Here is a 576716-nt window from a genome sequence, read left to right as displayed (position 1 = left end):
ACTATGGCGGCCCCAGGACAGCCAAATTCATAGTCAGACCCTAAATGAGCTATTCACACTTGTATTGGGACGACTTCAAACCAGGTCACACCTCAAAACCCATCAAATGCAACATGCATTCCACACCTTCCAAGGGAACATCTTCAAAATACCATGGGTGAGGGAGTTGAACCAGCGTCTCCTGACGTCATCAATTTTCCTCTCACATCTGAAGTTTTAGCCCCTTGTCATAACTTTTTATTAGAGTTTTTCAGTCCATTCCCCTGATTTCTAATTGGTCAATCAGCTCTCCATATATGATGTTATCCCATATCTTTTATTCTACATATCTATGAGTTCTAAATTTTCATCTTTCTCAGTTCATGGATTGGTCCACTGTACGATGTCTTCATCATCCGGCTCTTCAGGTATCGAAAATGTTGCATGTTACTCTTCTCTCATTGCTCTCATTGTTCAAGTCCTGGGAAAGTACATTCAGCCTACTCTACACATAATTGTATCAACTTGACTTCATCATCTCCTGTCCGTCGGTACATTGCAGAAAATTCTAGCTAAGGACACGGTTCATGGTCAGTTCACAGGCACCATTAACTTCTACATTGTGCGTTTATTAATTCTGCTTCTGCATGAGGGCTGGCAAGTAGGCCACGACTTCAGCTAAGTTAGCTTCTACCATATAATGCTAAACATAGGTTTAACATCTCATTATGGCACATTACTACATTATTATTACACATTTTCATTATCTCACACTTTTTTTTAGTCATTTTAGTATAAATTTGTGTTAGTGGCTACCACTCCCCATGGGCACATTTTCAAACGTGCACATTATTTTCTCTACAATTAATTTCTCAATGAACTTTTGTTAATCAAAACACATAAACATTCATTAATAATTTCTATTTAGCATATCTGCTTCAACATAGCTAGCGCAAAAATCAAAGGTACAAAAGTATCTGCGCATCTTCTAGACAGTATACGGTATTTGGCTAATATGGTCCCTAATTGGAATCGACCGTCTGTCCGTCCCATCACTGGAACTGAGTAAAAATCCCCCAGTGAGCTTGGGAGTCCCGTTACATTCTTGAGCAGGAGGGGGGGGGTGTCCTTCCTTCTCATCTCGTGGTCCCCAGCAACAACTTCCATGGAGGGCCTCCAGCATGGATCCTCCCCACAGAACAAATGCCCTCAGCCATGTCTGTCGACTTTGGTGGGACGTGCCTCTTAGGAGTTTTACATTGCAGCCGGGAGTGGGGAGCGCAGAGCACCATGGTGGAACGAGGACCTCACTTGGTCTTCTCCCCGGCTGGCGTCCGCTTTCTCTTTGTCCCTAAGCGCATGGCTGGATGGCAGGCGGGCTGACCAGTGCTTCCCTGATTAGTTGGTCTCAGCAATCGTTCTCATGGTTACAGGCTCCACCCAAAAGGTGTCATTACAAGCAAGTCTCTGCAGCACTGGAGGGCACACAATGCTGGGTGCCCGCACTGACCCAGGGGCAATAATATTAACCATCGGCTCCTTTGGGATAAGTAGAGCGCGCCTCTCCGGTAGTGGGAGCCAGGGGCATGGAGCAAGCCAGCCTGCAGTTGTAGTGGCCAATAAAGCACTCACTCCTGGTGAATCAGAATCAGTGGGGGAATGAAGTTAGACAGGAAGTGCTTACCACACACTAAGCCAGACAAGCCAAGGAGCAGGAAAACAGCTCTCTCCCTTTGCTATACTTGGAGAACCAGGGGCAATAAAAGAACAGTAATGAATCCACGTCAGCCCCTGGGAAAACACTGGAAGGGATGCAAGGCAGGCAGCAGTGGGCAGGGAGGCCAGCAAAATCATGCATGTAGTAGCGGTTCATCCAGCCAGGCCAGCAGTGCCTAGGAAAGTCCTGGGTCAGGGAACACACTGGCAGCAGGGCAATAAGCAGAAAAGCAATCAAAGGAGTCCTTGATGCCACCTGGCAGCAGGGCAACCACAGAAGCGTAGTCCAGATGAGTCCTTTATGCAGTCCAGCAGCCCCTCTGGCAGAGGTTCAATCCCAATTCCAAAAGTGCTTGCCATCTACTTATACTCAAACATGGCTTTGTTCAGGCAGTAACTTCAAAGGAGTCCTTTCAAATGAAGCACAACACCGTTTCAACCCAGCCCAGCTTCCAGACATCAGTAGGGGATAATCAGTCCACTGTGTGAGGGCCGGACACAGCCCATTCACATGTAAGGTGTGAACGACCTTCCCTATCCCGAGCCCAGGAAGACTATCAGTATGCATATGCCTCTTCTGTCACACCCAGCCCCTCCTGTGTGATGGCTGTTTAGAAAGTATTCACCATATGGAGCTGTCACTCTGCCTCAGACATAGAGTGGGGTCTATCTCCAAAAGCACTTGAGTTATAAGCACAGTGAAATGCCCACTTTCTAAAACTGACATTTCTACAATGGTGATAAATAAATCCACCCATACCAAAAGGCAGGGATTCTCACTACCAATCCAAACATACTAAACATGCCCACAGTATTCCTCCTAGATCAGAAGATGCCACTTAGACATATGTTAGGGCATTTCCAATGCCATCCTTCGAGAGGAGCAGCACTCACAGTAGTAAAAAAACAAATAGGCTGCTTGTCAATACCAGGACATGTATTACACAATGAAATATGTCATACCTTTTACATGCACATTACCCAGTCCATAGGGGTATCTAGGACCTACCTTAGGGTGATTCAGGTGTAGCAAAAAGGAAGTTTAGGCCTTGGCAAGTAGTTTGACTTGCCAAGTCAATGTGGCAGAAAACTGCGCACGCAGGTTCTGTAGTGGCAGGGTTAGACAGGTTTGAAAGGCTAATTCTGTGGGTGACGCAATACGTGCTGCAGAACCACTAGTAGCATTTAATTTACAGGCCCTGTATGTATGTAATATCACTTTACAGGGGACTTACAGGTAAATTAAATAAGCCACACAGGGGTAAGCCAATTATACCAAGTTGTAGGGGAGACAGCACATGCACTTTAGCACTGATTAGCAGTGGTAAAGTGTGCAGAGCCCTAAAGCCAACAAAAAGAGGGTCACAAAAATAGGAGGAGAAAGGCAAAACATTTGGAGATAACCTTGTTGAAAGGGCCATTTCCAACACTCATTCAACTGAACCCTCTAAATTGAACCAAATCATACACAATTCATATCCTGAATAACACGACAGCCCAAAAGGCTCTGAATGTCCCTTAAACACCCTGACTCTCATAGAAAGGTCCTTACGGTGATTGCATGATAAACATAAAATGGACACTAGGCTCATTGTTACTGGTGAAAGCCACTCTGCCCTGAAAATCTCTGAATTCCCTTTAGTATCTCTCTAGGGCTTGTCCATAGACGCAGTCAGAAATAAAAATCACTGAGTTTCACACTACATTTCTAAACTTGTCACTACAACTCTCGGCCCTATCACATTAAGCATACTTTCCTTTTGAGCCCTGCCTCACAGGCAACACTCTTAGGTTGTGTTATTTTGTGTGAATTGAATTGTACTGCGTGTGTACATCTGATAGAGCAGTCGTACCCAAAGTATGACCTGGGGGACACATGCAGCCTTCCTGCTCTGCACTTGAGGTCCCCAACTGAACGGCTGGCTGCTGAGAGCATTAACTTTCATAAAGATGTTAATTAAACGAGCAAACGCTTTTTTACATTAACTGAAATAAAAGAAAAGAAGCAAAAAGGGTGTCCTGCACCATTTAACTTTAGGAACATTTTCGTTTTTAAAACATCTTTCAACAAACATGTAAAAATAAAGTCCCTTCAAAATAAAAACAAGCATTTGCAATGCAACGGGTCTTGCGTTTGCTCGTGTTAGAGCTGATACCGCTGTAAAGTGCATTTTTGTACATAATCGGAAAAAGTGCACTTACCTGTGTAACAGGGTCGATATTATGTAAAGCGCTCGACTTCTGCCAAGCAAGATCGCTCTGGGAAAATAGAGAAAAAGTAGTCCACGAGCCGGATGGAAAACAGCGAGCCTCGCATGTTTTCTGTACTTGGTCGATGCGCTCCAGGAGGGCTATCCACCAGAAACGGCATGACGTATGCATACCTTCCACTAATGAAATCAAGCAGATTCTAACAGGCAAGCCCACGAGCCAATGAAAGACACTGACGTGACATGGACAGGGCTCCGAGCCCTTTTTAATTCCTAAAGCGTCTCGCTTAGCAAAACGCATGCGCAAGCGCATACGACGCAGGTTCGACCCTAAAAAAAGTGTATTTCACTAACATGTGTTTCCTCTAGGTACATCAGCCTATTTATATCAGTGCCCTGAGATGTATTTTGTAAGAGTGACAGTTTTCAAAATGAACATAGAAACAGTCATTCCTCCTTCCAACTTGGCAACAATGCAAAATCTGAACTAAGATGCAAGTCAGTTCTAATGAGCAACTCTCAGGGCAGTCTGGGTTGATATTTATGGAAGGACAGCATTATAGTAGAATGATAAATCAAACACAAGAGAAAGTTTTATACAGTGTATATTTTGGCCACATCTCTTTCAAGGTGGTCTTATATGTCAAAATGACAATTGCCTAGGATCACACAATTTGGTCAAGTGGGGAAGCCATTATTAATCCCAGGCTTTATATTTCACATTGTGCAATTCTATTGTATGCCAGTTTAATAACTAAGTTACTTCCATTTTGCACTTGACTCTCCCAAGGTAGTAATAGCAAGCAGGAAATGCATACTCCAAGGTGCTGTAGAGGGATTGCGGCTCAGATACAGCATAACAAAAAGCCCTATTGCCACCATGCTGGCATTAATTCGGCCTTTGGGCACACCACACCAAATGCTTATGAGTACCCGTGTTATAGAGTCTACCTCAATGTGCTGCAAAGCAAGAAAGATGAGGTCATTTCTCTGCTGTTTGAAACAAATTCTGAAGCTATTGGTGATAACTTTGAAACGTCTAAAATTGCTTGATGAGGAGCTGTCCACTTTATCGTCCACAGGGCTAATGATATGGGGTGAAACATATCGAGTGAAGCACTAAAGATAAAAATAAATCCTTTGATAAGTTGCCTTATATTTCACAGAGTCTCTAAATGCTGAAGAAGTAAGTCAACCAGTCATGAATGATCATATCAAGAAAGTTATGTTACTGTCTGTTAGAAGATGTAATAATCAGTTCTGGCCCGTCCTTAAAAGCACACGGGCCCCATGCCTCCACCTTTTCCCGAGCAGAAAGAGTGTCTGTCAGGTTGTCCTCACACTTACCTGGCTGCTATAACCCAACAGGGTGTACTGAAAAAGCACAAGAAAAAAGGCATAATGCGCAAGGTGAGGAGACCCAGTCCATTGGCCCATATGGGAGTATTCCTAAGGGGACCCAGCAGCAATAAAATATATGTTAAAAACATACTTTTAATTGCAGGATTTTATGAACAATTGTTGGATTTGTGAATCCTGTTAACTTCTTTGGGTATGCAGGACCAAGAGAGGGTACAGGATTTGTGAATCCAACTTTGGATCATTGAATACCGTTAAAAAAAAAACAGAAAACAAATCTGTGCCATATTACTGCACTTACCCAATGGCTACACATGGCATTGATAAAACTTGCCCGGTAAGGTTCAGGGTCTAGGGACAGTCCAGTACCTATGGAAAACAAATTATAAAAGTTGGGTTTTTTAGGGGTTAGACGCCTGCAGAAGGTTGGGTGTAGAACCTAGTCAGAGGTTTAGACCAAACCTGTCTGTGCATGGCCCAAGACCAGACCTTGCCTCCAACAACTATTGAAGGAGGCCACGACATTGCAGCAAACTCCTGATCTGCACAGCTGAAAGCCATTTTAGGCCTGTCATACTATTCAGGCCATATATTGTGGGAGTTGGCTGCCCATATTGTGTTTGACAAAGGGCATGGCCAGAGGTCATATCCTTTGGCTCTCTTCCAATGCGGGAGGTCGAGTCCTATAGCTAACCCTTGTCACAAGAGGTCAGACCATGGTGGTCTCTGTCCAGAACCTGCATCCAAATTCCAATGCGTATGGCCAAAGGCTTAACCAGTGAGGGCTGGTCACCAGTGCAGGATAAGCACTGGGCCTGGCTAGAGGGCATGCCCTACAGCCAACACATGTTGCACACCGTTAAACGTCATAAGCAGTGGGTTGTGGCTGCCCACAGAGAGAAAGGCAGAGTGTGGCTGCATGCAGCATGGGTAGTGTGGGTTGGCTGCTAATAGTGGGTTGAGCACATGGTTTGGCCATAAGTAGGTGGGAGAATGCTGTGTGTAACAGAGAATGGCTGCCCACGGCTTGTTGGGTGTATGTAGGGCGTGGCTGTTGTTTATAATCATCAAGAAACCCCTAAAATGCACTGAAAAAACAAAGACTAAGGTGAAGTTATGATTGAATGTGTTAGAGCACCTTAAGAAATGTTTTTAGAAAACCTCAGAAATTCAACTAAAAACATAGTTAAAGTCTAGTTTTGGAAACAAATTAAAACTGAAAACCCACTGAAATTTGCAAATCATGGTAGGATCACAATCTGTAACTGAAAACAGCCTTGCAAAACATCTCTAAAACCAATACAATGCGGTCGACCTCACAATATTTATGAAAATAAATAACATAGAAGATCAAAATGTAATTAAAGAAGACATAAGCAAAACCCCTGCCAAGTGCCACGCATGAGGGGTTAAACGAAAACATTTTAGTGCACTAAAAATGCATTAGTCAGTCATAATACTGCCTCAAGGAGTACCCCGAGGCACACTTTAGGATTTAACTAGCGAGCTTGCTCTGTTCTCCTATTACTGGATGCCTGTCTCTTGTTTAAATATTCACTATTTATATTGTTATCAACACTAAGGTGCAGCGCGGCCTGGGAATTAATTATGAATAGGCAGCTCAATGAAGCTGAGCTGCCCCGCCCTGCTCAAAGTCAGCGGACCATGTGGTGTCGTTCTATCCACGTAGCTACTGGTTAAGAGGCCTCCTCCACTGTCGGATTGGCCCCTGCGCATCCCAGGTCAGTCGACGACACAGAGGGTGGCAGTTCTGTTTTTTCATGCTGCGGCCCGATCACTGGAGGTGGTTGCACCTAGGGTGACCACCTGGCATTGAGGCAAATTCTGGACAGGACTGTTAAAAATTCAGGACAAAGGGTCAAAATTCAGGACAAAAATTCAGGACAAAGGGTCAAAATTCAGGACAAAAATTCAAGAACAAACGTCAGTGTTACAGACACACGCAAGAGAGGCCATGCCTCACTATGTTGTCAGTGCATTTATTTACTCTTTTTTAGCATAGCACTATTTATTCACTGTGGACCTTTTGTGATTGCCTCCTGGTATGCTACATTCAGGTGTCACATTACGTCCTCGTTCAGTAGTAAATTAATGCCCTTCAGTTATGCGGCAAGGCCATCACCCCTACCCAAATCTACCGGATCTTTCCTGAAGAGAAAGTAACAGCAACATTTGGATTATGTTTCTGAACATTTTAAAACCCCTGGCAAACAGTTTGGGACACATTAAGGTAATTAACCTTATGCTAGTTTAAACAAATTGAACAAAAACATCTGGCTTACCCCAACTGCCCATGGACTTTCAACCAATTTTTTTTTTTAAAGAGGCAGGGCAGATGGTGTGGGTGACAGTTTCACACCTAATGTCAGGATGTGATGTACCCATAACTTGTCTGTAGTCTCACTGCACTAGAGTGTATGTCTGGGACTCTACATTTATCTCAGAAATGGGAGCCCGGACTACCAATCAAAGATAATAAAAGAGGAGGATGAAATCGAGATCAAATGGGAGATCCACGGCAAGTAATTCAAAGGGTTGTTGCTAAGAACTGGATGAATAAAGAAGAGAAGAACAAGGTGGGACAATTCCTAAAATCAGACAAGATGGGTCCACCAAGACTATTCGAAGGTATTGGGTACCTGGGGAGTTGTCTCTGCACACAGGAGTGAAACAGAAGGGGCACTGTCAAGTGGTTGAACAAGCAACACCCATCCACCTTGGCAAACTCTTCTGGTGCAATGGTCCGCTGTTAGTGCTTTTGAAGGGTGAGCAGAGGCCAGACCCCTTGCAAGGTTGTGCAAGGCAATTGCCCGCTTTGTTCATGTCTTTATATGGTTTTGAAATTGAGCAAAAGCCAAACTAGAGATCTGGGTTATCTCTAAGTGTCAAGTATTCATAGAATCTTCAAAATATTTGGGATGTAAATTGCAGAAACAAAATTTAGAAATTTTTAATTTTAATTAGTGTTTCTTTAACATATGGCACTGTTTTCACCTTCATATACAATTAGATCTCAGATTGGACTGGGAACCAGTTACCTTTTGATACCTAGTGATTAATATCTACCATTCTTACACTGATTTCCAGGATGAAAATCTTGGCAGAGCGAACGGTCCCTCCAAGCCCAGTTTGCTTTTTGGTCTTCTCTTCTGCTTTCTGTAAAGGCCATGTGGCACTAGTGAAGATGGTGTGCTACCCCAATGATAGTATTATTTTGCAAACCTTCCCCTGCTCGTCCTTCATTCCTTCTTCAGATAGGCCACACATCTGATTTGGTCACTGTGGCACCATCGGGACCTCGTTCCACTCTGAAGCTAACTGTGACTGCAGGTGGATTAGGTCTTCTGGACTTAGAATGTTATTATTCAGCTGCACAGGTCCAATGGGTGGCTCACTGGATTTCTGCCCACCTCCCTGCATGAGATGGGGTTTACCAGTAAAGACTTTTAAGGAAGGCTTAATGCACTGCTCATTGTTTCCTACTGACCATTCTACGGATCACCATCCGGGGTTATCATGTACGGCTTTCTCTTGCCTTGCCAGAACCTGTAAACTGACACGAAGAAACCCTATGCTCCTGCACTACCTTTGCTAAGCCTTCCCACTCGCACAGGATGGCTGTGCTCAGAGCAACTCCATCAGTGGCATGTTGCAGGTGTCTTAAAATTGGGGACTTTGTTTCTGAACAGTGAGCTACTAAATTTCCAAACCCTTGTGGCAGACTACCATCTTCACCCCGGTCAACTACTTACTTACAACAGTCAAAACGGGGAGCACCCTGTCTTCCATTCCAGCATTTGTGACCCCAAGGCATCATGGTAAATGCAGTCATTAGCACGAATTTGAATAGTTTTGAAAGTTTTTCACCATAAGTTGGTGCAGCAAGTGCCGTATCTTCGGACACGTGTTTCTGGCTATTTGGCCGTCATCAGCAAAGAGCAACGTGTAGCTGGCGGGGTTGCTTGAAATGCCGCCTTGAAAGTATTCACAGGTTTAAGTACCACTCAAGAAGGCGCACAGGTGCTTCACCCGAGCTCGTCAGCTCAGAGGCTCACGGGAGCCTTAATTACAACAGTCAAAACGGGGAGCACCCTGTCTTCCATTCCAGCATTTGTGACCCCAAGGCATCATGGTAAATGCAGTCATTAGCACGAATTTGAATAGTTTTGAAAGTTTTTCACCATAAGTTGGTGCGGCAAGTGCCGTATCTTCGGACACGTGTTTCTGGCTATTTGGCCGTCATCAGCGAAGAGCAACGTGTAGCTGGCGGGGTTGCTTGAAATGCCGCCTTGAAAGTATTCACAGGTTTAAGTACCACTCAAGAAGGCGCACAGGTGCTTCACCCGAGCTCGTCAGCTCAGAGGCTCACGGGAGCCTTAATTACAACAGTCAAAACGGGGAGCACCCTGTCTTCCATTCCAGCATTTGTGACCCCAAGGCATCATGGTAAATGCAGTCATTAGCACGAATTTGAATAGTTTTGAAAGTTTTTCACCATAAGTTGGTGCGGCAAGTGCCGTATCTTCGGACACGTGTTTCTGGCTATTTGGCCGTCATCAGCGAAGAGCAACGTGTAGCTGGCGGGGTTGCTTGAAATGCCGCCTTGAAAGTATTCACAGGTTTAAGTACCACTCAAGAAGGCGCACAGGTGCTTCACCCGAGCTCATCAGCTCAGAGGCTCACGGGAGCCTTAATTACAACAGTCAAAACAGGGAGCACCCTGTCTTCCATTCCAGCATTTGTGACCCCAAGGCATCATGGTAAATGCAGTCATTAGCACGAATTTGAATAGTTTTGAAAGTTTTTCACCATAAGTTTTTTTTTTACTTACTTACAACCACCTTAAATAATCATTAAATGCCCTATTTCATGTCTGCCACCTAGCACTAACCCTACAAGAGGTTTGCCAGAAGCTCTGTACCATATGAAATGGTGGCAAGCTGATAGAATGGGTGTCCAGACCTATCCTGCAACATGGAAACCACTCCATGTCTTCTCGTCATACTACTGGGTGATTGATGTAGCCAAACCTCTGCAAGATATGGACTAAAATACTGGACTTTCCCCACAAAGTACCCCACAGCTGTCACTTTAAGTAAATTCATAGTGCTTCCTTGTGAATGCATTCTGCGCGTTGCTTGCCATTGACCTTGTGTTTTGTAACTCACAATTTGTTGCTTTCAATTTGCTGGCTTTATTTGTTTTAGGCTATGAAGCTTGAATTCGTCCCTTCCCTTGCCAAAACCTTATTTACAGTATCCTGCCGAGTGCTCCCTTTCTGTAAACAGGCCTGTAAATCTTGTTCTTATCTTATCATATCTGCTGTGCATTCAAAGAACAAAGTCAAATGTCAGGCTCTGTCTTTGGTGGGAACTTAGGGGGTCATTATGACCCTGGCAGAAGGCGGAGAAGCGGCGTTTTCTTTTGTATTATGACCATGGAGGTTACCGGCATGGTCATCCACCGGTTCTCCGTTCCGCCCGACGGCCGTCACTATACCGCCAGCGGTATTTTGACCCGGCTTACCGCCGTGGATTTCCTGCGGTTGGAACCACCATGAAATCCATGGCGGTAAGCACTATCAGTGCCAGGGAATTCCTTCCCTGGCACTGATAGGGGTCTCCCCCACCCCATCCCAACTCCCTCCCCTACACCCCCCACCACCCCTGCCACCCCCCAAAGGTGGCAGGGTCCCCCTCCCCACCCTGACCCCCAACATCACATAACTCACACACACACGACATACATGCAGGCACCACCAACACACACATGCACACACACCGACATACGTGCCAACATACACACACACAGTCAGACACACACACCCACATACAAACATACACGCACACATCCATACAGACATACCCACAGACATACACGCACTCATTCCCAAAACACACAACACCCCCGCAAGCATACACGCCCTCACACACCCCCTCTACATACACAGACGCACACCCCCATGCACCCATACAACACACAACACCCCCCACCCCCCTCCCCTAACAGACGATCGACTTACCTGTTCCGTCGATCCTCCAGGAGGGGACGGGAGGCATGGGGGCTGCTCCGCGGACACCACACCGCCAACAGAACACCGCCACACCGAATCACAGGACGTGATTCGCTGAGCGGTGTTCTGTTGGCGTGGCGGTGAAGGTGGAGTAACCTCCACTTCCCCGTCGCCCGCCAGTATGGCTGTTGGCGGCTCTCCATCGGAAAAAGGACGGAGAGCAGCCAACAGTCATAATACGCCGAGCGGCAAACCGCCACTACTGGCGGTCTTCCGCAAGGCAGTCCCTCGGCGGTCTTGTAAAAAGACCGCCGAGGTTGTAATGACCACCTTATTGTTTACTTTCCTTTCTCTGACTTCAAAGTGAGAGGATTTATGCGACAGTCTTGCTGGATACTGGGGTTAGGAAAGAGTTTTTTTCAATCACATGACAACATTTAAATAAACTTCAGAAAATACCAGAATTAGAAGTACAAATCAACCACATTTTTGTTAATTCTGATCTGTGCTGGAAACAAATACCTTTACATGATTAAAACAAATCATTGCATTAGGTGATGCAATTTCCACACATCATCGTCTGTGCACAGTATAGTTTGATTTGAAAAACTGTATATCTGTGCAAATTTAATGGTCATTTCAATCAAATATGTGTTGTCTGTAATGGCAGTGTGTTAGCATATCATCCATACTGCACTCCACTCTGCTCTGCACCACTACACGCCACTGCACCCTACTCTGTATCACTCTACTTTACTCCACTCCATGCCACTGCACTCTTCTCCATTCGGAACCACTCCACATTAAGCCACTGCACTCTATGCTACTTCACACTATGCCTCTCTACTCTCCTCTGTACCACTCTACTCTATGCCACTGCACTTTATGCCTCTCTACACCACTGCGCTCTGCTCGTCTGCACGCCATACCACTCCAGTCTAGGCAACACCAATCTAATCCGCACAACTCCACTCTCTGCCACTCTGCAACAGTGCACTGTACACCACTGTACTCTAAGCTAATACAGTCTATGCTAATGCACTTTACTCTGTAACACTCAACTCTATGCCCCTGCACTCTACATCAATATACTGTACATCACTCTAATCTACTCTGCACCTCTGCACTCTATGCCACGGCACTCTACACTACTTTACTCTATGCCATCACACTCTATGCCACTTTATGCAACTCCACTCTACCCTGCACCTCTCCACCCTAAGCCACTTCACTCTACTGTGAAACAATCTACTTTATGCCACTGCACTCTGTGACACTGCATTCTATTCCACTGCACTCTCCCTGCACCTCTCCACTCTATGCAACTGCACTCTACTCTGAAACAATCTATTCTACGCCACTGTACTCTATACCACTCTGACCACTGCACTCTAGTTCAATGCACTCTACACCACTGCAAGCTGACACTCTGCAACACTGCACTGGTGCCACTATACTCTACAGTACTCTGCTCTGTACTACTGCATTCTGCACCAATATACTCTATTCCACTGCATTCTATGCCACTCTACTCTGCCCAATGCCACTATATGCAACTGCACTCTACACCAGTGCACTCTAAACAACTTCACTGTATGTCACTGCCCTTTACTCTGCACCACTGTTCTCTGTACCACTCTACACCACTACACTGACACTCTACTCTGCAACTCTGCACTCTACACCACTCTACTCTATGCCACTGCACTCTAGGCACTATACTCTACTCTACACCACTCTACAATACTCCACTCTGCACCACTCTATACCACTGCACTCTATGCCACATGTGTCTACTCTGCACTCTATGACACTGCACCACTCTGCATTACTGCACTCTGCTACTCTATTGTATGCCACTCTACTCCACTGCACTCTATGTAACTCTACTCCATGCCACTCTATGCCACTGCACTCTGCGCCTATGCACTCTAAACAACTGCACTGTACGCCACTGCCCTCTACTCTGTACCACTGTACTCTATGCCACTGCTCTCTGTGCCACTCTACTCCACTCTACATCACTGCACTGACACTCTACTCTGCAGCGTTGCACTCTCCACCACTGTACTATACACTGTACTACTGCATTCTATGCCACTGCACTCTATGCCACTCTATTCTGCATCACTCCACTCTACAGCACTTTGCTGTACTCTGCACCACTCTACACTACGCCACTGCACTCCCTGCAACGTGAGTCTACTCTGCAATCTAAGCCACTGCACCACTCTACGCTACTGCTCTCTCTGCCACTCTAATGTATGCCACTCTATTCCACTGCACTCTATGCCACTCTACTCTGTCCCACGCCACTCCATGCCACTGCACTCTAAACCACTGCACTCTACGCTAACGCACTCTAAACAACTGCACTGTACCCCACTGCACTGTACTTTGCACCACTGGGCTCTCCGCCACTGCTCCTATGCCACTCTACTCCACTCCACACCACTATGCCACTAACTTTAAGCCATGCTGAACAGCAGCTACTCTGGTGTATAGCATGGCTAATGGCTAAAACACATTAGCAAAGCCAATAACTCTTTCGTGGATGAGACCTATTGGCTTTGCCAATGTTTGTTAGTACTATGAGGTACCGAGGTACCTGAAAGAACTGTGAAAAATACAATTACATCATAATAAAGGCTGCTACAAAATGCGCAAATACATTTTGGTTAAATAAAAAAAAAGTGCTTCTGAAATACAGATTTGAATAATATACAGTTTATACCTAGTACTAAAAAAATGTATAACACTCCATTAAAACCACACACTCCACAGCTCACCTTGGAACACCATTACAATACCTCTCTGAAAGAAATATCTTTGCCACCAGAAAACTTCAAGTGACTCCTTTTAGTAAAGTCAATGCAGGTTTTCAAGCCCTTTTGTATTTGCAGATTTACCAGTTGGGCACATTTGCATGTCTTTAGGGAAGAAGACCCCCTGGCAAGAAGGTCTGATTCTTATCTGTTTGTCCCACCCTCCCTCAGAGCACAGGAGACTCCCTGCCTTCCAGCCCAGCTGGGGAAACTCCTCTGCCCGTAATTTCGCCCTGCCTCCGTTGCCCTTTAGGTGAAAGGCTAAAATTCCGGACAAATGCCGTCCGTTAAAGCTTTCATCACGGACAACGGACAGCAGGGCGAAATTACGGACAGTCCGTGAAATTTACGGACGGGTGGTCACCCTAGTTGCACCAGTTAGTGTAAATAAACCCCCGCACGTAACTTTAAACATCATTTACATTTAAAGTTACAACATTACCCTTATTTGTTTATGCTTGTTTTTTTAAGTTCCGGCTTTGTAACTTAGTAATGCCCATTTTGCATTACATTTAACATAGTTTATTGAGGTAAAAAAAATATCAAAGACTTGTCACATTGCTCGATTTCCTAGTGCAGGGTTGAAGCGCGCTCAACAGCGGACCGATATACATGGCTGAAAGTTTATAACATAAGTGTTCAGCATGGAGACAAGAATTATTTGGACACCAATGGCAGCTGCAGAACCTTCTCCTTTACAGCTAAACAAAATACTCTGAAGGAAGAACAGCAGGAGATCTCAGGCTCATGACCGTCGATTATCTTGGCTCTCCTCTCTTCACATTGGTCAAGTGATACAATGTTTCAGCCAACGACTGAAAGCACTATGAATATGCACATTGTTTTAAAATTGTATTACCCACTGTATAAGATAGGCTTGTGCAAAACATGCAGAAATTTAGGTCCACATAATGACTTTGGCAGTCTACCATGAAGACTGCCAAAGACACCGGCACCAGAAGACTGCCAGTGCTGGCGGTCTCCTGCCCACCATATCATGGGTACTTCTGGATTTCCGCCATACTTAGGGCAGAAATCTGGCAGTAGTCGTGCTGGCGGGTGGAGGCGCTCTGGTAGTTCTGCCTCCTGCACTGCCCCACCAGTAGGACACCACCCGCCATATTATGGGCCATAATATAGCCTGGCGGTGCCCTGCTGCCGGCGGTGGAAGAGCCCCTTCCCGTTCCCTGCCAGGAGACCTTCTCCCGGAACAGGGAAGGTGATCGTCCGATAATTGAGGGGGGTGTGAGGGTGAGGGGTGTTGTGTGTGCATTTATGAGTGTGTGGTGTCTGCGTGTGTGCATGAATGTGTGTGCATAGTTGTATGTGTGTCTGTATGTTGAGTTGAGTGCATGTCTGCATGTCAGTGTGTATGCGTGTGAATATGCGTGTTTGGATGGGTGTGAGTATAAGTGCATGAATGGAGTTGTGAGTGTGTGTGTGAATGGAGTTGTGAGTGTGTGTATGATTGGAGTTGTGAGTGCGTGTATGGATGTTGTTGTGAATGTGTGCATAAATGCATGTATGGATGTTGTGAATGTGTGCATGTATGTGGGGAGGGGGAGAGGAACGATGAGTCTGAAGGGGGAGGGGGAGGGGGTGGGGTGAGAGGAACAATGTTGCTCAGGGGGGAGGGGGACGATGTGTCTGTAGGGGGTTGGGGGAGAGAAACGATGTGGCTGTAGGGGTGTTGGTGGGAGAGGAACAATGTCGCTGAAGGGGGAGGGGGATGATGTGGCTGAAGAGGAGGGGTGTCTATTGCTTGCTGGGGGGGTTGGGGAAGCTGTCTACCAGTGACAGGGAAGAAATTCCCTGTCAAAGGTAGCCTTTCCGCCATGGTTTTCATGGCAGTACTACTGCCGCAGAAACCATGGTGGAAACCTGGCTCCTAATACCCCCGTGGTATTCTGTGGACCGCTGGGTCGGAGATGATCATCTCCAGCCAGGCAGTTCCGACTGCCATGGTGGTATGAGTGGAGATGTGGCAGGTTAGCAGAGGCCAACCCGCCACACTCATAATGTGGCGGTCTTCACTGCAAGCCTGTTGGTGGTGGGACCACCACATTTACCCTGGCAAGCCTGTTGGTGGTGGGACCGCCACATTTACCCTGGCGGTCAGTAGACCGCCAGGGTCAAAATTACAACTTAGTGTTCATTATTAAGCAATCGCTAAGCTTCTATTTCAGGGGTTTTTGAGTAGTTTCAAGATACTTTTAAAGCTTTTTACTAATCACAAGGGTGTAGTTTCTGATATTTATCTCTTTCTTTGCACTTCATTGCTTCGTTTTTACACACGAGAAGGCGTCATTGGCAGCTATGAAGAAAACCAGTAAGTGCAAGCCCTTTTGCAGTCATCTCTGTCAAAGTGGTGAGAGTATTGTGATATGTAAAGTCATCTGTATAATAATGTATAACATTTGCAATTCCATCTGTTTAATTATTATTTCAAATCTAAATCTGGCAAAGCAATTAGGACAAAGCTCTGTACCCAAGGCTGTATTATTTGATGTTTACTTTTAATTTGAGTTTGGAAAAGGAAACTCTCTTCAAACTTATGTTTGCCTACATTATTTGAATTTCTCACATCATAAAGTCTAATTTAAAATACAATTTTAAATGCATCAACAAATGTGGACCAGCGGTTACAAGGTCAGTGCCAGCGCATTTAAGGGCCAGGCAGGAGTAGCAGGAAGACCTCTACTTGATGACTAAGCTGAGGACTGAGAAGAACCACTACGAAAGCAGGTTGCTGATTAGTTGACAAGATCCCAGTTAACTTTTGTGCTTCTGAAAGGAATGCAGAGATGTGCACTAGTGGCTAGGAGACCACTACAAACTTGAAGAATACTGATGTCTCTGGGACCAGTCATGAAGTGCCAGGAAGACAACTTCTTGTGCAAGTAGCCTGACTACTAAAATGGTACGGATCAAGGTATAACCAACTCAATTGAAAGCCAGATGTTTTACCATTGAGAGACCACAACAAACAGATATTGATATAATCTCAGCCCCTTGGGCCTCTGAACACCCTTGAGACTCCCCACTAACTAAGATTGAACCGGATGCTGTTTCAGAATTTTTGATAACTTTCAGTCCTTTATCTATTCACAATTTTTACCTTGCTTTTTAACTCTTTCTTATTTCACTTAAACTCTTTCAGTTTAAAAAAAAAAAGATATTGTTGTTTGTATCTCCCACTTTTTCTCTCTGAGGAGGTGCTGGTGTGTTGGCCAACCTACCAGAGGTAAACTAAACTTGAAATGCTGCACCCAAAATGCATCCCACCTCAGATGGCTCCAAATTCACATGTGCTGCCAATTCAAGCTCCTTCCTCACACATACAAAGCCTTAAACAACACTGGACCAGCATACCTGAGCAGCCACATACACTTTCACCAGCCTGTAAGACACCTACGCTTAAGCCTCACTCTCAGTCGCACGCACACACCCCACCTTCAGAAAAGCAGAGCAGCAAGCTGGTTGTTCTCCTAAACCTCACCGTGAACATGGAAAGACCTCCCACAACACATCAGAGCCTCCTCCTCACTTCTTGAGTTCCACAAGAGGCTGAAGACCTGGATCTTTGAATAGCTCCTTGGGGACCACACACCTGCTTACGTGCCCAAATACCATGGCAGGTAAGTAGGACACTTTACAAATTGACATAACATAAACAAGTTTAATTATATTGCAACTCTCTGGAATTTTCTGTGTGGGAGCTAAACTGTTGCTCACATCAGTGCAGTCGGTGGTCTCTCTCTCTCCCATCATATACCTTTCTATTCCCTGCAAACAAACTCTCTTAAAGTGGCAAGTTTCAATAAACAGGATGTCGGCCTGGTTCTTGTAACTGAATGCTGCAGCTCATTAGTGAACGAGACAAAAGATTAAAGAAGTCACATTTGAACTTTTCTAAAGCAAAACATAACCCATCATTCCCTTTCCTAAATAGCACAACATGTCTGTGTATTTGTACCATATATTCTGACAATGGCCACAACAGAAGGAATGAGAATGTGCTATAATTTGTCTCTTATGATATGCAAAGTGCTCTTTGTAAGTCAGCAGCTGACACTGTACTCACTGACCCATCTAATAGCTGAAACAACCCATCTAGATACTGATCAGGGAATCCCCTGAGGAGTCTACCAGTACAGAGGCAGACACCGAAGCTACAAACCACTACCAGTCTTTTGAAACAGGAAGATAGCACTGCCAGTAAGATTAAGGGATGGAGTCCGAACAGACCCTTGCAGGGATAGTGCCTTCGTCAGAAAGCAATTTGGTACCCTTGCTGATGGTATGGTGGTTGGAGGTGAGAGGGAGATGGGAGCTCGTAATGATACATTAGCACCTGTGGTATGTTAACAATGATTAAAAGCACTTTAAACGTGAACCAAGTGACAGGGTTGCTGCTGTTAGCATTACTTCAATACAGCTCTCTGCTCCCCCAGGAATATTGACCACCTGGGCCTGAGTCCTGCACGCCAATACCAAAATCTGGCCCTGGATGGCGTCTGGAGCCCAGATACAATCAGCAAAGATGCTTTGTCCCCAGTCTGATCTTCACCATTGATATGATGGAACACAGTATCTCCCCTTCAGTAGAGATATGTTTAGCCCTCCCCAAGAACCAAATTAATCCTAAATATGAGTTGTCTTGGCAAGCCCCTATACATTTTCCGTAACACTGGTCCTGACATTAGAGCAAGATAGATACCGTCCCTAGCCAGAAAAGACATTCTCATTGAGCTCTCCTCACAAGAGGAGACATGTTCTGTTCACACTAGGCTCCTTGCGACGATGCACTCCCCCTGAACTACATTTTGGGCCCTGTCACTGGATTTAAGAGCTGCCAGCCTCACACCCATTAGTAAACAAAGTTATCGTCAAATTAAGTAGGATTCAGAAGGGGGCCTAGAGATCACAGCAGAACCACACAGGTAATTTAACATTAGGAAATGAAAAGTCACTATATTGTAAACTACCTTACTTCGTATTACATCTGGGCTTAATCATATTTATTCTGAGAAAATCGATATAGTAATTTTCCCTGATACTAATCTTAAAATGTAGATCCCATGCTGGTTCGATCTCAGAATAAATCTGGAAAGTAACAGGGAAGCTATCAGTGAGCGTATTATATGTAACTCCCGCAATAATGAAACATCAAATGATAATACGAATATCCTGAGGTGTACAATCTGACAAAACGTGGTGGCAAAATCTAAAAAAATTATTTTATGCTACCAAAAGCCCAAGCTGAAAGGAGACAGATTTAATTTAAATTGCTTACCAAGTCCACAGATTTCTGAAACTCCTGTGATGCATTTCACAGGAATTGCAAACAAGCATATGTTTTATATTCAAGTTAATACTCAACTCGAAAATGCGTTTTTGCCCTTTGTTCAGATACAGCGATTCATAAACCTTTTCCTGTATCCAAAATAAAGATTTTCAATAATTATGTTTTGTAATGCAAATAGTAATTATGAAACCCTCATTTCCTGTTCTCCATGTACACAATTTAGTTAAAATACAAACCATATACAATCATTCAAATTAATAAAAGCATCATCATATCATGTGATGTTCCTGTAGCTCAGAACAGGAGATCAGTCACCTGACTACTAGAATCAGTCAGCCTGGGATGAAGGGAGCAGATTGAGTCTTCCTTCTCAGCTAGGACAGGACTCAAACAACAGGACATACTTCTGGAGTATCCACAGCTCCAGGAGTGTACTGAAGAGTGGGTCTGAGGGTCCAATTTTTATACCTTTTGAAGTGGGATAAGCTTCTGGAGTTTATCCCCTTACAGAGGTGTCAGGAATTTTCTATCTCCCTGTCCTGGTCCCAGTCTGTCTGGGGCCACAGTAGGCTAGTGTCAAGTCCTTTGTATGTGAGCTGGCCTTTGAAGTGCAAAGTGTGGTAGGTAACGGTTCCACTCACCCCATTCTGTGAACACTCAGACCATCTATTTTGGTACTGTTTGGGAGGAATACACAAAGGCTAGCTGCCATTTACAACTAGCCAGGTGACCTAGGATATAGGCTGCAGGCACCAAATGTTTAGGACAAGAAAACACCAACTTTATAAAAGTATCATTTTTAGACTTCAAATCCAGCTTTACCTTGTCATAGACTCCCGTTATAGGAACAAGACTACTGGATTTTGGGTGGCAGCACCACAGAGTATGGCAGACTGAGACTGACCCCACACCCTGTGACAGCTGTCAGCCTAACCCTTCCGGCTAGCTAGCAGCACCTCACCAGTAACAAAGGTAAAGGTGGTTTGTGGCAGCCTATCGCATGACATTGAGACTCCTCAGGGAAGTTGTGGTAGAACAGGTCAAACCCCAATTTCTCAGTTATACAAGTCTGAATACATGCAAAAACAAACAGAAGCAGAATATTGGTTCACTAGGTTTCATCGTAGCAAATGTGTTCTATGTAAAAAGGAATGAATTGCAATTATGAGGATAATGAAACACAAACATTATTACAGCAGTGACCAGGAAAGTGAAGCATAGGAAAAGTACAACCATGTTGTCAAAATAGCATCCCTAATATCCCTACCTACACTACAACGTTTCTACATAAGAACAATATCAGTGGTAGCCGTAATCCACCCTTCCAGTCCTGGAAAGGAAGCCCAATCCTCATATACCTGTTCTATAGGTAACAAAGAGGTCTTATGAAAGTCCTTCAACGTAGACAAAGAGAAAGCATAAGGTTTCAGCAGAAACTGCGACGATGTGCAGCATGAGATGGCAAGCTGGCTGGAATGTCCCCTCTAAGCTGGTGGGGGCAGCATGTTGCTTTATAATAAAACACCTTGTTGTTCTGATAACTGCCCTAACATGACAACATGTACTATTCTGTGTGGGGTAGACTTTGTACTCTCTGTACCTGTAATTCCCGGTAAACTATTGTGTATAGCCTTAGAGTGAGCACAGGATGAAATGTCTTGCAGAGAAATGAATAACAAATCTGCGTGGAAGGGCAACTGATATAAAACAATAAAACACCACCACTAAAACGAAGCTGTGCTACAAAAAATAAGAGCATTAAATAACAAGCGTTTAGGTGAGAGGGCACAGGCCTCAGGTCCAAGCTAACATACATGTTCTAGCATAAGCACTAAAATAACCTTGTGACAAACTTTAAACATTGTCTTATTCCTCAGACACCAAAAATGACTTTCCTACTTGCTCCCAATCAAAATGTATCATTTAATGAATGTAATAAGATAACCCTATGTAATCCTATGGGAGTGGTAGGCATTTCAATATCGCAAAACAAATTCGAGAACTTTTCATTACCAGGAAGGACATGTCCAACTTTTTACATTCAACGCACCATGCCCAATGGACAGTTTAGAGCCTATCCTATTGGTGACATATGTATTAAAAAGGGAGGTTTAGGCCTGGCAAAAGTTTTATTTTGTCAGTTTGAAATGGCAATTTAAAACTGCACACACATGCTGCAGTGACAGGCCTGAGACATGTTAAAAAATGCTACTTAAGTGGATGGCACAATAACTGCTGCAGGCCTTTTAGTAGCATTTGCTTTACATGCGCTGAGTACCACTTACCAGGAACATACAAGTAATTAGAGGCGCCAATTGGGTACAAGCCTATTTTTCCATATTTGAAGGGGAAAGCACAATCACATTAGCCCTAGTTAGCAGTGGTAACATGCAAAGAGTCACAAAAGCCACAAAAAAAAAAAAAACTGTTCAGAAAACAGGAGGGGTGACGTTTCGGGGTGACCCTGCAGATAGGGCCAGGTCTAACACAGGTGATCCAGGCTTCAGCATTGCTGTTTTCATCTGATAATGTATGTGCAGCTGACTAAGTCTCATGCAGGGTTCTAGTGCAGTGCAAGATGTGATTCAAAAACTCACTCCATGAAGCCAGCAAACACAGGAGATGGTCTGCTAATGGGACCACAGTAGGCTTTCTGGATTTCAGTAGGACCTGCTTCAAGACTGGGCTTAAGAGAGCCATCATGTCCCACACACTCAGAGGAGCTTGTAACTAGTTTGACTTTCAATTAAATACAGGCAGTATTTTAAGGTTTAGACTTTGAGACAGTCTCAGCTCTCTCACCAGACTATTGTTTTTCCACAAAAATGCATACAAAATTTACATATATCCTACACATTTTGGTCAGGAGGCTTCATTTGTTGAAGTATCATTCACATGGTGTTTCCTCTTACCACAGAATACAGCAGGGGGCAGTAGGCCAGCTCACTTAACATTGACCCCCTTCACTTTTAGTGACTGCTCAAAGTCTGTGCACATTGTTCACATCCACATAAAACAACTCTAATACATTTTAAATTGCAGTTATTTATTTTGGCGGTTTTGTCAGCCCAGTTTGCTTTTCGGTTGTTTTTTTAAAGTGTTTAGGTGACATTGTTCGCTGTGACTGTCTGCAGTTTGAGTTGTTGGTCAGCTGGTGATTCTATTGACCGTGAAAGAGACAAAAAGCTGGTGATATGTTTTTGTCTTCTTCACAAAAAATAAAATGCATGACACAACCAAAAGGTGTGTATTTATACACATCTTTCGGTTGTGCCATGCAGTGTACTATTTGTGGAGCCAACAAATAAATCACCAGCTGACCAACAACTCAAACCACAGGAAGTCAAAGTAAACAATGTCACCTAAACACTTTATAACTTTAAAAATATATTTTTTTAAAAAATATTTAAAACTTTTAATGCAAGTATACTAACGCCAAAGTTAGGTGGCCATATGTTTTCTTTTTGTCGTTTTCGTTTTGGGGCACAATCTTCAAAAAAAAAAAAAAAAAAAAAAATAACCCTCTCACCTGCCAATGCTTGTTTGATTGGGGGGGCTTCCATTGCCTTCGGTCAATATTTGCAAGTGAGTGTGGTTTTAAAGGAACGTTGATGGTTTAGCGGACGGGCATGAAACTGAAGCACCTACTTTAGGAAACGTGAAGAGTTATGATTACCCATAAATATTACTGGAAGAAATAGCTGATGTTTTTTCACTTTGCTTAATAATATAGAAGCAAGGAGGGGAGAGCATTTTCAAGACCCTGTTTTAAAAAGTGTCTCTCCAACAAAGTACATTTGCGTTATATTTTTCGCCAGCTTGCTGACCTGGCACCACTCACTCTTCTTCCTCCACGTACATGGAAGGCATAGGTTCACTTGCCCGCCCACTTTGCAGCTTAAAAGTTGTTGAACTGTTTATGCTGCATGACAGCCTCAATGGCCTAGATAATAGTCTCTGCTCAGCACATTTGAGGATCACCCTTCCCTTCCAGTTCACAGATACAGAAGATCCAATTGCTCACATTATCATGAAATGGTCTCCTCTTGTGATTTTCCTTTCACGGTTTGTGCAATTCACAACCAATTATAACAATGTGCGTTCATTAAACTTCTTTGTCTCTCTTAAATAAGATCCCGAGCCCTCCCATGTCCATGTTAAAAGTGGTCCAATGCACAGAACCAAACAACCTTTCTAAATGTTTTGATGAAGTTCAATATTTCTCAAGCAATTCACCAAACTTCTTACCTTCACTTAGCCAATGTTTGTAGGCAAGTTGCGTGATGCAACCTTGAATGTCTTAGACACTGAGGGCCAGCTTTATCAAAGGTTTTCCATCACCCTAACGCCAGGCAACGGGCACAGGGCAATGCAAAATCTTGAATGAGATTTACCAAGCCACAAAAGGCCTCCTTGTGTAGCCCTGGGTAGCTTGGTAAATCTGGAATAACGCAAAGCAGCACAAGTCTCTGCCTTGTGTTCTCTGCCCCAAGGAGGCGTTCCATGGGTGGAGCGTGGTTGTTCCACCCATGGATTTTGGTGAATTTCCAGATTTACCACAAATGGTAGACCTGGAAATGCATCAAAATGCTCCACCATCCCAGGGGAGGCATAACCAGGAGAAATCTTTATTTGGCCTCGTTTTTTCACCTTTGTACGTGTGCTACATTCTGCAGCACACATAATAAAAGGAACAAGTCTCAAAGGATTGGTTTGTGCAGGAAGGCATCCCTTCCTGCACTAAAACAACCCTGCCTGCAACGCACGGACCATTGTGCAATGGTCACTGTGTTGGCGCTAGACAGCCAAAAGAGTGCCAGCACAAGGAGAAAACAGGAATGTGCCATGTTTTGATAGACAGAGTTCATTCCTGCCCTCTTCCTTTCAAGCAGAGAGCTGAGTGAATAATTGGCAAATATGGGCCTGCCTTTTTGTCAATGTAAACCACCTCCTCTGTGTGCGTTTACATGACGAATTGTCAAATGACTCTCTGGTTCTTGCCCCCGGAGGATACTGAAGCTTGGTTAACTCTCTAGGCAAATACAAAAATAAATTAAAATCTGCACTTCTTTCAGTTTGTCACTTTTCAAGTACATGGCCCCCTGTCAGGGGCGGTGGTCCTTACTTTATTTTCATAGATAGTTTTTTTTCGCCAATCAGATTAACAAAGTAATAAAATACAAGCAAAGGACAATTGCTATCTATCAAGAAAAGAAAACAAATACAAAATAATCTGCATGTTTGGTACAGACATCTGGAGGAGAAATCAAAAGGAGCATAGCTTGTCAATATGAACCGTCCCTCTAGTCCAATACAATCCCTACTCAGCGAGGCCATTCAAATGGAAATAATTTTGCCACCAGCCACATGAATTAAAGTGCTTCTGATGGCAGCTGCGAGCTATAATTAGGGGCTTTTCAAGAAGCAAGAATCTGTTTGTGTCCCCAAGCAGCCCATTTAAGGATGTACGACCATCGGCTTCCCACTGTTGTGCAAGATCCCACTGAGAGAGCACAGAACCATTATGCATAGGTCCCTTGTGTAACCATGCATGTTTATGTCTTCTAGTACATGTAGAAAGATAAGTTTGCGGGAGTGGCTTGGTAAGGACCCTTGCTATTGAATTAAACCATCCTCCCACTTGAGAATATCGGAATGACTAGCAGCTCTAGGTTGTATCTAGAAAGCCACCATTCTCCAAATGACACCCCAAACATAAAGAGGAAGTAGTATAACCAGTGTGGAAACTTGATTTCGATTAGACGATACTGAGCAGAAACTTAACCTTCCAGGGGATAGGCCTACCTCCAGTCTTATTTACATATGCTTCCCACATCTGTCTCCAAGGTCTTACACTTTCTAAGTCATCTATCCGGGGAAAGTATGACCAGTGAACTGTAGATCAGAGGCATCTTTTAACCACAAGAGTCTCCTTAGTAAGCATACCTTTAAAAGAGTTGCAGTGTCTTCCAAGTCCCTCAGAGAAGTACACAGAAACACTGGGCTCCATGAAAGTCAAAGTCTTGCTGTAGATCAATTAAAGATTGAAGTTGGGATTGGGAAATCATATCCTTTAAATGCAAAATGAACCCTATCTGGAGAAACACTCAAGGAGAGTAACTGGGTTATCCGAGCTCCACCCAAAGGCTATTTTCACTGGTTAATTTACCTTCCCACTTTGTAGCTTTGAGTGAAGATAGAGGCTGAAAGTTAGCTTAGCAGCTGGTAGTTTGCTGGAAGAGAGCTACTCACCATAGAGTTAATATAAACGTAAGTCTTTGCCTAGGGCATATTGCTACATTTTTTAGGCCAGATCATGTCGAGGTCCATATAGCTAATCATTAATGAATATTAGGATGAGGCACAGTAATCAGATATTGTATGACATCTGTTTTTTTCTGCATGGTCATCCAGTATTCTTTACCTTTGCTGGACCTCATATGTTTACTGGCTTTAGGACTCTGTGCACTTTACCACTGGTTAGAAGGGATATCAGAGTTAAAGTGCCTTTGATCCTCCTTTAAACATGGCTGAATTTGCATATTTGTAACAGGTGTATTTAACCTACAGAGAAGTCCTTAGCATAGAGTACAGTACAAAATATACCTATGGCTTGTAAGCTAAATGTCACTTGTAGACCACAGCACCTATTGTGTCATCTACTACAAATTCAGTGTAAAACATGACTACAGGCCCACAATGTAGACTGGCTGTGTAAAAAAACAGCAGTTCGACCGATTAAAATAAACCCTTTCGACAAGTCAAACCTACCTTTTAAATATGAATGCCACCTGTATGTAGGCATTGTCACTCACAAGGCACAGTGCATGGTATTTAAAATTAGGGCATGTAGGAATTTCATGTTAACATGTTATTACAGTGACCAGCACTCAAAAGCTGTTTCTCACTTTGCCAAACCTAGCTGTCCATTGTAGATAACCAGGAAATAGATTAAAATCCTAACATAGCATCTCGGAAAGGGGACTAGTTAGAAAAATAATTAAACAACTATTTTTTTTAACAGTAATTAAAAATCCAATTCAATGGTGAAGTTGGATTTGTAATAAAAATTAAGGAAACATTACTTTTAGCAGTTACTTTTTCCCTGCCTGAGGTTCCTGGAAGCTAAATTTGCAATTGTTCTCCTAATTCTGCTAGCTAGTAATTAGAGTTTGAATAGGAGTGAGAAGGTACAAAATTCTTCCCCTGAGCAAACTCGATTGGGCAAAGACTACTCCATATTGTTGTTTGTATCTCCCACTTTTTCTCTCTGAGGAGGTGCTGGTGTGTTGGCCAGCCTACCAAAGGTAAACTAAACTTGCAATGCTGCACCCACAACGCATCCCTCCTCAGATGGCTCCAAATTCACATGTGCTGCCAATTCAAGCTCCTTCCTCACACATACAAAGCCTTACACAACACTGGACCAGCATACCTGAGCAGCCACATACACTTTCACCAGCCTGCAAGACACCTACGCTTAAGCCTCACTCTCAGTCGCACGCACACACCCCACCTTCACAAAAGCAGAGCAGCAAGCTGGTTGTTCTCCTAAACCTCACCGTGAACATGGAAAGACCTCCCACAACACATCAGAGCCTCCTCCTCACTTCTTGAGTTCCACAAGAGTCTGAAGACCTGGATCTTCGAATAGCTCCCTGGGGACCACACACCTGCTTACGTGCCCAAATACCATCTCAGGTAAGTAGGACACTTTACAAATTGACATAACATAACCAAGTTTAATTATATTGCAACTCTCTGGAATTTTCTGTGTGGGTGCTAAACTGTTGCTCACGTCAGTGCAGTCGGTAGTCTCTCTCTCTCCCATCATATACCTTTCTATTCCCTGCAAACAAACTCTCTTAAAGTGGCAAGTTTCAATAAACAGGATGTCGGCCTGGTTCTGGTAACTGAATGCTGCAGCTCATTAGTGAACGAGACAAAAGATTAAAGAAGTCACATTTGAACTTTTCTAAAGCAAAACATAACCCATCATTCCCATTCCTAAATAGCATAACATGTCTGTGTATTTGTACCATATATTCTGACAATGGCCACAACAGAAGGAATGAGAATGTGCTATAATTTGTCTGTTATGATATGCAAGGTGCTCTTTGTAAGTCAGCAGCTGACACTGTACTCACTGACCCATCTAATAGCTGAAACAACCCATCTACTGTAGATACTGATCAGGGAATCCCCTGAGGAGTCTACCAGTACAGAGGCAGACACTGAAGCTACAAACCACCACCAGTCTTTTGAAACAGGAAGATAGCACAGCCAGCCAGATTAAGGGATGGAGTCCGAACAGACCCTTGCAGGGATAGTGCCTTCGTCAGAAAGCAGTTTGGTACCCTTGCTGATGGTATGGTGGTGTTGGAGTGTAGTTTTAAAATCGAAATTAACATGAAATGTTTGCGAATTAATGCATAATGATGCCGCATAGAAAATGTATTAATGTGCTTTTTACTAAACGTGTGTGAAATGTGCCCACAGGGAGTGGCCACCAATGTATACGATGATAAATGGAATAATGAATTATTAACGTACTAATGTATGATTTTGTATTAGCATTAAGAGTTATATATTAAGGTTTTACTAAATTAATCACTAGGCCTTAGTTAGCACAAGTCGGGGCCTAGCTGCCCGGTTTCGTACTAAAATGTGTTTTTCTAACATGCAATGTGCTGACTTGCTGAAGGACATGTAGCCGTACTTTTCCAGAAGGCTAGAAGAAGTGTGTAACCGTAGTAAATTCTTTCTCATGAGACTCGACTTGCTCAAGGAGACATTCTTGCCGAATGCAACAGTGTAAACTTGCAACAGGTACAAGGTCACCTAAACTGCTAAAGACAATTGAACTAATGACTGGGACTGTGAGAGGACCGTGAGAACGAGAGGTTGTACCTGATATTCTACCCGTTGGAGACGTCAATTACAAGAGCCAATAAACTACGTGAGAACTGTTCTAAGATGACAATCTTAATGAGGCGACAAGTAAATCATTGGATGGAGATAATGATGCACCATAATTTGACCAATTGGAAATTAGGGGACTGTGCAACAAGGTTGATATAGCCCTTAGAGACAAGAAGAAATGAGACAGACATTCTCTGCCTTTATTAGGAGCCATTACTCTAGCCATTCCAAGCCACCTTTTTGCCACTGCCATTACCTGCTATTTTTTGTGGTTACCTAGCCACTTTGTCACTCTGTCTTAAAGACCTTGCTGTTTGACTCTCCAAACCATCCTCACCTTCCTTTTCTTGCCCGTTTCATAGTTCTCCTCCATGAGGGAAGTGTCCCATATTACCTGTCTTGCTGAACTTTGCTGTTTTTCCTGGCTGAATGCGAATCAACTGAGGTCCTGAGGACGAAGACTGACTCTGTATGCTGACTCATTACGGAGGGTAACTATATGATAATGAAATTGTAATTGTCTGTTTGCCTTTTCTTTCTAGGTACCAACTGTTCTTTTTTTTATAGAGGCCATGGTTAGATGTTTTCTAAATTTGTGTTGCTGAATTGTTTTGCATGAAGCCCAACATGCTAATGCTAATTCGAGGTTAGTTAAGGGGTTCACTGAACGGATGCAAATAGACAAATGACTGAATCTATGCTTTGTTGAATAATGCGCATTGATACTCTGCTAAGATCAATCCATGTTGACATCGTGCTTTGTTTTAATGTTTATGATCTTTGCTTTGATGAAATCTTATTCGAGTTGCCATATTGTGACATTGTTGATGTGTTTTCTGGTATTGAGACTAATAAACTTACTAGTAGAAGTGTAATCAATAGGGAATAAATCTCATGAATCTTACTAAATTCTGTGTGGTTATTCATGATTGAAAGGCCATGGTGCGTTTCAATTCTAATCAAGGTCATTGACTACTTTGATTGATTTGCTATTGTGAATATTGAGGACGTTATTGACCTATTGATTGACATGTTGATTAGTTATTTCGTCTTAAGGAGACTTCAATCAGGGTCAAAAGATTCATCGGCCTAAAACGAGTCCCAGAGTGAATAAATTATCTAGGTTGGGACGCGTTATCAGTTCTGGTAGCAGAGGATGGTTCATGCCCTTTGGGGCCCTAGGACGAGGGACCATTGTTTTAGAATTGTTTTTAAATAATGCAAATTGTAGATATGATGTGCCCCTAAGTCCCAAATGACTTTCCCGGAATCTCGGAGCTTGCCGAAGTGAGTTGGGTATGTTCTCGGCATTCTAGTGATAGGATGTGTGACGTAGAATTTGCGCTTGCTCAGCTTATGCATATCGCAGGTGAATTGTGAAGGTTTGTGTGAATTTATGCCAGGTAATGTTTTAGTAGGAGTGGGCATACTCCGCAGTATGGAAGTAGGGAAGTCAGCGAACTTCATGTGAGTGTGGCGCTTTGGGCTCAAAAAATTTCCACGTGGTTGTTGGTGATGTACGGACCCGCCGTGGTCTAAGACTGGAGTATATTGATAAGTGTATGAGACAATTGGTTTCTGTTGTAATTTGTGCGGTTTAATAGGTCAATCGGGCGTGGTTGACGAGTCAAGTTGAGTCAAAGTGTGTGAGTGAAACCTTTGATGGAGATTTGGCAAGTTCTAAAGTGCACTAGGACGAACCATTGACAAGTCAAGAGTGAAATTTGCGGGGCAAATTTTGCTTGCGAGTGCGGGATCTGAGAAGGAGAGAGAAGCGGCCGAGGCTTCAAGTGAAATCTCTGTAAAGTTCTGAAGTGAATGTGTTACCCTTCCTGCAGTACACTGGCAAATTTGGGTTTTTTGTTGTTAAGGTGCTCGAAATATATTGCATTAGTTTTGTGTGGATAGAGGGCGAGGAAGACAAGCCGCAAGACTTTGTCAGCCATAGAGTGTGTTAGTGTGACGTCATTGGAGCCGCGCTAGGATAGGTCAGTTGTCGAGAGGGGGAGCGCACGGATTGGCAGCCGTCCGTGAGAGGCTATTGGTTGAGAAGGTAGGCGAAGAGTGTTCTGGGAATTAAAGTCACTTCCTGATTAGATTCCAAATGAAATAAAAGATGCAAAAATGAAGTTTTTCAAAGCTTTAAAGAGTGCTTTGAGAGGAGATGTGTACATTACAGCGAGTGTGGGGGAGCCTCCACTACCAGAGGATACTCCGGCTTATGCCGTAATGGAGGAGAAGGGAGTCGCGCCATGTCTTTGGCTTAAGCAATGGTGCAATTTAACAGAGAAGGATGGATGTTTGGCGTTTCCAGAGAATGGAACATTCAACATAGGGGTTTTAGAAAATTTACGAAAAGCGCTAAATGAGCAAAAGCCACCTCTGAGACCAGCACAGTTTGAGGCATGAGCGATTTGGAAATTAATGGCCATACGACAGAGGCAACAAAAATTTGAGAGGAGAATGAGGAAAGCAGGAAAGACTTTAGCAGAAGCTAGATGGGATAGTGAGATCAGGATGTGGAGAAGGGAAATAATAGACGGAGTTAGGATGTTTCCGGCAATAACTCAAGAGGCCGAAACACAGGGACGAAAGGCCACTTGTAAAACAGACAAGGGCTCTAGCAAGCAAAGGGAGACTCAGAGGTCTTGGGCAGATGCAGATGATTCAGATGATGATGAGTTTCTCAATCAGTTGTTACATGATCGACCGCCACCATATGCCATAAATGACAATAGACCAAGTAAACGTGCAGGTCCTGTAAGTTCGACACAGAATCAGGGGATCACAAATACAGCACAGGTAAATAATGTTACCACATCAGCTCCGATACAGAATGGTGCTAGTGTATCCACTGCACCAGAGACGCAGATAAAGTTGCAGCCACCACCAGTTCAAAGGCTTTACCCTGATGTCCCAGTATTAGAGACGACTACGAATTTGATGGTGCCACCTGATCCAGTATACACGGGATCAAGGTTAATGCAGATTGAGCCAACTCCACATTTGCTGCCCCAGCCGCAGCAACAGATGGTTCCGAATTACACTTTGGTCACAGGACCGCAGTCAGTTACAGCACCTGTAATGAATCAAGCTATGGGAGTTAATGCTCCACCGGGATTGGGACGCGGACAGACACCAGCTGCTATATCTTTGCCGATTACTGTTGGTCCACCAGTACCGCTGTATGCGCAGGCCAAGCCTAGTGTATGCGATCAAGGAGTAATGACTCAAGAGGTGATAAGAGGAGGGTTCACAGGAAGCTCCCAAGGGATGACACCGGGAGAACAGACAGTCAAAAGATCTAGATTCTTATTGGACTTCAGTCCGAATGGGGTTCCTTTAGAGACCATGAGATAAGCAGGTTTGGGTCTACTGACTCCACAGGTATTGAGTGCGAATACTTCACAAACACAGATGATGCAGGCTGGAAATATCTCATTGCAGGGTCTGACGGCGCAACAACTGAATGAATGGTTAGACAAGTTTAACACTCCACAGACTACTCCTGCGACAGCAGAGCGGTCGGAGAGAGAGGAATACCTGAATTTTGTGAGGTTGGGTGTGGAAGCAGCAGAGTTAGTTGAAGGGAGCATGGGAGTGAACAGATTAGAATCATACACTGAAGCAGTGCTGAGGTATTTGTGCCCTCAGATAACCAAAGAGGTGAGTAAGGTGCACCAGAGGTTAGCGAACTTGGCAGGCAAATACGGCATAGACTTAGATAATACTAAGCATCTGAAGAGGAGTTACAGGTTAGACTTTGAGCCTAAGGATTTTGATCACATAAGGTCTACTGGAATAAAGACACACCTTAAAGAGATACTACAGAGTGCTCTAGTTTGGGGAGCGTTAGAGAAGTGGGAAGGCAGATGGGCAAAGAAGAGAGATAAGAGGAAAAGTGATTGCTTGGAGCCGCAGCAGGCAAAAGCTGTGCCAGACACAGGAACAATAAAGATGTTACCGATGAGAGAAACGGCTGGAGGGGTTCTAGTTCATGTACCGTTGTCTAGAGGTGACATTTTGTCTTTCACAAATGACTACACTAGGTTGAGGGAGAAGCCGATAGAATGGTATCATGAGACAGACAGGTTTGTGAAGCTTGCAAAGTGTCTTTGGGAAGACTTGAATTCACTGTTTGAGAATATAGTTCCAGCTGATTTGTGGCTTGAGTGCAAAAGGAGTGTTGATTGTCCGACAGCGGACCCGGCAAGGGACAGGGCTACAGGAGCACCGTCTTCTGAGGTGATGAAGTACTACTATAAGGTGATTGAGTTTCTGAAGCAGAAGGTGTCACCGCAGAATATTGATTGGCAAAAGATTGATCGAACGGCACAAGAGGGCAAAGAGTCAATGCATGCTTACTATGAGAGGTTGTTAAAGGCGTTAACTACAGTGGCACATAGGTCATAGAACCGAAAGACATGAATCACCTTGTGTTCAGGTTTGTTGAGGGATTGAGGCCAGAGATTAGCCAGATGATTAAAAATCATTTGATTTGTTGGCAAGCGAAGCCAATTGATGAGGTGTTGCAGTATGCAAAATACTGTAGTGATGAAATTGAATTGAAGCATAGAAAGTTGAAGGAGAAGGTGATGGTGATGCAAATTAAGGCAGCTCAAGCAGGTATGCAGGGAAATGGAGTGCAGCAGATTGTACAGCAACCGCAAGGGAACAGGACGTTTCAGACACAAGTGAGAGGCAGAGGTCGAGGAGGTTTTGTGAACCGTGGTCCAGATTTGAATACAGTTGTGGTTCAAAATGACGTGCAAGGGATGAAAAAGATGTCACCATGTCACGCGTGCGGGGGTGTGGGACACTGGAAGCGGGAATGTCCGATGATGGTGCAGGATGGTGTTGTTCAACAAAGCAATGATGTCAGTACATTTCAAGGTGTAAGGGGTCCAAAAATGAGGGGTCCAAATCCGAACTTTCAGAATAACATGGTTCAGATGCAGGGTCTCCAGCCCATGAAACAAATGCCAATGCCACTTGCACAACCAGTGCAGGTGCAGCAAGTACAACAGCAGATTCCCGTGGTACCTAGACAGCAAATGCAGTTGCCTTTAGCTCCGATGGGACAGCAACAGGTGATGCCTCCTCAACAGGTCACAGGCCAAACAATGAGTCAACATAATGCAGTACAACAGTTCCCATTGCGTGGTGAGAATGGAATAAACGATGAATGGTCGGATGATTGTTCAGATAGTGAGGAGTGCAGGCTTGCAGCGTCCCTAGAAGTAGATCAGAGGGGACCTTATGTGCAAGGAAAGGTAATGGGTCACAAAGTTTCATTCTTGGTTGATACAGGAGCTACACGCTTGACAGTCAGAAGTGCAGAGGGTCCGAAATTGGCTCTTTCAGGGCGTACAATAAAGGTGGTAGGAGTAGCAAATTAGCTTCTGACTAATCCCATTACAGATCCGGTCCAAGTTGAGATTGGCACCTTTCAAGAATTGCATAGATTTGTGGTCTGTGATTCAAGTCCTGTGTCCCTACTGGGAAGAGACTTACTGTGTAAGACAAGGTGTTCAATCACTTGTTCCAATGAGGAAATAGAGGTGCAGACAAGCAGTGATGATGAAGGGGATGATGGTCAGATCTCAGAGCCTGAGAAGGAGACCACGGATGAAGAGTACCCTTTGATAAGCTTCTTCCCGATGTTCACAGTGACCGATTTGCCAACAGAATTACAGGGAACAGTGACAAAGAAAGTGTGGGATCTGATAGGAAAAGAAGTGGGATTGCTAAAAGGAGTAGAACCAGTCAAAGTTGATGTGACGCCAAATGCTGTGTTTCCCCAGGTACCGCAGTACCACATGGCACAAGATGTCCTTATACAGGTGATGCAGATAATTGCAGATTTTGTAAAGCAAGGGGTCCTGAAAGAAGTGATGAGCAGTCCATATAATTCACCAATAATGGGTCTGAGGAAGCCCTGTGGGAAAGTCTGAATTGTCCAAGATCTGAGGAAAATTAATGAGATAGTGGTAAAATGTTGCCCTATAGTGCCAATTCCAGCCGTGATCATGTTCCAGGTTCCATGTGATGCAGAGTGGTTGACAGTTGTGGACTTGTCTCAAGCGTTCTTTTCTGTGCCTCTTCATGAGGATAGACAATTTCTCTTCAGTTTCAAATTCTTGGACAAGGTTTACAGTTGGTATCGAATTCCTCAAGGGTTTTCAGAATCGCCTTCCATCTTCAATTAGATATTGAAGAGAGACTTGGAATCATTGGAATTGCCTTTCAATTCGACTCTAGTGCAGTACATTGATGACTTGTTGATTGCGTCCAAAATGAAAGATGACTGCAGGTATGATATTATTGCCTTACTGAATCATTTGGGAAAGAACGGACATAAAGTGTCCCCAAAGAAGCTGCAGTACTGCCAGAAAGAAGAACTTAGGTCATCTAATTGAGAAAGGGTCGAGGAGAATCTCAAAGGAGAGAGTGACAGCCATATTGCAGATGAATCCCCCGGCATCAAAGAGAGACGTTAGGATGTTTTTGGGAATGGTGGGCTACTGTCGCCAGTGGATTCCAAACTTCTCAGTTATCTCCAAGCCTTTGGTGAGGTTGACCGTTAAGGAGGTTAAGGATGGCCCGGATACCCTAATTATGTCCGAGAAAGAGATGAGGGCATTCATCGAGCTGAGAGAGTGTATGTGCAGGGCTCCAGGTTTAGGTATGCCTGACTTCACAAAGCCTTTTGTCCTGTTTTGTCATGAATGTGATGCTTGTTCTTTGTCTGTTCTAACACAGGTCCATGGAGGCGCAAACCGCCCAGTAGCATATTTTTCAGCTACTTTGGACCCAGTTGCAGCAGCCTTACTGGGTTGCCTGCGTGCAGTTGCAGCAGTTGGTCAGAGCCTTACCCAATGTGAAGGCATAGTGATGAGACATCCCTTAAAAGTAATGGTCCCACACTCAGTCGAAATACTACTCACCCGAACAAAGACGCAGCATATGACAAATGTCCGTTTAACAAAATATGAGACGATCATATTGGGGTCACCTAATGTGTCTTTAAAACGCTTTAGTGTGTTAAACCTGGCAACTTTGCTTCCTAATGAGAATATAGATGTTGATGATGCTGCGGAAGTAGAACATGATTGTCTTGAGGTAACAGAACTGTGCACCAAACCGAGACCTGACATTAAAGATACTCAATTGGAAGAAAATGATTACATTATCTTTGTTGATGGTTCATGCCTGAGAGACTCAGTAGGGGTGCTACGAGCCGGATATGCTGTGTGTACTATCACTGGTATCCTAGAAACATCTTCGCTCGAAAGAGGGTACTCTGCTCAAGTGGCTGAATTGGTTGCTCTTGCTGGGGCATGCCATGCCACTGACAAACTAAGTCACTATCTATACTGACAGCAGATACGGATTCGGAATCGTCCATGATTTTGGCCAGTTATGGTCACAGAGGGGTTTCATGACCTCTTCTGGTTCTCCAGTGAAAAATGGTGAAAGAATTAAGGAGATGTTGATTGCGATTCAGTTACCTCTTGAAATTGCTGTGGTGAAATGCAGCGCTCATGTGAAATCGCAAGACTTCGTGTCAAAGGGAAACGGATATGCAGATCAAGACGCAAGGTTTTGTGCATTGAACTGTATATCGTTCAAGGATCAGTGGGAATTGTTACCTGAAACTGAAAATGAGACATGCACAGGTTACGCATTGAGGGTGGTTGACACGATGGAAGAGTTAAAATTGTTGCAGGGACGTGCCAGCAGAGAAGAGAAACGCTCTTGCCTTAAAATGCAATGTGTACAAAGACCTGATGATTTGTGGGTTTCAGATGAAGGGAAAATGGTTTTGCCAAACAGTCTTTTGTCACAATTTGCAAGGTTTTACCATGGCCAAGCACATATTGGGAGAGATGCCATGATCAGGTTGTTCAATCCAAAATTCAGACAAGCTGCAGAAGTAATTTGTCACAGGTGCATCATCTGTCAGCAGATGAATGCGGGGAAAGGGACTGTGGTGAATTTGAGCCACATTGGGAGAGCAGGAGGTCCATTTAGCAGAATGCAATTGGATTTTATTGAGATGACTGTGTGTGGAGGTCTGAGATACATGTTGGTGATTGTGTGCATCTTTAGTCACTGGATTGAAGCTTACCCTACACGTAGGAATGACAGTCTCACAGTAGCGAAGTTGCTGCTTAGGGAGTTGATACCACGTTTCGGGTTCCCGATCTCTTTAGAATCAGATAGGGGAAGTCACTTCAACAATGACGTGGTTAAGCTCTTGTGTGCAGCACTGAATATTGAGCAGAAGTTGCATTGTAGCTACCGTCCTGAAGCCTCAGGGCTAGTGGAACAGATGAATGGAAGCTTGAAGTTGAGAATGGCGAAAATGTGTGCAGCTACGAATTTTAAATGGCCAGATTCATTGCCCTTAGTGCTGATGTCAATGAGAAATACACCGAACAAGAAAACAGGACTGTCTCCTCATGAAATTCTTATGGGCCGAGCTATGAGACTGCCTGCAGTGCCTGCAAATGCTCTTGTGAATATCACGGATGATATGGTGTTGGACTAGTGCAAGGGTCTGGCAGACGTGGTCCGCTCTTTCTCTCACCAGGTGGAAGCAACCACACTGCCACCGATTAATGATCCAGGTCACAATCTGAAAGCGGGTGACTGGGTTGTTGCAAAGAAACACATGAGGAAGTCGTGTTTGGAGCCACGTTGGAAGGGGCCATATCAAGTGATACTGACAACTACTACTGTTGTGAAATGTGCAGGAATTCCAAACTGGATTCATGCCAGTCACACAAAGAAGGTGACGTGCCCAACTGATGAGGAACTTGAGTTGTCAAAAATAACAGCTACTGAAAAGGAAGTCTCAGGGCCAGAGAGTAATCAAAGGAGAACTGAGACTGGAGGAGAGCCCGTTGAGGACAGCTTGGTCACTCAAACAGCAAACGAGATCCAGAAGGGTGACGGTGAGCCTATCTCAACTGAGGCACCAGGGGAACCGACCCAAAGAGAGGTTCTCCCAGAAGCAGATGGATACAGGTTTGAAGTTGAACCCCTGACAGACCCAGAAGGAGTTGAGGCGGAAGGAAATCAAGGTGTTCAGACTCCTCCTGAGCCACTTGCAGGTCCGGCGAGAGAAAACACCATAGCACAAGAGGAGGGCATTGAACCGCAACCTGAAAAATCAAACAGTAAAGGAACACTAAGAGTAGATAAGTGACCAGAGTCGCAAATTGCAAAAGGGAAAGTGGTCATTAATGAAACAATAGAGGAAGAGGTCGATACCACAAGGAAAGAAGATCTGAGTGAAGGAGAATTGCAGGGTGACTGCAAATTGAAGAGAAAGAGAATAGCAAACAGAAGATACGCGGTTCCTGAATGGGCTTATGCAACATCAGCTGAGTGGCAGCAAGAGTTCTTGGCATTCTGTTTTGATCGCGAAGTTCCAGGTCAATATTATGGTACTTGAAGTTGGCCACCAAATAAGAGACTGTGTTAAGCTGAAAATTGAATAAAGGGAAACCTGAGAAAAGAGACTAATGAAAATTTACCAGATGTGACACTGTTAACCTGGATTGACTTTGAAAACCGATTGTGACAAGCCTCTAACTTGATTTGACAAAGACCCGAGAGTGAATGAGAACGCTGTAAATATCTGCTGAAGAAAGATTTTGCTTAGCTTCACAGAGGAAAAGAACTTACTAACCATTGTTAAAATTAGTTGTTTACTTGTAGTACTTTACTTTCTGATTCTTTACAGATCATGCCTAAGTCAGCCAATGACGTGGAGGGAAATAAGATTGTAAATATTTGGGTGTTACTTTGGGTGTTGTATGTGTGGTATTCATTATAGTTATATTTGTGTAAATGCGTTTGGTGGATGAGAGTGAAGCTAACAATGCTACAGTTTCTGAGACTGCTACACTAACACTGTGGGCTAGGTTTGAGCACAATACAAAGTATTTGCATGATGAAACTAATGCAAAAGGGGAGCTGTCTACTAATGTTTTCTATCGCTTGCTGAGTGAATATGTTGACACTATGGATGCGAAGGCTTGTTATGTGTGTACGCAAATTCCTCTTTCGGTCCAAGAGGGAGTTACCTATCAAAGCTTGCCATTAACATACGGGATTAGTTGTAGTCTGCTATTAACACGTTTTTATAATCAAGAGGAAGTGCGATATTTTTACCCAAATTATGATTTAGTGTTCTCTTATGTGCCTATCATAGAAGATTTGAATAGTGTAGCTAAATATTATGCCATGAAGTTGATTAAGGGTTTCTTTGAGCCTAGAATGACAATTAGTACATCACATGCACACCGCAATAATTTGACATGCTTGCTTACACCTGTAGAAAAAAGCTTTCTAGATAACACTGAAGATAGAAGAAGGATTTTAAAGGGAAAATTAGAAAAGGGCTTGCAGCAACGATCATTCCTTAGTAATAGTAACAATGGGGTTAGGGAACAAGGGAAACTAGCTTTAGATGGGAAACCTGCAGGTAGGCTTTGCATTACACGACCAAAGTCATATTATGACAATGTGTTTGTGGGAACGAGTGAGTGTAAGCATGTGTTTTTGTTTCAGAATAAATGGACGTTCATGCTAAATGGAATGGATCAAGTGATCCCAGGGGTCTATTATATTTGTGGACTTAGGCCCATAATTATACTTTTTGATGCAAAACTGCGCTGGCGCAGTTTTGTGTCAAAAATATTACCGCCGGCTAACGCCATTTTGGTGTGCCGTGCGGGCGTCATATCTATACTTTGATGCACGGCGGCGCAAACAACAGGTGGGAGTCATTATTTTTGACGCACACTGCGGGGTCAAGTCGTAAAGGAAAACAACGTTAACGCGGCGGAAATGACTGTGAGTCGATTTACGACACCGCAAACCAGATATGCGCCGTTTTTTTTGACGCAATAGCATCAAAAACCACAGCGAACACAGCCATTTCACCAGAAGAGAGCCAAAATGGATCCCAGACGCCACTACCAGGAAGATGGCAGCAGACCAGGAACCAGCCAGGAGGACCCACACAAGAACCAGGACACTTTTAAGAAGAAAAGAAAGTGTTGCTTTAGTGCAGAGGAGCAGGAAATCCTGGTTAAAGAGGTGACGGAACACCAGCACCAACTGTTTGTCACATCAAAGTTGCCAATCAGTAGGAGAGAGGCTATATGGCAACAAATTGTCGACAAGATTAACAGTGTGGCTGAAGTACACAGAACTGTCATCGAGTGCAAGAAATGCTGGCATGACTGCAAACGCAGGACCAAGGAAAAGATGGCCAGGAACAGGAAGGCAGCACTGCAGACTGGAGGTGGGAGTCCAGCACACCAGGAGGCCCTGGACCACATGGAGGAGATGGTCACAGCTGTCATCCCTGAGGAGATCGTCACAGGGATTCAAGGACAGGACAGCGCAGACTACCAGGAGACAACGCACATGCAGGGTAAGTTGCATGGGGAATTAAAATGCACAAATGTTAACTGCAAGCGGGGGGATACCGACCACAAAATGCATGGAAGTCAACATATACATGGAGTGGCATGGGTAAAGGGGCATGGCATTGGGGCATGGCCTGCACAGACAGAAGCTGAGGCACACCATTACACTACACCAACAACAGTCCCATGGGGGCATGCTGTCATGCCAACGATGGAGCAAAGGGAAAGCCACGACAGGAGGGAAGGCCACTACGTCAAACTTACATCCTGGCACTCGTCAGCCAACATACCTCCTACATTAACTAGGGCCCTATTAGCAATCCTCTAGCCAAACCGACAACTGCAATGTAACTGCGACAACAGTTGCCACAACCACCTCTGCTCTGTGTGCAGCTCAAGTAGCCAATGGCAGTAACCTCCCCATGGATCATACACACCTAAATTAGGGGGTGAGGATGACATCTGCAACAATCCCCAGAAACAATACAAAGTCCCCAGTACATTCAAATGTCAATGCCCATAGTTGTCACAAACGTCAGCCAAAGTAAACAATAATAGGAGCGACACAGCACTAAGGACATACCCATGCTGCATATGTCAGGGTCCATCCTGTGCCTGGGTAACAAGGCAACATCCCAAATGCCATACTGCTCTGACAACAGTATAGAGGAGGGGACACATGTAACTGGTCACTGAAATACACCTGCACAGTCAGAGGAGGAAATAGGACACTGATGCGACTATCAGGGCAATTCAATGTAACACACATTACCCAACATCCGCAGGACACATTAACAATGTCAACATCCATATCGGATCATAACATTGCCATGCATAGGATATGCCACATGTCAATTACATTTAAGTCGATGTGAACGATCAGGGATTGGGGCAGGTCCAGATTGTTAAGTGTGCTGCCAGGGCCATCAGAACACCCACAGCCAGTGAAAGGTCTCACCATGAGAATGGATGTACACGGAGGGTCGAGTAGGAAAAGAAGGTGGCAATTCTCTATTTGGCTAAAATCAACACCTAGAGGCGATGAGGCTGACAAGTATAATAACTCAATAACATACATGGGACACACAGGTGGGCCATAGGCCTGAAACAATGCCCATCTGAAGGACTGCAGATATTAACACAAAACAAGATCACAAAGTGAATTCATCAAAAGGCAGGCATGTCACATCAAAATTGTCACAACACAGACACACTAATTGTACCCTGTTTCATTGCAGAGGAAGATGGATCTCCTGCCGATATGCCTGTCCCAGATTTCCCTGATGACATGGATGACGAGCCGATAAACATTCCCCAGGAGACTATCCAAAAGGTCCTTGAAACCCTCCAGACCCCACCTTCTGTCACAAGGAGGAGCACAAAACAATCAGCCATCGCAGAGGAACCACCCACCACCCCAATTGTAAGACCTGCCAGCTCCAATACAGCTGAGGACTCAGACGACACTGGCACCAACTTTGAGAGAACTGTAGTTGGAGTACAGCGGGAGCTGGCCAAGGAGGTGCGGGTGGGGATGCAAAATATGGCAGCCAGCCTTGAGGGGGTGCATTTGTGCATGATGTCATTTGCAGATCAGGCAGCAGCTATGCAAGCCCTAACATCTATCTTGCAGGAACTGCAGAAAACCCAGAAGGAAATCAGCACAGCTGTAATACAGTTGACCCAACACCTACAACAGCAATCCTGTCAACGCATGCACGAATGCAACATTGAACCCCTCAGGGCCGACCTGGCTGCCTACCATCATGATGTGGCTGCTATTCTCAAGAACCAGCAGGCCCTCCTTGCAGCAGTACTGCCCTTAAGACCTTCACAGGGGGCAGCGACCAGGATGTCTGACTCCACGTTTTCTAACACTGAGGTGTGTGTTGTCCCTTCACAACCAACAACAACAAGGAAAAAGCAGGCAACACACACATCAGAAGAAGAAGACATGGAACAGATCACATTCACAAGGAAAAGTCCCCGGAAGCACTAGTCCCTGCCACATGGCCAACTATTACCAAAGTCCTGCGTTTTGAAACATGACAGTCTTACAACAACTGTACTCAAGCACTGTTCTGCCAACCACTGTCTATCTTGTCACCCAGCCCAGTGATTGTCTCTCTCCTACTCATTGGCTAAGTCTGTCCCTCTGCACTGTCTGAAACAGCAACCCCAGCATGACAAAAGCAGTTAGGTAAACCCTTGTGTTGGATAACAATGGAAGATATCACTATAATGGACAGCACCATAATTTGCCCAATTGGAAATTAGGGGACTGTGCAACAAGATTGATATAACCCTTAGAGACAAGAAGAAATGAGACAGACATTCTCTGCCATTATTAGGAGCCATTACTCTAGCCATTCCAAGCCACCTTTTTGCCACTGCCATTACCTGCTATTCTTTGTGGTTACCTAGTCACTTTGTCACTCTGTCTTAAAGACTTGGCTGTTTGACTCTCCAAACCATCCTCACCTTCCTTTTCTTGCCTGTTTCATACTTCTCCTCCTTATGAGAGAAGTGTCCCATATTACCTGTCTTGCTGAACTTTGCTGTTTTTCCTGGCTGATGGCGAATCAACTGAGGTCCTGAGGACGAAGACTGACTCTGTATGCTGACTCATTCCAGAGGGTAACTATATGATAATGAAATTGTAATTGTATGTTTGCCTTTTCTTTCTAGGTACCAACTGCTCTTTTTATAGTGGCCATAGTTAGATGTTTTCTAAATTTGTGTTGCTAAATTGTTTTGCATGAAGCCCAACATGCTAATGCTAATTCGAGGTTAGTTAAGGGGTTCACTGAACGGACGCAAATAGACAAATGACTGAATCTATGCTTTGTTGAATAATGCGCTATTGATACTCTGCTAAGATCAATCCATGTTGACGTCGTGCTTTGTTCTAATGTTTATGATCTTTGCTTTGATGAAATCTTATTCGAGTTGCCATATTGTGACATTGTTGATGTGTTTTCTGGTATTGAGACTAATAAACTTACTAGTAGAAGTGTAATCAATAGGGAATAAATCTTACTAAATTCTGTGTGGTTATTCATTATTGAAAGGTCACGGTGTGTTTCAGTTCTAATCAAGGCCATTGACTACTTTGATTGATTTGCTATTGTGAATATTGAGGAGGTTATTGACCTATTGATTGACATGTTGATTAGTTATCTCGTCTTAAGGAGACTTCAAACAGGGTCAAAAGATTCATCGGCCTAAAACGAGTCCCAGAGTGAATAAATTATCTAGGTTGGGACGCATTATCAGTGGTAGGAGGTGAGAGGGAGATGGGAGCTAGTAATGATACATTAGCACCTGTGGTATGTTAACAATGATTAAAAGTAGCACTTTAAACTTAAGCCAAGTGACTGGGTTGCTGCTGTTAGCATTACTTTAATACAGCACTATTCTCCCCCAGGAAGATTGACACCCTGGGCCTGAGTCCTGCACGCCTATACCAAAATCTGGCCCTGGATGGCGTTCTGGAGCCCAGATACAGTCAGCAAAGATGTTTTGTCCCCAGTCTGATCTTCACCATTGATATGGTGGAACACAGTATCTCCCTTTCAGTAGAGATATGTTTAGCCCTCCCCAAGAAGCCAAATTAATCCTAAATATGAGTTGTCTTGGCAAGCCCCTATACATTTTCCGTAACACTGGTCCTGTCATTAGAGCAAGATAGATACAGTCCCTAGCCAGAAAATACATTCTCATTGAGCTCTCCTCACAAGAGGAGACTGTCCTGTTCACACTAGGCTCCTTGCACTCCTCCTGAAGCACATTTTGGGCCCTGTTACTGGATATAAGAGCTGCCAGCCTCACACCCATTAGTAAACAAAGTTATTGTCAAATTAGGCAGGATTCAGAAGGGGGCCTAGAGATCACAGCAAAACCATAAAGGTAATTTAACATTAGGAAATGAAAAGTCACTATATTGTAAACTACTTTACTTCGTATTACATCTGGGCTTAATCATATTTATTCTGAGAAAATGGATATAGTAATTTTCCCTGATACTAATCTTAAAATGTAGATCCCATGCTGGTTCGATCTCCGAATAAATCTGGAAAGTAACAGGGAAGCTATCAGTGAGCGTATTATATGTAACTCCTGCAATAATGAAACATCAAATGATAATACGAATATCCTGAGGTGTACAATTTGACAAAACGTGGTGGCAAAATCTAAAAAATGTATTTTATGTTACCAAAAGCCCAAGCTGAAAGGAGACAGATTTAATTTAAATTGCTCACCAGGTCCACAGATTTCTGAAAATCCTGTGATGCATTTCACAGGAATTGCAAACAAGCAAATGTCTTATTAAAATGACTACTCAACTCGAAAATGCGTTTTTGCTCTTTTATCACATACAGCGATTCATAAACCTTTTTCTGTCTCCAAAATAAAGATTTTCAATAATGATGTTTTGTAATGCAAATAGTAATTATGAAACCCTCATTTCCTGTTCTCCCTGTACACAATTTAGTTAGAATACAAACCATATACAATCATTCAAATTAATGAAAGCATCATTATATCATGTGTCATCTGACTACTAGAATCAGTCAGCATGGGACGAAGGGAGCAGACTGAGCCTTCATTCTCAGCTAGGACCGGACTCAAACAGCAGGACATACATCTGGAGTATCCGCAGCTCCAGGAGTGTACTGAAGAGTGGGTCTGAGGGTCCAATTTTTCTACCTTTTGAAGTGGGATAAGCTTCTGGAGTTTATCCCCTTACAGAGGTGTCAGGAATTTTCTGTCTCCTTGTCCTGGTCCCAGTCTGTCTGGGGGCACAGTAGGCTAGTGTCAAGTCCTTTGCATGTGAGCTGGCCTTTGAAATACAAAGTGTGGTAGATAACGGTTCCACTCACTCCATTCTGCGAACACTCAGACCCTCTATTTTGATACTGTTCGGGAGGAATACACAAAGGCTAGCTGCCATTTACACCTAGCCAGGTGACCTAGGATATAGGCTGCAGGCACCAAATGGTTAGGACAAGAAAACACCAATTGGTTATAAAAGTGTCATTTTGAGACTTAAAATCCAGCTTTACCTTGTGTAGACTCCCGTTATAGGAACAAGACTACTGGATTTTGGGTGGCGCACCACCGAGTATGGCAGACTGAGTCTGATCCCACACCCTGTGACAGCTGTCAGCCTAACCCTTCCGACTAGCTAGCAGCACCTCACCAGTAACAAAGGTAAAGGTGGTTTGTGGCAGCCTATCGCATGACATTGAGACTCCTCAGGGAAGTTGTGGTAGAACAGGTCAAACCCCAATCTCTCAGTTATACAAGTCTCATACATGCAAAAACAAACAGAAGCAGAATATTGGTTCACTAGGTTTCATTGTAGCAAATGTGTTCTATATTAAAAAGAATGAATTGCAATTCTGAGGATAATGAAACACAAATACTATTACAGCAGTGACCAGGAAAGTGAAGCATAGGAAGAGTACAACCATATTGTCACAATAGCATCCCTAATATCCCTACCTAAACTACAACGTTTCTACAAAAAAACAATAGCAGTGGTAGGTGTAATCCACCCTTCCAGTCCTGGAAAGGAAGCCCAATCCTCGTATACCTGTTCTATAGGTAACAAGGAGGTCTTCTGAGAGTCCTTCAACGTAGACAAAGAGGAAGCATGAGGTTTCAGCAGAAACTGCGACAACATGCAGCATGAGATGGCAAGCTGGCTGGAATGTCCCCTCTAAGCTGGTGGGGGCAGCATGTTGCTTTATAATAAAACACCTTGTTGTTCTGAGAACTTCCCTAACGTGTCAACATGTACTATTCTGTGTGGGGTAGACTTTGCACTCTCTGAACCGGTAATTCCTGGTAAACTATTGTGTATAGCCTTAGAGTGAGCACAGGATGAAATGTTGTGCAGAGAAATGAACAACAAATCTGCGTGGAAGGGCAACTTATATAAAACAATAAAACACCACCACTAAAATAAAGCCTTGCTAAAAAAATAAGAGCATTAAATGACAAGCGATTAGGTGAGAGGGCACAGGCCTCAGGTCCAAGCTAACATAAATGTTCTAGCATAAGCACTAAAATAACCTTATGACAAACTTTAAACATTGTCTTATTCCTCAGACACCAAAAATGACTTTCCTACTTGCTCCCAATCAAAAGTTATTATGTAATGAATGTAATAAGATAACCCTATGTTATCCTATGGGAGTGGTAGGCATTTCAATATTGCAAAACAAATTTGAGAACTTTTCATTACCAGGAAGGACATGTCCAACTTTTTACATTCAACGCACCCTGCCCAATCGGCAGTTTAGAGCCTATCCTATTGGTGGCATCTGTATTAAAAAGGGAGGTTTAGGCCTGGCAAAAGATTTATTTTGCCAGTTCGAAATGGCAATTTAAAACTGCACACACATGCTGCAGTGACAGGCTTGAGACATGTTAAAAAATGCTACTTAAGTGGATGGCACAATAACTGCTGCAGGCCTTTTAGTAGCATTTGATTTACATGTGCTGGGTACCACTTACCAGGAACATACAAGTAATTAGAGGTGCCAATTGGTTACAAGCCTATTTTTCCATATTTAAAGGGGAAAGCACAATCAGTTTGCCCTAGTTAGCAGTGGTAACATGCAGAGAGTCACAAAAGCCAACAAAAAAAACCTGTTCAGAACACAGGAGGGATGAAGGCAAAACGTTTGGGGTGACCCTGCAGATAGGGCCAGGCCTAACACAGGGGATCCAGGCTTCAGCATTGCAGTTTTCATCTGATAATGTATGTGCAGCTGACTATGTCTCATGCAGGGTTCTAGTGCAGTGCAAGATGTGATGCAAAAACTCAAACAGGAGATGGTCTGCTAATGGGACCACAGTATGCTTTCTGGATTTCAGCAGGACCTGCTTCAAGACTGGGCTTAATAGAGCCATCATGTCCCATACACTCAGAGGAGCTTGTAACTAGTTTGACTTTCAATTAAATACAGGCAGTATTTTAAGGTTTAGACTTTGAGACAGTCTCAGCTCTCTCACCACACTGTTGTTTTTCCACAAAAATGCATACAAAATTTACATATATCCTACAAGTTTTGGTCAGGAGGCTTCATTTGTTAAAGAATCATTCACATTGTGTTTCCTCTTACAGCAGAATACAGCAGGGGGCAGTGGGCCAGCTCACTTAACATTGACTCCCTTCACTTTTAGTGACTGCTCAAAGTCTGTGCACATTGTTCATGTCCACATAAAACAACTCTAATTAATTTTAAATTGCAGTTATTTATTTTGGCGGTTTAGTCAGCCCAGTTTTATTTTCTGTTGTTTTTTTTTAAGTGTTTAGGTGACATTGTTCACTGTCATTGCCTGCTGTTTGAGTCGTTGGTCAGCTGGTGATTTTATTGACCATGAAAGAGACAAATGGTGATGGTGATGTAATTTTTTTTTGTCTTCTTCACAAAAAATAAAATGCATGACACAACCAAACGGTGTGTACTTATACACACCTTTCGGTTGTGCCATGCAGTGTATTATTTGTGGAGCCAACAAATAAATCACCAGCTGACCAACAACTCAAACCACAGGAAGTCAAAGTAAACAATGTCACCTAAACACGTTATAACTTTAAAAGGAGATTTAAAAAAAAAAAATTAACTTTTAATGCAAGTATACCATGGCCAAAGTTAGGTGGCCATATGTTTTCTTTTTTTCGTTTTCGTTTTGGGGCACAATCTTCAAATAAAATGTACAAAAAGAAAATAACCCTCTCACCTGCCAATGCTTGTTTGATTGGGGGGGGTTCCATTGCCTTCAGTCAATATTTGCAAGTGAGTGTGGTTTTAAAGGTGTGTTGATGGTTTAGCGGACAGGCATGAAACTGAAGCACCTACTTTAGGAAACGTGAAGAGTTACGATTACCCATAAATATTAATGGGAGAAATAGCTGATGTTTTTTCACCTTGCTTAATAATATAGAAGCAAGGAGGGGAGAGCATTTTAAAGACCCTGTTTTAAAAAGTATCTCTCCAACAAAGTACATTTGCGTTATATTTTTCGCCAGCTTGCTGACCTGGCACCACTCACTCTTCTTCCTCCACGTACATGGAAGGCATAGGTTTACTTGCCCGCCACTTTGTGGCTTAAATGTTGTTGAACTGTTGATGCTGCATGACAGCCTCAATGCACTAGATAATAGTCTCTGCTCAGCACATTTGAGGATCACCTTCCCCTTCCAGTTCACAGATACAGAAGATCCAATTGCTCACAGTTTCATGAAATGGTCTCCTTTTGTGATCTTCCCTTCACGGTTTGTGCAATTCACAACCAATTATAACAATGTGGTTCATTAAACTTCTTTGTCTTTCTTAAATAAGATCCTGAGTCCTCCCATGTCTATGTTAAAAGTGGTCCAATGCACAGAACCAAATAACCCTTCTAAATGTTTTGATGAAGCTCAATATTTCTCAAGCAATTCATCAAACTTCTTACTTTCACTTAGTCAATGTTTGTAGGCAAGTTGTGTGATGCAACCTTGAATATCCTAGACACTGAGGGCCAGATTTATCAAAGGTTTTCCATCACCCTCACGCCAGACAACGGGCACAGGACAATGCAAAATCTTGAATGAGATTTACCAAGCCACACAAGCCCTCCTTGTGTAGCCCTGGGTAGCTTGGTAAATCTGGAATAACGCAAAGCAGCAGTGGTTCTCTGCCCCAAGGAGGCGTTCCATGGGTGGAGCGTGGTTGTTCCACCCATGGATTTTGGTGAATTTCCAGATTTACCACAAATGGTAGACCTGGAAATGCATCAAAATGCTCCACCATCCCAGGGGAGGCATAACCAGGAGAAATCTTTATTTGGCCTCGTTTTTTCACCTTAGTACGTGTGCTGCATTCTTCAGCACACATAATAAAAGGAAAAAGTCTCAAAGGATTGTTTTGTGCAGGAAGGCATCCCTTCCGGCACAAAAACAACCCTGCCTGCAACGCACGGACCATTGTGCAATGGTCACTGTGTTGGCGCTAGACAGCCAAAAGAGTGTCAGCACAAGGAGAGAACAGGAATGTGCCATGTTTTGATAGACATAGTGCATTCCTGCCCTCTTCCTTTCAAGCAAAGCGCTGAGTGAATAATTGGTAAATATGGGCCTGCCTTTTTGTCAACGTAAACCACCTCCTCTGTGTGCGTGTACATGTCTAATTGTCAAATGACTCTCTGGTTCTTGCACCCGCAGGATACTGAAGCCTGGTTAACTCTCTAGGCAAATACAAAAATAAATTAAAATCTGCACTTCTTTCAGTTTGTCACTTTTCAAGTACATGGCCTCCTGTCAGGGGCGGTGGTCCTTACTTTATTTTCATAGATAGTTTTTTTTCGGCAATCAGATTAACAAAATAATAAAATACAAGCAAAGGACAATTGCTATCTATCAAAAAAAGAAAGCAAATACAAAATAATCTGCATGTTTGGTACAGACATCTGCAGGAGAAATCAAAAGGAGCATAGCTTGTCAATATGAACCGTCCCGCTAGCCCAATACTCAGCAAGGCCGTTCAAATGGAAATAATTTTGCAACCAGCCACATAAATTAAAGTGCTTCTGAGGGCAGCTGCAAGCTATAATTAGGGGCTTTTCAAGAAGCAAGAATCTGTTTGTGTCCCCAAGCCACCCATTTAGGGAAGTACGACCATCAGCTTCCCACTGTTGTGAAGATCCCACTGAGAGAGCACAGACCCATTATGCATAGGTCCCTTGTGTAACCGTGCATGTTTATGTCTTCCAGTACATGTAGCAAGACAAGTTTGCGGGCGTGGCTTGGTAAGGACCCTTGCTATTGAGTTAAACCATCCTCCCACTTGAGAATATCGGAATGACTAAGCAGCTATAGGTTGTATCTAGAAAGCCACCATTCTCCAAATGACACCCCAAACATAAAGAGGAAGTAGTATAACCAGTGTGGAAACTTGATTTTGATTAGACAGTACCGAGCAGAAACGTAACCTTCCAGGGGATAGGCCTACCTCCAGTCTTGCTTACATATGCTTCCCACATCTGTCTTCAAGGTCTCACACTTGCTAAGTCATCTATCCGGGGAAACAATGACCAGTGAACTGTAGACCGGAGGCATCTTTTAACCACAAGAGTCTCCTTAGTAAGCATACCTTTAAAAGAGTTGCAGTGTCTTCCAAGTCCCTTAGAGAAGTACACAGAATAACTGGGCTCCATGAAAGTCAAAGTCTTGCTGTAGATCAATTAAAGATTGAAGTTGGGATTGGGAAATCATATCCTTTAAATGCAAAATGAACCCTATCTGGAGAAACACTCAAGGAGAGTAACTGTGTTATCCGAGTTCCACCCAAAGGCTATTCTCACTGGTTAATTTACCATCCCACTTTGTAGCTTTGAGTGAAGATAGATGCTGAAAGTTAGCTTAGCAGCCGGTAGTTTGCTGGAAGAGAGCTACTCACCATAGAGTTAATATAAACGCAAGTCTTTGCCTAGGGCATATCGCTCCGTTTTTTAGGCCAGATCATGTCGAGGTCCATATAGCTAATCATTAATGAATATTAGGATGAGGCACAGTAATCAAATATTGTATGACATCTGTTTTTTTCTGCATGGTCATCCAGTATTCATTACCTTTGCTGGACCTCAAATGTTTGCTGGCTTTAGGACTCTGTGCACTTTACCACTGGTTAGAAGGGATATCAGAGTTAAAGTGCCTTTGCTCCTCCTTTAAACATGGCTGAATTTGCATATTTGTAACAGGTTTATTTAACCTACAGAGAAGTCCTTAGCATAGAGTACAGTACAAAATATACCTATGGCTTGGCTTGTAAGCTAAATGTCACTTGTAGACCACTGCACCTATTGTGTCATCTACTACAAATTCAGTGTAAAACATGACTACAGGCCCACAATGTAGACTGGCTGTGTAAAAAAACAGCAGTTTGACCGATTAAAATAAACCCTTTCGACAAGTCAAACCTACCTTTTAAATATGAATGTCACCTGTATGTAGGCATTGTCACTCACAAGGCACTGAGCATGGTATTTAAAATTAGGGCATGTAGGAATTTCATGTTAACATGTTGGTACCGTGACCAGCACTCAAAAGCTGTTTCTCACTTTGCCAAACCTAGCTGTCCCTTGTAGATAACGAGGAAATAGATTAAAATCCTAACACAGCATCTCGGAAATGGGACTAGTTAGAAAAATAATTAAAGAACCATTTTTTTTTAACAGTAATTAAAAATCCAATTCAATGGTGAAGTCGGATTTGTAATAAATATTAAGGAAACATAACTTTTAGACAGTTACTTTTTCCCTGCCTGAGGTTCCTGGAAGCTAAATTGGCAATTGTTCTCCTAATTCTGCTAGCTTTTAATTAGAGTTTGAATAGGAGTGAGAAGGTACAAAATGCTTCCCCTGAGCAAACTCGATTGGCCAAAGATTACTCCACTGACCAGGCAGAATATCCAGGGTGGGGCTTTTAGCATCCTTTTGGCATCATAGTGTGAAATGTAGCTGTACAGATCTTTGAGTTTAAATTTAAGACAGGGGGAACACTTGAAAGGTTGGGAAACAGGGTGCCAAAACAATTCTTCTGTATCCACTGTCTGGTTGCTGGAAACCCCTGCTTTGTTCTACAGACCTCAGTCTCTGATTTTTTGGGTTACAGTTAATGCCCCTAACTGGATTCTAGTGTTAAATGGGGAAAGACACTAAGATTGCTATAGTATACATCTCACACATACACCCAGCACTCAGAGCCCACGTTTAGTGTGGTCGAAGACATCCACCATCTTACAAATGCCCAAAGTGGGTAGTTTTGGCCCAGGGAATTTTTACCCCATTGATTAGGGCAAGACTAGGAGTAATTCCCACCCACCAGCTCATGCCAGACATAAGTGTGGCACTTCCAGCCATTCGCTTCAGAACAATCCAGGACCTGTGGAAGATCAGAAGAGGACTGAACCTGCTATATGAGATGACCCTAGAGACTGGCTCTGCTCTCCCTCTTGCATCCAGGACAAGTCATGGGCTCCTAGGGTCATACAGCCAGCCTCCCGTTAAAGTTACAGGGACACAATAAGTTACATGGGACCTTTTCCTGCAACTGCCGAGCAGACTAGTGGCAACTGGACATGGACAGGACTCTCCTGTTGACCTATGCCTGCCACCCTGTATTTCTAAGTGCTTCCCCTGAGGTCCTGGGGTTTTTAGAAGTGTACTCCAGTGGTGAATTGAAATTTAAAGGACTAAATCCAGAAGGTAAAATCTTTGACCAGGACCAATCGGGTTGGTGTCTCCGACCCGCGCTCCACCACAGTCTGTGCCAAATTGCATCTAGGTCCCAGTTTACGGCGAGCTTTGACTATCATTGCCAATGTATGCTTCTTGGCACTATTCCAACTTTAAAAATTAATATCTAAGTTTTCCTGTTTTGGATTTTTGTTTTTTTGGGTGCCATTTTTGCTTATTAAAATATACTTCATGTTTCTAGTTTGATTTTTTTCATTTTTATTGTTTTGCATTTGGACTTTATTATTGTTTTGGTCCTGCATCAATATGTTGCACACTGCCATTAGTTAAGCCTGTCTGCTTCTGCCATTGCTAGCAGGAGTCTGAGTTCAGGTGAATTTAGAGTCTTTAAAGGTTCATTTTGTGTGATTATTCCTTGAGATGGGTAGTCACCCCCCCCCCTAAAAAATATGATAATCCATTTTCATATATAAAAGTTACAACATTCCAAAACCACCATCATACTATACTGGGATTTAAAGCATGGAGCTAGGAGGATCATATCCCCATACTCAGAATGCTCCTCAGCAGAGTATGGATATTGACTTTTAGGAAAATGGAGGGGGGGATATGAAATAACAATTCTGAAAGGCATGTAGCAGCTTCAAAACCAAGACCAGTTTAATGAGAGCCATCTGCTACATAAGTGTTAAAGAAAGGGTGGGCAGAAGAGTGTTCCAGAGTCTCCAGGTGGCCGTCCAGGACTGGAGGGATATTGCTTGCCCAGCACCAAGAAGCAAAACTATAGACTCCCACACATTTGAAACTATATGATTCCACTTAATGCTCAGGAGCCCATTCCATCTCTTTTTATTTGCTCTGGACCAGGAATTCATTTGGACCAGTTGACCTTCAGACTCGCAATCTGCTGAAAGTGATTCAGGATTCTCAACACCCCAGGGTCAGACATGCAGAGTCATCAGAATGAAAATGTATCTTCCACCACCAACCAATGAAAGCTCTGAATAGTATTGGCTGCCTTTAGCCATCAAACACCGGGCCCGTGGGAATGAAGACTTCTAAGGGGGAGAGAAGACGCCATTGTCTAGACACCATTGTCTAGAAAAAGGTGGTGATTAGTTACCATTTACCCATGATCGCTGTGGGGTGAGTGTATAATAAGCCGATGTAAGACCAAATCAGTGCAGGCTAAGTCAACCCCTACCCAAATGAAGATTCCCAAAGGACAACTATATGTGTTATCCAAAGCTGGTATAGTAAATTGTTGCCAACTATCAACATGAGGGTGTGCAGAATAATCACAACTTTTGAGGGAAATGACTTGACAAGTGTTTTTAATAAAAGTATGCTACCCATTGTATTCCAGGACAGCTGATGAAAATAATTCATGGCACCCACAAAATCCTGCCACTCTCTGAGGGAGTCCGCTTTGCTAAACAGTGTGGAGGTAAGGTGTAGGTTGCACCGCAGCAAACCTCGGACCTGTCTTGTGGTCAAATCAGTCATTACCATTCATTGATGTTAACTTTGTTCCAGATAAGTTACCACTGCGGTTGAAACAAGCTTGAGACATGGGGATCTAATTCTGACAGATATGCCCCTAAACAGCACACTTTGAGGGGCTAATAATTATCTATTTATATGGTGTACGTTGCAAACCTAATTGTCTTATGTGTTTTTGGCAGACTAATAGCATACAAAACAAGCACTGGAAAAGCTAAGAGGTCTAGCTCTTAAGGTGCAAACAGTGTAAACACAGCTGGCAGAAAAAAAAATGAGGCTTGATACATTATAGACAGCCCTATTGCCACTTTGTGAATGCTGGGAAAAGTAAAACAATGAATGCTTACTGTATAGAATAACAATGGGAAACAGAACTGTGAGGATTTATTATAATTGTCAGATGCAAAATAGTCTCTCATACATTCCAATGGAAGGACATAGCCAAAGCCCCTATGTATTTTTATTTTAGGACTGCTAGCACTTAGCAGTGGGTGAGAGAACATATGAAACTAGGGAAATCAGCCAGACAGGTAGGATCATAGTATTTTAAAATGTTTTTGTAGCTTACCCAAAATTACAGACCACTGAGATCTACGTAACACCCAGGAACCTGGAGTTCCAAATATGGACTGCATATTGTAAAACCATAGGGAATGGCTGACAAGATATCTGCAGTCATAATTAAATGATGTCAGTTCTCCTGATATTTAAGATTAAATGTGCGGTCACATCCTACACTTATGGCAACTCGATGATCTGAAATGTGGGGAAGTTTTAGAGCAGTGCATTTGCATAATCCAGTTTGGTACTAAACAGTGCCTCAACAATACCTGCATGGTCGGTCTGATCAAGAGATAGAGGTAATTGATTAGCTGTCTTAAATAAGAAGAGGCTCACTGCCTGAAAATGAGTTGAGCATCCAACATAACACCCAGACGGTTTTTTACTTGTTGTCTAACATAAGCTGGTTAATTACTGGTTATCATCATTACTCTGAGCCCAAGTCTTCCTCCCCACAGCTCTAAACATGATAAGCTCTGCTCCTGTCCTTTCAGAATTTTCTACCCAAGAAAATCTAAAAATTAAAACAATTCCTAATTAGCAACACAGTGCTGCTCTTTGCTTTCTTGTCTCCACCCAGACAAAAGGCCAGGAAGTAAAGCAATCTGAACACCCAAACACTTCCTGGTGTTACCAAACTCCCTTCTCCCCAGATAAAAACCCTGTGAAAATTAATATGTTGGGTGGATGGGCAACTTTAGGACAATGGAAAGGAAGGCTTGGAGTAATAAAGATCACTAGTAATTCACTGGTTCATTACGTCCTCACCTCCTCTTCCTCTCCACAGCCCTAAACATGATGAGCAACTCCTCAGTGAAGGAAAGGTGTCACAGCGCACATAAATTCCAAAATCAACAATGTAGGTGTGAATAGTTCAATATGGAAAGGAATACAAAATATTAAAGATGATGAAACTATGATTCAACAGCACTTGAAACATGATTTGCAAAATAACTTAGTACCTTTAGTGCCTCCTCCCACCTGTAAGCAATAGTGCATCAAAGATATAAGGAGACGCCCAATTGGAAGCATTACAATTGACTTTTAAGAAAGCACCTTACGTGCAGTGTTGTAGGGTCAGGAAATGAAAGAACGGCACAACTCTGTTTGGCAAATAATAGAAGCATTTATGAATAACGGCTGGGAGGGCAGCACAGCTCTGTGACTGATACCGCACTCAATTTTGTCAGCACAAACAGCCTCTTTTATATGTTCACGATACCTTGAATGCTTCTTATCACTTGTCATGCATTTTGATTTAAGCGCTTGCTTGGTACATTGAATCTCTAATTACATTAGCACAAAGCCACATTTCTCCTTGAGAAAGTATCTAAGTACGCATTTAAAGAAAAGCAAAGGTTACACATCTGTCATGAGCACATTTGCTAATAAACCCCAATGTATTTTATCTCACGTTCTAAAGCCTATCAGTACTTTCTCCTTCAGCTAGCTCCACACTTGGAAACATTTCTGTCTGTCCTCCCTTGCACAGCTACTGGCCTCCAAGAATCAAAGCTTATTGTGTTCCCTTTCCAAAACCACCATGGTTTATCCTTCCGTTGTGATTGCGGATTGGAATGTGCGCCCTCCCTGTGTGTGTGTTATCAAGTAATGACTCAAGCTTTCTATGGCCTTCTTCTTCCAGCTGCATTATGAATAAATGTTTCTGCTTGCCCTTGTCCTTGCCTCAATGCTTCCTGTCCTGGGCTCTCTATTTGGACAACATGAGCATTCTGGGCCTGTATTCTTCTCTGTTCATGTACAATTCTGTACATTTTCCTCCTAATTTGTGCATTAGCAAATGTGGGCCTTCTCCATATTTTCAGTAACATTCCCCCCTTTAGTGGAACTTTCAACAACTTCCTCACCTTCCCTGCTACATACATTCATTAGTGTGTATATGTTGTCCTCGTCCTCCTGCACTTTCCTGGCTACCCTAATAGGGATCATCCCACCCAACTTTTGGCTAACTCTCGTGCAGACTTCTATCACTACTTGGAAGATACAAAACATCAATAGGATCACCACAAGTATCAGGAATAACCCCTTAACCAGTCCTGACAACCAGGATGGTATCCATACAAACCACCCTGAAAACCATTTGTCGGGGGCACCCCCCTAGTCTGCCATCTTCTTCTGTAGGTTATGTAGAGTCTGTATGGCCTCTGTTATTGTTCCGTTGTCTGCATCGTTAGCTGGCACGTATGTACAACAACCGATTTTGGCACAAACCTCACCCTCCATGGCCGTCATCAAGTCTAGCACATACCTATGCTGCATAAGCATTACCCTCACAGCCCGTATTTCTTCCTTGACTGCATTTAAACCATCTTCAGTCGTGTTTATGGTCTTCATCAGTTCCCATCGGGTTATTTGCAGCCAGCGGGCAATTGCCTTTGCTTGGACAAAAGGGAACATGCTTCCGAAGAACAATTGGGCATCATTGAACAACCTGTGCTCCTGTGAAACGTCTTCCCAGGTTGTAGTGCCTAAATAACCTGCAGATCTCTTTTTCCGATGGTGTAGCAAGGTTGTTGGACGGCTCATGGGGTGGTCATGTAACTTTGAGATGTCCACCCCTGGAATCACCAAGGATGCACAGTAACTAAAGAACAAAGACCTCTCCATCCGGAAGGAAATAGCGTGTATAGCCATTCTCTGCTTTGCCAATAGCAGTCCATCAGACTAGAGGTGCCAAATTGCATGTCAGCATTATACCTTGTGGTGATGCAATTGATGTTCCTCCCTACTGGGACCGTTCCATTCCCCCTGAAACATAAAAAGAAAACAATTGGTGTTCTACCTGTTTGAAGAGTGGATGGCGTTTCTACCCATGTTAATCTAGAGATATTTTCGTCCCATATAGTCTGACATTTTTGTTGCGTGCTACTGTCACTCTGATTTCCCAACCATAAAGACAAAGCTCTACATCCAAACGTTGCGCCATTGTGCCACTGACCATGGACGTATACTGATTCATTTACTTGAAAATATGGCCTCTCCTGACAATCATGGGGCATAGGTGTGGTGGAATAGTTTTTACAGAAAAGTGTAGGTCCTGATATTGCCAGGAATCCCTGCTTTAATATTCTAGTTTTCCATTTTTTACTCTTGTACCTCATGACCCCTGTCTCAGCCATCGTTTCTAACTTCACTATTAACTCCTTGTGGTCTGTCAGGACATTTGTTAAATCGGCTAAGTCCTCCTCATATTGTGTGGTGTTTACTAGGAACGCTCCCTGTCCTATCTGTAAGGGTTGCATCTGTGCTCGGATTCTGCAAAGATACAAATGTAATAAAAATTGAGTAACATTCAGGAGTACCTCTTTTGACGAGTGCAGCTTGTCTGTGTCACTAGCATGTGGAATCAGGGAACAAACAAAACATGATTTATTAGTAGTCTGCATGCCTATGTCTGTCATATGCTGATACCATATGTTGTCTAGTAAACTAACATGAATCTTATGGGATACATTTTCATACCTATATACTTCTCTCTACAAGCGCTTGGTATACTGACACATTGCCATGCATGGGCTAAAATACCATTGAAATGCAATTGCTAGCATAACAAGACATGAACAGAAAAACAAAATTGAAATACAAAACTGTCCACCAGCAGGGTCGAATAGGAGCTCCGCTGGACTTTTTTAGAAAGGATGTTGTCTTCTGTCTTTCTCTTTGCCCTCCTCTAAAAGTTCCTATGAAGATGGTGATGCGTGACATGAAGCAGGGGCCAATCGAACGTCTGACGGATGTATCCATGTCTTCCTGAGCTCTACCTTCACTGCTGTGGGGGTGCTCTGGGTAACTAAATAGGGGCCCTCGAACTTGCTGTCTCTCCATCGTCGTACAAAATTGCGGATGTACACTTGCTGGCCCACGGAAATTGGACTGGTCTGCTGGGCTGCGGTGGTGCACTTCTCCTGTCGTAACACCTGTTTAGAGAAGAACTTGACAGATTTTAATAACTGAGATAAATAACTACTCATCTCCTGTCCTAAAACCTCAGCTGTCTTTTGAGCATCTGTCTTCTGTCGAGCTATCGTTAAAGGAGTTGGCATAGGACGTCCTGTCACAATCTGGTGAGGGGTCAAGTGATGATCACTTCCTTGATGGTTCCAGAGGGCATATAAAGCTAGTGGAAGGCAACATAGCCAGTTTTTCTGCAGTGTGGCACATGATTTACTTATTTTGTTTTTTAACAGGCCGTTGAGGTGTTCCACTATACCATTACTTTGGGGTGATAAACAGATGATAATTTATGTTTTATTCCTAGAGAGGTGCAGATGTGCTGAAATATTGCATTAACAAAGTGTGTGCCGTTATCTGAGCGTATCGCTTCTGCGATTCCCCACCTAGGTATCAACCCTCTCATCAGAAAATGGGATACCTCTTTAGCATCATTATGTGCACATGGTCCTGCCTCGATCCACCTTGAAAAGGGGCAGACCACCACAATAAGGTATCTGTAATTGTTACATCTCTCAATCAGGTCAACAAAGTCTAAATGTAAATTTTTTAATGGACCTGTCGGACGTGGTATTATTGAGGTAATTACTTTTAGTGTGGGTCTAGAGCTGTATTTTTGACATACTGCACATTCTGCAATGTACATAGTAATCATTTCAGATAATTGTGGAATGAACCAATCTGTCTGTAGCGTAGCAAGAAGTTATTCCTTGACAGTGTGTGCAGGGAGGCGTAGTTGCTTTATGGCTGTATACAATAGGGCTTGTGGCATTACTGGTTTACCTGTGATTTCTTGCCTATAGATAAAATCTGTTGGTGACTGTATACATCCTTGCTGTTCCCACAGCTCCCTTTCATGAGATAGAGCTTGTTCTTGCAATTCGCGTAAATGTAAACGTGCTGTCTCTGTATATGGGGGTAGTAATTCAATAGCATTCTGTAGTCTGCTTGTCATCATCCCTAATGTGTGTTCATCCTGTTCACTATAATTTGGAGATGTTTTAGCTGCTTCTTTTGCTGCCCAGTCTGCCAAGGCATTTCCCCTGGAGACAAGGTCTTGCTGATTGGTGTGTGCCGCACATTTCATAACTGCTACCTTGGATAGTAGAGTTAAAGCCTATATCAATTCCACCAATAAATCTTTATGTATTACAGGGGATCCATCAGATTTGAGAAATCCCCTCCTTTCCCACCGGTGAATGCTAGAATGCACAGTGGTGGTGACATATGCTGAATCTGAATAAATGGTAACCTCTAGTCCTTCGGCGTGTTGCAGCGCTTAAATAATGGCCACTAATTCTACAGCTTGTGCTGAGAAATGGGATGGGAGTGGTATTTGACTCACTATCTGTAAGGTGTCAGAGGATCCCTTCTGTTCGGCTTTTACAACAGCTGCTCCTAATCCCAGTCTCCTGATTTATGAAAGAGGACCCATCGACAAAGAGCAACATGCTCCCAAGAATGGGGTCTTCTCCTACCTTGTTCTCTTCTTCTGTGGTGTAAGTGGCACAGTCATGTACTTGTTCATCATCAGGGACTGGGTGTGCAAAGAATGTTTCTGAATTAACTGTGTGACACCGTACCAATTGCAAGGATGGTATTGAAAGTATTACTTCATATCCAGATACCCTTTGAGTTGTAAGGGTGCTCCTGCTCTTTTGCAAGATAGCGAATACCGCATGCTCTTCATACAGTGTTAAAGGTGATCCCATCACTATGGTGGTGCTCTTTTGAACTGCAGAAGCTGCTGTGGCCAGAGCTTGCTCACATGGATAAAGCCTTTTCATGACGGGATCTAGTAGCCCACTGTAGTAGGTAATTGGTTTATGTCCCATAGATGTCTTTTAAGTTAGTACTGCTGTCGTCGTCGTTCCATTACAATGACAGAAGAGGTAAAATATTTTATTATAATCCGGTGTGCCTAACACTGGAGCATTTCTGATTGCTCTCTTTAGCTCCAGGGATGCTGTCTCCCTTTCGTCAGTCCAGTTGATTTTGTTTGCCTTTGTGTGGGACTCCTTTAAAGCAGTTAGAAGTGGCGCGGTCAGAGTGGCGTAAATCGAATACCACTGCCTCACATAATTGCAGAGTCCTAAAAACTTCTGCATTTGTTTTGTGGTTGTGGGCTTAGACATGTTCCTGATGCTCTCTACTCTGTCCGGTGTCACCCTCCTCCGATCTTTCAATATTATTTGTCCAAAATAGTGGACCTCTCTCTCTGCACGTATTGCAATTTATTTTTGTCCACTGTGTAACCTTTTTCTGCAAGCATGCAGAGGTGGCCAATGGTGTCATCTCTACATGTGTCTTCAGTGGCACTACAAACCATAATATCATCTACGTATTGTAACAGAGTATTCTTGCATTTTATATTTGCTGAATCCTTTTTCACTGTTCCATTGAAAATGCTTAGGGACTCACAGAAGCCTTGTGGAAGATGCCGATAGCAGTAATGAGTCTGTCTAAATGTGAATCCAGTCAAATACTGGCTGTCAGAATGCAGTGGAATGCTGAAAAACGCATTCTTCAAATCGACCACTGAGAAATAAGTGGCTTCTTTAGGAATGTTTGTTAGTTTGACTGATGGATCGGGTACCACTAGAAATTCTGGTATCAATACATCTTTTAGGGAGCATAAATCCTGAATCATTCTACAAGTACCCCCCTTTGCCTTGCGTATCGTTAAAATCGGGGTGTTGCACGGTGTCGACCTCTCATATATTACTCCCTGCTCAAGTAATGCTTGTATTGTAGGGAGGATGCCCTCCTTGGACAAGGGGTACTGGCGTATCCTGGGCAGAATTGCTCCAGGTTTCAATGTAATTTTCACAGGCTCAGCCCCTTTGATCAGTCCCACATCATATGGCCCCTTTGTCCACAACACATCTGGGACTTTTGCCAAATCTTTCTCTATTATTCTTCTGTCTTATGCATGTCTGGACACTGTTCTGTATTGTAACTGCACTCTAATTGCAATGTCCATCTCAAACACAACTGTCTCAATTAGTGGGCAATCCTCAAATATTTCTTCATCTGATATATCTCTTAATTTAACCCCAGGATCTGTGAATATTATTGATGCCCACATCTCCTGTCTTCTATTAGTTGCCATTAGCACGGCATATGTTGACCTTAATTCAAGGGCGGATATTTCCAATATCATTTCAGGTTCTTTTATGGGATCCACAGGCTCGTAAGGCCTGAACATCAGTTCCTTTGGTAATTGCACTGTTTTCCCTCGAAGCGCTGGTGTGTGTGCGCTATCAAGGCATATATACCGCGCAAAAAAGCCTCTGTATCGACAGGAACTGCTATGACCTGCTCATGAGCTATGAGGGACAATATCCTGCTCAGTGGTGACTCTGGAGAGTACAATAGTGGTCCTTCAATTTGTTTGTCTCCCACAATCATGATTTCTGATTTGGTGAATGGAACCCTGCTCACAGCCCCAGAAAACCCTTGTGTGTCCATTGAGTTGCAGGAAAGCGGTATTGTTGCTTCCTTTATACACAATTTGGTGGCCCCAGTGTTGATTAAAAACCTGTAGGGGCGACCTTCTATGGTTACCGTCACAGTGGGTTCCTCATCTGACCTGCGGGTTACAGATAGTATTGGACACACAGTGGCCGTCTGTGGGCTCTGTCATTGGGTATAATTTTGAGCTGGTGTTTCCCTGAATATTTGGGGTGATGCATAGAAGGGGTTGCCTCTTTGCACTGTTACTCCTCCCTCCTGAACCTGTGCTTACCCTCCCGTAGTGTTGCTGACACCTTGGGGCCTGCCCTGCAACACTGGCCTTTGGGGTGCAACCCACTGGGCTTGGTGCCCTGCGGGGGGGGCCTGCATTGCTTGCTGCTGGGGCACCCAGTGCATCTGTTGAGGCCTCACCTGCCCCTTTGGGGTATTCCAACCTTGTACTCTCCCATCGTTTTTGCCGGCTCTGCATTCTCTTGCAAATGGCTCATCTTACCACAATAATAACATTGTTGTCCTGCCCTATAGCTTCCTTGTCTTTTCTCTTGTGTTGACCCTTGCTCTCCTGTAAAACGTCCCTGTCCCTTCTTCGTATCACTTACTGGTTGTCCTCCTGGTGCCTGTATCTGTACTGGCATTGTGACAGTCATTAGTGGTGCAGTAACAAGTGCCCCGTCTGTACTCGGCTTCTTAAGTTTTTGTTGCACCAACTTCGCTGTGGCCCTTCCTGCCTGTTCTGTCCTTTCCTCGTCTTTTTCTTGTTTTTGCTTAAAATAATGTATTACGTGGGCCTGTATTTCGGGCCATGGTTTAGCCTCTATTCCCACCACTCTATCTAAGCGTGCATGTATATCAGTGGGAAGGCCTCGCTTTAATACATTATAAAACAAAATTTCATTTTCTCCCGTGTTTTCCCAGTTACATCCTACCTCCTGCACCCATCGTTCTTTCATTCTAGTAATGAATTCCGCAATATCCTCAGTTAGTTTAATACTTTCTGCCATAAGGGCTCCAATGTCTGGTCTATCTGGATAAGTTTGTTGAAGTGCATTCCAAACATGTTGGCGGACATTGTTAAAAGATGACCTGTCAAACTGTATATTTATCCATGTCACTTGAGAGAACCCTGCCCTAACAAAAATTGTGTTTACTTCGTCTCCCACTAATGAGCTGAGCAGGCTTTTGACATCACCTAAGGCAAGGTTGACCACAGCAGTGTATTTTACAAAGCATCCTACCCATTTTCCTGCACCTTCAGGCAGCGGGGGTAGTGCTCTTTTTAAATTCTCTTTTTCCATTTGAGGCCATGGCACGTACATTGGCACTTGCCCTCCCTTAAAAATAAGGGGCAACTGAGTTATTGGTCGAGGGCTTCCCGACCTGAGACTTAACCTTGGATCTTGTCTAGTACTGCGTGTCACTTTCGTTGGTTTGTCTATGGCATACTTCTCCCAAACTGCAAGTCATTCTTGCATGTAGGGGTAGTTCCAATCTTGGTCACCCCGTCCCTGCCGAATGCAATCTTCTGCAGTTGCTAAATCAAAGGGTTGAAAAGACCCTTGTCAGGGCCATGGCTTCCTTCCTTCTCTTTTAGTCCACCTCGCTAATTCATCTGAGAAAGGGTGACAATAATAGCTACCCTCCTCTTGCTCTATTATCTCTGTAGGTGTAAATTCTGACCTTATTTTTAAGATTGACTGTCTTTTTGTATCTGTGCCACCTCTTGCTGTCATTACTAATTCTAGTGTAGGGCGCGGGTGGAAATTGTATAACCTTCTGTTAACTCCTTGTTTGTGCTCGTTCCTTTAAATCTATTGTCTCATTCCTCATCATCATCTGCCCCTGTTACGACCTGTGAGCCATCTGGGGGCTCCTCATACTGTTGCGTCTCTACATCTGCCTTCCATTCTTCTTCCTCTTCTATCCATTGCTCTGATGCCTCTCTCAGTGTGACTGCCGATGTGTCTCTAAGCCTAAGAATGACATGCCTTGTGGTCCATTGTTCCCGGAGGCGGGCAAGGCTCCTAGATCGCTCTGCCTGTCTCACCGTGTGTTGCAACTCACTTATTAGCCTGTCTCTTCTGCTCTGTTCAGGGTCGGCTTGAGAAGCTGATTGAACAGGAGCGGGGTTGCCTCAGCGCCCTGCGCCTCTAACCCCTCCTCCTTAGGCTCAACCCAACTGGATCTTGGTACCCTGCAGCTGGCAGGACAGGGTAAAGACCATAAGATGGAGGTTCCCCTAGAGACTCTCCTGGGGATTCTGTTTTCGTTTGTGCCACTACCTCTTCGGGCGTGGTTGATTTTACCTTTGCTTTTTCATGACATAATACCCGTTATAGTAACAGAATAGCTTCCCTCTTCTGTCTTTTCTTTTTCTTATACCTTGAACGAATGTAGGTCAATGTGTGTTCAGCTATGTCGTCATCAAATGTCCCCTCCTTTGGCCATGGTTGAGCATGATCCTTAGTGCCTTTGTGCAACTGCTTACAATATTCTAATATTCTTTTCGTATCTGAAGGGAACATTTTTATCATATGGTCCAGAGTGGTATCCATGGTCCCCACAGGATGGGTGTTTCCTATGCGTACCTCTTTCAGTCTGACCGCTGCGCTGTGGAGCAAGGTCTGCTGGCGGCGGTAAAGTTACCGTCTCTTACCATGTCATATTTGTTACTTGGTCCACCTCACTATTTCTACTCTGACCCTCGGGATCTAACCGTGATTCCTGGTAGGCATTCAAAAATGAATGTCTCTTCCAGGGGCTGCCATCTGGGTAATGCACTGCTGCCTGTCGCACTAGCTAGTCTTCCGGTCTAACCGGGAAATCACAATTCATTTGTACCATACCAACAAAACATTGCATTTAACCCCCCACTAGCTAGTCTTCCAGTCTGACCAGGAAATCACAGTTCATTTTTAGCATAACAACTTAACATTGCATTTAAACCCCACATAAATCATGCATGCATTTTGTCATATCATAGTTGCCAAAAAGAATCTTGCAATTAAAATAAATAATAAGGTACAAAGCCCAACCTCTCTCCACCCTTTAGGACAGCAACATCTGGAATTCCCGACTGCCTGTTTGAATAAGCAGGTGTAAGCTCACCTGTTTTTGTTGCACGCCGTGTTCTATTCAAGCAGTGCAGGTGGTGCCTCCTTCAGCTGCAGTCCGGGAAAAAGAAGATAGCTCCTGGCTGCCTAAGCCAGATGTTGTAGGGTCAGGAAATGAAAGAACGACACAACTCTGTTTGGCAAATAATATGAGCATTTATGAATAATGGCTGGGAGGGCAGCACAGCTCTATGACTTTGATTTAAGTGCTTGCTTGGTACATTGTATCTCTACCTACGTTAGCACAAAGCCCCATTTCTCCTTGAGAAAGCATCTAACTACGCATTGACAGAAAAGCAAAGGTTCTACATTTGTCATGAGCACATTTGTTAATAAACCGCATTGTCTTTTATCTCACGTTCTGAAGCCTATCAATACTTTCTCCTTCATCTAGCTCCACACTTGGAAACATTTCTGACTGTCCTCCCTTGCACAGCTGTTGGCCTTCAAGCATCAAAGCTTATTGTGATCCCTTTCCAAAACCACCATGGTGTATCCTTCCCTTGTGATTGTGGATTGGAATGTGCACCCTCCCTGTGTGTGTGTGTGTTATCAAGTTATGACTCAAGCTTTCTATGGCCTTCTACTTCCAGTTGCTTTATGAATAAATGTTTCTGCTTGCCCTGGTCCTTGCCTCCATGCTTCCTGTCCTGGGCTCTCTATTTGGATGTCATGAGCATTCTGGGCCTGTATTCTTCTCAGCTCATGTACGCTTGTGCACATTTTCCTCCTAATTCATGCAGTAGCAAAAGTGGGCCTTCTCCTTCTTCCATATTTTCAGGAACAGCAGCCTATAAAGCAGATTTGACCTTGTTCAGCATTCCAGGACTGAGTTCAGCAGTTTAATCCCTGTAGATTGACGGCTTGATATAGTTGACGCAAAAAAAGTCCATTTGCTTAGGGTTGAGGAAGAAGGATGTTTCCCAGTCCTAAGGCTCCAAAGGTCAAAATAGGAAATCTGTTTTCTGTAAAACCTTGGACCTTTCTAAATGAATAGGTTCACTTGTCGAACATCCAGAGCATGTGAACAATTTTCTAACCCAGAAGAGGGTTCAGTATAAAAAGAGGAGTAAACTAGAGCTTGGGAACAATAGAAAGCAGAGGGGATTCTGGGAAGATAGAGGGGATGGACAAAGAACTACTCACTAGCTCAACATCTTAAAAATTGCGACTCGCTCAGAATAGCCCCCAGTTCACTGACTAAAACAAATTGACTCTAAAAAGAGAACCTTTGCTGAAAGGGATTTGAACTGTAGTGTAAGAAGAATTTCAAATGTGCACTCTTGTAAGGCCTTGTTGGAAAATGGGTTATTGGTAAGGGCAGGTAAGTACCTACACTTAGCAATAGTCCACTAACCTCCACTTAGGTCCAGTTAGGTCTCAGTAAAGTAAACCTAGCTCCACCCTTGGCAGCTTGGCAACGAGCGACAAGGCTTAACTTAGGAGACAAAGAGTAAAACATTTAAAAAAACACAAAACAGTAATTAAATAAAACACCGGAAACAGTTTAAAAATCCAAAATCAATTTATAAAAATAGGAAATAGTTTTAGCTTTAAAATGACACTAAAACGAATATATTCGGAAAGGGGGACCGGAGATATGAATTTTTAAAGAATTAATGCTTTTAGCGCATGGAAACAAAAAGTGCCAATCTAGTCATCTGGTCGCACCTCGACCGGGGCAAAGTAAAAGTTTAAAGCTGAACGCGATGGAGCCCGGCTCGGCTACAGCCTGCAGGAGGCCTCAGTCAAAAGTTTACCTTAGGAGATTTTCTTCAGCGGGACAAACCTGCCAGTATAATCCGACCTCCTGGAACTCTTCCTCGGATACACGTCGCGGGAGCCCTCGGTGGAGAGTTTTACCTTCGGATATAGTCATTTCTTCGAGGTGAAAATCTTGATCCGACGTCCTTGGAGCCCTCTTCGGATACACTGCCTGGGAGGTCCCGGTCAACTTCCTACATTCGCACCTAGTCACTTTTTTGGAGATTTTTTTCACCGGGACGAACCTGCAAGTCAGGCCGGGTCGTGGTTGAGGCAAGCCGGCTAGATTTGCCACAGTGGGTCAGTTCCTCTATGGAGCTTTTTTCTAAAAGTTCTCCAAACTTCTGGATCTTCTTCCAGATCTTCTTTTAAGGTGCTTTTGAGGTCTGCAGTTCACCCTTAGCTTCCAGGAGCTCTGAGATGCTCCTTGAGGCTACGGACTATAACTCCCAGAATGCACTGGGCGCAAACTCCTTTTTGGCCACTGGACAGTGGTCAGCTGGTTAGTTTCTTCAGGAGTTGGTGCAGGGGACTCTGGTTAGCACGTTTTCACCTGTAGCAAACAGGGAGTCCCTACTTGAACCAGTTGAAGCCAGGCAAAGTCTTTCTTGTGGTGAAGTCCAAGTGTGCAGCTGGTGCAGTACTCCAGAGTGCAGTGTCCAGATGCAGGCCAAGGGTCCAGCAGGGCAGTCCTTCTTCTTCTACAGTTCTTCCTTGTTGGAATCTAATAGGGATCTGAGGTGTGGGTGCAGGTCTGCCAGTTTTATCATTGCTCCTGCGTGAAAAACAGGGGGGTCCTGGTTCTCCAGTCAGGGGCAGGGTCCTTCCCCCTGTGACAACCACTTCCTGTGAAGTGTGGCAAAAATCAATCCCAGGGAGCAACTTGCCTCAAAAATCCATCATGGCTGAAAGTGATTTTTTTGAGGTTACATCTGGCTGAGCCCACCCAATGGTGTGGCTAAAAATCCTAAACACACCCTTCTCCTGCCCTCTCCTAATCTAATCAAGGGGGCACCTAATTGTCTGGGTTTGCAGGATGTGAGGGTGCTGCTGGGTAGTTCCAAATGTCCTTCCCTATCTTTCCCTGTCTTTGAAGACCAGTTTGGCAACCCTCCCCCTTCCTGCTTTCCCATCTGCTGAGGGGAGATCTCCTCCCCCAGGCACATCTCTTTGTGTTGAGCCAGGCCACTTCACACCTCATCAAGGTTGGCCAATAAGAGAAAAGCAGCAAAAACACTGCAGGGGTGAAGTTGGCAACTTTTCAGGTAAAGTTTAAAACTCCTTACCTGAACAAGTTATATTAAATCCAACAACTGGAAGCTGTGGGATTTATTATAACAATTAATTTGATGTCAAACTTGTGGTATCTGTTACTTAAGGGGACTTTTAAAATGAAAATAAAGTATCCCCATTCTAGCCTATGGAGGCCATTTACTATAATGAGGGGAAAAATAATTTTAGGGCACACCTTAGGGGTGACTTATATGTAACAATAAGGTAGTTAAAGGCTTTGGAACTATTTTTAATTCCAAAGTCCAATTTGCATTTAACTTTCATTTAAAAGCAGCCAGCAAGGCAGGCCTGCCTTTATAATGACTGGGCACCGCAGCAGTGCACCTATGGGTGCACTACCTATGATGGGATCCCTAAACCTACATGCCCTACCATATACTAGGGACTTATAGGTAGGTTGACTTAGCCAATTATAATTAGCCTAATTCTCATACTGATTTTACACAGAGCACAGGCCCTGGAGCTGGTTAGCAGTACCCAGGGCACCATCAGAGTCAGGAAAACACCAGCAAAAAGTGAAAAATGGGGCCAAAACGTTAGGGGGCCTCTGCAGTCAGCCCTGTTTTCTCACAGGCCTGCAGGACAGAAATTAGGTCCCAAGAAGATCGGAGAGTGAACTACTAGATGTCACAAAAGGAAGCTTTTTAACATATAAAATGCTAAATTATCTATAGGAACAACTTGTCCATGCCTGAAGTTCTTTATTGTGGCTCAGTTTCTCTTCAGAGTTGACCCCACTAATACTAAAAGAACACCACCTTACAAAAAACAATAATTACAGCTGGGTTACAAGTAGAAACTCACTGACCCTTCTCTTCAAACCATTTATCATAATGTTCCCAGTGCCTACTGTAAACCTTCAGTGTCACTGGCCTCTTATATGTACTGGCCCTCCTCCGATCAACATCCTCTTTCCTCTAAGGCTGACTTTCAATAGCCAAACCTATAACTCAAGCAGCTGAGATGGAACTGGAAACAATAGTGGAGATGGCTCATGATGGAATATCGAAGGTGGACAGCAAGATAGATACACCAGGCTTGGAAACAACTGATGTCTGGACCCATGGGGGACAATCAATCACATCTTTCCACCCTTCTCCCGAAGTTTCTGTAGAAGTTTGGGAATTAAAGGAAGTCTAGAGGGGGGAGTAAAAAGAAGCTCTTAGGGCCAAGGGACCGACATAGCATCTAATTCACATCCCTTGTCTGAAGGAATTAGAGTACAAAATCTCTTAAGAAGAGCATTGTCTTTTAATGCAAATAGATTGATCGGAGGAGGACCGAAACAAGATAATCTTTTGAAAAAGGAGAGGTTATAGTCTCATAGAACATGACTGAGCGGAATTCCTGCTCAATAGGTCAGCAGGCCCAAGTTCTATCACTGGCAGATAAACTGTCATGAGACGAGGAATGTTGCCCATATACATATCTTCAGAGACAGGGCTTTCAGAAGGGAATTGCAAGAGCAGCCTTGATAGTTGATATTAGAACTTGCAATCTGGTTGTCCATTCTGACATGCACTACTTGACCCTGAAGATGCAAGGCAAAAGGTTGGAGAGCTTCATAGATTGCAGCCAACTCTTACCAGTTTGAAGATCTCAGACTCTCCTTCGCTGGACTAGAGACCCTTCACACTTACATTTCCCAGGATAGCTCCCCAACCCTTGAAACTTGCTTCCATGGTTATGATGGCTTGGGAAGGACATGATAAGGAGACTCCCCTATTGAAATAGGCTTGAAACAGCCACCACTGAAGATTCTGACAGATCTCTGGTACCAAATGTTCGTAATTCTGAAAAGCTGATTTCCACCAAGCCAGGATTTGTTGGAAATGGCAACAAACCCACGGTACCACTGGTGCAGCGCTTTGACCCTAGTCCATCAGCCATTCCCTGGATATAGCTTGATCCTTCCACAGTTGAAAGTTGAAAGCTCTCAAACTAACTTGTCTTCCCTTTCATGGGCTAAACATCTGGAGTAGGTCTGTTCTGAATTTGGCACCAATGGATTTCATTCTGAGACGGTACAAGATGGGGGTCTTTTGGAGTTCACAATCCATCCACACCTTTGAATGAGTTGGCTTCTGTCTAGCGTAGCCTCAGAACACTTGAAATAAGAAGATGAAAAGATCATAGAATGGGCCATGCAAGAAAATAAACTAAGGGGGTGATTACAACTTTGGCGGGCGGCGGAGGCCGCCCGCCAAAGTTCCCCCAACAGAATACCGCTACGCGGTCAGAAGATCGCCGCGGTTATTCTGTGTTTCCCGCTGGGCAGGCGGGCGACCGCCAGAAGGCCGCACGCCAGCCCAGCGGGAAACCCCTTCCCACGAGGAAGCCGGCGGAGTGGGAAGGGTGCGACGGGGTGCAGTAGCACCCGTCGCGATTTTCAGTGTCTGCATGGCAGACACTGAAAATCTTTTAGGGGCCCTCTTACGGGGGCCCCTGCAGTGCCCATGCCTTTGGTATGGGCACTGCAGGGGCCCCAGGGGCCCCACGACACCCCTCACCGCCATCCTGTTCCTGGCGGTCAAAACCGCCAGGAACAGGATGGCGGTGAGGGGGTCGGAATCCCCATGGCGGCGCAGCAAGCTGCGCCGCCATGGAGGATTCCTCAGGGCAGCGGAAAACCGGCGGGAAACCGCCGGTTTTCCGTTTCTGACCGCGGCCATACCGCCGCGGTCAGAATGCCCTTGGGAGCACCGCCAGCCTGTTGGCGGTGCTCCCGTGGTCGTTGACCCTGGCGGTCAATGACCGCCAGGGTCAGAATGACCCCCTAATTCCCTTGGCATGCAGGTATGCAATCCATGGTGCCAAAATGTTGGTAAATACTCAAGGGGGTGTCCATAATCTGAATAGAAGGACTGTAAGCTGAAAATGGTGAATGTTTACACAAAACCATAGAAATTTCTTGGAATCCGGGTGCATCAGAATATGCAGGTATGCATCCTTTAAGTCCAATGATGTCGGACTGTCTACTGTGCTACTGAGTGGTAGAATCAACTGTTTAATGACCATTTTGAAGACAACATGGGGGATGAATGAACTGGCATCCTTGAGATACAAAATGGAAAAAATAATTCTCTTCATTGTTTCTGCACAAGGAAAAGGGTCAAATAACAGCCCAGGCATTTTTCGTCTTCTGGGACTGAGCTAACTCCTTTTTGATAAAGTCCTGTTTTCGCTGATGGAGAGTTAGTGGCCTTACTGGACATCTGGGAGTCAATGTCACAATGAATTTGACTGAATGTATGATGAAGAAGTGAACCTTCCATCTTTGATTCACTATTACAGCACCAAAGAATCTGAAATCAGGTTGTTCTACATCTTGTTATAACTCTTCAGACAACCTCCCACTTGAAGATCTTCTAAGACTTCACGGATAGTTAGGAGTTTTTCAAGGAAGATGTAGTTTAGGATTGAGGGATCGACTGGGACTTGTCAATATTAGGGGCTACTCCTCCACTACCTCTACTTTGAAAGATCTAGTTTTGGACTTTTTTTGTAGAAGAAAATGGACCAAAAGCTCTATGTAGCTCATCCTCTAATTAACAGATGAAGAGTAGTTTCTGATCTTCTGTTAACTTTTTGATCATATCCTCCCAACTGTGGCCCAAACTTTGTTTTGCGCAAGAAGAGTTATTTGGCTTGAATCAGCTATCCAAGACCTCATATGCAGGTGCCTATGTGCTGCAATAGCTGATCTATAACTAAAAATGTCTACCAAAAGTGCACTTTTTGCTCTATTAAAGACAAACCAGATGTGCCATTTTGCCTTGCCTCAACTTGCCCGCCAAGCTCTAAAAATAAGTAGAGATTAGATTACAAAAGAAGAGTGTGTATTAGTAGCACCACAAACCTAAGATGCCACAGAGTTGCCTTTTTAAGCCACTTTTTTGCCTACTGCATCAGCAGGTATTGCATTCTCATTTACAATTAAATCTTCGCATTAGATGGGAACCCTTTATTAAAGCCCAATAGAGGATATCTTCACAGTAGGTACCTTGGAAAATTAGGACCTTGAGAAATTAAGTCTCAATACCTCATTCAATTATTTAGACAAACGTTCGTCTATAGTAATATGCAATAGTAGTTTGGCAGATTCTCTTCGTTGGTACTGCTGGAAGAAACATTTTTTATTGTCATCTGGAGAATTATTTGGAAATTAAAGGTTCTTTCTTGCACACTGCAATACTCCTTCCAAATTGAGACCCTGAATTTAGTGCACCCTACTCTCCCTCTGGTTCATCAGGGTCATGTTGTAATCCCTGCTGCTTCAGGAGACTCCCTATATTGATCTGCAAAAGCAACAACCCTGGTGATCATTTGCTAAATAATATCCAGAGAAGGTAATTCAGAATTAGGCTGATCATGGGTTGGGCAGGTTGCACTGAAGATTCTGAGTATTTCTGTTCCACACCCTTAGGCTGGCCAGAGCACTAATGTGTCAGAGGATTAGGAATGCCTCAGAGACTTCTGGGAACAGAGATTTTTTAAGAGTTGTTCAAAATGCTTAAACTGCCACCGTTTGCTGCTTGGGAGTTGGTTTCTACAGAAATGAAGATCTGCTCAGATGCCTACTCTCAAGATAATTAGCTCTAGACATGGGAATGCAAACAGTCTGCACGGAATCCTAGAAGATGTAAGGAACTTTCAATGGGTAGCTAAAGCAGGCCCAATAATTTCCATATCCACAACCAAATCCGTCCCACTGGGAACCACTAAAACAAATTCGTCGAGAATGCTACGCAATATAAAGACGGGTGTAGGTGGTGGCTGAAGCCAGGCACAGTAGCTTCAACATGAATTGCGTAATAGAGTTTCCTACAGCAGATCGTACACTTACCTGGAAGCTGAGGTCGCGCACTCTGATGGACGTAGAGAAAGAGAAAACAGGAAATGTTTCGGGTTCAGGCTGCATTAATGTCTGGACTTGTGGCAGGGTGGACTCAATTAGGCGGAATGCAGCATTGTCTTTTAAGTTGATTGTCGTAGATTAAGCCATTCTTTTAAAGGCTGTAGCACAGCACATTATATTTAGGGTTTAGGACTGCGCAACAAAAACTTTGACTTGGAATAATGAAAATTAGCGTTAACACCCCAGTCATTTTTGATAATAAAACAAAAAATCAGGTTTTTATGTTGGATGCTGAATTCAGGTTCGGGATGTCAGGCCTTTCCAACTAAATTGGAGTGTAGGAACCACTAAATTTCTGGGGGGACAAGGACAGTCTGGGGGAATTCTTTTTGACCCTATAGACAATGCCGTCATATCGAGAGCCACAGGCTTCTGTAAATGATCACAGTTCCGAAGTGAAATAGCAAGAAAATAGGTCATGTCGTCACAATTTGTAATTATGCTTTATTTTTAGCTACATTCTATAAAGTAGTTAGAAAATATGTGCAAAAACGTGAACCTTGCATCTCTTCCCCAAAGCATACAAAGGTGGGCGAGCAAAGGGGAACAATAAACGAAATCTTCTAGTGACATTTATAAACGGCAAAACGCAACTAGACTAATAAGAAACCATTTTTAGGTCGAGCATAGCAGTGCGCAAGCAGTGCTTTTCCGACCTGTTGGTATGTATCTGGGCTTTTAACCACGACCACCCATCACTATCACTCGTTTGTGGGCTTGCCTTAAAAAATCCTTTGTTTTCCTTTGTAAATGCTTTGGCTTGTCCTTCCCTGAGGCGGTTTTGTTACCGCCTTGGACATAGCTCTGGACATCGCCACCGTTACATGGATAGTTGCACTTTTGCCCATAACTTCGACTGAGAGCCACTTCTTTTTCCTTTCGTGTCTCTCCTGCACGTTCACGAGGCACTTTGAATCAGCTTGTTTTTTTTTCTCAGGCACACTTCCGTCTCTTGTAAACATTATGAGCGATATGTACTTTAAAGGCTCGAAATTCAGGTGATTCTAGGGTTAAGCCTGACCGAAAGTTCACATAAATTGTGTGTGGACAGCGTTTACAGGCATCTCTCAAACACATCTCTTGCGGAATCACCGCAAAATACTACACTTTAACCACCTGGTATTTAGATTCATAGAAATCCGGACTAAACTATTCCTTCTTGTCCAATGACATCGCTCACAGTCTCGCAAAGAAACGTGTATCTATATAATTTCTCTTGTTCCCTGTTGTGGTAAGTGCCAGTGACAATAGATTCATATTGTTTCAGTCCAGGCAAAATCATTAAATGTTTGGCTTCACCCCAAGACGGGATTCGAGCCTACAATCCCTGGTTTAGGAGGCTAGTGCCTTATCCATTGGGCCACTGGGGCCACACACTGAGCATTGTTCCCATTATGTGTCCTAAAGTAAGTGTTCCTGCGTAAATGTATGATTGTACTATCGTCTGTGTTATTTCTCTCTCAGGCACACTTCCGTCTTGTTTCCAGGGACACTGTTTTGTAAACAACTTTGCTGTCTATTGACGAATCTTCGCAATACATTCACAACTCGAACTGCTACATAGCAGAAATTTGCATCTAGGATGCATTCTAAGTTGGCAGATCTTTGCGGAAAACAGGCTGGAATGCTACACTGAGTCTATTAGGTAGACATAAGTGTCTGAATCATGAAGGTACATGAATCAAGGTGAAGGAGGATTCAAGCTGTCACAGAGCAGTTATGACCTGTTTAGCTTCTGTACTCTTGTGTTCCATGTCTGCTGTCACCTGACTCGGACAGTTCAGGCCATGCAGATGCTGTCAGTAGTGCCTGTTTTCTAGAACACAGAGTTGGGTTGGAAGTGGAGCTGAAGGTACAGAAGGTTTGGGATTACCAAAATGGCAGGGTTTTTCTCCTTTTGTGGGGAGGGGGGATTAGGAGGAGCTGGCGAGACCCAGGTGTCCAAATGATAAATTGGTGCACTGTCTCAATTTACACAAAGAAGCAGACCAAGACAATCCATCACTGCGGTCACACTAACAATGGCCTGCACTTGGTGCATACATGAACTCTGACAGTTTTGCTTGTGCAGTGGGGAATGAGTTGGTTAAAGCTACTGTTAAACACTGTGGCCCTGTTTTTTTGTTGGAAGCGTCCCAGCCGCTGTTTGAAGAGGGAGCTGGGTTTTCCCTCTAGGCAAGTGCCATGTTATTGCATATGCCTGCAGGATCATGCTAGAACTGTTCTTAGAACCCTGTAACTTCCCAAGCAGGGCCGTTCGTAATGTACCTTCTATTTGGTGCACAACAGTGCACTTTCTGACACATTTTGTGGCATTACACCCCTGCCTTGAATATGGTGCAAGTACATAGGCAAAAGCTCCCTCATTTGCATAGGGTCCACGCTCCCATTGAAATGAGGAAACACCCACTTCTGATCTTTATGGAATATGTCTTGCACTGGTGCTATCCATACTGCTGAAGGGGCCACTCTGGCTCCTGCAGTTCCTTTCTTTAACACCAAAGTTAATCAGGAGTTCAAACAATCAGCGCACACTACACTGTGCCCCCAGCACACTTTGTGTATTATGGCCCCATGCATCCTATGCATTTAAATAGTTGGGTTGGAGAAGGAGGAGAGAAATGCAAAATATGGGGATGATTGGCAGGCACCAATAATTTCATTTTGGAATGTTTTAGAGGAGAGTGTAATGCTGATAGTGTAGTTAGAAAAAGGCAGCATACCTTTTATTCCCCCCCCCCGACCCTCTTCAATTTAGTGGAGCAGCAGACCAGGCATTGAAATAAGTGCCAGACAGCCCCTATAGACACCTAGGCCCATACTCAATGGAAGGTGGCTCAGTGTAGTAAGTCTCCTTGCTGCTCTGCGTTACTGGTAAAGGGCAGGAATGGGCCGGATTTAAGGCACACAGTACATTCCTGTCCTTTCCTCCCTGTGCTAGCGCACAATAGGCTGCCAACACAGGCACCCTTGCACCATGATGCAAGAGTGCCTATGTTGCATGCAGTAGTGTTTTCGTGTAGGAAGGTGCCTCTTCCTGCACAAAAACAGTCCTTAGAGGCATATCCTGCTTCCTATGTGGGCTGCATAATCCAGTAGATATACAAAGAGGAAGTAACGACGAGAAATAAAGATATTTCTCCTTGTTGCACCTCTCCGGGGGAGGTTATCTTTTTGGTGCATTACCAAGCTTACAAAGTTTAAGTCTGGATATGCGTCAAAAAACATGGAAATCGCGTGGGAATGCCTCCCATTCGCAAAGCAATGGAACACAGAGTTTTTCACTGGATTGCTCCATATTTTTTGGAGTCATTCAAAACGACGCAAAGGGGCTTTGCATGACTTTAAAATATGACTTAGATGTTTGTGTCATGCATATACCATGATGCCTGGTGCATGCATCACTCACACCTTTGCATAAATATGCCCCCTAGTCTTTGATCTCTATCGAGGGTCTTGTATAGTTTTCCCCATGCCCTCAATGAACATGAACGTTTTCCATTTCCACACGTTTATTGGCAGTACGTCTAGATGGGAAAGCTTTAAATTGATTTTTTTTTAATTTATTCTCTGAAAATATGATCCTTGTTATTTATGGAGGACTGGGCAGTGCAGAACTTGAGCTACTTGAAGGTCATTTTTGTGAGCTACTGTAACTGCTTCTTGTGTTGCCTGGTACCACAAATATTAGCTATGTATTGTTTGCTATGTTCTAGCAGACTGTTGTGTTTATTAAACTATTGCTTCAGGTTTCTTGACTGGCAGAACACCATTTACAAATCTGTGCTTGTTTTAGTTGTTTGAATATCTGTAAATTCACTCTGTTGCCCTTCGCAAGAACAAGTCCATATTCATGTCCAACATTTAATCGTTTTGCTGTTCAAGGAACTATTTATTAAACACGGGTTTGTCACATTGTCCAAAAAATGAATTTTGCATTGCACACACTGACCCGGCCATTGTGAAGGAATTTATAGGTTAGGATCAATTATCTTCCTTTGTGGTAGCATACAGATTTGATAATCATGACACTATATTTTTATTGGTGTGTTGCTTATATTAGCGGTCTGAGGTAATTATGTCATAAAACTCCTGGAATTCAGCTTTGTCTTTCCTAATAATGAATGTGTGTTATCTCTTCACCCCTCGGTTATTCCTGTTTGAATATATTTCACTCCCTGTAGCTTATGCCTAACAGGTCTTTACATTTTTAGGAGACCTTTGACGAAACTGGGGAAGGAAGATGGGAATCCATTTGAGGTGGCTCCCCGCTGTCGACCCCTTGTCCCCGAGGAGATTAGTGAAGGCTGTCAGGTGTGCCTCAGCTTTGTTTCTGGTGAACTAAAAAACGTAGGTGGCTCAATGAGTTACACTCACCCCATTAGTAATCTCCTGGTTCAGAGAACTGAAGCTGTGCTCCAGGGTAGGGTTACAGTGAAGTGACAACCAAAAGTAGCATAGAGATGAGGATCTGCCAGCTTCAGAAGGCTTCCTGGGCATGGACAATGGCTGGTACATCCACAAAAAAGTGAATGGCTGCCATAGCCTCACGTTCTACCTCAGATGTAAATTAAAGTTATATATTGAGGTAGCAGAAGATGGCAGCAGCGTTTCCCTCCTTTTACCAACATCAGCTCCTTATAATGTATAGTTAAAAGTAAAAATGGCATATGTAGAACATGACAGGCCTACCTGAACGTCCACACATTCTTATTCCTGAAGCCAGTGTGACAGCAATGCAGGGAATATCCAAATATCAGAGTCAAGCGCAAAGGGAGAAATATCTGCTTATAGTAAAGATCGTTGCCTGCTGTAGGTGAAAACTATCCCTATTTTCATGCCCTTAACATTAATGCCAAAAACACAGATTGATTTACGAACAATGAATCTTAAAAAGTTAAGGTAATGCATGTCAGTGGCTTGGTTCCTCTCATTTCACATGTTTTACTTAATCTTGTATTCCCTAAGAGTAATAGCTATTTCATCATGTGGTGTTTCTGTATTATTTTGTTCAACTTATTACTCTTGTATAGTTCATACTTTGAGTCGTGCCAGGTGTGTAGGAGGTGGCTTTGATTGAGAGCTCTGGCACTCAGGCAAAGTCAAGCACAGTGCCTGTTCGGCCTCTCTACACAGCACACAGAACAATGGTCATGTATTCTAGTTGAAGCTGAAATTAAGTGGCATGTGTGAAGGGGTACACAGATGTCAAAATATTAACAAGACAAAAGGAAATAAGTAGCTTAAATGTGAGTGAGTATAGTGTGTTTGGAAGTGTTGAGGGTGATGCTAGAAAGTGCATTCGAGGAGGAGTGAAAACTGGGTACTGTGGGGGGGGGGGAGACAATTAAAGATTTGCAGATGGACCAGATGTGAGAGAAAAAGGTCATACATACCTAACATAAAGAGCACATAACTGAAGGCGGAAGCTGTTTCCACACTCCTAAATACTATTGAATTCACATTCGCAGTTTCAGAAGCGAAACATTTCCAATGTTAAACAAGTAACAACAATTATTTGTTACAAATAATTATCTTGAACAGCTAAGAACCACTGACTAAGCCAATTCTACTGACAGATTTTAAGTGTATCTCAGTTGTTATATATTTGGATACAGTTCCATTTTGGAGGGAAACCAAAATACTGGTTGAGTGGAACTCAATAGGAATCAGAAATGTATTTTACATGTTCCCTTTTAGAGAGCTACTATTTTAATCCCTCTTAAAGACCTTTCTGCACATATTTCTGTATGACTGATTACAGCCAGCAGCTGTAAGTTCTTCTGAAGCATGGTTAGAACACTGTCTTCTTAGTTGATGCCACATGCAGTGTGGGACACTTGGCAAGCACACTTTTTAAAGGGCCTGAAGTTGTTTCGCAGTACAATTTCATATTACAGTAACTAGTGAAAATATGAATGCAGTAAGCCAATGGGCAGTTTTTACGGTCGAGTGTGCAAGAGCTCTAGCCTGTTGTAATCACTCTGTGGGATTTTAACCATGTCCACCACATGCCCATCAGTTTCATTGGTTTGTGGGCTTGCCTATTAAAATTTGCTTGATTTCATTTGTGAAAGGCATGCGTACGTCATGCCTTTCCCGGTGCTTAGCCCTCCTCAAGTGCATTGACCAGCTAGTGAAAACATACAAGGCTCTATTTTTTCTGCATGGCTTTTGGGCTATATTTTCTGTTTATTTCATATGCAGCGCAATCTCGTTGGCGGTAATGGAACGCTTTGCATGACATCGACCCAGTTACATAGTTAATTGCAAAACTGCCGATAGGTTTGTCTTCAAGCGAACTTCTGTTTCCTTTTGTGTCTCTCCTTTGCACTTCACGCTTATGCCGATGCCCGAATGTTAATAGCTCTAAGTCGAGCAAATGCAAGACCCATTGCATTGCAAATGCTTGTTTTTGCTGCAGGTGATTACAATAAAATCCTGAATTTGCGTTTGAAAAACTAAACATTTTCTTGTGTCGTTCAGTGAAGAGGACAAATTATTTTACTATTGCCTGTATGCAAGATGAGCCCTTCATCTCTTTATGTATGTTACATATGGCATGATTCAGTTTTTCTGGGACGTAATTGATCTTAACCCATTTTTCAGTCGGTGGAGACCAATGAAGTTTCTGCTCAGCCTCAAAGAAGATAATGGAATACCTAGGATAATCTGTTGTAGCTTGTCAACCTATGAAAAAAATGGTTCCCTCCGTTAGAAGCATTCTTAAAAGTATATCTGGAAGTTCCGGCCCTGAAGAGTACTTAAGCATACTTGATAATATAGTTAACTTAGGTGAGGAAAGCAAAGGGTCAGTTTCCTGATACTGAGCAGTGGTATTTTGTGTGTGTCTCTATGCTAGTTTTTTGAGGTTTCAGTCCATATCGCCATTCTCTATGATGAGCCCTCAGTCTTGTTGAAAGCAAAAGCTGTAATCACTCATTGACTTTTATTTGGTTTGATTAATATGTTGTGCTGTAAGGAAGTCATCATCCCTCCATAACCGCAAATAAACTTTGACTGCTCACTGTTTCTACTCTTGAAGAGTAATAGAAAGGCTTATTGAATTGAAATTTAAGAGCATTTTGAGAAATGGGACACCAATTAAAAAAAAAACAGTATGTGTTGGGCTTGGCCTTCTATGCAGGGTTACCCCTAAATGTTTTGCCTTCTCCCCTCTTGTTTTCTGAACGTGATTTTGTTGGCTTGTAGGACTTGGTGCATTTTACCACAGCTAACCAGTGGTAAAGTGCTTGTGCTCTCTCCTTTAAACATGGGAACCTTGGCTTACCTTCGATTGGCACCTTTAATTTACTTGTAAGTGCTTAGTAAAGTGGCACTACGCTCCCCCAGGGCCTGTAAACTAAATGCTACTTGTGGGCTTCCCATAAATAAGCCCTTTGAAACTTCTTCCACTGCCGTCTGTACTGCAGATTATTTTAAAGAAATACACCTTTTGCCTGGCCTAAACCTATATTTTTAATATATATGTCACCCCAAGGGTAGACTGTAAACAGGCCATAGGGCACATGGCAGTGTTTTAAAATGTTGCCCATGTGCCTTTAAGTTTGACATGTCCTGGTAGTGAAAAACTCTTTAACTCATGTTTCATTTTTGTAAGGCCTGCCTCTCCCATAGAATAATATTGGGTTACCTTATTACATTTAATAAGTGATAACTTTCAATTGGGAATAGGTGTGAAGATCGAATTTTGTGTCTAAAGAATTGGAATTTAAAATTCTTTAATGGTAAAGTTTGACTTCAAGTCACAATTCTGAAAATGCCACTTTTACAAAGCTGGCATTTTCTTGTGCTAACCATTTGGTGCCTGTGTCCTGGGTCAGATGACTGGATGTAGTGGACCTTTGTATATTCTTCCCAGACAGTGAGGCAAAGGAGGATTAGGGTTTTAAAAGAAAGGAGGAACAGAGCTGTTCCCTGTCCCAGTTACATTTCAAAGGGGCTACCTCAGCATACAAAGAACTTGACACCAGTTGATTGTCACTCTAGACCCTCAGAGCCTGGGTAGGGGAAGAAAGGTAATTCCCAGAAACAGGTGTGGGAAGACGTCTAGAAGTTTCTCCCATTTCAAAGGTTGGCACCAGGTATGAATATTGGGTCCTCAGACAAACTCTTCAGTACACTCCTGGACCTGTGGAAGGCTAAAGAAGGACTGCATTGTACTCCAGGGGACTGCTCTGATGCTTGAGGCCTGCCTTGTATCTCAGAGGACTGCCCTGCTGTGTTAGGCCTGCCTTGTTTCTCAGAGAACTGCTTCCTGTTTCAAGCAACAAAGCAGGCCTCAAGAAGCATGGCAGTCAATCAACAAGACAGGCCTCCAGATGCAGGACAGTTGTCTAAAGAACAAGTCAGGCCTCAAGCAGCTTGAGGTCTGCCTTGTTCTTTAGAGGTCTGCCCTGCATCCCAAGACCAGCCTTGTTGCTTGAACTCTTCCAAGCATCAAGGCACGCCTCAAGAAGCAGGGCAGTCCTCTAATGAATAAGGCACACCTGAAGCAACAGGAAATTCCTCTAGTGACCAAGGCAGGCCTCAAGCAGCAGAGCAGTCCTCTAAGAAAAAAGGCAGGCCTAAAGAACCGGGTAAGTCCTAACTAGAAGACCATCTCCTTGTACCCAGGCCTACCATCGTGACTCTAATGGTCAGACTAATGACTCTAATGGTCAGTCTTGTTCTGAGCTACAGGAACACAACAAGCTCCATAGGCCTCCCAGCAACTGCCCAGCTGACCTGCTAGATCTGGACCAGCCTGGACCTGCAACTGGACCTCCCTGGAGAGCCCTGCTGGCCTTAGCTGTAGTGAGTTTCTGATCCCCAAGAGGTGCCTACCTAGGTCCTGGACCCTTGGCTGGCCTTAGTTGAGCTTCTCCTGTGAAATCCTGAAGTTTGGAATTCTGCACTCAGGACTCTGAGAAGGTAATCTTTTTCAGCTGGTCTAACCTGGTACCTCTATCCAGCCCCCACTCCACTGTTGTCGGCCTCAACTTGTGACTTCGTCCCTGTCTAGTGACAAAATACCCAGTTAGAGTTTTCTGCTTCTTGGCGTTATTATTACTTAAACCTTTAGAATTGCATATCTCTGATACTACTGATTGGAGGTTTGTCCTTTTGGCCTGATTTTATTAATTACATTTTACTCTATTGTCTAAATTGGGGTAGGGTTTTTCTTGTGTGGTGTTTTCACTTTATTACAGTTTGTGTGCTGCATAAATACTTAAGACAGTGCCTCTAAGTTAAGCCACGTTGCTTTGAACCAAGTTATCAGAGGGTTAAGCACAGGTTAATTAGGTGACTTTTGTGGTTCACCCTGACCAGGATTGTGGTTGTTGTTTGAGAAAGGTTTTCAACCCACTCAATCAAAAATCCAATTTCTTACAGTATCAGCAATTACTATCACCTACTACTCCACGCCTCTAGAAGAGGCTTAACAATCCGCTTGTCAAAGAATGAAAATGCTTAGAGACAATGCTATTAAAAAGCCCTTGAACAGACCTCTAGTTGGTAACTCACCTAAGTTAGCAGACAGCACTACTCCACTAAGTATGGTACTGTGTGTATGTTTTATTCAAAGACACAGCATGTTTTAGTCAAAGATCTTTTAAGATTTCTAATCCTAGGTTCTCTTTTTTTTACTCAGTAAAGTATGATGTAATAAGCACTGCATTAAGATCTGCAAAGGGCTCCCGACAGTGGCATTTGTCCACGAGGGCAATCACAGGACATTTTTATCAGAATCTACCCCAAAATACCTGCAGTGCTGTATGCAATGTGGAGCCTGGAACATTTTTTATTATTGTCAGCCATTTTCTACATATACCTCTGCTGGCATTTTCTTTAGCACTGCACAGCAGACGGAGGGGGAGTGCGGATACTACCACACACAGTTGAGGTGTGCTGCTCGCTCTCCTGTGGTTGCAAAGCGGAGGTAGAGGCACTGTGTGCTCTCAACCCATGACAAAATATAAAACACATTTAAAAAACGTTATCTTTTGCTGTTTAATCTGCGGGAACTATTAGTGCAGGTGAATGCTATTAGTGTACATAGCTCACACACTGAATAGCTGAAAATGAAGTGAAACGTGACATGAATTATGCCTTTTGTATGAGAATGTTGTGAGAAACTTGAAACAACGAGAAGTGTGCCATCGATTTGGAAGATGCTCACAGAAATTCAGTGCAGTGAAATATGCAGAACAAAATGAGTGTCAGTGATGCTTGGTTAATAAACAAATCTAAAGTCTTCTTTGAGACCAGTGCAGGCTTTAATTGACAGACTCATTTGAAGCTTGGTGGAGTCAGAGAAGTATTCTGTTTGAAAGGAACTCTTATGTTGTTACTAGTCCTGGAAAGGTTTACACTCGGTACAGTCCGGATGTGTTGTACTAAAAAAGATCAGTTTTGAAAGGACTTTAAGCACTTTATGCATTTAAATATTGATGGACAAATTTGTAACTTTTCATACAACACAGCACAGTGCCAAAAGTTACTTTCCTGTACCAAAAGGAGAGAGCAGATCATCAGCATATGGTATAAAACCAGTTTTTTTCCCTGCACTGGCACTCATTTGGTTGCTTTCCACCAATGCACACAGACATGCACCTTAGTGCATGAGTGCTTATGTGTGATGTCAAGCATATGTTTTTGTAATGTAAGGGTCCCCTTCTGTACAAAAACTATGCTTCAACATAGTTTAATCTCTTACCACTGTATGTATGCTATAATTAAAGTTTCAAAAGTTTAGAGAAAATAAATCTTTACTCATTTTTTATGCCTGCCTCAAGGAGGTGTACAAATTTGCCACAAAGACCCATCTACCTTTTTTTATTTAGTAAATAAGTATTTGCATAAAAAACTATGAATGGTTGTATGGGAATGCCCCTGTACAACCCAGGGAACATACCCTTGTCATGGAGTAGGGCTGAGGTCCCGGGTTTGAAGCAACTTCAGACACATGAGCTCAGAGTACGAGCTGTACAAAATCTATTGTGTTTCATTTAATAGACTATACTGTTGCTCTATTTATATAAATGTGGGCTGCATAAAGGATTTACATGACAACTGTCAGGACAGGAACGGTTCTAAGTTCATGTTTAAAAACTATTGCTTTTAATAAGTAATTCTCATTACAGCAGTGTCAATGTCAAAACGTCCACATGTTAAAGAAATACACTTTTTTGAGTTTTGAAGAGACTTTATCATATTTTAATTGATGTTTAGTATATGATTTTCTTGATAAAATGTTTAGGACTATGCTTGTGTATGGGCTGTAAGAGCCAAGCCAGACCTTTGACTAAGCTCACCCTGTCAATTTGTTGGCTTGTCCATTTCCATATTAACCAACTAAGCTTTATTCTCAGCACAAAGCATTACCCACACATTTATTTATTTAAGGTGTCTGAAATTATATTTAGAGATAGTTATTGCCCATGGTCAGGTCCTCTTGAATTATACAGCAGCACTGACTATATTATGCAACAGCAAACAGCTTATTATGCTGCATAATGTGACACTTTCTGAGATGGTATTTCTTCATTACTTTGCAATTGTTACAAATCCTAACACTGTATGGGCATTAATACCAGTTCAACACCCAACGCTTGCATATATGTTGCTTCTGATGATTAGAGTTGTGCTCTTACCATGTGGTTTGCTGCTCTTATGTAAACATATGAGGTGAAAAAGACTGAGAGATAGACAGTTAAAAACAGTGACATACTTTACAGCGTAACAGGGCCTACAGCACGCACAGTACACTTTGCTAAAGGCAACAACTATCTGGAATGAGAAAAGCTGATGGGCATGGAGGGATGGGCCATTAAATAAAATCATGTATAGAACCTGCTATCAGAATATAACTTTTTCATTCAAGAATCAGTTTAGATAGTGTTTTATGTTATGTCTGGTTTTGAGGTGCTAAGAAAAAACACCATTGACAATTATATTCTGTCATAAATATTTATATAACAGCTCCTTGGGACACAAGGGTTAGTAAAGTGCCATTGAAATGCCAATATAATACAAATTGAGACTGTCTTGCTCATTTATATTTTAAAGAAAACTTGCATAACCTCTCCTTTATAGTAGTTAAAAGTCTGACAAGGTACTACTGCCGTGGATTTGTCAATGGGGAGAGATATGCTAATGGAGCCTTTCATCCATTTATCTGTCCCTACAAAGTCTTTATTTGGCACCTTGCAAGTGGACTGAAGAGAGAGCGGGATAGCAGGGGGCACAAGAAGCAATTAAGAAAACAATGATTCCTGGACTTTTAAAGGGCCTTTATATGACCTGTGAAGTACTAGAGTCCTGCACACACAGCGCATAAGAATCCTACCTCTGTGTCACCAATTTGCAGAAGCCCTGACTACAGCACAGGAGGCGGATGGGGCAAGAGATCTGAAGCTTCTTTAGTGCAATGAGTGTTGTACACTTAAATTCAAGAAAAGAGAAGTTTCGGCCCATTTAAACTTCTTTCGTTTTCAGTCCTTGTGTTTTAACTCAGTGAAAAACTAATTAAGTTTAAACAGGGACTGCCTCAGAATCTCTCTATAAATTTCAGATTAGTTTGGCCCCCTCGTTCCTTCCCACCCTTGTTCCCTGTGTACCCCACCTCCAAAATCTGGCGGAGATAAATCCCCCACACCCTGCACAGTTCCTATGCCCATGCCACTTCTGTGTCTTGATCAGACCTTATAATGGAGGAATGTTTGGGGCTCTGGTTTGTTACAATAAGTGTAGAATGTGGCCTCAAGTTTAATCTTAAATATCAGGAAAGTGACAGAGTTTAATTAGGGCTTAAGATAGGCTGCCAGTCATCAAGCTTTCAAAACTGGCATTGTGTTTTTGGAAGTCCAAGATCCTGGGTGTCACAGTGGTCCCAATGTTTTGTAATGTTCGGAAAGAAGTAAAAATATTTAAATAAATAAATAAAAAGATACTATGAGCCCATCTACCTCATTGGTATCTTATGTTCTCAAGCCCTCTACTAAGAGCCCTATTCACAACTAGTCTCCGCAGTTGTCGCAGAATCCACTCTCCTGGCGGAATCTCCACATAGTGCGCTGTAGAGTGCACCAAGCTGAGATTCCACCAGGAATGCAGAGACTCTACCACTAGTGCAGAGCTTCCGCCACAACTGCAGAGACTCTGTGAAAGCACATGTTTGTATAATCTAATGTTATTCTTTATCAATAAATAGAGGGTTTTACTTAGATTTTTTGGGCAGCAACTTCTGTAATGGTGGAGCAGAGCTCATTACATTTGGGACTATGGTGAGGAATAGGGGGCGAGGAGGCTGCGAGTTAGTTTGGAAGAGGGATGTGTCAAAAGATCGTGATCTTTGGTCAGAACACACCAAAAAAACTTTTGTCTGGGATCTATTAGTTTTAAGGCTACAGAGGTGGTTGCACAATATCCCTTTTGTAAACCGTTGTCATGTTAATATTTATCACCTAAGTGCATACCTTATGGACAGCATTACTTCTGTGCACTAACGAGAACGGTAATAAGCAGCAACTACAGTCAAGTTCAAGTTAAGAGCCAGCACCTGCTAGCTGTTTGGAAGTATAACAGACATTTTTCTCCAGGTAAGTACAAATAACTTAATCCAGAGCTTGAGTCCTTACACCAAAAAATTCTAGCTTCCCTGTGATTTACACTTGGTAGGATGGAATACAAAGAGACAGTGGTATGCTCAGTGCATTAACCTTTTGGGCTCGAACTGCTAACGTGTCCTTTTATGGTATTTTATTACACATCAGGACTCGTTTTAGGCCAATGAATCTTTTGACCCAGTTGAGAGACACCGTAGAACGAGATAGCTAATCAATATATCAATATATCAATCAATACATCAATAATGTCATCAATTTTTATCACGACAATGCATTTTACTTTAGTCAAAGTCATTAATCAGTTCAAAGACGCTAACATGACCTTTCAGCCATGAATAACCACACCTTGTTTAGTAGAATTTTATGAGTTTTATTCCCTATTAATTACAATCCAATAGCAAATGCATTAATCTCAACACCAAGAAACATAATAGCAGAGTCACGATATGGCAACTTTGGTAAGCTTTCATTAAAACAAGAATCACAAACATCAGAACATAACACGGCGTGAACATAGATCGACTTAGCAGAGTGTCAATAACGCGTCAGTTCAACAAAACATAATCTTGGTCGTTTGTCTATTTGCGTCAGTTTGATGAACCCCTGTCCTAACCAATGATTAGCATTCGCATGTTGGGCTTCATGCAAAACAATTTAGAATACCAATTTGGAAAACATCTAGCTAAGGTCTCTGTCAAAAGCAAGCAGTTGGTACCTAAAAAGGAAAAGCAAACAGACAAATTACAAATGCATTGTCATAATTACCCTCCAAGGATTAGGTCAGCGCACAGGTTCAGTCTTCGTCTTCAGGACATCAGTCAAATCGCCATCAGTCAGATCTCAGCTCTGGGGCAAAAAGGCACTTTCCTCATAAGGAGGTAAAGTGTAAATGGACAATCTAAGGCCATGGGTTTTTTTATCCCTTTTTCGTAGTACATTCCCCCAAAATTCTATGGGACATTTGCTATACCCCACTATCTTTAACCTATCATAGAACACATTAGGTAATCCTACTCTTCACCCCATATTATTTTACAAGTCTTTGATTGGTCTTCGTAATTGACATCTTCAGAGGTGGCACATCCGGTGTGATTTCATCCTTTTGTAATTCTTTGCACATCTTTTGGTCAGCAGTTCCATTGTCTTCATCGGTTTGAATGACCTTGTACATTACATTAATCTACATTGTTTCATTTCATTTTTAACATTTAGTCTTTGGACGAGGGGAGATGGTGAGAACGGATCTAACATGGTTACATTCATCTTCCAAGTCGAAGAAAAAGAATAAACAGGGTCATGGCCCCTTGCGAGTCAGCACACTGAAAAATAGAAAAATGCATTTAATATGAGAGCCAAGCAGCTAAGCTTCGGCTCATGCTAACTTAAGGCCTATGAGGTTTTCAATACAGATTTAATAACACAAATGTTAGTATAAACTTATTTAAACGCAATAAAAACATTTTGATTATCATTGTTAGTTTGTGTATACATTGGTGGCCACTCATCGTGGTCACAATTCAAGCGCACGTCTAAGCAAAATTACTATTATTATAGTTTCTATGCGGCAGCATCACACACTAATTTATAAACATTTCATGTTAATATAGATTATATAAGCTACGCTTTCTCACTACTAAGAGACTTTCTCTGTAACACAGGAGGATCATGTTCCAGGCAGGCACATTAAGAACTATCTAAACTCGGACCATTATGCATGATTCACAATTCATCCATAACACGGATCAGGTCCCTCAAATAGGCACATCCATTTGTCTCCAAAAAGGGCCAGAGTGCACTTTAACATTTTGGTAGAATTGGTTAGGGTTGTTATTGTTACAAATCTTGGGATGTCCGTTTTACAACTGAAGCCTTAGCATTGAGCAGTGTTGTTTGATCTCATTACTCATTTGCAGTTTACAACGTCCATTAAGAAAACTCCACATTCAGGAGCGTAGTGGTGAGCAGTGTTATAACTAAATTAACAGTATCACATGCACTCACAATTAAGAAAAAATATGTATTATGCATTATGTACACTTGACATACTAGCGCCAAGATTACAAGCTCATCATTTGTTGTAGAACGACATAAGGACTACAGAATTCATTACAACAATAAAACGTCTTGGAATATGAAAGCGAGTGTGTCTCTTTACTCATATATCAGTGTCTCGGCTGTAAAATTAAGGCGTTCATTACAACATTGGCGGTATAAGGCGCTTACTGCCGTGCAGAAGACCGCCAATACACCGTTGCGGCCGCGGTAGACCGCCACAGCTATTATGACACACATCACGGAATCTGCCGAAATTCAGACAACCACACAATACCGCCACACCAAAGGTAAGCGATAAACTGGCAGAAACACATCCTCCATCTCCACGCCAACAGAAACACGCCCATGCTATAACGACCCACGAATCCACGCGGCGGTCTTTCAACCGCGGTATTCCATTGGCGGTACACATCGCTGCGCTCAAAATACACACACATCTACAAAACACCGCCACATTGGACAATTCGAAATACACACACCTGATACACATACAAACAACACTCCCACACACCCAACACAATATAAAACACACACCCACATCACCCACAAACCCCTATAACCTGAATTTCTGAGAGAAGGCCAGAGAGACAACACAGCTATTGACAACCCCATCACACAGAGGCACACAACACCATCACCCACACTACATCTACGCACTAAACACCACATACCACTACACTCACCACACTCATCACCACACACACCACCCCACACCTCACACACACCACCCCATGTCACGCCAAAGACACCCCCGCCTCTCCGAGGAGGAGCTCAGGGTCATGGTGGAGGAAATCGTACGGGTAGAGCCACAGCTATTTGGCTCACAGGTACAGCACACATCAATAGCCAGGAAGATGGAGCTATGGCGAAGAATAGTGGACAGGGTCAACGCAGTGGGGCAGCACCCAAGAAATAGGGAGGACATCAGGAAGAGGTGGAACGGCCTACGGGGGAAGGTGCGTTTCACGGTCTCCAGGCACAACATCACAGTGCAGCGGACTGGCGGCAGACCCCCACCTCCTCCCCCATAACTAACAACATGGGAGGAGCAAGTCCTGACCATCTTGCATCCAGCACAGCACCCACCCAGCAGGCCCAAACCTCCCTACCCAGGACAGGTCAATCTGCGGTGTGTCCACCACTACAGGGCACCCAGGCTAACCCACCACCCCAACAACAACAGGGACCTGGGGGCAGTGGTAGTGGGCACACGGTCCAGGGGACGGAGGCACAGGAACACCGGGGAACTGGGAGGGCTGCTGTGTGACACCACTACAGGGCAAGCAGGCCCTGAGATCCAGGAACAGGACAGAGCAAGATGGCAAGACCACCGCCAGGAAATAAGACCACCCTGATTGTCCCCCCACTGTCCCACTTTGTCACCATGTCCCGATTGGAACTGCCCCAGCTCCACTTACAATGCCCAGATGGGCAGTGCACCTGTGAGACTAATAGACTGGACTCTGCCATGGACATTCCTCCACCATCACCCATCCCCAGTTTACAACCTTCCTTGATTTTTTCATCACTTAAATAAACACCCTTGAAAGCCAAAGAAATCTGGAGTCAGTCTATGATTTGGAACTTTGTATTATCAATTACAGTGTCATAATGGGTTACCCATTGTAAGGCTAACATACCAATGTCACACATCACAAGCCCTTCAAGGATGCAAGCAGTTGACACGTAGGTAACCACACCTGTGAAACTGAAATGGAAGGGTACACCTCAATTAACAAATAGTGAGTGAAATGTAGGTACAGGATGGAGGTAGACGTGTGAAAGTTAATGTAATGTTAAACCAGAAAATGTTCTCACCTGTGTGTCACTGGAAATATTGCTGTATGACTGACTCCCTGTTGTCGTTTTCTTCATCCTCAGCTTCATCCTCATCACTGTACACTCGCTCCACAGCCTCCACAGCTTCCACAACACCGTCATCTGGATCATCCTCCTGCAGAAAAGGCACCTGGCGTCGCAATGCTAAATTATAGAGCATGGAGCAGGCGATGATGATGTCGCACACCTTCTTCGGTGAGTAGAATAGGGATCCACCTGTCATATGGAGGCACCTGAACCTGGCCTTAAGAAGGCCGAAGGTGCGTTCGATAACCCTCCTAGTCCGCCCATGGGCCTCATTGTACCGTTCCTCTGCCCTAGTCCTGGGATTCCTCACTGGGGTCAATAGCCAGGAAAGGTTGGGGTAACCAGAGTCCCCCAATAGCCATACACGGTGCCTCTGGAGTTGACCTATCATATCAGGGATGCTGCTATTCCACAGGATGTAGGCGTCATGCACTGAGCCAGGGAACATTGCATTTACCTGCGAGATGTACTGGTCTGCCAAACAGACCATCTGGACATTCATCGAATGATAATTCTTCCGGTTCCTCTACACCTGTTCACTCCTGTGGGGGGGACCAGAGCTACATGGGTCCCATCAATAGCACCTATGATGTTCGGGATATGTCCAAGGGCACCTTTCACTGTAGGCAAATCCTCCACCTCAGGGAAAATGATTTATCTCCTTCCGTGTTTCAGCAGGGCAGACAACACTCTGGACAACACGTTGGAAAACATAGGCTGGGACATCCCTGATGCCATGGCCACTGTTGTCTGAAAAGACCCACTTGCAAGGAAATGGAGCACTGACAGCACCTGCACGTCAGGGGGCGATTCCAGTCGGATGGCAGATCGGTGACATCAGGTCTGGCTCCAACTGGGTACATAGTTCCTGGATTGTGGCACGGTCAAACCTGTAGGTGACGATGATATGTCTTTCTTCCATTGTCAACAGGTCCACCAGCGGTCGGTACACCGGAGGATTCCGCCATCTTCTCATATGTCCCAGCTGACGGTGCCTAAGAAGGACAACAGCTAAGAACCAGTCAGTATTCCTCCAGGTATGTACCCACAGTTACACACAAGACTACACCAGACAAAACCCCTTCCTATATGTGTGTTGAGTATAGGCCTAGCTATGTGTGACGCAGTAGTAAATGAAGCCATGTGGGCCCCTGAAATGGTGGCTGCCTGACCTCTAAACTGGGACAATGGGATTGTGGGGTAACTGCGCTGGCATTGCACACCGTCGCGGTAGGCGGTCGTAGACCGCGGCGCAATGCTGCATTGGTTAATATTGGACCCTATGGGTCCCAGGAGCCAATGAACAGGTGCGCTGGCGGTGATGATGCGCACCGCCGCGGTCATCACCGCCATTTTCTATCTCTTCAATCACTAGATACCTGACCTTCGACAGGAGAGGACCTACACTGCTAGTGCTGCTGTGACCTCGGTCTGGAAGCGACGATGGCTGCTGCGTCTGGGGAAAGGGCCCCTGCCTTCACTGCACAGGAGTTGGAGAAACTTGTGGATGGGGTCCTCCCCAGTACACGCTACTCTACGGTCCTCCAGACCAACAGGTTAGTACACAGGGAGCACGTTGTATGGGCTAGGCCTGGGTGGAGAGGGCTGGGTGGAAGAGGGAAGGAGGCAGAGTTCATAGAACATTAATGCATGGGAATGAATGGGCCACATGGCCAGAGTAGGGAGGGGGCCACTCACATTGACGGTGCAGTTGGTAATGACTGTTCCTCTTTCCTTGTGCATGTCATGTAGGTCAGCGCCCACCAGAAGAGGGACATTTGGCGTGCCATCGCCAAGGAAGTCCGGACCCTGGGGGCCCACCAGAGACGGGGCACCCACTGCCGTAAGAGATGGGAGGACATTCGCCACTGCAGCAAGAAGACAGCGGAGACTCAGCTGAGGATGGCCTCCCAACGTGGGAGGGGTGCCCGTCGCACCATGACCCCCCTGATGTTCCGCATCCTGGCGGTGGCCTACCCGGAGTTGGATAGGCGCGTGAGGACATCACAGCAGACTCAAGGGGGTGAGTACAACCTCATTCTGCAGACTTTGCACGCATTAGAGGGGTCTGGGTGGGGGAGGAGGCCTGTGGGTGTACCTAGGCCAGGGCGAGTTAGGTAGGCAAGGCCCCTCCGTAATGTAGGCCATATGCCACTTAACCCCACCTCAGCAGAGTGCCAAGTTGAGGTATAGTTGCCCCAGTGGCATCCATGTGGGCAGATTTCCACCATTGCCATGTAGGCCATGTCCCAGAAATTGCATGTGCAGAGGTCAGGAGCAAGGCGTAATGCAGGGGGCTGCTGCGTCTGTCTTGTCCGCCAACGGTAGCGGAATGCCATGCACTAAAACTCTCTTTCTTCTGTCTCCCCCCTTTTTCCTGCTCTCCCTGTCCTTTTGTACATCAGCATCATCAGGCGGAGGTACCGTGGCACCGGAGCACGAGGGAGCTCCATCCCACATGGCCATGGAGGGCCACACCACAGACTCTGAATGCACCAGTGGGACGGAGGGCGAGGGGAGCTTCACGTCGGCCACCGGATCAACAACCAGCGACACAGACTCATCCGCCGATGGGAGCTCCCCTGTGGTGGCGGCACCATCTGTGCGCCCCACTTCTACAGGTTCAGCCGCCACCCCCCCTACCAGCACCGCCCTCCCAGCAGCCCCTCAGTGTTCTCCCCGTGCCCGCTCACCCAGGAGGGTGGGCATCACCTTCGCCCCAGGCACCTCAGGCCCTGCCCCAGTCACCCCTGCTGCCCTCAGTGAGGAGGCCATTGACCTCCTCAGGTCACTCACTGTTGGGCAATCTACCATTGTGAATGCCATCCAGGGTGTAGAAAGGGAGTTGCAACACGGTAATGCATTCCTGGAGGGCATTCATTCTGGTCAGGCTGTCCTTCAGTGAACCCTTCAATCTCTGGCCTCAGCACTGATGGCAGCCATTGTCCCTGTGTCTAGCCTCCCCCCTCCAACTTCCTCCACCCAGACCCAATCTCCTGTACCCCAGCCCATCCCAAGCACACCTACAGACCAGCATACACACAAGTCAACACACACAAGTAGCTCAGGCAAACATAGGCACCACACACACCACAGGCAGTCACGCAAGCCTCACCCACATACAGACACAGCAACATCCACTGTCTCCACTGTGTCCCCCTCCTCCTCTTCTCCCTCCTCCCTCCCAGTGTCGTCTACACACACACCTGCATGCACCACATCTACAGGCTCTAGGACTCGCACCAGGACACCCAGCACCACAAGCCGCTCACCTGCACTCACCACCTCCACTACCATTTAAACGTCCCCTGTGTCCTCTCCCAGTGTGTCTGTGACGCTCCCTCCCAAAGTATACAAACGCCAGCAATCACTCACCCAACATCCATCCACCTCACAACAGCCTCCAGTACCTGCACCTGCACCCAAAACAGCTAAAGTTACACCTCCTACAACCACCTCCTCTTCGTCCACTCCCAGACCCCCTCCAGTTACCCATCCCAGTGTTCGTCAGAAACTGTCCCTCTGTAAAATGTACCTTTTTGCCCCCCCCTCCAATTCATCAGTCCCGTCGTAGCGCCTCAGCCAAAAAGCCTCCGGTACCAGTGGTGTGTGTTCCGGGTTTTTGGAGTGCACCGTCCACCAGGGTAGGCAGTAGGACCCAGAGCCAAGGCACTGGCAGCCCACCCCCTGTAAAGGCTCTTAAAATGGAGAGTGGACGACGGGACTGTCTTAAGACCCCTGGTGGGACAACAAGTGACATGGGATCGAAAGGGATTGGTGAGTCATCTGTAACTCCAACAAAGGTGGGGAAGGTCCAGAGGAAGTCTGCCCAGCCTGTTGTGAGTGTCACGGCGGAGAAGTGCGCCATCATGTCCGGCGGTCCAGACACAACCGCCAGCACCGTCGTCACTGGTCAGGAGACCACCGCCGGAGTCACAGCCCAGGAGGGCCCAAGTATCGTCACTGGTCAGGAGACCACCGCCGGAGTCACAGCCCAGGAGGGCCCAAGTATCGTCACTGGTCCAGAGACCACCGCCGGAGTCACAGCCCAGGAGGGCCCGAGTATCATCACTGGTCAGGAGACCACCGCCGGAGTCACAGCCGAGGAGGGCCCGAGTATCGTCACTGGTCAGGAGACCACCGCCGGAGTCACAGCCCAAGAGGGCCCAAGTATCGTCACTGGTCAGGAGACCACCGCCGGAGTCACAGCCCAGGAGGGCCCAAGTATCGTCACTGGTCAGGAGACCACCGCCGGAGTCACAGCCCAGGAGGGCCCAAGTATCGTCACTGGTCCAGAAACCACCGCCGGAGTCACAGCCCAGGAGGGCCCAAGTATCGTCACTGGTCCAGAAACCACCGCCGGAGTCACAGCCCAGGAGGGCACAAGTATCGTCACTGGTCCAGAAACCACCGCCAGAGTCACAGCCCAGGAGGGCACAAGTATCGTCACTGGTCCAGAAACCACCGCCGGAGTCACAGCCCAGGAGGGCACAAGTATCGTCACTGGTCCAGAAACCACCGCCGGAGTCACAGCCCAGGAGGGGCCAGGATGCCACAGCCCCGCTGGGCAATGATGGAACGTCATGCCACACACCAATGCCCAGTGTAGAGATCGTCATGCCACCCACCAATGTCCAGTGTGGAGATCGTCATGCCACACACCAAGATCGTCATGCCACACACCAATGTCCAGTGTGGAGATCGTCATGCCACACACCAATGTCCAGTGTGGAGATTGTCATGCCACACACCAATGTCCGTATCAGAACCGCCATGGCAAAGCACCGCTAAACAGTCCTGAACCGCCATGTCAAAGCACCGCTGAACTGTCCAGAACCACCATGTCAAAGCACCGCTGAACTGTCCAGAACCGCCATGTCAAAGCACCGCTAAACAGAGCAAAGACCACCATGTCAAAGCATCGCTGAACAGGGCAAAGACCGCCATGTCAAAGCACCGCTGAACAGGGCAAAGACCACCATGTCAAAGCACCGCTGAACAGGGCAAAGACCGCCATGTCAAAGCACCGCTGAACTGTCCAGAACCGCCATGTCAAAGCACCGCTGAACAGGGCAAAGACCGCCATGTCAAAGCACCGCTGAACAGGGCAAAGACCGCCATGGCAAAGCACCGCTGAACTGTCCAGAACCGCCATGTCAAAGCACCGCTGAACAGGGCAAAGACCGCCATGGCAAAGCACCGCTGAACAGGGCAAAGACTGCCATGGCAAAGCACTGCTGAACAGGGCAAAGACTGCCATGGCAAAGCACCGCTGAACTGTCCAGAACCGCCATGTCAAAGCACCGCTGAACAGGGCAAAGACCGCCATGGCAAAGCACAGCTGAACAGGGCATGCACCGTTTAGGAATGAAAAGGCCGCCACATCAGGCATCCTTATCCCATGTGCAGCTGGGACAGTGACAGGACAGGTACTTTCACGTGGAGACTCATCCAGTCTGGGCACCAGTCCCCCTCCAGAACCAGTGGAGACCTGCATGTACTTGAGAGACTGTGGCTTTGCACTCCCCAGGATTGAACAGTGGGCAAACCACCCACTGTAGAGACTTGAGAGACTGTGACTTTGCACTCCCCAGGATTGAACAGTGGGCAAGCCACCATGGAACAGTGGGCAAACCACCCACTGTAGAGACTTGAGAGACTGTGGCTTTGCACTCCCCAGGATACATCAATGGGCATGGAGCCCCGTCGTGGATCTGGCTTCGCATTCCTCTGGCTGAGGTGCCCCTCCTTCCCTTCCCCCTGAGGTGCCTGTTTTATTTCCATCTGATGCTCCGGCAGTGTTCTCTCCGATTTTGGTCAGGTATCTATTGTGGGTCTCACCCATGCATTTTTGGACTGTTGGTGCACGGATATTGTTGTGTACATATCTGCACTACTTCTCGGATTGTATGTGGAAATAAGAGTGATTTTGAGATATATTTATCTGTATATTTTTTTATGACATGTATATTGGCACATTACAATGTTTGCCCGAATTTGGCTTTGTGTTTTCATTCTTCCGGGGTGATTGTGGGTTGTTACTGTGATTTTTGATAATGCATTGGTGTGTATGTTGTATTATGCGAGGGTGGGGTTGTTTGGTGGGTGTCCCCCTAACTTTTGCCTTCCCCCTCCCCGTGTCGTAGGTGCAGTACTCACCGGTATCTTCTGCGCCTACGTAGCTGTTGGTCGTAAAGGAGCAGAAAAACAAGCGCAGGGAGTATTTGGAGTTCGGGCTCCATGGTGTCCTCGTTCCTCGTGGGATGTGTTGAGGTGAGCGTTTTCCCATTGCAAAAGCTGTTTCTGCCGTGTTTTTATACGCAGTGCATTCTCCCCGGAAAAGGTGGCGGATTGGCGGGTTGTAATAGTGTGGGCGGTACATTGTCTCCCGCCTGTCTGTTGGCGGTAACCGCCGCGCTGCTTGTCTGTACCGCCATGGCGGGCGGTGTGTTAAAGTGGCTGTCTTTGTTGGCGGTTTCCACCAGGGACATAATTCCCTTTTTTTGTCCGCCGGCCTGTTTGCGGTATTACCGCCGCTTTAACACCGACCGCCAGGGTTGTAAGGACCCCCTAAGTCTTTTATGTGCAAGAAGACAAAAGATATTTTGACATGTGGAAAAGTATGGGGCTTTGTGCTAAAAGGAGGCTGTGCAAATGTGACTAAAGTGCAGAGAGTAAGCCAGGAATTAGGGGCTTTTACAGCAGATGGTGGAAAAGGTACTTTACCCCTATCTATGGGAGCTTTACAGACTACCAAAGGGCTTTCTTTAGGGGTGGCTCCTCCATATGGGCAGAGGAGCGTGCCCCCCACCAGCAGCAGAAGCTGCAAACCTTTTTAGAACGAAAGGATAATAAACTATGTTTATTATCCTTTCGTTCTGAAAGGGGCGGGCCACAGGGGTGACGTGCAGCGCATGTGTGTTGGGATGGCTGTTTTGGGTCAGCCAAACCACAAGCGCAGTAGGCTTTCTCCAGCCCTGCAACACAGTTGCCATGCTGGAGAGAGCCTACACAGGCTGCTAGTCTGCCTGGTAATGCCCTGGCTGGGTGCTCCCAGCCAATCCTGACGCTGCTCTGAGCAGGGCCAGGACTGGCGCAGAGCAGGGTGGGAACCTGTACCTGCAGCCCGCAACGGAGGAGCGGCGTACGGCGAGTTAAGGTAGGTTTTTATTTTGTTTATTTTAATAATTTAATGTTAACCCCTCCTGCTCCCATCTCCCCCTGTCCCTGCTTTCCCTCCCCATCGTGCCGCACCCACCCCGCCCCTTTTAAAAGCTGTGAGCTGCGACTGGCTTTCTTTATAGCCTGATCAATGACCTGTAGGTATTTCACCTTTCGAGAGATTACTCAAGGGTCCCCAGAATTCAGCCATGCTGTTATTGCTTTTCTACAAGAATGTACCCCACCTGGTTCCAACAAGTCCAAAGCCAGTGGCACCGCAGGTTTAAGGGTGAACTACAAAGGCAGAAGGTATGACTTAAGAACCCGCAACCTCCAATGCACTCGTCTTTGCATGTTCACCACCAAACCTTTATTCAAGATTGCTTCTTTTGCAAATACTTCATGCTTTTGTGTGAATAATGGACAGAATTTTTATTGCAAATGCTTTACTGTGGTCTTGGAACTTTACCATCATCAAAAGTAATTTTTTAAATGCACGAAAGCGCTGCTTCCAAACTAAAAGCCTGATTCACAAAAGTAATCTTACACTTTACTGTAAGTATACTATTTTTGTGGAATTCAGAAACTACAAGTTTAGTTTTACTGATAGTAATTCAACAGCTACGGACATCCGCACTTGGGACAGAGACTCCGCACATGAAAGCTAGGACATACCTAGTTGACTTTTGTTCATCAGGTCCTAAGAGTTTTAACTATAGATGGGGAAGTGCTAAAATAAAATAAAAAATATAAAAGAAAACGTTAGCTATGGGGATCTAAGTTTGCATGGTACAGGAAGCTTTTGTGTTAGATCTGTGCTGTGTATGCACACAGCTCACGGACACACTGTTGCACTGGAAATGTGTTACACTGTGGCCTGGTTAGTATGAAATATATGTCTTGTTCTAAAACTTTTTCTTGTAGTTTTTCAAGCAGGAAGCTTCATGTGTAGCAAATTACAAGCCAATGTAAGTACAAGATAGCACAGGGTAGGGGGGGGGAGGATATTACATCAATGAAACTGAAAATACCAATCTCCCATTTCCTTAGCTGAAGTCCAAAATAGAGTGCAGACTCTTAGAAACTCTGTGGTCATTTAGAGACCATATAGACTCGCTACAGGGGTTGCTCTAGTGCACAAAATGGTTGGCAAGAGCTGATATCCCTCTCTGTTTTCATTTGACTCTCTTAACCACTGTCAAACGCACTGCAGAAAATGTATTCCAACAATGACCGACACATGGAGCTGGTGCAATTGCCAACCCTCCTAACCCAGGCTGGGGCAGGCTAGGGACTCAAGACTGAGCTGATGATTTTAAAGTGTGTGAGAAAACAGGGCTGATTGCAGAGGCCTCTCTAACGTTTTGCCCCCATTTTTCACTTTTTGCTGGTGCTTTCCTGACTCTGATGGTGCCCTGGGTACTGCCAAAAAGGCCCATGGCCAGTGCTCTGTGTAAAATGAGTATGCAAATTAGGGTAAATATAATTGGCAGTATCAACCTACCTATAAGTCCCCTAGAATATGGTAGGGCATGTAGGTTTAGGGACCCCAGGATAGGTGGTGCACCCATACGTGCACTGCTGAGGTGCCCAGTGTCATTATAAAAGCAGGCCTGCTTTGCTGGCTGTTTTAAATTAAAGTTATATGCAGCAGCACACCTTGTATAGACCCACCCAAAAAAAAGTTATATGCAAATTCGACTTTGGAATTAAAAGTACTTCCAAAGTTTTAAACTACCTTATTGTTACATATCCGCCCCCCCTAAGGTGTTCCCTAAGTGCCCCTAGGGTTGGGTGCCATGTAACTATAAGCAGGGACCTTATAAAAATAGTTTTATAATGCCTGGTGAGGTAAAAAAAAAAGCCAAATTCATTTTTCCCTCACTGTAGTGAATAGGCCCCATAGGCTACAATTCGGGGCCTTAATTTGAATTAATAACATCTCCCAAGGAGCAAGATATGGCAAGTTTGGTCTCAAATGAATTGTTATAATAAACCCCACAACTCGCCATTGTTGGATGTTATATAACTAGTTCAGGGAAAGAGTGTTAAAACTCTTCTTTAAAGTTACCAGTTTCAGCTCTGGAGTGCCCTTCTCTGATTGGCCAGGCTGCCTTGATGAGGTGTGAAGTGGCCTGGGCTGAACACAAAGAAAGTGCCTTGGGAAGGAGATCTGCCTCAGCAGATGGTGAAACAGGGTAGGGGGAGAGCAGCCAAACTGGTCCTTCAAGGAGGGAAAGACATTTGGAGCAGCTCAGGATCTCCCCCATTTCCTGCAAACCCAGAGAACCAGGTGCCCTCTTGATTAGATTAGGAGAGGGCAGGAGAGGGGTGTGTTTGGGGTTTTGTAGCCACACCAGTGGGTGGGCTCAGCCAGACCTAACCTCCAAAATTCAGTTTCTGCCAATTTGGATTTTATGAGAAATGTTGCTCCATGGGAGTGGTTTTTGCAACACTTCCCAGGAAATGGTCATCCAAGAGGGTAGTGGTATGCCTGTGAATAGACAGTTGCCCCCCCCCCCACCTGCTTTTCACCTCAACAGCAAGGATAAAGTTGGCATAGCTGCACCCACACCTCAGTTCCCTACAAGGAACAACATCAGAAGAAGGACTGCCCTGATAGACCCCTGACCTGCACCAGGACACTGCACTCTGAAGGACTGCACCACCTGCACACTTGGGCTTCACCACTAAAAGGACTTTGCCTTGCTTCAAATGGTTCAAGAAGGGACTCCCTGCTTGTTACAGGTGAAAAATAGCTAACCAGAGTCCCCTGCATCAAAACCTGAAGGAACTGACTAGTTGACCATCGGTTGTTGGTTATTTTTGGATGTGAACCAGGTGCATTCTAGGAGTTGTAATTCTCACCCTCAAGGAGCAACTCAGAGCTTCTGAAACGTTGGAGAGAGCTGTGGACTCCTAAAGGACTTTCAAAGGCCTTCTGGAAGAAGATCCAGAAGATTAGAGAACTTTTAGTAAAAAGCTCCATGAAGGGACCAACCTGCTGTCAAGATACAAGCCTGCTTACATCGACCGCAACATTGCCTGACTTGCAGGTTTGTCCCACTGAAAAGCTCTGGAGCCCCAGACTTCCAGGATTTCTCTGGGGACTCCTGGAAAGGCAATCCACTGACGTCGACTTGAAATCAGCTTGCTGTGGAGGTCCAAAGTCGGAGAGCGAAAAAAACAAAAAGTGACTATGTTCTAAGGTAAAAAGTTGACAAGGACTTCCCGCGCAGCATATCCGAGGAGGGCTCCAGGGACGTCGGATCAAGATTCAGCTTTGGCCCTGACAAAGATTTTCGTCCCGAAAAATCCTCTAAATCCAAACGTAGACTCTTCACCGAGGTCTCCTTTGAAGCGTATCCGAAGAGGGCTCCAGGGAGGTCAGATCAGATTGGTTACTTCGTCACGCTGAAGAAAATCTTTGAGAACTAGGCTAAGTCAGAAGGTAAACTTTTGACTAAGGCCTCCCGCTTGCTGTAGCCAAGCAGGGTTTAATCGCAGTCGGCCTCAAACTTTGACTTTGCCCCGGTCTAGTGCGACCAGATGACCAGATTGGCGATTTTAGTTTCTATGCGCTAGAAAACAAGAATTCTTTAAAAATTCATATCTCTGGTTCCCCTTTTCTGATTTTTATCATTTTGGTGTTATTTCAAAGATAAGAATATAACCTATTTTTACAAATTGGTGTTGGATTTTATTTGTGTTTTACTTATTTACTGTTTTGTGATTTTTCAATGCTTTACACACCTGTCTCCTAAGTTAAGCCTTGACGCTTGTTGCCAAGCTACCAAGGGTTGAGCTGGTTTTGATTTATTGAGACCTAACTGGACCTATTGGGGGTTAAGGGCCTATTGCTAAGTGTAGGTACTTACCTGGCCTTACCAATAATCCACTTTCCAACAAAGTGCTCCAGTGAACTGACTGACTCTGAGACTCCAATGATTCTACAGATAGGGCAACATATTGTTGTCTGCCAACACAGGAGAGAAGGGAGACTTTTCAAGACATTCTTAGTGACAACAAGGACTTGTCAGAGAGCAGCATTTCTTCACAAGGGTGCAGAAAACACCAGGCATATTTGAATGAGGGCTCAAGAGCTGGGACATTTATACACCAATCATGAATCCTGATTTGCAAAGGGTTGTTAGCGCTAAAAAGCCAAAGCAAGGATTGCATAAAATACAAAAAACTGATTATAATAAATAATTATTTCCAAGCAGGTTTTGTTAACTATCTTCGTGCATAAGGGTTAAGATTTGAGAAAGTTGGAGAAAGAGAAAGCTATCGGTGAACAGATAAAAGTAGAAGAAGAATTTAGGTCCACTATGCATCCTAGATTGAGATTTCTAAACACACACACTCGCCCCATTAGATGCATGTTAAATTTGTACAATCATCTTTATATACTTACTATACTTAATATTAGGCTTATCTAAACTAATTGAAACATAAAATCAGGCATATATGGGGAAAGAAAGTCAACACCATTATGTACAGATACACAAATAGTACATGATAAGGGATAAGTTAATGGAAGTTGAGACAGGACTTAGAGAACATAAATAACATTTCACTACAGGCATTATTCCTACATATTCATTAATTATCCTAGAACAATTGTTATCATAAACCTGCTTATTAAAACTCTTTCTGCTCTCATACTTGTACTAGCAATAGTTCACTACTGGGTCAAATGTTTCTAATTCAGTTCTTTATCCTTCTTCTTCACATACTGTAGATAAGTACATCCATTCAGGTGTGGCATACTTTCTGTTTGGCACTCACCTCAATCTTTTGGCCACTGATGATTTACTTCTACTACTCCCAGCCTGTTTGTCTCTCAAATTTTTCAACTGCCTTACTGGGCTTTCTTTTGCAAGTTATCTTTCTTGGAATATCTTCCTCAGCCTTTGTCTGTTTGGCAACAGTCTTTGTCAGAGTCTCTTTACTTTCATAGATACTCTAGTTTGAACTAGAACTTTGATCAGCTTCTTCTTTGCCTGCTTTGTTCAGTGTGAACGTGTTTCTTCCTCTGAGAATCTTTGTAACTGCTTTCCAATTGCAGCTTCTTATTGATTAGATCAAATACTACTACTTCTTGCTGCTACTCGCGATTTGGTCTTCTGCACTGCAACAGCTCTTCCCTTTCATTCCTGCTTTGAAACTGAACTTTAGAATCTTCAGGTTCCACATCAGAACTATCACTAACTTGAAATTTCATCATTTCATTTCTCCAAGGTTCTTCATCAATTTCAAAAGCTCCATTCCCTCTGGATCCATGCTGAAACTCAACCTGACTTGATGCTTGACTTTGTGCTTGACCTTGCAGTTGATCCTCTGTACTTGATTCTGGGTCCACTGTTCCATCCACTGCTTCCAAAGCTTTCAATCTCTTTGTGTGAGCATTGTGGATCTATTGCCATACTCCAGTGCACTTGACCGCAGCATTTGTTTTCAAAATTCCCTGGAAAGCCCCTTGCCACCTTATCTGCAGGTAGCCCTTCCGCATGTGGTTTCAACTATCAAGTCAGCTGGGTTGAGTTCATGGCACTGGCTAACTTTAGCTTCCTCTGCTGCCACATTCACTTGATAAAACACATTGTTTCACCATATCAGCCAGACCTTTGCAGTAAACGAGCATGATGTAATCACTCATTGAAACTAATGCCAGCTGATGGAACATAAGCAAGCCTCATTGCTCTACCCATAATCACTTCATGCGGTGATATACCAGTAAATTTATCAGGACTACAACTCATGCTTATCAAAACAAGGGGAAGTGGATCTGGCCACTTTAGCCCCATTGAAGAACACATTTTGCTGGTTTCATTTTTAAGAGTCCCATTTGCTCAGAAGATTAAGGTCCATAACTACAATGGAACTTTTGATTTATTTCCAGTGCTTAACATGTGATTTGCAAAACCTCATTCTTAAAGGTAGTTCCATGATCTGTCTCAATAGAAGTTGGGAATCCACATTTTGGGATTTATTCACAAAACAACAATTTGCCAACTGTAAGGCTAACTGGTCTTTTTAGAGAACAAGCAGAGAATTACTAAGACCTATTTCAATCCATTTTAATTTGGCATCTCAATGAAATCGGCTTAGAGTTTCATAAATAGGCATTCTGATTTACCAATATGACTCATCAAAACCTGGATGCTTCAATCAATCAATCAATAAAAAAAAATTGTAGAGCACGCTACTTACCCGTGAGGGTCTCAAGGCGCTGGGGGAGGGGAAACAGAGGGGGGGGGGCAGGGTGGGTCACTGATCGAACAACCATGTCTTGAGGTTCTTTCTGAAGACCAGTAGGTCTTTGGTTTTGTGAAGGTCAGTGGGGAGGGAGTTCCAGGTTTTGGGGGTGAGGTAGGAGAAAGACTTGCCTCCTGTGGTGGTGCGTTGGATGCGGGGGACTGTGGCTAGGGCGAGGTCGGCTGATCGGAGGTTGCGTGTGGGAGTGTGGAAGTTAACTCTTTCATTGCGGTAGGTTGGGCCGGTGTTGTGGAGGGATTTGTGTGCGTGGATGAGGATCTTGAATGTGATTCTCTTGTCTATGGGGAGCCAGTGAAGGGATTTGAGGTGTGGTGAGATTCGTTCGTGGTGGGGGAGGCCAAGGATAGGGCGTGCAGCTGTGTTCTGGATTCTCTGGAGTTTGCGTTTGAGTTTGAGTGTGGTTCTGGCGTAGAGAGCATTACCGTAGTCCAGTCTGCTGCTGATGAGTGCGTGGGTGACTGTCTTTCTGGTTTCTGGGGGAATCCATTTGAAGGATTTTTTTTTAGAGTGCGGAGTGTGGGGGTCCTTCCTTCCTTCACTAATCAGTTGACAAAAAAAACAATGTGAGCATACATCTTCAGCAATATTTCTGAATGATATAGTTTCCTAATAATGTTTAAGTATTTTCAGTAGGATAGCTATGTCTGCATGTGTTCTGTAGTGCAGATACGTGCACATGGGATACAACATGGAATCTGGGAACTCACATTTTTATTCAGTATTTACATACAAGTCCTGAGATTTCTTCTCATAGCCTAGTCTTCCTCATTTTCTTTATTATCATCTGCGGCATCGCCCTGTAAATCTCAGATCACTAAGTGAAGTTTCAATAGAAGTCAAAGAAACAATTTACACTCTGCATTTTGGACTGTATTCACTCTTGAATTTTCATCAGTCATTTTCCTGCACAACTGCTTCATTGTGTAATGCACAGTATTTTGTCATCTTATCTGCATAACATTTGCCAAGTGTGACTAAATCCTTTCCAGTGTTATGGGCAGCACTCTTGACCACAGCAACCTCTTTTGGTTTTAATATTGCTTTCAACAAATTAAGAATGAATACAGAAATGTCATAAAAACCCTTTGGGGTGATAGCTGGCTAACATTATGCACAACTACAAATCTATACTAGCTATCTGTGTAAATAGTCCCATTCAGATTTTCTGACAGGCAACAAGCCCTTGTCAATGCAACCAGTTCTGCTTCTTGTGCTGAAGTGACATCTGGCAGAGAAGATGCATCCAAAGACTCAGAAACAATTCATAATGTATAGGAATCTATCAAATGCACCATATGTGTATCTCAAGCAAGAACCATCAACAAATAGTGTAAGATCAGCCATTTCAAGAGGAGTTTATTTTATACTGGCCCTTGGTTTTGTGCATAACTCATCCACCTCTATGAAACTGTGCTCAAGTTCACTGTTAAATTCATCATTTTCCTTGTCTTCACATTAGGTGAAATAGGAAGCAGCATTTATGGATTTATTATAATACACCTCTTAGTACAGATGTTCTCAGCTGCAAGTATCACCTGCTTATAACAAATCAGCCTAGCGCTAAGTTATATGCCATGTCCTTGTTCCTGACAAAAGAATGTCAACTGAATGTAGAAGATATACAATTAAAGTATGTCCCATCACGTTTCTCTCACTTTTCTCAGTGGCAAGAGGAACAGCTGCACCCAATTTCAAACAATCTTAAAGACTTACATCTACTGGATCCAACATAGCTGACAAATATATAACTGGGGAAATTAGATTTCAATTTTTTTGTACTAGAATCAAAAGTGTACATACTCCTTTTTCATGACAGAACAGGTAAATGTTAAACTGTAATTGGACATCCCCAGTGCGGGCACACAACAGCAGCTTTCTGTCACATTTTCAAATTCATCACAGCATTCTTTGTCAAATGGTACCGGATCTTGAATACCACTGCAGGTGAACCTTAACAAAGGTTTCACAATCAACAAATATTTTGGAATCCACCGACAGCAGTAGTTCTTTTGTTTTTGATGTGACTAGCAAATTATCTATATACTGGACCAATATTAAATTGCAAGGCAACCTCAGACTTTTTAGATCTTTCTTCAGGATTTGGCTAGCAATCGAAGGACTTTCACCATAGCCATGTGGGATCCTACACCACATTAGAACTTTATTCAAAAATTTAAAAGCAAAAAGAAACTGTGATTCCTCATGCATATGTCAATGACTATACCATTCTACAGCTATTGGAATTTAGGACAAAATCACTGCTGGAGTTGGTACCACTGGACAACATGGAACCACTAGCTTTTTAATCTAGTGCAAGTCCTGTTTAATGCACCATTTGCCATTCATTTTCATAACTTGCATCATGAGAGAGTTACAAGGACTACTGAGTAACTCCCGGAGGATTCCAGGCTCAACCATATTTTCAATCATTGGCTTCATTACTTCTTTTGTAAGTCAGTGCTGACTAGTTCATGGAATATCACATCTAGTTTAATCTTCATTTTTATGGGCTTTGTTCTTTTAATCAATCTAATTTCTTTCCTGCAAAATGCCATACCTCATCTTTAACTGTATTTTTTAAATCCAGAGGCAGGTCTTTTGTTAAAATTGGGAACAACTGAACTCTAAAGTCTTGTAATTAATATTAAATCTGGAACCCTCATCTTGGGTTTAAATCACACCGCCATGTGGTGTGCAATAAATCACACAATTCATTTTGCAGAGCAAATACCTTCCCTATAAGTTAACAGGCTTTGAATCACACAAAATAAACTGGCGTTATCATCATTATACTTTATTAGGTTCAAAGTCATAAAAGCAAAAGCACATAAAATATAAATTTAAGTATATACAAAATCAACAAAATAAAATGATACATCCATAAAATCACAACATTACAGAAGTCCCATAACATTTTCTTATAATAGGTGCAGCTTTGAGGATGTTTAAAACAATGTAACAAATATCATGGGATGCTGATTTCAATAAATATAATATAGTAGCATGATGTTGTCTAATATTGGCTGCTTGCAGAGGAGGAACCAAAAAATTCTATGCTGAACTCTATAAATTGTACAAAATACAATATAGTGACTCGGGCTTTGGGGATGGTTTAAATCACAGTGACATAGGGGGAATGAGTTTAACCATCTGCCCTGTATCGGGAAAGCAATTAAAAAGTTCAAAGTGTTCAGCCTAAAATGAGTAAGATAACATCTGTATTAAACACTTTTAAACTGGTATCTGGCCCCATCACAAAGTTATCTGCAACATCTGCTAAAACATGACTGACAATTTGTTAATTGCTGATCCCTACAACTTGGACTTCTCTTCCCAAGAAGGGTAGGTTTGGGACTCAACAGAATGAACTTTAGAATGGGGAAGCTCCCGTATAAATTAAAAATCAACTGGGATGGCAATTGACTGCTCTATCAGCATTTGGGCCTTTATCGTCTCCCTCTAGGACTGCTCCAAGTATGGAGTCCTCCTGGCCCCTCAGGCACTGTCATTGTGAACTACACCCTGCCTATTAGTCATTCAGAATCACTGGATTCTGTTGATACCTTGCGCTATAGGGCATCTAATTTCTTATGTTTTGCTGCATCACTGGAGCTAAAGGCATCGATATTCTAAATGATATCAGATTCTGCACATTCTACTTCAAATTCTGCTTATTCAACATTTCTCTGTGTTAGAAATGGGGTCTCTGGTTGTCAGTCAGTTTGCACTCTGTCCAAGCAGGGACCCTTACTCTAGTCAGGTTAAGGGAGTTACACTCATAAAATAACCCCTGATCACCCCCTTGGTAGCTTGGCACAATCAGTCAGGCTGATTTCAAAGGCACTCGGTAGAGTAATACAGTGAAAACACTACAAAATGGACACAACACCAGTTTAGAAAAATAGCCAATATTTATTTAAACAAACAAACAAGACCAAAATGACAAAAATCCAACATATACAAGCAAAGTTATGAATTTTAAAAGTTAAAGCGTCTTAATCCATAGAAATCAATGGATGCATTGTTTTTATATAAAGTACCTGTTTTGCATCAAAAATAAAGATGCACGGGCGAGCGTGTGTCGGAAAAGTCAGGTATGCATTGATTCCTTACTCTCAATGCGAGGCCGTGCGTCGTTTCTTCTCAGGTCGGGTAGGCGGTGCATAATTTTTACTCTCACAGAAGATCGATGCATCGCTTTCCGGATGGACAGCTTCGAGTCCTCACAGGTTCACTGTGATTTTGACACCCAGCAACGATGCATGCGAAATTCCAGCACACAATGAAGTGCCGTGCTGCATGGGTGATGCGCCCATTTCGGCAGCCGCAAGCGGGATTTGCGTCGATTTTTCAGCTGCGATGCAGGTGGTGCATTGATTTTTCAGCCACGAAGGAGGTGCTGTGTCCATTTTTCTCCTGCACGGCTCCTGTGCATAGATTTCAGTCTTGGTTCCACCAGATTCTCTTTTCAAGGGCCCAGGGACTGGATTGGGCACCACTTGGCAGGGTAGGAGTCTCAGCAAGAGAGTCCAGGTGCTGGCTGAGGAAGTCGTTGATGGTCCAGAGACTTCAAAACAGGGGCAAGTTCAGTCCTAGCCCTTGGAGACAGTTCACAAGCAGGAAAACACCCCAAAGTCCAGTCTTTGTCCTCTCTCAGGTAGAAGCTACAACTGCAGGCCAACCCAACAAAGCACAGTCAGAGGCAGGGTTGGCACTTCTCCTCAGCTCTTCTCCTTGGCAGAGGTTCCTCTTGAATCCAAAAGTGATCTCATTTTCAGCGGTTTTGGGTCCAATCCTTACGACCTTTTCTGCCTTTGAAGTTGGCAAACTTCAAAGGGAAGTCTCTCTTGTTTACAAGATCCTGCCTTTTCCAGGCCATGCCCCAAACACACACCAGGGGGCTGGAGACTGCATTGTGTGAGGACAGGCACAGTACTTTCAGGTGTAAGTGTCGGCTCCTTCCTTCCCACTTTAGCCCAGGAGACTGATCAGGCTATTCAGGCTACACCACAGCTCCCTTTGTGTCACTGTGTAGTGGGAATTCACAAACACCCCAACTGTCAGTCTGACCCACACATGGATTCCACAGGCAGTCAGAGGCACAAAATGGTTAAGCAATAAAATGCCCACTTTCTAAACGTGGCATTTCCAAACTGACAATCTAAAAAACAACTTTACTAGAAGATGGATTTTTAAATTGTGAGTTCAGAGACCCCAAATTCCATATCTCTACCTGCTCTGAATGTGCCAAAAAGGAAGGTTTGGCCCTGCCAAGTGGGTACACTTGCAAGGTCGAATTGCCAGTTTAAAACTTCACACGCAGTCACTGCAGCGGCAGGTCTCAGCTGTGTTTACAGGGCTACTAATGTGGATGACACAATCAGTGTTGCAGGCCACTAGTAGCATTTGGTTTACAGACCCTGGGCACCTCTAGTGCATTTTACGATGGACTTACTAGTAAATCAAAAATGCCAATCATGGCAAAGCCAATTACCAATACAATTTACACAGAGAGCATATGCACTTTAGCACTGGTTAGCAGTGTTAAAGTGCCCAGAGTCCTAAAGCCAACAAAAACTGGTAAGAAAAATTATGAGGAAGGAAGCAGAAAGTTTAGGGATGAGCCTGCAAAAAGAGCCAGGTCCAACACTCTGCATCAATGGAATAACATGCACATTTCCTTGAATTCTGTTAGGATTCTGTGGACATTCCTTCTTCAGAATTTCCCAGTCTTCCCACAGAAGTGACAAGCTGTATTCTTTTTCATTCATACCAGGCTAATATATTTCACCAACTTCAAGATTTCATCTATTCTCTTCATTTGCCAACACATTTAATTCTGCTGCATAAGATTACTAACATCTAGCCTTAAACCAGTCGAAAAAGCAGATACAAATCCGCTGAAACCATCTTTCTCAGGGTTTTTGGGACTGCAGTATTTCTTGAAACCCTACAGTGAACAACCAATCACTGCGTGGCTCAGACAAAGGTAAGCCTATCACAACACAGCTTTGTCAGGAACCAACAAATCAGCTTTGTCAGCAACCAACCAACTGGAGCTCAGCTTTGTTGTGGCGTTGCACAAATCACAGCACAACTTCTACATTTTGCAAAACCTCTTTTAAACCAATAAACCAAATAAACCCTGTCTGTTTACCCTAGAAAGGACAAATAAATCAGTAAATCAAGGGAAGAATGCATTTGCAAACCATGAATTTTCAAAATACATGAATTTGAATCACGAAAGGACAGTAGAAAGCCCTGTAACCACAACTGACATGAGATAGACTCCCACCCATAGTGGCAATCTACCCCGCCTGAGGCACCTACTCCTGTGTATTCAGGAGCACACCAACTTAAAATAAACACACAACCTGGAAAGAAAGACTTGTTAGTTCCTAGTCCCTAACAATGTTCATGTGGCTTCTCGCATTTACACACCACCTTATACAGATAAGTAAAAAAATATATATATTGAAATCTTGGATTTCAACTATTCAGATACACAAACAAACCATAAGCAATAAGACTTCAAATGCGTTTACAAACATGAATAATACATCAACACAAAAGCGATCAATTCACCAACTGGGCCCACGGTCAATCATCATTGTATATTCAAACAATTTGCACAGACCACAAAAATCCATCTCACAGACACATACTTCAATGCGCATTCCAAAATCTATTTGTTCTATTCATACTTGCACTCCAAGTTGTTCAGTAATTCACATCAAATAACTTCTCTGGATTATCCAGCATTGGCCTTTTTGGCAGAGTAACAAAAAATCTTTTTCTTTTTGACTGGGCATTACGGACTGAACGTCTTTTGGGCAAAGCTTAAAGTAGGTCAGCGGTCCCCCATTATGAGGCAGTGCTCATAGCAACCATCCCTTGGTGCCAATTTGTGGAAGCAGAAACCCAAAACGCAAAACTTAAGACATCTGAAAAGGTTTAATCGCCCAATTTACCTTAGAAGTTACGCTCCCTCACCCTTGATCTTGCAAAAAGAACACACTCCTCAACGTCAAGCCCAAAATTAATTTAGCATAGTGATAAAATAAGTAACTGGGAGCATTCAATAACTGAGCTCCAGATCAGGCAAAAGTTAAGGGGCTTAATCATAAAATCTCAAAATTAAGTAGTACATAGTAATGCAAAACATACTGTAAAAACATTAAATGCAGAGTACATCAGAAATCAAAATTATCTAAGGGCTTGATTGGAGTTTGGCGAACGGGTTACTCCATCACAAACGTGACAGATATCCCATCCAGGGCCGGCATAAGGGCGGTATGGCCACACCGGGTGCTGACCTCAGGGGGGCGCTGTATTTATCAATAACTTATGAAACTTGCGATTTAAAAGAACCTGCTGAAAAGTTTCTTGCGCATCCAGCCTTCAGGAAGGAATTAAAATGTCAAGATTCCTCTTGTTATTAATAGTCTTGCTAGAGAGAGAGATCGGAGGTGTGTCTAGCGGCAGCTTTGACTCACCATAAAGTAGTGTAGAGCGTTAATATGCCTGCTGCAAAGAAGAGAATGATGTTTTGTGTGGATAGCTGAGTGGATTCGTGAAGCCAGCCTTCACAAGTGCTTTAAAACGAATGAATGTATGTGAAAAGGGGGCTATGGAGAGATGATGGGCACATTTGCCGGGTGATAGTGAGGGATCTGAGGAGGTGGTCATGGGGTGGGGGCGCCAAAAAAAGACTGTCGCACAGGGTGCCACTAACGACAGCATTCTTTGAGGAAAAAGGAAAGGTCCCTTGCTCACCCCGAAAACTAGGGGGTTTTATACATGTTTTATGATTACAGAATGAGAAAAGACTGCGAACTCACAGCAGCTTGACTAGTGCTAATACTTTTTAGGTTTATCAAAACACACAAAACATCATATTAAAACACCGAACAATAACCCACTTTTCAGAAAAGGCTCCAGCGGGTCCGCACTGTTACTGTTCGGAGATGCCACCACATTATAATACATCAATTCAACAATGACGCATACGGCAATATTTCTTGCTGAGCAAAATCAGAAATACAGCAGAAATGTCCTTGTGGTTGCAACATTTAGCAGACGAAAAAAAGTATATTCACAAGCCATGCACTGTAAGGAAAATAACTAGTTATGTCAGTGTATTTTTTCTCTGCAAAACTGAGGAGCGAAGACGCAGGGGGACAGGACTGGGAGGCGGAATAAGCAGGATTAACAAAAACTGCAGAACAGCATCTATATTAATAAAAATGGTGTCTTCAAAAATGTGGTGAAACTAAATCACATTAATAAACACTTCTAAATGTCATATAGTTTTAAGTGCAATAATATTTCAGCATGTACAACCAGAATTCATCACAAAAACTATTAGTTTCAAAATAATTTGTCACTCAAAATTATGCATTAAAAAAACTTTGACAATTTCCCTATGGACTTTTAGGTAACCAGTGAAGGGTATTCCCTAGCATGAAACAGGTAAGACGGAGTTGAAACTGTTGAACAGTTTAAAAACAAGAAGTCTGCCTAGTACCAGCCACAAACGGAACTGAGTCATCAGCTTCAACAACATTCTAAACAGTTTACTTTGCAATAGATGTAACTTTACTTCAATCCATGATGTAACAAATGGGGCCATGATAAAAGAATATTGACACAACCTCACTCTCAAAAATGTGCCAAGGGGTAATCTTTCCACCTCCCTATCTTCCATTAAATCAGTTCAAGACAGTACAAAAATCAGAACTTTGATGGACATTTCTTGAAAGTGTATTTCCTAGCCGAGTTTGGAGAGAATGTTATATTTAAATATGAATATTGATCAACCTGTTCAGGCTTGGATTCATTCATGTAGAAAATACATTTAGATTGTGTTGCCTAACTTACCTTGCCATTGCCAAAAGCTATTACCTTAGCTTTCTTTACATTCCTTGTTAATTTATTTCAAGAATATAAGCAGCTAAGTAATCCATCACTCTCCAGAGACCAATAGGAATGTACTCAATTACAATTAAATTGTTATCATATCCCAGTAAAGATACTGGGACTCTAACAAGCCCTCTCAATACGTGTAACCATACCAGAAACAGTAAGATTAAATAAACCCAGAGCTGGTCCATTCCCCCTGAGTCCACACAAAGTTTCAGATCTGGGTGCGTATGTCAACTTAATACTGATTTGAACTTGGACCTATTATAGCCATCACATATTATCTCTTATAGGTATCCTCCTTCTCAAATTCTATATGCTGTTTACTTCAGTGTAGAAGTTAAATATTGATGCACTTTCATTCAGATAAAGTAAGAATTAAGTCTGCTTTGTTGTATTCATGTTTTTATGTATGGTTTAGATTTTTTTTCCAGTGATTGTTTTTTAAAAATAATGAACAAGGTTTCATAGAAACTGAAACCATCGCCTCCTGTTTACAACAGATGAGGTTTCACATAATGTAAGTAAGAGAAAAGCTGCCAGGGCTTTACTTCTAATTTTCTAATTGTTTATTCTGAAAATATTCAACAGTGTTCAGATACACAACAAATTAAGAATGGAGTGTAATGACATACAGAGGAACTTCATACCAGGGACGCTGGAGATGGAGGGTCATACAGACCTGTAATCACCTTCCTTTGCTGAAAGACCCAAGAAAGGCAGATCCAGACTTCCCTTGGCAGGCTTATCTGTCTGCAGATGCATCTGAGAATAGCAGATGTACATTATTTGCTGGACATTATTCTATTGTTCAGAAAAGCTATGCAGGTGTGAACCTTAGGCTTTTCTTGGTGCTAGTTAGCGGAGAGGAAGGTGGGGTTGGATACATTGATAAAAAGAACATTTATGTCATCATGATGTCATAATACATTTTATTATTCCGCCTTGTGATAAGTATCATTGCCACTATTTTGCTTGTTTTTATGATAGTTACGATTCAAATGATAGGCTCTGGGATAGGAATTTGGTGTTAAATACATCTTAAAAATATATTTCTGGTTTCCCAGTGTTCTTGAGTTTGCCTTTCCACGGTAAAAGAGGGGTTGGGTTCCCTAACTATCCCTGTGAAATCTCACAGGAACAGGATTGTTAACTAGCATGCATCATGCTCAAGTAAAGCTCAGTAGGTTGCGGGGTGGTTGCAGTAGATCGGGATTTCAGTCTCAGGTTGGCATATTGACAAAGTCCTTGGTGCCCGAGGGTCTAGAAAACCCATTTCTGGTCTTGTTCTTAGAAGAAATTCAGAAAACTTATCAGATCCATCAATTAGAAAGGAAAGCCTTTGTCAGATTTATTAAAGATGGACAAATAATGTAGGTTTCTAGTTTCTGTCAGAGTAACTGCTGACCACCCATTTTAAGGCTTTATTGCAATCTACAAAACAGTACAGCCTGCAACCTTTGGTGGACCATGCAACTCTTGCCATAAGAACAAGCATTTTGAAAGCCCAGAAGGTTTCAGCCATTGTTCTTTTGGATATAAATCCTTTGCGCTTTGCCAATGCTTTTTTAATACTAGATAACCTGCTAAAATGCAGGGACATCTATGGCAGCTATCTTGGACAAAAACTGCTCTGTAAATTACTGAATGTGATAAAGCGGCACTTTGAAGCGGTCCTGTGCCCAACTTCTGCTGACGGTCAACCCCATTCTGTGGCCAAGCGCAGCTGAAATGCACTAATATGTTTTTAATGTGCGAATCCTGTGCAATTCTGCAAATCCCGCTATAAAAATCATGAAACATTTCTTTTAATTACAGATGTCCCTTTCATGTCCCCCAACGTTGGACTCCAGTTTGGCATGGGCTCACCATACCCCCTAATGCCTTTTTAGGTCGAGTGTGCAAGTGCTTTGATCTATTGTTAGTATTGTAGGCTTTTAACCACTCCCATCTCACGCCCATCACTTTTATTCCTTCCTGGGCTTGCCTTTCAGAACGCACTATAAACTTTTCTTCCATCGACATGAAAATAAGATAAGGTTCTTTATTCGGTATATTTTGTATGCAGTCGCACTCCTTGTATACCGCCTTTGGAGGGGGTCTTGAGCGCGTTACACAGGTTATATAAATAAACCAAAAATAAAGAGCTTGTGGTCTGGATGCCTGGTGTTTATACCGTCCTAACCTGGTGGATGGAGTTTCCTGTCCCTTCAACAGACACATTGCATAACATTACACAATATAACACAACATTGCATAGCATGACACAACAGTGAATAGCATAACATAACACAACATAGAATAGAATACACAACATAACACAAAGCACAGCATAACATAACACAACATAGCATGACATAACACAATATAAAACATAGCATAACAACATAGCATAGCATAACAACACAATATAACAGCATAGTATAACAATACAACATAGCATAACATAACACCACAACATAGCTCAATATACCATAGCATAAAATAACAACATATCATAATATAGCATAGCATATCATAACACAGCATAACGCAATACAGCATAGCATAACACAGCATAACATAGCATAACACAACATAACATAGTATAAAATAACATTACATAGCATAACACAACACAACACAACACAGCATAGCACAACATAGCATAATAACACAGCATAACACAATATAACACAACATAGCATATCATAACTTAGCACAAAATAGCGTAACATAACACTACACAACATAGCATACCACAACATTACTCAATATACCATAACATAACATACCATGACGTTACACTACATAGCATAACACAACCTAGCATAACACAACCTAGCATAACATAAAACCACATAACATAACAAAACAAGGCCTTACACAACACAATATAACTGCATAACATAACACAATGTAACACAACATAGCATATCATCACACATAGCATATCATAACACAACATAGCATAATATAACAAAATATCACAACATAGCAGAGTATAGCATTACACTACATATAATAGCAACCTAACACAATATAGCGTAACATAACACTACACAACATAGCATACCACAACATAAAATTGAACATAGCATAACAAAATAGTATAACACAACATAGCGTAACATAACACTACATAGCATACCACAACATATCATAGCATAACACAACATAACATAAAACTACATAGCATAACACTACATCGCATAACTTAACACAACATAACACAACATAGCATAACACAACATAACATACCAACACAACATACTAGAAACTAGTATAGCATAACAGCACAACATAACATAGCATTACACAACATAACACAGCATAACATAATAAAACACAACATAGCATAACAACATACCACAACATAACATAACAATATAACAGCATAACATAACACTATATAACACAACATAGCACAATATAACCCAACATAGCATAGTATAACATAACACTGTATAACATAGCACAACATAACACTACATAACAACATAACATAACACAACATAGCACAACATAACATAACATAACATAGCACAACGTAACATCACACAACACAACAAAACATAGTAAGTCATAACATAACACAATATAACAGCATTGCATAACGTAACATAGCGTAACGTAATATAGCATTACGTAACACAACATAGCAAAACACAACACAGGATAACACAACACAACATAAAATAGCACAACATAACACAGCATAAGCCCTGCTATGCTACAGCAAGCGGAAGGCCTCGGTCAAAAGTTTACCTTTAGTCATTTTCTTGAAGATTTTTCTCACTGGGACGAAGTCACCAATCTGATCAGACCTTCCTGGAGCTCTCTTCCGATACACTTCCCAGGGAACCTCGGTGCAGAATTCTACCTTCGAACTTCACAGCTCACCCCAAGGCTCCAGAAGCTCCAAATTGCTCCTTAAGGGTTTGGACTCCAACTCCCAGAATGCATCTAGCTCTTACTCCAAAACAACCAGTGGACATTGGTCAGCTGGTAAGTTCCTTTAGGATTTGATGCAGGGGACTTTGGTTAGCTTATTTTCACCTGAAGCAAGCAGGGAGTCCCTTCTTGAACCAGTTAAAGTCCTTTTTTGTGGTGAAGCCCGGGTGTGCAGCTGGTGCAGACCTTCAGAATGCAGTGTCCAGGTGCAGGTCAGGGGTCCAGCAGGGCAGTCCTTCTTCTGATGTTGTTCCTTGTAGGGATCTGAGGTGTGGGTGCAGCTCTGCCTGATTTATCCTTGCTCTTGGGGTGGAAAGCAAGGGAGACAACTGCCCAATCACAGACAGGCCACAACCCTCTTGGATGACCACTTCCTAGGAAGTGTGGCAAAAAATCAATCCCAGGGAGCAACATTCCTTAAAAAAACAAAATGGTAGAATCTGAATTTTGGAGGCTAAGTCTGGCTGAGTTCACCCACTGGTGTGACTAACATTCCTTAACACGCCCCTTTTCTGTCCTCTCCTAATCCGATCAAGGGGGCACCTGGCTTTGCAGGAAATGGAGGAGGTCCTGAGCTGCCCTAAATGTTCTTACCTCCTTTGAAGACCATTTTGGCTGCTCTCCCCCATCCTGGTTTATCCTATCGCCTACCTCAGGCACTTCCTTTGTCCTCAGCCCAGGCCACTTCACACCTCATTAAGGCAGCCTGGCCAGGCTGCCAAAGGCTGGGCAATCAGAGAAGGGCACTACAGAGCTGAAGTTGGCAACTTTCAGGTATAGTTCTAAAACCCTTTTCCCTGAGCTAGTTATATTAAATTCAACAATGGCCAGTTGGTGGATTTATAATAACAAGAAGTTGGATACCAGACATGACATATTCTGTTCATTTTGGGACTTTATTATTTTAAAATAAAGTCTCCCCATTTTAGCCCATTCACTACAATGAGGGAAAATGAATTTGGCAATTTTTCCTCACAAGGGCTTAAAAAACGTCTTTTATAAGGTCCCTGCTCATAGTTACACTACACCATAGTGATGGCTTAGAAGTAAACATAAGGTAGATTAAGACTTTGGAAATACTTTTGATTCCAAAGTTGAATTTGCATGTAACGTTAGTTAAAAGCAGCCAGCAAGGCAGGCAGGCCTGCCTTTTAAACAACACTGGGCACCTCAGCTATGCTGGGGTACCTAAACTACATACCTGTGAAATAAATTTATGAGTCTTCTTGTAAGAGGCTGAATTTCTACAAGACAGAATACAAGGATTCGGATTATGCTTCATGATTGTATTTTATTTCGCTGTAGTGGGTCACCTCCAAAGAGTGTCAATAACTGACTCTCTCTGGCCAAGAGCATCTGACTTCTCTGTGAGGCATTGATGTTTTTATTGCAAAAACCCACTTTACAGGCGTCATAATTTTCAAACATGTTCAAGCAAACATTTCCTGTAACACCGTTGAACCACAAGAACAGGATGTTCAAACACAGAGATAACATTTCTAAGAACATGGGGCGGTTAGCCCATCTGAAAAGTTTCAAAAGCAATTCTAATAAACTAGCACATTTGCTAGAAACTAAATGAAGCAGGGCTTCTGAAGACATACAATTTTGCTCATAGCACAGAACAAATGGAACTGAAATGTTAGACAAAATGGAGCCCTCACGCCAAGTTAAGAAATCCATTTTCCACAAACTCCCCTTTTTGCCGTGAGGTGAACATTTTGTACCATTCAAGTAATAGAAACGTCATTATTTGAGTAAACAAATAAAAATCAGTGCAGCAAATGTTATGATACCCCATCTGTTCTTGTTCATTAACTTTTTCTCCTCAGAGATACTGTCAAACTTTCCATTTTCCCTATATACTCTAACAGACAAAAGATATAATAATCCCCAGTGTCCTTTACTTCCAAGCCTCACTGGCAAGTTTATGTACTGGTCCGGACACTGGCGGTCTTGACCACTGGCATGGGATGCAGTCCCTCCAGGGACTGTTTCTTCCTTTAAGTCTCTTTATGGTTCAACCGAACTCTGTTCCTCAAATCGTATATATGTCCATATATCTCAGAATCAAAAAGTTCAGGGGGAGAAGAAGATTTGTCAGCTGGTGTCCTAATTTCACCATTTAAAATCCCTTCCCCATTCCCAAAAGGAACTTGGTACGGAATGTGCTCAGTCTCGGTATCCAGTTAATTGTCTAATACCCACTGGTCATTAGGTAAAGGCAAAAGGCACTTTTTTACATGTGATGCATGAATTCAGTTCTTCTTCCCATCACATTTCACAGCAGTTTGGGTGGCCAGGAGAACTTGCAGGGGCCCCTCCCACCTGTGTTCAAGGCTCCTTTTCTTTTGGAAATTCGTTACAAAGATCCAATCTCCTGGCTTAATGGATTGTCCAGAGCTCCCCAGGGCTCCTGGCCAGTGCCTCTTTGACTTGTTCATGGATAGAACCCAATTGTTCATTTAACTACAAAAGGTGCATATTACTGCCAGCATATACCTTTTCTTGTTCACTGGTTCCATTTCTACAAACTCCATTCACAGGACTTCAAATGGCAAGTCTGGTGGTGCAAAATTTCCTTTAGGGACAAGAGTGCCTTTTCCTACATTGTATGTCTGGCATTTGATGCACCATTGTATATGAGAAAGTGCATATTTTGGTATGTTCTTGTTATGCCATACTTGATCCAATGTATCCACTATTCCCTGAGAGCTAATGTGTGCAGGTGCACGTGCTGAGAAAAACATGGCATTCACATAAGCATTAAGTAACATCCATCTCCTTTTCTTTGTCTTGTCTGCCCAACATCGTTCACTATCTAAGGTGGCACACATGTACCACTCAGCAAGTTCCTCCGGAGTAGCTGCCTCCTGAATATCCTTTACATAATCTATTGTCTGGTTCATCATGCCAACTTCTGGTAACCATCTAACTGTCCCTGTCACATAAATGGTACTGTACTCAGCTTGTGCAGTATGTTTCGTTGTCCTGTCTGCAAATGCATTTCCTCTTCCTACATCATTCTCAATTTTCTTGTGAACTGAACATTTTACCACAGCCAAATTCTCAGGTAATGTTGAAGCATTTAAAAACCTTACAATGGGTTCACCATGACATATTTGTGTTCCATGAAATGTCATAAACCCCCTCTTCTTTCACAATCTGCCAAAAGAATGTACTCTACCAAAAGCATACTGCCAGTGTACACATTAACCTTTAAACCATTACTCAATTCACCTGCTCGCATCAAGGCTATCAATTCCGCAGGCCTGCGCAGAGTTGTAAAGTATCTTATTGTTTTCAACTTTAGTATGTCACGTAGTAGCCAGATTGGCTGCAATTGTGGTCCCATCAGATGATTTTGAGCAGGAACCATCAACATACAATTCGCCATCCCACTCTTCCAATGGCCTGTCAGTGAGGTCCACTCTACCTTTGGTCTCTTGTTCTGTTCTGATAATACAGTCATGTATTTCTTCTGGTAACACTTCTTCATTAAGTAAAGGTAACATAGTTGCTGGGTTCAAAACATTACATCTCCGTATTAAGAAATGCGGAGAAAACAAAGTGAGTTCGTAACCTGTCAACCTAACATTGTGTCTGTGTTTTATTCAGTAGGACATCTACAGCATGGGGTACCATCACTGTTAATAGATGTCCAAGTACATATACTTCACTCTGTTTTACTGCTGTTGCCACTACTGCTACATTCCTGGATCAACGTGGCAATGGTCGTGCTACTGGGTCTAAACTGGACGGAAAATAAGCACATGGTCTGTTTTTCTCTCCGTGTGATTGTGTCAATAATGCAAGACTGCAATCTTCATTTTCATTTAGAAATAGGGTAAATGGTTTCTGATAATCTCGGGTGCCAAACACAGGTGCATTACACAAAGCCTTTTTCAATTCATAGAAGGCTCTTTCACATTCTTTGTTCCAAGTGGTTGTTACATGTACATCTTTGAGAGTGAGGGCAACCAAAAGTTTTGCTATGAGGGAATAATTAGGATCCATTGTCTGCAATATGAGGTAATACCTATAAAACCTCAAACATCTTTCTGTATTTGTGGTAGTTGTAAATTGTAAATTATTGATATTCTTTGTGTGTCTAGTCTTCTACCACTCTTTGACAGGAGGTGCACTAAATAGGACACCTCTTGTTGACAATATTGCAACTTGGATAGGGAGACCATTTTTCCACGTGTGGCTAAATGTGACAGCAATTCTGATGTGGCCTCTTCACATTGTTCAAGTGTGTCAGATGCAACGAGGAGTTCATCAATGTATTGTAAAAGAACATTGCCATCTGGTAATTTTAAAGTGTCCAATTGGCTTTTTAGAGCACAATTGATATACTATAGAAAACATTCTTTAAATCTTTTACAGAGAAAAATTTGGCAGTGTTTGAAATCATGTGAACAGTGAAGTGACATGTGGTGTACAATTGGGTCTTGTGGTACTATTATCTTGTTAATAACTCGCAGGTCAGTAACCAATCTGTATTCTGTCTGTTGTCCAGTATGACTTTTCTTGATGATGGGAAGTATGGGACTATTACAGGGACTACCATAACTCTCCTTCACAATACCCTTATCAAGGAGGTCCTGTATTATGGAAAAAAGTCCTCCCTCAGCTTCAGGGAATAACGTGTATTGTGGTATGAGGGGTAAGGATGCGCTTTCTTTAATGCATATCCTGACTTGTTCCATGTTTATGAAACATAAATCTATTTTACCTGTAGCTCAAAGAGATGGATCTATATGTGACAACTCCTAGGGTATATTAGATGCGAAAAGAACAAGGTAACTCTTTGAAATGGAAGTATTAACAATTGTCACATATACTCCATCAGGGGAACAATAAATATGAGCATGCACTTTCTTTATCTAACCCAATATTAACAAATTTGCGTCACAGGCTTCATTGAGAATCAATGAATGGGGAAACTGTAAGGTCCAATAGTAACATCCAAAGGCTTTGATATGGGGCTTAGTATGGGCATGCCAGCAAATCCAAGTGAAGTGTTAATAGACCCAGAGAGGGGAGCCCCAGGAAGATGGCTGTGGATGGCGGAAGTGCGGGTAGTTCAAGTGTCTAACAAAAAGGCTGCTCTTCACCACACACCTGCATGTCTACATACGGTCCCCGCTGATCTACTGGAATTGCCAATCTCCCTTCTCCCTCACGTGGGCATCCTTAGATCATACTGTCTATTTGGTCATCTACCACATATGATATGTCCATGTGTGATGTATCAAAGTAATTAGAGCGCATCTGTTGTTGAGAATGTGCAGCAAAATCTTGTCTAGATGGTTCACCTCTTCCTCCCTGTTTTCTCCTATTTCCCATTCCTCTCTGCATTCCTTGGCCAGAATTTTGTAGTTCTGGACAAGTGTCTTTCCAATGCCCTTCTTGTTTACAATATGCACAAGTATTATATCCTATGACTCTTATTCCCCATTGGGCAAGAGTATTTGTTTGTCCTCGCCAACCCACCATCCACGTCCTCTTGCCCTCTCCACCTGTCCTGTACTGTGCGCCTGAATAGGGAAAGCCTGTGGCATTAACACTTTTGTTTTCAAATCCTTTTTTTTCTTATCACAAACCTCTTTCTTCTTTTTTAACACATTTTCATAATATGTGGCCATAACTAGGAGTTCTGACAAGCTCTTAGTTGACCATGTATTTTCAGTGTTTTAAATAGAGTCACAGAGGTCCTTTTGCATGTTATTAATGAATTTATCTGCAAACATTTGTTGGCCAGTCTGTGTATTAATATCTTGTCCACTATGATCACAGAACATTTCTTCAAACCTGGTAAAATAATCCAATATTTCGTCTTCATTTTTCTGTTTACAAGCTGTTATTTTGTCCCAATCTACATTGTTTCTAGGTATGAGTGTTTGGAGGTGTTGTATGATGCGGTCAGGCAAGTCACGAAGGCGCTGAGAAGGGAGGTCGCCAGCCGCTCGGGTGGCATCATCCCCTTCCAAGACATTCCAAGTAGCCATGTACCTCGCCACATCATCTACATCCCGTATTTGTCTCCATATCGAGATAGGTGAAAGAGTGCCAAAAAACATTTCAATATCTTTAAAAGTCATGACACATAATTTACTAGCAGCTTCGAGTTCCTCATAAAATTTGGATGTATTTGTTCCATAGTCGGGAAGGTCCTTTCTTATGTTAAGAAGTTCAGATCTTTGTCAGGGAGTATGTACATATTGTGAAACTAACACATTGGGGTTGACGGGGTCAGGTCTAGGGTGCAGTTCCCGCATGGGTCTCTGACGTGTTATGTCATCTAGACTATCATCCCCCCTGGCTCTTTAAGAGGTTCATCTAGTAATTGTGCAGTGTCTAACAACTCCTCGACTGCCTTTATTCTGTCAATAGTAGCCTTGTTAAATGTGCCAGCATGATATTGGGTAAGGCCTATGGTAATTGGTACATCTTACCATTTTCAGAACATTTCCTCTTGATCCATTTAGACATCATGTCCAAAAGATAATGTTGCTGAAAATCATTATACTTTTTAAATTCATGTAAAGTGATGGCTGAATTTGTATATGGAGAATCCGTCATTCACCTGTTTACAGTGACCGGCAAGGCCACTCCATTTGTTTGAGAGCTACCTAATCTTTCTCCTTCAGAGAGGAGACCATCTTGCAAACTAATGCGAGAACACCTCACCATGGGGTCCTTCCTAACACTACATGGAGTGGTGTCTAAAGTGTGTCCCACAGAGGAGGGCCAGTGTCCCTTCTTGTATTTCATATATTTAACATTATTTCTAATGTATGGTGACTGTTGTGGAATATAAGAAATAGTTCCTTGTTGCATGTTAGAATAAATCTGTGGAGTCACCATTATACTTTGAGTACTATTCAATTGAGGTATTCCTCCCATTGTAGTGTTTGGTATAGCAGCATTTTGTGCAGTTTGTATGGGGACTGGGTTGGGAGGAATATTTATAGTCTGGGCTGGACTAAATATTTGAGGGCCAAGAACCTGATTGCCAACATTGGGGACATCAGGGGAAGATCCAGAGGGAGGAGGAACAGTAACATGAGGAACGGGATTTGGGATATTAACTGTAACATTTTGCACTGGAGCACTGGGCTGGATGGGAACATAAGGCGGAGGATTGTCCAAAAGATTTTCCAACAATTCGTCCTATGTAGTCCTTTGGTGTATGTCATATTCTGACTGATACATTTTATTTGTAGTCATTCTAAATTCCCTGTCTCCCTCTTCAATATGTTTTTTTTTTTTTTTTTTTTAACATCACTATATTCTTTCAGTTTCAAGGCTGACTGACTTTTTTTTTCATATTCCTGGCCTCTTTCATGGCCCTTTCTCCTAGCATATTTTTCCCAGGTCTAATAACTGTCCCACTATGTCTGCCTAACATTTTTCTTAAATAATGTCTGTTATAAAAAATGTAATTTGTCATCGTCAAAGGATCCATTTAATCTCCACTGTTTGTCTCCCCCTTCCTTCGTATACTTGTGGCAAATTGGCCCCCAGAGGGTCAGGCCTGAATCATATTTTTCATTACTATCCAGGCTGGACAACCTTCGGCTGGCAGGGGTACAGGCGAAGAGTCCAGAAACAAGAACAACATTTAGAAATGCATTTCTTGAACTTACTTATGGTTGTCCTAAATGCAGTATTTACGTATGAGAAGGTCACAAACCCGTACCAAGATCAAATACCAAGATCAATATGACGTCAATACCAGGATATAAGTTTACCAGTGACATAGAACAGTCTCACCAAATAGGTTGGGTCCGGATCCTCGTATTCTTGAGGTTAAATGTCTCCTCGGCCTTATACTGGGTCTCAGTGGGAGAAATTCTTTACAGGGGATGGAAGGTGGTGACATTAGATGGCAGCTGCAAGAAACTTGTCTTTTATCATGGGCCCCCACGATCCGCGGTCTCGGGACTCCTTCCTCTATCACAGCCTTTTAGTCTGTTGAATTTCTCTCCACGAGTCCCCGTTACGGGCCACCAAGTTTGTGAAATAAATGTATGTTCTCTTCTTGTAAGGGGCTGAATTTCTACAAGATAGAATACAAGGATTCGGATTATGCTTCAGGATAGCATTTTATTTTGCTGCAGCGGGTCACCTCCAAAGAGTGTCAATGACTGACGCTCTCTGACCAAGAGCAACTGACCTCTCTATGAGACTTTGATGTTTTTATTGCAAAAACCCACTTTACCACACTTTACATGCGTCATAATTTCCAAACACGTTCAAGCAAACATTTCCTCTAACATCGTTGAACCACAAGAACAGGATGTTCAAACACAGAGATAACATTTCTAAGAACATGGGGCGGTTAGCCCATCTGCAAAGTTTTGAAAGCAATTCTAAGAAACCAGCACATTTGCAAAAAACTAAATTAAGCAGGGCTGCAGAAGGCATATAATTTTGCTCATAGCACAGAACAAATGGAACTGAAATGTTAGACAAAATGGAGCCCTCACACCAAGGTAAGAAATCCATTTTCCACATGCCCTACCATACACTAGGGACTTATAGGTTAGCTGACAAAGCCAATTTTAACTACCCTAATCTGTATAATCATTTTACTCAGAGCACAGGCCCTGGGACCAGTTAACAGTGCCCATGGCACCATCAGAGTCAGGAAAACACCAGCAAAAAGTGAAAAATAGGGGTGAAAAGCTAGGGGGCTTCTGCAATCAGCCCTGTTTGCTCAGAAGCATAGCACAGCATAACGCAACACAACACAGCACAATATAACACAAAGTGGTATAACATAACACATCAGAGCATAACATACCAAAACACAACACAACCTAGCATAACACAATACATTATAATACAACATAGCATAGCATGATATAACACAACATAGCATAGCATAACACAATATAACACTACATAGCATAACACAACATGGCATAGCATAACACAACATAGCACAGCATAACACAAAATAGCACAACATAGCATAGCATAAGATAACACTACATAACAACATAACACAGCATTACATAACATTAGACAATATAGCAGAACACATAGCATAACATAACACAGCATAGCTTATCATAACACAACAAAACATAGCATAACACAACATAGCAGAACAACACATAATAACACAGTATAGCATAACATAGCATAAAATAACACAACATAGCACAGCATAACCTAGCATAGCATATCATAACACAACAAAACATAACACAACAGGACACAACAGAGCATAACATAACACATAATAACACAATATAGCATAACATAGCATGAAATAACACAGCATAACACAACATAACATAGCATAAAATAACACAGCACAACACAACACATCAGCGCATAAGAAAACATAACACAACCTAGCAGAACAACACATAATAACACAGTATAGCATAACATAGCATAAAATAACACAACATAGCACAGCATAACCTAGCATAGCATATCATAACACAACAAAACATAACACAACAGGACACAACAGAGCATAACATAACACATAATAACACAATATAGCATAACATAGCATGAAATAACACAGCATAACACAACACAACATAGCATAAAATAACACAGCACAACACAACACATCAGCGCATAAGAAAACATAACACAACCTAGCATGATGTAAAACAACATTGCATAACACAACACAGCATGGCATAACAGCATTGCATAAAACAAAATAGCATAACATAACACAATATAGCATAACACAACGCACCACAACATAGCATAGGATAAATTAACACTACATAGCATAACACAATATAGCATCACACAGCATAGCATAACATGGTAACACAAAATAACATAGCATAATACAGCATAGCATCACACAAAATACCATAGCATAAAACAAAATAGCATAACATACCACCACATAACATAGCATAACAACACAACATAGCATAACACCATAACACAACATAACAGCATAGCATAATACAACATAACATAATACAGCATAATATAGCACAGCATAACATAACATAGCATAACACAATATAGTATAACAACACACATAGCATAACATGACACAACATAGCATAACATAAAATAACACAACATAACACAAAATAGCTTACCATAACATAAAATAGCATAACATAACTCAACATAGCATAAAATACCACACTATAACACAAGAAAGCATAACAAAACATATCGAAAAATGTACACAATATAACACACCATAGCATAACATAACACAATATAACACAACATAGCATAACACAGCACAACGCCTAACATAACACAACATAGCATAACACAATATAACACAACATATCATGACACAGCATAACATAACAGATTATAACAGAACATACAAAAATAACACAGCACAACATAGGACAACATAACATAGCATAACAACACAACATAGCATAACATAACGCAACATAGCATAACACAACATAGCATGGCACACCATAACACAACATAGCATAAAATAACACATCATAACATAACATAGCATAAAAACACATCATAACATAGCATAAAATAACACAACATGACATAGCATAACTTAAAACAACATAACAGAACACAGCATAACATAACACAACACAACCTAGCACAGCATAACACAACAGAGTAACATAACACAACATAGCATAACATGACAACATAACACAACATAGCATAACATAACACAACATAACATAGCATATCACAACACAGCATAGCATTGCATAACATAATATAACATAGCCTTAAATAGCACAACATAACATAAAACAACATACCATAAAACATAGCATACCATAACACAATATAACATAGCGTAACATAACACAACATATAATAATATAACACAACATAGGATAGTATAACATAACGCTACATAGTATAACATAGCACATTATAACATAGCATTACATCATAGCATAACAACACAAAACAGCATATAACATAACAAAATAGCATAACATAGCATAGTACAACATAACACAACATAACATAACAGCATAGCATAACAACACAATATAACTCAATATAGCACAGCGTAACATAGCATAAAATAACATAATACAACATAGCTTAATTTAACACAATATAACACAACATAGCATACGATAACAACATAACAGCATAGCATAACACAATATAGGATTGCATACAATAACACTATATAACAGCATACAATAACAGTATATAACAGCATAACATAACACAATATAACAGCATAGAATAACATCATAGCATTGCATAACACAACACAGCATAGCATAGCATAACACAGCAAAGCATAATACCATAGCTTAACAACACAATATAACACTACATAGCTTGGTATACCATAATACAATAGAGCCAAAACTAACACAACATAGCAAAACAACATAGCATAGCATGACACAATACTATAAAAGAACACAACATAACACACCATAGCATAACAAAACACAACACAGCATAGCGTAACATAACACAAAATAGCACAAAATAAAATAGCATAGCACAACATAACACAAAATAGCATTGCATAATATAACACAACATAGCAGCATAACTACACAACATAGCATAACACAATATAACACAACCACAAAGCATAGCATAACAACACAACATAGGACTACACATCATAGCATATCACAACATAGCAAACATAACACAAAATAACACAACATAGCATAGCACAACAAAACCATAACATAACACAACATAGCATAGCATAAAATAACACAACATAGCATAACATAATACAACATAGCATAACATAACAGCATAACACAACCTATCATAACATAACAAACTATAACACAACATAGTATAACATAACACAATATAACACAACACAGCATAGCATAACATAATAGCATAACATAACACAACACAGCATAGCATAACACAACATAGCACAGCATAACAAAACACAACAGAGCATAACTCAAAATAGTATAGCATAACTCACCATAGCATGGCATAACTTAACACAATATGGCAGAGCATAACAAAACATAGCATAACACAACAGTACAACATAGGATAACATAACATGTATCAGCATAGCATAACATTAACCCAACATAGCATAGCATAACACAATGTAACATATCATAACATAACACAATGTAACACAGCATAGTTTAACACACCATAACATAGCATAACACACCATAACACAACATAGCGTAACATAACACAATATAACACAACACCACATAGCATAACATAAAACAACATAACACAAGATTACATAATTGTTGGAAAGTGGATTATTAGTAATGGCAGGTAAGTACATACACTTAGCAGCAGGCCACTAACCCCCATTAGGTTCAGTTAGGTCTCAACAAATTAATCCCAACTCAATCCTTGGTAGATTAGCGACAAGGCTTAATTTAGGAGACAGGTGTGTAAAGCATTTGTTTTTTAAACGTAAATAAGTAATACTCAAAACACAATAAAAATCCAACTCCAATTATATAAAAATAGATTATATTTTTTCTTTAAAATGACACCAAAACAATTACAATCGGATAAGGGGAACTGGAGATATGCTTTTTAAAAGAATATATGCTTTTTAGCTCATAGAAACTAAAAGCATCACTCAGGCCGACCGCAATGAAGCCCTGCTCTTCTACAGCAAGCGGGAGGCCTCGGTCAAAGGTTTACCTTCGGACTAAGGCCCATATTTATACTTTTTGACGCACAACTGCGGCTACGCAGTTGTGCGTCAAAAATGTTACCGCCGGCTAACGCCATTCCAACGTGCCATGCGGGCGCCTTATTTATGGAATGACGTTAGCCGGCGCTGCGGACTGGTGTGCGTAAAAAAAAATGACTCACACCAGGCAGCGCCGGCGTATGGGAAAATGGAGGTTGGGCGTCAAAAAATGGGGCAAGTCAGGTCTGAGGCAAAATTCAGGCCTCAAACCGATTTGCCCCATTTTGTTTTACGCCCAACCTCCATTGACATGACTCCTGTCTTAGTAAAGACAGGAGTCTTGCCCCCTTGCCCAATGGCCATGCCCAGGGGACTGATGTCCCCTGGGCATGGTCATTGGGCATAGTGGCATGTAGGGGGGCCCAAATCAGGCCCCCCTATGCCTAAAAAAAAAAGCGAAAAAAGTACTTACCCCAACTTACCTCAACTTCCCTGGGATGGGTCCCTCCATCCTTGGGTGTCCTCCTGGGGTGGGCAAGGGTGGCAGGGGGTGTCCCTGGGGGCATAGGAGGGCACCTCTGGGCTCCTTCTGAGCCCACAGGTCCCTTAACGCCTGCCCTGACCCAGGCGTTAAAAAACGGCGCTCATCAGGCTGTGCGCCGTTTTTTAAGGCCTGCCCCCTCCTGTGCGTCAAAATGACGTCAGAGTATAAATATGGGGCACAGGCCTTAAAGTAATTTTTTGGAAGGGAACGCCTACCTTGCATATAATTAACGCAAGGCTGGTTTCCCCTTCCACAAAATGACGCACATGGTGGAATTTTGACGCCCGCGGCGTCAGACGTCAAAGTATAAATATGGGGCAGGGTTTGCGCCGATTGTGCGCACATTCGGCGCAAACAGAGTATAAATATGCCCCTTAGTCTTTTTCTTGAAGATTTTTCTCACCGGGACGAAGTCACCAATCCGATCATACCTCCCTGGACCACTCTCTGGCTATGCTTCGCAAGAGACCTCGGTGAAGAATTCTACCTTCAAACTTGTGAGAAAACAGGGCTGATTGCAGAGGTAACTTAATATTTTGCCCCCATTTGTCACTTTTGCTGGTGTTTTCCCAACTCTGATGGTGCCCTGGGTACTGCTAACCAGTCCCAGGGCCTGTGCTCTGTGTAAAATGAGTATGCAAATTAAGCCAATTATAATTGGCTGTGTCAACCTACCTATAAGTCCCTAGTATATGGTAGGGTATGTAGGTTTAGGGACCCCAGCATAGGGAGTGCACCCCTAGGTGCACTGCTGAGTTGCCCAGGGTCATTTTAAATGGCTGGGTCCAAACTGGAAAGGCACGGTGAGCAAAACAACTGATGTATTAAACCCAGATCTGTGACTGGGGGTGAATGTTTGATTTGGTCTACATTCCGTCCATCAATTTGTTCTTTTTGCCTTTGTCACCCCAGTTGGGAAGGGTATGCCCAGACGTGGGTCCCGGGCTCACTATGCCACCAGATTCAAGCTAGCCTGAATGAAAAGGGGTGATACCCCAAAACCGGTCCCAGAATGCTTGTTTGTGGTCCAGGGAGGACCTGGCCTGGCAGTTCGGGCTGGACTGTCCCATGGGGAACAGGGTCAAGACTGATTTGCATATGGCAGGCTCCAAGACGGAATGGCATGGTGAGCAAAAAAACTGATGGATTAAACCCAGATCGGTGACTGGGGGTGAATGTTTGGTTTGCTTTACATTCAGTCCATTAATTGTTCTTTTTGCCAGGGTACTTTTCGAGGCAGGCCTGCCTTGCTGTCTGCTTTTAAATTAAAGTTAAATGCAAATTCGACTTTGGAATTAAAAGTACTTCCAAAGTCTTAAAATACCTTATTATTTACATGTAAGTCACCCCTAAGGTGTGCCCTATGTGCCCCTAGGGTTCGGTGCCGTATAACTATACGCAGGGACCTTATAAAAATAGTTTTATAAGCCCTGGTGAGGGAAATCAGGCAAATGTGTTTTCCCTCACTGTAGTGAATGGCCTCCATAGGCTAGAATAAGGAGACTTTGTTTTAATTAACAAAGTCCCTTTAAGTGTCATATATCTCAAGTTTGGTATCAAATTATTTGTTATAATAAATCCCATGACTTACAATTGTTGGATTTAATAAAACTAGTTCAGGTTAAGAGTTTTAAACTCTACCTGAAAAGTTGCCAAATTTAGCAATGTAGTGCCCTTCTCTCATTGGCCAGCCTCTGGCAGCATGGCCAGGATGCCTTGATGAGGTGTGAAGTGGCCTGGGCTGAACACAAAGGAATGTGCATGGGGAACATTTGGAGTAGCCCAGCACCTTCCTCACATCCTGCAACCCCAGATAATTAGGTACCGTCTTGATTAGATTAAGAGAGGGCAGGAGAGTGGGTGGGCTCAGCCAGATGTAACCTCCAAAAATCAGTTTCAGCCATGATGGAATTTTGAAGAATGTTGCTCCCTAGGAATGATTTTTCCCACACTTCCCAGGAAGTGGTCATCACAGGGGGAAGGACCCTGCATCTGATTGGAGAACCAGGACCCCCCTGTTTTTCACCCATGAGCAAGGATAAATATGGCAAAGCTGCACTCACACCTCAGTTCCCTACCAGATTCCTACCAGATTCTTACAAAGAAGATTATCAAGAGAAGAAGGACTGCCCTGCTGGACCCCTAACCTGCACCTGGACACTGCACTCCGAAGGACTGCACTAGCTGCACACTTGGGCTCCACCACAAGAAGGATTTTGCCTGGCTTCAGCTGGTTAAAGGAGGGACTCCGTTTGCTACAGGTGAAAAATTGCTAACCAGAGTCCCCTGCCTCAGATCCTGAAGAAACTGACCAGCTGACCACTGTCCAGTGGCCGTTTTGGAGTTTGAGCCAGGTGCATCTGGGAGTTGTAGTCCGAACCCCCAAGGAGCAACTCAGAGCTTCTGGAACCTTGAGGTGAGCTGTGGACTCAAACAGAACCTTAAAAGACTTCTGGAAGAAGATCCAGAAGTTCGGAGAACTTTTTGGAAAAGCTCCATAAAGGGACCGACCTGCTGCAGCAACTCTAGTCGGCTTGCTCCAACTGCGACCCGGCCTGACTTGCAGGTTCGTCCCATGGAAGAAAATCTCTGAAAAAGTGAGTAAGACTGGATGTATAAAGTTGACCGGGACCTCCCAGGCAGTATATCCGAAGAAGACTCCAGGGACGTCAGATCAAGATTCAGGTTCGGCCCGGTGAAAGGATTTTCATCTCAAAAAATGATCTAAGTCCGAACGTAAAAATATTCACCGAGGGCTCTGCGATGTGTATCCAGGGAAGGGCTCCAGGCGGTCAGATCGGACTTCATCCGACTGAAGAAAATCTTCACGAAAATGACAAAGTCCAAAGGTAAACTTTTGACCGAGATCTCCCACTTGCTGTAGCCGAGCTGGCTCCATAGCGGTCGGCCCTAAACTTTGACCTAGTCGAGGTGCGACCAGATCACCAGTTTGGCGCTTTTCATTTCTATGTGCTAGAAAACAGTAATTCTTTAAAAATTCATATCTCCGGTTCCCCTTATCCGATTTTATTCATTTTGGTGTCATTTTAAAGATAAAATATAATCTATTTTTATAAATTGGTGTTGGATTTTTATTATGTTTTGTGTTTTACTTATTTACTGTTTTGTGATTTTTAAATACTTTACACACTAGTCTCCTAAATTAAGCCTTGTCACTTGTTGCCAAGCTACCAAGAGTTCAGGTCGGTTTAATTTATTGAGCCCTAACTGGACCTAAGTGTAGGTTAGTGGCCTATTGCTAAGTGTAGGTACTTACCTGCCCTTTGCCAATAATCCATTTTCCAACAAAACTTCACAGCTCACCATAAGGTTCCAAAAGCTCTGAGTTGCTCCTTGAGGGTTAGGACTCCAACTCCCAAAAAGCACCTGGCTCTTACTCCGAAATGACCACTGGACATTGGTCAGCTGGTCAGTTCCTTTAGGATTTGATGCAGGGGACACTGGTTAGCTAGTTTTCACCTGAGCAGGGAGTCCCTTCTTCAATCAGCTGAAGCCAGGCAAAGTCCTTTTTTGTGGTGAAGTCCAAGTGTGCAGCTGGTGCAGACCTTCAGAGTGAGATGTCCAAGTGCAGGTCAGAGGTCCAGCAGGGCAGTCCTTCTTCTGATGTTGTTCCCTGTAGTGATCTGAGGTGTGGGTGCAGCTCTGCCAGATTTATCCTTGCTCCTGGGGTGGAAAGCAAGTGTGGCAACTGTCCAATCATAGACAGGCTACAACTCTCTTGGATGACCACTTCCTGGGAAGTGTGGCAAAAAGCAATCCCAGGGAGCAACATTCCTTAAAAATCCGTCTGGCTGAGTCCACCCCACCCTCTGGTGTGCCTACGATTACTTAACACACCCCTTTTCTGCCCTCTCCTAATCTAATCAAGGGGGCAACCTGGCTGTCAGGGTTTACCGGAAATGGGGGAGGTCCTGAGCTGCTCCAAATGTCCTTCCCTCCTTATAAGACCAGTTTGTCTGCTCTTCCCCTATTCTGTTTCACCATCTGCTGAGACAGATCTCCTCCTCCAGGCACTTCCTTTGTCCTCAGCCCAGGCCACTTCACACTTCATCAAGGCAGCCTGGCCAGGCTGCCAGAAGCTGGCCAATCAGAGAAGGGCACTAACGAGCTGAAGTTGGATGCTTTCAGGTAGAGTTCTAAAACTCTTTCCCTGAACTAGTTATATTAAATTCAACAATGACAATTTGTTGGATTTATTATAGCAAGACGTTTGACACCAAACTTGAAATATTTAGCTCCTTTTGGGACTTTATTAATTGAAAAGAAAGTCTCCCCATGTTAGCCTGTGGAACCCGTTCACTACAATGAGGAAAAAACTATTTTGCCTATTTTTCCTTCCCAGGGCTTATAAAGCATCTTTTATACAGTCCTTGCTTATACTTGCACTGCACCCAATCCTAGGGGCTCCGAGGGCACACCTTAGGGGTGACTTATATGTAAAAACAAAAAAAAAGGTAGTTTAAGACATTAAAAGTGCTTTTAATTCCAAAATTGAATTTGCATGTATTTTTTATTTAAAAGCTACCAGCAAGGCCGGCCGGCCTGCCTTTAAAAGGACACTGGGCACCTCAGCAGTGCACCTATGGGAGTTCCACCTAAGCTGGGGTCCCTAAACCTACATCCCTACCACATGTTAGGGACATATAGGTAGGTTGATGCAACCAATTATAATAAGCCTAATATGCATAATCATTTTACTCATACAGGCCCTGGGACTGGTTAGCAGTACCCAGGGCACCATCAGAGTCAGAAAAACACCAGAAAAAAGTGAAAAATGGGGCAACACCTAGCTTATCCAAAGAGGTAACCTAACACTTCAACAACCCCACCATGACCAACAGGGGCATGGGGGCCTACTTTGCTTTTTGCCCTGGGGTCCGCCTCCCAGGCCAAGTGCAGTGCTGCCATAAAGACTAGCACCCAGCAGAGGCTACTGACAGCTGTCAGAACCCAGAACGACATCCTAAGCTCTCCGCTGACAGGTGGGTGAGCTGCTTTAGGGGCAACTGTGGGGTCCTGGCACCCCTCTAGCTGTTTAGATTGGAGGCTACCACAGCCTGTGGCAGACACTCTCTTTCCATTCTCCCTTCTGTCAGTGCAGGGGCACCACCCTGCAGCTGGACAGCTGCCTGACTACTCAGGACTTTCTTGGTGTCAGGGGAGGCCTTACCAGTGCCATCTGTGGGCTCCCTCCGTACTGAGGTAGAAGACCTTTGGCACCCTGGAACTCTCTTTAAAGCTGGACTACCCTTCCTTTTCTTTTTCCCGTTTCTGGGTGACCACTGTCTCCTAACTGAAGGGACTGGCTTCCCTGGGACTTTGATTGGGGGGCACCCTGGGCGACTGCCCCATCTGGGATCAGACTCAGTTCTGGGAGGTCATTACCCAGGATACAATCTAGGGGGAGGTCAGCACTGACCACCACCCTATACCAGTCAAGGATACACCCCCTCTTCAAGAGGCACTATGGCTACAGGATTGGTGGTGACCTCACCTGTGGCTATCCTGACTCTCCTTGTCTTCCCAAGGACATACATGTCTGGGCACACGAGCCGGTCATTCACCATAGTGTGACTGGCACATGTGTCTCTCAGGCCAGGGGTAAAAATCCCATTCAACCTAATGGGGTGAAAATGTCTGCTCCCACCCACAGTGATCAAGAGCTTACCATGTAGACCTGTCTCCCAACCCATTGCTATGACGACCTTATCGTCTGAGGAGGAGTCTTTTTCTATGGCTACACTAGACAGCCCAGTACTAACCACCTTCTTGGGACATGCTGCATTTCCTCTGAAGTGACCGGTCTATTGACAATCAAAGCAGGCCTTGTTGTCTAAGAGTTTCTTTAACCCTTGGTCTCACTGTCTCTGCTTATCAGAGTGGGAGTGGGATTTACTCTCCTCCTTCTTAGGGTTCTGGTGTACAGAGGGAGTCTCTGTGATCGGCTTACCACCGCCCTCTTTAGGTTTTTGGGGACCTGACCTCATCCACCTTTCTTGGAGTCTCCCCCCAGGGACTTGACAACCAACCTGGTTCTCAACCACTCACCAGCTTCCTCCCCCAGCTCTCTGGGGTTGGTTAGCTTAGAGTCCACTAGATGCTGGCATAACCGCTCTCGGATACAAATGGTCAATATATGCTCCCTTATGATAAACTTGTATAACCCCTCATAAATATTTACTTTTTTGCCTTGTATCCAGACCTCTGATGCCTTAAGTGAGGTGTCTAGAAAGTCAACCCAAGACTGGTTATTGACCTCCTGGGTGTCCTGAACATCATTCTGTACTTCTCTGGGGTCAGACCAGTCTTCTTGGTTAAACACCTCTTCATACTGGGATAGGAATCTGCTTCCCCCCTTAGGGTCAGGAGCCTATCCCTTTCCAGATATTGGGACCAACTCACATAGGAGTGAACTCCAATATTGGGGATTAACCCTTCTCATCTGGAGAGTCCTTTCAAGGCCTCCAACCATTTGTCTATGTCACGTCCTCTACATAAGCAGGAACAACCAACTTGGGTAGTCTGGGGCAAAACCCACCACCTATGTACACTTCAACTTCTCTGTCACTGCCACTATCTCGCTGTTCAATCTTTGCCCACTTCGTCTTCTCTAGGGCCAACTTCTCTGCCTCCAAAGCTATGAGGGCTATCTGGGTCTCAAGTTCCCTCTCCCTGAGGTTCAGTTCTACTTCTTCTTAGTCTAATGCCACAGACCTTCTCCTCCCCCTAGCTCTAGATGGGGCCCTAGCTGCTGAACTCACTGTTAAACAATCATCCTCCTCCTCCCGGAGGTTGAAGAGGACATCTTCCCTCTCCTACCTCTGAAGCTTTCTCTGCCTCCATTTGCACTACCCAGGCTTCAAGTGCTGCAGCTCAACTATATTTATCCTTGCTCTTGGGGTGGCAAGCGGAGGGGGGGGGCAACTGTCTAATCACAGGCATGCCACCACCCTCTTGGATGACTACTTCCTAGGAAGTCTGGCAAAAATCAATCCAAGGGAGAAACATTTCTTAAAATTACAAAATGGCAGAATTTGAATTTTGGTGGTTAGGTCTGGCTGAATCCACCCACTGGTGTGGCTAACATTCCCTAACACTTTTTGGGACTTTATTAATTTAGAATAATGTCTCCATATTTCAGCCTCTGAGCCCATTCACTACAAAGAGGGAAAATTATTTTGGCTATTTTTTCTTACGAGGGCTTATTAAACATATTTTATAAGGTCCCTGCTTATAGTTACACTACACCCTAGGGGTGACTTAGATGTAAAAATAAGGTAGTTTAATATTATTGAAGTACTTTTAATTACAAAGTTGAATTTACATGTAAATTTAATTTAAAAGCAGCCAGCAAGGCAGGCCTGCCTTTAAAAGGACACCGGGCACCTCAGCTATGCTGGGGTACCTAAACATACATGCACTACCATATACTAGGGATTTATAGGTAGGTTGACACAGTCAATGTTAATTACTCTAATTTGCATAATCATTTTACTCAGAGCACAGGCCCTGGGACCAGTTAGCAGTGCCCAGGGCACCATCAGAGTCAGGAAAACAGCAGCAAAAAGTGAAAAATGGTGGCGAAAAGTTAGGGAGCTTCTGCAATCAGCCCTGTTTTCTCATAAGCATAGTAAAACATAGCATAATATCACACAACACAGCACAATATAACACAATGTGGCATAACATAGAACATAACATAACACAACATAGCATAAAATACCACAACGTAACACATCAGAGCATAACATAAAACATCACAACACAACCTAGCATAACATAACATAATACCTTATAATACAACATAGCATAGCTTAACACAACATAGCATAACACCACATAGCATAGCATTATGCAACATAACACGGCATCGAATAACAGCATAGCATAACACAATATAACACAACATACCACAACACACCATAGCATAAGATAACACTACATAACAACATAACACATTACACAATATAGCATAACACAACATAGCATAACATAGCATAACATAACACAAAATAGCATATCGTAAAACATAACACAATATAGCATAACAACACAACATAGTATAGCATGAAATAACATAACACAACATAACACAACGCAGCACAATATAACACAACGTGGCATAACCAAACACATCAGAGCATAACAAAACATAACACAACATAACACAACCTAGCATAACAAAATACAATATAATGCAACATAGCATAGCATGATATAACACAACACCGCATAGCACAACATAGCATAACACAAAATAGCATATCATAACAGAACATAACACAACATAGCATAACACAACACAATATAGCATAACATAGCATACCAACATAGCATAGCATAAAACAACATAACACAGAGCATAGCAAAACATAACACAACATAACACAACCTAGCATAACGTAATACAATATAAATACAACATAGCACAGCATAATGTACCACAACATAGCATTGCATGATGTAACATAGCATAACACAATATACCACTACATGGCATAACACAACATAACATGGCATAGCATAGCACAAAATGGCAGAGCATAAAATAACACAACATAGCATAGCATAAGATAACACTATATAATATAACACACCATAGCATAACACAGCATAGCACAACATAACACAACATAGCATAACACAACATAACACAACCTAGCATAACATAACACAATATAATACAACATAGCACAGCAAGATATCATAACATAGATTAAGATAACACTACATAAGACATTACACAATATAGCATAACATAACACAGCATAACATAATAGCATAGCATATAATAAAACATAACACAATATAGCGTAACAGCACAACATAGCATAAAATAACATAACACAACATAATACAACGCACCACAATATAACACAACATGGCATAACATAACATAGAACAACATAACATAACACATCAGAGCATAACAAAACATAAAACAACATAAGACAACCTAGCATAACATAAAACAATATAATACAACATAGCATATCATGATGTAACACAACATAGCATCACATAACACAATATACCACTACATAGCATAACATAACATGGCAGAACATAACACAAAATAGCATAACAACATAGCATAGCATAAAATAACACAATATAGCATAGCATAATACAATGCAACATAGCATAAGATAACACAGCATTGCATCATAACACAACACAACATAGCATAACAACACAACATAGCATAACAACACAACATAGCATAACAACACAACATAGCATAACATACCACAACACAACATAGCATAACATACCACAACACAAAATAGCATAACATACCACAACACAAAATAGCATAACATACCACAACACAACATAGCATAACGTACCGCAACACAGCATAGCATAACACAACATAGCATAACACAACATAGCATAACACAACACAACATAGCATAACACAACACAACATAGCATAACCCAACATAGCATAACACAACACAACAAGGCATAACAACACAACATAGCATAACACAACATAACAGCATAACACTGCATAGCATAACACGGCATAGCATAACACAGCATAGCATAACACAACATAGCATAACACAACATAGTATAACATAACACAACATAGCCTACCATAACATAACACAATATTACACAACATAGCATAACATAAAAGAACACAACATAGCATAACTCAACATAGCATAAAATAACACAATATAACACAACATAGAAAAGAATAACACAATATAGCATAGCGAAGAATAACACAATATAACACCGCATAGTATAACAACACAATATAACAACATAGCATAACACAACAGCCTAACATAACTTAACACAAAATAGCATAACACAATGTAACACAACATAGCATACCAACACAGCATAGCATAACATAACACAACATAACAGACTATAACTGAACATAAAATAACATAACACAACATAGGACAGCATAACCGAACAACATGACATAATATTGCATGACACAACACAACATAGCATAACATAATATAGCATAGCATAACATAACAATACAGCATAACATAACACATCATAACATAGCAGAAAATAGCACAACATGGCATAGCATAACTTAAAACAACATAACACAGCATAGCATAACATAACACAACACAACATAGCGTAACACAACATAGCGTAACACAACATAGCATAACAGCCCATATTACAAGATAGCATGGCATTGCATAACATAGCATAACATAACATTACATACCACAACATAACACAACATAGCATAACATAACAGTATAACACTAAATAGGATAGCATGACATTATAACACAACATAGCATAATATAACATAGGATAGTATAACATAACACTACATAGCATAACATAGCACAGCATAACACAACATAGCATAGCATAAGACAGCACAACATAGCATAACAACACAACACAGCATATAACACAAAATAGCATAGCATAACATGACACAACATAGCTTAACATAACAGTATAACACAAAATAGGATAGCATGACATTGTAGCACAACATAGCATAACATAACACAACATAGGATTGTATAACATAATACTACATAGTATAACATAACACAGCATAACATAACAGCAGAACACAACATAGCATAGCATAACATAGCACAAAATAGAACATAACACAGCACAGCATAACACAAAAATAGCAGAACATAACATAGCATAACATAACACAACATAGCATAGCACAACATAACACAACATAGCATAAAATAACACAATAGCATAATATAACACAACACGGCATAAAATAACATAGCATAATATAGCATTACTTAGCATAACAATATAACACAATATAGCACAGCATAACATAAAATAACATAATACAACATAGCATAACTTAGCACAATGTAATACAACATAACACAACATAGCATACCATAAGATAACATAACAGCATTACATAATACAACAAAGCATAACCTAACACACCAGCATAAAATAACAATATAGCACAGCACAATATAACATAGCATAAAATAACACAATATAACAGCATAACATAACAATATAACACAGCGTAATACAACACAACATAGCACAACACAACATAGCATAACATAATGCAACACAATAAAACACAAGCATAGCATAACATAAAAAACTAACAACATGACATGATATAGCATAACATAACAGCATATCATAAAAACATAACAGCATAGCATAACACAACACAATATAACACAATATAGCACAGCATAACATAAAATAACATAATACAACATAGCATAACTTAGCACAATGTAATACAACATAACACAACATAGCATACCATAAGATAACATAACAGCATTACATAATACAACAAAGCATAACATAACACACCAGCATAAAATAACAATATAGCACAGCACAATATAACATAGCATAAAATAACACAATATAACAGCATAACATAACAATATAACACAGCGTAATACAACACAATATAGCATAACACAACATAGCATAACATAATGCAACACAATAAAACACAAGCATAGCATAACATAAAAAACTAACAACATGACATGATATAGCATAACATAACAGCATATCATAAAAACATAACAGCATAGCATAACACAACACAATATAACACAATATGGCATTACATAGCATAGCATAACACAATATAACACAACATAGCATAAAATAGCATAGCATAACAAAACATAGCGTAGCATAGCACAACATAGTATTGCATAAAAACACAATATAACTGAACATAGCATAACATAATGCAGTATAACATAGCATAGTGTAACATAGCATAGTATAACATAACACTCCATAGCATAACATAACACAATAGAGCTTAACACAACATAGCACCCCATAACACAACATAGTATACATAACACAACTTAACCCATATAATTCCACACCACATACATCCACTCCATTCCAAACTAAAACAAATGTAATTTACAATGCCAATAGCTCTCACACTAGCAAATGCGAAACCGATTACATTGCAAATGCTTTTTATATTTATTTTTCCCTACATTATGGTTGGTGCACCACGTGGGTAGCAACAATTGACAACAGAAATTTGTGTGGCGGGTTCACTAATTAAACATTTAGATTTCTTGATCTTTTAATCCTTTAGCCTCCCCAGTTCCCAAATGTAAACAAACATCTTGAACCCAATACGAGGGACTTCCATGAGTAAATTTCTATTTCATGCCAAATTTAGTGTAATTCCCCTTATGTGCTTTTCTGTACCCTAGAGCAAAGAGTCATATGGCAGTTCGAATCAGAAAAAAAACTATTTTGAAACCCCGCCTTTGGTTGGTGCTACTTGATGATCTGCATGAAATCTGAAAAACAGACGCAAGTCAGATTAACTTTTAATTTGAAAGTTTTGTGCATGTTCATCAATTGGTGCCAATGTCACACTAATAAAACAAAAAATGTGTTTTCGATGGAAAGGCACACCTAACCATAATTACACAGGAGTAATTGTTATCTGTTTATTATAAATTTTTATATGTCATGCTGAATTTAAAGTTATTTACACAAGAGAACAAAAGATTAAGTTGTGTGCAATGAGATAAAACCACAATACCTAGGTTTGCGAGTATTACCACAATTCTTTTCTCCTGTAGTGTGATTCTAGAATGGAATCAGGGAGGATTAAGCTTGTTTGAACAAATCAGGGAAACCACATTGGTAATAGAATGGAATTTGATGTGCACAGTAGTAATAAAAATGAACTTGTTCCTTATAACATGTTTCTGGACCATATTTCATCATAAACACTGAATGACAAAAAAGCATATAGTAAGCTGTAAATGCAGATCTGCAAAGTGTGATATGCTATTTATTACCATTGTTAAAGAAGCAGAGAGCAGTCTAGATCCACTTGAGGTTTTGCCTCTCATGAGTCATGACCCGCCTACCCAATATTCAACAATGATAAAGAGCATTTGCACTCAGCAAATACACTATGTGCATACTGTATATAGATGGATGAGTGGTGTTGATATAAGTGGGGGGCCACGACCCAAGAGAGGTAGTCTTGTGGGAGCCCTTGCACTCCGTCAACAACACTAGATTCAATTGCACTTTGAGAGTTGTATACAAATTTATGCTGCAGTATTTTTTTCCATATGTATTTTTGTGAAAAGATCTTTAAACAAAACCAGAATGAAAATGATAAAAATTTGTGCAGTGAGGGAAAAACACTGAACAGAACATGTAAAATAAGGATAATCAGGACATTTAGTTTAGATATTACTATAATATGGCTGGGTAGCCTTTTCACGCTGTACACTAGCAAATACTGTCTTGAGTCCATTCAGACACATTTACTTGACCTTAACCTCAACCCTGGGTAGTTGGGCCTGTGAGCAGCAAGGCGCAGCAATGGAACAATGTGTAAAGCATTTAACAGCACCAAACAACGGAATAAGAAAGTCACACGACAACATAGAAACAAGACAGCAATTTATAAAAATAGAGCTTATTTTTATGAGTTACAGAACTTAGGGGGTCATTACGACCCTGGCGGCCGGCGTTATGTTGGCTGTAACACCGCCAACAGGCTGGCGGTGTTCCGCCAGCAATTATGACTGTGGCGGAATTGCCACGGCCATACCGCCGGCCCCTCCATTTTCCCGCCAGGATTCCGCCTGGCGGTCATAATCCCCGCCCTGGGGATTATGAGTCCCCGACCGCCGGCCTGTCAGTGGCGGTACACACCGCCATTGAAAGGCCGGCGGTAAGGGGACTTGGAGTGCCCCTGGGGGCCCCTGCACTGCCCATGCACTTGGCATGGGCAGTGCAGGGGCCCCCAGGCACAGCCCCGTCGCGCATTTCACTGACCGATTTTCAGGCAGTGCAATGCGCGACGAGTGCTACTGCACCCGCTGCACATCAGCATTGCCGCCGGCTCTATTACGAGCCGGCTGCAATGTTGATGTGACATTTCAGCTGGGCCAGCGGACGGTAACACTGTTACCGTCCGCTGGCCCAGTGGAAATGTCATAATAGGGAGACAGGAATACCACCGGCAATGGTGGTATTCTGTCTCCCGCGGCCTCGGTGGTCTTTTCAAAAGACCGCCGAGGTCGTAATGACCCCCATAATAATTAAAATCCATCAGAGGGTTGTGGAGATACTGGTTTTACAAGCAATAATTAACTTTTAAATCAACCGCAAACAAGAATTGGCCAACAAAAAGTTTGGAAACTTTAGAAAAGTTTTAAACAGCTAGTTCGACAACTCCACCAAAGTTGGTGAGCAAGTCCGAAAGGACATAGGTCTAGGGGGCCAGAAAGTATAATTTGGGCAATTACCTGGTGCTAGACCTGACAGCCTTAGGGTGGTCACCCCTAACTTTTTGCCTGCCTCCCTCCACATTTTCTTGGACACTGTTTTTGCTGGCTTTTATACTCTGCGCACTTTATCACTTCTAACCGGTGCTAAAGTGCATATGCTGTCTCCCTTTAAACATGGTAACCTTGGATCATACCTGATTGGACTATTTAATTTACTTATAAGTCCCTAGTAATGTGCACTATATGTGCATAGGGCCTGTAGATTAAATGCTACTAGTGGGCCTGCAGCACTGGTTGTGCAACCCACTTAAGTAGCCCCTTTACCTTGTCTCAGGCCTCCCATTGCAAGGCCTGTGTGTGCAGTTTCACTGTCACCTCGACTTGGCATTTAAAAGTACTTGCCAAATCTAAACCTCCCCTTTCTCCACATATAAGTCACCTCTAATGTGTGCCCTAGGTAACCCCTAGAGCAGGGTGCTGTGTGAGTGAAAGGCAGGACACGTACCTGTACCTGTGTAGTTTACATGTCCTGGTAGTGTAAAACTCCTAAATTCGCTGCTGATCTGAAAGGAGTAGGAAGGTCATATTTAGTATGGCCAGAATGGTAATACCAAATCCTGCTGACTGGTGAAGTAGGATTTAATATTACTAGTCTAGAAATGCCACTTTTAGAAAGTGAGCATTTCTTTGCACTTAAATCTTTCTGTGCCTTACAATCCACGTCTGGCTGGGCTTGGTTGACAGCTCCTTGTGCATTCACTCAGACACACCCCAAACACAGGGTACTCAGCCTCACTTGCATACATCTGCATTTTGAATGGGTCTTCCTGGGCTGGGAGGGTAGAGGGCCTGCTCTCACACAAAGGACTGCCACACCCCCTACTGGGACCCTGGCAGACAGGATTGAACTGAAAGGGGACCTGGTGCACTTCTTAGCCACTCTTTGATGTCTCCCCCACTCCCAAGGCACATTTGGGTATAAAACAGGGCCTCTGCCCTACCTCATCAGACACTTGTTGGAGAAGAAACCAGAACCTGCATCCTGCCAAGAAGAACTGCCTGGCTGCCTAAAGGACTCACCTGACTGCTTTCTACAAAGGACTGCTGCCTTGCTGTTGCCCTGCTGAACTCTTGTCTGGCTGTAAAAGTGTGCTCCAAGAGCTTGGATATAGCTTGCCTCCTGTTCCCTGAAGTCTCAGGAACAAAAGACTTCTCTTTTTCATTTAGACTCTTCGTGCACCGAAAAATTCGCCGCACAGCTTGCTCCGTGGCGAGAAAATCGCCGTACACCGACGTTTATCGACGCGACACCTTCGGGGCGACCGGAACTTCGACAACGCCACCGACTTCCAGAGGGGAAATCGACGCGACGCCTGCTGTGAGAACAAGAATTCCACGCACAGCCTCCCAGAACGACGCACAGCCGGAAAACAAGCCGAAGAATCCACGCATAGACCCCGGGACATCTGGTAATCCCGCGACCCACAGAAAGAGACTGTCCGCGTTCCGGAAACGACGCACGACTTCCCCGCGTAAAAAATAACGACGCAAGTCCGTGTGTGCAGGGGAGAAATCGACGCACACACCATTTTTCCACGTATCTCTTCTTCTGCGGCCCTTTGCGGAGATTTTCCACTTTAAACCAGGTACTTTGTGCTTGAAAGAGACTTTGTTTGCTTTTTAAAGACTTAAGGCACTTTATATCACTTTTCAGTGATATCTCTACAATTTCACATTGCATCTTTATTCGTTTTGACCTACAATTATCCTGATAAATATTATATATTTTTCTAAACACTGTGTGGTGTATTTTTGTGGTGCTATATTGTGTTATTGTATGATTTATTGCACAAATACTTTACACATTGCCTTCTAAGTTAAGCCTGACTGTTCGTGCCAAGCTACCAGAGGGTGGGCACAGGATAATTTTGGATTGTGTGTGACTTACCCTGACTAGAGTGAGGGTTCTTGCTTGGACAGAGGGTAACCTGACTGCCAACCAACAACCCCATTTCTAACACCTGGTCACTAGAGCATTTTTAAAGCAAGATCCAAACTTTACATTATGACCGCCATAGACGACATGGAGTGGTCCTGATGTTGAGAGATGCAGGCTTAAAGATGCTTAAGGATGCTCTTGATGCTGTGCAGTCCACGGGGATGAAGTCTAGTCAAGTCCTCAGGCCACAGGCGATTGGGGCAACTCTCTCCACGAATTGCGGAATCCCACAAGGTCCACTTTGCTAGGTTTAAAGGGTTGCTGATGCAGACCTTGTGCTTTTGCAACACAGAGGTCACAATACAAATCTTTGGTGGAGGCTGGTGTCCACTTGGGGGTGACAAATCTAGTTGTAACAAAAACTCATGGGTCCAGCAGACAAGAGTGCACCTTTTGGCTATCTCTGAATTTTCCTTTGGGGTGCCCAGCTTTGAGGAGTTAGCCAACTGACCCTTGTAGCCATTGCTTCAGAATGGGGCTGGGAACCAACTTTTCCTCAAATCAGGCATACAGGACCGCATCCAAAATCAACTAACTCAAAGTGCAGCAGGTGCAGTCGCTCCAGCATTGAAGCCTCACTTTGTGCGCTTCTAACGAGTGCAGAGTGGTCTCTTTCTAGTCCTTCTTTCAAGTCCAGCTAATACTGACGGTTAACGTGCCAGGGACACCATATTTATCCCAGGAAAGTGCCCCGAAGCAACCACACGGTCACTAGCCAATCAGCTACTGGGTCCCCTCCTACCTGATGATGAAGTTCCTGTGATATGTGGCATCTGGCTATCACAGAATGGCACATTTTTTCCGCTTTCAAGATGGCACAACCCTTCTTTCAGGCGTGAGGAGCAAGGTAGCCACTCCAGAGATGTGGCTACTGAAGTGCAACATGCCCACGGTGCAACTGGTTTGGGGGCAAGTTTCCCCTATCTATCTCTGTCTCCACACTGTCTACAGGAACAAAAGGCATGCTGCTAACAGGTGTTGGGCCAGGTGGCTTACCAAAGGCAGCTTCCCCTTTGAAGCAGGCCTCTGGGATAACCCCCGATCCTCCCCCCCAAATGGCCATCTGGGCAGAGAAGGTGACACCTCCCTGCTACGGCATTGCCATTTGTACCTGACCTTGGGAGTCGTTCACATGTCTACCCAGGCGTCAGAAACCTGTTTGAGTGTGTATGCCTTTGTGAGGCTTCTGGGCAAGCCTGGCACAGAGGGGCAACTTTCTGACAGCTGCTCAGCATTAAAAGTGACATTAATTTCAATCTGGGCATCAGGTCGCATTTAATGCTACAATTAATTTGATACCTTTCATGACCCAGTTTGGTAGTCCCAGTCAAAAGTTAGTCGGGTGGGGATGCCACATGGAAACCCTGTATTAGCTAATGGGGCTACCCACTTTACCCACAGCAAGACAATCTGGACGTGTTGCTGCCAAGACATATCGAAAAACATATGTCTTCCTTAACAAAATATTGCTTCCTGCTATAGGACTCAATAAGCCTTCCATAGGGGGGACTTAAATATAATGTTAAGAGATCGGGTGGCTTTGCCATAGGTTTAAATGGCAAATTTGAACTGGCAGTGCAAACACTGCCCTTCCAGTCTGCAGTGACAGGCGGGGAGCCATTTTTTGCGTTGTCACAGGAAGGGTGGTGCAAACAGTGCTGCAGTCCTGAGTGGATATTCTGTCGTACATGCCCTGGGTACCATATACTAGAGACATGTAAGTAAGTCAGGTCTTGCCAATTGGGTGAACCAATTTGACATGCAATTTTTTATAGGCTTAAAACACTGGCACAGAGGTCTGGTTAGCAGGCCTCAATGAACACTCAGTCGACAAACCAGCAGCATCAGTCCAAAAATGGGGTGGACATGCAAAAAGAGACATTTCATTACATGGCACAAATCCAGACAAAAGGTGATGAGCAACTCAGCTCTTACAACAGTGATTCTCATCATCTAAGTGGAAAAACCTAGAAAGGCCGTCTACATTGGCATGGTCAGCCCCAGGTTTGTGTTCCAATGTAAACTCCATACCCTCTAGGGAAATGAACCGCATCTACAGTTTGAGATTCTCTCCTTTCATCTGCATAAACTATATGAGAGGTCTGGGGTCAGTTTGAACATTTAAATGAGTCCAAAACAAGTAGGATAGTAGCTATGTCAGGGACCAGACCACAACAAAGGCTTCCATCTCATTGGCACTCCAACGCTGCTCTCTGGGGAGGATTCGCCTGCTAATGAAAATAACTGGTTGATCCTAACCCTGGTCATTCAGCTGTGACAGAACTACCCCAGTTCTATGTTCTGAAGCATACAAATGGACAACAAACTCTTTACTAAAGACAGGTGCTTTTAGGACAGGTACTGAGCACATAGCTTACTTGAGGGCATCAAAGAACTTTTGACAGCAGTCAGCTCAGATGAATTGCCTTGGCTACTTTATGGAGGTTAACACTTAGTTGTGCCACAACAGTACCATAACCCTTCACAAAACTCCAATAGTAACCAATCAGGCCTAAAACAGCTCTGACCTGAGTATGTATTTTAGGAGCTTTCTGCACAAGAATTGTCTGGATCGTGGGCTGGAGGCATTGTACATGGCCTCCACCAGCCTGGTGGCTCAGGTACACAACATACCCTTGCCCTATTTGGCACTTACTTGCCTTGATAATCAGCCCTGCCTGTTGTAGGGCTTGAAGCACTTCATTGAGGTGGACCACGTGATCCTCCCAGGTGTAACTGAATCCAGCATTATCATCAAGATGTGCTGTACTAAAACTTGCCAACCCTGAAAGAACTCTGTTCATCAACCTTTGAAAGGTGGTAGAGGCTCAACCCAAAGGGCATCACCTTGAACCGAAAGTGAACTTCTGGGGATGAAAAGGCAGACCTCTACTTTGCTCCAGGTGTGAGGGCTGTCTGCCAATAACCTGATGTCAAGTCAAAGGCACCAAGATATTTTGCAGCTCCCAATCTACTTATGGGCTCATCAGCTTTTGGAATGGGGTGAGCATCAGTCTTGGTGACTTTGCTCAGTTCTCTATAGGCCACAAAAAACCTTAGCTCTGGTTTTCCTCCTTTTGGATTAGCTTTAGGCACCAGAACCACAGGGGTGGCCTATAGACTATTAAAGGATCACCCCCAACTCTAGCATTTTCATAAACTCTGCTTTTATGCTAGCTTTGACCTGGTCTGAGAGTCTGTAAATCTTGCTTTTGACAGGTGAACTGCCACCTGTGTCCACACCAAGGGTACACCAAGTGGTCCGACCTGGAGTCAAAGAAAATAACCTAGCAAACTCCTTCTGCAAGTTAAGACAGCCTGTCTGTTACTGATCTGTTAATGTAGGAGAGTATAATGTCATCCTCTGAACCATCCTGACACTGGTAGACATCAGGTCTGGTAGAGGTTCACTTCCCTCTTCCTCTCTGCCATCTGTCACCATGAGCATTGTGAGGTCTGCTCTGTCATGATGCAACTTGAGCCTGTTCACATGTATCACCCTATGATAGGGTACCCAAATCCACCAAGTATGTGACATGACCCTTCTTTTCCAGTATAATGTAAGGCCCAGTACATTTATCTTGGAGTGTCCTGGGTGCTACAGGCTCTAACACCAAAACCAATTGTCCTGCCTGGTATTCTACTAGGGAAGTCATTTTGGTCATTCCAGTACTGTACAAGCTCCAGGGTGACCTCCAAGTTTTTTATGCCTTTTTCATGTACTCTGCCATTTCGGAGCGAAGGTCTAGTACATAATCTAGCATGTCCTGTTTGGGCTCCTTGAGAGGTCTCTCCCAAACTTCTCACCAAACTTAAAGGACCCCTGACTGTGTGTCCAAAGAGTAGTTCGAAAAGGCTGAAAGCTACTCCTTTTTGAGAAACCTTCATGTAGGCAAACAAAAGGCACAGGAAAAGAATATCCCAACTTCTCCCGAGGTTTTCAGGCAAACCCATAATCATGCCTTTCATTGTCTTGCTAAGTCTTTCAATAAAGCCAGTACACTTTGTGGATGGTATGGTGTGGTGAACGCGTAAGTCATCTCACACTCGTCCCACATTGCTTCCAGATAGGCAGACATGAAGTATGCACATCTATCTGAAACAACCTCCTTAGGGAATCCCACTCCAGTGAAAAAAATAAGGAGGGCGCAAGACACTGCAGGGGCAGTAACTATCCTAAGGGGTATGACTTCTGGATATCTAGGGGCATGGTCCACTGCCACTGAGATAAACCCATGTCTTGAGGCAGTAGGTTGGTCTAGGGTACCAACAGTGTCAATCCTCACCCTCTCAAAGGAGATCCCCACTACTGGAAGTGGTATGAGGAGGGCCTTTGGCTTGCTACCTGCCTTGGCATTGGCCTGGCAGGTCACACAGGAGTGACAAAAATCCTTCTCCTTTTCTGACATCGGAGGCTAATAGAAATGGTTGACTAACCTGTCCCAGGTTTTAGTCTGCTCCAGATGACCGGCCAAGGGGATATCATGTGCTAAGTTAAGGAGGAACTCTCTGTACTGTTAGGGGACTACCACTCTCCTGGTTGTCCCTGGTTTGGGGTACTTTGGCTCACTGTACAGGATTCCCTCCTCCCAGTACACCTTATAGGCACCACTTACATCTCCTTCCTCCTGTCTGACAGCTAGCTGTCTCAGGCCCTCAAGAGTGAGACAAGTCTTCTGTCCCTGTCAAGTACTTTCTGGAGGGACCACTAGCTCCTTGAAGTTCTGCCAAGTCAGGCAAGACCCTCAAGGAAGCACCTCCTCTTCAAAGACCGGCCCTCCCCCTGAGGGTTAGGCTCCTTCTGGCTCTGAGGACTTTTTGAAAACACCTTTCCAGGCTTCCTGCCCTACCTCTTATTGCTAGGGACTGTATTCACAGTCCCTTTACTTTACCTTAAGGCCTTCTATGCTCTAGTGGAGAACCAAACCCACTCGAGGAGACTGGTCATTGCTGCATGAGTCCTTTTCTCCATCTATCACAAGCAGAAGTTTCAAGCTCATTATAAAATAGACACTCCACTAAGATGGAAGGGGACACAACTACTTTCTTAGGGATAGTAAACCCACTCAACGTCTACTACAGATATGGGATGTGACTTTGTCAGAGTTGACTATCTCATGCACCGTACCTGGAACGATCTGGCTTGGGGAAATTAGCTTGGCCATAACCATGCTTATGCTTGCACCTGTATCCCCCAAGGCCTTTACTTCCAACCCATTGATTTTTGGCCACTGCCTGCACTTTACCATACTGGCAGGCTAGTGGGTCAAAGGTTCAATTTTCTCATCACCCAGGAAAACTAAAGTAGCTTCAGTGTAGCTCTTGCATATCCCAGGACCAACTTCCACTCCAATCCCTACAATGGCAATCCCCTTGGAAGAGTCACTAGTGGGTGACTTTTTGCTGCATGCAGTATCACCCGTCTTGTGCCCTGCTGTCTACAGTCAAAGCACACCCCAAACTTTGAAGAGTCAAAATTCTTCTCTCGCCCCCCCCAACCCGTTAGTTTGGGATGTGGCTATGGGCTTCCCCCATGAGCATCCTTTGAGGACTCTTTGGGTTTATCTGTCTTTTTAAACCTCACCTCATCTTTCTCCTGAAGGGGAGGGGGGCTGTCTTCCCTTTTGTGTTCACCACCTGAGGACATCTTGGACACATTAGGGAATATCCACTCACCAGCTATCCTACCCAGCTCTCCAGGGCTAGATAACTTAGAGTCTACCAGATGCTGATGTAACTTCTCTGAGAAACAATTTGTCAAAATGTGCTCTTTAACCACTAAGTTGTACAAGTCCACATAGAGATCAACCTCGTTACCTATTATCCATCAATCCAGTTACTTCACAGAGGCATCTACAAAGTTTACCCATGACTGATGCTTCCTTTTGTGTGCTCCTAAATTTCTGTCTGTATTCTTCAGGGGTGTATTCAAAGACCTCAATGAGTACACCGTTCATTTGAGTATATGATTCTGCTACCTCCTCCTCTAGTGTCAGCAATCTATCTCTCCTTACAGGTGGAATGAGTTCCCACAGCAAAGCCCCCCCAATGGGGTGCACCTACCAATCTCATCCTAAGAGCTCTCTCATAGGATGCCAGCCATTTGTCTATGTCATCCGCCTCAGTGTACTTAGGCACAATCCCTTTTGGTAACCTTGGGTCATAGGCACCTTCAGCAGTTACCTCAGTTACTCTGTTGCTGCCACCAGTCTCCTGGAGTCTCATCCCCAGCTTGACCCTTCTTCTCCTCCAGGGCCAATCACTTTCCCTCGAGGACCAGCTTCCTCTCATGTAGCTATGAGAGCCCATGCTGGGCCTCTCGGTCCTTAGCGCGCCTCACTGAAGAGAAACTCCTCTCACTCCCAGAGAGGGAGACATGCCTTGAACAAATGGGGGGAGGGCGTGATTTCACACTTTCCTAACCCCCCCCCCTCTGCGAATGGATCCACAGTATCCTCATCTCCACTCTCAGGGGTGGTCTCATCCCCCAGTAGAACCTGAGCTTTCCTTGCCTCTTCCCAAGCTTTGAGGGCTCTCTCTAGAGCATCCTTTTCAGCCGAGGCTTCTGGAAGGATTTTCCTCTCTTTGCACAGTGCCCTCAATTCATTTATTTTCAAAGTAGGCAAGATGGTCAAGTTGATTCCTTTGCTCTCCATCCTTAAAGACTTTGTAGTATCAAGAAAAACTTTTTACAACTTCTAGAACTTTTTCTTCTTGGAAGCAGGTGCCTTTAGAATGTCAGAACCTGGCCAAACCTTTACTTCTCTTTTGGTCAGTTACCAACTTATTAGTTGCATGGTACAGTTAAACATACTAGATCCCAACGCTATACAGGCAATGTGAGGATTTGGGTATACTATATGACATGGCTTGTGTAAAGAAATGGCTCCCTGTTGCAGTTACCCCCCACTTTTTGCCTGATACTGATGCTGACTTGACTGAGAAGTGTGCTGGGACCCTGCTAACCAGGCCCCAGCACCAGTGTTCTTTCACCTAAAATGTACCATTGTTTCCACAATTGGCACACCCTGGCATCCAGATAAGTCCCTTGTAACTGGTACCTCTGGTACCAAGGGCCCTGATGCCAGGGAAGGTCTCTAAGGGCTGTAGCATGTATTATGCCACCCTAGAGACCCCTCACTCAGCACAGACACACTGCTTACAAGCCTGTGTGTGCTAGTGAGAACAAAATGAGTAAGTCGACATGGCACTCCCCTCAGGGTGCCATGCCAGCCTCTCACTGCCTATGCAGTATAGGTAAGACACCCCTCTAGCAGGCCTTACAGCCCTAAGGCAGGGTGCACTATACCATAGGTGAGGGTACCAGTGCATGAGCACTGTGCCCCTACAGTGTCTAAGCAAAACCTTAGACATTGTAAGTGCAGGGTAGCCATAAGAGTATATGGTCTGGGAGTCTGTTTTACACGAACTCCACAGCACCATAATGGCTACACTGAAAACTGGGAAGTTTGGTATCAAACTTCTCAGCACAATAAATGCACACTGATGCCAGTGTACATTTTATTGTAAAATACACCACAGAGGGCACCTTAGAGGTGCCCCCTGAAACTTAACCGACTGTCTGTGTAGGCTGACTAGTTCCAGCAGCCTGCCACAAACCGAGACATGTTGCTGGCCCCATGGGGAGAGTGCCTTTGTCACTCTGAGGCCAGTAACAAAGCCTGCACTGGGTGGAGATGCTAACACCTCCCCCAGGCAGGAATTGTCACACCTGGCGGTGAGCCTCAAAGGCTCACCTCCTTTGTGCCAACCCAGCAGGACACTCCAGCTAGTGGAGTTGCCCGCCCCCTCCGGCCAGGCCCCACTTTTGGCGGCAAGGCCGGAGAAAATAATGAGAAAAACAAGGAGGAGTCACTGACCAGTCAGGACAGCCCCTAAGGTGTCCTGAGCTGAAGTGACTCTAACTTTTAGAAATCCTCCATCTTGCAGATGGAGGATTCCCCCAATAGGGTTAGGATTGTGACCCCCTCCCCTTGGGAGGAGGCACAAAGGGTGTACCCACCCTCAGGGCTAGTAGCCATTGGCTACTAACCCCCCAGACCTAAACACGCCCTTAAATTTAGTATTTAAGGGCTACCCTGAACCCTAGAAAATTAGATTCCTGCAACAAGAAGAAGGACTGCCCAGCTGAAAACCCCTGCAGCGGAAGACCAGAAGACGACAACTGCCTTGGCTCCAGAAACTCACCGGCCTGTCTCCTGCCTTCCAAAGATCCTGCTCCAGCGACGCCTTCCGAAGGGACCAGCGACCTCGACATCCTCTGAGGACTGCCCCTGCTTCGAAAAGACAAGAAACTCCCGAGGACAGCGGACCTGCTCCAAGAAAAGCTGCAACTTTGTTTTCAGCAACTTTAAAGATCCCTGCAAGCTCCCCGCAAGAAGCGTGAGACTTGCAACACTGCACCCGGCGACCCCGACTCGACTGGTGGCGATCCAACACCTCAGGAGGGACCCCAGGACTACTCTGATACTGTGAGTACCAAAACCTGTCCCCCCTGAGCCCCCACAGCGCCGCCTGCAGAGGGAATCCCGAGGCTTCCCCTGACCGCGACTCTGTGAATCTAAAGTCCCGACGCCTGGGAGAGACCCTGCACCCGCAGCCCCCAGGACCTGAAGGACCGGACTTTCACTGGAGAAGTGACCCCCAGGAGTCCCTCTCCCTTGCCCAAGTGGAGGTTTCCCCGAGGAATCCCCCCCTTGCCTGCCTGCAGCGCTGAAGAGATCCCGAGATCTCTCATAGACTAACATTGCGAACCCGACGCTTGTTTCTACACTGCACCCGGCCGCCCCCGCGCCGCTGAGGGTGAAATTTCTGTGTGGACTTGTGTCCCCCCCGGTGCCCTACAAAACCCCCCTGGTCTGCCCTCCGAAGACGCGGGTACTTACCTGCAAGCAGACCGGAACCGGGGCACCCCCTTCTCTCCATTCTAGCCTATGTGTTTTGGGCACCACTTTGAACTCTGCACCTGACCGGCCCTGAGCTGCTGGTGTGGTGACTTTGGGGTTGCTCTGAACCCCCAACGGTGGGCTACCTTGGACCAAGAACTGAACCCTGTAAGTGTCTTACTTACCTGGAAAAACTAATCAAAACTTACCTCCCCTAGGAACTGTGAAAATTGCACTGTGTCCACTTTTAAAACAGCTATTTGTCAATAACTTGAAAAGTATACATGCAATTTTGATGATTTGAAGTTCCTAAAGTACTTACCTGCAATACCTTTCGAACGAGCTATTACATGTAGAATTTGAACCTGTGGTTCTTAAAATAAACTAAGAAAAGATATTTTTCTATATAAAAACCTATTGGCTGGATTTGTCTCTGAGTGTGTGTACCTCATTTATTGTCTATGTGTATGTACAACAAATGCTTAACACTACTCCTTGGATAAGCCTACTGCTCGACCACACTACCACAAAATAGAGCATTAGTATTATCTATTTTTACCACTATTTTACCTCTAAGGGGAACCCTTGGACTCTGTGCATGCTATTCCTTACTTTGAAATAGCACATACAGAGCCAACTTCCTACATTGGTGGATCAGCGGTGGGGTACAAGACTTTGCATTTGCTGGACTACTCAGCCAATACCTGATCACACGACAAATTCCAAAATTGTCATTAGAAATTGATTTTTGCAATTTGAAAAGTTTTCTAAATTCTTAAAAGACCTGCTAGGGCCTTGTGTTAGATCCTGTTTAGCATTTCTTTTAGAGTTTAAAAGTTTGTAAAAGTTTGAATTAGATTCTAGAACCAGTTGTAGATTCTTAAAAAGTATTCCAACTTTTAGAAGCAAAATGTCTAGCACAGATGTGACTGTGGTGGAACTCGACACCACACCTTACCTCCATCTTAAGATGAGGGAGCTAAGGTCACTCTGTAAAATAAAGAAAATAACAATGGGCCCCAAACCTACCAAAATACAGCTCCAGGAGCTTTTGGCAGAGTTCGAAAAGGCCAACCCCTCTGAGGGTGGCAACTCAGAGGAAGAGGATAGTGACTTGGAGGAAAATTCCCCCCTACCAGTCCTATCTAGGGAGAACAGGGTCCCTCAAACCCTGACTCCAAAAATAATAGTCAGAGATGCTGGTTCCCTCACAGGAGAGACCAACACCTCTGAAATCACTGAGGATAACTCCAGTGAAGATGACCCCCTGTTAGCCAGGATGGTCAAAAGATTGGCTTTGGAAAAGCAGCTCCTAGCCATAGAAAGGGAAAGAAAAGAGATGGGCCTAGGTCCCATCGATGGTGGCAGCAACTTAAATAGGGTCAGAGATTCTCCTGACATCCTAAAAATCCCCAAAGGGATTGTAACAAAATATGAAGATGGTGATGACATCACCAAATGGTTCACAGCTTTTGAGAGGGCTTGTGTAACCAGAAAAGTAAACAGATCTCACTGGGGTGCTCTCCTTTGGGAAATGTTCACTGGAAAGTGTAGGGATAGACTCCTCACACTCTCTGGAAAAGATGCAGAATCTTATGACCTCATGAAGGGTACCCTGATTGAGGGCTTTGGATTCTCCACTGAGGAGTATAGAATTAGATTCAGGGGGGCTCAAAAATCCTCGAGCCAGACCTGGGTTGATTTTGTAGACTACTCAGTAAAAACACTAGATGGTTGGTTAACTGGAAATGAAGTGTGTGACTATGTTGGGCTTTATAATTTGTTTATGAAAGAACACATTTTAAGTAACTGCTTCAATGAAAAGTTGCATCAGTATCTGGTAGACCTAGGTCCAATTTCTCCCCAAGAATTGGGAAAGAAGGCAGACCACTGGGTCAAGACTAGGGTAACCAAAACTTCCACTGGGGGTGACCAAAAGAAAGGGGTTACAAAAACTCCCCAGGAGAAAGTGGGTGACACTAGAAACAAAGAAAAAGAGTCCTCTGTAGGCCCCCAAAAACCAGAACAGGTGGGTGGGCCCCAAGACACAACCCAAAACAAAGGTGGGTACCAGGGTAAGAACTGGGATGCCACTAAGGCATGGTGCCACAACTGTAAACAGTCTGGGCACCACACCAAGGACACTTCTTGTCCCAAAAACAAACCCCAGAACAAGATTCCAGGGGTAACCAGTGTAGCCATGGGAGATGACTCCTCAGATGAGGAGGTCTTCATAGCCTTCAACTGGAAACAGGGCCCAACAGGTGAGTTGGAGATTCCAGAGGGAAGTAGACACTTCCACCACCTACTGGTGAATGGAATCCCAACCACTGCCCTGAGAGACACTTGTGCCAGTCACACTATTGTGCATGACAGGCTGGTGCTCTCAAACCAGTACATCCCAGGTGAGACTGCCAGGGTAAGAGTTAGCCTAGACAGGGTCACTAAGAGGCCTGTGGCTTTAGTGCCCATAGAAGTGGGTGGCACTCTTAGCTGGAGAAGGGTAGTAGTCAGTACAGACCTCCCCCTTGATTGTCTCCTTGGAAATGACTACCCCGAGGTGAGTCAGAGCCCAAGAGAGGAACTGGTCCAGTGCCAGTCCTCTCCCAAGGATTCTGGAAGTCCTGCCTCTGCAGTAAATGCAAGCAGACCCCAGAAGAAGAAGAAAAGAAAACAGAGTAGGAAGGGTGGACAACCTTTAGCCAAGGTTGCAGCAAGCCAAGGAGATTCTGCTCCAGTAGGGGAGAACTCCAAAAATGGCCCTGATAAAGTCCAACCTGACCCACCAGAAGTCCTGGCTAGTCAGGCAACTGTTAAACCTGAGTGGGTGGCTCCTCAGCTAACAGAAGAAAGAGTGGAAGAAGGGTGTTTACTACAAGATGTGGTAACCCCCCACTCTAATACAGCAGACAGGCAACCTGAACCCAAAGAAGCCTGTAACTTAGCCCCTTCCCTTGTAGGTGAAGAGCTAAAGGTGTGGTTCTGGGCACTGACAGCTGTCAGTGGCCTCTGCTGGGTGTTAGCCTTTATGGCTGCACTATCCTTGGCCTGGTGGTCTGACCCCATGCCAAGTAACAAGTTAGGCCCCCTGACCCTGTTGGTCATGGTGGGGTTACTCCAGCTCTGGGTAACCTCTTTGGGTAAGCTAGGGGTGACCCTGGCTAAGATAAGATTAGCAGAGGTGGATACCTCTGACCTCAAAATAGAGAGAATGGGTGAGGACATAAAAAGCACAGACAAGAGGCAGTTCAGACTAGGTCCTATCACTGTGGAAGTGGGTCAGTTCCCCAGAGGGAATGACCTGAACAGGAGGATGTAAGGCAGAGTAGGCCCTGCAACAAACCAGCCATTTCCTCTACTCTTCCTCGCCTGACAGACTAGGAAGACTCTTCCAGCGTTGGCTGAGTCTCCTGGCCTGTGGGCTGGGGGGGGCTTGTGTAAAGAAATGGCTCCCTGTTGCAGTTACCCCCCACTTTTTGCCTGATACTGATGCTGACTTGACTGAGAAGTGTGCTGGGACCCTGCTAACCAGGCCCCAGCACCAGTGTTCTTTCACCTAAAATGTACCATTGTTTCCACAATTGGCACACCCTGGCATCCAGATAAGTCCCTTGTAACTGGTACCTCTGGTACCAAGGGCCCTGATGCCAGGGAAGGTCTCTAAGGGCTGTAGCATGTATTATGCCACCCTAGAGACCCCTCACTCAGCACAGACACACTGCTTACAAGCCTGTGTGTGCTAGTGAGAACAAAATGAGTAAGTCGACATGGCACTCCCCTCAGGGTGCCATGCCAGCCTCTCACTGCCTATGCAGTATAGGTAAGACACCCCTCTAGCAGGCCTTACAGCCCTAAGGCAGGGTGCACTATACCATAGGTGAGGGTACCAGTGCATGAGCACTGTGCCCCTACAGTGTCTAAGCAAAACCTTAGACATTGTAAGTGCAGGGTAGCCATAAGAGTATATGGTCTGGGAGTCTGTTTTACACGAACTCCACAGCACCATAATGGCTACACTGAAAACTGGGAAGTTTGGTATCAAACTTCTCAGCACAATAAATGCACACTGATGCCAGTGTACATTTTATTGTAAAATACACCACAGAGGGCACCTTAGAGGTGCCCCCTGAAACTTAACCGACTGTCTGTGTAGGCTGACTAGTTCCAGCAGCCTGCCACAAACCGAGACATGTTGCTGGCCCCATGGGGAGAGTGCCTTTGTCACTCTGAGGCCAGTAACAAAGCCTGCACTGGGTGGAGATGCTAACACCTCCCCCAGGCAGGAATTGTCACACCTGGCGGTGAGCCTCAAAGGCTCACCTCCTTTGTGCCAACCCAGCAGGACACTCCAGCTAGTGGAGTTGCCCGCCCCCTCCGGCCAGGCCCCACTTTTGGCGGCAAGGCCGGAGAAAATAATGAGAAAAACAAGGAGGAGTCACTGACCAGTCAGGACAGCCCCTAAGGTGTCCTGAGCTGAAGTGACTCTAACTTTTAGAAATCCTCCATCTTGCAGATGGAGGATTCCCCCAATAGGGTTAGGATTGTGACCCCCTCCCCTTGGGAGGAGGCACAAAGGGTGTACCCACCCTCAGGGCTAGTAGCCATTGGCTACTAACCCCCCAGACCTAAACACGCCCTTAAATTTAGTATTTAAGGGCTACCCTGAACCCTAGAAAATTAGATTCCTGCAACAAGAAGAAGGACTGCCCAGCTGAAAACCCCTGCAGCGGAAGACCAGAAGACGACAACTGCCTTGGCTCCAGAAACTCACCGGCCTGTCTCCTGCCTTCCAAAGATCCTGCTCCAGCGACGCCTTCCGAAGGGACCAGCGACCTCGACATCCTCTGAGGACTGCCCCTGCTTCGAAAAGACAAGAAACTCCCGAGGACAGCGGACCTGCTCCAAGAAAAGCTGCAACTTTGTTTTCAGCAACTTTAAAGATCCCTGCAAGCTCCCCGCAAGAAGCGTGAGACTTGCAACACTGCACCCGGCGACCCCGACTCGACTGGTGGCGATCCAACACCTCAGGAGGGACCCCAGGACTACTCTGATACTGTGAGTACCAAAACCTGTCCCCCCTGAGCCCCCACAGCGCCGCCTGCAGAGGGAATCCCGAGGCTTCCCCTGACCGCGACTCTGTGAATCTAAAGTCCCGACGCCTGGGAGAGACCCTGCACCCGCAGCCCCCAGGACCTGAAGGACCGGACTTTCACTGGAGAAGTGACCCCCAGGAGTCCCTCTCCCTTGCCCAAGTGGAGGTTTCCCCGAGGAATCCCCCCCTTGCCTGCCTGCAGCGCTGAAGAGATCCCGAGATCTCTCATAGACTAACATTGCGAACCCGACGCTTGTTTCTACACTGCACCCGGCCGCCCCCGCGCCGCTGAGGGTGAAATTTCTGTGTGGACTTGTGTCCCCCCCGGTGCCCTACAAAACCCCCCTGGTCTGCCCTCCGAAGACGCGGGTACTTACCTGCAAGCAGACCGGAACCGGGGCACCCCCTTCTCTCCATTCTAGCCTATGTGTTTTGGGCACCACTTTGAACTCTGCACCTGACCGGCCCTGAGCTGCTGGTGTGGTGACTTTGGGGTTGCTCTGAACCCCCAACGGTGGGCTACCTTGGACCAAGAACTGAACCCTGTAAGTGTCTTACTTACCTGGAAAAACTAATCAAAACTTACCTCCCCTAGGAACTGTGAAAATTGCACTAAGTGTCCACTTTTAAAACAGCTATTTGTCAATAACTTGAAAAGTATACATGCAATTTTGATGATTTGAAGTTCCTAAAGTACTTACCTGCAATACCTTTCGAACGAGCTATTACATGTAGAATTTGAACCTGTGGTTCTTAAAATAAACTAAGAAAAGATATTTTTCTATATAAAAACCTATTGGCTGGATTTGTCTCTGAGTGTGTGTACCTCATTTATTGTCTATGTGTATGTACAACAAATGCTTAACACTACTCCTTGGATAAGCCTACTGCTCGACCACACTACCACAAAATAGAGCATTAGTATTATCTATTTTTACCACTATTTTACCTCTAAGGGGAACCCTTGGACTCTGTGCATGCTATTCCTTACTTTGAAATAGCACATACAGAGCCAACTTCCTACAGCTTGGTAGCCTTACTGTGCAGTACACTCAATTACAGGTTTGGGGTCCAAGTCAGGTATGTTTGCTTAACCTTAGGCACAATCCTGGGTAGCTGTGGCTGAGAGCAGTAAGGCTTATCAACGAAACAATAAGTAAAGCATTTAACAGAACCAAACTATGATATAAGAAAGTCACACAACATAAAAGAAAAAGACACCAATTTATTTAAGTGTAGCGCTTATTTTCAAGAGATGTTCATCATTAGAGGTTTTTAGAAACAATAATTAACTTTTTAATCATCCGCAAACAAGCACTGGCCAACAAAATGTCTAGAAACATTTGAAAATTTGAAACAGTTTGACATCTGCGGTCTAAGGGCCCAGAAAAGATACTTTCGATACCTGGCAACCAGAACACTTTTAAAGCAAGACCTAAACTTTACAGGATGACTGCCTTAGACAACAATGCAGTGGTCCTGATGGATGCTCAAGGATGCTCCTGATGCTGTGTGGTCCATGAGGATGAAGTCCAGTTGAGTCCTCAGTCCAAAGGTGAGTGAAAGCGAGACCATCCATGGATCTCGGAGTCCCTCTTTGTGGGGTTTCAAGGGCTGCCAGTGCAGACCTTGCACTTTTGCGACACACAGGTCATGATGAAAATATTTGGTGGAGACATGTGTCCACTTGGAGTGAAAAATCCGGTCACAACCAATACTCACGGGTCCAGCAGGCATGAGTGTACCTTTCTGACTATCTCTGAACTGACCTTTGGGTTGTCCAGCATCCAGTCGCGCATGACTTCTGGTGGTGCTACCAGAGATATGAGTTGGGTTCCTCCAGCTTTAATGTCCCCCAGTGCAGGCCCAGGGTGTCAGCCAACTGACCCTTGGAGTCACTGCTTCGGACTGGAGCTAGGAACCAACTTTTCCCCAAGCCAAGCAAACAGGACAAGGTCCAAACTCCACTAGCCCAAAGTGCAGCAGGTGCAGTCGCTCTGATATTATAGCCTCTCTTTGTATGCTTCCAACGAGTGTAGAGTGGTCTCCTTCACGTCTTTCTTTCCAGTCCAGCGAGCTCGGAGTGTCAACATGCCATAGTTATCTCAGGAAAGCACCCCAAAATGACCACGCAGTCACTAGCCAATGGGCTACTGGGTCCCCTCCTACCTAGTGAAGAAGTGTTTGTGAGGTGTGGCATGTGGCTATCCCAGAATCCAACATTATTGTTCCTTTCAAGATGGCACAACCTTTCCTTGGTCATGAGGAGCAGGGTAGCCCACCCTAGAGGTGTGGCTGCCTAAGGGCAACAAGTCCATGGTAAAACCAAACATGGGGTGAGTTTCCCCAATCTGGCACTGTCTGCTCGCTGCCTAAAGGAACAAAAGGCAACCTGCTCAAGGGTGTTGGACCAGGTAGGTCTTCAAAGGCAGCTTCCCCTTTGAAGCTTGCCTCTGGGCTAACACCTCAAGTGGCCATCCGGGAAGAAGGGGTGACACCTTCCTGCTACGACACTGCCCTTTGTTCCTGAGCCTGGGAGCCTTTTACACATCTCCCAGGCAGTCAGAAACCTGTCTGTGTGCATTCCTTTATGAGACTTCTGGGCAAGCAGAGCACTTTCTACAAGCTACTCACCATTAACAGTGGCATTCATTAGGCATCAGGTCCCACTTAATGCCACGATTAATTTGATACCTCACTTGAACCAGTTTGTTAGTCCCAGTCAAAAGTTATCTTGGTGGGAATGCCACACTGTAACCCTGTATTAGCCAATGGGGCTACCAACTTTACTCCAGCAAAATGACAATTTGGATGTGTTGCTGCAAAGACCTGTCCAAAAACATGTCTTACTTAAAATATTTCTCCCTGCCATCGGAGTCAATAGGCCTTTCTTAGGGGAGGCTTATATACAATGTCAAGGGATAAGGTGGCTTTGCCATAGGTTTAAATGACAACGTCAAACTGGTGTGCAAGCACTGCCCTTCCAGTCTGCAGTGTCAGGCTGGGAGTAATTTTCTACGTTGTCACACGAAGGGTGGCACAAACAGTGCTGCAGCTCTGAGCAGACATTGTCTTACACGCTGCGGGTACCATATACAGGGCACATAAGTAAGTCAAGTCTTGCCAATTGGGTGTATCCAATTGTACATGCAATTTGCATAGGGTTAAAACACTGGCACTGAGGTCTGGTTAGCAGGCCTCCGTGCTGTCTCGGAGTCGAAAAACCAGCAGCATCAGTCCAAAAATGTGGGGGTGAACATTCAAAAAGAAGCATTTTCCTACACTAAGCCTCAGTACAGAAATTTGCAAAGGCATTCAGGATGTCTTGTTGGCTCATCTGGGTTCTTGACAATTAAAAGGCCTCACCTGCAAAAAGTACCTCATCACCAGTCAATAAGAATACATTACAAGTGAGAAGAAAGGGCATCTGTTTTTGAGGATCAGTGTCAGAGCCACAAACTTCATTGTCTTGGTTTCTTGGCTGAAAAGAGCATGAGCTAATTACCCTCGCTGATATAAACTTTTGATTTATTTGCCTCCTGTGATTCAAAATTGAAACAATTTTTCACAATGATCATAGGTCATTAGCCTTGAAAACCATTGATAACTTGGGGCCTGAATCACAAAGGTAAATTTACAGTTCTGTATAAGTTTACACTTGTAATAACATTACTACTTTTGGTATTCACAAACAAGTGTAAATTTACACTACTAGTAGTTTTACTTGTAGTAAAATTACACTCATAAAATTACTAGTAGTAAAATTGCACTTGTGAATACCAAAATAGCAGCAAGGTTAGTTAAATGTACATTTTTGTTGAAGTTTGCAGATGCATTAGAAACTTTACTACTGTTTGGTACTCATAACCTACAAGTTTATTTTGACTACTAGTAATTTTACTAGTGGTAACATTACACTGGTAAAATTTGTTACTTGTGTCTACTACTTCTCCTGGGGTCTAGGCCCTTATCCAGGACTCTCCAGCCATCTCTTTTCTGGATGTGTCTTTCAATCTGACCTTAAGTGTAATCCATCTCCTTGAAGTCAGCTACGAGGCATTGGCATCAGGTGTTCCTTTCTCCCGTGAGGGCTCCAGGTCAAGGCTTGCCTGGTGGTGTATGATGGAGACTTGCGGAGGGTGTGAATTATCTAGCCCCAGCATCTTTTCAGTACTTCATGAGCAGGGATTTGGAAAATCTGCTGCTCTAGGTTGTTGTTGCTGATGGTGTTTGGCCAGAAGATTTGAAGGATTTTCCTAAGACAGGTGTTGATGAAGGTCTGGACCTTGAGGGTGGTGGTTACTGTTGTCCTCCAAGTTTCTGTTCTATACAGAAGGGCTGAATTAACACTGGTGTTAAAAAGCAGATCTTGGTTTGCAGAATTAAGACCTTGGAGCTCTGGATCATATTTAACTGAATGAAGGCAGCCCTTGCTATGCCGGTTATTGCCTTGACATTGGCAATGGTGCCGTCCTGCTTATCTATAACACTGCCCAGATAGGTGAAGGCCTCCACCTCTTCCGGTGCATTGCCTGCAAGTGTGACAGCAGTTGTGCTGGCTGTCTTACCCATCAGAATGTTGGTTTATTCCCTGTGGGTGTTGATGCCAAAATGTGCTGATGTGGCTGCCACATTGTTGGTCTTCTCTTGCATTTACAGATGGGTGTGGCAGAGTAGGGCCAGGTCTTCTCCTTCATCCAAGGTGTCCATTGGATCCCATTTCTTCTCCTTGCTGTGGATGTGTACATGATCTAGCATATGGCAAACGGGTAGAAAAAAATTGACAATCAAACAACCCTGGCGGACTCTGGTCCTCACTTGGAAGGTTTCAGTGAGTTGTTTTCCATGGACTATCTTGCATGTTATTCCCTCGTAAAAGCACTGATGACTCTTACGAGTTCATCTGGCACACCATAGTGGCGGAGGAGTTTCTAAAACGCCTAATATTTACCCACTCTGTTGAATGGCTTTTCACAGTCAAAGTTAACATAGATTGGGGGGACATTGCATTGACTACTCAATGATGATGTGCAGTGTTGAAATCTGGTCTGAGTATGGTCTTTGAGGAAGCCAGCTTTCTGGTCTCGCAACTGAGCATCGACTTGTTCCTTCATTCTGTTCAGGATGACTCTGTTAAACACTTTGCCAGGGTTGATAAGAGTTATCCCTCTGTAGTTTGTGCAGTTACACAGGCCACCTTTCTTGGAAATCTTGATCAGATATATCTCTTCCAGTCTGATGGCACAGCTTCCTCTTCCTATATTCTTCCAAACATGGGGTAGAGCACATCTACTGATATTTCTTTGGTTGGACTCCTTGCTACAGTCAATTGATCCTTGTCAGCTGGCTGTATGTCTGGTAGAGTCTGCGGCATGGGCTGGTTCAGCAGTTCTTCAAAGTTCTGTACCCATCTTTGTTGTTGGCCTTCATTACTCATGATTGTCTTCCCAGCTTTGCCTATAACAGGTACTTCTGGCTTGCAGTATCTGCCAGAGAGTTTCCTTGCTATGTCGTAGTGTTCCTTCAAGTTTCCATGGTGCTGCTTCCTGGGCTTCTGCGGCAAGACCATCAATAAATCTTTGCTTGCCTGCTCTTTAGCTTCTCTTTGCTCCCTTCTTGGTCTTGGTGTATTAGCCTTGAGCTTTTGCTTTTTCTGCTCATTTGGTGGTGCAGTTGTCACCTTGTGTAGGAAGTTGGCTCTGTATGTGCTATTTCAAAGTAAGGAATAGCATGCACAGAGTCCAAGGGTTCCCCTTAGAGGTAAAATAGTGGTAAAAAGAGATAATACTAATGCTCTATTTTGTGGTAGTGTGGTCGAGCAGTAGGCTTATCCAAGGAGTAGTGTTAAGCATTTGTTGTACATACACATAGACAATAAATGAGGTACACACACTCAGAGACAAATCCAGCCAATAGGTTTTGTATAGAAAAATATCTTTTCTTAGTTTATTTTAAGAACCACAGGTTCAAATTTAACATGTAATATCTTGTTTGAAAGGTATTGCAGGTAAGTACATTAGGAACTTTGAATCATTTCAATTGCATGTATACTTTTCAAGTTATTGACAAATAGCTACTTTAAAAGTGGACACAGTGCAATTTTCACAGTTCCTGGGGGAGGTAAGTTTTTGTTAGTTTCACCAGGTAAGTAAGACACTTACAGGGCTTAGTTCTTGGTCCAAAGTAGCCCACCGTTGGGGGTTCAGAGCAACCCCAAAGTTACCACACCAGCAGCTCAGGGCCGGTCAGGTGCAGAGTTCAAAGCGGTGCCCAAAACGCATAGGCTAGAATGGAGAGAAGGGGGTGCCCCGGTTCCGGTCTGCTTGCAGGTAAGTACCCGCGTCTTCGGAGGGCAGACCAGGGGGGTTTTGTAGGGCACCGGGGGGGACACAAGCCCACACAGAAATTTCACCCTCAGCGGCGCGGGGGCGGCCGGGTGCAGTGTAGAAACAAGCGTCGGGTTCGCAATGTTAGTCAATGAGAGATCACGGGATCTCTTCAGCGCTGCAGGCAGGCAAGGGGGGGGTTCCTCGGGGAAACCTCCACCTGGGCAAGGGAGAGGGACTCCTGGGGGTCACTTCTCCAGTGAAAGTTCAGTCCTTCAGGTCCTGGGGGCTGCGGGTGCAGGGTCTGTTCCAGGCGTCGGGACTTAGGTTTCAGAGAGTCGCGGTCAGGCGAAGCCTCGGGATTCCCTCTGCAGGCGGCACTGTGGGGGCTCAGGGGGGACAGGTTTTGGTACTCACAGTCGTAGAGTAGTCCGGGGGTCCTCCCTGAGGTGTTGGTTCTCCACCAGCCGAGTCGGGGTCGCCGGGTACAGTGTTACAAGTCTCACGCTTCTTGCGGGGAGATTGCAGGGTTCTTTAAAGCTGCTCCTTTGGATAAAGTTGCAGTCTTTTTGGAGCAGGTCCGCTGTCCTCGGGAGTTTCTTGTCGTCGTCGAAGCAGGGCAGTCCTCAGAGGTCGCTGGTCCCTTTGGAAGGCGTCGCTGGAGCAGAGTTCTTTGGAAGGCAGGAGACAGGCCGGTGAGTTTCTGGAGCCAAGGCAGTTGTCGTCTTCTGGTCTTCCTCTGCAGGGGTTTTCAGCTAGGCAGTCCTTCTTCTTCTTGTTGCAGGAATCTAATTTTCTAGGGTTCAGGGTAGCCCTTAAATACTAAATTTAAGGGCGTGTTTAGGTCTGGGGGGTTAGTAGCCAATGGCTACTAGCCCTGAGGGTGGGTACACCCTCTTTGTGCCTCCTCCCAAGGGGAGGGGGTCACAATCCTAACCCTATTGGGGGAATCCTCCATCTGCAAGATGGAGGATTTCTAAAAGTTAGAGTCACCTCAGCTCAGGACACCTTAGGGGCTGTTCTGACTGGCCAGTGACTCCTCCTTGTTATTCTCATTATTTTCTCCGGCCTTGCCGCCAAAAGTGGGGGCCGGGCCGGAGGGGGCGGGCAACTCCACTAGCTGGAGTGTCCTGCGGTGCTGTGACAAAGGGGTGAGCCTTTGAGGCTCACCGCCAGGTGTTACAGCTCCTGCCTGGGGGAGGGGTTAGCATCTCCACCCAGTGCAGGCTTTGTTACTGGCCTCAGAGTGACAAAGGCACTCTCCCCATGGGGCCAGCAACATGTCTCTAGTGTGGCAGGCTGCTGGAACTAGTCAGCCTACACAGATAGTCGGTTAAGTTTCAGGGGGCACCTCTAAGGTGCCCTCTGGGGTGTATTTTGCAATAAAATGTACACTGGCATCAGTGTGCATTTATTGTGCTGAGAAGTTTGATACCAAACTTCCCAGTTTTCAGTGTAGCCATTATGGTGCTGTGGAGTTCGTGTTTGACAAACTCTCAGACCATATACTCTTATGGCTACCCTGCACTTACAATGTCTAAGGTTTTGTTTAGACACTGTAGGGGTACCATGCTCATGCACTGGTACCCTCACCTATGGTATAGTGCACCCTGCCTTAGGGCTGTAAGGCCTGCTAGAGGGGTGTCTTACCTATACTGCATAGGCAGTGAGAGGCTGGCACGGCACCCTGAGGGGAGTGCCATGTCGACTTACTCGTTTTGTCCTCACTAGCACACACAAGCTGGCAAGCAGTGTGTCTGTGCTGAGTGAGAGGTCTCCAGGGTGGCATAAGACATGCTGCAGCCCTTAGAGACCTTCCTTGGCATCAGGGCCCTTGGTACTAGAAGTACCAGTTACAAGGGACTTATCTGGATGCCAGGGTCTGCCAATTGTGGATACAAAAGTACAGTTTAGGGAAAGAACACTGGTGCTGGGGCCTGGTTAGCAGGCCTCAGCACACTTTCAATTGTAAACATAGCATCAGCAAAGGCAAAAAGTCAGGGGGCAACCATGCCAAGGAGGCATTTCCTTACACAACCCCCCCCCCCAAACGAAAGAGGATGAGACTAACCTTTCCCAAGAGAGTCTTCATTTTCTAAGTGGAAGAACCTGGAAAGGCCATCTGCATTGGCATGGGCAGTCCCAGGTCTGTGTTCCACTATAAAGTCCATTCCCTGTAGGGAGATGGACCACCTCAACAGTTTAGGGTTTTCACCTTTCATTTGCATCAGCCATTTGAGAGGTCTGTGGTCAGTTTGAACTAGGAAGTGAGTCCCAAAGAGGTATGGTCTCAGCTTCTTCAGGGACCAAACCACAGCAAAGGCCTCCCTCTCAATGGCACTCCAACGCTGCTCCCTGGGGAGTAACCTCCTGCTAATGAAAGCAACAGGCTGGTCAAGGCCATCATCATTTGTTTGGGACAAAACTGCCCCTATCCCATGTTCAGAGGCATCAGTCTGCACAATGAACTGCTTAGAATAATCTGGAGCTTTTAGAACTGGTGCTGAGCACATTGCTTGTTTCAGGGTGTCAAAGGCCTGTTGGCATTCCACAGTCCAGTTCACTTTCTTGGGCATTTTCTTGGAGGTGAGTTCAGTGAGGGCTGTCACAATGGATCCATATCCCTTCACAAACCTCCTATAATACCCAGTCAAGCCAAGTAATGCCCTGACTTGAGTCTGGGTTTTTGGAGCTACCCAGTCCAGAATAGTCTGGATCTTGGGTTGGAGTGGCTGAACTTGGCCTCCACCTACAAGGTGTCCCAAGTAAACCACAGTTCCCTGCCCTATCTGGCATTTGGATGCCTTGATAGAGAGGCCTGCAGATTGCAGAGCCTTCAAAACCTTCTTCAGGTGGACCAGGTGATCCTGCCAGGTGGAGCTAAAGACAGCAATATCATCAAGATAAGCTGTGCTAAAGGACTCCAAGCCAGCAAGGACTTGATTCACCAACCTTTGGAAGGTGGCAGGGGCATTCTTTAAACCAAAGGGCATAACAGTAAACTGATAATGCCCATCAGGTGTGGAGAATGCTGTTTTCTCTTTTGCTCCAGGTGCCATTTTTATTTGCCAGTACCCTGCTGTCAAGTCAAAGGTACTTAAGAATTTGGCAGCACCTAATTTATCTATGAGCTCATCAGCTCTAGGAATTGGATGAGCATCTGTCTTGGTGACAGAATTGAGCCCTCTGTAATCCACACAAAACCTCATCTCTTTCTTTCCATCTTTGGTGTGAGGTTTGGGGACTAAGACCACTGGGCTAGCCCAGGGGCTGTCAGAGCGCTCAATTACTCCCAATTCCAGCATCTTGTGGACTTCCACCTTGATGCTTTCCTTAACATGGTCAGACTGTCTAAAGATTTTGTTTTTGACAGGCATGCTGTCTCCTGTGTCCACATCATGGGTACACAGGGGTGTCTGACCAGGGGTTAAGGAGAAGAGTTCAGGAAACTGTTGTAGGACTCTCCTACAATCAGCTTGCTGTTGGCTAGAGAGGGTGTCTGAGTAGATCACTCCATCTACTGAGCCATCTTTTGGGTCTGCTGACAGAAGATCAGGGAGAGGTTCACTCTCTGCCTCCTGATCCACATCTGTTACCATCAACAGATTTACATCAGCCCTGTCATGGAAGAGCTTAAGGCGGTTCACATGGATCACCCTCTTGGGGCTCCTGCTTGTGCCCAGGTCCACCAGGTAGGTGACCTGACTCTTCCTTTCTAGCACTGGGTAAGGGCCACTCCATTTGTCCTGGAGTGCCCTGGGAGCCACAGGCTCCAGAACCCAGACTTTCTGTCCTGGTTGGAACTCAACCAGTGCAGCCTTTTGGTCATACCAAAACTTCTGGAGCTGTTGGCTGGCCTCAAGGTTTTTGGTTGCCTTTTCCATGTACTCTGCCATTCTAGAGCGAAGGCCAAGTACATAGTCCACTATGTCTTGTTTAGGCTCATGAAGAGGTCTCTCCCAGCCTTCTTTAACAAGAGCAAGTGGTCCCCTTACAGGATGACCAAACAGAAGTTCAAAGGGTGAGAATCCTACTCCCTTCTGTGGCACCTCTCTGTAAGCGAAAAGCAGACATGGCAAGAGGACATCCCATCTCCTTTTGAGCTTTTCTGGGAGCCCCATGATCATGCCTTTTAATGTCTTGTTGAATCTCTCAACTAAGCCATTAGTTTGTGGATGGTATGGTGTAGTGAATTTGTAAGTCACTCCACACTCATTCCACATGTGTTTTAGGTATGCTGACATGAAGTTGGTACCTCTGTCAGACACCACCTCCTTAGGGAAACCCACTCTGGTAAAGATACCAATGAGGGCCTTGGCTACTGCAGGGGCAGTAGTCGACCTAAGGGGAATAGCTTCAGGATACCTGGTAGCATGATCCACTACTACCAGGATATACATATTTCCTGAGGCTGTGGGAGGTTCTAGTGGACCAACTATGTCCACACCCACTCTTTCAAAGGGAACCCCCACCACTGGAAGTGGAATGAGGGGGGCCTTTGGATGCCCACCTGTCTTACCACTGGCTTGACAGGTGGGGCAGGAGAGGCAAAACTCCTTAACCATGTTGGACATATTGGGCCAGTAGAAGTGGTTGACTAGCCTCTCCCACGTCTTGGTTTGTCCCAAATGTCCAGCAAGGGGAATGTCATGGGCCAATGTTAGGATGAACTCTCTGAACAGCTGAGGCACTACCACTCTCCTAGTGGCACCAGGTTTGGGGTCTCTGGCCTCAGTGTACAGGAGTCCATCTTCCCAATAGACCCTATGTGTTCCATTTTTCTTGCCCTTGGACTCTTCAGCAGCTTGCTGCCTAAGGCCTTCAAGAGAGGGACAGGTTTCTTGTCCCTTACACAGCTCCTCCCTTGAGGGTCCCCCTGGGCCTAAGAGCTCAACCTGATAAGGTTCAAGCTCCAAAGGCTCAGTTCCCTCAGAGGGCAGAACTTCTTCCTGAGAAGAGAGGTTCCCTTTCTTTTGCTGTGTTGCAGTTGGTTTCCCAACTGACCTTCCTTTCCTCTTGGTAGGCTGGGCCATTCTTCCAGACTCCAGCTCTACTTGTTCACCCTGTGCCTTGCACTGTGCTCTTGTTTTCACACACACCAGTTCAGGGATACCCAGCATTGCTGCATGGGTTTTTAGTTCTACCTCAGCCCATGCTGAGGACTCCAGGTCATTTCCAAGCAGACAGTCCACTGGGATATTTGAGGAGACCACCACCTGTTTCAGGCCATTGACCCCTCCCCATTCTAAAGTAACCATTGCCATGGGATGTACTTTTCTCTGATTGTCAGCGTTGGTGACTGTGTAAGTTTTTCCAGTCAGGTATTGGCCAGGGGAAACCAGTTTCTCTGTCACCATGGTGACACTGGCACCTGTATCCCTCAGGCCCTCTATTCTAGTCCCATTAATTAAGAGTTGCTGTCTGTATTTTTGCATGTTAGGCGGCCAGACAGCTAGTGTGGCTAAATCCACCCCACCCTCAGAAACTAGAGTAGCTTCAGTGTGGACCCTGATTTGCTCTGGGCACACTGTTGATCCCACTTGGAGACTAGCCATACCAGTGTTACCTGGATGGGAGTTTGGAGTGGAACCTTTCTTGGGACAGGCCTTGTCTCCAGTTTGGTGTCCATGCTGTTTACAGCTATGACACCAGGCCTTTTTGGGATCAAAGTTTTTACCCTTGTACCCATTGTTTTGTAAAGAGGCTCTGGGCCCACCCTCCTGTGCAGGTTTTTGGGGGCCTGTAGAAGACTCTTTACTATTTTTAGTTTTGGTTGTCTCATCACCCTTCCCCTGGGGAGTCTTTGTGACCCCTTTCTTTTGGTCACCCCCTGTTGAAGTCTTGGACACCCTTGTCTTGACCCAATGGTCCGCCTTCTTTCCCAATTCTTGGGGAGAAATTGGTCCTAGGTCTACCAGATGCTGATGCAGTTTATCATTGAAACAATTACTCAATAGGTGTTCTTTCACAAATAAATTGTACAGCCCATCATAATTACTTACACCACTGCCTTGAATCCAACCATCTAGTGTTTTCACTGAGTAGTCTACAAAGTCAACCCAGGTCTGGCTCGAGGATTTTTGAGCCCCCCTGAATCTAATCCTATACTCCTCAGTGGAGAATCCAAAGCCCTCAATCAGGGTACCCTTCATGAGGTCATAAGATTCTGCATCTTGTCCAGAGAGTGTGAGGAGTCTATCCCTACACTTTCCTGTGAACATTTCCCAAAGGAGAGCACCCCAGTGAGATCTGTTCACTTTTCTGGTTACACAAGCCCTCTCAAAAGCTGTGAACCATTTGGTGATGTCATCACCATCTTCATATTTAGTTACAATCCCTTTAGGGATTTTCAACATGCCAGGAGAATCTCTGACCCTATTTATGTTGCTGCCACCATTGATGGGTCCTAGGCCCATCTCTTGTCTTTCCCTCTCTATGGCTAGGATCTGTCTTTCCAAAGCCAATCTTTTGGCCATCCTGGCTAACTGGATGTCCTCTTCACTGGGGTTATCCTCAGTGATTTCAGAGGTGTTGGTCTCTCCTGTGAGGGAACCAGCATCTCTATTATTTTTGGAGTCAGGGTTTGAGGGACCCTGTTCTCCCTAGATAGGACTGGTAGGGGGGAATTTTCCTCCAAGTCACTATCTTCTTCCTCTGAGTTGCCACCCTCAGAGGGGTTGGCCTTTTCAAACTCTGCCAAAAGCTCCTGGAGCTGTATTTTGGTAGGTTTGGGGCCCATTGTTATTTTCTTTATTTTACAGAGTGACCTTAGCTCCCTCATCTTAAGATGGAGGTAAGGTGTGGTGTCGAGTTCCACCACAGTCACATCTGTGCTAGACATTTTGCTTCTAAAAGTTGGAATACTTTTTAAGAATCTACAACTGGTTCTAGAATCTAATTCAAACTTTTACAAACTTTTAAACTCTAAAAGAAATGCTAAACAGGATCTAACACAAGGCCCTAGCAGGTCTTTTAAGAATTTAGAAAACTTTTCAAATTGCAAAAATCAATTTCTAATGACAATTTTGGAATTTGTCGTGTGATCAGGTATTGGCTGAGTAGTCCAGCAAATGCAAAGTCTTGTATCCCACCGCTGCCACCAATGTAGGAAGTTGGCTCTGTATGTGCTATTTCAAAGTAAGGAATAGCATGCACAGAGTCCAAGGGTTCCCCTTAGAGGTAAAATAGTGGTAAAAAGAGATAATACTAATGCTCTATTTTGTGGTAGTGTGGTCGAGCAGTAGGCTTATCCAAGGAGTAGTGTTAAGCATTTGTTGTACATACACATAGACAATAAATGAGGTACACACACTCAGAGACAAATCCAGCCAATAGGTTTTGTATAGAAAAATATCTTTTCTTAGTTTATTTTAAGAACCACAGGTTCAAATTTAACATGTAATATCTTGTTTGAAAGGTATTGCAGGTAAGTACATTAGGAACTTTGAATCATTTCAATTGCATGTATACTTTTCAAGTTATTGACAAATAGCTACTTTAAAAGTGGACACAGTGCAATTTTCACAGTTCCTGGGGGAGGTAAGTTTTTGTTAGTTTCACCAGGTAAGTAAGACACTTACAGGGCTTAGTTCTTGGTCCAAAGTAGCCCACCTTTGGGGGTTCAGAGCAACCCCAAAGTTACCACACCAGCAGCTCAGGGCCGGTCAGGTGCAGAGTTCAAAGCGGTGCCCAAAACGCATAGGCTAGAATGGAGAGAAGGGGGTGCCCCGGTTCCGGTCTGCTTGCAGGTAAATACCCGCGTCTTCGGAGGGCAGACCAGGGGGGTTTTGTAGGGCACCGGGGGGGACACAAGCCCACACAGAAATTTCACCCTCAGCGGCGCGGGGGCGGCCGGGTGCAGTGTAGAAACAAGCGTCGGGTTCGCAATGTTAGTCAATGAGAGATCACGGGATCTCTTCAGCGCTGCAGGCAGGCAAGGGGGGGGGTCCTCGGGGAAACCTCCACCTGGGCAAGGGAGAGGGACTCCTGGGGGTCACTTCTCCAGTGAAAGTTCAGTCCTTCAGGTCCTGGGGGCTGCGGGTGCAGGGTCTGTTCCAGGCGTCGGGACTTAGGTTTCAGAGAGTCGCGGTCAGGCGAAGCCTCAGGATTCCCTCTGCAGGCGGCGCTGTGGGGGCTCAGGGGGGACAGGTTTTGGTACTCACAGTCGTAGAGTAGTCCGGGGGTCCTCCCTGAGGTGTTGGTTCTCCACCAGCCGAGTCGGGGTCGCCGGGTGCAGTGTTGCAAGTCTCACGCTTCTTGCGGGGAGATTGCAGGGTTCTTTAAAGCTGCTCCTTTGGATAAAGTTGCAGTCTTTTTGGAGCAGGTCCGCTGTCCTCGGGAGTTTCTTGTCGTCGTCGAAGCAGGGCAGTCCTCAGAGGATTCAGAGGTCGCTGGTCCCTTTGGAAGGCGTCGCTGGAGCAGAGTTCTTTGGAAGGCAGGAGACAGGCCGGTGAGTTTCTGGAGCCAAGGCAGTTGTCGTCTTCTGGTCTTCCTCTGCAGGGGTTTTCAGCTAGGCAGTCCTTCTTCTTGTTGTTGCAGGAATCTAATTTTCTAGGGTTCAGGGTAGCCCTTAAATACTAAATTTAAGGGCGTGTTTAGGTCTGGGGGGTTAGTAGCCAATGGCTACTAGCCCTGAGGGTGGGTACACCCTCTTTGTGCCTCCTCCCAAGGGGAGGGGGTCACAATCCTAACCCTATTGGGGGAATCCTCCATCTGCAAGATGGAGGATTTCTAAAAGTTAGAGTCACCTCAGCTCAGGACACCTTAGGGGCTGTCCTGACTGGCCAGTGACTCCTCCTTGTTATTCTCATTATTTTCTCCGGCCTTGCCGCCAAAAGTGGGGGCCGGGCCGGAGGGGGCGGGCAACTCCACTAGCTGGAGTGTCCTGCGGTGCTGTGACAAAGGGGTGAGCCTTTGAGGCTCACCGCCAGGTGTTACAGCTCCTGCCTGGGGGAGGGGTTAGCATCTCCACCCAGTGCAGGCTTTGTTACTGGCCTCAGAGTGACAAAGGCACTCTCCCCATGGGGCCAGCAACATGTCTCTAGTGTGGCAGGCTGCTGGAACTAGTCAGCCTACACAGATAGTCGGTTAAGTTTCAGGGGGCACCTCTAAGGTGCCCTCTGGGGTGTATTTTGCAATAAAATGTACACTGGCATCAGTGTGCATTTATTGTGCTGAGAAGTTTGATACCAAACTTCCCAGTTTTCAGTGTAGCCATTATGGTGCTGTGGAGTTCGTGTTTGACAAACTCTCAGACCATATACTCTTATGGCTACCCTGCACTTACAATGTCTAAGGTTTTGTTTAGACACTGTAGGGGTACCATGCTCATGCACTGGTACCCTCACCTATGGTATAGTGCACCCTGCCTTAGGGCTGTAAGGCCTGCTAGAGGGGTGTCTTACCTATACTGCATAGGCAGTGAGAGGCTGGCACGGCACCCTGAGGGGAGTGCCATGTCGACTTACTCGTTTTGTCCTCACTAGCACACACAAGCTGGCAAGCAGTGTGTCTGTGCTGAGTGAGAGGTCTCCAGGGTGGCATAAGACATGCTGCAGCCCTTAGAGACCTTCCTTGGCATCAGGGCCCTTGGTACTAGAAGTACCAGTTACAAGGGACTTATCTGGATGCCAGGGTCTGCCAATTGTGGATACAAAAGTACAGTTTAGGGAAAGAACACTGGTGCTGGGGCCTGGTTAGCAGGCCTCAGCACACTTTCAATTGTAAACATAGCATCAGCAAAGGCAAAAAGTCAGGGGGCAACCATGCCAAGGAGGCATTTCCTTACACCTTGCTTTCCTGGATTTTGTGGAGAGTCTTGGTGGAGATCCATTGTTTATGCTGGTGTCTGACTTTTTTGCTTATGTAGGGTCATCCCCAATCTTTTTGCCTCCTGTCTCCTATTTTGTCTGACCTGTTGCTGTTGGCTTTTGAACTCTGAGCACTTTACCATTGCTAACCAGTGCTAAAGTGACTTGGCTAGTGTACCCATTAGCTTTCCCTTTTCGTACACGTAAGGCACCCCTAAGGTAGGCCCTAGCTTAAGATGTTGTTACACGTGATTGAATTGACCAAGCACACATTAACACACAAACAATCTTTTCTGAGGTGTCAGTTTTCATGAGCCTCATTGCCTCTCAGATGTGTCTTACACCCATTAAACAAAGGCATAATCCATTGTTTTCCCTAGAGGAACCATAGGCTGGTTGGAACAACAAATAATGCTGTTCAGTTTCCTTAGATATAAAGCAAACTGGGCAGATCTCCTTAGCCACCTCACATCGTGACTATTTTGGGAAAAACTGAGTTTACTGGTAAAATACCCACTCTAAACAGGTTTTTTGCATCATACAGAACAATTCTATTCATGTAGGGTTCGAATTCAGGAATACATTTATGAGATAAAATTGTGTCAATGAACCCTCTAAACCTGTGCTCAGTCATGGTTTTCTCTCTGACATACTGCCAATAACAGGCCTTCACCCCAAGTCTAGAGCTTTCCTTTATGATTACAGGGTTGTGCCATAATTCCCCAAGGTGGAGCTTCAGAAACGATGCTCGCATTAAACCTAACCCCGAGACAGAGCAATATTTTTCCAGACAAATCGGATCTCCAAGTGAGGTTCTACATGATTCCAAATCATTAACAGATCAGATCCTTATCCAGCACAACAATGGTCTAAGATTAGTTACATGACCAACCCTGTGCAAGGCTAGACCATCGCATAGCGGAAACAGCGGGCACAGCTGAGAACATTAAACGTAATCTTACAGAGGCGTTTTCACATACTTTTAGTCATACCATGTCCCCATAACTGCACAGTTTCACCCCAAACAGGGCTTCTCCTAATGCCTACACCCTTTAAACCACCAAGGCAGGGGGAATTACATTTGCTTGCTTAATGCTTCTTTATACCCTTTATCTATTAATATTGGTCTGTGCTGTAATATCTTACTTTTATCTTTTTGAGCATCCCAAAACAAGCTTTCAGCAAGTTTTACTCCTAAATAGTCAAAATTCTTCACTCTCTTCAAGGGAACTCCCTCTACTATCATACTGAATTTATAAGAATGATGGACATTCAGAACCATATATTTAGTTTTCTTGCATTAATCTCAAGTCCACAGTGGGATCAGTATGAAAATTGATCTAACAATGCTTTCAGTCCCATAGTGGTTCTTGCTATCAGCAGTGTCATCAACAAACAGTGCAATGACAGATAGCTTCCTCGATTTATGAGCGTCATTTAGGCACTTGTTTGGTCAATCAACCATCCTACTGATACAAAAGCCAAATAATGTGGGAGCCACAACTCATACCTGTCTGGCTACCTTATTTACAGGAATCCTTTGTGTGAGATCCCCCTGTTTATCCCATCTTATGCAAGTGAAAGTGCCTGTATGTAATTTAATTAAAGTCGACAATACCTCACAAAAAAGATTCCTATGAGCTAAGTAAAATGTCTTCATATCAACAAAAGTTACATAGAAGTGGTTATGCTTAAGGAGGATATATTTCCAACATAGTTTTGGAAAAGGCAAACCAGATTAGTATTATTTACCTTAGAACTAAATTGTGCCTTTAGATCAGTCAACATAATGTTTTCATCTAACCAGTCATTCAGGTCAGATAAAACTTGTTTGCAGAAAACTTTCTGAAACTGTCAATCAGGCTAATGGGTTTGTAGCTTGCAGGGTAATCTGTACTTCCCTTTTTATGATTGAGAATTTCTGCTCCCTTCCAAGATTCAGGAATGTACCCTCCTGCAACTATAGCATTTGTCAGAATGTTTATATAGAAAAGCTACACAGCTGGTGCAGACAGATACAAGTTTACAGGTGTCTTATTATGCCCTGGCCCTTAACTTTTTTCAGGGAGACAAAAAGCTTCTTCATTGCCTTTTTAAGAGAAAGGATAAATACCAATAATTAAAGGTGCTTATTGGATCTTCGTCAAAGGGAGGTAGGTATCCCTCCCAAACTACTCCTTGAGGAAATTACTAAAATGCTCTTCCCAAGCCTCTGGCTGTATGTGGGTCTCAGGTTGTCCATTTAAGGAAATGTGTTCTAATACCAAAAAGCGCCAAAAGGACCTCCTATCTCTCTTTTCAAGGGTTTCCTACAAGTCAGTCCACTGGGCACCGTTCCAATCTCTTTTACTATTCCTGGGGATATCATTATAAATCTTTGTATACCTCACCATTTCCAACTTGTTTTCAGATTTTATGGCTTCTATAAGGCTTGTCTTTGCTTTTCTGTATTCCTCCTTATACCATGGAATGGTATTATTTTGATTGTGTGTTTTTATTATTAATCACTGGTAAAAAAAAATAAAAAAAAAATTTAACTGACCGAATAAATGGAAATGTTAAGAGTGACTGGAAACTCAGTGGGCTCAGTGTACTTCCAAGATTCAAGGGTGTTTAAAAATGATTTACAAATGCTCATTGTAATCTTAGGATCATTCACTAACTCAGTCCATTTTATGCTCCTATGGTTATTTGAGACCAATAGGGGATGAAAAGACATTTGCCTCATTGACTCATACCAAGGTCAGTTCCCTGCATTTCTAGGACAAGGGCATTATAACGACTATAATGGCAATCTAGAACCTCAGTGACTATCCTATACTGCCACAACAGGAGGCCTAAAAATATATAATCCATGTTGCTGGTGGAATTGCCCCTTTTGAAAGTACGTTTGGCCCTGTGATCTGAATTTGAATGACGTTTGTATGCCCGCAGGCCCCTCCTTATGGTCAGGTGATACAACTGTCTTGCCATTTGTGTGGAATTTTTGGTGCTTACGATATCCAAATGGGATATATCTCACTCTTGGTCCTCCCTCATTAAAAGGGATAATGATACATCAAAGGGCTCAAAAGTCATGTTACAGTCGCCTGCTATTTGTTCTAGTTATTTAGGATCTAAGACTCTAGCAGAACATTCAAAAGGTGAATGGTCTTAGATTCACAGTTTCCCATGTCTGTCTGAACATACAAGTTAACACTAAATACACACATTTATTTACACCCATGTGTCAATAATACAGCAAGCTTCAGTATATGTGGTGATTTTGTATGCAAAACCTTTATCTTACATCTGAGTGATATTCTGAGCTAAATTAACAAGCCATTTGAGGTCCTTTCCGAATTTATAGGGGCTGGCAGCAGCATAAAATGAAAAGTAGCCCAGTCCATATAAATGTTCAGTTACACAAGCCTCCCAGAATAGACATATGTCATACTTTGTCACAAAATTATCCTATCAGAGATAATTTAGCTTGGCTTGTTTGCCCTCCACGTTCTAAGATAACAAATTTATAGTAGAATGGGCATTATCCTTGATAACTCATTTCGATTCCTGTTTCTGCATTTTACATACGCCCTCAAATCTTTTCATTGGCACTAGCCCCATTTTTCTACCACACAGGATTACATCCCATTTGATTGCATTGGTCAGTCTCTTAATAGTCCCAAAGCCCCACTTGTGGTTTGGGCTGCTCTATTATTTGGGTCCTTCAGTTCTGTGTTCTGCAATTGTCAATCTAAGTCTGTCAGGCATGCAACTAATACTTTCATGGGTCATTCTAGTTGTTCCTACAGAAGGAATAGTTTCTTACAGGTAACTCCAGTTCTCTCTTGGGAGTATTTCCATGACAGTCATAAGCACTGAATAGTTTTGCCCGCCCTGGGGGACCCCAGAGCACTTTTTCCAATATGTCTTCCGAAGTGTTGATGTCCGCCTTTCTTCAGGAAGGCCTGCAAGTCACTTACAAATGTCATTATGCAGTCCAAAGGCAAGGCTACAGTGGCCAAAATGCTCCATCTTGTTTACTTCAAAAAAGAAATATTGCAAAAAGACAGATTGAAGTGCATGAATAATTTGAAAATTAAACTGAAAAAATATTTAATAACCCTTTTTGTAATGTCAAATAAGGATGAAGGAGTGCAGGGCATTGTAGCCCATAGGCTGCCATTATGAGAGAAGAAAAAGGAGGCTGTGCCTTTAAGAATGGTCCTCCCGTATCCCATCATGCCTAGCCACAGGAAGTTATTTCTGTTCTTTTTGTAGGCTGTACAAGCGAGTTAACAGTATACTTGAAATACTATTTTGTCTATTCCACCAGGGAGGAGGGAGGGTCGCTTAAGACTATAATGAAAATTCCCCTACGAGAGAACTGGAGTTACAGATAAGAAACTATTCCTTCTCTTGTAGAGGATTTCCATGTAAAGGCATAAGTGCTGAATAGTGTAGCAAGCCCATCCTACTGAAGGCGGTAGAATAGACAGAACAATAATGAGATAGGTAATCAAGCAAAGAGAGTTCTGAGCGAAGCCTGTCCTACTCGAGCATCTATCCTCGCACCAGAATCAAAACAGTAATGCTTAGTGAACGTGTGGACAGACCTCCATGTAGCAGCTTTGCAAATATCTGCTAAGGAAATGTTTCTCAATAAGGCAGTCATGGCTTCGGGTCTGCCAGCAAAAGTTTTATTAGCTAGCTGGTAACAGAACAGAATAGACAAGACTATCCACCTGGAAAGAGGTTGCTTGGAGGTGTCGAGACCCTTTCGAACCGGACCATAGTTAATGAACAGTTGCTGTGACCTGCGCATATATGTAGTTTTGGCTAGGTAAAATTCCAAAACCCTCTTTACATCCAGAGTGAAGTGCAGTTGGGCTTCGTGAGAGGTGGATGCTTTTATAAGCTAATCATCTAGATAGGGATAGATGAAGATTCAGTGCTTTCTCAGATGGGTTGCCACCACAGCCATGCATTTGGAGAATGTTGTGGGCGCTGACCTGAGATCAAATGGGAACACTGCATAATGGTAATGGTCTTGCCCCACGAGAAATCTGAGAAATGTGATGCTTCCTGGTAATGGGAATGTGGAAGTCCATTTGTTAGCTATTTTTAGATTGAGAACGGGTCTGAATTTGTGCTCGTCTTTCTTTGGTACTAGGAAATACCTTGAGTAAATCCCTTTCCATGCTAATTGGTGGGAACTAGTTCTACCGCCTTCTTTTGTAATAAGGTGTTGACTTCTGCCCTGAGAGAGTCGAAATGGGACAAGGAGGGCTTTGGTGGAATACAAGGCGGAGGGTTGGTAAACCTGGAACACTATCCATTTTGCACAATATTCAGTACCCAGGCGTCTGTTATGAGTTGCCACTCTATCAGGTAATGTGTAATACTTCCTCTACCAGAGTGGATAACGGAAAAGGGGGAAGGGAGGAGTCAGGGGTTGGACACAGATGGTTGATGTCCACCTTGGGTGGTTTGCATAGTAACACGTCCTTGCATTTGTTTGCGTTGGGTCTGATATGACCTCTGGTGTTGATGTTGTTGTTGAGATCCAGACAGCTCCCAATGAGGGATTTGAACTCGGAGTAAAACCTGTGGTGGTAGGGGCGAAATGAATTACAATTCTCTCATTTTTTTAATGTCTACAGCTTTTAAAGTGTCTAGTTCTAACTTCATTCCAGACATCTTGCCATCAGCGTAACAGCCAAATAGAGTAGATCCTGTAAAAGTTAGGTTCTGAATACGCTATTGTGCTTCTGGCTTAAGGGATGTTAGACGGAGCCAAGAGTGTCTTCTTAGGGTTATCACATGGCAGTAGTCATGTGCAGCCAGTATACAAGAATCCACCGCTGCCCTTATAATTAGGTTAGAGACCATTGCGCCTTTGCTAATAATTTCTAGGAAGCCTTCCTTTTTGTCTTTAGGTAGGTGATCTGGGAATTGAAGTATGGAGTCCCAAAGAGCACGGTGGTACCTGACCAACAGGGCTGTAGCACTAGCTGTTTTCATGGAAATGGCAGATGTGGACCAACCCTTGCAACCTTCTGCGTCTAATTCCTTACTCCCCATATCTGGTGGAGAAGAGGATGACCGAGAAGCAGAGTGAAGAATTTTAGCGGCTACAATGACCACCAAATCTGGAGGTGGATCGGTTCTTAGAAATAATGGATGCAGCTCTGTAAGAGGGTATTTCTTTTGAAGCCTGGAAGGTACAGGTTTGGCTGTGGCTGGAGTGAGAAATAAGTCCATAGCCTGTTCTTTCTAGGAGACCTGGGACCAGGAGAACGTTGATGTAGATTTCAAAAGCTATACATTTAGATGGAGTGGGTACCAGCATTGGAAAATTTCGCTTTGTAGCACTCCGTAGAGCGATTTACGGGAAGGTGTTTGTCATCAATTGGCAAGACTGGAGGTGGGGGACAGTCTGACAAAGTTGTTGAATAGTCTCTGGTACAAAACGATGTATGACGTCGATGGGAGTGATATCTTGATCTATGGTGAGACCTATGACTGTAGTGATGTCTGGAAATGGTAGTAGAGCTCTGGGACAAGTGATGGCGTGAATGTCTTGACCTGGAGCGCATGGGAGTTGAAGGTGCCAGTTCTGAAGGAGCTACCGGAGGTGGCACTAAAGGAGCAGAAGGAACTGGGAGAGGTGGAGGAAGTGACGAAGGCATTGCAGTTTGTGGAGTTGGTGCTGCAGCTAGTCTTCACGACGATGTCCTCAATGTCAACTGGGACCAAAGTTGTTTCTGGACAGAAACACTCTTTTCGGACCTTCAGCGTCCATTGGCAGATGCAGTGAGAGCCCTGGTGCAAGACTGTCCATCCCCCCGATGTGAGGTCCTACTGGTGGGCTGCTTTTGTCATCCGCTGTGTTCTTTGGCCTGGAGGCAAATCTTCTCTCTGTCATGCAGAGGACACATAGACATTTTTTTTATTTTTTATTTTTATTTTTTAGAGATTTCACAGGCATCAGGAATATGAGATGATGGAAGGCAGAATATACATACCTAGTGTGGGTCTGTTTTGGCCTTCTTCCTGCCACAGCAAGGGCACTTGTCAAAAACTGAAGGCATTGAAATGGAAAATACCTCAAATTTCTGTCAGGATTTTATATAAATGACAGACATTAGTCAGGAGAGTTGAAAAGGTCAAATAAAAGTGTTGTCAATAGAGTTTGTTTAGAGATTTTTGTGGAAAAAAAACTAAAAATATGTGGCGCTCAATGCTTGAGGGTCCTGTCAGCAGGAGCCGGAAGAAAAAAAAAACTGAGGTAACTGCCTCTTGCTAGGCATATTGGGACACTGGAGGACCAGCTTTTCTTAAAGACACAGTCTCCTTTGTCTTCCTTCATAATGGCAGTCTATGGGCTATACTGCCCTGTACTCCTTCATCCATTTTTGACATTACAAAAAGGTTTGTGAAAGATTTTTTCCGTCAAATTTTCAAATTATCCATGCATTTGAATACAAGTCTCCTTGCTATATTTCCTTTTTAAAGCAAAAAAGATGAAGAATTGTGGCCACTGTAGCTTTCCCTTTATGTTGCATAATGACATACCTAAGTGACTTTGCAGGCCTTCCTGAAGAAAGGCGAACATCAACACTTAAGACATACTAGAAAAAGTGCTCTGGGGTCCCGGCAGGTGGGAAGAACTATTCAGTGCTTATGACTGTACATGGAAATCCCAAACAAGAGAAATACATGTAACTAAAGTTTCTCTAGTTCTGCAATTTGCAAGCTCAGTTGGGGGATTACGTTTAAAAAGTATACTGGTGTAGTTCTAGGGATGTGAACAATGATACAAATTGATCATCTCATCAAACAAGTTTCTATTCGTAAGTGTTAATCAAATATAATTCAGTTGGCCAATTTGAGCTGTGCAATGTGAGGCTGTAACAATGTCTTCACAAATTAATGATCTACAGTGACACACATGCCTTAATTAGGGGATAGCTTTATTAACGAGGGAGTCTCAAATCCCTCTGGTTTGCTGAGTGAGGTTTGGAAAATTAATCATATACAAGTCCCTATCATTGTGTTGATTTTGAACTTTGTGTGCTATTCTCTTGTTACAATGAGGTGCATGCGTTCCTAGCGTAGGGGAGCTGCTATTTCTACCCCTAGCCAGATTGTTGTGCATAACTACTGCTCAGCATTATGTTAAATTCACTCCTAGTTCTCCTGGCCAGTGGGTTCTCTACTTGTGCACCTATTCTGTCAACCAAACAGTTATGCTTGTATATTACATTTCTGGTAGATTCACTATTCCAAAGCATCACAGGGTTAGTTATATTCCCTACCCACCCAAAGAGTGGCTTATTGATAAATTGGCCCCATCATGTTTAAAACCTTGGATTTTGTGCTGGTCATAGGCACCAGAACCAGTCAATGCAACAATGAGTAGTTTTTAAATTTGAAGTGTCCTCTCACAATAATTAAAACTTCTTTTCTACTTCTCTGAGGATTTGTGAGGCCTTAAATATTTTACTCAAGTGTACTTGCCTTGGTACTAGCTCCGGTAACACTTGAGACTTAGATGAAAATAGAACATATGAGCACACGCGCCAACTGTGGTTATGTTGTCGCTATGGATATCTGGGCGGGACCAAGTCAAGAGTTCATACCAACCACAATAGCGCACGGGCCAGATCCTGGGACCCACTTAGGCCAGCTGAACACAGTACCTTAAATCTTGGTGTAGAGCCTGTGCGACGTTGCTTTGTGAGCCTTTGCGACAATGCCAGTGAGGATCACAGGGGTCAGAGCACTTTAGGCCCCCTTCCAAGGGTCCAAGACAGGTGTGGTACCACTTGGCAGGGCAGAGTCACAGATGGTAGAGTGTAGGTGCAGGAGCAGGTTTGGTTGGAAGTCTTTTGTGTCCCTGAGACTTCAGAAATCAGGAGACTAGTCAGCTGGCCCTTGCAGTCACTCTGGGTTGTAGAGATGCAAGACCAGCCCCTTCACCTCCTAGGCAGGAGAGAAGAAAGCACAACCCAGCCCAGCAAAGCAGGAGTCCAGCAAAGTGGCAGTTCTTCCTGTCAGAGTATCCAGAGGTCTGGAAGTGCACTGAAGTGGTGGTTTTTGATGTCCAGTATTTATACTTTGGGTCCCTGGTTCGGAAATGTGGGAGAAGCTTCTAAGCAGTGGCTTTGAAGTGTAGGGACTCCCCTTCCTCGGCTGCAAGTTGGCTGGAGCAACAAAACTGTGGGTGGATAGGACAAGCCTATTCAGGTGTGAGGCAGTGCTAAGCACTGCCCCAGCCATTAAGCCCGTTTTTGGCCCATTGGGGCCCATCAAGTCACACCTAATCTCCCATTGTGTGAGGCTGTCTAGAGGGAATGCACAGGGCCCAGCTGTCACCTACCCCAGACATGTACTGGAGACAGGCTGAAGGCACGCTGGGCTCAAGTGTAGGACAATGCCAACTTTCTAAAAGTTGCATTTTCAAAATTGTAATGATAAATCTGACTATCATTAAAGAGGATTTATTGTTACAATTCCATCAGTACTAAACACAACAGGTCTACCCCTTTCCAATCAGGAATTACAGTTTACTAAATGTAATAAGGAATCCCCAATGTTATCCTGTGGGAGGGGTAGGTCTCACAGTAGTGAAAAACGAATTTGAGAGTTCCTGACTAGCAGGACATGTAAAAATTTGAAGTATATGCCTTGTCTTTTAATTACACAGCACCCTGCCCTAAGGGCTACTTAGGGCCTACCTTAGGTGTGATGTATATGCAATAAAAGGTGATTTTAAGGCTTGACTAGGGGTTTTACATGCCAAGTGTCAAACTGGTAGTTGATCACTGCATTCAGGCTGCAATGGCAGGCTGGGACATGTTTTAAGGTGCTACCTAAGTGGGTGGTGCAAGCAGTGCTGCAGGTTCAATAGTAACATTTCAGTTACAGGCCCTGGGCACACTTTACTATGGACCTATGAGTAAATTAAATATGCCAATAAGCTATATATCAATTAGACCATTTTATAGGGGAATGAGCACATGCACATTAACAATGGTTAGCAGTGGTACAGTGCTCAGAGTCCTAAGGCCAACAAAAACAAACTCAGCAAAAAGGGGAGGAGAAAGGCAAAATATTTGTGTGTGACCCGACAGAAAAGGCCATTTCCAACACCTTGTCTATCTCAGACAGTGCACAATTTTCAACAGTATGCATGGCTTGTCTTTTTGCTTTACTAACGCCAACTGGATTATCTACATGTTTCAATTTCCCAATTGTTTATGAAACCAGTTACAATGGACCTATTAATTTCAAATTATGATTCAGCGTGTCATCTGTATCAAATAATTATGCATACGTCAGTCACACAGACTCAGCGTGGGCATAGAGCAATTGCTCTGTCGTTAAGGTGCTTGATGTTTGTCTTGACAGTGATAAAACGAAGACAGAATAATGGAAGACCAAGAAGGGTGGCCCTGCCATGCCTCTTTCTGTTGCTGATGGGCCCATCCTTTGCTTGGGAATGCCCCATGCAGCAGGAATCAGGTGAGCACTATGTAGCATGAGTCTCTCTGGTTGAAGGAATCCTCCCCTCCAAGCGTCCCACGTGTGTGTTCTGGGGAGTGGAGTCCTGCACAGTGGGACTCAGACTCGCCCTATATAACTAGTGTCCCTTTGGGAAGGGGGTGTGGTTGGGGTGGTGGCAGTCCTCCCTTCCAAGCATCCCAGGTGTGCTATGGGGAATGGAGACCCCCTACGATGGCCCCCAATTTCAGGGAATTGCTCAAGGGACTACACACATCAGGCTTTGAGGATTATGTATGCTCCCTCAGGTCACTGGCAAAAAGCCATAAGCCCACAGAAAGTAACTGCACCTCCCCCCTCTTAACCTGTCAGTGGGACTGGTGGGAGGAAAGGTGGTAATGTAACCTCACAATGCACTAATGTGAATGTTTTAGTCACCTTCTGTTCTACTAGTCATCGCCATATCCCTCACTGCAGGCACTTAGACAAGTGCTTAATTTGTTTAAAAACAAATATATGGATATATATGTAAATATAAAATTACCTACTGGCAGTCACCAGTAGGGAGTTATAGTTAAGACCTACTTTTTATAGAAAACGCTGTTTTTTGCTTGCCTATATCTTTGGCACTGCTTGACAAATCTTCACAAAATTTTCCAAAACAATTCGAGCCATGTGAGCTCCTAGCTGGAAAATCTTGAGGTGATCCGTCTAGCAGGGGCAGAGAATAAAGGGGGTGAAATATAGAGTGTTTCCAATGTTAATAATCATATGAAATATTCAGCAGCGATAGCACAAAAACCCCTGGATGGAATTACACCAAATTTGGCAGAAACGTAGCTCTAGGGCTAGAAATAGCCCTTTTTGTTATTTTATGTAAATCTGTTCAGTAGTTTTTGAGAAATTTACGAAAATCCAAATTTGTATATATAGGAACGCGAAGGATTCGCGACCCCTCCTAATCTTGTCCTGAGATCTGATTAGCTGATAACGTTAAAACACACAGATGTGTTGTCAGCCACCTTGGGACTTGGATGAAGCCGCGTTCTAGACCAACATAATACAAAATAAAAAAAGAGCCAGGGTACGAACACCCTGGCCCCTTAGCTCTGGTGGTTGAGTCCACCTCCCCAGGGCTGTGTTAGAATATGCTGGTGTTAGAAATGGGGTCTCTGGGTGGCAGTCAGTTTACACTCTGTCCAAGCAGGGACACTCACTCTAGTCAGGGCAATTGAGACACACACTTAAGATAACCACTGCTCCCCCCTTAGTAGCTTGGCACAAGCAGTCAGGCTTATCTCAAAGGCCATGTGTAAAGTATTTGTACCAACACACACAGTTATACAGTAAAAACACTACAAAATAGTCACTACACCCATTTAGAAAAAATAGGTAATTTTATCTAAATCAAACAAGACCAAAACGACAAAAAACAACATACAGTCAAAATATGAATTTTCAAAATAATAAGAATCTTACTCCATAGAAAACAATGGAAACTTTGATTTTACACAAAGTACCTGCTTTGGGTGAAAAATAAAACCACACGGGCGAGTGAGTGTCAGAAAAAACAGCGATGAGTCGATTCCTTACTCTCAAGTAAGGCCATGCATCGTTTTCTTCTAAGTTTGGGTTGGGGATGCGCTGTTTTTCTCCCTTGCAAGAGAGCGATGCGTTGATATCCAGGCAGGGCACCTCGGATCTGCGCAAGTTCACGATGACTGACGCCCAACAACGATGCGTGAGAAATCCGGTTGCATGGTGTTGGAAAACTGCGCTGTGTGGGGTTTGCGGTCATTATCAGCAGCCGCAAGTGGGTGTTGTGTCATTTCTCCAGACTCGATGCATCGATCTCACAGCTGCAAAGCAGGTGGAGCGTTGATTTTAGACGCAAAGCGGGTGGCGCTTTGTTTTTCAGCCACGTTGCAGGTGGTGCGTCAAAATTTTCCCTGCACGCTGGTCCGTGCATGGCTTTCAGTCCTTGTTCTGCCAACCTCACCTTTCAAGGGCCCAGGGACTGTATGGGGCACCAATTGGCAGGGCAGGAGTCCCAGCAGAGAGTCCAGGTGCTGGAAGAGGAAGTCTTTGATGGCCCTGAGACTTCAAAACAGGAGGCAAGCTCAGTTCAAGCCCTTGGAGATTCTTCTCAAGCAGGAATGCACAACAAAGACCAGTCTGTCATCTTTCAGGCAAAAGCAGCAACTGCAGGCCAACCCTGCAAAGAACAGAGGCAAACGGTCAGTACTCCTCCTCCATCTTTTTTTCATGACAGAGGTTCTTCTTGATTCCAGAAGTAATCTAAAAATCTAGGGTTTTGGGTCCACTACTTATACCCCTTTTTGCCTTTGAAGTAGACAAACTTCAAAGGAAAGTCTCTGTTGTTCACAGGATCCTGCCTTGCCCAGGCCTGGCCCCAGACATACACTAGGAGATTGGAGACTGCATTGTAGTGACAACTCCTCCCTCCACTCTCGCTCAGATGAGGGCCCATCAGGATATACAGGCTACACCTGAGCTCCCTTTGTCTCACTGTCTAGAAGGGATTCACAAACAGCCCAACTGTCAGTCTGACCTAGACCGGGAATCCACAAACAGGCAGAGTTGCAGAATGGTTTAAGCAAGAAAATGGCCACTTTCTTAAAAGTGGCATTTTCAAACTGACAATTTAAATAACTTTACCGTAAGATGTATTTAAAAATTGCGAGTTCTGAGACACCAAACTCCAGATTTCTATCTGCTCTCAAAGAGAAACTACACTTAAAATATATTAAAAGGCAGCCCCCATGTTAACCTATGAGAGAGATAGGCCTTGCAACAGTGAAAACCGAATTTGACACTATTTCACTTTTAGGACATGTAAAACACATCAGGATATGTCCCACCTTTAACATACACTGCACCCTGCCTATGGGGCTACCTACGGCTTACCTTACAGGTGCCATACATGTATAAAAAGGGAAGGTTTTAGCCTGGCAAGTGTAATTGGCAGTTTAAAACTGCACACACAGACAGTGCAGTGGCAGGTCTGAGCCATGATTATAGGGCTTCTTATGTGGGTGGCACAACCAGTGCTGCAGTCCCACTAGTAGCACTTGATTTACAGGCAATGGGCATCTCTAGTGCCCTTTACTAGGGACTGACTAGTAAATCAAATATGCCAATCATGGAAAAGCCAATTACACATATAATTTACACAGGAGCACTTGCAGTTTAGCACTGGTCAGCAGTGATAAAGTGCCCAGAGTACCAAAAACAGAGTCCAGCACACAGCCAAAAACATGGAAAGCAGGGGCAAAAAAGACAGGGGAGACCACAACAAGATGCTAGTCTAACAGCTGGGGGCCTGGGCCTCTCCTGCTGCCCCAGGGACCACCACCTCCCCAGGACATTTTGAAAATAATGTGTGGTGGCCTGTGGCACGCCCTGGGGACCACCACCCCCTGGGGCAAAATGTAATTTATTTGTAGGGGGCCACGCATCCCATTGGGGGACCACCACCCTCCACAGCACATACTTTATGTAAAGGGGGTCCGTTTCAGACCCACATTAGCCCCGGGGCCCACACCTTCCCGGGGCTATAGCAACATTAAAGATGGGCCTTGCTGTCCCCCCTCATGGAGCAATTAATGGACCGGGGACTGCCACCCCCCATCTGCCCCCAGAAGGCCGGCTCCTGCTATGTCCCCAGGTGCCCAACCCTGGTATAGCTGTTTGCTGTGGCTTAGCTGCAGAACTGCAGTCAAGCCACAGCAAACACTTCGGGTTTTGAAAGTGAGACCTGTAAAGCTGGTCCCACCGTCAAAATCCGAAGCTTTCATCTCTGTCCCCTGCACACATGCAAGGAACTGAGATGAAATGCTTCAGCAACCATGGAGCTGCTGTCAAAGCAGCTCGGTGCTTGCTGAAGCAATGATACAGCGAGGGAAGCCTCAAGGCGTCCCCCACAGTGCCAGATAGACCATAAGGGCATTTAAAAAATAAATAAATAAAAATGAAATAAATTCAAATGGCGGGATCGCAGGGGAGCCCTTGAGGGCTCCCTCTCAGTCCCAGATAGTCCTAACAAACCCTTAGCTCACAGACCTTCACACTGAGCATTGGGGGTTCGAGTCCAGCTTGACTTATTTCCCTCTTTTTTTTTTTTTTTTTTTCAATAAAAAACAAATTATAGTTTTTTTTAAATAATTATATATTTTATTTTAAATTGAACACAAATATCTAATTCCTAGTATATCAGACATCAAAACCTAAAAAAAACTTCTTTCCCTCACTTTCTTTCGTTTTGTCTCTTTCAATGTCTCCCACTCAGACACCCACTCACTTACGCACCCACTCAGACCCACTTACACCCACTCACAAACCTGCGCACACACACACACACACACACACACACACCCACACACACTGACACACGCAATAAAACACAGATGAATGCACTCTCACACCCAGACTATCAGAAAGCCACTGTTACCACCAGATACACCCTCTTACAACTATTTTCACACTCAGAGAGGCCTTGGCCAACTCTCGCCATGCACGACCAAAGGCCTGCACACAGCACAGGGTTGGTTAGGGGGTGTTGGCTGCAACCTCCCCTGTGCAAGGGTGAAGGCCGTGCATGGTGCAAATTGCTTATAGGAGGTTGACCTCAGGCCATGCGGGGCGGTGGTTGGATTAACGTTTAGTAATGAAAATTACTATATGTTAAAAAACAAAAAAAAACAGAAATTCACACAAAAAAACAAAGTTGTTATAGTTAGGAAATGGAATTTTTAAAAAACATAGAAATTCAGTAAAAACAAAGATTAGAGGGCCATTACAATTAGGCTTACATATTAAAACATTTTAAACGTACAAAACCATAGAAATTCACCAGTTATAGTTCGAGTTACCTCAAGTAACTAAAACACGTGCCTTAAGGGAACTATAAGTTGCGCCCTTGCCATGCACTGCTAATTACCTCACTAATTTGACTAAAATAAACTGTGCATGGAGGGGACACGAGATATAGTTACTTGAGATAACGAACTATAACTGGTGAATTGCTATGGTCTTATACATTTAAAATGTGTGCCTAACTATAATGTCCCTGTAATATAAATATGGAAAATGTCACTTACCCAGTGTACATCTGTTCGTGGCATGTAGTGCTGCAGATTCACATGCTATGCATATATCTCTTCCGACATCTAGTGTTGGGCTCGGAGTGCTGCAAATTGTTTTTCTTCGAAGAAGTTTTTTCGAAGTCATGGGATCGAGTGACTCCTCCTCTCGGTTCCACTGTGCATGGGCATCGACTCCATTGTTAGATTGTTTTTCCACAGAGGGTGAAGGAAGGAGTGAGAGTATGGAAATACAAAGAGATGTCCATGCAAATGTAAATGTATATACATATGCAAAAATTTTACAAACTTAAACGACTACAGGCTTCCAGGGAGGGTGCATGTGAATCTGCAGCACTACATGCCACAAACAGATGTACGCTGGGTGACATTTTCCGTTCGATGGCATGTGTGGCTGCAGATACACATACTATGCTTAGACTACAAAGCAGTTAGTCCTCCCAAAAAGCGGTGGCTAGCCTGTAGGAGTTGAAGTTGTTTGAAATAATGCCTATAAGACAGCCTGGCCTACAATGGCTTGAGGTTGTGAGAAAACATCAACACAGTAGTGTTTTGTAAATGTATGGGGAGTTGACAATGTATCTGCTTTACATATATCAACCATTGGTATGTTGCCTTAAAATGCCATTGACGCACCTTTCTTTCTTGTAGAATGTGCTTTAGGAGTGATTAAAAGTTGTCTTTTTGCTTTGATATAGCATGTCTGTATACATCTAACAATCCATCTTACTAAACCTTGTATTGATATAGGATTTCCTGTATGTGGCTGTTGGAAAGCTACGAAAAGTTGCTTTGTTTTTCTAAAATCTTTAGTTCTGTCTATATAGTACATAAGAGCTCTTTTAAGATCTAGGGTATGAAGAGCTCTTTCTGCCACAGAGTCTGGCTGTGGAAAGAAGACTGTCAATTCCACTGTTTGGTTGATGTGAAATGGAGATACAACTTTTGGTACAAATTTTGGATTTGTTCTAATTACAACTTTATGTTTGTGTACTTGGAAAAAAAGGTTCTTCAAGAGTGAATGCTTGTATTTCACTAACCCTTCTTAAAGAAGTAATAGCTACACAGAAGGCGACTTTCATGTTAAAAATTGAATTTGACAAGAGTGCATGGGTTCAAAAGGTGGTCCAATGAGTCTGGTAAGTACGATATTTAAATTCCACGATGGAACAAGTGGCGTTCTAGGGGGAACAATGCGTTTTAATCCTTCCATACAGGCTTTAATAACCGGAACTCTGAATAGAGAAGTAAGCTGAATAGTTTGTAAGTATGCAGATATTGCAGTAAGCTGTATCTTGAAGGATGAGAAAGCCAAATTTGATTTCTGCAAATGAAGTAAATAGCATACAATATGTTGTATATAGGCTATAAGTGGATCAGTGTTTTTAGATTGACAGTAGTGGACAAATCTTTTCTACTTGTTTGCGTAGCATCGTCTAGTAGTAGGTTTACATGCTTGTTTAATTACTTCCATACATTCTGGTGGAAGTTTTAGGTAACCAAATTCTATGACTTCAGGAGCCAAATTGCTAGATTGAGAGCATTGGGGTTTGGATGCATGATTTTACCTTTGTTTTGTGTTAACAAATCTGGTCTGTTTGGGAGTTTGGAATGAGGTACTACAGACAGATCTAGGATTGTTGTGTACCAATGCTGGCGTGCCCATGTTGTTGCTACGAGTATCATGGTAAGTGACGTTTGACAGTTGGTTGACTAGAAAGGGAAGGAGTGGGAGAGGAGGAAAAGCGTAAGCAAATATCCCTGGCCAATTGATCCATAGAGCATTGCCCTTTCGTGTGTCTGTTGATTTCTGCTGAGGCAATCTGCCAACTGATTGTCTATCTCTGGAATATATTGGGCTAGTAAATGAATTTGATTGTGAATTGCCCATTCCCAAATTGTTTGGGCTAGAAGGGGCAGCTGAGATTAATGTGTCCCGCCCTGTTTGTAGAGGTAATACATGGTTGTCAGAAGAATGTTCGAGATAAGATTGAAACGCTTTTAGGGCAAGAAACACAGCTAATAATTCTAAGTGGTTTATGTGTAGCTGTTTCTGTTGACATCCCATTGCCCTTGAATGGTCTGATTGTTTAGGTACACTCCCCAACCGATCATTGATGCATCTGTTGTAATTATGGTCTGAGGCACAGGGTCTTGAAATGACCGCCCCTTCATCCGATTGCTACAATTCCACCATTGAAGGGACAAATGTGTTTGGCGGTCCATCAACACTAGATTGTATTGTAATCGTATTTATATAGTGCTTACTACCCCTGACGAGGCGTCGAAGCGCTTTTTGATGAGTAGCACGCTACTCCGGAACCCAACAAGAATTAGTGATGGATTAGTATTGTTAAATAATGAGTACAGTTTTAGTATTATTATGAGTTAATTTGAGCAGCGGATATGAGAGTTTGTTAGTTAGACTGGAGTAATGGAGGGGTGGAGGAGGAAATAATCCAGAGGTGTTAATTGAGAGTATATCCTTCATTTACTCAACCCAAAGGCTTGGGATGAGTAAAGGGGGGTGGAGGGGGAAGAGTATGTGGAAGGGTTAGGGAGAGCATAGTAGCAGGGTGAGATGAATGCAGGAGAATTTAGTAGGGTTGTGTGGGAGGTCACAGAGGTAGAGTGAGGTTTGGTGAGTTAGATGTGGAGGGAAGAGCTTAGGCAGAGATATTTAGGAGATGAAAGTGGTAGAAGGGATTTGGGATGAGTCAGAGTGAGAATGGAGGATAGTTTGATAGAGACATGACATAAGAGTGATGAGTAGATAAGTGTGATAAGATAAGAGCAGGAATTCATAGATATCTAGTATAACAACCCAAAAAAAACAGGAGCCATGCAATGATCCACGAACATGCCAAGCACAGAAACAACATATACACATACACATACATATATACATATATACACACACACACACACACATATGCACATACAATACATAATTAGAATCATGGGTAAAAAAATACTTAGTCAGACAGGTTTAAAGAGTGTATTTGTATTTTATTGTTATGACATAGTAGCAATACATATTTTCCAAAGAAACTATAAACAAATAGAAATAAGCATATAATCTTGATCTATAGATCTTGAAGTTGACCGCGTGCTTTGTGACCATTATTGTGAAAGGCACTTCTGTAAGGGCCTCATGTTTAGTCTTGCATGTGGGACTATCGCTATGCAAGATGCCATTATTCTTAGAATCTTCATAATAAATCTTACAGTGTATTGTTGATTTCGCTGTATGACTGGTATTAGATTTTGGAAAGCTTGTACCCTTTGTATTTTTGGATAAGCTAGGGCTAGTTGAGTATTTAGGATAGCACCTAGGTACGGTTGTACTTGTGCTGGTTGAAGGTGTGACTTTTGGTAGTTTAGAGGGTGTGCAAGGTTTCTATCACATAATGAGTTTGTTTTTGGCATTGTGTAGTATTGCTTGATTTTATGAGCCAATCATCTAGATATGGAAATACATGGAAGTTTTGTCTTCTTAAGTAGGCTGCTACTACTGCTAGAGACTCTGAACACTTTTGGAGCTGTTGTTATACCAAATGGCCACACCTTGAACTGGAAGTTTTTTCCTGCTATGACAAACCTGAGGTATTTTCTTTGAGCTGTATGGATGGGTATGTGGAAATACGCATCTTTGAGATCTAGAGCAGTCATGTAATCTTGTGTTTGTAGTAGTAGAATAACAACTTGCAGAGTTACCGTGTGCAAATGCTCTGACAGGATGTATAGATTGAGGGGCCTGAGGTCCAAGATGGGCCTGAGAGTGCAGTCTTTTTTGGGAATCAGGAAGTATAGTGAGTATACTCCTGTTCCTTGTTGAGAGTGTGGAACTAATTCTATTGCTTGTTTTAATAGTTGAGATTTTACCTCTTGCTGTAACAGAACTGTGTGTTCCGGGGACAATTTGTGATATTGTGATGGGATGTTTGGAGGGGTGGGGATTAATTCTGGGCAACAGTTATTACGGATAATTGATAATACCCAATTGTCTATGGTGAAATTTTGCCAATGAGTGTGGAATTGCTGTAGTCTTCCCCCCACAGGAGATGTGTGGAGTGGAAGGGAGGGAAGGAAGTCACTGTTTAAGTTGTGTTGTTGTGTGTTTAGAGGTTTGGCATTTACTTCTATTTCTGAAATACTGTCCTCTATAGGATCCTCTAAACCCACCTAGTTGATATTGGGTTTGTTGTCCTTGCTTTATTTGGGAGGTGGAGGCCTCTGAGGATTGTGGCTTAAAGCGTCCTCTAAACTGTGGTCTGCGAAAGGAGCCTCTATATGGGGTGGTGTATAAATTGCCCATTACTTTAGCAGTATCTGAGTCCTTCCTCAGTTTTTCCAATAGTGGTGTCTACTTCTGGGTCAAAGAAGTGCTTTTTGTCGAAAGTCATATTAAGTACTGCCTGTTGCATTTCTGGTTTAAAACCAGAGGAGTGCCCAGACATGTCTTTTAATTGTGATGGCAGTGTTTACACTCCTTGCAGATGTATCAGCAGCATCGTGGGCAGATCTTATCCGATTATTGCTGATAGCTTGTCCCTCTTCCACCACTTGCTGTGCTCTTTCTTGGTGCTCCTTTGGGAGATGCTGTATAATATCTTGCATTTTGTCCCAATGGCCCCTATCATACCTGGCTAGAAGTGCCTTAGAATTTGCAATTCTCCACTGATTTGCTGCTTGTGTAGCAACTCTTTTCCCTGCTCTGTCAAATTTTCTACTCTCCTTATTTGGAGGCGGTTCGTCCCCCGAAGACTGGCTGTTTGCCCTCTTTCGTGCCGCACTGACTACTACTGAGTCTGGAGGGACCTGGTGAGTGATGTAATCTGGGTCAGTACGCGCCGGCTTATACTTCTAATTCTAGGGGTGATAATCCTAGCTTTTACAGGTTCAATAACATTTTGGTCTGCGTGTTTAACCATTCCTAGTAACATTGGGAGACACTGGTACCTGGAATGTGTAGAAGACAGTGGACTGTGGAATACAACAGTTTCAGAATAGATGGCTTCCTAGACATTTCCAGCTCAATTTCTCTATCTTTCAACACCTTAGACTTCATATATTTTACTCAATCCTGCTGGTTCTGAATTATTCATGCATTCTCCTTTTGAAATGTTTTTCTCTCTCATCCTTCCTCCCTTTACCTTTCTCTTGCATAGGTCAAAGTCAGTTGCGGAAAAGTAAGTCCTGCTCCCTAGAGGAAAGCTGATTCCACCACAAATACAAATGAAGCGCTTAGACCTAAACTAGGGCAAAGAAGAGCCACTTGCACGGATGCCTAACACAATGTTCTGGTGCGTACTCACTTGAACGGAAAGGGACAGCGGCTCTTCCTCCTCTTAAACACAGCTAATTTTTTTTTTACAAATTAAAAAAAATAAATAAAAATAAATCACCAAATGTCTCAATCTGAAGACTGAGCTGCCTGCTAGCATTATAAACAACTTTTTTATCACCAGGACTCTGGCCTGTCAATTGACAGTATTTTAGAATGTCCAGTTTCAATTTAGAACACGTTCAATACATTCTAAATGTACTGCCTCATTCCTGTGAGGGGTAGGGAGGGATATGAAAAAGAAGGGGCATCAGAAGGGAGGTCAGGCCAGTGTATCTTCCATCTAAGGTACGGTTTAGGTCAACTATTAACCAGATATCCAGGATATCCATATTACTTTGATTACTTTCAAGGATAACATTGGAACAGACAGGTGCCAGTGGTTCTTTTAGAATCACATCAATCATTAGCCTCCAAATTGGAGTTCATGCTCGTAATATTACATTGTTAGGTTTGGATCATTGGGCTATTCAGAATTCAACAGCTATGCTGTGACCAACACCCCTAAAAAGGAGCATGTTTACTTAATCATTCAAAAACCTCACTGGTTCCCAATAGAAGCCAGAGTGAAATTTAAGAAAATAGTATTAACTTACAAATGTATTTTTGCTTACTCCTTAGATTATATAAAAGATGCGATCTAGACAGAACAAGCAGAGAAATCTAGAGAGATACAGATGAGAAAGTTTAGATCAGTGCAGCATGTAAAAAGGACGCAATCAGAAGGCAGGGCTCCCCATTTTTCCAACGTTTACCAGCCGGAATGATTCGCCATACAATTAAGTGTGGAGGAACATCTGCCATAGTTTAGAGTTTGTACAACCCCGCCATTTTACCGTCAGCCAACCTCTTATACTTCTAGCAACATTCTGAAGCATGAAATGAAGACGTTTGATCATAATGAAATTGAACTGACTAGGTGCACAAACAGTGGACCCAAAGCCTGGCCTGAGTATGAGAGTGACTCGAGTCCCCAGCAGGTGAGGCGTCAGGATGCTGAATAATACGGTTTTTAGTGGCAGAGAGGGAAATGGGTTTAGGGATATGTAAGGGCGTAGGAAGGAGCAATTCCATTTCCTTCATGCAAGTCAGCTTGTGGCCACAAAACAACAGTCGCTGTAATTATCTACATGGGATTTGTAACAAGGTAAGTAAATTCAGGTACCAGGATGCATAACATAAGGCTGTTTATAGAAGCAGGAAGGCTACAAAAAAGTAGCTTCTAAGCTCAGATGAATGACAAGACCGACCCAGAACACCTTTCTACTATGTGCAAGTCAAATGGCTGAACAATAAATTAACATACATTGGCTACTAAACTCGGTGAAAGCTGCAGACATTCTCTAGGTAAGAATATGTTCATGACAGCAGCACAGGTATTAGAGATTTGCAAAGTAAGTTCTAGCAAGGCAGTGGTCCTGAACACCATAACGAAATCTAAAGTCCCTCTGAATAGAGCACATTATCATTAGGGTTAAACTAATTGAGTCTGCAAATGTCCTACTTTGCTATAAAGTCCAAAAATCAACTTATCTGCAAAGTTCACACTATGTAATATACATTAGGTGCCAGATTATTTGACAAACAAAAGAGAAAGACTCCAATTTATTTGAAAATATTTTATTAGTGATGTACACGCTATACAATAGGATTTTTCTTTGTATCTTTAACTTATGCACAGAATCATAAACGTTTTCTCTTTCAAAATTATGTTGTTTTGTTGAAAAAGATTCTGTTTCTTGCGTTGATATGTTCGACGAAGAACCCAGTCTGATCTCCGAGGGGCTATTTTAGTTATTTATGCTACTCCGGTTGCATTATTCTGATGGGTGTCAAAATAAATGCTGTACCACAATTGCTGCTTATTAGTTCTTCTGGTAATAGTACCACTTGTCCACTGCATTCAGGTAAAGAAACAAAAAGAGGGAGAGATCAGTGAAATGAGTTAGTCACATGTATAATGGAACAACAAATCTTCATTGACATTAACAGAACTGACATCATTAGAAACGTTTAACAATCCTGTACTGTTTAATACTGTGGTTGGTAATAAAGGTATACAAATATTTATATTAATAAATAACTGAGTGCAGGTAGTGACCCAAAATAAACTGCTTCACGGATCTAGCTAGGACGATTAATCTGTGTAAAATAAATGTAATATACCATAAATAAATGTTCTATTTCTTTTTTTTATTGTTTAAGCTACTACTGAAAAATAGAGGTGGTGGATTCCATATTGTACATTCTAAAAGCAAAACAAGAATAAGAAATGCAATTGCAGCCCATTTTAAGTGACAAATGTAGGCTTCGAATGAGTAATATTTTACTTCCTGTATAATAGTCTATCTTAGAAAGCACCAACATCAAAGCTCTACTCTTAAATATTGCATTAGCCCCTACCCTATTATATACTCTGGACTTGGAGAACAGTTTTTTGACAGCAAATTCAAAGAGCAATGTTTTTTTTTTATTGAACTAGTGTGTGGTATAATGCGTCAAAAGCCCTGACACGGGGTGTTTGAGCGTTTTACGAAGTAGATAAACACACACACTTGGTCATAAAAAGTGTTTTCCATTCAAAGATAAAGGTGTACACAAAATAAAACGCTAGAAATGTAATCACAGAAGTTACATGAATAAAATAATCGACATCAGCGCAGATGCTAAATTTAAGTGAATGCAACAAAATGAGAATTGAGCAAAGGTCTGAAGGTGGTGAGTCTACACTGAACTTGAAGGGTAGATGGTCACTCAAACAACAGGAGAGGAAACAGCAAAACGACATAAATAAGGTTTAACTTTTTCCAAGTTTAGCCACTACAAAGACACATACGTTGACAGTGCTCTTCACAGGGGAACCATTATGACAAGAAAGAAAGGCTAGCAGGAGGAACAACAGAAAATTAGACAAGGTTGCAATGATCTCGGTAGGTCTGCACCAAGAGTAACGCTAGGACCCTTAGGAGGGGACAGTGCTCTATAGTGAGTGTGTGTGTGTCTACATATAATGCTGATCACTGAACAGCTCGGTGAGAAGTGTGTTGCACTAGCCAGCTATGTGCCATTGTCAGTGGTCTTATCGAGTGAAGCATATGGTGGCTTGTCATCTGATCTGGGGGCCAGCACTAGGAGGATAGTATCCCACCCAGCTATTGCTCTGGGTTTTACCACACTTTATCTTAAGAGCCTGACAGAGTCATCTTCTGACTGGGTCCACTCTCACACCTGTGCCTTTCAGAGCTCAACACGCTGGGGACTGGGTTTCCAGCTCTTTCCTTTATTATTTATTCGATTATAAAACTATAATCATTAAAAGGCATAAAAACACAATAAAAACCAAACACATTACATTCAAAAACATACAAAATCCTATACATTAAAAATTCATGAGATAGTGCCAAGCCAGCACACCCTTCAGAAATGAAAGCACTGCAAAAGCCCTCACTTCAGAATTTAACAATTGTGAAAATAAGGCGGCTGGCCTAAACTGCCTGAAGCCATGGTCTTCAGGACTGCAACCAAAAAAACCTGCGTTGTAACAATTCATAATAACTACAGAAAGATAAAAGGTACTCCAAAGTCTGAGGTGAACAGCCATCACAGGGACATACCTGTTTCATATTTGGGTCATATCGACCTTGTGGAAAACATATGAGAGTAAGGATGGAGCACAGCCCAAACATTGTTAGGAGTCATCTATCCCAGGGGCACCTGACAAAACTAAGTAGGGCTCTGGACCAGCCACCATTTTCAAAAGAAAGAAGGCGAGTAGCTGGTTTTACAAGAACAACATTTTCCCTCACTTCCCTTGCAGGAGTCAAAAAAGCTTCCTTGATAGATTTTCTATCCATCCTAATAATGCATGTTGGCTCATTGAATATCTCTGGTTAGGCTAAAACTGGGTGACAGAACAGATGTACCTTAGCCAGGGAATCTTCATCCCGTACTCACATACGAAACAATCTTCTATGATGTCCTTTTTCAGGTGCTTGGCTTCCCCACTCCACAAATAGATCCATAATAGCAGTGGGGCTAACTTCACATGGTACTCTACAAAATCCAAACCCAGTTCATCATGAAAAAATAACGTCAGGCTGGAAGGCCCACCCCCAAAAGCTTTCTTCAGAACCGGTTCTCCTCAGTTTGTATGTCTCTGCTGTTATTCATGCCCCTGATTGTGGCTCCATACATCAGCACAGGGAGACACTTCATTCTACATACCTGCAGTAATGGCAAAACTGGTTTACTTCCAACAGAGAGAACATTTAAACAAAGCGTCACACGCCTGACTAAAGCAGGTACATCGATTTTGAAGACAGGGATGCCATTGCAACCCTGATCAAATGTAACACCCTAATAGGAGAATGACGCTACCCTTCTAATGGCCTTGCCCTTGTTGGTTAAGGGTCTAATTTTTGGATTCTGTTTCTCACACACCATGTACTGAGTTTTAGAAGTCTAACCCCAACTCATCCATAAAATTTACAAATGAGTCCACCAACCCTTTGAGACAATTTGCAGTACGGGCCAGTAAAACTGCATCGTCCGCAAACAGAGGGAAGACAAAGCTGGACTTAATTCTTGGCAAGTCTTTCCCATTTGAAATCAGATAATGATTTAATCAATTAATGTATAAAAGGAAAAGAATAGGGGGGAGACCACAACCTCTGCCTGACCCCACACAAGAGATTAAATGGTTCAGTACATCCCCCCTACTCCATACCTGAGGGAGGCTTTTGCTCTCATATGTAAAGCTCTTAGGAGGTCAGCTGGGGAATAGGCATCCCAAGTGCTACAAGTTTGTGCCAAAGCTTGAAACTAACTACATGGTCAAAGGCACAACTGAGGTTCATAAAGGCAAAGGAATTGACCCCTGTTTAGCCACCACATATTTACCAATCAATGAGTTAAAGTTCAGGCACTGCTCCATTGTGCCCTTTCCCCTCCCTAAAACAGAACTGAACCAGGCACAAAATGTTTTTTTGCACTAACCCATTCCTCAAGTCGCCGCAGGATTACATGTCCCAATATCTTTACAACAGAATTTAACAAAGAAATGGGGCGATCGCACCTAGGTCTTAACAATCCCCCTTTTTAAAAACGGGAACAACCACCTCAGATTTCCATGAATGGGGGGATTAGTTAACACCAGGGCCCAAAGAGTGACCTCTCCTTTATAAAGGTCAATGGGTATCTTATCGGGACCAGGCACTTTGTCCAAAGGGAACAAAAGGTCCGCCACCTCATTGTTTCCCGTATCTACCTTACTTAGCGCAGAGAACCCCCAAAAATGCGACATCCACTTCTCTGGAGAAATAAAGGGACCTAGGTCTATGGGCGCAGCCACACCAAGCAGCTTCCTGTTGACAGTATACCAAAAGTTCCTAGAATCCCCCAGTTTGCAGGTCGATATTAATTGCTCCCAGGAAACGCCTTTTGATTCTAATTTCCTTGCCCGGATAACCTCCGTGTGCCTTCCTTGCTATTAGGATGTTCTCCTGTTTGCAGGGGTTAGAATTTAAAGCCTGCCAAAGCTATTAGCCGGCCTACAGGTCCTGTTAAACCAACCCGTTTGCATAGGTCTCCTCCCACCAGACATATCCTCATGATGTTGTTTACTAAAATATTAAGGTCACAAAAAGCTTGCAACACTAGTGAGGGAAAGGGATCAACCAACAGTAAGGGTTTGAAGATAATGGCTATGGGTTTGAAGACAATCGCTATGTTGGACTTAACCACTGACTTCGGCAATCTCAAAATCGGGAGACTACACCACCTTACCCTTTAACCCTTATCCTGTGAGAACAAGTCCCTCAGGCCCAGTGCCCCTATTGGGCTATTTCTAATAGGGAGGGCCAGCCTTAAAGCAATAACATGGTCGCTATAATATGATGAGCCTGCCCCTGCCTGGCAATACCTATTAAAGACCAAGAAAAAAATAGGTAGAGTCAATTATAGACCCCTCCCCCTGCCCACACAGGTAGATAAATGGGTCAGAGGATCAGGCCTACTGGAGATCAAATTATATAGGATCCCCTCTGCCCCCCCGACCCTCCTCTTTCCCTCCCTCCCATCCCTCCCCCCCAGGGCTTCAATAGCTTTCTCCCCCTGTAAACAGAGGATATGGAGCATAAAGGCAACTCTTCCCCCGAAAAAGGGTTACTGGAAATTTGGTTCGAGCCCAAATTTGCATTAAAATCTCCTGTTAAAATAACATTAAAACACTTCAGTAGGCTAAGCAAGGTGCGCTGACGTCACATTTTCCCCCCACCAGAGCAGAAGCGGAGCAGATAAGCGTCCTCTTCTACTCCGGTGGGAAAAAAAGGCCAAAACGGCCTCCCGAGATGTCAGGGAGGCATCGATGGAAAGGGGAGACACTCCCCTTTCCATCGATGCCTCCCTGGCACTGTTTCCTGGCCATGGATCGCAGCGCAGACACCAGGGATCTTCTTTTGGGGGAGGGGTGGGGTCGGCCCCCTTGTAAAAGGGCCGCCCCGCCCCATGGGGGCATTATTTTATAAACATAACTGTTTTGGGGGGGGGGGGGGGCGATAAAAAAAATGGCGGGGTTGGTCCTCCGAACACGGGCCGACCCCTGGGGGGCAAAAAAAGAATCTAGTTTTCTCTGAGGGTGGGCCCGATCGTCCCCCCAGGGAAAACTAGATTCTATAAAAAATAAAATAAAATAAAAAATAAAAAAATTGCAAATGTTGGTGGTCAGCCCTTAGGGTGACCCTCTATGGGGCCTTTTTTTTTTTTTTTTTATACATGAGTGCTTTGCCAAGGGAAAGCACAAATTTTTTTCTCTCTCTCTCTCTCTCTCTCTCTCTCTCTCTCTCTCTCTCTCTCTCTCTCTCTCTCTCTGTCTCTCTCTGTCTCTCTCTCTCTCTCTCTCTCTATATATATATACACATACATATATATACACATACATACATACATATATATACATACATATATATACATATATACACATATATACATATACACATATACACATATACACACATATATACATATACACACATATATACATATACACACATATATACATATACACACACACACACACACACACACATATACATACATATATATCCGAACAATTTCACCACACTCCACGAGGACCGTGATCAAGACTCCTTGGTGAGTCGAAACACGTTGGTGGTTGTTGACTGCAATAAAATACACGATAGTGTTGGGCTCGGAGTGTTACAAGTTGTTTTTCTTCGAAGAAGTCTTTTCGAATCACGAGACCGAGGGACTCCTCCCTTTCGGCTCCATTGCGCATGGGCGTCGACTCCATCTTAGATTGTTTTCCCCGCAGAGGGTGAGGTAGGAGTTGTGAATATACTTAATGTGCCCATGCAATGGAGTAAATATGTATGTACATAATGTGTATTAAAATAGTATTTATTTACAAATGTACAATTTTCATTCAACTTATAACGGCTACAAGCTCCCGGGGAGGTGGGAGGGCACATGTGAATCTGCAGCGTCTCATGCCACGAACAGATGTACACTGGGTAAGTGACATTTTCCGTTCGATGGCATGTGTAGCTGCAGATACACATGCTGTGCATAGACTAATAAGCAGTAATCTCCCCCAAAAAGCGGTGGCTTAGCCTGTAGGAGTTGAAGTTGTTTGAAATAATGTTCTTAATACAGCCTGTCCTACTGTGGTTTGTTGTGTTGTTAACACATCTACACAGTAATGCTTTGTGAATGTATGAGGCGTAGACCATGTGGCTGCCTTACAAATTTCCGTCATAGGTATATTTCCTAGAAAGGCCATTGTGGCGCCTTTTTACCTAGTGGAATGCGCTCTTGGTGTAATAGGTAGATCTCTTTTTGCCTTAATATAGCAAGTTTGAATACATTTCACTATCCATCTGCCTATGCCTTGCTTGGATATAGGATTACCTGCATGAGGTTTCTGGAAGGCTACAAACAATTGTTTTGTTTTACGAAACTGTTTTATTCTGTCAATGTAATACATTAGTGCTCTTTTTATGTCTAATGTATGTAAGGCTCCTTCGGCTACTGAGTCTGGTTGTGGAAAGAAGACTGGGAGTTCCACTGTTTGGTTTAGGTGGAATGGTGATATAACCTTTGGTAAGATTTTGGGATTTGTATAGAGAACCACTTTATGTTTATGTATTTGTATAAAGGGTTCTTTTATAGTAAATGCTTGTATCTCACTTACTCTTCTAAGTGATGTGATAGCTATTAGAAAGGCTACCTTCCAAGTTAAGTATTACATTTCACAAGAGTGCATGGGTTCAAATGGTGGTCCCATGAGTCGTGTTAATACAATATTAAGGTTCCACGAAGGTACTGGTGGTGTTCTCGGGGGTATAATTCTTTTTAATCCTTCCATAAATGCTTTGATGACTGGGATTCTAAAAAGCGATGTTGAATGTGTAATCTGCAGATAGGCAGATATTGCTGTGAGATGTATTTTAATAGAAGAGAATGCTAGTTTAGACTTTTGTAGTGTGATAAGTAAATTACAATGTCCTTTGCGGAAGCATGTAGTGGCTGAATTTGATTATTGTGGCAGTAATAAACAAATCTTTTCCACTTGTTTGCATAACAATGTCTTGTAGTAGGTTTTCTAGCTTGTTTAATGACCTCCATACATTCTTGTGTAAGGTCTAAGTGTCCAAATTCAAAGACTTCAGGAGCAAGATTGCTAGATTGAGCGATGCTGGATTCGGGTGTCTGATCTGCTGTTTATGTTGTGTTAGCAGGTCTGGCCTGTTCGGTAACTTGATGTGAGGTACTACTGATAAATCTAGCAGTGTTGTGTACCACGGTTGGCGAGCCCAGGTTGGTGCTATAAGTATTAGTTTGAGTTTGTTTTGACTTAGTTTGTTTACCAGATAAGGAATGAGTGGGAGAGGGGGAAAAGCGTAAGCAAATATCCCTGACCAACTGATCCCTAACGCATTGCCCCTGGACTGAGGGTGTGGGTACCTGGACGCAAAGTTTTGGCATTTTGTGTTTTCTTTTGTTGCAAATAGGTCTATTTTTGGTGTTCCCCAGCGTAGAAAGTAATCTTGTAGGATCTGGGGATGAATTTCCCATTTGTGTGTTTGTTGGTGATCTCGACTGAGATTGTCAGCTAACTGGTTCTGAATGCCTGGGATGTATTGTGCTATTAGGCGAATGTGATTGTGAATTGCCCAATGCCAAATTTTCTGTGCTAAGAGACACAGTTGTGATGAGTGTGTCCCTCCTTATTTTTTGAGGTAATACATTGTCATGTTGTCGGTTTAGACAAGAATGTGTTTGTGGGCTACCAGTGGTTGAAATGCTTTTAATGCTAGAAACAATGCCCACAGTTCTAACTGGTTTATGTGCAGTTGTTTTTGTTGATTGTCCCATTGTCCCTGAATGCTGTGCTGGTTGAGGTGTGCTCCCCACCCTATCATGGAAGCATCTGTTGTGATCACGTCTTGAGGCACTGGGTCTTGGAATGGCCACCCTTGGTTTAAATTTATAGGGTTCCACCATTGAAGCGAGAAGTGTGTTTGGTGGTCTATCAACACTAGATCTTGGAGTTGACCCTGTGCTTGCGTCCATTGTTTTGCTAGGCACTGTTGTAATGGCCGCATGTGTAATCTTGCGTTTGGGACAATGGCTATGCATGAGGACATCATGCCTAGAAGTTTCATTACAAACCTTACTTGGTAGTGTTGGTTTGGCTGTATGTTTAATGTAATATTTTGAAACGCTTGTACCCTTTGTGGACTTGGTGTGGCAATCGCTTTTTGTGTGTTGAGTGTTGCTCCCAAGTATTGTTGTATCTGGGATGGCTGCAGATGTGATTTTTGGTAATTTATAGAAAACCCTAGATTGTGTAGAGTTTCTATAACGTATTGCGTGTGAAGAAGACACTGTTGAGTGCTGGTTTTTATTAACCAATCGTCTAAGTATGGGAATACGTGCATGTGCTGTCTCCTGATATGAGCGGCTACTACTGCAAGGCATTTTGTGAATACCCTTGGGGCTGTTGTTATCCCGAACGGTAACACCTTGAATTGATACTGCACGTTGTTTATTACAAACCTTAAGTATTTTCTGTGTGAAGGATGTATGGGTATGTGAAAGTATGCATCCTTGAGATTTAATGTTGACATGTAGTCCTGTTTTTTGAGCAAGGGAACCACGGAAGTGTTACCATGTGGAAGTGATCTGATTTGATGAAGAGATTCAGCGTTCTGAGGTCTAATATGGGTCTCAACGTTTTGTCTGTCTTTGGAATTAGGAAATATAGTGAGTAGACACCTGTTCCTTTTTGATGGTTGGGTACTAATTCTATTGCTTGTTTTTGTAACAATGCTTGGACGTCTAGTTGTAACAGGTCTAAGTGCTGTTTGGACATATTGTGTGCTCTTGGGGACACATCTGGCGGGAAATTTATGAATTCTATGCAATAACCATGTTGGGTAATGGCTAGGACCCATGCGTCCGTAGGTATGTGTGTCCAGTTTTTGTAGAATGCAGTAAGTCTCCCCCCCCACTGGTGTTAAGTGTTGGGGTTTTGTGACATTGAAGTCACAGTTTGGTTTCAGGTGTTTTAGGGCTTTGGAATTTTCCCCTTGCTCTTGGGAATTGTCCACCCCTATATGAGCCTCGAAACCCTCCTCTCTGGTATTGCCATTGATAGGTGGATCTGGTTTGTGAGGTGGAAGGCTCTGGCGTTTGCATACGAAACCCCCTCTAAATTGTGGCTCTCGAAATGTGCCTCTGCTTTGTGGGGAGTAGAGCGCGCCCATGGCTTTGGCCGTGTCTGTGTCCTTCTTTAAATTTGTCAATTGCTGTGTCCACCTCCGGCATGTTTAAACACAGCTTACTGGATTTCTGGTTTGAAACCTGAGCTCCGTAACCATGCACGCCTGCGAATGGTTACCGCAGTGTTGACTGTCCATGCTGCTGTGTCTGCCGAGTCCAATGCGGACCTTATCTGGTTGTTAGACATTGCTTGTCCTTCCTCAACAACCTGTTGGGCACATTTTTGGTGTTCTTTGGGCAAGTGCTATATAATGTGTTGCATTTCGACCCAGTGTGCCCTGTCGTATCGAGCCAGTAGGGCTTGCGAGTTTGCGATCCGCCATTGATAGGCTGCCTGTGCTGCCACTCGTTTGCCCGCTGCATCGAACTTCCTACTCTCTTTGTCAGGCGGTGGTGCGTCTCCTGATGATTGAGAGTTTGCCCTTTTTCTTGCTGGTCCCACAACCATCGAATCTGGTGTCAGTTGCCCTGTTGGGGGAGGTTTGTATTTTTTCTCCACCCTAGGCGTGACAGCCCTTCCTTTCACTGGTTTCTGGAAGACCTGTTTTGCGTGCTTGAGCATGCCTGGAAGCATTGGCAGACTTTGGTAGGAAGTATGGGTGGATGACAAGGTGTTAAATAGGAAATCATCCTCTATTGGCTCCGAATGCATTGGTACATTGTGGAATGTAGCTGCCTGTAAAGAAATGGCTCCCTGTTGCAGTTACCCCCCACTTTTTGCCTGATACTGATGCTGACTTGACTGAGAAGTGTGCTGGGACCCTGCTAACCAGGCCCCAGCACCAGTGTTCCTTCACCTAAAATGTACCATTGTATCCACAATTGGCACACCCTGGCATTCAGATAAGTCCCTTGTAACTGGTACTTCTAGTACCAAGGGCCCTGATGCCAAGGAAGGTCTCTAAGGGCTGCAGCATGTCTTATGCCACCCTGGAGACCTCTCACTCAGCACAGACACACTGCTTGCCAGCTTGTGTGTGCTAGTGAGGACAAAACGAGTAAGTCGACATGGCACTCCCCTCAGGGTGCCATGCCAGCCTCTCACTGCCTATGCAGTATAGGTAAGACACCCCTCTAGCAGGCCTTACAGCTCTAAGGCAGGGTGCACTATACCATAGGTGAGGGTACCAGTGCATGAGCATGGTACCCCTACAGTGTCTAAACAAAACCTTAGACATTGTAAGTGCAGGGTAGCCATAAGAGTATATGGTCTGGGAGTCTGTCAAACACGAACTCCACAGCACCATAATGGCTACACTGAAAACTGGGAAGTTTGGTATCAAACTTCTCAGCACAATAAATGCACACTGATACCAGTGTACATTTTATTGTAAAATACACCACAGAGGGCACCTTAGAGGTGCCCCCTGAAACTTAACCAACTATCTGTGTAGGCTGACTGGTTCCAGCAGCCTGCCACACTAGAGACATGTTGCTGGCCCCATGGGGAGAGTGCCTTTGTCACTCTGAGGCCAGTAACAAAGCCTGCACTGGGTGGAGGTGCTAACACCTCCCCCAGGCAGGAACTGTGACACCTGGCGGTGAGCCTCAAAGGCTCCCCCCTTTGTCACAACCCAGCAGGGCACTCCAGCTTAGTGGAGTTGCCCGCCCCCTCCGGCCACGGCCCCCACTTTTGGCGGCAAGGCTGGAGGGAACAAAGAAAGCAACAAGGAGGAGTCACTGGCCAGTCAGGACAGCCCCTAAGGTGTCCTGAGCTGAGGTGACTCTAACTTTTAGAAATCCTCCATCTTGCAGATGGAGGATTCCCCCAATAGGGTTAGGATTGTGACCCCCTCCCCTTGGGAGGAGGCACAAAGAGGGTGTACCCACCCTCAGGGCTAGTAGCCATTGGCTACTAACCCCCCAGACCTAAACACGCCCTTAAATTTAGTATTTAAGGGCTACCCTGAACCCTAGAAAATTAGATTCCTGCAACTACAAGAAGAAGGACTGCCCAGCTGAAAACCCCTGCAGCGGAAGACCAGAAGACGACAACTGCCTTGGCTCCAGAAACTCACCGGCCTGTCTCCTGCCTTCCAAAGATCCTGCTCCAGCGACGCCTTCCAAAGGGACCAGCGACCTCGACATCCTCTGAGGACTGCCCCTGCTTCGAAAAGACAAGAAACTCCCGAGGACAGCGGACCTGCTCCAAGAAAAGCTGCAACTTTGTTTCCAGCAACTTTAAAGAACCCTGCAAGCTCCCCGCAAGAAGCGTGAGACTTGCAACACTGCACCCGGCGACCCCGACTCGGCTGGTGGCGATCCAACACCTCAGGAGGGACCCCAGGACTACTCTGATACTGTGAGTACCAAAACCTGTCCCCCCTGAGCCCCCACAGCGCCGCCTGCAGAGGGAATCCCGAGGCTTCCCCTGACCGCGACTCTTTGAACCTAAAGTCCCGACGCCTGGGAGAGACCCTGCACCCGCAGCCCCCAGGACCTGAAGGACCGGACTTTCACTGGAGAAGTGACCCCCAGGAGTCCCTCTCCCTTGCCCAAGTGGAGGTTTCCCCGAGGAACCCCCCCCTTGCCTGCCTGCAGCGCTGAAGAGATCCCGAGATCTCTCATAGACTAACATTGCGAACCCGACGCCTGTTCCTACACTGCACCCGGCCGCCCCCGCGCTGCTGAGGGTGAAATTTCTGTGTGGACTTGTGTCCCCCCCGGTGCCCTACAAAACCCCCCTGGTCTGCCCTCCGAAGACGCGGGTACTTACCTGCAAGCAGACCGGAACCGGGGCACCCCCTTCTCTCCATTCTAGCCTATGTGTTTTGGGCACCACTTTGAACTCTGCACCTGACCGGCCCTGAGCTGCTGGTGTGGTGACTTTGGGGTTGCTCTGAACCCCCAACGGTGGGCTACCTTGGACCAAGAACTGAGCCCTGTAAGTGTCTTACTTACCTGGTTAACCTAACAAATACTTACCTCCCCTAGGAACTGTGAAAATTGCACTAAGTGTCCACTTTTAAAACAGCTATTTGTGAATAACTTGAAAAGTATACATGCAATTTTGATGATTTGAAGTTCCTAAAGTACTTACCTGCAATACCTTTCGAATGAGATATTACATGTAGAATTTGAACCTGTGGTTCTTAAAATAAACTAAGAAAAGATATTTTTCTATAACAAAACCTATTGGCTGGATTTGTCTCGGAGTGTGTGTACCTCATTTATTGTCTATGTGTATGTACAACAAATGCTTAACACTACTCCTTGGATAAGCCTACTGCTCGACCACACTACCACAAAATAGAGCATTAGTATTATCTATTTTTACCACTATTTTACCTCTAAGGGGAACCCTTGGACTCTGTGCATGCTATTCCTTACTTTGAAATAGCACATACAGAGCCAACTTCCTACACTGCCCTTGAGAGTACCTGCGTGAATGCAGTACTGTCCTCTGGAGGTGACGGCCTTGCTGGGTAACAATCTGGCCTGTTGTCAGATACCGGAGCATCACATAAGTCCCATGCATCCGGATCATCCTGTCATCCCTGTATGGGTCGGTGACTGCATTGGGGGTGTTGTTACCCGGGACAGTTGTGGTGAATGTAGTGAAGAAGGTTGTGGCGAAAACCTTGGTGGTGGTGTTTTCTCTGTTGCCACCTTTGCCTTCGGCTGCATTTCTGACTCATGAAATGCCAGCTTTCTTTTGATTTTAATCGGAGGAGTTTGTATTTTTCCAGTCTCTTTCTGGATATGCAGCCTCCTTTGGGTATGGTCTGGTTCCCCCATACCGGTTTCCTGCTCAAATCTATGTTCATGCATTTGGCCAGAAAGTCCTTGCTCTTCAGTGTAAGAGCCTAATTTCGGCTCTGAGGCTGCTTTTTTCGGTACCGAAGGTTCCGAAAGTCTTTTTCGGTTCCGAGGTAACTTTTTTCACCTTGGGTGAGTCGAACTCTCTGTGCCGAGATCGTTTGGAGCCTGAATCTCGACCGGAGTTGGATGTCTTCGGCAGTTGTTTGGCCTTTTTCGGTGCCGATGTTTGGTCACCGTCTTTTCGATGGGTTAAGCCATGGCCTGCTGGCGGTGGCATCGCCTTGGCCTTTACGATTTTTGAGTGAGTCTTGGACGGGGCAGTTTTACTCACAGTTTTCTGCGTTGTTGCGGGTCGCTCACTTTCAGAGTTGTCTGAGTCCGTTCCCTGGATGGAGATTCTTTTCTCCTCTTCGACGTCGAGATGTTCTCTTGGTGTCAACGCCATTTGTAGTCTTCTGGCTCTTCGATCGCGTAGGGTCTTTTTCGATCTAAATGCCCGACAGGCCTCGCAAGTATCCTCCCTGTGTTCCAGTGATAGACACAGATTACAGACCAAGTGTTGGTCTGTATAAGGATACTTCACGTGGCACTTCGGAAGAAGCGGAAGGGGGTCAGGTCCATTAATTTTTACGATGGACGCGATCGGGCCGACAAGGCCCCGCTAAAGAGTGGAAGCCCCGAAGGGCCGCCGGAGCGCTTTCACTATCGGTGCCGATATGCTAACACTAAACCGGTACCGAGCACAAACAATACCGTCGAATTTTCGATATTTAGCTAACTTTCCCGATTCGAAATATGGAGTGAAGAGGAACACGTCTGAACCCGATGGTGGAAAGAAAACAATCTAAGATGGAGTCGACGCCCAAGCGTAATGGAGCCGAAAGGGAGGAGTCCCTCGGTCTCGTGACTCGAAAAGACTTCTTCGAAGAAAAACAACTTGTAACACTCCGATCCCAACACTAGATGGCAGGATAATGCACAGCATGTGTATCTGCAGCTAGACATGCCATCAAACATATATATATATATATATATATATATATATATATATATATATATATATATATATATATATATATATATGCAACACAAATTGGTTAAAAGATTGTTGCACGGCGCACTCCACTGCCAGTGCTCGGTGACGGAGGAGACCAACCTCGAAAATATTTTGTGAACAAGAATCTCACGGCACACCACGAGGTTCAAATTGACATGTTTTATTGCAAGTAGAAAAAATGAAAGAAAAGAGGGACTCATTTACAGTGATCAAGAGTCGAAACGCGTAGGTGGCTGTTGCTTGCAATAAAACATGTCAATTTGAACCTTGTGGAGTGCGGTGGGATTCTTGTTCACAAAATAAATATATATATGGAAAATGTCACATACCAGTGTACATCTGTTCGTGGCATGAGATGCTGCAGATTCACATGCTGTGCACATCCCGCCATCTAGTGTTGGGCTCGGAGTGTTACAAGTTGTTTTTCTTCTAAGAAGTCTTTTTCGAGCCACGAGATCGAGGGACTCCTCCCTTTTCGGCTCCATTGCGCATGGGCGTCGACTCCATCTTAGATTGTTTTTCCCGCAGAGGGTGAGGTAGGAGTTGTGTATATAGCAAAGGTGCCCATGCAATGGAGTAAATATGTATGTACATAATGTGTTTAAAAGTAATATATTTACAAATGTACAAGTCTAATTTTTCGCAACTTAAGAACGGCTACAGGCTTCCGGGGAGGTGGAGGGCGCATGTGGATCTGCAGCGTCTCATGCCACGAACAGATGTACACTGGGTAAGTGACATTTTCCTTTCAATGGCAGTGTAGCTGCAGATACACATGCTGTGCATAGACTAGTAAGCAGTTATCTCCCGAAATGCGGTGGTTCAGCCTGTAGGAGTTGAAGCTGTTTGAAATAAAGTCCGTAATACTGCGTGTCCTACTGTGGCTTGCTGTGTTGTTAACATATCCACGCAGTAATGTTTGGTAAATGTATGAGGCGTAGACCATGTGGCTGCCTTACATATTTCAGTCATTGGTATGTTTCCGAGAAAGGCCATGGTAGCACCTTTCTTTCTAGTGGAGTGTGCCTTTGGTGTAATAGGCAGTTCTCTTTTTGCTTTTATATAACAGGTTTGAATGCATTTAACTATCTATCTGGCAATGCCTTGTTTGGATATTGGATTCCCTGTATGAGGTTTTTGGAACGCAGCAAACAATTGTTTGGTTTTGCGAATTTGTTTCGTGCTATCTATGTAGTACATTAGTGCTCTTTTAATGTCTAATGTATGTAATGCTCTTTCAGCTACTGAATCTGGTTCTGGAAAGAATACTGGGAGTTCCACTGTTTGATTTAAGTGGAACAGTGATATGACTTTAGGATTTGTTCGTAGAACTACTTTATGCTTATGTATTTGAATAAAGGGTTCTTGTATAGTAAATGCTTGTATTTCACTTACTCTTTTGAGAGATGTGATAGCTATCAGAAAAGCTACTTTCCATGTTAAGTACTGTATGTCACATGAGTGGATTGGTTCAAAAGGTGGACCTATAAGTCGTGTTAAGACAATGTTGAGGTTCCACGAAGGAACTGGTGGTGTTCTTGGTGGTATAATTCTTTTTAGACCCTCCATAAATGCTTTTATGACTGGGACCCTGGATAAAGAAGTTGAGTGTGTAATTTGCAGACAAGCTGAAATTGCAGTGAGATGTATTTTAATGGATGAAAAAGCTAACTTTGACTTTTGCAAGTGTAGTAGGTAGCTGACGATGTCTTTAGCAGATGCGTGTAATGGTTGAATTTGATTATTATGGCAGTAATAAACAAATCTTTTCCACTTATTTGCATAGCAATGTCTTGTGGTTGGTTTCCTAGCTTGTTTTATGACCTCCATACATTCCTGTGTAAGGTCTAGGTGCCCGAATTCTAAGACTTCAGGAGCCAGATTGCTAGATTCAGCGATGCTGGATTTGGGTGTCTGATCTGTTGTTTGTGTTAAGTTAACAGATCTGGTCTGTTTGGTAGCTTGATATGGGGCACTACTGAGAGGTCTAGTAGTGTTGTGTTCCCAGGTTGTCTTGCCCAGGTTGGTGCTATTAGTATGAGTTTGAGTTTGTTTTGACTCAATTTGTTTACTAGATATGGAATGAGTGGGAGAGGGGGAAAAGCGTAAGCAAATATCCCTGACCAACTCATCCATAACACATTGCCCTGAGAGTGGGCCTGTGAGTACCTGGATGCGAAGTTTTGGCATTTTGCGTTTTACTTTGTTGCAAAAAGATCTATTTGTGGTGTTCCCCACCTTTGGAAGTAAGTCTTTAGTATTTGGGGATGAATTTCCCATTCGTGGATCTGTTGGTGATCCCGAGAGAGATTGTCTGCTAACTGGTTTTGGATTACAGGTATGAATTGCGCTATTAGGTGAATGTGGTTGTGAATCGCCCAATGCCATATTTGCTGTGCCAGGAGACACAACTGTGTCGAGTGTGTCCCTCCCTGTTTGTTCAGATAATACATCGTTGTCATGTTGTCTGTTTTGACAAGAATGTGTTTGTGGGTTATTATAGGTTGAAATGCCTTCAGTGCTAGAAATACTGCTAGTAGTTCCAAGTGATTTATGTGAAACTGTCTTTGCCGAGTGTCCCATTGTCCTTGGATGCTGTGTTGGTTGAGGTGTGCTCCCCACCCTATCATGGAGGCATCCGTTGTTATTAAGTATTGAGGCACTGGGTCTTGAAAAGGCTGCCCTTTGTTTAAATTTATAGTGTTCCACCATTGAAGCGATGAGTATGTTTGGCGGTCTATCAACACTAGATCTTGAAGTTGACCCTGTGCCTGTGACCATTGTGATACTAGGAACTGTTGTAAGGGCCGCATGTGCAATCTTGCGTTTGGGACAATGGCTATGCATGAGGACATCATGCCTAGTAGTTTCATCACTAATTTTACTTGTATCTTTTGTTTTGGGTGCATGGCTTGTATGACGTTTTGAAAAGCCTGTACCCTTTGTGGACTTGGAGTGGCAATCCCTTCTGTTGTGTTGATTGTTGCTCCTAAGTATTGTTGTATTTGACACGGTTGTAGGTGGGACTTGTTGTAATTGAGTGAGAAACCTAGTTTGTGAAGGGTTTCTATGATATACTTTGTGTGTTGTGAACACCGTTGTTGCGTATTGGTTTTGATTAGCCAATCGTCTAGGTACGGGAACACATGTATTTGCTGCCTCCTGATATGAGCAGCCACTACTGCCAGACATTTTGTAAAAACTCTTGGCGCTGTTGTTATCCCGAATGGCAACACTTTGAACTGGTAATGTACTCCTTGGAATACAAACCTTAAGTACTTTCTGTGGGAAGGATGTATAGGTATATGGAAATATGCATCCTTTAGGTCTAGTGTTGTCATGTAGTCTTGTTGTTTGAGCAGTGGGATCACGTCTTGCAGTGTCACCATTTGAAAGTGATCTGATTTGATGTAGAAGTTTAGTGTTCTGAGATCTAATATGGGTCTTAGAGTTTTGGTCTTTTTTGGGTATGAGAAAGTATAGGGAGTAAACTCCTGTTCCTCTTTGATGAATTGGTACTATCTCTATAGCATTTTTTTGCAACAACGCTTGGACCTCCAGTTGTAAGAGTTCCATGTGTTGTTTGGACATGTGTGTTTTCGGTGGTACATTTGGAGGGAATTGTAGAAATTCTATGCAATAACCATGCTGGATAATGGCTATGACCCACGTGTCTGTTATTTCTTCCCAGTGTTTGTAGAACTTGCTTAGTCTCCCCCCCACTGGTGTTGTGTTGGGGATTTGTGACGTTGAAGTCACTGTTTATTTGGTGGAGTTTTGGGACTCTGGAACTTCCCTCTACTCTTTGGGAACTGTCCCCCTCTATATTGTCCCCGAAAAACTCCCCGCTGATATTGACTCTGATAAGTGGGCTTTGTTTTTGAGGTTGAGGGTTCTGTGCTCTGTCCACGAAACCCCCCTTGAAACTGTAATTTCCGAAAAGTGCCTCTGCTCTGTGGGGAGTAGAGTGCGCCCATGGCTTTGGCCGTATCTGTGTCTTTTTTGAGTTTTTCAATAGCAGTGTCCACCTCCGGCCCAAACAACTGCTGTCCGTTAAATGGCATGTTCAGCACAGCTTGTTGTATTTCCGGCTTGAATCCTGATGTACGCAGTCATGCGTGTCTCCTTATGGTCACTGCTGTATTTACGGTCCTCGCCGCTGTGTCCGCTGCATCCATTGCTGAGCGTATCTGATTATTGGAGATACTTTGTCCTTCCTCCACCACTTGTTGTGCCCTTTTCTGGAACTCTTTGGGTAAGTGTTCTATGAAATGCTGCATTTCGTCCCAATGAGCCCTATCATATCTTGCCAGAAGTGCTTGTGAGTTGGCAATGCGCCATTAGTTTGCTGCTTGTGCTGCAACCCTTTTCCCAGCAGCGTCAAATTTGCGACACTCTTTGTCTGGAGGTGGTGCGTCTCCCGAGGTGTGAGAGTTTGCTCTCTTGCGAGCTGCCCCTACTACCACAGAGTCTGGTATTAATTGCTGCATGATATACACAGGGTCTGTAGGCGGTGGCTTGTACTTTTTCTCCACTCTTGGAGTTATGGCCCTGCCCTTCACAGGCTCCTGAAACACCTGTTTGGAGTGTTTTAGCATTCCAGGTAGCATAGGTAAGCTCTGGTATTGACTATGAGTGGAGGTAGTGTATTAAACAAAAAGTCATCCTCAATCGGTTCTGTATGCAAGGTGACATTATGAAAAGTCGCTGCCCTTGAGACCACCTGCGTGTAGGATGTACTGTCCTCAGGTGGGGACGGTCTCGCTGGGTAACAGTCTGGGCTGTTGTCAGATACTGGCGCATCATAAAGGTCCCATGCGTCGGGATCGTCCTGACTCATTGCAGTATGCGTTGGGGATTGCATCAGTGGTGGAGTGACTACCGGTGATGTGTGCATTGATAGTGGTGGAGATGGTGGCGGAGTTGTCTGTCTTGCCACCTTTGCCTGTGGCTGCTTGTCCTTTTCTTGAAAGGCAAGTCTTCTTTTCATTTTAATTGGGGGAAGAGTGCTTATCTTCCCTGTGTCCTTTTGAATGTGGAGCCTCCTTTGAGTGTAGTCTGGCTCCATTGATTCTAGTTCTTGTCCGAACTTATGTCCTTGCATTTGGGAGGACAATCCCTGTTCCTCTGTGTAGGAACCTGATTTCGGTTCCGAGGCTGGATGTTTCGGAATGGAAACCTTTTCGGTAGCCTTTTTCGGCTCCAACAACACTTTATTTTCGGCGTCGTGGTGTCTCGGTGCCGACCCATTTCGGTGCCGCTGTCTCGGTGCCGAACTTGCTCGGAGCCGCTGTCTCGGGCTCGAGATTGCTGTGTGCCGGTATCTCGACTGGAGTCGGATGATTTCGACACAAGCGTGCCCTTTTTCGTTGCCGATGATCAGTCACCTATTTTACGGGTTAAGCCATGGCCTGTTGGCGGTGGCGTCCCCTGGGCTTTTGTGGTCTTCTCGTGAGTTTTATGTTTCGACGTCTTACTCACGGTTTTAGGTGTTTCTTCGGGATCGAGCTCGTCCGAGTCAGACTCTTGGATGGAGAAGGTTTCTTCTTCCTCCTCCAAATGCCTTTGTCCTGTCGTCGCCGACGCCATTTGCAGTCTTCTCGCTCTTCGGTCTCTTAATGTTTTCCTCGACCGAAACGCTCGACAGGTTTCACAAGTATCTTCTTTGTGTTCGGGAGACTAACACAAGTTACAGACCAGGTGCTGATCTGTATACGGATACTTGTTGTGACATTTTGGGCAGAAGCGGAATGGGGTCCGTTCCATCAGCCTTGAAGAGACGCCGGGCTGACCAAGCCCCGACGGGGGATCGAAAAAACCCCGAAGGGCCACCGGAGCTCTTCAAAAGTCGGTGTCGATCTGTAGTAACTAACCCGATACCGAACGTAAACAATACCGTCGAATTTTCCGAGATTCTAACTAATTTTCCGAACCGAAACACGGAGCGAAAAGGAACACGTCCAAACCCGATGGCGGAAAAAAAACTATCTAAGATGGAGTCGACGCCCATGCGCAATGGAGCCGAAAGGGGAGGAGTCCAAGTGTTACCTGCGCTTTAAAACAAACGTTATGCCAGGGGGACTATGGAGATATGAGCGGCACTTTTGCTCGGTGGTACTGAGGTAATTAGAAGAGGAGGTAATGGGAGGCAGAGCACTAAATATGATTGCGCTGAAGGCTGTGATAATGGGTATGTGGTAAGGTGAAGTAATACATTCTTTTTTGTTTTTTTTTCAGTGTTTTCAGAGAATCTGCAGAACTGGAGAAGAAGCGAAGGTAAGGTGACGACATTTCCTATTGTACACATCAAACATACCCACGAGCAATTCTGTGACTATCTGCCTTCTACGTAGGCTAGTAATTTAGAGGGACAGTTTAGCCAGTAGCAGAGATGGCGTCTCGTTGGATGACTGCAGATCAAGCCCTGACTCGGGTTATGGAGGACAGTTCTGATGTAGGCTCAGAGGCTGAGACAGCAGATACTGAGACAGCATCTGAGGGAGAGGACAATGGGGCAGAATCTGGGAGTGATTTTTCGGTCGGTGGAGTCCCATCCGACGACACCTCTTGCAGTGAGTCTGAAGGAGACAATGACGAAAGCCGTGCTGTCCCTTCGCAAGCACATTCTGTGCAGCGGGACAACATTGGGTTAGCCGAACCCAGAGAGCACGTGCTTGCAGCCGCAAGCACACAGAGTGCGCTCTCTTGGCAGCCCCCCTGTTTAGTTCAGCCCAAAATTCCACCTTTTACTAGTGACGCTGGATGTAAAGTCGATACAGCTAACTTTTTGCCAGGCAACTACATCCATCTATTTTTGGATGTTGACTTCCTTCAGAAAATTGTGCAGCAAACAAATTTGCGTGCAGACCAATTTCCGAGGGAGCGTGGAGGCACTAGAGGGCCCCGTTCTAGGGCATGCCAGTGGACTCCCACTTTGCTGGCGGAGATGAAGATATTTTTGGGACTTGCGCTCAAAATGGGGTTAGTGCAGAAACCCACCTTGCAGTCCTACTGGACAACTTGCATGGTTTGGGTAACTCCCATCTTCACACCATACATGAGCAGAGATTGTTATTTGCTACTGCAGCGCATTCTGCAGTTCAATGACAATTCTGCTGCATTGCCCCGGGACCATCCAGACCATGACAGGTTGTTCAAAATTCGGCCTGTCGTGGAACATTTGTCTGCCAGGATTCCAGAGATCTATACTCCTGGAAAGAATATAGCAGTCGATGAGTCCTTGATCCTGTACAACGGACGGCTGCTTTTCAGACAGTACATTGCGATGGCTATGTGTACAGCTTGAGAGTGTATATAGGGAAGGATTCTACCCTAAACCCTGTAGGTTGCCCTGCCGCGTTAGGGGTCACAGGTAAGATTGTATGGGAACTTGTCCAGCCACTTCTTTACAAAGGTTATAACCTTTATGTCGCCAATTTCTATACAGTAGTAGAGCTGTTCAGTGAGCTCTACAAAGCTGGCACTGTGGCCTGCAGTACAGTTTGTTGTAACCACAAAGGATTCCCGCAGGAGCTTGTTTGCAAGAAGCTCCAGAAATCAGAGAGTACTGCATTGCGTTCTAACAAACTGCTCGCAGTCAAGTTCTTGGATAGGCGTGATGTATACGTGCTCACTACAATTCATGATAAGAGCACTTCTCCCATCACGGTTTGGGGTCAGATGGCCGAAGTCCACAAGCCCATCTGTATACTTGATTACAATAAGTACGTGGGCGGAGTGGACAAAAACGACCAGGTTCTTCAACCATACAATGCGTGTCGTAAAACTTGCACTTGGTACAAGAAACTGTTTGCCCAACTGATTCAGATGGCAACATATAATGCGTATGTTGTTTACCGTCTGACAACCACAGGAAGACTCGTGACTTTCCTTGACTTGACCAGTTGTCTGTAATTGAAAGCCTCACTGCTGTTACAGAAGCAGCAGCAGCCTCCACCTCATATGTTCTGGAGGATGTGGCAAGACTGCAGGAGCAACACTTTGCTGATCACATTCCTAAAACACCCAAAAAGGATCGTCCATGTCGTCGCTGTAAAGTGTGCTCGAAGCATGGAAAGCGGCAGGAGAGTCGGTATTACTGTCTCCAGTGTCCATCACAACCAGGCCTCTGTATCCCTACTTGCTTTACGTTGTATCATACTAAAGCAAAGTTCTGGGAAATCGACTGAGGTTGAGCTGCCGTTGGATAATCCTTTCAGTGGCAGTGCATGGATACCGAACGTCCATGGGCCAATGCTTTGTTAGGCAAGGAGCCACAGAATTTTACTTCATCTACTTCATCATGGACTTCCTTTTGGACTGCTTGAGAGCTAAATCCACCGTCAGAACGTGGTCGGTGTTCTGTTCAATTAACATGCATTATATTCCCCCTACTGCACATACTAGTGGACAGAACCTATGCCACATTGACACGGAGTACCCTTTCTTCACCAGCATGTCTACCTTACTTTCAACGGTAGATAAGCTCTCTCAGTTCGAGGAATCACTTTGTACGGCATACTTGGAAACCCTCAAGTTGCATCCACAAACTAGTATAGGTTCACTTGTCAATTATACAGGATTAGCCAGGACTCTGATGAGAACAGAGACATGAATGGGCAAGGAAAGCTTATGGTAGGTGTGCCTTCACAGGTTACTGCACAGGTAGAAGGCAGATAGTAAAGGTAGTACAGATGTACATCATCTACACCTATGGATTCAAACCCTTTGGTGCCATCCCAGCACTGATGGAGAAAGACTTGGATAGGTCAGTGTTGACCTGCTTTTCATGTTCATCCTCCACCAGAACTTAGTAGATGTTCAGTTTGCTGTAAAAGTGCATTACAGACACATCACTGCACATAATGTTGGCTGGGACATATGCTACGTTCTCATGGACTCCCCTGTGTGCCCAACACTACCCTTTTTCATAGCCTATGACCTTCTCTTTAGGGAACATCATGAAAAATCCCCAGCATGTCTCCCTTAGTTTCCAAGGTAGATATGCTCACTCAGTTCGAGGAATCGCTTTGTATGGCATACTCGGACGCCCCCAACTTGCATCCACAAACTGGAAGGAGTTGGATTTAGCACAGAGAGTGCGTTAAAGGCGCATGAAAAACATGTCTTCCTGAGCCTCAGGTGGCTGTCACAGGAGTCATTAGTAAAGGTTTGTTACGCATGCATTTGGTTATGTTAAGGAAGAAGGAGGCAGTTACTTGACAGGTGGTAAAATGCAGTCAAACTTATTCCATTCTGTGGCGTGTGAATGTGAGTGCAGTGATTGATTAGATTGGGCCCATGGCCGGCGATATGAAAGGGTTGTTTGTTGTGCGTGAATGGCATGTGAATGGACCATAACGAGGTTGGTGCCTGAATGCGGCTTTATGGCCCACCTTCAGAAGGCTTGGTTTCCATATTCAGATACTTTGATAAGTATTCATGCTTGAAACCATAATTTCTGGAGGTGCTAAAACCAACCAGTGTGAGTGGTGGGTTAACTTTAACAAACTAGTACCAGGGGAGTCCAAGGGTGCAGGACTTGAGTGGCTCTCACCACTTTTCCTTCACCCAGAATCCCCTTGAAATCACAAAATGTGCTTAAAAAACACATTTGCCTTGCATTCTAATGAGCAGAAGTCCAGGGATCTGCAGGGAGCCACAAGTTCCACTAAGTCTCCAGCAAAAAACTGCCTCACTTTAGTGAGTGGGCAAGTGACCACAACAGGGAAGTACCCAAAACGGATTGTGGAGACATTAAAATTAACTACCACAAAACAGCCTTGTTTTTTTAAGAGAGTCACCTGGGCTCGGCAGCCATATAGGGAAACCTACCAAACGCAGACACTTCTGAAAACTAGACACCCAAGGCAGCCCACGTAAATGTGGCGTGTCTGGATTTAACAAAGTTTTCTTACCCAGAATACCCTGCAAAAGTGAAACGTTGATTAAAACCACTATTTTTCCTTTCTTTTTTAATCAAAGAAACTACAGGAATGTGCAGGGATCCTCAAAATTCCTACCACCCAGTGTTTCCCCACTTGTCCTGATAAAAACACAACCCCGCTTGTGTGCCTGGGCCTGGTGCCTGCTTCAGGAATGGATCACTCCAGGGTTAACAGTAGCCCTCATGCAAGGACTACCATTGACCTTTGTGTGATCCATTCCTGTCGCGGGCACTAGGCCTACCCACACAAGTGAGGTACCTTTTTTTTTATCGGGACACTTGGGGGAACGCTGGGTGGGAGGAAATTTGTGGCTCCTCTCAGATTCCAGAACTCTCGGTCACCGAAATTTGAGGAAAAAGCCACATTTTGAGGTTTGCAAAGGATTCTGGGTAACAGAACCTGGTGAGAGCCCCACAAGTCACCTCATCATGGATTCTCCTAGGTCTCTAGTTTTCAAAAATGCACAGGTTTGGTAGGTTTCCGTAGGTGCCGGCTGAGCAAGAGGCCAAAATCCACAGGGAGTCACTTTGCAAAAAACACTCTGTTTTCTTTGAGAAAATGTGATGTGTCCACTTTGTGTTTTGGGGCATTTCCTGTTGTGGGCACTACGCCTAACCCACACAAGTGAGGTACCATTTTTTATCGGGAGACTTGGGGGAACATAGAATAGCAAAACAAGTGTTACTGCCCCTTGTCTTTCTCTACATTTTTTCCTTCCAAATATAAGAGTGTGTAAAAAAGACATCTATTTGAGAAATGCCCTGTAATTCACATGCTAGTATGGGCACCCCGGAATTCAGAGATGTGCAAATAACCACTGCTCCTCAACACCTTATCTTGTGCAGATTTTGGAAATACAAAGGTTTTCTCGATACCTATTTTTCACTTTTTACATTTCAGCAAATGAATTGCTGGATACCTGGTATAGAATGGAAACCCACTGCAGGGTGCAGCTCATTTATTGGCTCTGGGTACCTAGGGTTCTTGATGAACCTACAAGCCCTATATATCCCCTCAACCAGAAGAGTCCAGCAGACATAATGGTATACTGCTTTCAAAAATCTGACATTGAGCTGAAAACAGCCATTTTTCTTTGTTTTACTTTGTAACTTTTTCATGCAATTTCAATATTTCTTTATTTCAGCTGTTATTTTCTGTTCTGTAGGAAAACCATGTAGGATCTACACAAATGAACCTTTGCTGAATTCCGAATTATGTTTAATTTCCAAAAAAAGCCGCCAAGAGGTTAACCTCACTATGGGCCAGATGTAGGAAGCCTTTTGCGCCTCTCAAACGGTGCAAAACGCAGTTTGCGAGGCACAAAAGGCCTAACGCGATGCACAACCGCAAATTGCGAGTCTGTACTGACTCGCAATTTGAGGCTGCGACTTGCAAATAGGAAGGGGTGTTCCCTTCCTATTTGCGACCGCATCGCCATGCAGAGTTGCTTTGGGACCGCGAATGCGGTCGCAAACCAACTCACAGTTACCATCCACTTGAAGTGGATGGTAACTCATTCGCAAAAGGGAAGGGGTCCCTATGGGACCCCTTCCCCTTTGTGAATGCCCTCAAAAATATTTTTTCAGAGCAGGGAGTGGTATTTTTTCTTTTTGCAGCTCGTTTTCCTTTAAGGAAAACGGGCTGCAAAAAAAAAACTACTTTATTAAAAAAGCAGTCACGGACATGGTGGTCTGCTGTATCCAGCAGGCCACCATCCCTGTGAGTGCCTAGACTCGCTATGGGGTCAAAAACTGCGACCCACCTCATTAATATTCATGAGGTGGGTCTTCGCGACCCCATAGCGAGTCGCAGAAGGTGTATGAGACACCTTTCTGCATCTTGGATTGCGAGTTGCAATTTGCGAGTCGCTATGACTCGCAAATTGCTAGTCACAATTTCATACCTACCTACATCTGGCCCTATAATGTAACATAGAACCTTCAGAGATGAGTCCGAAGTTAGCTCTTGGCCAGCCTCCATTAACTGCAGGGAAATACGTGATAGGGACCCACTCCCTATAAATTCAGAGGACTAACTCTTGGGGTCTGAAGTCAATCAAACATTTCCAAAGTTAGCAAAGAGAGGAATCTATTGGACAGGGCCACCTGGGGGCACACTAAATGCTGCCCACTCACAGAATCTCTAACTTGAGGCCTGGGACACAAATGCATATAAAAGTAGTCAAGAGGGTGGATTCTAACTCCCAAGTCTCTAGCTGGGGGCACTCTACAGCGGCAAACAAGGCGTCTAAGCAAGTGAGGGTGTTTTACAGTTTATAATTATACAGTCCCCAGCTATAGTCTTCTTCCCAGGGCACACCGACCCAACCATCCTTACAAACAAAACATTCCTGTATTCCCTTATATTAAAATCTGTGTATCGGCAAAAACAGAGGCAAACCTTGTTATTTAGCTGAGTAAGAGATTCCCCTTTATCATCTGGACCACAAGGGACCCCTGCCAGGACTGCTACATAGGGGGCCAGAGTCCGGTTGCAGATTTAAAGTAGGTAACTCTTTGCCCATCCTTGTCCCTTCCGGTCGCTCCCCGCAATGCCCTCGTTTGGACTGCACATCCGGGGCCTCCAATGGTCCTTGTTCCTTACAGATCACAAGCTGAGTAACTATCCAGGGAGGTCCCTCAGCAAGCGTAATTGCCAATGGAGTTTCCTGGGGACCAACTAGAGGTAGGGAGGCAACTAAATTGGCAGGAGGCTCCAAACAAGGGATGAAGCAACTCCTTAAAGGAACCAGACTCAATACTCTAGCAGCAGAGGAATTAGACGGTATATTTTGGAAAGAATTGGGTCCAAGGAAGTAACTTCAAGCGTTTATTATGTAGTCACGGTAAAACCCCTGTCAGTACACCAGCACAGCCCTCTCTGCTCAGCGTCCAGCCTCCAACTGCCTGGAATCCTGGCACAAAGCAGAAGCAGCTATGGCGATCCACACTGGGTTGCCAGGATACAACAGTATACTACCTCTATCCTTGCCAGAATGGATGGTGGAAATATAATTAGACAAGGCCATAATGGCAGACTCTAAACTGGTCAGCCTCTCAAGCACTGGCGACAGGCTTTGAGCATTAAGAGCTTTAAACTTCGTAGCAAGCTGCTCCCAGTCTGAAACAAACAAGTCCCCCAAACCGGGTGCGACCTCGACAAATTGCACTCTGGAACAGTTTGACACTTTGTATTACCTGGTCGCCTATTCGGGTGTTTTTTCTTAGGTTTGGGATGGGCGGACCCTATTGTTATGCACATCAGGCGAATTGCAATCTGGCATCTGGTTTTGAGCAAAATAATTAAAACTGGGGGAAGTAGATTTCCAACTGAATTTAGCTGGACTTGAATGGTATTCTCCCCTGGTAAAGCCACCTGTGGGTACAACAGGGTCTTAGGGCCACCTTCTAATTCCAAAGAAAGCTTGCGCTCCGCCAAAACAATCTCCTTGGAGATCACACTGACTGCGCAGGTTAAAAAGAGTCTAGCAGTAGTTTAAGATGTGCATTCCTATATACTTTAGATGTGTGACAAAGTATTTGGACCAATTGCAGTCAGAGAGCTCAGTCTCACAGATCTAGACTCCCTGTGACATTAAGGACTGTTAGAACTACCGCACATCCCCTCTAAGATCACTTTGTATATGCTTGCAATTCTATGACTGAGAACCCCACACCAACAGTTTGTGTAATGTGTTGTTTACCTTTGTCTCATCTTCAGACCTACTCCATGTGGCATCTACCACCCTATGAAGAGCTGTGTGAACCAGAAGTTGCCCAGTCGGCAGAAGGTATGTTGCTTTTGTTTCATCAATGTCACAAGGGCCCCGGAATCAAACAGCTGATCTATGTGTATGGCAGAGGCTCTTAACCAAAGCATCTTTTTAGCGACCAACACAGCTTTCTAGAGGCTCAGTAGGCACCACACCAGCAAGTCACGTGATTATGCTGCACCGTGGCATGATCACTGAAGGTATCCGAGTTAACAAAAACATACCACCCAGAGTCAAAGAGGAGCTACTCCAGTATGGGGACAACTGTCCAACTGATGCTCCACGACAACTGCATCACCCAGATAATAATTCAGATATCCCACCTCTTAAGAAATGTTTGGGGCAACCCAGGTCATGACCCATAGAAGTCTGCTCTGCTAGATAATACGACTCTAGGCCTTGTGCCCCTATGTGCCTTCCAAACCAGTGTATTGGGTGAAATAACCTAGAGAGCCACTCAGCATCTAACTGTACTTTGTACTAGCTCTGTCAGCCAGCTATTAAGTTCACAATATAACTGGTCTGTGTAGTGGTAAGTTATAAAAACAGGCACAGGGAGAAGCAGATAATTCCACCACTTTGGACAGTGGGATGTATCCTAGCAGTGACAGAGGGAGTTTCCTACAGAAAACCGATGTAGACCTGTGGGACACGCCTTGTCACAATTCCGGGCCTTAATATTCTATAGGTGCCAATGTACATTCAACCTGAGATATTTGAACGTGTGTGTGTGGCTTATCCATCAGATCTGTGACACTTACTTGGTAACTCATCCGCATTTCATCCCAATCAACCCAAGGAAGGGGATACCACTTGCTTGAAATGGGGTTTCTAGCGTGCTGGTCACGGAGTCGCACAGTATCTTTGAAAACGATGGGGAAACAAAGATGTTGCATGAGTCAGGGAGGAGAAGCGTTGCTGGAGCTGGTATGGCTTCTGTCCTTACTGCTACTGGGGAAGTGAGGAATATGTTCCCTATTGCAGTGGTTCCCAAAATGTGGGCCGGGGACCCCTGGGGGTCCGCGAAGCCTCCTCAGGGGGTCCGCGGCTGCTTAAAACATTTAATAATATTAGGTGCCAGCTATCAGTAATGACTCCTCGGGGGTCCCCGTGTTCCAATAAGGATTCAGTGGGGGTCCCCGGGCTCCAGTGTTGATAAAATGGGGGTCCACAGAAGTCAAAAGGTTGGGAACCACTGCCCTATTGCTAGGCAGGGGTGGGAAGGTGTTGGTTCCTTACGGTTGCAGGGGAGGTTATTAGCATCTGTGGTGAGGCGTTAGTTCCTTATGACCCAGTGAGGTCGATGAATCCAGGTCAACATGCGAGGCGTCAACTTCACTGTGTCACAATCACACCACCGGGCCACAGGTGACACGGCACTCGGGACTCACGCTGTAGCGGGACTTCGGAGGCTCTGTGGCATTGGTTGCAGTTGTTGCACTCAGCGTGGACCACAGCTCTGGTGCAGGCGGCGGCACGGAGTTGGAGAGCGGAGGTGGGTCCAAACTCGCTCTGAAGTTGATGTGCCTGGTTTCTTCTTGGTTGCACCAAAATTCATTCCTAAGGGCACAGGAACTGGGTTTGGCACCACATAGTAAGTAAGGACTTTCAACAAGAATACCTAGGTGCTAGCAGGTGAAGTCTTGAAAGTCCTTGAGACTTCTTAACTGGAGACAAGCTCAGTCCAAGCACCTGGAGAACCTTTGTAAGCAGGATGCAGAAAACAAAGTCCAGTCCTTTCACTCCCAGGACAGAAGCAGCGTGCAGCAGGCCAGCACAACAAAACAACAGGCAGAGTGGAAGTCCCACCTACAGCATTTCCAGCTCTTCTTCCTAGCAGAATGTCCTCAGTCCAGAAGTGTTGTAACTTTGTGGGGTAAGAGGACCAGTATTTATACCCATTTCTGCCTTTGAAGTAGGCAAACATCAAAGTCTTTGTAGCGCACAAGACCCAGCCTTACCTCCCCTGGCCCCAGGCACACTCCAGGGAGTTGGAGACTGATTTGTCTAAGGAAAGGAACAGCCCCATTTAGGTGCAAGTGGCAGTTCTTCCCACCACTCTAGCTTTGGAAGACCCATCAGGATATGCAGGGCATACCTCAGCTCTCTGAGTAACTGTCTAGAGTGAATTAACAAACAGCCCAATTGTCACCCGGACCCAGATGTATATTCCACAGACCGGCAGAGGCACAGAATGGTTAAGCAAGAAAACGCCCACTTTCTAAAAGTGACATTTTCAAACTTACAATTTGGAAAACAACTTCACCAAAAGATGTATCTATCTGCTCCAAATTGGAAATCACACTGAAAAGGTATTTCAAGGCAAGAGTCATTTTATTCTATGGGAGAGATAGGCCTTATAATAGTAAAAAGCAATTTTTTAAAGTATTTTATGATCAGTACATACCTACCTTGTACAAAAACTGCATACTGCCCATAGGGCTGCCTTGGGCCTACCTTAGCGGTGAGTTACATGTAGTACAAGAGACGGTTTGGGGGGGAGAGGGGCAAGCGGGTGCACTTGCCAGGTCGAAATGGCAGTTTACAACTACCCACACATGCCTTGCAGTGGTAGGTCTGAGACATGTTTACAGGGTTACTCATGTGGGTGGCATAATCAGTTACTGCAGGCCCACTAGTAGCATTTGATTTACAAGCCCTGGGCACACATGGTGCACTATACTAGGGACGTAACAGTAAATCAGATATGCCAATCATGGATGAACCAGTCATCAATACCATTTAGACAGAGAGCACTTGCAATTTAGGACAGGTCAGCAGTGGTAAGTGTCCAGTGTCTGCAAGCCAGCAAAAACAAAATTCAGCACGGGACCAAAAATAGGAGGTCAGAAGCAAAAAGACAGGAGAAACAATGCAAAAGCTGACAGGTCTAACATTGCTGTATAATCTAATGCACAGTATGTGAATCCAGAAAATGGTTCATGCTGCAAAACAAAATGGTTACATACCAATATTGAGTAGTTTTGCAGCTTAAAGAGTTTTCTGCATTCACATGCGACTCCACCAACCTCCCTAAAAATTGGACAGGAAGCAAACAGATGAAAGACGAAAAAGAAGAAAGGAAGTTAAAGAGGGAAGTAAAAAGAGAAAAAAAAGAAAGCGATAAAAGAAACTGAAGACGGCGACTACCTATAGAACTTCCAGGGTGCCGTCAGACATCACACGGAGAATGGACTTTACCCCAAATTGAGGTCGATGATGCCCAAGAAAAAAAATGAACTAGCACTTTTCCAGACCCAACCACTATATGGCGGAATAATGCACAGTATCTGAATCCAGAAAATAATTCATGCTGCAATACTACATGTTTTTGCACAGTTAGCATTTCAGGGAAACAGATATTTAGGATGACTACTTTGCTCATAGGTACCTATTGAAATGCAGAAATAAAGACTGACAGTCATTTGTTCACCTTTGATCAAATAAATGTCATGTCTGCATTGACTAAAATCTTTTTTGTTTTGTTCAGAAAACATTTGGGGAGTCGTACCTATCACTTGAAACATTACAGTTGTACACAATTCCTGAACCAGAAAGTTTGGATGTGACTTTGTGGCTCAGAAGCTCACTACTGTAGCAAAGATGTGCACTGACAACTGAAATGTAATATAATATGCCCCAGATGAAAACAGTCTTCAAGACAGAAGCAGCGTTTCACCACCATGCAAAAAATTGATGTGATGGAAATGGTCCTGTCACCATAAGGTGGGGGTCTCGGGGTCAACTGCCACCAAGAATCTCATTAATGAAGCACAGTGATGCCGTCTGCAGGGTGACCATTCAGAAGGATTCCATCTTTAACAATGTATTTAGATGGGCATGCAGTCTTCACACTTCAACTCTATGTTGTTTGTGGTGGTCCTTTAACATGTTATCCATGGCTACCCTTATTAACGTATTTAAAATATATTTTGGTAGAACACAAAGGTGCTTTACTTATTTGATCTTTGAAGGTGTAGCAGGAGGATGATCAATAAATTATACTGTGTGGCCTGAATGAACAATTTAAATACTTAGCCTGTCAAACAATATCTTGTCAAGCCTCCGGAAGTGCCATGGGTTTTCGAATCTTTGATCAATACTTGTGGCCATAGCCATGATATTCTTAACAAAACAGACACCCAGTCTCTTGCTTTTATCAGTAGTAGAAGACTGCATTCAGCTCCAATTTCTTTTATTTGTAGACAGCAGACTTCCCCAGATGAAGTGATGGAACGGTCCCCACTTTTTGCTCACCCCACCTAAGCCATGCTCTGAGGAGTGGAATGTTAAGTTGCTGAAGCAGCATTCCACATGTGGGTGGGAGAATGGACCCAACATTCCAAAGTATCGCAACAAGAATGAGTGGGGGAGTGAGATGACCTTTGATTGGTTTTCATGAAGCTAGTGTCAGTGCTCTGCTAGAAATTATTTTCTGAGAGCTTGGTGTGGGGTGTAGGATGCTGACCTGGTGTATGGGCCTCCAATTCCACTTCAGCCCAAGCTGAAGTCTCAAAGTCATTACCTAGCAGACATTCTACAGGTAAATATGATGGTACTACAACCTTTTGAGGGCCAGTAACCACCCAAGCTGAAATCAATAACTGCCATGGGGTGGCACAAATTGTTATTATGTGCATCAGTCACTTCTTAAGTGGGACCAAGTAGGCGTTGCTCAGGAGACACTAGTTTTTCAGTCACCATAGAGACGCTGGCACCTATGTCCCTTTAGGTAGACTTCAGCCTCAACAGCATTTATTAGGGGATGCTGCCTGTACTTATCCATATTAAGGTACAGGCAGCTAGGGTGGAAAAGTCAATGCCCCCATCAGAGATCAACACAGCCTCAGTGGTCTCTCTGAATAGCCCAGAGCCCACTACAGTCCCCAAAGTGAGACCAGGTACACTTTTAGACTGACTACTATTATTGTACTTCCCCCTTAGAAGTGGTGTTAGTAGTGATGGGGGCTAGGTGCCTTTCTTAGGACATCAATCAATCAATCACAGGATTTATAATGCGCACTAATCACCCGTTAGGGTCTCAAGGTGCTGGGGTGGGGGTGGATGGGGGGGAGCTACTGGTCGTAAAGCCAAGTCTTTAGGCATTTCCTGAAGGTTAAGAGGTCTTGGGTTTGGCGAAGGTGGAGCAGTAGGGAGTTCCAAGTCTTGGCGGCCAGGTGGGAGAAGGATATTCCTCCGGCAGCGGATGCAGGGAACGGAGGCGAGGGCGGAGCGGAGGTTGCGGGTGGGGGTGTGGAAGGTGAGTCTTTCGTTAAGGTAGGCTGGGCCTGTGTTGTGGAGGGCCTTGTGTGCGTGGATGAGGAGTTTGAAGATGATCCTCTTTGGTACTGGTAGCCAGTGTAAGTCTTTGAGGTGGGGGGTGATGTGGTTGCGGCGTGAGACGTCAAGAATGAGTCAGGCGGATGCGTTCTCGATTCTTTGCAGCTTTGTTTGGAGTTTGGTTGTTGTTCCTGCATATAGGGCGTTTCCGTAGTCCAGTCGGCTGCTGACCAGGGCGTGGGTGACAGTTTTCCTGGTTTCGACAGGAATCCACTTGAAGATTTTGCGGAGCATGCGGAGGGTGTTGTAACAAGAAGATGAGATGGCGTTGACCTGCTGAGTCATGCTGAGTGTGGAATCCAAGATGAATCCCAGGTTACGTGCGTGGGTGGTGGGAGATGGTGCAGATCCTAGGGAGGTAGGCCACCAGGAGTTGTTCCATGCTGAGGGGTTGGCTCAGAATATGAGGATCTTGGTCTTGTCTGTGTTTAATTTGAGGCGGCTTGATTCCATCCAGCTAGCGATGGCTTGGAGTCTGTTGTGGAGGTTGTTTTTTGCAGCTGTAGGGTCTTTCGTGAGGGAGAGGATTAGCTGAGTGTCGTCTGCGTAGGAAATTATGTTACTGTGGTCTGTTCGTGCGATGTTGGCGAGCGGGGCCATGTACACGTTGAAGAGCGTGGGGTTGAGTGACGAGCCTTGAGGGACACCACAGATGATTCTGGAGGCTTCTGATAGGAACGGTGGAAGGCGGACTCTCTGAGTTCTGCCTGAAAGAAATGATGAGATCCAGTTGAGTGTTTTATCGCGGATTCCGGCGTTATGGAGGCGTGTGCGGAGAGTGTGATGACATAACGCGTCGAAGGCTGCGGAGAGGTCCAGGAGGATGAGTGCTGCTGTTTCTCCTTCGTCGAGCATGGCCCTGATGTCTGTGGCAGCGATGAGTGCGGTCTCGGTGCTGTAGTGTTTGTGGAATAAGGACTGAGAGGTGTCGAGTGCCTTGCTGTCTTCCAGGAATCGGGATAATTGGCTGTTCACAATTTTTCGACATGAGCTGTCTCCTGCCCTATGGCCTTTGTTTTTACACATGTAGCTCCAAGGCTTTTTAAAGTTGGAGGAAGAGGATTTATTCCCACTCCCAGAGGAGTTTTGTGGGCCCGATGAGGACTCTTTAGCTTTATCTTTATCATTGTCTCCACCCTTATCCTGATGCTTACCTACTTCCTTCTTCTTGTGGTTACTCCCTGTGTGAGATTTCCTACTCACCCCAGTGCAGACCCATTTGTCTGGGTTCTTGCCCAATTCTTGGGGAGAGGTCATATCAGAGTCCTCCAGGTACTGATGCAGCTGATCAGATATACAGTAGTTCAAAGTGTGCTCTCAGAATTATATAGTATAAGTAGTCACTTACTTTGCTCCCATGCAACCTGCCGTCCAGAACTTTCACAGAACAGTCCACAAAATCTACCCAATCTTGAGAGGATACTTTCTTGGTTTCCTTGGACTTGATCCTGTATTGTTCAGTGGTCAAACCAAAACCATCTAACTGCACTTTTTAAAGCTGTATAATTGACTGCATCTTCCTCTCTGACAGTGAGGAGTTTGTCTCTGCCTTTGTCAAAGGAGAGCCACAAGATTGTTGCCTCCTGTCTTTGGGGTACCTTTTGGACTTTACAGGCCCTCTCTAAAGCAATGAACCATTTGTAGATGTCATCTCCCACCTTGTAAGGTGGGACTATCTTGCTCAGGTTCCTGGAATCCTCCACGATTCTGGTGTCCCTAAAGCTCAAATTGCTGCCACCTTTGGGTGCTACTCCCAAACCCTGTCTTTCTCTCTCCACTTCTGAGGTATCCCCATCTAGGGCCAGCTGCTGCAATTACAGCCACAGCCTGTCCTCCTCCAGCCTCAGTTTCCTAAGCTCCCTGTCTAAGGAATCTTTCCCTGTGGTGGGGCAGTTAGGCCCCTCAGAGACTGAGGAAACATGGGAATGCACAGAGGATGATCTATTCCTCCTCCTGGGAACTCACTGCACCAACCCTCTAAAAGTAAAGGTGGGCCTACTGGAATGCCCACCTTCTCACTACCCTCAGTGCACTTAACAGGGCTGTGGTGTTCCCCGGGTTTCTTCTGACTCTCTCCAGTGCTGCCTAAATCTACCCTGTCTAGGACTGGAGTGTCATTTGCTTCTACTTCCTCCTCCTGGCTGCCAGCATTTTCCTGGTCAGCTTGGAGAAGTAAACCAAGAAGTAGACTTTTATTGGGATTTCTCCCGGTCTTCAGTTTTCTACTGGCACACACCTCCTTAAGCTCTTGGAAGGTGAGACTCTGATAGTGATAGCCTGGTGCCTGAGAGTTGTGTTCTGCTGAAGACATTTTCTTGAAGAGTGGTGTAGGTGTACCCAACTACTCTAACAATTAGGCTCCCAGGAAAGTTTGGAGCAAGGGCTATGCTAGACCCCCTAGATTACCCAAACGTAGGAGACTAGAAATCCTAACAACTAAGAGCAGTGTGTACCTAGCAGCTAGTAACGGTCTTTCCTATGGAAAGTAACCAGTGACAGAGTTGTAAGGCAATTGCAAGTGTGTTATTCCACAGCTGCACCATCAATGTAGGAAGCTGCCCTGGTGAGCACCTATGGTTTTATTACTGTATACCAGGTCCGGGTAGCCCCTATTAGTGAGGTGTAGACAGTCTAGGAAGCTAGGGCTCTCTAGAGGTAGCTGCGGAAGAGCAGCCAAGACTTATCCAAGAGACATGCAACGCTTATGCAATACCACTACAGTCACACAGCACTTACACACATGAAAGAACCACACAGTGTTCCAAAAATAAAGGTACTTTATTATAGTAACACAAATACTAAAATACTGGATAGGCAGTACTTCAATAGGCGGTAAGTAAACATACTATTATGTACACATTATAAGTCAGTGATCAGCAAGAAAGCAATAGCAAATAGTAGAAACATTAGTAAGTAATGAAGATCCTAGGGGGAGACCAAACCATGTACTAAGTAAGTGGGATGTGAAAGGCAGTCGCCAACCAAGATAGTGGAATCAGTAAGGAGGAGCCAGAGAAACTAGGAACCCCAAAAGGTATGTACGAGGGTGCAGCCCAGCGACCAGGAGAGTAGAGATAAGAACCTGTTTTTTCCCCAATCCCACAAGAGAGTTTTGGAAAAGTACTGTGCAAGACTCAGAGAAGACTGGAAGAAACTAAAGGTGGATCCTGACAGAAGAGGACCTGCAAGAGAAGGGTACCAAGTGCAGTTCGCATTGGAGTGTCCAGCTGTGGAAGGAGCATCTACCAACTCTTCTGTGGATCCAGGACAAGGTCAATGGTGGATGAAGAAAGTCAGCACTGCAGCACAGGAGCAGAAGAGGAGTTCCAGAAGTGATTCAAACGATGTCCCATGTCGGCGGTCGTGATGCAGTCAGGCAGTGGTGCTGGAAAACCACCAACAAGCCTGGGCAAATGCACTGGCCGGAGAAGAGGGATTTGCAAGGCTGAAGAGGGCCAGCAAAGTCCAGGGTACTCGACTGAAGGAAGGGAGTCTGAGGTGACCTGCAGCAGCTGGGAGAGTCACAAGAGGCGGCAGCCCCCACAGGTGACCCATGGGCAGCATGCACAGGAGTCGCAGAGAGGCCCACTCAGCACACCTCGAGAGGAGTCGCACGTCGCTGGAGCAGCAGGCAGGAGACTGTGCTTTGCAGGGAAGAGTGCTGAAGGACGGGGCTACATGGAGTCTGAAGATCCCTAGGAGGAGGAACAAACAACCTTTGGTAGCTGCAAGAGTCGTGGTGCATAGGTGTACTGTCCTGCAAGGAGCGGCAAGGGCTTACCGCCTCCCAAGTTGGAAAGCTAGTAGCTAGTAGAGAGGACAAAGGGGACCACTCCAGACCACCACTTGTGATGCAGGATCCACGCAGTTCCCCAGAAGAGAGAATCAGTGCATCTGGTTGTCGTTGCAGTTGTTGCCTGCGGATGCAGGGAAGTGACTCCTTCACTCCAAGGGAGATGCCTTCTTACTTCTCGTGCAGGCTGAAGACTCATCGCCCTCAGAGGATGCACAGCCAGGGAAATGTTGCAGTTGGTGGAAGGAGCCGGAGAAACAATGTCACAGAGCGGGGTCGTTGCTGAAGTTGCAGATTGTCTGTTCATGGAAGGTCCAGTTGCAGTCCCGGTGGCCAGAAGATGAATTGAACGATGCAGAGGAGTCCTGCTGGAATCTTGCACGTTGAATCCGAAGACCCACCCGGGAGGGAGACTCCAAATAGCCCAGGAAAGGGGATTGGTCACCTAGCTAGGTGCCCAACTATCAGGAGGGGGCTTTGATGTCACCTGCTTGACCTGGCCACTCTGATGCTCCTAGGAGCGTTTGCCTATCTTGGATTCAAGATGGCAGAATCAAGTGGCCACCTGGAGGAGCTCTGGGCACCACCCCTAGGGTGGTGATGGACAGGGGAGTTGTCACTCCCCTTTCCTTTGTCCAGTTTCACTTTAGAGCAGGTACCAGGGATCCCTGGACTGGTGCAAGCCAGTTTATGCAAGGAGGGCACCAAATGTGCCCTTCAAAGCATACCGATGGCTTGGGAAGGCTACCACTCCCAAGCCAGTTAACACCTATTTCCAAAGGGAGAGGGGCGTTGCCTCCCTCTCCCAAAGGAAATCCTTTGTTATTTCTCCTTGTGAATGAGCTGGTCAAGCAGCAGAAAAAAAGAAACTTCTGAGGGGTGGCAGCAGCGTGGGCTGCCTGGAATACCCCAGAAGACTGGTAGGTGCAATACTGGGGGTCCTCTAAGGAGCCCCCAGAGTGCATTGAATCATACAACCAATACTGGCAACAGTATTGGGGTACGATTCCGACATGTTTGATACAAATTATGTCCAGGTTCAGAGCTACCATTATGTAGCTGGGCACAGGTAGTGAGTGACCTATGTCCAGTACACAGGTAAAATGGCTTACCTGCACTTACGAAGTCCAGGGAAATGAAGCTGGATTTCGTAAGGGCACCTCTGTTCATGCAGGGGTGCCCTTACACACAGGTACCTGCACCCTGCCCTCGGGGCTAGAAGGGCCTGCCATAGGGGTGACTTACAGTGACCTGATGCAGTGACCTGTAGTGAAAGGGTGCATGCACCTTTTCACGCAGGCGGCAGGCCTGCAGACACATTTTGCATGGGCTCCCATTGGTGGCACAATACATGCTGCAGCCCATGGGGAACCCCTGATGGCCCGATGCCCTGGTTACCTAAGTACCATATACTAGGGAGCTATAACGGGGCACCAGTATGCCAATTGTGGGATGTGCTAAGTCCTGAGCAACCAAATTTAGAGGAAGAGAGGACAGTTACTGGAGTCCTGGTTAACAGGAACCCAGTGAACACAGTCAAAAAACACACTCAAGCAGGGAAAAAGTGGGTACTTTCCTACATGGGATAAAACTCCAACACAGGATGTCTGCAGTTAACGAATCCTCAGGAACCACTAGGCTTTCACATTTGTTGTCAAATAAATCCTGCTGCTTGGCTGATGGCTCCTAACTTCTCTAGAAAAGGACGATTTGAGTAACAGTCCCTATGATTGGAATCTGGGCAAAATAACAGGAAAACATTTTTGGTCAGTTCACTGCAAAATGAAAATGTCACTTACCCAGTGTACATCTGTTCGTGGCATTAGTCGCTGCAGATTCACATGCTGTGCATAGTCCGCCGTCTGGTGTTGGGTCGGAGTGTTACAAGTTGTTTTTGTTCGAAGAAGTCTTTTCGAGTCACGAGACCGAGGGACTCCTCCTCCTTTGTTTCCATTGCGCATGGGCGTCGACTCCATCTTCGATTGTTTTCCCCGCAGAGGGTGAGGTAGGAGTTGTGTATGTTAGTAATAGTGCCCATGCAATGGAATGAATAAGTATGTACAAAATAAAGTTTAAGTAATATATTTACAAATGTACAAATGTTGAAGATTACTTCCAAACGGCTACAGGCTCCCGGGGAGGCGGGTGGGCGCATGTGAATCTGCAGCGACTAATGCCACGAACAGATGTACACTGGGTAAGTGACATTTTCAGTTTGGTGGCATGTGTAGCTGCAGATACACATGCTGTGCATAGACTAGTAAGCAGTTATCTCCCCAAAAGCGGTGGCTCAGCCTGTAGGAGTGGAAGTAGTTTGAAATAAAGTTCTTAGTACGGCTTGACCTACTGTGGCTTGTTGTGCGGATAGCACGTCTACACAGTAGTGCTTAGTAAATGTGTGAGGCGTAGACCATGTGGCTGCCTTACATATTTCGTTCATTGGAATATTTCCTAGGAAGGCCATGGTAGCGCCTTTCTTTCTGGTTGAGTGTGCCTTTGGTGTAATGGGCAGCTCTCTCTTTGCTTTAAGGTAGCAGGTTTGGATACACTTAACTATCCATCTGGCTATACCCTGTTTTGATATTGGGTTTCCTGTATGAGGTTTTTGAAATGCAATAAACAGTTGTTTTGTTTTCCTAATTAGTTTTGTTCTGTCAATGTAGTACATTAGTGCTCTTCTGATGTCTAATGTATGTAGTGCCCTTTCAGCTACTGAGTCTGGCTGTGGAAAGAACACTGGTAGTTCTACTGTTTGATTTAAGTGGAACGGTGAAATAACTTTTGGTAAAAATTTAGGATTGGTTCTTAGAACTACCTTATTTTTGTGTATTTGAATAAAAGGTTCCTGTATAGTAAACGCTTGAATATCGCTTACTCTTCTTAGAGATGTAATCGCAATGAGAAATGCAACCTTCCACATTAAGAATTGCATTTCGCAAGAATGCATGGGTTCGAAAGGTGGACCCATGAGTCTTGTTAAGACGATGTTGAGGTTCCATGAAGGAACAGGTGGTGTTCTTGGTGGTATAATTCTTTTTAGGCCTCCCATAAACGCTTTAATGACAGGTATCCTAAATAGTGAAGTTGAATGGGTAATCTGCAGGTATGCAGAAATTGCTGCGAGGTGTATCTTTATGGAAGAGAAGGCCAGATTTGATTTCTGCAAATGTAGTAAGTATCCTACTACATCCTTTGGAGATGCAAGTAATGGTTGAACTTGATTACTATGGCAGTAGCAAACAAATCTTTTCCATTTACTTGCATAGCAGTGTCTAGTGGATGGCCTTCTAGCCTGTTTTATGACCTCCATACATTCTTGGGTGAGGTTTAAATGTCCGAATTCTAGGATTTCAGGAGCCAGATTGCTAGATTCAGTGATGCTGGGTTTGGATGCCTGATCTGTTGTTTGTGTTGTGTTAGCAGATCTGGCCTGTTGGGTAGCTTGACATGGGGTACTACTGACAGGTCTAGTAGTGTTGTGTACCAGGGTTGTCTTGCCCATGTTGGTGCTATTAGTATGAGTTTGAGTTTGTTTTGACTCAATTTGTTTACTAGATATGGAAGGAGAGGGAGAGGGGGAAAAGCGTATGCAAATATCCCTGACCAATTCATCCTTAGAGCATTGCCTTGAGACTGCCTGTGTGGGTACCTGGATGCGAAGTTTTGGCATTTTGCGTTCTCCTTTGTTGCAAATAGGTCTATTTGAGGTGTTCCCCAAATGTGGAAGTAAGTGTTTAGAATTTGGGGGTGAATCTCCCATTCGTGGACTTGTTGGTGATCTCGAGAGAGGTTGTCTGCTAGTTGATTCTGGATCCCTGGAATAAACTGTGCTATTAGGCGAATGTGGTTGTGAATCGCCCATTGCCATATCTTTTGTGCCAGGAGGCACAGCTGTGTCGAGTGTGTTCCCCCCTGTTTGTTTAGATAATACATTGTTGTCATGTTGTCTGTTTTGACAAGAATGTATTTGTGGGTTATGATGGGTTGAAATGCTTTCAACGCTAGGAATACTGCTAACAATTCGAGGTGATTTATATGCAACTTCGTTTGATGTACGTCCCATTGTCCTTGGATGCTGTGTTGATTGAGGTGTGCTCCCCACCCTGTCATTGAAGCATCTGTTGTTATCACGTATTGTGGCACTGGGTCTTGGAAAGGACGCCCTTTGTTTAAATTTATACTGTTCCACCATAGAAGCGAGATGTATGTTTGGCGGTCTATCAACACCAGATCTAGAAGGTGACCCTGTGCCTGTGACCATTGCGATGCTAGGCACTGTTGTAAGGGCCTCATGTGCAGTCTTGCGTTTGGGACAATGGCTATGCATGAAGACATCATGCCTAGGAGTTTTAATACCATCTTTGCACGTATTTTTTGTGTCGGACACATGGCTTGTATAACCTTGTAAAAATTTTGAACCCTTTGTGGACTTGGAGTGGCTATCCCTTTTGTTGTGTCGATTGTCGCTCCTAAGTATTGCTGTGTTTTGCATGGCAGAATGTGTGATTTTGCATAGTTGATGGAGAAACCGAGTTTGTAGAGGGTTTGTATGACATACTCTGTGTGGTGTGAACACTTTGTTAGGGAGTTGGTTTTGATTAGCCAATCGTCTAGGTAGGGGAACACGTGTATTTGCTGCCTTCTGATATGTGCAGCTACTACTGCTAGGCATTTTGTAAATACTCTTGGTGCGGTTGTTATACCGAACGGCAACACTTTGAATTGGTAGTGTAATCCCTTGAATACGAACATTAGGTATTTCCTGTGCGAGGGATGTATCGGTATGTGGAAATACGCGTCCTTTAGATCTAAGGTTGTCATATAGTCTTGTTGTTTTAGCAGTGGTAATACGTCTTGTAGCGTGACCATGTGAAAGTGTTCCGATTTGATGTAGATGTTTAGTGTTCTGAGATCTAAGATTGGTCTCAGTGTTTTGTCTTTTTTTGGTATTAGAAAGTACAGTGAGTAAACTCCTGTGTTTCTTTGTGTACGTGGTACAAGTTCTATTGCGTCCTTTTGCAGTAATGCCTGAACTTCTAATTCCAGAAGGTCTAAATGCTGTTTTGACATGTTTTGTGTTTTTGGTGGGACATTTGGAGGGATTTGGAGAAATTCTATGCAATAACCATGTTGGATAATTGCTAAGACCCAAGTGTCTGTTGTTATTTCCTCCCAAGCTTTGTAAAATTGGCTTAGTCTTCCCCCCACTGGTGTTGTGTGAAGGGGTTGAGTGACTTGTGAGTCACTGTTTGGTTGTAGGGGTTTTGGGACCTTGACATTTTCCACGGTTTCTAGGGAATTGTCCCCCTCTGTACTGGCCCCGAAAGCCTCCCCTTTGGTACTGTCCCTGGTAGGTAGACGGTGTTGATTGTGAGGTGTTGGCTTGTGTGGCTTGACCCCGAAACCCCCCTCTGAAGGGTGTTCTGCGAAATGTGCCAAAAGTGCCTCTGCCCTGCGGGGAATAGAGTGCGCCCATGGCCTTGGCTGTGTCAGTGTCCTTTTTCAATTTCTCAATTGCCGTGTCCACATCGGGTCCAAACAATTGTTGTTCGTTGAACGGCATATTGAGCACTGCCTGTTGTATCTCGGGTTTAAACCCGGATGTGCGCAACCATGCGTGCCGTCTTATGGTTACCGCGGTATTTATTGTTCTTGCAGCTGTATCCGCTGCATCCATAGAGGAGCGTATTTGGTTATTAGAGATATTTTGTCCCTCCTCAACTACTTGTTTTGCCCGTTTCTGTAATTCTTTGGGTAGATGCTCGATGAGATGCTGCATCTCATCCCAATGGGCTCTGTCATATCGCGCTAGGAGCGCCTGAGAGTTCGCGATGCGCCACTGGTTTGCAGCTTGTACAGCAACCCTTTTTCCAGCTGCGTCGAACTTGCGGCTCTCTTTGTCCGGAGGTGGGGCGTCGCCTGATGTGTGCGAGTTGGCTCTCTTGCGAGCTGCCCCTACTACAACTGAATCTGGTGGCAGTTGTGATGTGATAAAAGCAGGGTCTGTGGGCGGTGCTTTATATTTTTTCTCCACCCGTGGAGTTATCGCTCTGCTTTTGACAGGATCTTTAAAGATCTGTTTTGCGTGCCTTAGCATTCCCGGGAGCATAGGCAGGCTTTGATAGGTGCTATGGGTGGAGGAGAGGGTGTTGAAAAGGAAGTCATCCTCGACAGGTTCTGAGTGTAACGACACATTATGGAACTCTGCTGCCCTAGCTACCACCTGTGCATACGCTGTGCTGTCCTCGAGTGGTGAGGGCTTGGTAGGGTACGACTCAGGACTATTGTCTGATACTGGGGCGTCATATAGGTCCCAAGCGTCCTGGTCATCTTGGCTCATGGTGGTATGAGCTGGTGAATGTGACGGAGTTTGTGCCGGTGATGTATGAGTTACAGGTGGAGGAGAGGGTGGTGGAGTTACTTTCTTCACCACTTTTGCTTGTGGTGTTTGTTCTTGTGTTTGGAACTCGAGTCTCCTTTTCCTCCTGATTGGGGAAGAGTGCTGATCTTCCCTGTCCCACTCTGTATGAAGATCCGCTTCTGGGTGTGGTCTACGTCAGTGGATTGTAACTCTTCTTCAAATCTGTGTTTGCGCATTTGAGAGGACAGTGATTGTTCCTCTGAATACGAGCTGGCAGTCGGTTCAGTTGCAGGGCGTTTTGGCACCGAAACTGTGTCTTTGCTTGTTTTCGGCTCCGAGGAGAATTTTCTCTTTTTTGTAGTCGAGCTTTCTCGGCGTCGATCATCCTCGGTGCTGCTGTCTCTGCGTCGAGCAGCTTCGGTTCCGCTGTCTCGGCGTCGACCCTTTTCGGCAGCACTTTCTCGGTCCCGAGATAGCTGCGTGCCTGTGTCTCGACCCGAGTCGGATGATCTCGGCACCAGTTCGCCCTTTTTCGGTGCCGATGGACGGTCACCTATTTTATGGGTTGAGCCATGGCCTGTTGGCAGTGGCGTCCCCTGGGCCTTGTCTGTTTTCCCGTGTGGTGCTTGTTTCGACGTCTTACTCACGGTTTCTTCGACGTCGAACTCCTCCGAGTCCGATTCATGGATGGAGAAGGCTTCCTCTTCTTCTCCTTGTTCCTCGAACCCACGTTGTCCTGTCGGCGTGGACGCCATTTGCAACCTTCTGGCTCTTCGGTCACGGAGCGTCTTTCGGGACCGGAACGCATGACAGGCCTCACACGTCTCTTCCTTGTGCTCGGGCGACAGGCACAAGTTACAGACCAAATGTTGGTCTGTATATGGATATTTGCTGTGGCATTTAGGACAGAATCGGAACGGGGTCCGTTCCATCGGTGTCGATGTTACACGCGGTCAGGCCGACCAGGCCCCGACGGGGGGTCGAAGTTACCCCGAAGGGCTACCGGAGCTCTTCACGATTCGGTGTCGATTCTATCTAACCCGATACCGAACGAAACAATACAGACGTAGTTTTCCGAAGTTTTGACTATCTTTCCGTCCCGAAACCCGGAGCGAAAAGGAACACGTCCGAACCCGATGGCGGAAAAAAACAATCTAACATGGAGTCGACGCCCATGCGCAATGGAAACAAAGGAGGAGGAGTCCCTCGGTCTCGTGACTCAAAAAGACTTCTTCGAAGAAAAACAACTTGTAACACTCCGACCCAACAGCAGACGGCGGACTATGCACAGCATGTGTGTTAGACCTGACAGCCTTAGGGTAGTCACCCCTAACTTTTTGCCTGCCTCCCTCCTCGTTTTGGATACTGTTTTGCTGGTTTTTAGACTCTGCGCACTTTACCACTGCTAACCAGTGATAAAGTGTATATGCTCTCTCTCTGTAAACATGGTAACTTTGGATCATACCTGATTGAACTATTTAATCTACTTATAAGTCCCCAGTCATGTGCACTCCAGGTGCCTAGGGCATATAGATTAAATGCTACTAGTGGACCTGCAGCACGGATTGTGCCACCCACTTAAGTAGCCCCTTTTCCTTGTCTCAGGCCTACCATTGCTAGGCCTGTGTGTGCAGTTTCACTGCCACCTCGACTTGGCATTTAAAAGTACTTGCCAAGCCTAGAACTCCCCTTTTTCTGCATATAAGTCACCCTTAATGTGTGCCCTGGGTATCCCCTAGAGCAGGGTGCTGTGTAGGTAAAAGACAGGACATGTACCTGTGTAGTTATATGTCCTGGTAGTGTAAAACTCCTAAATTCGTTTTTGCACTACTGGGAGACCTGCTCCCTTCATAGGCTAACATTGGGGCTGCCCTCATACACTGTTGAAGTGGCAGCTGCTGATCTGAAAGGAGCAGGGAGGTCATATTTAGTATGGCCAGAATGGTAATACAAAATCCTACTGACTGGTGAAGTCGGATTTAATATTACTATTCTAGAAATGCCACTTTTAGAAAGTGAGCATTTCTTTGCACTTAAATCCTTCTGTGCCTTACAATCCACGTCTGGCTAGGTTAAGTTGACAGCTCCTTGTGCATTCACTCAGACACACCCCAAACACAGGGTACTCAGCCTCACTTGCATACATCTGCATTTTGAATGGGTCTTCCTGGGCTGGGAGGGTGGAGGGCCTGCCCTCACACAAAGGACTGCCACACCCCCTACTGGGACCCTGGCAGACAGGATTGAACTGAAAGGGGACCTGGTGCACTTCTTAGCCACTCTTTGAAGTCTCCCCCACTTCAAAGGCACATTTGGGTATAAAACAGGGCCTCTGCCCTACCTCATCAGACACTTGCTGGAGAAGAAACCGGAACCAGAAACTACATCCTGCCAAGAAGAACTGCCTGGCTGCTCAAAGGACTCACCTGTCTGCTTTCTACAAAGGACTGCTGTCTTGCTGTTGCCCTGCTGCCTTGCTGAACTCTTGTCTGGCTGTGAAAGTGCTCTCCAAGGGCTTGGATAGAGCTTGCCTCCTGTTCCTTGAAGTCTCAGGACCAAAAAGACTTCTTCCTTTCACTTGGACGCTCCGTGCGCCGAAAATTTCGACGCACAGCTTGTTTCGCGGCGAGAAAAACGCCGCACACCGACGCTGATCAACGCGACGCCCTCGGGACGATCGAGACTTCGACGCACAACCTCGCAAGGACAAAGCCGCTCGACTTTCCAGGAGAAATCGACGCGACACCCACCGTGAGTGCGAAACTTTGACGCACGGCCTCGCAAGGACAACGCCGCCCGACTTCCAAGGAGAAATCGACGCGACGCCTGCCGTGAGACCAAACTTTCGACGCACGGCCTCGCAAGGACAACGCCGCCCGACTTCCAAGGAGAAATCGACGCGACGCCTACCGTGAGATCGAAACTTCGACGCGCAGCCCCGCAGAACGACGCGCAGCCGGAAAACAAGCAGGAGAATCCACGCACAGACCCGGGACATCTGGTAATCCCCGCGATCCACAAAAAGAGACTGTCTGCGCGCCGGAAAACGACGCCCGACTTCCCCGCGTGGAAAAGACCGACGCAAGTCTGTGTGTGCTGAGGAGAAATCGACGCACACACCCCTTTTTCCACGCATCTCTTCTCCTGTGGCCCTCTGAGGAGATTTTCCACCAGAAACCAGGTACTTTGTGCTTGAAAGACACTGTATTGCATTCTAAAGACTTAAGACACTCTATATCACTTCCCTGTGATAATTCTACAATTTTCCATTGCAACTTTATTCTTTTAGACCTACAATTATCCTGATAAATATTATATATTTTTCTAAACACTGTGTGGTGTAGTTTTGTGGTGCTATATGGTGGTATTGTATGATTTATTGCACAAATACTTTACACATTGCCTTCTAAGTTAAGCCTGACTGCTCGTGCCAAGCTACCAGAGGGTGGGCACAGGATAATCTTGGATAGTGTGTGACTTACCCTGACTAGAGTGAGGGCTTTTGCTTGGACAGGAGGTAACCTGACTGCCAACCAGAAACCCCATTTCTAACAATGTGTATCTGCAGCTACACATGCCACCGAACATAAGCTTTTTGTATTTGAAAGAAAGCATCTATTTATCTTTAGTTCAGCCTCTTCTGAGTAGTATGTTAGCAGGATCGAGCAAAAACATGTTTTGTTCAAAAACTACATATTTGGTTTTCATTCTATGGCCCCCTTTTGGCTTTTGCTTTATCTCAGTTCCTGAAAATGGGGTGGTGGTGCAGAAAAGAAAAAGTGTGTGTACAAGTATATACAGAAATGTTCCTTTAAAATAACTAAAATGCTGCTCTTATGTGGAAACTGCATCATTTTCTTACCTTCTGGTGGGATTTCATTAGCATTACCACACTCAGGCACCTGAAACAGAGTGACACAACATGAATAATTTATTTTAAACAGTCAACCCACATCCAAAACACTGAGCACACAATTCAAATCTGCCTTTTTACCCGTTACAAAAGGTTCACACCCAAAACATTAAAGACGTCTAAGGCAGTTGTTCAAGTAACGAGTATTTGAATATGACCACACAACTGTCAAAGCAAGTACCAAACTGGCTTCAATGTGCTTACAAACAAAAAGATACATCATTAAATTCTACTCAAAAAGAATATAGACCAATATTTATAATATAAAAAGCAGAATCATACCATGCCGCAATATACCAAAATATGTATTATAAAATGCGAAGCATATACATTTAAACAAAAAGGCCTTTTTACCAAACTTGTCCAGAATTTAAGTGAGATTTGTTGTGCATGTAGTCAGGCCAAAAGATTCCACAGTGTTACTCCTGCTATTTCAACACTCCCAATTTTACAGGTTTCCAATATGCAATGGTCTGCTTTGATCCCCAGATGTCTCAAGGGATCACCCTGGTTTTTATGTAATGTGGGACATGCCAGGAATAGTTTTCCAAGGAATACTGGGCACATTTACTTTTACTTGAGCCTCCGCCATTGGCCAACGTAGATCCTGTCACAAGGTGGAAAGGCAGACCCAATACTAAAATAGGCCTATTTTGTAAAGCCTGGAATTGAATCATCAAATACTGATGGGAGGTTGAATTTATCATCTAAACAGTTCTATTGCTCAACATTGTAAACACCTGAATAAGGACACTACAATGGGAAATTCCGTGTAGTGATCGGATTTTTGATGGCTATAATTAGTAAAAAACTATTATTTTAACCAGAACGGACACTGAAGGTGGGTGGGAAGGTACCAGGAGACAAGGGATTAGCAAAAGAATAATGAAAAAAAAAACTCCTGAATTTACTACTGTATTCAATGGCTCGGTGGAGGTCCTAGGCAGCTGGACATTCTGATGACATCCTTGATGTAGCAGGTTCCAGTTTCAAGCAATCAGTATTGCTGGCATTCAGAGACAGCTTATTGGTATGCACGTTTTTATACACTCCTCACAAGATTAAAAGAAATGTGCAATGCCAGCCAAACTTTCATGTATGTCAAACAGGATGATCAGGATGTATCAGATACCATAGGCAAATGGGCTGAATTGACCCCTGAGAAGAGTACCGTGAATATATTAAAAAGGAGTGATGATAGATCTGATCCATGTCGAAAACCTGGCTTGAGGTATATGTACTGGAGATATAGTGGCCCAAAGACTATTGACAACTAGACAAACATGAATGAATCCAATGAAGATCTCAAACTGAACTCCCAAGTCACTGTCCAAACTGATGAGAAGCAGCCCATGCTCTATGGTATTAAATGCTCCTGAAAATTTTAACAGGGTTAATTCAGCAACCCGGTCCTTTGTTCTTATTTCCATTAATTACTCTCTGCTCGAGTACAACTGTCTTGGTAAAAAAAAACTCTAGGTGACTGTACAAGTCCAAGTACTGGGGCCAGTGGCATTCCTTTTCTATGCCACTGGTTTCATCATGGCACAAGATGGTAGATGAGGACAGCCTTCATCAGACAGTGGAAGTGTTTTGCCTACATTAGTGTAGCTGGAGTGTGGAGACAGACAATGGGTCTCCATCCAATGAAAGAGGATGGAAACAGGCATACCTTTAGAAATTCAATGAAGACCTTTTTAGAAAAGGGTTGATGATTTGCTCTTCCTCAGTACTGCCATTTGGCAAAACAGTTAATCTTTGGGTTAGAATATACCTATTAATTTTACTCTTTGCTTGCAAGCGCATATTTGCGTAGCTTGAAACAATCTCTGGTGGTTGTCCTTTTTGAGGAAATCAAGCTTAGACCCTAAAATAGTGGAGTAAGACCTTGTTCAGGGAGAAAGGGCACTGTGAAGATGGGCTACTACGCTCTAACCATGTTGTTTGCCGCTGGTGTCCTGCTGTCTGTTCTACTATGTCTCTGCAAAGTGGGCCAAGTGCAAGCCTTTCCATACTTGACTATCAAGGTAGGGTGGGTGAACATTCACATTCTTCTCAGGGGGTAGTGTGGCAGTCAAGAGCTTAGAACTCCACACTCCACCAAGGGACACAAAATTACAATGTTCAGCTCTGTGCTAATAGTTTATGTAAAGTTAAAGTACTTTAATCACTCAACAGAACGAATTACTACACAATTCACTGGAAACAACATACAGCATTGAAAAGTAAGTTGCGTTATTCAGAGAGGCATCTCCCGTTATGGCCATGATCCTGCATCAAACTCCAAACAAGGGACAGGGAGATTAATGGTCCAGTGTACAGCCTCCTGTGTATAATCCTCACAAAACAAGATAAATTGTTCCAAAAAGAAAAAGGAAATGAAGGACATGAAGGACAACCCTCTCGCTAGAAGCAAATGCCCTCACACATCCAATTGGATGTCATGCTTCATCATCGGGCATGCTACTCGTTAGACCGGCGCTGCAATTTCTGACGGGCACCCCGTATAGGGGGCTCTTTGCCAGAGATCTTTTCCAAATGTCTCTATGCGTGGTAAGAGGTATAGAGGACAATGCCGACCTACAGTCACATTAAGGATAGGAGAGCAAAAAAAGAAGAATAAAATTGGCTCAAAACCTAGCACATCCCCATAAATTTATTTGATCAAGGAAGGGTCTTGGCCAAAGTTAAAAACAAAAGGAGAGTGAACGTAGAGATAATGCTCATTCACTCTCTCAATCAAGGTAAAGAAGGGGGGGAGGAAACTACCTTACACCCCGTTTGGATGGGTCAACATGTTTCGCGTCTCAAGGGTCCATATGGATCCAACGACGCTTCATCAGGAACAAAACACTCGACACCTCCTTTACTACATTCTCAGACCTCAATATACTTGTTTTTGTGAGCATGATCTTGCATCCACAGTTCCTAAATCACAATGGATTTAGTAGGATTAGTGGCAGATACAGATAGCTCATATATTCCCAAAGGTCAAATGTCCAACTTAGTTCATTGTCTCTTTACCCTGTTGGTAAAAAGTCACAGAATTCAGGGCAGGCTCCTCTGCACACATTTAGCATATTGTCAGCAGTACAGATTAAGACCTGCTTTTTACACCTGGTGTTTATAATAGCAGCTTAGGCTGTGTGGTGGTCTATGGTCCTTCCATCCTAGCAGCAGCTCATCTCCTGCAGACTCAAATGATCACCCTAGACAAAGTTAACAGGGCAATTGGTGAGGCAGATTTGTTCAACAGCAGTCTTCATCTCGGCTGATCAGAGCTTTCCTATTTCTAACCTGTTTTCATTCAGAGTGTTGGCAAACTACCAGGTGACACTGCTTACTTGTTCTGGTACAGTCTCATGCAACTCACATTGAAACTTTGCACTGCGACCATGGGGATTCTTTCACAACATGAAGTATATGCCTGTCTTCTCTGTCTAGGCAAGTCAGCTTTCTCAAGGTGCTCATCACACTAGGAACATACTGCGCTTCTACCCCTGGGCAGTCTGCTATTCAGACATCGAGACACATCAGGTAGACTCTCAGAAATGCAGATCTCATGTGATGTCCCTCACATCTGGGAGACTGGCTATTAGGCACACACCAGAAGTAGTTGCAGAGCACCACTCTGAGAACTCTGCAGAGTGTTCTCTTCCTTGCTCATGAAGAACGTGGGACTGGAACAAAGTAGAGTGGTTTGGAGCATACTTTTACACACATTTTCTATACAGGATGTGGATCCACTGTCTCACACCTCAAAACCAGTTTGGGGTGATTCTCTATTCATGAGTCCTTCTCAGATTCCTTCCCAGACAGACTACCAAGTGGTACTTGACACATCAGGTAGCAATGCGCGTGGCTTCAAGCAGGAGTATCCAAAACAGGGGTGCAGTGAAAAGGGAGGTGTCTACACCTGGCTGTCATCAGCGTTCTTGAAGCTGTAGTCTAAGACAGAAAAAAAGCCTGCCTAGAAACTTCCTTATCTTGAATAGCAGAAGGTGTGGTCCAATGCTTCACCCCAACCATCTGCCAAATGGCCTAAATGGTTCAAAGATGTACTATTTTCTTTAACAGTGTGGGCTAATATCCAATAAGGACCTTGTGGGGTGCAAATTAGCAAATGCATTCATAATATCAATACATGACATTAACTGAAATTCTGCTGTTGGCAGCATGGTAACTTTTTTTTACTACTATGCTCTAGCAATTCACTTTCAATGATGGCTCTTAAATCTGCAGGAGTTAAAACGATAATTCCAATCACCTGTTCCTCAATGATGCAGTGATTGCCACTTCTTCACAGTTTTGACAGCTTCTGCAAAAATCCCATAAAAGGTAAGCACTCGTCAGTTCCAAGACCTGTTTGACAACACAGCTCCAAAAGAGAAAGAACTTGCTTCACAAATGTAAACAGATTGGATGCTGCAGGGTAGTACTTACTTTTGAAGTGGGGTTAATACACAAGGCTACAGAAAACCCAAACTTAGCTGAACTTATCAGGTATAAGCTCCAGGTCCTTGTGTGACTTAAACTACATTCCAAGAATAATGTCTGTTTCTGAGTTTCAGAAAAACAATGATGTCCAGTTACAGCGAGGTGCAAATTCAAAGACCAGTCTTTAAATCATATGACTTTCAAGTCATGCCTGTCATGTTTTGGCCACCTCAAAGTCAGGCTCCACTTGAAGATCATCTTCTGTCTTTGCTTTTGCTGTAGGTAACTATAAATTAGGTCATCTAGGATATGTCCCCACACTGAAAGCCACAAGTTATCAAGCCCTCTGGGCAAGAGGAGAGAGTTTATCCAGCCCCTAAAGAATTTCAACTAAAGAAACAGCTTCTCTTTTGTTATAGAAAACATCTAGTATGCACCTGTAGGGGATGAGCCTACCTTTCACTCATGCATATATAGCCCTACGCCTTTCTCCTGGCAGTCATTTTGCTGCTGAAGAATGCTCATTTCAAAAACTCACTCAAACATACAAGTTCAGCCAATGGGGAGCACCGGAGCGTGAAAGTCATGCATCTCATAGGAATTTGATTGGGAAGTAAGAGGGAAGGTGCGATGAGGGGCATCTGAGTCAGATAGAGGGACAGTGGAAAGTAGAACAATATAAGCTTAGAAAGAATAGAGCTTATGTGACTTAAAAAAAACCACAAACCTTTAGCTAAGATTACAAAGAAGTACAGCAAATTAATTTCTGTGAAAAACATAAAATGATTGTCAGAAACCTGTGTTCACGAAGCTTAGACTAATTTTCACTGCACGATCGTGTATTCCCTATTCTAAGACTGCACAAGCTATTATTCAATTTCTGCTTCTATACTGATGATACGCAAAGACATTGGCGAATAACAGGAGAAGAAAACCAAGTCTCTTAACAGTCTAAACTTTAATGGGCTTAAGAAAAAACCAGTTCAGCTCTTAAAGAACAAAGACTCACCAGTTCTGCACCTCCAATTCTTCAGTGACACTGTCAAACAAAACAGTTGGGAAAACTTGGCACCTTCTATTACAATGACCTCAGTCTAATCAGGGCGATACTCAAATGTCTGTTCCACCAACTAACATTGCTCTAAGAACTTGGGGCCAGATGTATCATCTGATTTTGCACTCGCAAACATCGAAATCGGCCGTTTGCAAATGCAAAATCAGGGTCTGCAATGCATCAAATGCATTCGCAGACCAAAAACAGAAAATCGCAAAAATTGCGATTTTCTGCGTTGTGACCTGGATTTTGCGAATCACAATACCAAATTGCAAGTGCAAAATACCATGACCTGCAACCAGGTGGTAACCTGGTGCAGTAAAACTGCATTTTTAAATTTGATATGTAAAGCACACATGCCCTTTTGGCATGTGTGTACTTTACATGTGGAAAAAAAAAATGGGGTGCAGGAGAGGGGCCCTTAGGCCCCCAGCACCCTGGCCCTTTGCTTTTCCCAAATTGCGATTTCTGTTTCAGAAATCGCAATTTGCGAAAATGCAAAAAATTCGCAGCTAAACAGGCCCATAGCTGCGAATGGGGCCTGTATCGCAATTTGTGATTTGGTAATTGCATTTGCGATTTTTAAGAAATTGCAATTACCGAATCGCAAATGTGATACATGGCCCTTTGCGATTCGGTAATTGCGATTTCTTAAAAATCGCAATTACCGAATCGCACTGGGCCAGATTCATACATCTGGCCCAAGTTTCATTTGTTCCTAACCCTACCATGCGTCTTTAGTGAGAATCCTGGTCAGCTCTCAGTCAGTCCATGGACACCACCTTTACATTGTGTTACAATTCTGCCAAATCAACAGAATCCAGAAAGTGAAACAGGCTATACAGCACCTCTTCTTTGGGTTGGGCAAAAGCCAAGACATCAGCAAACACCACCGAACCCGTACTCCTTGGCTGCCAGTAATGAATAACTTGAAAAACAAACGCACACCATCAATTTATCGAAGGGGCAAAACCATTAGAATGTCCCCCTGATCCCAGACATCACCTTCCCGCACAGTCCATTAAACAAACTAACAGGACCCAAGGAGACACACATTCCTCAGAGGCTGGAACATGCATATATAATAACCTTCCCTCCCTCCAACAAATACAGCAACTGCTTTGGATTCTGAAAAAAATAAAAAGCCTTTTATTTTAAATCCATTGATTTCTGGCTTCTCTGTCAAATCCCTCCTCTCACAACAAACCATCACAGGCGCATAAAAGCAGACCAATGTCCTCGCAAGTGTCTAGGCTGTTCCCCAGCAGCCTCAAATTAAACAAGCATTGGCAGAGCAATTAGCTCTCGCCTTTTGGACGACAGCATGTATAAAGAAAAGAAAAAAAAATAAAGCCTATGACTTGGAAGCCTGTTTTATTTTGTAGGGTTCACACCACTAACACACGTCTACAAAATGATGTAGTTATTTTTATTTTATTTGCTGACCAGAGTAGAAGCGGTAAATAAAAAGTAAACAAAAAAATAAAAACAAAAAACAAACAGGTGAAAGCGTTTTTAAAAAAAAATCAGGTCTGGGGATGCAGCACTAGGGTGCGCGTGAGGGTAGAGAAAAGCAAACAGGTGAGAGAAAAAGAAAAGAGCAATGTTGAGAACGGAAGGTGAAAGCCAACAGGTGTGAGAGAGCAACATGAAGCAGGGTGGGACGGGGAGAGGCACATGATGGTGGGTGCATCACATAGAGCAGTGAGGAGTGGAAGGACACAAATTGCCAATGCTACGGGCGGTGGGGGAGGCATGAGATGGACAAGACAAGCCATCAAGTAAGAAGCAGGCTAATCAGAGCGTTAGAAAAGCCAACCAATGGTAAACCAACAAATGTCTTTCACAACCAGACAACTGTGCTATCTGGTGGGCTCGACCTATTAAAAAAGGCAGAAAGACATGCTTAAAACATGTTGGCAGATAACATGTCGGTGAGGCACAAAAGTGGGGAGATAGACAGTCGTGTAGGAAGGTGAGCATACCGACACGCAAAAGGCAAGCAATCAGACAAGCATATAGAGACATGAAGGCATCCAGACGGGCAAATTGGGTCAAAGTATAGGCAGTCAATTATGGGAGGAAGGCAGATTTACAGAAGAAGTAAGCAAGCAAACAGACAGAAATGCAAGAAGGAAGGCAAAGATATAAGAAAAGAGAGACAAAGCACTAGGCAGGCGGACAGTTACGCAGACAAGCAGACAGGTCTGACAACAAGCAAAAAGACAAATGCACACAAAATGAGGACTGGGGGAGCGGAGTGGGGATGTTTTGTACATTTACCACCCGCAGATCAGAATCGAAGTCATATTGGCCAATTATGCACTCAAACAATTTAAATTGATACATCTCATAATGAAGCAAGTGGCTTCCACTCAAGAAGATAACCCATATTGTGCAGCTTGTATTCCATAGAATAAATGATGAATTTGAAGACTATCAGCTGTACCCCACTATAAAGAGCAACACAGTTGCAAGAAACAAATAGAAGCAACATGGTTGACAATAAATGTGATTTTGTTTTCCACAACGTGGATGTAAATTATAGATAGAATATTAAAGAGGGACACATTTAGCTCACAGATAAAAGTAATTTTAACTATGTTTTACAATATTCATGACACCCGGCATTTAGTTGAATGCAAATCAAGGCTATCAAAAAATTAGAACTGGCCATCTAAACTGCAAGGACATCGAAGGCTGTGATTTGCAGCCAAATGTATATGATCCGACAATTGTTGTGTAGTTTAGTTTGCATTGAATACACAAGCAAAAAAAAATATTTTAGAGAAAGCAGAAAAGGAATGAGGTTGTTACCATAGATCTCAACAACATATCATAGTCAGAAAAAAACAAGGCGATTTGAACCAGCACTCAGATTTGAAGATCTAATTGCATCCACAATTTTTGGGCGTGGTTGATCATCCTTTAAGCACCCAATATGAGTAGCACTCACTTGCAACCATGAACATAGAATGACTTTCACTGACTTGTGTCTCCTGTGGAAGGTCACAGGGATCGTAAGGAAGGGGCGATAGCAACTGGTCTAACTAAAACAAACCCTTCTTTAGATGGATAATGTATGGAAAATAATAGCTCTTCAACGCTCACGCCCATTACATTTCAATACATAAGGGCAAACACATATTTAGAAAATATCGAAGAAGCCATGGACCACAAGAGAGGCATTAAAATCTGAAGTTACCAACTTCACTCTACAGAACATTTAAAGCATACTCAATGTAATTTAAGGACCGAGTGAGGCATGGATTTAAAAAAGAGAAGACCTGCCTCCCACGTGGGATTTCAATTCTCCACGTTGACCACAGCCCTGGAAAGAAAGTGCAAGATGTCAGCAATTTTGAGCATAACCAGAATCATATCCCGATGGTAGGAGTTCGAGCTAAACTGTTGCTTTTGACGCAGGGCCGTCTCCGATTCGGATATGGCTGGTTCCTATCTGATGTGGCTTGGTAGGCAAAAAAACATGATAGACTGGGATGCAGCCCTGTGTACTCACTAGAGGTGGAGATTAATTCATACAATCCACCCATCACTTTTTTTTGCACTTCTCAAGGTGTAGGAAAGGAGCATAAGGCCAAGAATGTGAAACCCATTCCTGATTCTGAGGGTAATCGCAGATTATTTAAGAGTACATTTACATTTATTGTACATAAACATATTTCATGTCGGTATACTGAAATTGGCATACATCAAGCGCTCCTTGTCTTTTGATGGAGACCTTCTAGCTTAGGCAGATGAGTTTGAATGGCAGGAAAAGATGCTGGGAACCCTGGATCTGTATGTAACAGATAGAAATCTTAAATCATGTTTTTTTCTTTCTTTCGTGAACGGAAACACAGGGTCTATCTAAAAAGATTTATTTTAAGTTACTGCATCACAGACATGCCTTCCACCCTCTTCTCGTGATGACACAGGCAACTTTAAGATGATAGTAAGCCAAAATGAATAATCATAGCCTGGCGAACACATTGCCCTTCTTGGGCGTGTGGTCCTGAAAGACCATGCACAATGAAAAACTTCCCTCTTGTCTCAACTAGTGCAGATTTTACGAGCAGGCTACAAACATCCAGAGATCAATCACAACAAAACATAGGGATCGTTTCAGTGAACGCGGCAGAGGGAGTGAAATCGCATGCCCACCAGGGGAGACTGGTGTTCATGGGCTAAAGGGGCATTGCCCTGCCACCCTCCAGGAAGAGGCAAGAACAGGGAAATAAACACAGAGCAGCTGAAAATAAATCACTGCTATGAGACAGTGTGCTGAATCTCTAGTGAACTTTGCTGATGTCTTACCTAGTGCCAGCCGGCCAATGTTTCTTTATACTGGCAGGCACAAGCTACAGGAGAGAGTGTGCTGAATTAGACAGCAATTGATTCGGTTGCTTTTAGGGGACATAAACAGTGGTCTGGGAGGAGTTACAAAACTCCATCAACTTCAAAGGCTGGGGGTGGGACTGGCCGATAATACAAGGAGGGAGTGTGTGGCAACACTTTGTTGGTTATCACAGAGATGCAGGCTGTAGTAGGGGTGCAGGGTGCTGCTCTCCTGGCAGTAATACCGGTTTAGTACTGCATTTGGTTTCACTTTGAAAACAGTTATAGAGCTGAGCACAACAGAGTGCTCCTTATCGCAACCAGAGAGGCCCAAGAGAGGGAAGTAAGCAGCTGCAGACAACAACTGCACTAGTGGACTAAGATTTAAGTGTGCTGTTATGCTTCTGCCTGCATCAGGAGCATCAACCACCCCTTACCCTACCTCACTCCATTCCCTTGCTCCAGCAGCTACAGTGGGGTTCTTGATGGGCCTCTACTGTCTGCAGCTCGGCAGACAAAGGCTCATAATTAACTTGGGTGGGTGAGTGAAAAGAAGGATGGGTGGATGGATGGATGGATGGATGGATGAAATGGTAGACGGATAGATGCATGGATGAAAGTGAAAGGATGGATGTAAGAATGGAAGAGTGAAAGGCAGGAAGGGTGTATGAGTGAAAGGGAGGGTGGATGGATGGAGTGAAAGGATGAGTTGATGGAGTGAAAGGATGAGTTGATGAATGAGTGAAAGGGTGGATGGAGTGGAAGTATGGAGTGGAAGTATGGAGTGGAAGTATGGATGGATGGAGTGAATGGATGCATGTAAAGATGGATGAGTAAAAGGCAGGGTAGATGGATGTCTGGATGCGAGGAATGATAGGTGAAGCGCTAAATAGATGGATGCATAGATGGATAAACAGATGATAGATGGATGAGTGAGTGAAAGGAGGGATGGCTGAGTTGAAGGGTAAATGGAGGGATGGGAGAATGTATGGGACAATGGGTGGATGGATGGTTGAGTGAAAAAGTGGACAGATGGATGAGACAAAGGGAGGATGACGGATGGAGTGAAAGGATAGATCAATGGTGCGAAAGGGTGGATGGATGAGCAAAAAAAAAATCAAAAAAAAAAAATCAATGGATTGAACAAAGTGGAGATTGAGAAGTGAAAGGATGGATGACTGAGTGGGTGGATTGGTTTGATGGATAGGTGTCCCTTGAACAGTGGTGACTCTCCTTTATGAGCTCCACAACTACACTACACCCTTCGTGTATGAAGGTCCGTTTTCATTGTATCAGGAGTGAATAATAATTCACTCTTCATATAATAAGAACAAAATGCAGACCCGCTTTGGGTCCAGCAACAAACTGAGGCAGCTAACGACATTGTTGGTTTGCTGACACAGGTGCATGAGGGTGCCTGCGCCAGCCATCAGAAACACTGTTCAAAGCTGGTGAAATCCCTGCACTGTGAGAAAGTCTGTGTGACTATGTGTAAGTTAAAGTGAGAGTTAGTGAAGGAATAAGTCAGAGTGGGAATGAGTGACAGTAAGGACTATTATCTGTAAGAATGAATGTAAGCAAGTGAGGGAGAATGAGACTGAGTCACAGAAAGACTGAGTAATTCAGAATGAGTGAGAATGAGTTGGACTGACTGAGACAAAGTGGGCCAGAGTCGAATGAGTGAGACTGCATAAATTAGTGAGACCAAGTGATACTGAGTCAGAGTGACACAGTGAACTTAGTGCAAGAAAGTGTGAGAGAACCCTTCAAGAAACAAGCATTTCCAATGCAAATGGGCTTGCACTTGCTCCAGTTAGAGCTATTGGCGTTTTAAATTCCTAATTGGACTTTTCTTGCCAAATAAACCGAAAATGAAAAGTAAAACATTAGTTGACAAAAGGGAACCGTTTCAAAGCACCATGGCCGCCATAAGTGTGAAGGAGAGACAGAAAAGGAAAAAAGTCCGCTCACAGTCAAATATATTGGCAATCGTGCAATTATCCAAGTAACAGGGTCAGTCTGCAAGGCAGTAACAAAGCCTCCCCAAGGAGGGACAAACAAAGCATTTACCAATGATAAAGGATTTTTGAGAGCCCATGAATGAGTGAAAGTGATGGGCGTGAAATGGGTGTTGTTAAATGCCCACACTACTTACAACAGGTCAAAGCGCTTGAACGCTCGACCTAAAAATGGAGAAAGGCTTTAGCAAAAAAGGTCTAGGGGAGATAAGGACAGACTGAGAAAGGAGCAGAGAGAAGTAGACAGAGACACAGAAAGAGAAGGCTAACCTGGTACGTGCATTGCTCTACCTCCGGTGGTTCCACCCTGTAAGACGAGCCCTTTCCTTGGCTCCTCTGAACCCCTGACACCTGTCTGGAGTTCGAGGCCCTCCTCCACATGCAGGCTTCTGCCTGCGCCTCATCCCTGGTGTCTAGTGGGAGAGCTCTGGTCTCCTATTAGGCTACCTTCTGCCTCTCTCCTCCTTTTGCTTTCCTTTTCTCTCTGCTTCGCTACTGTCCCTTAGTGCTCCTTTTCCTCGTTTCTCTTTTTTTTTCTCTCTCTCTCTCTCTCTCTCTCTCTCTCTCCTGCACAGCCGGCCCCCTTTTCACGCCATTTTTCCACCTGCCTCCCAGCTGTCCTCTCCCCCCACCTCCCTACTTAATGGCGGCTGATGTGTGGCCACGCCACTGGCACGCCGAAGGTGCGCCAAAGGCAAGCTCGGCTGTGCCCATAAGCACCTTGACCACGTCCAGTGCCAGAACCCCCGCCCCCCCCCCCACTGCCGCCACGTACGTCTTCACTACGACAACGCCACCCTCTGCACCCTAAACATCGCCTGCCTGCCTTCAAGCCTCCCCACACACCACCCACGGACCCTTCTCCTGCCGGAACTGAAGGAGTATCCATCTCAGATGTATCCTTCTCGACATCCGCTCCGTCCACAAGCACGCAGCAGAGCTATGGAACCTACTCGACTTAGCCTCACAAGACGTCACCTTCCTGATCGAGACCTGGATTTAGCCCTCCCCAGCGCCTGACATCGCCATAGCCATTCTGGACGGCTACAAGATCACCCGCAGGGACCGCTCCAACAAACCAGGAAGAGGCGTCGCCATCATCCACAAGAACACCCTCAGGATCACACCCAACACCGAAGACACCCTCAGCACTGCCGAACACCTGCACTTCCAAATCCACACTGACCCAAACACCACCCTTCGAGGGACCCACATCTACAGGCCCACCGGCCCACGACAGCAGTTCAGCAACTCCATTACCGACATCATCAGCATGCACGCTCTTGCATTCACTGAATACATACTCCTCTGACACTTAAACTTCCACCTCGTGAACACCAACGACAACAACACTGTCACCCTGTTCGACAACCTCTCCAACCTCGCCCTCCAACAGCTCGTCACAAAACCAATCCACTCCGCAGGACATGCACTCGACCATATTTTCTCCACCAGCAATCACGTCTCTTTCAGCCACACCACCGAACTCCACTGGACAGACCACCGCTGAGTCCACTTCTCCTTCAAGAAACCCACAACGGATCCCCCACTGCAGTTGGAACAAGTTCACCGAAGACCAACTTATTGCAACCCCCTCACAGAACCCACCCATCGACACCACCGACACTGATGCAGCTGCCCGCAACTTCAGGCAATGGGTCAACACCTGTGCCAATACTCTCACCCCAATCAAGAATCCCTCCAACAGACGCACTGACAGAAAGGCCTTCTGGTTTACCACGACCTCCACGAATATAACCAAAGCTGCCGAAGACTCGAAAGAAAGTGCTGCCAAGAGACTCTGGACAACCTCACAGCCTTCAAAAACACCATCAGCAGACACCACCAACTCATCCAACCCGGCAAGAGAACCGCCTTCAAAGACCGAATCAACAGCGATGCACACAGCCACAGGGAGCTCTTCAACATCATGAAGGAACTCTCCAACCCCAGCTCCAACGCCAATGACATCCCGCCATCCCAAGACCTCTGCTACTTCCTAGCCTCCTACTTCCACCACAAGATTGCAGACATCCACAACAGCTTCAGTAGCCTCCCTGCAACCACCAACAACACAGATTCACCTCCGACCGACCTCCTGCACCCCCATCAACGACTACACCATCTAAATCATGAACACCATCCACTCCGGCTCTCCATCTGACCCCTGTCCACACCACATCCTCAACAAAGCAAGCTCTGTCATCGCACTCCAATTACAGAAGATCATCAACAGCTCCTTAGAGTCCGCCAACTTCCCAGAGAGCTGGAAACACACAGAGATAAACACCCTCCTCAAAAGACCCAAGGCAGACCCAAAGGACCTCAAGAACTTCTGGCCTATCTCCCTGCTTCCCTTCCTGGCAAAAGTCATTGAGAAGGCGGTCAACAGACATCTAACCCGCTTCCTCGAGGAGAACCGCACCCTGGACCCTTCCCAATCCAAATTCCGCAGCAACCATGGCACTGAAACCGCCCTCATCGCCGCCACCGACATCAGAACCATACTGGACAGCGGCAAAACCACAGCCCTCATCTTCCTGGACCTCCCGGCCGCGTTCAACACCGTCTGCCACCACACCCTATGCTCACGCCTCAACAATGCTGGAATCCACAACAGAGCCCTGGACTGGGTCACCTCCTTTCTCACTGGCAGAACCCAGAGCGTCCGCCTCCCCCATTCCACTCGGATGCCACCGAAATCATCTGCGGCGTACCCCAAGGTTCATCCCTCAGCCCAATCCTCTTCAATGTCTACATGGCTCCACTCGCTAACATCGCCCGATCCCACAACCTCAACATCACCTCATACACTGACATCCAGCTGATCCACTCCGTCACCAAGGTCTCCAAGACATAACTCCACGAAGGAATGAAGGACATCGCCAAATGGATGAAGAGCAGCTGCCTCAAACTCAATTCCGACAAGACTGAAGTCCTCATCTTCGGCTCCACCCCCTACCGCATGGGATGACTCCTGGTGGCCAGTCAATTTCTGAACCACACCGACTCCCACCAACCACGCAGTCAACCTTGGATTCACCTTGGACTCCTCACTATCCATGCCCCAAGCAAGTCAACGCCATCTCTTCCTTCTGCTTCAACCCCTCTGCATGCTCCGAAAGATCTACAAATGGATACCCAACGAAACCAGAAGAACAGTCACCCAAGCCCTTGCAAGCAGCAAGCTGGACTACGGCAATGCCCTCTACGCAGGAACCACAGCCACACTCTAAAAGAGGCTGCAACACATCCAGGACGCCTCCACACACCTCATCCTGGACATCACCCGCCACTGCCACATCACAAACCACCTGAAAAACCTGCTCTGGCTCCCAGTCAACAAGAGAATTACCTTCAAACTCCTCACTGCACAACACCAGACCAGAATACCTCAACAGATGACTCTCCTACACCCTGACCTGGCATCTCCGCTCCGCCGACCTCGCAACCTTCCCACGTGTCTGCAGAACTACAGCCGGCAGTAGATCATTCTCACACCCGGTCGCCAAAATGTGAAACACTCTTGCCACCCACCTGCGCCAGACCAAAGGCCTCCTTACCTTCAGGACCTGGCTGTTCGAGCAGTAGCACCTCCCCCCACCCCCTCTCACCCCTCCTCAGCGCCTTGAGACCCTCACGGGTGAGTTGTGTGCTTTACAAATTTCTGATTGATTGAACCATAGTGAGAGGAAAATAGCAACAAAAAAGACACTAGGAAAACAGGTGAGGTGCAACAGATAAAGAAAAGAAAGGGGTGGAGAAAGGCTGGAGGGGCGATCTAGAAGGGAAAGGTTTCGTAGAAAAAGATTGAGAACTATTGGTAGGGGAAATTCAGTATGAGAGCGAAGAATGATAGAGCCAAGGGATGTGACAGAGTGGTGGGTAGGCTAAGAAACAGAGTTTGTTCCGTCTAGGGTCTCCAAAGCAGGTACTCCATCTACCCAGGATCTAAGAGCATGTTACAAGTCTCTGCTTCATACATAGCATTCAGCAGTTCTCCAAAATGTAAATACAGTGAGAGATGCCTGTCACATGGAGTGCATGAGTGTCTTCCCACCTATTACAAACAATGCGGTCTCTCCCATCTGCCTACGCTATGCACAAGGCAAAAACATCAGTCCCTTATAGATGCCAATCAAAAGCACTCAGCACAGTGCACTACCTTCTCCTAGTGTGCCTGTCTGACTAAGCCCATGGTGTAACCTGTGCAATGCTTGCTTCAGTCCATTTTACCTGCCAATAATAACCTAGTGCACATAGTGCAGTGTTTCCTCCCTGTGTGCCTGTCCACACTAAGCAATAGGGTGCAAGCTGCGCAGGCTATGCTGCTTTTCGTTGCACCTGTACATGTTAGGGACATGGGGCAAACAGTGCAGTGCCTCCTCAGTTTCTGCATCTGCCTGTACAAAGCTCACAATACAAGCAGTGAAGATCTGGCGGTCAGTGCTTTTTCCCCTCTGTGTCTTCCCAGTGCTTAGTCTTTGCCTACACTAAGCACCATACAATATTCCAGGGGCTCTGCCTGAGATGTGACATCCCACACAAAACACACTGTACAAACAGACAGCGTTTACCCTCATGCTGTCTTGTATCACTAACCATGAGACAGACAGCGAGCACTATTTACAACCTGCTTTACTACACTAAGCACATGAAACGTAACGCAGTGTTTACCGTTTTAGCTGGTCAATCAAATGTGAATAACTTAATGAAACATACAAAGCACAATGTTTTCAGTCTGGCAACTCTAAAAAACACAAAAGGAAAAATGAAAAGTAAAAGCTGAGGTAAGCGAGCAGATTCAAAGCACCACGGACGCCATGAGCATGAGCGCGAAGGAGACAAAAAAGGATGAATGAAAAGTAAAACAAATGATTTTAGTGAGCTGATACAAATGCCCATGGCCGCCATAAACATTATTGCGAAGGAGACACACAAAAGGAAAAAGAAGTTCGCAGTCAAACATATCGACAAACGTGCAATTTTCCATGTAACAGGGTCCGTCTTCAAGGCAGTAACAAAACCGCCCCAAGGAGGGACAAAGGTAAAGCATTTACCAATGATAACAAAGGATTTTTGAAAGGCAAGCTCACGGATGAGTGATAGTGATGGGCGTGAGGTGGGCATGGTTAAAAGGCCACATAGATACCAAGATGTCAGAAAAGTAGCACTTGCGCGCTGCTGTGCTAGCCCTAAAAACTGTTTGGAATTTGTGTCAAGAATTACCCCCCACCACTTTTAAAGGTCACCAGACGCCACTAATGCCCACAATGACCTCAAAAGAAGTGAATGTCTTTTGACCAGGATGATACTACAAATAAATGAGAGAATACAGCTACTGAACATGGCTATATAACAAAGTAGGTATGAAAATCTTACAATACGTTTAAAACTATTAAATGCTTCAAACTCTCAAGAGAATCAGACGGGAGAGCTCAAAGGGAGCATTTATCAGTCACATTCTCAACCCCTAAATACACCTTGTTGTCTCTTTTCCCAGTCAATTAGTCTCAATGGGAATGTCTTCCCCTTACCCCTCTCAGTGCTGCACTCACTTTTGTGAACACTAATCATTCACAGATTACAGTTTCCAAAAGAAAAAGGCCCCCTGTCTTTTTACCCATGTTTTTTTAGATCATGCACTTCCCTTCGACATTGTCAATGTACTTGCTTTCCTAATGATGTGCTATCTCATCCAGGTATCGCGGGCTGGGTTTAAAATCAAGGCTCAGTCTGAAAATTCAGAGCCAATTCTGAATTTATTCAAAAACAAACATTGGCAAAGCCAACAGGTATCACCTATGCGAGATCTATTGGCTTTGTCAATTTTGTTTTATTCTTTTTAGACATGCTCGTGCAACATCACTTAAGGTCAATGAAAAAAAGCGCTATGAACCGGCCAGCAAGTGTAAATAGGGTTGCTATATAACTATGTTAGGATATCATGTACTCGGTCCTGGTCTTTTCCTTTACAAATTAATGCATTCTGGGACTTGTAGTCTCTGCTTGCTTCGACTGATTCTGCTGAACTAATACACAGCAGGAAAATAATCTGCGGTAATAAAGCTCAGAACTGGACAGAACTAAATGTCCCCCTAATTTGAAGCAACATACAAGCTCTATGAAGGAAAGCGCTGCTACAGGTTTGGGAATGCACCGAAATACTGCTTGGTCGTACAGCGAGTCAGTCTCCCCGGAGTATGCTTTTTGAATTGTCTAAATTTACGTGTGTAATGTGTGAATGTTTAAAGCAGGAGTAAATCTTGTGCATCTACACTATACATGTGTTCTCTTGTGATTCATGTGAGCTATGCATGCCTAAACATACTTTAGCACACAAAAAGGTTTGTGAATCAGCCACTTACATTTACGTCATGACAGAATTGAGCTTACACTCGGACGTTACCCATCAGGACACCATTCCCAGAGGTATTCAAGCTCTCCTATGGTCATCACCCACTGGTGGTACAGTTTTATTTAAGTGAAGTATTTATAAACGCTAAACCAAACCTCAGGAGGCAGTGAACCAACAGAGTATGTTGCAGACATCTGAGGGTATGCAGCTATCTTTACAATGTGAACTGAGGGCACTGAGTGCATAGCATACCAAAGCGATTAAAAACAGCAACAGAGAAGAGCAAGTCTGAGATGCAAAGAAAGGTGGCTCCAAAGTCCTGGTCCACAGAGAGAAAAAGCCTGCTTGATTCTAACTGAAGATCTGTGATCGCTGGTGAACCTTTGAAGTACCTCCTTCATATAGCGCCTGGTTCTATTGTGTACTGAAATGAGTCATGTATCCTTGTCTACATTTAAAATTGTGTAGTGCATTTGCAATAGCAAAAGGATTATTGGCGCCATTTAGGGGCCACAAGCTGCAATGAATAATTCTTTACATCTAGCAGTGGCTACTAGCTGGGGAGTTCTTGAGTTTCCGGCCGTCAAAGAGGGGAGGAGAAGGTCATATTACTGCAGGCTGTGAAAAGGGGTTGAGGTAGTTCACCTGACCAAACCTGTGTTAATCACCTAACTGTTGACTGCTGTATTTTAGTCATAACGTTTAACAACTAATCAACTCAAGGAAACTATTTTGCAATCCACATTTCTGGAGGTAAAGTGTCTAGTTTGCGATACTCCTAGTTATCCGTACACCTGCCGCGGCCCGTCCTTTAGGGAGGAGGGGCCACGTCCGCCACCCTTTCACCTCATGAAGAGTGCCTTTCAGGCTGAGCAAAGGTCAGCCTGACAGACAGTCTAAAATGTTCAGCTCAAGCAGCCAGGTGCGAGACGTGTGATTTGCGCATACTCCTGGCTGCCGAGCTGAACTTTGCTGGGCTGAAGAGGTCACAGCTCCTATGGGTGCCTCTAGGCCCTCCCCCTCAATGACGAGGGGAAGCGTCACCCATTGACTCTGACCTGGGCTCTTCAAGTTTAAGCCCTGAAGCGCCCAGGGCGAGTGTCAATCAGTGACACCTTGTCACAGAGTGGGGAGGGGTCAGAAGTCTCACTGACCTCATCCCACTTTGTGACAAAGTTGGGGTTGTTGCTTTCCCACATTGGCTGGCCTAAGGTCAGCCAGTGAGGGAAGGCAGCAGTCCCAACCTCCTGGGACCTCCGAGCTGAAGGTGAGTGTGTGTGTGTTTTTTAAATGAATGTTTTGTGCGTGCATGTTTGAATGTTGATGAGTTGTGAATGGATGTGCATGCGTGTGTGAATAAATGAGTGAGTGTGCTTCCCGCCCACCCCCTCCCTCCTAAAATTACCGGACGCTACTGCTGTACACAGAGTCTGAGGGCGGTCGTTTTTTTGCCATACATGGCCTAGACTACCAATTTCTACAAAATCGTGGATTTAGGCACTGCGGGTACTACTTCTATGAAATATAGTGACCAGTGGATACCAATTAACACATTGTGCATATTTCTCGAGCCCTGATGAAGCCCTTTTTCGGGCAAAAAGTGTTGCCGGCGCTTCTTGTTGTGTGTGAAGACTAAAGAATACTAAACAATAAGAAATCTTTTGACCAACGCTGTTAATCTCATTATTTGTTATCGTTATTTTTTTGTGTGTTGGCTTGCTAATGTGTAAACACTATCTTTATGTTGAGTTATTTGGGAGCTAACCTATAGAGGCGGGCAAGCTGTTGAACATACTTTCTGGAACTTACAGGTGGTGCGACACAGCGGTTCTTAGCTACCTTTATTTCGGTTACATTCCTAGTTATCTGCCGTTCCAAATTACTACTTCCCAACCGTTCCTAAAAATACTTGGGGAATTTATAACTTTCCCCCAAAATACTGCTGGACTGGGGTTGGAATACTAAATAAGCCCCTCCTGGAATATTTGGAGGAAAGTTGCTCTTATAGTTTAGGACTGGAGTTAGAATAATTATTTTGATCTTCCAGTGTTGCCACGACTACCGCTGCCCCGAGGGCGCAGTTTAGGGCTTCCAATTATCAGGATAGAAGTTAGCCTAGCGGTAGGGGTTTATGTTAGCTAGGCTCAGAGTTCATGTGAGTGGAAACTTTTGGGTGATGAGTGCATACTGGTGGCACACCGCTGAGGATGGGCATGGAAGGGCATTTATTTTGGCTTGCACAGGGTTAGACTGACCATGTTATTAACTATGTCTTAGGGTGAATCTCTGGGAGGAGGCTATAATGAAGCCACCATTGTCTAAACGCCCTGTATGATCAACAATAAGGCACCTTTACTTTGTCCATAACCGTTACCATGAGTAATAAGAGCTCGGTACCTTGAACAAACTCTCTGTACCATCAATTACAACTGCTCGTTACCTTTTAGTATGGCACCCAAGCAAGCGGGCTCAGCAGCGAAAGGTCCAACTGAGGCAACTGAAGTGATCCAAAAGGAAGGATCAACCTTACGGCTCAGACACAATTCATGAAATTGTGGGCAGCAGCACAGAATTGCCTGGGTGCTCAGGATGGCAGCAGACAATCCAGGAGCAGCCGATTGGTGGAGCAGCTCCAAGAAGCCACCAAAGAGTATAGGGCGGGCACCAGCTTTTAGGGGGTAGGGGGGGGGGCGGGGGGGAGGGAGGGAGAGCGAGAGACCATTTTAACAGTATCAGCCTAAAGCTAACAGTAACAAGGGTGAGTTGCCAGCACCCTGTCTAGGAGGGGGATGCAATTTGCAATGTGGGTACAGATGCCTCAGTTTCCCAGGGTGGTAGTGGATCACCAATTTGGGGGTGGCAAGACAGCAAACTATTATTATTTCACCTGTCCAACATGCTGATCCAACCAAGGGAAGGGTGGGGCAACCATCGCAATCACTAGATCCCCCAAGGTCAAGGTGCACCAACACTGGTAGTGCAGGATCAACAAACTGGTTGGCAGTGATACAAACTGTCCAGGTCAGGCAGTGAGATCTTTTGGGCCTCAGCAGCTTGCACTATGACGCCTAATACCTGCAAATAAGATGAAGGGCTGTGTCAGCCGCTATGGGCTTGGGAGGAGGGGCGTGAGGGGAACTGAAGCATCTAGTGTGACACTCCCAGTGCACCGCAGTGTGTTCCACTGGATAAACGCCAAGATGTTCCTGGGTGGGTTATGATTCCAGGGACTCCTTCCACAAACAGAGCCAGCACCAGTAATCATTTTGAAGATACCTGCATGGGGCAAGCAGAGGGCTCAACAGTTCTTCAACCTTCCCAGATTTCTTATTTGCCAACAGTAGTTTTCAGAAGTGCTAATCCAGCAATTTGCCATCCACAGTCCACAGTGAGGAATAACCCCGTTGAGATGAAGGAAATAATTTGTAAGAGTTTTAAGATGTCTTTGAACTTATCAATGCAGGGGTGCTGCTAGAGAGGGGAAGGCAAGGTATGGAAGGAGATTATTGTCCCAAGAAAATGTGGGTTGAGAGATCACTGAAGAACTGAGTGGCAGGTTTGCCAATTCTTCAGTGATCTTCAGATAAGTTTCTCTCCGTGACTGCACAAATAATAGATTACATTTCCCTCATTCATAGTGTGGCATAGGACTTCCCTGGCAAAGCCTACAGACAGGCTAGATGAAAAAGTTACTTACCTCAGGTAACAATTTATCTGGTAGACATATTCTAGTTGCAGATTCCTTCCCTTATAATTTCCCCCAGGGGTCAGACTAGATCCAGCGAGTTTTCTTCAAGCAGTACCCTTGTGCGCCGTCAGGTGGCATTGGTCGACTCCATGTTTGTCATAGGTGCCGTGGTCGTCGTGATGACGTTGCTGTTGTACTTAAACGCCATTCCAGTGCACTGACGTCAGTTTCTTTTCACAACTCCACGCCAGAGTGCGAAGCCATGAAAACCACTGAAAGTGGTGCCCCAGAGCTGGGGCCATGAAAGGGGGAATCCCTGTCCCTAGAAATCAGTTCGCACGTGAGGCGGATGGGTGGTTCGGTAAAGAATCTGCAACTAGAATATATCTCTACCAGATAAATCGTTATCGAAGGTAAGTAACTTGTTCATCTGATAGAGACTTCTAGTTTCAAATTCCTTACCTTAAATACCTAAGTGATACCATCCTCAGAGGTGTGCTGCGAACCAAGATCACACTAAAAAGTCCAGCAGGACTGAATGACGAAAGAAGCAGTCTCTGGGGGACCTGACTGTCTAGGCAATAATGTTTTGTGAACGTGTGCAGAGAGGCCCATGTTGCTGCCTGACAGATATCCAAGACAGAAAGTCCACGTGCTAACGCTGTGGTAGCAGCAGTTGCTCTGGTTGAGGGAGTAAGCAAGCCCTCAGGGGGTTGCTTCTTCGCCAGAGCATAGCAAATCTTAATGCAGGGAAGTACCAAGTATGAGATGGTACGTTTCTGCACCTCATTCCCTTTCTTTGCATCTACATATCCAACAAAGAGTTGATCATCCACCTGTAAATCTTTGGTACGATTGAGGTAGAACGCCAACGCTCTTTTTGGATCCAGACGGTGGAGTCTCTCAACTTCATCAGAGGGATGTGGGGGTGCGTAAAAAGTAGGCAAGGTGATGGATTGCCCTTTGTGAAAAGGAGTGACAAACTTAGAAAGGAAGGAGGCCCTTGTACGAAGCCCACTTTATCAGGGTGGACAGATAAAAATGGAGGTTTGGAAGACAGAGCTTGAAAGCTCACGCAATGAAAAAAAACAGATTTGAGAGTCAAGAGCCACAAGGGACAATTGTGCATCGGCTCAAAAGGGGCACACACAAGTTAGGACTAGGTTCTCAAGTCCCATTGGGGCATAATGAACGGGGTAGGAGGGAATATATAGGTAAGGCCCTTCAAGGACCTTCAAACAATGGGAGATTTGGATACGGAAGGTTGGTCTGGCAATCTGAGAAATGCCGACATGGCCGACAGATAACCTTTAACGGTGCCAAAGCAGAGCCCTGCTGGGCCAAAGAAAGTATGAACAAGAGGACCTCAGAGAGAGGTGCAGAAAGGGGTCAGACTTATTACACCATGCCACAAATTTACGCCAGCAAGCGTATAGCGTTTTGGTGGAGGGGCACCTGGCTGCAAAGATAACATCACAGACTTTGGGCAGAAGGTCGAAAGCTGTCAACTATCGCAGCTCAATTTCCACGCATGAAGGCAAAGATTAGACAGGTTCGGGTGGAGAACTGTCCCCTACTGCTTCGACAGAAGATCTTCCCACAGGGGCAGTCTGATTGGAGGATACGTAGCCATGCTCAGTAGCTCCTGATTCCAGACTCTTCAAGGCCAGTCTGAAGCCACAAAGATTGCTTGAGACAGGTCATTCTTGATCTTTTTCAGAACTCTGAAAGAAAGTGGTGTTGGCGGGAAGGTGTAAAGGAGGCCATAGTTACACTTGGGATGAAAAGAGTCACCAAGTAAGTGTCGCCTTGGAAACTCCAATGTGCAAAACAGTGGACATTGCGCATTCACCTGCGTAGGTGAACAGATCTAACCAAGGCTCTCTCCTGCTGCTGAAAGAGGCGTTGTGTTACCTCCAGGATGGAGACTCCATTAGTGATTGACTATGCATCGACAGCTGCGGTTGTCTGCTCTGGCATTCAGAGAGCCTACCAGATGTTGAACCACCAGGGTGATGCCCGGATGTTCCAGCCACATCCAGAGGTGTAGAGCCTCTTGACAAAAGGTCTATGATCCCACTCTGCCCTGCTTGTTGCAGTACTACATGGCGGTAGTGTTGTCTGTGAACACCTGCACCACTTTTCCTTTCAAAGAGGTAAGGAATGCCTTCAATGCAAGCCTGATCACACAGAGCTCCAAAAGACTGATGTGGAGTCTGGACCTCTCCACCTCTCCCATGTGGCCGCCCTATGCTAGGAGTGACGATTCTGTCACTACTGTAATTTCTGGTTGGAGAAGGGAGAGGAAACTGCCTCTGACCCAGTCGCGATTCAATTGCCACCACTGCAGGTCCTTCGCAGTTCCTCTCCGAGATCTGCACCATGTTGGAGAGATTCCCCTGATGTTGCGCCCACTGGAACTTCAGGTCCAACTGCAGCGCCTGCATATGCCATCTGGCATGTGTGACCAACAGAATGCAAGAGGCCATGAAGCCCACCAGCCTCAGAGTCATTCTCACCAAAATTCAGGACAGAGGCTGAAACATCGGAATCATAGCCTGAATATCCTAGACTCCCTTTTTGGGAAGATAGGCCCGAAACTGCACTGTGTCCAGAACAGCTCTGATGAAAGGGAGCGTCTGAGAAGGAGTCAGGTGTGACTTCGGCATCTTTACAATGAACCCCAGCGAGTGCAGAAGGTTTGCCGTAGTCAAGCTGGGAGACGACTTTCTGGGGAGTGGTCGCCTTCAACAGCCAGTCGTCGAGGTAGGAGAAGACTGAAACCCCTAACCCGCACAGATGAGCTGTGACCACCGCCATCACTGTCGTGAACACCTGAGGGGCGCTGGCAACATCAAAGGGGAGCACAGTAAATTAAAAGTGCTCGTGACTTACCACAAACCCTAAGTAGCGCCTGTAGGTGGGCAGGATGGGTATATAGAAATAAGGGCCTGCAAGTCCAACACTACCATCCAGTTTTCTGTGTCCAAGGCAGACAGAACCTGAGTCAGAGTGGGCATTTTGAACTACTTCTTGAGGAAGCAATTGAGGGACTGAAGGTCTACGATAGGTCCTTTTTGGGCACCAGAAAGTAGTGGAAATAACAACTACAGCCTAGTTCTGGCACAGAGAACCCTCTCTATGGCTTTCTTGGCCAAGACAGCCTCAACTTCCTATTGGAGAAATGCCAGATGACCCTCTGGTAGGCAGGCGTAGGATGGTGGCATGGCCGGAGGGGTTGTCTCAAAACCCACCTGTACGTCGTGATGGATTCCTAGCGGGCAGGTGATGGCAGATCCTGCCTCCAACTGGTTTGAGATGGGTGGACAGACTAGGAAGGCTTGGAGGCTGCGGCAGAGGTGGGGGTGGACTGGGCAGACCTCTGGTTACCTGTCCCCCATGCCCGTGGGAATCCGCGTCCACGGCCGCACAGGGGCTGGGAAGCATGCAGGGCTCTTTGGCTGGCATTTAAGGATGCAGCATGGAGCCCCTTCTGTGACCACAAAAGGGGCAAAACGCAGACTGTGGTAGACGAGGGGCAGTCGCTAGGCCAAGGGATCAAACCATAGCCTGAGACTCCTTGAACCTCTCAAGGGCCGAGTCTGCTTTGTCTCCAAAGAGACGAATGCCTGCAAAGGGCATGTCCATAAGGGATTGTTGGACATCCCCCGAGAAACCAGAGGTCCTCAACCAGGTGTGGTGCCTCACGGCCACCATGGTTGAAACAGATCTACCCAGAGAGTCGGTCGTGTCCTGCCCACAATGAATTGGGAACTTAGCCGCATCTCTCCCATCAGCAATAGCTTGAGAGATGATGGCCCTGGCCTCCTCCAGGACCTGTGGCAATACGTGTTCGACCGTATCCCAAAGTGAGCGGGTGCAGTGGCCCAAAAGGCATGCAGTGTTCACAGACCGCAATGCCAGACTGGAGGAAGAAAAGATCTTCTTCCCAATTTGATCCAGCCTCTTTGATCCCCTATCCGGGGGAGCGGATGGGAATGTGCCAGATGACTAGGATGACTGGATGTCAAGGCTCTCAGGGGTGGGGTGTTGGGACAGGAATTTAGGGTCGTTCAGGGTGGGCCGATGGCAGCGGGCGACTGTTCTAACCCCTGTGCTGCGTCTGGACCATGTACCCAGAAGGACATCCGTGAGGGCTTCATTAAATGGGAAGAGGGGCTCCAAAGTGCAAGCCCCAGGATGAAGCACCTCTGTCAGAAGATTAGTCCTGACTGCCACAGTGGGAAGCTCAAGGCCAAAGCTCTCAGCCACCCTACTGACCACCACTGACTAAGAGGCTCTGTCCGCCATAGCCACAGTAGGGGGAGAAGTATCCAGACCACTAGCCTCACCCAATTCCTGTGCCCAGTCCAAGTCTGGGTTTTCTAGCTTGTATTTCAAAGGGACCAACCTCCCCTGTAATCCTTCCTCATATTCATACCCATAGTAATAAGGGTCAGAATCCAACCTGGGTGATTAGGCCCCATCAAAGTCAAAAGTGCCATTGATCGATGCTGTTGCAGTTCTGGGTTGTCCAGGATTAGGATTGGGTCGATGTAGATTACAGGCCCAATGGATGTTGGGAGTGTTGAAAACGTAGGCGTCGTCAGAGAAAGTCACAATGGTAAGACTTGCTTCGGTACAGATCCTACAATGGATCCAGAGGGGCTGACGTGGAACCGAAGGGCCCCCATCCGAGCCCCCAGGCCCCAAAGGGGGGTGGGGGGGGTCGGTCTGCCCAAAAATTCGGAGCATGGCCTCAAAAAATATCTTAAATTGGGCAGGGGAGGTTCTGGCTCCCGGAAACTCAGGGAGGCGTGGAGCAGACCAAGAAGTAGGCTTCGTGGTCAGAGGACTAGAGCATCGACGCTCTTCCTGCGTCGCATCGGCCGAGCGATGCGATGAAGTCGAAGAACCTTTTGTCTTCTTTGACAACTTCTTTTTGTGACCCGAATGTCCAGATGATTTTGAATGGGATGAAAAGGAATGGCGATGACTCTGCAAGTGGTCTTGAGACATTCCTCACGAGCGAGACCGGGAGTGACGCGGACTCAAGCACCGGGACGCCATAAGATTTAGGGACCGCTCCCTCAAAGCCTTCGGGTTTACGGCCCAGCATTTGGAGCACGACTTTGGGTTGTGGTCGCGCTCCAGACACCATAAACAAACCAGGTGCGGGTCCGTCACCGACATCATTCGGTGACAGGCGTCGCAGAGCTTGAATCCGGTCTTTTATGACACCATCTTGATGCACCAAATTCATTAAAAAAAATAAATAAAAAAAACACAACAACTAAAAAGTCGAAGTCAGTCAAAAAAATGACCTAAGGTCTCTCCGGATCTGCGCATGGTGGTAAAAGAAAAGAACTGACGTCAGAGAGCTGGGGTGGCGCTTAAGAACGACCACGACATCATAACAGCGATCACGACGCCTACGACGGACGCAGAGTCGATTGACGCCACCTGGCGGTGTGCAAGGGTACTGCTCGATGAAAAATCGCCAGATCCAGTCTGACATCTGGGGTAAATTCTAAGGTAAGGAATCTGCAACTAGTAGTCTCTATCAGATGCACTATGACATGAAGTTTCAACGGATAAAGGCTTTCCACCAAGAAATCGTACAGGATCAGGGGGAAATCAATCTGTGGAATGCAGAATTTGAAGTCACACATAATGCAGCTAATATGAACCATTCCTTTCGGGTCAGTAGCCATGGAGATTGAAAAGAGGAACAAATTCAACCAGAATGAACGTGCAAAAGAGGCTGCTTTTAAATTCAAGCACTTCAGCTCCTTCTGTGGTGGTCACAGGAACCATGAATCAAAATATTTCAATAAATTCAGGAAGCCCAGGGACCAGGCAGGTAAACATGATTATTTTAACAAACAACACAGAAAGCCTTTTCTCAACAGTCATGGTCACATAGTGAACTGCCAAAAAAAGATTTCAGGAGACAGGCCTCTCCCTGGATATAATCTTCTGAAACAAATTATGATGCAGCCTTCAATAAGAAAATAAGTAAACCTCCACCCCCCCCACCAACTTGTGCCCTGGTACACATGTTGAGGGGATACAAAAAGAATATTGAGGTTTGTATCCTTTCCTCTGGCGTCAGAGATGGGATATGCATACCAGTCAATTCAGTTCACGACCCTCTGGCCCTAAAATCAAACATATGTCCTAGCGCAGGCCAATATTGACAAAGAAAAGATTCTGAAAGGAGTGCAGGCAGGTAGCGTAGCTGGGTTTGGCAAATACAAGCTCATTCCACCTTTCCTCTTGTGCGTGACATTTGGCCAATGATGGGCTAGATGCCAGCATGTGTACGGTCTGGTAGATCTCATTTGATGAGGCCCATAACAAGCTGAAAGCACAGTGTAGTTGGGATGTTAGGGACCAGACTGACATCCAATCATTATTCAGGCTGTTACCAGTGCTTCCGCAATGTTTTCATCTGTTAGGTTTCACATTTGAGATAAGTAGACAAGCGCATGCCCCTTGGCTGAGCAGTTGCATGTGCATATTTCAAGACTTTTAGTCACTTTTTGGAATGTGCAGTTCGAGTTCTGGTTGTGTTAGTGGGCACTGTTCAGTACCTGGATGACCTCTGTTACGTGAAAAGACCCCGGTCTCAGCTTGCAAGCGTGCACTGCAAAGTTTCTAGGAACTAGCTAAATTGATGGGGGTCCAGCTAGTAGCAGAAAAGACAGAGGGACCCATGACTAGACTGACATTTCTATGCACTGTGACTGATTCAGAGCAGAGAGTATGCAAGCTCCCATCTAGTAAAGCAGAGAAATTCTGGACAACCTTTTTCAACTGGCTGAGTTCTACCATGATTACCATCCATGAATTACAGAAGTTGGTTGGGAAGATTAAATTTGAACTCAGAACCATTCCCATGGGGAAGGTCTTTTCCATTAACACAGCCATGGCCATGTTGTATTTGAAATCCAAGCACCACCACTCTGTCTCTCAAGAGAGGTGAGAGAGGATTTACATATCTGGGTAGAGTTCCTACAGGATTTTAGCAGCTCAATGATCTGGCTGCAGTCAGCACGGAGTAATGGCAAACTAGATCTGTACACAAATGCAGGGAGCACAACTTCTGAGCCATCCTGGTTAACAGATGATGTATGCAACACTATCACAGGATAGTTTGAGAGGGGTTTGACCAAGAACAAGCCAATCCTTGAGCTCTTTCCCATTATTATGGAAGCACATATTTGTATGTCTCCGCTTTCTCTCTGCCATAAAAAACAGGAAAAAGCGCGGTGCCCACTCGTCCTGCACCTTCTCAAATCTATGATTTAGGCCAGCCTCACAGAGAATTTAGACTTCAAGGCAAAACAAGGTGAAGGGGTTAACACAACAGCTGATACCCTGTCTCATTTTACATTGATAGATGTTAGAACTCAACTACCAGAATTGCACAACGAGATATCGCCTTTCTAAGCAAAAGTATACAAAAAAGAGATGGATGGAATGTTTGAATTAATTTCAGCCACTGGTAATCAATCAGGCAGCATCCCAATGCACTATGTTGCACACCAAGTCACCTCAGTTCGGACCCAGCTATATGCAAATCAGCCTTAACCCAGCTCCAATCGGAACAGTAAAGCCCAAACTGCCAAGCCCTCTCTGAACCAGAACACAAGCAACCCAGGACCAGTTTCGCACTAGTTGTGGGCTCATCAGCCAGGTACAACTCGGTTCCAGTGATACATTGGGCACCGGACTGCAGCCTATGTAAAAATGCAGAAAAAAAAAAAAAAAAAACACCACCCGAGAGGTGTGGGGGAGGAAGTTGGAGCAGCCACAGACAGTGGGGCTAACAAAAGGGAGGTGCGATGATGGAGGGAGAGCGGAAGACAGGGCCAGTCTGTGGCCAGTGGAAGGACACTGGGCGCAGACAAGCAGCTGTACTAGGTCCATGCTCCATGGCAGACAGTGATCCTGGGAGGAATGGAGGAAGGAGCTAGAGGTGCTGACTAATCAGAAGCCAAGAAATGAGTGACGCTGGAGCCAACCAATGTTAAGTAAAGGGTGTACTGTAAACACATTATTATTAAGTTTTTTTTGTTAGCAATAGATTTAGCTGACAGCATGTGTGCTGTCTCAAACGAAACCTAGTCATGAGGTGAGGGAAGGGAGGTTATTACTGTTTGGAAAGGTTACTAGGGGGGGACACAATGAGTAGGTAATCTATGAAGGACTGGTAATTCCATAGGAGGTGGCAAGGAGGAGATACTGTGAATGGGGGAACTGAAACACAGGTACAGGAAACAGGAACATCATGAATGTAGACACAGGAAAGGGTGGATTACCAACAGGTGGAGTAGAGTGGAGTACACTGGCAAATGGGCATTAGCAACATTTTGAATAATTGGGCACAATCTTTTGAAGTTGATGATTACACATTAGGAAGATTTTGCAATTTATTTTGACCAATTTCACTATTTTTATGATTTATTTTGCCTGCATAGACTAGTTTGAGCAGAAAATGTGTTCTGTGAACAGTAACACTGCTCGGTGGAAAGAATTTCTGCTTGAACCAGTATCCTGCTGGAATTTCTCATGACATTTGTACGTATAGTATATCCTTTCCACACAAGATACCAGCCAAGTACATTTAGTGTAATACATGTTTCATTCCTGAAAAAGTTGAGCGATTTCTTGAGAGAAAAGTTTTGCTTTTCTTAGAATGACAGAACATGTAGGTCTGGTATGTTAGGCTTCTTTCGGTGACACAGGTGGAAGTGGGAATGGTAGGTGAAACTAAGTAGGCCACTTAAGAGTGGAGGGAGGAGACAAACTGTGCTTATGCTCTGGTCTAGTTCAGAAGGCGAGGAGCCTGGTAAAGTAATAGTTTTGTAAGAGTAGACATGTCTTATTAATTCTGCCCTTGCAATGTGCAAGGTTGTCTTCCTAATGTAGTTTACTTATTAACCAATTACAGTGTTTGCCAAAAGAGAAATGCAGTAGAGGAAGGTTTCTCTCGTATGAGGGATTGGCCTAATCAATGCTGCCAAAGAAGGTTTGAAAACCTCCAACAAAAATCTGATATTACCAAGTCTGTGTCTTGAAAATTACAGAAGAGATGTGGCGTAACTGACATAACTGCTGATTTGTAACTCAGGAACCAGGTTTGAGTCATGGCGTAACATCCTGTGATTCCGGGAAAACCACTTAATCTCCCCCCAAAAAGAGTATAAAGTAACATAGTACTCATGTAAATCACTATAATGCCCTTGGGGCAAGATTGCTCAACATAAGACATCAAAAAACTAAGAGACTTTCAAATCTACGTTTCTGGTGATTAATGTGTTCTCAGATTCTTCACCAGACAGAACGCAGCCTTCACAGCTTCTGCTTTCTTACAGAACAAGTGAGGCAGGACTCCTGCCTTCAAAATGTTCTCATAGCGAGTCGGCCCCATTTGTATAACTTTTATTCAAGGGCACCGCATGCTGCTGCCACAGCAATATGAGGAGCACAACGGTTAACAAAGTCGTCAGTGCTAATTTTGTTGACTACCAAAAATGGGAGGCTATGCTAGGAAAGTTGACTTTGGCATATTACACAGATATCTGTTGCCGTGAGTTTGCATTCTCAGCATGGGTAGTACACATTTGCCACGACCCACCCAACTATTGAGTCACTTTGCAAGAAAAAGATCAGTGCAGTTTTCAAAATGGCAAGCTACGTCCTTTCAAAACAATGGGGAGGATTCAAGCCCTTTATTGTAAACAATATTCCTCACAGCAACAGCACAAGCACTGTTGGTAGGAGAGACACAAAAAAAGGGAATTCAACTGGTGCTAGCACTAGACCGATTCTCTGCCCTTGGCATTCAGTTGTAACCTCCACGTCAACCGCTCCTGCCGTGGAGAGCTCTTGGCATGGAGGTCACATCAATAGCATCCAGGAGGTTAACTCCCCAGTGTTAGACTGCAACTTACCACAATGTTTCAATGAAGAACTAGATCACGGACATTTTATATTTGACAAGAGTGTGGCACACCAGAAGCCATTTTGATGAAAAAACAAAAGCATTTCCTTTAGAGATGAACCCAATAAGGGGGGTCTTTTTGTTATAGAAATTAGGGCTAAAGCATTTTCTATGAGCTTGCAAATATCTTTCTCATCCATTTCAATAAAATATTCTCTGTTGCAGTGTCAATCATTCTTCCAACAACAAAAGCAGACTGTCTGTTAACTCCTTAGTAAACAACTGTAAAGTCACCACAGAGTTCTAATGAACAACTAGAGCACTAACATTTTGCACTGAAGACAAAAGTGAGGCACTCCTATAAGGCGTTTTGTTGGTATAGGAGCTGTTGAATGTAATACTTTTCCTGGAGAGCCTGCTGACGTAAAGGAGCTTTGATATGTTAAAGCAGGCATGAAATCAGAGGGAGGTGAGGGTTTTACCTATTTGAGGCATAATTATATTTAAAGGGGGCAAAGGAAAAGAGCGATCTTGCATAAGTACAGCATTTCTTTTCAACATGGTTAGGTACTGAATTTACTCATGCAAAACTATAGAAACTCAGCAGTTACAGTTATTTCATGTAACTATAACACGTGCCCTAAGGTAACTATAACTCGCGCTCTTGCTATGCAGTGTTATCAATAATTTTATTGCAAATGTTGCAATGATAACATCAAAGATGCCATAGAAGATGTCATGAAATAACTCACTACAACTGCTGAATTTATATGGTTTTGTACAAGTAATATCAGAACCTAACAATAACGTCCCTGTAATCTTTTTTTTTTTTTTTTACAGTGAATTTCTATCGTTTTTTAGTGTAAAGAAATGTTAATTACTATATGTTAATCCAACTACCACCACTTTTGGCCGTGCGCAGTGGGAGTTGGCCACAGGGCCTGTCTCTGTCAATGGATCTGTGAGTGGGTGCCTGAGTTATGAGTGGGTCTGAGTGGGTGTATGAGTGGGTGTGTGAGTCCATGTATGAGTGAATGAATTAATGTATCAATGAGGGTGAATGTTTATTTTTTTTTGCAGATCATCGAATATTCACAAATTATCTTGAATGTTCGAGGATATTTTCCAATATTACGCATGGTGAAGATAATCATTTAAAACCCATAATCAGACCCTAAAATACTTCGATATCACACCCCTGGGGTCAGTTTACCTCCACCCTGAACCCTTACACCACCTATTTCTATTTTCAGCCCCGGGGACCCTCTCCCATAACATAAAATGGCAGCCACAACTTTCTAGTCAGGTTGCTGCCAGCCAATTACAGCGCTTCTATTTTTGCATGCATTTGGGAATATTTGAGAATTATTTGCAGCCAGAGATATACAAATTTGTCTTTTCCTTAATTTCTTGTGAACTACTGAATGGATTTACACCAAATAACCAAAATTGTAATCTGCATACCGACAGCTAGCTTATTGCCAAATTCGGTGCAATGCCGTCCAGCGGTTCGGTCAGTAGGAGAGTCTAAAAGGTCCTATAGGAATTACCATGGGAGAAACAACTTTTTTGACCCGCCCTTTTTCTCGCCCCCCCCCCCCCCCCCCCCCCCCCCCCGGATTGACGGTTCACCCCAAAACTTTCCATGGTCAACAAGAATCACTGGGGCACTTTTTTTTTGCCACATTTCGTGAAGATTCGTCAAATGGTGCCAAAGGTTTTGGCAAGTCAAAAAACTTTTTTTTTTTTTTTTAATGAATATATATATATATATATATATATATATATATATATATATATATATATATATTCATTAAAAAAACTACTGGCGACTATAATTAGGAACAAGTTACTATGGGAAAAAGCTTTTATGACTTGACGATGTCTTTGGTCCCGTTTAACAAATCTTCTTGACATTTTACAAAAAAGTGTAAATTGGGTCTTGTTGTACATGGAACGCTTCGGGGTGATCCGAAAAGCGGGTCTGAGAGAAAAAAAAAAAAAAAGAGGAGGCGGGTCAATAAAAGTGCATTTCTCATGTAAAATTCCATAGAGATTTTACGCACAACTACAGCCCAACTGCTGGATGGAATTACACCAAATTTGGCAGAAAAGTAGCTCACGGTCCAGAAAGTACACTTTTTGTTATATGGTGTAAATCCATTCAGTAGTTTTCAATAAATTAAGGGAAATCCAAATATGTATATCTAGGTGCACAAATATTTCCAAATTCCCCCAATCTCGTGCAGAGATCCGACTGCCTGCCACACTTCAACCAGCCATTTTGGGACTCTGACTGTCTCAAACAAAAACATATAAAATAAATAAAAGGGTTCAGGGTATAAATACTCTGACCCCCTAGCCTCGGTCCTGGGGCCCCCCTGGAACCCCACCAGGGCAAAAAAGCATTTTTTTTAAAAAATGTTTTGCTGCAACCTTGTGGCAAAATGTATAATTTAAAAACAAAAAACAAAAAAGCACAGGCTTGTTTAAAAGAATGCCCTTGGGTGGGCCAGTTCCCAGGGGCATATACAACAATATCCCATAAATGGAGTGGGGCTCACAGGGCCCCCTACCTAGAGCTCTTAAAAGCCCCGGGGATCACCACTCCCCAGGGATTAATATCAAGCTTGGAACGGGGCCGTGCAGACCCCTCTCCCCCATGGGCTACAATAAGCACCAGGGACCACCACCTCGCCCCTTAATGGAGGGGTGGCACACTGATCGCCCCCCCCTCCCCAGGGCCGTTTTAAGCCCCGGGACCACCACCTCCCCAGGGCTGAATGAAAAAAGTGTGGGGGTCACATAAATGCCCTGGGGACTGCCAACTCTCTGGGGCCAATTAAATGTTTTGAAAAGGGAGTGTGGGTGTAAAGCCCACCCTCCTGGGCCTTAAATGGCTTTGAGCTACAACCCACGGTCCCCGAGAGATAAAAAAAAATAAAAAATGGGCTCTTTGTGGATAAATGCACAGGATGCTCATTTCAAAGTAAATAAACATCAACGGGAAGCACTTACAGATATAAACAAAGCAGGTGCCCAAGTTGAAGCTCCACTTCAGTAAAGTACTAATCATCCTAAGTTCTTGTGCAAGGCCAAGGAAAAACAAGTTTTTTTTTCTGCATTTCCACATTGAAAAGTTATCTGTAATCAATGATAGAGGTGTTTGTATCCTTGCTGTTTTCAACTGCAATATTTTAGACTGTGACCAGTAGGTTGTCATCTGCTGCTGAGACAAGAGATCGTGTTCTCCCTTTAAAAAACTACAAGTATTTAAAATGGCCTAGAAGACCTGCCCATTTGGCTCTGCCCCATATACATTTGTGGTATGCAATGTCTTACCCTCCATTTTCCTAGGAAGATGGACAGCCTGTTAAAAGAACCCCCGATCGCGTTTGACAATTTAGGAGATGCGTTCTTAATGCACAGGAAAATGATCACATATCCACCAAACAAAGAACCACTTCATTAATGGCATGGAGTTGGGTGGTTATAGGGGGTAGGCAGGAGGGTCTGGCCAAAGGGCAGGTCCCGCTGTCCACAGCCAAAACCTGTGCATGTTGCGGGGTTGAGTGGTTACAGGGGGGTAAGCAGCAGGCCTTCCGCCTTGCACAGCAGGGGTTGGATTAACGTAAAGCGATTAAAATTACTTACGTTAATGTTGGAAATGGCCCTTTTTTGCAGGGTTATCCCCAAACCTTTTGCCTTCTTCCTCCTGTTTTTTCGAATTTGCTTTTGCTGGTTTATTGTCTCTGCGCACTTTATCATTGCTGATCAGTGCTAAAGTGCAAGTGCTCCCTATGTAAATCGTATCTGTGATCGGTTTATCCATGATAGGCATATTTATTTTACTGGTAAGTCCCTAGTAAAGTGCACTAGAGGTACCCAGGGCCTGTATATCAAATGCTACTAGTAGGCCTGCAACACTGATTGTGCCACCCACATGAGTAGCCCTTTGAACATGTCTCAGACCTGCCACTGCAGTGTCTGTATGTGCAGTTTTAAACTGCCAATTCGACCTGGCCAGGCCCACAACCTTACCTTTTACTATTTGTAAGGCACCTCCCTTAGGTGGGCCCTAGGTAGTCCTATAGGCAGGGTTCAGTGTATTTAGAAGGTCGGACATGTACTGATGTGTTCTACATGTCCTAACAGGTTTTCACTGTGAAAGGCCTCTCTCTCTCACAGGTAAATATCCATAAATTTTAGATTCCCTTTGAGAGCAGACAGAGATTTGTAGTTTGGGGTCTCTGAACTCACAATTTAGAAATACATCGTTTGGTAAAGGTGGTTTTTAAACGGTTTTATTTGAAAATGCCACTATTACAAAGTGGCATTTTCTTGCTTAAACCATTCGGTGCCTCTGCCTGCTTTTGTATTTCACATCTTGGTCAGACTGACAGTGGGGCTGTTGTGATGGCGTGAGTTATAGCTACCTTAGGGCACAAGTGCTCAGCGCACCTGACTGCAGCGGTATGATTGCAAGGCAGGCTAGCCATAGTGCCAAAGCCTGTTCTCAAAAAAACTTTGTGAAAGGCCAAAGTTGCTGTTGGTAATAAACTAACCAATATTGGATATATAAGTACATGCTCACGAAAAACAGGTGTTATACAGTGGTATGGACAAATTCTATAAACTGTGCATGTTTATTTCCCGAACTTCACTAAAGACCTAGCGGTACTGCAGATCACTGAATAATGTAGAATGGAGCTGTGCCCCACTTGCAGATGGTTTATCTTACACTGGCGTTATAAGCATGGCTCTAAGGTTGTATGCCAGTATGCCTATCACAGATGTGTGTAGTGAATTTTACTGAAAAACAGAGTATTGTCCAAAGACCCTGAACGAAGGAGTCTTACAGTGGCAAATGTATACCAATCGACCTCTTAAAATTGTGGGTCATGTGAGGGCTTCAAGAGGATAATCTGCCTCAGGTGGATAGAAAATAGTCCACAGGTGTAGTGTGTTGAGCTACTTGCAGTCTACAAACCATATAGAACAGTGATGTAATATGTGAGGCATAAGCAATACATGGGGGGTTCAAGTTGTAGTTATCTCAGCTTTAACCAGTGAATTTTAGAGGATTTTGTTTTGTTTTTAAACATTACTTCAACACCTAATCATAATGGCACTTTAACGTGTGTATATATATATATATATATATATATATATATATATATATATATATGGAAAATGTCACTTACCCAGTGTACATCTGTTCATGGCATGTTCCGCTGCAGATTCACATGCTGTGCACTGTTCCTGCCATCTAGTGTTGGGCTCAGAGTGTTACAAGTTGTTTTTCTTCTTAGAAGTCTTTTCGAGTCACGGGACCGAGTGACTCCTCCCTTTCGGCTCCATTGCGCATGGGCATCGACTCCATCTTAGACTGTTTTCCCGCATAGGGTGAGGTAGGAGTGGTAGAATGAGAATAGTAAAGATGTCCATGCAAAGGAATAGATATGTATGTACATAGTTTGTGCTAAAGTAATGTTTATTGACATATATACAATTTCTAATTACAACTTAAACGACTACAGGCTCCTGGGGAGGTGGGAGGGCGCATATGAATCTGCAGCGGAACATGCCACGAACAGATGTACACTGGGTAAGTGACATTTTCCGTTCAATGACATGTGTAGCTGCAGTTACACCTGCTGTGCATAGACAACAAAGCAGTAATCCTCCCAAAAGCGGTGGTCAGCCTGTAGTAGTGTAAGCTGTTTGAAATAATGTTCTTAGTACAGCCTGTCCTACTGTGGCTTGTTGTGTTGCTAACACATCTACACAGTAATGTTTAGTAAACGTATGAGGTGTAGACCAAGTGGCTGCCTTACAAATCTCTGTCATTGGTATGTTACCTAGAAAGGCCATTGTTGCTCCTTTTTTTCCTAGTGGAGTGTGCCTTTGGTGTAATGAGTAGCTCTCTTTTAGCTTTTAGGTAACAAGTTTGTATGCATTTGACTATCCATCTGGCTATGCCCTGTTTGGATATAGGGTTACCAGTGTGGGGTTTCTGGAAAGCGACAAAAAATTGCTTAGTTTTATGAAATGGTTTTGTTCTGTCTATATAATACTTTAGTGCTCTCTTTATGTCTAATGAATGCAGTGCTCTTTCTGCTACTGAGAGTCTGGCTGTGGGAAGAAGACTGGGAGCTCCACAGTTTGGTTTAAATGAAACGGTGAAATGACTTGGCAGCAATTTTGGATTTGTGCGGAGAACCACTTTATGTTTGTGTACTTGTATAAAGGGTTCTTCGATAGAGAACGCCTGTATTTCGCTAACTCTTCGTAGTGAAGTGATGGCTATTAGAAATGTTACCTTCCAAGTTAAGAATTGGATTTAGCATGAATGCATGGGTTCAAAAGGTGGACACATGAGTCGTGTAAGTACAATATTGAGATTCCACGAGGGCACCGGTGGGGTTCTTGGAGGTATGATCCTTTTTAGTCCTTCCATAAAAGCTTTAATAAGTGGTATTCTAAAAAGTGATTTTGTGTGTTTAATCTGCAAGTAAGCAGAGGTTGCAGTGAGATGAATTTTGATGGAAGAAAAAGGTGAGATTTGCTTTTTGTAGCTGTAGTAAATAACTCACAATGTCTTGTAAGGAGGCATCTAACGGTGTGATTTGGTTTGCTTGGCAGTAAAAAACAAACCTTTCCCATTTATTAGCATAACAATGCCTTGTGGTAGGTTTTCTTGCCTGTTTAATGACTTCCATACACTCATTTGGAAGATTTAGAAATTCTAAGACTTCAGGAGCCAGATTGCTAGATTGAGCGTTGCTGGATTGGGGTATCTGATCTGTTGTTTGTGTTGTGTTAACAGATCTGGTCTGTTTGGGAGTTTGATGTGAGGTACTACTGAGAGGTCCAACAGTGTGGTGTACCATGATTGGCGTGCCCATGTTGGTGCTACGAGTATTAGTTTGAGTTTGTTTTGACTTAGTTTGTTGACTAGGAAAGGGATGAGTGGGAAAGGGGGAAAAGCGTAAGCAAATATCCCTGACCAATTGATCCATAGAGCATTGCCCTTGGACTGAGGGTGTGGGTATCTGGATGTGAAGTTTTGGCATTTTGCGTTTTGTTTTGTTGCGAACAGATCTATGTCTGGTGTCCCTCAGTGGTGAAAGTATTCTTGTAGTATCTGGGGATTCATTTCCCACTCGTGAGTTTGCTGGTGATCTCGACTGAGATTGTCGGCTAATTGATTGTGAACGCCTGGAATATATTGCGCTATTAGGCGAACGTTGTTGTGAATTGCCCAATGCCAAATCTTTTCTGCTAGGAGGCATAGTTGTGATGTGGTTTGCCCCCGGTTTGTTTAGGTAGTACATTGTTGTAATATTTTCTGTTTTGACAAGAATGTGTTTGTGAACTAGAAGAGGTTGAAAAGCTTTTAGTGCTAGGAAGACCGCTAGCAGTTCCAAGTGATTTACATGTAGTTGTCTTTGTTGACTGTCCCATTGCCCTTGAATACTGTGACTGATGAGGTGTGCTCCCCACCCAATCATTGACGCATCTGTTGTGACAATGGCGTGAGGCACAGGGTCTTGAAAAAGTCCGCCCTTTATTTAAATTTATAGGGTTCCACCATTGAAGCGAATAGTGTGTTTGGCGGTCTATCAACACTAGATCTTGGAGTTGACCCTGTGCCTGCGTCCATTGTTATGCAAGGCACTGCTGTCATGACCGCATATGTAGCCGTGCGTTTCGGACAATTGCGATGCATAACGCCATCATGCCTAGGAGCTTTATGACAAATCTGACTGTGTAGTGCTGATTTGGCTGTATGTTTGATAGCATGGTTTGGAATGATTGAACGCTTTGTGGGGGTTTGAAGTGGCAATTGCCCTTTGAGTGTTGAGTGTTGCTCCCAAGTATTGTTGTAGTTGGGATGGTTGCAGGTGAGATTTTTGGTAATTTATGGAGAACCCTAGTTTGTGTAGTGTATCTATTACGTACTGTGTGTGATTTTGACACCGGTGTTGAGTGTTGGCTTTTATTAGCCAATCGTCGAGATATGGAAATATGTGCATGTGATGTCTCCTTAAATGAGCTGCTACTACAGAGGCATTTTGCAAATATTCTGGGTGCTGTTATCCCGAAGGGCAATACCTTGAATTGGTAATGTTTGCCCTGTATGACAAACCTGAGGTATTTTCTGTGAGATGGATGGATGGGTATATGGAAATACGCATCTTTTAGATCCAGCGTTGACATGTATTCTCCGTGTTTTAGTAAGGGGACTACATCTTGTAGCATGACCATGTGGAAGTGTTCTGATTTGATGAACAGATTTAGAGTTCTGAGGTCTAAAATTGCTCTTAGCGTTTTGTCCTTTTTGGGAATAAGGAAATATAGGGAATAAACCCCTGTTCCTTTTTGTTGGTGAGGTACTAGTTCTATGGCTTGTTTTGTTAATAGTGCTTGCACCTCTATTTGTAACATGTCTAGATATTGCGCCGACAGTTTGTGCACTCTTGCGGGGGATAAAGTTCTGGCTAAAAGTGGGGAGCTGGTGATTTTTCTCTAGCCACTTTAGCTCTTGGCTGATCAGTCTCAGATTGTGGTTGGAAAGCCAGCTTTCTCTTAACTTTGAGAGGAGGGGCAGTTTGGATTTTTCCAGTATCCTTATGGATCTGAATCCGTGCCTGCGTTTGGTCAATTTCTTCACTTTGAAGCTCCTCTTCACATCTGTGCCTCTCCTTCAGCGGTTTAGAGAGCCCATGTTCCTCTGTGTAAGAGATCTTTTTCAGCTCTGAAGCCGGTTTCCTCGGCACCGAAATGCCCATGGTGATGGATGGTCTTGGCTCAGAAAGGCTCTTTCGAGGCTTAGTCAAATCGACAAGGTGATGTCGAGATTTTTCGAAGCCGGGTTCTCAGCTCGGGTCGGAAGACTTCGGCACGATCTTGGCCTTTTTCGGTGTCGAAGGTGTTGATTGGTCACCGCCTTGTTTTTTCTGGGTCAAGCCATGGCCTTCAGGCAGTGGCGTCCCCGAGGCCTTATGTTTCTTTGGTTGACTGTGGGGTTGGGTCGGGCAGGCGTACTCACTTTTTGGTCTGCTGTAGGCGGTCGGTCTCAGTCGGATTCGTCTGAGTTCGATCCCTGGATGGAGATAGCCATATCATCCTCTTCGACGTCGAGGTGTTCCGAAGATTTCGACGCCTTCTGCATTTGCCTCGCCCTCCGATCCCTCAAGGTCTTTTTAGATCGAAAGGACTTGCAGGCCTCGCAAGTATCTTCTATGTGCTCCGGTGACAGACACAGATTACAGACCTGATGTTTGTCTGTATATGGATACTTAGCGTGGCACTCCGGACAGAAACGGAAAGGGGTCCGGTCCATTCGTCTTCGACGATGACTGTTGTCGGGCCGACCAGGCCTCGGCTGGGCACGGAAGCCCCGAAGGGCTCCCGAAATTGTTGTCTCGTCGTTGTCGATGGAAGATGTTTCCTGATCGCAACCAATACCGACGCTTTTTGAGGATTTTTATTCTTTTCCCGATTCGAATCACGGAGCGAAGAGGAACACGTCCGAACCCGATGGTGGAAAGAAAACAATCTAAGATGGAGTCGATGCCCATGCGCAAAGAAGCCAAAAGGGAGGAGTCACTCAGTCCTGTGACTTTGAAAAGACTTCTTCAAAGAAAAACAACTTGTAACACTCCAAGCCCAACACTAGATGGCAGGAACATTGCACAGCATGTTTATCTGCAGCTACACATGCCATCGAACATATATATATATATATATACACATACACACAAACAAAACATCTTTCTATCTATACATCTATATATGTTTATAGGTCTATATTATCATAAAATTATAAAAATCTAAAATATGTTTCTCTACCTATTAGCAATGGTAACAGAAAAGTATCAAACCTTAAACTTTCCTATATCTGAATTTGCAGCACAGAACACAGTCAAACTATAGCTAAAAAGAACATGGCTGCCGTTAATTTTTGTTAAGACAGTCATTAGCCAGTGACCTAGGGCCAGATGTACAAAACCTTTTAGCAGTCACGAACTGTTCAAGTCACATAATAGGGCCATTTGTGACTGCTAAAAAGCACTGGCCATGTACAAAGTTGTATTTGCAATTCGGTAACCTATTACCGAATCTCAAATAGAGTCTGTAATCAGTGTTAGGAAGGGACTTGTTTGGGTGTCCCTTCCTAATAGCGACTCACAGTGGGATATAAGAATGTTTTGTGACCGAAATGTGGTTGCAAAACATAAGAGGTGTCCCCAAGCGACCGAATCCCATTTGTGAATGCTGGTGAAAACATTTTTTAAGAGCAGGTAGTAGTCCCACGGACCACTGCCTGCTCTTAGAAAATGTAAAGAAAACATCTCATTTTTATTTTTGAAACACATATTCAGTTTTCCTTTAAGGGAAAATGGGCTGCGTTTTAAAAAAAAAAAAAAAAATGTTTTTATTATTGAAAAAGACACCTAACCCCAGCAGGCCACCCCTCTGTGATATTTGGCCATTCCCAATGGGTCGCAAATTGCGACCTACCTCATTAATATTAAAGAGGTATGTCTATTTGCGACCCACTGGGAATCACAAACAGTATGAAATACACTTTAAGACATTGCTGTCTGTGATTACCTAATAGTAAATTGCAAAAACGTTGCTATTAGGTAATCACAAACACTGAGATACATACATCTGGCCCCTAATAACTTGTCATTGCTATGCACCACAGAACATCAGTGAAATACTGTAAAAATTCACAAAAGTACTGCAACAACAGACTTCAAGTTAAAATTCCTTATTATTTGAGAAGTACTGGCCTATTGTAAACAAAAGGATCATCTGTAAACCATAATGTTTAATGCTGTGAAGTATTATGGAAATCTGTTAAACTTTTTCTTCGCTATGCAAGATAAAAAATTCTAAAGAAATGCATTGGTGGGAAAAAAAAAAAAAAGGTTTTGGGATCCCCTTATATCTTTGCACTCTGTTGAACAATCACCTCAAAACGTTTCGTCTTCTGCCAATTGATAGCATCCTATGGGTCTGGAAGGTTTAGTGGAGAGTTGTCAAATGGGCTCTAAGTTAGTTATTAATGTTGAAATATTCGAGGGATTCCTATCTCCAGTAGTACTAACTGTAACTGGCATATTATATATTTCACTAAAAAAAACTGAGGTTACAGGGACGTTATAGTTAAGTTCTGAACTTACTCGCACAAAAGCATAGATATTCAGCAGATAAGAGTTATTTCAAGTAACTAACTCGCACTCTAAGGTAACTATAACTACTACTACTAAGGCGGGTGGGCCAAACAGGGAAGCATCCAAGTGATTTCCACATTTGGATACTCCTAGCAATTCAAAGGGAGAACCATGGACTCTGTTTGCACCAGGACAGGACAACAAAGAAACTACTGATAACAGTCACATACAGATTGCGCTTCAATAGATCAACGATGCGGTCATCTCCAGAAAGGATTTCAGATTATTTTTCAATATGGAATTGCAGAGAAGACACACTTGCTATGTTTATATTTGTAATTGTCTCATGTTGAGGATTAATTTCGGTGAAATGAGCACCATGGCAAGAACGGTCCTAAGGACCCCATACCTTGGCCACAACTTAATGAGGGAGGGGGGGCTGTGCGGCCTCCTACCCGGGTCGAATTTGGCCCTGGGGACCCCATCACCCAGGGTCCGGCCATGTCACCTGGGTGCCTAGGCACCCAGTGTGCATGATGGGGACTGCGGGGGAGCTGGCATTGCTGCTTAACGGAGTGAGCTGTTGAAAAGGCAGCTCCCTTCGTGCAGGAGCAATCATTTCATATCTTTACCTGCTGGCATGTCTACAGGCAGGGAAAGAGATGGATCCTCTGCTTCCAGCGGGCGGGAGCACTTTAACAGCTGCCACCCGCTGGAACAAGAGTGTTTGCTGTTGCTTGTTGGGAGAGCTCAAAGCTCCCGCCAAGCAAAAGCACAAAGCTATGACCTGGGAATGGGACATAGCAGGAGCCAGCCAGGGAGGGAGGGTGGCGGTCCCCAGGGCTATGCATGGCTCCATATTTACCTTAGGCTCGTAAGTAGGTGGTCCCCGGGGCTCAGTGCGCGCCCCCCCCCCGGTCCATTTATTTATAGTCGTACGGAGGGTGTTGGTCACTGGGGTTTGGGGGTGTGGGGGGCACGCGGTTTTCCCATATTATTTTTAAGTTGTAGCTCCGTGGAGGTGGTGGGGTTCAGGGGTGATTGCACAGACCACCGCTTACTATTAAAATGACCCACAGCGAGGTGGTGGTTTCTGGGGCAGTTTTAAGATTTTTTAAGCCCCCCTCGCCCGCATGCAACCCCCTTGATTTTTTTTTTTTTTTTTAATGAATCCTTGCATGGTCCCAGGACCTGGTCCACCTGGGGGCTACAATTAAAATACGTGAGAAGCCCTTTTTTTTTTTTTTTTTTTTTTTTGTACTTTTTGCAGTGAATTCACAGGAAGACAAATGCTTGAGAGTGGTGGTGTTCAAAACTCCTATGGAAATTAACATGGGAAACATTTTTTTTTCTTTTACCTCCCCTTTCTCAGCCCCCATTTGATGCCTCACCCTGAACCTTTCCATGACCAAAGATACAGGCAAGTCAAAAAAATGCTTTTCCTATTGAAAAATGGTCATAACTATAACTACCCACTGGCGACTGCCAGTAGGTAATATATATGTAACAGGTAGTGAACAACAATAAAACCCACTATGCAGCCAAACTGTGATAACTCTGATAAAACTAAATGGCTTACTTTTAACCTTTGGTAAACAGAGCCATTAGCCAATCACATAATGACTTCTTATCTGCATGTACTGCGGCCTCACAGCAGTATACCGTGGCACAATATATTACTAAGGGCCATATGTATCAAAGGGTTTTGCCCATTCTGTGTCAATGAGAAAATGTGTTCATACATATGGCCCTAAGTTTTTTAAACCTTATAAATTGAACACTACTTTCACTATTTCCACATACTTACCATTTACACCTCATAATGTATATTCCAGCCACATCACATCTACATCTGTTCACACACTTTTATGCTAGGTCTATCTGAAATACCACACTCCACTCTATGCTATTACACTCTACACCACTGTATGCTAATCCACGGTACGCCATTCTATTGTACCCTATTACATTTTACGCCACTCCATTCTATGACAATTCAGCCTACGCCACTCCACTGTACACTATTCCACTGTACAAAAGTTCACACTACAATTTATGCTATTATACCTTATGTGCTCCACTGTACACCAATCCACTCTACATTATTCCACCGTAGGACACTTCACTCTTTGCTGTCCCACTACACGGTATTCCACTCTATGCTATTCAACACTGTCACTCCACTATATGCTCCAATCTACGACACTAAAATGCATGCTATTCTACTGTCTGTGAAACTAAACTGTACGTCACTCCACTCTACACTATTCCACTGTGTGCTACTACATTCTACCACATTCTATTCTACACCACTTCTCCATACATCACTCTACAAAACTCTACTGTACGCTATTCTACTTTATCATTCTATTCTATGCCTCTCCACTGCACTATAGACTGGTCACTCAACTCTGCCACTCCACTGCACTCTACACTACTCCACTGTACCCTATTTCAATGTCATCTAATCTACAGCACACAACTCTACTGTAATCCACTCCACTCAACGCTATTACACTCTACCACGCCATTCTAGGCCACAGCACTTTACGCCACTCAGTATTACATTGTATTCTACTCTACGCTATTTCAGTATATACTATTCCATTGTAAGCCACTCCAGTCTACCCCGCCCCACTTTAAATTATTCCACTACATGCCACGCCACTGTACTGTAATCCACTCCATTGTACACCAGTACACTGTACATCCCTCCACAACACTCAATTGTATGCCACTTCACTGCAGTCAACGGCGCTCCAAAGCATGCCACACCTCTCTACGACACTGTACTCTATGCTATCCCACTGTATATAACTCCACTCAACTCCACGCTATTCCACTCTATGCCACTTCACTGGACACCACTCCACTGTACGCTACTCCATTTTACACCACTCCACTATACCCAATGACACTCCACACCACTCCACTGCGCTAAGCTCAACACTATGCTCCACTCAATAGTTTAAGCCTCTCCACTTACTCACACTCCACAGCACTACAATGCACAATAATGTACTCCTGTCAATACCAGTGTAAAGCTCTGTATTTTACTCTACAGCACGTTACAGCACTGTAATCAACTCTATGAAACTCCCTCTATGCCACTCCACCCCTGTTAATATACATCACTCTATGAGACACTACCCCCATTGTATTCTGCTGCTGCACTCTACACCACTCCACACTATTTTATGCCATTAAACTGTACGATAGTCTATCCCACTCTACCATACAGTGCACTCTACTGTATGCCAGTATACTACACAACACTTACATCCACACTGAAGCTGTCCAACACTTTTTGACACTGCAACACACCTCTCCACAACACTATACTTCACTGTATCTTAAGCCATTCCACTCTACTCCACACCACTCTACTGTAGAACATGCTACTTCACTGTGCTATACCACTCCACTGTACAGCACAAACACCCCATTCTATGGCACGGTACAACACTACACTCTGCTCTACTCCACTCTATTCAACTCTATGCAAATCCACTCTCCTACACTGTGTGCCAATACACAACACTATACTCCATTTTATGCCCCTACACTACACTGTACAACCCTCTACTCCACTCTACGATGCTTTCCAACAACCTTTGGCGCACCACTCCACTGTCCAAGATGCCACTTTAATACTCAACTCTACCCTACACATTTCAACTCTAGAGCACTCCATGCCACTGTACAACACAACATGCACTATAGAACAATTTACCCCACTGTACGCTATGCCACTCGAATCTTCTGCACTTCACTCTAAGACACTCTACAACTCTCCACTGTAGCCAGCTCCACTCTAGAAACACTGTCTACATCACTCCACAACAGTACTCTGTACGACACTCGCCTCCAGTCTACTTTAACGCACTCCATGTAACAATCCTCTTGATGACAGTAAACTGAGATTCGGAAAAGATATTCAATAAAAATAAGACATAACACTGAAATTCATATAAAACCATAATAACTTGCACCTCTTCCATCCACGTCTTATATCGTTGCATACGTGTAGGAAGTTGGCTCTGTATGTGCTATTTCAAAGTAAGGAATAGCATGCACAGAGTCCAAGGGTTCCCCTTAGAGGTAAAATAGTGGTAAAAATAGATAATACTAATGCTCTATTTTGTGGTAGTGTGGTCGAGCAGTAGGCTTATCCAAGGAGTAGTGTTAAGCATTTGTTGTACATACACATAGACAATAAATGAGGTACACACACTCAGAGACAAATCCAGCCAATAGGTTTTTATATAGAAAAATATCTTTTCTTAGTTTATTTTAAGAACCACAGGTTCAAATTCTACATGTAATATCTCATTCGAAAGGTATTGCAGGTAAGTACTTTAGGAACTTCAAATCATCAAAATTGCATGTATACTTTTCAAGTTATTCACAAATAGCTGTTTTAAAAGTGGACACTTAGTGCAATTTTCACAGTTCCTAGGGGAGGTAAGTATTTGTTAGATTAACCAGGTAAGTAAGACACTTACAGGGCTTAGTTCTTGGTCCAAGGTAGCCCACCGTTGGGGGTTCAGAGCAACCCCAAAGTCACCACACCAGCAGCTCAGGGCCGGTCAGGTGCAGAGTTCAAAGTGGTGCCCAAAACACATAGGCTAGAATGGAGAGAAGGGGGTGCCCCGGTTCCGGTCTGCTTGCAGATAAGTACCCGCGTCTTCGGAGGGCAGACCAGGGGGGTTTTGTAGGGCACCGGGGGGGACACAAGCCCACACAGAAATTTCACCCTCAGCGGCGCGGGGGCGGCCGGGTGCCGTGTAGAAACAAGCGTCGGGTTCGCAATGTTAGTCTATGAGAGATCTCGGGATCTCTTCAGCGCTGCAGGCAGGCAAGGGGGGGGGTTCCTCGGGGAAACCTCCACTTGATCAAGGGAGAGGGACTCCTGGGGGTCACTCCTCCAGTGAAAGTCCGGTCCTTCAGGTCCTGGGGGCTGCGGGTGCAGGGTCTCTCCCAGGTGTCGGGACTTAGGATTCAAAGAGTCGCGGTCAGGGGAAGCCTCGGGATTCCCTCTGCAGGCGGCGCTGTGGGGGCTCAGGGGGGACAGGTTTTTGTACTCACAGTCTTAGAGTAGTCCTGGGGTCCCTCCTGAGGTGTTGGATCGCCACCAGCCGAGTCGGGGTCGCCGGGTGCAGTGTTGCAAGTCTCACGCTTCTTGCGGGGAGCTTGGCGGGATCTTTAAAGCTGCTGGAAACAAAGTTGCAGCTTTTCTTGGAGCAGGTCCGCTGTCCTCGGGAGTTTCTTGTCTTTTCGAAGCAGGGGCAGTCCTCAGAAGATGTCGAGGTCGCTGGTCCCTTTGGAAGGCGTCGCTGGAGCAAGATCTTTGGAAGGCAGGAGACAGGCCGGTGAGTTTCTGGAGCCAAGGCAGTTGTCGTCTTCTGGTCTTCCGCTGCAGGGGTTTTCAGCTAGGCAGTCCTTCTTCTTGTAGTTGCAGGAATCTAATTTTCTAGGGTTCAGGGTAGCCCTTAAATACTAAATTTAAGGGCGTGTTTAGGTCTGGGGGGTTAGTAGCCAATGGCTACTAGCCCTGAGGGTGGGTACACCCTCTTTGTGCCTCCTCCCAAGGGGAGGGGGTCACAATCCTAACCCTATTGGGGGAATCCTCCATCTGCAAGATGGAGGATTTCTAAAAGTTAGAGTCACTTCAGCTCAGGACACCTTAGGGGCTGTCCTGACTGGCCAGTGACTCCTCCTTGTTTTTCTCATTATTTTCTCCGGCCTTGCCGCCAAAAGTGGGGCCTGGCCGGAGGGGGCGGGCAACTCCACTAGCTGGAGTGTCCTGCTGGGTTGGCACAAAGGAGGTGAGCCTTTGAGGCTCACCGCCAGGTGTGACAATTCCTGCCTGGGGGAGGTGTTAGCATCTCCACCCAGTGCAGGCTTTGTTACTGGCCTCAGAGTGACAAAGGCACTCTCCCCATGGGGCCAGCAACCTGTCTCGGTTTGTGGCAGGCTGCTAAAACTAGTCAGCCTACACAGATAGTCGGTTAAGTTTCAGGGGGCACCTCTAAGGTGCCCTCTGTGGTGTATTTTACAATAAAATGTACACTGGCATCAGTGTGCATTTATTGTGCTGAGAAGTTTGATACCAAACTTCCCAGTTTTCAGTGTAGCCATTATGGTGCTGTGGAGTTCGTGTTTGACAGACTCCCAGACCATATACTCTTATGGCTACCCTGCACTTACAATGTCTAAGGTTTTGTTTAGACACTATAGGGGTACCATGCTCATGCACTGGTACCCTCACCTATGGTATAGTGCACCCTGCCTTAGGGCTGTAAGGCCTGCTAGAGGGGTGTCTTACCTATACTGCATAGGCAGTGAGAGGCTGACATGGCACCCTGAGGGGAGTGCCATGTCGACTTACTCGTTTTGTCCTCACTAGCACACACAAGCTGGCAAGCAGTGTGTCTGTGCTGAGTGAGAGGTCTCCAGGGTGGCATAAGACATGCTGCAGCCCTTAGAGACCTTCCTTGGCATCAGGGCCCTTGGTACTAGAAGTACCAGTTACAAGGGACTTATCTGGATGCCAGGGTCTGCCAATTGTGGATACAAAAGTACAGGTTAGGGAAAGAACACTGGTGCTGGGGCCTGGTTAGCAGGCCTCAGCACACTTTCAATTGTAAACATAGCATCAGCAAAGGCAAAAAGTCAGGGGGCAACCATGCCAAGGAGGCATTTCCTTACACAACCCCCCCCCAAACGAAAGAGGATGAGACTAACCTTTCCCAAGAGAGTCTTCATTTTCTAAGTGGAAGAACCTGGAAAGGCCATCTGCATTGGCATGGGCAGTCCCAGGTCTGTGTTCCACTATAAAGTCCATTCCCTGTAGGGAGATGGACCACCTCAACAGTTTAGGATTTTCACCTTTCATTTGCATCAGCCATGAGAGGTCTGTGGTCAGTTTGAACTAGGAAGTGAGTCCCAAAGAGGTATGGTCTCAGCTTCTTCAGGGACCAAACCACAGCAAAGGCCTCCCTCTCAATGGCACTCCAACGCTGCTCCCTGGGGAGTAACCTCCTGCTAATGAAAGCAACAGGCTGGTCAAGGCCATCATCATTTGTTTGGGACAAAACTGCCCCTATCCCATGTTCAGAGGCATCAGTTTGCACAATGAACTGCTTAGAATAATCTGGAGCTTTGAGAACTGGTGCTGAGCACATTGCCTGTTTCAGGGCGTCAAAGGCCTGTTGGCATTCCACAGTCCAGTTCACTTTCTTGGGCATTTTCTTGGAGGTGAGTTCAGTGAGGGCTGTCACAATGGATCCATATCCCTTCACAAACCTCCTGTAATACCCAGTCAAGCCAAGGAATGCCCTGACTTGAGTCTGGGTTTTTGGAGCTACCCAGTCCAGAATAGTCTGGATCTTGGGTTGGAGTGGCTGAACTTGGCCTCCACCTACAAGGTGTCCCAAGTAAACCACAGTTCCCTGCCCTATCTGGCATTTGGATGCCTTGATAGAGAGGCCTGCAGATTGCAGAGCCTTCAAAATCTTCTTCAGGTGGACCAGGTGATCCTGCCAGGTGGAGCTAAAGACAGCAATATCATCAAGATAAGCTGTGCTAAAGGACTCCAAGCCAGCAAGGACTTGATTCACCAACCTTTGGAAGGTGGCAGGGGCATTCTTTAAACCAAAGGGCATAACAGTAAACTGATAATGCCCATCAGGTGTGGAGAATGCTGTTTTCTCTTTTGCTCCAGGTGCCATTTTTATTTGCCAGTACCCTGCTGTCAAGTCAAAGGTACTTAAGAATTTGGCAGCACCTAATTTGTCTATGAGCTCATCAGCTCTTGGAATTGGATGAGCATCTGTCTTGGTGACAGAATTGAGCCCTCTGTAGTCCACACAAAACCTCATCTCTTTCTTTCCATCTTTGGTGTGAGGTTTGGGGACTAAGACCACTGGGCTAGCCCAGGGGCTGTCAGAGCGCTCAATTACTCCCAATTCCAGCATCTTGTGGACTTCCACCTTGATGCTTTCCTTAACATGGTCAGACTGTCTAAAGATTTTGTTCTCGACAGGCATGCTGTCTCCTGTGTCCACATCATGGGTACACAGGTGTGTCTGACCAGGGGTTAAGGAGAAGAGTTCAGGAAACTGTTGTAGGACTCTCCTACAATCAGCTTGCTGTTGGCCAGAGAGGGTGTCTGAGTAGATCACTCCATCTACTGTGCCATCTTTTGGGTCTGATGATAGAAGATCAGGGAGAGGTTCACTCTCTGCCTCCTGATCCTCATCTGTTACCATCAACAGATTGACATCAGCCCTGTCATGGAAGAGCTTAAGGCGGTTCACATGGATCACCCTCTTGGGGCTCCTGCTTGTGCCCAGGTCCACCAGGTAGGTGACCTGACTCTTCCTTTCTAGCACTGGGTAAGGGCCACTCCATTTGTCCTGGAGTGCCCTGGGAGCCACAGGCTCCAGAACCCAGACTTTCTGCCCTGGTTGGAACTCCACCAGTGCAGCCTTTTGGTCATACCAAAACTTCTGGAGCTGTTGGCTGGCCTCAAGGTTTTTGGTTGCCTTTTCCATGTACTCTGCCATTCTAGAGCGAAGGCCAAGTACATAGTCCACTATGTCTTGCTTAGGCTCATGGAGAGGTCTCTCCCAGCCTTCTTTAACAAGAGCAAGTGGTCCTCTTACAGGATGACCAAACAGAAGTTCAAAGGGTGAGAATCCTACTCCCTTCTGTGGCACCTCTCTGTAAGCGAAAAGCAGACATGGCAAGAGGACATCCCATCTCCTTTTGAGTTTTTCTGGGAGCCCCATGATCATGCCCTTTAATGTCTTGTTGAATCTCTCAACTAAGCCATTAGTTTGTGGATGGTATGGTGTAGTGAATTTATAAGTCACCCCACACTCATTCCACATGTGCTTTAGGTATGCTGACATGAAGTTGGTACCTCTGTCAGACACCACCTCCTTAGGGAAACCCACTCTGGTAAAGATACCAATGAGGGCCTTGGCTACTGCAGGGGCAGTAGTCGACCTAAGGGGAATAGCTTCAGGATACCTGGTAGCATGATCCACTACTACCAGGATATACATATTTCCTGAGGCTGTGGGAGGTTCTAGTGGACCAACTATGTCCACACCCACTCTTTCAAAGGGAACCCCCACCACTGGAAGTGGAATGAGGGGGGCCTTTGGATGCCCACCTGTCTTACCACTGGCTTGACAGGTGGGGCAGGAGAGGCAAAACTCCTTAACCATGGTGGACATATTGGGCCAGTAGAAGTGGTTGACTAACCTCTCCCACGTCTTGGTTTGTCCCAAATGTCCAGCAAGGGGAATGTCATGGGCCAATGTTAGGATGAACTTCCTGAACAGCTGAGGCACTACCACTCTCCTAGTGGCACCAGGTTTGGGGTCTCTGGCCTCAGTGTACAGGAGTCCATCTTCCCAATAGACCCTATGCGTTCCATTTTTCTTGCCTTTGGACTCTTCAGCAGCTTGCTGCCTAAGGCCTTCAAGAGAGGGACAGGTTTCTTGTCCCTTACACAGCTCCTCCCTTGAGGGTCCCCCTGGGCCTAAGAGCTCAACCTGATAAGGTTCAAGCTCCAAAGGCTCAGTTCCCTCAGAGGGCAGAACTTCTTCCTGAGAAGAGAGGTTCCCTTTCTTTTGCTGTGTTGTAGTTGGTTTCCCAACTGACTTTCCTGTTCTCTTGGTAGGCTGGGCCATTCTTCCAGACTCCAGCTCTACTTGTTCACCCTGTGCCTTGCATTGTGCTCTTGTTTTCACACACACCAGTTCAGGGATGCCCAGCATTGCTGCATGGGTTTTTAGTTCTACCTCAGCCCATGCTGAGGACTCCAGGTCATTTCCAAGCAGACAGTCCACTGGGATATTTGAGGAGACCACCACCTGTTTCAGGCCATTGACCCCTCCCCATTCTAAAGTAACCATTGCCATGGGATGTACTTTTCTCTGATTGTCAGCGTTGGTGACTGTGTAAGTTTTTCCAGTCAGGTATTGGCCAGGGGAAACCAGTTTCTCTGTCACCATGGTGACACTGGCACCTGTATCCCTCAGGCCCTCTATTCTAGTCCCATTAATTAAGAGTTGCTGTCTGTATTTTTGCATGTTAGGCGGCCAGACAGCTAGTGTGGCTAAATCCACCCCACCCTCAGAAACTAGAGTAGCTTCAGTGTGGACCCTGATTTGCTCTGGGCACACTGTTGATCCCACTTGGAGACTAGCCATACCAGTGTTACCTGGATGGGAGTTTGGAGTGGAACCTTTCTTGGGACAGGCCTTGTCTCCAGTTTGGTGTCCATGCTGTTTACAGCTATGACACCAGGCCTTTTTGGGATCAAAGTTTTTACCCTTGTACCCATTGTTTTGTGAAGAGGCTCTGGGCCCACCCTCCTGTGCAGGTTTTTGGGGGCCTGTAGAAGACTCTTTACTATTTTTAGTTTTGGTTGTCTCATCACCCTTCCCCTGGGGAGTCTTTGTGACCCCTTTCTTTTGGTCACCCCCTGTTGAAGTCTTGGACACCCTTGTCTTGACCCAATGGTCCGCCTTCTTTCCCAATTCTTGGGGAGAAATTGGTCCTAGGTCTACCAGATGCTGATGCAGTTTATCATTGAAACAATTACTCAATAGGTGTTCTTTCACAAATAAATTGTACAGCCCATCATAATTACTTACACCACTGCCTTGAATCCAACCATCTAGTGTTTTCACTGAGTAGTCAACAAAGTCAACCCAGGTCTGGCTCGAGGATTTTTGAGCCCCCCTGAACCTAATCCTGTACTCCTCAGTGGAGAATCCAAAGCCCTCAATCAGGGTACCCTTCATGAGGTCATAAGATTCTGCATCTTTTCCAGAGAGTGTGAGGAGTCTATCCCTACACTTTCCAGTGAACATTTCCCAAAGGAGAGCACCCCAGTGAGATCTGTTCACTTTTCTGGTTACACAAGCCCTCTCAAAAGCTGTGAACCATTTGGTGATGTCATCACCATCTTCATATTTTGTCACAATCCCTTTGGGGATTTTTAACATGTCAGGAGAATCTCTGACCCTATTTATATTGCTGCCACCATTGATGGGTCCTAGGCCCATCTCTTGTCTTTCCCTTTCTATGGCTAGGAGCTGTCTCTCTAAAGCCAATCTTTTGGCCATCCTGGCTAACAGGAGGTCATCTTCACTGAGAGCATCCTCAGTGATTTCAGAAATGTGGGACCCTCCTGTGAGGGACTCACTATTTCTGACTAACACAGTTGGAGACAGGACTTGAGGGGTCCTGTTCTCCCTATTTAGGACTGGAGGAGGGACATTGGCCTCCAAGTCACTAATTTCTTCCTCTGTGAGGTCATCATCAGAGGGGTTGGCTTTTTCAAACTCTGCCAACAGCTCCTGGAGCTGAATTTTGGTAGGTCTGGAGCCAATGGTTATTTTTTTGATATTACAGAGAGACCTTAGCTCCCTCATCTTAAGATGGAGGTAAGGTGTGGTGTCGAGTTCCACCACATTCATCTCTGTATCAGACATTATTTTGCTAAGAGTTGGAAGACTTTTTAAAGAATCTAAAACTGTTTCTAGAATCTAATTTCAAACTTTTAACAAACTTTTAAACGCTAAAAGACAATGCTAAACAGGGACTTAACACACAAGGCCCTAGCAGGACTTTTAAGAATTTAGAAAAATTTCAAATTGCAAAAATGAATTTCTAATGACAATTTTGGAATTTGTCGTGTGATCAGGTATTGGCTGAGTAGTCCAGCAAATGCAAAGTCTTGTATCCCACCGCTGCCACCAATGTAGGAAGTTGGCTCTGTATGTGCTATTTCAAAGTAAGGAATAGCATGCACAGAGTCCAAGGGTTCCCCTTAGAGGTAAAATAGTGGTAAAAATAGATAATACTAATGCTCTATTTTGTGGTAGTGTGGTCGAGCAGTAGGCTTATCCAAGGAGTAGTGTTAAGCATTTGTTGTACATACACATAGACAATAAATGAGGTACACACACTCAGAGACAAATCCAGCCAATAGGTTTTTATATAGAAAAATATATTTTCTTAGTTTATTTTAAGAACCACAGGTTCAAATTCTACATGTAATATCTCATTCGAAAGGTATTGCAGGTAAGTACTTTAGGAACTTCAAATCATCAAAATTGCATGTATACTTTTCAAGTTATTCACAAATAGCTGTTTTAAAAGTGGACACTTAGTGCAATTTTCACAGTTCCTAGGGGAGGTAAGTATTTGTTAGATTAACCAGGTAAGTAAGACACTTACAGGGCTTAGTTCTTGGTCCAAGGTAGCCCACCGTTGGGGGTTCAGAGCAACCCCAAAGTCACCACACCAGCAGCTCAGGGCCGGTCAGGTGCAGAGTTCAAAGTGGTGCCCAAAACACATAGGCTAGAATGGAGAGAAGGGGGTGCCCCGGTTCCGGTCTGCTTGCAGGTAAGTACCCGCGTCTTCGGAGGGCAGACCAGGGGGGTTTTGTAGGGCACCGGGGGGGACACAAGCCCACACAGAAATTTCACCCTCAGCGGCGCGGGGGCGGCCGGGTGCTGTGTAGAAACAAGCGTCGGGTTCGCAATGTTAGTCTATGAGAGATCTCGGGATCTCTTCAGCGCTGCAGGCAGGCAAGGGGGGGGTTCCTCGGGGAAACCTCCACTTGATCAAGGGAGAGGGACTCCTGGGGGTCACTCCTCCAGTGAAAGTCCGGTCCTTCAGGTCCTGGGGGCTGCGGGTGCAGGGTCTCTCCCAGGTGTCGGGACTTAGGATTCAAAGAGTCGCGGTCAGGGGAAGCCTCGGGATTCCCTCTGCAGGCGGCGCTGTGGGGGCTCAGGGGGGACAGGTTTTTGTACTCAGTCTTAGAGTAGTCCTGGGGTCCCTCCTGAGGTGTTGGATCGCCACCAGCCGAGTCGGGGTCGCCGGGTGCAGTGTTGCAAGTCTCACGCTTCTTGCGGGGAGCTTGCAGGGATCTTTAAAGCTGCTGGAAACAAAGTTGCAGCTTTTCTTGGAGCAGGTCCGCTGTCCTCGGGAGTTTCTTGTCTTTTCGAAGCAGGGGCAGTCCTCAGAGGATGTCGAGGTCGCTGGTCCCTTTGGAAGGCGTCGCTGGAGCAGGATCTTTGGAAGGCAGGAGACAGGCCGGTGAGTTTCTGGAGCCAAGGCAGTTGTCGTCTTCTGGTCTTCCGCTGCAGGGGTTTTCAGCTAGGCAGTCCTTCTTCTTGTAGTTGCAGGAATCTAATTTTCTAGGGTTCAGGGTAGCCCTTAAATACTAAATTTAAGGGCGTGTTTAGGTCTGGGGGGTTAGTAGCCAATGGCTACTAGCCCTGAGGGTGGGTACACCCTCTTTGTGCCTCCTCCCAAGGGGAGGGGGTCACAATCCTAACCCTATTGGGGGAATCCTCCATCTGCAAGATGGAGGATTTCTAAAAGTTAGAGTCACTTCAGCTCAGGACACCTTAGGGGCTGTCCTGACTGGCCAGTGACTCCTCCTTGTTTTTCTCATTATTTTCTCCGGCCTTGCCGCCAAAAGTGGGGCCTGGCCGGAGGGGGCGGGCAACTCCACTAGCTGGAGTGTCCTGCTGGGTTGGCACAAAGGAGGTGAGCCTTTGAGGCTCACCGCCAGGTGTGACAATTCCTGCCTGGGGGAGGTGTTAGCATCTCCACCCAGTGCAGGCTTTGTTACTGGCCTCAGAGTGACAAAGGCACTCTCCCCATGGGGCCAGCAACCTGTCTCGGTTTGTGGCAGGCTGCTAAAACTAGTCAGCCTACACAGATAGTCGGTTAAGTTTCAGGGGGCACCTCTAAGGTGCCCTCTGTGGTGTATTTTACAATAAAATGTACACTGGCATCAGTGTGCATTTATTGTGCTGAGAAGTTTGATACCAAACTTCCCAGTTTTCAGTGTAGCCATTATGGTGCTGTGGAGTTCGTGTTTGACAGACTCCCAGACCATATACTCTTATGGCTACCCTGCACTTACAATGTCTAAGGTTTTGTTTAGACACTATAGGGGTACCATGCTCATGCACTGGTACCCTCACCTATGGTATAGTGCACCCTGCCTTAGGGCTGTAAGGCCTGCTAGAGGGGTGTCTTACCTATACTGCATAGGCAGTGAGAGGCTGGCATGGCACCCTGAGGGGAGTGCCATGTCGACTTACTCGTTTTGTCCTCACTAGCACACACAAGCTGGCAAGCAGTGTGTCTGTGCTGAGTGAGAGGTCTCCAGGGTGGCATAAGACATGCTGCAGCCCTTAGAGACCTTCCTTGGCATCAGGGCCCTTGGTACTAGAAGTACCAGTTACAAGGGACTTATCTGGATGCCAGGGTCTGCCAATTGTGGATACAAAAGTACAGGTTAGGGAAAGAACACTGGTGCTGGGGCCTGGTTAGCAGGCCTCAGCACACTTTCAATTGTAAACATAGCATCAGCAAAGGCAAAAAGTCAGGGGGCAACCATGCCAAGGAGGCATTTCCTTACAATACGATATCACTTATACCATCTAAAACAGTTTTTATAATAATGATATTGCAAAACACATCTTTTGGGATATAACAGTGCATGGTTTAGTGCTAAGATATAGTTAATGTGGTGTGACTGCATAATTGAATAGACTGTACGGATGTGCACAAGCTATAATGATTTGAAGATGTTGTGTAAATTATAAACTGAAGGTATAAGGTAACAATTTTAAATGTTTGTGTGGTTTCAGTTAGGATTATAGTTAAAGAATAAATAAAGTTATATCAACTTAAAGGTTTTTTTTCCAGCAGAGTCTTCTAGCATAGGATTAGCTTAGTGCCATCCACATCGAGATAGAAAAGTGACAAAGTCCTTTGCCATTTTTGCAGCAGTCTTTAAGCACAGGATTAGCTTTTAAAAACTCAACTACAAAAAAACTGGCATTTGAAATGAGCAGTTTTAGAGTGTTCTGTTATTTTATAGTGTTCCATGTAAAGGAGCTGCTATCCAACTAAAACGTAGAAACTACCCAGAGTTCCATACTTCCTTTTTTTGCATATATTATTTTGGTGCAATTGTCTTGAAAATAGTTTTTCTTGCCATCATGGAAATGTTTAATGAAAACAGTAAGTGGGATACTGACCTCTACACTGTTTGGTTGTCTGTAGTAAAATAAAGAGGAAAATAATGTTGTAGTTAAGAACCGAGAATTTTTGCAAAATACAATTTCCTTTGTTAAAAAGGACATTTTATACAACTGTATTTTGAGCAATAAAGGCACTCACATAGAAGAATTGCCATGATACAAAAAAAAAAAATATTTGCTGGGAGGTAAATATAAATAATGGTTAGGAATGTAAATAGAGATCCAGTAAGAGAGGTACTAGTACAGTATGAATCTACAAACTCCATTGTATCAAGGCACCTTTCTAAGTTAGAACTGGTTGTATGAGGATTCAGAAAAGGTTTATTTAAGAGTTTGTTCCTCCGGAGGGGTCCTTTAACAGAACAGTGTCTGCCTCCTTGGATGCTGAAATCTTATCAGTGGAACCAGCGAGGGCATTTAAGGGGATAAAGAGTAAATATTTCTCAGGTGAGCACAGGAAACATCTAAAGTTGTAGAGCATTTGCAGTCAGAACCATGAACATGAACCTGTGAGGGTTATGGTAATGGAATTACCAGAATTTCACTCCAGCAATGCTTGCTGCTAGGTTGTAGTTCACTTTGGGATTTGAGTTTTAGTACTCGTTCACATGAAAAAGTTTACCTGCAAAAGATGCAGCCAGAACTCCCCCAACAAGGGGCATCAATAATAGTCCCTGTGGTAACTGAGCTGGGGAACATGTCACTATCAGTCGGCACCGTTCCTCCACAATGGAAACATCGAATTGTGAAGTCGTTGCTCAAGTCAGCCTGGATCCACTCATCCCTGGCAACTATAGACCAATCTCTATGCTGCCAGCCACTGCCAAAGTACTTGAAAAACATGTAAATACTCATCTTTCGAGTTTTTTTTAGGAAAATAACATTCTCCATCCGTCTCAGATGGGCTTTAGACCATTACATAGTACGGAATCTGCATTAATCGCAGTCAGTGAAGACGTTAGGAAACGTGTAGATCAGGGCTTGGTCTCGGCATTCGTGCTTCTCGATCTTAGTGGCGCCTTTGACACGGTGGAACACAATATTTTACTCCAGAGGATGATGGAAAGTGGAGTCTCAGGCAATGCCCTGAGTTGGTTTGCCTCATTCTTGGAAGCAAGATCATTTCAAGTTTTAGACCGTTCCTGTTATTTAAGCTGTTTTAAGAGTAAGTGGAGGGTGCCTCAGGGCTCTTCTTTGAGCCCTAAGTAATTTAATATCTATATGGCCCCTCTGACAAAAGTAGTGGAGACCTATGGACTCTCTGTAGTGTCATATGCAGATGACACCCAGCTTGTGGTATCCTTTTGTACCAATCAGAACTCAACCCATTCTTGGCTCATTCCTTGTCTACGGGCAATCTCCAAATGGATGTCCAACTGTAGACTTAAGTTAAATGCAGACAAGACAGAGGTTATGTTTCTGGGTCACCAGGCAAAACCAAACCTAATCTCCCTAGTCTTACAACCATTAGAAGATCTTCCATTGCCCAAAGAAAGCATAAAGAGTCTGGGAGTATGGTTTGATCCATGGTTGACCATGGAACATGAAGCAAAAAAAATATCCTCCTCTTGTTTTGGCATACTCAGACTTCTTAGAAAGATTTTCAAAACACTTCTGTACAATGCAAAGAGGCTCAGCATACAGGCCTTAATAATCTCTCAGATGGATTATGAGAATGCCCTGTTTCTTGGTGCAACAAAATATGTTATGAAGAAATTGCAGGTGGTGCAGAACACTGCTGCCCGCCTTTTCTTCAATCTACCCAGGCATGAATCAGCCAGATCAGCTTTATCAAGGTTGCACTGGCTTCCTTTGGCGCAACGGATAAAATTTAAATCTTTATGTTACATTCATAGAGCTCTATATGACAAAGGCGCACCAATATTACGAGCCCTGGCTTCTTTTTACAAACCTACCAGACATCTTATATCATCCTCCATGGCCCTAGCTGTCATTCCCCAAATATAAAAGGCCAAATGGGGAGGAAGATCAATATTGTATCTTGGAGCTAGACTGTGGAATTCATTACCACTGAATCTACGTCAAACCAGCCATGAACTGTCATTCCGGCGGCTAATAAAATTTTTAGTTTGTGTCCCAAAGCAGTATATTCAAAGGTTTTACTGTATAGCGCTGGGAACCCTTCGGGTAGCTATACATTTTCATGACATAACAATTCATATTGGTACAAACACTATGGACAGTTGTCAAGGGAGCTTAACTAGGTGGGAATCCATGATTTACACAAAGTAAAATATTACAGGTTCAGAAACATAAAAGAAATAGGTAATACATCTACAGTACTCACAGCCTTCACAAAGGTCTCAGCAGACTCCTGGGAGCACAGGAATTTACTGTCTTTTAATGTAGTGTTTGTGCTGTTGAAACAAAACAGTATGTTTCAGTACAGGAAATCACTATCAGAAGCAGCAAGTTATATCACTTACTCTCAAAATGCTGTATTATGAAATATATTATCTGTGACATTTAAATTATCAGCAAGCAATCAAAAGCAAAAATCAGGCAGCAACAAAAAGCGTCACATAGATGTTAACTTTAGGACAAATGAACCATTAAATTTCAGGGCCAGAGACTTATCCAAAGTGCACATCCAGGACATAACACAAGGTACCATAATGATGTGGTACAATCAAGAAGGGTTGGCGCCCGGTGCTTAAGACGGAGAGAAGTAGTTCTTCGCTAACAATAGTTCCCCATGATGGACATTCAGGTAACGTGCTGGAAAGCGGTTAAAGCAGGTTTGACTGGGACACACACATCATCCGAAGCACTGCATAAGAAAGTAGCAGATGGTGTAGGAGGCTGGACTGGCTTGTAGTGAGTACCAAGGGGTACTTGCACCTTGCACCAGGCCCAGTTATCCCTTATTAGTGTATAGGGTGTCTAGCAGCTTAGGCTGATAGATAATGGTAGCTTAGCAGAGCAGCTTAGGCTGAACTAGGAGACGTGTGAAGCTACTACAGTACCACTTAGTGTCATATGCACAATATCATAAGAAAACACAATACACAGTTATACTAAAAATAAAGGTACTTTATTTTTATGACAATATGCCAAAGTATCTTAGAGTGTACCCTCAGTGAGAGGATAGGAAATATACACAAGATATATATACACAATAGCAAAAATATGCAGTATAGTCTTAGAAAACAGTGCAAATAATGTATAGTTACAATAGGATGCAATGGGGAAACATAGGGATAGGGGCAACACAAACCATATACTCCAAAAGTGGAATGCGAACCACGAATGGACCCCAAACCTATGTGACCTTGTAGAGGGTCGCTGGGACTATTAGAAAATAGTGAGAGTTAGAAAAATAACCCTCCCCAAGACCCTGAAAAGTGAGTGCAAAGTGCACTAAAGTTCCCCTAAGGACAAAGAAGTCGTGTTAGAGGAATAATGCAGGAAAGACACAAACCAACAATGCAACAACTGTGGATTTCCAATCTAGGGTACCTGTGGAACAAGGGGACCAAGTCCAAAAGTCACAAGCAAGTCGGAGATGAGCAGATGCCCAGGAAATGCCAGCTGCGGGTGCAAAGAAGCTTCTACTGGACAGAAGAAGCTGCGGTTTCTGCAGGAACGAAAAGGGCTAGAGACTTCCCCTTTGGTGGACGGATCCCTCTCGCCGTGGAGAGTCGTGCAGAAGTGTTTTCCCGCCGAAAGAACGCCAACAAGCCTTGCTAGCTGCAAATCGTGCGGTTAGCGTTTTTGGACGCTGCTGTGGCCCTGGAGGGACCAGGAGGTCGCAAATTGGACCAGAAGAGAGAGGCGACGTCGAGCAAGACAAGGAGCCCTCTCAGCAGCAGGTAGCACCCGGAGAAGTGCCAGAAACAGGCACTACGAGGATGCGTGAAACGGTGCTCACCCGAAGTCGCACAAAGGAGTCCCACGTCGCCGGAGACCAACTTAGAACGTCGTACAATGCAGGTTAGAGTGCCGTGGACTCAGGCTTGGCTGTGCACAAAGGATTTCCGCCGGAAGTGCACAGGAGCCGGAGTAGCTGCAAAAGTCGCGGTTCCCAGCAATGCAGCCCAGCGAGGTGAGGCAAGGACTTACCTCCACCAAACTTGGACTGAAGAGTCACTGGACTGTGGGGGTCACTTGGACAGAGTCGCTGGATTTGAGGGACCTCGCTCGTCGTGCTGAGAGGAGACCCAAGGGACCGGTAATGCAGCTTTTTGGTGCCTGAGGTTGCAGGGGGAAGATTCCGTCGACCCACGGGAGATTTCTTCGGAGCTTCTGGTGCAGAGAGGAGGCAGACTACCCCCACAGCATGCACAAGCAGGAAAACAGTCGAGAAGGCGGCAGGATCAGCGTTACAGAGTTGCAGTAGTCGTCTTTGCTACTATGTTGCAGGTTTGCAGGCTTCTAGCGCGGTCAACAGTCGATTCGTTGGCAGAAGGTGAAGAGAGAGATGCAGAGGAACTCGGATGAGCTCTTGCATTCGTTATCTAAAGTTTCCCCAGAGACAGAGACCCTAAATAGCCAGAAAAGAGGGTTTGGCTACCTAGGAGAGAGGATAGGCTAGCAACACCTGAAGGAGCCTATCACAAGGAGTCTCTGACGTCACCTGGTGGCACTGGCCACTCAGAGCAGTCCAGTGTGCCAGCAGCACCTCTGTTTCTAGATGGCAGAGGTCTGGAGCACACTGGAGGAGCTCTGGACACCTCCCAGGGGAGTCAGGGGAGTGGTCACTCCCCTTTCCTTTGTCCAGTTTCGCGCCAGAGCAGGGCTAAGGGGTCCCCTGAACCGGTGTAGACTGGCTTATGCAGAATTGGGCACATCTGTGCCCAACAAAGCATTTCCAGAGGCTGGGGGAGGCTACTCCTCCCCTGCCTTCACACCATTTTCCAAAGGGAGAGGGTGTCACACCCTCTCTCAGAGGAAGTTCTTTGTTCTGCCATCCTGGGCCAGGCCTGGCTGGACCCCAGGAGGGCAGATGCCTGTCTGAGGGGTTGGCAGCAGCAGCAGCTGCAGTGAAACCCCAGGAAGGGCAGTTTGGCAGTACCAGGGTCTGTGCTACCGACCACTGGGATCATGGGATTGTGCCAACTATGCCAGGATGGCATAGAGGGGGCAATTCCATGATCATAGACATGTTACATGGCCATATTCGGAGTTACCATTGTGAAGCTACATATAGGTAGTGACCTATATGTAGTGCACGCGTGTAATGGTGTCCCCGCACTCACAAAGTTCAGGGAATTGGCTCTGAACAATGTGGGGGCACCTTGGCTAGTGCCAGGGTGCCCTCACACTAAGTAACTTTGCACCTAACCTTTACCAGGTAAAGGTTAGACATATAGGTGACTTATAAGTTACTTAAGTGCAGTGTAAAATGGCTGTGAAATAACGTGGACGTTATTTCACTCAGGCTGCAGTGGCAGGCCTGTGTAAGAATTGTCAGAGCTCCCTATGGGTGGCAAAAGAAATGCTGCAGCCCATAGGGATCTCCTGGAGCCCCAATACCCTGGGTACCTCAGTACCATATACTAGGGAATTATAAGGGTGTTCCAGTAAGCCAATGTAAATTGGTAAAAATGGTCACTAGCCTGTTAGTGACAATTTGGAAAGAAATGAGAGAGCATAACCACTGAGGTTCTGATTAGCAGAGCCTCAGTGAGGCAGTTAGTCACTACACAGGTAACACATTCAGGCACACTTATGAGCACTGGGGCCCTGGTGAACAGGGTCCCAGTGACACATACAACTAAAACAACATATATACAGTGAAAAATGGGGGTAACATGCCAGGCAAGATGGTACTTTCCTACAGATGGGAACAAGACCAGGGCCTCCCAGGGGTATATTCAGATTTAAAAAATTTACTTTGGCCAATAATTGATCTTTGCTAACAAAAGTAAAGGAGCAAACTGCACGAAAATGTATAAGAACACAACACTGTATGTGAATCATCCATTCTCTAACCATCAATATCACCATACAAAAAGTATTGGAACAAACCAGCTAAAGAAGGAAACTAAGAAAATCACAAATATATACAAGGGGACACGCTCCATATTTCTGAATCAGAATCTTGTTAAGTACAAAGCATGCTGTGACATACTCCATGTTCAAACCTAGAGCAGTATTGGGCTTGCAATTTGTTTTTAAAAATACTGCTCTTATGGTTTACATTAAACAAAAGTCCATATCATAGTGTGGAGGACACATTTTTGAATCAAAAGACAACACCAAAGACTGTGACACTGGAAGTTTACTCATCTGATTGCCTAGAACCTCGTGATTTACCTGCTTCTGTCATGTTCCCTCTCTAATTCTCTCCAGAAACCTACCTGTATACCCATTTTCCAACTTTACTTCGCATGTTCAATTGCTCTTTTTTTCCCGTGCTTGCTATACACTTCACAGTCCAACCCTCACGCATGCTATTTCCCACCTACTCTACAAGCTTACATCCCAAAGCCACACATGCATCTAAGCAGCTGGGAGCAGAGTGAATTATCATGCCCATTAGACCGCCATGCTTCCGGTAACACGAAGTGCTGGGCAGATTGGCGAAACTGATATGTTGGGGGCAACGGTGTATGAGGACTGAAGTTCTGCCCTTCACTTTCTTTGAGAAGTCAGCATTTACATGACTGCTGGAAGCTGCCATCTAGCAGAGTCAAGAAGCTACTGTTATATGAACAGAATGTAAGTTGGGAGTTGTGGACATAATTGAAAAAACAACTTTTCCCTAGGCCAGATCCAACAGGCTGGTTTTAGTCCATCATTTGCCAATATGCACAGGAAATCGCTTGAACAGAATCTCTTTTAGTGTTGAGAATGGACTTACAGTAAATATCTTAAAGTGGACACAAATTACACCCAGGCACCTTTCTGGTAGCTATACCGCTATTAGACTGATGGTGAATTGACAAAGGGCCTGATTTAAAGTCTGGCGGAGGGGGTTACTCAGTCACAAATGTGACGGATATCCCATCCGCTGTATTACAATCCCTATATAGCCTATGGAGATAGTAATATAGCGGACACGATATCCATCACATTTGTGACAAAGTAACCCATCTGCCAAACTCTAAATCAGCCCCAAAGTCAGTAAAATTTGTGAAAATCAGTTGAATGCAGATGGTGGATGTAACCCTGATTGAGTGGAGAGCTAGGGTCTTCTAAAATAGACCTTGATTCATATAGCAGGCCATCCAGAACAAAAGTCAACAGAAGAGGATTCAGGCTCACACAGGGATCATTGTCATCTCGCTAAAAAATAGAACCTGATGTGATCTTCCCAAAGCCAAATCTAAGGAAAACATTCACAGACTATTAAAGTTGTTGTTACAGTTCATGGATCCTGTGACAAAAGTGGGCCATCTTTTGAAGTATAGTCTGTTACTGAAGTAATTTAATGTACAATGTTCAACAGAATCAGCAAGAGAAGACGAGAACAACTGCCATGAAATTTAAAAAGTATGTTCAGCATTGCCTATGGGACAAAAGGGTCTTAAACCTGGAGAACCTGCGCTCCTCCAGGCGTGCTTACCAGCAAAGCTAGAAAGAAGTATATCACAAAGATTTAATTCAGCCCCGCTAACTACCAGGGATCAGGGTTAAACTAACAGATTTTGGGTCACTTCTCCACATTCACACAAACCTGAGACTGTCATGCAAAGGCTGGCACTCAGCAATGGTGGAGAGTTGAGTAAGTGAAGCTGTAACAATTAATATTGTGACATCTGCAGGAGGAGGAGGATTATAAAAAAAAGGAGAAGGCATAGCAAGAATAAAAAAAATGGAAAACTGAAGACAATACGTAGAGAGGAGAGACCCCTAACCCACCCGCTGAATACCTTCCAGGAGCTATGAGGTGGATGACCCAGGAATCCATCCACTGGGGGAAGGAAGAGAGAACAAGGGGAGGAGTTTATGCTCCAAGGAGAGCACAATTATGACAACAACAACAACTTGTTCTTAACCATACATTTTTCAACCATAATACTTTCTAATCTGCATCATCTAAGAATAGCTGTACTGATTCGAGAAATAAAAATGATAAGGGACAATAACATTTCTATCCCATACACCTACAAGGTATTACTGTCTAAACCATAGTTATGGAACACAACTTGCCTTGGTTTTACAATAGCAAAAAGTTGAAATATGTTACCCATTGCGGTAAATGTGCGCGATATTTGACATCGGGCCATAACGGTCCTATGTTAAAACAGTCATACAGAATTCAATTAAAACCTGCAAGTAGGGCCTAGCGGTGTTAACATGAACAGCTCAACTGTAAGGACTGTTAATCTTAGTAGTAAGCCTTAAGGTACTACAGATTAAGTTTGGCATGATTAGCTAACAATATTAATGAATATAGCCATACACTGAGTTCAAGTAGTAATACATTTTGCTGGTATAGGTAATTTTAGCGGAGCTAGGGGTAATGGTGGGAGATCTGAAACTATTAGTACTGCGTTAGTACTATTTAGAAGTTAAAGACTTAAATTTGATGTCAGACTGGAGTTAGAAGATAATTAGGCAATAGTAGTCATGTAAAACAGGGAAATCTATTCTGCATACTTACATATTTACGTCAGTACATATGAGTTGTGGAGTTCTGATGGTAAGCAGGGGAGGTAGATCAGTATGTTAGTCTAGAGAGCATGACTGAGGTACAATCTGAAATGCAACAAAATTAGATCATGTAAGCCGGGTGGCTGAATGTGGAGCCATTAGTCCAGTGGTGCGAGCAACCCATGTTCATTTTGTGTTGTGTCTGGTTGCCCAAAAACGTTTCCAGCTCTTTTTGATTCCGCGAAGTAGTAAGTTTTCCCCTCTTTCAGTATTCTCAATTTTGCTGGACCTGCGAAAGAGAAAATTAGGTTCATCTATTTCAGTCTATCTCTTTGAGACAAGAATCCTTTCCTTCTAAATACTGTACCTTTCACATAATCTTGAGATATGCCGATTTTCATCCCTATCCAGATTAGTGATTTGAGAGATCCTAATGGGTTAAGAACCTATACACTGTGTTTGTATCTCAGCAGTCTGAAGATCATATGGTGAGGTGATCTGAGTTGTTGAGAAGATCGAGTTGGAATCCTGTGAGCTCTTTCAATTTCAAATTATCTTTTTGAAATCAATTTTTAACACTTGTGGTATCCAGGATTTTAGCAGTCACACAGGATTCATATTCCTTCTCAGTTTCTATAGGCAATCCAACGATCTGAAGATTTCTTCTCCTATTCCTGTCTTCCACGTCTGTGACTTCTCTTTTGAGGAAATATATCTTTTTTCATTGGCTTGAAGTTTATAATGTAAGGAATTAGATTGGTCTTCAACTTTGCTGACTCTATCAGCCTCATTCACTCTTAGTGTTATGCTTTGAAGTTGATGCATACCAGTTTGTAAGTTGCCCATATTAGTCTTGGTTGAGCTCGATAGCTCATGTGGAGGGTTCAGTTGCTCCAGGATAATGTCCATGTTCGATCTGGGATAAGGCTCCCTTTAATTGGATACTGTATTATCAGTGGATCACATTTAGATCTTTTTAGTCCTTGCTTGTGTTCGATGCTTTCTTTAGAGTCTCTGTCTTTGGGGTCATTGATTCTTGACGATGTGTTTGTGATGTCTGGTACGGCTGGTAATTTGAAATTTAAGGTTGTTCCTTGTTTCCATTTATTCACTATTTCTTTGCTGTTTACTGGCTCATCTTCATTGGCAAAGGGCAGCTGACGTGTAAGGACTAAAGCACTATTCTATTCCAGTGGCGTAGGACTACTGAAGTACCAAAAACTGCAAGTCTGACTGACCCGACGCATGAACTTAAAATGGCGCCAAACACCGGCCACAAAATACCTCAGCAGAGAGTGCATATCCCCCACTGTACTCTAGTGCTGATTGTACAATAATTGTGGGGATCCCTGATGTTACCTTGGACATTCAGAGAACCCAAGAAATCTGAAGACACTGTAAGACAAATACAACACAGCCCTTCGTGATACCAACGCGGAACATATTACAACTGATTACACACGAGTGGCCACCTTGCTGTTAACACACACTTTTTTTTTCTTCAACCCGCAATGTAAAACATGACTGGCTTCCCCCATAGTCTCCACCTATGAGAGACTTTTTCCGACACCACAGCTGGTTAATATTAGGCCATACGACTGCGTGCACATGCAGGGCATATTGAACCCTACACAGAACTACACACCGCAACTATGTCTACATAACACCACACTATTCCAGGAGACATTAGGTGAGATACATGCTTTAAACCCCCAGCAGTTTGAAACTGCACAACCCAGTAATAAGTGCATTCATATGGGGCATTGTAGGCAGATATATTTATTTGCCCTGTTTATTGCACAATCTCCGAGTTACTAATTTACTCCAGTGAAGTTGAGTGCAAACAACAAACGTCTTTAAATCCTTGAAGGTTGTGCTTTAACTCTAGTCTCATATACAGCAGGGCACTGATTCAGCACAGCCAATATTTAATATTATAGTTTGATGTAAATGTCACAGATTAAAAAGTAACTAATCGGCGGGTGAAAAATGCCTTTGAACTATGTGGAATGCAAGAGAAAGAGGGGAAGGGTACCTTGGCAGTCTTATATTAAACTGTACAAACTGTCTCAAAGCTCTGGAAAATAGGCAACCATAAGTGCATCAAGCAGAGAGGCAGACATTCCTACCAAAAGAATAAGTTACTTACCTTCGGTAATGCTTTTTCTGGTGGATACATTAACTACCTGTGGATTCCTCACCTAAAGAATTCTCCCCTCGCGCCAACTTCGACGGAAATTTCTTCTAGCTCTGCACGTCGACGTCACAATAGCCCGACTCCACGCGACACCGTATTACGTCATCTAGGCAATAAGAAGCCCTTGTCGACGTGCAGATGTCAGTTATCACCATAACTATATACATAAAGCAGATTATATATATATATATATATATATATATATATATATATATATATATATATATATATATATATATATATATATATATACACACACACACACACACATACACACACACACACACATACACACAAGACAATGGCGCTCACCCACGGATTTCATGGAACGACCATTCAGGCAATGGGGAGGCGGGTGGGACCGTGAGGAATCCACAGGTAGTTAATGTATCCACCAGAAAAGGCGCTACCGAAGGTAAGTAACTTATTCTTCTGATGGATACACCTACCCAAGTTCCAAAGCAGTACTACCTCCAGAGGTGGGTGCCTGAATGGTCAAACCAAGAAATCCTGCAGCACCGAGCGAGCAAAATGGCCATCCCTCCTAACCTCAGAATCCAAACAATAATGTTTGACAAAAGTATGGAGGGATGCCCAAGTTGCCGCCTAGCAGATGTCAACCACAGGAACAACCCTAGGTAAAGCCGAAAAAACAGCCTTAGCTCTGGTGGAATGAGCACGAAGCCCCACAGGTGGTTCTTTCTTAGCTAAGGAATAAAGCTTGACACAGAGAATGACCCACCTGGAGAGCGTTCTCTTGTGGACTGCTCTGCCTTTCCTCTTCCCCATGTATCCAACGAAGAGCTGATCATCTTGACTGAACTCCCTCGTCCTGTCGACAAAGAAGCTCAATGCTCTTCGTGGATCCAGTCAGTGGAGCCTCTCTTCCTCCTTGGATGGATGAGGCGGAGGGTAAAAGGAAGAGAGAGTAATAGACTGCCCCAAGTGAAAGGGTGTAACAACCTTCGGGAGGAAAGCCACCTTGGTCCTTAACACCACTTTGTCTCTAAAGAAGGAAAGGTATGGAGACTCTACACTAAGAGCCTGAAGCTCACTGACTCTTCTGGCCGATGTTATGGCTACCAGGAATACAGTCTTAAGATCCAGCAAACGGAAAGCACAGGAATGCATTGGTTCAAATAGCGATCCCATTAGAAATGTTAATGCCAAGTTAAGGTCCCACTGTGGCATAATAAACGGTGTGGGTGGAAACCTATTAGTGAGACCCTTAAACCTCAAAACAAGTGGAGATTTAAACAAGGAAGGTTGATCTGGGAGGCACAGAAAAGCCGACAGAGCTGATAAATAGCCCTTAACTGTGGCAACTGCACAACCCTTCTGTGCCAAGGAAAGGGCAAATAATAATGTATCAGACAAGTGAGCCTTTAAGGGATCAATTCGGTTCTCTCCACACCAACGTACAAATACAGCCCACCTACTTGCATAGATCGATTTGGTGGAGTGTCGCCTTGCCGATAAAATAACATCCACCACTTCCGGTGGGAGAGAAAAAGCACTCAGCTTGCCCCATTCAATCTCCAGGCATGAAGGTGCAGACTCTGGAGGTGGGGGTGTAAAATCTGCCCCTGCGACTGCAAGAGGAGGTCCACCCTGTAAGGGAGACAGAGCAGTTGGCACAGAGAGAGTTGGAGAAGGTCTGTGTACCACACCCTTATTTGGCCAATCTGGGGCTATCAAGATGACCTGGGCCCGGTCTTGGCAGATCTTCCTCAGAACTCGAGGAATCAGGGGTATGGGAGTAAAGCAACTGACCCTTCCAGAACTTCTGAAACTTGCACCAGATACTGGAGGCTGCAAAATAACGGGTACTGCGCGTTCTCCTGAGTAGCAAACAGATCTATCTGCGGACACCCCCACATCTGGAAGATGTAAAGAACCAAATCCGGATGAAGACGCCACTCATGGTCAACTGAGCAGCGCCGACTGAGAACATCCGCACGTACATTCAGAACTCCGGCCAAATGATTTGCTACCAAGCAAATCTTGTGGTCCTGAAGCCAGGACCAGAGTCGAAGAGCTTCTCTGCAAAGAAGGTACGACCCCACTCCTCCCTGCTTGTTTATATACCACATCGCAGTAGTGTTGTCCGTCAGGACTTGGACTGACTGACCGCGAATGGAAGGGAGAAAGGCCTTGAGAGCCAGACGAACTGCCCGCAATTCCAACAAATTGATGTGAAACCTCTGTTCCACTGGAGACCAAAGGCCTTTGACCTCCAGATCCCCCAGATGAGCTCCCCACCCTAGAGTGGAAGCATCCGTTGCAACTGTGGCCACCGGCGGAGGCAGTGAGAACGACCTTCCTTGCGACAGGTTGCCGATCGCAGCCCACCACTGAAGATCCACCGCATTGTCTCTGGCGATCATGATCGAATCCTCGAGACCCCCTTTGTGCTGAAACCACTGCCTGCGGACGCATCACTGAAGAGCCCTCATGTGCCAGCGTGCATGAGTGACCAGCAGTATGCAAGAGGCAAACAGACTGAGCAGGCGAAGGACCTTGAGGACTGGAAATACCGCTCCATTTCGAAACATCGGAATCAACGCCTGAATGTCCTGAATCCGCTGGGGCGGAGGAAAGGCCCGATTCAATGTTGTGTCCAGTACTGCCCCTATGAACAGGAGGCGTTGAGAGGGCTCCAGGTGCGATTTGGGCACATTGATTAAAAAACCCAGGTCGAACAACAACTGAGTTGTCGACTGCAGGTGACGCCGCACGAGCTCTGAAGTCTTGGCTTTGATCAACCAATCGTCCAGATAAGGAAACACCGCTATCCCTCTTCTTCTGAGCTCTGCCGCTACCACCGCCATCACCTTTGTGAAGACTCGAGGTGCTGAAGTAAGACCAAACGGGAGGACCGCAAACTGATAATGCTGCGACCCCACCACAAAACAGAGATACTTCCTGTGCGATTTGAGGATCGGAATATGGAAGTACGCATCCTGCAAATCGACAGACACCATCCAATCTCCTTTGTTCACCGCCAAAAGAACCTGTGAAAGGGTCAGCATTTTGAACTTTTCCTGCCTGAGGAACCAATTCAAAATCCTCAAGTCCAGAATTGGTCTCAACCGACCATCCTTTTTGGGGATCAGGAAGTATCTTGAATACCAGCCCTGACCCCTCTCCTGCTCGGGAACCAACTCCACTGCGCCTTTTGACAATAGGGATAACTCCTCCTGTTGCAGTAACAGCAGATGGTCTTCCGAACAGAAGGATGGGCGGGGAGGGAAGGGAGGAGGGAACTCCCGAAAGGGAAGAGCGTACCCCTTCTTCACAATGTCGATGACCCAAGAGTCTGATGTTCTAAACTCCCACATTGGAAGAAATTGGGCAAGTCTCCCCCCTACCGGAAACATGTGAACAGGGAGTGGTGAAGGACTAAGGCTGCTTTCCCTGCTGCACCCCTCCCGAGGAAGAGGCAGAGTGCTGCTGGGTGGCTCCTCTTGTAAGTACCCTGCCCCTGAAGGATCTGTAAGGTAGGGAGCTTGCAGATTGTTGTGGTGCCTGGAACCTGCCACGAAAGGAGGAGCCACATCCAAAACCCCTAAACTTCCTATATGACCTAAAGGTAGAGGAAGTGGCTGCATGAAGTCCCAACGACCTCGCTGTGGCTCTGCTCACTTTGAAACGTTCAAGAGCAGAATCTGCTTTTGTCCCAAAGAGTTTTTCGCCGTCAAAATGCAGGTCCAGAAGAGCTGCTTGTACATCCGAAGAGAAGCCTGATGAGTGCAGCCAAGCCTGACGCCTCAACACTATGGATGTACCCATAGCCCTTGCCACGGAGTATGAGGTGTCCAACCCAGACTGAATCACCTGGGTCGCCGCCACCTGAGCGTCCGTTAGCAAATGCAACACCTCTTGTGGCAAGTTAGGATGACCTTTCGCTTCCTCCATAAGGGCATGAATGTAACATCCCAAAATGCAAGTTGCATTGGTCGACTTCAAGGCCATACTGCATGAAGAAAAGTCCTTCTTTGCTGCGTGGTCCATTTTCTTAGACTCCCTGTCCGCAGGCGTCCCGGGGAACGAACCAGGGGATGACCGGGAGGAGCACGATGCCTGAACAACCAAACTCTCCAGAGTTGGATGTTTGGAGAGGAAGTCCGGGTCACCTGGAGCCGCACAATAGCGCCTTGCTACCGCCCTGTTGACAGCTGTAGAAGTCACAGGCTTTCTCCAAATGTCCTTGATGGGGTCCAGGAGAGCCTCATTGAAGGGCAAGAGAGGCTCCGCCACTACTGAAGCCGGATGCAGCATTTCAGTTAAAACTTTCCTTTTCACCTCAGCAGCCGGAAGAGGAAGATCTAAAAAGTCTGCAGCCTTCCTTATTACTGTATGAAAAGATGCAGCCTTCTCGGTATACTCACCAGGGGAAGCCAAATCCCATTCAGGGGAAGTGTCAATACCACTTGCAGTGTTCAGGCCCTGAAAATCACCTGAAGGCTCCAAGATTTCGCCTTCCTCCAGATGTTGTCTGCTATATTACTCCACCTCCAGGAGGCATAAAGCCAGTCTCCTGGACCGGAGCCTGGATTTGAGTCCCGGCGTCGGCCGACGCCAAAGATCTTCACCGGCGCCGCTCTTTGGATCTATCCGATGCCGGACCCTCCAGCGCCACAGGCAACTTGACTATGGACTGGATCCGTGGAGAATCCAGCCGCTCCAGAAGGCAAAAATGGCATGAAGGGTGTCTGCTTGTAAGGAGCCGGAGCAACCAAATTAAAAGCCAGAGGGCCTGACGGACCCACATGCCCTCCACCAGGCACCATGGTGGAAAAGATATTGAACATAGCATTTAAAAATACTGCAGGATCCATACCCGGCGCTGGGAAAGCTGGATATGCTTACGGAGTCGGCGCCGGCGTAGAAGCCAATGATGGACTAGGCATCTCCTGCCCCTGAGAAGCCGCCGGTTCTTGAAGAGGCTCAACTTCAAACACCGACAAAGGTGAAGCCGGAGTCGTAGGAGGCGGAGGAGTGATGGTCGGGCTAAACTCCCACGTCGGCGAGTCTAGTGACAACGCCGAGAGTCTCCATGGCGACGAGGAGTCTTCGAAGATTTCGAAGAAGACTCTACGAAGCCACCTTTTCTTGGAACGGGCTAGGAATAATTTAGCCTCTCTTTCTTTAAGCGCCTTTGGGTTCATGCGCTGGCAGGTACCGCATGACTCGACCTCCTGGTCAGAACTAAGGCACCATAAACAATTTTCATGGGGGTCAGTGACCAATATCCGACCCCCACACTGGTTACAAGATTTAAAGCCAGATTTTCTTGGCTGCGACATAGTAACTACAGATGCGCAACTGTAGCTCCCTGTTAGCCTCGAAGAAAGACCATTATTCGAAGGCACGGAAAAAAGGGAACTGACGTCTGCACGTCGACGAGGGCTTCTTATTGCCTAGATGACATCATATGGCGTCTCGTGGAATCTGGCTATTGTGACGTCATCGTTGACGTGCAGAGCCAGAAGAAATTTCCGTCAAAGCTGGCGCGAGGTAGGTCTATCAATCAGAAACTGCCATTTTATGAGGCCCCAAGTCGCCAGCAATGGAATGCTATAATAGCATTTGGCCTGAGATCACCACCCTGTAAAAGTAGTACACAAAATTCCATAAAAACAATTTTCATACACTTTAGATCCTTGATATTGTTTATATGTCCAAGGTTCTTTTATATGCAAGGGCGTACGAGACAGTGATACTGGACTGCACAAGTGGACTCCAAAAAGAAGAAATAAAAAGAAAACAGTAAGCGGGCAAGTGGCCTCTGTGCCTAAAACATGTACTCAGCATCTTCCTTTAAGGAGACAGCCCTATCTAGGACACTGTCTGAGCTAAATACCTACACAGACATCTATCTGCTTGGGGTCCCCAGCACCCTCACATCAACCAGGGATGCCAGTTTACAAGAGGACCACTTTAAGGCAAGCCACAGTGCCTCACACCATCTTCTTTGACCCCAGAGTCTCACCCCGAGATAATGTTGAGCACCCTCAGAGTCCACAGTACCTTGTTGCTCAACAGCTTGAGTAGTCCAAAATGCTGTTCTGAAGATGTTCTGGCTTTTGGTGTCTAATATGTGACCGAATTATTTTAAATCACTGCTCCTCACTCATGTAAATCACTAAGGCCCTCATTTTGACTTTGGCGGGCGGCTCAACATCCCACGTTGGGATGACCACATATCTGGCCGTCCCTCCATGGTACCTATTAAGAGTTTCCTTCTGGGATGATGAGCGGAAACAGTGGGAAACACACCACAACATTGACACCGGCTCGTAATCGAGCCGGGGGCAATGTTGCGTTGGGTGTGACAGCACTCATGTCGCTTTTCACTGCCCGAAGCACGGCGGGGCTGTCCATGGGGGCCCCTGCACTGCCTATGCACTTTTCATGGGCAGTGCAGGGGCCCCCATCACCCCCTATTCCGCCAACCTTTGCATGGTGGTAGGACTTCCATGCAAAGGCTGGAGGAAAGGGGACTCGTGGAGAATCCACCAGCGCTGCCCTGGCAGATTGAGACCACCAGCACCACTAGGCTGGCAACAACCTGGTGGTCGGACCGTGGGGGCTTTGCCACGGTCATAATGTGGAGGCTGGACCGCTGCTTTGACGGGGGTCCGACCTCCACCGCAGCCCTGGCGGTCTCATGACCGCTAGGGTTATAATAAGGACTTAATTCTCGTATGTTAACTAATATATGTCACTAATTTAAACCTAATTAAGAGTGTACGGCTAAAAAAAGGGAAAATTATAAATAACCAAAACAGTTGGTGGTCCTTATGGCTCGTGAAACAGGACTGGAATGAAAAGCTGCAAACGTGATGTAATTTTCAAGCTGCACAGACAGATGTACCAAATCAACAGTTTGGCCAACTACCATGTAAGTGAACAGCAGGAGGACAAAGTGAACGAAGAAAATAGACATATGGGAAAATGAATGCAACCATAATACCAGCACCACTCAACTGCAGGTGCTTTTCTGGATTTCAATATAGATACATATTGTATTTAAAGGTAGATGTGCATGCAAGGAAAGGGATTTCTAATATCAACTTTTTGTAAGCCTGATACACGTCTTACGTTTTGAAGCTTTTTCTAAACCTTTATATCGTACAGGATGGATAAGTTACTTACCTGTAAATCCTAGTTCTCTTCCAGGGGTATCCTCATCAAAGTCATAAACATTGAATATTCCCGCCCTTGTGCGGGGACCCCGGAGCATATATAAAATATACACATATTATACATGTATAACAAACAGTCATGCAGGCTATCATGTTAAAAACAGGCTAAAATGCTTTATTTCTATGAAGTTTTTATTTTTTTATTTTTATTTTTTATATTAAATACTACAATAGAGCATAAATATGTACCCAAGCTCCTAAAACTAGGCTTAGGGAAGTAAGCAGTAGCAAACTCTAGAGAAAAAATAGAAAAAACTGCATTGAAAAACAATGAAGCATTCTTAGCCAATAGGCTGCATGCAGGTTAACACAGGAGAACCATAAAAACTTTGGCACCGTGTCTTTAAGACCCTGAGCACCTCCAGTATCCCACCATGCCTCACGGGTGAAGGAAAGGTGACAGTTAGTTCACAGTTAGGTCAGTTCTTTTTACGGTGACAATTTGTATAACTGATTCCAGACACAGTCTGTCCTGCACTTCTAGGAGACGTGCGTCCGGGGAGGAGGGTGGGTTGTTTATGACTTTGATGAGGATACCCCTGGAAGAGAACTAGGATTTACAGGTAAGCAACTTATCCTGCTCTTCCAGGGGATCCTCATCAATAGTCATAAACATTGAATAGATTAGCAAGCCCATCCCTAAACCCAGCGGACTGTCCGATAGAAGTGCAGGAATAGATATATCTTACGCAAATAGATTTCTTAGAGAGGCCTGCCCCACTTGGGCATCCGCTCTTGCATCTGAGTCTAAACAATAATGTCTTGTAAACGTATGAACAGACTTCCATGTAGCAGCCTTACAAATCTCAGATATCGGAACATTAAGGAGAGCAGCAGTAGCCGCTTTACCCCTTGTGGAATGCGCTCTAGGCCGCGCTAGTAATTGTTTATTAGCTAGCTGGTAAGTATTAACAATACAAGAAACTATCCATCTTGATATTGTTCGCTTAGATGCTGCCTCTCCTGTCCTTAAATGACCATAGTTTACAAACAAGCGGTAAGAGTGTCTAATCGATTTTGTCTTGTCCAGATAAAATTTCAGCACTCTTTTCAAGTCTAATGAGTGCAATGCTTTCTCTGCCGGAGTCTCCGGATTGGGAAAGAACGTCGGTAAAGATATGGTCTGATTAATATGGAATTCTGACACCACCTTCGGAAGGAAAGATGGGTGAGTTCGAAGAACCACTCTATTGTCATGAAAAACCGTGTACGGTTCTTTTGAAGACAAGGCCTGGATTTCACTGACCCTCCTCGCTGAAGTAATGGCCACTAGAAAAGCAGTCTTCCACGTAAGGTGTTGTAAAGAGGCCTTATGTATAGGCTCGAAAGGAGGGCCCATAAGTTTTGCCAGGACTATGTTCAGTTCCCATGGAGGAGAAGGCCTCAGAATTGGCGGAAAAACTTTCTTCAAACCCTCTAAGAAATCCTTGACTACAGGTTTTGTGAAGAAGGATTCCTGAGAAGGTGACTTGCGATAGGCTGTAATAGCAGACAAATGTACCTTAATAGAGGATACCTGCAGACCGGACTTCGCTAGATGAAGCAAATAGGACAGTATGACATCCTCCTGCGCCCGTATGGGATTATGACCTTTCTGACAGCACCATATGTAGAATCTCTTCCACTTAAAAGCGTAAGAACGCCGCGTGGAAGGCCGTTTGGACTCTTTCAAGATGTTCATGCACTCCTGCGAGAGCCCTAGGTGCCCATACTGCAGGAATTCAGGAGCCATGCTGTTAAGCTCAGAGAGGGTAGGTTGGGATGTAGAATCCTGCCCTCCATTCTGCTCAGAAGATCCGGTCTGCACGGCAGCCTCCTGTGAGGTTTTTCCGACAGGTTGAGGAGATCCGTGAACCAGAACTGTCGGGGCCATTGTGGCGCTATAAGAATCATTCTGGTCCTGGATCTGTAAAGTTTGCTGATCACTGCCGGAATGAGGGGAATCGGCAGAAAAGCGTAAAGAAATATCCCTGACCAGTCGATCAACAGGGCATTCCCTCGAGATCCCGGACGGTAGAACCTGGATGCGAAGTCTGGGCATTTCTTGTTTACTTCGTCTGCGAAGAGATCCAGTTGAGGCCGACCCCATTGCGCGAAGATGTATTCTGCGACTTCGCCGTGTAGGACCCAATCGTGAACGTCCTCCAGGTGTCTGCTTAGAAAGTCTGCTTCCACGTTCTGCTGACCTGGCAGGTGAACTGCTGTAATTGACATTCCTCTGGCCAGGAGCCAATGCCATATCGCTTGTGACTCTCGCGATAGGGGTAGGGACCTCGTTCCCCCTTGTTTGTTCAAGTAATACATCGTGGTTGTATTGTCCGTCTGTATCTAGAGAGTTTTCCCCTGAATTAGCGGTATGAAAGACTTGAGAGCCAGATGGACCGCTCTGAGTTCTAGCAGATTGATGTGGTACTGCTTTTCCTTGTCTGACCACAGACCCTGCGCTTGAAAGGGACCCAAATGAGCCCCCCATCCCTGAAGAGATGCATCCGTTACTAGGGTGTCGGAGGGAAGCACCTGGTGAAACGGAGCACCCACTGACAGGTGAGGTCTGTGCATCCACCATCTCAATGACTGAAGTGCTACCGCCGGTAGCCGCACCGTGTCCTCCCAGCGACCTGTTCTTTGGCTCCAGTTGGTCTCCAATGCCTCTTGGAGGGGTCTCATGTGGAGTCTGGCATTTGGGACAATAAAAATGCACGATGCCATGGAGCCCAGCAGTGATGTCACCTGACGTGCCGTAGGTGCGCTGGCTCTCAACAGGTCCTGGCACTTCCTGTCTATTGAGGATAGTCGTTCCTCCGAAGGATACACTTTTTGGAGTTCTGTGTTTATGATAGCTCCTAGGTAGTGAAGATTCTGCGTTGGAATCAAGGTTGACTTCTGGTAATTGACCTGAAGACCTAGAGCTTCGCAAACTCCTAGTACAATGTCCCGATGGCTTCTCGCCTGCTCCGGAGAAGAAGCCTTTAGTAGCCAGTCGTCTAGGTATGGATATATGTATATCCTTTGTCTTCGGAGATGTGCCGCCACCACTGCCATACATTTCGAGAAAACTCTTGGGGCAGATTTCAGGCCAAAGGGTAGAACTCTGAACTGGTAATGCTGTAACGCTACTCGGAAGCGCAGGAATTTTCGATGTTTGGGAGCTATCGGGATGTGAAAGTACGCATCCTGTAGGTCGATGGAGCACATCCAGTCTCCCTGATGCAGTTGAGGGAAAATCTGGTGAAGCGCTAGCATTCTGAACTTCTGCTTCCTTATGTATTTGTTCAGCAGCCGTAGGTCCAGAATTGGCCTGAAAACGCCCTCTCGACCCTTCTTTGCCACTAGAAAGTAACAGGAGTAGACCCCCTGTCCTCTGTGTGCAGGTGGAACCTTTTCTATGGCATTCTTTTTTAGGAGGGCGAGAGCCTCCTTGCGTAGCAAGCTGAGATGAGATGGATTGTCTTTGGTTGGTGGCAAGCGTGGTGGAGGCTGTTTGAAAAGAAGAGAATAGCCATGTTCGACAATATTGAGCACCCATTTGTCTCTTGTGATAGAGTGCCACTCGTGAACATAAGCCGTAATACTTCCCCCCACCGGAGTGGTGTACAGTGTCAAGGGAAGCGAGATTTCATTGCTTGGTGGGTGCTTTCGGAGTGGACTGTTGAGGTCTACTTGACCCTCGCTCCCTTGTGTTTCTCCTTTGAAAAAGAGGGCGTCCCTGTCGTTGCTGTGACCTTTGCGACCAATGAGGGGTTTGAACCCTCTGCTGGAAAGGGCGCCTGTCATACGGCCTGTACCTCCGCCTGAAATCTTTCTTTCTTTCGAGGCCCACCGCCTTCATGGTATCCACCTCGGTCTTCATGCGGGCCATCTCTTCGTCTGCATGGGCACCGAATAGAGAGTTCCCGGCAAATGGGAGATTCAGGATGCGTTGTTGTGCTTCCTGTTTCAAGCCAGTGAGCCTCAGCCAGGAAGATCTCCTCGCACAGATACCATGTGCGTATCCATGAGCAGCCAAATCCGCCCAATCTGCTGCCGCGCTGATAACCTGGTTGGATACCAGGCATCCTTCTTGTAGTATCTCCTGGAAATCTTGTCTGTCTTCCCTGGGCAATTTTTCTGTAAATATACTGAGGGAGTCCCACAGAGAACGATCATACCTGCTCAGGAGCACAGACGCACTGGAGACCTTCATTGCTGAAGCCGCTGTCCCGCATATCTTTCTCCCTAGAGAGTCTAGATGCCTGCTCTCTTTATCCGGGGGCACCGTGGATGAAGATGCCACGAGTGGGTCTTTCGGGCGGCAGCTATGATAACCGAGTCCGGTGGCGGACCCTTTCTAAGGAATAAAGGGTCTTGTTCTGGAGGCTTGTATTTTTTGAGAATTCTAGCCGGGGCAGACTTAAGCGAGGTTGGGGCCAGAAAAGTGTCCATGGTTGGCTGCAACAAGCCAGGCACTAGAGGCAGCAACTTTTTTGACGCTGATCTCTGTTGTAGAGTCTCAAAGATGACCGATGAGGAGGTAGATGGTTCTGGAACCTCTATGTTGAGTTTCTACGCTCCTCTTAGCAACACCTCGTTGAATGTGGTAATGTCATCCACCGGTGAGACTCTAGCAGGTGGTGAATCTGTTAGGGTGGGTGAGTAACGCCCGACAGATGAACCTGATGAAGACCAAGAGGGTGATCTTCTTGACCGCGACCTGGATCTTCGTTGAGAGCGAGACCTGCTGCGAGACGCTGTAGCCGAGCGTCTAGGCCTCGCGGTCGGTTGGCGAGGAGCTGAACGAGCCCGTTCTGCCCTGGCTGTCGGTGATGGCGTTCTTGGCAGGGAGGCAGTAGGTGAATACATTCGCGAATATTGCGAATCTGGGGAGGCCGCTAGTCTGTTGAGGCTCTTCAGCCATCTCGGAGATAGGTTGATGGGCGAGACATGCCCAGATGATGCCGCTCTTGACCGAGAAGAGTCGCTCGGTATGGAGACCACTGGAGATGGCGCCTTGTCTGGCGTGGGGCGATGTTCTGCTCCCTGTGGGACAGCTAAAACCTGCGTCGACGTCGATGGCTGTGTCGACGTCGAAGGGCGCCTAGCCGGTTGCTCTTGCCTCGACGTTGAGTGCCTCGACGTAGAGTGCCTCGACGTAGAGTGCCTCGACGTAGAGTGCCTTGACGTCGAACGGCGATCCTTGGACCTCGACCTGCTCGCCGTTGTGTGCTTCGACGTGGAGCGATGGAAGGTCGACGGCGGATGTCTCTCGTGCCGTCGTGGCGATTTAGACGTCGTGTGTCCTGACGTCGGGGGGCGCACAGCCTTTGGCGGCGACCGGGCACGTCGGCGATGGCTCGACGTCGATCGGCGGGCTGCCGTCGACGGAGACCTGCCCCTGCTCTGATGTCCCTCCGACGCCGTTCCCTTCGACGTCAGGCGTGTCGCCGGCGATCTATGCCGGTGAGACGGTGGTAGCGACGACGTTGACGGTGAACAAACAGGTACTTTCCTACCTGTCGACCGGGCCATTCTCTCCTGAGAATGGCCTTCTGGCTGTCTGGGAAGTGAGGAGGACGATGTTCTTTGCCTCTCCTGAAGCCCATGTAGCCGGATCTTCTCTCTGTCTTTCAGAGTCCTCCTAGACATGTTCTTGCAGTACTTACAAGTGTCAGGGCAGTGACTCTGAGGCAGGCACACTATGCACAGAGAGTGGGGATCTGACTGGGCCTTCTTCTTCCCACAAGCAGGGCATTTGACAAAAAGTGAAGGCATTTTTCTGTCAGAAAAAACCTGCCTAGCTCAGACAAAGGTGTTATTTGTCGAGTGAAAAGTGAAAAAACGCTTTTTTAAAGAATTTTTCTGAGAAAAACTCAGAAAAACTGAGAGCTCAATGCTCCAGGATCCTCTCAGAAGAAGCCGGAAAAAAGAACTGACCTAACTGTGAACCAACTGTCACCTTTCCTTCACCCCTGAGGCATGGTGGGATACTGGAGGTGCTCAGGGTCTTAAAGGCACGGTGCCAAAGTTTTTATGGTTCTCCTGTGTTAACCTGCATGCAGCCTATTGGCTAAGAATGCTTCATTGTTTTTCAATGCAGTTTTTTCTATTTTTTCTCTAGAGTTTGCTACTGCTTACTTCACTAAGCCTAGTTTTAGGAGCTTGGGTACATATTTATGCTCTATTGTAGTATTTAATATAAAAATTAAATTAAAAAAAACTTCATAGAAATAAAGCATTTTAGCCTGTTTTTAACATGATAGCCTGCATGACTGTTTGTTACACATGTATAATATGTGTATATTTTATATATGCTCCGGGGTCCCCGCACAAGGGCGGGAATATTCAATGTTTATGACTATTGATGAGGATCCCCTGGAAGAGAAGTGCTTATTTCTGTTTGACATCTATATGTGGAAATAACCGGTTGATTCTCCTTTTCGATAAAGTGTCATTCGAAGTGTCACACATAACGTCTTGAAATGTTACACCTAAGGACACTACTAACACGAAAATGTTCCACAAGCAAAATGAAAATAATTGCAGCTATGATAAGAGGTGGGAGAAAAGAACTGTACATGTGTGAGGAAATGTTGATTCGGACTCAAAAAAGGTCTCCTAAGACTGCTGGCTTCATGTTACTTTTCTCAAAGTGCTTCAGAAAACTTATAGGCCATCTTAGGTAAATTTTAAATACCGGTCTCAAAGTAAACCCCCAATGAGAGAGGAAGAAAGTGTGTAGTAATAATCGAGCTGTGCTCAAATCAAATGACACAAGGGCTATCAATTACAATGGCATGTAAATTATGGAAATATGATTCAATTCTTGGAGCATCTAATCTGAGAAATCTGTAAATACTGTGATATGAATAAAGAGCAGGATGGGTGTTGAGAACCAGAATAACTGGCTCTGAACACTCTTGGTTAAATGAGGATAATACATTGATCCGAGGTTTCAAGAAACAGCGGGGGTCAGTCACTTCACATTCTGCAAAATACACGAAGAATGCTGCACAGGGAGCATACCCAGAACCCCATAACTCAGGGAGGTATCAGCTGAACACAATAACATGAAGGCTTTTGAGGGGGCAGAGTTCTCTGGCACCCAGGATGGCTGTAAAACTGGGGTTGATAGCTTCAGTTTCTGGCCCATGTTTCTGACACAGGTGTACGAGGTTGCTAGCATGAATCACCTGGAGCAATGGGATGAGGCAAATGTACCACAGTGTAACTTGTATGTGTAAGGAAATGCCTCCTTGGCATGGTTGCCCCCTGACTTTTTGCCTTTGCTGATGCTATGTTTACAATTGAAAGTGTGCTGAGGCCTGCTAACCAGGCCCCAGCACCAGTGTTCTTTCCCTAACCTGTACTTTTGTATCCACAATTGGCAGACCCTGGCATCCAGATAAGTCCCTTGTAACTGGTACTTCTAGTACCAAGGGCCCTGATGCCAAGGAAGGTCTCTAAGGGCTGCAGCATGTCTTATGCCACCCTGGAGACCTCTCACTCAGCACAGACACACTGCTTGCCAGCTTGTGTGTGCTAGTGAGAACAAAACGAGTAAGTCGACATGGCACTCCCCTCAGGGTGCCATGCCAGCCTCTCACTGCCTATGCAAGTATAGGTCAGTCACCCCTCTAGCAGGCCTTACAGCCCTAAGGCAGGGTGCACTATACCATAGGTGAGGGTACCAGTGCATGAGCATGGTACCCCTACAGTGTCTAAACAAAACCTTAGACATTGTAAGTGCAGGGTAGCCATAAGAGTATATGGTCTGGGAGTTTGTCAAACACGAACTCCACAGCACCATAATGGCTACACTGAAAACTGGGAAGTTTGGTATCAAACTTCTCAGCACAATAAATGCACACTGATGCCAGTGTACATTTTATTGCAAAATACACCCCAGAGGGCACCTTAGAGGTGCCCCCTGAAACTTAACCGACTGTCTGTCTAGGCTGACTAGTTCCAGCAGCCTGCCACACTAGAGACATGTTGCTGGCCCCATGGGGAGAGTGCCTTTGTCACTCTGAGGCCAGTAACAAAGCCTGCACTGGGTGGAGATGCTAACACCTCCCCCAGGTAGGAGCTGTAACACCTGGCGGTGAGCCTCAAAGGCTCACCCCTTTGTCACAGCCCAGCAGGGCACTCCAGCTTAGTGGAGTTGCCCGCCCCCTCCGGCCACGTCCCCCACTTTTGGCGGCAAGGCTGGAGGGAACAAAGAAAGCAACAAGGAGGAGTCACTGGCCAGTCAGGACAGCCCCTAAGGTGTCCTGAGCTGAGGTGACTCTAACTTTTAGAAATCCTCCATCTTGCAGATGGAGGATTCCCCCAATAGGGTTAGGATTGTGACCCCCTCCCCTTGGGAGGAGGCACAAAGAGGGTGTACCCACCCTCAGGGCTAGTAGCCATTGGCTACTAACCCCCCAGACCTAAACACGCCCTTAAATTTAGTATTTAAGGGCTACCCTGAACCCTAGAAAATTAGATTCCTGCAACAACAAGAAGAAGGACTGCCCAGCTGAAAACCCCTGCAGAGGAAGACCAGAAGACAACAACTGCCTTGGCTCCAGAAACTCACCGGCCTGTCTCCTGCCTTCCAAAGAACTCTGCTCCAGCGACGCCTTCCAAAGGGACCAGCGACCTCTGAATCCTCTGAGGACTGCCCTGCTTCGACGACGAAAAGAAACTCCCGAGGACAGCGGACCTGCTCCAAAAAGACTGCAACTTTGTTTCAAGAAGCAGCTTTAAAGAACCCTGCAACTCCCCGCAAGAAGCGTGAGACTTGCAACACTGCACCCGGCGACCCCGACTCGGCTGGTGGAGAACCAACACCTCAGGGAGGACCCCCGGACTACTCTACGACTGTGAGTACCAAAACCTGTCCCCCCTGAGCCCCCACAGCGCCGCCTGCAGAGGGAATTCCGAGGCTTCCCCTGACCGCGACTCTCTGAAACCTAAGTCCCGACGCCTGGAAAAGACCCTGCACCCGCAGCCCCCAGGACCTGAAGGACTGGACTTTCACTGGAGAAGTGACCCCCAGGAGTCCCTCTCCCTTGCCCAAGTGGAGGTTTCCCCGAGGAAGCCCCCCCTTGCCTTCCTGCAGCGCTAAAGAGATCCCTTGATCTCTCATAGACTAACATTGAAAACCCGACGCTTGTTTCTACACTGCACCCGGCCGCCCCCGCGCCGCTGAGGGTGAAATTTCTGTGTGGGCTTGTGTCCCCCCCGGTGCCCTACAAAACCCCCCTGGTCTGCCCTCCGAAGACGCGGGTACTTACCTGCAAGCAGACCGGAACCGGGGCACCCCCTTCTCTCCATTCTAGCCTATGCGTTTTGGGCACCACTTTGAACTCTGCACCTGACCGGCCCTGAGCTGCTGGTGTGGTGACTTTGGGGTTGCTCTGAACCCCCAACGGTGGGCTACCTTGGACCAAGAACTGAACCCTGTAAGTGTCTTACTTACCTGGTAAAACTAACAAAAACTTACCTCCCCCAGGAACTGTGAAAATTGCACTAAGTGTCCACTTTTGAAATAGCTATTTGTGAATAACTTGAAAAGTATACATGCAATTGAAATGATTCAAAGTTCCTAATGTACTTACCTGCAATACCTTTCAAACAAGATATTACATGTTAAATTTGAACCTGTGGTTCTTAAAATAAACTAAGAAAAGATATTTTTCTATAACAAAACCTATTGGCTGGATTTGTCTCTGAGTGTGTGTACCTCATTTATTGTCTATGTGTATGTACAACAAATGCTTAACACTACTCCTTGGATAAGCCTACTGCTCGACCACACTACCACAAAATAGAGCATTAGTATTATCTATTTTTACCACTATTTTACCTCTAAGGGGAACCCTTGGACTCTGTGCATGCTATTCCTTACTTTGAAATAGCACATACAGAGCCAACTTCCTACAGTATGTAACTGAATTCACTGTACAGAATTTTTGGTGGACAGGTTCTGGAAGACTTCTCTCCACTTATCCTCTGATAGCAGGATGCAAGCTGTCAGGTCGAAGTAAAAGGAGTTGGTCGGGGAAACTACTGTAGAGTGGTGAACACAGGAGCTCCTACTCTATGTGCCAGAAGCACAGATGCGATTATACTGAGAGCCACTGAAAATGACAGGAGTGGAGGAACTAAAGATATCTGTTTCGAACATGAAATGACACAAAAGTGCACATAATACCTCGAGAAGTGATTTGCATCAAGCACAAGAGACGAAACTGGCTTAAATAGTGGGTGCACAAAGAGTGCTTATGGAATTTCAAAACATGAGCACATATAAAGGCACTAAGATCGGAAACATCAATAAAATGACCAGAAAAGGCATGGAAACCCTGTAGAGACAATACAACAGAGGATTTAGCTTACAAAGAACACTTTCTGAAACTAGCTGTACAGATGAAAACCCCATTGTCTCAAGGAACAAGAACCTGCTGTCAGATCTTAGCCTGGGGTCACTACAGAGAAGATACTCTCATCAAGTGAGCAAATACCAGTTTGGGTTGGGGTGCCCGGAAACAGTCCTTCATTGTGGGAACCTAAGGATCCAGCTGGAAGAGGATGATACCCACATTTATTAGCATGAAAGTAGCTGAATCATTCTGAACTTGATTACGGCAAAAAGCTACTGGATGACATAGTAGGGTTTTGGAAGTACACTTATGTAGTAGTTTTGACATGTGTTGAACTAATGTTCTAACTTCTGGTGCTGAGTGCACTACTTCAAGTGGGGAGTTAATCTGAAAGCGTTCAGACGAGTGGGTGATGGAGACAGCCTGGATGCCTTCCCCCATCCTTTCCTTGCTTTTTTTTTTTTTTAACACTAAAACAGATTTAACTTAATCCTTGTTTCCATAGCAGGGGGTGGGCACAGTTATATCCGTAAAGAGGTCATAAGCGCTAATTACGAGTGTCCCTCAATGTTGGTGAAAGGCATGTCACCTGAAGAGTTCACCTGCTGCAAGCAGGCTAGGTTTCTGGGTGGAATACTAGGGAGAAACACTTGGAAATGTGTACAGTAGTTCAGAATTCTGCATACTATTTCCCAAAATTCCATAATCCCCATTATCCTACCACACCCTATCCTACGACAGTATCTGGATGTCCAGTAATGAGAAATCTGGGGGATGGAAAAGTGATTTTTATGATCCACTCGTGAAGCCTACATAATGAATTTGCAATCTTGAAATAAGAGGGAACATTTAAATGTCTACGGAAGGGACCATACCAAACGCATGTCTAGTTTTCTATGCAATGTGTCATCATGTTGGTAAACTATTCATTGCGTGGTGCTCAGTAAAAAAAAAAAAAAAAAAAAAAAAGTTAATGCTTCAATCCTAAATAGGCATTATGCTTTAGGCCCTGATAACACCACTCCGTGTTACACTTACAAACCATAGTATTTATTTCATGGCGCTGTTGCGTTGTCATATTAAGATTTCAGTGCAGAAAGTCTCTGGTTACTGATTAACTCCCTGCAGGAAGTTGGCTCTGTATATACTATTTCAAAGTAAGAAATAGTGAGCACAGAGTCCAAGGGTTCCCCTTAGAGGTAAGACAGTGGCAAAAAGAGATAATTCTAATGCTCTATTTTGTGGTAGTGTGGTCAAGCAGTAGGCTTATCCGAGGGTAGTGTTATGCATTTGTTGTACACACACAGGCAATACATGAGGAACACATACTCAAAGACTGATTCCAGGCCAATAGGTTTTTATATAGAAAAATATATTTTCTTAGTTTATTTTAAGAACCACAGGTTCAAGATTTACAAGTAATACTTCAAATGAAAGGTATTTCACTCAGGTATTTTAGGAACTTTGAATAATCACAATAGCATGTAGAGTTTTGGCAAAAATAGCAATAAGCTATTTTAAAAGTGGCACAGTGCAAAAATCAACAGTTCCTGGGGGAGGTAAGTAAATGTTAAGTTCACAGGTAAGTAAAACACTTACAGGGTTCACAGTTGGGTCCAAGGTAGCCCACCATTGGGGGTTCAAGGCAACCCCAAAGTTACCACACCAGCAGCTCAGGGTCGGTCAGGTGCAGAGGTCACAGTGGTGCCCAAAACATATAGGCTTCAATGGAAATAGGAGTGCTCCGGTTCCAGTCTGCCAGCAGGTAAGTACCCGCGTCTTTGGAGGGCAGACCAGGGGGTTTTGTAGGGCACCTGGGGGGGACACAAGCAGGCACAGAAAGTACACCCTCAGCGTCACAGGCGCGGCCGGGTGCAGAGTGCAAACAGGCGTCTGGTATCAAATAGGAATCAATGGGGAGACCCGGGGGTCTCTTCAACGATGCAGGCAGGCACAGGGGGGGCTCCTCAGGGTAGCCACCACCTGGGCTAGGCAGAGTGTTGCCTGGGGGGGGTCACTCCTGCACTGGAGTTCGGTTCCCTCTGGTCCTGGGGGCTGCGGGTGCAGTGCTGGTTCCAGGCATCGGGTTCCTTGTTACAGTCAGTCGCGGTCAGGGGGAAGCCTCTGGATTTCCACTGCAGGCATCGCTGTAGGGGCTCAGGGGGTCAACTCTAGCTACTCACGGGCTCGCAGTTGCCGGGGAGTCCTCCCTGTAGTGTTAGTTTTCCGCAGGTCGAGCCAGGGGCGTCTGGTGCAGAGTGGAAAGTCTCACGCTTCCGGCAGGAAACATGGGGTCTTTAAAGTTGCTTCTTTGTTGCAGAAAGTTGCAGTTTGTTGAACAGGGCCGCTATTCTCGGGAGCTTCTTGGTCCTTTAGATGCAGGGTAGTCCTCTCAGGCTTCAGAGGTCGCTGGACCCTGTTGGATGCGTCGCTGTAGCAGTCTTCTTCGAAGTAGGGAGACAGGCCGGTGGGGCTGGGGCCAAATCAGTTGTCGTCTCCGTCTTCACTGCAGGGCTTCAGGTCAGCAATCCTTCTTCTTCTTTAGGTTGCAGGAATCTAGTTTCCTAGGTTCTGTGGGCCCCTAAATACTGAATTTAGGGGTGTATTTAGGTCTGGGAGGGCAGTAGCCAATGGCTACTGTCCTTGAGCGTGGCTAAACCCTCTTTGTTCGTCCTCCCTGTGGGGAGGGGGGCACATCCCTAATCCGATGTGGGGAGTCCTCCTTCTACAAGATGGAGGATTTCTAAAAGTAAGAATCATCTCAGCTCAGGACACCTTAGGGGCTGTCCTGACTGGGGGGGCGACTCCTTCTTGTTTTCCTCATTATCTCCTCCAGCCTTGCTGCCAAAAGTGGAGGCCACTGCAGCACACTTTCAAATCATATTTTAGCATCAGCATAGGCAAAAAGTCAGGGGGTAACCATGCCAAGGAGGCATTTCCTTACACTCCCCCACCCCCAAATTGAAATAGTTTCATCTAATTTATTTTCTTGGACAAAGAAACCACTGCTGTAATGCCAAAACATTGCCAAAAAAAAGAAAAGTTAGGCCCATTCCTCACTGCATGTTATGGGATGCTAGGGGACACTTCTGCTTAGCAGTAAGCATACGTTCCAGAAAGGGAAAATGGTGCGTATAAGAAAAGAGCACACCCTCAAACTTTTGCAAAGAGAGCACCCTTTTACCATTTGAAATGTCTTCAATATTAAGGCAATTTCAGATATCCATCCAGTAAATACCTGAGGGAAGACAACAAAATACCTCCACAAGTGAACCAGTCACGAGCAGCAAACTTAAGCAAACAGGAACAATGACAACTTATATTTAACCCCTTCTGTGCCGCGGACGTAGTGGTTACGTCCCGCGGCACAGTGCTGCTGTGCCGAGGACGTAACCACTACGTCCTCGGCACACAGCCCAGAGGGAGCGCTCTCGCTCCCTCTGTGTGCTTCCCCCCACCCCCCCAAAGTCAGGGATGGAAGGGGAAGCCCTTCCCCTTCCACCCCCGACCCCCCCAACCCCCCATAATGACGTCAGCGCGCGATCGCGCGCTGACTTCATTATGGGGATTTCGCCGCACAGGAAGCCATTTGCTTCCTGTGCGGCGAACGGAGAAGAGGTGAGTTCCTCTTCCCGGTGGGTGGGGGGTTTGGGCTAAAGAGGCACCGGGGGAAAGGAAAGGCTTTTCCTTTCCCCCGGTGTCTCTTTGAGCATTCCTGCTGCCCGATCGCATTGCGATCGGGCAGCAGGAATGCCCACTAGACACCAGGGATTTTTTTTTTTTGTTGTACTTTCTGTTTCTTGTTGGCGGGGAGCGGCCCCTTGGGCAAGGGTCGCTCCCCTTGTGGGGGCAATTTGTTACGGCCATTTCTGCCCCCCTTGGGGGCAGATTGGCCTACTTTTTAGGCGGATCTGCCCCCAAGGGGGGCAGAAACCACTGGATCACCAGGGATTTTTATTTTCTGTGCATTTATGTTGGGGGGGGGTGCCCCCTTGGGCAAGGGGCGCCCCCCCCAAGGGGGCAGAGAACTGTTGGCCTTTTCTGCCCCCCTTGGGGGCAGATCGGCCTATTTGTTTTAGGTCCATCTGCCCCCAAGGGGGGCAGAAGCCACTTAGGCACCAGGGATTGTGTGTGTAGTGAATGGGGGGGCGCCCCCTTGGGCAAGGGTCGCTCCCCTGTGGGGGGCATGTCCTTTAGGGCCATTTCTGCCCCCCTTGAGGGCAGATTGGCTACTTTTTAGCCAGATCTGCCCCCAAGGGGGGCAGAAAACACTAGATCACCAGGGTTTTTTATTTTTATGTGTATTTATGTGGGGGGGGGGGTGCCCCCTTGGGCAAGGGGCGCCCCCCCCAAGGGGGCAGAGAACTGTTGGCCTTTTCTACCCCCCTTGGGGCAAATCGGCCTATTTTTTTTAGGTCCATCTGCCCCCAAGGGGGGCAGAAGCCACTTAGGCACCAGGGATTGTGTGTGTAGTGGATGGGGGGGCGCCCCCTTGGGCAAGGGTCGCTCCCCTTTGGGGGGCATGTCTTTTAGGGCCATTTCTGCCCCCCTTGAGGGCAGATCAGCCTATTATTTTTAGGCTGATCTGCCCCCAAGGGGGGCAGAAACCACTAGAACGCCAGGGATGTTTTTTTATGTGTTTATTTCTGTGGGGGGGCGTCCCCTTGGGCACGGGGCGCCCCCCCAAGGGGGGCATTGACCTGTTGGCCATTTCTGCCCCCCCTGGGGGCAGATGGGCCTATTTTTCTAGACCCACCTGCCCCCAAGGGGGGCAGAAGCCACATAGACACCAGGGATAGTGTGTGTGTGTGTGTTAGTGGATGGGGGGGGGGGTTTGGGCAAGGGTCGCCCCCCACTTTGGGGGCACATGTACCCAGGCCATTTCTGCACCCCTTGGAGACAGATCAGCCTATTATTTTTAGGCTGATCTGCCCCCAAGGGGGGCAGAAACCACTAGAACGCCAGGGATGTTTTTTTATGTGTTTATTTTTGTGGGGGGGCGTCCGCTTGGGCACGGGGCGCCCCCCCAAGGGGGGCATTGACCTGTTGGCCATTTCTGCCCCCCCTGGGGGCAGATGGGCCTATTTTTCTAGACCCACCTGCCCCCAAGGGGGGCAGAAGCCACGTAGACACCAGGGATAGTGTGTGTGTGTGTGTGTGTGTGTTAGTGGATGGGGGGGGGGCTTGGGCAAGGGTCGCCCCCCACTTTGGGGGCACATGTACCCAGGCCATTTCTGCACCCCTTGGAGACAGATCAGCCTATTATTTTTAGGCTGATCTGCACCCAAGGGGGGCAGAAACCACTAGAACGCCAGGGATGTTTTTTTATGTGTTTATTTTTGTGGGGGGGCGTCCCCTTGGGCACGGGGCGCCCCCCCAAGGGGGGCATTGACCCGTTGGCCATTTCTGCCCCCCCCGGGGGCAGATGGGCCTATTTTTCTAGACCCACCTGCCCCCAAGGGGGGCAGAAGCCACGTAGACACCAGGGATAGTGTGTGTGTGTGTGTGTGTGTTAGTGGATGGGGGGGGGGGCTTGGGCAAGGGTCGCCCCCCACTTTGGGGGCACATGTACCCAGGCCATTTCTGCACCCCTTGGAGACAGATCAGCCTATTATTTTTAGGCTGATCTGCCCCCAAGGGGGGCAGAAACCACTAGAACGCCAGGGATGTTTTTTTATGTGTTTATTTTTGTGGGGGGGCGTCCCCTTGGGCACGGGGCGCCCCCCCAAGGGGGGTATTGACCTGTTGGCCATTTCTGCCCCCCCTGGGGGCAGATGGGCCTATTTTTCTAGACCCACCTGCCCCCAAGGGGGGCAGAAGCCACGTAGACACCAGGGATAGTGTGTGTGTGTGTGTGTGTGTGTGTTAGTGGATGGGGGGGGGCTTGGGCAAGGGTCGCCCCCCACTTTGGGGGCACATGTACCCAGGCCATTTCTGCACCCCTTGGAGACAGATCAGCCTATTATTATTAGGCTGATCTGCCCCCAAGGGGGGCAGAAACCACTAGAACGCCAGGGATTTTTTTTTATGTGTTTATTTTTGTGTGGGGGCGTCCCCTTGTGCACGGGCGCCCCCCCAAGGGGGGCATTGACCTGTTGGCCATTTCTGCCCCCCCCTGGGGGCAGATGGGCCTATTTTTCTAGACCCACCTGCCCCCAACGGGGGCAGAAGCCACGTAGACACCAGGGATAGTGTGTGTGTGTGTGTGTGTGTGTGTGTTAGTGGATGGGGGGGGGCTTGGGCAAGGGTCGCCCCCCACTTTGGGGGCACATGTACCCAGGCCATTTCTGCACCCCTTGGAGACAGATCAGCCTATTATTTTTAGGCTGATCTGCCCCCAAGGGGGGCAGAAACCACTAGAACGCCAGGGATTTTTTTTTATGTGTTTATTTTTGTGTGGGGGCGTCCCCTTGGGCACGGGCGCCCCCCCAAGGGGGGCATTGACCTGTTGGCCATTTCTGCCCCCCCTGGGGGCAGATGGGCCTATTTTTCTAGAACCACCTGCCCCCAAGGGGGCAGAAGCCACTTAGGCACCAGGGATAGTGTTGTGTGTGTTTTTTTTGTTTGAGGGCTGTCCCCTTTGGCAAGGGTCGCTCTCCATGGGGACACAGTACTAAAGGTATTTTTTGGCTTCCTTGGGGCAGACAGGCCTATTTTTTTAGTAGGCCCATCTGCCCCTATGGCAGAATCCACTTAGGCACCAATTTCTAAAATGTTTGATGGTGGGGTGTTTGTCAACTGAAGAAGTCTTTGCATTTGTGATAAAAAATGTTTTCCTCCTTTTTGTTCTAGTTCAAAGCTTTTGCTTTATTTGCTGTGGCTCCTTGCGGTTTTGGCGGTGGTTGACCTGCAGTTTGCACAGTTGCATGTTTTAGGTAAGTAAAAACAATTTACTCCAAAGGAGTATTGTTGCCATGCATGAATGACATGTTTGTAGGGGGTGTACTAAATGCAGGATTGTGTGTGAAATTGTCCTTAGGTTTGTGCACAATGATATTTGTTTTGTCTTATTTCTAATTTGCCTTTCTTTCTTCTTTTTAGTGGGATATCATTGGTGATTGCTGTGTAGTTGCTGGTGAATCAAGCTTTTTCAGGCAAGTGAGCGGTATAGTTTTTGAGTTTGTAACTCTTACTAACAAAGCTACACTTTGTTACTTGTCTTACACAGTGCTGGTTGTTGGTGGTGAATTTGTCCAGTTAATTTTAGCAGGAGAGATCATGGCTAGCCGCAGGATGACCGCTCAGCAGGTGGTTGGTATGCTTTTTGAGTCACAGTCTGATCATGACTATGAGACGGACTCTGCATCTGAGGCAGAGGAGGAAGTCAGAGATTCTGGCAGTGATGTTTCTGTTGGAGGGGAATCTTCTGATGATGAAGCCACACTCAGTGCAGATGAAGGTTCTGTTTTAGAGGAGGACATTGATGTGCCAATAGTGCAGCAACCTGGGGCTGAAAGGTTTCCCGTTAGAAGACCTGATGTCTGGGTTGCCCCAAACATGGAGCAGCCAGAGTTGCCTGCCTTTACTGGTCTCCCGGGGTGTAACGCCAATACAGAGAACTTTATGCCTATCAATTTCTTTGAGTTATTCATGGATGATGTGTTTTTGGAAGAGATTGTTGAGCAGACTAATTTGTATGCGGAGCAGCATTTGAGGGACAACGCTGCTAGACTTAGGCCACACTCTAGAGCTGCCCAGTGGATTCCCACAAATTTGGAGGAGCTAAAAAAGTTTTTGGGTTTGACTTTTTTGATGGGGTTGATAAGGAAGCCGTCACTGGCTTCTTATTGGTCTACTAGTCCCTTGATGGCAACAGCTATATTTCCAGCTACCATGAGTCGTAATCGGTATTTGCTTCTTCTTAGGATGCTGCATTTTGTTGACAATGCATTAGCCTTGCCACGAGATCACCCAGATTCTGACCGTCTTTTTAAGATTAGGCCTGTCCTTGATCATTTTGTAGATCGGTTTTCGGAGGTCTATGTTCCAGGCAAAGAGATAAGTGTGGACGAGTCTTTGGTCCTCTTCAAGGGTCGTTTGGTTTTTAGGCAGTACATTCCTAGCAAAAGGGCACGATATGGAATTAAATTGTATATGCTGTCTGAAAGTAGGACAGGATATGTGTATAGTTTCCGTGTGTACACTGGTAGGGATTCCAATATTGACCCCCCTGGTTGTCCTCCCACTTTTGGAGTTACTGAGAAAATAGTGTGGGATCTTGGTAGACGACTGTTCAACAAAGGTCACCATTTGTATGTAGATAACTTCTACACTGGTGTGCAGTTGTTCAAGGAATTGTTTAGAGTGGACACAGTTGCTTGTGGCACAATCCGTTCTAACCGGAAAGGCTATCCAAGGGAGCTTGTCTGTAAAAAACTTGAGAGGGGACAGTGCTGTGCCTTGCGGAACGAGGAGCTGCTAGCTTTGAAATTTTCAGACAAGAGGGATGTCTACATGCTAAGTACCATCCATGATGAGAGTACTTCCCCTGTGACTGTTTGGGGCCAGGTTGCTGAAGTGCGCAAACCTGTGTGCATTTTAGATTATAATAAGCACATGGGAGGTGTAGATAGAGTTGACCAGAGGTTGGAACCTTATACTGCTATTCGTAAGTCTTATGTTTGGTATAAGAAGTTAGCACTTCACCTCTTCCACTTAGCAACCTTCAATGCTTTTATTGTGTTTAGGGATAGGTCTCCAGACTCAAAGATGACATTTGTGAAATTTCAGGAGTCAGTGATAGAGAGCCTTATTGTGGTGGAACAGGCCACAGTTCCTAGAGAAGCAGTGGTGGAGGATGTGGCTAGATTGAAAGATCGCCACTTTGCTGAGCACATTCCTCCCACACCCAAAAAAGACTTTCCAGCTAAGAAATGTAGAGTGTGTTTTCGAAGAGGTATCCGGAGGGAGTCTCGAATGTACTGCCCAGATTGTCCTTCAAAGCCTGGGCTGTGTGTCGGTGCTTGTTTTAAGAATTACCACACCCAGAAGAATTTCTGGGAACAACCATGAGTGTAAACTCATGTCTGTTTTGTATTTTCATGTGTTTAGTTTCATGGTTAGCATTTCTGTCATGTTGTTAGTTAGAGCTTTTGTGTTTGTTGTTTTGTAATTCTTTCTACTTAGTTAGGGGTTCCGCTGTTTAAAAAAAAAAAAAAAAATATGATGCCATTGTGTGTGGAGTGGGGCTTGGCTGAGACTGTACATATTGACTTGATGTTGGCTACTGCAACACACTGCCAGCCAAACACCAGTCCACACACTCCCATCAGCTGGTGTGATTGTTGTATCAGGCATGTGGGCGTATGTAAGTGATGGGCCCTTGAGTGGCGCTGTCTGTCGATGTGAGTGTTGTAATGTGCTGGGCCCGTGGCTGGCGGTGTGAATGGCCTTGTGTGTGTCATGTATGAAAGTTGTGTGAATGGACTGTAAAGCGGTTGGTGCCTTGTCGCGGCTTTACAGCTCACGAGCTGTGAGTCATTGGTTCAGTTTTTTGCCTTTCAGTTACTAACAGTGCTTTTCATTTTTGTGAAAGCTCTTGTTAGTAAAATTTGATCCACTGAACCATCACTCACCCTCGTGCCAAATCCAACCAGTATGTGTGGTAAAAATGACCAAACCTGCTCCGCTGTAATCAGGCGTTGCAGCACACCTATGACACGCTAGGTGCCTCAGGTGGGACCCCGATGATGAAGCATGCCACCAACTTGGTTGGTGGGTGAGGGGTCTTTTTCACATAACCTAAGTGTGTTTCTTTTCAAAATTTTAGTGTTTGGCACATCACGGACGTATGTGGGCACATCAAAACGATATATTACAAAACTACCTGTGTTTGGGGGGGGAGAGGGCACCTATGTTTTTGGTCCTGTGTGCGGCCTTCATCTAGGGAAACCTACCAAACCCAGACATTTTTTAAAACTAGACACCCCAAGGAGTCTAGGGAGGAGTGGCTTGCGTGGATCCCCCAACATTTTCTTACCCAGACTCCTCTGTAAACCTCAAAATGTGCTTAAAAAAAGCATATTTTCCTGACTTTTCTTCGTACGATCACCACTCCAGCACAAAATTCCTACTCCCCAGTGTTCCCCTCAGTCTCCCAAATAAAATGACACCTCACGTATGTGGGTCCCCAAAGCAGAGTCAGTCTAAAGATGTATAAAAGAATATGTCCTTATAAACTCGCAGTACTATCCCCTGTATCTCTACAAGTTTTGGGCCTTATTCTGTTGGAGGCACCTGGCCCACCCACACAACTGAGGTATAATTTTTATCGGGAGACTTGGGGGAACGCTGGGTGGAAGGAAATTTGTGGCTCCACTCAGATTCCAGAACTTTCTGTCACCGAAATGTGTGAAAAATGCGTTTTTTTAGCCAATATTTGAGGTTTGGAAAGGATTCTGGATAACAGAACCTGGTCAGAGCCCCTCAAGTCACCCCATCTTGGATTCCCCTAGGTCTCTAGTTTTCAGAAATGCACAGGTTTGGTAGGTTTCCCTAGGTGCTGGCTGAGCTACAGGCCAAAAACTACAGGTAGGCACTGTTTTCAATGAAAAAATGTGATGTGTCCACGCTGCGCTTTGGGGCGTTTCCTGTCGCGGGCGCTAGGCCTACCCACACAAGTGAGGTATCATTTTTATCGGGAGACGTGGGGGAACGCTGGGTGGAAGGAAATTTGTGGCCCCTCTCAGATTCCAGAACTTTCTGCCACAGAAATGTGAGGAACATGTGTTTTTTTAGCCAAATTTTGAGGTTTGCAAAGGATTCTGGGTAACAGAACCTGGTCCGAGCCACACAAATCACCCCATCTTGGATTCCCCTAGGTCTCTAGTTTTCAGAAATGCACAGGTTTGGTAGGTTTCCCTAGGTGGCGGCTGAGCTAGAGGCCAAAATCTACAGGTAGGCACTTTGCTAAAAACAGGTCTGTTTTCTGTGATGTGTCCACGTTGCGCTTTGGGGCGTTTCCTGTCGCGGGCGCTAGGCCTACCCACACAAGTGAGGTATCATTTTTATCGGGAGACGTGGGGGAACGCTGGGTGGAAGGAAATTTGTGGCTCCTCTCAGATTCCAGAACTTTCTGCCACAGAAATGTGAAGAACATGTGTTTTTTTAGCCAATTTTTGAGCTTTGCAAAGGATTCTGGGTAACAGAACCTGGTCCGAGCCCCGCCAGTCACCCCTCCTTGGATTCCCCTAGGTCTCTAGTTTTCAGAAATGTACAGGTTTGGTAGGTTTCCCTAGGTGCCGGCTGAGCTAGAGGCCAAAATCTACAGGTAGTCACTTCGCAAAAAACACCTCTGTTTTCTTCCAAAATTTTGGTGGTGTCCACGTTGCGCTTTGGGGCGTTTCCTGTCGCGGGCGCTAGGCCTACCCACGCAAGTGAGGTATCATTTTTATCGGGAGACTTGGGGGAACGCTGGGTGGAAGGAAATTTGTGGCTCCTCCCAGATTCCAGAACTTTCTGCCACAGAAATGTGAGGAACATGTGTTTTTTTAGCCAATTTTTGAGCTTTGCAAAGGATTCTGGGTAACAGAACCTGGTCCGAGCCCCGCCAGTCACCCCTCCTTGGATTCCCCTAGGTCTCTAGTTTTCAGAAATGCACAGGTTTGGTAGGTTTCCCTAGGTGGCGGCTGAGCTAGAGGCCAAAATCTACAGGTAGGCACTTTGCTAAAAACAGGTCTGTTTTCTGTGATGTGTCCACGTTGCGCTTTGGGGCGTTTCCTGTCGCGGGCGCTAGGCCTACCCACACAAGTGAGGTATCATTTTTATCGGGAGACGTGGGGGAACGCTGGGTGGAAGGACATTTGTGGCTCCTCTCAGATTCCAGCACTTTCTGCCACAGAAATGTGAGGAACATGTGTTTTTTTAGCCAATTTTTGAGCTTTGCAAAGGATTCTGGGTAACAGAACCTGGTCCGAGCCCCGCCAGTCACCCCTCCTTGGATTCCCCTAGGTCTCTAGTTTTCAGAAATGTACAGGTTTGGTAGGTTTCCCTAGGTGCCGGCTGAGCTAGAGGCCAAAATCTACAGGTAGTCACTTCGCAAAAAACACCTCTGTTTTCTTCCAAAATTTTGGTGGTGTCCACGTTGCGCTTTGGGGCGTTTCCTGTAGCGGGCGCTAGGCCTACCCACACAAGTGAGGTATCATTTTTATCGGGAGACGTGGGGGAACGCTGGGTGGAAGGAAATTTGTGGCTCCTCTCAGATTCCAGAACTTTCTGCCACAGAAATGTGAGGAACATGTGTTTTTTTAGCCAATTTTTGAGCTTTGCAAAGGATTCTGGGTAACAGAACCTGGTCCGAGCCACACAAATCACCCCATCTTGGATTCCCCTAGGTCTCTAGTTTTCAGAAATGCACAGGTTTGGTAGGTTTCCCTAGGTGGCGGCTGAGCTAGAGGCCAAAATCTACAGGTAGGCACTTTGCTAAAAACAGGTCTGTTTTCTGTGATGTGTCCACGTTGCGCTTTGGGGCGTTTCCTGTCGCGGGCGCTAGGCCTACCCACACAAGTGAGGTATCATTTTTATCGGGAGACGTGGGGGAACGCTGGGTGGAAGGACATTTGTGGCTCCTCTCAGATTCCAGCACTTTCTGCCACAGAAATGTGAGGAACATGTGTTTTTTTAGCCAATTTTTGAGCTTTGCAAAGGATTCTGGGTAACAGAACCTGGTCCGAGCCACACAAATCACCCCATCTTGGATTCCCCTAGGTCTCTAGTTTTCAGAAATGCACAGGTTTGGTAGGTTTCCCTAGGTGGCGGCTGAGCTAGAGGCCAAAATCTACAGGTAGGCACTTTGCTAAAAACAGGTCTGTTTTCTGTGATGTGTCCACATTGCGCTTTGGGGTGTTTCCTGTCGCGGGCGCTAGGCCTACCCACACAAGTGAGGTATCATTTTTATCGGGAGACGTGGGGAAACGCTGGGTGGAAGGAAATTTGTGGCTCCTCTCAGATTCCAGAACTTTCTGCCACAGAAATGTGAGGAACATGTGTTTTTTTAGCCAAATTTTGAGGTGTGCAAAGGATTCTGGGTAACAGAACCTGGTCCGAGCCACACAAATCACCCCATCTTGGATTCCCCTAGGTCTCTAGTTTTCAGAAATGCACAGGTTTGGTAGGTTTCCCTAGGTGGCGGCTGAGCTAGAGGCCAAAATCTACAGGTAGGCACTTTGCTAAAAACAGGTCTGTTTTCTGTGATGTGTCCACATTGCGCTTTGGGGCGTTTCCTGTCGCGGGCGCTAGGCCTACCCACACAAGTGAGGTATCATTTTTATCGGGAGACTTGGGGGAACATAGAATAGCAAAACAAGTGTTATTGCCCCTTGTCTTTCTCTACATTTTTCCCTTCCAAATGTAAGACAGTGTGTAAAAAAGACGTCTATTTGAGAAATGCCCTGTAATTCACATGCTAGTATGGGCACCCCGGAATTCAGAGATGTGCAAATAACCACTGCTTCTCAACACCTTATCTTGTGCCCATTTTGGAAATACAAAGGTTTTCTTGATAGCTATTTTTTACTCTTTATATTTCAGCAAATGAATTGCTGTATACCCGGCATAGAATGAAAACCCACTGCAGGGTGCAGGTCATTTATTGGCTCTGGGTACCTAGAGTTCTTGATGAACCTACAAGCCCTATATATCCCCGCAACCAGAAGAGTCCAGCAGACGTAACGGTATATTGCTTTCGAAAATCTGACATTGCAGGAAAAAGTTACAGAGTAAAACTTAAAGAAAAATTGATGTTTTTTTCACCTCAATTTCAATATTTTTCTTTTTCAGTTGCTATTTTCTGTAGGAAACCCTTGTAGGATCTACACAAATTACCCCTTGCTGAATTCAGAATTTTGTCTACTTTTCAGAAATGTTGCGGTTTATGGGATCCAGCGTTGGTTTCATGCCCATTTCTGTCACTGACTGGAAGGAGGCTGAAAGCACAAAAAATCGTAAAAATGGGGTATGTCCCAGTAAAATGCCAAAATTGGGTTGAAAAATTGGGTTTTCTGATTCAAGTCTGCCTGTTCCTGAAAGCTGGGAAGCTGGTGATTTTATCACCGCAAACCCTTTGTTGATGCCCTTTTCAGGGAAAAAACCACAAGCCTTCTTCTGCAGCCCATTTTTCCAAAAATTTTTAAAAAAATGAAATTTTCACTGTTTTTTGGCTAATTTCTTGGCCTCCTTCTGGGGAACCCACAAAGTCTGGGTACCTCTAGAATCCCTAGGATGTTGGAAAAAAAGGACGCAAATTTGGCATGGGTAGTTTATGTGAACAAAAAGTTATGAGGGCCTAAGCGCGAACTGCTCCAAATAGCCAAAAAAAGGCTCGGCACAGGAGGGGGAAAAGGCCTGGCAGCGAAGGGGTTAAAGTGAGCAGATTAAACATTTATATAGACTTGTATCACATTATATCTTTACTGGAAAACACTGTGGTCAACAACGCATTTTATTTTTTATCTTCTAAGAAAAGTAACCTTACCAGTTGATTTCTCCTCTGTCTGCTTTCTCATTTACTAAGTCCTTCCACTGTTCATGAGTGCTTCTAATTATTTTAACAGCAAATGCCTATTAAAAACAAACAATTGTAGAAAGATTCAAAGCAATGTTTTACAGCTCTGAACATGACAAAGTAGTTAAGGCTGTTCAAAAAGTACAATTGTAGGTGTAGTGACAGAAGTCTGTTCATGGTCTGGAACAGCTGTAACACCCCACCCACTGTCAATTTGCCTTGCCCCATGTTTTTCCACCAGGGGACTCAATTTGTGAGTTCGTGGAGTTGCCTTGATTTTTTTTTATTTTTGCCCATGAAGTTGAGCATGGATAAGGCCCCTTCATGTGTGGCAACAGGAATACTGAAAGAGGGTGTCAGCAGATCCTAGCACAGCATCAGAGTCCTTTATGCCTGTAGCACCTAGAAGTGCGAGGTCTTGCAGGTTTCTTCCTAATGTAGTGGTTCACTGCCTTTAGAGTTATTTGGACACCACCTAATCACTACTGAACTCGGGGACTCCCACTGAATCCTCACTGGAATCTGGGGACCCCACGGAGTCATTACTGGAAAGAGGGGACCCCAGCCTTAGTAGTTTTGATGATTTTAACTGCAAAACAATACACAAAAAACACAAGCAATCACTCATCAAACAAATAACACAAACGATGATGATATATTTTATTTAATTCACAAAAAAGTATTAAAAAAAAAGAATCGGAAGGATGGAGCCTTTATAAATTCAATTTAGGCCACTAATCATCCGTACTACATTCGGTTTAGTGCACTTGTTCATTGCTTCTTCCATAATCAATCTGAAGATACTAACTTACTTTTTAGCCTCCAATTTCAAATTCCTTCACATTCAGAGGACGTTTTAAAATTTAAAATGTTGCTTTTTATTTATACACACTTTATTAAACTGTTGACATTATTTCATCTTCTAAGGAGTCAGCACCTCACCCCAAACCCTCAGCAGGCTTCGCAGGCCCCAAGGGGTCCCTGGGCCACACGTTAAAAACCACTGCCCTAGTGTCCTTCGTTCCAGCCCCGTTCTAATGTTTGCAACCAGAAGGCTGTGTGCACAGGATGAGGAAACCGTTTACAAGTTGAATGGTGGCCATTAAAAACACAATGTGTACCTGCACAAATTAGCGAGTGCCTTCAGGATGTCTTGTCCTTGTGTGAACATAGAAATATGCATGCCCTTTTTTTGCCCTGTGCAACTGCCACAAAACTACAAGATGTCAGATGATTGGGGTAATCTATGTCTGCTGAAAGCCAGACCAGTTGCTAACTGTCATAAATGTACACTTCCAACCTTTGTGTGCCATGCATCACCAAGCAAGGATGATCATGGTGATTGTGTCTTGGTGCAATCCACATTTTCAAGTAATACAATGAAACCTGTCCTTTTCTATCTTCCTGATCAATCTGGGGAAATGTTGTAAAACCAGGGAGATTATTTTCCCTAATGGAGAAGCGTTTGCAAACTAAAATTTCGATTTTTAGTTGGATCTAGCTTCTCACCAGTCCCACCAAGACAGCATAAGTACAGAACTTCCTCTCCGAAGCCAGAAAATAGTACTCTACATGGCCTTCAGATGACTTTACAGATGAGGCCATGGAGAAATGTCCAAAGTACAGGGCCCTGCTGCTGCTATCCTCAAAGGGCAGGGAATAAGCGCTAGACTTCTAAACGCTGCTGCTGTAGTTGAAGAGAATACAAGCTGTACAACTGGATAACTGTCTAGAGGAACCAAAGATCAACAAGAGCAAAACAAAGCCCAACTGACTGAGGCTTGAGTGTAGGGTGCTAAAGCAATTTACAAAGGAGTTCCAGTACCCTTATGACCAGCAGCCAAAACCGGAAAAAAACACCTGAGTAACCATATGTGTTCTGCAACTTTGAGAATGGTGAGCCTACATCCATCTCGAGATACCCAAAACCAATTATTACAACTCTCCACCGCCTAACACCCTATTTTAAAGCCCAGAGAGCCTTGGAGGCTTTCCTTTTCATCCTAGGCTCATACTCTGTTAACAGTCCCTCTACACCTTACCATGTTGGAGTCACTGGCTTTAAAGACATGGCTGGCTCCTGCACCAAAAATCCCCATCCCCGGTATCTAATGAATGACTGAACACGTGCACGCCACGTCAACAGAGTGACTGGACACATCTAAGAAACGGAAGCCTGAAATCTGGTAGAGCCAGGGTGCATTGTTATGGGTGCTCCTTTGCAATCAAACACCTGTGCCCCTTTCAGTGACTATGAGTTTGTTTAGATCGTGAACTCCTCTCCTTTTGTGATTGACCCTAGTGCATCTCTTCTCCTCCCGACTATAGATACCCATTAGCCCTGTTAACTGGGTGCAGACTTGTTTCATGTACTTTTCTTTAGCACCACAAACATTACTTTTTGATTATCAGTTTAGGTGGTGGGCTTTTGGGTTGCTGGTTTAATGCTGGAGCTCATCCTCTGGTTTTCAGACCCAGAGACGTGGCAACCACTGCGACCAGCCAAGCCAAAAAACAAAAGGCAGAGGGTTGTATAGCAAGCTTGATTCACTGATGTGCACTGTCATTCACCTTTGCCCTACGGTCTGTACTGAATAACTAAAATAAACACAGAGACTGATGATAACATCCAAACCTTCTCTACTGGTTATCATTACCACAGAGCTATTTGAAAACCATTTGCCAAGCTCAACAAAGTTATATTATTGTGTGCAGCCATTATCTCTGGCTCCAGAAAGAGCCAGGAACAAATTTATGTTATTTATTTACCATTTTACTGCCCTGTTTTACCTATCTGTAAAATAAAGACCTAATCATGTTCTACGTAATACCTTGAAATGAATAAAGAGCGCATCGAGTGCGGTTTACTAGGTCCTGCTGTATCCGAATTTTCAACCTTTTATGACCTCCTAAGAACAAGGCCTGACTTTCATCGCAGAGTTTCGATTCCTGTGGCAGCTGCTGGGTCTTCCGATCAGTACTCCACTGATTCACTTGAGGCTGGATGTGGGGCTGAGACCAGTCTCTGATGGGATTGGCGTTAGACCAATCCTGCATTGAAGAGGAATCCGGGCCACCCTGAGCTGCACTCTTATCGCCAGGGGCTGGAGGAGATTCTTAGTATTCCAGAGTCATCCCCTGGGTAAAGTACGTAAGAGACCCTAAGAAAGATGGGGAACAAATATTTGTGGGAGTACCCAAGGGGGGCATCTTCTCTCATTCCTAAAGTGGTCCTCAAGTGTAATTTCATAAACTATAAATTGAGTTCACTGATGTGCCCTGTCATGCACATGTCAGGGCCTCTCTAGCTCTTCTCTTGGCTCTTTGACTCTCCAGTCAAAGAACAATTATAAAGTAGAGCAGTATCTACATGAGATAGAACCTTTATTGGTGAGGACGCTCTATATTCAGTTCAAGCTTGGGACCCTGCCTCTGCTTTTAGTTACTGCTAATTGAGCTTGTACCACAAGATCTACAGAGCAGTTATGTCCGTTCTGCAGAACCACAAAAGAATCAGTGGGGCACATCCCTTTTTTCTGCCCAGCATACGAGATGGCCAGGGAAAACTGATTAATTCCTGTCTGTTGGATTTTAGAAACCAAGCAGTATATGGAGGCCTATAGAATTCTGCAGACCGATACTAGCCAATATATGTTTTTGCCGTCTCAAGGTATCTTTATTCAATGTGGTGTTATTAGGCAAATACTCAGTCCACCTATAACCAATTCAGATGACATTGAGGTTGTGTAAGCCTTTGCCAAACCCTCCTTCTTAAAACACTATTCACTTTACTTAGACTGGGAGTTTTCCATTGTATTTATTTCTAGTGTTATGTTAACACGTTGCATCTGATTTCCCCCTTATTTAGGATAGTTTTGTATTTTAGGAATGGGAGGAGAACTTTGCACTCTGCTCCATTTTGCACAGTTTCTGCTATATTTAGGGAATCCAGACTATTGTTAACTCTTGCTTGGCTGGGGGAATCACAAGTGTTGCACATTGAAATGTCTTTTCCTCCTCTCCTTGTCTAATGCTTTTTAATCTATCATAACTGATTTTTCTTAATAAATGTATTTTAACTAGTATGATAAAAATGTCTTAAGTGTATTTTAACTAGTTTTATAACTATATCTTAAGTGTATTATCTCTGATTTTATCTGTTATTTTATGGCATCCTGCCGAAATAAAGATTTTTTTGATGATGAATTTCATTTCACACCGTGTTATGATGGGAATGTCACCTGTCCTGAGGGGCACCTGCATGTGAAACAGGTATGCTAACATTTTATTGGGCTCTGCCATCACACTTCTACCATGTGCACAGATGCTTAGGCCTTTCCCTGGTAACGTTAGGTCCTGACTCCGTTGTGTTATGTGGAGGGGTGCATCTGATGTGCCATCATAACAAGCAGAGGATGACAGTCCATGCTTGGATAAGTAACACACACCATTGTACAACGTTTTTGTGAACCCTGGTATGACCAGACCTATGTTTCCTGTGTCAAAGGACAACGCAGTCCACTGATGCCTTACATGTAAAGTTTTGATTTTAAGTGACTCCCAGACACTGGCGCTTACATTCCTTGTATATGTGCAGTGGTTATGTGTGGCATATGTGTGTTAACAGGATTCAGTGCATGATGAAAGTCTGAGTACTGGGAGCAGCGGGATCCATGTTGAAGACCCCTGGTTTAGCATGGTCATGATCGAGGGTAAACATAGCTTCTCCATACAGATAAGTGTTATGACTATATTCTATGGCTCAAAGTTGGAGGCCCAGCCAAAGTATTGATGGAGAACAGGGCTACCCTTAGAAATCCAAAGAGGTACTCGTTAGCAGAAGACTAATGCATAGATCTCTCTGGGCATTTAGGGGTGGGACTGCAGTTTCTATTATTCATGGAGAGGAACTTTCCAGGAAGGGCCTGTACTTGTGTTTATCACTGATATTACAACAAGATGATGGATGGAATGCTTGAATTCATCTCGGCCACCCGCAATAATTTGGGCCACATGCTAATCCATAAATATTCATCCACCATGTCACCTCAGTTTGGATCCAGCCATATGAAAATCAGTCTTCATCCTTCTCCTACAGGAACAATCCAGCTCGAACTGCCAGGCTGAGACCTCACTGAATCCAAACACAAATAACTCACAACTGGCTTCTCCCTAATTAGGGCTCATCAGACAGGTATAGCTTGGATTCTGTGGCACAGTGAGCATGGGATGCATGTCTGGGTATACCATTCACGCTTAGTGTGTCAAATGCAACAGCAAAAAAGTGATGTATGTAATTGGCAATGGATAAGATGAATTCAAGCATTCCCTCCATTACTTTTTTGTATACTTCAGTGTGACGCATTGACTGGGACGAGTATGCCCGGATGTGGGTCCCGTGCACACTGTGCTACTGGAACCAGGCTAAGCAAGGCTGATTAGGGTTAAATAAGGGTAAAACTAGTCCTCTGTTGCCTGTGTTCTGGTTCAGAGAGGACCTGGTGGTTCATGATGGAGGGTTCCCATTGGATACAGACTTGCATATGGTGTACAAAATAACGAACTGCGATGGGCTCCGGAGTAATTACTAGTGGCTAAGATTAATTCAAGCATTCCATCCATCACTTATTTATATACTTCAGTTACAAAGGCGGAAGGTTCAGGGGTATCGCACTTAACCTGCATAATGGAGGGTCCCTCTTATCTCCAGTGTGGGTCCTATTGTACACTGCCCAAGATTCTCACAAGTGAAGTATAAATATGTCATCCAGTGTCTCGCTGTGGATTCAAGAAACTAGTGGTGCTGCTGATATCTGAGGTTAAGATCTCTTGTCGCAGTCGAGGCGGAAGCCCTGACCAGTCCAGAGGATGTAACTGCCATGGCCAAGAGCCCATCTGCTTTCTGGTCTGGGATGCCACAACTGCCAAAGAAAAGAGCCCACCGTGCAGGCCTGCCATGCAGATACCACCCAGCAGCTTGTGACTGGAAGGAGGCTGCTGCCGTAGATCCCATATCAACATCCTGCCACCACAGGAGCCCTCCAGAACTGCATTTCCACTGAGCAGGTAAAAGTGGGCCTAGCTGTGATCAGCAAAAAAGAAGCCACATGCTGAGAAACCTGCTAAAATGGCAGCTTTTTGCCCTGGTGAACTCAAATTGGCAAAAGCAATTAAACCTATTTATCCATCCACAGAGTGGAGAAATCCAGAGTAAACTGCAGCTATGCATGATTGATACCAAGTCAATACTGGTAACTCTATACACTGATGCACTTCGCTTCCAGGAAAGGGGATGAGGGGGGTGGAGCCTCAGTGAGGATTCGAGATGACATTGCCTGGAACCTCTATGGAATTGTGCAGCATGCCGCTTTGTCGTGAAATTAAAGTACAAGTTACTTACCTTCGTAACGCTATATCTGCTAGAGACATATTCTAGTTGCAGGTTCCTTACCTTTGAATTTACCCAGGCATCACTCTGGATCCAGAGATTTTTCTTCGAGCAGTACCTCTGCGTGCCGTCAGGTGGCATCGGCCGACTCAACAGGCGTTGTTGGCATTGTGTTTGCCATGATGACATCGCAGTCGTATATAGGTGCCATCCCGGCGGGCTGACCTAAGTTTCTTTTCATGACTTTCCACGCCAGTAGCGCTGAGCCATGAAGAGCACTGAGTGGGGCGCCAAAAACAAGGCCCTTAAAGGGAAGTTCCTGTCCCTAGAAATCAGTTCGCAGTGCGGGGAGGATTGGTGGGTCGGTAAGGAATCTGCAACTAGAATATGTCTCTACCAGATATATTGTTTCTGAAGGTAAGTAACTTGTCCATCTGATAGAGACTTCTAGTTGCAGATTCCTTACCTTTCAATAGATACCCGATCAATGCCATCCCCGGTGGAGGGCTGCGTACCAAGATCACACCAAGAAGTCCTGCAGGACCGAACGGCCAAAGCAGTCCCTGCGGACCTGACTGTCCAGGCAGTAGTGTTTGGTAAAAATGTGCAGAGATACCAACATTGCTGCCTGACAGATGTCCAGGACTGGAATGCCCCGTGCTAGTGCTGTGGTAGCAGCAGTAGCTCTGGTGGAGTGAGCACGCAAACCTTCAAGAGGTTGCTCCTTAGCCAGAGTGTAGCACGTTTTGGTGCATAAGAGCACCCATGGTGAAATGGTCCTCTCTGCACCGCTTTCCCCTTCTTTGCACCCACATATCCCACAAAGAGTTGATCGTCCACCCGGAAGTCTTTGGTACGATAAAGGTAGAACGCCAACGGTCTTTTTTGGGTCCAGAGAGTGGAGTCTCTCCTCTTCACGTGAGGGATGTGGGGGTGCATAAAAGGTAGGCAAGGTGATGGGCTGCCTGACATGGAAGGGTGTCACTACTTTAGGTAGGAAAGAAGTCCTTGGGCGAAGTACCACTTTGTCAGGATGTATTGCCAGAAAAGGTGGTTTAGATGAAAGAGCCTGGAACTCACTTACTCTGTGGGCAGAGGTGATGGCAACTAAAAAGACAGTCTTGATGGTTAAGAGCCATAAAGGGCAGTTGTGAAGCAGCTTGAACAGGGCACACATAAGGTATGTTAATACTAGGCTTAGATCCCGTTGGGGCATGACGAATGGGATAGGAGGAAAAAGATGTGTAAGGCCTTTAAGAAACCTCCCAACAATGGGAGATTTAAATAAAGAAGGCTGATCTGGTAACCTCAAGAAAGCAGAGATAGCAGAGAGATATCCCTTAAGGATGCCCAGGGTGGAGCCCTGTTGGGCAAGGGAAAGAATAAAGAGAAGGACCTACGAAAGGGGAGCAGATAGAGGATCAACAGATTTGTTGATGCACCATGCCACAAATTTCTTACAACGACAGGTGTATACTGTTTTGGTTGAGGGACGCCTGGCTGCCAAGATAACGTTACAGACTTCGGGTGGCAGGTCAAAAGACGTCAACTGTCACCACTCAAGCTCCATGCAAGGAGGAAGAGGGTGGACAGGCTCAGGTAGATGACCCCTCCCCTGCTGCTGCGAAAAAAGATCCTCCCGAAGAGGTAGTCTGATCGGAGGAGCAATGGCCATGCTCAACAGCTCGAGATAACAGACTCTTCATGCCCAGTCCAGAGCCACCAAGATTACTCGGGCCCGGTCTTGCCAGAACTCTTGGCAGAAGTGGTATGGGTGGAGAGGCGTACAGGAGGCCTGAATTACAATTGTGACGAAAAGCGGCACCAAGCAAGTGCCGCTAGGAAACTCCAACACGCAAAACAGCTGACATTGCGTGTTGTCTACGGAGGCGACCAAGTCTAACCATGCTTCTCCCCACTGAAGGAAGGGAACTTGCGCCACCTCAGGATGGAGACGTCATTTGTGACTGACCACGCATCGTCGGCTGAGTTTGTCTGCCCTGGTGTTCAGGGAGCATGCCAGGTGTTGAACCACCAGGGAAATGCCCGGATGTTCCAGCCAAGTCCAGAGGCGAAGGGCCTCTTGACAAAGGGTCCACAACCACACTCCGCCTTGTTTGTTGCAGTACCACATGGCGGTGGTGTTGTCTGAACACCTTCACTGCTTTCCCTTTGAGAGAGGGAAGAAATGCTGCTAATTCTAGTCGAATCGCTCAGAGCTCCAGAAGATTGATATGGAGCCTGGTTTCTGCCATAGACCAGAGGCCTCTGGTCTCAGCATCTCGCATGTGGCCGGCCCATCCCAGAAGTGACGCATCTGTCACTACTTTAAGATCTGGTTGGGAAAAGTAGAAGGATCTGCCTTTGACCCAATCTTGATTCGTTAACCACGACTGCAGGTCTCTCACAGTTCCTTCAGAGATCTGGACCTTGTCGGAGAGATTCCCCTGATGCATATGCCATCTGGCCTTTTGAATTAGCAGGATGCAGGAGGCCGTGAGGCCCAGCAGCCTCAGAGTCATTCTCAATGAAATCCAGGATAGAGGCTGAAACATCAGTATCATAGCCCGAATAGCCTGTACTCAATTCAATTCAAAGAAGCTTTATTGCGGCTACAAGAGCCAAAAAAGCGCGAGCAGTAATAAATACAAATAAATGCACATGATAAAATAAAATTGCAGGTAAATATGGTGATAAAAGGGAATGAAATATAAATAAAAATTAAAATGGAATAAAAATGAGATAGAATAAAATGGAATGAAATTAGAAAAAATGAAATGAAGTGAAATGCACTCTGCAGGATGTTGGGACAGTCTTATTTGGAGTCTTTGTCCAGGAGAGTTTTCCCTCTAATAAGCCAACTAGCTCCGAGGAATTTGGCGATAGCGATCACTAGCGTTGGCCTGGTGTCTGATCTAAGGATTCGCAGAGCTAGCGCAGAGCAGCGTGCTCCCAGTAGTCTGCATGCCGGGGCCAGCCATTTCCTACGGGGGGCAGTATACGCGGGGCATGCAAAAAGGAGGGGAGGGAGATTCTCCACGGGGGCTTTGCAAGCAGGGCATGCGGTGGATTCGTTGTGTGACCAGCTGCTGGTGAAAAGTCTTAATGGGAGTGTTCCAATGCGGAGCTGGAAGTACAGTTTCCTTTCCCTTGGGGCCGTGATTAAGTCCCAAAAAGTTTCGTACTTGCATGACTCTTTTAGGTTGGCAAAGTCACAAGATAATGTAGTGTGGAGTGCAGCCCGAGTGTCTTCGTTGTTGGCCCTTTGCCAGTAAAGTTTCTTTAGTTCGCTTTTCGAGGGAAAGACTGACGTGGCTGGTGAGTTCCAGAGATCATCGAGCCCGATAGAGTGGAGTAAATCCTTGATGGATCGTAGCCAGGGGATTCTGTGCAGGTGGTCGGCTTTTAGGATGACCTGTAGAGCTTCGGTGAAGATGACAAGTTCCGGAGTGGTCCAGAGACGCCGCCAGTACAGCAGAGGTCGCAGGCGGGCTTTGTGACCAATGCGTTTGATGCCGAGGTCCTTGAAAAGAGGGAACAGTGGGGTGCTTAGCGGAAGGGACACAAGGTTTCTTAAGAAGTTGTTTTCAGCGGTGGTTAGGTCTTGGGTTTTGGTATAACCCCAAAGTTCAGCCCCGTAGAGCGCTGAGGAAACTGCCTGGGCTTCGTATAATTGTAATGCTGGGCGAATTGGTTTTGTGTGTGAGAGGTGGAAGTTTTTTAGTAGAGCCCCAGTTGTTTGTCTTAATTTAAGGGCTTGTTTTCCTATGTGTGGCTTCCAGGACATGTTGTCAGTGAGTGTTATGCCCAGGTAGCTGAAAATGCCCACCTTCTCGAGTGAGGAGCCCTCTAGAGTAAATTTCCCTTTGAAAGATCTGTGGGGATTAAGGGTCATTAGTTTGGTTTTCGTTGCGTTGATTTCGAGTCCCTGGGATGAACAGAAATGCTCGAAGCACGCAAGGAGTTTCCTTAGACCACTAGGGGTCTTAGATATCAAGAGAGTGTCATCGGCAAAGAGTAAGACTGGGATTTTTTGTGTGCCAAGTGAAGGTGCGTCAGCCTGCAGTCTGAGGAGGGAGGGGACAATTTCGTTGATGTACAGGGAAAAGAGGGTCGGGGCAAGTACGCAACCTTGCCGCACACCCCTAGAGACGTGGATTCTATCGGTAAGTTGGCCCTTGTTGCCCCACCTGACTTGTGCGTAGTTGTCCTCGTGGAGTCGTATCAAAATGGCAAGGATGTGTTCCGGGATTCCCATCCGAGAGAGAGTGACCCACAGTTTGTTGCGAGGTACTAGGTCAAAAGCAGATTTGAGATCCACGAAAGCTACATAAAGGCTGCCTTTACCGATGAACACTGTTTTCCAATATAATAATAGGAATCTGAGGGCTTGATCAGTGGTGGAAATCTTCTTTCGGAAACCGGCTTGGAGGGGGCTAAGGATATCGTGGTCAATTATCCATTCTTCTATCTTCCCTAGGAGGCAGTGGCAGAAGACTTTTTGGACACAGTCAATTAGACTAATGGGTCTATAGTTACAGGGAAGAGATCTGTCGCCCTTTTTAAAGATTGGAATAACAATGGCCGCTTTCCAAGAGTCGGGAATTGGCGCCCCAGATGCTATTGCGTTAGCTAGAATGGTGAGATATCTTGACCAGGATGCTAGGTCTGTTGAGAATAGGTCTGCTGGGACGCAGTCTGAACCAGGGGCCCTGCCGCGTTTTAGAGTGCTTAGAGAGTAAGTTATATCACTTTGGGAGAACAACAGGGGTGCTGCGGTGGTTGGTGCTAACGAGTGAAATAGGAGGGGGCCCGTACAAACAGAGGTGGGGCTATCATGATCAGGGGAGTACAGACTACTAAAGTGGGCTATCCAGTCTCTTGGGGCAATATTGGTTGTGATGTCCAATCCACTGGTTTCTGGGCCTCGCGCTGCCAGTGACCAGAACAGACTATAATTTCTCTCGCGCACAGCGTCGCTGAGTGATGTCCACCATTTGCTATCTTGATCACGCTTGGCTATGCATATTGCAGATTTATAGGACTTCCTAGCTACGCGGATGGCGATGGGGTCCTTGAATTTAATGGCTTGAACTAGGCGCTTGTTTAGGGACCGGCACGTTTTGTTGAACCAGCGGTGCCTGGCTTTGGGTCGTTTGTCGTCGTGGGCTGGGGGTGCTGAGAAGTGGGTTGCGATATCCCTAAAGCAGGAGGTGTGGATTGAGCTAATTTCCTGGTGGGATGTTGCAGAACCTGCCTCTAGGTCCCTTAGTGTGGATTTTAGGGTGTTGTTGGCAGCATTGATGAGTGCGGGCCGGGCCACAATATTGACCCATTTTAGGTGTCTTTTGTTGTTGGCCAGGTTAATACCCTCGGGTGCTACTGCTGCGGGGTTAGACGTGGCTGGGAGGTTACCTAGGGCTAATGTGTGGACAGAAAGAGGGTTGTGATCACTTTCGGTCCTTTCAATGATTGTCATGTCGATGACTAGAGGCCATAATCTTATATCGAATAGGCAATAATCGATTCTGCTGGTGTGGTTCGTTTTGTTGTATGTGTGACTACCGTTGGTGTCTGAATTAGTTCTGCCATTTAGCGCCCTGAGTCCAAACTCCATGGTCAATGATTTTACCTGAATCGCAACCGACGTCCACCTTTTGATGGGTGCAATGGACAGGGCGGGGATAGACCAGACTTGATCTTCCTCGCGGGTGGACCTGAGATCGTCCCAGTCAAGGGGTTCGAATGTGACGTTGAAGTCCCCAGCCACAATGGTTTTATGATGGCGGGGATAATTTTGTAAGAGGGCTACGAGGGCGCAGAGGGTTTTGGAGACTTGACCCCCCCTGACCCCTCGAGCGTAGATATTAAAGATGTTCACCACAGAGTCAGGCCCAAAGGATAGACGAAGGCCTAACAGGTCGGGAAAAGCGGTAGGTAGCTGTGATATATGGCAGCTAAGTGATGTTTTGATCCAGATGGTCAGACCCCCTGAGGGCCTGCCTCTCGTGCTGGCCACAGCGGGGATGTGGAAATTTGAGTAGCCTGTTCGGAAGAGTGGGTCGAGTGACCATGTTTCCTGTAGGAGACATATGTCGTGTTCGTCAATAAATGAGGAGAAGGATGGAAGGGGAAGAATAGATTTCAGACCTGCCACGTTCCATGAGACAAGTCGTACCCCAGATTGTGACTGAGTTGTCCTACCTAAATGCCCGGGGTTTTTGAGGTTGGCTGTCAGGGGTTGGTTTGGCAGATGTGGCTGGGGGAGCAGGGATGGGTTGATGCCAATGTTTGCCCGTGAGGTTTGTGGTGGTTGGTGATGTTCCTCTGTTGGAACAGGCCTGGTCCTGATCAAGGAGATGCTTGCGGGCCTAGACAGCAGCTCTAGGTTTGGTGGGCAATGTGCCTGCAAGATGGGTGGAGCATCGTTGTCATGATTGCTCGGTGAGCCGGAAATGGTCGCGGTGTCATGGGTAGGGGGGTGAATACATGGACAGACAGTGGTGGGGTAAAAGGAGGATCTGGGGGTGATGGATGTTGGAAGGTTGCAAGGTTTGCCTGCATAGATTTTAGGTGGGGCTGTGAGTCAATCATGTTTACCAAGAGGGGATAGGTTTTCTGCCGGGTGGTAACTCGGGCGTTCCTCGTGGAGCGTGGGTGACCTGGGCTGTTTAAACTGGATGCGTGAGTGTGCAGGTGGGCTTGTTCTTGCGTCTAGGGCCACCAGATTGTTCGCCATGGTCCTGTTCTTGAGTGTCAGTTTTAGGATATCAAAGTGAGTTCCCGGGTCTGGCCGTCGTACTACGGTAATTAGGTCCTCACGTATTATGGATCGGCAGCCTCTAACATGGCGAATCCAGTGGATTGCCTTGTTTTTGATAGAGTCTACCCCTTCCTTGCGCGCCAATGTGGTTAACTTGGGAACGTTAACCATTAGAACTATATTACCTAAATGGGACTGGTCAGTGGCAGGTTGCGTAGAGTATTTTGAGGCGGTGTTGCTCATGGGTTTGAGGGTATTATGATAGATGTCTAGTGAATTTCCTATGCCTAAATTGTGGAAGAGGGGAGACTGGTGGGAGTTCATGGTCTTATCTTTGGTAGGGTGAGGGCCAGCGTGGCTAGAAGCAGAGGAGTTGGGCGAGTTTGTTGTGATGCCTGATAGGATTGGATTTTGGGCAAGGTTACTGGTGGTCGTGTTATTTGCGTGGGTTAGCTGTTTTACTATTGCAAGTAATGAGTTAACCATATGCTTGAGTTCTGTGACTTCCTTCCTTAGAGCTTGTATGTATTCGATATGCTGTGGGGTTACATGAGGAGAGTGCGTGTTGGTTGCTGCTGGCCCATCTGCCAGGGTGTCTGGGTTGATGTCGTCGCGTGATTCAGGGAGGTTGGTTAGGGGATTGAAGCGGTTACTGAGCTGGATGGAATCGTTGATGGCAAGTGGTAGGTCTTCTGCTAGGGAGGGGGCCGCATGGGTGATAACGTTCCTACTTTCACCCGCCCCTGTAGTGTCAGTAACTTGTTGCCCACGTTTCATGAAAATCTCAGCGATTTTCATGGAACCTTCCTTCCTGCTAGTTGAAGTGGGCCCCTCCCCAGTTGCAATAGAAATGTTTCCCTGGGGGCTAGTTAGTATTCCGTTTCATTCGCCCAGGAGAGAGTCGATTCTATCCATAACGCAATTGCTAGCAGCATGCTTATGCCTTTTTCGCTTGGCTTTTAGTACTGCCCCGGCCCCTGCCTCTATTGCTTTCCTTTTGCCCATCTGGTGTTAGTGTAGGTGCAGGGTTAAATGATAAGGTGTCAGATTAAATGGAGCAGCTGACTGGGGAGACAGAGTAGGAACTAGCAAAAGGGACTGAGTACAATATGGCCTTCTTGGGAGATAGATGTTAGGGGGGTGGCCCAGCCCAGCCTCTGTCAGCCGCAGGACGGGCGCAGGACGGGCCCGCCCTTGGCCCGGGCTTCGCCCGCGCGCGTCCCGCGCGGCGGGAGCGCGAACAAGTTTTAAAGGGCTCCTGCCCCGCCTCCAGAGATCACACAGCGCTTCCCGCGACGGCGGGAGCGCGAACAAGTTTTAAAGGGCTCCTGCCCCGCCTCCAGAGATCACACAGCGCTTCCCGCGACGGCGGGAGCGCGAACAAGTTTTAAAGGGCTCCTGCCCCGCCTCCAGAGATCACACAGCGCTTCCCCTGTAGCCTGTAGCCTGTACTCACTTTTCGGGAGAATACACCCAACACTGCACTGCATCCAGAACAGCTCCGATGAAAGGGAACATCTGAGAAGGAGTCAGGTATGACTTTGGCATGTTGATAGTGAACCATAGCGAATGCAAAAGATTCTCTCTAGTCTGGAGGTGGGAGACGACTGTCTAGGGCAAGTTCGCCTTCAACAGCCAATCGTCGGGGTAGGGGAAGACAGGGACCCCTAAAAACTGCGCAGATGAGCTGCCACCACTACCATCACTTTTGTGAGCAACCGAGGGGCACTGATAAGGCCAAAAGGTAGCACAGTAGGCTGAAAGTGATCGTGACCTACCACGAATCGTAGGTAACATCTGTGGGCCGGCAAGACGGGAATGTGGAAGTATGCATCTTGCAAGTCCAATGCTACCATCCCAGTCTCCAGGATCCAGGGCAGACATTTTCAACTTCTCCTTCTTGAGGAAGAGGCTGAGGGACCGAAGATCTAAGATAGGACGAAGACCAGACCCTTGTCCTTTTTCGGCACCAGGAAGTAGCAGGAATTACAACCACAACCTACTTCTGGCAATGGAACCCTCTCTATAGCTCCTTTGGTCAAAAAGGCTTGGATTTCCTCGTGAAGAAGCACCATATGATCCTCCGATATGCGATGAAGGTGGCATGGCTGAAGGGGGTGTCTCCAAGGGGAGGGAGTAGCCCCTTCGGACAAGCTGGAGAACCCACCTGTCCGAGGTAATGGATTGTCATTGGGGTAGGTGATGGCAAATCCTACCGCCAACTGGTTCCTAGTGTACCAGCGGACTAGATGGTTTGGAGGCTGAGAAGGGGGGGGGGGGGGCGGGTGGACTGGGCGACCCACTGGCTCCCTGATCCCCGGGGGCGTGAGATCCCACGTCCACGGCCGCGCTGGGGCTAGACAGCATGCGTGGGTCGATGGTCAGGGGGAAAGGAACGAGGTTGGGTGCCCCTTCAGTAGCCACGAAAGGTGGACTGCTGGGGTCTATGAGCAGGCACAAGGCCATGGCTCAGGAATCCTTGAAGCGCTCGAGCGCTGAGTCCGCCTTTTCTCCAAAGAGACGTGTACCATCAAACGGCATGTCCATCAGAGACTGCTGGATATTCCCTGAGAAGCCAGACTTGGTGTCTCAAAGCCACAGTTGATGCAACCGATCTGCCCATACTCGGTCGTATCCAGTCCACAACTAATCATGAACTCTTATGCGTCCCTCCTGTCTGCACGGCTTGGGGAAAGGACAGTCGGGCCTCCTTCGGAACTCTAGGCTGCACTTGCACGACCGTATCCCAGAGAGTATGGGAATAGCGGCCCAAAAGGCATGCGGGTGTTCACGGACAGCAGCGCTTGACTGCTAGAAGAAAACAACTTCTTCCCCAAGTTAACCAGTCTTTTTGATTCTCTATCCGGGTGAGCGGCAGGAAATGCGCTCAATGAAGAGGAAGCCTGGATGACAAGGCTCTCAGACGTGGGGTGTTGGGTGAGGAATTTTGGGTCTGTCCGAGCAGGCTGATGGCAGGAGGTAGTCATCCTATTCACAGGAGCTCCTGTGCTGGGTCTGGACCAAGTACCCAAAAGAACGTCTGTCAGTGCCTCATTAAAGGGAAGAAGGAGTTCTGATGTGGAAGACCCCGGCTGAAGCACATCGGTTAGGCTATTCGGCCTAACCTCCACAGAAGGTAGCTCAAGGTCCAAGACCTCAGCCGGCCTTCACAACACAATAGAGTATGAGGCACCCTCCTCCGTAGCCACAGTAGGAGGAGAGAGCATACCAGTGCCATGGGAGGTGTCGAGACCACTGGCATCACCCAAATCCTGCACCCAGTCCATTTAGGGGTCAAGCTGGTATTCTAAAGGGTCCAGCGTCCCCTCCAAACTCTCCCCGTATCCATACCCATAAGCATAAGGGTCTGGATCAACCCTGGGCCCAGGAGAGCCCATAGAGAACCAAACTGGCGTTGAGTGACGTTCTTCTGGCTCCGGGTCGTCTGTTATGAGATTGGGATCTACCTCGATTGCTCTGAGCATCGACGTGTGACCTGACGCCGGGGAAGGTCACTGTGGCACGACTGGTGTCGGGAGAGATTCGCGACTGGATGCGGAGGAGCCTTCCAGAGCCGTGGCCGAAGCAGACGACTTCGAACCCGAGGGACCCTCACCAACTCACCTCTGCCCAAGGGAACTGATGGTGGGTCAGCCCAAAAATGAAGTGCATTGCCTCATAAAAATCTTTGAGCTGGGCAGGGGTAGCTCCGGCTCCCGGGAAGTCAAGGAAGCGTGGGGCGGACCCATATGAAGGCTCCGAAGACAGAGGCCTAGAGCATCAACGCTCTTCATGTGCGCATCATCCGAGCGACAGGGTGAAGTCGAAGAACGCTTGTCCTTATTCGACTTCTTTTTCTTATGACCCGAATGTCCCAATGACTTTGAGAACTAAGAGTGGTGGTGACTCCGTGGCCGATCTCGAGACCTTCCTCTCGAACGAGACCATGAGCGCTGTGGAGTTGAGTGTCTGGCGACCATTAACTTTAGGGACCGCTCCCTCAAAGCTTTTGGGTTCATGGCCAGACACTATGAGCACGACTTCGGGTCGTGATCACGCTCCAGGCACCAAAGACATACGAGGTGCGGATTCTTCATCAAGATCATTCTGTGACAGGAGTCGCAGGGCTTGAAACCGGTCTTGTGGGACATCCCTCAACACATACACAACCTTGTCAAAAAGAATTTGACAAAAATGTCGCAGTAGTCAAAAAATGACTGAGGTAGCTCTCTCCGGATCCGCACGTAGGCTGGCGCAGAAAGAACAGAACGGATGTCAGCCCGCTGGGGTGGCGCCTATATACGACCGCAACATCATCACGGCGAACACAATGCCAACACCGGACGGCGCACAGAGGGACTACTCAAAATCTCCTGATCCAGACTGATGCCTGAGGAAATTCAAAGGTATGGAATCTGCAACAGGAAGTCTCTATCAGATGCACTTTATTTTTACTAAAAGATAAGCCCTGGGCTGAACATCACGTTAATCCATAATTAAACTAAGTAGACCTTATCTTACTCCAGTAAATACCTAAAAACCTCGGTACATGCTGCTTATAGCTATTCATATGGTGCATTAGATTTATAAAACTCCTTGGTGCTGCTGGCTAACCAAGCCATTGTGCCTTTATGCAGCTCATTGTGAAATACTTAATACTGTCAAATAAAACCTCCGATTTGCTCTTAAATCTTTTTTCTGGTCAAGCTGCCTCCCTGCACCGGAAACCAACATGGCAGTAGATGTTTAAACTGTTGGCTGTCTTGCCACAGGGAGCGTTCTACCTAGTTTGTAGACTGCCAAGTCCACAAACGTAACCAGCTGAATGTTCTGGATAAAGGGCTGTACGGATGCCTGGTTTATTCCACTCTAGTCTTGGTAGCACTTCCTGTTCTTTCAACAAGGCAAGACACCCGCAAACAATGCTTTGGAACGATTCCTCATAAGCACTATAACCTCTGCATGTAATTGATTCCGATGCTCTTCGCCACCTGGCTAGATGCTTCAGAAACAGCCATTCACTGACCTAAGAGCAAAAAACGTACGTTTTTTTTTATACTTTGAATATGCATAGGCCAAGTAGGGTTATTGAAACCTCCGCTGGTAGGAACTATTAACAGCCTAGGAGTGCCTATGCTTTGCTAAAATATCCATTTCAAGCAGGCGCGAAAGTAATCATACACGCCTTCTGATACTTTGCTTGAAGGTGCGATTTCCAAAGCTCTGTAGCATTCAGTTGATTGTTGCATTCCTCAAAGTACAATAAGTGAGGTTATCTGACCCTGTGACTGGATTTCATGACACAATAAAGCCTCCACGCTTCCATCACTGGATAGTCGGAGTTTGTGCAAGTATTTGAGAACACAACCTACCCGTGCCACCTGCTAATTCAAGAGACTGAATTCCATTCAGATCTGCATGGCTGATGAACTTCTTGGCAGGGAGGAAGTGGCCGTATGGATCCTAGTGGCCTGATTGTTTAGGAGCTTCACATCCATCCCCAACAGGATCTCGCTTCCACAGACCCATGTTGGAAAGAACCTGGCCCTTACTTACAGAAGTGGATCAAGACTCATCCCTCACAGCGAGATAGACAGTTTCTAAAAGAAAGACAAGAGGGCCAGGGCTGCACTTTAATAACCACCAAATGGTGGACAAAGGAACATCTTACATCAATTGTAACATAAAGATATTTATGTCTGTTCATTTGGCTTGTTGCCATTAAATTCAAGCTTCTTTCTTTACTGATTTGTCTGCCTAGGATGAGAATATTTGTTTTCTTTAGATCGACTTCGAGGTGGTTTTCATCGGTGTAAGAATGCAAAGTGTCTAATAACCAATATAATCCAACTCTTGTATGGCTGAACAGAACTAAGTTAGATGCATAAAGCAAGTTATTGATGTGTTCCCCTCCAATCTTGAGGTGGCGGCTGTTCATGTTGTTGAGGGCGCCAGGCAGATCAGAGATAGAGAAGTTTAAGAGTGATGGGGCAAGCATGCACCCCTGCTTACCCCCTAGCAAGGTGGTAATTTTCCTACACACATGGGTCCCACCGCCCAGCTTAACACAAATCCACATGTTGGTTTGCAGTTGCATGGTGGCCTCAAGGAGGCTTGCTGGAATTAGTATTTTCCACAGGGCCTCTCCTCTGCACACGATCCAACACTTCCCTAAAGTCCACAAAGCACCAGTACAGCATAGCGCAACAGGTTACCACCCTCTCTAATAATACAAAGATTGTCAGCAGGTTCGTCGAGGTACTAGAGTTCTCAGTGAACCCTGTTTGATTCTTTGAGATAATATCCGTGAACACTGCCATTGCCGTCCAGAGACATTTTTGAGCCTGTGACCCAATTCAGAGATGTGATTTTCACTTAGTTCAAGTCTTGACGCAATTCTATGAACTCCTAAAATTTCACCAGTTGTTTGAGAACTTCTCAGAAGCTTTGCACAGAGTTGTGATGGTCCCATGGAAGATGCTCATTACAAATCCTATGTATATCTTCCCGCGGGTTTTAGCAGTGAAAATTTGGGTAAATAAGTTTGCCATGCCCAACTCCAAAAAGACAGTAGAAAGCAAAGACCTGTTATAAGGTTGGAGTCATTATAGAGGAATACAAATACCTCCAAACAGCACGCGAACCGAAGACAGGGTCAAGCTGCAAAAGTTGTAGTAGTCTAACAACGATATACACAATCTGCCATTGAAAATGTTTCTGATTGGCACATTTGTACAAATTACCACCAAAAGGCTACATTTTGGACAGGGAATGACTGGTATGTGGAGACAAAGAACAGCCTGAGGTGGCGTCTTCACAGGAACTATAAGATTTCAAGGGGCAGCTTGGTGATGTATTTGGGTTTCATTAGCTGGTGGAAGCAGCGTAATTTATAATGTTATACTTGAAGAGACTAATTTACTCATGTATTCGCGATCAACACCAATTAACAGCTTTTTGAAGAAGTTTATTATAATCAAAATGTATTATGTAAGAACCTGTATTATGATAACAAGAAACATTTCCTTACTTTTGGCTTGAATTCTCCATTGAATGCAAACTGGTTTTCTGGCTTTCCATCAGGCACTTTGTACTTCCGGAACCAGTCTACAGTAGATTCCAGGTAATACGGCTTCAGCCGCTGTACGTCCTCGATATCTGACAAAATAAGAGGCTTATCTTAAATCCCAGCAGGCTCACCTCCTTCCCACCGATTAACTTATTTTCTCCGGTTTTCAAGTCCACAGATTAAACGCAATGAAACCACATTTTCAAATATCTCATCAAATTTGGCTTGAGCGTTCAATACTTCACAAAGGTCATGGGCCAAAAGAAAACTTTTGAAAAGTCAAACAAATAAGAAGCACAATCAGGGATCGAGCCACACGTTGTAAAGATGTGAACAAACGAAATAGAGCCATATGTATTAAGGGCACACATGTTCATCAAGAGAGGTACTGCTGGACCAAATGGAAAAACAAAGTTGGAGTCAAACAACTATTTGCAAAATATATTTGACCAAAACTGCACTTACGGCTGAGCAACTGAAATCTTTGGACATTCACAATTGTGTCAACAGTAAAATGATGGTGTTGTATAACAGAATGTGGCCAATCTAACATTCGTATTCGCTGTGATAGACAAACATGAAAGCTAAGTTCCAGTTTGGCACAAACATATTGTGATTTGATATTTCTCAAATTAATTTCTAAATAAATGGCTTGATGGACAAAGCCTTTTTGTGGTTGTGAAGCCTGCAAGTCTCAGAATCACCAGCATTGCAATTGCAATCATGCAAGTGGCAGTATGCTAAAGATCTACTATCAGTCTGAGAAGTCTTTCCAAATCGCAACTTGCAACTCACTGTAAATTGGCAGTCCTTCCGCATTATACTGCCATTTTTCCAGTGGCTTGTAATTTCAATTGTGCCTCCAAACCACTGACTGATAAAGACACCAAAAAGAACGTTTATCCATTCAAATAAGCATTGGCAATGCCAATAGACCTAGTTTTAAAGAAATGCTGTGTGGAAAAGTGACAAGAACAAAGTAACAGATGTAATGCTTGAATGTAAATTCAGCTACGGGTGATCACTCTGGGCCGCATCCCAATCCATTGTTTATTGTCCACCATGCCACCTCAGTTTGGACCCAGCCATATGAAAATTAGCCTTGACCCTGCACCTCAAAGGCATAGTCCAGCCCGAACTTCCAGGCCCTCCCTGAGCCAGAACACAAACAATAAAGGAGCAGTTTTGCTTTAGGTTAGCTATAGCCTGATTCCAGTGGCACAGTCAGCACAGAACTTACGTCTGGGCATACTCGGTGCACTTAGGGGAGTAAATGCAACAAGAACAAGGTGATGGATGATCTCAGTCACGGGCAATCGCTCTGTGCCACATCCCAATCCATCCATGACGTGGCATGGTGTGCAAAATAACAATGAAGTGGGATGCAGCCCAAGTGATTACCAGTGGCTGAGATTAATGCATTCTATCTATCACTCTTTGTATACTAAGAATAGTAATGTGATGCATTAAGAAAGATAGCATGGGAGTTGCTATGTATTTGTGTGGAAGCAAAGAATTGTAGAATAATACTGATGCAATTTAAAAGGCGGGTGACAGTTACACTGTCAAGCCAGAACTAGACATCCACGAAGGTTAGTAGATGCCCTCCTCTAAATCTTTGCAACTGCCAGAGAAAAGCAACAAATATCGAAGACACTTTAATAGCATCCCAGTACCAGGTGAATGCCCCTGAAACTTCAAGCTCAGGCAGCTGGATAAATAATATGATCACAGCTGTGTGGGGGGAAGCACACGTCTGCCCAATCAAAACATGTACTCCTGGCTCTTAATATGTGAGCAGAGCCAAAGTCTCTTTTTAGTGATGCTAACATAATTGTCAGGCCAGACCATAAGAAATGAAGTGGCTACAAATGGACTCATTTGGGCTGATGGCATATGAAGCAGCAGTTAGTGGTCCACAGGGCTGCTGCTTGCTTCACTCAGACAGTTGCAGAATGGCCATACTGTTTTTTTTTTGGTTTACTTGCGGCATCGTCAGTTAAGGAACACTGGATGGAAGAAAAAAAAAAAAAAAAAAAAAAAAAAACACCCGTTTAGTTATGTATGCGTGGGTGGAGGTCGCTGTACTTGGCAGGCATCCATCCTTGCATTTAGGGCTAGCTCTGTGGGGGTTCACAAGCCGAATCTGGCCTCATGATGATAATAAGGCAGGATTCTGTCAACCTTAATCAACGGTTCTTTTGCGCTCAACGGATTTGCACATCCATCACAAAGCGCAAAGTGAAGAAAGAGCTGCGAAGCAGTTGGTATGCATAAACCCGGGCTGTTTTGCGGCCTGACCTTTAATAACTTGGACCCAAAAGGCCTTTCAGATCTTCCCACCCCAATATAAAGTTATGCAAACCATTTGATTTATAGGGTTATAGCTCACTATGGAATTAGACTAAGTCTACTAATTGGATTATTTTTAAGAAAGACAATTCCCGTTGTAATTTTTCTCCAAAACGATACAAAAAACTATCTGCAACTGTTAAGGCACTGCATTACTTTCACTGGTCTGAGGATTACTTTCAGAGCAGCTGCGAGGATTTACATCACTTTGTAAAATAGTCAGGCTGTACTAAGTGTCTCTCTGTCAGTATAAACTAACCAGACATGGAGACTAAACCCAGAAATATTACTTGATGCGCAATTCCAAGAGGAATTGAGACGAGACATTGTAGAATTTCTAGACAGAAACACAGATTCTGTCCCCAAGATTGGCACTGTGTGGGAGGCCCTTAAAGTTATTGTGAGAGGGATCTGCCTGGCGAACAGCTGTGAGGTGGGTTGAACCCTTCGTGACGATGTGCAGAGATTGGAAATTAAACTTAAATATCTTAAGACCCAAGGTGATGGAGAGGCGGATCCCGCGATACTGGCAGACATCCGAGAGACTCTTTTAGAATATAAGGATGTGTCGGAGAGAGAATGCCTCTATCGGGGTAAATATGCTAAGGCTCATGCCTATGGGGAGGGAGAAAGGTCATGACATGCACTCGCCTCTATAATCCTTAGGAGCCCCCCCCCCCCCCCCCCCAGCTAATGACATCCTAGAAGTCAAAACACCATAGGGCATAATGGGCACGGATTCCACAAATATACGTTTTCAACATTTGCGAAGTTCTAGGCAGACCTCTATAGGTCGCGTGGAGAGCCACGGCCAGATTTCACTGGGTACATTGATAATGTGGCGCTGGGCTGGGTTGGTGACGCATGGTGTAAAATTCTGGCTGCGGACTTTAAGGCAGATGAAATTCATGAGGCGATTACTCAGTAGCTAACGGGGAAGGCCGCGGGCCCAATGGCGTCCTGGCTGAATATTATAAGGCCTATGCAGAAATAAGATCAGACAGGATGTCCTCACCCTCCCCTTCAGTCAGGGAGACTTTGAGGCACCTGACTTTGAATTATATTACAATTGTGTGCAAACCCATTACGCCTTTCATTGGTTTACGCATACTCCATACATGTCACATTTGGCACTAGAGGAGGGGTATACAAGCCTGCTTCCTCCGCAGGGATCTGCGCTGGACTTCTCAGATTCAGCAAATTCAAAAGTGGAATTTAGCACCGCTGCATGACAATGATTGATGAGGCGTGTGGGGATGTCCCTGCTTTACTCCCCACTCGTCCCCTTACCAAATAATCGTCTATTATCGGTCACCCAGGAGGCAACCTGTAAGGCAGTTTTGAAAAGGACGGGCTGTGCAAGCTTGAGTGATCTATACACATAGTGCACCTTTGAAACAAAAGAGCAGATTTTTGCAGGTGTAGATCCCACCCCCTAAACATGTTCATCTACCTTAGGATTAGACACAACATTAAAGCAGCCTCCTCCGAATTCCCAGCGGAACCACATACACTGAACACACTATTACAGGTTGATACGCTGCGCGGTCTGGTCTCTACCCTTCATAGTACCATACAAAACAAGGTTTCCAAAGTGGAAATTGGAGCTTGTACCGAATGGCAGAAAGAACCTGAGATGGAACTAACAGATGACATATGGGTGGCATGCTCTGCACACACTGGGGAAGATGCCCCCAGTATTAGACTTCGCATTATACACTATAAATACCTGCACAGAGCATATTACACGCCACGTTGTCTCTGCAGGTATGGGCTAAAGGATAATGGCAGATGCCATCGAAGCAGTGTGGAGAGAGCCGACTTTCTGCATTTGGCAAGGGAATACAGTTACATGGAGAATTACTGGTGCAACATAGAAATGGCACAGAGATATGACAAGCAAAACACTTGCGCTCACTCCCTTACTTGCCTTACTGGGTTGCACACAGCGGGCAGAGCCCTGCTACAGAAAGTTCAATGTGCTGGCGCTACTATTAGCTAAGAGAAGAATTGCACGTAGACAGGGAAGGGGTGGGCCCCCAAGTTTAAGGAATGTCTGAATGATCTTGTCTACTGCAATGGCCAATTGACACTATATGCTGATACCGTGCCTCTGAACTCTAGACTCCGAGATATTTGGGACCCCTTGTAGACATATTTGCTGTCCCACCTGGATTCCTCTGGTCCTGGTGGATCAGCGGGTAACTGAGTCAAAACGCTGGCTATGAGGAGTAAACCTGTAGCGGGGGCCCCTGGGGGAGCAAGGAGCTCTTGTGAGGTGGGAGGTGGCCAAACACGCTGTGCGTTGCTGGACTTTGGGTGGGAACCAGATACACGACTATTAATCCCTACTGCTGGAGAGGGCGAAAAAGGATGGTGACCTGGTATAGTGTGACACAATGTAGGTACGTGGGAAGCGAGCCACAATGGCATGGGGGAAGAATTGCGCAGAGATGAAATATATGTTGCGTTCCTTTGTAGTTAATGTCTAATTAATGCCTGATATGTGACATTACAATGTGACCAAGGGATATGCTAACTGTACATCTTGCATCTGTTGACATTCTTTAATGGGCTTAAGCAGACTGTACAGTTTTTGATCGTTTCACTGCAAAACCAATTTTAAAAAAAGTGCATTACAGTTAGGTCGAGTAGATTATTCAAGTAACTCGACCAGCAGGTCCAGTAATATTTTTATAATTTTTCGAGTCTTATTGTAGCAAGTTCCTCAACAGGCTACTCAATTTCCTACTGCCTGTCAGTCCCAGAAACATTTCAGATACCTCCATTACTACCTTATTATTTTATTTTTTATCTCTGATATGTCTTCCTATGCTCCTTGTCTCCCGCCTTTCTATTCAGCGACCAGATGTCCTGGTTCTTTACCCACAGCATACTACTCCCCGTTAAGGTACAAGCATTTGTGGACGGTCATGCCATTTGCAGGGTTCCTTTCTCATTAATTTGCCTCAATTCTCTCTTCCCCATGGCCTGGACACACCTGGCCTGGACCTTGCTTGCCATTCTCCAAACACTCTCCTTCCCCTGTTACCTTCAGGGTGCCTGACAGCAGCCTAACATACTTTATAAGCAAGAAACATAACATAAAACAGTAACTGATATGTGTGGTCTTTAAGAGAGAGAACAGGAAGAGATACAATACAGATATGAAATTAAACTCTTCAGAAGAAATTAACAACTGGGAGGAAAACACTGCAGAGGAGAAAATTCCAATGTACCACAGAAGACTAGAGACAGGTGGGAGAATGGACTGAAATGCTTTGAATTAAAGTGTTAATGGAGCTAACCTTGGAAACAGAATTCAGCACCCAAGAATAATTGGGTGGAAGTATCAAATGGGTCAGAGTAAGAGTGAAATAAAAAGGTCAAATTATGGGTTTTTTGGATTTCTTATGACCTCTATTTATATACAGACCAAAAAATTAAATCTATGAAAAGGCAGTCATAGCGTGATTATGTGTGGACAAGATAATTCACATCAAGCATTTCCATAATTAGGGTTTTCAGAACTCTACATAGTAGAAAGATAGCTCTCACACAAAGGTGGCTGATACAAATGAGAATCTCAGTTCAAGTATGATAGTGACTGTAGAGGACTACAGCAAATTCAATAGAATGGGTGATAAAAAATGAGCATGGAAGTAATAGCTGTTACCACCATTTACTCATTTAGTGTAATTAACAGACCATTTTTATGCCACCCTATTTTCGCAGATAAGAAGATGCTTATACTTCTATTAGCTAAATAGCCTAGTAGGTCATTCTCAAATTACATGTTGGCTCAAAGGTCAAATTAAGGGAGAGACAGCACAGCAGGTATACTGCAATGTTCTTGAACCATTATGCTAAGATTTTATCCTTCGATGCTAAATGCCATCTTACCAAAGAGATCTCAGGAAATCCATACAATTTACTTTGTGTTACTGTAAACAATGGAACCTGTTTGCAGAGAGCAATTGTTTAATCTGTTAAAAGTGCTGAATACTGCACATCTGTTTGTATTACTGCAGCCATAATTAGGCTTGCCACGATTCAGACTTGTCACTAGAGATTATACATCTTTAACTGGAAAAAACAAAGAGCAACCAATGCCACAAACAACACTGTTTCAGACTCACACATATCCTTAGATAATAAGTTGAACGGAAAATATTTTACCATTATACTGTTCTGCTTCAGGATCTTCAACATTGATGGCAATTATTTTCCAGTCTGTTTCACCCTCGTCAATTAAGGCCAGAGTACCCAAAATCTTGACTTTAATTACCTGCCCTTGCACACACACCTGAAAAAAAAATAACAGGTCAGTTAGTTATAAAGGGAAAATGGTAACACCTTATTCCTCACAAGGTATTGCAACCACACCAAAATAAGTGCACATAAATCTCAAACTTTAATGATTTCAATTAGCTCCTTTATTGATTTCAGGGGGTTATTCTCTTGTTCAGTGAGTACTCAGGCCAGGATGTATCTCAGGATAAAAAAAAAAGGGTACTGGTTGACAGGGGTGTGAGCCCTGGGCAAGCAGCAACCACAATCCAAGTCAGGGTAAGGCACAAGCAAACCCGAATTAACCTATGCTCAACTCCCTGGTTGCTTGACACAGAGCTGTCCGGCTTAACTTAGAGGCAAAGGGTAAAGTATTTTTGCAACACTTCAAACAGTAAAACAGTGAAAACACCACACAAGTTTAGAGAAATAGAGCTTAACTTCATAAATAAAACAAGGTCAAAAAGACAAAAATACAAAATCAGTAGAACAGGAGTTATGATTTTTTAAAGAATAAAAGGTAAAATGCACCTAGAAGCGGAAAGCCCCAACTGTTGCAATACGGTAAGCCATGTCAAAGTCAAAATTTCAAGCGAATGAGATGGTGTGCGGGTCGGATACAGTCCCAGATTAATCCTGCTTACGGTTTACCTTCTCAAGGTTTGTGCCAAGAGTCCCATTCACGTTGGCAAGGAGAGCGTTGTGGGAGACAGTCAGTGTGAAGAGCAGGCCTTACGCCACGGAGTGGCAGGCTGGAACTTCACCCTGGTGGTCCTCTGCAGGCTGTTGATGATGCTGTGTGAAAAGATGGGCTGGTGGTGATTTGCGCTGGATTACGGTGCAAGTGGTGAATTTCCAGTTCGAAAGCTGGAGTTAAAGAGCTTGTTAGCCTCACCAAGGGTCCAGGACCTGAGAGGCACCACTTGGGGGTAAAGAACTCATAGAGTATGGTTCGAGTAGCTGTTGGGGAGCCTTTTATGTCCCTGAGGCTCATATCAAGAGGCCAAGAGACTAACCGTTTGAGCAACTCTAAGGTCCTGGTTTCAAGATGAAGTTGCAGGTCCAGTTCTTCTTCCCCAGGCAAGAAGGCAGCAGGTAAGCACAGCAGGGCAGCAGTTCCTTTAGAGCAGCAGCCCAACAGTGTGGCAGCACAGCAGTTCTTTGTCCCGGCAGAGCATCCACAGGTCCAGAAGTGTACTGAAGAGTTGGTTTCTTTGACTTTCTCTTATGTCCAGTTGTGCCTCTGAAGTGTGGAGAAGCTTCAAGGGGCATGGATTTGAAGTGCACAAGTGCCCTATCTCCGCTGTCCTGACTCCAGACTAACTAGAGGGGGTATGCAGCCCATTGTGTTGTGACAGGACACAGCCTATTCAATTATAAGTGGCGCTGTGCCAAGCCCCTCCCATCCTGCCAGTTATGACCCCATTGTGTGTAGTCTAGGGGAAAACGGAGAGCCTAACTGTCAGCTACACCCAGTCATGTGACCCAGAGACAGGCTGCAGGCACCAAATGGGTAAGGCAAGGAAATGCCAACTTTCTAGAAAGGGCATTTTCAATTTAAAATCTGACTTCACAATTAGTTAGGATTTTAAATTGTGATTTCAGAGACACAAAACAAACTAATTATCTCTTCCTATTTGGAAATTACACACATGAAATGTAATAGGGCAACTCTAATGTTATCCTATGGGAGGGATAAACCCTGCTCCAGTGAAAAACGAATAGAGTTTTTCACTTACCAAGAAATGTAAAGCTTGTAAGTACGTTATGCCTTTGAATTACATTGCACCCTATCCTGGGCGTAGACTAAGGGTGATACATACATACATATATATATATATATATATATATATATATACATACATACATATATATACACATACACACACACACTTAAAAAAAAAAAAAAAAAAAAGTTTGGACTGCAAAAGGTTTATTTTGGCAGGGCAAAATGGCAGTTTAAAACTGCATACAAAGGCTCTTCAATGGCAGGCCTGAGACCTGTTTAAATAGCTACTTAAGCGGATGGCACAATCAGTGCTGCACACCCACCAGCAGCTTTTAATTTACAGGCCCTGGGCACAGACGTTGCCACTTCACAAGGGACATACAACTAAATTAAGTATGCCAACTGGGACTCTAAAAACTAATTTGGCAAAAATGAAGGGGTGAAGGCAAAAAGTCTGGGGATGATCCTGCAGAAAGGGCTAAGTCCAACATCAGCTTTGTGACAAAGAATCAAATAATCTGCCATTTGCAGTTTGTCTATTGGTAATTACCAACAAAGTATGCATGATGACAAACGCTTGTGCACAGCCTTTTCAACCAATTACTAAAGAGTCTTAAGCTGTTGATTCACAGGCCAATATTCTAAATTCCTGCAAATGACTGAAACGACTGATCGTTAAAACAAAAAAAATAAAAAATAAACATTCTGGCCAGAGTACTCTCAGAACCAGGTTTCCATTATTGTCTACAGTTATAGGCTTTGTTCTTCGATCATTTTTCCGAATAACTGTTGTGTGCCACAGACTAGTTAAAGATAGGCAGAGCACACAACCACCCCATGAGGCAAAACTGAAACTTATGCTTCTCAGAATACCAAGTTTGAAAACTGTATACAGGGTTTTTCTTTGACAGCCTTTTGTCATGCTTGTGCTAACATTCAAATAGTTTATGGTTTCTGTGCTGAGTATTTTAACTTGCATCAGGCTGGTCTAGACAGAGGTTTATCATACACAGTGTTACTGTTCCTCTACGGACTGCTTTACCGTGAGGTTTATAAAACAAAGTGTATTATGTATTTAATGGGTAGAATTTGGGATATAGATATATGGAAAATGTCACTTACCCAGTGTACATCTGTTCATGGCATGTTCCGCTGCTTGTTGCGAACAGGTCAAAGTGTGGTGTTCCCCACTTTTGAAAGTATTTTTGAAGTACTTGAGAATTAATCTCCCATTCGTGAGATTGTTGGGGATTTTTGCTGAGGATATCTGCCAATTGATTGTCTATCCCTGGAATATATTTTGCTCATAGATGAATTTGGTTGTGGATTGCCCATTTCCAAATTTTTCGTGCTAGAAGGGACAGTTGGGATGAATGTGTCCCTCCCTGTTTGTTGAGATAATACATGGTTGTCATGTTGTCTGTTTTGATAAGAACATTCTTCTGTGTGAGAGGAGGCTGAAAGGCTTTGAGTGCTCGAAAAACAGCTAACTCTAAGTGGTTTGTGTGTAGCCGTTTGTGTTGGACATCCCACTGCCCTTGAATGTTGTGATTGTTTAGGTGGGCTCCCCAATTAATCACTGATGCATCTGTTGTGATTATGGTCTGAGGCACAGGGTCTTGAAATAGCCACCATTTTTTTTAGATTTCTGGACTTCCACCACTGAAGTGACATGTACACTAAGCGGTCTATCTACACTAGATCTTGAAGTTGACCGTGTGCCTTTGGCCATTGTTGTGCAAGGCACTGTTTAAGGGCCACCTGTTTAATCTTGCGTGTGGCACAATTGCAATGCATGATGCCAACATTCCTGAAATCTTCATGACAAACGTGACAAGGTATTGTTGATTTGTTTTTATTTGTGTGATTAAATTTGGGAAAGCTTGTATCCTTTGTGTATTTGGGTATGCTAGAGCTTGCTGAGTGTTTAGTATTGCGCCCAAATATTGTTGTATTTGTGCTGGTTGAAGGTGTGATTTTTGGTAGTTTATTGAGAACCCTAGTGTATGCAAGGGTCGTATTACATAATGCGTATCATTTTGGCACTGTGTATGACTGTTTGATTTTATTAGCCAATCGTCTAGATATGGAAAGACATGTATATGTTGTCTTCTTAGGTATGCTACCACTACTGCTAAGCACTTTGTGAATACCCTTGGAGCTGCTGTTATTCCAAAAGGCAACACCTTGAACTGGTAGTGTTTTTACTGAATGACAAACCTGAGATAGTTTCTGTGTGCGGGATGGATGGGTATATGAAAACACGCATCTTAGAGGTCTAAAGCGGTCATGTAATCTTGTTATTGTAGTAGTGGAATGACATCCTGTAAAGTTACCATGTGAAAATATTCTGACAGGATATAAAGATTGAGGGGCATGAGTGTGCCATCTTTTTTGTGAATTAGAAAATATAGTGAGTAAACTCCTGTTCCTATTTGAGATTGTGGCACCAATTCTATTGCTTGTTTGAGTAGTAGAGATTGGACCTCTTGTGTAACAGAATGGTGTGTTCTGTGGATAGTTTGTGTGACCTTAGTGGGATATTTGGAGGAGTGTGTATCAATTCTAGGCAATAGCCACTGCGGATAATTAATAGCACCCAATTATCTGTGGTAATATTTTGCCAATTTGTATGGATCTGTTGTAGTTTTCCCCGCCCACAGGAGAGGTGTGGACTGGAAGGGAATGAGAGAAGTCACTGTTTTGGGTGCTGTAGAGGCTCTTTAGAGGCCTGAAATGTTCCTCTCTTTCTTAGGTAGCGTCCTCTATAAGTGCCCCTAAAACTACCCCGTTGGTTTTGGGGTTGATAGGTTGGCTTTGCCTGTGAGGTGGATGCCTCAGAGGGTTGTGGTCTTAAACCACCTCGAAACTGAGGTTTTCGAAAGGATCCCTGTATTGTGCAGAGTAGAGTGCACCCATTGCTTTTGCAGTGTCAGAGTCCTTTCTCAATTTTTCTATGTCTGTGTCTACTTCTGGCCCAAAAAGATGTTTTTTTTAAATCGAACTGCATATTTAACACTGCCTGCTGTATTTCTGGCTTGAATACAGAAGATCTGAGCCATGCATGCCTGCTTATTGTGACTGCAGTATTGACACTTCTAGCAGTGGTATCTGTTGCATCTAGGGCAGATCGTATTTGGTTGTTAGTAATGGCTTGCCCTTCCTCCACTACTTGTTGTGACCTTTTTTGGTGTTCTTTGGGGAGATGCTGGATAATGTCCTGCATCTCGTCCCAATGAGCTCTGTCATAGCGAGCTAATAGTGCTTACGAGTTGGCTACCCTCCACTCATTTGCTGCCTGGGACGCAACTCTTTTCCCTGCAGCATCGAATTTCCTGCACGCCTTATCAGGAGGGGGCACATCTCCTGATGACTGACTATTTGCTCTCTTCCTGGCAGCGCTAACTACCACAGAATTAGGAGGTACCTGATGGGTGATTAAATCAGGGTCAGAGGTTGCAGGTTAATATATTTATTCTATCCTAGGTGTTATTATACATGCTTTAACAGGTTCACTAAGTATCTGATCCGCATGTTTTACCATGCCTGGGAGCATCAGAAGGCATTGATATCTAGAATGTGTTGAGGATAGGGTGTTAAATAAGAAATCCTCTTCTAGGGGTTCTGTATGCATGGTGACACCATGATATGCTGGAGCTCTAGTTATAACTTGGTTATAGACGGTACTATCCTCAGGTGGTGATGGTGTAGAGGGATAGCTGTCTGGATCGTTACTAGGAATGGGATCTGGGTCATAAAGGTCCCATGGATCCACATTGTCTTGTTGTGAATCATAAGAGTGAGTGGGTGACTGCACTGGTGTAGGACTAGTAGGAGGAGAGGTAAGTAGGTGTGGAGAATGAGGAGGAGAAGCTTGAGGAGGTGGTGGTTTCTCCTTCTGCTTTGGCACTTTTGCTGGAGGCTGCATAGTGTCCAATTCCTCTGGAAAGGCTAGCTTACTTTTTGTTTTTAAAGGAGGTGCTGTCAGAACTCTCCCTGTTTCCTCATGGATGTGGATCCTGGATTGCCTTTATCCATAACTTCTAGTATTGGTTGTATCTCTAACTCCTCTTCAGAGGTTTTGGGGCTTTCTTTAAGTCTCTTTGAAAGTCCATGTTCCTCTGTATAAGGTGGCCTTTTCGGCTCCGAAGCAAGCTTTTTCGGGATCGAAAAAGATGAGGACGAAGGTTTCGGCTCCGAAAGTGGTTTTCTAATTTTCAAATTCAAAAAAGGTGTCCAATGGAGTCGGACATGGAGCTTTTTGTGGTCTCTGATTTTTTTCGGAGGAGTGGCCTTTTTCGGTGCCGAACAGTAAGTTGGTCACCGCCAGTCTTTTTTTGGGCCAAGCCAAGGCCTTCCAGCAGTGGCATATCCAAGACCTTGTGTTTTTTCTTTTGTGAGGATACAGGGGCAGACGTACTCACATGTTATCCTGCTGTGACCGGTCTGTCTTCTTCTGCTTCCTGTTCGGACTCAAAATCTCGAACCGAGACTGCAGTTTGCATCAGTTCTTCTTCCTCTATGTCGAGATGTTCACCGCTTCTCAACGCCATTTCGAGTCTTCGTGCCGTCCTGTCTCAAAGAGTCTTTTCGAGTGGAAGGATCGACAGGCCTCACAGTTTTCTTTCCGATGATCTGGGCAAAGGCAAAGGTTGCAAACCAGATGCTGATCTGTGTACGGGTACTTCGTGTGGCACGAGGACAAAATCGGAATGGTGTCCAATCCATGAGGCTTCCACGTGGTCGGCCCGAATAGGCCGGAGTTGGGCGCGCGCACCCCAAAGGGCGAATAAAGTTGTTTTCCCAACGGTACTGCTGTGTTGATGGAAGGACATAAACCCAATCGATACAATACCGAAGAAAAGAGAGTTTTACAGAGTTTTCCGAATCAAAATCTTGGAGCAAGAGGAAACACGTCCGAACCCGACAGCGGAAAGAAAACAATCTAACAATGGAGTCGATGCCCATGCGCAATGGAACCGAAGAGGATCCCGAGACTCGAAAACACTTCTTCGAACAAAAACAACTTGTAACACTCCGGGCCCAACACTAGATGGCAGGATAATGCACAGAATGTGTATTTGCAGCTACACATGCCATCGAATATGAGAGAGGTGTGGGGTGTTTGCTTCCGTCTTGAGGTTGTTCATAAGAAAAAAATATCGAAAACTTACCAGGATAGCTGTGGCTTTACCACAGTAATTTTGCGATGAGCCTATGGAATCCACGTACTTGTGTTCTGCAACTTTCATTTGGTCTGTTGTGATTTTATCCTGGAGAAAGGCAGACGGTGGCTGCATACTAATTACGAAACAAGTGCGGAACGGATTCTCCTTTTGGGAATAAGGGTAAACTGTTTCTGCTGCATTTTGGATATTTTTTGTTTTTGTTTTGGCGGTTGTCAGAGCAGTCGTGCTGTTCCTGTTGGAGGATGTGATCGCGCACTAGAAATTGTGGGATGGAGCTAAGCGCTCTTCACACTATAGTGTGTATGGCTCAAGGTTCGGAGAAAGTCACCAGCGCATGGATTCGGTGTTGACAGTGCCAGAGCATGTAGGAAAAGGGCACATGCCTCCTCAGCACGAAGTACGTTATTACATGAGGTCAGAGGACATGACCTAAACATGCTGCCATTTGGTAAGAGTTCCATCCTTCTGTCAGTGAAGCAAGAGTTTCACAAAGGATGTACACAGATCACTGTTCATCAACTGTTAGACTGGATTTAAACAGCTATTGAAGTAATTGTATAGTTTAATCTTTCCTTTTTTTTTTCTCGTGCTATTATTTCGACAAGCAGTTCATCATCAGCAAATAAACACTGATAACTTGCACCTCACCTCTCCTAAAGAGTTTCCTTCAACTCCTGGTGAACACTCAGTCAACTGGGTTGAATTGAATTAGTATTTCTTCTACTATATAGTAAATTTGAAAGACAATAATAAATTGTTGTCTGAAAAGAAAAATAGAATTTTCCTGCACTGCTTATGGCTTGCAAATTTATAATCAGCTACAGAAAATCGGAAAGAAATGCTGATGATTTAGATGTGTTTAACCCCTTCGCTGCCAGGCCTTTTCCCCCTGAGGTGGCAAGCCTTTTTTTGGCTATTTGTGGCAGTTCGCGCTTAGGCCCTCATAAGCTACCGACGCCAAATTTGCATCCTTTTTTTCCCAACATCCTAGGGATTCTAGAGGTAGCCAGAGTTTGGGGGTTCCCCCTGAAGGAGACCAAGAACCTAGCCAAACAAAAAAAATAACCAATCTAAATCTAAAATCACCATCTTCACAGCTTTCAGGAACATGCAGCCTTGAATCAGAAAACCACATTTTTCAACACAATTTTGGCATTTTACTGGGACATACCCCATTTTTACAATTTTCTGTGCTTTTAGCCTCCTTCCAGTTAGTGACAGAAATGGGTGTGAAATCAATGCTGGATCCCGGAAAGCTAAACATTTCTGATAAGTAGACAAACGTTTGAATTCAGCAAGGGGCCATTTGTGTAGATCCTACAAGGTTTTCCTACAGAAATTAACAGCTGAAATAAAAACATATTGATATTGAGGTGAAAAAACTGCCATTTTTCTTCACGTTTTACTTTAACTTTTCCCTGCAATATCAGATTGTTTAAAGCAATATACTGTTACATCTGCTGGGCTCTTCTGGTTGCAGGGATATATAGGGCTTGTAGGTTCATCAAGAACCCCAGGTACCCAGAGCCAATAAATGAGCTGCACCTTGCAATGGGTTTTCATTCTACACTGGGTATACAGCAAGTCATTTGCTGAAATATAAAGAGTTAAAAATAGGTATCAAGAAAACCTTTTTATTTTCAAAATGGGCACAAGATAAGGTGTTGAGAAGCAGTGGTTATTTGCACATCTCTGGATTCCAGGGTGCTCCTAGTAGCATGTGAATTACAGGGCATTTCTCAAATAGACTTCTTTTTTTACACAGTCTTCCATTTGGAAGGAAAAAATGTAGAGAAAGACAAGGGGCAATAACACTTGTTTTGCTATTCTTTTTCCCCCAAGTCTCCCGATAAAAAATGGTACCTCACTTGCGTGGGTAGGCCTAATGCTCGTGACAGGAAACACAACATGGACACATCACATTTTTACATTGAAATCTGATGTGTTTTTTGCGAAGTGCCTAGCTGTAGATTTTGGCCTCTAGCTCAGCACCTAGGGAAACCTACCAAACCTGTGCATTTTTTAAAACTAGACACCTAGGGGAATCCAAGATGGGGTGACTTGTGGGGCTCTGACCAGGTCCTGTTACCCAGAATCCTTTGCAATTTGGCCCAAAAAAAACCCACTTTTCCCTCACATTTTGGTGGCAGAAAATTTGGGAATCTGAGAAGAGCCACAAATTTTCTTCCATCCAGCGTTCCCCCAAGTCTCCCAATAGAAATGGTACCGCACTTGTGTGGGTAGGCCTAGTGCCCGTGAAAGGAAATGCCCCAAAACACTACCTGGACACATCAAAATTATCAAATACAAAACTACCTGTTTTTGCGGGGGGCACCTGAGTTTTTGGTCCTGGGCTCAGGAGCCATCTAGGGAAACCTACCAAACTTAGACATTTTGAAAACTGGACACCCAAGGGAGTGCAGGGAGGTGTGACTTGCGTGGATCCCTTAGTGTTTTCTCACCCAGAATCCTCGGCAAACATCAAATTTAGCTGGAAACAAAATCACATTTTTCCCACATTTCTGGGTGGGATCACCGCACCGGGCCAAATTTTCAACCACCCAATGTTCCCCTCAGTCTCCCGGTAAAAATAATACTTCACTTGTGTAGGTGGGCCAAGTGCCTGTGACCAGGAAGAGCCAAAAACATGTCGAAATTGAGGGGGAACCATAGCGGGTTCAAAAGAGCAGTTTGAAAAAAAAAATATCATTTTTAGGCTGACAAGTGGGGCAGAATTTTATCGGTATAGATGAGACAATGCTGGGTGGTAGGAATTTTGTAGATTCCTGCAGATTTTGGAAGGTTCCATCACAAAAATGTGGAAAAAATGTGTGATTTCCAGCAAAGTTGGAGATTTGCAGGGCATTGTGGGTAAGAAAATGGTGCAGGGTGCATGTGAAGCACACCACCCTGGACTCACCCAGATGTTTAGTTTTCAGATGTATCTAGGTCTTGTGGATTTTTCTACATAGCATCCCAAAGCCCCAAAAGTGCAGCCCTCACCATTCCAAGTGGGACGGTTTTGAGAGTTAGCCAAGCTCTCATGGCCCAAATGTAAAACCAAAACCCAAAATAATCAAATGTCCTCTTGCTTGCTGTGGGATAAGATGTTTTAGTGTGCGGGGGGAGAACTGAAAGACACTTCCCCCCTTTAGTTGAGGTGGGGGCATAACCATGCCATACTGGTTGGTAGCCACCACCACACTATTTTTTTTTTTTTTTTTTTTTTAACTCTCTGGCATCTAGTACACTTTCTGCCTCCCCCGGGTGTGGATCGGGGGTAATTGCCTTATCTGCCCACTGGTGGGAGGAACAACTTTGGCCCCTTTTATTTGGGGTGGGGGTATGGCCATACCCCCACCCTCTTATTTAAAAAATAATAATAATAATAATAATCTTCCCTGGTCTCTGGTGGGCTTTCTGCCCCCTTGTGGACAGATGGGCCTTCCAAAAATAGACCCATCTGCCCCCAAGGGAGGCAGATATGGCCAACAGTAATGTGCCCCGATGGGGAGAGACCCTTGCTCAAGGGGCTGCCCCAAACAAAACACACACACACACACACACACACACACACACATCCCTAGTGCCTAAGTGGTTTCTGCCCCCCCCCCCCCCCTCGGGGCACTAGGCCTAATAGAAATAGGCCGATCAGCCCCATATATAAAAAAATTAACAAAAAAAATATCCCTGGTATCTAGGGGTTTCGGGGCAGAAAAGGCCCAAAAATATTTTGCCCCCCTGCGGAGCGGCCCTTGCCCCACGGTTCACTCCACTTATGTATAAATATAAATAAATCCCTGGTTTTTAGTGGTTTGGGGCAGATTAGCCTAATAGAAATAGGCCGATCTGCCCCCAAGGAGGGCAGAAATGGCCTAAAAGTAAATTTGCCCCCAGGGGAGTGACCCTTGCCCACATATTAAAAAATAAAATAAAATAAACAAACAAATTATCCCTGGTATCTAGCAGAGAATCTGATCAAGGATATTATTATAATAGTTAGGAAGGAAGAGCTTTCTCATGGTTCAACTAAAGCTACCGTGTCTCAGATAAGAAAGGTTTGACTTGGTGAACATTAGTTGCTTCTGCTTTGAGGAAGTACTTTACATGAAGCTTTATTTGACAAATTTCCTACAAAAGCTGACAAGTGTCTGGAGTGTGGCTTAGTGGGTCATTTTACCAGAGTGTGCAAAAGAAGGTTAAAAAAAAAAAAAAACTAACAGAGTGACGTATGCTGGAGAGTGAAGGTGATTCCTCATCGGATAATACAGATGGGGTGAACGTGATGAATGATTTTTTGTTTTAAAACAAAGGTAGTGTAAAATATTCCAGGTGCTGAAAATATTGAACCTTTATGTTGGGTATTATTTGGAGAAGTTTCTTTTCAGGTGGCAGACAACTCTGGTTCGGCATACACTATTATTGCTAAATATGTTTGGGGGGTAAAGCATTTTGTTCCAGACATGGGTAACCATTTAGAATCTCCCGATATTAACTCAGAGTTACATGGGTGAAAATATCGATATGGCGGGTTTTATACATCTTGTATTCAGCATTAAGAATATACATGCCTAGTGCAAGCTTAAGGTGGCTAAGGATGGTCCATCTGAGCTGTAGTGGAAAGATCAAGGAAGACTGAAAATAATTTTGGATCCCAACTGTCAAGAGCAAGTTTTGGTTGCATGTGTTGAGGAAGACACTAAAAAGGACTACTGGGCGAGTTCCCCTCTGCGTTCAGTGGAAAAATTGAAAGGTTGAGAGGCTTTACTCACCAAAATAGATTGAAAACTAAAGCTACTTCAAAAACACATAAAACACGCAACATTTCTTTCATAGTTAGGGAAGGGGTTAAGAAAAAATTGGAGACCTCAAAGGAGCAACAGATTATTGAGCCAATTGAGGCATCAGAATGCGTTTCTGCTTTAGCTAGGGACACTAATGGGAACGTGTGTTTGGGTGCAGATTTGAGGGGGTTAAACAACAATAGTGTGGTTGGATGAATTCCCTTTGCCAAGAATTGATGAGATGCCTTTAATTAGACAGGCCAAGTGGTTTTCCACTTTAGATCAGTCTGCTGCGTATCATCAGATAGCTTTGGATCCATCAAGCAGACATCGTATTACGTTCGGTCCACCTTTTGGATGCTATCAATTTCATAGCATGCCTTTAGGGTTAGCGTCAGCGATGTTTTGAAGACTCATGACATAACAGTTTGGAGAGATGGCTGGTGTAAGATTTTTTTCTGGATGATATGTTGATCATGGGACGAAATAAAAGAAAACATGACTAAGTGTTAGGATAGGTGTTGAGCATTCACAAAGAAAAAGGTTTGATGGCCGCGATCACTAAATGCAAATCTGCAGAAAGAAAAGTCATGAATTTGGGTCACGAGACAGTGGGATCAAACCTTCAGAAAAACTTGTGGAAGCCATTTATAACACGCTGCAATCCAAGTCCATGGATGAATTCAGTCCTTTCTAGGGTTTGGTAGAATTTTATTCGAAGTCTGTTGAAACCTTTTCAGAGAAAACCCTTGCTATGGCTTTGGTGTTGAGGATCAAATCCAAATTTGATTGGTCTGATGCATGTCAGAAGTAGTTTTTGGAAATCAAATATACAATTGTAAAACACCCATGTTGCAAGGTTACAGTCCCACAACTGAAACACTTGTAACAGATGCTAGTTTGAAGGGTGTAGGTATTGCCCGTACACAAAAAAGGAACATGGGAAAGAAGTTATGGCTCTTGCTTCTTGCTCTCTTTCACCAGCTGAAGTATTCTATGATAGAGATAGAAACATTAGCACATGTGTGGGCATTGCAGCACTTTGGAAAGTTCTTTTGGGAAAGAAAATGTGTAATATGATTGCATCACAAGCCTTCAACTAAACATCTAACTATAGAGGGATTACATAAAGCATCTGCCAGTATAGCAAGATTATCTGTGTGTTCTTGTATGAAGTTCAGTATGTGCCTGGAATTAAGAATATTACAGCTGATTTTTTTGGCAGACTGTCATTGCCTCCTAGGAAGGCTGACTAGGATCCTTAGAATGGGTTTGATATGTCTGGAAACTATGTAGTCAATAGCGTACAGAAGGATGAGTGGATAGAAGCTTACACTAAAGGTGGCAATTTAAAGAGTGCTAAAGAAAAGGTTGGGGGAAAACTAGAGATCAAACCTTTGGGAGAAATGAGGGCATTTTGAGATGTACGTGATGAATTAAGTGTTGGTATAAGTTAGACCTGACAGCCTTAGGGTAGTCATCTTCCAACGTTTTGCCTCCCTCCCTCCAGTTTTCGGACACTGTTGCTGGTTTTTAAGACTGTGTGCACTTTACCACCGCTAACCAGTGCTAAAGAGCATATGATCTCTCCCTAAACATGGTAACACTGGCTTATACCCAGTTGGCATTTTACATTTAATTGTAAGTCACTTGTAAAGTGCACTACATGTGCCTAAGGCCTGTAAATTAACTGCAACTAGTGGGCCTACAGCACTGGTTGTGCCACCTACATAGGTAGCTCCTTAACCATGTCTTAGGCCTGCCAGTGCAGGGCCTGGGTGTGCAGTATCCCTGCCGCTTCAACATGGCATTTAAAATTAATTGCCAAGCCTTAAACTCCCCTTTTTGTACATACAAGTCAACCCTAAGGTAGGCCCTAGGTACCCATAGGGCAGGGTGCTATGTAGTTAAAAGGCAGGACATGTACATGTGTGGTTTATATGTACTGGTAGTGGGAAACCCTTAAATTGGTTTTCCACTACTGTGAGGCCTCCTCCTTTCATAAGATAGCATTAGGGCTACCCTCATATACTGTTTGAGTGGTAGATTCTGATCAGAAAGGGGTAACCAGGTCATATTTAGCATGGCCAGAATGGTAATACAACATCTTGTTTATTGATAAGGTTGGATTTTATACTACTATTTTAGAAATGCTACTTTTAGAAAGTGAGCATTTCTCTACACTTAAAATCCATCTGTGCCTTACTGCCTGTCTCCAATCCACGTCTGGGCTGGGCTGGTTGACAGCTCCCTTGTGCATTTCACCCAGACAACCACAAACATAGGATATTCAGTCACACCAGCACTCACCTGCATACTGAATGGGTCTTCCTGGGCTGGGAAGGTGGAGGGCCTGACACTTACATTTCAAAGGCTAGTGGCCTGCCCACACACAATGGACTGCCAAACCCTCTAGTGGGACCCTGGCAGACAGACCTGTACTGAAAGGGGACCTTGTGCACTTCAAAACCTCTCTTTGAAGTTTCCTCCACTTCAAAGGCATTTTTGGCTATATAAACTGGGTCCCTGACCCCACCAACTCAGACACTTCTGGACCTGAACCTGCAAACTGTCAAGAGGAACTGCCTGGCTTCCCAAATAACTCATCTGGACTACTTTGCTGTGAAGGACTGCTGCCCTGCTGTTGCCCCGCTGCCTTGCTGGCCTCTGACTTTGCTGAGAAGTGCTCTCCAAGGGCTTGGATTGAGCTTGTCTCCTGTTTTCTGAAGTTTCAGGGCCAAAAAGACTTAATCTCTTCAAGAAAACTCCTTGTGCGCCGAAAATCGCCGCACAGCCTGCCGGAAACTATGCACAGTCCGCCCTGCAACAAGAAAATCACTGCACAGCCAAACCAGACCAACGCAGCTCGCCTTACCGAGCGATGATCGAAGCAGCGCCTGCGTTGCAACCAGAAATTTGATGCACAGCCCTAACGGATTGACGCAGAGACGAGCCAGAACGACGCAGCCCGACTTCCTGAGTGAAGAATCGACGCAGCGCCTGCCGTGCAACAGAAAATCCAATGCATGGTCTACCGGATCGACGCAACAACTGACTCCTTCCCGCATGCCCAGGATTTTTCCTGCATCGTCCCTGGGTGTCAAAAAGATCCCTGCATCGCAGTGAGAAACTAAGACTGTACACCGGAAATTGACGCAAAGCCCCTTGCAGCGTGAAAAGAAACAACGTATCGCACACCTTATTTTTTACATGCATCTCGTCTGCGGTCTCCGTGAGTGGTTATTTTGACGCAAACCAGATACTTTATGCAAACAAGAGACAATTGTTGATTTCTAAGATTTAAGACTTTTTAATCTTGCAAAAGTGAAATCTCAACTTGGGCTAATTTAACCAGATAAATATAATATTTTCTAAACCTGTGTGGTGTTTTCACTGTTACTGTATGATTTATTGCACAAATACATAAAATGCATTGCCTTCTAAGTTAAGCCTGACTGCTCAGTGCCAAGTGGGCACAGGATTGTGTGTTACTTACCCTGGCTAGGATTATGGTCCCTATTTGGACAAAGGTGAATACCTCTGCCAACTAGAGACTCCATTTCTAACAGTGTATTTATTTTGAGGGGTGATGAAGTTCATTGCACAAAATGCTATCTGAGAAATAATTTTATTGCCCTGTCGCAAAGGACAGTGTGATATAATGCATACTAAACGAAATGTGAAGACTTTGTACTAATTGCTGAAGGTGGATTTGGAAACTGAAAGATTTGTGAGGTCTTGTATGCAATGTGAGAATGTTGACAAATCTCAGAAAACTGTAAATCCTGTAATGCATTCTTCAGGCTGTCCCAGGTTAACAGGGACAATGCAGCATTGGACATCATGGGGCTTGTTACATGGGGGGATTCTTGTTTTAAGTACATAGCTGTGTTCGTGGATATATTTTCAAGGTTGACTGAATTGAGTGAGGTGACACTGGAACAGTGATTCCATTTCTTGTGGGGGGTTTTTGAGACAGGGATTTCTGGTGTATTTAAACGGACACTGTCAGGATGAAATAGGTTTGCATCACTGAGCAGAGATTCACTGCACTTTATCCTCCTAGTGGCAATGGAGTGTTGAGAGGGCTAATAGAGAGATCAAAGGTATTTTACCTGACCTTCACACTGAGCTCCGGATTTTCTTTTTTATTATATTTTTTTTAGCCCTTTTGGGGCTATTAGGGACCTCGTACAGGGAACAGAGATGAAGGCTTCAGTTTTTGACAGAAAGAACTGCTTTACTGGTCCCGCAATTAAAAACTGAAATGTTTGCTTTGGATTGGCATGGCTGCAGAGCTACAGCCAAGCAACAGCAAACAGCTATGTCCCGGGGGAGGGCACCCCGGGACATAGTAGGAGCCACTCCTGGGTGGTGTCGGTCCCCAGTGCCATCTTTGGCTCCTAGAGGGGGGCCACACGCTGCCCCCCTCCAATGTGAAGGAAGCTCCGGGGACGTTGTGGTCCCCAGGGGTAATGGTAGCCCCAAAAGGACCCTTTATTTCTTAAAATATTTGCCCTGGGGGGTGGTGGTACCCAGGGTTGCAGGAGAACCGCACGGCACGCGCAAATCAAAAATCAATAACACTTTGCCCCCGGGGAGGGGGGAGTTGGTATTCAGGGCAGTGGGGGGGCCTGCTGGCTCCTCGCAAATAAATACAATTTTTCCCTGTGGGTGGCGGTCCCTGGGGGGCCACAGCCCCCCTGCATTACCAACATTCATCACCTCAGGCGGGGGGGGGGAAGAGGGGTTGGGGTCCCGGAGTAGCAGATGGGGGGGGGGGGGGGAGCTGTCTCCTGCACTTTTACAAAATTGCCCCTAGGACCTGGCCCACCTGGGGGCTTGATAATGAAGAGTGGGAGCCCGTGCTTAATTAAAAAAATATATATTTTTTTAATTTTAAGGCAGATCTGAGGATCCAGCGGGAAAAAAATAATGCATTTTAGCCCTGGAGGGGTCCACTTGGGACCCCACCACCAGAGCTAAGAGTAAGGAGTTAGGGTGTCCTACCCTGGCCCATTTTCTTTTTTTCCACTTTTTTGGGGGAATCTGGTGCAGCAGAGTCCCAAGATGGCTGACAACACTTCAACAGCTTCTGTTGTTGAAGTGTTATAAGTCAGTCAGATCTCAGCATGAGATCGTTTGGGGTCGCGAATCCTTCGCGTCCCTAGATATACAAATTTGTTTTCTCCTTACATTTCTCAAACACTACTGAACGGAATTACACACAAAAAAAAAAACACTCTTTCTGGCTGAAGACCTACTTTCCTGCCAAATTTGGTGTAATTCCGTCCAGTAGTTTTTGATCTATCGCTGTTCAAAATCCCTATGGAAAAATGAATGGAGAAAACGTGTTTTGGGAGTTCCCTTTTTTCTCGCCCCCTCTTGATGGATCGCCCCGAAACGTTCCAGGCAGCAGCTGACGGAACGGGCAAATGTTTTTGCAATGTTTCATGAAGATTCGTCAATGCTGTGTCAAAGATATAGTCAGGTAAAAAAACACTATGTATAGAAATGTAATCCTACCTGTAAGGCACTAGGTATATGTATGTATGTATGTATGAATGAATGTATGTATGTATATGTATATATATATATATATATATATATACACAGGGAGTGCAGAATTATTAGGCAAGTTGTATTTTTGAGGATTAATTTTATTATTGAACAACAACCATGTTCTCAATGAACCCAAAAAAATCATTAATATCAAAGCTGAATATTTTTGGAAGTAGTTTTTAGTTTGTTTTTAGTTTTAGCTATGTTAGGGGGATATCTGTGTGTGCAGGTGACTATTACTGTGCATAATTATTAGGCAACTTAACAAAAAAAAATATATACCCATTTCAATTATTTATTATTACCAGTGAAACCAATATAACATCTCAACATTCACAAATATACATTTCTGACATTCAAAAACAAAACAAAAACAAATCAGTGACCAATATAGCCACCTTTCTTTGCAAGGACACTCAAAAGCCTGCCATCCATGGATTCTGTCAGTGTTTTGATCTGTTCACCATCAACATTGCGTGCAGCAGCAACCACAGCCTCCCAGACACTGTTCAGAGAGGTGTACTGTTTTCCCTCCTTGTAAATCTCACATTTGATGATGGACCACAGGTTCTCAATGGGGTTCAGATCAGGTGAACAAGGAGGCCATGTCATTAGATTTCCTTCTTTTATACCCTTTCTTGCCAGCCACGCTGTGGAGTACTTGGACGCGTGTGATGGAGCATTGTCCTGCATGAAAATCATGTTTTTCTTGAAGGATGCAGACTTCTTCCTGTACCACTGCTTGAAGAAGGTGTCTTCCAGGAACTGGCAGTAGGACTGGGAGTTGAGCTTGACTCCATCCTCAACCCGAAAAGGCCCCACAAGCTCATCTTTGATGATACCAGCCCAAACCAGTACTCCACCTCCACCTTGCTGGCGTCTGAGTCGGACTGGAGCTCTCTGCCCTTTACCAATCCAGCCACGGGCCCATCCATCTGGCCCATCAAGACTCACTCTCATTTCATCAGTCCATAAAACCTTAGAAAAATCAGTCTTGAGATATTTCTTGGCCCAGTCTTGACGTTTCAGCTTGTGTGTCTTGTTCAGTGGTGGTCGTCTTTCAGCCTTTCTTACCTTGGCCATGTCTCTGAGTATTGCACACCTTGTGCTTTTGGGCACTCCAGTGATGTTGCAGCTCTGAAATATGGCCAAACTGGTGGCAAGTAGCATCGTGGCAGCTGCACGCTTGACTTTTCTCAGTTCATGGGCAGTTATTTTGCGCCTTGGTTTTTCCACACGCTTCTTGCGACCCTGTTGACTATTTTGAATGAAACGCTTGATTGTTCGATGATCACGCTTCAGAAGCTTTGCAATTTTAAGAGTGCTGCATCCCTCTGCAAGATATCTCACTATTTTTGACTTTTCTGAGCCTGTCAAGTCCTTCTTTTGACCCATTTTGCCAAAGGAAAGGAAGTTGCCTAATAATTATGCACACCTGATATAGGGTGTTGATGTCATTAGACCACACCCCTTCTCATTACAGAGATGCACATCACCTAATATGCTTAATTGGTAGTAGGCTTTCGAGCCGATACAGCTTGGAGTAAGACAACATGCATAAAGAGGATGATGTGGTCAAAATACTCATTTGCCTAATAATTCTGCACTCCCTGCATACATCTGTTCGTGGCATTAGTCGCTGCAGATTCACATGTTGTGCATAGTCCGCCGTCTGGTGTTGGGTCGGAGTGTTACAAGTTGTTTTTCTTCGAAGAGATCTTAAGTGTCACGAGACCGAGGGACTCCTCCTCCTTTGTTCCATTGCGCATGGGCGTCGACTCCTTGTTAGATTGTTTTCCCCGCAGAGGGTGAGGTAGGAGTTGTGTATGTTAGTAATAGTGCCCATGCAATGGATTGAATAAGTATGTACCAAATAAGGTTTAAGTAATATATTTACAAATGTACAAATGTTGAAGATAACTTCCAAACGGCTACAGGCTCCCGGGGAGGTGGGTGGGCACATGTGAATCTGCAGCGACTAATGCCACGAACAGATGTACACTGGGTAAGTGACATTTTCAGTTCGATGGCATGTGTAGCTGCAGATACACATGTTGTGCATAGACTAGTAAGCAGTTATCTCCCCAAAAGCGGTGGCTCAGCCTGTAGGAGTGGAAGTAGTCTGAAATAAAGTTCTTAGTACGGCTTGACCTACTGTGGCTTGTTGTGCAGATAGCACGTCTACACAGTAGTGCTTAGTAAATGTGTGAGGCGTAGACCATGTGGCTGCCTTACATATCTCGGTCATTGGAATGTTTCCTAGGAAGGCCATGGTAGCGCCTTTCTTTCTGGTTGAATGTGCCCTTGGTGTAATGGGCAGCTCTCTCTTTGCTTTGAGGTAGCAGGTTTGGATGCACTTAACTATCCATCTGGCTATACCTTGTTTTGATATTGGGTTTCCTGTACGAGGTTTTTGAAATGCAATAAACAGTTGTTTTGTTTTCCTAATTTCTTTTGTTCTGTCAATGTAGTACATTAATGCTCTTCTGATGTCTAATGTATGTAGTGCCCTTTCAGCTACTGAGTCTGGCTGTGGGAAGAACACTGGTAGTTCTACCATTTGATTTAAGTGGAATGGTGAAATAACTTTTGGTAAAAATTTAGGATTTGTTCTTAGGACTACCTTATTTTTGTGTATTTTAATAAAAGGTTCTTGTAAAGTAAACGCCTGAATTTCACTTACTCTTCTTAGAGATGTGATGGCAATGAGAAATGCAACCTTCCACGTTAAGAATTGCATTTCGCAAGAGTGCATGGGTTCAAAAGGTGGGCCCATGAGTCTTGTTAAGACGATGTTGAGGTTCCATGAAGGAACAGGTGGTGTTCTTGGTGGTATAATTCTTTTTAGGCCTTCCATAAACGCCTTAATGACAGGTATCCTAAATAGTGAAGTTGAATGGGTAATCTGCAGGTATGCAGATATTGCTGCGAGGTGTATTTTTATGGAAGAGAAGGCTAGATTTGATTTCTGTAAATGTAGTAAGTATCCCACTACATCCTTTGGAGATGCATGTAATGGTTGAACTTGCTTATTATGGCAGTAGCAAACAAATCTTTTCCATTTGCTTGCGTAGCAGTGTCTAGTGGATGGTCTTCTAGCTTGTTTTATGACTTCCATACATTCTTGTGTGAGGTTTAAATGTCCGAATTCTAGGATTTCAGGAGCCAGATTGCTAGATTCAGCAATGCTGGGTTTGGATGCCTGATCTGTTGTTTGTGTTGAGTTAACAGATCTGGCCTGTTGGGTAACTTGACATGGGGTACTACTGACAGGTCTAGTAGTGTTGTGTACCAAGGTTGTCTTGCCCATGTTGGTGCTATTAGTATGAGTTTGAGTTTGTTTTGACTCAATTTGTTTACTAGATATGGAAGGAGAGGGGGAAAAGCGTACGCAAATATCCCTGACCAGTTCATCCATAGAGCATTGCCTTGAGACTGCTTGTGTGGGTACCTGGATGCGAAGTTTTGGCATTTTGCGTTCTCTTTTGTTGCAAATAGGTCTATTTGAGGTGTTCCCCAAATCTTGAAGTAAGTGTTTAGAATTTGGGGGTGAATCTCCCATTCGTGGACCTGTTGGTGATCTCGAGAGAGATTGTCTGCTAGTTGATTTTGGATCCCTGGAATAAATTGTGCTATTAGGCGAATGTGGCTGTGAATTGCCCATTGCCATATCTTTTGTGCCAGGAGGCACAGCTGTGTCAAGTGTGTTCCCCCTTGTTTGTTTAGATAATACATTGTTGTCATGTTGTCTGTTTTGACAAGAATGTATTTGTGGGTTATGATGGGTTGAAATGTTTTCAACGCTAGGAATACTGCTAACAATTCGAGGTGATTTATATGCAGCTTTGTTTGATGTACGTCCCATTGTCCTTGGATGGTGTGTTGACTGAGGTGTGCTCCCCACCCTGTCATGGAAGCATCTGTTGTTATCACGTATTGTGGCACTGGGTCTTGGAAAGGCCGCCCCTTGTTTAAATTTGTACTGTTCCACCATAGAAGCGAGATGTATGTTTGGCGGTCTATCAACACCAGATCTAGAAGGTGACCCTGTGCATGTGACCATTGTGATGCTAGGCACTGTTGTAAGGGCCTCATGTGCAGTCTTGCGTTTGGGACAATGGCTATGCATGAGGACATCATGCCTAGGAGTTTTAATACCATCTTTGCCTGTATCTTTTGTGTTGGATACATGGCTTGTATAACCTTGTGAAAATGTTGAACCCTTTGTGGACTTGGAGTGGCTATTCCCTTTGTTGTGTTGATTGTTGCTCCTAAGTATTGCTGTGTTTTGCACGGCAGAATGTGAGATTTTGTATAGTTGATGGAGAAACTGAGTTTGTAGAGGGTTTGTATGACATAATCCGTGTGGTGTGAACACTTTGTTAGGGAGTTGGTCTTGATTAGCCAATCGTCTAGGTACGGGAATACGTGTATTTGCTGCCTTCTGATGTGTGCAGCTACTACTGCCAGGCATTTTGTAAATACTCTTGGTGCGGTTGTTATACCGAACGGCAACACTTTGAATTTGTAAAGTATTCCTTTGAATACGAACCTTAGGTATTTCCTGTGCGAGGGATGTATCGGTTTGTGGAAATATGCGTCCTTCAGATTTAAGGTTGTCATGTAGTCTTGTTGCTTTAACAGTGGTAACACATCTTGTAGCGTGACCATGTGAAAGTGGTCTGATTTGATGTAGGTGTTTAGTGTTCTGAGATCTAGGATTGGTCTCAGTGTTTTGTCCTTTTTTGGTATTAGAAAGTACAGTGAGTAAACTCCTGTGTTTTTTTGTGTACATGGTACCAATTCTATTGCGTCCTTTTGCAGTAATGCTTGAACTTCTAGTTCTAGAAGGTCTATATGTTGTTTGGACATATTCTGTGTTTTTGGTAGGACATTTGGAGGGAGTTGGAGAAATTCTATGCAATAACCATGTCGGATAATTGCTAAGACCCAAGTGTCTGTTGTTATCTCCTCCCAAGATTTGTAAAACTGACTTAGTCTTCCACCCACTGGTGTTGTGTGAAGGGGTTGAGTGACTTGTGAGTCACTGTTTGGTTGGAGGGGTTTTTGGACTTTGAAATTTTCCCCGGTTTCTAGGGAATTGTCCTCCTCTGTACTGGCCCCGAAAGCCTCCCCTTTGGTACTGTCCCTGGTATGTAGACGGTGTTGATTGTGAGGTACCGGCTTGTGTGGCTTGACCCCGAAATCCCCCTCTGAAGGTTGTTTTGCGGAAGGTGCCGAAAGTGCCTCTGCCCTGCGGGGAATAGAGTGCGCCCATGGCCTTGGCTGTGTCAGTGTCCTTTTTCAATTTCTCAATTGCCGTGTCGACTTCGGGACCAAACAATTGTTGTTCATTGAACGGCATATTGAGCACCGCTTGCTGTATTTCCGGTTTAAAGCCAGATGTGCGCAACCATGCGTGCCTTCTAATGGTTACTGCGGTATTTATTGTTCTTGCAGCTGTGTCCGCTGCGTCCATAGAGGAGCGTATTTGGTTATTGGAGAGGTTTTGTCCCTCCTCAACCACTTGTTTTGCCCGTTTTTGGAATTCCTTGGGTAGATGCTCGATGAGATGCTGCATCTCGTCCCAATGGGCTCTATCATATCGCGCTAGGAGCGCCTGAGAGTTGGTGATGCGCCACTGGTTTGCAGCTTGTACTGCGACCCTTTTCCCAGCTGCGTCGAACTTGCGGCTCTCCTTATCCGGAGGTGGTGCCTCGCCTGATGTGTGCGAGTTGGCTCTCTTGCGAGCTGCCCCTACCACGACTGAATCTGGTGGCAGCTGTGAGGTGATAAAAGTAGGGTCCGTGGGCGGTGCTTTATATTTCTTCTCCACCCTTGCAGTTATCGCTCTACTCTTGACAGGGTCTTTGAAGATCTGCTGTGCGTGCCTTAGCATTCCTGGAAGCATAGGCAGGCTTTGGTAGGTGCTATGGGTGGAAGAGAGGGTGTTGAAAAGGAAGTCATCCTCGACAGGTTCTGCGTGTAACGACACGTTATGGAACTCTGCTGCCCTAGCTACCACCTGTGCATACGCTGTGCTGTCCTCAGGTGGTGAGGGCTTGATAGGGTACGACTCAGGACTATTGTCTGATACTGGGGCGTTGTACAGGTCCCAAGCGTCTTGGTCATCTTGGCTCATGGTGGTATGAGCCGGTGAATGTGACGGAGTCTGTGCCGGTGATATACGAGTCACAGGTGGAGGAGAGGGCAGCGGGGTTACCTTTTTAACCACTTTTGTTTGTGGTGTTTGTTCCTGTTGGAACTCGAGTCTCCATTTTCTCCTGATTGGGGGAAGGGTGCTGATTTTCCCTGTCCCACTTTGTATGAAGATCCGCTTTTGTGTGTGGTCCACGTCCGTGGTGTGCAACTCTTCCTCAAATCTGTGTTTGCGCATTTGAGAGGACAGTGATTGTTCCTCTGAATACGAGCTGGCAGTCTGTTCGGTTGCCGGTCGTTTTGGCACCGAAACTGTCTCTTTGCCTTTTTTCGGCTCCGAGGAGAATTTCCTCTTTTTCGGAGTCGAGCCTTCTCGGCGTCGATCATCCTCGGTGCCGCTGTCTCTGCGTCGAGCAGCTTCGGTTCCGCTGTCTCGGCGTCGATCTTTTTCGGCAGCACTGTCTCGGTCCCGAGATTGCTGCGTGCCTGTGTCTCGACCGGAGTCGGACGATCTTGGCACCAGTTCGGCCTTTTTCGGTGCCGATGGACGGTCACCTACTTTATGGGTTGAGCCATGGCCTGTTGGCAGTGGCGTCCCCAGGGCCTTGTCTGTTTTCTTGTGTGGTGCTTGCTTCGACATCTTACTCACGGTTTCTTCGACGTCGAGTTCTTCCGAGTCCGATTCATGAATGGAGAAAGCTTCCTCTTCTTCTCCATGTTCCTCGAACCCTCGTTGTCCTGTCGGCGTGGCCGCCATCTGCAATCTTCTGGCTCGCCGGTCACGGAGCGTTTTTCGGGACCGAAACGCACGACAGGCCTCACACGTCTCTTCCCTGTGCTCGGGCGACAGGCACAGGTTACAGACCAAATGTTGGTCTGTATATGGATATTTATTGTGGCATTTAGGACAGAATCGGAACGGGGTCCGTTCCATCAGTGTCGATCTTACACACGGTCGGGCCGACCAGGCCCCGACGGGGGATCGAAATTACCTCGAAGGGCTACCGGAGCTCTTCACGATTCGGTGTCGATTCTATTCTAACCCGATACCGAACGAAACAATACCGACGTAGTTTACCGAAGTTTTGACTATCTTTCCGTCCCGAAACCCGGAGCGAAAAGGAACACGTCCGAACCCGATGGCGGAAAAAAAACAATCTAACATGGAGTCGACGCCCATGCGCAATGGAACAAAGGAGGAGGAGTCCCTCGGTCTCGTGACTCGAAAAGACTTCTTCGAAGAAAAACAACTTGTAACACTCCGACCCAACACCAGACGGCGGGCTATGCACAACATGTGTATCTGCAGCTACACATGCCATCGAACATATATATATATATATATATATATAAAATAATAATGGCGTTGGAATGTTGAGGGCAGTTGTAGAGATGGTGTTGGATCTGTAGGTGTGGAGCTGCTTCCTTTCTGAGCCTGCTCATAATAAGGAGTCTTGAAATTTACCAGGATTTACATCATTACAACAAAGAGGCACAGGAGGATTTTCACGTGCATTGCCAAATTTTGGCCTCATAGGCCATTCAATCTCAAAAGTGGCCAAAAGGCAAATCAAAGAAAACGTTCCACAAAACCAATCAGAGCTAGATCAGATTACCTTATACTTGTGGCACGAAAAAGACAATATACTGCTTTTACATATTCCTCTGTGAAAGTTGGTTTAGCTTTTCATAATACGAGGTAAGGCGGAATGGAATGCAGTAAATACAGGCTCAATCTGGGTTACCAAACCATGTCACTCTATCCTGACTGTCAGTAGTTATAAAATAGTGGGATTTCCTTCACAAATAGAGTTAATGTGACTGAGAAGATTGGGCTTTATAAGCGCTTTTTAACTCCTTCAATGTCCTACTTATAACAATTTGGTTATGTTTCAGCAAACACAAAAACAGATAAAAGGCCTGAAATTCTCCGGTAATGGTATGCAACTAACACCGTAAGTCCCAACTCAGTTATGTTTACTTATTTTGGTGGTTCCTCCATCTCAATCATACACCATCAGCATAGTGGTGTACTGAGCAAGGAAGGGGACTTTAGTTATGGTGTGCATTGTTTCTTCCATAACCATACACGCCTAACAGAGTTGCACAAGACCTCTGGCAAAGCATAGCTGAATTGGCTAGTGAAGAAAAATAATTTGGGCCCCACATTTACCTTTGCCCCGCTCCAAGAGATCTGCTCAAAACCAGACATACCAACAGAAAGGTAAACCTGCTGAACGTCTGCCAAATTTTGTGCACGAACCAATAGAAAGCACAAGGCCTGATTTACAAACGTATATTTACATACAAAACCCTTTATTTTTATGAACCAGATTCATGGATGTTTCCTTCCTGATGCTAGTTTTTTTTAAAACATCTACCCATTACCAAGTCTTTCCAGAGGCCCTGTTTTTCAACCGATTGAAGAAATCTTTAACCCCTTTAGTGCCTGTGTAAGCCAATGGACGACACACGCACACTTTTCGTGTGAGTCTGTCGGCAATTGGCCGACATCGTGGAGGGCTTAAAAGGATTCACCAGAGAATTTGTTGTCTCCCTCCCTAGGAGAGACAGAACTGCTTCAGCATTTATTCCGCCCCCCTCTCTGTGACATCAGAGTACTGTGAGGCATGGTGATGTGACATCATCTCCATTGGACTGGTCAGGAGGAACAGGTACACATTTTCTTCCACCTTGGGTGGGTGGGGGGGGGTTTAAAGGCCAAAGCGGCCTCCCCAGCTTTCGGGAAAGCCTCATTTGAAAGGAGTCTCTCTCCCTTTTCAAACGAGGCCTTCCTGAAAGTGTTTTCCGGCTGTGCTGGATGGGTCAACACCACTAACCACACACCCCCCACACTGCCCACAGCCTCTGGCCATGCACGGCAGTAGTTGGCCGCAGGTTGGCATTCCCTCCCTCCCCTGGCCGGTTTCAGACCCGGAGACCACATCCTCCAGGGCCTGGTCTTCTAAAATGTATTTTTTTTTGTAGGAGGGGGGCTGCAGGGCCCTCCTCCCTAGGGAGATCTCAACCCCGGGGACCCAATCCCTCGAAACCGGCCATGTGACCTGGGTGCACCCAGGGCACCCAGTCATTGTTGGTGAAGACCCCCCAAGGTCCCAGACGGCTCCCCACCTTGTGGGAGCTGGCAATGCTGTCACAGAGGGAGCTGCTAAAGCATAACCACAATAGATTCATCAAATGTGCCCCAGGGAGTTGCCAGTCCCCAGGACTGCGGATGGAGTCAGGGGGGACGCAATTGATTTAAAAGATGTGCCCTGGGGAAGTGATGGCCCCCTTTGACTGCTGGGGGTTCCCCCCACTTCATTTATAGTTGCCCAGGGGAGGTAGTGGTCCCCAGGTAGTGGTCCCCAGGACTTCTAGAAGTCCTAGGAGGGGGGCCCCATGCCCCCCCCCCCTTTTTATAGCCTCCAAGGTCCCCGAGAATGGCCAACCCAGGGGCTTCATGAAAAAGGTGTGGAAACACCCATTTTTTTGTTAAATGTCCGAAAAATACGCAAATCCATCCATTTTTAAGCCCTGGCACCAAAGCTATGGGCATGGTGACTATCCTGGCCCCTTGACTTTTTTTTTTTGTTTTTTTTCCTGGGACTTGGCTGAAGCTGAGTCCCAAGATGGATGCCAACACATCCTTGAAGTGTTGGCAGCCAATCGAATATCAGCACAAGGCCAGTCGGATCCACAGAGTATCCGCATGACCAGATATCTATATTTTTGAAACTCTAATATCTCCAAAACTACTGAGTGGATCTACACCAAGTCACAAAAGGCACACTTTCTGGACCAAGTCCTAGCTTTCTGCCAAATTTGGTGTAATTCCATCCAGCAGTTCGGGCTGGAGTCAAGTTAAAAAATTTGAAAAATCCCATTGACTTTGAAAGCGGGGGGGGCTCCACTATTCAGAAAATTTAAGGTTTAGAGGGATAGCTGTCTGGGTCATTGTATTGTATTGTATTGTAATCGTATTTATATAGCGCTTACTACCCCTGACGAAGCGTCAAAGCGATTTTCGATGAGTAGCATGCTACTCTGGAACCCAACAAGAATTAGTGATGGATTAGTATCGGGAAATAATGAGTACAGTTTTAGTATTATTAGGAGTTAATTTGAGCTGCGGATATGAGAGTTTGTTAGTTAGATTGACTGGAGTAATGGAGGGGTGGAGGAGGAAAGAAATCCAGAAGTGTTAATTGGGAGTATATCCTTCATTTACTCAACCCAAAGGCTTGGGATGAATAAAGGGGGTGGAGGAGGGAAGAGTATGTGGAGGGGTTAGGGAGAGCATAGTAGCAGGGTGAGATAAATGCGGGAGAATTTAGAAGGGTTATGTGGGAGGTCACAGTAGTAGAGTGTGGTTTGGTGAGTTAGATGTGGAAGCAGAGGGAAGAGCTTAGGCAGAGTTATTTAGGAGATGAAAGTAGTAGAAGAGATCTGGGATGAGTCAGAGTGACAATGGAGAATAGTTTGATAGAGACATGACATATGATGATGAGTAGATAAGTGTGATAAGATGAGAGCAGGAATTCATAGATATATAGTATAACAACCCACCCAGGTGCCATGCAATGATCCACGAACATGCCAAGCACAGAAACAACATATACACATATATATATATATATATATATATATATATACATACATACACACACACACACACGAATACACTCACATATGCACATACAATACCTAATTAGAACCATGGGTAAAATATACTTAGTCAAACAGGTTTAAAGAATGTGTGTGTATTTTATTGTTATGATATAGTAGCGATACATATTTTCTAAAGAAACTATAAATAAATAGAAATATACACAATCTGAAAAAAATATTTATCAACATAGGCATATGCAGTTCATAGTTGTTTGAATATGGTGGTTATGAAGGAAAGAGCCAACTCTTAAGTAGTTTTCTGGAGAGAAGAAAGTTATCTGTGGCTCTTATAGTTGGGGGTAATGAATTCCATAGTTTGCCTGCTTGGACGGAGAAGGGTGTACCACCTATAGTCTTTTTCTTGTATGGTGGTGTTCTAAGGCGGAGTGCCAATCTTGAGCGGAGGTTTCTTTGTTGGATGTATTTGGTAATTTTGTTTCTGATAAAAAGCGGTCCAGTTCCATGTATAGCTTTGTGGGTGATACAAAGCAGCTTGAAAGTTCATCTTCTGGCAACGGGTAACCAGTGTAGTGCTCTCAAGGCAGGGGAGATGTGGGCTTGCGGCTTTACATGTAATAGTAGCCTGGCTGCGGAATTCTGGATACGTTGTAGTTTTTTCATAACAGATAGAGATGATCCATGGTAGAGGCCATTGGCATAATCCAGTTTGGATAGTACAAGCGAGATAGTAGCTTGCACCTTGTGTGGAAATCAGAGGTAGGGGAAGATGCTTCGTAAATCTTCAAGGTGATGAAGCTTGTTCGTGCTAATTTGTCCACTTGGGCATTCTTAGTTAACTTGGAATCCATGGTGATTCCTAGGTTTTTAACTTCCTTGGATAATTGAGGAGGTGGTCCGAGATAGTCAGGCCAGACGCACACAGGGTCATAATTTTTCCAGTCACCACATGTGAGTATTTCTGTTTTGGAGGTATTTAGTTTGAGATGGCTCCAGGTCATCCACTGATCAACAGCTCTGAGGCAACTGAAGATTTGTGAGTTTTCAATGTTTTTGGGGCATTCTAATTTAAGTAGTATTTGTGTGTCATCTGCATAGTTGTAGCTTGTGAGATGGAAATCATTGATCAGTTCTGGTAAAGATATCATGTAGATGTTGAAAAGCAAAGGTGAGATGATTGACCCTTGGGGGGACCCCTGCTTTTGTGAGGTAGGGTTCGGACGAGAAGGGGGGTTAGTGGATGATATTAGATCTTTTTTGAAGATAGGAAGTAATCCAGTCGAGAACAATCCCTTGTATGCCGGCTTAGTGGAGTCTTTGAGTTAGGGTGTCATGGTCAACCGTATCAAAGGTAGCTGAGACGTCCAAGAGAAGTAGTGTAGCAACTCCATTTCGGTCAACTGTATTTTTAAGATCATACCAGATTGCTATGAGTGCCGATTCAGTGCTTCTTCCTGGACAGAATCCAGTTTGGAAGTCTGAAATTGGTGCAAAAAAAATACCTGGTGTCTAGTGGCTTCTGCCCACCTTGGGGCAGATTGACCTAAGAAAAATAGGCCTATCTGTCCCCAAGGGGAGCAGAAATGGCCTCAAATAAAATTGCCCCCCAGGGAAGCGACCCTTACCTAAGGGGTTGCTCCCCACATGTAAACAATAAAAAATATATTTTTTTTAATGAGCCCTGGTATCTCTGTCCATGGAAGGGGGAGTGCGAGGCCCTCGGGGGCAGTGCTAGAGCTTCCCCCGAAGACCCTTACCAGGACGAGGTGGTTACGTCCCTGGTGCCTGAGCACCACGGGCGGGGACGAGACCACCTCATCCTGAGCACCCGAGGGGTTAAGACTCACACGTATAACTATTAACACTCAACTTCAGCCACTAAACCTTAACAAAGCGGACGCCAAGAGAACCATTGATTGTAATATGCCCAGCACTAACAACCATGGTGATAAGACTAACACCATCAGCATCTTCAACTAGGACCAGGCCTACCCACTTGCAATGCTGACTGTAAGAGCACAAGCACCACCAGACCTGATAACTGCAGGTAGACAGGCACATCAGTAGCAGCTCACTGTGACAAGACCTGTATCCCCATTTGGCTACTGGCAGTTGGCACACCAACAATGATCTTCTCAGGATTTAAGAGGGCAAAGCATTTTTACAGTCCTCATATATGTAGCAGCATTTCAAATGGCTAAATCTGGAATTACAAACATAAGAGTCACTGGCATATCGTTTTGCCATCATCAGTCAGCTATTAATGAAAACACATGCAGTAGGTCCGATCCAGCAAACAAGAGGTAATACACCACTCAGTGCAAAGTCAACTTGGTGAGACAATTCAATGATCTTCCGATATCTAAAGGTAGACAAACACTGGCAGGCAAAGCTGAATAAACCTCAAGGCCAGCACTGAGCAATCAGAGGTAAGTAAATGGCAGGGTTATTACAATTCTAGACAAGAGGAAGAAAAAATTAGGGGCAGTTGCTCCATCCTCTACATGCTCGGCCAGGTATTTAGAGCCATGGGGCATACTACAGTAGTGTCTGAACCCAAGCACAAAGAATGTGGCATGCAATTGTTTTTTTTTTTTTAAAACAGCTTTACCTTTTTATTTCAGTCCCAAAAGCTTCTGCCGCTCAGGCAAGACCCCGGTGAGGCTCTTCAAGGATTGCTTCAAGTCTAGCACTGAGTCTTCCTCAGAGTGAGCAGTGACTGAAAACTCTTGCCCGCCCCATTTTATAATGAGTGATACAGACATCCTCAAGACACACCAGCACCTGATAAGAAGCACCGGGCACTGCGTCCAGGAATGGGATCTGGATCATAAAGATCCCATGGATCCCCAATGTCCTGTTGTGAGTCGAAACAGTGAGTGGGTGACTGCACTGGTGTAGGGCTAGTAGGAGGAGAGGTAGGCAGGTGTGGAGAGTGAGGAGGAGAATGAGGAGGAGAAGATTGAGGAGGTGGTGGTTTCTTCTTCTGCTTTGGCACTTTTGCTGGAGGCTGCATAGTGTCCAATTCCTCCTCAAAGGCTAGCTTTCTCTTTGGTTTTAGAGGAGGTGCTGTTAGGATCATGCCTGTTTCTTTATGGATGTGAATCCTGGCTTGCCTTTCGTTCATAACTTCAAGTATTGGTTGAACTTGATATTCCTCCTCAAGGGTTTTGTGGCTTTCTTTCAGTCTCTTTGAAAGTCCATGCTCCTCTGTATATGCTGGCCTTTTTGGCTCCGAAGCAGGCTTTTTCGGGATCGAAAAAGATGAAGCGGTTGATACTCTTGGCTCCGAAAGTGATTTTCGGATTTTTGACTCCGAAAAATGGTGTTTGCTGGAGTCGGACACAGAGCTTTCTGTTGCCTCCGATGTTTTGGGGGGAGTGGCCTTTTTCGGTGCCAAACTGGTAGTTTGGTCACCGGTAGTCTTTTTTCAGCAGAGCCATGGCCTTTCGGCAGTGGCGTACCCAAGGCCTTATGTTTTTGATTTTGTGAGGGTACAGGGGCAGACGTACTCACATGTTCTCCCGCCGTGACCGGTCTGCCTTCCTCGGATTCCTGTTCGGAGTCGGAACCTCAAACGGAGACTACTGTTTGCATGATTTCTTCCTCCTCCACGTCAAGATGTTCGCTGCTTCTCGATGCCATCTCGAGTCCTCGTGCCCTCCTGTCTCGAAGAGTCTTTTTGGAACGGAAGGATAGACTGGCCTTACAATTTTCTACCCGGTGATCTGGGGAAAGGCAAAGATAACAGACAAGATGTTGGTCTGTATAAGGATGTTTCGCGTGGCACTGAAGACAGAACCGGAATGGAGTCCGATCCATGAGGCTTCCACGCGGTCGGCCCGACTAAGCCCGAGTTGGGAGCATGTGCCCCGAAAGGCGAATAGAGTGGACTTCTCCGATGTGTCGATGGAAGATGTGAACCAATCGATACAATACTGACAAAAAGAAAGAAAGTGTTTTCAAAGTTTTCCGAATCGAAATCTCGGAGCGAGAGGTAACACGTCCAAACCCGATGGCAGATAGAAAACAATCTAACAATGGAGTCAATGCCCATGCACAATGGAACCGAAGAGGAGGAGTCACTCGATCTCGTGACTCGAAAACACATCTTCGAAGAAAAACAACTTGTAACACTCCGAGCCCAACACTAGATGGCAGAAGTAATGCACAGATATGGTAAGGTAAGGTGACTGTTATTTACTGTTCCACACATCACTCGCATGCATACCCACCAAATGTTTTAGAACAACAAATTTACCTTCTACATAGGATAGTGTTTTAGAAGGATGGTTTTAGCCAGTAGCAGAAATGGCGTCTCAATGGATGACTGATGCTCAAACCCTAACTTGGGTTATGGAGGCCAACTCTGAGGCAGGATCAGAGACTAATACAGCAGATACTATGAAAGCATCTGAGGGAGACAACAATGGAGCAGAATCTGGAAGAGATTTTTCAGTCGGTGGAGTTCTATCCGACAACTCATCATCCAGTGATTCTGAGGGACACGATGATGACAGTCGTGAAGTCCTTTCGCAAGCACAGTCTGTGCAGCAGGGACACCAGTAGCAGATTAGACCAACCCTTAGATCAGGCATGTGAGGCGGCTAGCACAGACGAAGGGCTCTCTTTGCAGCCTCCAAATTTTGTTAAACCCCTAATTCCGCCTTTCACTGGTGACGCTGGATGTAAAGTAGAAATGATCCACCTTTTGCCAATGGATTAAGTCCACCTCTTTTTGGATGTTGACTTCCTTGAGCAAATTGTTCAGAAAACAAATTTTCATGCCAAACAATTTCGGAGGCAGCACGGAGGCATGCTAGGGTCTTGTTCTAGGGCACGCCAGGGGACGCCCACTTCGCTTGGGGAGTTGAAGATATTTTTGGGCCTTATACTCAAAAAATGGGGTAAGTACAGAAAGCAACTTTGCAGTCTTGCTGGTCTACTTGCATCATTTGGGTAACACCAATCTTCATACCGTACATTAGCAGAGATTGTTTTTTCCTACTGCAGCGCATGCTGCATTTCGATGACAGTTCTCCTGCATTGCCCCAGGAACATCCAGAGCAAGACAGGTTGTTCAAAATTCAGCCTGTTGTGGAACATTTATCTGCCAGGTTTCCAGAGATGTATATTCCTGGAAAGAATATAGAAATTGATGAATCCTTGATCCTGTACAAAGGGCAGCTGCTGTTCAAGTAGTACATTGTGAGCAAAAGAGTGCGCTATGGCATCAAGCTTTAAATGCTGTGTAAGAGCTCTACTGGCTATGTGCACAGCTTCACAGTGTACACAGGGCAGGACTCCTCTCTAAACCTGTAGGTTGCCCTGCCACACTAGGAGTCACAGAAAAGGTTGTGTGGGAGCTTGTCCAGCCACTCCTTCACAAAGGTTATAACCGTTATGTGGACAATTTCTATACTGGCATACAGATGTTCAGGGAGCTGAACAAAGCTGCCACTGTGGCCTGTGGTACAGTTCACTGTTGCTGAAAAGGATTTCCACAGAAGTTTGCTTGTAAAAGTTCCAGAAATCCCAGAGCACTGCATTGCGTTCTAACAAACTTCTTATAGTCAAGTTCTGGTACAGCCGGGGTGTGTGCACGCTCACTACAATGTACGATGAGAGCACCTCCCCTGTCACAGTTTGAGGTCAGGTGGCCTAAGTTCACAAGACCACCTGTATACTTGATTACAAGTACATGGGCAGAGAGGGCAAGAACAACCATGTTCTTCAGCCATACAAAAGGAGTCGTTAAAGTTAAACTTGGTTCAAGAAATCATTTATCCACCTGATCTAGATGGCAAGATAAAATGCGTATGTTATTTATCATCTGGAAACCACAGGAAGACTCAAGTCTTTCCTTGGCTTTCAGTTGTACGTCAATGAAAGTCTTACTGTTACAGAAGAAGAAGCCTCCACTTCATATGTTCTGAAGGATGTGGCAAGGCTGTAGGAGTGACACTTTGCAGGTGACAGGTGGTAAAATGTAGTCAAGCTGATTCCGTCCTGTGGCGTATGAATGTGATGGGCCCTTGCATGGTGGCGATATATTGATGTGAGTGCACTGATTAATTGGATTGGGTCTGTGGCCAGCAGTATGAAAGTCTTTTGTAGGGTGCGTGAATGGCATGTGAATGGACTAAAGTGGTTGGTGCCTTGATGGCTCACCTCCAGAAGTTTTGGCTTCAATATTCAAGTACTTTGATAAGTATTTGTGCTGTGAAGTCATAATTTCTTGAGGTGCTAAAATCAACCAGTGTAAGTGGTGGATTAACTTTAAAAAATGAGTACCAGATTTATATTTGTGGAGGTAAGATGGCTGTTACCAAGGACTCCTTTTTTTCTCATTATGGGTATCTGTGGATTTTGGGCCCTAGCTCAGCCGGAAACTAGGCAAACCTGCACATTTTAAAAATCTAGACAACCAGGAGAGTCCAGGGGTGCATGACCTGTGGGGCTCTCAGCTGATATTACCCAGAAACCCTGCAAACGTAAAAATTTGGTAAGAAAAATACACCTTCATCACATTTCTGTGACAGAAAGACATGAAAACTGCATGTAGTCACAGTGTTCCTACCACCCTGAGTTCTCACACGTTTCCTGATAAGAACAGTATCCCACTTGTGTGGATGGCCCAAGAAATATACAAGAGGCCCTAAATCTCTATGTTGGGAGATAAATAATAGGGGTAGGTGCGGTAATTGGAGCTGTGCTGTGGTGCCCCCTCTGCAAACCTGCGAACCACACACATTTTTTTAATACTGGACAACCAGGGAGTCTGCGGTGGTGTGCCTTGCGTGGATCCCATAAGAGTTTCCTACCCACAATGCTCTACAAACCTCAAACTCTGGCTGAACTCACACATTTACCTTTCCTTTCTCTGATGGAAACTCCGCAGGAATACACAAAATTCCTACCACTCTGTACTACCCCACTTCTGCTGATAAAAATACTGCCCCCACTTGTGTGGCTGGGGCAAATGCCCGCTACAAGAATGGTTCAAACCAACGTCAACAGGAGCCCTTGCCAGAGGACTCCCAATGACCTTGGTTTGATCCACTTCTGTCACTGGCACTAGTCCTCCCCACACAAGTGAGGTACCATTTTTATCGAGAGACTTAGGGAGCGGCTGGTTGGAAGGACGTTTGTGGCTCCCCGCAGATTCCAGAAACTTCCAGAGAAATGTGAGGAAAATGTGTTTTTATTCAAAGTTTAAGGTTTGCAAGGGATTCTGGGTAACAAAAAATGTGGTGAGACCCACGTAAGTTAGCCCACCCTGGATACTCCTAGGTGTCTTGTTTTGATAAAATGTACAGGTTGGCTAGATTTCCCAAATGAGCTGAAGTCCAAAATCTAGAGCTACCCATATTTTAATGTTTTTGACGAAAAAGTGCAAAGCGTCCATGTAGTAGTTTGGGCCGTTTGCCATCACCCCCACTACACCTACGCACACAAGTGAGATACTATTTTTTTTTTTATTGGAAGACTAGTTTGAGCACAGAATGCTTTTATGCCATTTTGAAAAATACCCTCTAAATCAGCAACACCAGTACAGGTATTCTCAATTTCAGAGATGTACAAATAACCACTGCTCCTGAACTCCGTACCTTGTGCCCATTTCAGAAATACGCATGTTTCCTTGATACCCATTTTTCACTCTCCCTATTTTGCTATATGAATTGGTCTATTCTCTGTACTGAATAAGCCATTGCATGGTGCAGCTCAGTTGTTGGCTTTGGGTACCTTTGGTTCTTGGAGACCCTACAAACCCTTTATATCTCAGCAACCAGAAGAGACTAGCAGAAGTAATGGTATATATTGCTTTTGTTAATCGGTCAACGTGACAAAAAGTTACAGATGAAAAGGTCACACATTCCTGCTTGTTCCTACTGATTTTCAATATGTCTTTATTTCAACAGTTATTTTACTTGGGAAAACCTTGAGGGATCTACAAATATGATTCCCTTGCTGATTTCGTCTACTTTTTCGAAATCTATAGCTTTTCTTGGTCACCGATGGGTATCACACTGTTTTCTCCACAAAGTGGAAGTAGGTTGATAACACAAAAAAGGGAAAATAGGCTACCTCTTCAAAAAATTCAACAACCGTGGTACAAAACTGGGTTTTTTAATTCACTTTTGTATTCTCCTGAAAGCTGGGAAGATTATGACTTTAATACTGTAAACCGTTTGTGGATGCCATTTTTAGGGAAAACCCAGACACTTCTCTGGATCACTTTTCCCTATTTTGTTTTTCAAAAAAACTCAAAATGTTCCTATATTTTGCCTCCAAGAATCCCCAGGAAGTTGGTAAAAAGGACATTCGTTTGAGGAGGATGTCTTCTCTGGAAAAAGCTATGGAGCCCTAGCATGAACTACCCCAAATAGTCATAAAGGGCCCAGCAGCTAAGGGCTTAATAGCAGCATAATCAAAAGACTCAACACAGACAAGTGTTCGAAGCTGTTTAAAAATTTTATTTAAAAAAAAAAAACACACACTTTTGTTTAAATGTGAAAATGATTGTTTTCTTTTTTAACTAAGTGTATTTAACTTTAAATACAATGAATAAATAATTACACCTAATATTTTTATCACTATGTATCTAAGCAATGCCTTTCAGGCTTAGAGCGCTGCACAAATCATGCAAAAAAAGAGAAGAAAACCCTGAGTAGTTCTGAGGTTTTCAGGTGGAGAGCAGCTCCTATGCATGGAACAATCTACAACACAAGACACTTCTAATCTGCTCCTCTTAAATGTCTATTTTTCTAGCACAGTTTATAAGCATAGGAGAAGGTCAGTGCCATCCTCGCTGCATTCCAAGCTTAAAATGGCATGGTTTTGACTTATACCAGCTGCTTCTTTGTATCCGGAGAAAAATATATCTCTCTGATAACCTCTAATCAGAGGAAAACATGTCAGGCACTGCTTTTATTCATTCCAGGTTGGCTTGGATTGCATTTTACCAGTGTAAAGCTTTAATACTGTGTCTTGAGTGGTAAATTAGTTTTGTCATTTTTCAGCCTGGCAAAAATGCTAATGGTTTTGTCACTTTCTAGTGTGCCGTGGATGACACTGTGCTAATCCTATGCATAAAAAGTACTTCTCGAACAAAAAAAAGACATTTGTGGGGAGCAGATCTGGAGTGTTGGTGGCGTTGTAGAGTGTTCCATACAAAGGAGCTGCTCTCCACCTAAAACCTGGAAATAGCCAGGGTTCCCAGCTATTTTTTGCATATCTGTTGGCATCTGCCAAATTTTATGCATTTTTGTCAGCCAGTGCTTAAATCATAAGCAAAACTGAGTTTTAAATTATTAGGGTACAGAAAAGTGGAAACACGTTCAAATTCACCTGGCACTTTGTATCAAATTTTAACATATTAAAAAAAAAAAAAAAAAAAACTTAATGGATTCATACCAAGCAAACAAAATCATGATTTCAGGTTACAAGTTTAGCATGAATACATTTGACATATGTTTCTGTAGCTATAAGCAACATTTCCTATGTGAGCTAAAATGGGAATACACATCTTTTCTGACCCTCGTTCAAAACTAAAAACCTTTTCCCCACCGCAGATCCCCACAAAATCTGGTATGCCAGATATTCGCTGCATGCCATGAGTACCAAATTCTGAGGAGATCCAGCCGTCCATGGGGTCGAAGGTCACAGACAAAATGACCAGAAAAATACTTTTTTCTCTTTTTAAAGAGTACAACTGAATCATAACTACACAGTTGCGACTCCTACTGTATGATACAGTCACTGGAATAAAAAATAAAAATAAAAATAGAAAAAAGTTTTTTTTTAAAGTTGTTGTGGTTTAGATACAGAAATTAAACATTTACATTGAACTGCCAAGTTATGTTCTTGGTGGAAATATGCTATCAGCAAATAGGTGTACTGAGCACGGCAGCAACAGTCCATTTTGGTATTTGTAATATACTGCTTGCCTGGTGAATTTCAAGGTGATTTACTTTTTGTTCACTTATGCACAACTAACCTTTAACAGTGTTTTCCAGTGCATTTATTTCTAATTTATACTGTATTACATTGGACGTATTCCTTTTGAGGCGTTCAACGCCCCAGGCACTGTTCACAACTCTATTTGGTAGCCAACTCTTGAGGCACATGGCTTTTGGCCGTGCACAATGGAAGTTGGCCAAAAAACCATTGTCTTCAATTGTTTTGTTTTTTTTAATTTAAAACTGTGATTTTCATTAAAATTGGGAATATTTAATTGAACTTTTGCCAGAGAAAGCAAGTTTATGAATACGAACTATAGCAAATTTGATATTATTCACCATCATGTTCCAAACCCTGAGTGCCCACTAGCATTCTGTGGGGTCGGGCACTGCTTATAGTGCCCTATCTCTGCTCTGGACTAACACCCCCAACTGTGCTAAAAATTAGGATCTCAATTTTCAGGACAGATGGAAACCATTTTGGTTTCTATCAGCCAATCGCAATTTTCCCAGAAAATCATATGTAATTGACGGAAATTACAATTTTAGAAACTGAGACAAGTTATACAGAAGTGTTAGTCCTTCAAGCCCATCTAGTGCTTTACGCCAAATGCCAATATCTAAAAAGAACTACTCAATTAATTTACTTCAGAACACGAAAAGCATGTTTTCTGAGCAAAGTACTACTTTAATGCTCAGTTTGGCAGAAATCGTCAAGGAGTTTTTGCTGTGACTGTAAACAAAATTGCCAAACTTTTTTTTTTTTTAAGTTTAAATGTCATCTTAATTTTTCTTTCACTGCACGGAAATTGGCATCTTGGACCTTGCAGGCACATCAAAATTTGTCAAGTTATAGGCACATAAAAAAATGACTTTTCAATAGAAAGTGACGCTGAACCATAACTACACACTGGCGTAATACATAATAAAAAAATATGTATTCAGTGCTGCCCTATGAAACCCTCATATACCAAAGACACATATGTCAAGGGAATTTCCCCTCCAACATTTACTTACTCCTGTGCTAGACTTTTTCTCCAATGTTTGCATAGTCCTCGCCAATCAAGAGTTTTGTAGTACCTTATTTTGGATAAGCAGCAAACAGGTCAATCCTCATTTTCGTACACTTATATTTAACAGAAAAAAATCAATTCAACATGTTCAATGTAATTCAGATTAAAAGAGCGTTTCACTTTAAAAGTTAAAACAAAAATACCTTGCTTCCAATATCGCAGACATCAATTGGATCGTTATCTCCACCAAAGCCAGTGTTCTCATCTATGTGCTTGGGGTTCTCCCATGTCTACGAAAGGATAATTAATAACACTGAGTATTGCAAGACAAAAGTGAAAAACTGGCTCACTACAGCATGGAGACAGTTCGAAAAGTGTAGTTCTCGATACCCAGAAAACACTTCAAATATACTATTGAAGTGCAAATGCTTATCCATAAACTTCTTAAACTCCACATAACTACACTAGTAATACAATAACACTTGACGTTTGGCCCAACTGGTCCAATTTAAGAGGCACTAGGTTAACCTACCAGATTATTTTCAGTGTGTTTTTATAACTAGTAGATTTTAAGCACAATATACTTATTTAGCAAACACAATGTTCGTGGAAGGTGTGACGACTCCACGCTCCTCCCTTCTTGATATATTGGTTAAACTTTCACATTTCAAATGTCAACGTTTCGGGTAATCGTTAGATTAATTTTAATTAGTTGGCAAGTAATTTATAACACTCTTAAGTACGATCAGAAGTTCACAAGATTTCAACCGAAGAACACCACTGAAGTCTTGAAAGTAGGTCGAAAGATTACAAACGGGGGGGTTACAGAAGGGATAAGGGTGAATGGAACGTCTTCAGATACTTAATATAGTTTTATCCCAGGATCTCAGCTATCCTGATGGTCCAGGGATTTACTGGTTACAGATGCAGCATAGGACTAGTGGGGGCGTGTCAGGTGATTCCAACTTAATGGCTTCGGACCGTTTAGATGCTAAGAGAATCTATGACCAGCATGCTTTTTGGTGCAGCCAGTCGGTGATTATTTTGGTCTCAGGCAGGATCAGCTGAGGTTCTGATGGAAGACAAAGTGAGGGATGGGTTTAACTGGAGAAAATAATTTCCTAATTCTACAGACCCTCCACTTACACAAGCAAGAATTGTCAACTCCGGGGTGACGATGTGCAAGGAATAAAGCTCTATTATTCTTGGACATCACAGATTCGAGGGTGGATTTGGGCCCTCTTGCTGTGAATGCATTAGTTTGTTCGAGATGCAGAATGTTAACTGGCAATATCTGAAGCATCCCTTTGTGATGGGCAGTGCTCAAATTCTATTCGATAAAGGAAAGAAAAATGTCCTTAAACAGAAAATAGCACTAGAAAAGTTGGGTCATCCTGTTTCACAGACGGCCTCCTCCAATTTCCCTGCAATGCCCCATGGTACCAGGCTACACCAGAGATGGGGATCCTCCATTTCCAGTGTATCCGCAACTGGTTTGCCGGGCTCTTCGGCAGATCACTTCCAGATACACTGGAGCCTACACTGCTTTACTGTGCAGTCTACACAGCACTGAACGGAAGTGCTGTCAAGTACCACATGTTATGCATGAGTGAAAAGGGTAAAGTCACTAGAGGTGGCTCTCTAGAGCTTCATTAAAGCAAATGCTGAGCTTGAAAGTTGTGTATGACACTCTCGTACAGCAGTTCCCCTCTCTAATGTATTGACAAATTCTTCAGAGAATGAGCCCACCACTTTATTTTCCTCAGGTAGCTTTAGCCTAGACTGGAATTCCTAAAACATATAGTAGCCACTGTCCCAATCATGTTCATTCACACTACCCTACCTCCTACCACCGGCTGTAGAATCCACAATGTGGATGAGGTTGGGGGGACGCATTAAAGTTTGGGCTCTTGGAAGGTCGGTGATCAGGTGTGGCAACTTCAAGCAATCTGACAGGACAGCCTTTCCAAGCCTCGTGGATCAGAGCACTCAAACCCTGGGAGGATATCCATGGGTGAATACCTCATTATGGGTGACATGTACGATCACAGGTGGCACTGCTGTGAGGGGACAGTTTTCATGGACTGTTGATGGCTTCCCCACTGGCAAACATGTATTGCTCCCAGACAGTTGACAAAGGGATTATGAGTTGGCAGGTTCTGACATTCCATTGACAAGATGGCCTGTGGGCTGTGCTCCAAGACAAGTTATATTTCAAAGGAGGCATCTCCGGTCACTGGCAAATACAATTAATACCTAGGCCTGTCTGATCTCTTGTCCAGCTGGCCAATCTGGCTCCAGTAACAGTAACAGGCCTGTTAGAGGTTTACATATAACACTTGGGGCATTCTTCGAAGGGGTGAAGTCAGTATACCAAAACAGCTCTTGTATATCCACTGTCTAGCTGCTGAAAGGCCAGTTTTTGTTCTACACGGCTGAGGTCTCTAAGCTTCTGTGGGATACAAGAACTGCCTCAAACTGTTTTTTGATGTTAAATGTGGAAGGACACTAGGAATTCAGGGAGAACACTTAGATTACCATAGTACGCCCCCCACTAAATGTTTAGTGTGCCCGAAACCTTTTCTAATCATGAAAATGCCCAAAGTGGGTATGGTTAACTCTGGGAGCTTTTATCCTTTTGATTAGGACATCTCCGGGGGTTACTCCCACTCACTGGCTCCTATCGGGCATAAATGTGGCACCTACAGAAACCCAATTCAGAACACTTGACCTGTGAAAAAATCGTACAGGACTGAATCTGCAGTTTGTGACTGAAGTAGACCTTGAAAACTTCTGGGGACAATAGAAAGAGCAGGTCCAAAGAAGTAGACCCCAAGGGTCAAAAAGCTGACCTACTGTTAAAGCTGCAGGGACATAACAAGATGCAAGAGGCCTTTTCCTGCAATTGCCCAGCTAATCAGTGGCATCTGGACCTAGACTGCTCCTCCTGGGCCCTCTACCTGTCACCATGCAAGTCTCTAAGAGCCTCCCCTGAGGTCTTTTTGGGAAGGGGGGGGGCATAAGAAGTGTACTCTTGTGGTGGATTGGGTATTAAGAGGCCTAACGTCAGAAGGTAAAATCTTTGACCAGGACAAACCTGGTTAGTGTAGCTTATTGCAATCGTTGTCATATTTCGTCTACACCCTCTCAGCACTATGTTTACTATTTTTACTTGGAACTTTAAAAAATAATAACTCGTTATACTTATTGGATTTTTGTCATTTTGTTTATTCAATTATACTCTATTTTTTTTATTCGTTTTCGGATTTGTATTGTTTTGTTGTTTGCCTTTATTACTGTTTTAGTAACCCACAACACTTTACGTGTTGCCTCTAGGTTAAGCCTGACTGCTTCGTGCCAAGCTGCCAGAGAGTTAAGCACAGGTTTATTTAGTGACATTTGTGGCAGTATAGTGACCTGGAGGTATGGGAGCCCTAACCCCTGGATCCAATCGGAGCCCTAGCCTCCTTGACAGAAGACTTGTGGACAATGAGAACCCTACAACCTACTAGTCAGGTGACCTTACCTTTAAGTCTGGTTCAAGTGACTGTGGGTGCAGGCGCTACCTACTAATATGGGTCGGAGGTGGTGGTGTGAGGTGTATCTGTAGGCTGCCATGTTTCCTTGGTAGAAAACAGGGTTCCAGGCAATTTTAGCTCAGTCTTCACTTCAGATGAATGAAAAAAGAAACTCGACATCCAATCCTGCACTTAATCCTGCTTCTAAACCCAAAACAACTGCTCTATGAGAAAAAACAGGTTCAGCACTAGCCATTAATAATGCAATCAATTAAAAGTAGAAACGAATTAGTTTGGACAATTTTACTGATTGTCACATTTATGTAGCAATTTATGCCCTTAACAATCTTTACAAATCTTTTCATCATGAAGCAACTGCCATTGATGAATGATGGTGTCATGTTTGCACAGCTGTGGACCGGAGAGAGGTTCTTAGTTTGCTTCCACAACCAATGCTCTGCTCCGCTGCTGTGGCTGTGCTGCGAGCATAGACTGTGGTTCGGTTTGTCTTTGCACACAGAGATCCCATGTAGTCTCAGGGAGACAGCTGCTCCCTAGAGGACAAGTATAGCAAGAGAAGCTCTCTTTTGTTCCCTGCAGTGCATTCTGCCATGAGAAAGTTAACAATAGTAAGGTAGGCAAAGTTGTCAAAGGCAGCAATTATGTTCATGCCTCAGTTCTTGTGCACTTTTAGGGAGCAGAAACAATTTGGGGAATGCATTCCTTTATAGCAAGACCCACTTGGAACTATGCATACCCAATCAATGCAAGCTGTATCCTGTCATATTTTTCACCAATGAATTCGGTCCCTGCACAGTTTTACCGAGGAACCAAGAGATCTTTAAAAGATGACTTGGAATTTATTCCCGGTGCAGCATTTTATTTTGATCATAGTCACTTCTACTTAGAAGTTGAAAAGCAACCCTAAACTAACATTCAGTGAACTGCAACTCCGCTAAATGCTCTTCCATTTGATAGTGGCTCTGGATATCATAAGATGGTGTTCCGTTCTTCAGTTATCCTGCCATCTTGCTATAGGTTGGTGGCAGACTTTTCAGAAATCTTTACGCCTAGTTCAAACATTTGTTCATTGTTTACAGGCTTCTTCCCAGAATCAAAAGTATTACTGTTTTCTCCGGTCACAAATAATCCTTTTGAGCAACTTCTAGGACTTGAGGGTGGCAATCAAATAGCAGGCTATATCTTCAGGAAAAGCATAGTCATCAAACCTACATGGCTGGTGCTTAATGTGGAGGGAAGCGGGAAGTTGAGGGGTTTCAGGATGGGGCGGTGTTTACTGCAATCCAAGAAGAGGGCACAGTCAGTGAAATGAACCTCATGAATAGTATCAGACCAATTAATTAAGAGACAGTTAATTGAGGTGGGACTGACAAGGCCAGGACAGAGGTTGACTAGTGCCTGGTTGTCAGAGAGGGAAACTCTTCAAGTGAAGACACTGCTGCGATGTGGGTGTGTTCTTCTATAGGACAGTAATAGACGAGGAAGATTTTGGTGGCAATGGACGGTTATTCTGTAACATTATTCCACATTACTCTAGTTGAGCTATTCATAAGCCAAGATCAATGTCTGAACTCAGAGAACTTTTGGTGAGGTCTCCTGACCAGTCACTTGGAATGAGAAAGGACTACTGCCTCACCCACTGTTCTTGCGGTCAGAAGGATAAGATTTTTGCAACATTTGTCATTATTCTGAGGTTATTTCCATCAAAAGATGGGTGAATCATATGGATGCCAATTTATGAAGATCGAGAAAATAACATGGATGTGTTGCAGGATTTCCTGTGAAAACATCACAAATTGACGTTTTGGGAGAGAATGAAAACATGATTTGAGGTACTGATTAAGGAGCATCCTACATATGCATGCACCTCATTAACAAAAACTTATGATTTTGTAACAATACAGCTTGCCTGGACTGTCTGAAAGTGAAAAATAATTGGGAAATTTCACTCAAAATGAGAAACATTTGGATCTTTGAATGCACACAGTCCTTGGCTTGACTCAGTTAAACTTTATTTTTGAGGCGGAAGGATGTGGGTGCAATGATGCCCTCCACGAGGGTGAGGCTAGCCTTACAGGAACAGGTAACTGTGGTGTTACTGTGCAATATGGTTATGAAACAATGGAAATGTAGTTTCTGCTGAATTGTAGACAAGTTTAAGTCTGCCAATTATGCAGTCTAATAATGCTGATTATGGACTTAATCAGACAATAAGTATACCTACGTCACCAGTATTAACCATGCTTCTCACTGAAACAGCCCAACTGTAACACAATGACAGATTGTTAATTAAAGCATTCGCACCACACCTTAGATTACTGACAACACAACCGAACTGATTGCCATGGCGTTTGTTTTAATGACCAAGAAGGGCATATTGCAAAAACTTGCGTTAGTGGTCCGTTCATTCCACAAAAAGGAATACCCACTTTTTACAATTACTCAGCTTTCCAGTTAAAAAAAAAAAAACATGCCTGCGCTTGTTACACAAGCATACAATTTACCTGAGGGATGGCGCCATAATTCCAAATGTAGCCTTTGTGCGGAAACACGTTGGCCACATAACGCAGCTTCCCTTTCTTGACATCCTGTTTAATGGGGTTCAGTGGATCCTTGGTGGCAATCTGTATAGAACGAGAGCAGACGCTCAGCAGTCAAAGCAGTAGTTGATTCTTATATTTACAGAATTGCGATGTGGGGCAAGGAACAAGAAGGGATGCCGAATGAGAGGTGTCTCCAATCACAAATAGGGATAAAGGGGATAGAACATTTAAATCGTAAACTTTAAACATTGAACCGCTTCATATCTCAGCATGCAATTACATTCAGGTTAAGAGAGTACTTGCTGAGTGGTAAGAACACGTGAGGCAATTGCATTTCGAGGATGATGGGGTGTGCACAGGACACTGTGTAAAGCGCTGTACATTATGCTGCTTGTAGCAATGACAGTGTGAGGTTACAATAATAAATGGGTATTTAATAGGAATTCAAGTAAATGTTCTTGTCTAAATCAAACAGAGCATTCACACAAAGGGCTCCATTTGAAAATGGTCGAAGGCTACCTACACAGGCTGCAACTGAAGAGGGAATGGAGCTTAGGAGGTCTAAGGGCCCTTACTGTTTGTATCTCCTCCCAGCGGAAACTCAATCGGAGAAGATATTCATGAGTGTTGTGTGAATGCAGGTTTGTAATAGCTCATCCGAAACTATTTTCTGGGCAAAAATATGATACAGATTATAGATATTTATTTACCTTCCTATTCTATGCCTGAATTAATAACAATAAATCGAGATAATTGGATAGCACAATTTACAATTGCAACGTGCGATTCTTTCCCCTTACGTTTGCAAGGTTCTGCAACGTTTGTGCTGGAGCCAGTCAATGTAAATGTACAACAAAAACAGGATTCGAGTAGTGGGAACAGTAAGGGTGAAATGCAAATAGCCACGCACATCCTAGAACTATGACACAGACTGGCAAGTGGGAGCTAAAGAGACGGTCTGCCTTTCTAGTCGTAACGGATAATCGCCAACGCATGCAACGTAACGAGAAGTTACGCGGTAGTACAAGAAAAGCAGCTACCTCCATTTTTGCGTTGGTCCATCGTGGTACTTCTACAATCATGTTGAAAATATCCTGAAAAAAAAACACAAAAAAAGAGCTCACTTCCATCATGGAACTAGCAGAAAGTATTCGAAAACGTGCTGAGAACGCAAACAACGCAGAGAAAGGACATCAAACTAAAACCATACACTGAATAAGCAATCAGATACTTACTGCAATACTGGTTTCATTTTCCGGCAACGCTGAACCTACTGCAGCGCACACACTATGCTGAATTACACACCCTTCCATCTGAGAACCAAAGTACTGTCTGGAGCGAGATTAATGACACCGCTTTCTCACTTCAATGCATGTAGATAGGTACAGTCCGCTCCTCACTCCAACAACGAAAGATTCCGTTTGTAGTCAGGCAGAGCCCACCTGCATCACGAGCTCCCTGGCGCGTGAGTGGATGTGAACACAAGTGTTGGGCTACTTCTGTCTGAGGGTCCTCTGGTACACATGTAGCCTCGGAGTTACATTGTGCTGCTAAAGTATAGCAGCAGTTCATAAGCTTTCCTGTCGTCTACTTTCTATATATCCCTATGTCGCTCTCTCCTCCCCTCTACCGGTGTAAGCGATGTGTGGTGCTCTACTGAGTTCACACTGAGTTCACACTCACCTCAACTGAGCTGTAAAATGTCTTTATGTTTGCCGTCACTATATTAAGGACAGTCAGTCACCTGACAAAAGAAACTTCCGAAACAAGCATTGGCCAAGCCTCTAAGTGTCACATTTGGGACCTATTACCTCTACCGATGCTCCCCCGCCCCCGCCCCCGTTCCCTAAGAATGAAAAAAAGTAATTTTGTAGGCACGCACGTACGAAATTAGAATAAGCGTTTTTCCCCTCTATGTTTACTGATCCGACCTGGATCATTAAACAAAAAGAAAAAAGTAGCAGAAGAGAGTGGAAATAAGCAAGGCAGGTAAATGGAAGCAACAGAAGGGCAAAGGAACATCAAACGTGCACAAGGGGGGCGGAAGCAAATAGAGAGAAGCGTGGAGCTAGGCAAGCAAACAGATCGGAGGGTGCAATGTGGAGCTGGGAGAGTAGCACATGGGTTAGAAAGAAACACGGGGGGGGGGGGGATGAAGCACCTGAGGGGGAGTAAATGACAGAGGGGGGGTAGGGTAAAGCACACACGCAGAGCAAGAGCAACACAAGCATGGGGAGGAAAAGTTCACAAGGGAGACAGCTGGAAAACACATGCACTCTCCTGGAGTGTTTATACGAATATGGAAAAAGTAGCACCGGAAAAGTGAGCATTGGAAGGACACAAACAATGCATGCATGCTACAGGGGAGGGGCAAGCATATGAAGAGGAAGTACAGCCCAAACAAGCTAATGAATAAGAAGCAAGCAAATGAGGGTGACATTGAAGCCAACCAATTTTAAGAAATTGATGGTTTCTAAGCCTATTGTAAGCTAAGAATACATCTTGCAACAGACTGCGCATACGCTGTCTAGTAGGAGAGACCAAAAATGGACTGTGATATTGCCCATGCATTTAGCCCAATGCCTCACACAAGAAGATGGGCTGTGTGTCCATCCCCTTCTGCCGTAGTCCGTCAACAAGGACATCTGAACCAAGCAACAGCCATCTATGGGCTACAGGAGTGTCTGGAGATGAAATAACCCATGCCACCTTTGTATGATGCCTGCCATCACCATGGAATAAGAGTAACAGTGCATATTACGGGTTACTGGTTTCCACCGGAGCAAATGTATGTGAGGACGCACTTGACGCTGATTGCTCCTCCAAAATGTCAAGAGTGGCTTTTAATCTAGCGCCCATTTGGCCTCGCATCAATTGAAAATATATCTGGATACTACCAGGCCTCAAAAGCCACTTATCAAAGATCACCTTCTGAAAGGAGCACTGTGCACCTGCTTAATGGACCCACGGAGCTTGGTTACCTCTCCCGAAGGTGGATGAAAAAAAGTGAGGGGATCTCTAAAATTGGAGTTGACAAACCAGCAGAACTAGAAATCCTTTTCATGAAGCCTAAATTATGTAAACTAAGATTCCGTGCTTTCCTTATAATAGTCGCCCAGTATCTTGGTGCCTCTTCTAGAGCTTTCTGTTATTACATCCAGAAACATCACACAGTAACAGACATGCACTTAAAACAATTCAGACCTATCTGCTTTTCCAATGCTTGCTGGCAGTATCAGATTCATGAGTAACAACGATTTTGCTGTGAATAATTAGAATTGAATATGGACCACTTCTGAAAATACAAGATTGTGACTCAAACATTACTCTAGTCTGTGGAAGCGGTAGTAGTTTGGGGAGGGTTTCAATCATTTGTTATTCCCTTCACATCACATCACTTTACCCTGCACTATTTCGGTTAGTCACTTAGCCCCCACCCCCCATCTTTCTGAAATCCTCCATCTGCATGGCTCACATCTCAGCTCCTTCGGCTTTAGCATCCTCTTTTCACTCTCTATCCACTCACTTGTAAATACGGTGTTCTCTTTCAAAACTGGCACGTATGACCCCTGCATTGTGTAGTCTGCAGAAATGCCAAGAACTAATTAGCGCGTATCCTCAACACTTCTATGACCTGCTGACAGGAATCGCACTGCTTCAGCCTCAACTTCATAATTCTGAATTGTGTCCCATTATAAACATCCACTAATACCCAGAACTCCCAGAGGCACCTAGATATGACTCAGTTCACAATACTCCTCATACAGGTGAAAACTACAGAAACAAAGCACCATGGAAAAAGCAAACACTCTTAGGAGAAGAAATATTAAGTAACACATATGGAATGTGAACAGGAACTACACAGCTGACATGGAATACTTTAAACCTTTTTATAAACACTGTTCAGTGGTTTTGCCTGTAAGGTTAAGGACATGAATATAGGGCCCAGTATGGACCAGTCCCAATGACAGTTTTTTGTTTTTTTTTAATTACTGCAGAGTCCAAGGCCCAAATGGGACCGTCCCAGCTTAAAGCCCTGGGGATCTGACTCCAGAACAAAGGAAACTACCTTCTGTCGGACAATCTGAAAGAAAAAGAAACTTTTTCAGTCGAATGTGCCTTGTTCAGTACCAGAAATAAAGGCCCAACTGTTATTAAAACTTGCATGCGGACTGGCTGCCAGAGGATGAGGTGCTGGCCAAGTCTGAACAATCACACTTGCTGCTCAGCCCCACAAGAATACATCATAATTATAATCGCGTTGATCATGCTCTCTTCACGTCACTCCATGACAGTAAACTCAACTGTAACCCAGCATCAGTGTGGAAGGGAAAGCGGAGCTCAAGAAGTTCTTCGGAGCCGGAACTATCATTTCACGGGTCTGGCCAATGCGCTCTTCCCTCCCCATGACGGCTGTCCTTAAGTGTGGTAGCGTAAGCTGTGGTTGTCTGGACTTCCAATACTGATCTACTGCCAGGTCAGCAGCCTGGCACCGACCACAAAGAATCGTCCCAATGCTAAATTACAGAGGAGACTGCAGACGTCCTCAATAATGTGATCTGCCAGTGAGCCCCTTTGATGGCCAAGGACTGAGTGTTGATCCTCCTTGAGAAAACCACCCTGAAGGGTCCATTTGGCTTCTCACACACGCCCATCCCTGCAGCTTGGCCTGGCAGGCAAAGGGTGCATCTGCGACCAACATTGACTCCAAAATCACAAGGACGCACAAGCATAAAGCAAAACCTAGAGACAAGCGGTATTTTCTAATACAGGACCACAAACTTGAACAACCAGGTGTTGTTTAACAAATGCAGCGGCGTAGGCAAGTCTCAACTGCAAGAGAAAGGTAGTAACCTTAATTAAAGTATGGGACGTCAGTACTCAAAGTAAGGAAAGCAACTCAATCAATTTGTGTACTCCATGTATCGAGTTTATACCCAACAACTTCCATGGATCAGTCTTGCTAAAGTTATTTTGCAATTAAGTGACCGTGGATCATTATTCAGAAACTACAGTTCCAGGGCAATATTTGTTATGAGTATTGCCCAGTCGCCCTGAGTTTCACTAGTTCTGGAGAACTGGACTGACATCCTACTAACTCTCCTCTCCTGACTGCATGTCCCATGCCTTCATCTGCATGCCTTCCTCATTAAGAATCGCCTATCCCCGACGGTACGATGCAAATAAATTATTATAAGCATAGGTAAAAGCGAATAAGCATGGCTTTTTGTTAGACAAAATATTTTTTGATAATTTGGACAACTGTGGGATATTTCTGGGATAGTTGGAGGCAACACACACAATGACACAACTACAACAATATGAAAGGTTTAAGCAGGGCTCTTTTCTGAATAGGCTGCATTAGAAGAGTTAGGTTGTACCCTCAAAAAAAGAGTGTGATGAAAGCGGATCAGAAGATGAGGTTGTGTTGTAAATTATGAACATGAAGGCATATCCAGCAAACCTATTGCACAGTTGATATTTGTAACAAATGAATAGTAATTTTGATGCATGTTTATGAAAGCATATGTGCAAGCACGTCTTTATGAGCAGAAAAAGCAGTAAATCAAACAACAGGTTATCAAGACTGCAAAGAAAAAGAAATGAATGCGCCTGGGTGATTAGTTCAGCGCAGTGTCTCAGATAAACGTACTCCAGCATCCACACAGGTGCACTTCCTAAACAAACATTTTATGAATCAGCAATTAAAATGTACAAGCAAAGTAAAAACGTCAAAGGGCACCCTGGCTTTTCTTTACAAGACACTTCATATCCAATCTGTAGATTAACAAAAGGACGACTTGACGTCCTATCACCTAAACCTTATCAGAACACAACTAAAGCAATGTCGCCATCATCAAAATGTCATGACCTTGAAAAACAGCTGATCCAAGCAATGCAGAGTCAGGAAAATCATATGTAAGCCGATGGCTTAAGCCAGCCTTCACTATGGACTTCTTAATGTACTTTTTGGATTGAGTGAAAGATCTGCCATTCAGTTAAAGCTGTGTATAGCCAGACCTCTAAAAGGTGGAACCACTACCCGATGTAACTTATATAACGCTCTTCTGTCGCTTCAAAACATATCTTCACGTGGTAACGTGGCCTGGCCTGTGGAAGAATAATTTGTGTTTAGTGGCACGAGTGACTGACCCGAACTGACAAGTGACCTTTCACTTACCTAATCTCATTATGGTTTGAGCGAAAAACTGAAGGGAACTAATAACTTTGAAGATACCTCTGTGCAGGTATAAGAACAGTTTCCCTTCTGCTGGCAAGGTCTCTTGCTTAGTGATGTCTCATTGCTTCTCCAACCACTTAAAGTGCATTTGAGGCAGTAAAGGTGTTTATAATGACTCAGTACCAAGTTGCTTCTTAGATCTGATCTTGCTACAAAGCATATCTTGAAAATTAATCTAACTATTTCACGTAACAGTTCCTAATCTCCTTTTAAAAGGTTAACCATTTCATAATAAATTGTTCCCATTTTGATATAGTTGGCCAACATCTTTACATTCACGCAGCAGCACAGTCACTCAGTATGGTACACTGAAGTACAACCCATACGGAGTACAAGGTAAACTGCACTGTTATTTGTGCAACATGGCCGAATAGTCGCAGTTTCTGGGAGCTGCGGCTGGCGACATGAAATACGACAAAACCCTGCCACTCTAAGAGACATCAGCAGCATCCTGTACGATTTGTATGTCAGCACGGTCACATCGAGCAAGGTATTCAGAGACTGCTGGCTCTGGGCCTTCTGTAAATTGCTGTTTTGGGGGGAAAGAAATCTGGGCTGTGAGGAGGGCGCAAGATGGAGGCATGTACCACACAAAGGTCTCGCCGCTGAGAATAAGAAGGTACCTGCGCAGCGTGGCAAACCTGCAATGAACTTTTGTGCCCATCGAGCTGTGGAGTAAAGCTGACAATACAGGACTTCCCCATCACACGTCTTATATTGCACCCTCCACGCAAGTTGACTGGAAAACACCTTGGACCATGGCGAAAGACAAGGAAGCCAAACAAGCGTGACAAGGCAAAATGGACAGATACACAAAGACAGTGCCCGCCCGCCAGAGCAGGAATTTGACATCCCCTTTACCTGGCAATGCAACCGTCCTCCAGGCGATTCAATCCTCTAGGGATGACTTTGAGGGCAAGAAAGGCGATGTATGCTCCGAAGTATCTCTTGCGCCAAGACTTACGTAAGGTTTCTGAGAGAGTTATGACGGCCGAGACTACACTCTCAGAAGTGGAGTATGTGGTGCATATCCTCCAGAAAGGAATAGAGGAGACGCGCAGAAGTGGTGCCTGAAGAAGGCAGAAAATCGAGCACGTAGAAATAACCTCTGCTTTATAGGCTTCCGCAAAGGAGTGGAAGGCACCACACCAACTAATTCCTGGCCAACCGGCTATTAACTACTTTCTCTTCTGACAAATTCTCAACATGCTTTGTAACAGAAAGGGCGCCTAGGGCCCTTAGCACGAAACCTCACCCAGGGGCCTCGACCAATTATAGCAAAATTTCTTAACATCCATGGGCTCACGGTCTAGACATGGAAGGTGACTGGGTTGTGTTGCCTTGTCCCACTTGGGCTGCACTACTGGTTCTAGAGGATTTATGCTGCATAGTCACATTCCCAGTCCTTAAAAGCATGGCACACACTGAATGAAGGAATAGGTGGAAGCCCGCTACATTACAGTTGCTGCCGTCATGTACAGGGGGCAGACTAGTGTCCAACCACCTCATCTCCACTCAGCACTGCATGCATCAGTGTGCCACTGACACAAAATGTTTCGATTATAGGGTGCGTCCTTAGTCAATGCCGAGCTATGCAACCCAGACCTCTCAGCCACCCAACATCATGAGTGGCACTGGATATACACCGGAAGAGAAGCAGACCAGTTAAGCGGAAGAGATGCTTTGGCATTTCAATGCCATTATTGAAACAGCAGTCTCAGATATGTATTAACAAAAAACTGGAGAGGGACTAAAATAGACAGGACTGGTGCAATTTTGCACTAACATCTAGCTGGAATAGTGTACAATGTTATTTTTGGACTGCTTAAGCGGTTTAAATGTCATTTTTCGACATGTCTGTTGGTGTAACATGTAGAGAAAATTACAATAACACCATCAAGCCCACGGACAGTGAAAAGCATTCTTTATGGGCGTGAAAAGAAGCAGCTTGGGTGTTTGGCACGGGTTTTTTGGAGCAAGGATTAGGGCACGGGAGGTGTGCAGTTATACCAGGGCATTCCCTCGGAGCCTCTAGCCCAATGACTGCAGTGGATATGTCCTGAACTCCACCAGTAAATATGAGAGCAATAGCCCCGTGTTCAACTACTGTACTGTTCGCTATTAGTATAATCGAACAATAGTGATGCAACTGCAACTTAAATTTCATGCATGTGTGCCATTGGTCAGCAAGGTCAGTCCGATATCGGACGTGCGGACTGCTTCTCCCACCTTTGTGAAAAAGGTCAGCAAAAATGCAATTGTAGTAGGCACCTCTGTGGAGATAATCGGTGAACCAATGACCGCGTTCTCCAATCTTGTTTTCACTTTATTTTATAATAAAATTCCACTAGCCGAGAATCCCTTAGTACATCTCTGGCAAATCAAAGTATTAGTTCGTGTGAATCAAAGAGTCTGGTGAGGAACAGTGCCAGGGGCTTTCCTAAAATAAAGGCAGCCTACACCCATCATTTTGGGGGCCATTTGAAGGTTCGCAGTTGAAAAAAAAAGTATGATTGCATCGACATAAGAGAAAAAACGCTTATGTGAATAACTTTAGTTTGGTGCCTTCAAGATATTCCACAAACATTTCCTTCAAAGTCTGTCCACTGTTTACATCGTCTTTGAAGTCAGGCCTAGTCTCTCATTCTCTTCTCGGTTTTCACCACTCCCGTTCCCAGCATGTTATTAACAACGGCTGCTGGTGGCGCTGCTAGAACATTATCTATGCCTTAAATTATATCCCACCTGACCACAATGCAAGGACTCATTTGCCGTCCATGTCTCTGTACGGCTCTTTCGTCAACGAATATGTTTCACTGGTGAGTTTATGTTTGACTTGCTGTAATCATATTTGCCTTCCTAAGTGCTTAAATTAGATCGCAGGGTGAACAGCCACTTCATCCACATGTGATGTGTAACTCATCTGCCAACAACTGGAACAAGGTCTCCTTAAATAATGAGGGTGTACCATGACAGTTTACAACCAATCGGAATGCCTGGATATCTGTACTCACCACCTGAGCTGCCTATTCCCCTCACCTCGCTAAAAACAATTGCCTTGGCAAGAGAAATGTCAAAGTTCACATTTGTGTCTTCTTCCGGTAAACAATTATCTAACTTTTAATTCCATAATACGCAAAAAGTGTCCCAGGACTCCTGCAGCTCTTATCCCGTTAGGTCACACAATTCTAAGTAACGTGAGTAATAAAGCTGAGACTATGTCTCACCTTAAACTAAGAGGAGTAACCGCCGGCATTTAGACTAACAAAACCTCCTCCTTTTTTCTGCCCGTGTATGGGCAATCCTTTCGACTTCTCCACCGTGCACCACTTGTATTCAAAAGTCAACATTTATGTTCTGACAACTTATTGGGGATCTAGATATGGCTGTCTAATTGAACCTATTCACATATTGTCTCCATCTATCATTATTCCACTCTTCAGAGCTGCCTTCTTTATCCACTATTCTGCACAGTTTAGTCAATCTTTTAACTGCCTTCTCTCTACATCTAGACTCTTAAGTGCCCCAATCTCTCTTGTACTAGATTATACCAGTTAGAAACTGGGTTTCTGGCTGGGAAAGGTATGCAACCTGTCCAAGCAGGAACCACAATCGTAGTCAGAGTAAATCAGATACACACCATAAATTAACCTATTCTCACCCTCTGGTAGCTTGGACCAGACCAGGCAGGCTTAACTTAAGAGGCAATGGGTAAAGTATTTGAGCAATACTTCAAACAGTAAAACAGTGAAGACACCACCAAAAAACTTGGTTAGAAAAATAGAACTTAACTTATTTAGTAAGAAGAGGCCATAACAACAAAAATCCAACAAGTAGAAGCGGAGATATGAATTTTCAAAGAATACATGTAAAGTAGCGCTTATAAGCAATAAGCGCTTAAATGGGATATCTGGTCATGCTGTACCGGAACAAAGTCAAAATTTCAGACCAACCGCAATGGAGCATGGGCCAGATACAGGGACTCACTTGGGCCCGCTGAACCAAAGGACCTGTATCCAGAATGCATTATAGTTGTCAAAGATGCAAGGTGACAGCCGAATGAATGAGTCTGTGTCGAGCCGCACAGTAGACAAGGTGCATTGATTTTCTCCACGCAACTGCAGCAATTTTGAGTGCAACGTGCTGGTACTAAATGCGATAGGAAGCTGCTGCTCTCGCAGTAGGTGATACATCGATTTCGAAAGCAGGCACCAGTTCTAAGGTCGATGCGCCAGGTCCACTCAATGCAATGACGAGACTGCTTTCTGACTCACGCAAAGGCGAAGATGTGCCGGTTCCGATGAGGATGCATGAGTTCTGGTTGACGCAGCACTTTATCCACTTCCAAGGAACCAGTACTGGGTTGGCACCATTTGGCAGGGCTAGACTTACAGCAAGCAAAATCCAGATGCTGTAGCAGAATGAGTTGAAGTATTTTATGTACCTGGGACTTCAGAAAACAGGAGGTCAGTCAGCTGGCCCTTGGAGTCATTCTGGGTTGTAGAGATGTAGGTCCAGTCCTTCTCATTCCCAAGCAAGAGGGCGACAGGCAGCAGAGTAGCAGCTCAGCAGAGTGGCAGTCCTTGTAGCATAATAGCAGTCCTTCTTTCTAGCAGAGTATCCACAGTTCCAGATGTGTACTAAGTTGGAGGTGACAGAGGTCCAGTACTTATACCTAGTTGGGCCTTTCAAGCGGGGAAGATTTCAAAGAAACGTTTTTGAAGTGGACAGAAGTTCTCCCTTCCTCCCCCGACTCCAAGCTCACTATCGGGAGGTATGCAGTTCTGTGTGGGGACAGGACACTGCCTATCCAGGTATGTCAGCCCCTCCCTCCCATGCTGCCCAGGATGGGTGGCCCATCAGTCACACTTAAGATCACCTTGCATGTAGCTGTCTAGAGGGAATGCACAATCCTAGCTGTCACCACAGCCCGACGAATACTCAAGACAGGCAGCAGGCATCAAGTGGCTAAAGTAAGAAAATGACAACTTTCTAAATGTGGCCTTTAAAAAAACTGCAATTTAAAATCCAACTTCACCATTAAGTTGTAATTTTACATTGTGAGCCCCGAGACACCAAATTTGGCAAATGTACCTCTTCCAGATTGTGAATTACACTTATAAAATGTGATAAGGTAATCCCAATGTTCTCCTATGGGAGGGATAGGCCTTGCTGTAGTGAAAAACGAGTGAGAGTTTTTCACTACCAGGGAATGTAAAACAAAAACGTACACGTCCTGCCTTTTAAATACTTTGCACCCTGCCCTCTGGGTTGGCGGTGACTTACATGTATTAAAGAATGTTTTGGACTGGTGAAAGGGTTATTTTGCCAGGTCAACATGGCAGTGTCATACTGAACACACAGGCTCTGCAATAGCAGGCTTCAAACGTGGTTAGAGAGTTCCTTAGGTGGATGGCACAATCAGGGCTGCAGGCCTGCAAGTAGCATTTAGTTTATGCGCCCTGGGCACATGTAGTGCCCTTTACTAGGGACTTATAAGTAAATTAGATATGCTGACTGGTGTTAAGCCACTATTACCATGATTTAGGGGAAAAAGCACAAGTACTTTAGCACTGGTTAGCAGTGGTGAAGTGCAGATTAATAAATCCAGCAGCAAAAATTAGGTCTGAAAAGTGTAGGATGTAAGCCAAATGTTGCTGGGGGGGGAGGAGAGCGGTGTTGACCAACCTAAGGCCGTCAGGTCTAACACTACCCAGTCCGTACACTGTTCTAACCGTTGACCTTCTGTCTGCCTCTATTGTTTCTTCATCCTCAAGATACCCTTCCTCAATGTTACCAATTTGGCCTTCCATCCATCCACTCCCACTTTCCGCGCTGCTCTATCTGGTTTCTTCTTGTTTCTCACCATATGCTGAAACTCTCTCTCCCTCACTTTCATCACTGACAGATCCCCACGCTGCCCTTTGCTAGCTACCCATCTACATATAATTTGCATTCATGTTGATCACTCCCTTGTCCCCCACCTCAATCTCCCTCTTCCTTTCACTATTCTTGTAGCATACAGGGATAACAGTCTGATGGAAAATGTTTTCAGACTGAGGTGGAAAACAAGAGGTGGTTGCGTGAGGGCCAACAAAATCAAACTCTATGAAGACTCTAAACTGCTGACACAATGTGAGGCTGCCCGCTGAACTCCAGACAATCCTTTTAATTTTGAGACAGAGGTTTCCTCCGAGATGGGGAAAACCTCACAACTATAACCTCAAATTCAATCTCCACGAACACTTGTGGTGTCATGTTGTGCGGGCACAACGTGATTCACAGAGTGGAAAGCAATTCTGAGCGGTACGAGTATAATCGCAGAGTTTGCACAGCTTCTGGGCACTGGTCCACAATCATGCTGCTTTCAGTCTATTTCAGCCTTCAACTGGAACATAAATAGTTTAATAAATACAGACATTGCTGTTCCTGATTCATAGTTAGTGTCACTCTGTCCATAACTATCGTTCTCCCCTTTTTTAATCTACCTGATTCTTCCAACCCTCTTGATCTCTCAGTCACATATCCAGTGCTTAAGTTGTAAAAGAATGAGTGCCAGTGGCTTTTCTCAGAAGCCCACTACCAGTGCAATTTAATGTCAGCTCGCTGCTCACCAAGGCTGCATAGTCCAAAATTCACCTCAATCCTTTTTAATTCACTACAGAGCCTCCCAGTGTACCTCACTCCCTTTCTATTTCTGCAACTTCTTCTTCCCCACTCTTTCCATTTTCTAATTGTATTTATATAGCACTTACAACCCCGGATGAGGTGTCAAAGTGCTTTTCGGGGAGTAACAGGCTGCTCTGGAACCCAGACGGATTAGTGGTGGATTAATATATGGAAATAGGAGTTAATTTGAGCAGTGGACATGTGAGTCTGCTAGTTGGCTTGAATAGAACAATGGAGGGATAGAAGAGAGTAGAGTCTAGAAAGTGTTAATTGGCAGATCATAGTAATAAGATGAGGTTTGGGATGACTAAACACATTTTTCTCTTTTTGTGGTCTCGTAATTGTCTAATGCGGAAAATGAGTGCCAGTGGTCTCCGCCTGCAACCACAGGTTCAAATTAAGCAACATGCAAACATTGTTAAATAAAAAAGCTGCATTGCTGGCAGATTGCTACTCTGATTAAACAAGTAGCTCATCCTCCGCTCAGACTATTTTCGTGGCAACACAACTACAAACTAAACTTTGTAGCGGACTTTTCCTCAAAATTCTGCTTTATGCACCCATATTACTGTATACATACCACTGACATGGCTTTTGGTTCAAGCACTTGAAAACCATCAGTAAATGTACATTCTAGGAGCGCTGGATTCCTTGAATATCGCCAGCAGGCACTTTAACATTTACCAAAGAAGGCATTGATATGGCGGGCTGTTCATCTTACACAATCTCTACTGTTAAGCAACTTCTGTACACACGCAAAGTTAATGATAACATACCAAAGTCCAATCAGTTTATGGGTGTGTGTGGTTTGCCAAAGCCTGATCGATGTAACATGTGACAGCAGGGCACTCAGAACAATAAATATTACAACAGGAGAATGGTCGAGAACTGCGGTGGATAACAGCTCTTCTTGCTCAATGTCTTTGCTTTTATAATCTGTGTCGTAAAAGACACAAGCTACGCATCCAACAACATCCGAAGCTAAAACACACGGATTAACCAACTAAATACGTGCATGCTCCGGTACACCTGTCTACCTCCATTACCATCACATCTCAACCACCACCAACACGGTGGTGCGCAAAGCCAAGCAGCGTGCACAAACAGGACGGGCACACTTATTTCTGGCATCTCACTCAGGCCGTAGCTTTTACTTCAAACAGACAAGTCACTGCCCAAGTACCCAATTTTCTCCTGCATATAATTAACTGGGCAATTTTCAGCAAATAGCCAAGTTACAAGGATTGTACTATTGGTGTTCATATAGTAATCATATAAATAATAAATGAAAGGTCAACAAAATATGTACTTTCCAGGCAGACAGGCTCATGCAGCCAACAAAATGCACCAGTATAACCAGGTGCATCGAGTTGTGGCCAGGGACCCTCCCGATCCTGTTCACCTGGTTGGGGCGCCCGTGGTCTGACCCAGCCACACCCCTACTTACAAATTTATTTTCAGTCCATCAGTTGGCAAAACCCGGGGTAAGGCTAGAGGTTCTGACTTCCAGTAGGACAGCCTTCGACCCCAGCCAGCCCCTCAACCCACACCTTCCATGCGTTGGAACCAAGTGCCACAAGTTCTCTAGTCTGTGTGGGCTTACACTTTTAATGTGTAGGAACAAAAAAACACGAAGGGATACTCTCCGAGGTCGGCGGGGATTGTAACATGAATGCATTCCTCCTAGCTAAGCCCAGAAAACAGTTTTTTTCCAGGAGGAAGTTGATAAAAAGCTGGGTCCCTGGTCTGTTGAGGACTCACTTTCCCCTACTCGTTTCACTCTTAAGGGCCCTTGCAGGTGGGGCCATGGCTAGGTTAATGGCGAATCCTCTCAAAAACAGAAAGGCCCAACATGTTGCTCACTAGGTTGAATTTATGCTGTGAAAGAGGCCGATCCAACGAACCAGATGCCGTCCAGCACACATTGTAAGTTAAGAGCAATAAAGGAGAACTTGGCATGCAGCCGGCTGACTATTGCGACCGACGTTGGAACGTTGAAATTTAGAGCAGCTGTGCAGCCCATCTTGCCATAATCTGGTAACACGAGAGGTACATACCTTCAGGTTTTAATCTACAGCTGCATATGCAGCGAGAAAAGCAAACATAAACAAAGACAAAAGACTGGACGCTTTTTAAAGTCCTTCATAAGTTCGGGAGTATTCGAGTGAGTATGTGTTTGAGGGAGTGAGTGAGGCTTTCTGTGAGAGTGAGCAAGTAGTTGATTGGGTGAGCACATGGCTGCATAACGAGACGAGGGTGCATGGTTTGAAGATGGGTGACAAATGTTTACATTCTCCGGTTGCACGGCTTGCCAACAAGTCCAATTTCTCCATGCTCCCTTTAACTTACGTTTCATTGCTGCATGCACTCACTTTAGAAATGTGTGGTCCCTGTTCCTTAACCCAACATATAGATTTACAACCCGCTATTCACATCCTAACTTCCATCGAACTGGCAGTGCATGCAAATGGATGCTCACAATATCCCAACTGTTGCTCTTAGGAAGAGAGGACCACAACAACATGAGGGACTGAGCTTACCCTTAACGAAAGAGGGCGCTGAGATCTACTGGGAACTATCCTTGATGGCAAGCGTTGCTCCACGCCAGCTCACGATCCCACCACCTGAGTCTGCTCCCAGCAAAAGTCCATGACCTTCTGGGCCATTAGATCAACCATGCGTCACTAAAGCCTCCTCACAATGCCACTCCAGTCTGCTCCCAGCAAAAGTCCATGACCTTCTGGGCCATTAGATCAACAATGCGTCACTAAGGCCTCCTCATAATGCTGCTAGCTCAACCCGAAAACCCATTTTATTAATCCGGTCTGCCTGAATTTCAGGTCTTCGCAACAGCCTAAAGTACATTAACAGGGAGGCTTAACATTGCTGAAGGATTTCATCTCCTGTAGTTCGATTGTATTTCTGCAAACAGGCCTGGGTACCTCTCCCTGCCCTCTCTACATGGGACTCCCGTCACGCGCTACGAGAGGATCATTCTGTTCTGGGGGCTTCCGCCAGCTCTTTTTTCCTCAAGTGAGGGTCTTCCTCTTCTGGTTCCTTGCTTCATCTTCACCCTGTTCCAGCCCTCATTTCATGCTACTCTGAGCACTTAGCTGAATTCTCATTCAGTTTCACCTGTCACTTCCTTTATCTCAGCAGGAAATGTTTACTTCCTTTTTGGGCGATTAACGGATTTTCAGGCAGTCTGATGCATCTTCCCTCTTTTAACACGCACATTACTTTAAAGCGCGAATCTTATCCTAGTAGAAACCATATGCGTGGCAAGAAAAAGTCAATTTAGACTTAAAGGGCAGCGTTACGCAGGTAGCGGAGACATCACAGAAGGAATATTAAGGTTTTTTTTGGGGGGGGAGGGGGTGTTTAAACCGCACATACTTTGCTTGCTGTATTATTTAACCATACGTCTGCAGGCTAAGGTTATTTCTAATGTAAACATCTGAAGTCCAGTTTTTAGCGTGCCCCGTACTTTTGAACAACTGCCCACTGGCTTGTTGCTAGTTAATTTGAGGGGGATGGGGGCTCTCTGATAATCATCATCACTTTGCGACATGTCCGTTAAATTGTCATCTAAATAACGTTTGAGTCGATAACTATCTCACGAACTACAACGTCCTTCTACAGTTACTCTTCATGAAGAGCATGCATTATATAGTGCAAAAATGACATTTTCGGTGCGAGGGGGAAAAAGAAAACTAAAAGCATCAGTGAACAGAGTATATAAAGTCTAACACTGAGAATTTCTCCATTATCAATGGGTGTAGTGTTGAAATCTGCAATCCAACATTCCACTGAGGCAGCACACAATACCCCCAAAGCTAGAGGAGAGTCTTGGAAAAACCAGAGCGCCCTCGAGTGGTCGGCTGTGAAAACCCCACCATGTTTCACCAAACAAATATATACCACATGAGGAGCTCCGAGATATGTTCCTGCGGCAACCTTTCTAAAAGGCAAACAATAAACATACAACTATCACAATAAGGGCAAACTAGCATTTGACAAAACGCAGTACTACCGCCATGTTATTTCCAGAATAACATAACAAGGCAAACAATAGAAAATACAGGGGAAAAGTAAAGAAAGGCACTTAACTGGCTGCTGGAGCAGCAAAGAAAGAGGGGGCGTGAACAGAGTCTATAGACTATATGAGGAGGATTGTATACCCATCTGTTGATGGTTCGGTTTTCTTTTTTCCCCCCTATGTTTCTTGAGAAAGGTATTTTGTTGATAAGGCTGCTGCAGAATAAAGTGAGGAAAGATGATGTATAGCCCAAGCATCTGGTCCTAGCATAGAACTGCAAGTAACACAGGGATTTGTGTCTAAGGCAGTGAGTAATTCACTTACCAATCTACATAAAATACAAAACTGTGCTTTGCATGTTACACAATGTGCTTTGTAGCAGGTACGTTAATCCTCTGTGTTACTTTATGAGTCAAATTAACTACATAAAACACAGTTTTCTCTGGCAAGTGAATTAACTATTTAAGTTATATTACTTTTATTACCCTATGAAAATTGCCTGACAAAGAGTTCTGCAGTGCGTCTTAACCCTGTAAGATATTTTAAAATTCAGGCTCTTGGTGACCAATTGAGCAAAAAAAGATTTACTATCACACTGGTCCGTGTTGCCAATTATTTGTGCAGAGTTTTCAAACATATAAATGTATAAGTTGACTGCAAGACTCTGTTTTTCCGGACTACGCCCTCATGACTCTCCCTCTTTTCTATTGCCACACCTTTACCCCAATTTAAGATTCCCAGAGTACACATTTTCCATTACCAGCACTGATAGCATGCAAGTAAAGAGGCTTTTGGATGTTGCTAGAGAGGCAGCCACCCCGAAAAGGGGTATAAAAAACAATCTATTGGTATACACACTGAAAAAGGCAGTCAGGTATGTTTATAGCAATATACCGAATGAGTTCCATGTCACAGGTTTCTCCAGGGGTCAGCATCAATGGGTGTTTGGGGTGTGACAGCACCCAATTAATGCATTCTCAGCTTGGTAGGTAGATCTGAGTCTCACTGTCAGATATGCTATGTGTCGGTTTTTAACATCGTGAGCTAAGAATAAAAGACTAAACAGTAACCTTTGATGTACACGGGGAACAGAGATGAGGGAACATGTGGTGGCTGAGTCCTAACATGCGAAATCAGATTTTTCTTTGTTATAACATATGAGCGTACTTTTAAATACTTGAGTTCAGGATGTATGCTGTACAAGCATTTGATTTAATAGACTGTAGTGTTCTATCTCTAATAAGGATCTAGACCGCAGTTAGAGTTTACATGACTTCTTCTCTTAGTTCACTAACAGCATTGTCATTTGTGGGCAAGTCATAAATGTTTCTAAAACTATCACTTACTAAACGTCGGCCTATGCAGTGATATAATCTGATGTATTAAGGTTAAATTCTTCTGCGTGTTAAAGATATCATTATTTTCAAAATCGAAAAAGTGCATTATATTTTACATTATGCTTGTAGCATGATATACATGCCAAATGTCTGCATAGCTTAGCTCGTGCATGGAGTCTTAGAGCCAAGCCAGACCATGGCTCAGTTCTGGCCTGGCTCGCCCATTTGTTTGCTTGAATGACCTCCTCTATTTGCGACTCAGGCTTACTACATGGAACTGTTTGTCACTTGCTAAAATAATTTGTAAAAGGAGAGAACTAGAAACGGCCCAGCCCATGTGCGCTAACTTGACAACTCTACCATCAAGGCTTCTTGTAACTGAGACGAAGAAGTGTGTGAAGTGAAAATACGTTTAAATTAAGTGAAACACGATAGGGACTTTTAAAGTGTTGTAGGTGACTGCAGGCATGAGTTCCCGGGGAGAACTACCATGCCCTACCAGGAGGGATGGGTATGTGTGCAGCTTCAGCAGGGGTGTTTGAGGTGCGACACCTCTCAAGTGCATTCTTAGTTTGGTAGTTTGATCTCGGGGCCTATAGTCTGGGCTGCTATGTTTTTTTTTTCCATTCTCATTTCAGTTAGATTTTAACTTGTTAATTTGTTTCATATGATCTTACATTTAAAAAAGTGATCAGGTAACCAAAACAGTAGTAAATAAGCACTCATAGAAATACTACTTGGGGTGCAAATTTACTTCCTGGAACTCACAAACATTTGCAGTAGATGGTTTAAAAACAACTGCCAGTGTCAGATTTCTAGACATACTTCTGGCAATCAAACAGCCAAAAGTGGATTTGAGGAGTACTTATAAGTAGTCTAACTAGTGGCAATTGCTCAGGGTAGCATTCCAACCCATCATTTTTCACCCACTGTGCCACTCGAATGCAAATAAATACTGACTCTGTCCCTCGTGCAAACAATTCATGCCGAACTACGGTGGTATCACCCATTCACCCTGCAGCCCTCAGCTTTTTGTAGCTGGGAAATTTGAGACTCACACCCCCTGAATCCCACAGACCAAAATATGCCCCTGGGTTTTGCTCTTTTCAGTTTCAGACAGACCCTTAATCCTTTTATAGGAGCCAGAAGTTAAGTGGAGAGTGACAATATGTTATCTGATTTTTCAAGAAAAGATGCACAAAGCAAATAATCCTTTCTGCACCGTCATGGGCATTCAATTTGCACTTGGCAGGGCGGTGCGAAAGTCTGGAAACAAGTGCTCACATCAAAGAGGAGTGCCATGACATGGAGTGAGCTTTATTGGGAATTGTAATTACACAGCATGTGCCTACTTATTATGCAGTTTTTTAATGTTCAATTTTGGGAGACAGATTATTTTGAGTACTAATTTTTATGATGAATTCTGATTGTAAACAAAGAACTAATAACATTGTGCTCGAAACTATTTTAGTTATTCAGAAGTGTATTTATTCATGCAATTTAGTTGTGACATTTTCATGAAGTTTCCTATTAAAATTGCTGCTTTTCTGATGTACTGTTCAAACTGCTCCTGATCATTCCCTCTCCCACTCAATGTCCTCCAAGATGTCTATTCTCTCTAGTCTCTGCAGTCTTGTAGAGTACAGGATACTGTGATGAATAGAGTTTTTTTTACTGTGAGTGCATAAATTGTTAACACATTGTTCCTCATATTCTGAAAGTAGCAACCTCAAGGCCCTTCTGCTGTCGCTTCCTGATGTGAGCCTGGTAGAAAACACTGCTGTAAGGGTTCTTGTTTAATACGTTTCTTATTATTTTGTGTATCTCTGGAATGCAACAGCATAGAACCTGCGGATACTTCCTTAAACATGGGGTTAGTGCTATGTGATTTATTTTTCACACATCAAACTATGATTTGTCTAAAATGTGTTATCACTAATCTTAACACAAGAAGTCTGTTGGTTTTGATAATTAATTAGCTATGAAATTTGTATAGAAATTCTGGTTTATGGGGGTGTGCTAGAGATTTTACCTTTCCATCCAAAGACTGTTCATTTGTTCAAAGACGTTTTCTTTTCCTCCAGAGACCATTTCTTTTATGAGACCTGTCTTTTCTACTAGGGATGCTGTCCATTTTGTTTTGGGATTTCAGTGATCATTTCGGACTTAGACATATGTTAATTCCTGATTATGTGCTCTGCATATATGTCATCATGACATTTAACTTATATTACGTATCACTTAATTTTTAGGTTTTGTTAAAAAAAAAAAAAAAAAAAAAACTTTCACTTTTCCTGATCTAGAACTCTGTCATTGAGCACTCCATTGTGGTTGGCCTGAACTTTTGACTTTGTCCCGATCCGGCGCGACCAGATAGCGCCAGTTGCTTCTTTTTGCTTCTAAGCACTTTTCTACAATTTCGTCTTTAAAAATGTATAAATAAAGTTCTACTTATTGGATTTTTGTTATTTTGGTCTTGTTTTATTAATTAGGTTAAGTTTTACTAACCAGGTGGGGAATCTTTATGTGGTGTTTTTCTCTGTTTTACTGTTTGAAGCTGCGCACAAATACTTAACACAATGCCTCTTAAGAAAGCCTGACTGCTCTATGCCAAGCTACTGTGGGGGGAAAGGGGGATAATAGCACAGGTAAATTTACGGTGTGTTTGTGACTCACCCTGACTACGATTGTGGTACTTATTACTCAGCTAATTTTATGTTGGGCCTGATGTTGAGGAAGGTGTCTCATCACAAGATCAGGAGTACTGAAGAGTTACTGCCCAAGGTAAATTTTGGGAAAATCTAAATTTTGGATGTCCTAAGATTTTGGGGTTCGGAGTTCTGCCTCTACGGTTTCACAGCAATAGAGGGGTAGTGGTTTTATCAGGACAGGTGGGGAAACAGTGCGTGGTAGGAATTTTGTGGATCGCAGTATATTCCTGTAGTTTGTGTGACAGAAATGCAAGAAAAAATAAAGTGTTTATTCAACAGTTCACCTATGCAGGGTATTCTGGGCAAGAAAACTTTGAGGAATCCACACAAGCCACACCTCGGTGGACTCCCCCGGGTGTCTAATTTACAGAAATGTCTGGATTTGGTAGGTTTCCTTATATGGCCTCCTAGCCCAGGACCGAAAATGCAGGTGCCTGTCTTACAAAACCAGGTTGTTTTCTGATAGATAATTTTGTTGTCTCCACAATACGATTTGGGTGGTGGAATTTGGGGCTGAGCTAAACTGGGGATCTCCCAAGAGCTGCATGCACCTGCTCTCTGGGTTGGGCTTACCAGCTATTGTCCCCCTGCACAGACTGTACTTGTGAAGGGACAGCACGACTGTCCTCATCACCTCCCTCAGAATCACTGGAAGAGTTGTTGTCAGATGGGACTCATTCAATGAAAAATCACTCCCAGAGTCTGCTCTATTGTCCTTTCCCTCAGATGCTGTCTCAGTATCTGTCTCAGTCTCTGGTTATAGAGGACAGCTCTGATATGGGATCAGAGTCAGGGCTTGAACAGCAGCCATCCAACGAGACGCCACCTCTGCCACTGGCTAAACAGTCCCTCTAAAACACTAGCCTACATAGACAGTCACAAAATTGCTGGTGGGTGTGTGATGCGTGCAACAGTAGAGGTCAGTCACCTTACCTTCGCTTCTTCCCTCAAAAAGCACGTTCTCTCAAGACACTAAAAAAAACTAGACACACTATTACTTCACCTTGTCACATACCCATCGTCACAGTCTTTAGCGCCTGTGTGCCCATTCAGACAATTATTATTGGTGCATCCACTCCCATGACCACCTCCTCTGATTCACTCACTACCACCTAGCAAAAGTGTCCTTCATCTCTCCATAGCCCCCCTCGTACATACATTTCATTTGTATTATAGCGCAGGTAATGGCTGGCTTCACTAATCCACTCAGCTATTCACATAAAATACAGATTTGATTTCTGAAGCAGGCATATAAACCTTCTCCGTTACTTTATGGCATCAAAACTGCCACTAGACAAAAGTCCGATCCTTCTCTAGCAGAAACATATTCACAAGAGTTAGCTTGACTTTTTATTGCTACCTAAAAGCTACGGGTGAACCGCGTAAGTTGAAGTATGTGCACTGCTTTGAAGACGCCCGATGCGAGACAACCGGTGGCGATATATATATATATATATATATAAAATCTATAAAATATATATATAAATAAAACATATAAATATATGTTAGAGATGACATATGTGGGTGTGGCTTCCCTGGGGGCTGATCGGTGGGGGGGCCCTTTTTCAGAGGGGGCAGACACCCCCAAACCCAGTGTAATGTGTAATCCCTGGTGTCTAGTGGGGTTTTGTGATCCACAGTCAGGAAACCATTTCAGGGAGGCCTTGTTTGAAAGGGGAGAATCTAATAACACTGGCAAAAAGAAGTACAAGTTTTTGGTCTCAAAAAGCACACATTGCCACCAGTGGCGTAACAATGGCACCCTAGCCCCCTCCTCTAGGGAGGCCCCTCAGTACAGCACCTGTCCTGAGTGAGTCTGGAGGGGGGCCCTCCATTTTCTTCGGAAGGGGGGGGCTCCAGTTTCGTGTCACCATTAGTTGCCACAGTAGTTCCTGCACTTAACAAAACTATTGTGTATGCTAATAAGCTCCTTGTGGAAGAGCAGAACGCGATCTCTCACGGTAAAGCCGGCTGATAGAAAGAGAAATAGAAGTTTAATAAAAAACAAAACGTCTTTGTTAATTCAAGACCTAATTAGGGACTCAATTCTTAATGCAATCCACAAAAGTGCACCCATAGTATGTCTTTGAATTAGTGGCTTTCATGAATTCACAAGACCTTACAGAAGTAGACCAATAAGTTGTGCTCCTAGAAAATATTTGGGAACTATATTTTAGCACAAGCAAAAATGCATGTGTACATTTGCTCATGTCAAAATCTGAGTGTTTACAAGTTCACTTTCCCTCCAACCACATTTTTCCCAACCCTGGAAGAACTTCTAATTCTGTCATTGTCAGGAGTAAAATGTCCAACCTTTCTCATTATCTGAAAGGATTAGACAAGAGCTGGCGAAATCCTTAAACCATGCATTAGTAGGTTTACAGACTCACTCACTCCAGTCCTGGAACTATTGCTTACTGCTTTCTCCAGCCCCAGTATGCAGATCTGCAGAAAGGTGTCAAAATAAGGAAATTGCTATAGTAGGGACGGAAACTGCAAGTATTCAAGCCCTACTATAGTAGTAGCCCTGGCATAATCAGAAAGGCTATTATCAGAGCTCTTACATAATGTGATTGCTGCCATACTTTGGTGCCACACTACATGGCACCAAAGGGAAAAGTATATTTTATTTTACAGGACAAACAGATTTAAGAAGCAACCTGTCCTATGGACAAGTAGATATTTTATTGAATTCCACACCCCTCGGCAAATTGTAATTTTACAGCTATATGTGTGCAGAGGGATTTCAATGTTTAAGAAAAGCACAAACAACCCAAAAAATATCCTCAGTATTGATTTTGTGGACATTCTTGCACCCAGCTTTGAGTCTCCATTTAATTTAATGTCCCTTGTCCTGTAGTCCCTTGTGGTTTTTCCCATTTTTTGAGGTGACATAGCAAATGTGGCATGGGCCATAATGCTGTGCTGTTAATGACAGCACTGGGACCGGTACCACAGCATTTGCTGTTAGACTTATCCCTGACTTTAAAGCTACCCGACATTGGCAGTCAAAAGGGCACACAGGAAAGCTTGTGGATGTCACACATGGCGAGTCATTAGTGTCACTGAAGGGTAAGCACTTTGAATCAGACTGAAGGTTCAAGTCCCACTGTTTCCTTGGTTGTTGACGGCTGAACAGTCATTTTTCCTCATTCAATGTTGGAGTAATCTCAATAGTAAGCAAACTTCAGTAGTTTAGTTCTTTTGTAAGTAAGGAATTGTCACACTGGCGAGTTGCTCATCTTGGGCAGTTAAGGAGTTGTGTGCCAAGGTGGTAATACATGTGGTGGTTGTTATGACCTGCTGTGCTTGTAATGTGCACACCTCCCTTGTTCTCTGCTGTGCTCAGCCAGTGTGTGATCGCATGGAATGTTGGTGAGTGACTGGAGGAGTGTACAGTTAGGGAGAGTGGGCTGAGCAGAGAGGATGCAGCTCCTGGTGGGGTTTTCTTATTAAGAAACCTGTAACTTATCCTGCAACCTTTTAAATAAATCTACAACCTCTATCCTACATGAACTGGGTACCCGACTCCTAGCTGCTAAGAAGGAATCTGTGATTACAATACTGGCGACCATATGAAAACTAACCTACACTTAAGAAAACTCATGAAACAAAGGAGTGAGGGAACATTGAAGGCGTGGGAGAAGGAAGGAGACGCAAGAAGAGGAAAAGTAGGTTCACTGAACCCCATCAGTGTCTTAAGCCATCAGACAGCCTGCAAACCGAGAAGGTGTCTACTTAACTGTACACAGATGAACAAAGACGCTTTCAAGCAGTCACTGTTTTTGAGCCAGGCCTGCTGTGTCTGGTAGGAACTGTCAGATGCAGATTTGATTGGTATTAAATGGACTAGGAATACTGAAGAAGTGGCCTACTGAACTTTGCATTCACACAGTTTAACTAAATACAGAGTTTATCTAATCTGTGGGAGTGCAGTTGTTTGCAGTCAGCATTCCTGGTGGTGAGTGAACTAGCAGCAAGCAAAACAGTATAACAAAGGAGGGCATCACTAGTCAAATTTGGAGGCTGACTCATGCAGCACGTTGTTTTTAGCGATACGACTGAGCATTTACAATTGATTTACTGTGAGCACAGCACACAAGTGACTCAGTGTACTGTTATATGGAGGTGCAGACCATTGCCTACATCATTAATGTATTGCCATGGGAAAGTGGTTGCTCACACGCATGAAGAGAGAGTGAGCAACGCGCGTCATTTGTTGAAGGCAGTATGTGTGTTATCATGGGCGCACGCTCAGGTAGTGAGATTTAGCACATGCTATCATAGTGGAGGTGCAAGCAATGGCATATTAACTCTATCCTTCCGTAATCAGTGGAATTTTAAGCATGAGATAACTTAATCCTGAGCATGCCGACACTGTGATCAGTGTTGGCTGGGAACACTTCAGAGCGACGCGCAACACAGCAGCTGAAGAGTAGACCGCATTTCAACCACCATGCGGGAATCATCAGCATCATAGGTTTTGGAAAACAAGTCAATGCGGTGTGCAGCGGCGTTATTTGAAACTAAACCGCATTGCAGGATCAATACAAGAGACATGCAGTTTTGCGAGGATCAGCAACATTCAACAATCATACAACCAAGCACCTAGGGAACTATAATGTGTCTTCAAGTACCGGATCTACATCCAGGGTATTGTGTGTAGTTTGTGTGAGCTGTGCTCACCGGAGTGGAGAACTTTGTGTTCTGTGCCATAGTTATGATTTTTTAATGGCATGCTTATTTTGCTGCCACATGTACTGTCATGGGTTATGTGCAGCGTATTTAGGTGAGATATACCTCGCTACAGTGGAAGACTGCGTTTGCTATTTTTTGTCATGATGATTTTGTTGCCACAGTATATGTTTATTTTTGCTTCAGTTTGAGTGGAACTGTCAGTAGAATGTTTTAAATAGGGGTTGCATGCAATGTAATGCTGAATGGTTACCTATGATATATAGTCGTATTGTGATAGTTCTGTGCAATGTTATGCTGAAGTTTTACTGATAATCTCAATTGCTAAAGTATTTTGTCAGTTTTGCGTGTGTGCTCCTGTAAGAGTTCAGGAGGTTTGGTGAGTGGAAGTGGCTATGGTTAAGTCCGTAATTTGTGTCACTGGTTCTGTGGTTTATGCAGCATTGGGTGAACAGGTAGTGCTATTTTTTTGTAAATGCACAACATGACCTGTTGTTTGGGACGAGTGCAGATTGTAAGATACCCACTGAAATTCACAAGATGCTCTGTTGTTTTGGGATGAGTGTGGGTTGAAAGAAACCCGTTGTTAAATTCACAAGATGTTTTGTTGTTTATGGATAAGTGTGGGTTGAAAGAGACCTGTTACTAAATTCACAAGATGCCCACTGTTCTGGGTTCGGTGTGGGTTGAAAGAGACCAGCTGCCAAGTTCACAATTTGCCCTGTTGTTTGGGATGAATATTGGTTGAAAGAAACCAATTTGCTAAATTCATGTGTTCTCCGTTGCCATAGATGAGATGAGGGTTGGAAGATACCCATTGCGAATTTCTAGAATTAGGGATGAAAGACCTTTTCCTACTGCTATAATGAGTGTTTAAAGGTACCCATTGTGTTATGCACAAGATGGCCTGTTATGGGCGGATTAAGGATTTAAAGATACCCACTGTTCTAGGTTGAGTAAGGGTTTAAAGATACCCATTTTGTGGTTCATTTTACTGTTTCTGGCTGCTTGAGTAATAGGTGATGTGTTCAGGGTTCAGTAGGACCGGTAAATGGGTGTGCTTTTGGTGGTGTGTGGATGGGGTCAGACGCGACCACTGCTGAATCATTTATAGGTTTTGGCTAATTTATAGGACTTATTGAAGCTGGTGTCACTTACGTTTGTTTGTGTTTTATTATTTTCTATCTTATGTTTCCTACTTGCTTTTTATTATTTTCTACAGGAAGGAGATGTGTTATGATCTGCTATGCTTGTGATGCTTTCTGTATATGCCTCCACTGTTAGCTGCTCAGCCAGTGTGCAATGTCATGGAATGTTGGTGAGTAGCTGGAGGAGTGAAGAGTCAGCGAGAGCGGGCTGAGCAAAGAGAATGCTATTCCCGGTGGGGTATCCTTATTAACTAATTTGTAACTTATCCTGTAACCTTTTAAATATATCTACAACCTCAATCCTAAATGAAGTGGCTACCTGATTCCTACTTGCCAGGAAGTAATCTTTGATTACAACAGTGGTATTACAAAATCATGGCAACAGTATTCATAGCTGGTCATGTTGTTCTGATCCATCTGTTTTGTTGTTCAGAGAAGGATATCTCCAACATGTAAGTTACTAAATAACCCTTTGTCTTCTCCAGCATTTCTGTTCACCCGTCAGCTGTTACCAGCGCTTGGTGTTACTGCTGAGAGGCCCAGAACAGGTGTCAGATAGAAGGTTTTACAGCCTAACTTGCTGAGCTTCCCTCGGTCATCAGGATCTCACAGAGTTGGGTACACAAGTGTTGGAGAATTTTCATTCTTCGCAGGAATAAATGCTAGGGAATAATGCTTGACAAAGTCAACAGATCTTTTGAACCAGCAAAAGGGTGTGGTAGACCTAAACAACAAATTTCGGGTTGCAGTCATCAGGTAGGTTCTCCGGTGGGGACTTGACGGGCCAAACGTTTGCAGCAGTCCGACTCATCGCATTTTCCCGAGGAGCCCTTTCCTTAATATAGGAAAGTCAATCGAAAAATAGGGCACTTAGGCTTAAATGTAAGTTTTCTTTCACATTCCTACACATTAGAGACCCACTCTATAGTGAGGGTTAGTTTTTTGTTTTCAGTACTTAAGACACGTCACTTGATCCTTTAGTGACAAACACAGGAGAGAAACACGTCGACCTACACACTGCGTTAAAGGTAATTTCCTTTTTCCCTCTTCTTTTCATTGGTTGGGGTGAATGCAGGAACATTACTTCCTTTAGCACTCCCCCCTTCACCTTTAACCTTGACTTAAATCCGTGTGTTTATTGACAATTCCAACATTCACTTTCCAGTCCTTCACTATCCTCTCCTGCAGGGCAGAATTCATTCCTGCACTCAACACATGGCACTTACCAAAAGACCTCTGGCAAAGAGTCCCCTTGCAGGGCCCAACGGGTATTGCAGCGCCGGCCCCACGAGGACCAAGACCGAGGATGAAGCATGACACCCATTTGGGTGTGTGAAGGTATTTGCTTCCAATTACAGAAGTACCCAGATTGACCTGTGTCTCAAAGTGGGATCCTAGTGGGACTCCCCGTTTCAGAACAGTGTACTATGATGTACTGTGTATGCTAATCAGAACACCGTACACTGGACCTGTAAAATCTCCTAATCCTCTCAACACATGAAGATATATGGCTATGTTTCTTTCAAATGCTATTTTTATTGTGTTGCCCTCTAGGGGATGTTTCCACCAATACAGCTGAATGTCAAGTTTATGAAGGTTTAAGGTGCTGCACGGCTAAATACGTATATGGTCCCAAAGGCAAGACTGTCAATTACGACGCAATAGCTCTAACTCTCGCTAATGCAAGCCCTAAAGCATTGCAAATGCTTTTTCCTTTTTTGGCAAGGGCGTGGCACATGCCTAACCAGCTGCATGCTGTGCTCCATTTTCTCCCATACTAACAAGTCTGAACCCCTGCTCTCTTCTCTGGTGCACAGTGAACTCACCCCCAAACCTGTCCCCCGCCCCCCACCACTTTCATGGGTTAAAAAAAAAAAAAATCTTTTAGGTTTCTTTTTCTTTTTTTTTTTTTGCTAGGGCCCATAACCTGCACACAACTACGGAGACGCTCACAGGTCTCATATTGCATGGAAGAGTAAATTAGGAATAAACTTACAAACAAAAATCATTCCAAAATTGGCAGCATGCATAAAAGTGCATGTACAAACATTGGTGGTCATCTTGAAATTAATTTTGTTATTCATAAAAATTAATTCAAGATGCCGCATGTGCATGTATGCTCGTTCATTGCATCCAAATTTGCACAATGGACGCATGCATAGACACACAAGGGTGGTTATTTTGGAATGAGTCGGGCATGATTTATCCAAAAACAGCAAGTACTGTGAGATCCAATAACTCTCCCCAGTCAAAGACAAGACTTAAAAAACATTTTGAACTTTTTAAAACTAAAATCAGTCATAAAAAAAATCTGTATTCATATTCAGAGATCACAGACACCATATTAAAGTGTAACTGCTAAATGCACGTCCCTCTAAGGCAAGACGTGCAACAGGGTTTTACTAAAAAATTAAAAAGTTAGGAGATCTACAGTGAGTGTCAGTGAGCATGAGGACATTTAATTTTTTTTCCAGGGTTTACAGTTGGTAACTAAAGGGTGCACTATTAAAACAATGACGTTATTTCAGTAGAAGACTTCCCTTCATCAACAGTTGTGTATTTTAGAACTGCCTGATGCAGTTCAATTATTTTGATTACTATAGAAAAGTTGAGGTGCCAACGTACAACAATAATACCCTCTGAATCAGCCTGTAATATTATAGGCTCGTCATCAGACAGCAGTGAGCATAGAGATGGATGCACAACAAACCAAAGTGCAGTCCTGCAAGGTCCTCAAGTGCATAAAGTATGAGAATTATGATCCAGGGTGCAATGAGGGCGAGGTCAGTGAGTTTGGGGAAAGAGTCCGATGTGTCTAAAATGAATTCAATAGTCTGCAACTGTTTTGGTGGCCTCTCGCTTTAAAGTGAATACATATAAAACATAATGCACACACCTTAAATGCAAGCTAAAGTAATTTAATTGGTGGGTAACGTACTTTTATGTTATGAGCCATCAATTGTTTAATGTGATCACTGTAGATGTCTGCCTCTAACCAGGTGAAGAGTGTGTGTGGGGGGGGGGGGGGGGGGGGTTTTGAGGGCACGATGTGCCCGTACTTGTTAAATGAATTTTAGAAAAACTGTTCCCCTACTGTTTTGTAAAAAGGCAACCGTCAGCTAAAGTGTGAGGCAAGGAGTCTCCGGTGCTGTGAAACCGAAGGAGTTGCACACAGATAGCCAAGCCTTCTTGCCAGGCAGTCTGCTTTCCTGAAAGAAATGTAACTGAGCGCAACTGGTTAATGTACAAATGCAAAGATTGCCTGGCAGCCGGTATTAGTTTTAATGATGGAACCACTTGAAGCTTCCTGATGACACACATTTATTATTTTTGAGAAGTACTGTAGGTGCCTACCACGTAAGCTGCGAAGTGTTGCTTAAAAAAAAAAAAAAAAGATAGTTATAGACAAAATTTGCATTACATACAGTCTGGGTATTACTAAACTATATTTGGAAGCACTTTTTTGATGCAAAACCTTTTGCCCATTTTGTAACATCCTATTTTATACTGTCTGTAATGCAAGTTTAAAATAATGACTTACACGTTCACAGTGCTTTCTGTCACAGAGTGGGACATTGCTGCACTAAGAATACACAAGTCACTAATCGCCACTGCACCAACCAGAGTACAGGATGTGGCACATTTTCCTTGCTTGCGCCAGGCACACCTTTCAAAAGGTGCCTCAGATGCAAACAAGGAGTGTGCGCTGTATTATATTTAATGTGCTTGGGCAGTGCATTCCTGTGAAAGACAAAGCATCTGCTTTAAAGTTGCTCCGTTTCACTGTGCAGGCGGCAACCGGTCTGCACTTTTAAGGGAGATTAGAGATCCCCTTGCATGGGGATGCAGTGAGTGACTCCACCTGCCTGGAAGGGGATGTCTGGGGGTCCATAGGACTATCTTTCCCTCCTCCAAAGGGCAGCTATCAGGGGGGTGAAGTGGCAGTGCACCACCTCAAAATAGTGCGCCTCCTGACAGCTTCTTTGTCTTTGAATCCGCATCTAGAATACTGAGCGGGTGCAGAGGCAAAGGAATTCCCTCATTTGCAAGAGGCCACGCCCCATGCAAATGAGGGACCACCCTCTGGCAATAGCAATGCAGTGGGTCTCGCCTTTGCTCGAGTTTTAGCTATTTGCGATGAAAATTACGAACTGGACTTGTCTTGCCACACAAACTGAAAATAAAAAGTAAAACAGTTGGCATAAACAAGCCAATTCAAAGCACAGATGTGAGCATGAAGAAGACACACAGAAGGAAAAAGAAGTTTGCATGCAGTCAAAGTTATCGGCAAATGTGCAATTATCCATTTATCCATTTAATCGGGTCGATGGCCAAGGTGGTAACAAAACGGCCGTAAGGAGGGACAAACGTAAAGTAGTTACCAACAAAAAGAAAGGATTTTTGAAAGGCAAGCCGACGAATGATTGATAGTGATGAGTGTGTGGTGGGCGAGGTTAAAAGCCCAGATACATACCAACACGTCTGAAAATCAGCGTTTGCGCACTGCTATGCTTGACCTAAAAAGGGTCGCACAAGCCTCTGAGGCCCTTTCTGTAATACAAAAGTGCCCATGCCCACTGCACTTCCAGGGCACTTTCCATAATACGGCCCCAGGATTTTTTTTTTTTTTTTTAAATTGACGCATTTGTCCACATCCTAATGCTCACTCACCCTGCCCCTACTGAGCACAGCACTACAGTTCCCATACTTTTTTTTTTTTTTTTCCCAATGGACCTCAACAACTGATCTTCATTGCACCAACTAAGATTAATTTCTGTGACTGTCAGGTTAGAAGTGGAGAGTCCTTACAGACCTACGAGGTCCTGGCATGCAACGGATGCTATTGCAAATATGAAAGTAATTATTTTGCAATTGTATTATACACAGGACAATATGGGCTGCGGTGACAAAGTGCGTAGAGATGTACAGTTTGAGATAAAAAGTGCATTCAATTTATATTAGTAATATATATTCAGAATGTACAGAGCACAAATCATTTTTTTAAAGTTTCCATTAGAAGGATGCCTTCCAGAGCCGCTAAAATCCTTACAATACATTTAAAAAAATAATAGATCTTTGGCACTACAAAGCCTCAAATGATTCCATCTATTAAAGCTGTATGCTGGCTTCCATGCATCCTTTAGATTTCTTGATTAACAGATTACACACATTTACAAATCTTTCAGGTAGCCAGGCACCCTAGGGAAAAGGCTTGTTTCTTCTTTAGCTTTCTTTCCCACCCTCAGCTTCATAATCTAGGAGACCCCACCTGAAACCTCCACCTTCTGCCCAACTTTTGTTAGCGAGAAACTCCTCAAGGCTGGCTTTAACGGTCCAATAAAGTTTTGTTTGCCTTTGTAAACTTATAATTTGTTTTTTTAATGGATTAAAGACCGTAATTAATAGATCCTGTCCACTTCAACCACGGAGCCCTACCAATCAAAAAGCAATGCACTGTCACTCCTAAAACCATCTTGACATGTTTACATTCCTCACTGACAGAAGAAGATCAAGCATGAATATCACTAAGGCACCATTAAAGCCTATCCTAAAAAGCTATTCAGTCATGACCAATGCATGCCACCCTCTCAGAATTCCTGACATTTTTGCTCCCTACCTCAATATTTAGTTTCAAGTGGGATATATGGTAACTGAATAGGTCTTAGTGCAGTAACCTCAACCCTACCTAACAAATGGGTGGGATATCGAATTTACTGTAGCATGTCAGTTAAAAAGAGGTGATGACTATGTCAAAGCAGTGTCTTACCTTGTCCTCGTCGGCGTACATGGGAATGTCATGAAATGGAGAAAGGTACTGTCCTTTTTTGTTTTCTGAAAGAAAGACACACATTTTTGTTATACAAGTTCCTGAAGAATTCAAAATGAATCTCTTTAACTAATAAAAAAAATATTTAAAAGCTACATACTCTTAACTCTTGCCACTCTAGTTCAAGAGGAATTTCCCAGATTTAAGCTACATCAACACGGAGGCAAATCTGAAGGTTTTTCCTACAAAGTGCTCCAATATTCACTGAATTAAGTTAGTAGTCTGTTGAACCCATTTGTAAACTGTACACATATTTCACGCAAGTAACCAGTTTGAATAGTACTTTTCTTAAGAGTGGGAAATTTGCAACTTTTCCTGATTGATGCATAATTCTACAGCAATTTTCGGAGATCTGTTCATGGTTTGTTCCCCTTTATAGGAAACAGACATGTTACCATCATAACTTTGCGGCATTATTAATTAAAAATAGCTGTCTAGAACTTTGTTATCTGTTGGAGCACATATTCAATATTGATTTATGAGTCATTAACGTATGCTTGCTTCGTTAAACCACACAAGTGCTGTGTACCTTTGTTTCTTTCTTTATATAATTAGGCAACAATAAAAACAAGCTGGGATCCACAACTGTCAACAATGTAACACACTAGGACCTTTATTCCTTTGTGTTTTTGTAATGTTCGGTTAAAGCGTTCCCTGCACAATATTTGACCGATTCTAAATAAACATTCAAACTCAGAACAGAAAAATACCACTATTTGTCCTTCCAAATAGAAACACAAATAAGCTCGGACAGGAGGCTCTGCAAATGCTGTTTTGTCATCCAAGAGGAAAAATATTGTTTTTTTTCCCCGAGATATGCTTCCCATCTGCCGGCAAGCACCAGCAGGTGGTGAGGTGAAACCAATGGACTACCATCAAAACGTCTGGACGTGGCTTAAAGCGGATCTCTAAAAAAAGTAATGCCAAACACCTGCCTAGCATCACTGCTTGAGCAGACTATTGTATCCCTCAGATAATTTCCTAGGTAGGCTTAGTGTTGGCAGGAGGCAGTGAAACACACAGACGCATTTTATTTCACAGATGGCAGAGTGTGTGGCCAGAATCCCTTAGGCTCAAACTTTTCTAACAACCCTTCTTTTGCTTTTACATGAAGAGCAATGTCATGCTAATACTCCTTTGTAAAGTAAGCTGCTAGCATACCTAGTTTAATCCATTCAGCTCAACACTACATCTAGCTTGCCATCATCCTTCTCCTCAAATTATCCAATTTCAAAACTAATAAGTGACTAAAGTTAATAGCGCTGCCTTGTATATATTCCCCAAAAGGTTTAGAACATCTACAATGGAGTGTAGGTCTTTGTTGCTACTGAATGTAAGGATGGATGTGATATCTAGTGTCATTAACAGAAATTTTGTTATAAACTGCACATCAATCTAGTATGCATTAAGACTCATGGAAGTTATTACAGGCAGGCAATAAAGCAACAATAAAAATCCATTTAATTAATTCTTGCATCGGAGGTAGATGCAATAAAGACAACCAGTCTACATCAGCCAACACGCTTTGTTCATGAAGTGTTCTTCTTCAGGGTCATTTAGTATTTTGATAATTAATAAGCCTTTTGAAGTAAGATGATCACTGGTGTACAAGGGTACAATATTTAAAGAAAAACTGTGGGGGGTGCAGTAAGCAAAGTCATCAAAAGTATTCCATAGCTAGAGTAGGTAGTCAGATCTTCGTTTGTCAGGCAACATCACTAGGGCGCTAGAATAGAACTTGTGGTAAAAGCAGAGCCTCAATTTTATGCTAGTAAAGCTGAGAAAAAGACTCCAGGTGCTTCACATAGTTTTTTCTTGATACACATGCCAATTTGTATGATCATTTGACTTAAAAGGGACAATAATTCCAGCATTTGCCACTATGGTTGTATGACGGAGCAATGCAAGGAAATAGATTGCATGCCTTTACATCACATTTCTAAGGTAAGTATTAGTAGGTTAAGGTAAAGAAACCACCCTTTTTAAATTACCCTTACCCACCCCTGAATCCAAAAAGGCCTTTTCCAAACAATACCCTTCTTACCAATGCCTAAATCCAAGAAACACCCCTAACCACCCTACACCCCTACCCATCCCTAAAACTAAAAACTTAAATATATATGTGTGTGTTTGTGTGTGTGTGTGTGTGTACACATACACACACACACACACACACGTATACATACATAAATATACATATATAAATATACACATATTAATACTTACCTTAAATGTGTAGTAACGACATGTGTGGTGAAGACAAATGTGATAAAATATTACGTGGTAAAAAATGCGTTGTGATTGTAGTCAGATGTAACAACTTCGTGGTAAAGACTGCTTCCTGTATGAATCAGCCTAGTGTATACTTTGAGTGCATCGATTTTATCTTTTTACAACTTGTCTGGAATGCATACTATTAATTCGCATCACCACTAGTACAGACATGCTAAAACAATGGAGTGGCGTGTACCTAGAGGTAATAGCCAGAGATAGAGTTAGATTTAATACTTTCCAACTGTTACAGTCACTTCAATGCCTTCTCAGAGGGTCATCCGGTGCAGAGATAGGCTTCTTTTGTTAAAAGCATCAAGGCTACACGTCGATGCAGAGACCAAGAATGGTCAAAGCATGTCTCACATTGCTATGTTTGGGACTCAAGCCCCCGCTTACTCACTCATGGAATGTGTCCACAATATTCATCTTCTGCCTTCCGGAATAACGGTGAGTCAGCCTATGGCTAGGCATAGACTGTGGATCTCCTACTGAAGGACACATGCAGAGAAGCAGAGCTTGCCAATCTATTCCAAGCTCTACAGTACATGGCAGTTGTTGGACCTGGCTTTTTGACAGGGTCATCCCCAAACTTTTTGCCTTCCTCCTTCTCTTTTTCTGACCTCATTTTTGCTGGTTTTTAGACTCTGCGCACTTTACCACTGCTAACCAGTGCTAAAGTGCATATGCTCTCTCCCTTAAAACATGGTAACCTTGAATCATACCTGATTGGACTATTAATTTACTTATAAGTCCCTAGTAAGGTGCACTTTATGTGCATAGGGCTGGTAAATTAAATGCTACTAGTGGGCCTGCAGCACTGGTTGTGCCACCCACTTAAGTAGCCCCTTTTCCTTGTGTCAGGCCTGCCATTGCAAGGCCTGTGTGTGCAGTTTCACTGCCACCTCGACTTGGCATTTAAAAGTACTTGCCAAGCCTAGAACTCCCCTTTTTCTACATATAAGTCACCCTTAATGTGTGCCCTAGGTAACCCCTAGAGCAGGGTGCTGTGTAGATAAAAGGCAGGACATATACCTGTGTAGTTATATGTCCTGGTAGTATAAAACTCCTAAATTCGTTTTACACTACTGTGGGGCCTGCTTCCTTCATAGGCTAACATTGGGGCTGCCCTCATACACTGTTGAAGTGGCAGCTGCTGATCTGAAAGGAGCAGGAAGGTCATATTTAGTATGGCCAGAATGGTAATACAAAGTCCTGCTGACTGGTGAAGTCGGATTTAATATTACTATTCTAGAAATGCCACTTTTAGAAAGTGAGCATTTCTTTGCACTTAAATCTTTCTGTGCCTTACAATCCACGTCTGGCTGGGCTTGGTTGACAGCTCCTTGTGCATTCACTCAGACACACCCCAAACACAGGGTACTCAGCCTCACTTGCATACATCTGCATTTTGAATGGGTCTTCCTGGGCTGGGAGGGTGGAGGGCCTGCTCTCACACAAAGGACTGCCACACCCCCTACTGGGACCCTGGCAGACAGGATTGAACTGAAAGGGGACCTGGTGCACTTCTTAGCCACTCTTTGAAGTCTCCCCCACTTCAAAGGCACATTTGGGTATAAAACAGGGCCTCTGCCCTACCTCATCAGACACTTGCTGGAGAAGAAACCGGAACCAGAAACTACATCCTGCCAAGAAGAACTGCCTGGCTGCTCAAAGGACTCACCTGTCTGCTTTCTACAAAGGACTGCTGTCTTGCTGTTGCCCTGCTGCCTTGCTGAACTCTTGTCTGGCTGTGAAAGTGCTCTCCAAGGGCTTGGATAGAGCTTGCCTCCTGTTCCTTGAAGTCTCAGGACCAAAAAGACTTCTTCCTTTCACTTGGACGCTCCGTGCGCCGAAAATTTCGACGCACAGCTTGTTTCGCGGCGAGAAAAACGCCGCACACCGACGCTGATCGACGCGACGCCCTCGGGACGATCGAGACTTCGACGCACAACCTCGCAAGGACAAAGCCGCTCGACTTTCCAGGAGAAATCGACGCGACGCCCACCGTGAGTGCGAAACTTTGACGCACGGCCTCGCAAGGACAACGCCGCCCGACTTCTAAGGAGAAATCGACGCGACGCCTGCCGTGAGACCAAACTTTCGACGCACGGCCTCGCAAGGACAACGCCGCCCGACTTCCAAGGAGAAATCGACGCGACGCCTACCGTGAGATCGAAACTTCGACGCGCAGCCCCGCAGAACGACGCGCAGCCGGAAAACAAGCAGGAGAATCCACGCACAGACCCGGGACATCTGGTAATCCCCGCGATCCACAAAAAGAGACTGTCTGCGTGCCGGAAAACGACGCCCGACTTCCCCGCGTGGAAAAGAACGACGCAAGTCTGTGTGTGCTGAGGAGAAATCGACGCACACACCCCTTTTTCCACGCATCTCTTCTCCTGTGGCCCTCTGAGGAGATTTTCCACCAGAAACCAGGTACTTTGTGCTTGAAAGACACTGTATTGCATTCTAAAGACTTAAGACACTTTATATCACTTCCCTGTGATATTTCTACAATTCTCCATTGCAACTTTATTCTTTTTGACCTACAATTATCCTGATAAATATTATATATTTTTCTAAACACTGTGTGGTGTATTTTTGTGGTGCTATATGGTGGTATTGTATGATTTATTGCACAGATACTTTACACATTGCCTTCTAAGTTAAGCCTGACTGCTCGTGCCAAGCTACCAGAGGGTGGGCACAGGATAACCTTGGATAGTGTGTGACTTACCCTGACTAGAGTGAGGGCTTTTGCTTGGACAGGAGGTAACCTGACTGCCAACCAAAAACCCCATTTCTAACAGCAGTATATAAAGCAGATTGTTCACACACCCACGCTCTTCAATTTTGAATCCTCACTGGTGTCATTCCTGTCAGAGCCACTCGTTCTACCTGGTGTCTTGCTTCTTGGATTCCAGTCTGTGCTGCAGTTCCGTGGCTCATGCTATGGTGCTGCTCCCCATGATGTTTTTCATAGGACCCCTGCTACCATACTGTCTCCCTTGACCACTCAGGGGTTTAAAATTTAATAAAAAATATATACTTCTCAATGGGACAGGTTGTTTCATAAATGTACTTGTCCTGTAAAATAAATCTCCTTGTCCTTTTGGTCCCATATAGTGCAACAGATTACTGTAATAACCTCATTAAATAAGAGCTCTGATAATATCCTCTCTGAATCTGCCAGAGCTCATAATATATAGCCGGACTTAAATACTAGTAATTTCCTTATGTTGCTACCTTCTGGAAGATCTATATACCGAAGATGGAGGTAATAGTAAGCATTAGTTCCAGAGTTAGAATGCCCTTTTGAGTCTGTGCAAACCTACTAACTTGCATACATTATTGCTTTTCACTAGCTCTTCGCTAATCTCTTCCCATATTGAGAAAGGTTGGAAATTTACTCGGACCAGGGTCAGAAGTAATACTTCTTCCAGGGTTGGGGAGGGGAAAAAAAAGTGGTTGGAGGGAAAGTGAACTCGTAAGCGCTCTACAGAGTTTTTACATGAGCAAATATTGACATGCTTATTTGCTTGTGCTAAAATACACTTCACAACTAATTTCTAGCAGTACAATTTCCAGGTCTACTTCTGTAAATTCTAATGAATTCATGAAATATGTAAATCTGCACTAATGCAGAGATTTATATCATGGGTGGGCTTTTGTCACTCTTTAAGAACTGGGTCTCTAATTAGGTTTGAAGTTATCCAAGGCCTTTTGTTTCTATTAACATTTTCTCTCTCTACCCATCTATCAGCTGGTTCCACAAAATGATCTCAATCTGCGCTTTCACAAGGAGCATATGTGTGCTTTTTGAGACACCAAAATAATTTTGCTTCTGCCAATGTTTGTTACAATAGTGAGGGCCCAGCACGTCCCACAACAATCAAGTTTTACAAAAGCCATGTCAAAAGAAGACACGCATTGACTAAACTTAAAGACTGACCACCAATGTCGGACCTATTGGCTTTGCCAATGCTTGTTTATTTTCATGTTTCCCATAATCTTGTTGAAACAGGTTACACCGACTTGCCTTTATAAGTATTTTTGCGAAATACTAGCATATAGCAACACATTGTACTAAATGATACTTTGAAATTTTAGGTTCCATTTTTACAGTAGTTTAGCAAAACATTGATTCCTAGCTGTATTTTTGGTGAACATTTTATTTTGAAAGTAAAATAAAGCTTTTGCAAATATTTGCATCTAAATCAAAAAGCATTATGGGAGTATTATACATAGCCTCATATTGTTAAACTTTACAAACATGTGTACACACTTTCTACTTGAACCACTGCCAGTAGTGCAGTCCAAGCTTACAACATGTGTTTAAAACACTCACCCTAATAATAAAAGCTTTGCAAAAATGAAAACATAAATACAAGTTTGAACAGCATTAACATATGGACACAAACAACACATGGACACAAATATTACCACAACTGCAGAGAATTCCCCTCCTTGCTCCATAATGTGCTACTGTAAATTTCCAGCCAAAGGGTTTGTGCTGCAGGAGGTTGGGCCTACCTGTCTCCAGCACTCAATAAACTTGAAAAACTTGTTGTCCTTGACCCCAAACAATAGTGTCCTGGGCATAGGGCTACAGAAATTCCACACCCCTGTCCCTGGTAGTTGGTGGCTCACTGCAGTGCTGTTTTCTGGAATCCTACTGGTAACATGATCTTTGAATTTAATGCTTCAGTGTCACGCCTTGTGGATTTTTTTATCTTCTACTAGTATCAGATCCCATTGTAAATTCATATAGAAGTTGCACAAAGTTACTTATGCCACGCATGAAGGCAGTATTTGACCAATTAAAGAATATCCAGTTACTGCAGCATTATAGTATTGTCTGTTCTTCTGAACATTAGTAGTGTCAATGTATATTTCAGATACAAAGGGTTGTATTCGGGTTTCTAAATGCTTGGAGACTTAAGGATGCATGACTTAATCAGTGTGCTTTGTACATTCCTTGAATGACAAGGAGCAATAAAACTTACTCCCAGGATACCTCTTGACCAGTTGTGAACCAGTATCCTGTTCTCATTTTCTCACCTCCATTTCCCCTTACTCTCCAGTGTTCTTCGGGACTCAGTCAAGAAAAAGTTGGGAATTGTTGCTGAGACATTGAGAATAAGCATCACTTTGTCTCTGTGAGCATCCACAGCCTGACACCATGTCCCAGTGAAGCACATTTCTGTAGTTAAGTATGTTGAGATGAATTGGGGATGTTTGCCCCTTCCGGGCTATCATTACGGGCCTACCTATGTGTAACACAAGTGACAGGCTCTACTGGAGAGAGATGTTGATGCCCATTTCTACGAACAGCATCTTGGCATAGGGGTGGATCCCGAGATCTTTATTGGCTGACAAATGTTGCACTTGGGCTTACAGAAGAGCCAAGCTAATCTTGTGGCATGATATCTCCTTGTTCTGCAGCTCAATTATCCCCTTTTTCGTACTACTGAGCCCATGTGATGGGGACAAGATAAGGGGGCTGAGGTCCATCCCGATCATCAATCAGCAAGACAGGACACAGGCACTGGCAGGCAGAATTGGGATTTGCTGAAGAAGGGTGAATAGAGAGAGCCCTCCTGCACTGCAGAAGAGCCTGAACTTCAAATAGAGTTTGTGGAACTGGCCTATTACTTAGCACATTTTGTGAGAAGTGCCTTTTTCTGTGTAGACGATACAGGAAACCTAAATAACCACTGCACCCTATAGGTGTTCCAAACTCCTCAATTCCGCATCAGCTTCACCCTCAACTGCGGAAACAGTCAAATAGCTACTTCCTTAATGGAACATTATGCAGTAACCAAGAATTTGATCATATCACAGCAAGTAGAATATCTGGCTCCAGGATCAAACTATGGTCAGCCAGCCAGGACGATCCAGGAAACATCCACATTTAATAACTACAATCCAGGTCAGGATATAAATAAGAGCACCTTTTCAGATAGTCAGTTGCCACGTTATGATTTAGTTACAAATGGATTTCAGGTGGTAGAGTTAAATAACGTCTCAGTCAACAAGCCTCAATCCAAAACAATCAGGTCATCTTACTTCTGTAATTTGCATTTTTGATGACCAGGACATGTGGGCATTTGTGAAGTACAATATACAAACACTCGAATAACTATGGGTCTGATTCACAAACAGTTGACACACTTAGTTCACAAATGTGCAGCAAATGCACCAAGGTCCCATTTTTCACAACCTAATTCCCAGCATCATTTGTAAAATCTGCATGTCAAATTGCACCATGACAACAAACACTCTGCATAGAGGTATTCCCAGGAGAACATAAGTGTGGTCACTGGAAATTGAACTAAGTAGGATTTAATGGATTAACTTTGTAAATCTAGTGGAAACATTCCACAGTCCCAATTTTAGAGGCAATTGGGGTGCCAGTTTTCCACTGCAGGACATTTTAACAAATGATTATTAACGTTTATAACGTTTACACATAAAGCATTTTGCCCCACAATCATTGAAATTATCCACCTGCTGACACGAGGAGGGGTGCAGTTGAAAAACCTGACTGCCACGGATTTTCCAATGGTATTCCCTTGGATGCGGATGAATCTCTGTAGGGAAAACCATTATTTTGGGGTAAGCCTTAAAAGAGGTAGATTTACTTTTGTTCACAAAGACTTTAGGGACTGAAGTACTGACAAGTAGTTCACATACAAAGGTGCGACTTTACCATTTTGAGTTGGACTATTTCTTTTAGGATGCAAACAAAATGTATTTGTGTATCACTGTTTCAGGTCTCTACAACACCCACAAGCTTACACACAAGGTTTAACCGAATGCACCCAGATTTACTATCAGAGGTTTGGAGTGAAATTAGTACTTCTATTCTTGCCATACTTTCAGGTTACTAACTTGGATGAGACTGGGACCGGGACCCCTGAACTGATATAAGATTTCATGGATTGTATGGTCTCTTTCCCCTGTAAAGAAAGGACACTAATTGCAATACTGTTGATGTATATGGATAAGTAATCTGCGGGTATATGTTTTATAAAGTTATAGATCAGTGGATGGAGTGGGCTGATGTGTCTGCAGATGATTTAAGCAACAGGAGGCCATAAAACATGCTTTCAAGCTGCTGGTCCATTTGCTGTCGAAAGTAAAAAATTAACAAGCATTTGCAATGCAACGTGTCTCGCGTTTGCTCATTTTAGAGCTGATAGCGTTGTAAACTCCTAACCCGACTTTTCACCTATCGGCAAAAGTGAATTTATGTACGTAACCCGAAAAAGTGCAATTAACTATGTAAAGCGCTCGACTTCTGCCAAGCAAAATTGCGCTAGTAAATTAGAGAAAAAGTAGTCCACGAGCTGGACAGAAAACAGCGACCCTCGCATGTTTTCTGTACTTGGTCGATGCGCTCGAGGAGGGCTAGCCACCAGAAAAGGCATGATGACTGGGAAGAGTAGCATAGGAAGAAAAAAAATAAAAAAGGAAAGGGGTTCTCTGGAGAGCCAGAGAGTATAGACTGCATACTTTATTCTACAGCCCAGATGGTCATGTCCCTGAAAGTTCCAAGACTACACTGGGATGCTGAGTGGAGCTAATTGGGTAGGTAATTCAGAGAGTTCAGCTAAGCCTGAAGGGTAAAATTACCATAACTCTTCTTTTTTTCCCCCAAAGGAAAGCAGTTAATGTAGTGCATCCATGATGAGACCAAAAGCTTTTATGATCAGTATTAAGAGGTCTGTACTGAAGTTTATCTACTTTCAATTTGAAGCTTATCTAAAGAAGTACCAATTGTCTGCAATGTTCTTTTTGTTATCTCAGTCCACATCAATACCACTTGATGAAGAACATTTTCTTCTTGGTTTTGCAGGTCTTAAGAGCAGAAATAATATCAAGGGTTTCAGAAATGGCAGAGCGATAATTATTTACTGCTATAGTCATAAGCACAGACTGATCTATGGTAGGCAGTACTAGCTTTTCCACAACTCTCAGTTGACTAATTTCTAAGAGCTCAGTCAAAAGTCTAGAGGTTGGTGTTAAAGAATTGCAATCTATACTGATGGAAAACATAAGAGATGGGGGCCAGACTAAAGCATGGCAACCGGTGAATCAAACTGAATGGCCTATATATTTGTAAAGATGAGGTCCAGAGTATGACCGGCAGTATAAGCAGGGACAGTGACCTTTTGAATAAATTCAGCTGCTTCAAAATCCTCATTAAGTCTAACAATAGTAGTATAAGTGGAGTCTTCAAAATTAAAATTGAAGTTGAAGTTACCTATCATCAAGAAAAATCTTAAATTGATGATCTGGAGAGCAAGAAAATCCATCACCGTGGCATTGAGATCCTTTTTGGGCCCCGGGTCTATAAATTACAGCTCCAACCAGGGATATGGAGGAATTATATTCAATTTTATAAATACGAAATTCATAATTTTCTGTGAGAGGAGTTTCTTTTATAATGTATAAGTAGTCATGTTTAAAGATGGTGGGTACACCACAAATCTTCCTTTCTTGATCAAGTTTAATGATATATGTCTTGCAAATTTGCACAGGTTAAATCAGCGTTAAACCAAATTCCTGTTATAAAACAGATTCAGGGCCTTGACAGACAATGATGTACCACACTTGGGTGCTATGTTTGAGAAGGGATCTGGTGTTTTCACATGTTTTAATGCCAAATTCAAAATTCATTTTTTAATACTTGGGGAATCATTACCTACAAGGTGAGAGCTAGGAACTTCGGATGACAAATAGTTCGGAGGCATCAACAAATTTTGTTTTGAGGACGTAGTTTGCGAGCAGGACTAACCACAGCTATGCAGAAGAAATGGCTACGATATTATTGGGAAAGCTTGCAAAAGAGGTATTTGAAATGTGTTTAACATTAAAAGATAAAAGATGGGAGCAAATGTTTACAATTTTTACAATGCGGTCCAGCGTAAAAAGATGAGGGGTCCTGCAAATATGGCCATGCCTCTCAACTGAAGCAACTGTTGGCATGAAACTGCGCGGGTAGCTGAGCTTTGTGTCATGGACAGGTCCATAAACAAGCAGAAGCCATGTCCACCTCCTGGCCCATTCCTTCAATGTTCCGCCTACAACTGGATCAGTATTATGGTAAAAACTGAAGACTGTGGCCCAAATTAGATTGGAGAGTTAGGGGCATACTTGTCCATAATACAGTGCTGCTCAAACATGGTCAGACCGTATCCCCTATAGTTTTCCAAATTCTTATATACCGGAGTAAATGAAGCTATCTTCAAGTTCTTAAGCCCTGTTCTTTTGCTTAATTTAGTTCTGTCCCCGATACTCTACTCATCGTCACTAGAAGCCTGTAGCATCTGGTTGAGGGATTTCAGTTGGAGTAAACTATTTTGATGCAGATGAGTTACTGCTGTTGTCTGGGGTAAATCCAGACTTGAGACAATGATCGATGGCCACCTGAAGGGTGTGCACTTAGGATTGTGCTTCTCCCTCACTCTTTTGATCTACACCTGTTATTGTCATTTTGGAGGTAAGGAGGTTCTCAGCAAACTTTCCACAACTGAAAGAGAAGGTAATACGTAAATGCAATTTAGAAGACATAACTTTGTCTAACTTACAAGGACTTTGAAACACTTTCAATCAAGTCAGGAGACGTTTAATACTGATCAGGTTTTTTTTGTTGCACATATTCAAAATAATACAAGTTCATCTACGCTCAAGAGCGTTCTTAAAGAGATTGTAAGAAAGAAATTGTGTTTGACAAGGAAGACCGGTCATGCATCAGACAGACCACAAATACCTCTAAATACACAGCTTGTTAAGATTAGAAAGAAGATAACACACATTCATTCAAAAATATTGGTCCCGTTCTCATCTAGTGACTTTTAGGCTCTGTGGCAGGGCAATCAGAGGCAGCTCTAACCCACACTAGGAATACAAGCATTTCAATTCAAGCTACAAAGGCACTTTTGGTAAAAGACAGTAGTACAATGGTAATTGATGGCAACAGACCAAGAAGATATGATGGAGAAAACCATAAACACAGCAATGAAGGTCTTCAAAACAGAAAGAACTGAAATCCAAAGACCTATCCATAACATAAAATACAGATATACATTACACCATCGCTCCTGCTGTTGCAGCCTACGGGAGTAAAGCGGGAGTAAAGCGGACAATCCGACAGAGCAAGTCGGAAACCTAGCAACTCATGTGTGGGTTATGTATATATTTTCAAATATTCAAGAAGTCCTTCGAAATCCAAAAGGACGACAGACACACAGGGCACATCCTCAGTCATCCGTTTACTGTAACAGTTTGTACAACAGACGTGTTTAGGCAGGAAACCTGCCAATGGTCAGTATTATTCACACCTTGTTGTTTTCATATATAGTCAAAGTTTGCTAACTTCAACCTTGACATAAAAGAAATGCACAGATAATTTAAACTTGAAAGTATGGAAAGCTGATCAGCTTGTCAGCATAAACTTATATTACCTGATATGAGATCCTTCAATACTTAACCAACCAATAACAGAGGAGAATAGATCAAATGCCTTATTGTGCCACGCCTCACACAATGATTGCAAATTTGTGAACTCTGTCATACTGGGAAAATTACATATATATATATATACATATACATACACACACACACACAGGGAGTGCAGAATTATTAGGCAAATGAGTATTTTGACCACATCATCCTCTTCATGCATGTTGTCTTACTCCAAGCTGTATAGGCTCGAAAGCCTACTACCAATTAAGCATATTAGGTGATGTGCATCTCTGTAATGAGAAGGGGTGTGGTCTAATGACATCAACACCCTATATCAGGTGTGCATAATTATTAGGCAACTTCCTTTCCTTTGGCAAAATGGGTCAAAAGAAGGACTTGACAGGCTCCGAAAAGTCAAAAATAGTGAGATATCTTGCAGAGGGATGCAGCACTCTTAAAATTGCAAAGCTTCTGAAGCGTGATCATCGAACAATCAAGCGTTTCATTCAAAATAGTCAACAGGGTCGCAAGAAGCGTGTGGAAAAACCAAGGCGCAAAATAACTGCACATGAACTGAGAAAAGTCAAGCGTGCAGCTGCCACGATGCCACTTGCCACCAGTTTGGCCATATTTCAGAGCTGCAACATCACTGGAGTGCCCAAAAGCACAAGGTGTGCAATACTCAGAGACATGGCCAAGGTAAGAAAGGCTGAAAGACGACCACCACTGAACAAGACACACAAGCTGAAACGTCAAGACTGGGCCAATAAATATCTCAAGACTGATTTTTCAAAGGTTTTATGGACTGATGAAATGAGAGTGAGTCTTGATGGGCCAGATGGATGGGCCCGTGGCTGGATTGGTAAAGGGCAGAGAGCTCCAGTCCGACTCAGACGCCAGCAAGGTGGAGGTGGAGTACTGGTTTGGGCTGGTATCATCAAAGATGAGCTTGTGGGGCCTTTTCGGGTTGAGGATGGAGTCAAGCTCAACTCCCAGTCCTACTGCCACTTCCTGGAAGACACCTTCTTCAAGCAGTGGTACAGGAAGAAGTCTGCATCCTTCAAGAAAAACATGATTTTCATGCAGGACAATGCTCAATCACACGCGTCCAAGTACTCCACAGCGTGGCTGGCAAGAAAGGGTATAAAAGAAGGAAATCTAATGACATGGCCTCCTTGTTCACCTGATCTGAACCCCATTGAGAACCTGTGGTCCATCATCAAATGTGAGATTTACAAGGAGGGAAAACAGTACACCTCTCTGAACAGTGTCTGGGAGGCTGTGGTTGCTGCTGCACGCAATGTTGATGGTGAACAGATCAAAACACTGACAGAATCCATGGATGGCAGGCTTTTGAGTGTCCTTGCAAAGAAAGGTGGCTATATTGGTCACTGATTTATTTTTGTTTTGTTTTTGAATGTCAGAAATGTATATTTGTGAATGTTGAGATGTTATATTGGTTTCACTGGTAATAATAAATAATTGAAATGGGTATATATTTTTTTTTTGTTAAGTTGCCTAATAATTATGCACAGTAATAGTCACCTGCACACACAGATATCCCCCTAACATAGCTAAAACTAAAAACAAACTAAAAACTACTTCCAAAAATATTCAGCTTTGATATTAATGGTTTTTTTGGGTTCATTGAGAACATGGTTGTTGTTCAATAATAAAATTAATCCTCAAAAATACAACTTGCCTAATAATTCTGCACTCCCTGTATATATATATATATATACACACACACACACACACACACATATATACATACCTACACACATATATATATATATATATACACACACACACACACACAAGATCAATTTCTTGTCCTAAACCAGGAGACGGCTCTAGAAAAACTAGATGAAGAACAGTGGAAAGAGGTAATGATGACAAAGAAAACGTGCAAACGAGGGGTGATCACTCGACCTCAGACTAAATTATTTTGCAAACAAAGCAATGATGGTAATTTACTACTCTAAATGTAGTCTCAACATTTTTAGTAGACCGTGTATAATATTTTCCAAAAGTAATGTTGGTCAGATTTGGAATGACAGATTAGCGCAACATGCTGAGATTACACTGGAAAGCGCACAGCCAAATGAGTAATGCAGGCTGATTTTTAGCCCGAAAAAACAATTTCTAACTTCCAAGGCCTCCCAAGGTAACTCTCACACTACCTGCCCAAACGACCCATTGACAGATGCATTTAAACACTTGTCGCGTTTCTATGGCACTGGATGCTGGCAAAGCAGTCACAGTCGCTGATATTTGGTATCAAAACTGATGTTCGGAGGAATGCATTTTTAATACGTCCTTTCACCTCTGAGTACTCTACTCAATTGCTGAAACTGCACAAACACCCACGACTGTTTGCGCTATGCTTGGCAACAATGTTGAAAACAGAACAGAGCATTTGAGACACTTGTAACCACGGGCACCGGGCAGCATGACATCACTCCTGGGATCTTGAAGCAGGTAAGATTTCCCACACGGCACACAGAATTTACAAAACTGTCAACCAAGAGAACCTGACAACTTCCAGCATCGGCAAATAGGAACTCTCATTAAGGATAACAATGATCTCCTTAAAGAGAAAACATTTATTGGCCAGAGTGTTTCTACCATTTCCCAAAATATGGCTTTTATTCCATTACAATCGTCGTTAAGGACTGTCAGTACAATAAGCTTCAGTATCTTCAATCGCCAGACACAACAAGCGGCATTGAAATCAACTAATAACAGTGAATATAAAAAACACAGGCCTGGGCTCAAAAGGCACCCAGATTTAGCAGGATACTTAAAGGTACCTTAAAGGAAGGCTTGACAAAGCCCATATATTCATGCACATGCTACACAAGTCTGAGTATTTGCGGAAATAAACCATGCACCCAGACCCATATACCTAGAGACACCCAGCACACAGAACAAGAAACATAATAAGTGCTGGGTTAACCTTAGAAATAACCAGCTGTGGAACATTAAAATGTTTTAATGTCAGAGTGCAACCAACCGCCCTCCAAAACTTAAAGACGTGTGCGATAGAGTATTTTCTGATCTATGTCGTTGACGGGATCTGGGGGCATTCAAACAACTCTGCAACAGAGTGGTGTTTTAAAAAACTGAAATACAAACTGTTGCCGGCTGGTCCGTCAAATGTAACAGATTTAAGGTCCTCCTGTACATGGGTTTTTAAGCAAGCAAAACTATCAAAATAACAGTTATACGGGGTAAAAAACGTGAGTGGTCCGCAGGATCACACATAGTAACGGCCACTTTGTTGCTACGCACATGGATGGATGAATAAAAGTAATGACAGAAAAAAAGAATAAACTTGTATCTGTTGCTTGCAACACCAGTATACAATTAACCCTCATTGGAAAGGTGATCTTAGGGAGCGACTGTAAGTTAAAATGCTACATCGGATCAGCCTAACAGAAAGCGTTTACCACAAGTCTATGACCGCGGATGAGGCCTGTACAGGCATCAACCCATTCAATTAGAAAGGATTAGACTTTTTGTGGCAATGCGGTAGTCCTTTCGGATGTAATCTACGAAAGATCCTGATGCTACTGTTTAATTTCTGCCGCGTTGCAGAAGCTTTAGTAGTCATTACATAGGAGTTGATCTAACTAATGTAATGCTTATTACAGGTCTGTAGAAATAAAAAAAGCAAAGAAAAGGAAAAGAAAAAGAAGAATCCGCTCAGATGGCAAATTGTTTTTCCTGAATATTGACTAACATGTTCCAGGACTTTCTTTCATTGCTATCAGCTACTTATCAAGCTGGTTTTGGCAACACAGGCAGATTGTCCAAAAAAGGCAATCATGCTATCAATGAATGCAGAGACGGATTTCGACAGGGTGAACTGGTCTGCTGTTTCAGGAATACTCGATGGGCATGTGTTCCGACACAATCACAATGCTTAGGCCATGGCTGAGAACCACTCACCACAAGCTAGGGTAATCTTGAATGGAGCTGTCTCATTTTATTGAGTCTGGATTCACTGTGTAGCTGAAGTCCTAGAAAGCCAATATATATAAAAGCATCAAAGTAACATCGAGTGAAGAACACTCAATTTTACATGTGGATTTACAAGTGTAGGAAAGTACCATCTTGCCTGGCATGTTACCCCCATATTTCACTGTATATATGTTGTTTTAGTCTATTTGTCACTGGGACCCTGACAGGCAGGGCCCCAGTGCTCATAAGTATGTGCCCTGTATGTGTTCCCTGTGTGATGCCAAACTGTTTCACTGAGGCTCTGCTAACCAGAACCTCAGTGGTTATGCTCTCTCTGCTTTCCAAATTTGTCACTAACAGGCTAGTGACAAAATTTACAAATTCACATTGGCATACTGGTACACCCATAGAATTCCCTAGTATATGGTAGGTACCCAGGGTATTGTGGTTCCAGGAGATCCCAAAGGGCTGCAGCATTTCTTTTGCCATCCATAGAGAGCTCTGACAATTCTTACACAGGCCTGCCAGTGCAGCCTGAGTGAAATAACGTCCATGTTATTTCACAGCCATTAACCACTGCACTTAAATAACTTATAAGACACCTATATGTCTAACCTTCACCTGGTGAAGGTTGGGTGCAAAGTTACTTAGTGTGTGGGCACCCTGGCACTAGCCAAGGTGCCCCCACATCATTCGGGGCACATTCCCCGGACTTTGTGAGTGCGGGGACACCATTACACGTGTGCACTGTACATAGGTCACTACCTATGTACAGCGTCACAATGGTAACTCTGAACATGGCCATGTAACATGTCTAGGATCATGGAATTGTCCCCCCAATGCCATTTTGGCATTGGGGGGGCAATTCCATGATCCCCTGGGTCTCTAGCACAGAACCCGGGTACTACCAAACTGCCTTTCCGGGGTCTCCACTGCAGCTGCTGCCAACCCCTCAGACAGGTTTCTGCCCTCCTGGGGTCCAGGCAGCCCTGGCCCAGGAAGGCAGAACAAAGGACTTCCTCTGAGAGAGGGTGTAACACCCTCTCCCTTTGGAAATAGGTGTGAAGGCTGGGGAGGAGTAGCCTCCCCCAGCCTCTGGAAATGCTTTGATGGGCACAGATGGTGCCATCTCTGCATAAGCCAGTCTACACTGGTTCAGGGATCCCCCAGCCCTGCTCTGGCACGAAACTGGACAAAGAAAAGGGGAGTGACCACTCCCCTGACCTGCACCTCCCAGGGGAGGTGCTCAGAGCTCCTTCAGTGTGTCCCAGACCATGCCATCTTGGAAACAGAGGTGTCTGTGGCACACTGCACTGCTCTGAGTGGTCAGTGCCAGCAGGTGACGTCAGAGGCTCATTCTGATAGGCTCTTACCTCTCTTGGTAGCCAATCCGCCTTCCTAGGTAGCCAAACCTCCTTTTCTGGCTATTTAGGGTCTCTGCTTTGGGGATCTCATCAGATAACGAATGCAAGAGCTCACCAGAGTTCCTCTGCATCTCCCTCTTCACCTTCTGCCAAAGGATCGACCGCTGACTGCTCAGGACGCCTGCAAAACCGCAACAAAGTAGCAAGACGACTACTAGCAACCTTGTATCGCTTCATCCTGCCGGCTTTCTCAACTGTTTCCAGGTGGTGCATGCTCTGGGGGTAGCCTGCCTCCTCTCTGCACCAGGAGTTCTGAAGAAATCTCCCGTGGGTCGACGGAATCTTCCCCCTGCAACCGCATGCACCAAAAGACTGCATCACTGGTCCTCTGGGTCCCCTCTCAGCCCGACGAGCGTGGTCCCTGGAACTCAGCAACTCTGTCCAAGTGACTCCCACAGTCCAGTGACTCTTCAGTCCAAGTTTGGTGGAGGTAAGTCCTTGCCTCCCCAAGCTAGACTGCATAGCTGGGTACCGTGTGATTTGCAGCTGCTCCGGCTCCTGTGCACTCTTCCAGGATTTCCTTTGTGCACACCCAAGCTGGGGTCCCGACACTCTAACCTGCAGTGCACAACCTTCTGAGTTGTCCTCCGGCATCGTGGGACTCCCTTTTGTGACTTCGCGTGGACTCCGGTTCACTCTTCTTCCAAGTGCCTGTTCAGGTACTTCTGCGGGTGCTGCCTGCTTCTGTGAGGGCTCCCTGCCTTGCTGGGCGCCCCCTCTGTCTCCTCCTCCAAGTGGCGACATCCTGGTCCCTCCTGGGCCACAGCAGCACCCAAAAACCTCTACCGCGACCCTTGCAGCTAGCAAGACTTGTTTGCGGTCTTTCTGCGTGGGAACACCTCTGCAAGCTTCATCGCGATGTGGGACATCCATCCTCCAAAGGTGAAGTTCCTAGTCCTCTTCTTTCTTGCAGAACTCCAAGCTTCTTCCAACAGGTGGCAGCTTCCTTGCACCCTCAGCTGGCATTTCCTGGGCTCCTGCCCACTCTCAACACTGTTGCGACTATTGGACTTGATCCCCTTGTCTTACAGGTACTCAGGTCCGAAAATCCACTTTTGTTGCATTGTTGGTGTTTGTTCTTCCTGCAGAATCCCCCTATCACGACTTCTGTGCTCTCTGTGGGTAGTAGGTGCACTTTACACCTACCTTTCAGGGTCTTGGGGTGAGCTATTTTTCTAACCCTCACTGTTTTCTTACAGTCCCAGCGACCCTCTACAAGCTCAAATAGGTTTGGGGTCCATTCGTGGTTCGCATTCCACTTTTGGAGTATATGGTTTGTGTTTCCCCTATACTTATGTGCTCCTATTGCAATTTACTGTAATTTTACACTGCTTGCATTACTTTTCTTGCTATTACCTGCATAATTTTGGTTTGTATACATATATCTTGTGTATATATCTTATCCTTATACTGAGGGTACTCACTGAGATACTTTTGGCATATTGTCATAAAAATAAAGTACCTTTATTTTTAGTACTTCTGTGTATTGTGTTTTCTTATGATATTGTGCATATGACACCAGTGGTATTAGTAGGAGCTTTACATGTCTCCTAGTTCAGCCTAAGCTGCTTTCCCATAGCTACCTTCTATCAGCCTAAGCTGCTAGAAACACCTCTTCTACACTAATAAGGGATAACTGGACCTGGCACAAGCTGTAGGTACCTCTGGTACCCACTACAAGCCAGGCCAGCCTCCTACAACAAGTCTATTAATTGGTTCGATTGTCATTCAAACTGATAATGATTATATCCCTTCATAATTAGTTAAGTCCATATTAGATGCTGTGTTGGCCCCAAGAGCCTTTTATAAATCAGATCCTTTTTTACTTAGCCAATGGACTCACACAATACTATCCAGCAAGAACTCTGCTTTCTTCAGATGCCCTGTTGACTGTTTTGCCAAAAACCAAACTGAAGAAATGGGGCAGCACAGTGCTTTTCTACCCTTGCCGCCTCCGGCTGCAAAGCCCTTCCCCTCTACCCACAGGCGATTAAAGATGAAGGCTCCTTCAAAAGTAGCCTTAAAACGTATTCAACCTGGCTTTTCTTTAATTTCTCCTGACTAACCGTTAATTGAACTTTAGTGCCAGGACACACTCCAGCTAAATTAGTGATATGAACATTCACTAGTGTGCCGTTGTCAGTTTTTCAACATACAGGCTTGAAGGTGCAGTTAATCTGCCCACACAAATCTCCAAATATTATGTTAAGGCTGCTACAATCTACCCAGTGGGGAAAAAAATCAAACTCTCTCACTCTCCCTCTCTAAAACGGCCAAGGTAGGCAGGCAGTACATAAAAAAGGGTCTAATAGGGAAGCGCCGCTTTCCTATTTGAAAGAATACAATACACCTGAATAGGCCTTCAGTAACTTAAGATTTTATGGATCGACTTTGGGTGAGTAAATAAGGCACAGCCCCAAACCACTACTACTCTAAAGTCATCAACACTATGTCAGAGGTTTGGGATCTAATGCATACGGACAAGAGTCTTGCCATATGTCCATCAGTGGCATTGAACATCCATTTCAATCACGAGGTCACGCTAGCATCACATGCTAAGGCGATGGTAAAAGATTGTGTTTTAATCTGTCCCTTCACACACGTCCAAATGTTAAACAGTTAAACAGAAGTCAAAACAACCAGTTTAACATGACCACCAACCTCCCTAGCTTTGAGAGGTCAGAAAGTTTCCTTGTGCTTTATGATTTAAACAGGAAACTCAACCAAACTCGCATATGCCTGCCCAAAAAGAACAAACCGGTATCCTAAAGAGGATCAGAATAGTCTTTGCTTAAATCACCAAATAACCTAACAAAGCAAGCGGACAGACTTGGAGCTCACAAAAAACTTCAGTGCAAGTTCTAATCCTCTAGTGTCCACAAGTCACAGCTTACATCACTCTAGATGGGGAGTAAGTTACCTTAAAAGCCAAGCAATGGTAAAGGACAGCTGATGTTCTTCCTATCGCACTCAGTACTTCCCTAGAGTCGAGTGTTTTAGATTAAAGTTCTCTTTACCCACAAACATGAATACAAAGCGGCAACAAAAAAGGTAGTCACCTCAAGAGCAGTCATCAATATACAAAAAAAGAAATGTGGCATAAAGAGTAGGAAATAAATATGAAGGTGGACGCCTCCACAGACACAGATGACTTAAGAAAAACCTGAATCCTGCTGTTTGCTAACCATTAGCTTTAACAAAAAACAAGTAACTTTTTAATAACATGAAAAGTACAAGTAGATGGCAACTTCATCATGAAACTTCTTCTTTATGACATCTACATAGTTGTAGAAAACTGTAGTTTATGGATACCTCAAGGGGTCTTCATTTATCAACAACATTTATTCTGGCACTCAATGTGAACTAAGTGTCACAGAGATATTATTCAATTACTTACAAATATAAATGAACGAATCAGTGATACAGCTCGCAGTTAAATTAACTGAAAAGATACAGAGATCCAAGATGAACAAATTACTTCCTTCAGTAGCTATTTTTCTAGTGGAGACTATCTAACCGCAGATTCTTCACTTAATGAATTTTCCCAAGTGCAAGACTGGATCCGAAAACTGTTAGCAGCAAATCCCTCACACAACAGCAGGGGGCATCATACGGTTCTGCATCAGATCAGCCTCACCCCAGATGGGACACTGGGCCGCCATATATGAGCAACCTTCTTGTGTATGTCTTTTTCTGGTCTCCATATCCGCAATCACACACAAAGCCCTTGAAATCAGAATATGACAGTGTGCAGACAATGGATCTTATTAATGGACAGAATGAGAACATTCCACATAACAGGGAGAATAGGAGGGTCTCTGAGGAATCTCCTGGTAGGTAGTCTCATTACCAGAAAAAGCGGTACAGATGTAAAGTAATTTGTTCTTCTGATAGAGACTGCTAATGGCAGAATCCTCATCTTGTGAGTAGATACCAAAGCGGTACCTTCCCAAGTGCTTGTGGAATAGCTCAGACCAGGAAATCCTGCAAGACCGATATGGTGAAGTACCCATCCCACCAGACCTGGTTGTCTAGGTGATAGTGCTTCATGAACGTGTAGAGGGGTGGCCACGTAGTTGCCTGGCAAATGTCCAGAGATGGCACACAATGAATAGCTGCTGATTTTGCTATTGTTCTCAGGTCTGGTCAATGTACAAATTAGGGACCCTCCAAAGGTCAAGAGGGTGGAACAATTGTTCCTTGAAGGGATGGGGCAGGACATGAAACGTTTGCAAGGTGATGGACTGACATTTATGGAAGGATGTGACTACCTTTGCAAGGAATGCCACTCTTGTCTGGGGGAGCAGCTAGCCTGGGAAGAATGAAGTGTATGGCTGCACCACAAACAATGCCTGAAGCTTGCTGATTCACATTGCTGGTGTAATGGCACTGAGCAATGCAGTCTTGATAGTTAGGAGATGGAGGGGGAGTTGAGCATTGGTTTGAAAGTAGTGCACATCTGGAAAGTGAGGACAAATTAAGGGCCCACTGCAGCATGACCCATGGTGTGGGCAAGAACAAATGGGGCAGCTCCTTCTAAACATGCATCACAATTGGGGATTTCAAGCGGTATTGCTGATCTGGCAAAAGTAAGAAGCCGAGAGGTAGAAAGATAACCCTTTACTGTCACCACAGCAAGGTCTTGCTGGGATAAAGGGAGGCATAACATCAGACAAATTTGCATCCAGGGACTGAATGCTTTGAGATGAAAACCAAACAATCTTATTTAAGCGTCCTTCAAAAACAGTTTTGGTAGAAAGGTGTCTGGCTGCCAAGATGCCTTTTACCACTTCAGGATGCAAATTGAATGTCAGTAACTGTTGCCGTTCAGTCACCTAGCATTGAAGTGTGAGTTGTGCAGCCTTAGATGCACAACCTTCCTTTGCTGTTGTGAAAGGAGGTCCTCCTAAGGTGGCAACCGGACTGGAGGACAGGTGTTCATGGCCAGAAGCTCTGGGTACCCCACTTCCCTCGCCCAGTTTGGGGCACTAGGATGACTCAGGCTTGGTTTTACCTGGTCTTTTTCAACACTCTGGCAGGACACAGTGGTGAAGGGAGCACAGTCCCAACTCCCAATTCCGATGGAAGGAGACTGAGTGAGATCTGCCTTGAGAGCTCCAGCGTGCAAAGGATTTGACATACACGTTTGATACAGTGGCAACCATATCGAGCCATGTTTCTCCCCATTGTTGGAAGATGCCCTGCACCACCTCCAGAGCTTAACTGTCAATCACGATCCACAAGACAATGTCTGCTAGGTTCACTTGTTAGCGTGTTTAAAGATCCTTCAGTGTGCTGGGTAATCAGTAAAATACCTTATGTCATCATCCACTTCATGAGATGTACAGTCTCCTGGCATATGACCCATGATCTCTCTCCAGCCTGTTTGTTGCAGTAGCACATGTCCCACGGAGGCTGTAGATCCCACTCCAGAGGCTGCATGTGCCACAAGGCATGGTGCACAAGCAGGATGCAAAAGGTCAAGATGCCTAGAAGCCTCACAGCCGCTCTCACTGAGACCCATGACAAGGGTTGAGACATCAGGATCATAGCCCAAATTCTCTGGACTTGTTGAGGCAAAGGAAAGGCTCTGAAATGCACCAATCCAGGAGAGCCACTTGAAGGCGGTGCAACTTTGGCACTTCAATGGAAAAAATAAATAAACAAACTATATCGACAGGTCAGCTGTTATCGAGGGGTTGTTTATGACTGTTTTAGGCAAGCCTGCCTTTGGTAACCAGGCACTGAGGTACGGGAAGACTGGTATTTCCAAACACCAGAAGTGCTGCAACTATACACTTGGCCTACCTTAAAGTGCAAGTAGCATTTGTAGAACTAGAACAAGCAGAGCTGAGCTTGAGGAAGGGGGTGGACTCAAATCAATGTCAAGGGGCTTACTTGGCATTGGGGACCAATCTGCCAATGGTAACATGAATGGAGGCCGCCTCAGATCCTTGCTGCCTGAAGGCGAACCACAAGGACCCAGTGCCGAAGCAAAAATGGTGTTTAAGGCCTGTTTCAGCTCTTGAAGCTATGGTGGCCTCACCCCAGGGGACCAGCACTGAAATATGTTCCAGCATAGAGGACTGATCCTACAGCCTAAAGAGGCCTGGGGAGTCGCACGACTCAGTGTTGGGAGTTATGGGATTAGGGAAATCTGTGCCTGGACTTTTTTTTTTCTTCTTATCCTTCTTAGACTTACCTTAACTCCATGACCTCTGTGATGATTGGTCACGGAGGTGGCCCAGGAGCGAAAATGCAGTCACACCCTCGACTGGAATAATTTCTTCAGCTTGCGAAAACAGGCGATGGAGAGTTTTGCCTCACTGTCACGGATAGCCGTGAGGTTCATTTTGGTGCAGCAGTCGCAAAAAGCCAACTTGTGTTTGGAGCTGAGACACCAGAGACATACGATGTAGGTGTCAGTCACTTACATCTGATGATGGCAGTCACCACATGGCTTAAACCTTGTCGATGTAAGGGGGAGACATATTGCACACTAGCTAGTTTTAAAAGGAAAATAAAGCAGCCAGAAAGCCAGGACTCGAAAGCTCCGGAGAGAATAGAACTGACAGCAGTGTGTGGAAGTGTCAAATAAATGAGGGTCTGGAAGTCACATTCTGAGTTGGAAGGATCCACTGTGGAGCCGCATGATGCCACCTGGCAACAAACAAGGGAACTGCTAGGAAAACTTTACGATCCAGTCTGGGAAAAATCACAATGTGGGAGTCTGTGGTCAGAGGTCTATATTAGAATTTAAAACTCCTCAAGTCAGGTGAAATACAGCTGTGGCCCTGCAGCCTGATGAGAAAGGTATTAAAACCATATAGCCTATTGATAGTGGAGAGAAGAGAGAGGGAGAGAAAAGATAGAGGGAAAAGAGAGAAAAGAGGAAAAAGATAAAGAGAGAAATTCATCCTGATGTGTTCTGAACTCTTCATAAATACAACACAATCAATTCCAATAAAATCCTAGCAAGAACAAAATGTGCTTAAAATACTGTGTTTTGGCACAATCAACACAAGTCGGACACCATTTCTGGGCTCAGTGCCAGGTTACTCTCCTTTCCGCTGCATCACCTGCCTTGCTGCAAATTCCAGAAAGCACAACTTTGTAACAGCACAAAGCTTCTGGTATATTTAATCAATAGAAGTGTGGCCATCTACAACACTGCTTGACACAATTCAACTTTTTATGAAGTGATTACCATTTTAAGCATAATTCAGCGATCAAAGTCACCAAATTACCAACAGCGTTTTCCTGAACAAATATGCCGATTTTAGAAATTTGTGCCAAAACCTGCCCTAAAGAGAGAGGCAATACTCATGGAGCAGCAAGCACAAGATTTCGCTTCCGTTCAGAAGCAATTGAAAATGAGTTAAGCCTGCAAATCAGAACCAAATCCACAGCACAGGGACATCATGCAACAAACTTCACCGAGTGCCAGACGTCATGGGCTATTTACTGAAAGAAGTTTACTTATCTTATTCCCATAGTATAGCAGGGCTCAACATTCATTGCAGGCATCTCATGAGAAGCAACCAATGAGCCTGGAAAAGCACATACACTAACCTACTGACCTAGGACAATGTCAGACCAAACGGTTACCCATGATCGTATTGGGAGGCATGGCATGATTTAAAGTGATTGTACTAGCTTCAGTATTAACTTGAACCATTGCTAAATAAACATTGATAAATATGCAACCTTGTGTAATACAAATGTTGTAAAAGATAGCCCTGCATTACAGTACACTTTAACCACTTTGGTGCGGAGGACATAACGTTTACGCCCACTGCAAACAACAACCTAATCCCTCTGCTGTTTTTAGTCCTCACTGAAATGACGATCAGCCTGCACTGAGCGCTGACGTCATTTCAGTAAAAACGAAAGTGAATTGAGACAATTGACTCATTTCACTTTCACTGCCTTAGTGCTCAGGTGAGTATATCAGCCCCCAAGCACCGAGGCAGATGGGGGAGGTATCAGTTGAAAGGAAAGAATCTCCCCTTTCAAATGGTATCCCTCCCCCATGGATCCCTGGTTGGGGATCTCCACAGGTGAGCGATCCCCAAGCAGGGATCCACCCACTAGGGAGAGGGGAGCGGCCCCCTTGAGCAAGTGCTTTAGCTCCCCTCCATTTTTTGGGGCCGATTCAGTATTTCTCCCCCTCCGGTAGGGCAGATGGAGGCAATAGCATAAAGTCTACTAGGCACCAGGGATTATTTTTAGCCCCCACCCGCCCTAAATATAAAGAATAACAGTCTTTCTGACCCCCAACCCCAGGCAGAAGGGGCTTATTACCCCCGACTGGCTCCCCCGTGGAGGCAAAAAGCCCATTAGACACCAGGGATTTATTTTTGTATTTTAATAAAAAAGGATGGGGGGCTGCCCAGCATGGGCATGGCCATGCCCCCATCCCATATATCAATGGGGACCAAAGACTTTTTGCAGATGTAAGGAGAGGTGGGGGCTGCCCACTAAAATGGGCATGGATATTCCCCCACCCCAACTTAGAGGGTTAACAGCCTTTCAGCTCCCCCGTGAATTAAAGCATTTCATGCCAATGACAAGCAAGAGGACATTGGACTCTTCTGCTGGGCGTTGAGTTTACATGTGCAGCAAAGGAGCTTGGCTAACTTCCAATACAGCCCCACTTGCAATGGTGAGTAGCTGCACTTCTTGGACATGGATAAACTGCCACCTGGAAAAATCTACCAGACTTAAGACATTTCTGAAAACTAAACATCTGGGGGAGTCCAGGATGGTGTGCTTCACATGCATCCCACACCATTTTCTTACCCACAAGGCCCTGCAAACCTCCAATTTTGCCTTAAATCATACAATTTACCTACTTTTTTGTGATGGAATCCACAGGATTCTACAAAAGACCAACCACCCAGCATTGCCCTATCTGTATTGATAAAAATCTGCCCCACTTGTGTGGGTGCCCAAAGCAGTGTCAGCCTAAAAACCTATGAACTGCCCTTTTGGACCCAGTTTGGTTCCCCCTCAATTTCTACATGTTTTTGGACGTTCCCTGTCACAGGCACTTGGCCCGCCTACACAAGCGAAGTGTCACTTATCGGAAGAATGAGGGAAACGGTGGGTGGTAGGAAATTTGTGTTGCATGGTGATCCCACATAGAAATGAGTAAAATGTTTTTTTTGTTTTTTTTAACCTGAACTTGAGGTTTGCAGGGGATTCTGGATAAGAAAACTTTGAGGGATCCACGCAGGCCACACCTCCCTGGACTCCCCCGGGTGTCTAGTTTTCAGACATGTCTGGGATTGTTAGGTTTCCCTAAATGGGTGCTGAGCCCAAGACCAAAAACGCAGGTTGCCCCCCCACCCCTCCCCCTGCAAAAACAGGCAATTTTGTCAATAATGACTCCAGTGCGTTGACAATGAATCTTGTGCCTTTCCCTGTTGTGGGCTATCATCCCACCCACAAAAGTGAGTTAGCATTTTTAATCAGGAGACCTTGGAACGCTGGGTGGTAGGACATTTGTGGCTCCCCTCACGTTCCACAACTTTCCATCACAGAAATGTGAGATAAAAGGGCTTTTTTAGACAATTTGAGGGTTTGCAGGGGGTTCTGGGTAACAGAACCTGTTAAGAGCCACACAAGTCACCCCTTTCCAGGATTCCCCTGGGTGTCTAGTTTTCAAAAATCTACATGTTCACTATATTTCCCTAGGTGCCGGCTAAGCTAGGGCCCAAAATCCACAGCTAGGCATATTGCAAAAAAAAGGGTCAGTTTTGGGTGGAAATATGTGATGTGTCCATGTGTTTTGGACAGTTTCCTATCGCTGGCACTAGTCCTACCCACACAAGTGAGGTACCATTTTTATCATTTTTACCATTTTGGGGGAACACAGACTAGTAGAACAGCGAAGGGGTTGTGCCTCCAAACTTTGTGTGTGAAAGCCTCTCACTATATTCTTTAAATGCACCTCAGTGCCATGAGCTGCCATGTATTTCTATTTAGGTACCCAGTTCCAGTGTTGGTTTGAATTATTTAAATTGCGCCTACTATTTTTATTCAATTATTTTACAGTGCTACTCATACCAGTGTAGAGTGCCTGAGCACTTTACATCACAAACAGTGGAAAACAAATCAAATGAGTATATAAATCAATTTACAGGAAATGTTATGTAAGACAATAGGGGTTATGATGGGTCAGAATAATTTCTTCCATGCTTGCAGAAAACAGTAGAGAAACAGTCAGGATATGAAACGTATAGCAGCAATTGTGGCTATACTAACAAGACTGCATTACTTTCCCAAAGGAACCCTTCTTTGCAATCTCAAAATAACAGATTGAAAAGAAATAACAAGCATTGGTAAAGCCAATAGGTCTCACCTGTGCAAGAGTTATTGGCTTTGCCAATGTGTTTCAGCCATGTTTTACACCAGCGTGGCTGCTGTTAAGAATGGCTGAAAGTCAGCAGCATACAGGAGAGTGGTGTAGAGTATCAGAGTGGAATGGAGACCAGTGGAGTAGAGTGTTGTAAAGTGGAGTGGCAAAGAGCATTGTGTATTGGAGTGGCACGGACAGTGGCATAAAATGGAGTGGTATACAGTAGAGTGGACTGGTGTCGAGTTCATTGGCGTAGAGTGTTGTGGAGTACAGTGGCTGAGAGTGTAGTGGCATTGAATTCAGTGGCGTACAATGCAGCATCGAGGAAATGTAGTGGCATGGAATAGAGTGGTACAGCACAGACTGCAGTGATGAAAAGGGCAGTGGCATAGAGTAGCAGAGTGCAGTGACAGAGAACGGAGTAGTGCAGAGTACAGTGACGGAGACTGCAGTGTTGTAAATTGTCAGAGCGCAGTGGTGTAGAGTGGAGTAAAGTAGCGAAAAGATATGTGGCTTAGAGTACAGCGATACAGAGTACAGTGAGCAGAGTAGAGTGTAGTGGAGTAGAGTGCAGTGACAGACTACAGTTGGTTAGAGTGCATTAGGGTAGCCTGCAGTGGGGTTAAGAGTAGCCTGGTGCAGAGTGCATTGGCATAGAGTAGATTGTTTCAGAGAAGAGTTAAATGGTGTAAAATGGAGTGGTGCAGGACAGAGTGCAGTTGGGTAGAGTGGCGCAGAGTGTAATTGCGTAAAGTGATGTAGAGTACAGTGGCATAGAGTGCAGTGTTACAGAGTAGATTAGCGTAGCATGCAGTGGGTTGGTGCAGAGTGCAGAGGAACAGAATTGAGTGTTACCGGGTAAAGTGCATTAGCACAGAGTGTATTGAAAAAGTGCATAGGGTGCAATGTTGCAGAGGGCGAACAGTTGAGTTGTGCAGACCAGATTGGTGTGGCGTAGACAGGACTGATGTAGAGTGCAGTGGCAAAGAGTGCTCTATCCTCTACCACTACTCTTCCAATACAGAGAGGCGTGGAGGGGAGTGGTGCATACTGCAGTGACGCAGAGTGGTGTAATGTGGGGTGGTGTGGAGTGCAGTACATTGCAGCGGTGTGGTGAAGAGTTAAGTGGCCTGCAGAAGAGTGTTCAATGGTATAGCAGCAAAATGCTTTTACAGATAACATTTTCAACTGAAATGACCATTTCATTTGCACAGATATACAGTTTTACTAATAAAACTATACAGCACACCGATGAAAATGTGTGGAAATTGCATCACCTAGTGTAATGATTTGTTTTGATCATACTAAAGTATTTGTTTCCAAGACACATCAGAAATAACAAAAACGGTGCTTCATTTGGGTTCCTAATTTTGATATATTCTGAAGCACTTACATAGTTCATGTAAATGTTGTTGTGTGCTGGAAAAGTACATTTTCCTAAGCCCAGTGTCCAGCAAGATTGTCACATAAATCCACAGCAAGATTGTCACATAATTCCTCCCACTCTGAAGTCAGAGAAAGAGAAGTAAACAAGCACCTTCGGAAGACAGAGCCCAACATTGGACCTTGGTCTTTGAATGCACAGCAAATGTGATAAGATAAGAACAAGATTTACAGGCCTGTTCGCAGAAAGGGAGCACCCGGAAGGATACTGTAAATATGTTTTGGGCAGGGGAAGGAAAGCATTCAAGCTGGACAGCCTACAACAAATAAAGCCAGCAAATGGAAAGCAAGAAAATCTGAATAACAAACCACAAAGCAAATGGGAAGGACGGGCAGAATGCATTCCTAGGTCAACTTTCTGAAATTACCCAAGATGTCTTTAGCAAACCTGACAGCTGTGCTGTCTAGTAGGCTGCGACCTAAAAAAACAAAGGAGCTAAACCCATGACTTACTGTTTACAATCAGCTGTTTTGCTGCCGGTGAGTAGATCACTGTGCTATGTTCGAAGGACTGCAACTTATTAACTGGAAGTAACAAAATGCTCTGTGTCAAAAGCAGTAGCCCATTTATGTTTCTATACAAAATACAAATCTGTGATCTGCACATTACATAATGTGTTCCGCAGCAGGTACATTAACCTTCTATGCTACTCACAATTGTGACCGGACAAAACAGAACTCTCCCAGAACAGTGTTAACCACTAGAGTTAACGTACCTCTATTATAATCCTCTCAAAATTGATGGGAACACAGATTGCTGCAGCAAGCGTCTTAACCCTTTATAATATTCTAAAATGCAACTTCTTTAAGAGCAATTACGTAAAGTAGCACAGATTTACTGTCACATATGTCCTTGTTGCCAATTTCTTTGCAGACTTTTTTTTTTTTTAAATAAAAACCTTTACTCATGCTTGGTATATGATTAGCAATTAGTGATACTATCAATTTATTACAGATTTCAGTGAGCGTTTTTCTAAGCCTTTTGGCCGAGTTCAGTTCACTAAACTCAATCGCCTTATAACAATGTGAGAGTCTATAAGGAGGTGCCTTGCTCAATACGATTTCAGTATTTGATCACTTCGTCCATGCAGTTAAGCATGTTTCCATTGTGAGGCTAGGGTCAGATCATAGTAAAAGGAGTTTGAGACAAAAATAATTTTCCTGGCTAAAAACTAATCACCTTTTTCGAAATCCAGCTTACCAACTCCTGTAGCCAAATCGATTTCTCACCTGCTTCTCAAGCTGCTAGCGTTAGGGGTCTGCATGGTCACTGTTAGCCAAAAAGTGGCCTCAAAGCTGACACTACCCATCTCACAGTTCCCTACAAGGTCTAGTGAGTATGTTAACTCACACTAGCTTCCACTACATTTTAGAAAACTGGAGTGTAAAAGTGAATTTCTGGTTTCTTGAAGATGGGCTTCCAAACTAACATTTGCATGACTGCAATGGGAAATAGGTGTTGTATATACTAGTATTTGGCTGCGCTGGCAAGGACCTTAACTGGCCCAATCATCAGTGGCCTCCTGAGAAATATTTTAGGCCCTGACACTTATTATTTTACAAATTAAGCACTGCTTTGGACCTTAACTAGGTGTAAACAACTGCCTTTGCCCTCTCCTGAACTTCTCTGCACACCTTCCAGCAGGCTATTTACAAGTGCTCTCTTGCAGAATGGATTACAAGCCTTCATTCATTCAGCCAAACTCCTTAGAATCATCCACTCTCAAGCGTAGGGGCTCGTAAGGTTTGGTGGTCCCAAAATCTTAAACTTAGGCAGGCCTACTGTGTTCTAAGCAAAATATTGAGCTCTCATCTTGTAAAGTAAAGATGTACTATGTAGGATCTTGTTTAGGCTCCACAGGATAACTTCCTATAGACTAGCTCTCCTGAACAGGAAAAAATAGTTATGTTGGCAGATCAGCAAGAGTAACTTACAGGTGTGTGGAATTTAATAAAATATCTACTTGTCAATGTGACAAATAGCTTCATTAATCTACTTGTCCTGTTAGCGCCATGTTGTGCAGTGGCAAATTATGGCAGTATTCTCCTTATAGAAGAGCTCTGATAATAGCCTTGCTAATTATACAAGACCTGAATACAAGCAATCTCCACAGATCTAAATACTGTAGCTGGAGGTACCAGTAAGCAATAGTAACATGGATGAAATGCCCCTCTGAGTCTGTGCAAACCTACTAACATGCATATTTTAAGGTTTTCACCACCTCTTTTCTAATCTTTTCCTATACTGAGGGAGGTTGGAAATTTAATCCCGACAAGGGCACAAGTAAAAAATATTCCAGGGATGGGTAAAAAAAAAAAACAGATGGAGGGAAAGTGAACTCAAAAGCTCAATAAATTTTCACATGAGTAAATCTACACATGCATATTTGCTCGTGTTAAAATACAGTTCACAAATATTTTCTAGGAGTCAAATTTGCTGATCTAGTTGTGTAAATTATTGAGAGTTTATGAAATAAATAATTTGGCACTAAGGAAAAGACATTTATGCTGGGTGCACTTTTGTGACTTTCTCTGTTGGGTCCCTAATTAGGTCCGGCGTTAACGAAGATCTTTTGTTTCAATAAAATTCGACCTCTTTTTTATCCTTGTGTCGGTTGGCTTCACTGTGAGTTATAGCAATCTGAGCATATTAGGACGGAAAGTAGTTTTGATCAGTGTCCGGAACTACTCTGATATTCTGTGCTTTTAGAGACCCAAAAATATTTTGCTTTTGCCAATGTTTGTTACAACGGTGAGGGCCCGGCAGCTCCCACAACAATAGAAGTTTTACAAAAGCCATGTCAAAACAAGACCTGCTTTGACAAAACCAAAAGACTGACAACCAGTGTCAGATCCATTGGCTTTGCCAGTGATTGTATAATTTCATGCTTCCTATAATCTTGCTGAAACCGGTCACACTGATTTTTCCAAATTGCCTATTTCAAAGAGCACTCTGGGACCATTATACATAGCCTCATCTTATTGAACTTTGCAAACTTGAGGGTACAGTTTTTACTGAAACCACTGTCTGTAGTGCAGTCTGAGCTTACAACATTTAGAGAGATCACCCTAATAACAAAGGCTCTGCATTAATGAGCCATAAATACAATCTTAAACAGAATTAACATAAGGACACAAATATTGCCTCCACTTCAGGCAATTCCCTTCAACTTTATCTTGAATGTAACTGGGTGCCAAAGAAGAGCTTTAAGGACTGGATTAATGTGAGGAAGTCACCCTTTGAGTATGTTCATCCCAATATTTCTAAATGATACTGATGGCAACTGACCTTGACTGTGCCCTGGGCTCTGCTTAACAGGCCCAGGTCAGTGCTCTGAATAAAAAGTATATGGTAAATGATAATGTTTCAATTCCAATTGGCAATAACAGACCCTGTAAGCCCCTAGTTGATAATAGGGAAAGGGGGATTCAAACTGCCTATAAGCCCTAGTATATAGTAGGGCCTGGAGATTTAGAGGCCCAGTACATTTTCTGCACCGAAGTGTGCACTGCTGTCCTTTTTAAGGACAGCAATGCTTTGCAGACTGTCTTTAAGAAGTAAAATGTATGCAAATTCGACTTTGAAATTAAAGGTACTTTCAAAGTATTAATCTACCTTATTTTTACATAAATGCCCCTCTCCCCTCCCTCCAAAGGTCCTCCCTAGGTGCCCCAAGGGTGGTGTGCCATGTAACGATACATAGGAGCATTATAAAATATTTTTTATAGACCTGGTGAGGGTAAACTTGCACCTTTCGTTTCACCTCATTACAGAAAGTCAGCTCCATAGGCTATAATGGAAATATGTTTCATAAACCTAAGTATGGCTAGAAAAAATATCAAAATATCATAAGTGGACTCAAATGAATGGTTATAATAAATGCAACAATTTGCATTTATTATATTGAATGAATTTAGCTTAATGTATACAGAAAAGTTACAAGACTTTTTCTGTAAGCCAAATTCCAGCCTGCTAGGGGTCTTTCCTGACTGGTCAGCTCCAACAGGATTAGCCAGGCTGCTTTTATGAGGTGATCAAAGGCTATCTGACGGGGAGGTTTGCAGATGCTAAGGCCAAGCCAGGAAGGGGGCTGGTTAAATCAAGATGAGGCTTCTAAGGAAAACGAGTCAGAAAGAAATGAAGCCAGGTCTGGCCCCTCACCACCCAACCCCACAGACAGGGAGTAGGCTTAGGAAAAAATTTGAAGATGTGAGTAGGGGGAGTTAATGGAAATGTGCTACACCAGCGGGCTGGCTTGGCCAGGTCGTGCTGCTCTGGAGGGAAATCATCCATCTTGGAATCTTAAGGTGCAGTGCTTTATGGGACAAGATGCCACACTTTGGAGAAAGTGGTCAAACCTCTGGTTGCTCATTGGATAGGATGTTCACGGACTGTCCCCCAAGATGATTGAACAAAGGTGACTGATCTACATTGGAATTCAGATTTGCTGCCTGAAACCACAAATAGAAGAAGGACTGTCCTGCTGAAACCCTAGCTTGCAACCAAGAAGCCTGCAAACTTAAGGATTGCCTATTTCACACTGGAACCACAGCCCGAAAGACTTTGCCTTGCTTCAAAACGGCTCAGGAGTGGACTCCCTGAAGCAACAGGTTAAAGAGCTTCTCTACGCCAACTTCAATGAAAGTCCCCAGCCTTGAGTGCGTCCAGTGGACTTGCATGATTTGGCCAGGTGCATTGTGGGAATTGTAGTTCCAAGTGTACATAGATGTTTGAAATGTTTAATGATATGAGGCCAATGCACGTTTGCAGAAGCTTGTAAGCAAGAGTGAGGATTCTTTGCTTTTAAAATAAAACGTTTAGAAAAAATGCATCCAGGAAAAAAAAGTTTTGCTACTGTGAAACTTTAGGTGCTATTTCTTTGAAGCGTTATTTAGTAAAATGTGCTGATGTATGCTAGTATTTCACAAAAAGGCTCTTAATGGAAAATCGGTGTAACCATTTCCAGCAAGATTATGGGGAGCATGAAAATAAACAAGCACTGACAAAGCCAACCGATCGGACATTTTTTTTTTGTGAGTCTTTTAGTTTCGTCAATGCATGTCTTGTTTTGACATGGCTTTTGTAACACTTTATTGTTGTTGGAGCTGCCAGGTCCTCACCATTGTAACAAACACTGGCAAAACAAAAACAAAAAAAAAGTTTTGTATCTCTAAAAGCAGGAGTTGCCACCGGTGGCATAATAAAGGCCCAGCATCCCCACTCCAGGGGGCCTCTTCAGCACAGCACCTGCCCTGAATGAGTCTGGCGAGACGGCCCCTCAATGTTGTTTGCAAAGGGCTCCCCTCCAGTTTTGTTACACCACTGATTGCCACTGTAGTTCTTGGCACTGAACAAAACTACTTGTGTGCCAATATGCTCCTTGTGGAAGAGCAGAATGCGATCACTCACAGTAGCCAGCCGACAGAGAGAGAAATGGAAGTTTAATAAAAACAAAATGTCTTTGTTAATGCCAGATCTAATTAGGGACCCAATTCTTAAAGAAAGTCACAAAAGTGCACCCATGGTATAAGTGTTTGAATTAGTGGCTTTCATGAATTCACAAGAAGTATACCAGGAAATTATTCTACTATAAAATATTTGTAAACTGTTTTTTAGCATGGGCAAATATGAATGTGTAGATTTGCTCATGTGAACATCTGTTGATCGTAGTTCACTTTCTCACCAACCACTTTTTCCCCAACCCTGGAAGAAGTTCAACTTCTGCTATTGTCAGGAGTAAATTTCCAACCCTTCTTATTATGGGAAAAGATTAGAGAAGAGCTGGTGAAAATTCTTAAAATCATGCAAGTTAGTAGATTTTAAAACTCCAGCCTCGGAACTACGGCTTACTGCTTCCTCCAGCCCCAGTATGTAGATCTGTGGAACAGTGGCAGAATTAAGAAACTGCTAAAGTAAGGATTGAAAATTAAAGTAGTCAAGCCCTACTATAGTAGTAGCTCTGGCATAATCAGAGCTCTTACATAATGAGATTGCTGCCTAATTTGTCACCACGCTACTTGGCACCAAAGGAACAAGTAGATTTTTTTTTTTACAGGACAAGTAGATTTAAGAAGCAACCTGTCCCATGGACCAGTAGATATTTTATAAAATTCCACATCCCTGCTGTCCAGTGCAACCTTCCCTCTAAGTGCTATTGGCTTCTAAGCGCTAGTTACTTTTAATCTTTAAAAATTCATATCTTGGGTTCCCTATACTGAATTTCTGTCATTTTGGTGTCATTTTAAAGATATAAATATTTACTATGCTTATAAATTGGTGTGGGATTTTTATGGTGTGTTGTGTCGTACATATTTACTGTATTGGTGTATTTAAATGCTTCACATACTTGTTTCCTGAGTTAAGCTTGACTGCCGGATTGCCAAGCTACCATGGGTTGAGCCAGGGGCTACTTTGTGGTACCCTGACGGGGTACAACCCTGTGTCGGGGTGTATTGCTAGTGGTACCAATACCCAAACTCCAACAATTTATATGGCAACAATTTATGTAACATTTGTACGAGCATGTAAAAGAATGTAATCCTGCCATTGGCAGCAGTAATTCTCCAACAGTTTTCAGCGTGGAAATGGGCAGTAGGAATGTGTGAATAATGACACACTCACTGGCTTAGTGTTCTCAAGCTTTTCAGGACATCTGTGGGAACGAGTTCAGAGGTCCAACTGTGAAAGAACTAGCAGAAGAGGTCAGGGGTTCACTCTCACAATGTAGATAACAAGCCTAGTAGAGACTGCAATATTGTTTGTTTTCTGCTGCCTCTACTCTAGTATTTACTAGTCCATCAAGAGGACAGCTGTCACTCTCGACTTAGAAGAGTGCACGTTTAAAATCTTATCACAGGCCTTCAGCTTATATGAAATATTCTTGTGCAGGTGTGTATAATTCCTATTGTCCAATAACCAGGACCTACTGTTCAGGGTCAAGGGCAACAAGTTTTCAGTTTATTTTGTTCAACAGACGAGCAGGGCCAGCCCCTTGAAGCAACAGACCTTTGGCTGCAAGTCTACAGCGCGTATTTGTGAAAGCATCATCTACCACTAAACCAAGTTTTGAATTTGTGTGTGAATGGGTTTAAAATGTATATATGATTCATTAATGCAAAGCTTTTTCTATTATGGCATGTGCTACAAGTAAAATCAGTGAGACGTGTGCACAGCATTCATTACTGACTGGGATCCAGGTACACAAAGATATAAAAGTGTTTACAATATATGGCAAGCATTTGCAATGCAATGGGACTCGCATTTGCTCGAGTTAGAGCTATTAGCGTTGTAAACTCCAACCGGACTTTTCTTGCCACATAACTTGAAAATCAAAAGTAAAACAGTTTCACATAAGCGAGCTGATTCACAGCTCCACAGCCGCTATGAGCATCAGCGATAAGGAGAGACACAAAAGGAAAAAGAAGTTCGCTCACAGTCAAACTTTTCGGCAAAAGTGCAATTAGCTGTGTAACAGGGGCGATAGCAAAGGTGGTAACAAAACCTCCCCAAGGAGGGACAAATGTAAACTATTTACCATTTTCATCAAAGGATTTTTAAAAGGCAAGTCCACGAATGAGTGATCGTGATGGACGTGAGGTGGACGTTGTTAAAAGCCCAGATACATACCAACACATCAGAAAAGCAGTGCATGCACGCTGCTATGCTCAACCTAAACATGTGTGGATATTTATAATGCTCAATCATATGCAAAAGCCTAAAATGCAGGTTGGTGCGATTTTACATTAAATAAAATATACATACAAAAAATGTCACTTTAAAAAATAAAAAGATTACTGAACTGTTGCAATATTTTTAATACTATTTCTGAGCCATCTGCTAGTAAACCATGTTTGATGTGTATATTATATATATATTTAGAAAAAAATGAGGAAGAATCATGATGTTAGGGGCACGATTTTTAATTCAAGACACAAAGTGCATCCACAGATATGTTTGAGATTGTTGCAGAAATCAAAATGAAAGAATTTGGTAATTTTCACCTAGGTATGCCAGTAAACAGTACTCCTAGCAAACTTGGGTGAATTCTGCTTTCAGATTACATTACCAAATATACATGGTCACAGATTTGAATCCCCGAGGTCCTCTCAGCTTTTTCTTTAAAAAAAACAAAAAACTTTGTGAGGTAGGTAATTAGGTGCCATTGAGTTGATTAACAATGAACATCTATCATTTCAGTATGGGGATACTCAAGACAGAAAGTGCACTTTACCAACGACATTCTACATTATATTTGTTCATCCAAAAATCTGCAGAAATTAAAATTTTCCTTTTTCTACAACCACTTTTGGCTCACCCTGAAAATAGGTCTACTCCTGCTCTTGGCGCAAGTAAACCTCCAACCTTTTCAAACGTGAAAAGAGATGGAGAGAACTTTGTGAATATTCTCCAACATGCAAGAATAGTGCATGCTCTAACACAAGGGACAGTCTCAATCAATCAATAGTTTATTTGGGTGGGTAACCCCCCTTGAAAACAATGTGATACAATAAATAAATTACACTATAAAAAAATACCAAAATTCAAATTGAAGGAAAAAAAATAACACATAATATAAATAACAATACAAAACAAATTCTATAAAAATTTTAAAACATTGTTAAAAGGCCAATGGAGATCAGCCATGAAACTGTATTTCTCTACGCTAAACAGCAATAACCTCAAGTTTAGTTACCAACTACAAAATATCATACCATTAAGTGCACTACTCATATTAGCTTACCATGCCAACTATAATGATGAAGTCAGAACACCCAAAGAATTGAGCTATTCCCACAATAGGAGTCTCAACAGTACTAGGTCAAAAGCTGCCCTCAAGTCTACAAACAGAATGTAAAGACAAAATAAAATTAAAAATAAATTATCAACAACGCCCACCTTCGCTCTAAATAAATCTAGCCTGGAAGGGAGATTGCACCTCACTGTCCTCAAACCACTGTTGGAGTGGGTTAGACCTGCCAGCCTTAGGGTGGTCATCCCCCAACGGTTAGTCTACCTCCCTCCATTTTTATGACCCTGTTTTTGCTGTGTTTTAGGACTCTGTGCACTTTACTACTACTGACCAGTGCTAAAGTGCATGTGCTCTCTCCCCTAAACATGGTAACATTGGTTCCTACCAAATTGGCAAAATTAATTTACTTGTACAGCCCTAGTAAAGTGCAATAAAGCTGCCCAGGGCCAGTAAATTAAACATTACTAGTGGGACTGCAGCACTGATTGTGCCACTCACATAAGTAGCCCCTTAACCACGTTTCAGGCCTGCCAAACTACTTGCCAAGCCTTAAACTCCCCTTTTTCTACATAAAGGTCACTCCTAAGGTAGGCCCTTTGTAACCCATAGGGCAGGGTGCTATGTAGGTAAAAGGCAGGACATGTACTTATGTGGAGGGCATGTACTTATATGTTGTCCATGTCCTGGTAGTGAAAAATTCACAAATGTGTTTTTCCACTACTTTGAGGCCTGCTCATCTCACAGACTAGCAGTAAAACTGCCCTCATATACTTTTAAGTGGTAGACTCTGATCGGAAAGGAGTAGTCCTGTCATGTTTAGTATGATCAGAATGGTAATAGAAACTCCTGCTTACTAAAGGTTGAATTTAATATTACTATTTTAGAAATGCCACTTTTAGAAAGTGGGCATTTCTCTACACTTACTGACATCTGTGCCTTACAGCCTGTCTACAATCCATGTCTGGTTTGTGCTGGTTGACAGCTCCCCTTGTGCATTCCACCCAGACAGCCAAAAACACAAGATACCCAGTAAAAACTGCACACTGAATGGGTTTCCCTGGGCAGGAAGGGTGGAGGGGCTCTCTCTTACACTTCAAAGGCCAGTGACCTGCCCTCACACAAAGGACTGATAAACTCCCAAAGGGATCCTGGCAGACAGGACTGGACTGAAAGGGGAACTTGTGCACTTCAAAACCACTCTTTGAATTTTCCCCCACTTCAAAGGCACTTTGGGCATTTATACTGGGTCTCTGACCCCACTAAATCACACTTCACTTCTGGATCGAAACCTGGACTCTGTCAGAGGGACTGCCTGGCTGCCCAAAGGACTGATCTGGACTGCTTTGCTGAGACAAACTGCTGCCCTGTTTTCTGTTGTGCTGCCTCCTGGCCTCTGACCCTGCTTGAAGGACTCTGCCTACCAAACAAGTGCTCTCCAAGAGCTTGGATTGAGCTTGCCTCCTGTTCTGAAGTCTCGGGCCACAAAGACTTCACCCCAGAGAAGAAAATCCCAGTGCGTTGGAAAAATCGACAATGCCATCAGAAAACGAAGCAGCGCCTGCATCGCGGCTGAAAATTCGCTGCATCACCTAACGGATCGACGCAGCACCTGCTCCTTCTTACCAGCACGTCAAGGGTTTTCAATGCATCATCCCTGGGCATCAAAATATCTCAGCATTGCAGTGAGGAACCAAGGCTGCGCTCCTGGAAATCAACGCATCACCTTGCAGCATGGAAAGAAACAACGCATCATCTGTGCCACGCCAGACAATGCAACGCAGTGCAAACTTTTTCCAACACATCTCCTCTGTGGCCCCCACATGCCGTTATTTTTTACACATCCCAGGTACTGTGTGTTACAAGGATACAATCACTGATTCTTAAAGATTGCAACTCTTTTAAACCTTTAAAAAGTGGTATCTCAACTTCTGCATATTGGATTGGAGTTGTTTCTTTTCTTATTTTATTCAGATAAATATTACCTATTCTTCTAAACCTGTGTGGTGTATTATTGTGATTTTTTCACTGTTACTGTATTTATCGCACAAATACTTTACACATTGCCTTCTAAGGTAAGCCTGCCTGCTCTCTGCCAAGCTACCAGAGTGTGAGCACAGGATCATTGGGATTGTGTTGAGAGTTACCTTGACAAGGATTATAGTCCCTACATTTACAAGGGAGTATACCTCTGCCAACCACAGACCCAATATCTAACAGAGTGTAAGACTTTGCCAAGCAAATATCTTTTGCAAAATTATCCAATAAGCTTATTGGTCTAGAATTGCTAGGAGCACCTCTTGCCCCTTCTTGCAAGTTAGTATTATTTCTGCAAGTATCAAGCACTCTACACAATAGTAATAGAGAGGAAGCTGATATAAGGGGTCCATGTGGTGACATGTCAGAATACAACCACTGGGTTCTTGACTGGGCCTGCTGCATTGCCAGTTTCAATAGCTACCTTAGCTTCTACGAGGCAGGGGGAGATGGGGGGGGGGGGGGAAGGGGGGGGGGAACTATAATCCGCAGAGACAGAGTATCCAAGCAAAGCTTTATGGTAGCCAGCGGAGTTAGACTCAGAAGGCAAATAGAGGTTCCCAAATTGGGAAATCCCAGTATGTGATTGTCAGTCAAAAAACCACCCTGTCTACCATCATATATGACAAAAGGGGTTCATATCTCTTGTTGATGAAGCTGCAATGAGATCTGCCAAAAAAAGCCTGTTAGACCTGACAGTCGTAAGGTCGTCTTCCCAAAGTCTTTTTGCCTTTCACCTCCTGTTTTTGCTGTATCTTCTTGGGGCCTTAGAACTCAAAGCACTTTACCACCGCTGACCAGTGCTAAAGTGCATGTGCTTCTCTCCTAAACATGGGGACATCAGAGTATCCACAACTGAAATATTTAATTTACTTCTAAGCCCCTTGTAAATTGGTATACCATATGCCCAGGGACTGTAAATTAAATTCTACTAGTCGGCCTGCAGAACGGATTGTGCCACCCACTTATGTAGCCCTTTAAATGTGTCTCAGGACTGCCACTGCAGGGCCTGTGTGTGCAGTTTTACTGCCACTTTGACTTGGCATTTAAAACCTCTTGTCAAACTTCAAACTCACCCTAAGTTAGACCCTATGTAGCCCATAACGCAGGGTGCCATGCAGGTAACTTGTACTTCAACAAGTCCTGGCAGTGAAAAATTCCCAAAGTTGTTTTTCACTATTGTGAGGCCTACTCCTCTCATAGGCCAGCATTGGGAATTCCTTAATATACCTTTAAGCTGCAATTCCCAATGAGAAAGGAGTAGCTTGGCTATGTTTCATATCTTTGGCATAGTAATGCTAAATCCTCGTTAACTGCAAATAAGGATTAAACATTAGTAGTTTAGAAAGTGGGTATTTCTCTCCTCTTATTGGGCTGTGTGCCATGCAGCCAGTCTCCAATAAACAGCTGGGTGAGGTGACAGCTACACTTTGTGTGTTTGTGGCTGTCTAGAGGGAATTCACAAAGAATGGGTGTGACAAAGGACTCATCTGCATTCTAATGGGCCTTCCTGCGCTGGAAGGGTAGAGGGGAACTGACACACTTCAATAGGGAAGTTCCTGTCCCAACACAAATGGCTGATTACCTCCTACTGGTTGTCTGGAGCCAAGTCTAGGAAGAAATGATCTCTGTGCACTTCAAAGACCTTCAAAGGCACATTTGGGCGTAAGTACTGGGTCTCTGACCCTACAAAATGAGTTAAATGAGTATACTACTGGACCTGGGAAAAACTCTGCTGAGTAAAGAATGTTGGCTGTAAGGATTTCATATTTGCCTGGAGTGACTATTCCAAGGAACTGCTTCCGTGATTAGCAGAGCTGCCCTATTGATCTCTGCCCTACCGAAAACAAGGACAGGACCCATCTCACTTCAACCCAGAGTGACTCCAAGGGCTTGCTGGCTTGCCCCTGCTCTTCTGCAGTCTCAGGGACATTAAAGGCTGTCTGCAACTCTCCAGGTGCTTCTGGACTCTGCCATCTCTAAGTCCTACCCTGGAGCCTGAGGTGCCCCCTCCAGTCCTGGGCCTCAGAAGTTGGTTTTGCAGCTACTTTCTGTTAAAAACCGGCAGTCACTTTTGTGTCGATATGAACCAATGCATCGCCCCTTCGATGCCGACGCAGAAGATGTTGGATGACAGCGGTTTCACAGCCTGGCAGCCCAACAATGCCACTCTGATCGGCTTTACAATGCACTGCATTCATCACTACAGAGCTCAACCCCGGACCTGAATGAGTGGAAAGTATCACCCTAACGCCTTTACTCCTCAATGTCTACCCTTGCTCCATCCAAGGTACTTTTTCAGCAGACCCAGCATGGGTTCTGTAGCCGTACTACATTCCATCACGGACAGCCTGAACTTTGCATTTGCTCTAGTCCCTCGTACCCTCAAGTAACCTTTTGCCCGCTGGTGACTTATAAGCACTATTTTTAGTTTAATCTTTAAAAAATTTATCTCTCTACTTCTACTGAGTGTATTTGTGTTGTTTTGGTATTGTTTTACTCAGACAAATATCCTCTATTGTTCTATACATGTGTGGTGTTTGAATTGTATTAGAGTGTGTGTGTGTGAGCTGGACAAATACTTTACAAACTGCCTTCTAAGTTAAGCCTGCCTGCTCTGTGCCAAGCTACCACAGGTGAACAAAGGTTAATTTAAAGTGTGTATCTGACTTACCCTGACTAGGATTGTAGTTCCCTACCTGGACAGGGTGTATACCTCTGCCAACTAGTGACCCAATTTCTAACATAACTTCTTCCCTTTTACCTCTTGCTGGAGTTAATAGCACGTCTGTCTTGCAATCTGGCAGATATGATTTCAGATGGAAGGCATGGTTTAACTGCTTGCATGAGAGTTGATTTTGCTGTGCATCAAATACTCGAGAAACACAAGTTGTTAATATTTTACTTTTTTTGTTTTGTGTGCATTTTTACAGAGGGAGATTAAACTATGGGATAGAATAAGTTCCCCTAACTGGAAGCAATGACTGTTGGAGGTCAGTGATGGGAATATCACAGCAAGGTAAATTTGCAAAGGGTGGAATTACTGTATAGAATATGTTGTAAATCGTTGTATACATCTCCCTGTTGGCTAATGTACTAGGCCATTCGTTTGACTTGCGATTATTAGCTATTAGTGGCTCTACTACCGTCAAACAACTAATATCTAGGAAGTTGAGATAAAGTTAGGGTCCATAGTAAGGTGGAAGTGAAGTAAATGTCTCACACATCTCACACAGGCAATGCTTCTTCTAGGTATTTATTTTGTCAGGACAAACCCCTCTCCAATCTGCTCTAGCCAGGCATCTCAAAGTAACTGCCTTGGCACCTTTCAAATCCAACAGAACTCAATGATGTAATAAAGACCCACATTCTATAGTTCCATTCCTTCAAATATTATGTCTCCTAATGCCACATCTCTGTGCATTATAACCAAGGTGCAAAACATGATGATCACCGTCTGTTCTTGGGTTCACTATAAATTCAATCATTTTATGCCATAGGCCTCTATCTTGTAGAAAATAATAAATTCAGAGTTTATACTATCCTCTTGGAAAGGTATATGATCTCTTTATATCAGATACAGACCGGTTGTTGTAATCATGTAAACTATGTGTTATCTGAGCCATTTGTGAAGCCCCTATGTACTTGGGATTAACGAAGCAAATTAAAAAGACTGGATGCCCATTATTTCATACAGTTGATCGGTTATCAAGTGCATGCATTCAAGTGGCTCATAGGCGATATTAAAGTCACTATCAATCAGAAGATGGAGTTTGGGGGGTGAGATTAGACAAATGTAAATCTAAAATAGCAAGGGTCCAAGGCTCCCTGTGGCAGGGAAATGGGCAGTTGTAGACTGAATACAAATTCATCCTGGATTGCTTGGCTCCTGTTTAACTTAAAGCAAGGATATCAGGAGAGTATAAGTGGAGGATCTTAATATTACAACTTAAGGTATCTCAACCCATACAATAAAATCCCCAGAGGTCCGTCCAGCAGCAGATGGATGCGTGCCAATAAAATAGGTTTTAAAACTATTCACATAAACTAATTCAATCATAAGGTTTCCTGCAATGTTAGAATGTGGTATTTCTCTAGAAACACAAAACATTGGGGTCCAATTAGTTTTTGACATAGCTCCGTCACATTCCAAGGCAAAAATAGCGGACTCTGGTTTATTAAGAGTCAGCTGCGGTCTGGGATCACCAGTCTTATTTGTCATGATATCCCCTCTTAAAACTCCACCACTGTCTTGTAAACTCCCCAAATTCCCAGAGCTCTCCCCTCTTTCGATAACTGGTATAACAGTAGATTAGGACCTATTGCAAAGACGATCTTTATAAGAGCTTGAAACAAGAAGCTCTAGGAGGCAGTCTATGTTTTTTGGGAAGGGTCTGTGAGACTTGGGCTCCGGAGATATTTGTGAGCATATGGCTAACTGGCCAAAGATCAAGATAAAAGAAGGACATAACTTGAATGGATCCTATGTAATTTAGGAAGAGTAGTCAAAGCAGCTAGTGATACAAGCTCACCGGCTGATTTCCAATCACTTAGCATCAGCTTGATCATATCATGTGTTTCCTGACTGTTAGATAAACACAGAACCCTAAGTATATCAGTAGAGGTGAGGGAAAGACAATTACGTTGCAACCTGATCCAAATAGATCACTTTATTTTTTAAGGAATCCGTGACCTCCCTCGTGTGTTCTCTCAATTTGGGTACATTAGTCAAATAAACAACCTGGTCCCACTGTTCTGTTCCCATTAAATAGCACCCCTGGTTATATGAGGGTTGGATTTGAAGGTTAAGTTGATACCACCCTTTGTGGCAAGACCCCTAGTACAATCTCTCTTTCCATTTCCTGCACCTGAGGTAACATGAAGAGCTGCATGTGGGATATTAGATGTATGGTCAGAGGTGTTGCAATGAAGCGGCTATGGATATACAGACCTTCAATCAGAAGAATGAAAATACTTCCTACTCATTTGGGTCTATTTGTTAGTTGCTGGGGGGGGCAGGGGGAGAGGGTATTACTCCTACTCTCTTCTGAAGTGGACCCACTAGGAACTCGATGGGAAAAAAGGAATGTAAATCTCTAAGACATCCTGTGTCCTACAAACTAACTTATGTACCAAATCTTTAAGCTCCCCACCATCAAGAGCAAGGTTGTGGAGTCTGAAATCCGAAGATACAGGGGGGGCAAGAAGTAACCTCCTATGCAGCACAAGATGTTCTTTTGTAATACAAAGAGGGTGGCTCATCAGATGCAAGTGTCAAAAGGGGTGGATACCTATTAGTACAAAATGATTGTAAGTTCAAAAGTAATAATGAGCCTGGAGGGACTGGCAATTACCAAGAGTAGGGGAGGCACAGGGGAGCGAAGAGCCATATCATTGGTGGGATTTTCCTGCAGATAATTGTTGACAGAGCATATTTTTAGGCACAAGGTTGCTCATCTCATTAAGGGTACAGTTTTCGGCTGCATGCCTAGGAGCCTTGATGGTTTTCTATGATCCCATTAACAGCTCTACTACCTTGAGTCTTTCAATTTTCACCATGTTCAAGCAACAAAATAAGGTATAGACATATATTCCAAATTACCCAACAATCAAAGCATCACTAGAAATAGGAAGAAAAGTTAAAATATTAAGGCACATAAAATTTGCATTGAGATAAGGTTAAAAGTAAACACCAGACAAAACCAAGGGAGGTGGCCAGTGTTATTTGAAGTTCATGAATCCCAGGACAGCAAGTCCATCAGCAACAAGAGTGTCTTGCACAATGGAAGTCCAGGTGAGCATTGTAGCATTGAAACACAGGCTCCACTTCAAGAATCATGAGACAGCAGGTCCCTCAGCATAAAAGCATCCCCAGTGGACAATTACTACAGAGGAACTATTGCTTTCCATCTACCTCCAACCCATGCTACTACATTTGCAGAAATGATTCCAAATCGGGCGCAATATGAGCATGATCAGAGAGCGTGGGAAAGGTGTGCCCAGACGTGGGTCCCGTGCTCCCTGTGCCACTGGATTCAAACTAGCCTGGCTGATGAACAGTGATACCCTGAAACCCATCCCAGGGTGCTTGGTTCCAGTCCAGGGAGGGACCTGGCCTGGAAGTTCGGGCTGGACTGTTCCCATGGGGAACATGGTCAAGACAGATTTGCGTATGGCTAGGTCCAAACTGGGGTGGCATGGTGAGCAAAACAACCATGGATTAAACTCAAATCTGTGACCGGGGATGAGTGTTTTAAAAATGTCAGCACTCCTTCCATCATCCTTTTGTGTTGCTGTAATTTGAGACCTCACAGCACTAAAAAGGGAGAAGTGATTTTTTTCTTTTTTCAGGGCAGGTAGATTTCTGAATCCCTGAGCTCCTTGAACAAGTAGATATTTTATAAACCCCAACATGAGCATTTCAGGGCAGGTAGATTTCTGCATCACTGAGCTTCTTGAACAAGAAGATATTTTATAAACCCCAAAAAAGGGAACGAAAGGTAACAAAACAGACCGAGACTTGCGAAAAAGATCCAAGGGAGAGGGGCACATTATTCTAAACCGTGCAGGGGACATTATTCCCATCTCAACAGCACCCACTCCTACTCCAAACATAAGGGAGACTTATTCACATGTAACATTGTTCAGTATGGTGTAAATATATCTCGGAGCTAAAGCTCACCTTTTGGGAAGAACTTTTTGGAAGTGGAAGGTAAACTTCCATTGCCGGATTCACAAACCCATCAGCACATGTAAGACATGACCATACATTATTACTGCCAGAGTGTTGAGCTACTTATTTTAAATGTAGTAAGGGTATTTCTGTGAAAGCTGAAGCAAACTAAAACTTGCCCTTAGCAGTATTCTGCATATGGCTAATTTCAGCTACGCTTAAGATTGATTTCCATAGGTTATGACCAAAAAATTTGCAAAACACAAACTGCGCTTTCATTTTACAACCATATGCATCCTAATAGGATGAAAAAATATATTTATTATATTTTATAACTTTTCAATTACCAGAGTATAATTGTGTTGCTGCAGAAGCCTCTGTGACACTGTTAAAAGGTCACAAGCTTTGTCACAATGTTGCGTGTTGTACAAAGCATCATGTGGAAGGTTTCTTTTCACTGCAAGCACTTCATAGTGACTTTTAATCCCTCTTTCCTTATACTGTCATAACAATGAAACTGGCATGTGTCACTCCTTGAATCTCTCAAAGCATCTCAAATGTGTCAAACCAACAAGCCCAACACAGGGTGCAGAAAGCAGGATCGCCAAGTTTTCAAGTGACGACTGTGAGCGGTGGAGTCACATATGAAATTATGCCGATTTCAAAATCTTGTTCTAAAATACTGGGGAAAAGGGTCAAGAGTGATTTGCATATGTCTGGGTCCAAACTGGGTTGAAGTGGCAAGCAAAATAACGATAGATTAAACCAATATCTGTAACTGGGGGTGAGTGTTTGAAAAGTTTCAACAGCCCGTCCATCATTTTATTTTGTTTTGTGATGTTGCTTTGTGCGCCCTAAGTGGCAGGAGTATGCCCAGACGTGGGTCCCTTGCTTGCTGCGCCACTGGATTCGAGCTAGCCTGGCTGACGAAGGGTGATACCCTGAAACCAGTCCCATGATGCTTGTTTCCTGTCCAGGGAGGACCTGGCCTAGCAGTTCGGGCTGGACTGTTCCCAAGGCGAACAGGGTCAAGACTGATCTGCATATGGCTGGGTCCAAAGTGGGCTGACGTGGCGAGCAAAATAACGATGGATTAAACCCAGATCTGTGACTGGGGGTGAGTGTTTGAAAAGTTTCAACACTCCGCCAATCATTTTATTTTGTTTTATGATGTTTCTAAAATACATGTTCCCTGCTAGAAATAACAAAGTGGCTGGTAGAAATTGGGTCTCTGGTTGGCAGTCAGTTTGCACTCTGTTGAAGGAGGGACCCTCACTCTAGTCAGGGCAATGAAGTTACACACTGAAGATAACCCCTGCTCACCTCCTTGGTACCTTGGCAAAAGCAGGCAGGCTCATCTCAAAGGCAATGTGTGAAGTATTTGTACCAACACACACAGTAATACAGTGAAAGCACTACAAAATGGACACAACACCAGTTTAGAAAAATCTGTAATATTTATCTAAACCAAACAAGACCAAAATGACAAAAATCCAACATACACAAATCAAGATAGGAATTTTCAAAGTAAAAAAAAGAGGCTTACTGCATAGAAAACAATGGAAATGTTGATTTTACACAAAGTACCTGGTTTGCATCAAAAATAAAGCTGCACAGGCGAGCGTGCGTCAGAAAAGTCAGTGATGCCTCGACTTCTTACTCGCAAGTGAGGCCGTGTGTCATTTCTTCTCAGGTCGGGTGGGTGATGTGTAATTTTTCTCCCTCACAAGTGATGCGTCGATTTCTGGACAGGGCACCTCGGATCTGCGCAGGTTCATGATGACTGAAGCCCAGTGACTATGCGCAAGAAATTCGGTTGCACTGTGTTAGAAAACCGCCCTGGGTGGGGGTTTGCGTCGTTATCAGCAGGCGCAAGCAGGTGTTGCATTGTTTCTCCATCTGCAATGCGCTGATCTCACAGCTGGAGCGTCTATTATAGCTGCGAAGCGGGTGGCATGTTGTTTTTCAGCCACGTTGCAGGTGGTGCGTCGAACATTTCCCCGCACGGTCTTCGTGGATTTCAGTCCTTGTTCTGCCAGCTTTGCATTTCAAGGTCCCAGGCACTGGAAGGGGCACCACTTGGCAGGGCAGGAGGCTGAGCAGAGCGTCCAGGTGCTGACAGAGGAAGTCTTTGATGGCCCTGAGATTTCAAAACAGGAGGCAGAATCAGTCCAAGCCCTTAGAGATTCTTCTCAAGCAGGAATGCACAACAAAGTCTAGTCTTTGTCCCCTTTCACAGGCAGAAGCAGCAACTGCAGGACAGCCCAAAAAGGCACAGTCACAGGCAGGGGCAGTACTTCTCCTCAGCTCTTCTCCTTGAAAGAGGTTCATCTTGAATCCAGAAGTGATCCTCAAGAAACCTAAAGTCTGGGGTAATAGGTCCACTACTTATACCCCTTTCTGCCTTTGAAGTAGGCAAACTTCAAAGGAAAGTCGCTGTTGTTTACAGGATCCAGCCTTGCCCAGGCCAGGCCCCAGACACCCCAGGTTGTATGAGACTGCATTGTTTGAGGGCAGGCACAGCCCATTCAGGTGTAAGTGACTACTCCTCCCTCCACTCTAGCTCAGGTGGCTCAGGATATTCAGGCTGCTCCCCAGCTCCCTTTGTGTCACTGTCTAGAGGAGATTCACACACAGACGAACTGTCAGTTTGACCCAGACAGGGAATCCACAAACAGGCAGAGTGACAGAATGGTTTGAGCAAGAAAATACCCACTTTTTAAAAAGCGGCATTTTTAAACAATTTAAAAAAAAAAATGTACTAAAAACTTTCAATTGTGAGCTCAGAGACCCCAAGCTCCACATCTCTATTGGCTCTTGAAGGGAAACTGCACTTTACGGACAATTAAATGCAGCCCACATGTTAACCTATGGGAGAAATAGGCCTTGCAACGGTGCAAAACAAATTTGGCAGTATGTCACTTTTAGGACATGTAAAACTTCAGTACATGTCCCAACTTTAACATACACAGCCCATGGGGCTACCTAGGGCCTACCTTAGGGGGTGCCTTACATTTATAAAAAGTGAAGGTTTGTGCCTGGCAAGTGGGTACACTTACCAGGTCAAATTGGCAGTGTTAAAACTGCACATACAATCATGCAGTGGCAGGTCTGAGCCATGTTTACAGGGCTACTAATGTCGGTGGCACAATCAGTGCTGCAGGCCCACTAGTAGCATTTGATTTACAGGCCCTAGGCACCTCTAGTGCACTTTACTAGGGACCTACTAGTAAATCAAATATGCCAATCATGGAAAAGCCAATCACCAATACAATTTACACAGAGAGCAAATGCACTTTAACCCTGGTTAGCAGTTGTGAAGTGTCTAGTGTCCGGAAGCCAATATAAACTGGTCAGAAAAAAAAAGGAGCAGGGAGGCAGACAGTTTGGGGATGATCCTGCAAAAAGGGCCAGGTCCAAAAGTGGCTTTAAATGTTTAGGTGAAATTCTCCAACAAATGTTTCTTTTGGAATGGGGCTGTGGATCGATACTTGTGGAGCATATGGAATATTTTATTTACACTTAGTTTTGCCTCCTCCATTTTTCTTTTCAGTGACCAGAACATGAAAGCTCAAGTGGGGCGGGTCCCTCCGAGACTCGGACCGAGCAGTAAATAAAATAAAACGGACCTTGATACGGGTTTCTATGGGACTCTGCATCAATTCCCTTCACTACAAAGGAAAAAAGACTGATTGATTTCTGAACAATGACTGACATACATAATCTTAACGGGTGTACAATGACGTTGTTCCTTTTTACATTTCACATGTTTTACTAAATCTTGCATTCCCAAGGAGTGTCCCTTTTTCCAGCATGTTGTATTGGTTTTTGTAATTCAGCAAATTACTTTTGATTGGGACCTCGTGTGCAGTCTTTGGGTGAATGCGAGAGTTCCAGTTGCGCATTTATAATTGGCAAGAATTAAGAGCTCTGGAGTGGAGGCCTAAAGCAGTGCGAGTTTCTTACGTTGCCCTTCAGTGGGCAATGAAGTTGCTCATGAGACCTGCTCATCCAGTCCTTGGCCTTTCTGCAGAGCGCACACGGCAACAGAAGTGTGTGCTAATTGTAATTGCGAAAGTGCGTGAAGTAGGTACTTAGCTGTCAAATTAGTGACAGGGAAAAAGTAGATACAAGTACGTACATGCAGGAGAAGGTGAAAACGGGGCACTGAAGTAAAAAGAAATGAGCTGTAAGATCTGCAGATGGAGGATTTCATAAAGAATTGGTGGGAAAAGGGGGCTACTTGAGTGCAAGACTGCAGAGGAAAGTGGTGTGAAGGGAAGAACAAGAACTCCTAAGATCACCACGCCATCTACATACCTTAATTTTTAATTCAGTGTTTCATATTTTCAGGTTTTTTCAAATCCAATTATTTACGCAAAATAATTGTTACTCATTTATCCGATACTGCTAATGAACACTGGCAAATACCAAAAGGCCTGGCTCGTTTTAGTTGTGTGCCCATTATCGTGAGATATGTCTGGATGCAATAGCAGGAAGCTAAGCGAAAGGCACCACTAATACTGGTTGGGTGGCACGCTATGAAAATCACAGGATTTTAAGCTGCGTGTTTTATGCCATGCCCTTGTTTACATAGGCCACACCTCTTTAGCAGGATTCCGGGTTAGGATACGTAGACTGTACCACTTTTAGATAATCTCCAACCCTCACCTCTTTTTTTCCATCCCACTTAATGCTCTGCATAATATCTAAACCATTATGGAAATTCCAACATATAAATAAGTGCCATAGAAGGTCAGCAACACTCACATTACAAGGGGCTGTTATTATCATTCACACTGAACTTATAATTGTGACAGTGAGCAATTACAAACGCACTATCGAAGTGAACCAAGGAAACCTTTGGCTTCTTTGTTATCCGATTCACGTGGACAAAAACAGACAGATCTGCCAGATGGCGTGTGCTCTCACAATAATCTTCGACCCAGATTGCATCAGAAAATGAGCCCTTGAAGAGTTAGATTTGTCACCGGGGACACTATGGACACATCATGAAAGAAACAGCTCAGAGGAGACCAGTGACGACCTGCTTAGCCACAGGAGCTGCCCCCACAACAGAACCGCTGGTTACAAGGACGGCTGCACACTTTACTGAGAAAGACTTGGGGCCCAGAGCTTAAGACAGCGCTAGATTTCTGAGGATAGTATTAATGTCACTGACAAGTTCAGCTTTGGATTTCACAAGTGCTGAAGGAAACAATTTTATGCTCAGGCTCTTGCCAAGTGTATGAAGATGTCGGGACTTGCCAAAAGCACTGAAGAACAGGGTTATGTTCAGTCTCTCGCCAACTATGTTAAAAGTAGACTTACCAAGTATGTGCTAACAAACTGGCCTATGGTATTATAGCAGTGCGTAAAGACCTTCCTAGAATTAGATGTAGCATTCACAAAACAACCACAATATGTGAATTTGTAATAACACATTAACACAAGTCTTGGGCCTCTTGGCACTGAAAGAACAGATATTTATTGCTACCGGCCTCAATAGTACATATTTTGTAGACCTCTGAAGAATAAAAGCACGAATGCATATGATTGCAACCGCTGACCATGAGTCAAACACAGATCTGTGGCATGTATGCATTAACCAGTTCAGTGAGTCTCCAACCTGACCCACGATTACACACAGTGCTTGAAATGGAAAATAGAAGTGCAGGTACTCTGTGCCAGAGTACCTGCTTGTTTCTGAGAAGTGCCGGTACTCTCTAATTGAAAGTATTACGTTTTTCTCTGGAAGTACAGGTACTCTTCCACTCAAAATTAAAAAAAAGTGCCAGTACCCAGTACCGGATCGTACCAGCCCATTTAAAGCACTGATTACACAGACATCAGAAGCTTGCCAGGAGCAATTTTACAGACACACATCAACTACAAACCGTTCGTTCAGGGAATAGAAATACACCGAATGCCCAAAGACTTGCAATAGTCTAACGAGAAGCACTCAGGCACCTGCGGTATAATAAGTGGTGCTCGCAGTCAACCATGATGTTACAGGTACCATATACCCGCACTGAGCAAGAGATCCTAAATTCACACGAAGTTACAAAGGCCGATTAACATAAATGGAAACACAACATGCAGGTTTGTTGACGATAACTGTAACTTGTAGCACTCACAAACCACCATAACGCTACAATTAAAGCAGAACCAAAATAGTTCTGAACACCTCGAAAACCTAAATAAAATTCTATTTTTTTGTAATTCGCAGTACGGTACAGCACAGCATCATTAATATGTGCAGCACATTTCAGGTAGCCAGTAGAAATATAGTATATGTTTACCACCAGTGCAGTTATATTTACCAACAGTAAGCAGTTAAATGACAGGAGCATCCTAACCACCAATATGGTTCAAACCAGCAGCGATATCCTCTTTGCACTTTAGATAATCTATGTATTGTTGGACGCAAGCAGAAAGTTTCGAAACGGTAACCAGATGTCCAGCGGTCTAGAAAGGTCAGGCATCAGATAGATACAATACCCAAGTTTCCCAGCCATTCTTTTCTCATTGGTGCTCTACCACGGCGGCCCCAGTGCTTTTCCACCAACCTTTTAGGCAACTGTAGGACAGGGGCTACAAATTAATAATCAGCTCAACTGATCTTTTGCCGCCGCCCCCCCCCCCCCCCCCCCCCCCCCCGCCCCCCCAAGGCCACATCCATAATTGTTCCTCAGTCCCCATTTAGCTTCCAGGGCGTGTAGTAGAAACAATGGAGACAATGAAAATGTTTTAGACACAATCTGCTGCTGGGGTGTAGTACTCCCTTTAGTGCACAGCAATGCACCCACATCTCATCTGGTAACTGTTGGTGTAAATCTGCCTTCCAGGCCGATCTAACCGGACACACAGGGCTAGTAAGTGATTTCTGTACAGGACTATAGATGAATTAGATTATTTTGGGGGAATGCGAGCAGCAGCAGAAGACCTAAACGAAATTCAAAATTGTAAATCCGTGATGCTTCATGCCAGTGCTTGAAATGAAAAAATAGAAGTGCAGGTACTCTCTATCAGAGTACCTGCTTGTTACTGAGAAGTGCCAGTACTCTCCAATTAAAAGTATCACGTTTTTCTTGAGAAGTGTAGGTATACTCTCCCTCTCAAAATAAAAAGTGCCAATACTCAGTACCGGCCCACCTAAAGCACTGTTTTATGCACAATAACAGAAACCAGACGTCGGCGACCTCAAGGAATTACAAAGGACAGTCAAAAGATCCTTGAGAACCTCTAAATCTCAGAGTAGTCTGAAACGATTAAGAAGAGTTTCCACAGCAGTGAGTGAAACATACACAGAAAAAACATACCATACAGCTACCACAAAAACATTTTTGCCTTTTTTGTTTTCCCGCCGAGGTTTCCTAGTCTAAAACTGCAAAAAACTGTGACAGGCAGACTTTAAAAAAGTATGCGAGTAACAAGCACAAAAACCAAGACAAATAACTGCTGCAGGCTGTGGGTGCTGTTTGCACACAATTACTATTCATTTACACACAGATGCAATGTGGCAGCCAACTGTAATTGTGTAGAAATGGTAAATAACCAGCAAAAACACACAGGCATAATGGTAGTTAACCCCTCGGGTGCCTTGGACGAAGTGGTGCCGCTCAGGTGCCAGGGACGTAACCCCCTCGTCCTAGTACCTGCACATAGGGGAAGCGCTAGCGCAGCAAAAGCATTTAGCCTCAGATCATGTGGAGGGGGCGAGAGAGGTAGGAAAGGAAAGGCCTTTATTTTCCTTTGATGTCTCTCTCAGCATTACTGCTGCCCGATGGCAATGCGATCGGGCAGCAGAAATGCCCACTAGACACCAGGGAGTTAAAAAAAATGTTTATTTGTGCGTTAGGGGAGTGGCCACTCCCCAGGGGTGCAATTTATTTTAAGCCCATTTCTGCCATTTGTGCATTTATGTGGGGAGCAACCACTTAGGCAAGGGTTGCTGCCCTGGGGGTAAAATTAGTTCTAGTCCATTTCTGCCCCCTTTGGGGGCAGATCGGCCTATTTTTATTAGTCCAATCTGCACCCAGTGGGGGCAGAAACCTCTAGTCACCATGGATTTTTATTTTTTTTGCTTCAATTTCATGCACGGGGATTGACCCCTTAGGCAAGGGTCTTTCCCCTAGGGGGCAAACTTATTTTAGGCCATTTCTGCCCCACTTGGAGGCAGATACCCTATTGCCATTAGGCCGATGGGGCATAAACCACTTAGGCACCAGGGATTGGTGTGTGTGTGTGTGTTTTGTTTGAGGGGCATCCCCTTGGGCAAGGGTCACACTCCATGAGGGCACATTATTGATGGCCATCTCTGCCCCATGGTGGCAGATCAGCCTATTCTTGGAAGAGAAAGCACAACATACCCCCACCCCAAATAAATGGAGTTGTTCTTCCCATCAGTGGACAAATGGGGCAATTACCCCTGATCCACTCCCTGGGGGGGGGCAGAAAGCCTACTAGATGCCAGGTAATTTAAATAAAAAAGAAAAATAGTGGGGTGGTGGCTATCAAGAAGTATGGGCATGGTCATGCTCCCACCCCAACTGAAGGGGTAACAGTCTTTCAGCTTTCCCCTGCACACTAAAACATGTTATCCAACGGCAAGCAAGAAGACATTTAATTATTTTGGGTTCTGGTTTTACATTTGGGCCATGAGAGCTTGTCTAACTCTCAAAATCGCCCCATTCGGAACCATGAGGTCTGCACTTTTTGGACTTCGGGATGCTGCCAAGTCGAACAATCCACAAGATGTAGACACATCTGAAAACTAAACATCTGGGTGGGTCCAGGGTGGTCAGCTTCACATCCACCCGTACTATTTTCTTACCCACAATCCTCCTCAAATCTCCAACTTTGCTGGAAATCGCACATTTTTTCCCATATTTTTGTGATGGAACCTTCCCGATTCTGCAGGAATCCACAAAATTCCTACCACCCAGCGTTGTTGCATCTAAACAGATAAAAATTCTGCCCCACTTGCCAGCCTAAAATGTTTTTTTTTTTTTTTTTTAATTGCCCTTTTTGACCCGCTTTGGTTCACCCTCAATTTTGACATGTTTTTGGCTGGTTGGGAACATTAGGTGGTAGGAAATTTGTCCCGGTGCAGTGATCCCACACAGAAATGTGGGTAAAATGCAAAATTTTAGCTAAATTTGAGGCTTGCTGAGGATTCTGGGTAAGAAAACAGTGGGGGATCCACGCAAGTCACGCCTCCCCGGACTCCCTCAGGAGTCTAGCTTGGGTTTGGTAGGTTTCCCTATATGGCTGCATAGCCCAGGACCAAAAACGCATCCCCGCAAAAACAGATAGTTTTGTATTTGATCATTTTGATGTGTCCACATAGTGATTTGGGGCATTTCCTTTTGCGGGCACTAGGCCTACCCACAGAAGTGAGGTACCATTTTTGTCGGGAGACTTGGGGGAATGCTAGGTGGAAGGAAATGTGTGGCTCCTCTCAGATTCCAGAACTTTCTGTCACTGAAATGTGAGGAAAAGTGGTTTTTGGGCCAAATATTGAGGTTTGCAAAGGATTCTGGGTAAAAGAACCTGGTGAGAACCCCACAAGTCCCCCATTCTGAATTCCCCTGGGTGTCTAGTTTAAAAAAATGCACAGGCTTGGTAGGGTTCCCTAGGTGCCGGCTGAGCTAGAGGCCAAAATCCAGAGCTAGGTACTTTCCAAAAAACATGTTAGATTTCAAGGTAAAAATGTGATGTGTCCATGTTGCATTTCCAGTCACAGGTATTCGGCCTACCCGCGCAAGTGAGGTACCATTTTTTATCGGGAGACTTGGGGGAACACAGAACAGAAGAACAAGTGTTACTGCCCCCTGTCTTTCTCTACATTTTTTTCTTCCAAATGTAAGGCAGTGTGTAAGAAAGAAGTGTATTTGAGAAATGCTCTGTAATTCACACGCTAGTATGGGGACCCTAGAATTCAGAGATGTGCAAATAACCACTGCTTCGACACCTTATCTTGCGCCCACTTTGGAAATTGAAAGGTTTTGTTGATACCTATTTTTCACTGTTTATATTTCCCCAAATGAATTACTGTATACCCGGGATACAATGAAAACCCACTGCAAGGTGCAGCTCCTTCATTGGCTCTGGGTACCTAGGGATCTTGATGAAACTACAAGCCCTATACCCCTGTAACTACAAGAGTCCAGCAGACGTAACGGTATATTGCTTTTGAAAATCTGACATGGCAGGAAAAAGTTACGTAGTAAAACATGGAGAGAAATGGCTGTTTTTTTCACCTCAAATTTCAATATATTTGATTTAGCTGTTATTTTCTGTATGAAAACCTTGTAGGATCTACACAAATGACCCCTTGCTGAATTAAGAATTTTGTCTACTTTTCAGAAATATTTAGATTCATGGGATCCAGCATTGGTTTCATACCTATTTCTGTCACTAACTGGAAGGAGGCTAGAAGCACACAAAAAAAAAAATAAAAAAAAAAAAAATAGTAAAAATTTCCCAGTAATATGCCAAAATTGCGTTGAAACATTTGGTTTTCTAATTCAAGTCGGCCTGTTCCTGAAAGCTGGGAAGATGGCTCTTTTAGTACCACAAACTCTTTGATGCCATTTTCAGGGGGGGAAAAAACCACAAGCCTTCTTCTGCAGCCCTTTTTTCCCCCCCCATTTAAAAAAAATGGGAACCCACAAACTCTGGGTACCTCTAGAATCCCTAGGATGATGGAAAAAAGGACACAAATTTGGGATGGGTAGCTTACGTGGACAAAGTTATGAGGGCCTAAGCGGGAACTGCCGCAAATAGCCAAGAAAAAGGCCTGGCACCTGAGGGGGAAAAGGCCTGGCAGCAAAGGGATTAATTTCTAAAAAAAAAAAAACACAAACACTGTATTAGGTAACATACATAGGAATTGAGGTGGAGAGACTTTGCTTCCTTTCCACATTCAAAGGATGAAGGTCTGAATAATTAATAAGTCTCATCCCTAAATCAAGATACCCCGTGTATCCCTTTTATATTTTTTTCTTGGTAATTCTTTCCACTGTTTAAAAAGATAGTAGCTTTCTCCATTTTTACTGTTCAGCATAAAAGTAGTAGCTAGGAAACAAGCTAGATGGTGTTGGACAAAATTCCTTTTTGAGGAACTGTCAAAATAAGTAATACCCTTTTCCACCACAATCAGTATATATTTAAATATCGGTTCCAGAACACACACAAGTTAAAATAGAAATGCATTGAATAATATTTATTTAAAAACAAGGAGAAAGAGGCCTAGGTGAAATGGGTTGTGGTAGACTTTTTTTTGTAAGTCTAACATGTCACAGTGGATGAAAAAAACAAAGAAGGAAGACAAAAGGGATAGACTGTCAGAGAATATAAAGGAGAAACAGTGGTAGGGATCTAGAGTGAGATATATATTGGACCTGTTCATTTATGGGAGGTTACTATTGATTTTGTACCTCATTTTATGAACTAGGTTTGTTGGCTTTTAAAACTTTGAACACTTTTTCTATGCTTGTGCTGTCCTTTCAAGACATGGTATAAATCTGTTGGATTATTTAATTTACTTACAAACACCCAGAGTATGGTAATGCAAGTACCTAAAGCCTGAAAATTACTAATGGGCTGCAGCACTCGTTGTGGCACCCACTAAAGAAAAGCATGTCTCAGGTCTGCCTCTACAGCCTGTGACCAGGCAAAATAGACATTCTGCTAAACCAAAAACATTAATTTCTAATACTTGTAAGTCACTCCTAAGAAAGGCTCGAGCAGCTTGGAGGGCAGGTTGAAATATATTTAAAAAGTAAAAAGTTTACTCAAATTGTACATGTTCTCGGAGTAACAAAAAACTAAAGTAGCAAGGCTGGCTCTTTTATAGACTAACACTGGGTTACCTTATTACAAGTAAAAAGTTTGGAGGCAGCTAGAGAAATACTTCTTCAAATCATTTTTTTTTTGTTTTTTTTTTGCGTCAGTCATGATCACCAAATATTGTTACAAACTTATTACCATAAAACAGTCAATGCAGAATCATAAGAGCAGTAGGATGTGTCAAAGTAACACACAGAAAAACAGAAAAGAAAACAATAAGGATGGAGATAAAATACCCAAATATAGAACAACACAACTTAACACCACCCAGATCCTTCAGAAAAGTTTAAAGGCATTGGGGCCTCTAGCCTTAGAAATAATAATATATCTGACAAATCAGTGCCCACCACTACGATACCTTTCGAGGAGAGGGACTTATCCACAACCTGGCAATCGACTGCTGAGCAGTCATAATTATGATCGACATTAGTGAAGTTCGGCTGGAGTTGTGCCCAATTTTGTACGCCAACATATCTCCCTGAGGGATAGCTGAAAATCATGTTCCAAATGGGATATAGACAGCTGAAAATCCCCCAACCTAAATTTTTGGAGCGCAGGACAGCTGGCAAATACATGTACAATATCTGCTTTGGGGCATCTGCATTTAGGACAGCGAGTCTTATCCGAGCCACGGCTTGTAGCCCATTTACAAATCTTTTCAGGGGTGTAATAAGGCAAACAGATAGCTTAATGCTCCAGCAATTCAAGACTATCAGAATGGACAGAGCAATCAATAATCTCCAAGGCACTCAAGATCTCATCTGGGAGACTCTCCAAGTTGAGCACCCTACTCTCTTTAAAGGCCTGCAGTGAACTATCACCAGAAATCTGGCACAGTGCTCTAATCGAAACCTTTCCAGGTGCCCTGTATAGGTAAGACAAGATGCCAGAATCTTCCAGGGTTATCTGATCTTTACAACTACCCAGAAAGAAATCATGTAGCTGTATTAACAAAACTGAAAGGGAAGATCAAAAGAGGTCTGAAGGAAAGCAAATGAACAGAACCCATCACTGTCGTACAGCTGCCCAGCAGTCTTCACCCCTAAAATTGCCTAAGCCTAACCCACTGAATCTTTGAATCGTGGAACATAGAGGGAAATGCCGGGTTCCCCCGAGTAATATATGTAGATCCAAGGTAAGTAAGGAGTAGTTGGAGCATATTTCCCTCCATATAAGAATGATATCATCAGTAATTTTGAACCGGACCAGCTTGTGGTAACTGGGATCAGAAAGTCTATGAAAACAAGAACCTAGCTTCTGACCCCAAAGCACGTTGATAGCCCAGAATAGACAGATTCCTGTCATGAACCGTAAGCAGATTCCTTATAAGGCCTGCAAAGGCTGCCTGAAAGTAAAGCTTAAAATCAGCTAGCCCCCCCAAGGCACTTAAAAAATGAGTCTGGGACCCTAAGTGGTATTACTCAAAAAAGGTATAAGAATTTAGGTAGAACATTCCATTTTTTGAAGTTACAACAACCTAATACACTGATTGAGAGTCGATTCCAAGAACACAACTTGGCAATGACTGCTCGCAAGAGAGGTCATAGTTCAATTGAAAAATACAGTCCACTCTGCTACCCAGCCTAACTCCTAAGTAAGTACCTGTTGAAACTGTTCCCAGGATTGAAATCACTGGATGAAAATTAAGTAATATGTGCAATTTAATTAGATTTAATTTATACCCCGAGAAGCTTAAGAACATGTAACCTTGTCTGAAACTAGGTCAATAGTTGTTGGTGAATCTGATGTAAAGATAACCACAGCATCTGTAACTTTGAGCTTAAAGCCATTGGGTTTCACTGGCTGGACCCCTTGGCTGAGTGAGTATAAGGGACCCTAAATGAGGCTCAATATAAAGTATAAACAAAAGGGGGCAGACAGCCCTGTTGGGTGCCCCTGAATATCCTGAATAGTGAGGGACTATTCCTACCGTAGACCAGTTTACCCATAGGATTTTAAGAGAGACTACCCACTTAATGAATCTTCCGTTTATACAGACAACTCTCACCGTTGCCCCCAAGATGTCCCATATGACCCGGTCAAAAGCCTTCTCTGCATCTAACAAAATCATGCCAACCCTTTTTAATCAAACCTTTCCGCAACGCCAAATGCGGCAATTCCGTATTTATGCGACTGGCTGAATCCCTGGCGGGCACAATGCTGTGCTGTTGCAGTGAAACCAGATACTGGACTACAGGGGCCAGCCAAGAAGCTAATATTAGTGAAAAAATCTTAGTGTCAGAGTTAATCAGCAAAATTGGCTGGTAAGAACCCTTGTCCTCCAGCGGCTTGTCTTTCTTCAGAAAGACGCGATTAGTACGGTTCCTCGAAGCTGGAATCCCTCTGCCTCTATCGATACGATCCACCAGGTGCATAAATACCGGGAGAAGAGTATCAATGAATATTTTATAGAATTCAAGCTGGATTGTATCTTCCCCAGCTGTCTTTCCAGATTGCAGAGTCCTAATTGCGGCCTCAGCCACAGAAATATCTTCCTGCAAAGCCGCCATCTGATAATCATCTAGATGTGGCAAACAACACCTCTGTAACTATTCTGAAAGACCCGATTAACTAATTGGTTGAGTCTGGCTATAAATATCCTTTTAAAAAGCAGTAAATTCCACAGTAATAGCATGATGGCTAGTTTGAATAACTATGATTGTCTTTAATGATTTGAAGTAAACACCCAGAGTTTTTCTCTGAAATCTGATAGGCTAATATTCGGCTAATATTCTCCTGATACTCATATTGGAGTGTTTTACTTTTTTAAGGTAGTTTGCAGCAATCCTCCCCCTAAATACTCGGTCTAAGAAATACTAGCTTGCTACTAACTCAAGATAGATAGCTGACTCCCCCAGGTTTTTAATTAAGATTGCTAGGGTATGCTGGAGCTCTAACTCCCTTATTTGTTGACGCAGCTTGATTTTCCCCTCCTGCTCCGACTTGTTACTGTCAAGGATAAACTGTAGGGTGACCCTCCACATAAATGCCTTCATGGTGTCCCACACAACATGCAGAGAAACTGTTCCAGAATTTGATATTAAAAATTCCCTGGATAACGCAGGGTTGTGGAATTCCTATCGCCCGACACCCCCGGACATATTGTTTGGGGTCAAGGGCAACAAGAACTCATGTTTTATTTTTTCCTCAGGACAAGTGGGCCCAACCCCCTGCAGCACAAACCCTTTGGCTGCCAGTTTACAGAGTAGGGAAGTGTCTGCATTTGAGGTTATTTGTGTCTCCATATGTTAATGCTATTCAAACTTGTATTTATGGTCCATTAATGAAAAGCCTTCATTATTAGAGTGAGCGCTGTAAATAAACATTTTAAGGTCGCACTGCACTACCGACGGTGGTTCCAGTAAAAAAAAAAAAAAAAAAAAAAAAGTGTACACACGTTTTGAAAAGTTTAACAATATGAGGGTAAGTAAAATGCTCCCAGAATGCTCTCTGATTAGATGCAAATGTTTGAAGAAGCTTGCAAGCAATAATGATGATTCTTTGCTTTCAAAATAAAAAAGTTCAGAAAAAATGCAAGTAGGAAAAAAAAAAATCACTACTATGAAATTTTATGGGCTATTTCCTTGAAACGTAATTTAGTAAAATGTATTGATGCATGCTAGTATTTCAAAAAAAATATTCCTAATGGAAAATCAGTGTAGCCAGTTTCAACAAGGTTATGGGAAGCATGAAAATAAACAAGCACTGGCAAAGCCAACTGATCCAACATTTTTTGTGAGTCTTTTGGTTTTGTCAACGAGTGTCTTGTTTTGACATGGTTTTTGTACCATTTTATTTTGTGGGAGCTGTCAGACCCTCACCATTGTAACAAACACTGGCAAAAAGCAAAAAATGTTTTTTGGTCTGAAAAATGACATATCGCCACCAGTAGGGTAACAAAGGCCCCACAGATCCTGCGGTGCAGGGGGACCCCTCCACGGGCCCCCCTCAACACAGCACCTGCCCTGATTGAGTCTAGAGGGGGACCTTCCATGTTCTTTGCAGGGGAACCCCCTCCAGTTTTGTTACGCCAATGATTGCCACAGTAGTTCCAGGCACTGAACAAAACTACTTTGTGTGCCAATATGCTCCTGGTGGAAATGCAGAATGCGATTGTAAAGCCAGCCAATAGATAGAGAGAAAAATAGAAGCTTAATAAAACCAAAAGGTATTTGTTAATGCCAGACCAAATTAGGGTACCACCTTTTTTTTTTTTTTTTCCTTTTGCTTGTCCTCATACACCTCACGAAAACTCCTATATCAGCCCCATAGTTGATCCTGGCACCATTTCCAGAGAGAGACTGGTCATGCCATGGAGCCCCCATTTCTTCTCATATAGACATTGAGCGGTAGATGGTATACCCACACCAACCAGTCTAACGAAAGAGGGGGTGGAGGAGGAGAAATAATCAATGGACATTAACAGACAGGGCCTCACTTTATACCCTCCCTATTGGTCTATGGGCATACTCATCTTCCTTGCCACTTAAGCAGAGGGGCCCACATTTCCTCTTTCCTCTTACTTAAGCCTCCCATCGCCAAGTCCATTTTTGCAAAGTAGAGGAGGGCTTGCAGCCAATCATTGAGCAGAGGAGGCGTACTCACCGTCCAATTCCGACAAATTTCCCTCCTAGCGACCAAAATAGTATCAACAATTAAGTACTTATGAGCTTTAATGCCGTTGTGACTTTCACCACCTACCCGTTGTGTCTGCTCAAAGACAATCAAAGGGAGAGTTACCAAAACCTTCCATCCCAACATATGAGAGATATTTACATAGATCTTTCCAGAAGAGTTCCACCCCTGAACACTAATAAAACATATGAACATCAGAAGCAAGCTGTAAGTTAGACTTAGGACACTTAATTGATTTGTTGCTGCCTATTTTAGAGAGCCTTTCTGGGGATAGGTATGCTCTATGTATCGTAAACAAATGTTTCCTCCGCAGAGATGCCGCCTTTGCTATCCTAAACAGAGTTGACATAGAAGATTCCCACCACTGCACAACTTTTCCTTGTGGCATAACCTTCCCCCATAGGGAGATGGGCTGTGTAAATTCCCCATCCAAACCTTCTAATAGCTCCCAATACCAATTTGAAACCTGCTTGAGTCTGGGGGGCTCTGTTAATATAGATTCTTTCAAAAAGCCGGCAGCCGCACATAACACTCGTGATTCCCGTAGCCAGCCTTTTATTTGAGCGTACTTCAGTCTAGAAAAAGTACCCCCCAGCTTAACCTCAAGATCCTCCAGAGAGATTACCACTCCTTCGCTAAATAGATCCCCCCAAGAAACTATCCTTGCATTCTTCAATGGCAGTGCTAAAACATCCTTTAAACATTCAGGGGTACCTGGGGAGTCCCAAATCGGAGCGTATGGACTGTAATAACTGACTCCTGCTGCCACCCTCAAATAGTACCAACTTGCCGCAAGATCGCGGAGGACTTTAAATTTTATTTTTTTTAAAGAATTTTGGATCTCCAAACTTGTAAAGATATCCCTTAGAGGCTCCCTTGACCGTGCCCAACATAGCTTTGAACATTATGACAATAGCCGAGGAGTCAATAATGGAAAACAGCATTTTTACAAGGTTCAATTGGAATGGGCAAGCATAATAGTTTATATCCGGGAGCACCACCCCTGCTTTTCCCCTCTTTCTCCTCAATTTTTTCCATGAAATCCTAGAGCCTTTTGATGCCCAAATAAAAGAGGTAATAGCCTGTTGAAGCTTTAACAAATACTGCTTATGCATTAGTAAAGGTATAAAGCTATACCAAAAATTAAGTTTAGGCAGAATCACCATTTTCACCAAATTAACTCTCCCTACCAATGTCAGGGGAAGGTTCAGCCATCTCTGAAGGGATCTGTACCTTTCTCTACCACTGGTTTTAGGTTCGTCATTGCAAGCAGATCAATATCCTGAGTGATCAAAATCCCTAAATAACTAATTTCTCTCTTCAGTTGTATCTGTCCCCCCGACAAATGATTCCAAGCCATAGCCTCTGTTTTCTCCATATTTACCCGAAGTCCCAAAACTTTACCAAAGTCTTCAGCGAAGGACAAAAGCATGGGCAGGGCAGATAACAGGTCTGCCATATAGACTAAGAGGTTGTCAGCATACAGGGCCACCTTTTTCACCCAACCATTATACTTAAAGGGAACAATAACCAAATGTACTCTAATTTTCCTAGCCAGTGGCTCTATATACAAAAGTCAAACAGCAGCGGGGAGAGAGGACAACCCTGCCTAGTACCCCTCGTGATCTTCAAAGGCTCAGTAAGATTGCCATTTACTAAGACTCTAGTGATGGGGTCTCTATATATTAGACCTATAGCGCCACATAGATTTTCTCCTAGACCAACTGATCTCAAAATGAATGCTAGGTATTTCCAGTTCACTCTATCAAAGGCCTTCATTGCATCCAGGGTAACCACAGCCAAAGGCATTTCAAAAGATGTGGCCATGTCTATTGCCCCACCAAATTATACGTCAATTCATATAGAAACCTACCCTTAATAAATCCTTTTTGATCAGGATGAATTTATTGACCCACCACTCTGCTGAGACTATCAGCAAGAATTTGAGCAAATATCTTATAATCGCAGTTCTGAAAGGAGATGGGCCTATAAGACTCACACTTAATCAGACTATTACCCGATTCCCGAATTAAGGCAATCGTAGCCTCATTCCATGAACCAGGGATAGGGGCCTTATCTTCAAAGATCACAGCAAATAATTCTACCAAGACTGGAATTATTAACTCAGCCATCGATTTATAGAATTCCATGGGAATGCCATCTGGCCCAGGTGCCTTACCATCCTTACTGCCCATCAGCACCTTCCTGATTTCACCAGCTGAAATCGGGTTAGTCAAAGCAACTTGTCTTCTTGTGATATAGTTTGGAGTATATTACCCGCCACCCATTTACCAATGTCCTCTTCTTTTACCTCAACCTCTTCTTTATACAATTCAGAAAAGAAAGACTGAAAAACTGCCTCAATTTCCTCGCTATTTGATGATCTCTCGCCTGCTTGATTTATCTCTACTTCCTTAATATAGTTCCTCACTAAATCTCGCTTGCATTTCCAAGCTAGTAACTTGTCTGCATTCTCCAAGTACTCAACGCCTCCTCCAACTGAAATCTCAACTTCTTCAACTTGTTTTCCAAAACCTCACCCTCCTCCTCCTTAGTGTTCCCCAATAGTTGCCTCCTTACTTTGAGCATTTCCTGTTCCAACTGGGAGATAGCAGCCCTAAACTGCCTATTCTCATAACTGGCTATACTCATAACTTTACCTCTCATAACTGCTTTAAAAGTATCCCATAACATTGCCAAAGAAGCTGAACCCAAATTAGCTTTAAAGAAGACCTCAGTCTTTGTTCGCGGGCCTCCAAATCTTGTAGTACAATACGGTCAAACGTCCATCTACTAACACCTGACCCTCCAACCACCTTTAAGTCTAACATCACTGCTGTATGATCTGAGAGATGGGCAGGTAAATAAGTAATGTTGCCTACCAAGCCTTCAAGCCTCAAGTCTATAAGAAAATAATCTATACGAGAGGCATGCTTATATTTTTGATTGTAGATCTCTCTCTTCCTCTGCCGCCATAAATCCCTTAACCCCCATTCTTTCATCATTCCTCTCAAAAAACATTGAGATTTTCGAGTCCCTAGTGACCTGCACTTCTCAGATCTATCTAGTTTATTATCTAGCACAACATTAAAGTCTCCAGCGATTAAGACTGGATCCGGAAAATCAACTAGCTGTAAGAAGCATTTATCGAGAGGGCCAATATCATCACAATTTAAACCGTAGAACCCCGCCACTGTAAATCTTCTGTTGTAGATTTATAATTTAACTATAAGCCATCTTCCCACTGAATCCGATCGTACCTCTAATAATCCTGCCTTAATCTCATGCTTAAATAAAATGGCCACTCCCCTAGTATTGAAATTGTGCTCCGTACAGGCATAGGAGTGTAACCGTGCTTGCTTTTTAAAAAGAGTTAAACCCCCTCATCTCTGGTCAGATGGATCTCCTGTAGAATTAAAATTTGAGCACAGGAGTCTTTTAGATATTGTAAGATTTTATCTCTCCTACCCTTTGTTCTTAAACCATTCACGTTCCAAGAAAGTATCTGAAAAGAACTGGGGCCCTGGCATTCACTATTCTCACCAGCCATTGTCCCCTGGGTGCCACTTTGAGGTGAATGAGGAACCTTTTTTGGGTTTTTTTTCCCCCCACATGCTCCCCACCCGGTGACCCACCCCCTCCCGCCTCCCACCCTTTCAAATGTAGAACCCCCTTCGAATAGTGGACCGAAATATGTCCACAATTAGAGCACACATGACTCCCGGGTAAGGGCCACAGATGTTACTTCCCTGTCGTACTGCCCCCCGACTTGAACGCTGCTAGCAACTCATCTGCAGCTTTCACATCCCTAACATTATACATTTTATTATTAAACATAACCTTAAGAATAGCGGGGAACTTAAGCTGTGCAGAAGCTCCCAATAATCTAAACTCCTCTAGCCGTTGTCCTAACTCCCACTGCCTGTTGATGGTAATCCTGGAGAGGTCTGATTTGATCTCAAATGAAAAATCCTGTGCTTTTAAGTTTCTCAATTTAAGTGCCTTTAAAAAAAACATTCCCTTCAAACCATGCGCTAGAAGGTTAATCAGGATTTTCCAAGGCTTGCTGATATCTGGATTTTTCTTGAAGGGGTCTCTATGTATCCTCTGAATGTCCTGCGCAATTTCTTCTTCGCTCTCCTTTAATGAGAGCACGGACTTCAAAAGTGATACTAGAAAAGCCTTCAAAAGATCTCCTTCTGCCCCTTCCGGAACATGCAGAACCCTCAAATTATTTCTCCTTGAACTATTTTCTAATTGTTCCAGTTTACTCTGAAGAACCTGTTCAGCCTGAATATCGACTTTGTGCAATTCAATTTCCTCTTTCATAGTCCCCACCGTAGCTTTCAGGACCTGTGTTCCTAATGAAAGGAGATCAAGCTTCCTTTCCAAAGCCTCACAGGCCTCTCTAATCTCTGCCGGATTTGTTTTACAAAAAGGAAAAACCTTCCCCGATATTATTAGAAAGGGAGAGTAGCATTGTTTCTGAGGGCTCATTGCCAGAAGCATGTCGAGAAGGGACCGACTGGTCAGTCGGAACCTGACAAAGGACACTAACCTCCAAAGAGCTCTGTGTTACCTCAGCAGGAGGAGCCTCGCTGCCAGCTGCCTGAGGAGAGGGGACCCCTTCGTCCCCCGTGCTGACTCCTCGCCAGAGCTTAATGGAATCTCAACTACTTGAAGGGGCCCCCCCTAGTCCAAGAAGCCTTGTATCCGATTGCTCCTGAATCTCCGTAGCGCCTTGGGAGTCCCTTTCCTGTACAATCTCTAATGGGAAAACTTCCATCCCAGGCTTAAGTTTAAAGAAGGATCTCACAGAGGGGGTAATTTTAGGGGCAAAGTTACTATTTCTTTTGCCACACAGACCTCTAGACCGGTTTTTTAGGGCCTGGCCCAATACACAGGTGGTAATATCTTCATCCCTGGGTCCCCGGGGCCCTTTACTGTCAGCTAAGCAAGCAGAGTTAGAGAGATGACCAACAGTCTCCAAATGTAAAGGATCCGAGACCCTCCTACATTGTAGTTGAGCCCCACTCCACGTGTTCCACAGCAAGGGCGTCCTTGTTGGCCCCCTGAAAGCTTTCCAGGCCCTTCTAATGCTCCACTCTTGCTCCTCACCTTCCTGCTGCCTCCTGGAAGAACCTTAAGCTGTCCAGGGCTAAGCCAGCCTTTGCCTGTGCTGGCTCTGCCCCTGCCTGCTTCACCCCGGAGGGGGGCCGTGCTACGGCCCTCTGTGAGCGATGAAGCTCCAAGGCTGCTCTATCCCACAGAGCCCCTGGGGAGTCAAAAGCAATGTTGGAGCCAGCTCGCGGCTCCCGAGACCTTGGGAGTTCCTGACAATCTGGCCGACACATTAGTACGTATGGGGAGCTCTTGCCCTCGCCCCCGCCCTAACCCGGAAGACAGTGCTCAGCGTGCGGCAGCGCCTCTGCAGCCCACCATGTCCTCCGACCCCACCATCTCAATAGAGGGTCCCACTTCTTATAGAAAGTCACAAACGTGCACCCATGGTATATGTCTTTAAATCAGTGGCTTTCATGCAGTCACAAGACCTTACAGAAGTAGTCCAGGAAATCATACCCCTAGAAAATATGTGTGAATTTTATTTTAGCACGAGCAAATATTCATGTTAAGATTTGCTCATGTCAAAATCTATTGAGCATTTACAAGTTCACTTTCCCTCCAACCACTATTTATTTCCAACCCTGGAAGAACTTCTACTTCTGCCATTGTCAGGAGTAAATTTCCAACGTTTCTCATTATGGGAAAAGGTTAGAGAAGAGCTGGTAAAAACCCTTAAAACATGCAAGTTAGTAGGTTTGCAGACTCAAAGGCATTCCAGCCTTGGAACTATTGCTTACTGCTTCCTTCAGCCCCAGTATGTAGATCTGCAGAAAGGTGGCAAAATAAGGAAACTGCTATAGTCGGGATTGAAATTGCAAGTATTCAAGCCCTACTATAGTAGTAGCCCTGGCATAATCAGAGAGGCTATTATCAGAGCTCTTACATAATGAGATTGCCGTCATAATTTGTCGCCACACTACATGGCACCAAAAGGACAAGTAGATTTCTTTACAGGACAAGTAGATTTCAGATGCAACCTGTCCCATGGACAAGTAGATAGTTTAATAGATTCCACACCCGGGGTAGGGTTGGAGAGCATATACTGAGGAAATATAAACTGGTGCCTTTCCATTCCATTAGTACTTAATTAGAACACAAGCAATACTGGGTTATGGTCTAAAGTGATCTTGGGGCAGAATTCCAATGCATGAATTAGCGGTGACCCAGCAAAAATCATATTGATGATTGAGTAGAACTTGTGAGGAAAGGAGTACAAAGTATACCCTGGCCTTAAAGCACAGAGAACCCTCGATTCGTCAGTCAAATCATACAGTCGACCAATTTCTAAAATAGATGCCCATATTTTGACCCTTCAATTAGTGGTATCTCCCCCCATAATCCATTATACAGTTAAAATTACCCATTAGTATTTGGTCCTCTGCCCAATCTAACATTCTAAGCACAACAATCAAATATCCCAGGTTCATCTATGTTTGGCCCGTATAATATGCAGAGAAAAATTTTCAGTCTATCGATGAGAAGCTGGGCTATTGCCCACCTCCCCCAGGGATCATCAGCGGTTTTAAGAACCCTACACTCAGCAGGTCTAGCAGACAGTATAGCAACTTCACAAATTGATACACACTAGCAAGTGCCTACAACAGTATTATAGCCAAGATGTTTCAGCAAGGAACAGTCCTTATACGCAAAATGAATCTCAGTTAACCACAGCACCAGTGGCTTATGAAGTGCCATATCCTCCTTCGCCAACGGTCACTTAAGATCACAACTGAGGCCAGCAATATTCCAACACATTACCGTAAGCTTGGACATTGTAGCAAACAGTGTCAATTGTGTCATACTAGGTCTATGCCTCAGGTGCTAACAAGTGTCATAACTAGATACCCACTCAAAAAGAACTTTGAGAGCATTCTGACTCATTTTTCCCCACTTATCCCCCCAGCCCAGCATACCCCACTCAAAATAAAATCTCTGTACAAACATCTGAATTAGCCCAAAACTCCCAGCCCTGGACATACCCCTTCCCTCATCCGTATCTGGTGGGAAAAAAAATATCATCCCACCACTAGGCTGTCAGCTGGAAGGACAGCACTGTGAGAATTCTACCCCAGTGCCCTACCACCACATCCCTCGACCCGCAGAGCGAACAGATGATACAAGCCCAAAAAAAGTGTCTAAACAAAATCAAGGCATTATGTAAAAAAAGTTAGGAGCAATAACAATCAAGCCTTAGCATTTTTTTAATCAGGTAGGAGACGATCCCTGCCATTGGCTCTCAAGAACAGCCTGAATCAGGCCAGCAATCAATAACCATTTACCGAAGATGAACAAAATAAAGTCCTTGGGCCTCTTTATCCATGTACAGTAGGCCATTACAAACATTTATGACAACATTAAACACTATTTTTCATATGCACTCTTATTCGACACACCAGTCATTAAGCAATCCCAAAAAACTATAAATCGAAAAAAAAAAGAAAAAAAAACATCTATAAAAAGGGTACTAAGATTAACGTGATACTGTTCTACACAAATGGAAAACGTGCACTATAAAATGCTCCTAACATACTGCTGAGAACACCATCAGGACCAGATTGCCAGAATGCCAGTGGCAAGATGAAAATGTAATGAATAAAAACCATAGTACTAGCAGCAATTTCTTGTACTGATAAATGGAATACCACAACGCATGTCTTCCACAGAAATCTATCAAGCACTTCGAAAGCGCTCACAGTACGGCCAGTAGTTGAATTGCCTGGTTGACAGAAAGATTGGGAAAGGAAAAAATACATAGTCACAAGATCCTATTGCAAATGTTATTCACCACCAATGACGATGTCTTTGCTACACGTTTAGCAACACTATTTACACTGTCCAGTCTAACTTAAAGAGTAAAACAATGTTGGTTAGAAGATGTGCGCACCTATAGTTTGTTGCCTCCGTGTCTACGTTTCCTGTAATAAACAGTGTGTGCCTTCAGTTTTGAGCACGTCACTCATGTTGTATGGTCTTTAGGTTAGGCTTACTTTGTGTACAAACATGGGCGTTTAGAATCGTACATTTCCATTAAAGAACAGCCCCACAGTATATTACATGTTCATAGCAGAACCATTTCACTAAAGCAGCTATAAAATTCAAGTTATCATTTCTTAAAAAGAAGTAAAATGTTTGAGATTGTTCAGTTTTCTAAATCTCCTCTTGGAATAACTGCTGCTTTGAAAACAGTTTGCTGGGTAGAACTGCAATCTACCCAACTATACAAATCATAACAAGTATTATTTACACCATGTTTAAATGTTTTTTTCACGATGCAGACAAAACCTCTTCCTCAGTTCATCAACTGGAGATAGCAAAACTGTAGACAGCAATACTGTCAGACATCAGTTCCACCTTATTACGACCAGTTTAACTCCCGATTGCAACATTCTAAAAATGAAGAGGCTAACTGGGCACCTTTCAAAGTGCCTGTCTGTGCACTGCACCACAAGGGTCATTCTTCATTAGCTTATGATGCGTTTGCTTCAGAAAGTATTTTTTGCACAAACATTTTCAAATCATGCAGAAGATGGGGGAACGTGTGGCACGCATAGTAAACCCAGAACTAACGCAAAATACTGCAGTCACTTAATTTCAGTGGTACTGGGTTTTACAATGTAATCTATTAGTGGACATTTGCTGCGCACACGACTAAAATTACTGGGCCTCTGTGTGCTGTACTGACACTGGTTTACTGCTGTAACTCATAAAGCGGAGGTACTCTACTGGGTGACTTTGATACTGACATTTAGTGTTAGTGGATGGTTTAGAGGGAGAACGTTGTCTTTACACAGGAGTTCAAAAGAAATTGGGACCTTCATATATGAATAACAAGGGTGTGTGATTTGTCTGTGTTATTGGACACCTGACATCCTGTTGTCTTGGGAATGAGCGAAGCCTGTTTTATAAGAGGCTGTTCCTACAAAGAATGAGTGATGGGCAAACTGTTTCATGACAGTGACTCAGACTTGTAAAGCGGGTAACCTTAGTTAATTCTATAGAGCAGTTGTTACCAAAATCTTTTAGAACCAACCCAATTTTTAAAACAACAAACTTTCGTGACCTACCTACAATAAACAAGAGTGGGCGATTTTTTATGCAACTAAAGCTTCGTGGCATAGCGCACTGTTATTTACAGTTAGCACCTTTAACTTTTAAATGGACATTACATTTGCACATATTTAGCATTTTATTGATAAAAACTAGATTGCACACAAATAATACTGTTTGAAAATCGGGTTTCACTGAATATTTATCATTGATGCATCAGCAAGTAGTGTCTTGATTTAATCCGATTAGAACTTGTAAACACCAACCTCCATGTTGAAAAAATAAGAAGCAATCTGTCAGAAGAAATAGTCTATCATTAACTCTGCCTGTGAATTAAATGTGACAAGGCAAAACGCAGAATAAAGGGATCTTTTGTCCTTGCTTGAGCTTTTGCAACCCAACAAAACTGGAGCGCAACCCACAGTTTGAGAAACACTTTTACAGATGTCTGCTGCGTTTTTAGGAGAGTGGATACGCTTTAAATGAGGGAATGTTGCCTTGAACGTTGTTTGCAGTTGTCGAGTCCCTCCATCTAAACTGGACCTAGGTGGGAGCCTACGTAAACCAAGGGCCATATGTACGAAAGCTTTTTCCCATAGACACAGAATGGGTAAAATCCTTTGGTACATCTGGCCCCAAGTGGGGAAGATGTATCAACGGGCGAGTGAATGGCGAACGTACTCTACATTTGATTGCCAGAAAAGGGGGGGGGGGGGGGGGGGGAGTTAAGACTTTGCGTATGGCACCGCATTCGCCTGTTATTACATGAGCGTGTGTTCCTTCCACCGAATGAATGGAGAAATAGACAGGAACCCATGCAGGCTCCGGCATAATGAGGTGTGTGGAGGTGACAGATTTCCTCTGGTTCCGAGGAACAAGTGAAACAAGGCACGAGGAGCTAAGAGAAGGGTGACTGTTGGTACGGCCATGACTGCATGAGAGCTGGATGAATAAACAAACACGGGCCTATAGAGCTCAATGAAAGAATGAAGGTCTGTGTAGCCTTGTAGGAGGAGACTATGAGACGCGAATGAATGAATGTCCTTGCCCTGAGCAGTCAGGCCGGTATGCGGTGTAATGCCTGGACAGGGGCGACAGTTTCCCTCTCCCGCGTGCTCGCTCACTCACTGAAAAACATGCGGTGCTCCAGGCTGTTGGTGTCGCCGCGCTCCTCGGTTGCGTAGCTCATGGTTCCGGCAGACTGCGGCGCTGACCTACTCGCACGGCGCGCTTAAAGCGAAAGGAGAGGATGACTACACCGAACAGCAAAAGAACTAAAGGGGCGTTGTACGAATGGGCGGACACTGAAGGGCTGAGACCCATAGTGGGATTGGGGAGGGGCCTGAAAGGAACAGAGTCTGCGGGAGTTGACGGCCCGGGGAGGAACGGCCACGGAAGGGCCGGGCCCACATGGGCGGGATTTGGGGCAAGCTCACTCCCCCTGCGAACTGTGGGACTCCGTAGCTGTATCAAGCCAATTACATTACTGAAGGGTGGAGAACGCTGCACCGAGTGCGCATGTGCGCGCCTGTCTCGTAATGGTTTTCGGTATTTTCATTTACATTCACTGGTGCTGAAAGGCGTCTGAGAAGTGGCTCAGAGAGTCAGAGTCTAGGCAGATAGGTGTTGAACCTAGAGCATTTGTCTAATCCTCCAGTGGCCCCCACTCAGTGTAAGACCAATGCATTTCTGAGACTTATGCATGGACGTCGATTCAACAAAATGCTAGGGATGCAGAAGTTACATCACATACCCGTTGATCTAAGTGACATTACAGGAAGTGATGGCATTAGACCTTTGACCCTGAACTGTAACAACAAAGGACATCAAAGGACCTTTAACCCCAATATTACACTAAATGAAAAATGTTCTAGCTGTGAAGAAGGAAAGTTTCAATTCTATTAAGGACCCAGAGGTGAGGATTATGCATTTCTTCCTTCACTTTTATTAAACAGCCAGTTCAAAGTTCAACACAAGAAAAAAACAGAACACTACATATCCCATGGTTCATAACACAGTGTCCATGGTAACCAATGTCCAATCTTATAACAGTCCGATTGTCTCTATGTATCCCCCGCTCTCCGAGTCCTTCCTCAACTTCACTGCAGTTGGTTAAGTTCAAGCACCATCAGTTCATCGTGGTATCAGTCCCTACAAGAGACAATGTAATTGTTGAAAAAACGATCTCCTTATTAATTTCTACTCAAGGCTACTTAAATTTATAAGTTCATACAATAACCATTGTAACACAAGCACATCTTACAGTCTTAATGTCTTCCAATCTGCCACCTACCTTGGTGGCATTGGAAGCCATGGCTCCTCCAGTGGAGTCTGCCCCATTCATTTCTGCCGCTGCTATAATCCACTATACCCTCCTTGCAATAGAAGGGGAGGATACCGCTTTAAATAGTTTCTTGATGATCTGTCCCTCTCCCTGTGGTGGGCATTTCACCGTCATGTCTTCATAAGCCTTAAGGTATCTGACCACACACAACTTAGGTGAACTCTCAAAATCCAGGTATATTACTGACCTGGTATTGCATTTGGTCCTTCTAGATATTGTAAAGGTGACTCCTTCCAGTGTAAACCCTCTACCAGTAATGTATAGAGTCCTCACATCAGATACCCTTTTACTGGATATTAAGCATTGTAGAATAGCTAACTGCTGATATCTCCTTTCTTGAGAGGTATTGGTTATCCTGCCACGAAGACAAGAAATGTAAGAGTATGTTGGAGCCCCATTCGATCCAGTTGTCTCTCCACACACCAACGAACTCAACGATTTCATGCTGACCTATATCTTTTACAAGTCCCCAGGGCCCAAGGCTGTTGGATAAATCTTTCAGCCCCTTCCGAAAGTCTGATGTCTTCCCATCTATGCCTGAAAATATCCACGCCATGAGCTTGAGATGGCCCTGGAGCACTAGAGGGTGTGATTTCCAGCAGTACGCATGGAAAATCTGGGATCAGGAAGTCGCAAGAGAGTTCAAGCAGTGCAGGGAACCATACCTGGGATCTCCACAGAGAGGTTATCAGAACCACTGATGCTCTCTGATGCCGCATTTGAGCTGTTACTCTCGGTATGAGCATGAAAGGGGGAAAGGCATAAGCCTGCTCTGTCCCCCATTCCTGTAAGAATGCATCTACTGCTGATGCCCCCGAATCCGGGTGCCAACTGAAATATTTCAGTAGTTGTGCGTTCAGTCTGGATGCAAAGAGATCTACTGAACACGGACTCCAGTGATCCATCAGGGCCGCAAAGACCCTCCTGTCCAGTTGCCAGTCACTGCTATCCTTCATGTGCCTGGAGTTCCAGTCTGCTAGGGTATTCTGTGACCCCAGAAGACATTCCGCTGTCACTAAGATTTGGCCTTGGAGGCAGTAATGCCACAAATCTTTTGCCAGTTCTGCCAATGCTCTTGAGCGGTTGCCACCCAAACGGTTTATGTACTGAACTGTTGACACATTGTCCATCCTCAAGAGAATACAACAGGAGACTCTGTCCCGCGTCAGGGACTTGATCACAAAAATTCCTGCTAGGAGTTCCAGGCAGTTGATATGCAGATTGAGTTCCTGCTGAGTCCATCGCCTCCCCATCGAAGTCTCTCCACACCTGGACCCCCAGCCCTGATGGCTGACATCCTATTCTATGTTGAGGTCCGGGGAGGATTCGAAGATCACTCTGCTGTTCCAAGTCTCCATGTGGTCTATCCACCACTGCAATTCTTTCCTTGCCTCCTTGGAGAGGGCTATCAACTCTGAGTATGTTACTCCCTGCCTGAGGTGCCACGCTTTCAGTCGTTGTACGGCCCTGTAATGAAGGGAACCCGGGAATATGGCTTGGATCAAGGACAATAGCAGTCCACTATCCTGGCAAACTGTCTGAGGTAGATCCTGTTCCTCCTCAGAACCATTCCCAGTTCTTTCTTGATTTTGGTTACCTTCATGTTTGGTAGGCTGAAGGAGGCCTCATTGGAGTCTATAAGGAAACCTAGAAAGGCCATAGTCTGAGAGGGAATCAACTCCGGCTTCTCCTGATTTATCGCAAACCCCAGATCGTGAAGCAAGATAGTAGTCATGTTTGCGTGAGACAAGAGTTGGGATTGAGACTGATCTATCAGGAGGATATTGTCTAAGTAGATTATTAGCAGTACGGCCTGCTTCCTGAGGTGCTCTACTACCATTTTGAGAAGTTTCTTGAAACACCAGGATGCTGACAAAAGTCAGAAAGGGAGAGATTTGAATTCAAACACTTGTCTCCATATAAACTGTAGAAACCCGTGGTGTGGAGGGAAGATCAGGGCTGTGAGGTACACGTCCTTGAGGTCCAATTGTACCATCAAAGCCCCTTGAAGGAGGAGATCCCTGAGCATGTGGATGTCCTCCATTTTGAAGTGCCTATACAATACCCATTCGTTGAGTGCACGTAAGTTTATGACGGGGCAAAAACCTTTGTCTTTCTTCTTCACCAGGAAGATATTGCTTAGGAAACCCCATGGGTGGAGTACTGACCTGCATTTTTCACTAGAAGCTCCTGCACCTCTGCATCAATCAATGGCGTGTCTGCTTGTGAGAAGAAGATTGGCTTTGGCGATGCCCCCTGCACTGGAGTTCCCCAGAACTCTATGTGGAAACCCTCCACAGTATGTAGCATCCAAACGTCGGAGGTGATCACTGCCCATTTGTGTGCAAATCTCCTCAACCTCTCCACCAGAGTTTTAGGGGAAGAAGGGTTATGCTTACCAATAAACCCTCCGGAGGCATTTGCCGTGCCACAGGCACCTCAATTAGTTCTGTTCTTCCCTCTTCCCTAGTTGGGGAAGAACGTTGTCTGTCGGCCATCCCAACTGTTGTTTCTCTTGCCGGAACTTTCTCCGGGGCCTTTGAAGAGTGGAGCAGCCAGAGGAATGAGCCCCCCAAATACCTTTCCAGGGAAAATCTTTTTTATCAAGGTCTGTGTCTTGTCAAGCGCGGAGAATGTTGCAGCAAATTTTCCCAACTTCTTCACAAAGGGATCGCCACACTGGTGTCCCTGGGCAACTGCCTCTGCTTCCGAGTTGAAGAGCTTCCCAAGTTTTGGATACATTTTGATGAGTAGAGAGCAGCACCTCGCTGGTGAGATAGCGCAATTAGCATTGCCCAGAAGGCAAACTGCCCTCTGGCCCATCCTGCCACTATGTCCGTGGGCAGGGGTCTGCCTGTGTGCTTCGCCTGTTCAGGTGATTTGTGTCAGGGGTCCCAATGAATCTAAAAGTTTATCCTGAGACACCCTCCACTAGTGGTCAACACCCTTTTTAGGGTCCTTAGTTTACTTTCCAAAGAGAGTACACAACTTAGGGTCAATATCAGGCGTAGATGGCACTTTGCGTTCCAAAGTAGGTTGAGGGCATTCTGCCTTTAGTCTGTCCCAGACCTCCTTGTCCAGAGGTAGGCGGATCCTGCTGGGCATGTATTCTACGTCTTTTGGATCCAGTCACCGTTCGGACGACCTAGGATGATAAATACCCTCTGGGTCGAACATGTCCAAGGTGGAAGTGTTCCCTTCATTGAGATCTGGCATGGCCGCAGCCGGGCACTATGGATGACCGGATTCTCGGTCCAAGGATGCATCGTCATCTGTGTAACCCTCTCCCTGAAGGGGTAACCTTGTCAGGGTCGGTTATAGGGGTGACCTCGTCACCAATCTCGCCGGGCCATACATCCACCCTGTAGGGGCCTGCTTTAACATGTGTGCACTCTTGTGGAAGACTTCAGTGAGATGCTCAAAGCCATCCAGACACCCCACGTCACGTTTGCATGATTTCTTGGAAGCCATTATTTGCTGCCACTAGGGCCAGCTCTTTAATCCCCAAACATGCCTGCTCCGTTGAGACCTGGGCCGCCAACTTGGCCACACTCTTGTGTAAGGGGGCCATTGTCTTGGCTATGGCATGGATAAGAGGACACCCAGTTCAGCCGGAAGACAGCATTGCGAGGGGCCCTCATCCATAGACATATTGGGGGAATATTCATGGTCCTGAAGGGACTGCATAGTCTAGAGGGTGAGAGCACACAGAGGAGAAAAATAACTTTCCTAATTAAACGTCCTATAGTTAACTCGGGAAGCCCCCTCAACAGATTCTTTGACAAGCACCAAATTTCCCCAGAAAAAAACAAACTCACCGAGGTGGTAGTGCAGGGCCGGGCCTACAAATGGGCATATATGTACCGCAAACATGGCATTATGCGAGGGTTGAAAGGGTTTAAAGGAGCTCTGTTCACTGTTACTACAGAGCTCCTACCCCTTAGCAAGAAACTGATTGCACGTTGCTGATTACCAGCAACTCGATCCGTTTTGTTCTGCGCATTACAGGCCTCAGAAGTGGCACGAAAGAGCACCCTCTGGTGGACCCTATGAGTATGAAGAACTGAATCTACTCTCGGGCTGAAGCCTGCCGCACTAGGGATCGAGTTACAGCAGTGAAGAAAGAGGGAGGACTCGGAGAGTGGGGGATGTATATGGACAATCGGACTGTTATAGGACTGGACATTGGTTACAATGGATACTGTGTTATGAATCATGGGGTATGTAGTGTTCTGTTTTTTTCTTGTGTTGAACTTTGAACTGGATGTTTAATAAAAGTGAAGAGAGAAATGCATAATCATTGCCTCCGGTCCTGACACAGAATGAAAAATGTACTACCTACCGAGAAGAAAAGTTTCAATTCTATTAAGGACACAGAGGCGAGGATTATGCATTCACTTCTTCACTTTAATAAACAGCAGGTTCAAAGCCAAAGAAAATTATGTCTGTAATTTCTTCGATCATGGGATCAATATGTCTCTCCACACACCAACGCATCCATCGTGTCCAGGCCGACTGGTATCTCTTAATGGTACCAGGGGACCAACCTTGTTGGATGAAGTGATCAGATTCACTTGAAAGTCCTCCGTTCTGCTAATGGGGAATGAAATTCTCCAAGCCATGAGCCTGAGATGTCTCTGGAGAACCACAGGATGTTGATGGCCTTGAGGATCCGGAAGGATGTCTGGGAAGGATGGAAGTTCTATTGGGCTGCCCAGGACATCTCCAACAGGGAACGGAACCATGCCTGAGATTTCCATATTGGAGTTATCAGCACTATCAATGCCTTCTAGCGCCTGACCTGGGCTTCCACCCTGGGGATTAGAAGGAAAGGAGGGAAGGCATATGTCTGACCTTCTGTCCTACTGTCCAGTCCTGGATAAACACGCCCCCTGCTTTGGCCCTGGATCAGTGCTTAATTTGTGCTTATTGTTTCCGGTGCTGAGCACCAGCACTTATTTTTGAGGGCCGGGGCTTATTCTTCTGCCTCAAGCATTTGCTGCAAGCAAAAGACACATATCACATTTAATTGCAGCAGCTGCATTTTTCAGTGGAGGGCTTTGGGCACCGGCACATTTTAATTTACAAATTAAGCACTGCCCTGGATCCGGTCACCAGCTGACAAATAGAGGAAGCTGTGTGTCCAGTCTGGAAGTGATTAGGTCCAGGCTGCAAGGACCCCATCTGTCCATCAGAGCTCTGAACACTGAGGAAAGTAGCTTCCAGTCACTGGAATCCATGAAATGGCAGGAGTCCCAATCCACCACAGAATTCTATTGTTAGAAATGGGGTTTCTGGTTGGCTACGATATGCATCTATGCCAAGCAGGGCGAGGGGGTTCCACACCCAGGCTAGCCCCTGCTCACCCCCTTAGTAGCTTGGCACGAGCAGTCTGGCCTAACCCGGAGGCAATGTGTAAAGCAATTGCTCAACACACACAACACATGTGATGCAATAAATACACCACAAAGGAAAAACAACAAGTTAAATAAAAATAAACTGTATTGTACATTAGACCAAACACAACATGTCAGTAATACCCTGCTACCCAAGCAGTTGTCAGAACATTGCACAGGTTACTAGTACTCTGCAGAAGTAAGTAGTAGTCATAATAAAACAAAAAGGTCAGATAGACATATAGGTTACTGGTTGTCCTGCAACATAAGAAGTAGTCAAGTTGTCATTATCACCAACAGTGCATTAAGTAAAGACCCTTAGGAAGGCCCAGACATCACCAGGTATGCACAATAAATGAGACCGTCCTGGGGGGCACAGATCATAGAAAAATGCACCTTAGAAAAGGGAAATATTAGGGTGGAAGAAGCAATTACGTCCAGAACCGCCCACAATCCCGTCAATCAGAGAGTCTTGTGCTCATGCACGTTCTCTAGGGAGAGTGCGGTGACTGTGGTATAATCGGGTCCCACAGGAGCTCCTATGCTCCAGGTACCATAATTTCTTCCTACTACCTCGCTGCCCGCGATTGCGCAGAGCAGTGGTAAGAACTGGGCTGTGGGGATCTGCCGGGGTGCACCCCTTCTGAGCACGGACCCCCATCAGACCACTTAGTGGACTCAGGGCAGCACCTTCGCGATGTGTCTCTGTGATTTCTAGGGGTCGGCCTCCAGGCGACGAGCCTCCTGGTTAGGGGGCACGGTGCGCCATTTTCCAGCTCGTCGGGTAGGACTGCTTACCTGCCTGAGCCGAAGGTATTCTCTCAGCTGTTCGCGCGGGGGGAGATATGTACGGGGCCCTCCAGGGCCTCCCAGGCACATCAGTGTGGCCCTCTTGGTCAGCTCTTCTTTCCGGCCGAGGCGCTCGCACACAACAGGGTAGAAAGTGCATCTCTTCTGTCGCCCCGGGCCGCCACAGTGATCCCCACTGAGAGCAGTTCCTTTTGGTACCCCAGGGGCACTCTTCAACTGCTCCTGTGCCCCAGGGGTACTAATCCACGAGCAGGAAGTGGGGATCCCTGAACCGGCATAGACAGGTTTATGCAAGTAGGCCACCAAATGTGCCCTTCAGAGCATTTCCAGTGTTTTGGGGAGGCTACCCCTCTCAAGCCTGTAACACCTTTTTCCAAAGGGAGAGGGTGTAGCACCCCTCTCCCAAAGGAAATAATTTGTTCTGCCTTCCTGGGCTCAAGCTTTTCCAGCAACAGGAGGGAAGAAACCTTTCTGAGAGGTGGCAGCAGCTTGGCCTGCATGGAAACCCTCAGAAGGCTGTAATAGCAAACTGGGGGTCCTCTAAGGAGCCCCCAGAGGGCATGGAATCATACAACCAATGTTTGCAAAAGCCTTGGGGTATGATTCCAACATGTTTGATACCAAACATGCCTATTTTAGAAGTTACCATTATGTAGCTGGACATAATGACCTATATCCAGTACATGCGTAAAATGGCATCCCCGCAATCACGAAGTCTGGGAAAATGGGCCTGGAGTTCGTGGGGGCACCTCTGCTAGTGCATGGGTGGCCTTACACACAGGTACTTTGCACTCTGCCCTCTGGGCTAGAAGGCCTAGCACAGGGGTGACAAATAAGTGACCTGGTGTAGTGAAAAATGGCAGTGAAAGGGTGAAAAATTGCAGTGAAAGGGTGCTTGCGCCTTTTCACTCAGGCTGCAATGGCAGTCCTGTAGAAGCCTTTGCATGGGCTCCCTATGGGTGGCAAAATATATGACGCAGCTCATAGGGATCAACTGAAAAGGAGGGTGGTAAAGTCCCACTGTAAGGAGTCTTTATTTAAAATCCAAATGCCATAAATTCAGCAAATTCGGATGAACAGGATTACAGGAAACGTCGTTATTAATCCAATTGGGCTTGTTTATTATGTGTAGAGAAAACAAATGACTCCCAAATAAGATACATCAGAAATAAATCCAAAAAGGGAACATAAGAGTCATCCAACACGTCTTTAGCCCCACCAGGCGCGTACGCCAGGGCTTTCTCAAGTCCTTTAGACAAGGTTCAGCTTATTTAAGACAGTCATTGTGTACATGATAGGCTATTTTCATAATCTGAAAGGAACTCCATCTTGTTCCCTTTTTGGATTTTTTTGCCCGATGTCTAGCAACAGGATAAGAGACATCATGACTCATTATGATATTGGAGGTAAATGTCGCTCACCGCCACGCTGACGGCTGCCAACATACTGCTGCGGTGGCAGGTATCCGTTCTCCATATTATGACACACACACACCAATCTGACAATATACTGCCTCACACACAAATCCGCTAGCCCAAAGGTCAGTGGTAAAGTGTCAGTACCAGCACCCATCCCGTTGCGCCAACAAAACAATGCCCATCACAGTATGACACACAAATCACCACAGCGGACATTCAATGGCGGTAAACCATTGGTGGTACATACCGCCACGCTCAGAATGGACACCCACAAACAAAACAACACTACATTGGCCAATACTAAAAACACACACCTGACATTCATACACACAACACACCCATACACCCACACCACTATAAAACACACACCATATTACCCACAACCCTTTCCAACACCAAAAGACTGCAAGAGCTAGCCATCAACATCACAGAGACAACTACACAACACCACTTACATCCATACATCCCTCACGCACCCCACATCCCACACCCCACCGCATTACTCAACACACAACATACAACACCCATGACCCCACAAAGGCACCCCCGTTTCACTGAGGAGGAGTTAAGGGTCATGGTGGAGGAAATTGTCAGGGTAGAGCCACAGCTGTTTGGAGCAAAGGTACAGCAGATTTCCATAGCCCGGAAGATGGAGCTATGGCGGAGAATCGTGGACAGGGTGAACGCCGTGGGACAGCACCCAAGAACAAGGGACGACATCAGGAAGAGGTGGAATGACCTATGGGGAAAGGTACATTCCATTACAGCAAGGCACCAGCTCGCCATACAGAGGTCTGGCAGTGGACCCCCACCTCCTCCCCCATAGCTCACAGCATGGAAGGAGCAAGTCTTGCATTACTCCATCCTGAGGGACTCGCAGGAGTAGCCGGAGGACTGGACACTGGTAAGTCAACATTTACTACCTATCACCCCCCATACCTGCATGCCATCTCACATCCTCACCCTCACTCCCATCACTACACTCCATGCCACGCACTGCACCTACACATATGACTAACCCCAATGCCAACCTCTGCATGCTATACCAATGCATGGACACCCATCACCAAAGCATGCACAGCATAAGGAAATTAACAATCGCAAGGTGGATCACCATACACAAACAAAAGGTGGCAGGGCAAGAGCAACCATGGAGGGGAAGCCAGGGATGTACAATATGTCATACACATGAAGAATAATACATCACTTACATCCCCACAAGTACCCCAGCCAGCCAGTGGAGAGGAGGTGCCACGACTCCCCAGTCCCTCAACAGAAGATGCTTCCAGTAATGACAGTAACTCTGGACTTCAGGATCTGGATGACCTACCATGCCCACCAGGGACCCCTGGACGGCAGGTCACCTAAGCACACTCACATCCCACCACAGAGCCTTTCCCATCAGGATCCAACACCACAGCACCCACCCAGTGTACCCACTCCCCTGTACCCAGGACATGTCAATCAGCAGTGTGCCCACCTGTACAGGGACCCCAGGCCACACCTCGCCAACAAGACAATCAGGGACCTGGGGTCAGTGGGCACATGGTTCAGGGGACAGAGGCACAGGCCAACAGGGACACTGGGAGGACTGCTGTGTGCCGGGAGAGGACAGGAGAAGGGAACCGACTCTCCAAGAGGCACTCACCAAGATCCTGGGAGCCAACATTTCTAGGACACAATGGGCCAGATCCTAGACAACGTTCAGGAGAACAGGCGGCTGCAGGAGGGACAGTATCAGGGGATCAGGGGATCAGGGAGGACTTGCAGGCCATTAACACCACCCTGATCTCATAGCAGGGGTGCTGGCAGACATGGCCAACATCATGAGGGAGGCAACAGCACACCACCGGGCCCTAGCGGGCCCCTTCCACTGGTCCATCGACCAGCCCTCCACTTCCACTGCTGTTAGTAGGCAGGAGGCCCCACCACAGGACCCACAGGCCACCGGCACCCCTCCCACTGCAGAAGGTGAACCATCCCGCAAACGTTCCCTGCGACCCAGACAGAAGCCAGAGACACTTGCCAAGACCACTGCCAGGGTATGAGACTCTCCTGAATGTCCCCCTTGTGTCCCATACTGTCACCTTGTCCACTTTGAACTGCTGTGGCTCCCATTCCTATGGCCCCTTGGACACTGGACCTGTGCTACAAACAGACTGGAAAAATACCCTTGGACACAACTCGACTACTTGTATGTCATGTGTTGAAAAAGTGTATTCATGGAAACAGTTTCATCCACTGCAAATGTATTGTACATTGTGAGAGCATAGAAATAATGACCTGTAGCTGGCTGTAGTCAGCACATCAGTACACAGTTGTTATATCACCAACATCTGCAAAATGACAAACCATAGGCGATAGTAAGTAGAGGTAAAAGGAAGTGAATGCCATCATGCCACAACCACACAGAATACACCACTAGTCATAGAAATGTTAATTTGCACTGTCTCACCTGTGTGTCATTGGAAGTACTGACGGATAACTGATGTTCTGTTGTCCTCATCCTCAGCCTCTTCATCCTCACTGTGATCAGGGTCTACTGCTGCCACAGGGGCCTTCTCCTTCTCCAGAAAAGGTACATGCTGTCTGAGGGCCAGTTTGTGCAACATGCAGCATGCCACTACTATCGGGCAGGTCCTCTCAATGATCCGTCTGGTTCGCCCATCTACCTCATTATAATGTTCTTCAGCCCTTGTCCTGGCATTCCTCACAGGGGTCAGCAGCCACAATAGGTTTGGGTAGCCAGAGTCACCTGCAAGTATTGAGGGACAACATTTAGCCACACACAATCCTATAGGGTTGACACCAGAGGCATACACTAACATACAGTGGGTGGGGACCAAGGCTCACCTATTAGCCACACCCTGTGCCTCTGTAGTTGGCCCATCACATTTGGGATTCTGCTCTTCCTCAGAAAAAAGGCATCATTCACCAACCCAGGATACTTAGCATTGACGTGGGAGATGTACCGGTCCACTAGGCACACCATCCGCACATTCATTGAGTGGAAACTCTTACGATTCCTGAACACCTGTTTATTCTGGAGCGGGGGGACAAACGTAATATGTGTCCCATCAATCGCCCCAATAATATTGGGGATATGTCCCATTGCATAGAATCCGGCCTCCACAGTGGACAAATATTCCACCTGGGGGAAAGCAATATAGTTGCACCTGTGTTTTACCAGGGTAGACAAAACTCTTGCCAGCACAATTGAAAATATTGGCTGTGACATTCCTGCTGCCAAGCCCACTGTCACTTGGAAAGAACCTGCCACCAGGAAATGGAGCACTTATAGCACTTGCACAAGAGGGGGGGTCCCAGTTGGATGACGGATAGATGAGATCAGGTCAGACTCCAATTGGACACACAGCTCTGTGATTGTGGCCCTGTCCAGTCTATAGGTGAGGATAATGTGTCTGTCCTCCAGTGTAACCAAGTCCACCAGAGGTCTGAACACAGGGGTATGTCTCCACCTCCTATTCATCCGCAGCGGTAGGTATCTAAGATACACAAGAGCGAGTGGGGTGTCACAATTGGTGAGAAGAAGAAGAGGTATCTTTATTGTTTAGTTAATAAAAACCATAACAATCAGCTCATAATATACCATATAAAATTCTGTTAAAATTCCATTAGCTCCTTTACCATAAAAATCCTTTTGTATGATTAAAATCAATTTTATGAGTCTAAAGTGCAGAGTGCCAGCTTTCAGTTCTAAAAGAATTAAGATTAATTAATTAAGACTGTGTCCCAGGAAGCTGATTCACATCTTTGGTATGTACAGTCAGAAATTTGATAAATCTGCATATTGACTGTACATCACAAGGGATAAACATTGACATCACTGCTGGCCGACAGGAGCAAGTCCCATTTCTCACGTAGAGTGGTTTTAATAGTTGTTGGCACGCTTCTTTTAAGACCCGACAAATACAAATCAGGTGGACCATATCTTCCTTAGGGCCGTTACATAGCCTGCAGGAAATTTCTCCCCCGTTCTTCCACGATGGTTGGTTCGCTCTGGTTGGTAAGGCTCCTAAGCGAAGCACCAAGAAACGATGCTTGATATGAGATGCAAAAGTTGCGGACAGACAATGTGATGGTGCCAAGATGGTATAAGAATGCATTAATGACCAAGCGTGTGAGCGCTACGCAAATTTAACTTTATCATCTAAAATGATTGGAAGTCTATTTCCTTTTTTATCGCTCGACACAAAAGAGGATATGAAATGTTGGAATCCCATAGGTACTTTGTTTGTGTTTCTTGCAAGGAGTCATACAAGTACCTGTTGTGTACTGAGGTTGCATTGTTATTCACTGAATTCCATAGTGCCATGACTAGAGGGCTGACAGTATTTTTACTTATTTTGTACCAAGTCTTTATTGTGTGGGCTTTCCTGTCCAACTACTGTTGTGTTAGACCGAATTCCAGCCTAACCTGTGCTGGGGAAGCAGAACGAGGAAAATTGAAAACTTGCTGGTGTCACAATTGGAACAACAAAACCACAACTGCAGTCAACATGGTGCACTTATGTATTGGGACAGTGTAAATGGCGAAGTATGTGCCAATCTAATCTGTGACGCAGTAATTGTCGATAGGTCTGTTTCCTCCCCCTTAAATGGAGACTGCCTGTTCTATATGGAGGGACAGGTGGAAATGAGGTAATTCCACAGACGTTGGCTGTTCAAGCGGAAGGTGGTCTTTCACCGCAGTGCAATTCCTCATTGTATAATATGGGGCTCTATGGAGTACAGTGGCTAATGGGAATCTACGCCGGCGGTGACGGTGTTCACCGCCGCGGACGTGACCACCATTTTCTATCTGATTCCTCACTTGTTTCCTGACCTTCAACAGAACACCTACACTGCGTGTGTTGCTGTGACCTGTGTTTGGAACCTACCATGGCCCGTGTGACTGGGGAAAGGGCCCCAGCCTTCACTTCAGAGGAATTGGAGCGACAACTGGATGGGATCCTACCCCAGTACGGACAGCTGTATGGGCCAACAGGTGAGTAAATTTTGGGCGCGATGCATGTGGGAAGGATGCATGGAGATGTATGTGCAAGCATAGTGCAAGGGGGGTAAGGGGGCTGGGAGAATGTCTATAGGTGGTGTACATGGTGTGCGCTGGGCTATGTGTGTGCCAATGGTGATGGAAACGGGTATGGTGGGCCATTTGTTTGACAGGCTGGACTGTTTGTCTAATGGTTTTCTCCTGCCTGTATTGCCTCTGCGGGTCAGCGCCCATCAAAAGAACAGGTTATGACATGTCCTCACCAAGGACTTGCAGACCCTGTGGGTCTATGGCAGATGGAGCACCCACTGTCGGAAACGGTGGGAGGACCTGAGACGCTGAGCACGGAAAACCATGGAGGCCCAGCTGGGAATGGTCTCCCAACAAGGAAGGGGTGCCCGTCGGAACCTGACCCCCCTGATGGCCTGTATATTGGCAGTCCCTACCCTGAGCTGGATGGGCGCTTGAGGGAATCACAGCAGCCACAAGGGGGTGAGTACAGTGGGTATCATTACAGATTTTGGCTGGTGGGGTGCTATCTGGGTGGTGGATGTGTATTAGTGGGTTCCCCTAAGACCGGGCCAGACATTGAAGCGTGGGTCAACTGAAGGATAATGGGTTATGACAAATACAGGCAACCTAGCTTGTTAGCAGTCCATTTCAGCCAGGGCATTGTTGGTCCCAGGAGTGCTGCAGTTGGCGGTGTGTGGTCCTCATCTTGTCTTAGTGACTAGCCGTATCACTGGTAGTGCAATGTATAGTGCTTAGGCCTGTTCCCTGTGTGTGACGGTGATGTGCATGCATGCCAATAGTGGTGTTGGTGCAGTCATTGACCCAGTGTATCTTTTGTCTCCCCACCTTTCTTGTTTTGTCATCCTGTCCTTGTGTGCATTAGCATCATTTGGCGGAGGGGCACCGGCGACAGAGGGCGCTGCATCCCACAGGACCCAGAAGGAAGAGTCCACCAACGCTGAGGGAACCAGTGGGACAGAGGGCGAGGGGAGCACCATGGCGGAGACTGGAGGAGACAACACAGACTCAGATACCTCCTCCGATGGAAGGTCCCTGGTGGTGGCAGACACCTTTGTGACCACCCCAGCTGCAGGTACAGCCACCACCCCTGTACCAGCACCTCCTCCCAGTAGCCCCTCAGCGAGTTGCCCGCGCTCGCTCACGCAGGAGGGTGGGCATCTCCTTCGCCCCAGGCACCTCAGCCCTGCTGCCCTGAGTGAGGAGGCTATTGACCTCCTGAGATCCATCTCTGTAGGGCAATCAGCCATTATGAATGCCATCCAGGGGCTGGCATCCCAGATGCAGCAATGCAATGCATTCCTGGAGGACATTCACGTTGGACTGGCGGCCCAACAGAGATCGATTCAGGCTTTGGCCTTCTCTCTGATGGCAGCCATTATCCCTGTTTCTACCGTCCCCCCTCCAACTACCATTTCCCAGTCTCATCCTCCTCAACCCCAACCCATCCCAGACACTCATACTGACAAGCATGCACAGAGGACAAGACACAAGAGTGGCACAGGCAGACACAAGCAGCACACTTCATCCACAAGCACTCACGCAAACACCAGACAGTTGCAGACACAAACACATCCACTACCTCCACTGTCTTCCCCTCCTCTGCCCCTCCACCTCCCTCCCAGTCACGTCCACACTCACACCTGCATGCACTTCCCCAACATCCACCACCAGCATCACCACACCAAGCAGCACACACACCTCACTAGCAGCCACCTCTACAACATCCATCCACATGTCCCCTGTGTCCGGTCCCACTCTGTCTGTTCCCCCCTCCTAAAGAGCACAAACACAAGCACTCAGACACCGAACAGCCATCCACCTTACACAAGCACACTGACTATACACCTGCACCCAAGTCCAGCAGACGTACACCTCCAACAACCACTCTCTCAACCTCCACTCCCATCCCATCTCCCTCCTCCCACTCCCCCATCCCTAAGAAGCTTTTCCTTGCACAAGTTGACCTCTTTCCTCCCCCTCCCCCGTCCTGCCCATAGAACCAGGGTGCCAACCAGCCAGCCCAGCACCTCAGCCAGTCAACAGGGATGTTGGAGGCCCGTCCTAGTCATGGAGGCAGGACTGAGAGGGATTCCACTCCAACAGCCAGAAAGGGGAAGGAGCCCACAACACCTACAGCCAGGAAGGGGAAGGAGCCCACAACACAAAGAGCCACGAAGGGGAAGGAGCCCACAACACCTACAGCCAGGAGGAGGAAGGAGCCCACAACACAAACAGCCAGGAAGGGGAAGGTGCCCCCACCTCCTGCCATGGAAGGAATGAAGCCCTCAACTCCATCAGAAGCTGGGAGGGTGAAACCACCGCCACCACCTGTGGTCACAGAGCCCTCACCACCAGTAGAGGCAAGTTAGGAGGCACCATCACTTGTTGCCACAGAGTAGCCCTCAACACCAGCTGAGGCAGTGCAGCCATCACCACCAGCAGAGGCAGGCCAGGAGACACCATCACCTGTTGCCTCAGAGCAGCCCTCACCCCCAGCTGAGGCAGTGCAGCCATCACCACCAGCGCAGGAAATGCAGGCCACCCTCCAGGGGCTGCTGCACAAGGTGCCCCCTCCAGAACCAGTGGGCATGTTCTCTAGCTGAGAGACTGTGACCTTGCACTCCTCAACAATGGGACATGGGCATAGAGCCCCCTCCAGAACCAGTGGGCATTATCCCCAGCTCGGAGCCTGTGACCTTGCACTCCCCAGTAATGGGACATGGGTATAGAGGCCCCTCCAGAACCACTGGACATGTTCCCCAGTTCAGAGACTGTGACCTTGCACTGCCCAGCAATGAGACATGGGCATAGAGCCCCCTCCAGAACCAGTGGGCATGTTCCCCAGCTCAGAGACTGTGACCTTTCACTCCCCAGCAATGGGACATGAGCATAGAGCCCCCTCCAGAACCAGTGGGGAAGTTCCCGCATTCAGCTGAAGAGTCCTCTGCCATCCCCCTGAGGTGCCTGCCCACTTGCAAAATGATGCCCCTGCAGTGTTCTCTCTGGATGATGTCAGGATAGAAGTTGGGCCTTGGACTGTGCCCTGCGGCCATGTGTGCCTTAAGACTTTGGACCGGGCATAGGCCTTTTGTAAACATTAGTATATATTTGGTTTGTTTGGTGTAGTTTGCTATGCTAATACATTTTCTGTACATCCGTATTCTGGTCCTTGTGTTACTCTGCTGTGTGTTGTGTGCCATTGGTTTGACTCTGCAACTGGTTGTGTGTATGGTGTGTGTGTGAATGGTGTGTGTTGTGCGTGTGTGTGTCACTCTCGTTTTCCTCCCTCCCTCCCTTGTGTGCTAGGCGACTGTACTCATCGTCTTCATCTTTGTCGGCGTTGGCGATCCAGGTGGAGCATAACGTAGGAGATCATCGAGAAGACTTGCAGTTCGGGTTCCATGGCGGCGTTGTTGTTCCCTGTGTCTCCGATGGTGAGTCCTTTCTCTTCTGAGCTCTGTTTCCGCCAGGCTTTTGATGGTGTTGGTACCTCCCCGGAAAAAGTGGCAGATTTGTGTGTCTTAATATGGTGGGCGATACTTCATCTTCCGCCTGGCTGTTAATGACTTCTGCCGTGGTGAGTGTTGTTTCCGCCCTGACAGTTGGTGTGGTACATTGGCTGTCTATGGGAGTTATTACCGCCATGGTCATAATTTGGCCATTCTTACCGCCAGCCTGTTGGCGTTATTACCGCCACTTTATTACTCACCGCCAGGGTCTTAATGAGGGCCCATCTTTTTTATCACTCTATAATGCTCTAGAACTCTCTTTTTCACCAGTCCAATAGTGCTACTGATGTATTGCAATCCACAAGGACACTATAAAACATAAATGTGGGTCAGATCATTGCATTTATGTTTTACAGTGTCCTTGCTGATTGCAATACTTTGTCTCCTCTCCTCTCTCTTTCTCTCTCTCTCTTTTTCGTTTCACTTTTTTTTTTTTTTTTTATATATTTATGTAGTTTGAATTTTTCTAGTATTATAGGCTGTAATGTTTTTCCCTATTGAAACTCCTCATGCGCTTCCACTGAATCAAACATAAGGAATTTGAAAAATGTGTGCAATCTTTTTTTACCTGAGTATATATCGTTCCTTTTCAGTTTTTTTCTGTTTTGTTTCTTTTGATAGTTTATGGGGTGAATGTATTGTTGTTGGTCCATGATTCATACAGGATTGTATATGATGCTTTTTGAAATGATATAATGATTTGTCTGTCATTAATGTTGTCAATCATGATTTGCAAATTGATACAATTATTTAATGTGCACAGAAGGATGGCCGCTTGGCCAAATACTCACGTTTATAATTAAAGAATATTGAGATCTTGCAAATCAGGATAATAATTTAAATTGGAGAAAATCAAATGAGTTGCAGTTTTTTGGACCTTTATGAAAACTTGTTCCAGCAAGTATTGTGTATACAGGGAGTGCAGAATTATTAGGCAAGTTGTATTTTTGAGGATTAATTTTATTATTGAACAACAACCATGTTCTCAATGAACCCAAAAAACTCATTAATATCAAAGCTGAATATTTTTGGAAGTAGTTTTTAGTTTGTTTTTAGTTTTAGCTATGTTAGGGGGATATCTGTGTGTGCAGGTGACTATTACTGTGCATAATTATTAGGCAACTTAACAAAAAAAAATATATACCCATTTCAATTATTTTTTATTACCAGTGAAACCAATATAACATCTCAACATTCACAAATATACATTTCTGACATTCAAAAACAAAACAAAAACAAATCAGTGACCAATATAGCCACCTTTCTTTGCAAGGACACTCAAAAGCCTGCCATCCATGGATTCTGTCAGTGTTTTGATCTGTTCACCATCAACATTGCGTGCAGCAGCAACCACAGCCTCCCAGACACTGTTCAGAGAGGTGTACTGTTTTCCCTCCTTTTAAATCTCACATTTGATGATGGACCACAGGTTCTCAATGGGGTTCAGATCAGGTGAACAAGGAGGCCATGTCATTAGATTTCCTTCTTTTATACCCTTTCTTGCCAGCCACGCTGTGGAGTACTTGGACGCGTGTGATGGAGCATTGTCCTGCATGAAAACCATGTTTTTCTTGAAGGATGCAGACTTCTTCCTGTACCACTGCTTGAAGAAGGTGTCTTCCAGGAACTGGCAGTAGGACTGGGAGTTGAGCTTGACTCCATCCTCAACCCGAAAAGGCCCCACAAGCTCATCTTTGATGATACCAGCCCAAACCAGTACTCCACCTCCACCTTGCTGGCGTCTGAGTCGGACTGGAGCTCTCTGCCCTTTACCAATCCAGCCACGGGCCCATCCATCTGGCCCATCAAGACTCACTCTCATTTCATCAGTCCATAAAACCTTAGAAAAATCAGTCTTGAGATATTTCTTGGCCCAGTCTTGACGTTTCAGCTTGTGTGTCTTGTTCAGTGGTGGTCGTCTTTCAGCCTTTCTTACCTTGGCCATGTCTCTGAGTATTGCACACCTTGTGCTTTTGGGCACTCCAGTGATGTTGCAGCTCTGAAATATGGCCAAACTGGTGGCAAGTGGCATCGTGGCAGCTGCACGCTTGACTTTTCTCAGTTCATGGGCAGTTATTTTGCGCCTTGGTTTTTCCACACGCTTCTTGCGACCCTGTTGACTATTTTGAATGAAACGCTTGATTGTTCGATGATCACGCTTCAGAAGCTTTGCAATTTTAAGAGTGCTGCATCCCTCTGCAAGATATCTCACTATTTTTGACTTTTCTGAGCCTGTCAAGTCCTTCTTTTGACCCATTTTGCCAAAGGAAAGGAAGTTGCCTAATAATTATGCACACCTGATATAGGGTGTTGATGCCATTAGACCACACCCCTTCTCATTACAGAGATGCACATCACCTAATATGCTTAATTGGTAGTAGGCTTTCGAGCCTATACAGCTTGGAGTAAGACAACATGCATAAAGAGGATGATGTGGTCAAAATACTCATTTGCCTAATAATTCTGCACTCCCTGTATAATGAATTTAGGAGACTAGAAAGAAATATATATACATTTATTTATTTTTTAAAGTATTTTTTCTATATTTGTCAAACTGGTGTATTTATGTTGAGGGTGGATTGAGTACATTTTTTCTAAAAGGCCATGACGAAGACCCTTTGGGGTTGAAACCCGTAGCCGAATAAAGAATTAATGCAAAGATGCAGATATGTTGGGTTGGGTGCGGCTCTTTCTTTCAGCACTAGCCTCATTTGGTGGATGCAGCCGGAAATTGTATAGAGGGTGCTGGGGCCCTTATGCCACTGACCACACTCGCAGTGTAACATAAATAATCATCTGCAGCATCAGGCGAGCGTTGGTAGGGCTTAAGGCATTACCGAGATCTGGAGTGTAGTCCCGCTATAGTAAGCCCTATCACTTATCCCTGGTCTGAGGAGCGCGACACAAGCTACTCCTGCAGACCGCGATACACCCGAGGACTGCTACCGGCACGAAAGAGCGCCCTCTAGTGGACCCGCTGTGTATCGAAATGAAGCGCGCCCGTGTGGAAGCCTACCACGCAAAGATTCTACAACGTGAAAAAACAATAGCAGAATGACAATGGCAATGAAAATACCATGCACACAATAGTATGCAAAATCACAACATCAGTTTCAAATCCCACTAGAAACCGCAACCCCCTAGAGAGTTAAGGAAGGTAGGGAACTTAACCGACAGAGCAGTGAAAAAGAAGGAAGAGGAAACAATGTCATGGACATATGTACATTGGGGGCTACAGTATGATTGTTTTTTGGTCGTTAGGGATACTTAAGACTGTGTGTTAATAGCAAATGTAGTAAATGTTTTTTCTTTGACTTTGAACCTACTATTTATTAAAGTGAAGAAGAGAATGCATAATCCTCGCCTCCCGTCATGACATAGAATGACATTGCTGTTCAATAATAACTGCATTATTAATGCGAGAACTCAATACAGATTTTTTTTCTTTTAAATGTCACCTTTATTTTAATTGTGGTACAGACATGATATGCTGTGGAACATTTCCTATTTATCTTTGTCTTATATAAAAAAATATGTGTTAATTGAAGAGGCTACTATGTTACAAAGCACAGATCTGAGGTATGCAAAAAAAGTATGAATGGAATGTTTGAATTACCCTTAGCCACTGGTAATTACTGGTAATAGATGCCTCTTGCCAGTCCATCATTATTTTGCACCCCATGCCACCTCAGTTTGAACCCTGCCAGATGCAAATCAGTCTTGACCCTGCTCCAATGGGAACAGTCCAGTCCAAATTGTCAGGCCATGTCCTCCCTTAACCTAGGGCCGATTTCTCCCTGATTAGGGATCATCAGCCTGGTATAGCTTGATTCCAGTAGCACAGCGCACACAGGAGCCACATATGGGCATACCCACGCTTATATATGTGGACAAAAAAACTCAAATAATATTTAGGTGGACTAATCTATGTACAAATATGTACTATGCACAAGATGGAATAACTTTTATCAATTGCCTTATTTTAAGACACCAGTGGACATCTTCTAACTTCCTTAAGAGAAATCCTACCGAAAACAAGAAGACCAAGGCATCTTCTTACTGGCTTATGGCTGTCTAGCCTGAATTTATGCAACCTCCTCCATTCCCACCTAAGAGCATATCCAATCTGGGCATCCTTTTCATTACCAATCTATCACTCTAAACATGTGTGACAAAAGTCTCTGGTATGTGATATGGCCACCTGAAATCTTGAAAAAACCTTTATCTTACGTTGACAGCAACTAGCACATACCAGTAGTCAAATTTGTTATTCAAAAGAGATTGTATTACACTAAGGGCCTGATTCTAACTTTGGAGGACGGTGTTAAACCGTCCCAAAAGTGGCGGATATACCACCTACCGTATTACGAGTCCATTATATCCTATGGAACTCGTAATACGGTAGGTGGTATATCCGCCACTTTTGGGACGGTTTAACACCATCCTCCAAAGTTAGAATCAGGCCCTAAGTCTACTTATTTAACTGTATCTAAAAACTTGTCTGTCAACTTCAACTCGTGCAAAATGCAGCTGTCTGTTTCATGCTCTGCATCTGGAAACCTGGCAGGATAGCTGAGAACTGACCAAGGGCCCATCACATTGGGGCAGATGCTGGGGTGGACTGCACGCTGCGACTACATGATGACTGTCCACCCCTCACCCTTACGGATTACTCTTCATGCCTGCAATTGAGCTGGCTCGTAGTTAAAATTGTTAGTTGAATTGAGAGCGTAGCTTATATAATCTATACTAACATGAAATGTTTATGAATTAATGTGTGATAAAGCCGCATAGAAACTGTAATAGTAATTTTGCTTAAACGTGCACCTGAAATGTGACCACGGAGAGTGGCCGCCAATGTATACGTGGACTAATAATGATGACTAAAATGTTTTATGTATTATGATATTGAATAAGTTTATACTAATTATTAATAATTGTATTATTGAATTTGTGCTGAAATCCTTGTAGGCCTTACGTTAGGATGAGCCGAAGCTTAGCTGCTTGGCTCTCATATTAAATGTATTTTTCCTATCTTGCAGTGTGCTGACTTGCAAAAGGACACGACCTCTTGTTTTTCTTCAAACTAGAAGACGAATGTAACCATGCTAGATCCGTTCCCATGCATTTTTCATTGCTTGTAGGGTGATATTAAAACAAAATGAAACAGTGTAGATTAATGTAATGTACAAGGTCATTCAAACCGGTGAAGACAATGGAGTTACTGATCAAAAGATGTGCAAAGAATTACAGAAAGATGAAATCATACCGGACGTGCCACCTCTGAAGACATCGAATAGGAGAACCAATGAGAGACTTGTAAAATAATATGGGGTGAAAGATAGGTGACCTAATGTGTTTTCTGATAGGTTAAAGATAGTGGGGTAGAACAAATGTCCAATAGAATTTTGGGGGAATGTACAACGAAAAAGGGATAAAAACCCATGACACGGGAGCCATTTAGGTGGGTTAGGGAATGCTATTGATTTTATCCAGAAACTCTGTCACTCTGTTTGGTGACTTATTGGTTTGATTGAAACCTTCCTCGTCCTTAGATTTGCCCATTTTACACTTTACCTCCTTATGAGGGAAGTGCCCATTTTTGCCCCGGAGCTGAGTTCTGACTGATGGCGATTTGACTGATGTCCCGAAGACGAAGACTGAGCCTGTGCGCTGAACTAAACTTCGGAGGGTAACTATGACAATACAATTGTGATTTGTCTGTTTGCTTTTCCTTTTTTGGTACCAGCTGCTTACTTTTGACAGAGACCATAGTTAGATGTTTTCCAAATTGGTGTTCTAAATCGTTTTGCATGAAGCCCAACATGCTAATGCTAATCAGTGGTTAGGACAGGTGTTCACTAAACTGACGCAAATAGACAAGCGGCCGAAACTATGCTTTGTTGAACTGATGCGTTATTGACACTCTGCTAAATTGATCTATGTTCACGCCGTGTTATGTTCTGATGTTTGTGATTCTCGCCTTAATGAAATCTTACCAAAGTTGCCATATTGTGACTATGCTATTATGTTTCTTGGTTTTGAGATTGACGCACTTGCTTTTAGAATTGTAAACAATAGGGAATAAAACTCATAAAATTCTACTAAACTGGTGTGATTATTCATGACTGCAAGTTCATGGGAGTGTTTTGAATTGATTAATGACTTTGACTAAAGTGAAATGTATTGTTGAAATAAATATTGATGACATTAATGACGTATTGATTGACATATTGATTAGCTATCTCGTCCTAAGGTGTCTCTCAACTGGGTCAAAAGAGTCATTGGCCTAAAACGAGTCCTGATGTGTACTAAATTATCATAAAGGGATGCGTTAACAGAATTAATAAAGCATATATTTCCTGATTACTGCCATTGTATACTCAAGGATGTAGGGCCATGTTTACTTACTGCTTGTAACACTATTACTGCAAGGATCGTACGCACTAGATACTCGCTGTATTCTTGTTAAAAACAGTAATACATTCCAATAAAAATGACTAAAGACCTTGCAGGTTATTACCAATTCTCAGAACTCTGCGCTGGCTACTTCTTGATCTAGACTTGTATTCAAAGTCCTTATGCTCCTCTATAAAATCTTATATATCACGTTATATATGGTCAGAGATGTATGCCCTCAGAATATCGAGGTACTTCATTGGCACAAATAACGTGGCTACAATATTGAAGGACAACATATCAAAAGGTAAGTATAGATTTTCTAAAAAAGATGGCTTGAGACCACGCATGATATTAACAATCCTCAAAACTCTGCGCAGGCTACTTCTCTTCTAGACTTCTATTCAAAGTCACCTTGTATATGGTTAGGGAGGTGTGCCCCTGGAATATTGAGGTAGGAACTTCAATGGCACAAATAACTTGGACACAAAATCAAAAGATAAGTATAGGTTTTCTATATCTAACACTCCATATACGCTTTTCACAATATTTATATTTCTTCAAGGTGCATAGATGTGACTAAGAATAGTAGATCAATACTTTCTCTATATGCATTTATCTATCAATAAAGGGGTTACAGGATGGATGGAGTTTAGGGGTAGTGAAGGGATTTTAGGTTGAGGCATGGGTGGAATTTAGGTTTGCTGAGGGATTTTTTAGATTTAGGGGTGGGTCAAGCTTAGGGTTGTAAAGGGCTTTAGGGGTCAGGGAAGGGTGTAGATTAGGACGGCTAAGTAGTTTCAGGGGTCAGGGATAGGCGGAACATAGACTGGTGAGTGGTTTGTAGGGCTCAGGGAGTGGTGAGTTTTTTTAGAGTTTCAGGATAAGTGGAGCTCAGGGTTGTTGAGAGGTTCTAGTGGCCAGGGGAGGGTGGATTTCTGGGCAGAGAGGGATTTTAGGGGTCATGCATTGGTGGAGGTAAAGGTGGCTGCGAATTCGAGTACTCAGGGGTGGGTGAAGGTAAGGAGCGGTGAGGGGTTTTTAAGGGGTCATGATGGTTGGAGTTTAGGGCTGGTAAAGGTTTTTAGTGGTCAGGAATTAGTGGAGTTCAGAGAGGTGACAGGGTTTTAGGGTTAATGCATTGGTGGAGCGTACGTATGATGAGGGGTTTGTATGCTTACTGGTGGAGGGATGTTAGACCTGACAGCCTCATGGTGGTCTTCATCCAACTTTCTGCTGGCCTCCCTACATTTTTCGGAGCTCTTTTTTTGCTGGTTATAGAACTCTGCACTTTACCACTGCTGACCAGTGCTAAAGTGCTTGTGCTCTCTCCCCTAAACATAGTAACATTGACTTATTATCAATCGGCATATTTAATTTACTTATAAGTCCCTAAGTAAGGCAACCACATGTGCCAAGGGCATGGAAATTAAATGCTACTAATAGACCTGCAACACTGATTTTGCCAGCCACAAAAGTAGCCCCTTAACCATGTCTCAGGCCTGCCATTACTGAGCCTGGGTGTGCAGTTTCACTGACACTTTGAGTTAACATTTAAAACCCTTAAACTCCCCTTTTGTTACACACCAGTCACCACTAAAGTAGGCTCTAGATAGCCTATAGGGCAGGATGCTGTGTAAGTAAAAGGTGGGACATGTACTTTTAAGTTTTAGTTTAAGTTTTACATGCCCTAGTAGTGAACAACTGCCAAAGTCATTTTCCATTGCTGTGTGGCCTGCCCCTTTCATAGGTTAACATTGGAAATTCTTCAAAGCACTTTTAAGTTGTAACTCCTGATAGGGATGGAGTATCTTTGGAGTGGTAATGATAAATTATCTTTGCTGGTAAATTCTGATTTCACAATACTATTTTAGAAATGCCACTTTTAGAAAGTGGACATTTCTCTCTTCTTACAGCTCTGTGTGCCTGCAGCCTGTCTCCAGTAAACGTCCACGGTGCATCACAGCTACACTTTGTGCATTCCCTCTGGACAGCCACAAACACAGGAAGATTAGGTGTGTCTGAGTACCTTCCAATGGCTCATCTTGAGCAGGCAGGGCAGTAGGGGATGACACTTACACTGAATAGGTAGTGCCTATCCCCTCACAAAGAGCTGATTACACCTCACTGATAGTTTGGAAACAGGCTGGGAAGAAAGGGCCTCTGTGCACTTAAAAGACCCTTCTTTGAATTCTCCCCCACTTCAGAGGCACAACTGGGTATAAATACTGGGTCTCTGACCCCACCAAATGAGACACTTCTGGCCCTGCTGCCTACTGCTGTCTTACCTAGCTGAGAGAGAGTTGGACTCTGCCTTGCACCACAAGTGATCTCCAAGAGCTTGTTGGCCTGTTTCTTGAGAGTCAGGGATATCAAAGTCTTTACTCTTGCACATGTGCCTGGTTCACTGGAAATGGACCCAGATTCTTGCACCACAGAAATGGACGCTTCTTCTGTCCTCATGTAGGAAAACCGGATCATTAACTCGGTTGTGGGAGTAGAATTGGCACATTGCTCTCAGAACCAATGCATTGCTTCAAGAGCCTGATTCATCGGAACTGTGCTTCTCCGCTACAGCAGTCTATAGATGTTGACGCATCTCTCCACTGAGTGGAGAAAGCTGGCACATCGCACTTTGAGACTAACACATCTCGGCTCCAGCACTTGTCTTCAGAACTGACGCATCATCATCACTGCGTGAGTCAAATCAATGCATCACCATCCCTAGGTGGACCCTAACAACGCATCTCACTGCACATCTTGCTGTTGTAACCAGGAAAAGCACTTTTTCCCCCTGCGCTGGCATGGTTCTGTAGCTGGCCTGCACTCCATCGTGGTCAGCCCGAACTTCTACTTTGTCCCAGTCCAGTGCGACCGAAAGTAAACTCTAAAAGCACTAATTACTTCTAAGTGCTATTTGGATTTATCCTTTAGTAATCCATATCTTGACTGATACAGTTTGGATTTTTTTCGTTCTGGTCCTATTTTATTCATGAAATCATAATCTATTTTTTTGACCTGGTGTGGAGTGTTTTTGTGGTGTTTCCACTGTGCTACTAAATGAACTAGTGCACAAATAGATTAAACCTTGCCCTCTGTGTCAAGCTACCAGAAGGTAAGTACAGTATAATTTAGGTTGTGTTGTGACCTCCCCTGACTAGGAGTGTGGTCCCTACTTGGACGGGGTGCATACCTCTACCAACTACAAACCCCGTTTCTAACATTGGTGATCATCAGTGACAATAGGACTTGTGTTTGTGCAGTGCTATAATGTAGCTCGATGTACACCACACAGCCACATTTAAGACCATTTTGACTTTTCCTCTTCATTTTTCCCTTTTTTGCATCTTTGATCCATCCTATACATCATGTCTCTGGCTGTTTCTGCAAGTGGAGCCATGGAGTTTGAGCATGCCAGGCTGGAAGATTATACAGTTAACCGGCTGAAAAGCTTCTGACAGGAGATGGGGGTACCTACCAAAGGAGCCACCAAGAATGTGGAGTGTCAAAAGGCACTGAGGGCCTGGGCATAGGCCTACTCCCAAGAGAATGATGATTTGGAGGGGCTTGGGAATGGCTCTTCTGAGGAGCTACCTGCAGCAGTTGATGGGGACACCCCTGGATTTAAGCTTCCTCTAGAGCGAGAAGCAGCATCTCCAATCATTACCTGTCCCCAGAGGAGAGGAGAATTCTTGCAGCAGTTGGCAAAGTTGAAAATGAGGGATGAAGAGAGAAAGACTAAAAGGGACGTTGAAAGAGCCTTAGCAGAGAAGAAACTATGGCCCTCATTTCAACATTGTTTGGCGGCGAATCTGCCGCTCGTAAGCCAATGCGGCCGCACTCCCGCAGTGGCTATTTGGAGATCCCTTCCGGCCCAGTAGGGATCTCGGACGCAACACGGGAGCCGGCTCCAAATGGAGCCGGTGGTGTTGCGGCGGTGCGACGGGTGCAGTTGCACCCGTCGCGCTTTTCACTGTCTTCTATGCAGACAGTGAAAAGCTCCATGTGGTGTGGCAGGGGGCCCCGTGACTCCCCTTTCCACCAGCCTTTTCATGGCGGTTCATACCGCCATGAAAAGGCTGGCGGGAGGTGGACTCGTAATCCCCTGGGCAGCGCTGCAAGCAGCGCTGCCCTGGGGGATTGCAACCGCCGGGACCAATGTGGCAGGAAACCGCAGGTCCAGACGGTGCAACCGTCCCATGGGAAGCACCGCCAGCCTGTTGGCGGTGCTTCCGTCAGGGTTGTAATGAGGGCCCATGTCTTGTTCATGAACTGAGTCTAAAAGAGCTGGAAATCAAGGCCAGGCAGGGGGCTTACACCAGTGATGGTGACAGCATACATGCAGTACCTGATGGAGACAAGAAGGTTTGTATACCCAAGGGTTTGGTGTCCAGGTATGTGGTGGGAGATGATATTGATAAGTTGATTTCTGCTTATAATTTTGCACTAAGCATACACAGGGTCCCTGAGGAACACTGGGGGGTGGTCTGTGGAAACAAACGCTAACACTTAGGAGGGACACACTTCTAACATTAGAGGTTTGGGACCAAACTAAGAACACTCCCATGAATACTATTTTACTTGGGACTGTTCCCTTAGAAGTATCCCCAATGATTCAGGAATGGCCAGAGGCTCCTGAACTAATACTGGATAGATTAAATTGAGTACTCCAGTAATGCACTGCATGGCTGGGTGATGGTCAGCAAAGTTAATGATTATGCTGGGTTGTACAATTTAATCAGGAGATAGCACATGCTCATTAGCTAATTTACAGAGTTGCGCCAGCACCTAGTTGACTGTAAGCTGACTGGGCAGTGTTAGCACAGCTGAATGAGGAGGGCCAAGACCAACCCATAGCCTTCAAGAGTGAGAGATTACTACCAAGGGAAACAAGGTGGAGTGCCATTGAAAGAAAGGTTTTTGCTATGGTGTGGGCTCTGAAGAATTTTAAACCATACCTGTTTGGGACTCACATCATGGTTCAGACTGACCACAGACCCCTCAGATGGCTCCTGCAGATGAGGGGTGAAAATCCCAAACTGTTAAGGTGGGCCATCTCCATACCGGGAGTGGACTTTATGGTGGAGCATCGAACCAGGCATAGACCATGCCAAAGCTGATCGTCTCTCCAGATTTTTCTGCCTTCGTGAAGAGAACTCCCAAGGCATTGGGTAGCTGCCCCCACTTTCGTCTGTAGGTGGACATATGTTAGACCTGACAGTCTTAGGGTGGTCTTCCCCTAATTTTCTGCCTGTCTCCCTCCATGTTTCTGACCTTGTTTATGCTGCTGACCATTCTAAAGTGCTTCTGCTCTCTCTCCTAAACATGGTAATACTGACTCATAACCAATTGGCATATTTAATTTACATTTACTTACAAGTCCCTAGTAAGGTTCACTACATGTGCCCAGGGTGTGTAAATTGTATGTTACCAGTGGGCCTGCAACACTGATTGTGCCACCCACTTAAGTCGCCTCAACCATGTCTCAGGCCTGCCATTGCAGAGCCTGGGTGCGCAGTGTTAATGCCATTTTGAGTTGCCATTTAAAATCCTTTACCATGCCTTAAACGTCCCTTTTGTCACCCCTTAGGTAGGCCCTAGGTAGTCCATAGGGCAGGGTGCTGTGTACTTAAAAGGTAAAACAGGTACTTTTTAAGTTTTACATGTCCTGGTCCTGGTAGTGAAAAACTCCCAAAGCCATTTTTCACTGCTGAGGCCTACCCCTCTCATAGGTTAACATTAGGAATTCCTTAATACACTTTTATGTTGTAAGTCCTGATTGGGAAGGAGTACCTGTGTCATGTTTCATATCTCTAGAATGGTAATGATAAATGCTTTTTGTGGGTCGGATTTAACATTACTGTTTTAGAAATGCCACTTTTAGAAAGTGGACATTTCTCTCCTCTTACAGCTCTGTGTGCCTGCAGTCTGTCCCCAATACACCTCTGGGTTGGGTGACAGCTACACTTTGTGCACTCCCACTACACAGCCAGACACACAGAAAGATTAGGTGTATCTGAGTACTCATCTTCATTCTTTAGCATTCTGATGGGCAGGAAGGGTGAGAGGGGATCACACTAACACCTGAATAGGCAGTGCTTGTCCCCACACAAAGGGCTGATTACTTCCTACTGATAGTCTGTAGCCAGAGCTCGGAAGAAAGGGCATTGATGCGCTTCAAAGACCCTTCTTTGAAGTCTTTCCCACTTCAGAGGCACAAGTGGGTATAAGTATTAGAGCTCTAACCCCACCAAATCAGACACTTTTGGCCCTGTTGTCTGTTGCTCTCTGACCCTGCTGAGGAAGAGTTGGGCTCTGCTTTGCACCATAATTGATCTCCAAGGACTTACCGTCTTGCCTCCTTGCTTGAGACTCGGGGATATCAAAGTCTCTACCCCTGCGCCTGGTTCACTGGAAGTGGACCCAGATACTTGTATCATGGAAGTTGACCCATCTCCAGACTGCGTGTAGCAGAACTGGCACTCCAACTCGGTTATGGAAACAGATTCGATACATCACTCTAAGAACCAACGCATTGCCTAGAGAGCCTGATGCATCAGAACCACACTTTGCCACCGCAGCAGTCTCTGGAGATTGACATATCCCTTGATTACGTGGAGAAACCTGGCGCTTCGCATTTTGGAACTAACACACCTCCGCTCCAGCGATTGTTTTCAATTTCAATTTTCAGCTTTATTTCGGTAAGACAATACCATAAAAGCATACCGACACAAATCATACATTTCTAAAAGAAAACAAAAGCAATTTGATAAAAGCAGTAAAACCAAACCCATCATAAGATTAAAAAAATAAAAATCCAGGACTCCCCCAAGGTCATACAATACAATTAGATAAAAGAAAAGAATAAGCAATTGATCGATTAAAACATTGTAGAAATACACAGTACACATCACTTTACAAAACACCAAGAATATTATAGAATCACCATAAATACAATCTGTGTGCACAAAACAAATGGGATTGATATCTGACTGTTAATAGGAGTGGCTGTGTACTGGCAAGAAAGTTCACTTGGTCTCTTGAACTATAAGTACGCACAAATAATGATCATTGTAAAAATAGAATTTCGTGCTTCTTTTGTAAGACATTTGTCCCTAGCATACCAAAGTGCCTCTAAGAATCTTGTCAATGTGCCTACCACCATCACATGTGGTCTTGTTTTGCTAGTTTTTAAGAGCTGAGTGAGAATCTCTAATGCCCAACGATTTCTTTTTCCCATACATGCCTATATTCGGCTGAAGGCCAAAAAGAGGCAAACAATCAAGTATTACAAAAGACACATTATTCCAACAACAATAAATATTCATTTAGCGACTAAAACCAACTGTCTGGATAAAAGCAAATATTAATCTTAAAAGCTATAAATAAGAATCAATTACAGTATTACATTTTTATAAAGCCCTTAGAATTTGCCTCCAGTGCCATCAGGGACTTATTTTGCTTTGGTAGGTGAGGACTATTTAAAATAAAATGAATAAATAACTGAATCCTAGAGCCTTAGGCCCGCCTTGTCTCTGATAAATGAAATTGCTAGTAAAAACCGGCTTAAACCAAAAACAACATATGGTATCGTACTAGATCTCAAGAATCTTGCTGCTTCATTATAGTTCCTGATTCCAACATTCCTGCAAATCGGTCGAAGCCATTTCCTCCTTGGTTTATCATAGGCATTGCAGTTTAAGAGGACATGGTCCGTCGTTTCAGGAGTCTCCATATTACACAGCCCACAAATCACCTCTTGTCTTCTCCCATTCAAGGGGCCCCATTTAGAAGTAAAAGCCTTAACCTGGAGAGTCCCATATCGAAGCTTCATGAATAAAACTTTTGCTCGTCTAGGTTGGATAGTATCTATCCATTCCTCAGCATACGGTAATGGTTTAATGTCCAGGAAACTTAAAGTAAGTCTGCCTAGATCCTTGCTGTAGAGAGGGCTGTTTAAGGTAAAGTCCCAAAATACTTGTTTTAGTTGAATCTTAGATTGTTTTGTTAGTGTATGTGGTTCTTCCCAGTAAAATTTCAGGCCAAGAGTGTAAAAGCATTGTCTTACATAATGGAGCCACGGGAGGGAAATTGCCTTGTCCAAGTCTATAATCTCAATTAGCGCTTGCCTATAATGGATTAATTCAGGGGTAGACCAGAGTCTACACCAGTAGAGCAAGGGCCTCAAGGCTGCCAATTTACCTATTTGTTTCATGTTAATATCATAGGTTAAAGGAATCAGTGGAGTAGATGGAGGGAGACCCAGTACCACCCTCATAAAATTATTTTCCTGGGTAACCAATGGGGTTAGGTTTGTGAATCCCCAGAGTTCAGCACCATATAGGGCAGAAGCCTGTGCTTTGCACCTATAGATCTCAAATACTGGTGAAACAATACTAGACCTTGAACATTTATAATTTTTGCTAATTGCCATGGAGCTATGCGCTAAGGAAATAGCAGCTTTGTTAACATGCAGTGCCCAGGACAATTTAGCATCAAGGAGTATCCCTAGATAATTGAAATTTGTTACTCGTTCCAATGCCTGCCCTCTAATCCGAATGTTTCTCTTAAGTGCTTTATGAGGGTTAACAGTCAGGTATTTGGTCTTGTTTGTATTGATTTCTAATCCCTTCAGGCTGCAGTACTCGCTAAATTTATCTAATAGAGTTTGCAAGCCCATGGGAGTTTGAGATAATAGGATGGTATCATCTGCAAAGAGGAGGGCGGGGACAGGATCACCGTCCAATCTTGGTGAGTCATGGTTGCTTTGCTTCAGATATTGAACCAGATCATTAATGTATAGTGAGAAGAGGGTTGGGGCAAGCACACAACCCTGTCTCACCCCCCTCTTAATAGGTATTGAGTCTGTCAACTCACCCTTTGGCCCCCACCGAACCTTTGCAAATGTATTTTCATGTAGTCTCTCTAGCTGGCTCAAGAGGTTCCCTGGCATACCCTGTTTCCCTAGAGCAGCCCATAAGGAGTCTCTTGGCACTAGATCAAAGGCTGCGCGCAGGTCCACAAATGCGATGTAGAGATGGCCTTTCGTTAGTCTAGTATATTTCCACATTAACGTCAATAGCCTAAAGGCCTGATCGACTGTGCTCGTCTGCTGTCTAAAACCAGCTTGGTATATAGTCAGTATGCTGTTTCCATCTATCCAGCTGTTAATCCTATTCAGCAGCTGTCTTGCATATACTTTTTGTGTGACATCTATGAGGCTGATAGGTCTATAGTTCCCTGGTTCATCCCTGGAACCTTTTTTGAAGACTGGGATTATTTCTGCCCCTTTCCATGTCTCGGGCACAGGACCTCCCCTTAATATAGCGTTACTTAAAAGATTTAGATAAGGTGCCCAAATTTCTAAACTATGTTTAAACAGGTCCCCCGGGATCTTGTCCAAACCGGGGGCTTTCCCCAGCTTGATTGCTTCAATGGCGTTCACCGTCTCCTCCAGGCTAAATTGTAACTCGGGTAAGATGCCCTGGGTGGCTAATGTTTTATGTCTTGAGGGATAGAAATCAAGGCTGGGGGGATCAGAATAAAGGTGTGTAAAATAGTTAACCCATGTATTGGGATCTATATGATGATCAGTAGAAATTTTCCCCTCTTTGCTACCATGGGTAACTATTTTCCAGAAGATCCTAGCATCACTGGTTTTTACTGCTTCCAGGAGATCTTGCCATTTTTGATCCTCCCAGTTACTTTGGGCAGTTGCCAGGGTTTTCTTATAACTGGCCCTTGCCTGCTGTATGGCCAATTGGTTCTTTTGCTTTAGAGCCTCTATCAGCTCTCTTTTCCTCTCCCTACATTTGGTAGTGTACCATGGGCTGCTTGGGGTAATCTGCACCTTCTCCTTTTTGGGCTTGTACCGTGGCTGTTTGGTCAGGAAGGGTCTTAGTGCAATACTCATTGATTGGTGGATGGCCGTGATGGGGATATCAGTAAGTTCATTTTCAACATAAGGGTCTAGGAGATTAGAATATGTATGGTAAATATTTGTCATAGTCTCCAGATTGCCTATTATTGCAGGCCATTTTATATCCCGTCTGTTGTTACTGAGGAAGGGTTGTATCTCCATCTTATTATGTTCTACATATTCCAAATCCAAATCTAGGAGGTGGGCGCTAAGTTCAATTATTAACGGGAAATGGTCGCTTTCCCTTCTTTTATCTATCTTAAAAGTCATTAATCTTCCCCATGTACTTATACTATGTAAAATATAATCTATTTTCGAGGTAGAGTTGCCTCTCTGGAAGGTATCCAAATTAAGGCCTCCTTCACCCACTCTACCATTACATGCCCTCAGTCCATGTTTTAATGTAAGGCCCATAAGTTGCAATGCAGCCACTGTGCCTGGGACAGTTTTTTCTATTGTTAAATAAGGGATTGCTCTGGCTCGATCTTCTTCTTCTGCTAAATGTTCGAAACCAGTTATAGGTTCATAATTACAATTAAGGTCACCCCCTATCATAATTGTCTCTCCTCCTGGGATCTTTTTAAGCAGGTCGTCTAATAGAGTTATTTCAGGCGACTCCAAGTTTGTCCTTCTAGGTCTTATATATACATTGAACAAGTGGGATATTATCTTATTTTTTCCCCCCATTACCAACCATAAAATGTCATCTGACTCTGTGGTTTGCATACGTATCTCAACATTTAGTGAGATTTTCACCCAAACAACCAGTCCCCCAGACGGTCTCCCTCTAGCAGCTGAAATTGTACTAATAAAGTAGGTTTTATATCCTAGCTTATATGGCGGGTCTTTAAGCCAAGTCTCTTGGAAGAGACAGACATGGTATTGATCAATATAGTCCTGCCATTCCGGGTCTGTAAACTTATTTTTTAAGCCTGCTACATTCCAGGAGATCATGGTGATAGGACCCCTCCCGTTTGGGGTTGTAACATTAGAAGTAGGGCTCAAATATGCTGCTGAGTCTTTCCTACGGGGCAAAGACTCCACTATAATCCCTGCCCCTGTAACATGAGGATCAGACCCTATGGGGGGCTCTCCTACTATTGGGTCCCCAATTAGTCCCACTTGTGCCTGATCGATCTGGAGTAGTCAATCTACTCTTTCAAGATTGGAATCGTAGTTTCTCCTATGCGATCCTTCCATGACATTATACTTAGGCCTCGGGACTAGGGGTTTGGTAATGTAAGGATCCGAACTGAACCTCATGGCATTGATCGTGGGGGCGGCGGTTCTCTGTTCCATGTCAATCAGGCCTCTGGATAAGCTTCCATCCTTAAATGTTAATGCAATAACATCATGTTGCCCCATCCCTCCTGAGATTCTTTCTGCCCTCTTTATATCTGAATGAATTATGGATAGACAGTGTCTTTTAGTCCTAATCCAATGTGTAAGCTTATTCTTTAGGGAATCTTCGTCTTCACTACTATCTATGGCCAATTTTGGGACATTTAACAGATAGACAACATTGGTCCTACTGAGAAACCTATCCCCCACAGAATGTCGATTCCATGTAGTATACTGTTTACGGTCATGAGATGCTTGGGGATGGGTGATCTGGGTAAGCTCCACATTCCCCTTTTGGGGCCCTTTTACCAAGCAGGATTCTCTTCGTGGATTCCCTGTTTTTTGCCATAGATCACTTGCATTACTTTCAGGGTAATTGCGTGGACCAGTATTTTCCCTGTTTACCCCTCTCGTATATCCCTGCGGTTGCTGTAAGATCTTGGCTATAGCTGGGGTAGGGATGGGGTTAGTATTTAAATTTTGAGAACGTGTGGATCTGCCTTGTGGCTGAAATGATATAAGGGGGGTCTCCTTTTCGCACTGAGCTTTGTGGGTACCCCAACCCCCCTCCTTTTCCACAATATCTGATAGGGTTCTTACTTCAAGTTTCAGGTCCTTAACTTCCTGTATTAATCCAGAGAGTAGGTCATAGAGGTCTGCTATAGTTCTTGTTTTATGTTTTGGAGGATTCATTGGTTCTAAGTTGCATGGAGAGATCCTCTCTCTAGGTAACTGTACAATTGGAATAGTTGGATATATCTCATTCAGCAATTCCCCCTCTTGTGTATTCTGTACTTTATTACTATCAAGTTCTGCCAAGACTGCATATTTATTGGAACATACAACTTCACACTCCTGCTTGTGGCCCTTCTTCCTAGTACTATCTATGGTGCATGGATGTCTAGATCGAGTTGTAGCATCCTTAGGGCTACCAATCCTAATATCGGGTGAAACCTCCCCCTCTTGCTGACTAATAGTCTCTGTCACTATATCTTCCTCTAGTTCAACTTTTTTTGTGTAGTAAGAGGTAATCTTTTTATCAGGTCCCTCCCGGACAGTGGCCCTACTACATAATAATGACTCTACCTCCTCAATAAGATCATCAATTTCGTCTATAGTGCAATTCTCGCCCGCATTCCTGAGTTTTTTTGTAATTTTCTCTTTCCCCCTTGGGGGTTCTGATGCCTTACGTTTTCCCATGCTTTGGGCCACCTATATGATACTTCAGCTCTAATGAAACCAGAGCACAAATATGTATTTATGGACAAGAATAGAAGTAGGTCTAGTGGGGGTAAGCCTAAATGATAGATACTGACAATGAATATGACAAGTATTTAAATAAAGGTTTTTACACTCAAAAATTACAAGTAAACTTCATGCAATAAAGTAGAGAGGCAACGACCCGGCCCGGCCCCACTTCAAATCTAGCAGGTAATAATGAGAGAAGCACTATGCTGCGGAAGGGTGAGTTCCGTCCTAAGGCCCTCTATAAAAGGACCTTTTTTTTTTTGGGGTAGGTATTGACACAGTACCTTCAGGCGGCCAGCTACTTGTGAGCTGCCTAAACCGAGCGTCTTGTTGTGAAAGTTAGGGGGGTGGCCCTGCCCTGCCTCTTCCTGGCAATGACGGGCAAGGACGGGCCCGCCCTTGGCCCGGGCTTTGCCCGGGCGCCGCCCGCGCGCGTCCCGCGACGGCGGGAGCGCTTGAAGAAATTTAAAGGGCTCCTGCCCCGGACACACCTCTGAACGCGCTTCCCGCGACGGCGGGAGCGCTTGAAGAAATTTAAAGGGCTCCTGCCCCGGACACACCTCTGAGCGCTCTACCCGCGACGGCGGGAGCGCTTGAAGAAATTTAAAGGGCTCCTGCCCCGGACACACCTCTGAACGCGCTTCCCGCGACGGCGGGAGCGCTTGAAGAAATTTAAAGGGCTCCTGCCCCGGACACACCTCTGAACGCGCTTCCCGCGACGGCGGGAGCGCTTGAAGAAATTTAAAGGGCTCCTGCCCCGTACACACCTCTGAACGCGCTTCCCGCGACGGCGGGAGCGCTTGAAGAAATTTAAAGGGCTCCTGCCCCGGACACACCTCTGAACGCGCTATCCAGCGATTGTTTTCAGAACCGGAGCATCACCATCCCTTCATGCACTTGATCAGCGCATCACACTGCGCCTCTCACTGTTGTGACCAGGAAAGGTACTTTGTTCCACTGGGCCTGCATGGGTGCTGTAGCTGGCCTGTGTTCCATCGTGTTGGGACAGAATTTTGATTTTGACCAGGTCCAGTGCGACTTAAACTAACCCCTATCAACACTATTTGCTTCTAAGCAAATCAAAATCTGTTTTTCTAACCTTGTGTGAAGTCTTTTTTGTGGTGTTTTCACTGTGTTACTGTATGAGTTAGTGCAAAAATATTTTATACATTGCCTTCTCACCTAAGCCTGCCTACACGGTGCGAAGCTACCATAGGGTATGCAGAGGATAATTTAGGTTGTGTTGTGACTTATCCTGACTTGGATTGTGGTCCCTACTTGGACAGGGTGCCTACCTATGACAACTAGAGACCCAATTTCTGACAGTGGAGTCAAAGGTGGTGAGAGATGTTTAGGGTTTAGGGATGAGTGGGGAGATTAAGATAGGTAAGGAGTTGTAGTGGTTATTGATTGGTGGAGTGTAGGGTAGTGACAGTTTTTAGGATTCACAGATGGGTGGGCTTTTGGGACATGAAGGGATTATTAAGGGATCATGTATGCAATATTAAAGCATCTGAAGTAATATTTTTTCAGTCCAGCATATCTAAATCCATATAATGTCCCTAGTGCAAAAAAAACTCTAAATTCAAGAATCAGATAAAATTACATACAACCTGTGTTGCAAATCTGAGAGGTATCACTCCCATTCCTTAGGCCTTGTAACGGAGGAGCGTGGGTCAGAAGGTAGCCAGTGGCATATCCGTAATGCAATTTGCCTGGTGCAAATATGGTAAAAATTATTCCTACCCAAACCTGCGACTCACTAGACAGTAAAACAAAGCCATAATTTAGGTACATTGTGCTCATAATTCCACAGGGTCATGGATGCACTGCATTTGCTACACTATTGACATTTATGCCCCTTAGAGGGTCTTCTTTCCCTGAGTGATGAAGCCGTGGTCCGGTGCTGCAACAGGAGGAGGTTCCATCCCTTCTGCTTGCAGCACTGGACCACAGCTACAAGGCCCAGTGTAGGATGGGCCTGTCCTGGGCCTCACAGCTCTGGATCATGACTGCAAGGCACGTGGGATGTGGGTCAATGGCATAGCAATGACACCTTAGTCCATGGTGCAGCAAATGATGCTGAACAATAAAACACATCCATTATTTGGATGCAGTGTGTGCCTCATATCCCTGAGCCCTGGCACTACTGCACTTTCTGCGTTATTAATAGCTACACTGCTAAGAGAGGCTCTATCCCATAGGTCTTGCAGCCATAGCCCAACACTGAAAAGCCCATGGATGGGTCCTTTTTCTATTGTGCCAAACCATAGCTGCGAGGCCCAGCAGATGGAGAGATTATGGAACATGTCTGTGGCACCCATGGAAGAGACTAAAGTAACATAGCAATGGTGCCATGGACCCTAGCGCAAAATAAAAGCACGCAAGACCCCGTCCATTGGATGTATGTACTGTGGAATACCATACATAAGGCAACTAATACCCTTTGGGCCTGGCCCCACTACACCTGCTGCACTACTGATGGCCAAGCCGCTGCAATTGACCTTTGCACATAGTCAAATTACAACACAGTGAGGCAATTGCAAGTGAGCCTAGTTGAATGGGTCTTCTCCTTCAAGCCTTGCAGTGCTACACCACAGCTACAATGTCTAGACCTCTCACCCATGGGCTAGGACTGCAAGGTCCAGGAGAGGGGAGCTGAAGATAGGGGAAACCTCTTCCCCAGATCTTACAGCAGTGGTCTAGTCCTGCAATCCCAGTGGAGAGGCGTGCTGTCCCCAGGCCTTCACCACTATTATCCAAAGCTGCGACACTGGGGAGGGGGTATTATCCTCTATGCCCCCAAACCCTGGTCTAGTGCACCGTGGCCAAGGGAAGCAAGGTCCTTTCCCCGCAGCATCTCAGCCATGGTCTAGTGCTGTGAGGCCCATGGGAGGGAGCCCCCCCCCCCATGTCCTGGGCATCACCCCTAGAACCAGGGGAAGAGAGGTCCCTTCCCTGGGCCTTTCAGTTATGACCCAGCAATGTGAATCCCAGGGGAGGGTGTAGGAGGCTGGCCTGGTTTGTAGTGGGTGCCTAAGGTACTTACACCTTATTCCAGGTCCAGTTATCCCTTATTAGTGAAGTGTAGACAGTGTCTAGAAGCCAGGCTCGCCAGGGATAGTGTGGATGAGCAGCCAAGGCCTAACTGGGAGACAGGCAAAGCTCATGCAATACCACTGTAGTCACTCAGCACTCACACACATGAAAGAAAATACTCAATGTTACAAAAATAAAGGTACTTTTATTTGGTGACACAAATGCCAAAAATACCATAGAGACTATACTCCCTTAGGAGGTAATACACAAACGATATAGACTAGTATGCAAAAATAGGTGTAAAAACAGTTAGAAAACAGTGCAAATAGTGAAATTCACAATAGTTAGAAATGGGCGTGGGATAACCCAAACCATATACTAAGAAAGTGGAATGTGAATGTTGGTTTCCCACCTAGGCAAATGTAGTGTGTAGCGGAGCGTTGGGATGCCAACAAGCCTTGGCAACTGCAAAACACAGGGTGCATGGGGTACTGTCTTGCGTGGGGAGGCAAGCTCTTACCTCCACCAAAATTGGAAAGTAGGACGTCAGAACCGTCAGGACCACTTCAGTCCACCACCTGTGATGTTGGACCCACACACTCTTTCAGGAGAGGGGATCCACACAACCAGTTGTTGCTGCAGAGGGGTGCCTGCTGAAGCAGGGGAATTACTTCTTCACTCCAAGGGAGATTCCTTCGTTCTTCTGGTGCAGGCTGAAGACAGGCTGTCCTCTGGTGATGCAGGACCGGGAAACAGTTGCAGTTGCTGGCAGGAGCTGAAGATACAATGTTGTAAAAGTCGTCTATGCTTCTTTGTTGCAGTTTGTAGGGTTCCTGGAGGGTCCAGATGCAGTTTCTTCAGTAAGAAGGTGAAGTAAACGATGCAGAGGATTCCTGCAGGAGTCTCGCAATCCGAATCTGAAGAACCACCCAAGAGAGAGATCCTAAATAACCCTGAAAGGGGGATTGGTCAGCTACACAGGTAAGCACCTATCAGGGGAGGGGTCTGACGTCACCTGCTGGCACTGGCCACTCAAATGCTCCCAGAGTGCCCTGCCAACTTGGAATCCAAGATGGCAAAATCCCGGGACCCTCTGGAGGAGCTCTGAGCACCACCCCTGGGGTGGTGATGGACAGGGGAGTGGTCACTCCCCTTTCCTTTGTCCAGTTTTGCACCAGAGCAGGGAGGTCCCTGAACTGGTGTAGACTGGATTATGCAAGAAGGGCATCATCTGTGCCTTTCAAAGCATTTCCAGAGGCTTGGGGAAGCCACCCCTCCAAGCCTGTAGCACCTATTTCCAAAGTGAGAGGGTGTAACACCCCTCTCCCAAAGGAAATCATTTGTCCTGCCTTCCTGGGCTTCAGCTGCTCAAGCAACAGGAGGGTACAAACCTATCTGAGAGGTGGCAGCAGCTGGGGCTGCCTGGAAAACCTCAGAAGGATGGAATGGCAATGCTGGGGGTCCTCTAAGGAGCCCCCAGAGTGCATAGAATCATACAATCAATGCTTGCAAAAGCTTTGGGGTATGATTTAAACATGTTTGATACCAAACATGCCTATGTTCAGAGTTATCATTATGTAGCTGGACATAGGTAGTGACCTATGTCCAGTACACACGTAAAATGGCGTCCCCGCACTCACGAAGTCCGAGAAAATGGTCCTGGAGGCAGCTCTGCTAGTGCAGGGGTACCCTCACACACAGGTACGCTGCACCTTGCGTCAGGGCTGACGGCCTGCTATAGGGGTGACCTGTAAGTGACCTGGTGCACTGTAAATGGCAGTGAAAGGGTGCAAGCACCTTTTCGCACAGGCTGCAGTGGCAGTCCTGCAGAGGGTCTTTGCATGGGCTCCCTGTGGGTGGCAAAAGAAATGCTGCAGCCCATTGGGATCCCCTTGAACCTCAATAACCTTAGTACCTGGTTACCATATACTAGAGACTTATAAGGGGTCACCAGTATGCCAATTTTGGGTGAAATACTGGGTTAGCAGTATGCAGTGACAACATTTAGAGAAGAGAGAGCATAATCACTGGGGTCCTGGTTAGCATGATCCCAGTAAACACAGTCAAACACACTGACATCAGGCAGAAAATGGGGGTAAAACCATGGCAAAAAGAGGGTACTTTCGTACAGAGGGGTCCTGCCCCCTTGGCATAGCAGTCAGAGGTCCAGGTTGAGTGGCCAACTTTCTATTATCACTTCAGTGGACACTTTGTTTGGAGACATGTTGCTTATGTAGCGATATCAGAAGATGTTTGTTGGGGAGCCAGCACATTTTTATCTGTAATTCTAAAAACCGTTGCTCTAACTGAGACTGAGCTTCTTTAGTGTCATTGCTATTCATATTGTATTTTAGTTATAATCCTTTTGTCACTTTCTGGAGTAAGCCTTGGCTTCTCCCTATTGGAAATTTTGAGAGACATGTTTTAAACTTTGAAATACCATTGGTAAAAATCTGAATCTAGCATGCATTCTGCACAGTAACTACCAACTGCCACAGGAATTGATATACTGGGTACCCTTTAGCCATAAATCTGGCATTTTGACATCCAATCCCAGCTTTAACACTTCAGCTAAATATGCTGGAAGAAACACAGGGCAGAACTTACAACACAGTGCAATTTTACTTGAAAGAGAAGCCTATTGGCCTTTCCATCATATTCACTGCCAACACAAAAGTGTTTTAATGGGCTTGTTGGCAATGTGGATCCAGGAAAAAATGTTTTTTAATGCCAACCTCACATTTAACCAAATTGTGTGCTCTTTGGCTATCACATTTTGAACTTATTCTTCTGCTCCCTTTTGGCACAATTGGAAGTATTCAGGCTCAGCCCAGAAGCAGCAAGTAAGCATGAGGTTATCAAAACTGGCCTAGTTAGTACCTGTGGGAGAGAGGTGTCCAGTCAGATGTAATATATTCACCAAAAGACAACACTTTGGTAAATGCATAACCTTTGCAGCAAGTAGCCCTGTGCTGAAGTCTTGGGCCTACTATTTTAACATACAGTTTGATCATGGGCAAATAATACTATCTCTGTGTCTGAGTCCGCTGATAGTACAATTTGTCAGCATTTTCAAACAGGTTCAATGGAATTAATAAACACCAAGACCATTCTCTCTAGACTGGATCCCCCCATGATTTTCTTTCACACATTTAATGCTGTTTGCATCTCATTAGTTGGATGTGTTCCTGACCCTGCTTTGTGCAGGACCCCTCCTGCTCTGCACACCCTCATTCCTACCGTCTACAAGAACTTCTTTTACAGAAGAAGAAAGAGTGAGAGTTGCTTGCTGTTGGAGATGGTTAAGAGTGACTGGGCACTGATATGTGGATCAGTGGTCATCCCACAGTGCCCCTCTGTGGGCAGTGAGACAGGCATCCAGATAGTAAGAAGAACTTGCAGGATGTGTGTCTCATTGGAATTGGAGCAAGAGGAGTAGCCCCTTTCCCTGTACCTCTCAGTGCTATACCATTGGTGCAAGACCTATGGGACCCCCTCCTTGGGCCCAATTGTAATGAAACATACCTCACTCTCAAACAGATAGGGCACAGGAGAATTAATGGGGGAGGGATAAATCTGGGAAGCGTAGCCTGTCTGGTGTGCGGGCTCAATTTTGGTGAGCTGAGTGTGTGGCCCTGGGCAGCCATTCACATTGCCCATACTTAGTGCCGGACATGCACCACAGCATTAGAGAGGAAGAGCGGGGTGGAAGAGGGCTGATTGTTGTAGTCGGCTGGGTCACCGCTCTACTCCCAGACTAGACTGTCAGTACAAAAAGTAGTTACGTGGCAAGAAAAACACTTTGGCTTTCTTTGTCAAAGTGAAAGTTCCTGATCAGTAATTCTATTAATGTCGATAGTTGGACAAATGGTGAGTGATTGAATGCATAGATTGATGAACGGGTGTGTTGATGGATAGATGGATGTGACTGTAGTGTGCCACCGAGCACCATACAATTGATTTCACTGATGTTTGCACTCTGACACTGGTAAGGTGACCGGTTATGAATAAATATGGTCTGAGCTCACAGACTCACACTACAAATCAATTATAACCCAGTGACTTGGCAGACCTCACAGGGGCAGCACCTCCAACAAGTGCTGCAAATGATCAATTTAAGGCGCATTACAGTAGTGTTGCAGGCACTCCACCTCCATCACATAAACCCTGGAGAATGAGCTCGGGTAGAACATTGTTTTATTTTTTTTAAATTCTTTTGTGGTGTCTCACATGTCCAAGTGAAAGATGCCCTCTCACCGCCTGGGCTGTTTTATCCACGGTTGCCTATTACTTTTGTTAGACCTGTCAGCATTAGGGTGGCCCTCCCTCAAACATTTTGCTTGCTTACCTCATATTTTTGCTGATTCTTTTTGTCGACCCTAGCACTCTGATCACTACTACCAACCTGTGCTAAAGTGCATGTTCTTCTCCCCTAAAACATGCTTTGATTGATGTATCCACAATTGGCACATTTCATTTACCTATAAGGCGCTACTATGGTGCACTACATGTGCACAGGGCCTTTAAATTAAATGCTACTATTGGGATTGCAGCACTGCTTGTGCCACCCATCTCAAGTGGCCCTTAAACATGTCTCAAGACTGCCACTGCTGAGCCTGTGTGGGCAGTTTACACTGCCATGTCGACTTGGCATGTAAGACCTCTTTCCAAGCCTTAAACACCCCTTTTATAAGATATGAAGCATACCTAAGGTAGGCCTTAGGTAGCCCATAGGGCAGGGTGCCATGTAACTAAAAGGTAGAGCATGTACTTTTTAGTTTTACATATCTTGGTAGTGAAAAAACTCCAAACATTTGTTTTTTCACTCCTGTGAGGCCTACCCCTAGCATGGGTTAACATAACTTGTACTACCTAGTTAAACAGGAGTAGCTATGTCATGTTTAGTACCTGTGGAATTGTAATGACAAATCGTCTTTCAAGGTAAAGTTAGTTTTTTTATAACAATTTTGAAAATACCTTGTTTAGAAATTTGCATTTCCCTGCTCTTAACCCTGTGTGTCTGCAGCCTGTCTCCACTACACGCCTGGAGTGGGGTGTCAGCTGATTTCTTGCATTTCCTCTAGGCAGCCTCACACAAAGGGCGAGTAGGTGTGATTGAGTGGCCATTTGCATGTTGATTAGCAATACTGGGCAGCCATGGGAGGGAAGAGCTGAGACTTACACTTGAATAGGCAGTGTCCTGCTCCCACACAAACAAAAGCTTAATCCTCTGTATTGAGTCTAGAGACAGAGCAGGAAAAAGGACCTCTATGCACTTCTAAGACCCTTCTTTGAAGTCACCCCAACTTTAAAAACACTACTGGGTATACGTACTGGACCACTGACGCTACCAAATCAGTACACTTCTGGACCTGTGAAGAACTCTCTCCGGAAGAAGGATTACTGTGCTGCTCAAAGGAATACCACACTGCAGTGCTGCTCTGGAAGAACTACTTTTTCTGCTGTGCTGCTCCGCTGCCTGCTACCCTCTGCCCTTTTGAGGAAGGACTGGACCCCTCTCACCTCAACCCAGAGTTACTCCAAGGACTTACTAGCTTGCCCCCTGTTCTGATGTCTCAGGGACATCAAAGACTTCACTCACCACAGCTACTGCCTCTGGACTCCTGGAATTGTGAGTCCTGCCTGCCAAGTGGTGGCAATCCAGTCCTGGCCTCTTGGAAGTGGTTCTGCAGCTGTTCCTACCAAAACTCACATATCATCGTCATTGTGTTGATTGGAATCGCCACATCGCTCCTCGATGGTGATGCATCACCACTGCCAGTGAGGACTTCACATTCTGAACTGCACAGTTCAGGAACGCCGCATCGGCTTCGGCCCCAACACATCACCTTTACATAACTGGAAGCGCTAACATATCCTAAACTGCACGGATCAGAATCACACTGCCTTCCCATCGGACCCCCTTTTGCTCGCATTGGATCCTCGACCTCAACACAACCCTCCACAAAAGGTACTTTTCAGAGGGAGAAGGTTGGTCCCTGTAGCCAGTCCATGCTTTTTCGCAGTTGGTCTAATCTCTTGACTTTGCCTAGGCTAGCGCGACCAGATAGCCCCAAATGGCACTTTATGATTACACGCTCTATAGTTTAATTTATTCTTTTAAAATTCATATATCGACTTCTACTTATTGGATTTTTGTTGTTTTGGTCTTGTGTTACCTATAAAAATATAATCTATTTTCCTAACTTTGTGTGGAGTTTTCTTGTTTTTTTTTTTCACTGTGTTACTGTTTAAAGAGTTGCACAAACACTTTACACATTGCTTCCTAAATTAGGCCTGTCTGCTGTAGACCAAGTTAGCAGAGGGTGAGCACACATTAATTTATGGCGTATACCTGACTTGTACCTGACTTACCCTGACTAGGATTGTGGTCTCTTCAAGGACAGGTTTCATACCTCTGCCAACTAGAGACTCAATTTCTAGCAATGGTGATCAGCTGTGAGGATAGGACTTGTGTTTCTGCAATGCCATACAGTGACTTGGTGTACACTACTTCTCCATATCTATACCAGTTTGAATAAATTCTTCCTGATTTACACTTTTTGATTTTTCCAAACTGTCCCTTTTCCCATTTTTTCTGTTGTGGCTGTGATCCTACCTGCAAGGATCCTCGCCATACTCTGCATCCTCCCGCATGCCTCCCTCACGCTGCAAACTCCTCACAGCTGTGGGAGGGCATGGCACCCAATGGTACCTGTAAGCAACTGCAGCTCCAACAACTTCTACTCATACAACACCCTGTCCCACTCTTGCTACAAGCAACTTGGGCCAGTACCAAAGCAGGAAGAGGCACAAGACATGAGGAGACACACCAAACAGGCCCTGTTTCAGTTTCACATCAGGTTCTTCAGGTCCTGCATCAATCTTCAGAGTGCAGAGTTTGTGGCAAGCAGAGCAGACTACTGAGCTGTGGCAGGTGAGTGTGGAATCAGCAGCCAGGCCGCGGGTTTGGCAAGCCTAGGACCAGTAACTTAGTTGAGCCCAAGGTACACAGAAGTGGTCCGATTAGCAGGTGCTGTTGGGGAACCCCCAGGAACTTCAGCACTTCACTCCCAATCTATAAGAACTGCACTTGCAGCACCAAGTATTGTACCACCCCCAAGAGACAATAGGCCAGGAATCCAATGAGATTGGGTAAAGTAAGAGGACCACTTCCCAAAGGGCCTACAGGTAAAATACAAAAGAGGCAAAGGCGGCCAACACAGGCACAATCACAACTACAAACCGGGGTGCCTCTAATTGCATTCAGAATAGAAAATAGGGATGAACCTGGCAGCAGTGCAGCCAAGAGCCTCACTCACAGCTTCCATCCAAAAATACATTCAAAATTCAGCTTCTTGAAGAATGCAGGCACCACTCTTTTCTCAAGCAATGATAGACTCCTGGGCTTGCAGTCACCACTGCAACCTAAAGTAATGGCTAGTCAAGGTAGAGGGGGCCCTTGTCTGTCACCCAGCAACTCCCTCACCAAAAACCTCATGCACTGCTTGGGAGATGGGCCGGGTTTTAAGTCATCAACTGGCAGTGGGGCCACTCACTGCAAAGAAGTTCATCGTGGAATGGATGGAGCGGGAAAGGCACCAGGTTAATCTTGCAAGATTTCCCCAGCTACAGCATCAAGAAGAAGCAAACCCCATAACCCAACTTGCCCAAGTGATGGCATAGGCAGGCAAAATCTTCAAGATGGTGTGAATCAGAAAGAGAAGATTCATAACCTTCAGCCAATTCAGCCGCGAACCATGTCCCAGGAAGATCCTTTGGAAACTGAAGAGGTGGATCCAAAAACTAGTCCTCTCCACGGGCCTGGTGATCCCTCCATGTCAGTCCTTGTCACCACTGATCAGTAATAAATCAACTCACTCCCTATTAGAGTACCAGGATGGAGCCCAAGGGATGCTTTCATACTTTGGTACCCCAGAATGGGAGGAAATGCTGTTATCATACTCACTCAGTCAGTCAGTCAAAATTCCTTTATTCGGCAAAATGCCATTAAAGTAGGAAATCATTTCACATAAGAATAAGAAACAAAGATTTAAAACATTTGTAACAAAGCATTGTTCACATAGACAATGTAAATGACTAAATATAATAACTAAAATCGGTTTATCCAAAAATTGTACCTAAAAGAAACAGAATATAAAAACAAAAAAAGACCATAAAGATACTACAGGTAAAGTTGCAAAAAAAATAACGTAAAGTAAGCAGGGCAAAAACAAAATTAATATCTTAAACTATTCCAGTTGAAGATTAGTCTACGACTGCTTCCACCAGTTCGTATCATTTTCTAATGGCAATAGCGGATCTGATAAAATTTAAAACAGCATAAAAGGTTTGTATAGATGCCAATTTTTTAACATAAAACAGTGCGTCTTTGTGAGAGATACCCCGCAATTTACGTAAAAGACGTAATATAAAAGTATGTCTAGGAACAGAATAAAGTGGGCAAAATAAAAAAAAGTGAGACATATTTTGCTTACAAAACAGCATCACAAGGCAATTCGGAAGCAGTTTTTGCCATATACATTGCTTTGGGAAGGGCACTCTAAAATGTATCAAATTCAGCTAAATAAAACCAAGTGAGAGTAAAATGAGGAGCACAAAAACCATGTTAAATAAGATTCCATTCTTGTACTTGAAATCTGGACATAGGGTTCAAAGGTTTTTAATGTCAAAGCCCCATGGAATCTAAGGTTTGAGATATACTCAGAATGCAGTTTTTTAACCAATAGCTTTGCATTAGTAGGCAGGCCCTCAGGGTGAGTGAACATATTTTCCAAATCTAAGCTGTGGAAAGAGATTTGCAAAAATGTAAGACACAGAATTCTGTGAGAATTGGCCAATTGCACGCAGTCGGCCATACAATCTTGAGTCAGTCTGGCCGTCGGGTTTGACCAAATTTTTAGCCAAAGCAAGAGTGGGGCGACATTAATTAGGTCCTCAATATGTCGTAATCCCAGTCCCTCATGACAGATGATGTTTGCTACATTCTTGGGTACCATCAATAATCTGTGCAAAAATGTATTTTCAACCCGTTGGAGCGAGTCTGCTTTGATCTGTCCCCACAGACCTGTCCCATATGTGGCTGCTGATACGCATTTGGAATTATAGAGCATAACAATCTGATGGTCTAGTCTGTGGCCTAATTTATGAGCAAAACGAAATATCGCTTCCAGGTTTCTCACCGTTTGTTGGGTCTTAATAATAAGGTGGGAATTCCATGACATAGACGAGCTTACATGCAGTCCTAAGTAACAAAAGTCGTTTACTTTATTTATGATGTTCCCTCCCATATTGAAACGTTTAGATCTTGTATTTCGGGGGCCGCAAGTCATAGCATACGACTTCGTTAAATATACTTTTAAGTCTAAGGCCCTTAATACAACCCTGGCGGTCGGTGTTAAAGTGGCGGTAAGACCGCCAACAGGCCGGCGGTGAAAAAAATGGAATCACGACCATGGCGGAAACCGCCAACATAGACTGCCACTTTAACACTTCGACCGCCATGGCGGTACAAACAAACAGCATGGCGGTCACCGCCAACAGACAGGCGGAAGACAATGTACCACCCACACTATTATGAGAGGCCAATCCGCAACCTTTTCCGGGGCAGATTCAACACGAACAAAAACACGGCGGAAACAGGACTTGGAAGGGTAAACACTCACCTCTACACAACCCGCGAGGAACCAGGACGCCATGGAGCCAGAACTTCAAATACTCCCTGCAATAGTATTCCTGCTCCTCTACCAGGAACACGAAAGACGGCGGCGACGACCACAGTGAGTACTGCACCTACAACACAGGGGAGGGAGGAGGGAAACACACACGCAACACGCAACACCCCCACCCTCATCCACAACACACACACCAATACATGCTGCAACAATAGGTTTACACCCCTCTCGAAGAACGCATTGACGAAAGGAAATGATTGTAACGATTGTAATCAATAAAAATCCATTAGTCAAAAACGTAAAATACAGTATAAACCACCAACTATATAAGTCAGGATAGTGCACCATTCAAAGTCTGTGGACCACTGGGCCCAAAATGAATGGATGAGGCCCACACTCAACACCAGAATGCAAACGGAGAGAACACTGCTGGGGCATCAGATCGAAATGAAACAGGCACCTCAGGGGGGAAGGGAAGGGGGGGCACCTCAGCCGGATGAGTGCACGACGCAAGCTCCACGAGGGGGCTCCATGCCCATTGATGTATCCTGATGAGTGCAAAGCCACAGTCTCTCAAGTCTCTTCAGTGGGTGGGTTGCCCACTGCTTTATCCTGGGGAGTGCAAAGCCACAGTCTCTCAAGTCTTTTCAGTGGGTGGGTTGCCCACTGCTTTATCCTGGGGAGTGCAAAGCCACAGTCTCTCAAGTCTTTTCAGTGGGTGTGTTGCCCACTGCTTTATCCTGGGGAGTGCAAAGCCACAGTCTCTAAAGTCTCTCCAGTGGTTGGTTTGCCCACTGCTTTATCCTGGGGAGTGCAAAGCCACAGTCTCTCAAGTGGATGCCTTTCTCCACTGGTTCTGGAGGGAACTTTGTGCCCAGAGTGCTTCATCCTGCCAAGGTCTGAGATAGTGGATGCCTTTCTACACTGGTTCAGGAGGGGGCTTTGTGCCCAGAGTGCTTCATCCTGCCAAGGACTGAGGTAGTGGATGCCTTTCTCCACTGGTTCTGGAGGGGGCTTTGTGCCCAGAGTGCTTCATCCTGCCAAGGACTGAGGTAGTGGATGTGACACTCCACTGACGGTGGTGTAACATGCAAGCTGGCCAGGCTCCTGGAACTGACCACCAGCCTCGTACGACTGACCACTGGGGATGGCAGCCATGTCTGCGATGGTGCCACTGGCTCAGGATGTCGCTGGGCCACTGTTGGTGCTGGCGACGGTGTCAGTAGCGGCGGTGCTTGTGGTGGACTCTGTGACATCGGTGCTGACGGCGGGCTCAGTGGCATCGGTGCAGGCGGCGGGCTCTGTGGCATCGGTGCAGGTGGCGGGCTCTGTGGCATCGGTGCTGGCGGCGGGCTCTGTGGAAACGGTGCTGGCGGCGGTCTTTGTGGCTGTGGTGCTGGTGGCGGGCTCACTGACTCCGGTGCTGGTGGTGGCCTCACTGACTGTGGTGCTGGGGGTGGTGTCAGTAGCGGCGGTGCTGGTGGCTGGCTCACTGACTGTGGTGCTGGTGAAGGGCTCAGTGTTTGCGGTGCTGGTGTAGGGCTCAGTGTCTGCGGTGCTGGCGGCTGTGTCTGTGGCGGCGGTGCAGGTGGCGGTCTTGTCCGCCGTGCAGGTTGGCATCGACGATTTTTTGGCCCTTCCCCACACGGGGACGGACGGGGGGGAGGTGTAGGTAAGAGGTGTAGGTAAGAGGTCAACATTTGATAGGAAAAGCTTTTTGGACATACTGGGACAGGTAGATGGAGGGGGTTTGGGAGTGGAGGAAGAGGTAGTGGATTTAGGAGGTGTACGTTTGCTGACTTTGGGTGAAGGTGCATGGTCTGGAGGCTGTTGTTAGGTGGATGGCTGTTGGGGGTGTGACTGCGTTTGTGTACTTTGGGAGGAGGGCTCACAGACACACTGGGAGAGGACACAGAGGATGTGTGAATGGTAGTGGGGGAGGTGAGTGCATGTGAGCGGTGTGTGGTGATGGGCGTACTGGTGATGGAGGTAGTGGCTGAAGATGTAGTGCATGCAGGTGTGAGTGAAGACGAGACTGGGAGGGAGGAGGGAGACATGGAGGAGAGGGACACAGTGGAGGCAGT

At 44.5% G+C, this 576716-nt stretch overlaps 1 protein-coding gene across 2 annotated transcripts; it reads right to left on the bottom strand.

Annotated features, from left to right (window-relative positions):
- Window positions 1-198675: 198675 nt before the first annotated feature.
- On the bottom strand, window positions 198676-525877 carry PPA1 (inorganic pyrophosphatase 1). 2 transcript variants are annotated; one of them, XR_011204987.1, is made up of 12 exons: window positions 525596-525877; window positions 451346-451410; window positions 419779-419832; window positions 418700-418819; window positions 412860-412946; window positions 373519-373645; window positions 366949-367076; window positions 346738-346823; window positions 306263-306332; window positions 250087-250137; window positions 245769-245808; window positions 198676-198968 (listed from the first exon to the last, which is right to left on the bottom strand). XR_011204987.1 is itself a non-coding variant. In XM_069240377.1 (11 exons), exons 1-11 carry the CDS (start codon window positions 525654-525656, stop codon window positions 198937-198939), a joined length of 870 nt encoding a protein of 289 aa, XP_069096478.1. In that variant the 5' UTR covers window positions 525657-525751; the 3' UTR covers window positions 198676-198936. The 2 variants fall into 2 exon arrangements, 1 of the variants encoding a protein (XP_069096478.1); XM_069240377.1 differs by lacking the exon at window positions 250087-250137 and having other exon boundaries at window positions 525596-525751.
- Window positions 525878-576716: the final 50839 nt, after the last annotated feature.

Source organism: Pleurodeles waltl, chromosome 6 (genome assembly GCF_031143425.1).
Source record: "Pleurodeles waltl isolate 20211129_DDA chromosome 6, aPleWal1.hap1.20221129, whole genome shotgun sequence".
NCBI lineage: Eukaryota > Metazoa > Chordata > Amphibia > Caudata > Salamandridae > Pleurodeles > Pleurodeles waltl.
Note: the sequence above shows the minus strand (reverse complement) of the source record. Positions and strands in the feature narration are given on the sequence as shown.

Coding starts and splice junctions, on each gene's coding strand:
- PPA1 (XM_069240377.1), bottom strand. CDS start 525,656: ATGAGCTACGCAACCGAGGAGCGCGGCGACACCAACAGCCTGGAGCAC. Junction 418,820..419,778: donor GGACCAACGCAAAAATGGAG/GTAGCTGCTTTT, acceptor CGTTCTATACAG/ATTGCCACCAAGGATCCACT. Junction 373,646..412,859: donor TCTGCGATATTGGAAGCAAG/GTATTTTTGTTT, acceptor TTTTTTTTTCAG/GTGTGTGTGCAAGGGCAGGT.